We start from the raw sequence: 576,716 nt of genomic DNA, 5'->3' as shown, positions 1-576,716 counted from the left end.
GAACCCACAAAAAGAGAGGCTGAGATTATTTTCCAGCCAAAGACGGTTGGGCAGAAGGGGGCCGCTGTGTTGGGCTGGGAGTGGAATCCAACCCCATGATTGTGCCAACACACATCCACCTCTCAGGCAGGCTGTGCCAGAGAAACTTAACCCCAAGCATTCAAATCAATGTCTTCTGGAACTAAGCTTACAGTCAGATGAGAGGGCTGAACAGCTGGGTGAGGGGGAAATATACCAGCAGGTATAATAATAATCCCAGGTCAAGGAGAAAATATGGCAAGCAGCCAGAAAGAAACAATTCAACTATGGTTGAGCCATGGGGAAAGGATAGCACAGGATCTAGCACCTTCTACAATAAAGGATTAGAGGGCATAGAATATGATATTCTGAAGGGCAAAGGAACTGGGATTACAAACAAAAATAACCTACCCAGCAAAACTGATTATAATTTTTCAGGGGAAAAAATTCAACTTCAATGAGAGGATTTTCAGGGACTTGTTTTTGGTTTTTTTTGGTGAGGCACTTGGGGTTAAGTGACTTGCCCAGGGTCACACAGCTAGTAAGTGTCAAGTGTCCGAGGCCAGATTTGAACGATGATGAGGATTGATGGATGATAATTGATTAATGATTGATTGATTGATGATGATGGCAAACATGGTACTTACTTTGATGGGCTATTGTGAAGAAAATTCTTTTTCAAGTTTCAGGTACTATAAAAAAGTTATTTTTTACTGTTGTTTCAATAATCAACCTCATGTGTTCATTGTAAGGAAATCTCTCTTTAAAGTACTATATAAATGTAGTTTACTATTTTAAAAAAATAGATGACCAGAATTCTATCAAAAAATCCTGGAGGGACCTGCATGAGCTGATGCTAAGTGAAAAGTACTGTATACAAAAAAGTAATATTGTGAGATGATCTTCTGTGAATGATTCCATTATTTTCAGCGATGTAATGATCCAAGACAACTCTGAAGGACTTATGAAAAATGCAGTCCATCTCCAGAGAGAGAACTGATGGTATTTAAATACAGATTGAAACACAATTTCTTTGGTTACTTTATTGGAAACAGACAAACAAATGATGATCAGGATGCTATCAGAAAAACCTAGAAAGATCTACATGAACTGATGCAGAGTGAAATGTGCTGAAGACAACATAACAGCAATAGTGTAAGATGATCTGCTGTGAATGACTTGGTTATTTTAAGCTATGCAATGATCCAAGATAACTCTGAAGGAATTATAAAAATTGCAGTCCATCTATGAAGAAAGAACTGATGTTGTCTGAAAAAGATTGAAGCATAATTTTTTGATAGTTCCTTAAGATGAAGTTTTGTTGGGATTTTTTGTCTGTTTTCTTTTACAACCTGGCTAATGTGGAGATGTTTTGCATGATTATTCAGGCATAACTTATATTGAGTTGCTTGAGTTCTTGGGAGTGAGGTGGGGAGGAAGGGAGGAAGAGAAGTTGAGACAAAGTTTAAAAAATTGATGTCAAAATTTGTTTTTAAATGTAATTTGGAAAAATAAAATGCTAAGACAAAAACAGAAACAAAAAACACTCCATATGGTCTGACAGGGCCAGGGGTCAGTGAGACTAGCACTCCCTCATTCCTAGAAACTGTCTCCTTTAATGCAACATGAGATCTTGTATGCATTTTGGGTGGCTGCAGGCTCCTGCTGACTGCCCTAGAGTTTGCTTCTACTCAGACTCCACATATATCAATCAGAAAATAAACACTGACTGACTGTAAGAGCTATACAGACATTTAGGGTGCTATTAAGAAAGCCAGCATGTGGTGGTGGGGGGCACGGGGGACAGAGCTAAGATGGCAGAGGGAAGCCAGCAAGTTGCGTGAGCTTTCCTTTGGTTCCCTCAAAAAGGACATTAAATCAAGCCTCTAAATGGATTCTGAAACTACAGAATGTACAAAAGGACAGAGAGACACAATCTTCTAGGCCGAGATAATTTAGAAGACTTCAGGAAAGGTTAGTCTCACTCAGGCAAAAAGGGAGCTCAGCACACCTCAGCACAGCACAGAGTGGAGGGGATCTGGCCAAGTCAGCAGGCAGCAATAGGCCACAGCCAAGCAACTGAGGCCCCTTGATCCTAGCTCAGCAACCTGGTGGCACAGCAGGCCAGTGGTGAGATCCACCAGCACCGGTTGAGAGGGTAGGCTGCCAGCTAAAAGGCCAGCCAGAGGACAAGTTCAACCAGGCCTGGCCATCCCAGCAGGCTGGGAGCAAGAACAGGGAGCAAGCCCAGGGTGGTGAGAAATCCAAAAGCCATAGAGGCCTCAGAGTAGAAAGCCAGTGATACAGCCACTATCTCCCATCACAAGAAGCTTGAAACAGTGACCCTGGTGACCCAGAAGCAGACTTCAAATTAAAAAAAATAATAATAATAATAAGCTGCAATATGAGTAAGAAACAAAAGAGAGACGTAACCACTGAGAGCTTCTGTGTCCACAGGGAAGAGCTAAACACAAACACAGATGAGGACAATACTCTCAAATTGCCTACATGTGAAGCCTCAAGAGGGAAGATGAATTGGTCCCAAGACCAAAAAGCCTCCTTGGAAGAGCTCCGAAAGGATTTAAAAATCAATTGAGAGAGGTAGAAGAAAAATGGGGAGGGAAATGAAAGCAGCACAAGAAAAATATGAAAAAAGAATCAGCAGCTTGTAAAAATAAGCACAAGGACTGACTGAAGAAAACTTAAAAAAATTCATTTGGCCAAATGGAAAAGGAGGTGCATAATCTCACTGAAGAAAACAATGCCTTAAAAATTCTAATTGGACAGATGGAAGCTAATGACTCCATGAGACCAGGAATCAGTCAAATAGAATCAAAAGAATGAAAAAATAGAAGAAAATGTGAAATACCTCTTTAGAAAGAGAACTGACCTGGAAAATGGATTCAGGAGAGAAAATTTGAGAATTATTGGACTGCCTAAAAGCCATGATCAGAAAAAGAGTCTAGATGCCATATTCCAGGAAATTATCAAGGAGAACTGCCCTAATATTATAGAATCAGTGGATAAAATTGTCATTGAAAGAATCCACTGATCACCTCCTGGAAAGAATCCACTGATCACCTCCTGGAAAGAATCCACTGATCACCTCCTGAAAAGAACCCCAAAAGGACAACTCCATTTAATATTGTAGCCAAATTCCAGAATTACCAAGTAAAGGAGAAAATACTCCAAGCAGCCATAAAGAAGCAATTTAAGTGTCATGGAACCACAGTCAGGATTGCACAGGACCTGGCAGCTTCAACATTAAAAGATCAGAGGGTTTGGAATATGAAATTCCCAAAGGCAAATGAGCTTGGATTGTAGCCAAGAATCTATCATCCAGCAAAACTGATCGTTCTCTTTCAGGGGAAAAGATGGACATTCAATGAAATAGGGGAATTTCGAGGTTTCCTGATGAAAAGACCAGAACTGAATAGAAAATTTGATCTTAACAAGCAAGACTCAAGAGAAGTTTAAAAAGGTAAACGGGGGGAAAGTTATTCAGTAAGGTTAAGCTATTTACATCCCTACAAATTGTTATTCAATAAGGTTAAACTGTTTACATCTGACACAGGAAAATAATACTTATAACTCTTGAGAACTGTACTTCTATTTGGGCAGACAGGATTACACACAGAAGGTATAAATATAAATTGTCTTATGTGATAATATAAAGAAAATTTCTGTGTGAAGAAAGAACTTTATGGGGAGAAGAGGAAAGGGGAGGTCAAACAGGGTGAATTACATCATATGAAGATGTGCAAAACAACTCTTACAATAGAGGGAAAGAAGGGAGGGGTGAACATTGTTTCAACCTTACTCTCAATAGAGTTGATACAAAGGGGGAATAACATATACTTTCATTTGGATAATGAAACAGCTTATTCTTAGGAAAGAAAGGGGGTAAGGGGAAAAGGGGGGACTGATAGAAGGGAGGGTAGATTGGGGGAGGCAGAGGTAAGAAGTGAAATGCTGGTGAGGAGGAATAGGGTAAAAGAAGGGGGGATAAGAGTACAAAGGGGGTAAAGAGAATGGAGAGAAATAGACAGTAATAATAACTGTAAATGGGAATGGGTTTAACTCTGCTATAAAATTGAAGGATATAGGAGAGTGGATTAAAAACCAGAATCCTACAATATGCTATTTACAAGAGACACATCTGGAGCAGAGAGATACACACAGAGTAAAGGTAAAAGGTTGGAGCAGAATATATTATGCTTCAGCTGAAGTGGAAAGATCAGGGTTAGCAATCCTCATCTCAGATAAAGCAAAAGCAAAAATCTAATGAAAAGAGATAAGGAAGGAAACTACATCTCTCTAAAAGGTACTATAGATAATGAAGTCATATCAATACTAAACATGTATCCACCTAGTGCTATAGCATTCCAAATTCTTAGAGGAGAAGTTAAAAGAGTTGCAAGAGGAAATAGAGAGCAAAACTATACTAGTGGGGGATCTGAATATTCCTCTCTCAGAATTAGATAAATCTACCCACAAAATAAATAAGAAAGAAGATAAAGAGGTGAATAGAATTTTAGAAAATTTAGATAAGATAGATATCTGGAGAAAATTGAATGGGGATAAAAAGGAATATACCTTTTTCTCAGGAGTACATGGCACATATTGAAACATTGACCATGTATTAGTACAGGACCTGATATATAGGTGCTTAAAAATGTTTCTGACTGAAAGTTCATGAACATAACCAGCCTGAAGCCAGAGGAACAGGGAGACTTTAAGACTCAGTGACCACAGGCTGCAGAAGTGGAAAATTTCATCTGAAAAAATCCAAGGGTTTTAGAAACCTGTGGGTGGAGAGTTTGGAGTCCCTGGGAAAATACATATTATGATACTCTATTGGGAGTGTGCTGAGCAGCCTAGAGTTCCAAATGTTCAGATGTCCTGAGAACTCTGTACTGAGATATTCTAAAAGTTCCTTCATATAGTTTTCTAAAACTCAAATATCCAGGAAATCTTAGGGCTGTGTTCTTTTGAATAAATGGTTCAAATTATTTCCATTCACCAAATATGCAAACTTTTCTTTGATTCTTTTTTCTTTTATCTCTTTCCCAAGTCTAGATTTTGAAACACCACTTGGTTTCGTCATTCCTTAGAGTATGATGTTCTCATTGCCCTTTTTTTCTAACAACATAGTAAGGTAATGCTAGTCGGATTGGGTAATCTCAGAATTACAAAAAGTCATTTTCCTTGAGTGAAAATTTAATCATTTATATTGCAGTTCAGAAATTTTCTTACATGTCTCTTACTGTTTGAAGGCTGAGTTCCAGAAGCAGTTCTTGTTGCTGCTGCTGCTGCTGCTGCTAATTCAGAGGATAACAAGGCTTGTTGTTCCTGGATACAGGGATTGGGGCTGAGTCTGCACTGGCACAGCCTGAGCTGGACTGCCCATCATTCTTACCTTGGTACAACAGACCTTTCCTGCAGACCTAAGTTGTCTTTGGCTGGAAAATTATTTCACCTTGTCATTTTGTGTGTTCTGCTGTTCCAGAAATTGTCTTATGGCATTTTTGAAGGTATTTGGAGGGTGTTGGGGAGAGCTCAGGCAAGTCACTGCATTTCCTCTGTCATCTTGGCTCTGCCCTCATCAACTGGTTAATTTAAAGGAAAATTAGATTCAAAACACACATGATCAAAATCAAGATCAATATGATTTTGTTTTGTTTTGTTTTCTGGGACAATGAGGTTTGAGTGACTTGTCCAGAGTCACACAGCTAGTAAGTGTCTGAGGCAGGATTTGAACTCAAGTGCTCCTGAATCCAGGGCTGGTGCTTTATCCACTAAGCCACCTACCTGCCCTCAATCAATATGATTAATGCCAAATTATATCCTACAAGCCCAAAAGTTGTTTTAAAGAAAACAAAGCAAAACTGGTTTCAAGGTCCCCAGGTCCCCATAGACCCTTGCCAAGGAGGCTTGGACAGAATCTGTTCCTTATCATCTTGGCTACTAGAAAAGGCAGACTAGAATTGGAGAGAATGTCATGCCCCAAGAGACAAGCAGCCTGACCCTCCAAAGGGCTGGTGGACAGGAGACCTTCCAAATTTGACTTTAGACTCACAAGTCCTGGAGAAAATTAGACTAGCTTATAATAATAATAATAATAATAATAATAATAATAATAATAATAATAATAATAATAATGAAAACAAAGAAGAAGAGGAGGAGGAGGAAGAAGAAAGAGGAGGAGGTAATAGATGCCTTGAGTTTTGGTTGTATTTTTAACTTTATTTACCTTTAGACACTTTGAAAGCCCTCTAATGAAGAAAGAAAAAGGTCTGAGTAAAACTTTAGTACCAGTGAATATGAGCACAAGGGAGGGACAGAAGTAGTGAGCCTTGGGCAAGGGGAGGGGGCAGAACACAACTCAGAATTGTGAGTTATAGTATCCAGATGGGTCCAGATGAGCTTAGTCCAGAGCCCTTTCACTCATTTATTCATTCATTCCTGCAGAGAGGAGGAGCAAAAGCCTCTTCCCATCACTTCCCTTTATGGAGGGCTGACAATGCCAGTCATCTCTTCATTTGCCCCCAGCTACTTGGTTTTGACTCTGCCATCGTCATCATGCCCAGGGCCAGGTACCCTGTGGCTCCACTTCACCTGCTTTTAGTTTATTCATTTCTTCCTTCAACTGTAAGATCCTTAAAGGGCAGGATTATCTTTCCTTTTTTTATTTGCATCACTAGTGCTTAGCACATTGCCTGACACCTTCATCAATGTTTACCATATTATATTGTATCATTTATTGATTCATCCATTCAACAAATATTTATGTGTCTGCTATGTGCAAAGGACAATGTTAGAACTGTTGATTAAAAAGATAAAAGGGAAAGAAAAACATTGTCCCTGCCCACAGAGAAATTACATTCTATTGGGGAGAGAGGGGAAGTGATACAAAATGTACACAATGAGCAGATTTAAGTAAACCATTGTAATGCAGTCATTTCTAGAGAGTTAAGACCCCAAGAACTGGGGGGAGGGAGAGAAGTGCCTATTGGGGTCTGGGTAGAACTTGGTACCCAAGAAGCCCATGGAAGGAAGCTGGTGATGGCAGAAGACAAAAGGGAGCTGGGATGGTAGTCCAAGAAGGGGTCACTGTGTATGAAAATGCCCTGAGGTGGCATCATTTCCAGAGAACCTCAGATGCTATGTGCTCTATCCAGTGTGTGCTAGGAAGCAAACATGTGGTCCTCCCTCCTCCCTTCTCTGGCTTCTACATTCCTGGCCTGGCTGCTCAAGCTTTGGTTCTTTTTGGGTCCCTTTAGGGAGCTCAGCCCCAACTTCTTTTGTTAGTTAAAATACTGTGAGAAAAGCTGTTTCTGTCTAAATTACTGGGGAATTAGGCTGGGGTTTCTAAAATATTGCTACTTATAGATTAATGGCTATTGCAACCATTTTTGGCAATAAGCATTTATTAATATCACATATCAATAAAGTACTGAGCACGTAGCATTTACAAACGTTTTCACTAAGTCACAAGGTTACAGGCCAATTATATACCCAATACATTTTGGCCCAGAGGGAGAGGGGAGGGTGTGTGGTGAGTTCAAGAGGGTCCCAGGAAAAAGAGACTGGAGAGAAAGACAGATAGTTTCCTGTCCCCGAGGATTTTTATCCTCTTTTTGGTAGAGGCAGGTCACCACACATTTATCTAAGATAATTGGTTAGTATCATTCAAATCCATTGATTGACTTGACCTGGGGCGGGGGGGGGGGGGGTCCTAGAGATCCAATTCCAATCTTGTAGGTGTGTTTCTCCCCTAGACAATCAGAAGGATCACTCTGCATTCCCTTAGTTAAGCTGAAGGCTCATCCCAGGTTGGTTTCCTGGAAGGGGGAGAGAACAGATACAACTAACATGTCTGGGTTTTTCCTAAAAATTCATTTTTAATTTTTTTTTTGCAGGGCAATGAAGGTTGAGTGAATTGCCCAATGTTACACAGCTAGTAAGTATCAAGTGTGTGAGGCAGGATTTGAACTCAGGTCCTCCTGAATGCAGGGCTGGTGCTTTATCCAAAAATTCTTCATTACTAATTATTTTCTCACATCTTCCTCCTGTTGGTGTAGGCCTCAGCCAGCATGATCCCTGGGCTTAAAAGGACCAGGGTGGCCAGGGCAATTCCTATGGGATTTCCCACACTATAATTCTTTTGGATGGAGTCTGAGGAACAGAAGATCAGAGGCCTTCATTGACACAAGAATGTGACTTTTCTATTCAAAAGCCTTTGGAAATGCCCCATAGCCTTCCTCAGTTCATCTTCCCCACCTGCTAGCTGACAGTTCCAAACCACTCACCGGTCTTCAGCTGTGGACAGTTTGGCATCAGCAAACAAAAGAAGTGGAGACTGACTTTTCTGCCTCTACACCCCTCCCCCAAACATACACACACTCCCATGAGAATGGATCCATCAGCTCTTCCCCAGAGCAGAGATCATCTCTGAGACTGTGACAGAAGGGCATCTGACACCAGCAGGAGAGGTGGAGAGGCAGGTCCAGAAGACACCTGTTGATATGTCAAGTAGATTCTGACAGGTCAGTGCAGCTGGATTGTGGGCAGCCCTACAGCTGAACTGGAGAGTAAAAACATGCCTTAGAGTAAAGTTGTCTTAGAAGAAGTGGGCTGGGTAGCTTGTAGGACAAAGGACAAATGTCTGTGCAAGGCTGGTCAGGGAGGAAAGGGGACAGAGCAGTGACTTCTCAAACTTCTGTGAGATAGGGTCACAAGGATGTCTGTCCATGTTGGCATGGGACCTGGGGAGCCATGATAATTCCTGACTGAGAGCTGATTCTGACCCTCTGACACCTGTGAGTCCTGGAGAAGCTGTGGGCCCTGATTTGGCTCAGCCTTCCAGAGGTGAGCAGCACAGAGAGTCACTCTTGAAGATAAACATCCCAAGACTAGGAGGTGGGACAAACCTTAGCCTTTCTCTGTGCCCCACACGTGGTCCTGAGCCCTAAGGTGTCCCAGGGCATGGAGACATCTCTGGGTTCAGGGTATTGAAAGTTTTAGTTAATGTGACCAGATGAGGAGAGGGTTGTGTGAATGTCTGTCTAAGATGATAGAAACAGGCAGTAAAAAACAAAAACAAAAAACAGCCTAATGCACATAAGAACAGAAGGAGACTATTTCTCAGCAAAAGAGGGAAATTCTGATCACCTACTGATCAGGCTGACCCAGCCAAGGACAGTGTTTCCAGCGCCTGTCAGAGTCTTCAGCACCAGTAGCTTCTGAAGCTCCGATCACAGACTGGTGAGGGGGTTCTGCGGTAGGCCAGGATGAAGTGGAGGCAGTCTCTGCTGGAGTTGGGGCAATGCACCCTGGGTCTAAACCAGTGGGCTGAATTGAGTGGTGGTGGCTCAGTGGGGGAGGGGAACCAGCATGCCAACCTTCGGACCATAGAGAATCAGAGTTCAATCAGACTTCTGTTTCCCAGTCAAAGAGAAAGCAGCGGTGGTTACTCACAGGCCAGGATGGCTGAGAAGAACCCTAATCACCCCCTGGGCCATGCTGTAGCTTGAACAGTGTGTCCTGGAAGCAGCGCTACACTTTAAGAAGGAGTTAAAAGCCAAGAAATAGTAAGCCAGGATGAGTAGGCAGAGAAAGCCGAATACCACTGAAAATTTCTTTGGGGTAAAGGTAAACCACAATACCCCCTCAGAAGAAAATAATAACAGGGTCAAAGCTCCAACATCCAAAGCTTTCAATAAAAATATGAACTGGTCTCAGGCCATGGAAGCTCTAAAAAAGGGACTTTGAAGAGAAAGTAGGAGAGATGGAAGATGTGGGGAGGAGGAAAGAATGGAAAGAGAAATGAGAGTGATGCAGGAGAGTCATGAGAAAAAAGTCAACAGTTTAAAAAGCCAAATGGAAAAGGAGATTAAAAAACTAATGAAAACAATTGCCTAAGAATTAGGATTGAACAAATGGAAGCTAGTGACCTTATGAGAAACCAAGACACAGTAAAGCAAATCCAATTGAATGAAAACATAGAGGGCAATGTGAAATATCTCCTTGGAAAAACAGCTGACCTAGAAAATAAATCTAGGAGAGATCATTTGAACATCATTTAACTACCTGAAAATCATGACCAAAGCAAGAGCTTAGACACCATCCTCCAAGAAATTTTGAGGAAAAATTTCCCTGATATTCTAGAAGCAGAAGCTAAAATAGAAATTGAAAGAATTCACTGATTACCTCCTGAAAGAGATCCCAAAAGGAAAACCTCCAGGACTATTATAGCCAAGTTCCAGAACTCCCAGGTCAAGGAGAAAATATTGCAAGCAGCAAGAAAAAAGGAATTCAAATACTGTGGAGCTCCAATAAGGATAAAGCAAGATTTAGCAGCTTTTATATTAAAGAACCAGAGGGCATGGAATATGACATTCCAGAGGACAAAGGAACTGGGACTACAGCCAAAAAAATCACGTACCCAGCAAAACTCATTATAATCTTTCAGAGGAAAAAAATGGGATTTAAATGAAAAAGAGGAATTTCAGGTATTTGTGATGAAAAGACCTGAACTGAATAGAAAATTTGACTTTCAAATACAAGACCCTGGAGAAGCATAAAAAGGTAAATACGGAAAAGACTTCATGAGGGATGTTAAAACATCAAACTGTGTACATTCCTACATGGGAAGATAATACTTCGAACTCATAAGAACTATCTCAGTAAGGAATTCACTGAAGACATAGGTCTGAACTGAATATGAAGGGATGATATCTATAAAGCATTTATATTTTGTTCTTTGTGGGGTAGACAGGGTGGGGTGTCATGTCTGGGGCCAGATTTGGGCCTGGGGTCTCCTGGGTCCAGGGCTGGTGCTTTGCCCACTGTACCACCTAACTAACCCATGATGAAATTTTTAAAATAGGGTTGAGGTGTAGGAAGAATAGACTGGGGGAGGGAGAAGGGGAGAGATGGTCTGGGGAGAGGTAGTTCACATGAAGGAAACAAGAAAAAAGCTTATGATGGGGAGGGAAAGATGGGGAAGGAGTTGGGAAGTTAGTGAACCTTAATATCATCAGAATTGGCTCAAAGAAGGACTAACATACATACTCAAGTAGGTATAGTAATATATTTTTGCCCTGAGGGAGATGTAACGATTAGAATGATGCCACCTGCTGGAGACTTACTGTAGGAAAGCTCCAACATGAGGAGAGGGCCTCTGAGGGCAGCACCATGTGGTTTTTCTTGGGCATCAGGAAGTGACATTGGCTTGTGGGAGGAAGAAGGTTGGCGCCCTGGCTTGCTCTCTTTCCTGAGGACTCTGGTGGAGAAGGGAGCTACAAATGGATTCTCCCTTTAATAGATAGATGAATCTAGGCCTTCCTCTCTTTTCCAAATTCTTATTCTCCTTAATAAATGCTTAAAAGTCTAATGCTTGCTAAAGCTTATAATTTATTGGCGACCACTCACTAGATATTTTAGACAGTATAGCTAGAATTTTAGCCCTTACCTAGGGGAGGGAGATAAGCGGGGAGAGGGGAAGGAGGGAAGGGCAGATTGAAAGAGAGCAGTAAAAAGCAAAACACTTCTGAGGAAGGTGAAGATGTTCTGCATTACTGCACAAGTAGGACATACTGAATTACTTGATTTCATAGGGAGGGTGGAAGAAAAATTTAGAACACAGAATTAGCTCAGGGACCTTAATCTCATCAGAGTGGGCTCATAAAAGGAATAACATTCACACCCAATTGGGAGCAGTAATCTACTTAACCTTACAGGAAAGTAGGGGATGAAGAGGATAAGGAAGGAAGGGTGAAAAAAGGGAGTGCAGAGCGGGGGAGGGGACAGTCAGAAATAAAACACTTTTGAGGAGGAATAGGTTAAAAGAAGAGAAAATAGAGTAAAAATCATGAAAAAAAACATGACGGAAACACATTTAAAAAAATTTTTTTTCCTCTTTGACAATTACTTAATCTGGCAGCCTACCCTCTCAGCTGGTGCTGGTGGATCTCACCACTGGCCTGCTGTGCCACCAGGTTGCTGAGCTAGGATCAAGGGGCCTCAGTTGCTTGGCTGTGGCCTATTGCTGCCTGCTGACTTGGCCAGATCTCCTCCACTCTGTGCTGTGCTGAGGTGTGCTGAGCTCCCTTTTTGCCTGAATGAGACTAACCTTTCCTGAAGTCTTCTAAATTATCTCGGCCTAGAAGATTGTGTCTCTCTGTCCTTTTGTACATTCTGTAGTTTCAAAATCCATTTAGAGGCTTGATTTAATGTCCTTTTTGAGGGAACCAAAGGAGAGCTCACGCAACTTGCTGGCTTCCCTCTGCCATCTTAGCTCTGTCCCCCGTGCCCCCCACCACCACATGCTGGCTTTCTTAATAGCACCCTAATTGTCTGTATAGCTCTTACAGTCAGTCAGTGTTTATTTTCTGATTGATATATGTGGAGTCTGAGTAGAAGCAAACTCTAGGGTAGTCAGCAGGAGCCTGCAGCCGCCCAAAATGCATACAAGATCTCATGTTGCATTAAAGGAGACAGTTTCTAGGAATGAGGGAGTGCTAGTCTCACTGACCCCTGGCCCTGTCAGACCATATGGAGTGTTTTTTGTTTCTGTTTTTGTCTTAGCATTTTATTTTTCCAAATTACATTTAAAAACAAATTTTGACATCAATTTTTTAAACTTTTTCTTCCAACTTCTCTTCCTCCCTCCCTCCCCACCTCACTCCCAAGAACTCAAGCAACTCAATATAAGTTATGCCTGAATAATCATGCAAAACATCTCCACATTAGCCAGGTTGTAAAAGAAAACAGACAAAAAATCCCAACAAAACTTCATCTTAAGGAACTATCAAAAAATTATGCTTCAATCTTTTTCAGACAACATCAGTTCTTTCTTCATAGATGGACTGCAATTTTTATAATTCCTTCAGAGTTATCTTGGATCATTGCATAGCTTAAAATAACCAAGTCATTCACAGCAGATCATCTTACACTATTGCTGTTATGTTGTCTTCAGCACATTTCACTCTGCATCAGTTCATGTAGATCTTTCTAGGTTTTTCTGATAGCATCCTGATCATCATTTGTTTGTCTGTTTCCAATAAAGTAACCAAAGAAATTGTGTTTCAATCTGTATTTAAATACCATCAGTTCTCTCTCTGGAGATGGACTGCATTTTTCATAAGTCCTTCAGAGTTGTCTTGGATCATTACATTGCTGAAAATAATGGAATCATTCGCAGCAGATCATCTCACAATATTACTTTTTTGTATACAGTACTTTTCACTTAGCATCAGCTCATGCAGGTCCCTCCAGGATTTTTTGATAGAATTCTGATCATCTATTTTTTAAAATAGTAAACTACATTTATATAGTACTTTAAAGAGAGATTTCCTTACAATGAACACATGAGGTTGATTATTGAAACAACAGTAAAAAATAACTTTTTTTATAGTACCTGAAACTTGAAAAAGAATTTTCTTCACAATAGCCCATCAAAGTAAGTATCATGTTTTGCCATCATCATCAATCAATCAATCATTAATCAATTATCATCCATCAAGCCTTATCATTATCAATCAATCCTTCTCTTCTTCATTCAATCCTCCTCATCATCAATCCTCATCTATCATCATTTTACTTTACTCTTGCCTCTACTTCAAATTTTTTTGACATTTATTATTAACTGTTTCCCTCCATTCTACCCCCTTCCCATGATATTTACTCTTTTTCTATCTTCTTTCGCTCTACCCTTCCTCAAAGGTGTTTTGCTTGTCACTGCTCCCTCCCCTGCTCTGCTCTCACTTCTTTCACCCCTCCCCTCCTACTTTCCTGCAGGGTTAGAGGGATTACTCCACCCATTTAAGTGTGAATATTATTTACTCCTTGAGCCAACTCTGGTGAGATTAAGGTTTTTGAGCTAATTCTGATGAGTGTAAAATTAATTCACTTCCCCACTCCTCCCCCATCTTTCCCCCACTCCATAAGCCATTTCCTGATTCTTTCATGTGAGATTTCACCCCATTTTACCTCTCTCCTTTCCCCCTCCCCCTGTGCAATGCTCTCCCCCCTCACTTTTACGTTGAAGTCATCATGGGGTAGCTAGGTGACATAGTGGACAAAGCACCTGCCCTGGACCCAGGAGGACCCGAGCCCAAATCTGGCCTCAGACACAAGGCACACACCAACCCTAACTGCCCCCTCCTCCCAAAAAAAGATAAACAAAAAATAAATTCTTTACAGATATCATCCTTTCATACTTAATCCCAACCTATGCCCTCTGGATAAATTTATTCCTATCATCTGTCCTAATACCCAGAAAGCTCTTATGATTTAGACAAATCATCTTCCCATGTAGGAATGTAAACATTTTAACATCTCTCATGATTTCTTTTTTCCTGTTTACCTTTTTATGCTTCTCTAGGGTCTTGCATTTGAACATCAAATTTTCTATACAGTTCAGGTCTTTTCATCACAAATACCTTAAAGTCCTCTTTTTCATTGAAGTTGCATTTTTTCCCCTGAAAGATTATAATCAGTTTTGCTGGGTAGGTTATTTTTGGTTGTAATCCCAGTTCCTTTGCCTTTCAGAATATTATATTCCATGCCCTCTGATCCTTTATTGTAGAAGGTGCTAGATCCTGTGCTATCCTTTCCCCATGGCTCTACCATAGTTGAATTGTTTCTTTCTGGCTGCTTGCCATATTTTCTCCTTGACCTGGGATTTCTGGGATATTTCCCCCTCACCCAGCTGTTCAGCCCTCTCACCTGACTGTAAGCTTAGTTCCAGGAGACACTGATTTGGAAGCTTGGGGATAAGTTTCTCTAGCACAGCCTGCCTGAAAGGTGGATGTGTGTTGGCACAATCATGGGGTTGGATTCCACTACCAACTCAACAGAGCAGCCCTCTCCTGCCCAACTGTCTTTGACTGGAAAATAATCTCAGCCTGTCTTTTTGTGTGTTCTGCTGCTCCAGAAGTTGTCTTATCAATGTGTTTGGAGCTTTTTGGAATAATTGTGTCAGGAGCTCTGAGAACTTATTTCCTTTCCTCTGCCATCTTGTCTCTGTGCCCCCCCACCCCCGCCCACCTTTCTGTTTCTCAGCCAGTACCAGATTGTGTTGATAATTACCACTATACAATACAGTTTGAGATTTGGTTCTGCTAGATGACCTTCTTTCATATTTCTTTTATAGATTCCTGTGACATCTTTGAACTTTTGTTTTTCCAGGTGAATTTTGTTATTATTTTTTATCTATAAAATAGTTTTGATAGTTTGATTGATCTAGCACTAAATAAATAAATTAACTTATGTAGGACTGTCATTATTATTATATTTGCCTGGCCTATCCATGAGCAATTAATATTTTTCCCAATTGTTTTGATCTGACTTTATTTGTGTGAAAAGTGTTTCATAGTTTTGGTCATATAGTTCCTGAGTTTGTCTTGGCAGGTAGACTCCCAAGTATGTTATGTTGCCCACAGTTATTTTAAAATAGAATTTCTCTTTTTAACTGGTGTTACTGGATTTTGTTGGTAGTATACATAAACGCTTATGATTTGTGTGGATTTATTTTGTATTCTGCAACTTTGCTTCCTCATTGCCTATTCTAGATTTTCAAATAAAATATTCAAAACATCTGTAACCTCAAAACTCAGAATACTTTATCTTGTAAAGCTGTGTGTATTCCTATAAAGAAAAAAAGTACTTTAATGGAATAGATTTTAAAAATAAACCAAAATCCCCCAATAACAACAGGTGATTAGCAACTCAAGAGCAAAGAGAAACCTAGAAATTTGTATGAGTAAATTTCTCCCAAAAAAGAGAGGGGGGGCATTTAGATGGCACAGTGTTAGAGTCCAGGGTCAGGAGTGAGGAAGACCTGAGTTCAAATCTGGATTCAGACATTTACTAGCTGTGTTATTCTGGGGAAGTAACTTAATTTCTTTGCCTCTCTTTCCTCAACTGTAAAATGGAGACACATGGAAGAAGGAAATGGCAAACTACTCCAGTATCTCTGCCAAGAAAACCCCAAATGGCGTAACAGTCAGAAATGGCTAAAAAACAACTGACCACCACCACCACAATTCATCATTACAATTATATAGAATTTAAGGGAAAGGAAGGGAATTTATGATGATGGAATGTTAATATTCCATGTTTCCTATACTGGAAAAAAGTACAACTGCCATGATTTTTCATATTTTTTTCTTTTCAGACTTTGGTTTGACACATTTTCTTGGTCATTGTGGAAGAAGTTTGGGGAGAGCTAAGGCACAGTTGCTAGCTGTCACTCTGTCCTAGTGAATCTGCCCTCCCTAGCATTCAAATAGGGAGGAAAGAAAGAAGTGCCCATTCAGTATTTCAGTGTCTTCAGAGGATATTCAAAGTTAAATATGAAATAACAGGATTTGGATGCAGACTGTTTAAATGGTTTTAAGAGACAGAAGAGAAGAGAAGATAAACTGAACATATTAGTGTATACATGAGGGTGGAAGAGATATCTATTCTTCCTATTTGAGGTGCTTGAGAAAAATATACAAACATACAGGTAGCTGTAGGGGAGTAAGCATCCGATGAACCTCAGCTTTAATCAAAGTGTACAAACTGTAAGGGGCTAAAATTCTAGCTAGTCTGTCTAAAATATCTAATGAGTGGTTGCCAATAAATTATAAGTTTTAGCAATAGTTTACACTTTTTTAAAATTAATTAATTTATTTATTTATTATTTATTTTTTTAGTGAGGCAATTGGGGTTAAGTGACTTGCCTAGGGTCACACAGCTAGTAAGTGTTAAGTGTCTGAGGCCGAATTTGAACTCAGGTTCTCCTGAATCCAGGGTCGGTGCTCTATCCACTGCGCCACCTAGCTGCCCCAATAGTTTAGACTTTGAAGCATTTATTAAGAAGAATAAGAATTTGTTAAAGAGATAGAGAAAGGCCTAGATTCATCTATCTCTCCCAGGTAGCTACAGTTCTCCTGCTCTGCTCTCCATAAGAGTCCTGGCAAAAGAGCTTGAGAGAGCCAGCCTCTCCTCCTCTTCCTCCTACAAGCAAACGTCACTTCCTGACGCCAAAGAAAAGCCACATGGCCTTGCCTTCAGAGGCCTTCTCTTCATGGTGGAGCTTTCCTACAGTAAGTCTCCAGCAGGTGGTGTCACTCAAATCGTTACAAAACAAGGGTTAGATATACACACACATACGTGCACAATTTTGTGTAGAAACACCTCATACTCAATAGGAAAATAAGCAGTGATTGGAGTGAAATGGGTAAAGGAGAAGATAACAGAAAGTAGGGAATACATTTAATAGTAGCTTTATCTTCCTAATCCTAAAGAAGGACGAAAAGGGAGGAAATAAAATGACAAGAAGCAAAGGGGGTAACCTAGATTGTCCTTTAGACAACTGAGAAATGGCTGCACCCACTGTGGTAAATAACAACAAGGAATGACATTTTACAATATGAAGCTGCAAAAGTGATTATTTTAGAGAGAAACTTGGGGAATACAAACTTATGTCAAGGAAAGGGAACATAAGCAGAAGAATAATTGATGCAAATTAATCATTGTAAAGAGAAAATATTGCGAGATTTAAGAACTGCCCTCTTTTCCTTCTTTCTTTCTTTTTTTTAAATTTGGGGGTTCGTGCCTCAGCAGCCGCCCACTTTCTCAATCTTTTACCCTTCGTTTCCCTCTTCTCACTCTGTGATCTGACCACACTGTCTGAATTGGTTTTTTATCTTTGTACACAATAGTTTCCTTGCTCCAGGCCTTGGTAGTGACCCTCCCTATGACTGGACTGTTATCCTTCCTCAAATCTACCTCTTAATTTGCCCGATTTCCTTTAAAATGCAGCTCTAATTCCATCTATTGCAGAAGCCTTTCCCTGGTGCTTTTAACTTCATCTCTGAGATTACCCCTCCTGCACTGACTCTCTATGTATCTTGTATGTTTGTATATATGTGTGTGTGTATATATATATATATATATATATATACATATATACATATATACATACACACACACACACACACACATATATATATCAAAATGGATACCCTCAATAGGCATCATGGATCCTCAAAGATGAGAATCTTAGGAAGATGTACTGGTGGACAGATGGGATACAGGTGAAGAAGAGAGGAAGGGAGACAATTTCCTTTTGAAATGTCCCAAACTCTCAGTCTAAGGACACAATGGGATAATCTTTAGGCTCTGTCAATGTCCCTTGTGGTCTGTTTGCCTTTTATTCAAAGTTCTTATGTTCAGCTGAGCATAGGTCACTCCTTGAGGGTCTTTAGCCATAGGAACCTGAAGGAGAAATACAAGGGTGAGGGAACAATTAGGGACACTGGAAGAGGAGTCCTTAATCTTTTTGCATGTCACGAAAGCTTTGATAGCCTGTTTGATGAAGACTATGGAAGTCTTCTCAGTCTCATTCCTTTAATTACATGAAATGACCTCCATAGAATTATATATACATATAAAACCAATAATTTATTTTATTTTTCCCCTCCCTGCCCCTTCCCCAAGACAGCAAGTAATCTGATATAGGTTATATATGTACAATCACACCAAATATATCTCTGCATTAGTCATGCTGTGAAAGGAGAATCAGTGCAAAAGGAAAAAAAAAACCTTAAAAAAGGAAAACAAGAAAAAAAAATAAAAACAGCATGGTTCAATCTGCATCTAGATTACATAGTTTTTTTTTATTTGGAGGGCATTTTCCATCATGAGTCCTTTGTATTGCTGAGAAGACTCAAGTCTATCACAGTTGATCAACACACAACATTGCTGATACTGTATATAATGTTCTGCTAGTTCTGCTCATCTCATTCAGCATCAGTTCATGTGAGTCCTTTCAGATTTCTCTGAAATCCACTTGCTCATCATTTCTTCACATTGATTTTTAAAAAAAACTTTGTGTTCTAACTTTTCTTCCTCCCTCCCTCCCCCACTCACCCTATGGAATCAAGCAATTCAATATAAGTCACACATGTGCATTCATGCCAGGCATCTTCACATTAATCAAATTGTGAAAGAAAACAGACAGAACAACTCCAGAAAGAGAAACCAACAAACAAAACCACACTTCGATCTGTATTCAAACACCATCAGCTCTTCCTCTGTTGATGGTTTGCATTTTTCATAAGACCTTCTGATGGCATCCTGCTCATCATTTCTTTCACACTTACTATTGCTTCCTGTATTACCCTCCATCCCGTTCCCTCCCCTTGATATTTACTCCATTTTCTATCTTCTTTCAGCCTATCCCTCCTCAAAAGTGTTTTGCTTTTTACTGCCCCCTGCCCCAATCTGTCCTCTCTTCCTTCACCTCTACCCCTCCTTTTCCCCTCCCCCTCCCCCTTCCCCTCAGGGCAAAATATATTACTATACCCCCTTGAGTGTTTACGTTATTCCCTTTTTGAGCCAATTCTGATGAGAATAAGGCTCACACTCCCCTGCTCCTTCCCCATTTTCTCCTTCACTCTAAAAGCTTTTACTTATGGCTTTTATTTGAGTTACTTTACACCCTTCAACCTTCTTCTCCTTTCTTCCAGTACATTCCTTTTACCCCTTAACTTTATTTTGAAGATGTCATCATGGGTCAGCTAGGTGACACAGTGGACAAAGCACCAGGCCTGGACCCACGAGGCCCTGAGCCCAAATCTAGCCCCAGACATAAGCCACCCCACCCTGCCTGCCCTACAGAAAATAAGGGTAAATGCTTTTCAGATATCATCCCTTCCTATTCAATTCACACCTGTGCCCTCTGTCTAAATTTATTCCTTTCAGCTGCACTAATACTGAGAAAATTCTTATGAGTTGGAAGTATTATCTTCTCATGCTGACTGAGAGGATCAGAACCAGGAGATCATTGTATACAGTAATAGCAAGATTGTGTGATGAACAAATATGATAGACTTGGCTCTTTTTAGCAATGCAATGGTCCAAAACATTTTCAAAGAATTTCATAATAGAAAATGTTCATAACATTCAGAAAAAAGAACTGTGGTTTATGAATGCAGATTGAACCTTACTGTTTCTATTTTTGGTCTAGCTTTTTTTTCCTTCTTTTTTCCCTTGTGCTCTGACTCAGAATTTGACTAATGCAGAAATATGTTTAATGTGATTGCTGTAATGATTGGAATGATGTCACCTACTGGAGACTTGCTGTAGGAAAGCTCCGCCATGAGGAAAATGCCTCAGAGGGCAAGGCCACGTGGCTTTTCCTTGGCGTCAGGAAATGACGTTTGCTCATGGGTGCTGTCTATCAAGGCTACCAGCCAATCAACTTGAGGAGCCTCCTTTTTTCTGGGAGGAGACAGGAAGGAGGAAAGAGAGCCTGTGCAGAGAGCTCTCTTTTTTTTTTTTGGTTCCTGACTGGATGGTGGTGGTGGTGGCAGAGGACTTCACAGGAAATTTGAGGAAAGATAGGAATGCCAGGCTGTTGGAATTCTGTTCTCAATCTTTTTCTTTCTATTTTTCAATAAACCCTCAAAAACCTAAACTCGTTTTATCAGTGATTTTAGTCAGTTTCCCCCAAAACTGGGGGAACAGATTAGAATCCACATTTAGAATCTTAAATCACACATTGCATATATATATATATATATATATATATATATATATATATATATATATATAACCTATATTAGATTGCTTTCTGTCTTGGCGAGGAGGGAGGGAAGGGAGGGTGGGAGAAAAATTTGGAACTAAAAACCCTATGAAAACAAATGCTGAAAACTATCCTTATATGTAACTGGAAAATAATAAAATACTGAAAAATAATGTGCTCGCTTTGGCAGCACATATACTAAAATTGGAACGATACAGAGAAGAATAGCATGGCCCCTGTGCAAGGATGACACACACATTCATGAAGTGTTCCATAGGATTATAAGGAAAGGAATGATCTTGAAGTACAGTGATTGAAATATTTTTTGAAACACATTTTAATTTTTTTTTTTTTAGTGAGGCAATTGGGGTTAAGTGACTTGCCCAGGGTCACACAGCTAGTAAGTGTTAAGTGCCTGAGGCTGGATTGAAACTCAGGTACTCCTGACTCCAGGGCTGGGAATGAAATATTTTTTAAATAATCCCAAGAAGCTCAGGGATCCCCAGTCCACAATCTCTGCATTGGGGACAGAAACATCAATAGGTGAATGATTAAGTAGTGGTTCAACCCTGGGCCCAGAGCTTGTGGGGAAAAGTCCTCCAGGTGGAGGACAGAATGGGATTGACTCACTGGTGGTCTCCTTTGTCTCTCTATGGCCCCTTCTGTGGCTGAGGAGGAGGGAAGGTGCCATCATTCCCCCAACTCCCAAGACACCACCTCCTTTGTGCTCAGAAAGCTCAGGCAGAGATTCCTTTTCCTGGCCCTTCCCAATCACATAACTTACACAGCACCTCACCTCTGGGGCTCTCAAGGTGTCGGGGCAGGCAGACGCCCTGAGGAAGACAGGGGCAGCAGAAGAACCTGCAGGGAGAGGGGGAGGGGAAAGTCCAAGATGACATAGATCCCTCGGGGAGTTTCTTTGAGCATCTCCTCCCCTCCCCCTAGGCCCTCTGTCCAGAGCCAAGGGACCAAGGATGCACCAGAAGGAAGAATCAGGGGGTTATCACAGTAGTAGGTGAGTCTACTTACCTCCCAAGGCTGTCTCCACGCAAGGCCCCAGCTGAGAGGAACCTGGGGAAGGAAGAAATATTGGGGAAGTTCCTGAAGGAGGAAGGGGTTCCCAAGAGGTCACTCTCTCTCTCTTCCCCTACTCAGCCCTCAGGATGAATCTCTGGCAGGAGGAAGCAGACACAGCTGAGGGGGGTGATGAGGGTGTTGCTGGGCCCTGAAGCTGGGGGGGGGTGGAAAATCCTCATAAATCCCTGTCCTGAGGGGACTCTCACCTTTCCTATATCTTAGTCCCTGAATCTTCTCCTCCTCTCTCCCATCACCACCTGCACCCACAGCTTGGCACAAATCCTGCTCAGAGGAGGCTCATCCCTTAGAATTATGGTGAGAAACCCAGAAACCAGGTTGGAGGCATGTGGCTGACAGGGAAGTATGGGGAAACCTTATGTCCCCACATGCCCCCTTGGGCCCCGTGTGTCTGGAACTGGGGACAGGATCAAAGTTTCCCCTGTCTCTTATCCCAGAGCCAAGGCCTTGGTTTTACCTCCTTTTGGGGCTGAGGGAGGGAATATTGTGGGCTTCTTCCTCTCACCTCTCACCATAATCTCCAGGGGGCCACTGAGCTGTGTCCAAAGACTGCCATTGGTGCCAGTCTGGTGGCTGCAGGTGTAATTCCCCTTGTGCTCGGGGGTTACATGGGCAAAAAGAACTGGGGCTCTCCTTGAGTGGTGGCCATGATCCCTCCTTGTACAGAACAAACCTAGTACTCCATGAAGGCCCCTGGCACAGGAGGGTCAGGTTGGTGCCTGAGGGCACCTCTGGGCCAGGTCACACTGAGAGGAAAGGCTTGGGAAGTGCATCTGGAAATCCAAACAGAGGCCAGAGATCCTCACTGTTCCTTCCACAGTGGAGTGGGGGACGTGAGAAATAGGTGGACCCTGCAGAATCCCATGGCCCCAAGCTCTGAATTCCATCAGCTACTTTGTTCATTCCTTTCCCAAACTCTCCTCCCCTGGAGAGGGATGGATGCTCGACTTCAGATCCTCAATGGCACTACTAAGTAGGGAGGCGCTTCCTCCTTCAGTCTTTGCCAATTGAGCTTAGTGTAGTTCCTGAGCTGGTCCATTCTTCTATCTGTGCCCCCCACAAACATAGGGATGGACCCCACAATGTCTACCTCATGATGCTCAAAAGATCCCCAGATAACATACCCGTCCTAGGCTGTCTCTAAATACAGAATCTCAACCTTCTATGCCTTGGGGGCCTGGACACCCCCTCGCCTGTCACCCAGATCTCCAGGACCTCACTGGGATCAGACACCTGGGATGGAGCCATCCTGCTATAGTAGACAGCGGTGGTAACCAGCATCCTGGGCCCTTACAGAGAGGAGGGGAAAGTCAGCTGAGGAACCAGCTGGGCTCTGGCTCTCCAAGGGTTGAGAGGTTCCCTCTTTTTTTTTTTTTTTTTTTTTGCAGGGGCAAGGGGGGTTAAGTGACTTGCCCAGGGTCACACAGCTAGTAAGTGTCAAGTGTCTGAAGCCGGATTTGAACTCAGGTACTCCTGAATCCAGGGCCAGTGTTTTATCCACTGTGCCACCTAGCTGCCCCCAAGAGGTTCCCTCTTTCAGCAGAGTGAAGGTCACCCCCCAGAGGGGTGACTGAGGGGGCCGCCAGCACTGGAGAGTCACATGGGTTCCGGGCTCCAGCACAAGGCCTGGGAGGGCTGAGAAGGAAGGCTTGGGCAGAGATCCTGGCAGAGGAAGGACACAGGACTGGGAGTCAGGACAGTTGGGTCCCTGCTCTGTCCCTGAGACCTTGTGTGACACTGGCCAATTCAATAGCTCTGTCTGAACTTTAGTTATCTCCTCTGTAAGTAAAGGGTTGGAGTAGATCTCTCAGCCCTTTACTCTTCTAGTAACCAGGAATCTAAGGAGACTGACATTCAAGGACTTCATCCAACCTGTGGTCTCAGGCTTGTGATGACTTCCAAGAGGGAAGACTTTTCACCTGGGGTGTCACAGAGAGGCCCAGGGCTCAGCCTAAACCTGGCCTCAGATCATGGTCCAGGAATGAGAAGGCTCAGGCTCATTTTCAGGCCCCGTCACTTGTTGTGTGACCCTGGACAAGTCCCTCCCCCTCTCTGGGCCTCAGTTTGCTCTTTGGCCATGGGAGGGTTTGCTCTCAAGAACCTCTGAGGCCACTTTCCGCTCTGGGGCTCTGTGACTCTTGTCCCAGCCCCCAGCTCAGTCCCCACCGCCCCCCCCACCCCGTTCTTCCCAAGATTCTAGATCAGAATAGAAATGTTTCATGTCTTCCAAGCTGCCTGAGCCTTGTCAGGCCTAGGGCAGAGCTGGCTGGGTAGACACCATGTCGTTTTCTCTGAGGCCCCTGTCTGGGCAGAGAGAAGAGGGCTCATACTCAGAGTCATTATGGGGCCCACACACCTCCCTCACCTGGCACCCCCAGCTCCAGGGCCTCACTGGGCTCTGATCCTCTGGCAGGGACTCTCCCCTCCCTGTAAGCACAGCTGTAGCTCCCAGTGTCCTGAGGTCTCACAGAGGGAAGTGAGAAATCAGCCCGGGTCCCTGCAGGGCTCTGTAGCTGCAAAGGCTCCAGGCTCTTGGCCTCCAGGAGGGCCAGGCTGTGTTTCCAGGAGGGAGCCTGTCATGGTATGTGGCCCAACATGGTCACTGTTGTCCCTGGGGATGGTGTGTAATGATGTGAAGGTGTCATGTAGGGTTTGGGGAGGATTCCTGTGAAAAATGCAGGATGAATGTCAGGGACCTGCTCTATCCCTCATCCCCTCAATCCATTCCCTGAAATAGAACTAAGCAGGGGGGATGGGCTGAAGGCCCCAGGCTAGGCCCCTTTGTCCGGTCCTCTAGGCCTCTGCCCGGATTGGCGACTGAGCTCCCTGGGGCACCATTAGAATGAGGTTCTGGGCCCAGGGAGGCTCTGAGAGTACAGAGTGATGGGAGGAAAAGGGAGATAGGAGGGGGAGGTCACCCTCCCCCACCTGCCCCTCTTCTCACCTCCAAGGGGCCCAGCTCTGGCCCTACAGCCTGCACTGCTGGACCAGGGCAGGATCCTCATGTCATATCTCTGGTGAATTCGGGCCTTTCTCTGAAGCTCTGAAGTTTGCAAAGCTCTTTCCTCCCCATAATCCTATAGCTGTGGGCCAGGGGGGTGTGGGTTAGACAGAGACCCACATTCCCAATCCTGCCCCCAACCCACTTCCCCTCAGAGATATATGGTGCCAGGTCCCTGGTTCTGCCTCCCCCTGCCCATCCCTCAGTGAAGGCAGAGCAGAGCTGGCAGAGCTGGGTGTGCCCTGGGTGGGCAGGGGCTCCCTCTGATCATCTTTGTGAGGAATCAGGTTTTCTCTGGTTCTCCTGCTCTCATTCATTGCCCTTCTTTCAGTTCTGTAGTAGGGGAGCCCAAAGATTTACAGAAGACTCTACCCCTCCTGCTCTAGGGAGCTCACAGTCCTGTGAATCACAGGAGTTTGAGCTAGAATGACCCCATTAGCTAATCCATCCTATGAGCTTCATGGCATAGAAGAGGAAACAGAAGGTCAGGGACTTGCCTACAGTCACCCAGCTAGGCTCTAGTGGGCAGGTGTTTGAACCCCCTGCCCCAGGATCCTCTGCCTTCAGCAGGCTGCCTTCTATCAGAAGCTGATGGACAGTGGCCTAGGGTGCTGAGAAGGGCCCCAGTACTAGGACAGCACCACAAGGGAGGTGCAGGAGGCCCCTCAGAAGGCCAAGGGCCCAGACAGTGACACTCGATGTGATCAGGTAATTATCAATACTATCTATAAAAAGCTGTGCATGCCCTGTGACCTGACAGTTTTGATTGATTCATTGGTATGGCATTAAATAAAAAGATTAATTTAGTTAGGATTAACTAATCAGTGTTTTTTCATTTTTTATTTAATCATAAAACTAGTTTATTATTTTCCAGTTACCTGTAAAGATGGTTTTCAACATTTGCTTTTATATGATTTGGGGATACAAATGTTTCTCCCTCCCTCCCTTCCCTCCCCACTCCCCCAGACAGAAAGCAATCTTATATAGGATAAATATGTAAAATCCCATCAAACATATTTCTGCTTCCGTCAAGTTGTAAAGAATCAAAACAAAAGGGGAAAACTTCAAAACATGGTTTTTTTAAAAAGTAGAAACAGTATGGTTCAATCTGCGTTCAGATCCTACAATCCTTTTTTTCCCCAGATGTGGAGAGCATTTTCCATCATGAGTCCTTAGGAATTGTCTTGATGAGAAGAGCTAAGTCTATTACAGTTTTCATCACACAATGTTGCTATTACTGTGTACAATTTTCTCCTGGTTCTGCTCATTTCACTCAGCATCAGTCCACTTAAATCTTTCCAGGTTTTTCTGAAATGACTGCTTATCATTTTTTATAACCCAATAGTATTCTATATATTAATATACCACAACTTGTTCAGCCATTCCCCAATTGATGGGCATCCCCTCAATTTCCAATTCTTTGCCACCACAAAGAGAGCTGCTAGAAAAATTTTTGTACATGTGGGTCCTTTTCCATTTTTTAAATGATCTCTTTGAGATATAGACTTAATAGTGGTATTACTGGGTCAAAGGTTATGCACAGCCCCAAGGCCCTTTGGACATAGTTCCTAATTACTGTCCAGAATGGTTGGATCAAGATTAACTAATTCACTGTGGATGGAACTGTGAACTTATCCAACCATTTTGGAGAGCACTCTGGAATTATGCTGTGAGATTTAAAATTGGATATACGAGCATTAAACTCCCCCTTTAACTTTTCCCTTATATATCTCCCAGACCACTAAGAAAAAGAAGCCTCTGGGCTTTAATCAGTGAGGGATTAGTTTTTATTGTTTGGGGATTGATTAGATAACAAAAAGGTGATACCAATTAGGGAAATAGGAAAGTAGAAATACAAATGAATAATCTTAGATCTAAGCTTAGTCTATATTCTTTTATAAAACTCACCGAATCCCAAAACTGCCTGCCAGGCCAAGAACTAGAGCCGACCACCAAATGCATGTGCTGCCACCGTTAAGCTGAGAAGCCAGAGAGACGCCAACTTCTGTTCCACCCGCAGTTTTTAAACTGCCGTCCTGGAAGTTGGTGCCCTCAGACATGGTGTGCTTGGCCAGCTCTCCGGGCAGCAGCAGGCACACAGCTGTTCCTTGCGGTCTCCTCCCCAAAAGGGCGGTCCTTCAAAAGCCGCTTCAGTAGCGTGCGCTCAACTCTCAAATGATTCAGCTAAAACTTCCGTTTTTTTTACCACAATGCCCAAACAGTTATAAAACCATGTATACCCTTTGACCCAGCAATGCCACAACCTGATCTGTTTCTCAAGATGATTAGAGGAAAAGTATAAGAACCTACACATACTAAAATATGTATAGAAGCTCTCTTTGTGGTGGAAAAGTACTGGAAATGGCAGGTGATGCCCATAAATTAGGGAATGGCTGAATAAATTGTGGCATATGATTGTGATGGAATACTACTGTGCTGTAAGAAATTATGAGCTCAATGACTTTTAGAAAAACAAGGAAAGACTTGCAAGAAATAATAAAGAATGAAATGAGCAGAACCAAGCAAACTTTGTATATAGTAATGGCGACATTGCTTGTTTTTTGTTTTTTGTTGGTTTTTGGGTTTTTTTGGCGGGGCAATGGGGGTTAAGTGACTTGCCCAGGGTCACACAGCTAGTAAGTGTCAAGTGTCCGAGGCCAGATTTGAACTCAGGTACTCCTGAATCCAGGGCTGGTGCTTTATCCACTGTGCCACCTAGCCGCCCCCCACATTGCTTTTTTATATAGTATATTCCAGCAAATACATGTTGAAATGATTTTTTTTTAATTAGAGTTTTGAATTCCAAGTTATATCCCTCTCTCTTCTTTCTGCCTCTCATCTCCTTTCATGATATGTTAAGCAATCTGATATAGCTTAAAAGGAAGAAAGAAAATAAAAAGAAAAATAATAGCATGCTTCAATATGTATTTAGATAGAATCAGTGCTCCCCCACACACACACCCCACCAAGATGGATAGAATGCGTCATCATTAGTCCTTTGGGGCTATCTTGTATCACTCTAATGTAGAGAATAGCTAAGGAATTCACAATTCTTCATCATACTGTATTACTGTTTCTGTGCACCACATTATCTTGGTCCTGCTCACTTCCAGTTGCATCAGTTCATGGAAGTCTTCCTAGGGGTCTCAGGCCATAGAAGGGCTCAAAAAGGACTTTGAAAATAAAGTTAGAGAGATAGAGGGGAAAAATGGAGAAATAAGAGGGATGCAAGAAATTGTCTTGCTTGTCATTTTTTATAGTACAGTAATATTCCATCACAATCTTATAACACTGTTTAGCCATTCTCCAATTGATGGACATCCTTTTGATGTCCATTTCTTATTCATAAGGAAAAAAATTTGCAATAAATATTTTGGTACAAATAGGTCCTTTTCTATCTTTGTTGTTGTCTTTGGGATATAGACAAACTAGTGGCATTTTTAAATCAAATGGTATACAGTCTTATACTCCTTTTCTCCTAGTTCCAAATTGTTCTCAACATATATGAAAACAAATGTCTTTTCACAAAAATAATGTCAGATATATACAAGTGGAAAAATATTAATTGCCATGGATAAGCTGAGTCAGTAAAATAGAAAAGACAATTCTGCCAAAATTAATCTATTTATTCAATTCCATAATAAACTATCAAAAATATGATTTTATAGATCTAGATAAAATAATAACAAAATTCAGCTGGAAGAAGAAAAGGTAAAATTTATGAAGTTCATCAATGAAAACAAAATGTAAATGAAGTACTGGATAAGAAATAGAGGGGTAGATCAGTAGAATAGATTATGTCTACATTGCATTGGACTTATAAATGACCACAGTAGTGTAGCATATCATAACACAAAGATCCAAAATTTTTGAACAAAACACATTATTTAACCTAAAATTCTAGGAAAACTGGAAAACAGTAAACAGAATATAGGTATAGAGTAATATCTAATACTGCATCCCATGATAAAGTCAAAATGGGCACATGATTAATACAAAAAGGGTGATAACATAAGGATATTAGAACAGTATTGAATAATTTATTTGTCAGGTCTAGGGATAAAGAAAGAATTTGGGACCAAAGAAAATTTAGAAAACATTACAAATTGTAAAATAGACAACTGTGAATACATAAAAGAGAAAAGCTTCTGTACAAAGAAAAACAATGTAACCAAATTTAAAAGGAAAGCAGAAAACTGGTAAAAATTAATAAGTATGTCTTATAAAGACCTTATTTCTCAAAATATATAGGTAAAATGAGTCAATTATATACAACTCATTCCCCAATTAGTAAATGGTAATAGGATATGAACAGATATTTTTGGTGAAAAAGAATTATATCTTTCTATAAACATATGAAAAATGTTCTTAATCATTATTGAATGTAAATGAGAACAATATTGTTTTTCTCATTGATTTAGAATTTTTCTCAAATTATAGGCAAAAACAATTTCAACATCGATTTTTATAATTTTTTATTCCAAATTCTCTTCCTTAGGGGCAGCTAGGTGGTGCAGTGGATAAAGCACCAGTCCTGGATTCAGGAGGACCTGAGTTCAAATTCATCCTCAGAGCTTGACACTCATTAGCTATGTGACCCTGGAAAAGTCACTTAAACCTCTGTGATGTGTAAAATCTTAATGTGGGTCATAACCTGCCCCCCCCCCAGTTTTTTTGGGGAAACTGGCTAAGATTTACTGATAAATTCAGCAAGAGTTTAGGCTTTTAAGGCTTTATTAAAGTGTATCAGAAGTTAGTGAAGCAAGAGAACGGAAAACCCTAGTTTAGATCAATTCAGTATAGCCAGAGAGAAACCCTTGCTTTTCGTAGCAGTCCACGTGAAGTACCCCACCACGCCAAAGTCCTGGAAGAAAAGAGGGACCCTCGGATTCTCCATCTTCTGCCTCCAAGACAGTTCCAGGAGATAAAAGGAAGATGCAGCAAGCCAGCCTCACCTTCCTACTTCTTGTCTCCCTCCCTGAAAAGAGAGGTCCTTCAAGCTTATTGGTTGAGGGTCATCTCCTGCCAATGTCAGTAGTCCACAGCCTCTGAGAACAACACCCCACTTAGGGCCGGCCAGGTGTGGTCTTGATTTAATTATTTTTAAATAGATTCTTAGTAAGTTTCTCAGTGTCACCCAATTCAATCAATTCTAAATCAATCTTCAGGTGGGGCCCCTGGGTGTCTGCCAAATCCCATTATTTTATCACACCTCATTGCCCCACAAAACAAACAAACAAAAAACCCAAAACAAAACAAAAAACAAATTCTCTTCCTTCCTCCCTCCCCAACCTTTTTAAGAATGTAAGCAATTCAATATAAGTTATACATGTGTAGTGTTGCAAAACATTTCTACATTAGTCAGATAGTGAAAGACAACAGACAAAAAAAACCCTTAAGAAAAAGGAACTAAAAGAAATTTGCTTCGATCTACATTCAAACACCATCAGTTCTTTCTCTGGAGATGGCCTGCATTTTTCATAAGTCCTTCAGAGTTATCTTGGATCACTACATTGCTGAAAATAGCTAAGCCATTCATAGCTGATCATCACAAGTTTTCCTTAGTACACCTCAACACCTACCTCAAATATATTTAATATTTAGTCGCTGGGGGATAGGATGGGGTGGTTATCTCCTACCATTTAAATTATGATGTTTCTTTCATGTAATAAGTGCTTACTAAGTGTTTATTAATGAAAAAAGAAAGAAAATAAATACAAACATGTGCTTAGATAAAATTTACCATGAGAGGGAGGAGACTAACACCTGAGGATCAGGGAAGACTCTCTGTCCCAAGTAGCATGTGACCATGAGCCTGGGAGTCTGAAGTGAAGAGACAGTACATTACAGCTGTAGGGCATGGTCTGTGTGAAGGCATGGATAGATGGAGAGTGGTGTGAGGAAAGGGGTTTCTTTGGCAGAACTTAGAGGTGAAACACACAAGAGGAGAACAGAAGTCTATACAGAACATTTGTGGGTGGGAAGAGGGACTGAAGAAGGTGGAAATGTCAGTCAGCAAACATGTTTTTTTAAAGTTTCTACTATGTGTCATGTCCAGGGCTAGGCACCAGAGACATGACAATCAATGTTGTCTTCTCATCACCCTCCTCCAGAGAAATTCCCTTGAGCACATTAGTTAACTCTTTTCTTCACAATGACTCATCTGAGATAAAGTAAGATGTGATGTCTGCCTGAAAGCCTTCCCACACTGAGTCGAGATGGAGTTGCTCATAGAAATGACTTCTCAATATGGTAGAGGAAAGGCAGTGACTTGCCTGAGCTCTCCCCAATACCCTTCTAAATACCTTCAAATAACGCCATAAGACAATTCCTGGAGCAGCACAACCCACGACAAGACAGGGTGAAATGATTTTCCAGCCAAAGACAACTTAGAAGGTCACAAGGAAAGGTCTGTTGTGCCAGGGTGAGAGTGGAGCACACCCAGCACAGGCTGTGATAGTGAAGACCCAGCATCAGCAAAGCACAAGCTGGCCTCAGGAGCCTCCAAATCAGCAGCAGCAGCAGCAAATGCTTCTTGAACTCAGCCAACAGGCAGTAAGGGAGTTCAGTTGGTCAGAAGGAGGTTACAGGGATCTCTTTACTAGCATTGAAGCAGGACTCTGTGGTTTTGCCCATACGTCCCAGGTTGGGGAAGAGCACAAGCACACCAGAGCTTGCAGCCACAGTGGAAATGATCTCTGTTCATAGTTCAAGGGCAAAAAAGCTGGACTATGGTTGCCTGCAGACCAGAGCAAAGGCCAGGAGATTAGTAAACACACTTCTCCTTGAATCATAACACCTTGGAAGAACTAAACACTCACAAATCCCTAGAAGTATCTCTGAAACAGCTGCATAAATGCCCTGAAGCTTGGGAGAGTGCGCCCTCCATTCTGGAAGCAGGTTTCCACTTTAACAATTAGTTAAATGTCAAGACATTGGCTGGGAAAATGAGCAAACAGAAAAAAATGCTGACCCTAGAAAGTTTCTATGGTAACAAGAAAGATCAAAATACACAATCACAGAAAGATAGATGACAAAGCCAAAGCTCCTATGACCAAAGCTTCCAAGAAAAATATGAATTGGTCTCAGGCCATAGAGGGGCTCAAAAAAGATTTTGAAAATAAAGTTAGAGAAATAGAGGGGAAAAAATGGAGAAATAAGAGGGATGCAAGAATATCATGAAAAAACTGTGTTTAATAATTGAGACCCCCAAAATACTGAGGAAAATAGCACCTCAAAAACCGGACCAGGCCAAATAGTAAAAGAGGTAGAAAAGGAGGCAGCTAAGTGGTGCAGTGGATAAAACACCGGCTCTGGATTCAGGAGGACCTGAGTTCAAGTGTGGCCTCAGACACTTAACACTTACTAGCTGCGTGACCCTGGGCAAGTCACTTAATCCCCATTGCCTCTCAAAACAAAACAAAACAAACAAAAAAAGAGGTAGAAAAAGGCAGTGAGGGAGACAGCTAAGTGGTGCAGTGGATAGAGCACTGGCCCTGGATTCAGGAGGACCTGAGTTCAAATCCAGCCTCAGACACTTAACACTTACTAGCTGTGTGACCTTGGGCAAGTCACTTAACACCAGATGCCTCACCAAAAAAAAAAAAAAAGCCAGTGAAGAAAAGAATGCTTTGAAAAGCTGAATTGGCCAAATAGAAAAGGAGATATAAAAGCTCTCTGAAGAAAATAACTCCTCAAAAATTAGGATGGAGTGCATGGAAGCTAATGACTTTATGAAGAATCAAGAAACAATAAAGTAAAACCAAAAGAATGAAAAATATAGAATGCAATATGAAATATTTCACTGGAAAAACAACTGACTTGAAAAATAGATCCAGGACAGATAATTTGAAAATTATTAGACTACCTGAAATCTATGATAAAAAAATAGCCAAGACTTTATCTTCCAAGAAATTATGTCAGGGAAAATTGCCGTGATATTCTAGAACCAGAAGATAAAGTACTAATCAAAAGAATCCACTGATCACCTCCTGAATGAGATCCTAAAATGAAAACTCCCAGGGCAGCTAGGCGGTGCAGTGGATAGAGCACCAGCCCTGGATTCAGGAGGACCTGAGTTCAAATCCAGCCTCAGACACTTGACACTTACTAGCGGTGTGACCCTGGGCAAGTCACTTAACCCCCACTGCCCCACAAAAAGAAAAAAAAAAAGAAAGAAAACTCCCAGGAATATTGTAGCCAAATTCCAGATTTCCAAGATAAAGGAGAAAGTATTGCAAGCAGCCAGGAATAAACAATTCAAGTATTGTAGAGCCACAGTCAGGATAACACAAGATTTAGCAGCTTCTACACTAAAGGAGCAGAGGGTTTGGGATATGATATTCTGGAGGGCAAGGGAACTGGGATTATAACCAAGAGTCACCTACTCAGCAAAACTGAGTATATTCTTTCAGCAGAAAAATGGGAATTCAATGAAAGAGAGGACATTCAGGCATTCTTGATGAAAAGACATGGGTTGAATAGAAAAAGAAAATTTAACTTTCAAAAACAAGACTCTACAGAAGAATGAAAAAAGTAAACAGGAAAAAAATCATAAGGGATATACAAAAGTTAAACTGTTTACATTGCTACATGGAAAGATGAAATTTGTAACTCACCAGAACATTCTCATTATTATTAGGAAAGCTGGATAGGGTATATTTAGATGGAGGGCACAGGTGTGAATTGAATATGAATGGATCTTTTTAAAAAGGGGGTGAGAGAGGAATGCACTGGGAGAAAGGGGAAGGGAGAGGTGGAATGTGATAAAGTATCTCAAAAGAAGCAAGAAAAAATCTTATACAGTAGAGAGGAAGAAGGGGGAGGTGCTGGGAAGTGAGTCAACCTTACTTATCAGAATTGGCTTAAAGATGGAATAACATACACACTTAATTGTGTATAGTGATGTATTTCACCCTGTAGGAAAGGAGGGGAAGGGGGAGGAGGGTGGTGATAGAAGGGGCAGCAGCTTGTGGGAGGGGACTGTTAGAAGCAAAAGAGGATGGAAAGGGTGAAAGGAAATAAGAGAATAGAGAAAATGACATGGGGAGGGATTAGGATGGAGGGAAATTCAGTTAGCAATAGGAACTGAAATGATGAGCAGGATGCTCTTAGAAAAACATGGCAAGAATTATATGAGCTGATGCAAACTGAGATATACTGCATACAAAGTAACAACAATATTGTAAACTGTGAATGACTTGGCTATTCTCAGGAATTCAGTGATCCAAGTCAACTCTGAAGGATTTATCAAAAATGAGATCCATCTCCAGAGAAAGAACTGATGGTATCTGAAGCATAATTTTTAGTGTCTTATTCTGAAGGGTTTTTTTCTGCTCTTTTTGACAACCTAATAGGGAAATATTTTGCATAAATACACATGTGTAACTTATTTTGAATTACTTGAGTTCTTAAGGGGAGGTGGGGAGAGAAAGGGGAAGGAGGAAGAGCATTTGGAACACAGTTTGTTTTTTAATAATAAAAGTATTTTATTATTCTCCAGTTACATGTAAAGTTTTCAACATTTGTTTTAATAAGAATTTTAGTTCCAAATTTTTCTCCCACCCTCCCTTTCCTCCCCCCTCCCCAAGACAGAAAGCAATCTGATATAGTTTATATATGGACAATCTTTATATATATATGCATTAGTCATATTGTAAAAGAAGAATCAGAATACAAGGCAAAACCATCCAAAAAAAAAAAGTAAATAGAAAGACTATGGTTCAATCTGCATTCAGAATCTAGAGGGTTTTTGGTTTTTTGTTTTCTGTTCTGGATGTGGAGAACATTTCCTATCATGAGTTCTTTAAAATTGTCTTGGATCATTGCACTGCTGAGAAGAGCTAAGTCTATCACAGTTGATCATCACAGACTGTTGCTGTTACTATGTATAATATTCTCCCGGTTCTGCTCACTTCACTCAGCCTCAGTCCACTTAAGTCTTTCCAGGTTTTTCTGAAATCTGCCTGCTCATCATTTCTTAGAGCAAAATAGTATTCCATTCCATTCATATACCACTTGTTTAGCCATTCCCCAATGGATGGGTATTCCCTTGATTTCCAATTCTTTGCCACCACAAAGTGAGCTGCTATAAATATTTGTACATGTGGGCCCTTCTCCCTGAGAATATTATTACCAGGGGCCCCCTGCTCAGAGAGCATGGGTTGACCTTTCTAAGGTTCAGTGTCCAGAAGTTGCCTCACATCAACATGAGACCATTCTCAACCAATCAGCTTGAAGTAGTGTGGAAAGATGTTGGTTTTTCCAATTGGTGGTCAGAACCTTGTTGGGGGTTGGTTGAAGAACCAGGTAGGGGTGTGAACTCTGATTTCTCCTCTGGGGTACATAGGTTTTCCTATTTTTCCTATTCTATCAGACAGTTGTTCTCTCTTCACTAACTTCTAATATATGTTAATAAATGTTTAATATATAAACTGTTAAACTGTTGTCCTAGTTAACTTTTCCCCATATTGGGGACAGGTGAACATTCACATTTAGTTTTACCCATCACAGATTAGGTGAGCCAGCTAGGAGAGTTGAATCAATCAATCTTCTGATTTTTCCATTGGGTAATAATTTTTCTTCTATTTCCATATGCCTGTCCCTTTAAGTTTTCAAATGGGTTTCTTCAACCTCCTAAGTACTTTAGGCTGGGTAATCTAATTTTTTTTGGGGGGGGGGGCAATGAGAGTTAAGTGACTTGCCCAGGGTCACACAGCTAGTGAGTGTCAAGGGTCTAAGGCCAAATTTGAACTCAGGTCCTCCTGAATCCAGGGACGGTGCTTTATTCACTGTGCCACTTAGGTGCCCCCTAGTCTGGTTAACCTTACAAGCAGAGGTTAAGATCATATTTATGCTTGGTCCATTTGAATTTGAATATTATTTACTATTTTTATTGTTATTTTTACCTTTTTGTGTTTTGTGGTAAGGAAAGTTTTGAATACCAAAGAGCAGATTAGAAATAGCACACCCCCTGAAATTTCCCAGGACTCCCCATTACAAAAGCTACTCATGGACCGGGATGAGGAAAAACTGACAGTGAAATCCAACATGACCAAAGGAAATCTTATCAGACTGTGTTTTATATGGCATAGTGTATTAGAGAAAGAATGGCCTGAACATGGGTCATTTAATCCTCATACACTGAGGCATTTGCAAGGAATCCTATGCCACTGGCCACCTAAACCTTTACTTTAGTGGAAAGTCTAGAGTAAAGTGAGCAGAAAACTGACACAAGGAGATACAACACAAGGGAGATCCACACCCAAGTTTGAAACTGAGCCTGTTTCTCAGGCTAGAATGCCAAATAGCCCAACTTCTATTTCCTCTATAGAAAATTCACCTTTAGAGGAGACAGAAAAGCCCAAAATTCTTCCTTCCCCTTCAAGAGATCTTCACCCATGACTGAAAGGGTACTGTAGCTAAGTTCAGACAATACACACCTTTTGGACCCAAATATTTGAATTCATGGAAACAAGATATTCCTAAATTTGATGAGGATCCCACAACAGTTATCAACCAGTTTAGAGCAGTTTTCAGAGGATATCAGCCCACCTGGGGTGATGTTACTTATCTCATAGAAACGATATTATCCCCAGGGGAAAGAGTTGATATATTAGCCGCAGCAAACTGCTTAGAAACATCAGAAAATTTTCTATTCATTGGTCTTTAGAAGACCCTAACTGGGATCCCAATATCCCTGAGCTTTTTGATGAGTTGCACAAAGCAAGGGTAACATTGTTGAAGGCAATGGAATCCTGTTATAGCAAGACTGGTAAATGGCAAAAATTTGTAGATACAGTTCAGGAACCTAACGAAACACAGAATGGATTCTATGATAGATTGTGTAAGAGTGCCAAACATAATACTAGATTGGACCTATTAGATTCTAGAGATGCGCCCTTTATTTCTAACCATTTTGTGCAACAATCCTTGCCAGAAATACAGAAATATTTTGAAAGGCAGTGTCCAGGTTGGAATGTCCTGAGTACTGACAAAATTAAAGAAATAGCAACACATATCTATAAGGAAATGAGAGGGAAGAAAGGGACACAGCATTTTAGCTCCATTACAGGTAGGGAGGTCACGCAGTTGAGAATCACTATCAACCCCTGAATCACTATCAAACCCCTAGATTTTGCTATTACTGCAATAGATGGGGATACATAATGGGGTACTGTAGAATTAGGCAAAGGGAACTTAGACAGATGATGACTGGTGAATTTAGAACAGTTATAGACCCTCTCAGAGAGGTGCAGAGAGGCAGAATCAAAACAGTTATAGATTCTCTCAGAGAGGTACAGAGGGGCAGAACCAATACACTTATAGGTCCTTTCAGAGAGAAACAGAGAACTGATAGTGATGGGGAGGGGAAAGGATGGTAGAATCTGAGGACTTTACCTTTCCAGACCCTGAGATCATTAGCCCTTTTGTGCTAGTCCATTCACACTCCTGTGGGGGAGATAATTCTGCTGCTTCCTATGTATAAGAATTACAAGCCAGGCTACGTGAACTCCATGAGGCAGTGGCAGCGATACAGGCTGGTCCCTTGGACTTCTCCTTACATGATTTGAAACCAGGAGACAGTGTATATATCAAAAATTTTCAGTGGACTAGTAGGACTCAACCAGTTTGGGAAGGTCCTTTCCAGGTATGAGTAACAACTCCAACTGCCATCAAAATCAGAGAGAAGGACTCTTGGATGCGTTGCTTCCCAGGTAAAACCAGGACCAGCACATGTACATTATTGAATTTCATTTTTTGTTATTCTTCCATGTGTATTTTGTTCAATTCATTTATTTCTCTGTTTTTGAACCAATGCAATGTGATGTTTAAAATCTAATGTAGGTCCTAACCTGCCCCTGCCCCCCAGTGTTTTTTTTTGGGGGGGGGGGAGGGACTGGCTAAGATTTACTGATAAATTCAACAAGAGTTTAGGCTTTTAAGGATTTATTGAAGAGTAAAGAGAACTCATGAGGTCCCGTAACACCACAAAAGTCTATCTACTTGCTACCTACTTTCCTCTCTTTTTCTCTGTCTGCCTTTTCTCTCTCTTCCACCAAGCCAAAGTCCCAAACAAAAAGAGTGAACATTCTTTCCTAGCAGCCCCCCTGAAGTTCTGCCACCACGCCAAAATCCTTATGGAAAGAGACCAATTCTCAGCGGCTTCTCCTAGAAACTGTGAAACAGGAAGCAGGGCTGTCCACACACATACCTCCAAGATAATAGGCTGGTATCTTTGATTGACATGATTATAGGTGGTTCTATAGACATAACTTCTGGACACCAAGTCACATGTGGATGCCTTAGACATTGTGATATAATCAATTTGTGGATGCTCAAAAGGTGTATATGCTAAAGGAAGCCCTACATAAGCTTTAGCTCTGAAGGCATGTTGATTATAAGTTTGACAGACAGAACAAGAGGCACAAACCCTAGAGGCCACATTAGTAACTCCAGGGGCAATCCAAACCCTTTTTACTGAGTCCACAATTCATTGTGTGCCAAAATGGCCTTTTCTGTGAATAGAGAGGCATATCTGATGGTAGAAGCTCCAGGGGAGAAGTGGCTTCCCCTGCAAAGTAACCCAGACGCCACTCACTTCTTTATCTTTGAAGTTCTTTTTCCACTTCACTACTTCAGACTTATCATAAGTAAGAGAAATGGAAACATTATCAGAAGAAGAAAGATTAAAATACATGTTCAGGGGCTTCCAAAGCAGCAAGCTTAGCAGCAGCAGCCGCAGTCTATTCATTCCCTTTTGAAACAGGGTTGGTTTTTCCTGTGTGAGCAGGACAATGAATAATAACTAGAGCAGATCGGGGTTTTGAGGCAGATAGGAGATCTTTAATAAATTCTCCATTGGCAATAACTTTGACAGCAAAGGTTAAAAATCCTCTTTTTAGCCTTTCCACGCTGATTACTTTCATACGATTTCTCTCCAGTGTAGATTCACTGATGTGCAGCAAGATGGGATCTGCGTAAAAGCCTTTCCACATTGATGACATTCATAAGGTTTCTTGCCAGTGTGGATTCTCTGATGCTTAGCAAGACTGGAACTCTCTGTGAAAGTCTTTCCACAATGATAGCATTTATAAGGTTTTTCTCCAGTGTGGATTCTCTGATGTGCAGCAAGATGGGAGCTCACCTTGAAAGCCTTTCCACACTGATGACATTCATAAGGTTTCTCTCCAGTGTGGATTCTCTGATGTGCAGCAAGATGGGATCTGTGTGAAAGTCTTTCCACACTGATTACATTGATAAGGTTTCTCTCCAGTGTGGATTCTCTGATGTGCAGCAAGAGTAGACTTCACTTTGAAAGCCTTTCCACACTGATTACATTCATAAGGTTTCTCTCCAGTGTGGATTCTCTGATGCTGAGCAAGACTGGAGCTCACTTTGAAAGCTTTCCCACATATATTACATTCATAAGGTTTCTCTCCAGTGTGGATTCTCTGATGTGCAGCAAGACTGGAGCTCACTTTGAAAGCTTTTCCACATATATTACATTCATAAGGTTTCTCTCCAGTGTGGATTCTCTGATGCTTAGCAAGACTGGAACTCTCTGTGAAAGTCTTTCCACACTGATAACATTTATAAGGTTTCTCTCGAGTGTGGATTCTCTGATGCTTAGCAAGACTGGAACTCTCTGTGAAAGTCTTTCCACAATGATAACATTCATAAGGTTTTTCTCCAGTGTGGATTCTCTGATGTGCAGCAAGATGGGAGCTCACTGTGAAAGCCTTTCCACACTGATTACATTGATAAGGTTTCTCTCCAGTGTGGATTCTCTGATGTGCAGCAAGATTGGAGCTCACTTTGAAAGCCTTTCCACACTGATTACACTGATAAGGTTTCTCTCCAGTGTGGATTCTCTGATGCTTAGCAAGACTGGAACTCTCTGTGAAAGTCTTTCCACAATGATAACATTTATAAGGTTTCTCTCCAGTGTGGATTCTCTGATGCTTAGCAAGACTGGAACTCTCTGTGAAAGTCTTTCCACAATGATAACATTCATAAGGTTTCACTCCAGTGTGGATTCTCTGATGCTGAGCAAGACTGGAGCTCACTGTGAAAGCCTTTCCACACTGATTACATTCATAAGGTTTCTCTCCAGTGTGGATTCTCTGATGTGCAGCAAGATGGGAGCTCACTGTGAAAGTCTTTCCACAATGATAACATTCATAAGGTTTCTCTCCAGTGTGGATTCTCTGATGTGCAGCAAGATGGGAGCTCACTGTGAAGGCCTTTCCACACTGATTACATTCATAAGGTTTCTCTCCAGTATGGATTCTCTGGTGTGCAGCGAGATTGGAGCTCACTGTGAAAGCCTTTCCACACTGATTACATGCATAAGGTTTCTCTCTCGTGTGGATTCTCTCATGTTTAGCAAGACTCGAACTCTCTGTGAAACTCTTTCCACACTGATTACATTGATAAGGTTTCTCTCCAGTGTGGATTCTCTGATGTGCAACAAGACTGGAACTCACTTTGAAAGCCTTTCCACACTGATCACATTCATAAGGTTTCTCTCCAGTGTGGATTCTCTGATGGTAAGCAAGACTGGAACTCTCTGTGAAAGTCTTTCCACACTGATAACATTTATAAGGTTTCTCTCCAGTATGGATTCTCTGATGTACCACAAGAGGGGATTCCCCGGTGAAAGTCATTCCACACTGATTACATTTATAAAACTTTTTTCCATTGTGAATGTCCTGATAACTAATAAGATTGGAGTTCCAGCCAAAGGTCTTTGCACCATTGTTCTCAAATCTATGCTGGCCAAATTCTTCCACAGAAATGTTAACCTTTGTAGCCATCTTCTTCACAACCAACATGGTCTCTCCACCTGAAGAAAACCATTATGTATTAACAGAAAGATACATACACCTAAAAATATGTTCTTTTGTCATGTGGCATAATGTAAACTTATTCATATTCTTTTTCCCCAGTCAAAATGAAGAATTTTTCACTTAAAATAGGCAGAATGCATCTTTGGAAACACCTGCAAGATGGCATCTTTTAGTTTGGAAAAAGTAAGTTTTTTTGTTTTTTTCCAATTACGTTAAGGTAGCTTTCAATATTTATTTCCCATACAATTTTGAGTTTCAATTTTTTTCCCTCCCTCCTTTTCCTTCCCCCTTCCCAAAATGGTAAGCAATAAAATATAGCTTATACATGTGGAATGATGTGTGTGTGTGTGTGTGTGTGTGTGTGTGTATGTGTGTGTATATATATATATATATATATATATTTCCACATTGTTCATGTTGTGAAAGAAAAGACAGGTCAAAAGGGAAAACCACTGTAGTGAGAATTTCAAAGTTGCAGTGTTAGAAAAAGAAAGGGAAAAGAAAATAGTTTTACTTAGAAAGAGATACTTTTTTTTTTTTTAAGTGAGGCAATTGGGGTTAAGTGACTTGCCCAGGGTCACACAGCTAGTAAGTGTTAAGTGTCTGAGGCCGGATTTGAACTCAGGTACTCCTGACTCCAGGGCCGGTGCTCTAACCAGTGCCACCTAGCTCAGTTCTAGGACCCAAAGACCCCAAGCCTCAGAATTCAGGGATATTTAGACAACATGACTCCTCCCACTATTTCTCATAACCCAAGTGGTACAAATATAATAAGTATGGAATATGGAGAAAGAAACCATTAGGTACTAGCATAGTCGCTTACAATTCTATGTATTGTTTTAAAATAACACTGTTACTAAGTAACAGGCTCATAATATGAAACCAGATACTGGATTGCAATCTTTGCCATCTTGGATGTGTCCTCTCTGGCCTATATTTCTCTGACTTTTTTCTCAGCTATCAAGACATTTCACCATGTTGGTTCAGCTTGGCTTTCCAACTTCTCTCCAGCTCTCATTGTTTCCTTACACCTCAGAAGGTACTATTTTAATTATTTGATCTTTAAGCTGATTGGTGGCTATACCTCACCACAACTGGAAGTCAGGTAGTTATTTCATTACATTCCTATAGCACAACTTGTTCAGCCATTCCCCAAATGATGGGCATTGCCTCAATTTCCAATTATTTGGAACCATAAAAATATTATATATATATATATTTTTTTTTGACTACTCTTAATGGTAGTTTATTTTTTCCAGTTACATGTAAAAGACTTTTCAAATTTGTTTTTATAAGATTTTGAATTCCAAAGTTTTCTTCCTCCTTCTCTCCCCCCCTCCTTCCCCAATATAAAAAAAGCAATGTGATATGAGGGGAAAACCTCAAAACAGGAAAACAAAACAAAAAAAAAATTAGAAATAGTATGATTCAATCTACATCTAGATTCCGGAGTTCCTTTTTTTGTTTGTTTTGGAGAGCATTTTCCATCATGAGTCCTTTGGAACTATTCTGGACCATTGTATTGCTGAGAAGAGTCAAGTCTATCACCACTGATCAACACACAATGTTGCTGATACTGTGTACAATGTTCTCCTGGTTCTGCTCATCTCACTCAGCATCAGTTCATTTCAGTCCTTCCAGATTTCTCTGAAATCCACTTGCTCATTTCTTCACATTGATTTTTTTTTTTTTGGTGAGGCAATTGGGGTTAAGTGACTTGCCCAGGGTAGTGTTAAATGTCTCAGGCTGGATTTGAATTCGGGTCCTCCTGACTCCAGGGCCAGTGCTCTATCCACTGTGCCCTCCAGCTGCCTCGACATGGATTTTTTTTTTTTTTTTGGTGAGGCAATTGGGGTTAAGTGATTTGCCCAGGGTCACACAGCTAGTAAGTGTTAAGTGTCTGAGGCTGGATTTAAACTCAGGTACTTCTGACTCCAGGGCCAGTGCTCTATCCACTGCGCCACCTAGCTGCCCCCCACATTGATTTTTTAAAAACTTTGTGTTCTAACTTTTCCTCCCTCCCTCCCTCCCCACTCTCCCTATGGAATCAAGCCATTCAAATTAGTCACACATGTGCAGTCATGCCAGGCATCTTCACATTAGTCAAATTGTGAAACAGAACAACTCCAGAAAGAGAAACCAATAAACAAAACCACACTTCGATCTGTATTCAAACACCATCAGCTCTTCCTCTGTTGATGGTTTGCATTTTTCATATGACCTTCTGATGGCATCCTGCTCATCATTTCTTTCACACTTACTATTGCTTCCTGTATTCCCCTCCATCCTGTTCCCTCCCCTTGATATTTACTCCATTTTCTATCTTCTTTCACCCTAACCTTCCTCAAAAGTGTTTTGCTTTTTACTGCTCCCTGCCCCAATCTGCCCCTCCCTTCCTTCACCTCTCCTCCCCTTGTCCCCTTCTCCTCCCACTTCCCCTCAAGGTAAAATATATTACTAAACCCACTTGAGTGTTTATGTTATTCCCTGTTTGAGGTTTTCCCTTTTGCTCTGATTCTTCTTTCCCAGCATGGCTAATGCAGGGATGTTTAGTGTGACTGTACATATATAACAGATCAAATTACTTGCTGCCTCAGAGAGGGGTAAGGGAGAGGAGGAGAAAAATTTGAAACTAGAAATCTTATAAAAACAAATGTTGAAAACTATATTTACATGTAACTGGAAAATTACAAAATACTTTTAAGATTAACAAAAACAATGTGATATATGTTATATATCAAATTAAACATATTTCTACATTAGTCCCATGTAAAAAAAAGAATCACAACAAAAGGGAAGAAAAAGCAAAACAAACAAACCAACAAAAAAAAACCCTCAAAAAGTCAAAATAGGATGGTCCAATGTGCATTCAGAGGCCACAGTTCTTTTCCCTGGATGTGGAGAGTATTTACCATGATGACAACTTTGGAGTTGTCATGGAGCATAGTATTACTGAGAAGAGCTAAGTCTATCACAGTTGATCACCCAACAATGGTGCTGTTACTATGTACAACATTCTCAAGGTTCTGCTCTTTATTCAGCTTCAGTCCCCTAAGTCTTTGCTGGGTTTTCTGAAATCTGCTTGTTTATCATTTCTTTTAGCACAATAGTATGCCATTACATTCATATACCACATTGGTTTAGCCATTCCCCAATCCATGGCCACTCCTTCCCCTTTTTAATTATTTGGAACTGCAAGAAAGACAGCTATGAATCTTTTTTGTACATGTAGGTCTATTTTTTATGATCTTTGGGATAGAGACCTAGTAATGGTATTGCTAGATTAAAGACTATGCACAGATTTATTGCCCTTTGGGTATAGTTACAAATTGCTCTAGACAGTGTTTTGATCAGTTCACAACTCCAGCAACAATTCACTAGTGTCCCAAAATTCCCACATCTCCAACAGTTATTTTCCTTTTGTGTTATATCAACCAATCTGAGGTGTCACGTGGTTGTTTCAATTTTCATCTCTCTACTCAAAAGTGATTTAAAGCACTTCTCCACATGAGTAGCAGTAACTTTGATTCCTGACCTTGAAAACTGCCTGTTCATATTCGCTGGCCATTTATCCATAGGGGAATGGCTTGTGGGGTTTTTTGTTTGTTTGTTTTTGCTATGGGGTGTAACGATTGGAATAACGCCACCTGCTGGATACTTACTGTAGAAGAGTTCTGCCCATGAAGTGAAGGTCTTTGAGGGCAAGACCAGGAGTCAGGAAGTGACGCGGGCTAGTGGGAGGAGGAAGGAAGAGACTGGCGCTCAGTCTCGCTCTCTTTCCTTTGGACTCTGGTGGAGGGCGGAGCTAGAAATGTGCTCTCCCTTTAATAGATAGGAATCTAGGCCTTTCTCTCTCTTTACCAAATTCTTGTTTTCCTTAATAAATGCTTAAAAGCCTAACTCTTGCTAAAGCTTATAATTTATTGGCGACCACTCATTAGATATTTTAGACAGACTAGCTAGAATTTTAGCCCTTAACAGGGGCAATGGGGTTTAAGTGACTTGCCCAGGGTCACACAGCTAGTAAGTGTCAAGTGTCTGAGGCCAGATTTGAACTCAGGTCCTCCTGAATCCAGGGCTGGTGCTTTATCCACTGTGCCACCTAGCTGCCCCTGTGGCTTGTGTTCTTATAAATTTGGTTAAGTTCTCTCTATATTTATATAATTTATATATGAGATTGTGGGAATTTATTTTGATTGAGGACCCTGCCTTTCGGCTGAGATTAAAAAGCCTTAGGCCCTCAGGGGTTTCTTCTGTCTAAGAGGGGCTGGTGCCCCTCCCCCTCCGCTTCAGCTGAGCCAAAAAGCCCGGTGGGTTTTACAGGGTGGGTTTTACAGGGTGGGTTTTACAGGGTGGGTTTTACAGGACGTCAGGTCAGTTGGTTGGGGGAAAAGCCGCAGCACCCTCTGGCCTGAGGGGGGAACGCTAGAAGAACGTCTGTTGGTACTCAGGAGGAGGCTAAAAAGATTCCAGGCGTGGCAGGTGGAAAGAGATGCCCCAGACAGCAGTCAGGTTGTACCTGTTATTTCCCTGTATTTTTAAGTTTAAATTGTATCTCATAAATAAGCCTTCCACTGTTACAATGGAAGAGGCTTCTTAACCTTTTGCTTATCAATTTGGAAGGAGCAAGTGTGGTGGAACTTTATAAAGGGCCCATATTAAATTAATAGCAGTCAGAGAGCCAGCCAGGCAACAGCCCCCAAGATTAGTCATTCCCAAATTGGTCCCCACAAGTTAGTAAAAATAACATATTCTGAAGCTATAAAATCTGCAAAAAAAAAAAAAAAGGAGTGAAAATCTTTTGACTTAAGATATCCTGGCAGATCTTCAGGAAAGGTCTGTCTCACCAGGGTCAAAGGGGAGGACAAGTCAGCTCAGAGGGTGTCTGGGCCAGCCACCAAAGGGCTATTACCCTCAGCACAGATCAGCAGCTGAGGGCCCCCAGTCCAAGCTCAGCAAGGTAGTAGCACAACAGGCCAGTTGTGAGACCCCTGGCTTCAATGCAGAAGGTAATGTGCCAGCTGGGGTCTCTGTTACCCAACAGGAACAACGGGGCTGGGCTACTCCAGTGCAGTGAGGAGGCTGCAGGGAGCTGAGGCCTCAGAGCAAAAAGCTAATGACTGGGCCCCTGGCCCCCAGCAAAAGAAGCTTGGGACAGAGTATGCTGTACCCCAGGAGCAGAATTCAACCTTAAAAGGCAAAAAAGAGGATAAAATATGAATCTGAAATAGAAAAGAACCATCACCAGTGAAAATTACCATGGTGACAGGGAGGATTAAACCATAAACTCAGAAGCACAACAATGATAAAAAACCTACAGGGGATGTCTTAAAGGGTAAGAAGAATTGGTTTTGATACCAAAAAACCCTCTTGAAAGAGCTCAAAAAGGATTGTATAACTGTTATTGAACACAGACTAAATAAAGCATGATATTTTTCACTTTCATTTTTTCCTTTTGTGTTTTCTTATATAAAATAGCTAATACGGTAATGTTTTATATAATTGCCCATGTATAACATGTATCTGATAGCCTTCTGCTTCTGGGAAGGTGTAGGAAATGGAGATAGGGAGGGAAAGAATTTTAAACTCAAAACTTTAAAATAAAAATGTTTATTAAAAATATTTAATATTTTTATATATGTGGGTCCTTTTTTACTTTTTATGATCTCTTTGGGCAAAAGACCCAAAAGTAGTATTGCTTGGGTCAAAGGGTATACACAGCTTTAAACCTCTTTGGGCATAATTCCAAATTGCTCTCCAGAATGGTTGGATCAGTTCAAAGCTCCACCAACAATGCATTAGTGTTCCAATTTTCCCACAGCTTCTCCAGCATTTATTATTTTCCTTTTTTATCATTTTAGCCAATCTGATAGGTGTCAGGTGGTACCTCAGAGTTGTTTTAATTTGCATCTCTCTAATCATTAGAGATTTAGAGCATTTTTTCATATGGGAATAGATAGCTATGGTTTCTTCATTAGAAAACTGCCTGTTCATATCCTTTGACCATTTCTCAATTGGGGAATGACTTGGATTCTTATAAATTTGATTTAGTTCCCTATATATTTTAGAGATGAGGCCTTTATCAGAAGCACTGGCCTCAAAAATTGTTTCCCAGCTTTCTGCCTCTCTTCTAATTTTGGATGTATTGCTTCTGTTTGTACAAAACATTTTTAATTTAATGTAATCAAAATCATCCATTTTGCATTTCATAATATTCTCTATCTCTTGTTTGGTCATAAACTGTTCTCCTTTCCAAAGATCTGAAAGGTAGACTATTTCTTCCTCTCCTAATTTACCTCTGATGCATAAATCATGTACCCATTTTGACCTTATTTTAATACAAGGTGTAAGATGTTGGTCCACGCCTAATTTCTTCCAGTTTTCCCAGCAGTTTTTGTCAAATACTGAGTTCCTATCCCAGAAGCTGGAGTCTTTGGGTTTATCAAACAGTAGATTACTATAGTCATTTACTACTGTGTCTCCTGTGCCTAGCCTATTCCACTGATCCTCCACTCTATTTCTTAGCCAGTACCAAATAGTTTTGATGACAGGCTGAACAAGTTGTGGTATATGAATGTAATGGAACTGATTATGAGTGAGATGAGCAGAACCAGAAGAACATTGTACACAGTATCATTAACATTGTGTATTGATCAACTGTCATAGACTAGATTCTTCTCACCAATACAACGGTACAAGAAAGTTCCAAAGGACTCATGATGGAAAAGGCTCTCCAAATCCAGGAAAAAACCAAAAAAACAAAAACTGTGGAATATGGATGCTGATTGGACCATACTATTTCTTTTGTTTTGGGTGCTGTTGTTTTTCTATTATGAGGTTTTTCCTTATTGCTCTGATTCTTCTAACATGACTAATGCAGAAATATGTTTAATGTTATTTTATATATATTTGTAACCTATATTAGATTACCTGCTGCCGGGGGGGGGGGGGTGGAGAGGAGTGAGGGAGAAAAATTTTAAATTGGAAATCTTATATAAACAAATGTTGAAAACTATCTCTACATGTAACTGGAAATAATAAAATACTTTTATCAGGAAATAAAATTTAATGGCACCTTATACATTAAATAATTGCCAAGGTGTGCTTGTGCAATGATTCTCAACCATCATGATTAGGCATAAAATGATGTTATTTTTAAAAAAAGACTTCTGCTTGATTACACTGCTTCAAGTCTCTCACCAACCCACTTAATCCCCAACCTAGCTGCCAAATTCATTTACTACAGGACACTTCTGATCATGTCACTGCCACTCAATAAAACACTTCCTACTGCCTCCCCATTAACAGGATCTAATATGAAATACTCTGCTTGGCTATTAAAGGCCTTTATCATCAGCCCTTCTCCTAGTTTCCCAGGCTTTCTTCACCTTATTTTCCCTCTACATGTGTGAAAAGCAGGTTTCTTTGCTTCTTGACCAGCAACATCTCCTGATTCCGTGTTCTCTCTGGCTGTCCCTCAAGTGTCACCTAAAATTCTTCCATTTACAGTAAGTCTCCTCCTGTCTTCCTTACTCATAGGGCCTTCCCTGTCTTGATGAGGTCCACTTTATCCGGGATACATTGGGTTGGTAGATCCCTGTTTACATGTTGTGTTCCCCATTAGACTGAACTCCTTGAGAGCAAGGCTTATCTTTTGCCATTCTTTGTGTTCCTAGTGTGTAGCAGTCTCTGGGACATAGTAGGTGCTTAATAAATGTTTATTGAATCGAATAAAAACTAGGAAACAATTCAGAATGGATACCCTAAGCCCATTTGAGAGGCTTTCAGGAGAGTTCGATGCCCCAAAGTTCAAAATGATGACTTCTCATACCATCAAAATTTTTTAACTACAAGATGTGAAAAAATAATGGGGTTACAGGGGACCCAGAGAGCCCTGCCTGCCCTTTCTTAAGGCCAGCCCAGAGTCAGGAGAATTTCAGAGGAAATGTAATTGTACCTTGGGCTATGAATACAGACACCAGAAGTTAAATCCACACCTACCTGAAAAGCCTTGACCCCCCCCAGAGGGTCTGTCCTCTGGGCTCTGGCATCAGCACATACTGCTCCAGACCACCCTCTAGTCTGATGAACCAAGAGATTTGAATGATGCTGGCCAATTAGCTTGAAGCAGGGTGTAAGGGCCACCTCTCCTCCTGACCTCAAGGAGCTTACTCTCAGGGACTCTCTCTCTTGGTCTTAGGACTCTGAAGGAGCAGCAATGTGGCCCACTATCCCTCTCCCCTCTGAACTTCTGGGGCCATGGGCTCTATCTTCACTAATATTTAATATGCTTTAATAAATGTTTAATGCCCAAAACTGGTGCTATAGCCTCTAATTCCTAAGTACCAATATATCAGAAACCCCAGCTAAGTTTGCCTACAACTTGGGACAGAAATAGACCATTCCCATATAATTTTAAATGCCACAAAGAAAACTGAAAGGCCAAGGAGTTTGACTTGCTCCCCTGTATGAGGAAATTGGGGCTCTAAGCTTCAGTCCCTTGCACAGGATCCCAGAGCTGAAATGTGTCTAAAAATCAATCCCAAGTAAGCCCTTCCTGCCCACAAGTCCAGCACTCCCTGCACCACAACACTTAGGAGACCTCCTGTCATAAGAGCCCTCATACACCTGATTTATGTCACTCACCTTGCCAGGAGTTCCTTGGACCTTTGTGCTCTACCATCCCTGGTGATTCCCCTTCCTGGAAAGAATAACTGAAATCTTCTCTAGAAACTGGAAGTCCTAGGAATATAGAATAAAGGGATGAAAATAGAGAGAAATGTACAATTTAGTCTACTTTATGGAAAGAAGACGTGCAAGCAAAGAGGACAGAATGGTTCCCAGGATGTCTCAAGGACAGTTCCCAAGGTATTAATTGCTGGGATCTTTGCCGGCAGGCTGAGATCACACAGGCCATTTGGTACCAGAAAACTTCCCCTTTATTCACCTCTTTCCTGGAAGGATGGGAACACTGCCTAGCTTCAATTTTCTAGAAATTGGAGGCTGTGGTAGTGCAGTGGTAACAGCCCAGGGCCTAGAGTCACTAAGACCATTTCAAACCAGTGTCAGACACATGGTACCTGTGTCCCCCTGGACAAGTTGTGTAACCTGTTTGCCTGTTACCTCACCTATGAAATGGGGATGATAATACTACCAAACTCATGGGGATATTGTTAAGATCAAATGACAATAACTTTAATACACTTTGTCCAGTGCTAGATATAAAGCAGGTATGTATGAATGCTTATTCCATTCCCTTCCTTTCCCAACATCTGGACTGGAATTTGAGGGAACAAAGAAGGAAGAATCAGGATAAAGTTGCTAGGCCTGGCAGGATGAGGAGCAGGAAGCTGCCATGTCAGTAGCTCACAGTCACCAGGGGCAAAGGTCCTTACCCACAGAGAGCAGGTTCTGGACATTCTCCAGCATGACCTCCTTGTACAGCTCTCTCTGAGAATGGTCCAAGAGGTGCCACTCCTCCTGGGTGAAATCCACAGCCACATCCTTGTATGTCACCAACTCCTAAGCCATCAAAGGTCACATGATTTAGAGCTGAAAAAGACTTCAGAATTCACCTAATCCAACCCTCATCAACTTAAAGAAAGAAACTGAAGCACAGAAGGCATGTGCCCAGAACTCATATTTATGAGAGGCAGCAACAACACATATTCAATAAGAGCCCAATGGAATATGGAGAAAAGCATTTTATATTTGAAGTGAGAACCATTTTAGAATGATAAAACTTGAATAAAGGTCTTACAATGAAATGCTTCTCCCCATAGGCTCAGGGAGAAGTTAGGTTCTCTGTGAGTGAAGTATCAGAGACTATGGAGCAGAAAGCAAGGTAATATGAAATTCTCCCTCACCCAAAATGATATGTTACATGTCATAAGGGATATATTAAGGAAGTTTTATAAAGAATTTATGAGAAGTTGACAAATACTATATACTCTAGGGGAGGGGAGGGGAACATTACTAGTCATCACTGAGAAGAGAATAAAGGAAAAAACCTTAATTTCCTAAAAGGCTGAAATAAGGTCCTACTTAGACAAAAGCATGAGGAGCATTCTTAAGAAATATTGCTTACAGGGAGAGCTAGGTGTCTCAGTGGATAACGCAACGGCCTTGGATTCAGGATGTCCTGAGTTCAAAGCCAGCCTCAAACACCTGACACAGCTGTGTCACCCCGGTCAAGTCACTTAAACCTCATTGACCGTCAAAAAAAAAAAAAAAAAGAAAGAAAAAGAACAAAAGAAAAATTGCTTACAATCAGCCCTGAAGTTATGAGAATCTCTTCCTGGAAAAGTGAAGAAAAGTTATCTTTTGTAATATTGAGGGCTTGGGGCAACATCGGGTATGATGTGTCAGAGCCAACATAAATTTTATGTCTTTGCTTTATGATTGCTTTCACTATTTAAAGGAGCATATTCATTCATTTTAATATTTAGTTACATAAAAATAAGAGTAATTATAAAGGGGAAAGGAGAACTCATTCATTTATTTTTTTAATTACATTTTTCAAATTTTTTTATTGACTGTGGTTGGAGATGAGGCTAATTCATAAGACATTGACGGTTTATTTATGAAAAAGAAACGATCACAACTTACCCCTAAAACATTAGAACATTTAGCACCAAGAGTCAAGACAAAGAGTCATTTTGTATCAGAAAACTTGAATAAAAGAAAAATGAAAGAAAGTGAAAAACAGCCTCCTTCAGTCTGTGGTCAATCAACATGATTCAATCAGCTTCTTTGGCAGTAGATAGTAAGCTTTATCATTAGTCCCCTTGGGATTGTTGTGGATCATTGTAAGGAGCAATTCTTCTTCACAAAGATGAAAATATCTTCACTTTCTTGCCATTTTAATTTTTTCCTCAAACGATGTGATTTGTCAAATTTAAGCAAATTTGATTTTTATTTCCTGCAACTGCTTTAGCTGCAAAAGGAGGATACTAAGAGGTCCTTCCTGCCAGGGTTCTGCTGAGGATCCAATGAGATGTTCTTTGTAAAGAACTTCACACCATGCCTGGCACTTAGTCAATACTGATCCTCCTCCTTTTCCTCCCTCCCACAGCCTCCTAGGTGGTGGCCCTAGCTTTTGTCTCTCAGCACTCTGGGCCATCCTCTTCACTATTGCCTAACTTCTCTTCCTTAGCATGGAACCGACCACGTAACTGCTACTCAGATAATCCCAATGGCCTCTGGGATCATACAGCAACCACTCCCTTTAGCTTCCATGCCACATACAACCTGGTCCCAACCTCTCTTTCAGCCTAAGACACTCACTACTCACTCTCTTGCCTTTGCAACCCAGACACATTGGCCTTCTCTCTTTCTGGGCTCTGCTCTTCCTCCTTGCCTTGCTGCCTATTTTACTCCATGTTGCAGTCCCTCTGTCCCTTGAAAACACATTTTCTGCATAAAGCCTTCCCTGATATCTAAAAGCACTTGGAGCCTCTCCTTCAAATTACTTTCTATTGAGTCCCACTGTATTTATCTGAATTTATCCAATCCTATTGAAGCTGTACCTGTGTTTGTCAGTATTTCTTGTCTGTTCTATGAGGATTTAAGCTCACTGCAGTGCACTTCTTGGAGCCAAGCGAGACTTGGCTGGACCAGGTAGACACCAAAGAGGAAAGCAGCCCTGAAAAGCCCTTGGCAGCCCTCACGCCAGGGGCACTATTCTTCCCTGAACATGCCATGATTCCTGTTTCACTCAGCCCTCTACAGCCCAGCCAGAGCTATGCTCACTGAGAAGGACTCTCAAAAGGCCCAACCCTTGTCCCCCTTCTGCTCCTCTCTGGCCATCTTTATGCCACCCCCAACCAGTCTCTTTCCTCCTTTAACTCTGGGAAGCACAAGGACATCTTTTGCATTCTCATCCCCCAACTCTTTCCACTGAGGCTCTGATGTATCAAGTGACTCGTGGTCCTGACCCCCCCACCAGAAATGTTGAAAACTATCTCTACATGTCACTGGAAAATAACAAAGTACTTTTATGATAAAAAAAAAATGTACCTTTTCCTCTCTCTGTTCCCCAACCCAGTCTTATCTAAAACCTCCTTGTAAACCTGTCTATGGTAACAAGACCTAACCCATGCTACCCAAAGGTTAGGTCATATAACTCAGAAGGGGAGACTGTCTCTCCATCATCTGTGGAACTCTGAGACACACATGTCCATCACCCACTCAGGGAGGGCGTCACTCTCCAGAGAGAATAGACAAACCAGAGTTTACTGTCTGGCTGTAACTTGTGCTCCCTTATTCTGGCCGTCCCCAGGAAGGACCTTGACAAATGACAGGATCACGGGAGATCATGTTTATATGGCTCCCAGCACACAGCAGACACCAGATAACCCTGTCCAGTCTTCTTGCACCTCAGTCCTCTTCTCTCTGACCTGGGGACACCGGCCTCCTGGATGATCCTTGAACAAGACCCTCCATCACCTGATCGGTGCCTTTCCAATGAATGTCTCTCATGCTTGCACTGACCCCCTCCTCACCTGAGCCTCCTGCTGTTGTGGGAGGAGGGACCCCAAACCCCAAGGAATCATTAAAGTTTCCCAAGGGGAAAGCAGCTCCACCTCCCATCTCCAGAATATGGTGTGGCTGAGTAAAAAGACCCTGGTCTGCAAGGAACAAAGATGATACACTGATGAGGGTGGCTGCTATTCCTCCCCAGGCACTCCTTACCAGTTGTTTCCCTGCCAGTGGTCTTGCCCCTCCTAACTGCTTTGCACACAGCTTTTGTGTGTAAACATAGAAAGGACCAGCTCTTCTCTTACCCAGGGAGACAGGTTTTCAACAGTGATTCTGTCTCCTGGTCATATATTCCTCTCTCCTAATAAATCACTTTTCATTTTACAAGGTTTGTGATGAGCCTCCAATTCATGGGTGAGCTTGCCTGCTGATCCAGGTCACAAGTCTCCCAACATTATGGTGCTGAAACCCAGTAAAAGTCATTAGGCAGGTAAAAAGGTGGGCTGCTCATGTGGCAGGTGGGGTGTACACTCTGCTTTCTCCTGTCGGGATCCTCAGTCTCAGTGGGTGGCCCCACTGTCTGAGGTATGAATAGTCAGCCAGGCTACTTCTAGATTCTCTTTGATTTACAGTCACACGACATCCAGACTTGAGAAATGCTCAGGTTTTTGTCAGCACCCACTTGGAGGCAGGTGTAGGCATCTGTCCCTGAGGTCTAGCCCAGCACACCATGAAAAGGGACAAGGAGAAAGCATTCCTTGTGGCCCTCCCTGCTCAGGTGTATCCTTAAAAAATGGCAGGGGAAAATGGAACTTAGGTACAAAAAAGTGAATGATTTTCCATTTTAACACAAGATTTGTGACAAGCCTCCAATTCTTTGGCTGAGCTAGCCCCTAGAGCCAGGTCACAAGGCCCCCAACACTGGCTTCTTTCACATCTCAGAAAAATCCTCACCTTCTGAAAATGAGCTTTTCCTGGTCCCTGACACTGCTTGGGCCTTCCCTCTGAGGGGGCCTCCCATTCATACTGTAGAGACCTTGTGTGGACCCAGCTGCTGCCCTGTTATCTCCCAAGGAGACTGTGAGCCCCTTGAGGGCAGGGACTGTTATTGTTTAAACCTTCCTTTGCATCCCCTGTAGGTTGGCACAGTGCTTGGCACAGAGGAGTCACCGTCTCAATACTCACTGACTTCGCCTAAGAAATGACAAATGAGAGGGATTCAGAGAGAGCAGGGAAGACTGGGGTGGCCTGAGGCAGAAGGAAATGAGCAGAACCAGGAGGACAATGTCTGCTCTGCTGACAGCCCTGCAGAGGACAATGTACATGTAACAGGATAAAGCTTCCTGGGCTCTGCTGGATCCCACCTTTGCTGATGCTGGTCAGGTCTGGGGATGGGCTGCACTCACCTGGGATGAGGGTCTCTGGGTCCCTGGGGCCATTCTCTCTGGTTCCAGTTCTGGTTGTCTGCAAACTGGCCTGGGGAGGGAGAAGGGTCTCAGAGTGGGAGAGACATTGTCTTTGTGTTTTCCTCCTAGGGTGGACACTGGCCTACCTGGAATTATAGAGGTTGAAGTCTCAGAGCACCTGCAAATGTCCTGCACTCAGGGGAGAGACTGTAACAAGAATGGGAGGACAGCAGGGAGGGTCAGGCTTGGAAGTGATCTTGGCCTGAACAGGAAGAGGACTTGCCACCGTCTCTAATTCCTTGTCTTTGGTCCCCTGCCCCTCCCCATCTTCCTGCAGAGAGACCCAGGAGACAGAAGGGGCTGGGGACCCCAGAGGGCAGGAGACCAGGCAGAACATCAATGACCACAGACCCAGAGCCCTACCTCCATCTGTTACTACGCGTGAGATATGTAGATCAGGCAACTCTGACCTCATGGTAAAACTGGGCATGGCATCCTAGGACCTTTGGGATGGGACAGGCTTCCTTTATATTTAGCAAAAGATACCCCCAGAGCCAGGATTGGAGGGGGGCTTGCTCCTGGCCAGCCAAGAGGTCAGAATGAGAAAGATATGGGGATTGGTGGATAGAGCACTGACCCTCCTCACTTAAATCTAACTCATCGTAAGTCATGATGTGTGTCATGATCCTCTTTGAGAGGAAGGACAAACAGACAACAACAACAGAGTGGGAAGATGAGGCCCCATGGAAAGGACAACCATCAGAAGCAGGATGTGGAGAGGGGCCCTTGTTCTGACCTACCTGGCACCTGCTTGTGCAGAGCTGGCTCCCAGAAGACAGAGAGATCTCAGGTCCAGGGAAGGCAGAGAGATCTCACCTGTGAGGGAAAAAGAGACCTCAGCTTGAAATGAAGGACGAGAGAGCTCAGATCTAAGGGCTGCTCTGCGTAAGGCCTCCTATTCCCAAGGGTCAAGCCCCACCCAGCCTCCCTCTCCTGGAATGACCTCTCTCCTCCCCTTCCCACCTCCCAGGCTTCCAAACTTCACCCCAGGAAGAGAATCCCCCCAAGGTCACCCCCTACCTGGCTGCTCAGTTCTGAGACCTCTCCTCCCCCATTGCTCTACCACCTCTGCCCCCTCCCTTACCTGCTCTGGGACTCCAACCCCCCTCAGCAGAAACTCCTGCCCTGCCAGCTCTCCCCCCACCACCACCACACCCATCTTCTTCCTGGTTCTCCCAGCCATTCCCCTCCCCTGAAGCCCCCCTTGCTTCTCTGTAGTCTGGGCTCCACACTTGCCCCCCCCTTAACTCCCCTCCAAACTGAAAACATTCACCCCCTTGGCCCATCCCCACTCTTGACCTTCCATACCCCAGTCGTCACACTGAGGGAGCGTTTCCTTCTGTCTTGTTTTTCTTCCCTCAGAGATGTTCTCTCAGAGGAAGACAGCTGGATCCTAAGGGGGAGCTGAGGCCAGGACACCTGGGTCCCAGGGCATAGGTCACAGCACATGTGATAACCTTTCTCTATCTACTTACACACACCTTCACATCTCCCTCTAAGTCCAGGGGTGTGGCTGTTACCTGACTCAGCCACTGGAATCCCTCCCCTGGGAGGTCTCACTAGTTCCCTCTTCACCCCTCAAAACCCAGGTTCTAGGGGAAGTGGAGAGGGGCAGAAAGCAGGACAGGCTGGTCCTGGGGCACAAGAATGCCAGGAAACCAGGATGGAGGCCACACAGGGACAGAAAGTGGGATTCCTGGGCTGGGGAGCTCAAAACCCCAGCACAGAATCCTTAACGATCCTTCTGGCATTTTTTTTTTTTAAAGAAAAGTAAAGACTAATGCAGAAATATATTTAAAGTGATTGTACATACATAACCTATATCCATGACTTTCTGTCTTGGGTATGAAGAAGGGAGGGAGATAAATTTGGAACTAAAATCTTATGAAAATGACTGTTGAAAACTTTCTTTACATATAATAGGAAAACAATAAAAACAAATGAAAAAAACTAGGAAAAAAAGCCAAATGAAGGAGTGTGCACACATACACAGATCCACTTCTCTGTCTGCTTGGCTAGGTGGTAAAGCCTACTGCTCAGCTGAGAATTAAGAGCTTTCCCAGGGAACTCAGGGGCTTTAAGAGAGGAATGGCTTTCTGACAATGGGAACAGCAGCAGAAAGACAAAGCCTGGGGAAGGAGCAACACAAAGGAGGAGAAGCCAAAAGGCCAGTTGGGCTGCTCAGGCCTGGGTGAAGGGGACTGTGTGTAAGCACCTCGGATGGTAGCTGGGGCCAGGCTCTGAAGAGCTTTCAAATAGGAAGCAGAGGCATCTGGAATCACTCATCTATATTATGGGAGTCACTGGAATTTCCTGAGTGGATGTGATATGGGGAGGCCTGAACTTTCAGCCTGTAGGAGACCATCACCTTCACCTTAGATTTTCCCCCCCCAATAGAGTTAGATAAGTCAATCCAGTTAAGTTCTTGGATAGGGCCTATGTGCAGAAGTGGCTCATATGGGGAGGTTTGTTTACTTGGCCCCAGAAAAGAGAATTATTCCTGCAGCCTGTATCCAAGGTGGCTCAGGACAATAGTAGAGGGGAGGGCTACAGAGAGGACTTGAAAGAAAAATGAAAGGCAAAAAGTTAGTGAAACTGTAATACTTGGAGAAAACAAGAGGTGACTATCAGACAAAGCAAAAGGAAAAACAAGAAAGAGATTTAGCACCTAATTGGCCATAGGGAGATGGGGCCAAGACAGAGGGAAGAGTCAGGGATGGCGTCTAGGTTGCAAATGTGGAGGAAATGCAGTGAATTTGGGGGAAGCAGCTCCCCCCAAAATAATTTCCTTGGATGTCAAAGAAACTGAAGTGCCTTACAGGACTATGTAAACAGAGACAGACACGAGGGAATCCTCCAATAACTGGAGACTCACCAATAAGATATTCTAAAGGAATTAACTAGAGACCCACCTCCTCTGGCTCCACCAGATATTCTGGGCATGAGAAAACATCTCCATAGTGTGATAAAATAATGGGATCTGGCAGACACCCAGGGCCCCCACCTGAAGATGGGTTTGGAATTGATTGAATGGGGTGAGACTGAGAGACTGACTAAAAGCCTACTTAAAGGTGATTAAATCGAGACCACACCTGGCTGGCCCTGAGTGGGGTGTTGTTCTCAGAGGCTGTGAACAATATCAACAGGAGACCACCCTCAACCAATCAGCTTGAAGGACCTCCCCTTTCAGGGAGGGAGACAGGAAGTAGGAAGGTGAGGCTGGTTTGCAGGATGGGCCTCTTTTTCTCTGGGACTTTGGTGTGGTGGTGGACAGAGAAAAGGTGAGGTTTTCTCTCTGTCAATGCCACAGAGATCTAAGCTGGGGTTTTCCATTCTATATGAGATCTGTTCTCACCCTCTCTTCACTAACATCTAATACACTTTAATAAATACTTAAAAGCATAAACTCTTGCTGAATTTATCAGTAAATATTACCTAGTTTCTCCCCCACACTGGGGTCGGGTCAGGCGACCACACACTAGATTTTAGACATCACAGTTAGAATTTTAAACATCACAGTAGATATAATCCCAGATATTTTATATTCGGTCTACATTTTTTTAAATGATATGGAGAAATGCTTTTACTTCCTGCTACTTTGCTAAAATTGTTCTTTCTACTAACTTTCTAGCTAAATCCTTAAGATTTCCCAAGAACAGCATCAATATCACCTGCCAAAACAAACAGTTTTATTGCCTCATTGGCCATTCTGACCCTTTGGGTTTCTTTTTCTTCTCATGGCCGGTGCTGGCATTTCTTTTTTGTTTGTTGGTTGGTTTGTTTTTTGCAGGGCAATGGGGGTTAAGTGACTTGCCCAGGGTCACACAGCTATTAAGTGTCAAGTGTCTGAGGCCAGATTTGAACTCAGGAACTCCTGAATCCAGGGCCGGTGCTCTATCCACTGCGCCACCTAGCTGCCCATGCTGGCATTTCCAATAAAACGCTGGATGAGGTGGGTGGCAGTGGGCATCCTTGCTTCATTCCTGATCTTACTAGGAAGTTTTCCAGCTGGGCCTCATCACAAACAATGCCGGCTGAGGGTTTGAGGGGGAGGCTCTTTTTTTCCTTTTCTTTATCATTTTAAGGAAATGGCCATTCACACCTGAGCTTTGGGGGGGTTTCCACAGCAATGAGCCCTGTATTCTGCCGAAAGCCTTCTCTGCCTGTGGACACGTCATTAACACAACCATGAGGCTCCCGGGTTTCCACCCCTGGTACAGGACCCTCGGGGTCACCGCGTGGACTCTGGACACGCGAGGGGGAGGTGGCACATGGGAAAATCGACGGGGATTCCCCGTCTCAGGCTCCATTGGGGGAAGCCCCCCGGAAGGGGCTGGGGGGGGGGGGTCCGGCCTCCTCACCTGCGGGGCCCCGCCCTACACCTACATGCCACACACCTGCCCGGGGTCCCAGCTTCGGCCCCCACGCACGCCTCCCTGTGACGTCACCCCCAGCCTGAGCCGCCGCAGACCCCGCTGGGGCCGGGCCGGGGGCTCCCGGGCCTTGGGGGTCGTGCCCTCGGACCCTCCGGGAAATGGACAATTCCGGAAAGAGGAGGACCCCCCCCCCCCAGCCCGGTGTCTCTGCTGGAAACCCTCCCCGCGTCCCCTTCGGCTGGACAGTCGGACCCCTGAGGGCCCCGGGGGAAGGGGCGTTACTGACCATGAACGGGAGTCTCAGGGGAGCAGGAAGGAGAGGACGCAGCTCTGGGGGGCTGAGCACCAAGCTGGGGAAGAAGGAGGAATGGAGAACTAGGAGCCTTTCAACATCCCTGCCCCCATATCCTCCTGGGCATGCGCGGCACCGGGACTACATTTCCCAGAAGGCCTCACACCGCACTTCACTTCCTTTTCTCCCCCTTCCAACCCCAGGACCTCTTGACTACAGATCTTCCGTGATTCACCCATTTTGGAGAGCGATCTGGAATTATGCCCAAACATTTCTAAAACCGTGTATGCCCTTTGACCCAGCAATGCCACAACTTGATCTGTTTCTCAAGATGATTAGAGGGAAAGTATAAGAACCTACATGTACTAAAATATGTATAGCAGCTCCCTTTGTCGTGGCAAAAACTGAAAATGGCAGATGATGCCCATCAATTAGGGAATGGCTGAATAAATTGTGGTATATGATTGTGATGGAATACTACTGTGCTATATATGAAATTATGAGCTCAGTGACTTTTAGAAAAACAAGGAAAGACTTTCAAGAGATAATAAAGAATGAAATGAGCAAAACCAACCAAACTTTGTATACAGTAATGGCCACATTTATATTTATATAGTATATTCCAGCAAAAACATGTTGAAATGATTTTTTTTAATTACTTTTGAATTCCAAGTTCTATCTCTCTCTTCTTTCTGCCTCCCCTCCCCTTTCATGATATGTTAAGCAATCTGATACAGCTTAAAAGGAAGAAAGAAAATAAAAAGAAAAAAAACAGCATGCTTCAATCTGTATTTAGATAGAAACCCCCCCAACCAAGGTGGATAGAATGCTTCATCATTAGTCCTTTGGGGCTGTCTTATATCATTGTAATGTAGAGAACAGCTAAGAAATTCACAATTCTTCATCATACTGTATTGCTGTTTCTGTGCACAACATTCTCTTAGTCCTGCTAATTTCCAGTTGGATCAGTTCATGGAAGTCTTTCCAGGTTTTCTGAAATTGTCTTGCTTGTCATTTCTTATAGTACATCTTCCATCACAATCTTATAACTTCTATTATAACTTTAAAAGATTCAGAATTTCCTTAGACATATTTTTGAGAACACTCATTATTTGAATCTTAATATGTTTATTTTTCCAGTTACATGTAAAGACTTTTCAAATTTGTTTTTACAAAATTTTGAATTCCAAAGTTTTCTTCCTCCCTCTCTCCCTCCTCCCTCCCCAATATAACATGATATAAGGGGAAAACCTTAAAAGAGGAAAACAAAACAAAAAAAATAAATAAATAAATAAATAGTATGGTTCAGTCTACGTCTAGATTCCAGAGGTCTTTTTTATTTTTTTGGATTTGGAGAGCATTTTCCATCATGAGGGCTTTGTATTGCTGAGAAGAGTCAAGTCTATCACAGTTGATCAACACACAATGCTGTTGATACTGTGTAAAATGTTCTCCTGGTTCTGCTCATCTTACTAAGCATCAGTTCATTTGAGTCCTTCCAGATTTCTCTGAAATCCACTTGCTCATCATTTCTTCACATTGGTTTAAAAAAAAAAAAACTTGTGTTCTAACTTTTCTTCCTCCCTACAGAATCAAGCAATTCAATATGAATCATTCATGTGCAGTCATGCCAAGCATCTTCACATTATTCAAATTGTGAAACAGACAGAACAACTCCAGAAAGAGAAACCAATAAACAAAACCACACTTCGATCTGTATTCAAACACCATGAGCTCTTCCTCTGTTGATGGTTTGCATTTTTTATACGACCTTCTGATGGCATCCTGCTCATCATTTCTTTCACACTATTGCTTCCTGTATTACCCTCCATCCTATTCCCTCCCGTTGATATTTACTCCATTTTCTATCTTCTTTCACCCTAACCTTCCTCAAAAGTGTTTTGCTTTTTACTGTCCCCTGCCCTCCTGTCCTTCACCTCTCCTCCCCTTTTCCCCTTGCCCTCCCACTTTCCCTCAGGGCAAAATATATTACAATACCCACTTGAGTGTTTATGCTATTCCTTCTTTGAGGTTTTCCCTTTTGCTCCGATTCTTCTTTCCCAGCACGGCTAATGTGGGGATTACTTGCTGCCTTGGGGAAGGGGGGCTGAGAGGAGGCAGGGGAGGAGGGTCAAAGGCTATGCACAGTCTGATAGCCCTTTGGGCATAGAAAAGATAAAGTTTCTAAATGAATTTTAATATAGCTTTTACATTTAATTGGGGGGAAAATAAAATTCTAAATAAATGGCAAAAAAAGTAAAATGAATTCCCTAAATTTGAACACGCTCTGAATGACAACTGAATACATTTTCTAATTCATAACAGTGACAAGATTTCTATAGAATATCAATATTGTGCCTGAAGGTTTTACAATGTTCATTATATTTCTAAGATTTCTCCAGTATGGATACTCTCATGTACAACAAGATTGTAACTCACTGTGAAAGCCTTTGCACATTGATTACATTCATAAGGTTTCTCTCCGGGGGGATTTTCTGATGTGCAGCAAGATTGGAGCTCACTGTGAAAGCCTTTCCATACTGATTACATTCTTAAGGTTTCTCTCCAGTGTGGATTCTCTGATGCTGAGTAAGATGGGATCTCTGTGTGAAAGTCTTTCCACACTGATGACATTCATAAGGTTTCTCTCCAGTGTGGATTTTTTGATGCTTAGCAAGATTGGAGCTCCATGTGAAAGCCTTTCCACACTGATTACATTCATAAGGCTTCTCCCCAGTGTGGATTTTCTGATGTACAGCAAGATGGGATCTCTGGTTGAAAGCCTTTCCACACTGATGACATTCATAAGGTTTCTCTCCAGTGTGGATTTTCTGATGTGCAGCAAGAATGGAGATCCGTGTGAAAGCCTTTCCACACTGATTACATTCATAAGGTTTCTCTCCAGTGTGGATTCTCTGATGTGCAGCAAGACTGGAGCTCACTGTGAAAGCCTTTCCACACTGATTACATTCATAAGCTTTCTCTCCAGTGTGGATTCTCTGATGTGCAGCAAGATGGGATCTCCCTGTGAAAGCCTTTCCACATTGATTACATTCATAAGGTTTCTCTCCAGTGTGGATTCTCTCATGATTAGCAAGACTGGAGCTCTGTGTAAAAGCCTTTCCACACTGATGACATTCGTAAGGTTTCTCTCCAGTGTGGATTCTCTGATGTGAAGCAAGAATGGAGATCCGTGTGAAAGCCTTTCCACACTGATGACATTCATAAGGTTTCTCTCCAGTGTGGATTTTTTGATGATTAGCAAGATTAGAGCTCCACGTGAAAGCCTTTCCACACTGATGACATTCATAAGGTTTCTCTCCAGTGTGGATTTTCTGATGTGCAGCAAGAATGGAGATCCGTGTGAAAGCCTTTCCACATTGATTACATTCATAAGGCTTCTCTCCAGTATGGATTTTCTGATGTGCAGCAAGAATGGAGATGCGTGTGAAAGCCTTTCCACACTGAATACATTCATAAGGTTTCTCTCCAGTGTGGATTTTCTGATGTACAGCAAGAATGGAGATACGCGTGAAAGCCTTTCCACACTGATTACATTCATAAGGTTTCTCTCCAGTGTGGATTTTCTGATGTGCAGCAAGATTGTATCTCTGTGTGAAAGCCTTTCCACACTGATGACATTCATAAGGTTTTTCTCCAGTGTGGATTTTCTGATGCTTAGCAAGACTGGAGCTCTGTGTGAATGTCTTTCCACACTGATTACATTCATAAGGTTTCTCTCCAGTGTGGATTCTCTGATGTACCAGAAGAGGGGATTCTCCTATGAAAGTCGTTCCCCATGGATTACATTTATAAAACTTTTTTCCAATGTGAATGTTCTGATGCCTAACAAGATCTGAGTTCCAACCAAAAGCCTTTGTACCATCACTCTCAAATATATGCTGGCCATATTCTTCCACAGAAATGTTCACCTTTGTAGCCATCTTCTTCACAACCAACCTGGTCTCTCCACCTGAAGAAAATGATTATGTATTAACAGAAAGATACATACACCTAAAAACATGTTCTTTTGTCATGTGGCATAATGTAAACTTATGCATATTCTATTTCCCAAGCCAAAATAAAGAATTTTTATTTAAAATAGGTAGAATGAATCATTGGAAACACCTGCAAGATGGCTTCTTTTATTTTGGAAAAATTAAGTTTTTTTGTCTTTTTCCAATTCCATGTTAAAGGAGTTTTCAAAATTTATTTCCCATACAATTTGGAGTTTCAATTTTTTTCTCGCAATCCTTTTCCTTCCCCCTTCCCAAAATGTCAAGCAATCTAATATAGCTTATACATGTGGAATGATGTATATACATTTCCACATTGTTCGTGTTGAGAAAGAAAAAACAGATCAAAAGGGAAAAACCACTGTAGTGAAAATTTCAAAGTTGTAGTGTTAGACAAAGAAAAGGAAATGAAAATAAGTTTACTGAGAGAGGGATCCTTTCTTATAATAAAACTGGTCTCAGTTCTAGGACCCAAAGGACCCAGGCCTCAGGATTCAGAAATATTTAGACAACATGACTCCTCCCACTATTTCTCATAACCCAAGTGGTTCACATACAACAAGTACAGAATACGGAGAAAGAAACCATCAAGTAATAGCGTAGTCACTTGCAATTCTATATATTGTTTTAAATAACACTGTTACTAAGTAAAAAGCTCGGAACATGAAACCAGATCCTGGATTGCACCTTTGCCATCTTGGAGGTGTCCTCTCTGGCCTATATTTCTCTGACTTTTTTCCCAGCTATGAAGACATTCCACCATATTGGTTAAGTTTGGCTTTCCAACTTCTCTCCAGCTCTCATTGGTCCCTTACACCTCAGAAGGTACTAATTTATGTATTTGATCTTTAAGCTGATTGGTGGCTAGGCCCAAGCACAATTGGAAGTCAGGTAGTTATACCTTTGGTTAAGCTTGTCAAGTAGGCAAGTTAGCATTTCCCTTAGCTCCTTTCAATATCTATCTTAGTAACTTCATTATCATTTTCTTAAGCTACTAAAAATATCTAAATCTTTTACATCACAGTTTGTAGTCTATAAACTGATTACTACTACTGTTAAATCACTTATATTTAAGGGGTGGGGGAAATCTCACTCACATCATGAAAAACAAACAAACAAAAAAAAAAACAGGAAAAAAATGGGAAAATCGCATTCCTCAATGTTCTTTCAGACGCCATCATTTTTTCTCTGGATGTGGATAGCGTTTGACATCATGAGTTCTTTGGAATTGTCTTGGATCACTGTATTAGTGAGAAGAGCTGAGTCATTCATAGATGATCATTGCACAATGTTGCTGTTCAGGTGTACAGTGTTCTGGTTTTGCTCATTTCACTCAGTATCAGTATATAGAAGTCTTTTTGGGTTTTTCTGAAATCTGTCTGCTCATCATTTTATATAGCACACTATTTCATTAAATTCCTATACCACAAATTGTTCAGCCATGCATTGCCTCAGTTTCCAATTATTTGAAACCATTTTTTAAAACATATATATACATATAATTTTTGACTAATCTTAATAGTAGTTTACTTTTTTCCAGTTACATGTAAAGACTTTTCAAATTTGTTTTTATAAAATTTTGGATTCCAAAGTTTTCTTCCTCTTTTCCCTCCTCCCTCCCAAATATAAAAAGCAATATAAGGGAAAAACCTCAAAACAGGAAAACAAAACCAAAAAAATTTTAAAAAGGATAAATAGTATGGTACAATCTACATCTAGATTCCAGAGGTCTTTTGGAAAGCATTTTCCATCATGAGTCCTTTGTATTGCTGAGAAGAGTCAAGTCTATCACAGTTGATCAACACACAATGTTGTTGATACTGTGTACAATGTTCTCCTGGTTCTGCTCATCTCACTCAGTGTCAGTTCATATGAGTCCTTCCAGATTTCTCTGAAATCCACTTGCTCATCATTTCTTCACATTGGTTTTTTAAAAAACTTTGTGTTCTAACTTTTCTTCCTCCCTCTCTCCCCCACACTCCCTATGGAATCAAGACATTCAATATAAGTCACACATGTGCAGTCATGCCAAGCATCTTCACATTATTCAAATGGTGAAACAGAACAACTCCAGAAAGAGGAACCAATAAACAAAACCACACTTCAATCTGTATACAAACATCATCAGTTCTTCCTCTGTTGATGGTCTGCACCTTTCATACGACGTTCTGATGGCATCCTGCTCATCATTTCTTTCACACTTACTATTGCTTCCTGTATTACCCTCCATCCTATTCCCTCCCCTTCATATTTACTCCATTTTCCATCTTCTTTCATCCTAACCTTCCCCAAAATGTTTTGCTTTTTACTGCCCCATGCCCCAATCTGCCCTCCCTTCCTTCACCTCTCCTCCCCATTTCCCCTTCCCCTCCCACTTTCCCTCAGGGCAAAATATATTAGTATACCCCTTTGAGTGTTTATGTTATTCCCTGTTTGAGGTTTTCCTTTTGCTCTGATTCTTCTTTCCCAGCATGGCTAATGCAGGGATGTTTAGTGTGACTGTACATATATAACAGATCAAATTACTTGCTGCCTCGCGGAAGGGGGACTGAGGGGAGGCAGGGGAGGAGAAAAAATTTGAAACTACAAATCTTATAAAAACAAATGTTGAAAACTATCTCTACATGCTACTAGAAAATCATAAAACATTTTTATATATATAAAGAACTGCCTATTACATCGTGTAATGATCAACTGTGATAGACTTAGCTCTTCTCAGCAATATAATAATCCAAGATAGTTCCAAAGGACTGATGATGGAAAATACTCTCCACATCCAGAAAAAAGAACTGTAAAATTTGAATGCGAATTGAACTATATGGTTTCTACTTTTTTTTGAGGTTTTTCCCTTTTGTTCTGATTCTTCTTTCACAACATGACTAATGCACAAACATATTTAATGTGATTGTACATGTATAACCTATTTCTTTCTGTCTTGGGGAGGAGGGAGGGAAGAAAGGTAGGAAAAAATTTGGAACTCAAAATCTTATAGAAATAAATGTGGAAAATTATAAAATACTTTTAAGATTAAGAAAAAGAAAACAATGTGATATATGTTATATATCAAATTAAACATATTTCTACATTAGTCCCATGTGAAAAAAGAATCACAACAAAAGGGAGGAAAAAGCAAAACAAACCAACCAACAAAAAAACCCTCAAAAAGTCAAAATAGGATGGTCCAATGTGCATTCAGAGGTCACAGTTCTTTTCCCTGGATGTGGAGAGTATTTACCATGATGACAACTTTGGAGTTATCTTGGAGCATAGTATTACTGAGAAGAGCTAAGTCTAGCACAGTTGATCATCCCACAATGGTGCTGTTACTATGCACAACATTCTCCTGCTTCTGCTCACTTCACTCAGCTTCAGTCCCTTAAGTCTTTGCTGGGTTTTCTGAAATCTGCCTGTTTATCATTTCTTTTAGCACAATAGTATGCCATTACATTCATATACCACAACTGGTTCAGCTATTCCCCAATCTATGTCCATTCATTCCCTTTTTAATTATTTGGAACTGCAAGAAAGGCAGCTATGAATCTTTTTTGTACATATAGGTCTCTTTTTTATGATCTCTTCAGGTTAGAGACATAGTGATGGTATCGCTGCATCAAAGACTATGCACAGATTTATTGCCCTTTGGGTATAGTTACAAATTGTTCTGGACAGGGATTGGATCAGTTCACAACTCCAGCAACAATTCATTAGTGTTCCAATATTCCTACATCTCCAACATTTATCATTTTCCTTTTCTGTTGTATCAGCCAATCTGAGAGGTGTCAGGTGGCTGATTTAATTTTCATCTCTCTACTCAAAAGTGATTTAAAGCACTTCTTCATATGAGTAGCGGTAACTTTGATTCCTGACCTTGAAAACTGCCTGTTCATATTCATTGGCCATTTATCCATAGGGGAATGGCTTGTGTTCTTATAAATGTGGTTATATTCTCTTTATATTTGAGATATGAGGCTTTTTTGAGAAACACTTGCTATAAAACATTGTTCCCCATCTTTCTGCTTTCCTTCTATCTTGGTTACATTGATTTTCCTTCTGCAAGCATTTTTTCATTTAGTGTAAGCAAAATGATTCACTTTGCATTTCCTGATCTTCTCTATTTCTAGTTTGGGCCTAAAATCTTCCTCTGTCCACAAATCTGACAAAGTACCCTCTGCTTTCCTAATTTGCTGCTGGTAGCACCCTTTATATCTAAATCATGTACTCATTTTGACTGTATCTTGCCATAAGGTGTGAGATGTTTGTCTATATCTAGGCTCTGCAATACAATTTACCTGTTAGCCAGCAGTTTTTGTCAAATAGGGAGTTCTTATACTAGAAGCCATAATCTTTTGGTTTCTCAAACTGTATACTATAGTCCTTTACACCTGTTTGGTGTACATAACCTATTCCCCTGATCTTGGACTCCAGTTCTCAGCCATTACCAGAGAACGTTGAGGACTGCTGCACTATAATATACTTTTAGATTGGGCATGGCTAGGCCACCTTCCTGTGCATTTCTTTACTAGTTCCCCTCATATTCTTGTCCTTTTGTTCTTCCAGATAAAATTTGCATTTATTCTATCTCTACACAACAATTATTTTTGGTACTTTTTGTTCATCCTTCTTTCTTGAAGAGGACCAAGATATTGGGGAGGTGATGTCATGACTCACAATGAACTGGATTTGAGTGAGGAAAGACTGTGCCAAGGCACCAACCTCACTCTCTCCTCCAGACCAACCAGAGTTCAGTGGCTCGATGTTTATCAGGACCACTGGAGATGACCCCAAAGGCAGTGAGTGACCTTTGCCTTTTCAAGTAAGGTCTTTCTCAGGGCTCAGTTAGTCTGAGGCAATGCCCATTCAGAGATTAAGGGAAGGTCGTTCTTTGTCCTTCATTCATTCAGGGTGATCTCATGGGTCCAGTGGCAAGATATAGATCAGCAGCACTGGAGATGGCTCAGGATATTTAAGGCAATTGGAGTTGAGTGACTTGCCCCATGACATAACTTAATCAAAAAAATAGATAAAGAGCCAAGACTGGGGAATGAAACCAGAAAGCTGCCTGAGCTCCCCCAAATTTTCCTCAGAAACAACGTTTAAAATATTCCTCTCAACATATTCTGAAGCTGTGAAACCTGCAAAAAAATTGGAGTGAAACAATCTTTTGACTTAAGATATCCTGGCAGATCTTCAGTAAAGGTCTGGGTCACCAGGGTCAAAGGGGAGGACAAGTCAGCTCAGAGGGTGTCTGGGCCAGCCACCAAAGGGCTGTTACCCTCAGCACAGATCAGCAGCTGAGGGCCCCCAGTCCAAGCTCAGCATGGTAGTAGCACAACAGGCCAGTTGTGAGACCCCTGGCTTCAATGCAGAAGGTAATGTGCCAGCTGGGGTCTCTGTTACCCAACAGGACCACCGGGGCTGGGCTACTCCAGTGCAGTGAGGAAGCTGCGAGGAGCTGAGGCCTCAGAGCAAAAAGCTAATGACTGGGCCCCTGGCCCCCAGCAAAAGAAGCTTGGGACAGAGCATGCTGTACCCCAGGAGCAGTATTCAACCTTAAAAGGCAAAAAAGAGGATAAAATATGAATATGAAATAGAAAAGAACCATCACCATTGAAAATTACCATGGTGACAGGGAGGATTAAACCATAAACTCAGAAGCACAACAATGATAAAAAACCTACAGGGGATGTCTTAAAGGGTAAGAAGAATTGGTTTCAATACCAAAAAACCCTCTTGAAAGAAATGAGATTTATGAAAGAGAAAGTCAATAATGTCTCAATGAGACAAGAGGAAAAAGTAAAGCAACATGAATAGAATATAAAAGTAGAAGAAAACATAAAATATCTTTTCAGGAACAACAACAAACCTGAAAAAAATATCCAAGAGGAACAACTTAGGAATAATTAAAGGGCAGTTGGGTGTCACAGTGGATAGAGCACTAGCACTGGAATCAGGAGGACCTGAGTTCAAATCTGGCCGCAGACACTTAACACTTACTAGCTGTATGACCCTGGGCAAGTCAGTTTACTACAACTGCCTCACCAAAAACAAAGAATAATTAGACTACCTGAGGAACATGACCAAAAAAGAGCCTAGGCAGCATACTGACATTATTAAGGAGAACTGCCCCATTGTCTTAGAGCCAGAGGAAAGTTTAGTCATTGAAAGAATTAATTGATCACCTCCTGAAAGACATCCCAAAATGAAAATGCCAAGGAATATTGTAATCAAATTCCAGAATTAGCAAGTAAAGGAGAAAAGACTACAAGCAGTCAGAAAGAAACCATTTCAATATCAAGGATCAATCACAATTACACAGGATCTGGCAGCTTCTATATTAAATGATTAGAGGGCTTGGAATATGATATTCTGGAAGGCAATGGAAACTGGGATTACAACCAAGAATGTACTACCCAGAAAAATTCAACATAATCTTTCAGGGGAAAAGATGGACACTCAGTGAAAGAGGGGACTTCAAACCTTTTTGAAAGAGAAGCCCAGAACTGAACAGAAAATTCAATCTAAAAATGCAAGACTCAAGAGATACAGGAAAAGATAAAAAGGGAGTTATAAATATTACTCACTAAAGTTAAAATTTTTGCATCCTTACAAGGGAAGAAGATACTTGTAATTCTTGAGAACTGCATATTAAGACAGATAGGAGGAGTCTTGAGTTGATTCTGATGTAACGTTATTTAAAAAAAAAAAACAACAAACTTAAGGAATAACAAAAAGGATTATAAGGGGAGAAAAGGAAAGGGAAGGCAGAATGGGGTAAATCCCATCACATAAAGAAGCACAAAAGAACAATTTCTAATAGTGGGGAAAAAGGGGGGGGTAAGTATTGTTTTGACTTCACTCTCATCTGATTTGACTCAAAGAAGGAATAACATACACACTTAGTAGGTTCTAGAATTTTATCTTACCCTCTAGGGAAGTAAAAGGGGAATGGGGAAAAGAAAAGGGTGGGGAAATAAAAAGGGTGGGATGCTGATAGAAGGGAAGGTAAAACTAGGAGAGGAAAGGACAAAAGAGAGGTGGGGCTGATAGAGGGAGAGAAAACTGAGGTGGCAAGAAACAAAACACTAGTGAGAAGGGACAGGGGAAAAGGAAAGAGAAAAATACAAACAAGGGAAAAAATAGTTGATTCTTTAAGCATACTATCATATCATCTGAAAAGAGTGATACTTTCATTTCTTCATTACCTAATCTAATTCCTTCATTTTTCCCCCATTTATTGTTAAAGCTAACATTTTCTAAGGAGATATTGGAGAAGAGGGGTGATCATGGGCATACTTGTTTAACTTCTGATCTTACTGGCATCATGTCTAGCTGATCCCCTTTCTGCACAATGCATCTTTAAGGTTTTAGATACATTACTTACTTTGTGGCATATATTGATATAATCATATGCTTTTTCTTTTTCTTATATACCTGATCTATTACGCTAATCATTTTCCTAAAATTGAAAAAGCCATGCATTCCTGATATAAATCATAGCTTGTTATAGTGTGTGATCTTTGTGACATATTGCTGTTATCTCTTTGCTAATATTTTATTTTATAATTTTGCATTAATATTCATAAGTGAAATTGGTCTAAAATTTTCTTTCAGTTTTAGCTCTTCTTCATTTAGGAATCAGCACCATGTCTGTGTTATAAAGGGAATTTATGAGGACAACTTCACCTATTTTTCCCTTTGATTTTTTAATGTAAAAGCTCTTAAGTCCATGGTAATACTACTTGTAGCTACGTGGTATTTGAATTTTCATTCTGGCAGACTGCAGCATTTTCTACTTGACTTGATAGTTCTGGAACTGGACTAAAATATTCCTTGGAGTTTTCATTTTCAAATCTCTTTCAGGAAGTTATCAGGTGATTCTTTCAATGAAGATTTTGCCCTCTGATTCTAGGTTATCATGGCAGTTTTCCTTGATAATGTCTTAAAAAATGCTGTGCAGGCTCTTTTTCTGATCCTAGCTTTCATGTTATCCAAGAATTCTTAAATTATCTCTATATTATGTTTCAAATTATATCTTGAATACAACATCTTTCTATTAAGAATTTAACAGCAGGATTTTCTAATGGTCCTCTCTTACCACATCCCATTTAGTGGTTCAAGAACTCTTTGGAGGTTCATGATGATGAAATCCAAGGGATTTTTAGCTAAAAATTATTTAGTGCAAAAATTCTGGTACTGACAAAGAAATAGAGTAGTAGATCAGTGGAAAAGAATAGCTACATATTACAGTATAGTAATTGATTATACTACCCTTGTATATGACAAAGCCAAAGATCCAAGCTTTCCTAACAAATGCTCATTATCTGACAAAAACTGCTGGGAAAATGGAAAAAAGAATGGCAGAAACTAGGTACAGAACAACATCTCAAACTGTGTTTTATAATAAGGTCATAAAGGGTGATACCTTAAGCAAATTAAAAGAGCATAGAAGAGGGGAAGAATTTAGGACCAAAGAAGACATAGAAAGCTTTATAAAATGGAAAATGTTCTAAATCACTATGGATCAGGGAAATATAAAGTAAAACAACTCTGAGGTAGCACCTCACACTAATGGGAAACTAATAAACTCTTGGTGGAGTTGTGAATTGATCCAACCATTCTGGAGAATAATTTGGAACTAAGTCCAAAGGATTATGAAACTGTGCATACCCTTTGATCCAGCAGTACCACTGTTGGGTCATATCCCAAGACATGCCAAAAAAGGGAAAAGACCTACCTGTATAAAAATATTTATAACAGCTCTCTTTCTAGTGGCTAAGAAAATCAAAGGGATGCCCATCAATTGGAGAATGGCTAAACAACCTGTGGTAGATGATTGTAATGGAACATTATTGTGCTATAAGGAATCACAAGCAAGATGGATTTAGAAAGTCCTTATTATGAAAAGCAGAACCAGAAGAACACTATGCACAGTGACAATGAAGTTGTTTGATGAAGAAATGTGAATGAGTTAACTATTCTCAGCAATACAATGACCCAAGAAAATCCCAAAGTAGGGATGATGAAACAATCTCCACCCCCAAAGACTAAACTGATATTGAACACAGACTAAAGCATGATATTGTTCACTTTCATTTTTTCTTTTTTTTCTTATATAAAATAACTAATACAGTAATGTTTTCTATAATTGCCCATGTATAACATGTATGTGATAGCCTTCTGACTCTGGGAAAGTGTAGGAAATGGAGACGGGGGAGGGACAGAATTTTAACCTCAAAACTTTAAAATAAAAATGTTTATTAAAAAATATTCAATGACACCTTATGCAGTAAAGAATTGCCAAGGTTTGTTTGCTGTATATTTTTCTCCTGGAACAACAAGTAGATATATGTTTCAGGCATTAATATATTTCATTGTGCAGTGATTCTCAACCATCATGATTAGGCAAAAAATGATGTTATTTTTTAGAAAAAAAACCTTCTGGTTGCTTTCACTGCTTCAAGTCTCTCACCAATCCACTTAATCCCCCACCAAGCTGTCAAATTCATCTACTACAGGACACTTCTGATCATGTCACTGCCACTCAATAAAACACTTCCTATGGCCTCCCCATTAACAGGATCTAATATGAAATCCTCTGCTTGGCTGTTAAAGCCCTTTATCATTAGCCCCTCTCCTATTTTCCCAGGCTTCTTTCACCTTATTTTCCCTCCATATGTGTGAAAATCAGGTTTTTTGCTTCTTGACCAGCAACATCTCCTGACTCCATGTTCTCTCTGGCTGTCCCTCAAGTCCCACCTAAATTCTTACTTTTATAGTAAGTCTCCTCCTGTCTTCCTTACTCATAGGGCCTTCCCTGTTTTGATGAGGTCCACTTTATCTGGGATACATTGGGTTGCCAGATCCTTGTTTACATGTTGTGTTCCCCATTAGATTGAACTCCTTGAGAGCAAGGCTTATCTTTTGCCATTCTTTGTGTTCCTAGTGTATAGCAGTGTCTGGAACATAGTAGGTGCTTAATCAGTGTTTATTGACTGGAATAAAGACTAGGAAACAATTCAGAATGGATACCCTCAGGCCATGTGAGATGCATTCAGGAGAGCTCTATGCCCCAAAGTTCAAAATGATGATTTCTTATACCATCAAAATTTTGTAACTACAAGATGTGAGCAAATAATGGGGTTACAGGGGACCCAGAGAGCCTTGCCTGCCCTTTCTTAAGGCCAGCCCAGAGTCAGGAGAATTTCAGAGGAAATGTAATTGTACCTTGGGCTATGAATACAGACAACAGAAGTTAAATCCACACCTACCTGAAAAGCCTTGCCCCCCACAGAGGGTCTGTCCTCTGGGCTCTGACGTCAGCACATACTGCTCCAGACCACCCTCTAGTCTGATGAACCAAGAGATTTGAATGATGCTGGCCAATTAGCTTGAAGCAGGGTGTAAGGGCCACCTCTCCTCCTGACCTCAAGGAGCTTACTCTCAGGGACTCTCTCTCTTGGCCTTGGGACTCTGAAGGAGCAGCAATGTGGCCCACTATCCCTCTCCCCTCTGAACTTCTGGGGCCATGTGCTCTATCTTTACTAAGATTTAATATGCTTTAATAAATGCTTAATGCACAAAACTGGTGCTATAGCCTCTAATTTCTAAGTAGCAATATATGAGAAACCCCAGCTAAGTTCCCCTACAACATGGGATAGAAATAGGTCACTACCATATAATTGTTTTTCTTTTTTTTTTTTTTGTGGGGTAATTGAGGTTAAGTGACTTGCCCAGGGTCACACAGCTAGTAAGTGTTAAGTGTCTGAGGCCACATTTGAAATAAGGTCCTTCTGAAGCCAGGGCTGGGGCTCTATCCACTGCGCCCCCTAGCTGCCCCTTCCCATTTAATTTTAAATGCCACAAAGGAAACTGAAAGGCCAAGGAGTTTGACTTGTTCCCCTGTATGAGGTAATTGGGGCTCTAAGCTTCAGTCACTTGCACAGGATCCCACTGCTGAAATGGGTCTAAAAACCAATTCCAAGTAAGACCTTCCTGCCCACAAGTCCAGCACTCCCTGCACCACAACACTTAGGAGACCTCCTGTCATAAGAGCCCTCATACACCTGATTTATGTCACTCACCTGGACAGGAGTCCCTCAGACCTTTGTGTTCTACCATGCCTGGTGATTCCCCTTCCTGGAAAGGATAGCGCAAATCTTCTCTAGAAACTGGAAGTCCTAGGAATGTAGAATAAGGAAGGGATGAGAATAGAGAGAAATGTACAATTTAGTCTACTTTATGGAAAGAAGACGTGCAAGCAAAGAGGACAGGATGGTTCCCAGGATGTCTCAAGGACAGTTCCCAAGGTATTGATTGCTGGGATCTTTGCCGGCAGCCTGAGGTCACACAGGCCATTTGGTATCAGAAAACTTCCCCTTTATTCACCTCTTTCCTAGAAGGATGGGAACACTGCCTACCTACAATTATCTAGAAATTGGAGGCTGTGGTAGTGCAGTGGTAACAGCCCAGGGCCCAGAGTCGGTAAGACCATTTCAAACCAGTGTCAGACACATGGGAGCTGTGTCCCCCTGGACAAGTGGTGTAACCTGTTTGCCTGTTACCTCACCTACGAAATGGGGATGATAATACTACCAAACTCATAGGGATGTTGCGAAGATCAAATGACAATGAGGATAATACACTTTGCCCAGTGCTAGATATAAAGCAGGTATGTATGAATGCTTATTCCATTCCCTTCCTTTCCCAACATCTGGACTGGAATTTGAGGGAATAAAGAAGGAAGAATCAGGATAAAGTTGCTAGGCCTGGCAGGATGAGGAGGAGGGAGCTGCCATGTCAGTAGCTCACAGTCACCAGGGGCAAAGATCCTTACCCACAGAGAGCAGGGTCTGGACATTCTCCAGCATGACCTCCTTGTACAGCTCTCTCTGAGAATGGTCCAAGAGGTGCCACTCCTCCTGGGTGAAATCCACAGTCACATCCTTGAATGTCACCAACTCCTAAGCCATCAAAAGTCACATGATTTAGAGATGAAAAAGACTTCAGAATTCACTTAATCCAGCCCTCATCAACTTAGAGGAAATATCTGAAACACAGAAGGCATTTGCCCAAAACTCCTATGAGAGGAAGCAACACTTGAAACCACATCCAATAAGAGCCCAATGGAATATTGAGAGAAGCATTTTATATTGAAGTGAGAACCATGTTAGAATGATAAAAGCTGAATAAAGGTCTTACTATGAAATGCTTCTCCCCATAGGCTCAGGGAGGAGGTATGTGCTCTGTGAGTGAAGTATCAGAGACTATGGAAAAGAAAGCAAGGTAATATGAAATTCTTTCTCACCATAAAGGATAGGTTACATGTCATAAGGGATATGTTAAGGACATTTTATAAAGAATTTACGAGAAGTCGGCAAATACTGTATACTCAGGGGTGGGGGGGAGGGGAACATTACTAGTTATCACTGAGAAAAGAATAAAGAAAAAAACTTACTCAATTTCCTAAAAGGCTGGAATAAAGTCCTACTTAGATAAAAGTATGAAGATAATTCTTAGGAAATATTGCTTACAAGGAGAGCTAGGTATCTCAGTGGATAAAGCACAGACCCTGGATTAAGGAGGACCTGAGTTCAAATCCAGCCTCAGACACTTGACACTTACTAGCTGTGTCACCCTGGTCAAGTCACTTAACCCTCACTGCCCCTCAAAAAAAAGAAAGAAAAATAGAAAAATTGTTTACAATCTGCCGTGAAGTAAGAGTTATGAGAATCTCTTTCCAGAAAAGTGAAGAAAAGTTATCTATTGTAATATTGAGGGCTTGGGGTAATATCTGGTATGATGTGTCAGAACCAAAATAAATTTTATGTCTTTGCTCTATGATTGCTTTCACTAGTCAATGGAATATATTCATTTATTTTAATATTTAGTTACATAAAAATAAGAGTAATTATAAAGGAGAACTCATTTATTTTTTTTAAATTACATTTTTCAAATAATTTTTAAATAATTTTTATTGACTGTGGTTGGAGATCAAGCTAATTCATAAGATATTGACAGTTTATTTGTGAAAGAGAAATGATCACAACTTACCCATAAAACTTTAGAACATTTGGCACCGAGAATCAAGACAAACAGTCATTTTGTATCAGAAAACTTGAAGAAAAATGAAAGAAAGTGAAAAATATATTTCTGAGGTCTGTGTTCAATCAACATGATTCAATCAACGTCTTTGGCAGTTCTACAGGCAACCAGATTGGGACATGATTTTTCATAACTCCTCACAACTGGCAGTATCAAAGGCCTTAGTGATGAACATTGTGTACAGACCTCTGCTCTGCCCCTGGCATTTCTCCTGCCATTGTCAGCGAACAAACACCATACTGACCATTCCTCAGCTGTTTCTGCAGCCACACTGGCTCTCAGGTAGATGACCATCTTCCATGGGAAGGCTCAGCCAGTTTAGGACGACTGTGGAGAGAATCTTGCCAGCAGTGATGGAGAGAGAGTCTCCTCTGATAGTCACAGGACAATCCATTTCCTTTACCTTCATACACATGGACAATGGAGGCACCCCTGAGCTCCTGGGGGATAACTTCCTCTTTCCATGTACTCCAGAAAACGTTAGCCAAGGTTTGTAGGAGCAATGGACCCACACACTGTAAATCTCAGCTGGAATAAAATCAGCACCAGCTGCTTTGTCAGAGGGGAGGAGCTAATGGCATTCAAACTTCTGGTTAGAGAGGGATTGACTTCAACCTGAGGTAAATGGCCAGTGGCTTCATGATTGATTGATGACAGTCTGTTGAGATCATTATGGACGTGTTCAGCCCATGTCCTTATCATGTACCAGTGTGTCCCCTTCCTCACTGAGTAGTTGAGATGCACCATAGGTCTTTGGTCCAGAGCCTTGGCATTTTTCTACAAGGCAAGCACATTGTCACAGGCCTTTCATTTACTCCTCTTGGTAGGCATACAAGCTTGGTGACTAGATTAGTTTTGATTGCAAAACCTATGCCAGATTCCCTGGGCTCCCCTTCACTGTGACCAGTCCAGAAAAAAAAAAAGTGTCTCCAGCTCCAGCTTCAGGAAGCTGGCCTTCATTGGCCAGCCTTGTTTTACTTAGGGCTCTGTTGGGATATGATGTTGCCTGAGTTCTCTTTCATCTTTGTTCATCTTTCAGATCTACTTGATTGTCTGCTGTCCCTATGGGTGCACACATTTCATATACTGATGGGGAGTGGAATCACCTGTGCAGAAATTTTTTTCTCTTTTTGTTGTGACAGGAAGGTGGGATGCCTGCATGCTCTGGAGCCCAGCACACAGCAGACACCAGATAAGCCTGTCCAGTTTTCTTGCACCTCAGTCCTCTTTTCTCTGACCTGGGGACACTGGCCTCCTGGATGATCCTTGACTAAGACCCTCCATCGCCTGACTCTGTGCCTTTCCAATGAATGTCTTTCATGCTTGCACTGACCCCCTCCTCACCTGGGCCTCCTGCTGTTGTGGGAGGTGGGACCCCAAACCCCAAGGAATCATTAAACTTTCCCAAGGGAAAAGCAGCTCCACCTCCCATCTCCAGAATATGCTGTGGCTAAGTAAAAAGGCCCTGGTCTGCAAGGAACAAAGATGAGATACTGATGAGGGTGGGTGCTACTCCTCCCCAGGCACTCCTTACCAGTTGTTTCCCTGCCAGTGGTCTTGCCCCTCCTAACTGCTTTGCACACAGCTTTTGTGTGTAAACATAGAAAGGACCAGTTCTTCTCTTACCCAGGGAGACAGGTTTTCAGCAGTGATTCTGTCTCCTGGTCATATGTTCCTCTCTCCTAATAAATCACTTTTCATTTTACAAGATTTGTGATGAGCCTCCAATTCATGGGTGAGCTTGCCTGCTGATCCAGGTCACAAGTCTCCCAACATCATGGTGCTGAAACCCAGCAAAATTCGTTAGGCAGGTAAAAAGGTGGGCTGCTCATGTGGCTCTTAGATTGCCCAGGTGGGGTGTACACTCTGCTTTAGACCCACTGTCTGAGGTATGAATAGCCAGCCAGGCTACTTCTAGATTCTCTTTGATTTACAGTCACACGACATCCAGACAAGAAATGCTCAGGTTTTTGTCAGCTCCTACTTGGAGGCAGGTGTGGGCATCATTCATTTTTTGTGCCTAAGTCCCATTAGGGGGGAAAATGGGAAAAAAAGTGAATGACTTTCCATTTTAACACAAGATTTGTGACAAGCCTCCAATTCTTTGGCTGAGCTAGCCCCTAGAGCCCGGTCACAAGGCCCCCAACACTGGCTTCCTTCACATCTCAGAAAAATCCTCACCTTCTGAAAATGAGCTTTTCCTGGTCCCTGACACTGCTTGGGCCTTCCCTCTGAAGGGGCCTCCCATTCATACTGTAGAGACTTTGTGTAGACCCAGCTGCTGCCATGCTATCTCCCAAGGAGACTCTGAACCCCTTGATGGCAGGGCCTCTTGTTGTTTAAACCTTCCTTTGCATTCCCAGTAGGTTGGCACAGTGCTTGGCACAGAGGAGCCACTTTCTAAATACTCATTGATGTGACCTAAGAAATGACAAATGAGAGGGATTCAGAGAGACCAGGGAAGACTGGGGTGGCCTGAGGCAGAAGGAGATGAGCAGAACCAGGAGGACAATGTCTGCTCTGTTGACAGCCCTGCAAAGGACAATGTACATGTAACAGGATAAAGCTTCCTGGGCTCTGCTGGATCCCACCTTTGCTGATGCTGGTCAGGTCTGGGGATGGGCTGCACTCACCTGGGATGAGGGTCTCTGGGTCCCTGGGGCCATCCTCTCTGGATCCAGGGTCTCTCCCTGGAATAAGCTTTGGTTGTCTGCAAACTGGCCTGGGGAGGGAGAAGGGTCTCAGAGTGGGAAAGACATTGTCTTTGCGTTTTCCTCCTGGGGTGGACACTGTCCTACCTGAGCTTGAAGTCTCAGAGCACTTGCAAATGTCCTGCCCTCAGGGGAGAGACTCTAACCAGAACAGGAAGACAGCAGGTAGGGTCAGGCTTGGAAGTGAGCTTGGCCTGAACAGGAAGAGGACTTGCCACCCTCTCTAACTCCTTCCCTTTGGCCTCCTGCAGAGACCCAGGAGGCAGAAAGGGCTGGGGATCCCAGAGGGGAGGAAACCAGGCCGAGCCTCAATGACCACAGACACAGAGCCCTACCTCCATCTGTTACTACGCGTGAGATATGTAGGTCAGGCAACTCTGACCTCATGGTAAAACTGGGCATGGCATCCTAGGACCTTTGGGATGGGACAGGCTTCCTTTCTATTTAGCAAAAGATACCCCCAGAGCCAGGATTGGAGGGGGGCTTGCTCCTGGCCAGCCAAGAGGACACTGACCAAGAGGTTACAATGGGAGAGATAAGTGGCTTGGTGGATAGAACACTGACCCTCCTCACTAAAATCTAATTCACTGCAAGTCATGACATGTGTCATGATCCTCTTTGAGAGGAAGGACAAGCAGACAACAACACGGTGGGAAGATGAGGCCCCATGGAAAGGACAACCATCAGAAGCAGGATGTGGAGAGGGGCCCTTGTTCTGACCTACCTGGCACCTGCTTGTGCAGAGCTGGCTCCCAGAAGACAGAGAGATCTCAGGTCCAGGGAAGGCAGAGAGATCTCCCCTCTGAGGGAAGAAGAGCCCTCAGCTTGAAATGAAGGACGAGAGATCTCAGATCTAAGGGCTTCTGCCTCCAGCCATGCTGCTCTGGGTAAGGCCTCCTACTCCCAAGGGTCAAGCCCCACCCAGCCTCCCTCTCCTGGAATGACCTCTCTCCTCCCCTTCCCAAATCTCAAGGTTACAACCTATACCCCAGGAAGAGAATTCCCCCAAGGCCACCCCCTACCTGGCTGCTCAGTTCTGAGGCCTCTCCTCCCCTTGTGAGGCCCAAAATTTAATATACGGAGCATTAATTGGGTGACTCACTGAAGTATTGGGGTCCCAGAAAAATGAGGGACTCCTCCCCTCTCAACTGCCCTTTTAGATATTTTTCCCAGGCCAAGAAAGGAGCCTTACAGCTTCTTTTTCACAAAAGGATCAGGTTTTATTACTTGTGAATTAAATAAACAACAAAGGTGAAACTAATAAAAATCAAAGATAAGGAAATAGGGAAAAGAAATACAGATAAATTGTCTCAACTCTAAACTTAGCCTATGCAATCCCCAGATTGTTTCCAATTAAGCTAATTCAAAGGAATTTAGGGTTTTCTGTGTTCACTCACCAAAACCTGGAAAGTCTACAGTTGCTCATGCCCTGGAAGGGCAGAAGAGAGAGAGAGCTACCATTCAGAAACAGCGTCTGCCTCCCCTCAGGGAGTGTTCAATCTTCCTCCCCGGAAAGGGGAGATCCTTCAAAAACTGCCTATGGAGAGTTCTCCTTCTGAGCTCAGTAGCATACCTAACTTCAGGGTGGGTCAGGTGTGGCCCCACCCAAATGAGTCAGGTAAAACTCCAATAATTTTTTACCACACCCCATTGCTCTACCACCTCTGCCCCCTCCCTTACCTGCTCTGGGACTCCAACCCCCCTCAGCAGAAACTCCTGCCCTGCCAGCTCTCCCCCCACCACACCCATCTTCTTCCTGGTTTTCCCAGACATTCCCCTCCCCTGAAGCCCCCCTTGCTTCTCTGTAGTCTGGGCTCCAGACTTGCCCACCCCTCCTTAACTCCCCTCCAAACTGAAAACATTCACCCCCTCGGCCCATCCCCATTCCTGACCTTCCATACCCCAGTCGTCACACTGAGGGAGCGTTTCCTTCTGTCTTGTTTTTCTTCCCTCAGAGATGTTCTCTCAGAGGAAGACAGCTGGATCCTAAGGGGGAGCTGAGGCCAGGACACCTGGGTCCCAGGGCATAGGTCACAGCACATGTGATAACCTTTCTCTATCTACTTACACACACCTTCACATCTCCCTCTAAGTCCAGGGGTGTGGCTGTTACCTGACTCAGCCACTGGAATCCCTCCCCTGGGAGGTCTCACTAGTTCCCTCTTCACCCCTCAAAACCCAGGTTCTAGGGGAAGTGGAGAGGGGCAGAAAGCAGGACAGGCTGGTCCTGGGGCACAAGAATGCCAGGAAACCAGGATGGAGGCCACACAGGGACAGAAAGTGGGATTCCTGGGCTGGGGAGCTCAAGTCCCCAGCACAGAATCCTTAATGATCCTTCTGGCATTTTTTAAAAAGAAAAGTAAAGACTAATGCAGAAATAGATTTAATGTGAGTGTACAAACATAACCTATATCACATGGCTTTCTGTCTTGGGGAGCTGGGCAGGGAGGGAGAAAAATTTGGATCACAAAATCTTATGAAAATGACTGTTGAAAAACATCTTTACATATAACAGGAAAACAATAAAAACAAACGAAAAAAAACTAGGAAAAAAAAAGCCAAATGAAGGAGTGTGCACACATACACAGATCCACTTCTCTGTCTGCTTGGCTAGGTGGTAAAGCCTACTGCTCAGCTGAGAATTAAGAGCTTTCCCAGGGAACTCAGGGGCTTTAAGAGAGGAATGGCTTTCTAACAATGGGAACAGCAGCATAAAGCCAAAGCCTGGGGAAGGAGCAACACAAAGGAGGAGAAGCCAAAAGGCCAGTTGGGCTGCTCAGTCCTGGGTGAAGGGGACTGTGTGTAAGCACCTCGGATGGTAGCTGGGGCCAGGCTCTGAAGAGCTTTCAAATAGGAAGCAGAGGCATCTGGAATCACTCATCTATATTATGGGAGTCACTGGAATTTCCTGAGTGGACGTGATATGGGGAGGCCTGAACTTTCAGCCTGTAGAAGACCATCACCTTCACCTTAGATTTTTTCCCCCCCAATAGAGTTAGATAAGCCAATCCAGTTAAGTTCCTGGACAGGGCCTATGTGCAGAAGTGGCTCATATGGGGAGGTTTGTTTACTTGGCCCCAGAAAAGAGAATTATTCCTGCAGCCTGTATCCAAGGTGGCTCAGGACAACAGTAGAGGGGAGGGCTACAGAGAGGACTTGAAAGGCAAGAACAGATAGTGAAACTGTAATACTTGGAGAAAACAAGAGGTGACTATTAGACAGACAAATTAAAAGGAAAAACAAGAAAGAGATTTAGCACCTAATTGGCCATAGGGAGATGGGGCCAAGACAGAGGGAAGAGTCAGGGATGGTGTCTAGGTTGCTAATGTGGAGGAAACCTAGTGAATTTGGGGGAAGCAGCTCCCCCAAAAGAATTATCTTGGATGTCAAAGAAACTGAACTGTCTTATAGGACTATGTAAACAGAGACAGACCTCAGGGAAGCCTCCAATAACTGGGGAGTCACCAATAAGATATTCCAAAGGAATTAACCAGAGACCCACCTCCTCTGGCCCCACCAGATATTCTGGGCATGAGAAAACATCCCCATTGAAACAACCTTTGCAACTCCTAAGAGGAAGGTTAACATTCTCCCCAAAATCACCTGACATCCTGCCTCTATACCCAACCACCCCAATGAGCAAAGTGGCTGCCCAGCCTCCCCAGATGGACTGAGGCTGTGTAAAACCCTATTTATGCCTCTACTTCCCCTTGTTCCCTTGAGATGCTCCCCACAGGGCAGCTGCCAGGGAGCTGATGCTACTTTATCTTCAGGCAGGGATTCCAGCTAGATGGGCCTGGAGGCAGGAAGAACTGAGTTCAAATCTGACCTCAGACACTTTCTCTGTGTGACTCTGGACAAGTCACTTGACCTGCTTGTCTCACTTTCCTCAATTATGAAAGAAGGAGAATAATGGCATCTACCCCAAAGGCTGCTGTGAGGATTCCATTTCCCAAGTGCTCAGCAGTGCCTGGCACCTGGGTGCTAGAGAAAGGCTAGCTCTGATTGTTCTTACTGCTGTCCAGGAGGTTTTGGGGACCTCTGGGCTGAGGAATTCCCCAACACTGACCTAAACTTGCTGAAGGAACAACATTGATTGTCCTCTGCACCCCAGTGCAGTGTCTGGGACATACAGATGAGGAAACTGAGAGGGCAAGACATCAAGTCACTTAAGAGAGATGACAGCCATGTGAGAGAGGTTTGGACTCAGGTCTAGCTGACTGAGGTCCAGCACTACCCACTGTACCACCCAGCTAGTTCCCTTCAGAGAGATGACTGAAAGCTACTTCAGAAAAGCAGGCCCAGGACTGAGGGAGAGTTACCCCCATGGGGAGTGAGGTGGGCAGGGAGAAAAGGGAACCAAAACAGACCAGGGAGGAACTTGGTGCTCAGTCATTTTCAGTCAGACTCTTCCTGACCCCATTTGGGAGTTTCTTAGCAAAGGTGTTAGGCTGTTTTGCCATTTCCTTCTCCAGCTTGTTTTACAGTTGAGGAAACTGAGGCAGACAGGGTTAAGTGACTTGCTTAGGATCACACAGCTAGTAAGTGTCTGAGGCCACATTTGAACTCAGGAAGATGAGTCTCACATGCTGTAGGACTGGTCCTCCATCTACCTTGCCACCACCTAGCTGTCTCTCTGAAGGGAAGACCCAAGTTCAAATTCCACCAAGACTCTGTTATGTTCATGCCAGGCAAGTTACTTGGCAGTCACAATATGGCTTCTGTCCCAGAAACAAAGGCTTTGATAAACCCCATGTCCTGTATAAATGGGACATTATGTCATCCAATCCAAACCCCAATTCTACAAATTGGAAAACTAGGCCATAGGATTGAGCACAGCTTTGCTGCAGGCCTCTCTATTCTTCTCCTATTATTCCCCCTTCCAGGTATTGACAACAGTCAATACTGTCAATAGAGAGCCAGACTCAGGAAGTCAGGCTCCCAGCCCTGCCTCAGACTCAGGCTGTCAGGGCACCTTCCCCCAGTAAGAGCTTAAGGGCCTGGAACGTTGTCAAAACCCAGGCTAGCTCAGACTTTCAGGGAGCTGGCATCATCTCCCAGGAGTCAGGGCACTCAGGCACCCCACCCAGTGATCTCTCTAATATGCATAAATTATGAGGCAACCTGGTAATCCTCCCATTAGAGAGTGAACTCCCAGGACTAGGACTGCTTGAGTCTTAGAATCTCCTGCAATCGACAGTTTGGAACTTCTAAGAACTAGAGTTTCAGAAACAGACCAATGGGGCTAATAATGAGAAACAAAGTGAAAAACTCCCAAATGGGAGTGGAAGAGGGGGAGGGGGCTGGGGAGCTTCTGGGGAGAGTCATTAGCATTTCTAAAGGTTTTGAAAGTCAGACTCCCAGGAGAGCTTTTATCACTGTTGTCCCCCTCTGAGTTTACGTTTTGGGCCTCCCTCTGGCCATAGGATGTTCAATGCAGAGGGATCTTCTCTCTTTCCTGTTCACATTTTCGCCTCTTTGGTGCCTTTGAAAGTTGAGTTCTGCTCCTGGGGTACAGTGTACACTGTGCCAGGCCCTGGGCTAAGGCCAACGGGGCTTCTTGGAGCAATTTTAGAAAATGAGCCAGTACTGGGGCAAGGGGAAGAGGGGGGGGTTTCAGGTTTTTTCATTTAACTGTGGGGAGAAACAATGACTAGGAGGCCAGAGAAAGTCCCTGAGAGAAGGGCAGGGCACAGGGTGGAGAGCAAAGACACCAGAGGAATCTACTGAGCCTGGGAAAAGTAGAGCAAGGGAGAGAGTTGGTGGTTGGAATTGGGCTTCCTTCCGGGCCCCTAAATGTGTCTGAAGGATTCTCCCAGTTCAGGAGGGGCTGGTGGGGAGGGGCAGGGTGGCTGCCCAGTGGCAGACAGTAGCAGGGAAGCAGGGAACTGAGTAGGGCCAGAGATGGTGTCCAAGGCTGGAGGCCACAGTTCGAGTGCCCTGGGCTCCATGCCCCCCTGTTACCTGGGAGGAAACAAGGCTCAGAGCAGTCAATGACCTGCCCAGGGTCACAGGGGCATTAAGAACAGCCAGGATATTCCAGCTTGGGTCAGATTTACAGCCAGTCGGGAAAGCCAAGAACATAGACTGACTCCAACTCAGAACATGCAAGGGTTTATTTCTGAGCTGATTTCCAGATCACAGGAACACACATATATTTGAAACCTGACAGGGGCTTAGAGGTCACTCCATCCAGTCCTCTCATTTTACAGATGAGAAGACTGAGGTTCAGTGACTTAGCAGCTAAGGTTAAGTGGATAGAGCCCTGGGCCTGGAGTCAGGAGTACCTGAGCTCAAATCTGGCCTCAGACACTTAACACTTACTAGCCGTGTGACCCTGGGCAAGTCACTTAACCCCAATTGCCTCACTAAAAAAATAAAAAATAAAGATAAACTACAATATGAGCAAGAAACAAAAAAGATCCCTTACCATTGACAGCTTCTATGGTGAAACAGAAGACCAAAACTCAAACTCAGATGAGTTTGTCAAAATCCCTACAAGTGAAAACCCAAGTGGGAAGATGATCTTGTCTCAAGACCAAAAAACCTTCTTTGAAGAGCTCAAAAAGCCATTTAAAAATCAAATGAGAGAGGTAGAAGAAAAACTGGAAAAAGAAATGAGAGAAATGAGAGCTATTCTCTGCAAAAATAAAGGCAAAAATTGACTGAGGAAACAATTCCTTAAAAAAATGCAATTGGCTAAATGGAAGAAGAAAACGGCCAAATGGGGGGAAAAAAACTGGCCAAAATGAAAAAGAGGTACAAAATCTTACTGAGGAAAATAAGGCCTTAAAAATTAAAATTGGGCAAATGGAAGCTAATAACTCCATGAGACAGCAAAAATCTGTCAAGCAGAATCAAAAGCCTGTAAAAATAGAAGAAAATGTGAAATACCTCATTGGAAAAACAACTAACCTGGAAAATAGATCCAGGAGGGATAATCTGAGAATTACCTGAAAGCCATGATCAAGAAAAGAATGTAGACACCATATTCCAGGAAATTATCAAGGAGAACTACCCTGAAATTGCAGAATAAGAGGATAAAATCATCATTGAAAGAATCTACCGGGGCAGCTAGGTGGCGCAGTGGATAGAGCACTGGCCCTGGATTCAGGAGTTCCTGAGTTCAAATCCAGCCTCAGACACTTGACACTTACTAGCTGTGTGACCTTGGGCAAGTCACTTAAGCCCCATCGACCTGCCAAAAACAAAACAAAACAAAGAATCTACCCATCACTTCCTGAAAGAGACCCCAAAAGGAACACTTCAAGAATATTGTAGGCAAACTCCAGCATTATCAGGTGAAGGAGAAAATACATTAAGCAGCCAGAAAGAAACCACTTAAATATCATGGAGCCACATTCAGGTTTGCACAGGACCTGGCAGCTTCAACATTAAAGGATCCCAGGGCTTGGCATATAATATTCAGGAAGGTAAAGGAGCTGGGATTACAACCCACAATCAACTACCCAGCAAAAGTGATCATTCTCTTTCAGAGGAAAAGATGGATATTCAATGAAATGGGGACTTCTAAGGTGTTCTGAGAAAAAGACCAGAAGTGAACAGAAAATGTCATCTCCCAATACAAGACTCTAGAGAAATATAAAGAGGTAAACAAGGGGGAAAAAAGGTTATTCAATGATGTTCAATTGCTTGCATCCCTAGGAGGGAGGATAATACTTGCAGCTCTTGGGATCTGTATCTCTGTTAAGGTATTGTTATTAAATTGACTTTGATGTGCTGATATAAAGAAATTTAAGGGGCAAAATAAAAGAAGACAAGGGTGAGGTGGTATGGGGTTAATCATATCATATGAAGAGGCACAAAAAGGACACATTATAATAGAGGGAAAGAAGGGAGGGGTAAGCATTGTTGTAACCTTACTTTCATCAGATTTGGTTCAGAGAGAGAATAAAATACACTCCCATTTGTATAAAGGAACTTATCTTACTCTTTAAGGAAACAAAAGAGGAAGGAGAAAAGGGTGGTACAGCTGATAAAAGGGAGGGCAGATTGAGGGAGCTGGTGCTCAGAAGCAAAACACTGGTCCAGAGGAATAGGGTGAAAGAAGGGACAAAAAAAGAGTGCCAAGAAAGGGGAAAAGAGGATGAAGGGAAATAAACAGTTAATAATCTTAACTGTGAATGTGAATGGGATGAACACTCCCATAAAACAAATAGCATAGTGGGTTAAAAATCAGAATCCTACAATGAGTTGTTTACAAGAAACACATTTGAAGTAGAGAGATACACACGGAGTAAAGGTAAAAGGTTGGAGCAAAATATATTCTGTTTCTGCTGACATCAAAAAAGCAGGGGTAGCAATTCTTATCTCAGACAAAGGAAAAAGGAAAAATAGATCTAAATAAAAGAGATAAGGAAGGAAACTACATTTTGCTAAAAGGTATAATAATGAAGTAATATCAATACTAAACATATATGCACCAAGTAGTATAGCATCCAAATTCTTAGAGGAGAAGTGAAATGAGTTACAAGAGGAAATGGACAGCAAAACTATACTAGTTGGGGGATCTGAACCTTCCCCTCTCAGAATTAGGTAAATCTAACCAGAAAATAAATAAGAAAGACATTAAAGTGGTACATAGAATATTAGAAAACTTAGATATGATAGAAAAAAAATTCTCAATCATCCTGATTGATTCAAAAAACTAAAGGGTCTCAGCAAGTCTATATTCTCATGAACAGGGAAGATCTTACTGATTTCATAAGTAACCCTTCAGCATGAGATTAGGATGGGACACAATTATGCATTAAGAAATGAAGAGCAGGTAAGAAATGATGAGCAGGAGGAGTTCAGAGAAACCTGGAAGGACTTGCATGAACTGATGATGAGTGAGATGAGCAGAACCAGAAGAACATTATACACAGTATCAACAACATTATGTGTTGATCAACTGGGATAGACTTGAGTCTTCTACTAATCCAACAGTACAAGAAAGTTCCAAAGGACTCGTGATGGAAAAGGCTCTCCAAATCCAGGGGGGGAAAAAAAGAACCGTGGAATATAGATGCTGATTGGACCATACTATTTCTTTTGTTTTTGGTGCTGTTTTTCTTTTTTGAGGTTTTTCCTTTTTGCTCTGATTCTTCTCTTATAACATGACTAATGCAGAAATATGTGTAATGTTATTATATATACACACACACACATATAAAAGACCTATATCAGATTACCTGCTGTCTAGGGGAGGAGGAAGGGAGGGGAGGGAGGGAGAAAAATTTGAAATTGGAAATATCTAAACAAACCTTGAAAACTAGAAAATATATAATTGATTAATTAATTAATAAAAAAGAATAAATGATGAGAAGGATGCTATCAGGACTTATGAAAAATGCAATCCACCTACGGAGAAAGAAGTGATGGTATCTGAATACAGATTGACGTATAAATTTTTTTGTTAGTTCCTCTTTCTACAGTTTTTTGTCTGTTTTCTTTCACAACCAACATAAAGAAATAAATGAATAAATAAATAAAAGAAATTAAAGTACTTTAAAACATTAAAAAATAAAAAGTGGAAAAAAAAAGTTCAAAAACCTCTGTTGAAGTATATAACCCTTTGTGTTCATTAGTTACAGACGTTAGTTTGAGGTATCTATTGGTAAATCAATTAGATTCAGACTGATTAGCTTTCAATTTTCCTACAGGGTATTACCAGTTGTATTAGCATGATGCAAATCAGTTTGAGAGTTGTTAAAAGCAAACAATATGAAAGAAGTATATGATTCAAAAGGGTTTGTCTAGAATAAGAATATCCAGGATTTATAGGGAAATAGTATGGCTGCAGCAGATGAATGAAATCATTAGACAGCCATAAAATCTACCAATTATACCAGGGAAAGAAGTCAATACATAGGGGTTTATCTGCTACCCATAGACTCTGGGACATTTGGAGAGGTAAATGATATGTAACACCCCAAATTACTCTGGATGCAAAGGAGCTTGAATTGCAGCCAAGAATCTATTACCCAGCAAAATTGATCATTCTCTTTCAGGGGAAAAGATGAACATTGAATGAAATAGAGGACTTTCAAAGTCTCCCGATGAAAAGACAAGAACGGAATAGAAAATTCGATCTTAACATGCAAGACTCAAGGGAAGTTTAAAAAGGTAAATGGGGGAAAAATTATTCAATAAGGTTAAACTGTTTATATCCCTACCTGGGAAGATAATACTTATAGCTCTTGAGAACTGTCTATATATTTGGACAGAGAGGATTAAAGACAGAGGGTATAAGTATAAATTATCTTTGATGTGATGATTTTTTAAAAAGTAAGGGGTATATATACTGTATATTTACTATTGTGCTGATCCACGTTTCTGCTCTTAGCCAGTACCAGATAGTTTTGCTCATCACTGCCTTATAATACAGCTTAAGATCTGGTACTGCTAACCTTTCTTCCTCTACATTTTTTCATTAGTTCCTTTGATATTCTTGATCTTTTGTTCTTCCTAATGAATTTTTTTTCTAAATCCAATAAAATATATTTTGGCAATTGAATTGAGATGGTATTGGATAGATTAGGTAAAATTGTCTTTTTTATGATATTGAGTCTGACTATCCATAAACAATGGATAGTCCTGAATTGGACAGTGGATTTCCTGAATTATTGAAATCTGACTTTATTTTTATAAAAGAGTTTTATAACTATGTACATTTAGTCCCTCCTCACCTGCGGGGCCCCGCCCTACACCTACATGCCACACACCTGCCCGGGGTCCCAGCTTCGGCCCCCACGCACGCCTCCCTGTGACGTCACCCCCAGCCTGAGCCGCCGCAGACCCCGCTGGGGCCGGGCCGGGGGCTCCCGGGCCTTGGGGGTCGTGCCCTCGGACCCTCCGGGAAATGGACAATTCCGGAAAGAGGAGGACCCCCCCCCCCCCCAGCCCGGTGTCTCTGCTGGAAACCCTCCCCGCGTCCCCTTCGGCTGGACAGTCGGACCCCTGAGGGCCCCGGGGGAAGGGGCGTTACTGACCCTGAACGGGAGTCTCAGGGGAGCAGGAAGGAGAGGACGCAGCTCGGGGGGCTGAGCACCAAGCTGGGGAAGAAGACTGAGAGCCAGGAGCCTTTCAACAGCCCCGCCCCCATGGCCTCCTGGGCATGCGCGGTACCGGGACTACATTTCCCAGAAAGCCACGCACCACACTTCACTTCCTCCTCTCCCCCTGACAACCTCGGGACCTCGGGACCTCGTGACCTCTGATCTTCCAGGACTCTTGCTCACTCGCCTGTAGACTGGGGCCAGGTGGCTGAAGCAGGGCCAGGTTTGGTTCGCTGGGGATGCAGAGACACCCCTCCACCCCCCGAAAAAACAACCACAACCACAACCACAAACACGCACAATCCACAATGAAACACCCCAGTGGCAATCCTGAAACTCAGAGGAGGTGGAGAGTACAAAACAAAAATCATTGACGTCAGTCCCGCAGCTGTTCTTACGCCAAGACCACGGCCTGGATCCGCCCTGACGTCATCGGGCTCTTGTGAAATAGACAGAAAAGCAGATCTGCGGCGTCCACCATGCAGCGGCCACACTGACCCTGCAAACGTGCCTCTGTCCGGGCATCCCGGGCCCCCGCGTCCCAGTCCGGATGTAAGTCCGAGCTGGGACTGTGGGGCTCACGGGGGACGGCGGCAGAAGGGAAGGGGTCATTTCATAGCAGAGAAGGGGGGGGACTGGGATGGAAAAGTGACCGCTGTGGGGAGTGGGGCACGTGAGGCCCTAACGATGCCCAGTTCCTGACCTGCATTCTTCACTAAGCAGGGTTGTGTGAACATACCTAACCATGCACGGGAGAAACACCTGGGGCGCCTCATGGGGAACCCCCAGCTTAGCTCTGCTCCCACAAAGCCCAGGCCCCTTTCCAGGTCCTGCTCAGGCCTGAGGACCAGGAGCCTTACATGCCACGTGGCCCCCTGCTGGGAAGCTGGGCACTGAAGTGGGGGGGGGCGGGGCTTGAAAATAGACTCACTTTCTGTCCTTGGGGCTCTGAGAAGAGTCCAGACAGGGTCTTTCTCTCATTAGGGTCTCATGTACCCTACTCCCCACAGTGGTCACTTTTCAATCCCAGGCCTCCCCCTCTTTCTCTGCTGGGAAATGACCCCTTCCCTTCTCTGGCCAACCCCACTGTGAGCCCCACAGTCACAGCTGACACTTAAATCTGGACTGGGACACGGGCCGGGGATGCCTGGAGAGAGGGGCCGGTTTTCCCCTCCCCACAGTTGAGGCTGGGCAGCCCAGGACAGAGCTGAGGACACAGCATGGGCTCTCCATTGGTGAGACGCCAGGGTCAAGTCTGGGGAGGGAGGGACCTTGGGACAAGGTCCTTCCCGGGTGATGCTGAAGGACAAGGAGAAAACCTAAGGAGGAGAAAGAAAGGTGGGCAGAGGAGGACCCCCATGCCTGCTCCAAGGGCTCTTCCTTCATATTCTGACCAAAGCAGAATGAGAGGTTCAGGAGCTTTTGCCAGAGCTGGGACTGGGGTCAGCATGGGAGCCATGAATAACCTGAGCTTCTCTTCCAGGGTCCTGTCTGGGCTGGGTGATTTGGGCACAGATTTGTGAGTCCTGTCCCCAGAATCCCACAGATCTTTCTCTTCATTGTCCCACATCAATCCCATCACTGATTCCAAGCAAAAGTAGGGAGGGAAAAGAGACATTGTGATGAATGGATTGGGTAACTAAGGTGGGGGCTTCAGAATCTGGAGGTGAAGGAGGCATGGGGGGTTAGAGACATCCTGAGGAATCTGGACTCTGTTTCCTTCTCAGCCACCCTCTGCAGGCCCACCCTCTGGGTTGTCCCCAGTCCTGTGGTCCCCAAGGGAGCAGATGTGACCCTCAGGTGCCAGGGCCACTTGGGGAGTGACCGATTCCAGCTGTGGAAGGATGGAGAGCTCAGAGAAGAGAGAAATGCGTCCTGGGAGCTGGCAGAGTTTGTGCTCTGGAAGGTGGATGGTGTGAGAGATGCGAGAAGCTACAGCTGCCGCTCTGGGCAGGGGCCCTGGTGGGCAGAGCTCAGTGAAGCCCTGGTCATGGTGGTGACAGGTGAGGGGGTGCTGGTATACAACCCTCCCAGTTCTGAGAGACGAGCCCCAGATCCCTCTGCAGAGTCAGCTACAAATGGGGCAAACCCTCAGGCATTACTGCCTGCCTCCCCTCAGCACCCCCACCTCCCCAGGCTCTGGGAGCCCCTGCCTCCACAGTTTACATTTTGGGAACAATAAGGTTCTGAAATCTTTCTCCTCTGTGATCCTGTGAGATCATATGTGCCATAATTTACTTTTTCAAGATGGGGAAACTGAGGCCTGGAGAGGCGGTCAGGTGACTTGGGCAGGTCACCTGGATCTTTAAAGTCAGGGCCAGGATTTGGACCCGTGTCTCCCACCCTCAAACCCTGGCACCTTTTCCCGTCAGGTCAGTGTCCCCTGGTGACCCATCCATGAGAGCTGGATTCCCCCCCCCCCCCAGAGCATACCCAGCAGCCTTTGGGAGAAGGGGCACAGCCTTTTACTGAGAAAACCTTGTCTGGATAAGAAGTTTCCTGTCTTCTCTAAGGTCCAGACTGGCACCATCCTCCCTGTCCAGTTGTGTCTCCCATTGTTCCCTTCTGCCCACACTGCATCAGCCTGGACAGATGAGAACATCTCTTCCCCTCAGGTCCCACCGTTCTGCCTTTGCTCACACAGTGCCCCCTGCCTGGGATGCCCTTCACACCTTCATCCATCACTTTCCTACATGCCTTTAAAACCCAGGTCAGATCCTGGCTGCTCCTGATGGCATCAAGGGGCAGTGTCCTGGCCCTTGCTCCTCCCGGTGTGGTGCCTACACCTCTCTCATGTGTCCACTCTAACACAGGGGCCCTTCCACCATCACCAGGCCATTGTCTGCCTGGCCTGTGTTAGAAGGCAGCTGGCTGAAGGGGAAGGAGCCTGAGATGGGGAGCCTGGGGCAGGGGGTTCCAGCACCTTCCCCCTGAGCCCTAAGTGTGACTGTGGCCCAGTCAGCCACACTCTCTGGACCTCGGTTTCCTTTTCCTTGACATGAAGCCCATGGGCTCAATTATCTCATGAGTTATCCACACTTATACAGCCGATCCTAGGCCTGGCATACTAGAAAATTTCTGATTTGATGGACTGTGCTAAACACATCATGTCCAATATCAAAAGTCAGAATGAGACTGCTCAGGAACTGGTAGTTTGGCCAATTCAAAATTACGAACAGGTGCACCGCACACAGAACAGAGATTGGGACCAGGTCAGAGGGGTGGGTGACTCAGACATCAGTGGACACCCTGGTCTTCTCTACTCCCCATGAATGGATGAGAAACAAATCAAACCCAATGACTGTCACTGCTATAAACATCTTGGTCAGCCACAATTTAGGATCCAGTTAAACAACAAATAAAAATTTGAATTCTTTTCTTGGACAACACGAGGTCTGGAAACTCACTTCTCTTGCTTCTTTGATGTTAGTAGCCCACTCTTTCCCCACGAACCAGGACAGGCCTTTTGTGATTATGCCCCGGAATACAGGGACATTTATTTTCTGCTCTCCACTCAATGTTTCTGTGCTAGGACGTCCTCAATGTCTTTCTTTACGGACAATCCATTATTGCTATAGCTATTGTCCCTCTATTAATTCTCAATGCCTTTGCCTGTCTCTTGTGGGGATTTCCATCATGTCTTCCTTTTTTCATCCCTTGTTCACCCACTAATCACCTGGAGGGGAATATCATTTATACAACAAAATCAACTCTGGTCCAAATGTTTGGGATTTTTTAAAGTTCCATTTCCTACAAGCCTGAGCATTCTTTGTCTCTTTCAGCCCAGGCCTGAGTTTTCAGTACCAGAAAACTTCTTTCAGGTGCCTTTATGTATAAGGGCTTCCTGTGTATGTGGAAAGACTGCCATGGGAATGTAGAGTCTCTCTCCTTCTCTCAGCACCGAAAGCACGTGGAGGTCCTCTCTTCCTCTAGAGGCTCAACCTTGGTCCTGTGTCATTTAAAATTCTAAATGTAGGTTCTAATCTGTCCCCCCAGTTTTGGGGGGAAACTGGCTAAAATCACTGATAAATGAGCTTAGGCTTTTTAAGGGTCTATTAAAAGATATAAGATAATGAAGAGAAAGATTGAGAACAGGTTTCTTATAGCATGGAAATCCTGGCCTTCCTAAACCTTCCACTTGAAGTCCTGCCACCAAGCCGATGTCTCCCACCAAAAAAACCCAGACGTCCTCTGCCAGCGCCAACTTCCTCCTTCATGTTCTCCACCCAGAAATGGGAGGGTCTTCAAGCTGATTGGCTGGCATCGTTCAAATTCATTGGTTCACTGGACCCGAAGGTGGTCTCCATGTAAAATTCAGAGTTTTTAGCTTCTGAGAACACTACCCTCTTAAGGACCAGCCAGGTGTGCTTACAATCTAGTTAACCAGAAGTAGGCTAATCAGCAGCCAATCCCTCTCACTTAATTCAATCAGTTTAGATTAATCTCCAGGTGGGCCTTTGAGTATCTGCTAAATCCCCTTATCTGCCACATTCCACTATCTTGTCCAGTATGCAGATGATTTATTAGCATTACTTCTGGTCATTAGACCCTAAGCTCAAAAAGGGAAGAAAACTTTTAAGGTTAAATTTCAGTTTTACTTTGTCCAAGTGAGATATCAGGGAAGTGTAGTAGTTGTTGGTGTTTGACCTTCGTGCTTGGAGAAAAACAAAATGACATCCCGATGGCAGAGTTAATGGACACTGTGCCAGGCTCTGGTTGATCAGACAAGCTCAGAAGGCTCCACCACAGGTAGGGTACGAATAGTCTATATGACTATTTGGGAGGGAGATTTTTCTAAATTTCTGTAACTCGTGTTTCTTTTGAGCTGCGACAATTTTGCTTTGTTCGTAGAACACAGTGTCTTCTTCATACAGCCACATCCTACTGCATAATCCTGTGCTGGTGTTTCACAAGTCTCACTATCAAAACCAAAGTTGCTCAGTGATAGCTTGAGAGTGTCCTTGTATTTTTTTTTTCATAGCACAGAATATTTATTTGGTAGCAAAGAGCTAAAAGCAAAAGCGTTCACACTGATTGTTTAACAGCCAAATAAATTGTAAAAGGATAGAAGATTGCTGTCACAATAAATGAATATGAAGAATTCAGAGAAACATGAGATTTATATGAACTGAAGCAGAATAAAGTAAGTAGAACTAGTCAATAATGTATGCAATGAGTACAACAATGTAGATGGAAAGAAGACAAAAATCAACCTTGTGAAATTAAAATGAACAAATTTAGTTTTGACGAGGAATTGAAAAATCATACCTCCTTTCATTCATTGAAGAGGTGGGAAAGGGGTATATGGATGTAAGTTAATTCACATAGTGTCACATGGTCAATGTGTATGTTGATTTGTTTGTTTGTTTGTTTGTTTGTTTGTTTTTGCAGGGCAATGAGGGTTAAGTGACTTGCCCAGGGTCACACGGCTAGTAAGTGTCAAGTGTCTGAGGCTGGCTTTGAACTCAGATCCTCCTGAATCCAGGGCCAGTGCTTTATCCACTGCGCCACCTAGCTGCCCCTGAATATGTTGATTTTGATGAATTTTTTAAAATCTTTTTTAATTTAGAATTTTATTTTTCCCAAATTACATATAAATACAAATTTCGACAATTTTTAAAAGCTATGTGTTCCAAATTCTCTCTTCTACCCCAAGAACTCAAGCAATGCAATATAAACTCAACATGAGCAGTCATGCAAAACATTTCCACATTAGCCAGGTTGTGAAAGAAAACAGACAAAAAGAAAGATTTAGATAAAGGAATTAACAAAAAAAGTAAGCTTCAATCTGTATTCAGACACCATCAGTTATCTCTCTGTAAATGGACTGCATTTTTCATAAGACCTTCAGAGTTATCGTGGATCATTGCATTGTTGAAAATAAACAAGTCATTCATAGCAGATCATCTTGCAGTATTGCTGTTATTTCATATACAGTGCATTTCATGTTGTATCAGTTCATGTAGGTCTTTCCAGGTTTTACTGATGGCATCCTACTCATCATTTTGGCCAGGGATTTTACAGTAGACTACATTTATATATTTATAAAATCAGCCCTATTCTGTTGCAAAGAATTGAAAATTTATGAGATGCCCATCAATTGGGTAATGGCTGAATAAATTTAGTTTGAGATTAGGATGGAACACTATTGTGCTATAAGAAATGATATGCAGAATGCTCTCAGAAAAACCAGGAAAAAATTTACATGAGCTGTAACAGCAATAATGTAAGATGACTTAGCTATGTAAATGACTTAGCTATTCTCAGCAACATTGATTCAAGACAACTCTGAAGGAATTAGGAAAAATGTGATCCATCTCCAGAGAAAGAATTGATGATGTCTGCATAAAGACTGAACCATATTTAAATTTTTTTTCTTGTTTTTTTTTGGGATCTGTTTTCTTTCACAACCTGATTAATATAGAAATGTTTTGTATGAATACACATGGATAATTTATATTGAACTGCTTGAGTTCTTGGTGGGGAAGAGAGGACAATAATTTTGAACACAAAGTTTTAAAAATGAACATTAAAAATTGTGGGTTTTTATGTGTAATTGGGCAGGGGGAGAATAAGATTCTAAATAAAGAGAAAAAAAGAGACTTAAAAAAATAACTAACTGAGCCATGGATCTGAGGCTGATTGTTCTTGGCCCATAGCATTAGGCCTTTGTGCTCAATCATGGTCCTCTTAGGATGAGGTCTTTATTAGGGTTCTGGTCCTTACCAGACTACACTAAAGCATACAACACCCAGATCCCCTCAGAAGTAATCCTTGAACAACAATGGCCCCTCTTTCATCATTATAAGAGCGGAAATTGTGGGGCCGGCTTTTAGGGGGTGGAAGGCAACAGGGCTGGCTACCACATCCTGGGCCAGCCTCCAGTCCTGCTACCTTTTCTGCTCTGCACAGATGAGGCTGGGCAGCCCAGGACAGAGCTGAAGACCCACCATGGGCCCCACAGTCATTTTCCTGCTCTCCATTGGTGAGTCTCCAGGGTTAGGCCTGGGGAGGGAGGAATATTGTGACATGACTCTTATCTGGCTGATACTAAGGGATAGAGAGGAAACATAAGGAGGAGACAGAACTTTATTGGGCAGAGCAGGACCCCATCATCTGGTCAAAGGACTTTTTCTTGGTATTCTGATTAAGGTAGAATTAGAGGTTCAGGGTGTTTGACAAGACCTGGGGAAGGGCCCAGTATGTGCTGGAGAGGAGCCATCTATAACCCAAGCTTCTGTTCCAGGGCTCTGCCTGGACAGGAAGATTAGGGCACAGATAGATGGGTGAGTCCTGTCCCCAACCTCCCACTGCCTTCTTTTCCTTCCTTGTCCCAGATAAATTCTGATGTCCATTCCCGGGATAATTGGGGAGGGAAACAGGGAAGTTTGCAATGAATGCTAGGGGTGACTCAGGGAGGTGATTCAGAATCCAGAGGTTAAAGCAACACAGGGACCAGAGGAATCTCTGGACATCAAATGTGTTTCCTTCTCAGTCACCTTTCCCAGGCCCACCCTCCGGGCTGTCCCAAGTTCTTTGGTCCCCAAGGGAGCTTCTCTTCCAGGGCTGGTTGTCAAGTTGCCCAAGGCATCAAATCCAGGGTAGAGGCTCAAGCCTGAGGCAGCCTGGGAAATCTGGTGGAGGGGGGGGGGGACATATTCGAGAGATGTTGACAAACACGGGAGGGAATGGAGCTGGAAGGATGTTCTACTTCCATGCAGACAGTCCTGGAGAATGAGGAAGTTTACGATCTGGCTTCATTGGGGAGGGCTTCTGAAAGAAGACTGGACACCGGCTATACTGGGAGTAACTGTGTCCTAAACCAGGAAGCCCTGGGCACTCCCAATCAGTTGGTGTCATGAGCCAATCCACATAGCTTTGTCTTTCACCTCTATCCTTGACTGACGGCTGTTCCCACATTGGACAGATTTGCTACATATGATGTATGGATAGGATTCATTCTCAATGTGGACTTCCAATGACCCATTTGCCCTAACTCTAGGCTTCCCAGAAAATTTTTGACCTTATCCTCATTTCTTTTCTTTTCTTTTCTTTTTGTGTGTGAGGCAGTGGGGGTTAAGTGACTTGCCCAGGGTCACACAGCTAGTGTCAGGTGTCTGAGGCTGGATTTGAACTCAGGTCCTCCTGAATCTATGGCCGGTGCTCTATCCACTGCACCACCTAGCTGCCCGCTTACCCTCATTTCAATGGGAATGTTTCTGGTTGTATTCCAGGATGGTTTCTATCATCTTTTTCTGTACAATCTCTTGGAGGCTGGTGTGTAAACTCATTTTGGTCAAGGTTTTCAGGTAGTTCAATGATTTTCACATCTCTCCTAGATTTATTTTCCAGGTCAGCTGTTTTTCCAAGGAGATATTTCACATTACGATCTTTTTTTTTTTTTTTTTTTTTTTTTTTTTGGTGAGGCAATTGGGGTTAAGTGACGTGCCTAGAGTCACACAGCTAGTAATTGTTAAGTATCTGAGGCCAGATTTGAACTCAGGTCCTCCTGAATCCAGGACCAGTGCTCTATCCATTGCACCACCTAGCTGTACCCCTGTCTATTTTTTCATTCAATTGGATTTGCTTTACTGTGCCTTGGTTTCTCATAAGGTCACTAGTTTCCATTTGTTCAATCCTAATTCTTAGGCAATTATTTTCATTAGACAGTTTTTAAATCTCCTTTTCCATTTGGCTTTTCAAACTGTTGACTTTTTTCTCATGACTCTCCTGCATCACCCTCATTTCTTTTTCCATTCCTTCCTCTCTTTGTCTACATCTTTGTTCTATCTCTCCTACTTTCTCTTCAAAGTCCCTTTTGAGAGCTTCCATGGCCTGAGACCAGTTCATATTTTTCTTGGAAGCTTTGGATGTTGGAGCTTTGACCCTGTTATTATCTTCTTCTTCTGAGGATGTATTGTGGTCTACCTTTCCCCCAAAGAAGTTTTTGATGGTCTTCTGCTTTCTCTGTCTACTCATCCTGGATGACTATTTCTTGGCTTTTAACTCCTTCTTAAAGTATGGTGCTGCATCCATGACACACTGTTCAAGCAACAGCATAACCCAGGGGGTGACTGGGATTCTTCTCAGCCTGCTTTCTCTTTGACCCAGAAACAGAAGTCTGATTGAACTCTGATTCTCTATGGCCAGAAGCTTGGTGTGCCTGTGCCTCTCCAACACTGGGCCACCACCACTGGATTCAGCCCACTGGTGTAGACCCAAGGCTTATTGCCCCAACTCCAGCAGAGAATGCCTCCACTTCACCCTGGCCTACCACCAAACCCCCTCACCAGTCTGTGATTGGAGCCTCAGAAGCTGCTGGTGCTGAAAACTGACAGGTGCTGGAAACACTATCCCTGGCTGGGTCCCTGGCCGCACTCTGAGCTGTTCAGCCTTATCAGTAGGTGATCAAAATTGCCCTCCTTTGCTGAGAAATGGTCTCACTCTGTTCTTATGTGCATTAGGCTGCTGGATTTTGTTTTGTTTTGACCATCTGTTTCTATCATCTTAGACAGAAATTCACGCAACCCTCTCCTCATCTGGTCACATTAACTAAAACAGAGATATCTCCATGCCCTGTGACACCTTAGGGCTCAGGACCACGTGTGGGGCACAGAGAAAGGCTAAGGTTTGTCCCACCTCCCAGTCTTGGGATGTTTATCTTCAAGAGTGACTCTCTGTGCTGCTCACCTCTGGAAGGCTGAGCCAAATCAGGGCCCACTGCTTCTCCAGGACTCACAGATGTCAGAGGGTCAGAATCAGCTCTCCCAGTCAGGAATGATCATAGCTCCCCAGGTTCCCTTGTGACCCTATCTCACAGAAGTTTGAGAGGTCACTGCTCTGTCCCCTTTCCTCCCTGACCACCCTTGCACAGACGTTTGTCCTTTGTCCCAGAAGCTACCCAGCCCATGTCTTCTAAGACAACTTTACTCTAAGGCATGTTTTTACTCTCCAGTTCAGCTGTAGGGCTGCCCACAATCCATCTGCACTGACCTGTCAGAATCTACTTGACATATCAACAGGTGTCTTCTGGACCTGCCTCTCCACCTCTCCTGCTGGTGTCAGATGCCCTTCTGTCACAGTCTCAGAGATGATCTCTGCTCTGGGGAAGAGCTGATGGATCCATTCTCATGGGAGTGTGTGTATGTTTGGGGGAGGGGTGTAGAGGCAGAAAAGTCAGTCTCCACTTCTTTTGTTTGCTGATGCCAAACTGTCCAGAGCTGAAGACTGATGAGTGGTTTGGAACTCTCAGTGAGCAGGTGCGGAGGATGGACTGGGGAAGGCTATGGGGCATTTTAAAAGGCTTTTAAATAGAAAAGTCCCATTCTTATGTCAATGAAGGCCTCTGACCTTCTGTTCCTCAGACTCCATCCAAAATGATTATAGTGTGGGAAATCTCATAGGAATTGCCCTGGCCACCCTGGTCCTTTTAACCATAGGGATCATGCTGGCTGAGGCCTACACCAGCTGGAGGAAGTTGTGAGAAAATAATTATTAATAATGAATTTTTGGATAAAGTACCAGCCCTGGATTCAGGAGGACCTGAGTTCAAATTCTGTCTCAGACACTTGACACTTATTAGCTGTGTGATGTTGGGCAAGTTACTCAACCCTCATTGCCCTGCAAAACAAAAAATATTAAAAATGAATTTCTAGGAAAAACCCAGACATGTTAGCGTTAGCTGTTCTCTACCCCTTCCTGGAAACCAACTTGGGATGAGCCTTCAGCTTAACTAAAGGAATGCAGAGTGATCTTTCTGATTGTCTAGGGGAGAAACCCACCTACCAGATTGGAACTGGATCTCTAGGACCCTGCTACCCTGCCCCAGGTCAAGTCAATCAATGGATCTGAATGCTAACCAATTATCCTAGATAAATTTGTAGTGACCTGCCTCTACCAAAAAGAGGATAAAAATCCTTGGGGATAGGAAGCTGGCTGTCTTTTTCTCCAGTCTCTTTTTCCTGGGACCCTCTTGAACTCACCACACACCCTCTCCTGTCACTCTTGGCCAAAATGTACTGGGTATATAATTGTTTTAGGCCTGTAACCCTGTGACTTATAGAAAAGGTTTGGAAAATGCTACGTGCTCAATACTTTATTGATATGTGATATTAATTCATAAATGCTTATTGCCCAAAATGGATGCAATAGCCACTAATTTATAAGTAGGAATATTTTAGAAACCCCAGCCTAGTTCCCCAATAATTTAGACAGAAACAGCTTTTCTCACAGTATATATATGTATTTGGTGAGGCAATTGGGGTTAAGTGACTTGCCCAGGGTCACACAGCTAGTAAGTGTTAAGTGTCTGAGGCCATATTTGAACTCAGGCCCTCCTGCCTCCAGGGCTGGTACTGTATACACTGTGCCACCTAGCTGCCCCTTCTCACAGTATTTTACATAACAAAAAGAGTTGGGGCTGAGCTCCCTGAAGGGACCCCAAAAGGATCAAAGCTTGAGCAGCCAGGCCAGGAATGTAGAAGCCAGAGAGGGGAGGAGGGAGGACCACATGTTTGCTTCCTAGCACACACTGGATAGAGCACATAGCATCTGAGGTTCTCTGGAAATGATGCCACCTCAGGGCATTTTCATACACAGTGACCCCTTCTTGCACTACCATCCCAGCTCCCTTTTGCATTCTGCCATCGCCAGCTTCCTTCCATGGACTTCTTGGGTGCCAAGTCCTACCCAGACCACAATAGGCACTTCTCACCCTCCCCCCAGATCTTGGGGTTTTCACTCTCTTGAAATGACTGCATTACAATGGTTTATTTAAATCTGCTCATTGTGTACATTTTGTATCACTTCCCCCCTCTCTCTCCCCAGTAGACTGAAATTTCTTTGTGGGCAGAGACAATGTTTTTCTTTCCCTTTTATCTTTTTATCAACAGCTCTAACATTGTCCTGTGCACATAGCAGATACATAAATATTTGTTGAATGGATGAATCAAGAAATGATACAATATGATATGATAAACATTGATCAAGGGTATGCAAAGTGTCAATGTGCTAAGCACTAGTGATGCAAATTAAAAAAAAGGAAAGATAATTGTGCCCTTTAAGCAACTTACAGTTGAAGGAAGAAGATAATAAACTAAAGGCAGGTGAAGTGGAGCCAGAGGGTACCTGGCCCTGGGCATGATGATGATGGCAGAATCAAAACCAAGTAGAGCAGCTGGGGGCAAATGAAGAGATGACTGGCATTTTCAGCCCTCCATAAAGAGAAGTGATGGGAAGAGGCTTTTGCTCCTCCTCTCTGCAGGAATGAATGAATGAGTGAAAGGGCTCTAGACTAAGATCATCTGAACCCATCTGGATTCCATAACTCACAATTCTGAGTTGTGTTCTGCCCCCACCCCTTGCCCAAGGCTCATGTCTTCTGTCTCTCCCTTCTGGAACTCTCTGTGAAAGTCTTCCCACATTGATAACAATCATAATGTTTCTCTCCAGTGTGGATTCTCTGATGTGCAGTAAGATGGGAGCTCTCTTTGAAAGCCTTTCCACATTGATTACATTCATAAGCTTTCTCTGCAGTGTGGATTCTCTGATGCTGAGCAAGACTGGAACTCTCTGTGAAAGTCTTTCCACATTGATTACATTCATAAGGTTTCTCTCCAGAGTGGATTCTGTGATGTGCAGCAAGATGGGATATCTGTTTGAAAGCCTTTCCACACTGATGACATTCATAAGGTTTCTCTCTAGTGTGGATTCTCTGATGCTGAGCAAGACTGGAGCTCTGTATGAGTTCCTTTCTACACTGATTACATTCATAAGGCTTCTCTCCAGTGTGGATTTTCTGATGCTGAGCAAGACTGGAACCCTCTGTGAAAGATTTCCACATTGATAACATTCATAAGGTTTCACTCTAGTGTGGATTCTTTGATGCTTAGCAAGACTGGATCTCACTGTGAAAGCCTTTCCACACTTATTACACACATAAGATTTCTCTCTAGTGTGGATTCTCTGATGTGCACCAAGATCAGAGATCCATGTGAAAGCCTTTCCACACTGATGACATTCATAAGTTTTCTCTCCAGTGTGGATTCTCTGATGCTGAGCAAGACTGGACCTTTGTGTGAAAGTCTTTCCACACTGATAACATTCATAAGGTTTCTCTCCAGTGTGGATTCTCTGATATAGAGCAAGATTGGATCTCTCTGTGAAAGCCTTTCCACACTGATGACATTCATACGGTTTCTCTCCAATGTGGATTCTCTCATGCTTAGCAAGATTGGAGCTCACTTTAAAAGCCTTTCCAAAAAAAAAGCCTTTCCACACTGATTACATTCATAAGGTTTCTCTCCAGTGTGGATTCTCTGATGCTTAGCAAGATGGGATCTCTGGTTGAAGGCCTTTCCACACTGATGACATTCATAAGGTTTCTCTCCAGTGTGGATTTTCTGATGTGCAGCAAGAATGGAGCTCCGGGTGAAAGCCTTTGCACACTGACTACATTTATACGGTTTCTCTCCAGTGTGGATTCTCTGATGTGCAGCAAGATGGGATATCTGTGTGAAAGCCTTTCCACACTGATTCCATTCATAAAGTTGCTCTCCAGTGTTGGATTCTCTCATTCTTAGCAAGCCTGCAGCTCACTTTGAAATCCTTTCCACACTGATGACGTTCATAAGGTTTCTCTCCAGTGTGGATTCTCTGATGCTGAGCAAGACTGGAGCTCTGTATGAAATCCTTTCTACACTGATTACATTCATAAGGCTTCTCTCCAGTGTGGATTTTCTGATGCTGAGCAAGACTGGAACCCTCTGTGAAAGACTTTCCACATTGATAACATTCATAAGGTTTCTCTCCAGTGTGGATTTTCTGATGTGCAACAAGATGGGATGTCTCTGTGAAAGCATTTCCACACTGATTACATTCATAAGGTTTCACTCCAGTGTGGATTCTTTGATGCTTAGCAAGACTGGATCTCATTGTGAAAGCCTTTCCACACTTATTACATACATAAGATTTCTCTCTAGTGTGGATTCTCTGATGTGCACCAAGATCAGCGATCCGTGTGAAAGTCTTTCCACACTGATAACATTCATAAGGTTTCTCTCCAGTGTAGATTCTGATATAGAGCAAGATTGGATCTCTCTGTGAAAGCCTTTCCACACTGATGACATTCATACAGTTTCTCTCCAGTGTGGATTCTCTCATGCTTAGCAAGATTGGAGCTCACTTTAAAAGCCTTTCCAAAAAAAAAAAAAGTAAAAAAAAAAGCCTTTCCACACTGATTCCATTCATAAGGTTTCTCTCCAGTGTGGATTCTCCAATGCTGAGCAAGACTGGAGCTCTGTGTGAAAACCTATCCACACTGATTCCATTCATAAGGTTTCTCTCCAGTGTGGATTTTCTGATGTGCAGCAAGAATGGAGCTCCGGGTGAAAGCCTTTGCACACTGACTACATTTATACGGTTTCTCTCCAGTGTGGATTCTCTGATGTGCAGCAAGATGGGACATCTGTGTGAAAGCCCTTCCACACTGTTTACATTCATAAGGTTTCTCTCCAGTGTGGATTCTATGATGCTTAGCAAGACTGGATCTCATTGTGAAAGCCTTTCCACACTTATTACATACATAAGATTTCTCTCCAGTGTGGATTCTCTGATGTGCACCAAGATCAGAGATCCGTGTGAAAGCCTTTCCACACTGATTACATTCATAAGGTTTCTCACCAGTGTGGATTCTTTGATGCTGAGCAAGACTGGACCTCTGTGTGAAAGCCTTTCCACACTGATGACATTCATAAGGTTTCTCTCCAGTGTGGATTCTCTCATGCTTGGCAAGATTGGAGCTCACTTTGAAAGCCTTTCCACACTGATTACATTCATAAGGTTTCTCTCCAGTGTGGATTCTATGATGTGCAGCAAGATTAGAGATTCGTGTGAAAGCCTTTCCACATAGATTACATTCATAAGGTTTCTCTGCAGGGTGGATTCTCTGATGTGCAGCAAGATTGGATCTCTCCTTGAAAGCCTTTCCACACTGATGACATTCATAAAGTTTCTCTCCTGTGTGGATTTTCTGATGCTTAGCAAGATGGGATTTCTGTGTGAATGCCTTTCCACACTGATGACATTCATAAGGTTTCTCTCCAGTGTGGATTCTCTGATGTGCAACAAGAATGGAGCTCCATGTGAAAGATTTTCCACACTGATTACAATCATATGGTTTCTCTCCAGTGTGGACTTTCTGATGAGCAGCAAGATTGGAGCTCCCTGTGAAAGCCTTCCCACACTCATTACATTCATAAGGTTTCTCTCCAGTGTGGATTCTCTGATGCGCAGCAAGACTGGAGCTCTCTGGAAAAGCCTTTCCGCACTGATTACATTCATAAGGTTTCTCTCCAGTGTGGATTTTCTGATGTGCAGCAAGATGGGATCTCTGTGTGAAAGCCTTTCCACACTGATTACATTCATAAGGTTTCTCTCCAGTGTGGATTCTCTGATGCGCAGCAAGATTGGATCTCTGTGTAAAAGCCTTTCCGCACTGATTACATTCAAAAGGTTTCTCTCCAGTGTGGATTCTCTGATGTGTAGCAAGACTGGAACTCAGTGTGAAAGTCTTTCCACACTGATTACATACATAAGGTTTCTCTCCATTGTGGATTCTCTGATGTGCAGCAAGATTGGAGATCACTCTGAAAGCCTTTCCACACTGATCACATTCATAAGGTTTCTCTCCAGTGTGGATTCTCTGATGCTCAGCAAGCCTGGAACTCTCTATGTATGTCTTTCCACACTGATTACATTTATAAAACGTTTTTCCATTGTGAATTTTCTGATGCCTAATAAGATCTGAGTTCCAACCAAAGGCCTTTGCACCATCACTCTCAAATCTATGCTGGCCATATTCTTCCACAGAAATCTTCAACTTTGTAGCCATCTTCTTCACAACCAACCTGGTCTCTCCACCTGAAGAAAACAATCATGTATTAACAGAAAGATACATACACCTAAAAATATGTTCTTTTGTCATGTGGCATAATGTAAACTTATGCATATTCTATTTCCCAAGCCAAAATAAAGAATTTTTATTTAAAACAGGCAGAATGAATCATTGGAAACACCTGCAAGATGGCTTCTTTTATTTTGGAAAAAGTAAGTTTTTTCATTTTTTTCCAATTCCATGTTAAGGTAGCTTTCAAAATTTATTTCCCATACAATTTTGAGTTTCAATTTTTTTCTCTCCCTCCTTTTCCTTCCCCCTTCCCAAAATGTCAAGCAATCTAATATAGTTTATACATGTGGAAAAATGTATGTACATTTCCACGCCGTCCAAGTTGTTAAAGAAAAAACAGGTCAAAAGGGAAAAACCACTGTAGTTAAAATTTCAAAGCTGCAGTGTTACCCAAAGAAAGGGATAAGAAAATAGGTTTATTGAGAGAGGGATACTTTCTTACACTAAAACTGGTCTCAGTTCTAGGCCCCAAAGATCCCAAGCCTCAGGATTCAGGAATATTTAGACAACATGGCTCTGATGTGCAGCAAGACTGGAACTCAGTGTGAAAGTCTTTCCACACTGATTACATTCATAAGGTTTCTCTCCATTGTGGATTCTCTGATGGGCAGCAAGATTGGAGATGGCATCCTGTGCAAGTAACTGAACCTTACAGCCCCAATTTCCTCATACAGGAGAGCAAGTCAAACTCCTTGGCCTTTCAGTTTCCTTTGTGGCATTTAAAATTATAGGGGAGTGACCTATTTCTGTCCCAAGTTGTAGGGAAACTTAGCTGGGGTTTCTAATATATTGGTTTCAATACCAAAAAGCCCTCCTGGAAGAAATGAGTTATGAAAGACAAAGTCAATAATGTTGAAAAAGAAAATAATGTCTTAGGAAATACAACTGGACAAATGGAAAAGAAGAGGCAAAAGCTGACTGGGGAAAATAATTCCCTAAGAATCAGAATTAGACATAGGGAAGCTAATGACTCAGTGAGACAAGAGAAAGATGTAAAGCAAAATTAAAAGAATATAAAAGTAGAAGAGAACATAAAATACCTTTTCAGAAAAACAACAAACCTGAAAAATATATCCAGGAGGAACAACTTAAGAATAACTAGACTAAGGGGCAGCTAGGTGTCGAAGCAGATAGAGCACAGGCCCTGGAGTTAGGAGGACCTGAGTTCAAATTAAGCATCAGACACTTAACACTTATTAGCTGTGTGACCCTGGGCAAGTCAATTAACCACAACTGCCTCACAAAAAAAGAATAATTAGACTACCTGAGGAACATGACAAAAAAAAAGAGCCTAGGCAGCATATTTTGACATTATTAAGGAGAAAAGCATTGGGTTGGTAGATCCTTGTTTACATGTTGTATTCCCCATTAGACTGAACTCCTTGAGAGCAAGGCTTATCTTTTGCCATTCTTTGTGTTCCTAGTGTTTAGCAGTGTCTGGAACGTAGTAGGTACTTAATAAATGTTTATGACTCAAATAAAAACTAGGAAACAATTCAGAATGGACACCCTCAGCCCATTTGAGATGCTTTCAGGAGACATCAATGCTCTAAAGTTCAAAATTATGACTTCTCATACCATCAAAATTTTAAAACTATAAGATGTGAGAAAATAATGGGGTTACAGGGGACCCAGAGAGCCTTGCCTGCCCTTTCTTAAGGCCAGCCCAGAGTCAGGAGAATTTCAGAGAAAATGTAGTTGTACCTTGGACTGTGAATACAGACACCAGAAGTTAAATCCACACCTACCTGAAAAGCCTTGCCCCCCCAACCCCCCAGAGGGTCTGTCCTCTGGGCTCTGACATCAGCACATACTGCTCCAGACCACCCTCAAGTCCAATGAACCAAGAGATTTGAATGATGCTGGCCAATTAGCTTGAAGCAGGGTATAAGGGCTGCCTCTCCTCCTGATCTCAAAGAGCTTACTCCCATGGACTCTCTTTCTTGGCCTTGGGACTCTGAGCAAGAAGCCACATGGCTCACTATCAGTCTCCCCTCTGAACTTTTAGGGCCATATGCTCTATCTTTACTGATATTTAATATGCTTTAATAAATACTTAATGCCCAAAACCGGTGCTATAGGCTCTAATTTCTGAGTAGCAATATATTAGAAACTCCAGCTAAGTTTCCCTACAACTTGGGACAGAAATAGCTCACTCCCATTTAATTTTAAATGCCACAAAGGAAACTGAAAGGCCAAGGAGTTTGACTTGCTCCCCTGTATTAGGAAATTGGGGCTCTAAGCTTCAGTCACTTGCACAGGATCCCAATGCTGAAATGTGTCTCAAAGTCAATTCCAAGTAAGACATTCCTGCTCACAAGTCTAGCACTCCCTGCACCACAACACTTAGGAGACCTCTTATGATAACAGCCCTCATACATGATTTGTGTCACTCACCTTGCCAGGAGTTCCTCAGACCTTTGAGCTCTACCATCCCTGGTGATTCTCCTTCCTGGAAAGGAGAGCTCAAATCTTCTCTAGAAACTGGAAATCCTAGGAATGTAGAATAAGGAAGGGAAGAGAATAGAGAGAAATGTACAATTTAGTCCTCTTTAGGGAAAGAAGACGTGCAAGCAAATAGGACAGGATGGTTCCCAGGATGTCTCAAGGACAGTTCCCAAGGTATTGATTGCTGGGATCTTTGGAGGCAGCCTGAGATCACACAGGCCATTTGGTATCAGAAAACTTCCCCTTTATTCACCTCTTTCCTAGAAAGATGGGAACACTGTCTAGCTTCAATCATCTAGAAATTGGAGGCTGTGGTAGTGCAGTGGTAACAGCCCAGGGCCTAGAGTCACTAAGACCATTTCAAACCAGTGTCAGACACATGGTACCTGTGTCCCCCTGGACAAGTTGTGTAACCTGTTTGCCTGTTACCTCACCTATGAAATGGGGATGATAATACTACCCAACTCATAGGGATGTTGTGAAGATCAAACGACAATGAGGATAATACATTCTGCCCAGTGCTAGATATAAAGCAGGTATGTATGAATGCTTATTCCATTCCCTTCCTTTCCCAACATCTGGACTGGAATTTGAGGGAACAAACCAGGAAGCATCAGGATAGACTTGCTAGGCCTGGCAGGATGAGGAGCAGGGAGCTGCCATGTCAGCAGCTCAGAGTCACCAGAGGCAAAGGTCCTGTGGTGAGATTACTGAAATTTGGCTGACTCATTGGGAGGGGCCACACCTGGCCTGCCCTGAGTGCCCTGTGCTGCTGAGGTCAGCAGGAGAAACCACTCTCCAGAGGCAGTTTTGAAGGACCTCCCCTTCTGGGGGAGGAAGATGAAATGCTCCCTGAGGGGAGCTGGCTCTCTTCCAGAGTCACGTTGGTGTGAGCAGCAGCAGCAGACAAGTCCTTTGTGCCCTGGCTGTAAGCTGTTTGTACCACTGAAGCAATGAGCCCCAGGGGGTGAGTTAACATACGAACCCTGCTCTTTTGAATAAGATGAACTGGAAGAGAGTTTGGGGATTGTATAGACTTGGGTTAGAATTAGGAGGATTATCCATATTTCTCTTTCCCTATTCCCTTGTCTTTGATTCTATTAATTTTACCTTTGCTGTTTATTTTATTCCCTTTAATAAGACTTGGTTCACTTCTGGAAAAGAGGCTGTTAGGCTTCTTTCTTATTTGCCTGGGAGAAATATCTAAAAAGGCAGTTCGTAGGGGAGGGAGCTTTGAACCTAGAGGTCCCTCATTATTTCCAGGACCCCAATATTACAGTGAGCCATTCGATTAACTCTCCCTATATTAAATTTGGCCCCCACAGTTCTTACCCACAGAGAGCAGGTTCTGGACATTCTCCAGCATGACCTCCTTGTACAGCTCTCTCTGAGAATGATCCAAGAGGCGCCACTCCTCCTGGGTGAAATGGACAGCCACATCCTTAAAGGTCACCAACTCCTAAGCCATCAAAAATCACATGATTTAGAGCTGAAAAAGACTTCAGAATTCACTTAATCCAGCCCTCATCAACTTATAGGAAGTAACTGAAGCACAGAAGGCATTTGCCCAAAGCTCATATATTTATGAGAGCCAGCAATAACACTTGAAACCATATCCAATAAGAGCCCAATAGAATACTGAGAAAAATATTTTATATTTGGAGAATCATGTTAGACTGGTAAAACTTGAATAAAGGTCTTACTATGAAATGTTTCTCCCCATAGGAGCAGGGAGAAGTTAGGTGCTCTGTGAGTGAAGTATCAGAGACTATGGAGAAGAAAGCAAAGTAATATGAAATCCCTCCTCACCCAAAAGGATATGTTACATGTCATAAGGGATATGTTAAGGAAATTTTATAAAGAATTTATGAGAAGATGGCAAATACTGTATACTCTGAGGGGGTAAAAAAAAAAACACCAGTAATTACTGAGAAGAGAATAAAGAAAACAAATTTAGTTAATTTCCTAAAAGGCTGAAATAAATTCCTACTTAGATAAAAGCATGAAGAGCATTTTTAAGAAATACTGCTTACAGGGAGAGCTAGGTATTGCAGGGGATAAAACACCAGCCCAGGATTCAGGAAGGCATGAGTTAAAATCCAGCCTCAGACACTTGACACTTACTAGCTGTGTGACCCTGGGCAAGTCACTTAACTCTCATTGACTCCCCCCCTCCTCCACCCCCCAAAAAAGAAATATTCCTTAAAGGGAGAGCTAGGTGTCTCAGTGGATAAAGCACTGGCCCTGGATTCAGGAGAACTTGAGTTCAAATCCAGCCTCAGACACTTGACACTTACCAGCTGTGTCACCGTGGTCAAGTAACTTAACCCTTACTGCCCCTCAAAAAAAAAAAGAAAGAAAAATTGCTTACAATCTGCCCTGAAATAAAAGTTATGAGAATCTCTTTCTAGAAAAGTGAAGAAAAGTTATCTATGGTAATACTGAGGGCTTCAGATAACATCGGGTATGATGTGTCATTGCCAAAATAAATTTTATGTCTTTGCATTATGATTACTTTCATTAGTTAATGGAATATATTCATTCATTTTAATATTTAGTTACATAAAAACAAGAGTAATTAAAATGGGGAAAGGAGAACTCATTCATTTATTTTTAAAATATTACATTTTTAAATAATTTTTTATTGACTGTGGTTGGAGATCAAGCTAATCCATAAGACATTGACATTTATTTATTTATTTATTAATTATTAATTTTTAGGGGGTGAGGCAATTGGGGTTAAGTGACTTGCCCAGGATTACACAGCTAGTAAGTGTTAAGTGTCCGAGGCTGGCTGAGGCTGGATTTGAACTCAGGTTCTCCTTGACCTCAGGGACGGTGCTCTATCCACTACGCCACCTAGCTGCCCCAACAGTTTATTTAAGAAAAAGAAATTATCACAACTTACCCCTAAAACTTTAGAATATTTGGCACCAAGAGCCAGGATAAACAGTCATTTTGTATCAGAAAACTTGAAGAAAAGAAAAATGAAAGAAAGTGAAAAATTGCCTCCTTCAGTCTCTGTCCAATCAACATGATTCAATTAGCTTCTCTGGAGGCGGATAGTAAGCTTTATCATTAGTCCCTTTGGGATTGTTGTGGATCATTGTATGGAGCAATTCTTTTCAACAGAGATGAAAACATCTTCACTTTTTTGCCATTTTAATTTTTTCCTCAAAAGATGTGATTTGTCAAATCTTTGCAAATTTGATTTTTATTTCCTTCACCTTCTTTAGCTGCAAAAGGACGAGATCCTTCCTGCCAGGGTTCTGCTGAGGATCAAATGAGATGTTCTTTGTAAAGAACTTCACACCATGCCTGGCACATAGTAAACTCCATGATAATGTTGATCCTCCTCCATTTCCTTCCTCCCACAGCCTCTTTTTTTTTCTTTTGGGTGAGGCAATTGGGGTTAAGTGACTTGCACAGGGTCACACAGCTAGTATGTGTTAAGTGTCTGAGGCTAGATTTGAACTCAGGTCTTCCTGAATCCAGGGCTGGGGCTCTATCCACTGCGATACCTAGCTGCCCCTCCTCCCACAGCCTCTTAAGTGGTGGCCTTAACTTTTGTCTCTCAGCACTGTGGACAATACTCTTCACTATTGCCAAACTTCTTTTCCTTAGCATGGAGCTGACCATGTAACTGCTACTCAGATAATTTCAGTGGCTCTGGGATCATATTGCAACCCCTCCCTTTAGCTTCAATGCCACATACAACCTGGTCCCAACCTCTCTTTCAGCTTTATAACACACTCATTACTCACCCTTTTGCCTTTGCAACCCAGACACATTGGCCTTCTCTCTTTCTGGGCTCTGCTCTTTCTCCTTGCCTTTCTGCCTCTTTTACTCCATGTTGCAGTCACTCTGTCCCTTGAAAACACATTTTCTACATAAAGCCTTGCCTGACATCTCCAACCACTGGGAGCCTCTCCTTCAAATTACTTTCTATTGAGTACCATTGTATTTATCTGAATTTATCCAATCCTATTGATGCTGTACCTGTGTTTGTCAGTACTTCTTGTCTGTTCTATGAGAATTTAAGCTCACTGCAGTGGCCATTATTCTATTAATTGCAGCTATCTCTCTCACAAGTAGTATAGTCCCTGTTGTCCTTTGTTCTCAAAGAGGAAAAAACTGACATTACTATTACAATCATGCTAGAATGGCTGACTGGCTGATCAGACCAGTACACCCTCAGAATGCTCTACCACAGGTCCAGACCTTCAATTTGGTATTCAGTCTAATACTTCTTGTGCCCTACAATTTTCTTCAGAACTTTCGAAATACTGAGGTAGCTCTGGGAATGCATGAGTCAACCACATAATCAATGTGGACATCCCTGAAAAGTAGACAGCCAAGGGAAGTGAACATATCTACATTATTTAAATCTTCTCCACTTGCTGGAACTGATGGTTCCAGGTATGCATGGGTTGGTGCTGGCTGATGAAGCACCTGTGGTTTCTTAGCATTAATTTTTAGGCCAAAATAAGCAATAGAGAATTGACCGCTATTTTAAATGCATAGTCATCTGCAAACAAACTATTTTTATCATTATGGTTTTACGTAGCTAAAACCATCAGCAAGGATTCTATGTAATGGAGATAAATTAGAGGCCTTCCCAATAAGATTGGGGTGAGACAGGGATGTCCATAATCACCTCTATTATTTAATATTGTACTAGAAATGTTAGCTTTAGCAATCAGAGAAGAAAAAGGAATTAAAGGAATTAGAATAGGCAAGGAGGAAACAAAACTATCACTCTTTGCAGATGATATGATGGTATACTTAGAGAACCCTAGAGAATCAACTCAAAAATTACTTGAAACAATTAACAACTTCAGTAATGTAGCAGGATATAAAATAAATCCACATAAATCATCAGCATTTCTATACATGACCAACAAAGTCCACAAGGAAGAGATAAAAAGAGAAATTCCATTTAAAGTATTGGTAGACAATATAAAATACTTGGGAGTCTACTTGCCAACAGAAACCCAGGAACTCTATGAACACAATTACAAAACACTTTTCACTCAAAACAAATGTGATCTAAATAATTGGAAAAATTTCAATTGCTCACGGATAGGCCGAGCTAATATAATAAATATGACAATTCTATCTAAATTAATTTACTATTCAGTGCCATACCAATTAGACTACCTAAAAATTATTTTATAGAGCTAGAAAAAATAATAAAATTCATCTAGAAAAAGAAAAGGTCAAGAATATCAAGGGAACTAATTTAAAAAAAAATGCCCAGGAAGGTGGGCTAGCTGTACCAAATTTGAAGCTGTATTATAAAGCAGCAGTCATCAAAACTATTTGGTACTAGCTAAGAAAGAGGGTGGAGGATCAATGGAATAGGTTAGGCACAGGAGACACAGTAGTAAATGACTGTTTCAAAAACCCAAAGACCCCAGCTTCTGGGATAGGAACTCAGTACGTGAGAAAAACTGCTGGGAAAACTGGAAGAGAGTATGGCAGAAACTAGGCATAGACCAAAATTTTACATCTTAAAATAAGGTCAAAATGGGTACATGACTTAGACAGAAAAGGTGATACCATAGGTAAATTAGGAGAGGAAGGAATAGTTTACCTCTCAGATCTTTGGCAAGGAGAACAGTTTATGACCAAACAAGATAGATAATATTATGAAATGCAAAATGGATGATTTTGACTACATTAAATTAAAAAGGTTTTGCACAAACAGAAGCAATGCATCCAAAATTAGAAGGGAGGCAGAAAGCTGGGAAACAATTTTTATAGCCAGTACTTCTGATAAAGGCCTCATCTCTAAAATATATAGGGAACTAAATCAAATTTATAAGAATCCAAGTCATTCCTCAATTGAGAAATGGTCAAAGGATATGAACAGGCAGTTTTCTGATGAAGAAATCAAAGTTACATATTGCCATATTAAAAAATGCTCTAGGCAGAGCCAAGATGGCGGAGGAGAAGCTGTGACTCCCACAAGCTCCAGATAAACCCGTCCATTCACACCCAAATAATGCAGTAAAAAATCAAAACCCAGAGCAGCCTAATGCACATAAGAACAGAGTGAGACTGTTTCTCCGCAAAAGAGGGCAATTCTGATCACCTACTGATCAGGCTGAACAGCTCAGCACAGGGTCCGGACCCAGCCAGGGACATTGCTTCCAGCACATGTCAGAGTCTTCAGCACCAGCAGCTTCTGAGGCTCCGATCACGGACTGGTGAGGGGGTTCGGTGGTAGGCCAGGGTGAAGTGGAGGCATTCTCTGCTGGAGTTGGGGCAATAAGCCTTGGGTCTACACCAGTGGGCTGAATCCAGTGGTGGTGGCCCAGTGTTGGAGAGGCACAGGCACACCAAGCTTCTGGCCATAGAGAATCAGAGTTCAATCAGACTTCTGTTTCTGGGTCAAAGAGAAAGCGGCTGTGATTACTCACAAGCCAGGCAGGCTGAGAAGAAGCCCAGTCACCCCCTGGGCCACGCTGTAGCACGAACGGTGTGTCCGGGAAGCAGCGCTACACTTTAAGGAGTAAAAAAAGCCAAGAAACAGTAAGCCAGGATGAGTAGGCAGAGAAAGCAGAAGACCATCGAAAACTTCTTTGGGGGAAAGGTAGACCACAATACATCCTCAGAAGAAGAAGATAATAACAAGGTCAAAGCTCCAACATCCAAAGCTTCCAAGAAAATTATGAACTGGTCTCAGGCCATGGAAGCTCTCAAAAGGGACTTTGAAGAGAAAGTAGGAGAGATAGAAGGAAGATGTAGAGAGAGGGAGGAAAGAAAGGAAAGAGAAATGAGAGCAATGCAGGAGAGTCATGAGAAAAAACTCAACAGTTTGAAAAGCCAAATGGAAAAGGAGATTAAAAAACTGTCTGATGAAAATAATTGCCTAAGAATTAGGATTGAACAAGTGGAAGCTAGTGACCTTATGAGAAACCAAGACACAGTAAAGCAAATCCAATTGAATGAAAACATAGAGGGCAATGTGAAATATCTCCTTGGAAAAACAGCTGACCTGGAAAATAAATCTAGGAGAGATAATTTGAAAATCATTGGACTACCTGAAAACCATGACCAAAACAAGAGCTTAGACACCATCCTCCAAGAGATTGTGAGTAAAAATTGCCCTGATATTCTAACTAAAATAGAAATTAAAAGAATCCACAGATCACCTCCTGAAAGAGATCCCAAAAGGAAAACCTCCATGAATATTATAGCCAAATTCCAGAACTCCCAGGTCAAGGAGAAAATACTGCAAGCAGCTAGAAAAAAGGAATTCAAATACTGTGGAACTCCAATAAGGATAAAGCAAGATCTAGCAGCTTCTACATTAAAGGACCGGAGGGCATGGAATATAATATTCCAGAGGGCAAAGGAACTGAGACTACAGCCCAAAATCACGTACCCAGCAAAACTAAGCATCATTTTTCAGAGGCAAACATGGAACTTCAAGGAGAAAGAAGATTTTCAGGCATTTGTGATGAAAAGACCTGAACTGAATAGAAAATTTGACTTTCAAATACAAGACTCTGGAGAAGCATAAAAAGATAAACAGGAAAAAGACTTCATGAGGGATATTAAAAAATCAAACTGTTTATATTCATACATGGGAAGATAATACTTCAAACTCATAATAACTATCTCAGTAAGGAATTAACAGAGGACACAGGTCTGAACTGAATTTGAAGGGATGATATCTGTAAAGCATTTATGTTTTGTTCTTTGTGGGGTGTCTTATGTATGGGGCTGGATTTGGGCTTGGGGCCTCCTGGGTCCAGGGCTGGTTCATTGTCCACTGTGCCACCTAGCTAACCCATAATAACATCCTTAAAATAGGGTTGGAGTGTAGGAGAAATAGACTGGGGGAGGGGGAAGGGGAGAGATGGTCTGGGGAGAGGCTGTTCACATGAAGGAAACAAGAAAAAAGCTTATGGAGGGGAGGGGAAGAGGGGGAAGGAATTGGGGAGTGAGTGAACCTTAATATCATCAGAATTGACTCAAAGAAGGACTAACATACATACTCAAGTGGGTATAGTAATATATTTTTGCCCTGAGGGAGGGGAGGGAGATAAGGGGGTGGGGGCGAGGGGAAGGAGGGAAGGGCAGATTGGGGGATAGAGCAGTAAAAAGCAAAATACTTATGAAGAAGGTAAAGATGTTCTGCATAACTGCACAAGTATGACATATTGAATTGCTTGATTTTATAGGGAGGGTTGAGGAGAGAGGGAGGAAGAAAATTTGGAACACAGAATTAGCTGAAAGACCATAAACGCATCAGAGTTGGCTCATGGAGGGAATAACATTCACACCCAGTTGGGAGGAGTAATCTATTTAACCCTACAGGAAAGTATGAGGGGAAGAGGATAAGGAAGGAAGGGTGAAAACAAAGGGAGTGAAGAGTAGGGGAGGGGACAGTCAGAAGTAAAACACTTTTGAGGATGAATAGGTTAAAAGAAGATAGAAAATAGAGTAAATATCATGGGAAGGGAATAGGATGGAGGGAAATAGTTATGATGATCGAATATAATGGCAAAATGTATGGTACCTACTTTGCTGGGCTAATATGAAGAAAATTCTTTGTCAAGTTTAAGGTACTTTATTTAGGTTATGATGAACAGGATACTATCAGAAAAACCTGGAAAGACCTACATGAACTGAAGCAGAGTGAAATGTCCTGTATACAAAATAACAGCAATAGTGTAAGATGATCTGCTGGGAAGCATGTGGTTATTTTCAGCAAGGCAATGATCCAATATAACCCTGAAGGACTTATGAAAATGGCAACCCATCTGCAGGAAGTGATAGTATCTGAAAATAGACGGAAACACATTTTTTTCTTTCTTTTTTTTTTTTTTCAGTGAGGCAATTGGGGTTGAGTGACTTGCCCAGGGTCACACAACTGGTGGGTATTGAGTGTCTGAGGCCGGATTTGAGCACTCCTGATTCCAGGGCCGGTGCTCTGTCCACTCTACCACCTAGCTGGCCCTGGAAACACACTTAAAAATTTTTTTTTTTCCTCTTTGACAATTCCTCACTCTGAACTTTTGGGGGTTTTTTGACTGTTTTCTCTCACAACCTAGCTAATGTGGGAATGTTTTCCATGACCACTCATGTATAACTTATTTTGAAATGCTTGAGTTCTAGTGGGTGAGGGGTGGGAATGGAGGAGGAAGAGAAGTTAGAACACAAATTTTTTTTAATTGATGTTAAAATTTGTTTTTACATATATTTTGGAAAATAGAATTCTATTCAATAAAAAAATAGAAAAAGGAAAAAAAAAGCAAAAATAAGGAGAGACAAAGGAAGCTCAATATAGATGCCTCTGAGTCTTGGCTACACTGAAACACCTTTCTCTGGGAGAGTCACAACATGGAGGGAAGGCAGGACATATTTGGCTATCATTGATGTCAGAAGGTGGTTTGTAAAATGTTGGTTGACTTACAATAAAACTGTTGTCTTAGCATTTGTGGGAAAAAAAATGCTCTAAGTCACTATTGATTAGAGAAATGCAAATTACAACAACTCTGAGTTACCACTTGACACCTATCAGGTTGGCAAATATGGCAAATAAAGGGAAATAATAAATGTTGGAGAAGTTGTGGAAAAATTGGAAGGCTAACGTATTCTTGGTGGAGCTGTGAACTGATCCAACTATTCTGTAGAGAAGTTTGGAACTGTGAGGGACGAATTTTAATATATGGAGTGTTAATTGGGTGACTTACCAAACACTGGGGTCCCAGAAAGAATGAGGGATCCCTCCCCTCTGAATTTCCCTTTTAGATGTTTCTCCCAGGCCAATAAGAAAGGACCCTTTACAGCTTCTTTTCACAGAAGGATCAGATTTTATTACTGGGGAATTAATTAAACCACACAGGTGAAACTAATAAAAATCAAAGACAAGGAAATAGGAAAAAGAAATACAGATAAATTCTCTTAACTCTAAACTTACCCTATGCAATCCCCAGATCATTTCCAATTAAGCTAATTCAAAGGAATTTAGGGTTTTTTGTGTTCACTCACCAAAACCTGGAAAGTCTACAGTTGCTCTCACCACCAGAAAGGGCAGAGGACAGAGAGAGAGAAAGAGCGAGTGAGCGCTCGAGCAAGCTAGTGTTCAGGAAGAACCTCTGCCTCCCCTCAGGGAGCGTTCAATCTTCCTCCCCAAAAGGGAAGATCCTTCAAAAACTGCCTATGGAGAGTTCTCCTTCTGACCTCAGTAGCATATATAACTTTAGGGTGGGCCAGGTGAGGCCCCTCCCAAATGAGTCAGCTAAAACTCCAATAATTTTTTACTACAAATAATTTTTACCACAGAACTATGACCAAAGAGCTATAAAGCTGTGCATACCCTTGCATCCAGCAACACCACTATTGGGTCTTTTTCCCAGGGAGATCATGGAAAAGGGAAAAGGACGCACATGTACAAAAATATTTATAGCTGCTCTTTTTGTGGTGGCAAAAAACTGGAAATCAAGGGACTGCCCATCAATTGGGGAATGGCTGAACAAGTTGTGGTATATGAATGGAATGGAATACTATTCTGCTGCAAGAAACAATGAGCAGGTAGATCTCGGAGAAACCTGGAAGGACTTGCATGAACTGATGATGAATGAGATGAGCAGAACCAGGAAAACATTGTGCACAGCATCAACAACACAATGGTCCAAGATAGTTCCAAAGGACTCATGATGGAAAATGTTCTCCAAATCCAGAAAAAAAAAGAATTGTGGAATCCAGATGCAGATTGAACCAGACTATTTCTATTGCTTTTTGTTGTTGTTGTTTTACTTTTCTGAGGTTTTTCCTTTTTGCTCTGATTCTTCTCTCATAATATGACTAATGCAGACATATGTTTAATATCATTGTACATCCATAACCTATATTAGATTGCTTACTGTCTTGGGCAGGGGGGAGGAGGGAAGGGAGAAAAAATTGAAACTAGATATCTTATAAAAACATGCTGAAACTATCTCTAAGTATAGCTGGAAAATAATAAAATATTTATACAAAAAAAAAAAAGAAAAAGCACAGTACATACATGTCAATTTACCACTTCTTTCTCTGCAGGTGAATAGCATCTTTCTTCATAGGTCCTTTAAATTTGATTTGCATATTCAGGATATTCAGATGACTCAAAGTTGTTCCTAGAACAGTACTGCTGGTACTGAGTACAATGTTCTCTTGGTTTTACTCATTTGATTCAACCAGCTCATCATTTCTTACAGCATGGTAACATTCCTTCACAATCAGATGCCACAATTTATTTAGCCATTCTCCAATTGATGGGCAGACTCTCATCTTCCAGTTCTTTGCCACAACACAGAGACATGCTACAAATAGTTTAGAACATATAAGGGTTTGACTTTTTTTTTTTCCTTTTTCTCTAACGACCTTGAGAAACAGACCTAATAGTGGTGTTGATGGGTCAATGGGTATACTCCGTCTTTATAATTCTTTGAGCATAATTCCAGACTGTTCTGCAAATGGTTGGATCATTTCACAGCTCCACAACTGTGAACTGGTATCCTAATTTTTCCACATTCCCTCCAACATTGTCATTTTTCACTTCTATCATTTTAGTCAATCTCATAGATGTGTGATAATGTCAAAGTTGTTTTAATTTGTATCTCTCATCAATAATGATTTGGCACATATTTATATGACCATATATAGTTTCGATTTCCTCATTGAAAATCTGCCTGTACATATCCTTTGATCAATTGAACAATGAATCATATTCTTACAAATCTGGACAAGTTCTTGTGATGGGTGAGATATGAGACATTTATCTGATGAACGATGAAAAATTTTTTCCTAATTTACTTCTTTCTTCCCAATCTTGGGTACATTGGGTTTTTTGGTACAAAACCTTTTTAACTTAAAATAATCAAAATCATCCATGTTCCACTTCACAATGCTCTCTACCATTTCTTTATTAATAAAATCTTCTCCTGTCCACAAGTCTGACAGGTCATATGTTCCATGTTTTTGTAACTGTCTTGTAATATCTCTCTCTATATCGAGACATGTATCCATTTTGATCTTGGCTTGGTAAATGGTGTAAGACATGGGGCTATACCCAATTTCTGCCAGACTGCTCTCTACACATCGCAACAATGTTTACCAAAAATGAATTCTTACCCCAAAAGCTTATATCTTTACATTTGTCAAATGTAAGGTCACTATAATTATGTGCTCCTGTGTATTGTATATCTGCTGTTGTGTTTATCCACTTTTCTGTTTCTTAGCCAGTACCAGATAGTTTTGTTCATCACTGCCTTATAATATAGCTTAAGATCTGGTACTGCTAACCCTTCTTCCTTTACATTTTTCATTAGTTCCTTTGATATTCTCAATCTTTTGTTCTTCCTAATGAATTTTTTTTTCACAATTCAATATATTTTGGTAATTTAGTTGAGATGGTATTGGATAGATTAGGTAAAATTGTCTTTTTTATGATATTGAGTCTGACTATCCATAAACAATGGATAGTCCTGAATTGGACAGTGGATTTCCTGAATTACTGAAATCTGACTTTATTTTTATAAAACAGTTTTATAACTATGTACCTTTAGTTCCTGAGTTTATTTTTGGTAGTGTGATAAAATAATGGGATTTGGCAGACACCCAGGGGCCCCACCTGAAGATGGGTTTGGAATTGATTGGATTGGGTGAGACTGAGAGACTGACTAAAAGCCTACTTAAAGGTGATTAAATCAAGACCACACCTGGCTGGCCCTGAGTGGGGTGTTGTTCTCAGAAGCTGTGAACAACATCAACAGGAGACCACCCTCAACCAATCATCTTGAAGGACCTCCCCTTTCAGGGAGGGAGACAGGAAGTAGGAAGGTGAGGCTGGTTTGCAGGATGGGCCTCTTTTTCTCTGGGACTTTGGTGTGGTGGTGGACAGAGAAAAGGTGAGGTTTTCTCTCTGTCAATGCCACACAGATCTAAGCTGGGGTTTTCCATTCTATAAGAGATCTGTTCTCACCCTCTCTCTCTTCACTAACATCTAATATACTTTAATAAATACTTAAAAGCATAAACTCTTGCTGAATTTATCAGTAAATCTTAGCTAGTTTCTCCCCCACACTGGGGTCAGCTCGGGTGACCATACATTAGATTTGAGACATCACAGTTAGAATTTTAAACATCACAGTAGATATAATCCCAGATATTTTATATTTGGTCTACAGGTTTTTTTAAATGATATGGAGAAGTGCTTTTACTTCCTGCTACTTTGCTAAAATTGTTCTTTCTACTAACTTTTTAGCTAAATCCTTAAGATTTCCCAAGAACAGCATCAATATCACCTGCCAAAACAAACAGTTTTATTGCCTCATTGACCATTCTGATCCTTTGGGTTTCTTTTTCTTCTCATGGCCGGTGCTGGCATTTCTAATAAAACGCTGGATGAGGTGGGTGGCAGTGGGCATCCTTGCTTCATTCCTGATCTTACTAGGAAGTTTTCCAGCTGGGCCTCATCACAAACAATGCCGGCTGACGGTTTGAGGGGGAGGCTCTTTTTTTCCTTTTTTTTATCATTTTAAGGAAATGGCCATTCACACCAGAGCTTTGGGGGGGGTTTCCACAGCAATGAGCGCTGTATTCTGCCGAAAGCCTTCTCTGCCTGTGGACACGTCATTAACACAACCATGAGGCTCCCGGGTTTCCACCCCTGGTACAGGACCCTCAGGGTCACCGCGTGGACTCTGGACACGCGAGGGGGAGGTGGCACATGGGAAAATCGACGGGGATTCCCCGTCTCTGGCTCCATTCGGGGAAGCCTCCCGGGAGGGCTGGGGGGGGCGGGTCCGGCCTCCTCACCTGCGGGGCCCCGCCCTACACCTACATGCCACACACCTGCCCGGGGTCCCAGCTTCGGCCCCCACGCACGCCTCCCTGTGACGTCACCCCCAGCCTGAGCCGCCGCAGACCCCGCTGGGGCCGGGCCGGGGGCTCCCGGGCCTTGGGGGTCGTGCCCTCGGACCCTCCGGGAAATGGACAATTCCGGAAAGAGGAGGACCCCCCCCCCCAGCCCGGTGTCTCTGCTGGAAACCCTCCCCGCGTCCCCTTCGGCTGGACAATCTGAGGACCCCTGAGGACCCCGGGGGAAGGGGCGTTACTGACCATGAACGGGAGTCTCAGGGGAGCAGGAAGGAGAGGACGCAGCTCGGGGGGCTGAGCACCAAGCTGGGGAAGAAGACTGAGAGCCAGGAGCCTTTCAACAGCCCCGCCCCCATGGCCTCCTGGGCATGCGCAGCCCTAGGGACTACATGTCCCAGAAAGCCACGCACCACACTCCACTTATGCTTCTCCTCTGATCTTCCAGGGTTCTTGCTGACTCTAAAGTGGGACCAGGTGGCACAAGCGAGGCGACGTATGGTGCGCGGGGGACACGCGGGGGACACGCACACGCACACACAGTCTCTCTCGCACACGCACGCACTCACACGCGCACACACCCCACAATGAAACACCCCAGTGGCAATCCTGAAACTCAGAGGAGGTGGAAAGTACAAAACAAAAATCATTGACGTCAGTCCCGCAGCTGTTCTTACGCCAAGACCACGGCCTGGATCCGCCCTGACGTCATCGGGCTCTTGTGAAATAGACAGAAAAGCAGATCAGCGGCGTCCACGATGCCGCGGCCACACTGACCCTGCAAACGTGCCTCTGTCCGGGCATCCCGGGCCCCCGCGTCCCAGTCCGGATGTGAGTCCGCGCTGGGACTGTGGGGCTCACGGGGGACGGCCGCAGAAGGGAAGGGGTCATTTCATAGCAGAGAAGGGGGGGGACTGGGATGGAAAAGTGACCACTGTGGGGAGTGGGGCGCGTGAGGCCCTAACAATGCCCCGTTCCTGACCTGAGGTTATTATTCCTCCCTGGTCCCCCCCACCCCTGCTGTCGATATATGTCAAGGCGCCCGTGAGCCCCCTGCTGTGTGACCTGTCGGACCAACCACCATCTGGTTCATGAAGCCTTTGCTTTTCCAAGCAGAGAGCACCCTCTCACTGACCCCAGCAAGCTGGGACTCCTGGTCAGAGTGTGCTCACATCATGGGGCAGTGTCCTGGCCCTTGGCCCTCCCAGCATGGTACCTACACTTCTCTCATATGCTCACTGTAGCAGTGTGGTCCTTACCACCACCCCAGGCCACTGTCCTTCTGGTCTGTGTTGGAAGTCAGCCTGATGAAGGGGGAAAGAGTCTGAGATTGGGAGCCTGAGGCAGGGGTTCAAATATCCGCTCCCCCACCCCCCACATAGTTCATAGCTGTTTGGCTGTGGGCAAGTCAGCAACACTCTCTGGACCTCAGTTTCTTTTTCCTTGACATGAATCTCATGGACTGGATTATTAATGAGGTCATTCATGTGCAAACCCCTGTGATCCATGGGACTGCGAGCTCCCTGAAGGTAGCAGGGGTGAAGCTCCCCTATTGGCTGAGTGGGAGGCCCATAATGGGTGAGTTATCAGTGATGGCAGAACCAGAGAAGCTCTCATTCCTCCCAGAGGGAGCCCCCTCCTCCTCTCCAGCCCCTGCCCCCCCGGGGACACACCCAGCTCTGCCAGGGATGCTCTGGCTTCACTGAGGGGTGGCAGGGAATGGCAGCACAGGGCAGTGAGGGGAGGTTTGTGGGGCCCAGGACTGGGCATCTGGGGCTCTGTCTAAGCCCCAGTCATGGGGTTATGGGGAAGACAGAGCTCTGCAAACCTCAAGTCTTGAGAGAAAGGCCTGAATTCACCAGTGATGTTCCATTACATGCTCCCTTGGTGCAGCAGGCCCAGGCTTTAGTGAAACTCTTGGAAGATCAGACCTTGTTTTTCTTCCAATGCCACACTGCCTGGCCCCTATTCTGAGTACAGTAGGGCTCAGAGGTCTCTAGAAAGACAATCACCAGCTATTCCTGGTCAGGTGTTTTTTCCATGCCTGAAGAATAGAAGCTTCAGAAATACCAGAAACTGAACAAGATGGCAGCAGACACAGAGTCCTCCAGATTGTAGGCTCTGATGATGCAGAGACTTGGATAATGTCATTGGAAAATCACTTGCCAAGTATGTTGTAACACCACACATGAGAAGTGTGGAGCCCATCATAACAGATGTCCCTTACACTGTTCATATTCACATCCAATGAATGTTCACATTAAACAACTCCATGATCAGGGTTCAGTGGACATTTGGGAACTGGTTGAGGCAGAGAAGAGGGAAATGATACCTGAAGAGAGGCTGCAGCCATGGGTAGACCCACAGATGGACAAAGTTCTACCTGTTACATGAAAATATCATTCGTGACTGTATCTTGTCTTTATCTACCATTTTCCAAAGCTGTCTCAGTTGCTTGTAAATCAAATGATTTTGGACAAGTCACCAAATTATTCCCCCTTCCAGTGGTCATCCAAACAAAACTGCGGCTCTCCCTTTTACCTCAGTGTCTCCTTATCCCCTCTACCAACCCTCTCTCTGTCTCTCACCTAAATGTCTCTTGAGCCTTTCCACCAATAAGACACCAGGTGTCTCAATTCCTCCACCTTGTTTTTCCTCTTTTTCATCCATCCAAATGGTATATTAACTGTTTAGAAACCAAAGTGAAATATCCTTGGCACATGAATTCCTTGCACATAGTTTGTTTCTGCAACTACATGGATTTCTAAATGAATCATTCTCTGGATATAACTACTCATTTTCTTTATTCCTCTGTAACAACCCCTTCTTCTATGGGTGCCTGGAAGATTCTATTCCTACTCTATCCAAAAGAGAGAAAAAAATGGGTTCTGAATGTAGTACCCATGGATGGAGGAATCAAGACAAGATAGCTGTACCTGACAGCTCCAAGTTCCTGCCTGTAATCTGTGGATAGGGCCCTAACCCATGACCATGCTCCATGAGCAAATAGAGATGGAAGGAGGGTGGCACCTTAGCTGCTTAACCCTGTCCCACAGCCGAGCCCCAGGGACATGAATGGGAGAGAATATTTTGTATCTCTTCTCCCCAGATTTCTCAAAAAAAAATTCTCCCTTACTGCTTTATTCAGCCACAAGCTAGCTAAAAGAGAATTTTTTTTTCCATGTTTGAGTACCAATCAAGTTGTGACATCTACGTTGCTCAAGAGGAGCCTGTGTTCTGGCCTACCTAAATCTCCCCCACCTCTTCGCCTCCCCCTACTTAACCTTTGTTCCTTGAAATGGACTTTTTGTTTTTTGTTTTGTTTTGGAAAGGCATTGAAAAGGCCTGGAATTCACATCTTTAGGTTTCCTCATGAGCACAAAAGCAAATCTTTTGCTTTTTGTTTATGGTTCTGGTTTTGGTTTTACTTTGTTTTTGACTTTTATTTCTTTTGCTTTCTTTTTAACTCAATTTTGTAAACTAAGTGACTTTTCGAAGACATTTTAAGTATATGCTGTGGGGCCATTGGGTCTCAGAAGCTATCACAATTCTTTTTTTTTTTTTTAGAGAACCATGAGTTTTTAATGAGCTTGTTTATGGGATTACATTTTTTTTAAAAAGGGGGCTGTTGAAACCTATTGCTTGATTTATCAATGAAGATATTGAATATTGCTGATTGAAGTTTTATTTCTTTTTGATAAATTGATTATCATTTTAAGTATGTTACTGTCATACTAGATAGAGAATTCATGCATAAGATGATGTGTTTACTTGCTCAAAGAAGATTATGTAATACTGTCTAATATTATCAGCCATTTACAGTCATTTATCATTTGCATGTCATTATACTCTGAGTGTGGTTTGGAATTATTGCATATATTACAAGTATATCCTCAGTTATGCAGCGTAACATGCATTTTTACAATCATACTGTCTTTGGTGAAATTAATATGAGATTTATGAATTATGGAAACTTATCATTTCAGAGACTAACTGCTCTTAAAATGAGCTTGATGCAGGCCCTGGAGAGAATATATGTACAACAGGAGGAGAGACGGGTACATATAAGTCCATGGTTTGCTTATGATGGCAACTATGTAGACCCCAATTGCTGGACACAGTCCAGTTTCTTCCTCTCTCCCTCCTAAAATAACCTAGTTTAACTTAACTAGTTTTCTTTTTCTTTCACTCAGTCTGATGGCATGGTCGGAATCCATCCACCTGTGGCCTAGTACAATTACTGGATGTCTCGAAACCATGAGATGCAGTATGGTAACTTTCCATAACATTTTCAGGTGTCATGAACACATTGCTAAATTTGGCTTTGATCCAGACACATGGTAGTAAGAAGTTTTATAGATTATATAACTACCTGAACCCTGTATTATATAAAGGAAGGGAATGTAATGGAATGTATTAATTTGATCATTGACAATGCTATGCTAAGGATTAGTAAAAATCCAACAGTTCAACAGCTAAAGAAGTGAGTCCAGCTTTCCAGACCAGAGTCCAGTTTTCTCCTGGTGAAATCTTACCACTCCAAGAAGATGGAAATAGTAGTGGTATTACTGGGTCAAAGGGTATGCTCAGTCTGATAGCCCTTTGGGCATAGAAAACCATATATTCCTTTGAACTAACTTAATTGGAAATCAGTCTGGGGTTGCATAGGTTAAGTTTAGAGTTAATAATATTCATCTGTATTTCCATATCTTTCATTTTTTATTAGTTTCACCTTTGTTGTTTAATTAATTCCCAAGTAATAAAATCTGATCCTTTTGTAAACTAAAGCTTAGATGCTCCTTTCTTATTGGCCTGGGAGAAATATCTAAAAAGGGCTGTTCAGAGGAGAGGGTTAAATCTTAAAGGTCCCTCATATTTCCGGGAGCCCAATATTAAGGCGAGCCACCCAAACAATGCTCAGTATATCAAATTTTGGCCCTCACAACTCATTATTTGATTTGGTTATTGCCAAAGACATTTAAAGTTGTGTTAAGATCAATTTTGTAGAAATTTTCCAGCTGAGGAGACTTTCTGCTTGATTATCAGTATCTGAAACACCTGAGAGACTTTTTTTTACAACCACATCTGAGAGCATGCCCAGGATCCAGAGCCAGAATGGAGAGCTATACCCAGAGGACATCCCAAGAATCATCTAAGAAAAGAATTCCAAAAACTTAAATGGACATTTTCCAGTATTCCTGTTCCCACTGCATACACTATTTGTCATGTCCACCTACGAAAGGGGAGTGCGTCATTCAATTTCTTTTCTCTCTTTTCATTCCCTTTACATTGTTAATTATAAGTATCTGTAGAGCGATTGCTTCATTTAAGGAAACTATTGTTTCTTGATGAAGCACAGGGTGGGGTATGAGAATATTATTACCAGGGGCTCCCTGCTGAGAGAGCATGGGTTAACCTTTCTAAGATTCAGTGTCCAGAAGTTATCTCACATCAACGTGAGACCACTTTCAACCACTCAGCTTGAAGCAGTGTGGAAGGCAGTTGGTTTGGTCATTTGGTGGTTGGAACCTTGTGGGGGGGGGGGTTGGTAGAAGAAGCAGGTAAGGGTGTGAACTCTGATCTCTCCTCTAGCGCAGACAGGTTTTCCTATTTTTCCTATTATAGCAGAGAAACTTGTTTTCTCTTCACTAAACTCTAAAATATTTTAATAAATGTTAAATACCTACACTGTTAAATTGTTGTCATAGTTAGCTTTCCCCAAACTGGGGACAGATGACCACACATATATAGTTTTACCCATCACATCCCTTTTGGATGATCTCTTTGGGATACGGAACTAGTAGTGGTATTACTGGGTCAAAGGGTATGCCCAGTCTGATAGCCCTTTGGGCATAGAAAAGCTAAAGTTTTTAAATGAACTTTAAAATAGTTTTTACATGTAATTGGGGGGAAAATAAAATTCTAAATAAATGGCAAAAAAGTAAAATGAATTCCCTAAATTTGAACAAGCTCGGAAGGACAACTGAATGCATTTTCTAATTCATAACAGTGACAAGATTTCTATAGAATATGAATATTGCACCTGAAGGTTTTATACATTTATTATATTTCTAAGATTTCTCCAGTATGGATACTCTGATGTGCAGCAAGATTGGAGCTCACTGAAAAAGCCTTTCCACACTGATGACATTGATAAGGTTTCTCTCCAGTGTGGATCCTCTGATGCTTAGCAAGATGGGATCTCTGTGTGAAAGCCTTTCCACACTGATGACATTTATAAGGTTTCTCTCCAGTGTGGATTCTCTGATGTTCAGTAAGAATGGAGATCCGTGTGAAAGCCTTTCCACACTGATGACATTCATAACATTTATCTCCACTGTGGATTTTTTGATGCTTAGCAAGACTGGAGCTCTCTGTGAAAGCCTTTCCACACTGATGACATTCATAAGGTTTCTCTCCAGTGTGGATTTTCTGATGTGAAACAAGATGGGATCTCTGGTTGAAACCCTTTCCACACTGATGACATTCATAAGGTTTCTCTCCCATGTGGATTCTCTGATGTGCAGCAAGATTGGAGTTCATTGTGAAAGCCTTTCCACACTGATTACATTCATAAGGTTTCTCTACAGTGTGGATTTTCTGATGTGCAGCAAGAATGGAAATCCGTGTGAAAGCCTTACCGCACTGATTACATCCATAAGGTTTCTCTCCAGTGTGGATTCTCTGATGTGCAACAAGAATGGAGCTCTCTGTGAAAGCCTTTCCACACTGATTACATTCATAAGGTTTCTCTCCAGTGTGGATTCTCTGATGCTTAGCAAGACTGGAGCTCACTGTGAAAGCCTTTCCACACTGATTACATTCATAAGGTTTCTCTCCAGTGTGGATTCTCTGATGCTTAGCAAGACTGGATCTCTCTCTGAAAGCCTTTCCACACTGATTACATTCATAAGGTTTCTCTCCAGTGTGGATTTTCTGATGTGCAGCAAGATGGGATCTCTGTGTGAAAGCCTTTCCACACTGATGACATTCATAAGGTTTCTCTCCAGTGTGGATTCTCTGATGTGCAGCAAGAATGGAGATCCGTGTGAAAGACTTTCCACACTGATTACATTCATAAGCTTTCTCTCCAGTGTGGATTCTCTGATGCTTAGCAAGACTGGAGCTCTCTGTGAAAGTCTTTCCACACTGATTACATTCATAAGGTTTCTCTCCAGTGTGGATTCTCTGATGCTTAGCAAGACTGGATCTCTCTGTGAAAGCCTTTCCACACTGATGACATTCATAAGGTTTCTCTCCAGTGTGGATTCTCTGATGCTTAGCAAGATGGGATCTCTGGTTGAAGGCCTTTCCACACTGATCACATTCATAAGGTTTCTCTCCAGTGTGGATTCTCTGATGTGCAGCAAGACTGGAGCTCACTGTGAAAGCCTTTCCACACTGATTACATTCATGAGGTTTCTCTCCAGTGTGGATTTTCTGATGCTTAGCAAGACTGGAGTTCTGTGTGAAAGTCTTTCCACACTGATAACATTCATAAGGTTTCTCTCCAGTATGGATTCTCTGATGTACCACAAGAAGAGATTCCCCTGTGAAAGTCATTCCACACTGATTACATTTATAAAGCATTTTTCCATTGTGAATGTTCTGATGGCTAATAAAACCTGAGTTCCAACCAAAGGCCTTTGCACCATCACTCTCAAATCTATGCTGGTCATATTCTTCCACAGAAATGTTTACCTTTGTAGCCATCTTCTTCACAACCAACCTGGTCTCTCCACCTGAAGAAAACCATTATGTATTAACAGAAAGATACATATACCTAAAAATATGTTCTTTTGTCCTGTGGCATAATGTAAACATATGCATATTCTATTTCTCCAGCCAACATCAGGAATTTTTCATTTAAAATAGGCAAAATTAATCTTTCGAAATACCTGTAAGATGGCTTCTTTTATTTTGGAAAAAGTCAGTTTTTTTGTTTGTTTTTTTTCCAATTACATGTTAAGGTAGCTTTCAAAATTTATTTCTCATACAATTTGAGTTCCAATTTTTTTCTCTCCCTCCTTTTCCTTCCCCCTTCGCAAAATGGCAAGCAAACTAATATAGCTTATACATGTGGAATGATGTATATACATTTCCACATTGTTCATGTTGAGAAAGAAAAAACAGGTCAAAAGGGAAAAACCACTGTAGTGGAAATTTCAAAGTTGTAGTGTTAGACAAAGAAAAGGAAATGAAAATAAGTTTACTGAGAGAGGGATCCTTTCTTACAATAAAACTGGTCTCAGTTCTAGGACCCAAAGACCCCAAGCCTCAGGATTCAGAAATATTTATACACAATGACTCCTCCCACTATTTATCATAACCCAACAGGTACAAATATAATAAGTATAGAATACAGAGAAAGAAACCATCAGATGCCAGCATAGTCACTTGCAATTCTATATATTTTAACACTGTTACTAAGTAAAAAGCTCTAACATATGAAACCACATCCTGGATTGAATCTTTGCCATCTTGGATGTGTCTGGCCTATATTTCTCTTTTTTCTCAACTATCAAGACATTCCACCATATTGGTTAAGCTTGGCATTCCAACTTCTCTCCAGCTCTCATTGGTCCCTTACACCTCAGAAGGTACTAATTTATGTATTTGATCTTCAAGCTGATTGGTGGCGAGACCTAAGCACAATTGGTTAAGCTTGTCCAGTAGGAAAGTTAGCATTTCCCTGAGCTCTTTCCAATATCTAGCTTAGTTACTTCATTATCATTTTCTTAAGCTACTAAAGGATATCTAAATCATTTAAATCACATTTTGTAGTCTATAAACTGATTACTACTACCGTTAAATCACATATTTAAGGGGTGGGGAAAATCTCACACCATGAGAAACAAAAAAAACAAAAAAAAATGGGAAAATCGCACGCCTCGATGTTCTTTCAGACGCCATCATTTTTTCTCTGGATGTGGATAGCGTTTGACATCATGAGTTCTTTGGAATTGTCTTGGATCACTGTATTAGTGAGAAGAGCTGAGTCTTTCCTAGATGATCATTGCACGTTGCTGGTAAGGTGAACAAGGTTCTGGTTTTGCTCATTTCACTCAGCATTTCATAGAAGTCCTTCTGGGTTTTTCTAAAATCTGTCTGTTGATCATTTCATATAGCACACTATTATTTCATTAAATTCCTATACTACAACTTGTTCAGCCATGTATTGCCTCAGTTTCCACTTATTTGGAACCATTAAAAAAGCCATAAATATATATAATTTATATATACAAATTTTATATACATAAATTTTGACCAATCTTAATAGCAGTTTATTTTTTCAAGTTACATGTAAAGACTATTAAAATTTGTTTTTATATAATTTTGAATTCAAAAGTTTTCTTCTTCCCTCTCTCCCCTCCTCCCTCCCAATATAAAAAGCAATATGATATAAGGGAAAAACCTCAAAACAGGAAAACAAAACCAAAAACCAAAAAAAAGTAGAAATAGTATGGTTCAATCTACATCTAGATTCTAGAGGTCTTTTTTATTTTCAGTTTTTGGATTTGGAGAGCATTTTCCATCATGAGGCCTTTGTATTGCTGAGAAGACTCAAGTCTATCACAGTTGATCAACACACAATGTTGTTCATACTGTGTACAATGTTCTCCTGGTTCTGTTCATCTCACTCAGTGTCAGTTCATGTGAGTCCTTCCAGATTTCTTTTGCCACCTTCCTGTGCATTTCTTTATTAGTTCCCTTCATATTCTTGTCCTTTTGTTCTTCCAGATAAAATTTGTATTTTTTCTATCTACACAACAATTATTTTTGGTAGTTTTTGTACATCCTTCATTCTTGAAGAGGACCAAGATATTGGGGAGGTGATGTCATGACTCACAATGAACTGGATTTGAGTGAGGAAAGACTGTGCCAAGGCACCAACTTCACTCTCTCCCTCCAGACCAAGCAGGGTTCAGTGGCTCGATGTTTATCGGGACCACTGGAGATGACCCCAAAGGCAGTGAGTGACCTTTGCCTTTTCAAGTAAGGTCTTTTTCAGGGCTCAGTTCATCTGAGGCGATGCCCATTCAGAGATTAAGGGAAGGTCGTTCTTTGTCCTTCATTCATTCAGGGTGATCTCATGGGTCCAGTGGCAAGATATAGATCAGCAGCACTGGAGATGGCTCAGGATATTTAAGGGAATTGGAGTTGAGTGACTTGCCCCATGACATAGCTTAATCAAAAAAATAGATAAAGAGCCAAGACTGGGGAATGAAACCAGCAAGCTGCCTGAGCTCCCCCAAATATTCCTCAGAAACAACGTTTAAAATATTCCTCTCAACATATTCTGAAGCTGTGAAACCTGCAAAAAAATTGGAGTGAAACAATCTTTTGACTTAAGATATCCTGGCAGATCTTCAGGAAAGCTCTGGGTCACCAGGGTCAAAGGGGAGGACAAGTCAGCTCAGAGGGTGTCTGGGCCAGCCACCAAAGGGCTATTACCCTCAGCACAGATCAACAGCTGAGGGCCCCCAGTCCAAGCTCAGCAAGGTAGTAGCACAACAGGCCAGTTGTGAGACCCCTGGCTTCAATGCAGAAGGTAATGTACCAGCTGGGGTCTCTGTTACCCAACAGGAACAACTATGCTGGGCTACTCCAGTGCAGTGAGCAAGCTGCAGGGAGCTGAGGCCTCAGAGCAAAAAGCTAATGACTGGGCCCCTGGCCCCCAGCAAAAGAAGCTTGGGACAGAGCATGCTGTACCCCAGGAGCAGAATTCAACCTTAAAAGGCAAAAAAGAGACCATTTCAATATCAAGGATCAATCACAATTACACAGCATCTGGCATGTTCTTTATTAAATTAGAGGGCTTAGAATATGATATTCTGGAAGGCAATGGAACTGGGATTACAACCAAGAATGTACTACCCAGAAAAATTAAACATAATCTTTCAGGGGAAAAGATGGACACTCAGTGAAAGAGTGGACTTCAAAACTTTTTGAAAGATAAGCCCACAACTGAACAGAAAATTCAATCTAAAAATACAAGACTCAAGAGATACATGAAAAGATAAAAAGGGAATTATAAATATTACTCACTAAAGTTAAAATTTTTGCATCCTTACAAGGGAAGAAGATACTTGTAAAATTCTTGAGAACTGCATATTAAGGCAGATAGGAGGAGTCTTGAGTTGATTCTGATGTAATGTTATTTAAAAAAAAAAAACTTAAGGAACAGCAAAAAGGTTTATAAGGGGAGAAAAGAAAAGGGAAGACAGAATGGGATAAATCCCATCATATAAAGAAGCACAAAAGACCTATTTCTAATAGTGGGGAAAAGGGGGGGGTAAGTATTGTTTTGACCTTACTCTCATCTGATTTGGCTCAAAGAGGGAATAACATACACACTCAGTAGGTTCTAGAATTTTATCTTACCCTCTAGGGAAGTAAAAGGGGAACGGGGAAAAGAAAAGGGTGGGGAAACAAAAAGAAGGGTGGGATGCTGATAGAAGGGAAGGTAAAGCTCGGAGGGGAATGGACAAAAGGGAGGTGGGGCTGATAGAAAGGAGAGTAGACTTAGGTGGCCAGAAACAAAACACTAGTGAGAAGGGACAGGGGAAAAGGAAAGAGAAAAATACAAACAAGGGAAAAAATAGGGCACAGGAAAATATACACTTAGTATTCATAACTGTGTATGTCAAAGGGATATGGTTGATTCTCTAAGTATACTATCAAATCATCTGAAAAGAGTTATACTTTCATTTCTTCAATACCTAATCTAATTCCTTCACTTTTTTCCCTTTTATTGTTAAAGCTAACATTTCTAAGGTGATATTGGATAAGCGGGGTGATCGTGGGCATACTTGTTTCACTCCTAATTTTACTGGCATCGTGTCTAGCTGATCCCCTTTCCACATAATTCTTCTTTAAGGTTTTAGATAAGTTACTTATTTTGTGGCATATATTGATATAATCATATGCTTCTTTTTCCCTTATATGCATGGTCAATTATGCTAATCATTCTCCTAAAATTGAAACAGCCATGCATTCCTGATATAAATCATAGCTGGTTATAGCGTGTGATCCTTGTGACATATTGCTGTGATCTCTTTGCTAATATTTTATTTTACAATTTTGCATTAATATTCATTACAAGTTTCTTTCGGTTTTAGCTCTTCTTCATTCAGGAATCAGCACCGTGTTTGTATTATAAAAGGAATTTATGAGGACAACTTCACCTATTTTTCCCTTTGATGTTTTAATGTAAAAGCTCTTAAGCCCAGGGCAATTCTGATTGTGGTATTTGAAAATGATTGTTCTGGAATTTGACTAAAATATTCCTTGGAGTTTTCATTTTTAAATCTCTTTCAGAGGTGATCAGGTGATTCTTTCAATGAAGATTTTACCCTCTAGTTCTAGGTTATCATGGTAGTTTTCCTTCATAATGTCTTAAAAAATGCTGTGCAGGCTCTTTTTCTGATCCTGGCTTTCAGGTTATCCAAGAATTCTTAAATTATCTCTATATTATGTTTCAAATTATATCCTGAATCCAACATCTTTCTATTAGGAAGTTAACAGCAGGATTTTCTAATGGTCCTCTCTTACCGCATCCCATTTAGTGGTTCAAGAACTCTTTGGAGATTCATGATGATGAAGTCCAAGGGATTTTAGCTAAAAATTACTTTGTGCAAAACAATCTGGTACTGGCAAAGAAATAGAGCAGTAGATCAGTGGAAAAGAATATTACAGGATAGTAATTGATTATACTAACCCAATATATGACAAAGCCAAAGATCCAAGCTTTTGTAAAAAATACTCATTCTCTGACAAAAAGTGTTGCGAAAATGGGAAAAGAGAATGGCAGAAACTAGGTACAGAACAACATCTCACACTGTGTTTTATAATAAGGTCATAAAGGGTGATACCTTTTTTTAAAACAATTATTTATTTATTTTTTATTTTTTAGTGAGGCAATTGGGGTTAAGTGACTTGCCCAGAGTCACACAGCTAGCAAGTGTTAAGTGTCTGAGGCCGGATTTGAACTCAGGTACTCCTGACTCCAGGGCCAGTGCTCTAACCACTGTGCCATCTAGCTGCCCCAAGGGTGATACCTTAAGCAAATTAAAAGAGCATAGAACGGGGGCAGCTAGGTGGCACAGTGGTTAGAGCACTGGCCCTGGAGTCAGAAGTACCTGAGTTCAAATCCGGCCTCAGACACATAACACTTACTAGCTGTGTGACCCTGGGCAAGTCACTTAACCCCCATTGCCCTGCAAAAAAAAAAAAAAGAGCATAGAACAGGGGAAGAATTTACGACCAAAGAAGACATAGAAAGTTTTACAAAATGTAAAATAGGTACTTTTTATTATATAAAATTAAAAAGCTTTTGCACAAACAAAACCAACTGAACCAAAATTATAAGGAAAGCAGAAAACTGGGAAAGAATTTTTGAAACATGTATCTCTGACAAATGCCATATTTCTCCAATATATAGAGAAGGGAATGAAATGAATAAAAGTAAAAGTCCTTCCCCAATAGATAAATAGTCAATGAATATGAACAGATGGTTTCAGACAAAGAAATTAAAGCTATCCGTAGTCAAATGAAAAAAAAGTTCTAAATTACTATGGATCAGGGAAATATAAATTAAAACAACTCTGAGGTAGCACCTCACACTAGTGGTAAACTAATAAACTCTTGGTGGAGTTGTGAATTGATCCAACCATTCCGGAGAATAATTTGGAACTAAGTCCAAAGGATTATGAAACTGTGCATACCCTTTGATCCAGCAGTACCACTGCTAGGGTTATATCCCAGGAAATGGCAAAAAAGGGAAAAAGAATTGTACAAAAATATTTATAACAGCTCTCTTTCTAGTGGCTAGGAAAATCAAAGGGATGCCCATCAAATGGGGAATGGCTAAACAACCTGTGGCAGATGATTATAATGGAACATTATTGTGCTATAAGGAATCACAAGCAAGGTGGATTTAGAAAGTCCTTATTATGAACTGATGAGCAGAACCAGAAGAGCATTGTGCACAGTGATAATGATGTTGTTTGATGAGGAAATGTGAATGAGTTAACTATTCTCAGTAATACAATGACCCAAGGCAATCCCAAAGGACTGATGATGAAACATAATCTCCACCCACAAAGACAAAACTGATATTGAAAACAGACTAAAGCATGATATTTTTCACTTTCCTTCATTTTTTTTCTTATATAAAATAACTAATACAGTAATGTTTTCTATAATTGCCCATGTATAACATGTATCTGATAGCCTTCTGCCTCTGGGAAGGTGTAGGAAAGGGAGACAGGGAGGGAGGGACAGAATAGTAAACTCAAAACTTTAAAATAAAAATGTTTATTAAAAAATATTAAATGGCACCTTATGCAGTAAAGAATTGCCAAGGTTTGTTTGCTGTATATTTTTCTCCCGGAACAACAAGTAGATATATGTTTCAGGCATTAAAATATTTCATTGTGCAGTGATTCCCAACCATCATGATTAGGCATAAAATGATGTTTTTGTTTTTTTAAAAAAAGACTGCTGGTTGCTTTCACTGCTTCAAGTCTCTCACCAATCCACTTAATCCCCCACCCATCTGTCAAATTCGTCTACTATAGGACACTTCTGATCATGTCACTGCCACTCACTAAAACACTTCCCCATTAACAGGATCTAATAGAAAATCTCTGCTTGGCTCTTAAAGCCCTTTATCATTAGCCCTTCTCCTATTTTCCCAGGCTTTTTTCACCTTATTTTCCCTCCATATGTGTGAAAATCAGGTTTTTTTGTTTCTTGACCAGGAACATCTCCTGACTCCATGTTCTCTCTGGCTGTCCCTCAAGTCCCACCTAAATTCTTCCTTTAACAGTAAGTCTCCTCCTGTCTTCCTTACCCATAGGGTCTTCCCTGTCTTGATGAGGTCCACTTTATCCGGGATACACTGGGTTGCCAGATCCTTGTTTACATGCTGTGTTCCCCATTAGACTGAACTCCTTGAGAGCAAGGCTTATCTTTTGCCATTCTTTGTGTTCCTAGTGTTTAGCAGTGTCTGGAACATAGTAGGTGCTAAATCAATGTTTATTGACTGGAATAAAGACTAGGAAACAATTCAGAATGGATACCCTCAGGCCATGTGAGATGCATTCAGGAGAGTTCAATGCCCCACAGTTCAAAAGGATGACTTCTTAAACCATCAAAATTTTGTAACTACAAGATGTGAGCAAATAATGGGGTTACAGGGGACCCAGAGAGCCTTGCCTGCCCTTTCTTAAGGCCAGCCCAGAGTCAGGAGAATTTCAGAGGAAATGTAATTGTACCTTGGGCTATGAATACAGACAACAGAAGTTAAATCCACACCTACCTGAAAAGCCTTGACCCCAACAGAGAGTCTGTCCTCTGGGCTCTGATGTCCGCACATACTGCTCCAGACCACCCTCAAGTCCAGTGAACCAAGAGATTTGAATGATGCTGGCCAATTAGCTTGAAGCAGGGTGTAAGGGCCACCTCTCCTCCTGACCTCAAGGAGCTTACTCTCAGGGACTCTCTCTCTTGGCCTTGGGACTCTGAAGGAGCAGCAATGTGGCCCACTATCCCTCTCCCCTCTGAACTTCTGGGGCCATGTGCTCTATCTTCACTGATATTTTAATATGCTTTAATAAATGTTTAATGCACAAAACTGGTTCTATAGCCTCTAATTTCTAAGTAGCAATATATGAGAAACCCCAGCTAAGTTCCCCTACAACCTGGGACAGAAATAGGTCACTGCCATATAATTTTTTCTTTCTTTCTCTTTTTTTTTTGGTGGGGCAATTGAGGTTAAGTGACTTGCCCAGGGTCACACAGCTAGTAAGTGTCAAGTGTCTGAGGCCAGATTTGAACTCAGGCCCTCTTGACTCCAGGGCCAGTGCTCTATCCACTGTGCCACATAGCTGCCCCTCCCATATAATTTTAAATGCCACAAAGGAAACTGAAGGGCCAAGGAGTTTGACTTGCTCCCCTGTATGAGGAAATTGGGGCTGTAAGCTTCAGTCACTTGCACAGGATCCCAATGCTGAAATGGGTCTAAAAATCAATTCCAAGTAAGACCTTCCTGCCCACAAGTCTAGCACTCCCTGCACCATGTAATGATTGGAATGACACCACCTGCTGGAGACTTACTGTAGAAAAGCTCCACCAGGAAGGAAGGTCTTTTGAGGGCAGGACCATGCGTCTTTTCTTTGGTGTCAGGAAGTGACGTTTGCTGGTGGGAGGAGGAAGGGGGAGCCGGGTTCTCTGCCTCTCTTTTCTTGGGGACGCTGGTGGAGAAGGGAGCTAGAAATGCGCTCTCCCTTTAATAGATAGGAATCTAGGCCTTTTCTTCTCTTTTTACCAAAGTCTTATTCTCCTTAATAAATGCTTAAAAGTCTAACTCTTGCTAAAGCTTATAATTTATTGGCAACCACTCATTAGATATTTTAGACAGTTTAGCTAGAATTTTAGCCCTTAACAAACACAACACTTAGGAGACCTCCTGTCATAAGAGCCCTCATATACCTGATTTATGTCACTCACCTAGACAGGAGTTCCTTGGACCTTTGTGCTCGACCATCCCTGGTGATTCCCCTTCCTGGAAACAATAGCGCAAATCTTCTCTAGAAACTGGAAGTCCTAGAAATATAGAATAAGGAAGGGAGGAGAATAGAGAAATGTACACTTTAGTCCTCTTTAGGGAAAGAAGACTTGCAAGCAAAGATGACAGGATGTTTCCCAAGATGTCTCAAGGACAGTTCCCAAGGTATTAATTGCTGGGATCTTTGGAGGCAGCCTGAGATCACACAAGCCATTTGGTATCAGAAAACTTACCCTTTATTCACCTCTTTCCTAGAAGGATGGGAACACTGCCTACCTACAATTATCTAGAAATTGGAGGCTGTGGTAGTGCAGTGGTAACAGCCCAGGGTCTAGAGTCACTAAGACCATTTCAAACCAGTGTCAGACACATGGGAGCTGTGTCCCCCTGGACAAGTTGTGTAACCTGTTTGCCTGTTACCTCACCTATGAATGGGGATGATAATACTACCAAACTCATAGGGATGTTGCGAAGATCAAATGACAATGAGGATAATATACTTGCAGGTATGTATGAGTGCTTATTCCATTCCCTTCCTTTCCCAACATCAGGACAAACTTGCTAGGCCTGGCAGGATAAGGAGCAACAAGCTACCATGTTAGTAGCTCAGAGTCACCAGGGGCAAAGATCCTTACCCACAGAGAGCAGGTTCTGGACATTCTCCAGCATGACCTCCTTGTACAGCTCTCTCTGAGAATGGTCCAAGAGGTGCCACTCCTTCTGGGTGAAATCCACAGTCACATCCTTGAATGTCACCAACTCCTAAGTCATCAAAAGTCACATGATTTAGAGATGAAAAAGACGTCAGAATTTACCTAATCCAACCCTCATCAACTTAGAGGAAGAAACTGAAGCACAGAAGGCATTTGCCCAAAGCTCATATATTTATGAGAGGCAGCAACAACACTTGAACCCACATCCACTAAGAGCCCAATGGAATATTGAGAGAAGCATTTTATATTTGAAGTGAGAACCATGTTAGAATGATAAAACTTGAATAAAGGTCTTACTATGTAATGCTTCTCCCCATAGGCTCAGGGAGAAGGTATGTTCTCTGTGAGTGAAGTATCAGAGACTATGGAAAAGAAAGCAGTATGAAATTCTTCCTCACCCTAAAGGATAGGTTACATGTCATAAGGGATATGGTAAGGAAATTTTATAAAGAATTTATCAAAGTTGGCAAATACTGTATACTTGGGGGGAGGGGTACATTACTGGTCAACACTGAGAAAAGAATAAAGAAAACAAACTTACTCAATTTCCTAAAAGGCTGAAATAAAGTCCTACTTAGAGGAAAGCATGAAGAACATTCTTAAGAAATATCACTTACAGGGAGAGCTAGGTGTCTCAGTGGATGACGCACAGACCCTGGATTAAGGAGGACCTGAGTTCAAATACAGCCTCAGACTCTTGACACTTACCAACTGTGTCACCCTGGTCAAGTCACTTAACCCTCAATGCCCCTCAAAAAAAAGAAAGAAAAAAAAATTGCTTACAATCTGCCCTGAAGTAAAAGTTATGAGAATCTCTTTCCAGAAAAGTGAAGAAAAATTATCTATTGTAATATTGAGGGCTTGGGGTAACATCGGGTATGATGTGTCAGAGCCAAAATAAATTTTCTGTCTTTGCTTTATGATTGTTTTCACTAGTCAATGGAATATATTCATTTATTTTAATATTTAGTTACATAAAAATAAGATAATTATAATGGGGAAAGGAGAACTCATTCATTTATTTTTTTAAAACTACATTTTTCAAATAATTATTTATTGACTATGTTTGGAGATCAAGCTAATTCATAAGATATTGACAGTTTATTTATGAAAAAGAAATGATCACAACTTACCCCTAAAACTTTAGAATATTTGGCACCAAGAGTCAAGACAAACAGTCATTTTGTATCAAAAAACTTGAAGAAAAATGAAAGAAAGTAAAAAATAGCTTTCTGAAGTCTGTGTTCAGTCAACATGATTCAGTCAGCTTCTTTGGCAGTAGACAGTAAGCTTTATTATTAGTCCCTTTGGGATTGTTGTGGATCATTGTAAGGAGCAATTCTTTTTCACATAGATGAAAATATCTTCATTTTTTGCCATTTTAATTATTTCCTCAAAAGATGCAATTTGTCAAATGTATGCAAATGTGATTTTTATTTCCTTCAACTGCTTTAGCTGCAAAAGGAGGATACTAAGAGGTCCTTCCTGCCAGGGTTGTTCTGAGGATCAAATGAGACGTTCTTTGTAAAGAACTTCACACCATGCCTGGCACTTAGTCCGTGCTGATCCTCCTCCTTTTCCTCCCTCCCACAGCCTCCTAGGTGGTGGCCCTAGCTTTTGTCTCTCAGCACTCTGGGCCATCCTCTTCACTATTGCCTAACTTCTCTTCCTTAGCATGGAACCGACCACGTAACTGCTACTCAGATAATCCCAATGGCCTCTGGGATCATACAGCAACCCCTCTCTTTAGCTTCCATGCCACATACAACCTGGTCCCAACCTCTCTTTCAGCCTCATAAGACACTCACGACTCACCCTCTTGCCTCTGCAACCCAGACACATTGGCCTTCTCTCTTTCTGGGCTCTGCTCTTCCTCCTTGCCTTTCTGCCTCTTTTACTCCATGTTACAGTCCCTCTGTCCCCTGAAAACATATTTTCTGCATAAAGCCTTCCCTGATATCTAAAAGCACTTGGAGCCTCTCCTTCAAATTACTTTCTATTGAGTCCCATTGTATTTATCTGAATTTATCCAATCCTATTGATGCTGTACTGTGTTTGTCAGTACTTCTTGTCTGTTCTATGAGAATTTAAGCTTACTGCAGTGGCCATTATTCTATTAATTGCAGCTATCTCTCTCACAAGTAGTATAGTCCCTGTTGTCCTTTGTTCTAAAATAGGACCAAATGGACATCACTATTACAATCATGCTTCAGTGTCAGACCAGCTGATCAGACCAGTACACCCTCAGAATGCTCTAGGTCCAGACCTTTAATTTGGTATTCAGTCTAATACTTCTTGTCCCCCACAATTTTCTTCAGAGCTTTCAAAATACTGAGGTAGCTCTGGGAATGCATGAGTCAACCACATAATCAATGTGGACATCCCTGAAAAGTAGACTGCCAAGGGAAGTAAACATATCTACAGGATTTAAATCTTCTTTACTTGCTGGAACTGATGGTTCCAGGTTTGCATGGGGTCGTGCTGGCTGATGAAGCACCTGTGTTTTCTTAGTGTTAACTGTGAGGCCAAAATAAGCAACAGAGAATTGACCCCTATTTTGTGACATATCAACTTCAATTTCAGAGAGTACACTAAATGCATCGTCATCTGCAAATAAGCAAACAATAAAATTATGCCCTAAAGCCTCCCTCTACTGTTCTCTTGTCTTGTAGTCTTTTCAAGTTGAATAATTTACCCATTTCAATAGGTGACATTGATGCTGTGTTTCACATCATTGAAGGCATCTGACTGGGAAAGGGCAGGAGTCCATGATCCAGAACCCAGGCAAGCATGACATCAAGGAATAGATGTTCAATGATGATAAAGTTCTACAGGCAACCAGATTTGGACATAATTTTCCATAACTCCTCACAACTGACAGTATCAAAGGCCTTAGTGATGAACATTGTGTACAGACCTCTGCTCTGCCCCTGGCATTTCTCCTGCCATTGTCAGTGAGCAAACACCACACTGACCATTCCTCAGCCATTTCTGCAGCCACACTGGCTCTCAGGTAGATGACCATCTTCCATGGGAAGGCTCAGCTGGTTTAGGAGGACTGTGGAGAGAATCTTGCCAGCAATGATGGAGAGAGTCTCCTCTGATAGTCACAGGACAATCCATTTCCTTTACCTTCATACACATGGACAATGGAGGTATCCTTGAGCTCCTGGGGGATAACCTACTCTTTCCATATACTCCAGAAAACGTTAGCCAAGGTTTGTAGGAGCAATGGACCCACACACTGTAAATCTCAGCTGGAATAAAATCAGCACCAGCTGCTTTGTCAGAGGAGAGGAGCTAATGGCATTCAAACTTCTTCAGTTGGAAATTTGGTTAGAGAGGGATTGACTTCAACCTGAGGTAAATGGCCAGTGGCTTCATGATTGATTGATGACAGTCTGTTGAGATCATTATGGACGTGTTCAGCCCATCTCTGCAGGATCATGTCCTTATCATTTACCAGTGTGTCCCCTTCCTCACTGAGTGGTTGAGCTGCACCATAGGTCTTTGGTCCATAGCCTTGGCATTTTTTTACAAGGCAAGCACATGGTGACATGCCTTTCATTTACTCCTCTTGGTAGGCATACAAGCTTGGTGACTAGATTAGTTTTGTTTGCAAAACCTATGCCAGATTCCCTGGGCTCCCTTTCACTGTAGCTATTCCAGAAAAAAAAAAAAGTCACCTGCTCCAACTTCAGGAAGCTGGTCTTCATTGGCCAGCCTTGTTTTACTTAGGGCTGCTGTTGGGATGTGATACTGCCTGAGTTCTCTTTCATTTCTGTTCACCTTTCAGGCCTACTTGATTGTCTGCTGTCCCTAAGGGTGCCCACATTTCATATACTGATGGGAAGTGGAATCACCCGTGCAGAAATTTTTTTGTTTTTGTTTTTACAGGAAGGTGGGATCCCCGCATGCTGTGCTAATCAGGCCAAGAATGAGTACACAGATGATTTTTAGGGCATCTTTTCTATCCCATTCCTCATTCCAAGAGGGGACCAGTGCATAAGAATCTGGCCAGCAATGCTAAGATATCCAGGGGGCTGCCATGTACCACTGCTACTTTTAGGGAGAAGAGGGCTGGGGCCTAGGCCACCTGTGTGCAGGGTAGTAGCTATACCTCCCAGTGAATCTGCTACTACATCATGCGCCTGTCATCACAGGACATTGAGAGAGGTAAAAATAGTAAAGTGCTACGGGTGATGTCTTTTAATTCATTCAGAAATTGCATTTGAGTCAGAGCTGCACCGAGTCATCAGCCTCACTCCTGCTTCCAGAGCTGTCACAGTCCGGGGCACAACAGTCAAGGTACCTGGTGATGGCTTGAGCTGCAGGGCATGGCCTGGGCTTGTCAGGGGAATACCTTGGTCTTCAATGTCTAAGCAAGTTCTCAGTGCTCCAAAGTGCCCGCTTCAGCTGCCTTCATGGCCATTGGGATAAAATGTTCTTATCCACCCATTCCACAGGGGGACGTCTTCACAGGCTTGGGGTAGACACCGGCCCCCCCCCACCCCACCTCAGTTAACCCCAACCTGGTTAGTCCTTGTGCTGAAATACTTGACTGGGCTGTGGCTGCTGTGCATGATGCAGCTTCTTGGAGCCAGGGGAGGCCTGCTGGACCAGGGAGGCACCAAAGGGGAAGCAGCCCTGAAAAGGCCTTGGCAGCCCTCACCCCAGGGGCACTATTCTTCCCTGAACATGCCATGATTCCTGCTTCACTCAGCCCTCTAGAGCCCCCCCCAGAGCCCTGGCCATGCTCACTGGGAAGAACCCTCCACAGGCCCAACCCTTGTCCCCCTCCTGCTGCTCTCTGGCCATCTTTATGCCACCCCCAACCAGTCTCTTTCCTCCTTTAACTCTGGGAAGCCCAAGGACATCTTTTGCGTTCTTATCCCCCAACTCTTTCCACTGAGGCTCTGATGTACCAAGTGGCTCATGGTCTTTAAAATGAACTTTTGGGAAAACATCATTAACTCCATTTGATGCTAGACTGCTTGTTCTTAAATCAAGGTATTGAATGAATGTCCCCTTCAGGACCTCTCTTCCCCAGTCACTTTAGGAGAACACACAGGACTCACTTCCTGTCCTGTTATTCTGTCCAAGGAAGTACAAAGGGCTTAGCAAATGGGGATTAACTCCCTGACTAATCAAACAGCTCCTATCTTCTTTAGACTGGTTTTCAGTACCAATGCTAAACATCTTTGTATCTGAACTTTCAAGTCTAAGTCTCAATTCACAGTTTTTACTTTTGCTCAAAATGTACCTTTTCTCCACTATTAGGTCTTTATCCCAAAGAGATCATAAAAAAGGGAAAAGGACCCACATGTGCAAAAATATTTATAGCTGGGACAGCTAGGTGGTGCAGTGGATAAAGCACCAGACCTGAGTCCTGGAGGACCTGAGTTCAAATCCAGCCTCAGACACTTGACAAGTACTAGCTGTATGACCCTGGGCAAGTCACTTAAATCTCATTGCTCTGATACACACACACACACATGCTCTTTTTGTGGTTGGAAAGAACTGGAAATTGAAGGGATTCCCATCTATTGGGGAATGGTTAAACAAGTTGTGATATATGAATGTAATGGAAGTTTATTGTGCAGTAAGAAATGATGAGCAGATAGATTTCAGAAAAACCTAGAAAGGCTTACATGAATTGACACTGAGTGAGATGGGCAGAACCAGGAGAACATTGTATACACAGGATCAACAACACTGTGTGATGATCATTTGTGATAGATTTAACTTTTCTCAGCAACACAATGGTCCAAGATAATTGCAAAGGACTCATGATGGAAAATGCTCTCCACATCCAGAATAAAGGACTGTGCAATCTAGATGCAGATGGAACCATACTGTTTCTACTCTTTTTGTCTTTCTTTTTTCCTTTTTGAGGTTCTTCCCTTTTGTTCTGATTCTTCTTTCATTACATATGCAGATATATTTTAACGTGATAGCACGTATATAACCTATATCAGATTGCTTGCTGTGTTGGGGCAGGGTGGGCAGCAAGGGAGAAAAATTACAAATTTTATAAACACAAATGTTGAGTGGCAGCTAATTGGCTCAGTGGATTAAGCATTGCCCCTGGATTCAGGAGGACCTGAGTTTGATTCTAGCATCAGACATTTGGCACTGACTATCTGTGTGACCCTGGGCAAGTCACTTAGCCCTCATTGCCCTGCCCTGCCCTGCCCTGGAATGTTGAAAACTCTCTCTACATGTAACTGGAAAATAATAAATACTTTTATGATTAAAAAATACCTTTCCCTATCTCTGTACCCCAACCCAAACTTATCTAAAACCTCTTTGTAAGCCTGTCTACGATAACAAGACCTAACCCATCCTACCCAAAGGTTAGGTCATATAACTCAGGAGAGGAGACTGTCTCTCCATCATCTGTGGAACTCTGAGACACACATGTCCATCACCCACTCAGGGAGGGCGTCACTCTCTAGAGAGAATAGATAAACCAGAGTTTACTGTCTGGATGTAACTTGTGCTCCCTTATTCTGGCCGTCCCCAGAAAGGACCCTGACAAATGTCCCAACAGGATCATGGGAGATCATGTTTATATGGCTCCCAGCACACAGCAGACACCAGATAACCCTGTCCAGTTTTCTTGCACCTCAGTCCTCTTCTCTCTGACCTGGGGACACGGGCCTCCTGGATGATCATTGACCAAGACCCTCCATTGCCTGACTCTGTGCCTTTCCAATGACTGTCTCTCATGCTTGCGCTGACCCCCTCCTCACCTGGGCCTCCTGCTGTTGTGGGAGGAGGGACCCCAAACCCCAAGGAATCATTAAAGTTTCCCAAGGGGAAAGCAGCTCCACCTCCCATCTCCAGAATATGGTGTGGCTGAGTAAAAAGACCCTGGTCTGCAAGGAACAAAGATGATACACTGATGAGGGTGGCTGCTATTCCTCCCCAGGCACTCCTTACCAGTTGTTTCCCTGCCAGTGGTCTTGCCCCTCCTAACTGCTTTGCACACAGCTTTTGTGTGTAAACATAGAAAGGACCAGCTCTTTTCTTACCAGGGGAGACATGTTTTCAGCAGTGATTCTGTCTCCTGGTCATATGTTCCTCTCTCCTAATAAATCACTTTTCATATGACAAGGTTTCTGATGAGCCTCCAATTCATGGGTGAGCTTGCCTGCTGATCCAGGTCACAAGTGTCGCAACATTATGGTGCTGAAACCCAGTAAAAGTCATTGGGCAGGTAAAAAGGTGGGCTGCTCATGTGGCTCTTGGATTTCCCAGGTGGGGTGTACACTCTGCTTTCTCCTGTAGGGATCCTCAGTCTCAGTGGGTGGCCCCACTGTCTAAGGTATGAATAGCCAGCCAGGCTACTTCTAGATTCTCTTTGATTTACAGTCACACGACATCCAGACTTAAGAATTGCTCAGGTTTTTCTCAGCACCCACTTGGAGGCAGGTGTGGGCATCTGTCCCTGAGGTCCAGCCCTGCCCACCATGAAAAGGGACAAGGAGAAAGCATTCCTTGTGGCCTTCCCTGCTCAGGTGTATCCTTAAAAAATAGGGGTAAAATGGGACTTAGGTACAAAGAAGTGAATGATTTTCCATTGTAACACATGGTTTATGATGAGCCTACAATTCTTCAGGTGAGCTAGCCCCTAGAAACAGGTCACAAGGTCCCCAGCACTGGCTTCCTTCACATCTCAGCAAAATCCTCACCTGAAAATGAGCTTTTCCTGGTTCCTGACACTGCTTGGGCCTTCCCTCTGAGGGGGCCTCCCATTCATACTGTAGAGACCTTGTGTGGACCCAGCTGCTGCCATGTTATCTCCCAAGGAGACTGTGAGCCCCTTGAGGGCAGGGACTGTTATGGTTTGAACCTTCCTTTGCATCCCCTGTAGGTTGGCACAGTGTTTGGCAGAGGAGCCACTTTCTAAATACTCATTGACGTGACCTAAGAAATGACACATGAGAGGGATTCAGAGAGACCAGGGAAGACTGGGGTGGCCTGAGGCAGAAGGAAATGAGCAGAACCAGGAGGACAATGTCTGCTCTGCTGACAGCCCTGCAGAGTACAATGTACATGTAACAGGATAAAGCTTCCTTGGCTCTGCTGGATCCCACCTTAGCTGATGCTGGTCAGGTCTGTGGATGGGCTGCACTCACCCGGGATGAGGGTCTCTGGGTCCCTGGAGCCATCCTCTCTGGTTCCAGGCTCTCTCCTTGAAAGGGGCTTCGGTGGTCAGCAAACTGGCCTGGGGAGGGAGAAGGGTCTCAGAGTGGGAGAGACATTGTCTTTGCGTTTTCCTCCTAGGGTGGACACTGGCCTACCTGGAATTATAGAGGTTGAAGTCTCAGAGCACTTGAAAATGTCCTACACTCAGGGGAGAGACTCTAACCAGAACAGGAAGACAGCAGGGAGGGTCAGGCTTAGAAGTGATCTTGGCCAGAACAGGAAGAGGACTTGCCACCCTCTCTAGTTCCTTGTCTTTGGCCTCCTGCCCCCCCCCCCATCTTCCTGCAGAGACCCAGGAGGAAGAAGGGGCTGGGGATCCCAGAGGGGAGGAGACCAGGCAGAGCATCAATGACCCGAGACCCAGAGCCCTACCTCCATCTGATATTATGGGTGAGATATGCAGGTCAGGCAAATCTGACCTCATGGTAAAACTGGGCATGGCATCCTAGGTCTTTTGGGATGGGACAGGCTCCCTTTATAAGTAGCAAGAGACACCCCCAGAGCCAGGATTGGAGGGGGGCTTGCTCCTGGCCAGCCAAGAGGACACTGACCAAGAGGTCACAATGGGAGAGATAGGGGGCTTGGTGGATAGAGCCCTGACCCTCCTCACTTAAATCTAATTCATCGCAAGTCATGACATGTGTCATGATCCTCTTTGAGAGGAAGGACAAACAGACAACAACAACAGAGCGGGAAGATGAGGCCCCATGGAAAGGACAACCATCAGAAGCAGGATGTGGAGAGGGGCCCTTGTTCTGACCTACCTGGCACCTGCTTGTGCAGAGCTGGCTCTCAGAAGACAGAGAGATCTCAGGTCCAGGGAAGGCAGAGAGATCTCACCTGTGAGGGAAGAAGAGACCTCAGCTTGAAATGAAGGACGAGAGATCTCAGATCTAAGGGCTTCTGCCTCCAGCCATGCTGCTCTGCGTAAGGCCTCCTATTCCCAAGGGTCAAGCCCCACCCAGCCTCCCTCTCCTGGAATGACCTCTCTCCTCCCCTTCCCACCTCCCAGGCTTCCAAACTTCACCCCAGGAAGAGAATTCCCCCAAGGCCACCCCCTACCTGGCTGCTCAGTTCTGAGGCCTCTCCTCCCCCATTGCTCTACCACCTCTGCCCCCTCCCTTACCTGCTCTGGGACTCCAACCCCCCTCAGCAGAAACTCCTGCCCTGCCAGCTCTCCCCCCACCACACCCATCTTCTTCCTGGTTCTCCCAGACATTCCCCTCCCCTGAAGCCCCACTTTCTTCTCTGAAGTCTGGGCTCCAGACTTGCCCCCCCCTTAACTCCCCTCCAAACTGAAAACATTCACCCCCTCGGCCCATCCGCACTCTTGACCTTCCATACCCCAGTCCTCACACTGAGGGAGCGTTTCCTTCTGTCTTGTTTTTCTTCCCTCAGAGATGTTCTCTCAGAGGAAGACAGCTGGATCCTAAGGGGGAGCTGAGGCCAGGACACCTGGGTCCCAGGGCATAGGTCACAGCACATGTGATAACCTTTCTCTATCTACTTACACACACCTTCACATCTCCCTCTAAGTCCAGGGGTGTGGCTGTTACCTGACTCAGCCACTGGAATCCCTCCCCTGGGAGGTCTCACTAGTTCCCTCTTCACCCCTCAAAACCCAGGTTCTAGGGGAAGTGGAGAGGGGCAGAAAGCAGGACAGGCTGGTCCTGGGGCACAAGAATGCCAGGAAACCAGGATGGAGGCCACAGAGGGACAGAAAGTGGGATTCCTGGGCTGGGGAGCTCAAATCCCCAGCACAGAATCCTTAACGATCCTTCTGGCATTTTTTAAAAAGAAAAGTAAAGACTAATGCAGAAATAGATTTCATGTGATTGTACATACATAACCTATATCATATGGCTTTCTGTCTTGGGGAGGTGGGCAGGGAGGGAGAAAAATTTGAAACTAAAAATCTTATGAAAATGACTGTTGAAAACTTTCTTTACATATAATAGGAAAACAATAAAAACAAATGAAAAAACTAGGAAAAAAAGCCAAATGAAGGAGTATGCACACATACACAGATCCACTTCTCTGTCTGCTTGGCTAGGTGGTAAAGCCTACTGCTCAGTAGAGAATTAAGAGCTTTCCCAGGGAACTCAGGGGCTTTAAGAGAGGAATGGCTTTCTGACAATGGGAACAGCAGCAGAAAGACAAAGCCTGGGGAAGGAGCAACACAAAGGAGGAGAAGCCAAAAGGCCAGTTGGGCTGCTCAGTCCTGGGTGAAGGGGACTGTGTGTAAGCACCTCGGATGGTAGCTGGGGCCAGGCTCTGAAGAGCTTTCAAATAGGAAGCAGAGGCATCTGGAATCACTCATCTATATTATGGGAGTCACTGGAATTTCCTGAGTGGATGTGATATGGGGAGGCCTGAACTTTCAGCCTGTAGGAGACCATCACCTTCACCTTAGATTTTTCCCCCCCCAATAGAGTTAGATAAGTCAATCCAGTTAAGTTCCTGGACAGGGCCTATGTGCAGAAGTGGCTCATATGGGGAGGTTTGTTTACTTGGCCCCAGAAAAGAGAATTTTTCCTGCAGCCTGTATCCAAGGTGGCTCAGGACAACAGTAGAGGGGAGGGCTACAGAGAGGACTTGAAAGAAAAATGAAAGGCAAAAAGTTAGTGAAACTGTAATACTTGGAGAAAACAAGAGGTGACTATTAGACAAAGTAAAAGGACAAATAAGAAAGAAGATTTAGCACCTAACTGGTTTGAGAGAGATGGGGCCAAGACAGAGGGAAGAGTCAGGGATGGCGTCTAGGTTGCAAATGTGGAGGAAATGCAGTGAATTTGGGGGAAGCAGCTCCCCCCAAAATAATTTCCTTGGATGTCAAAGAAACTGAAGTGCCTTACAGGACTATGTAAACAGAGACAGACATGAGGGAATCCTCCAATAACTGGAGACTCACCAATAAGATATTCTAAAGGAATTAACTAGAGACCCACCTCCTCTGGCCCCACCAGATATTCTGGGCATGAGAAAATATCCCCATAGTGTGACAAAATAATGGGATCTGGTAGACACCCAGGGCCCCCACCTGAAGATGGGTTTGGAATTGATTGAATGGGGTGAGACTGAGAGACTGACTAAAAGCCTACTTAAAGGTGATTAAATCGAGACCACACCTGGCTGGCCCTGAGTGGGGTGTTGTTCTCAGAAGCTGTGAACAATATCAACAGGAGACCACCCTCAACCAATCATCTTGAAGGACCTCCCCTTTCAGGGAGGGAGACAGGAAGTAGGAAGGTGAGGCTGGTTTGCAGGATGGGCCTCTTTTTCTCTGGGACTTTGGTGTGGTGGTGGACAGAGAAAAGGTGAGGTTTTCTCTCTGTCAATGCCACACAGATCTAAGCTGGGGTTTTCCATTCTATAAGAGATCTGTTCTCACCCTCTCTCTCTTCACTAACATCTAATACACTTTAATAAATACTTAAAAGCATAAACTCTTGCTGAATTTATCAGTAAATCTTAGCTAGTTTCTCCCCCACACTGGGGTCAGGTCAGGCGACCACACACTAGATTTGAGACATCACAGTTAGAATTTTAAACATCACAGTAGATATAATCCCAGATATTTTATATTCAGTCTACATTTTTTTAAATGATATGGAGAAGTGCTTTTACTTCCTGCTACTTTGCTAAAATTGTTCTTTCTACTAACTTTTTAGCTAAATCCTTAAGATTTCCCAAGAACAGCATCAATATCACCTGCCAAAACAAACAGTTTTATTGCCTCATTGACCATTCTGATTCTTGCCAGCTCTTTTTCTTCTCATGGCCGGTGTTGGCATTTCTAATAAAAATGCTGGATGAGGTGGGTGGCAGTGGGCATCCTTGCTTCATTCCTGATCTTACTAGGAAGTTTTCCAGCTGGGCCTCATCACAAACAATGCCGGCTGAGGGTTTGAGGGGGAGGCTCTTTTTTTCCTTTTCTTTATCATTTTAAGGAAATGGCCATTCACACCTGAGCTTTGGGGGGGTTTCCACAGCAATGAGCGCTGTATTCTGCCGAAAGCCTTCTCTGCCTGTGGACACGTCATTAACACAACCATGAGGCTCCCAGGTTTCCACCCCTGGTACAGGACCCTCGGGGTCACCACGTGGACTCTGGACACGCGAGGGGGGGAGGTGGCACATGGGAAAATCGACTGGGATTCCCCGTCTCAGGCTCCATACGGGCAGCATCCCAGAGGCGGGAGGGGGGTGGGGAGGTCCGGCCTCCTCACCTGCGGGGCCCCGCCCTACACCTACATGCCACACACCTGCCCGGGGTCCCAGCTTCGGCCCCCACGCACGCCTCCCTGTGACGTCACCCCCAGCCTGAGCCGCCGCAGACCCCGCTGGGGCCGGGCCGGGGGCTCCCGGGCCTTGGGGGTCGTGCCCTCGGACCCTCCGGGAAATGGACAATTCTGGAAAGAGGAGGAACCCCCCCCCCCCAGCCCGGTGTCTCTGCTGGAAACCCTCCCCGCGTCCCCTTCGGCTGGACAGTCGGACCCCTGAGGTCCCCCTGGGGTAGGGGTATTACTGACCCTGAACTGGAGTCTCTGGGGAGCAAGAAGGAGAGCAAGCAGCTTTGGGGGCTCAGCACAAAGCAGGAGAAGAAGGAATAGAGAGCCAGGAGCCTTTCAACAGCCCCGCCCACCCATGTCATCCTGGGCATGCGCAGCCTTGGGGACTACGTGTCCCAGAAGGCCCCGCACCGCACTTCACTTCCGCTTCTCACCCTTCCAACCTCGAGACCTCGTGACTTCTTTTCTTTTAGGGTTCTTACTGACTGGCCTCTAGAGTGGGATCAGGTGGAGCTAGCAGGGCGATGTCTGGTGCGCGGGGGATCCAGACAGACAGACAGACAGACACACACACACACACACACACACACACACACACACACACACACACACACACACACACACACACACACACACCCCACAATGAAACACCCCAGTGGCAATCCTGAAACTCAGAGGAGGTGGAAAGTACAAAACAAAAATCATTGACGTCAGTCCCGCAGCTGTTCTTACGCCAAGACCACGGCCTGGATCCGCCCTGACGTCATCGGGCTCTTGTGAAATAGACAGAAAAGCAGATCAGCGGCGTCCATGATGCCGCGGCCACACTGACCCTGAAAACGTGCCTCTGTCCGGGCATCCCGGCCCCCTGCGTCCCAGTCCGGATGTGAGTCCGCGCTGGGACTGTGGGGCTCACGGGGGACGGCCGCAGAAGGGAAGGGGTCATTTCATGGCAGACAAGAGGGGGTGTGGGGGCTGGGACGGAAAAGTGACCGCTGTGGGGAGTGGGGAGCATGAGGCCCTAACGATGCCCGTTCCTGACTTGAGGTTATTGTCCCTCCCTGGTCCCCTCCTGCTGTCAATCAATGTCAAGGAGCCCGTGAGCTCCCTGCTGCGTGACCTGTCGGACCAACCACCATCTGGTTCATGAAGCCTTTGCTTTTCCAAACAGAAAGCACCCTCTTACTGACCCCAGCAAGCTGGGACTCCTGGTCAGAGTGTGCTCCCTAGAGTCCCAGTATCTCAAAGTGGACTCAGGCCTCCCAGGCTAGCCCTGCATTTGCCCACCTTTTGTTTTATACAGAGATCATGGGGGGAGTCTCTGTGACCATCCTCTCCTCACCAGAGACTCTTCAGTGTAGAGTTCCCAGGGTTCAACGGAATGGAAGAAACAGGGAACATGGGAAGAGGAGCTGAAGCTTCTTACCTCCTAGGTCTCTCTCTCCTTGTAAAGACCCTGGTGAGAAACACATGGGAAGGGAAAAAGCAAGGTCAGGGAAGATCACAAAGGAGGACATGGAGGTGCCAGTCCTGACCCATCTCTTCATTCCTTCAGACACTAAGGACTTTCTCTCTGTCTTTGCCACACTCACCCACAGGCCTGGATCCATGACACAGGAATTCCAGCAAGAGAAGGCAGAGGAGGAGGAAGGAACCATAGCTGAGGGTGACAATGAGGGTGTTTCTAGTCTCTGAAGCTGGGATGGTGGAGAGAGAGGAATCTTCACAAATCACTGAAGGGACCCTCCCCTTGCCCTGAAAGGGTCCCTGCTTTTCCTCTTCTGATGCCCCCACATCAAACCCTGCTCAGAAAGGGCTTAGCCCTTGGGATTGGGGTGAGAAACCCAGAAACCAGGATAGAGATGTGTGGGTCACCCAGAAGAATGGGGGAAGCCTCATGACCCAGCTCAGCCCTTTGGTCTCTACTGGCCTGGACATGAGGACAGTGTCAAAGTCCGGACTGGGACGCGGGGGCCCGGGCTGCCTGGACAGAGGCACGTTTGCAGGGTCAGTGTGGCCGCTGCATGGTGGACCCCGCTCCCCACAGCGGTCACTTTTCCGTCCCAGCCCCCACACCCTCTCTTGTCTGCCATGAAATGACCCCTTCCCTTCTGCCGCTGTCCCCCGTGAGCCCCACAGTCCCAGCGCGGACTCACATCCGGACTGGGACGCGGGGGCCCGGGATGCCCGGACAGAGGCACGTTTGCAGGGTCAGTGTGGCCGCTGCATGGTGGACGCCGCAGATCTGCTTTTCTGTCTATTTCACAAGAGCCCGATGACGTCAGGGCGGATCCAGGCTGTGGTCTTAGCGTAAGAACAGCTGCGGGACTGACGTCAATGATTTTTGTTTTGTACTTTCCACCTCCTCTGTGGGCTTCTTCGGCTCATCTCTGACTGTAAGCTGCAGGGGAAGGACAATTTGCTCCTATTAACCCAGGGTTTCATAAAAAATACTTTTGGATAATAAGGCACCTCCATCAAATCCAGGTGGTCCATTTATTTATTTAACATCGCTTACTTTTCTTTTTTTCTTTTTTTTGGTGAGGCAATGGGGGTTAAGTGACTTGCCCAGGGTCACACAGCTAGTTAGTGTCAAGTGTCTGAGGCTGGATTTGAACTCAGGTCCTCCTGAATCCAGGGCCGGTGCTCTACCCACTGCGCCACCTAGCTGCCCCAACATTGCTTACTTTTCATCTGGGGTATAACAGACAGGCCCAGGGCTCACCCTAAACCTAGTCTCAGATCATGGGCCAGGAGTTAGAAGGCCCATTGACTGGCCCCATCTGAGCCTCAGTTTTCTCTTCTGGTTGTATGACCTTGGACAAGTCCTTCCCCCTCTCTGGGGGAAGGGAGATGGGGGAATGGGCAGAGGCAACTGTAGATTAGGTAAAGCAGATGGGAGAGGCTGATGAATGGAAAAAACAGGAGAATAGAGAACGTATTGGAGCTCCCCCAGATTGTGACAGGGGTACGGCTGTGAGGGGTACAGCTGGATCGATTGTGGAGACCGCTCTTGGGTGGGGCAAATAGAGGAATACTGAAGTCCACTCCCAGTGTGGCCAGAGCTTGGCTGTGGAGGGCACAGGGGATTGGTTCCGAGATCAGCCGGTGGGCAGAGGAGTCTCAGTCATGGAGTGGTATGACAGTGGTCGACCCATAGGGACAGAAGCAGGCAGGGAAGGAGTGAATCGAGAACCAGGGAGGGAATGAGGCTGAGGAGCAGGAGGGGATGGGGTCCCAGAGGAGGTGCCCGAAGGGTTAGCTCATTGCTTGGACTTTCGGTGATTTTCTACCGGCAAGAGGACCTCATCCTTTCCTATTGACTTCTGTCTTAAAGCCATAAAGGCCAAAATGTATGGGATTTCTGTCCATTTCCCTTCACACCTGCAAAACTTGTCCAATTGCAATGGTGTTATAGTTAAAAGTTCCATGTATGGGCCAGTTTCCTTGATATCCTAGGGGATACTGCGGCCAGACAGTGTTACAATAATAGATCATGCATCTCTTTTTCAAATTTGTAAGTTCTAATTTATCCAATCTCTTAGGATGCACCCCAGCGGTGAGCCTTTCGGGCCACGCCCTTTCTGTCCCAGATATTGTCCTGCCTGAGGAGAATGGTCTGAACGAGGTTCAGATGTAAGGTTTAGCTTTCTCAAAGGAGAGAGGTGCCAGCTGCCTGTCTCATGGAAGAGCAGAGCACTGGCAAGGGGTAGACACACAAGCACAAAAGTTCTTACCCAGAAATGTGGAGTCCGAGGGTCTGAGTGTGGTTTGGACGTCTGACTGAGCTTTTGGCGAGGGAGGGTGACCCAGGCTGCCCATCCGCTGTCGTGTGCAAAAGCTGACCATCTCTCCCTTTCTGTGACTCAAACAGGAGGTTGAGTCAGCTGGGAGAGGGAGAAAAGAAACCCATAAGGGAGGTTCCTACCTTTAGGTTTTGTGTGCCAAGAGGAAAAGGGAAATTTCCCGTACCCTTCAACGTTTGGTGCCAAAAATGTCATGGTGAAAATGGGGTAGGGGGATTGAGGTCCTTAGGAATTCCTCTTTAAAGAATTACACCCTCTTGCACACAAAAGCAATTAGAATAAGAGAGTAGTTTATTTTGGGGCTGAGGAAGGGAAGGGAAGGGAAACCATGAAAGAAATCCTTGGACTTTTCCTGGGGAGAAGGCATGGCACAGGGTGTGGCTCTGAGATACCAATCTCCTGGAGCAGGAGACCGTCAAGTACTTTTATAGAGGACTGATGGGGGTGACCATCTGACTGTGGAAAGTTCCCTTAATGAGGGAGGACCATGCCACACTGGTGGTGGCTGGAGGAGGTGGGTGAGGGGTGGCTGCGGATCTCTCAAGCCATCTCCTCTGGACACAAAGGAAGCAGCCACACCTAATCTTATCTCCCCAGGGTTGAGAGACTAGAATAAAGGGTGGGGGTCCTGGAGCTAGCTCAGTCAGATCTGGTTCCATTTATCTCTCTAGGCCTGTCTGTCCTGGGGTTTAGATTCTCAAGGAGAAGGTTCTTTGATGGGCCCATAACACTTCCCTACTGTCCTAGGGGAGCTCACATCATGGGGCAGTGTCCTGGCCCTTGGCCCTCCTAGTGTGGTACCTACACTTCTCTCATATGCCCACTGTAGCAGTGGGGCCCTTACCACCACCCCAGGCCATTGTCCTTCTGGTCTGTGTTGGAAGTCAGCCTGATGAAGGGGAAAGAGTCTGAGATTGGGAGCCTGAGGCAGGGGTTCAAACATCTGCCCCCCCCCCAAGCCTTCCCCCCCCCCCCGCCCCCGCCGCGTAGTTCATAGTTGTTTGACTATGGGCAAGTCACCAACACTCTCTGGACCTCAGTTTCTTTTTCCTTGACATGAATCTCATGGACTGGATTATTAATGAGGTCATTCATGTGCAAACCCCTGTGATCCATGGGACTGCGAGCTCCCTGAAGCCAGCAGGGGTGAAGCTCCCCTATTGGCTGAGTGGGAGGCCCATAATGGGTGAGTGATCAGTGATGGCAGAACCAGAGAAGCTCTCATTCCTCCCAGAGCAGCCCAGAGGGAGCCCCCTCCTCCTCTCCAGCCCCTGCCCACCCGGGGACACACCCAGCTCTGCCAGGGATGCTCTGGCTTCACTGAGGGGTGGCAGGGAATGGCAGCACAGGGCAGTGAGGGGAGGTTTGTGGGGCCCAGGACTGGGCATCTGGGGCTCTTTCTAACCCCCAGTCATGGGGTTATGGGGAGGACAGAGCTCTACAAACCTCAAGGCTTGAGAGAAAGGCCTGAATTCACCAGTGATGTTCCCTTACGTGCTCCCTTGGTGCAGCAGACCCAGGCTTTAGAGCCAGAGCTGGGCCCCTTGGAGGTGAGAAGAGGGGCAGGTAGGCAGGAGAGCTTCCTCTTCCCATCCCTTCTCCTCCCATCATGATGTGCTCTTAGAGCCTTCCTGGGCCCAAAACATCATTCTTTTTATTATGTTTTTTTGCAGGGCAATGAGGGTCAAGTGACTTCCCCAGGGTCACACAGCTAGTAAGTGTCAAGTGTCTGAGACCAGATTTGAACTCTGGTCCTCCTGAATCCATGACTGGTGCTTTATCCACTGAGCCACCTAGCCGCCCCCCCCCAAAAAAAAACCAACCCACATCAGTCTAAAGTTGTCCCAGGGAGCCCAATTACCCAGCCATGAACAGTCCTTAAGGGACCATGCAAAGGGGCCTGACCTGGGACCCTCAGCCCCCCCTTCTCAGCTCTGTTTCAGGGCATGAGTTGGGGAGACTGGGGATAGAGGCCTTGTCCCTAGCTTTTGTCCTTCCTCCTTTCACAAGGGCCCTCCCCAAACACATCACTGACGCTCTACCTGGCGCCACGACATCCCCAGGGGCAGCAGTTTTCATGTGGTGCCACATGTTACTATAGGCCCCTCTTGGGACTTCACTTTTGTCCTGTTGGAGGCCAAGAGCCCGGAGCCCTTGCAGAGACGGAGCCCTGCAGGGACCTGGCTCTGTTCTCACTTCCATCTGTGAGGGCTGAGGACTCTGGGAGCTACAGCTGTATTTATTACAAGGAGACGGCCCCCCACAGGGGCTCACATCCCAGCCAGGCCCTGGAGCTGACTGTGTTTGGTGACTGCAGATAGAACCCCACCCCAAGCCCCAGTCCCATTCCCCACAGAGAGGATCAAAGACATAGGGGACAACACAAAATCCAGGGAATCCTGAAGGGAAGGTTTGGGGGGAGAGCCTGGGACCTTCTCTTGTTCTACATGGACTCAGGTTGGAGCCCCAGGATAGTGGGGGTGCATCCAGGAAGGCTCCAGATAAGAAAGTGAGAACAGAGGCAAGATTGCAATTTCCCCTTACTAAGAGGTTAGGGGAGGGGGGCTCAAAATGACATCTGCCCTTGACCTCTGGTCCTTGACCTCTAGCATCCCTTTCTCCTCAGACCTACTGTCCAAGCCCACCCTGTGTGTCCATCCTGGCCTGGTGATGGCCCCGGGGCCAACCTCACTCTCTGGTGCTTAAGGCCCAAGCTGTCCTCCCTGGAAGAGGTGACTTTCACTCTGCAGAAGGCTGGGACCCAGGAGCCATTACAGCACAAGAGATCAGAAGACACCCAGACTAACTTCCTCCTCCCTTCTGTGAGAGCCCAGGACAGTGGGAGCTACAGCTGTACTTACAGGGAGGGGAGAGCCTCTGCAGAGGATCAGAGCCCAGTGAGGCCCTGGAGCTGGGGGTGCCAGGTGAGGGGGGTGTGTGAGCCCCTCAATGACTCTGAGTATGAGCCCTCTGCTCTCTGCCCAGACAGGGGCCTGGTGTCTCCACAGCCAGCTGTTCCCTGGGGCCTGTGAGGACTCTGGGGTCTTGAAGACAAGAGGTATTTCTATTCTGATCTGGAATCTTGGGAAGAAAGGTGGTGGTGGGGACTGAGCTGGGACTGGGAGGAGAGTCACAGAACCCCAGAGCTGAAAGCAGCCTTGGAAGTTCTTGAGGACAAACCCTCCCATGACCAATGAGCAAATTGAGGTCCAGAGAGAGGGAAGGACTTGTCCAGGGTCACACAACCAGTGAGTGACAGAGCCTAGAAAGGGGCCTGAGCCTTCTCTTCTGGACCATGATCTGAACCCAGGTTTAGTCTGAGTCCTGGGTCTGTCTGTGATACCCAAGAGGAAATGTGAGGGGTCATGAGCTTCCAAACCTGGTCTCATCAAAGGCTTGAGGGCATAGGCTGGATGAGCTCCCTGTAATGGGAAAGTCTCCTCAGATTCATAGCTAAATAGAGCTAGAAAGGGCTGACAGGCAGCTCAGGGATTCAGTGGAAATGTCTCTTCCTGAGTTCAAATCTGGCCTTAGACAACAGACAGCTATGTCATCCTGAACAAGTCACTTTCCCTCTTGGCTTCAGTTTTGTAACCTATAAAATGAGCTGGAGGATGAAACAGGAAAAAAACACAACATTGCAGTATCTTTGCTAAGAAAATGGCAAATCGAGTTATGAAATGTTGAATGTGGCCGGAAAATAACTGAACAACTAAACCGAGGCTCAGATGGGGCCAGTCAATGGGCCAAGGTCACACAGGGACTCGGGCAGAGCAGGGCCTTGAACCACGTGTCCTGACTCCCAGCTCCCTGTTCTTCCTCTCCCAGGATCTCTTCCCAAGCCTTCCCTCTCAGCCCTCCCAGGCCTTGTGGTGGAGCCTGGGACTCACATGACTCTCCAGTGCCTGCAGCCCCTCAGTCGTCCCTCTGGGCAGTGACCTTCACTCTGATGAAAGAGGGGATCCTCCAGCCCTGGCAGAGCCAGAGCCCAACTGGGACGTCAGCTGACTTTGACCTCCTGTCTGTGAGGGCCCAGGATGCTGGAAACTACAGCTGTATCTACTCTAGGAGGATGGCTCCATCCCAGGTGTCTGAGCCCAGTGAGGTCCTGGAGATCTGGGTGACAGGTGAGGGGGTGTCAATTCCCCAAGGCATCAAATCCAGGGTAGAGGCTCAAGCCTGAGGCAGCCTGGGAAATCTGGTGGAGGGGGGGGGCATATTCGAGAGATGTTGACAAACACTGGAGGGAATGGAGCTGGAAGGATGTTCTACTTCTATCCAGACAGTCCTGGAGAATGAGGAATTTTACGATCTGGCTTCCTTGGGGAGGGCTTCTGAAAGAAGACTGGACGCTGGCTATACTGGGAGTAACTGTTTCCTAAACCAGGAAGCCCTGGGCACTCCCAGTCAGTTGGTGTCATGAGCCAATCCACATAGGTTTGTCTTTCACCTCTATCCTTGACTGACAGCTGTTCCCACATTGGGCAGATTTGCTACATATGATGTATGGATGGGATTCATTCTCAGTATGGACTTCCAATGACCCATTCACCCTAACTCTAGGCCTCCCAGAAAATTTTTGACCTTATCCTCGTTTCAATGGGAATGTTTCTGGTTGTATTCCAGGATTGTTTCTATCATCCTTTTTTTAATTCAATTTTTTTAGAATTTTGTTTTCCAAAATATATGTAAAACCAAATTTTGACATCAATTTTTTTAAAACTTTGTGTTCCAACTTCTCTTCCTCCCTCCATTCCCACCCCCCTCCCACAAGAACTCAAGCAATCCAAAATAAGTTATACATGAGTAGTCATGGAAAACATTCCGACATTAGCTAGGTTGTGAGAGAAAACAGTAAAAAAAAAAAAACCCAAAAACTTCAGATTAAGGAATTGTCAAAGAAGAAAATATTTTCTTTTAAAAAATGTGTTTCCATCTGTTTTCAGATACTATCACTTCTTTCTCTGTAGAAGGGTTGCAATTATCATAAGTCCTTCAGGGTTATATTGGATCATTGCCTTGCTGAAAATAACCACATGCTTCCCAGGAGATCATCTTACACTATTGCTGTGATTTTGTATACAGTACATTTCACTCTGTTTCAGTTCATGTAGGTCTTTCCAGGTTTTTCTGATAGTATCCTGTTCATTATAACCTGTATATAGTACCTGAAACTTGACAGACAATTTTCTTCATAATAGCCCAGCAGAGTAGGTACCATATGTTTTGCCATTATAATCAATAATCATAACTATTTCCCTCCATCCTATTCCCTTCCCATGTTTTTTACTCTATTTTCCATCTTCTTTTAACCTATTCATCCTCAAAAGTGTTTTACTTCTGTCTATCCCCTCCCCTGGTCTGCACTCCCTTTTTTCACCCTTCCTTCCTTATCCTCTTCCCCCCCTACCTTCCTGTAGGGTTAAATAGATTACTCCTCCCAATTGTGTGTGAATGTTATTCCCTCCATGAGCCCACTCTGATGAGATTAAGGTCTTTGAGCTAATTCTGTGTTCTAAATTTTTCTTCCTTCCTCCCTCCTCAACCCTCTCTATGAAATCAAGCAATTCCATATGTCATACTTGTGCAGTAATGCAGAACATCTTCACCTTCCTTGAAAGTGTTTTTCTTTTTATTGCTCTCTCTTTCAATCTGCCCTTCCCTCCTTCCCCTCTTCCCCCCACCCCGTATCTCCCTCCCCTCCCTCAGGGAAAAAATATATTACTCTACCTACTTGAGTATGTATGTTAATCTGCCTTTGAGCCAATTCTGATGATATTAAGGTTCACTCACTCCCCAACTCCTTCCCCTCTTCCCCTCCCCTCTATAAGCTTTTTTCTTGTTTCCTTCATGTGGACTACCTCTCCCCAGACCATCTCTCCCCTTCTCCCTCCCCCAGTCTATTACTCCTACACCTCAAGCCTATTTTAAAGATGTCATCATGGGTTAGTTAGGTGGCACAATGGACAAAGCACCAGCCCTGGACCCAGGAGGCCACAGGCTCAAATCCGGCCCCAGACATAAGACACCCCACATTGTCTGCCCCACAAAGAACAAAACATAAATGCTTTACAAATATCATCCCTTCATATTCAGTTCAGACCTGTATCTTCTGTGAATTCCTTACTGAGATTATTCTTATGAGTTCGAAGTAATATCTTCCCATGTAGGAATGTAAACAGTTTTTGATCTTTTAATATCCCGCATTAAGTCTTTTTCCTGTTTACCTTTTTATGCTTCTCTAGGGTTTTGTATTTCAAAGTCAAATTTTCTATTCAGTTCAGGTCTTTTCATCACAAATGCCTGAAAGTTCTGTTTTTCATTTAAATCCCATTTTTTCCTCTGAAAGTTTATGATGAGTTTTTCTGGGTATGTGATTTTTGGCTGTAGTCCCAGTTCCTTTGCCCTCTGGAATATCATATTCCATGCCCTCCAGTTCTTTAATGTAGAAGCTGCTAAATCTTGCTTTATCTGTTTGGAGCTCCACAGTATTTGAATTCCTTTTTTCTAGCTGCTTGCAATATTTTCTCCTTGACCTGGGAGTTCTGGAATTTGGCTCTAATAGTCCTGGAGGTTTTCCTTTTGGGATCTCTTTCAGGAGGTGATTGGTGGATTCTTTCAATTTCTATTTTAGCTCCTGCTTCTAGAATATCAGGGCAATTTTTACTCACAATGTCTTGGAGGATGGTGTCTAAGCTCTTGTTTTGGTCTTGGTTTTTAGGTAGTCCATTGATTTTCAAATTATCTCTCCTAGATTTATTTTCCAGGTCAGCTGTTTTTCCAAGGATATATTTCACATTGCCCTCTATGTTTTCATTCAACTGGATTTGCTTTACTGTGTCTTGGTTTCTCATAAGGTCACTAGCTTCCATTTGTTCAATCCTAATTCTTAGGCAATTGTTTTCATCAGACTGTTTTTTAATCTCCTTTTCCATTTGGCTTTTCAAATTGTTGGTTTTTTTCTCATGACTCTCCTGCATCATTCTCATTTCTTCTTCCATTCTTTCCTCTCTCTCTCTACATCTTTCTTCTATCTCTCCTACTTTCTCTTCAAAGGCCCTTTTGAGAGCTTCCATGGCCTGAGACCAGTTCACATTTTTATTGGAAGCTTTGGGTGTTGGAGCTTTGACCCTGTTGTTATCTTCTTCTTCTAAGGGGGTATTGTGGTATACCTTTCCCCCAAAGAAATTTTCAATGGTCTCCTGCTTTCTCTGCCTACTCATCCTGGCTTACTATTTCTTGGCTTTTAACTCCTTCTTAAAGTGTAGCGCTGCTTCTAAAACACACTGTTCAAGATACAGCATGGCCCAGGGGGTGATTGGGGTTCTTCTCAGCCTTCCTGGCCTGTGAGTAACCACGGCTGTTTTCTCTTTGAACCTGGAAACAGAAACCTCATTGAATTCTGATTCTCTATGGTCAGAAGATTGGCATGCCTGTGCCCCTTCCCCACTGGACCACCCCCACTTGATTCAACCCACTGGTTTAGACCCAGGGTGCATTGCCCCAACTTCAGCAGAAACTGCCTCCACTTCACCCCAGTGTACCACCGAACCCCCTCACCAGTCTGTGATCAGAGCCTCAGAAGCTGCGCATGCTGAAGACTCTGACAGGCACTAGAAGCACTGTCCCTGGCTGGGTCAGCCTGATCAGTAGGTGATCAGAATTTCCCTCTTTTGCTGAGAAATAGTCTCACTCTGTTCTTATGTGCATTAGGTTGCTGGATTTTGTTTTGTTTTGTTTTAACCACCTGTTTCTATCATCTTAGACAGAAATTCACGCAACCCTCTCCTCATCTGGTCACATTAACTAAAACTTTCAATACCCTGAACACAGAGATGTCTCCCTGTGACACCTTAGGGCTCAGGACCACGTGTGGGGCACAGAGAAAGGCTAAGGTTTGTCCCACCTCCTAGTCTTGGGATGTTTATCTTCAAAAGTGACTCTCTGTGCTGCTCACCTCTGGGAAGGCTGAGCCAAATCAGGGCCCACGGCTTCTCCAGGACTCACAGATGTCAGAGGATCAGAATCAGCTCTCCCAGTCATGAATGATCATGCATTCCCAGGTCCCTTGCCAACAAGGACAGACACCCTTGTGACCCTATCTCACAGAAGTTTGAGAAGTCACTGCTCTGTCCCCTTTTCCTCCCTGACCAGCCTTGCACAGACGTTTGTCCTTTGTCCCACAAGCTACCCAACCTATGTCTTCTAAGACAACTTTACTCTAAGGTATGATTTTACTCTCCTGTTGGCTTCTTTCCAGCTGTAGGGCTGCCCACAATCCAGCTGCACTGACCTGTCAGAATCTACTTGACATATCAACAGGTGTCTTCTGGACCTGCCTCTCCACCTCTCCTGCTGGTGTCAGATGCCCTTCTGTCACAGTCTCAGAGATGATCTCTGCTCTGGGGAAGAGCTGATGGATCCATTCCCATGGGAGTGTGTGTATGTTTGGGGGAGGGGTGTAGAGGCAGAAAAGTCAGTCTCCACTTCTTTTGTTTGCTGATGCCAAACTGTCCAGAGCTGAAGAACGGTGAGTGGTTTGGAACTGTCAGCGAGCAGGTGGATAGGATGGACTGGGGAAGGCTATGGGGCATTTCCAAAGGCTTTTAAATAGAAAAGTCCCATTCTTGTGTCAATGAAGGCCTCTGATCTTCTGTTCCTCAGACTCCATCCAAAAGGATTGTAATGTGGGAAATCTCATAGGAATTGCCCTGGCCACCCTGGTCCTTTTAACCATAGCAATCATCCTGGCTGAGGCCTACACCAATAGGAGGAAGATGTGAGAAAATAATTAGTAATGTTGAATTTTTGGATAAAGCACCAGCCCTGGATTCAGGAGGACCTGAGTTCAAATCCTGATTCAGACACTTGATACTTACTAGCTGTGTGACATTGGGCAAGTCACTCAACCTTCATTGCCCTGTAAAAAAAATTAAAAATGAATTTCTAGGAAAAACCCAGACATGTTAGTGTTAGCTGTTCTCTTCCCCTTTCAGGAAACCAACCTGGGATGAGCCTTCAGCTTAACTAAGGGAATGCAGAGTGATCCTTCTGATTGTCTAGGGGAGAAACACACCTACAAGATTGGAATTGGATCTCTAGGACCCCCCCCCCCCGCCCCAGGGTCACGTCAATCAATGGATCTGAATGATGCTAACTAGTTATCTTAGATAAATGTGTGTTGACCTGCCTCTACCAAAAAGAGGATAAAAATCCTTGGGGACAGGAGGCTGGCCATCTTTCTCTCCAGTCTCTTTTTCCTGGGACCCTCTTGAACTCACCACACACCCTCTCCTCTCCCTCTTGGCTAAAATGTACTGGGTATATAATTGTTTTAGGCCTGTAACCCTGTGACTTATAGAAAAGGTTTGGAAAATGCTACGTGCTCAATACTTTATTGATATGTGATATTAATTCATAAATGCTTATTGCCAAAAATGGATGCAATAGCCATTAATTTATAAATAGCAATATTTTAGAAACCCCAGCTTAGTTCCCCCCAAAACCAGCTTTTCTCACAGTATTTTAACTAACAGAAGGAGTTGAAGCTCAGCTCCCTAAAGGGACCCAAAAAGAACCAAAGCTTGAGCACCCAGGCCAGGAATGTAGAAGCCAGAGAAGGGAGTAGGGAGGGCCACATGTTTGCTTCCTAGCACACACTGGATAGAGCACATAGCATTTGAAGTTCTCTGGAAATGATGCCACCTCAGGGCATTTTCATACACAGTGACCCCTTCTTGGACTACCATCCCAGCTCCCTTTTGCCTTCTGCCATCGCCAGCTTCCTTCCATGGGCTTCTTGGGTACCAAGTTCTACCCAGACCCCAATGGGCACTTCTCTCCCTCCCCCCAGTTCTTGGGGTCTTCACTCTCTAGAAATGACTGCATTACAATGGTTTACTTAAATCTGCTCATTGTGTACATTTTGTATCACTTCCCCTCTCTCCCCAATAGAATGTAATTTCTCTGTGGGCAGGGACAATGTTTTTCTTTCCCTTTTATCTTTTTAATCAACAGCTCTAACATTGTCCTTTGCACATAGCAGACACATAAATATTTGTTGAATGGATGAATCAATAAATGATACAACATAATATGGTAAACATTGATGAAGGTGTCAGGCAATGTGCTAAGCACTAGTGATGCAAATAATAAAAAAAAGATAATCCTGCCCTTTAAGGAACTTTCATTTGAAGGAAGAAGATAATAAGCAAAAGGAAGGTGAAGTGGAGCCACAGGGTACCTGGCCCTGGGCATGATGATGATGGCAGGGTCAAAACCAAGTAGAGCGGCTGGGGGCAAATGAAGAGATGACTGGCGTTGTCAGCCCTCCACAAAGGGAAGTGATGGGAAGAGGATTTCGCTCCTGCTCTCTGAAGGAATGAATGAATAAATGAGTGAAAGGGCTCTGGACTAAGCTCATCTGGACCCATCTGGATGCTATAACTCATGATTCTGAGTTGTGTTTAGCCCCCTCCCCTTGCCCAAGGCTCACTACTCCTGTCCCTCCCTTGTGCTCATATTCACTGGTACTAAAGTTTTACTCAGCCCTTCTTCTTTCTTCAAAAGGGGACTTTCAAAGATAAAGATAAAATAAAAAATGCAACCAAAACTCAAGGCATCTGTTAGCTTCTTTTCCTTCTCCTCCTTTTCTTTCTCCTCCTCCTCCTCGTTCTTCTTCTCCTTCTCCTCCTTCTCTTTTTTCTCCTCCTCCTCCTCCTTCATTATTAATTATTATTATTCTTAGCTAGTCTTGTTTCCTCCAGATCTTGGGACCCTGAAGGTTGATCAGGAAGGTTGCCTTTCCACCAGCCCTTCAGAGGGCCAGGCTATTTGTCTCTTGAGGAATGACATTCTCTCCAATTCCCCTCCTGAATCTTCTCCAGGAAGTGGTTTCCTTTTAAACTAGGCTGAAAGAAATAGCAGATGACTCCACCCAGAGAATGCCTTGAGGTTGACTGAAGAAAATCAATCATACCCTATGGAGCTTGGGTAAAAATAGAAGTGAGTCAAGCAGCTCAGCATGGGACTGAGGGCTTCCCATGCCCTTCCCTTCACATGCACCTCCCTGCCTATTTTACTTTGGAGAATTGTGGGGCTGAGTTAAACTATAGAGGAAGATTCAGAGATTGCATTTCACCAGAAAGTGTGTGTGTGTGTGTGTGTGTGTGTGTGTGTGTGTGTGTGTGTAGGGGGGGTGGTTAAAGTGACATGGCGGGGGAGACAGGAGATGGGGGTCTGTACGGCAGAAGTGATCACTCAGTTCAGAGAGAGAGTGCCCTGTTGCTAGGATGTCCCTTTGCTTCTCTCCCATAACTGGACACAGGGATGCTGATAAGGGAGCTACTACTATCCAGCACTGGGGGCGGGAGGGGAGTGCTGATACAGGAGCTATCCAGGACAGGGTGCTGATGAAGGAGCTATCCAGTGCTGGGCCCTCATGAACAGGTCTGAGTGTGGACCAGAGGATCAGTGCCAAAGATGTTTAGTCCTTTTTCCCTGGACACCCCAGACCCTCAGGTCAGCACAGTGAGCTCCTCACCAGCATGTCAGATTCTTATTGTATTCCCCTATCAACTAACTCCTTATTGAGGGAACTCAGGAGAGAACAGACTGGGGTGACTCTAGGAATATCAACTGTGCACCACTGACACCAGGAGAGAAAGTCACAGGGATGACAAGAAACACCCCTCAAATCACAAGTTTCTGATGTGAAATTTTGGGCTTAGGTTTGAAGGTAGTGAGGGGGAGTGTGCAGAAAACAACAGTTCTAGAAAGCATGCTGGGGTTCAATCCTGCTCTTCCATTCAGCCACCAAAGGCTGGTCAGTTAAGGACAAGGGTGTCCTCTACAGTCACCTGGAGAGTCATGGGTATGGAATGGAGGGAGAAAAGGGAGCCTCCAGATCCTCAGAACAGGGACCAGTGGTGCAGAAAATAACTCATCCTTTGCCCTAACCTTCTCCCATTCCCCTGGGCCTAGGACACAACCTTTGTTTGATAAAGGGAATGCTGGGTGGGGGTGGGAGAGCCCTCTCTAAGGGAATATGAAGATAAATCACCCCCTCCAAACATTCTCACTCAGCACAGAGAGCAGCCACTAATGCCCCAGAGAGGGAGAAGGGGGCAGCAGACATTTAAGGCCTAGGCTGAGGGAGGTGATTCCAAGGCTCCCAGGCGGCTCTGAGATAAGAGAGATGGAGGATGGGGGAAGAAGAAGGGCATTTAACTACTATAGAAGGTGGATGCACAATTTGTGTTGAAGAGGTCCCACTTTGTAGCCCGCAGCAGAGAGAGGCAGGGCTGAGGTGTATTTGTGTGTACAAGTATGTGAATAAATACATGTGTGTGTTTGTGTGTGTACTATCAGTGTTGTATATGCAGAGATGGGTGATGTCCATGTCACATAATTGTGCTAGGATTTCAGAGTCATCCCCTCTTACCTCTTCAGGCTTCCTTCTTCTTTACAATGTGCCTAAAAGCTGCCCTGGTCAAGCATTCCCTTGCATATGCACAGAAGTATTTTTCTACCTCTCCCCATGTTCTTTCTCCCTCAGGTTATGTCTCTACCATTCTCAATGGCTTCTTCTTCTTTTTTTTTTTTTTGGTGAGGCAATTGGGGTTAAGTGACTTGCCCAAGGTCACACAGCTAGTAAGTGTTAAGTGTCTGAGGCTGGATTTGAACTCAGGTCCTCCTGAATCCAAGGCCGGTGCTCTATCAACTGCACCACCTAGCTGCCCCCTCAATGGCTTCTTATCCCTCCTGGGTTAACATCTTTCCCCATAAATGTTTAGTCCATGGGATCTTAGCAATCTTTTATCTAAAGCATTTGGTTAAAATCGTTGATTGAGTCTAATGTTCATGGTCTGGGCCAAACAGACAATGGCTGCCCTCTACTGTATTTGGAAAGGTGAAGGTGCTTTCAAAGCTATCTTCCTTTCTTTCTGTATAACAAATGCTAAAATGAAAAACCCACTACCCACCCCAAGTCCCATTCAATAACCAGTTCTTCCCCACTGGTCCAAGTTTGATTTAGAGTAGCTCTTGCCACGAACCTCATTGATTCCCTTAGTATCACCTTTTGATATAAGACTTCCCTTTATCTTCTCAATGACTCATGACACCATTACCCACACCAGGTTGTCCAGCATTTTGTAATTCATTTTGTTTACAATTTCTACTAAAGACATTGGTGCATAGTGGACAGCAGCTGAACCTCCAACAGAAAGGTGTTCAACCCTCACCTCTGTGAGATATAATTTGTATTTACTGGTTTCTTCAGGAGATTTAGTGCTCTTCCCTGCTTTCAAGGTCATTTCCCCAGGTCTACTTCTCCTTGAAAATAAGATTATATTGGCTCCAGTGGCCATCCAGTTAAAGCCGTCAGGTATATTTATCCATCTTTCTATGAACAAAATTAAAATGGCTTCTAGAGGAAAGACAAAGACAAGTACATTAAAACAAAACTTAGGAGAACAATTGAACAGACTAATGCAACAGTTACAAAACATGGAAGAGTGTGGAGAACTTGTAGCAGATGAATATGAAGAAACCAGAAAAGAAACTTTAGAACAGTTGAGTAGATTCAGTGACTTGCTGAAGAAAAGTGTGTCTGGAAACAACTTTGGTCAAAGAACTTAGTGGGATACAACTGTCCATTTAAGAAGCCATCAGCCAGGCCTTTAAAACACCAGAGGTTATCAGAGTGTTTGTAAAGAAACAGCTAGGGCAGCTGTGGACAAGATTAGTATAGATAGAGACTTGATGGTTGGAAAATTGCAAAGATATATATATATATATATATATATATATATATATATACATACATACACATATATATATACATACATATATATATATATATATATATATATATATATATATATATATATATATATATATATATATATATATATATACCCAATAGAAGATGGAAATATTGACTGCCCTACGGAAAGTTGGAGAAAAGATGATGGCTGATGATGACACCCTCCTGTCCACAAAAGGAGTTGCCATCCTCAGCCAATTTGAGAAAGTCTCTGCTGACATTGGCTCTGGGGACAAAGTCCTCACTTTGGCATGTTTTGAAGTAGAAAAATACAAAAAATGATGAGGAGTTATGCGGGATCCCTGGGCTTTGGTTATAGTACAAATCATGTTTCCTTTTCTGCTGTGGATCTAAACTTATCTCTGAGAACTCCAGAGAATCTAGAACCATGGTGACAGCATGAGAAAAGCATAATGGAGGCACATTCTGGCCTAGTGCTTCCCTAGCATGTGGGCAGTGGGGGAGAGATGTGCTGCATGGATGGATGGATAGATGGATGGTCTCATTAAAACACTCAAATACACACACACACACACACACACACACACACACACACACACACACACACACACACACACACCATCCCTTAGAAGGGTCTTTCTATGGAAGGGAGCAGAGACAAGCGAGGAGGGCATATCTTCACTGGTAGGCTGATTTATTTCTTTGTCCATCTCTGCTCAAGTTCCTTGTTTGCTTATGCTGATGGTGAATGGAGACTAGCAGGAATAACAGCTTGTTTCTCTCTTCCAACTCCCCCTGCCTGGCTCTGCTGTATTGGCTTACTGCTCTTTCCATAGCCTTAGGGCTTCCCAATTCAAGGGACCTCTGTGATCTTGCCAATCTTTCTTATTCCAGAGGAAGAAAATGGAGGTCCAAAGGGGTATAATGATTTGTTCAAAGTTAGTGGCAGTCAGGATTAGAACCCAGGTAATCAGACTCCCAGTTTATCTCTTTCTACTACACTAAGTTGCCTTCAGTGTCCCATAAAAGTCTTTTGGGGGCAGCTAAGTGGTACAATGTATAAAGCACTGGCCCTGGATTAAGGAGGACCTGAGTTCAGATTCGGCCTTAGACACTAGACACTTACTAGCTGTATGATCCTGGGCAAGTCACTTGACCCTTATTGCCCCCCACCAAAGTGGTGTCATTAGAGAGTCTTACTCTATACAATTTAAGAACAGTATTTGTGGAAGCCAGGATTTTTTGAAAACTCTGTATCCCAGCAAAAATGGAGCATCCCAGAAACCTGTCTGGTCTCCATCTAAATGGAAGCCATTGGAGTTCTGAATTTTGAGCAGGGAAAAATGGGGGCCCTGTTGGTAGGATTCTTCTGGAATCCTCAAAACTCCTGCATTGTCTCGGCAGGGAATCCATATGAAATGACATCACAAGGCCTGCCTTCTGTGACCTGTGGCTGTGACCCTGGACCAGTCACCTGGGAGCTGCTCTTACTTCCCTGGTTTTCTAAGACTGTGACATGAGCTGTTAGGAGCCTGTCCTGCCCTATTTGCTTACATGTGTATGCTCAGCTTTCTCATTTCCTGGTCTGCTGCCGTTCTTGATGTTCTCTTTGTTTCCCTACTTAGTTTTCTTTGCACATCACATAAAATATTGGATATCTGTGCAGCTTTCCGTGTGCTATAAACTGCTCTTTTGTTTGTGCATAGAAATCCTGCCTCCTTCAGAACCAGTAATAGGAATCATTGTTTGCTGGGCTTACTGATTTGTGGCTTTCGGACCCATTTACCTCCTGTCTTTTCTCATAGACACCTCACTGTCCAAACCCCATGAGGCTGTGACTGACTTGGCAAAAGTACCTGCTGATCAGCACCTCATGCTTCCATCCTCTTTCTTCTGGGGCCAGTACTCAGCAGTCTCCCTTTTATAGTAGCCAAGAAGATAAGGAGTAGATTCTGTCCAAGCAACCTTGGGAAGGATCCATGGGGACCTGGGGACCTTGAATCCAGTTTTGCTTTGTTTTCTTTAAACCAAGTGATGACCTTGTAGGACGTAATTTGCCTTTAATCATCTTGATCTTGATTTTGATGATGTGTGTTTTGAAACTAATTTTCCTTTAAATTAACCAGTTGAGGAGAGCAGAACCAAGATAACAGAGGAAAGGCAGTGACTTGCCTAAGCTCTCCTGAACACCCTTCCAAATACCTTCAAATAATGCCATGAGACAATTTCTGGAGCAGCAGAACTCACAAAAAGGCAGTGTGAAATCATCTTCCAGCCAAAGACAACTTAGAAGTTCAGCAGGAAAGGTCTGTTGCACCAATAGGGCAGTCCAGCTCAGGCTGTGCCAGTGCAGGCTCAGACCCAATCCCAACAAGCTGGGAGCAAGCCTTGGAAGCCTCTGGATCAGCAGCAGCAACAAGAACTGCTTCTGGAGCTCAGCCTATAAATAGTAAGGGGGTCAAATAATTGGCAAGAAGGAGATTACAGGAATCCCTTTGCTAGCACTAAAGCAGTATTCTGTTGTTTTGCCCATAATCCCATGGAGGTGTCATTCTAAGGTGGTGGTCTCAGCCAGGGAAGAGCACAAACAAACTGGAGCTTGTGAAAACAAGAGAGTTGTACTCTGTTCATAGTTACAGGGGCAAAAAGCAGGCCTGTGGCTGCTTGAAGAGAAGAGCACAGGCCAAGAGAGTAGTAAACATACTTCTTCTTAAATCATAGCACCTTGGAAAAACTAAACACTTACAAATTCCTAGAAGAATGTGCTGAAATCATCTTCTAAACAAGAATGGCTTGGAAGGTCAGAAGGAGGGAGCTGCTATGCTGATACAGGAGTCGAACCCAACCCCACAGTCATCCTGACACAGATCCAGTCCCAGGAAGTCCTCACCAGAGAAGGAGACCCCCAGAGCCTCTGAATCAGCTGAAGTACCAGTGTCATCTGGAACTAAGCTCACAATCTGGTGAGTGAGCTGAGCCCTGGGCAGGGGGGAGACTACAGGGGTCTATGCTGGTGCTAAGACAGAACTTGGATTTTACACCCCTGCTGAGAACCAGGAGGTAGGCTCGAGTAGCAGTGGCCCAGGTGGGGGAGGGGCACAGGCTCGTCGGAGCTAACAACCACAACACACAAAGCTGGTTGATTAGCAAGTTGGTCTGGGGTCATCTAAGGACCAGGGAACAGGCCAGGTGAGTGAAGAACCTGATTCTCCTTAAATCATACCACCTGGACTTCTTTTTTTTTTTTTTTTTTGGTGAGGCAATTGGGGTTAAGTGACTTGCCCAGGGTCACACAGCTAGTAAGTGTCAAGTGTCTGAGGTCGGATTTGAACTCAGGTCCTCCTGAATCCAGGGCCGGTGCTCTATCCACTGCGCCACCTAGCTGCCCCGACCTGGGACTTCTTAAGCTTGGGATACTGCACCCTGGAAACAGTGCCCCACTTTAAGGAGCTAAAAGTCAGGTAAAAGAAAGGCAAGATGAGCCAACAGAGAAAGGTGAGGACCATAGAAAGTTTCTTCAGTAACAAGGAAGACCAAGGGACACCCTCAGAGGAAGATGTCAACATCAGGGCCCCTGTATCTAAAGCTTCCAAGAAAAATATGAATTGGTCTCAGGCCATAGAGGTGCTCAAAAAGGACTTTGAAGATAAAGTTAGAGAGGTAGAGGAAAAATGGAAAGAGAAATGAGGGTGATGCAGGAAAGACATGAGAAAAAAGTCAACAGCTTGAAAAGTCAAATTGGCCAAATGGAAAAGGAGGTACAAAAGCTCTCTGATGAAAATAATTGCCTAAGAATGAGGATTGAACAAATGGAAGCCAGTGACTTTATGAGAAATCAAGACACAATAAAGCAAATCCAAATGAATAAAAAAATAGAGGGCAATGTGAAATATCTTCTGGGAAAAACTTCCGACCTGGAAAATAGGTCCAGGACAGATCATTTGAAAATTATTGGTCTACCTGAAAACCATGATCAAGGAAAGAGCTTAGACACCATCTTCCAAGATATTCTCAGGGAAAATTGCCCTGAAATTCTAGAAGAAGAAGCTAAAATAGAAATTGAAAGAATTTAGGCCTTTATCAGAAATACTGGCTATCAAAATTGTTTCCCAGCTTTCTGCCTCCCTTCTACTTTTGGCTGCATTGCTTCTGTTTGTACAAACCCTTTTTAATTTAATGTAATCCAAATCATCCATTTTGCATTTCATAATATTCTCTATCTCTTGTTTGGTCATAAACTGTTCTCTTTTCCAAACTATTCCTTCTTCTCCTAATTTACCTATTGTGCTAAAATAATGGAATTTGGTCAGGGGTCCGACTTGATTGATTTAGTAGTGTTTGAATTGGGTGTGAATGAGAAACTACTAAGTACCCACTTAAGATGATTAGATTGTTAGCCACGCAGTTTAAACTTAGCCAACCCTGAGAAGGAGTGTCCTCAGAGGAAACCAGTCTCAGCCACACTACTTGAAGGACCTCCCCTTTGGGGGAGGGAGAAAAAGGTAGAAAAGGGGACCCCAATAGGAAGTAAGATACTTTCTCTCCCTCTGGCCTTGGAGCAGACTAGAGACTGGCTGCTGACTCCCAAAGAAATTATGGACCCCTGGTGGTGAATTAATCCAGTCCTTTCAATGAGCTGAGCTGGAAGCGAGATTGGGGATTGTGTATCCTTTTGTTAGAGTTAGGGAGATTATCCATTTTCCTCTTTCCCTATTCCCTTGTCCTTGACTTTATTAATTTAACCTTTGCTGTGTATTTTATTCCCATTAATAAAACCTGATTCATTTGTGGAAAAGAGGTTGTTAAGCTCCTTTCTTATTGGCTGGGGAGAAATAACTAAAAGGCAGTTCAGAGGGGAGGAAGTTATGGACCTAGAGGTCCCTCATTATTTTCTGAACTCCAGTATTATGGCAAGCCACCCAATTAACTCTCCACATATTAAATTTGGTCCCTACACTATGGTCTAAATCATGTACCCATTTTGACCTTATTTTAGTATAAGGTACAAGATGTTGGTCTATGCCTAGTTTCTGCCATACTCTCTTCCAGTTTTCCCAGCAGTTTTTGTCAAATACTGAGTTCTTATCCCAGAAGCTGGAGTCTCTGGGTTTATCAAACAGTACATTACTAAAGTCATTTACTACTGTGTCTCCTGTGCCTAACCTATTCCATTGATCCTCCACTCTATTTCTTAGCCAGTACCAAATAATTTTAATGACTGCCACTTTATAGTAAAACTTCAGATTTGGTACAGCCACCCCACCTTCCTGGGCATTTTTTTCATTACTTCCCTTGATATTCTTGACCTTTTGTTTTTCCAGATAAATTTTGTTATTATTTTTTCTAGCTATATAAAATAATTTTTAGGTAGTCTGATTGGTATGGCACTGCATAAGTAAATTACTTTAGGTAGAATTGTCATTTCCATTATATTAGCTAGGCCTATTCATGAGCAATTGATATTTTTTCAATTATTTAGATCTGATTTGATTTGTGTGAAAAGTGTTTTGTAATTGTATTCATAGAGTTTCTGGGTTTGTCTTGGCAAGTAGACTCCCAATTATTTTATATTGTCTGCCATTACTTAAATGGAATTTCTCTTTCTATCTGCTGGACTTTGTTGGTCATGTATAGAAATGCTGATGATTTATGTGGATTTATTTTATATCCTGCAACTTTGCTAAAGTTGTTAATTGTTTGAAGTAATTTTTAGTTGATTCTCTAGGGTTCTCTAAGTATACCATCATATCATCTGCAAAGAGTGATAGATATGTTATTCCCTCTTTGAACCAAATCTGATGAGAGTAAGGTTAAAGCAATGCTTACCCTTTCCTTCTTTCCCTCTATTGTAATAGGGTTTTTGCACCTCTTCATATGATGTAATTTAACCCCATTCCACTTTCCCTTTCCTCTCCTCCCCATAAACTCCTTTTTTTTACCCCTTAATTTTCTTTATATCATCACATCAAAGACAATTTATATTTATACCCTCTGTATTTTCCTTCTGTCTGCCTAAATAGATACACGGTGTTCAAGAGTTATAAGTATTATCTTCCCATGCAGGGATGTAAACAGTTTGACCTTATTGAATAACTTTTTCCCCCTGTTTACCTTTTTAAACTTCTCTTGAGTATTGTATGTTAAGACAAGGGAGGTGCAGAGAGTGAGTGAACCTTACTCTCATCACAATTCACTCGAAGAGGGAATAACATACACACTTAATAGGGTAGAGTAATATATCTTACCCTGCAGGAAAGTAGGAGGGGAAGGGAATAAAGGGCGGTGGTACTCAAAGGAAGGGCATATTGGGGGAGGGGGCAGTCAGAAGCAAAACACTTTTGAGGAGGGACAGGGTGAAAGGAGATAGAAAATAGAGTAAATGTAATGGGGATGGAATAGGATGGATGGAAATACAGTTAGCAATAGTAATGGTGAAAAAAAAAACTTTGAAGCAAGTTTGTCTGACAAAGACCTCATTACTCAAACACATAGAGAACTGAGATAACTGAGTCAAATTTATTAAAATAAGAGCCTTTCCCCAATTGATAAATGATCAATCAAAGCGATCTTTTGCCATATGAAAAAAATCTAACTCACTATTGTTTAGAAGGATGAAAGTCAAAAGAATTCTGGGGTACTCTGTCCTGCCTATTGTATTGGATAATAGGAAAGCAGAGGAAAATGATGGATATTGTAGGGGATATGGGGAAAATGAGACTTTAATGCACTGTTGGTGGAGTTGTAAACTAACTCAAACATTCTTTAGAACAACTTGGAACTATGGCCAAAGTTGAGATTATATAGCACTTTTGTGCTATAAGAAATTAATGTGCAGGATGTTCTCAGAAAAACCTGGAAAGACTTACATGAGCTGATGCAAAGTGAAATATACTGTATACAAAGTAACAGCAATAATGTAAGATGATCAGCTGTAAATGACTTAGCTATTCTTACCAACACAATGATCCAAGACAACTCTGAAGGACTTATGAAAAATGTGATCCATCACCAAAGAAAGAACTGATGGTGTCTGAATGCAGACTGAAGCATAATTTTTTTTAGTTTCTTGGGGTTTTTTAGGTCTGTTTTTTTCACAACATGATTAATATGGAAATGTTTTGAATTAATACACATGTATAACTTATATTAAATTGCTTGAGTCCTTGGGCGGGAGGAAGAGTATTTTCAACACAAAGTCTTAAGTTGGACATTAAAAATTGTTTTTACATGTAATTGCAGGGAAAATAAGATTCTAAATAAATGGGGAAAAATTAAATTAAAAAAATAACTAACTGAGCCAAGGGTCTAAGGCTGATTGTTCTTGGCCTATAGCATTAGGCCTTTGTGCTCAATCATGGTCCTCTTAGGATGAGGTCTTTATTAGGGTTCTGGTCCTTACCAGACTACACTAAAGCATACAACACCCAGATCCCCTCAGAAGTAATCCTTGAACAACAATGGCCACTCTTTCATCATTATAAGAGCGGAAATTGTGGGGCCGGCTTTTAGGGGGTGGAAGGCAACAGGGCTGGCTACCACATCCTGGGCCAGCCTCTAGTCCTGCTACTTTTTTCTGCTCTGCACAGATGAGGCTGGGCAGCCAAGGACAGAGCTGAAGACCCACCATGGGCCCCACAGTCATTTTCCTGTTCTCCATTGGTGAGTCTCCAGGGTTAGGCCCGGGGAGGGAGGAATATTGTGACATGACCCTTAGCTGGCTGATGCTAAGGGATAGAGAGGAAACATAGGGAGGAGACAGAACTTTATTGGGCAGAGCAGGACCCCATCATCTGGTCAAAGGACTTTTTCTTGGTATTCTGATTAAGGTAGAATTAGAGGTTCAGGGTGTTTGACAAGACCTGAGGAAGGGCCCAGTATGTGCTGCAGGGGAGGCATCTATAACCTGAATTTCTCTTCCAGGGTTCTGCCTGGACAGGGAGATTAGGGCACAGATGGGTGAGTCCTGTCCCCAACCTCCCACTGCCTTCTTTTCCTTCCTTGTCCCAGATAAATTCTGATGTCCATTCCCGGGATAATTGGGGAGGGAAACAGGGAAATTTGCAATGAATGCTAGGGGTGACTCAGGGAGGTGATTCAGAATCCAGAGGTTAAAACAACACAGGGATCAGAGGAATCTCTGGACATCAAATGTGTTTCCTTCTCAGTCACCTTTCGCAGGCCCACCCTCCGGGCTGTCCCAAGTTCTTTGGTCCCCAAGGGAGCAGATGTGACCCTCAGGTGCCAGGGTCGAATGAAGAAAGAAAGTTTCCAGTTATGGAAGGAAGGAAAGCTCAGAGAAGAGAGACATGCATCCTGGCAGCTGGCAGAGTTTGTGCTCAGGAGTGTGGATGTTGTGAGAGATGCGAGAAGCTACAGCTGCTGCTTTGGTCAGAGGCCCTGGTGGTCAGAGCTCAGTGAGCCCCTGAACCTGGTGGTCACAGGTGAGGGAGTGTTGGTATAAACCATCCCTGGTGAGAAGGAGGCCATTCCTGAGAAAAGAGCCCCACATCCCTCTCTGGAGATATGGCTACAAGAGGTGTAAACCCTCAGTCTTTACTACCTGTCTCCCTTAGCATCCTTACCTCCCCAAGGTCTGGGAACCACTGTCTCCCCAGCTTACATTTTGGGAGCAATAATACGGTTCCAAAATATTTCTCCTCAGTAAACCTGTGAGGAGGAGAGCACATGTACCATGATTCCCTTTTAGAGATGGGGAAACTGAGCCCTGGAGAGGAGGTACTTGAGTGGGTCTCTAGCGTCTTGCAAGGACTTCAACCCATGCATCCCACCTGCAAACCCAGGGACCTTTTCCCATCTCCTCAGTTTCCCCTGGTTACCCAGCCAGGAAAACTGGGCTGCTCCTCCCTCAGAGGATACACAGCAGCCTCTGGAAGAAGGGGAACACAGCCTTTCACTGAGAAAACCCGTCTTCTCTAAGGCACAAACTGGGAACATCCACCCTGCCCAGTTGCCTCTCCCTTTATTCCCTTCTTCCCACACTGCATTAGCCTGGAGAGGTGACTCCATCACCTCTCATCATGTCCCACCATTCTGCCTTTGCCCACACAATTCCCCCTGCCTGTGATGCCCTTCCCACCTTTATCTATCTATCTGTCTATCTGTCTATCTGTCTATCTATCTATATCTATCTATCTATATCTATCTATCTATCTATCTATCTACCTATTTATTTTGTGGGGCGATTGGGGTTAAGTGACTTGCCCAGGGTCACACAGCTAGTAAGTGTCAAGTGTCTGAGGCCGGATTTGAACTCAGGTACTCTTGAATTCAGGGCTGGTGCATTATCCATTGCGCCACCTGGCTGCCCCCTTTATTTTATCTATCTGTCTATCTATGTATCTATCTACCTATCTGTCTATGTATCTATGTATGTATCTATCTATCTATCTATTTATTTATTCATTTTTGCCATCCCACCTTTGTCCATCACTTTCATACACATGCTTAAAGGCAGGCTCAAATCCCAGTTTCTCTACCACGTTGTGCCTGATTGCATTCTTGTGGCAATGTCCTTGCCCTTGGCCCGACCAGCATAGTACCTATGCCCATCTTGTGTGGCCACTGTAGCATTTGGGTCCTTCCTCCCACCCCAGGCCACTGTCCTATAAGTCAGTCTGATGAAGGGGGAAGAGCCTGAGGTTGGGAACCAGGGGCAGGAGGTTCAAAGGTCTGCCCCCGCCCCCCAGGTCCTAGGTGGATGACTGTGGGCAAGTCAGCAACACTCTCTGGACCTCAGTTTCCTCTTCAGTGACATGAAGCCCATGGGCTGAATTATCTGAAGTCATTTGAGCTCAAACCCTTGTAATCCATGGGACTGTGAGCTCCCCAAGGGCAGCATGGATGGAGTCTTCCCTTAATCTTTAGACCTCCCATATCACTGAGCAGGAGACATCTGAGAGGTGGGCATTCAGTAAGGCAGGAAAACCAGATTAAACTTAATTCCACATAGAACTGCCAAGAGGAAGCCGCCTGTTTGTCTCCCAGCCCCTGCCCATCCAGGGACACACAGCTCTGCCAGTTTTGCTCTGGCTTCACTGAGGGGTTGCAGAGCAGGGACACAGAAACACAGCAAAGTGAGGAAGCAGGTGGGGATCAGGACTTGGAATCTGGGACTCTGTCTAACCTCCCCCCGCCCCCATCACGTTATTGAGAGGAAAGAGCCTTGCAAACCCCAAGGCTTAAGTGAAAGGACTTAATTGGCCAGGGATGTTCCTTTAGGATCCTGCCTTGGTCCAGCAGGCCCAGGCTTTAGAGCTGACCTTGGCTCCTTGGAGGAGGGGAGAATGGCAGGTGGGCTCAGAACATTTATGAGGGTGTCCCAGGCAGCCCAGGAATCAATCCATGAACAGGCCTAGAAGACGGGGCAAAGGGGCCAGAGATGCTCAGCCCACACTGAACCTGCTCAGCTTTGTTTCAGGGGATGATTAGAAATGTGCAAACCTCAGAGTTTAAGAGAAAGGCCCGAATTTATGAGTGATGTCATATTAATTAGATCCTGTCTCTGTCCAGGAGGCCTAGGCTGTAGGCCCAGAACTGGGTCCCCTGGAGGAGATGAGAAGGGGGCAGGTGGGGCTGGGACCCAGGAGCCATTACAGCACAAGAGATCAGAAGACACCCAGATTAGCTTCCTCCTCACTTCCGTGAGACCTGAGGACACTGGGAAGTACAGCTGTACTTACAGGTGGGGGAGAGCCTCTGCCAGAGGATCAGAGCCCAGTGATACCCTGGAGCTGGGGGTGCCAGGTGAGGGGGGTTTATGGGCCCCACAATGACTCTGAGTATGAGCCCTCTGCTCTCTGCCCAGATAGGGGCCTCACAGAGACAAGGGCATGGTGTCTCCACAGCCAGCTCTGCCCTGGGGCTTGTGAGGACTATGGGGTCTTGGAAGACAGGAGGTATTTCTATTCTGATCTAGAATCTTGGGAAGAAAGGTGGTGGTGGGGACTAAGCTGGGACTGAGAGGAGAGTCACAGAGCCCCAGAACTGAAAGCAGCCTTGGAAGTTTTTGAGGACACACCCTCTCATGACCAATGAGCAAATTGAGGTCCAGAGAGAGGGAAGGACTTGTCCAGGGTCACACAACCAGTGACAGAGCCTGGAAAGGGGCCTGAGCCTTCTCTTTCTTGGACCATGATCTGAACCCAGGTTTAGTCTGAGTCCTGGGTCTGTCTGTGATACCCAAGGGGAAATGTGAGGGGTCATGAGCTTCCAAACCTGGTCTCATCAAAGGCTTGAGGGCATAGGCTGGATGAGCTCCCTGTAATGGGAAAGTCTCCTCAGATTCATAGCTAAATAGAGCTAGAAAGGGCTGACAGGCAGCTCAGGGACTCAGTGGAAACATCTCTTCCTGAGTTCAAATCTGGCCTTAGACAAAAGACAGCTGTGTCATCCTGAACAAGTCACTTTCCCTCTTGGCTTCAGTTTTGTAACCTATAAAATGAGCTGGAGGATGAAATGGAAAAAACATTGAAGTATCTTTACCAAGAAAACACCAAATGGTATTGTGAAGTGTTGATGGCTGGAAAATAACTGAACAACTAAACTGAGACTCACACAGGGCCAGTCAATGGGCCAAGGTCACACAGGGACTCAGGGTCAGAGCAGGGCCTTAACCCAGGTGTCCTGACTCCCAGCCCCCATGTTCTTCCTCTCCCAGGCTCTCTGCCCAAGCCTTCCCTCTCAGCCCTCCCAGGCCTTGTGGTGGAGCCTGGGACACATGTGACTCTCCAGTGCCGGCAGCCCCCTCAGTCATCCCTCTGGGGGGTGACATTCACTCTGCTGAAGGTGGGGACCCCTCAGCCCTTGCAGAGCCAGAGCCCAGCTGGAGCCTCAGCTGATTTTAACCTCCTGTCTGTGAGGGCCCAGGATGCTGGTAACTACAGCTGTGTCTACCAGAAAAGGATGGATCCAAACCTGGTGTCTGAGCCCAGTGAGGTCCTGGAGATCTGGGTGACAGGTGAGGGGGTGTCAAGTTCCCCAAGGCATAAAATCCAGGATAGAGGCTCAAGCCTGAGAGGCAGCCTGGGAAATCTGGGAGGGCATCTTGTTCTGGGATCTTTGACCATCAGGAGGTGGAGGCTGGGACAAGGGTTGAGGGTCCTTACAGAAGGCAAGAAGAAAGATGGAAGGATTGACCACCTCAGGTACTGCTCCAGGCCCAAGGGACAAGAAGAGAAGGAAGAAACCTCTCCCTGTTTCTAGATGGGCCCAGAGAACATCTGAGGTTTAGCATCCTTGTCTTCCTAGGGGATGAGACTTTGGACAAGCTGCTGCTCAGGGAGTTTCTCAGGGACCTCTCAGGCCTTGATCTCCTCTCAAACCCATCCCAACTGTGGAGGGGGCCTTGAGGATCTCTTGTCTCTATTTGGGTTTCTAGATGCACTTCCCAAGCCTTCTCTCTCAGCTTGGCCTGGCCCACAGGTGTCCTCAGGGGCTGACGTGACTCTGCTGTGCTGGGGACGCTCATGGGGTTCTAGGTTTTTTCTGTCCAAAGATGGAGATGAGAAAATCCTGATGAGCATGGATACCACTCAAGATGGTGCCCAATTCTCCTTTTCTCATGTGACCCCTGAGCATTCTGGCATTCTGTCCTAAATTCCAGGCCCATAGGGACCCAGGGTGTGAAGACCCTATACTCTCTGGTGACCCACACATCTCTACCTTGGTTTATGAGTTACTCACCTTAATTCCAAAGGATAAGCCCCCCCCCATCTACCCTGGAGTAGCATTTGTGCCAAACTGTTGAATGCTGGTGGTGATGCGTGGCTGTGGATGGAGATAAGAGGAGAACACACAGGGGCAATTTTAAGGGCAAGGTGAGGGTCCCCTGAAGATAAGGATTTAGAAGATTCTTCTCTCTCTACCCCCCCTCCCCAGGTACAGTTCCCAGTAACACCCTCATCATCACCCTCAGCTGTGTTTCCTTCTTCCTCCTTCTCTGCATCCTCCTGCTGGTTTTGCTCCGCCATGGATCCATCCCCATGGGTGAGACAGATTGAAACCACTTAAGGCTTTAGGGAATAGAGATGGGTAAGGACTGGGACCTTTATTTCATTCTTTGTAATCTTCCCTGACATTGATTCTTTCCTTCCTTTGTTTCTGTCACCAGGATCTTTGCAAGGAGAAAGCCCTAGGAGGTAAGGAGACTCAGCTCCTCTTCCCATAGTCCCCTGTTCATTCTTTCCCATGCAAGCCTGGGCCATCCACACTGGACAGGGTATTTAATGATGAGATGACTTTCCTCAAGCCTCCCAGATTGAACTTTACCTGACTATTTCCCATCTTTCTGCCTACTACAGGAAACTCTGTTGCCTTTGTCTTCCTTGGAGCACCTGCTTGCCCCATAAGTCTCAGACTCCCAGAGAGGAAGCCCTGTGTAAGTTGTCTAGGCAGGGAGTGGGTATGATGATGGCTTCAGGGAGGGGATGGTGGAGGAGAGTACTGTTTGTAGGAGCTGTGGGAATGATGCAATCTTCTCTCCACCTCAGATACAGAAGTGGCCAAGGAGAGATCAAGAAAACCATTGGTGAGTTACCAGATGCTGTTTCCACATGGTGGAACCTGTTACTTCCTTGACCCAAACCTTTCCCAAAGGGCTCTAGACTCAGAGTTGGACAAATTCTTAATTGCTTAGCATTTTTTTTCTTCTAGTCATGCAATGTTGGGCCTCAGAACTTGTAATCCTTTAACTTATTGGGGGTAATTTGTTAAATATTTCAATAACTGTACTTAAGTATCTTTCATTTCCTTTATAATTGCTTGGAATTCTTTTCATGTATTTAAAGAAATGAGAGTGAGAAGGCATCCATATCGCTCACTAGTCAGGTTGCCAAAGCTTTCATGACACACAAATAGATTAAGAACTCCTGCTCCAATGTCACTCACTGTTCCCTCGGCCTGGTATTTCTCCTTCAGATTCTCACAGATGAAGATCCCCAGGTATTAGTGACCTATGCTCAGCTCAACATACATACCTTGGATGAAAAGAAAATTGATTCCACAAAGACACCTATAGAGCCCACCCTTTATGACATGGTGTGCAAGGACTAAGCATTTGGACATCTTTTACAGAACACATTATTTCCCATCCTTTCTTCTCCCATTCTTCCTTCTTGCATCTATTCTCCTTTCCTTCACCCCTATTTCATGTGTTTTCTAATTCATCTTCCTCAGAGTTCCACAGTTGACAAGCCGTGATGCCTATTGGGGTTATACATGTCCAGATTTGTGCAAAAAAGTACATCTATCTATAATGATGGGAAACATATAAGATACATGCAGAGGGGAAAGGGTATAATCATTTCAAAGGGGAAGCCACTGGTAGATGCATTGAAGCTGAGCTCTAAATGAATCCAAGCAAAGTGAAATGCAAATATGATGAAAGATGTCATTCCATACATGGGGGACATCCACTACAGAGACACGAAGGTGTAAGACTATTGTGTACAAGGACAAAAAACATTGACTCTTGTAGCTGTTTCATAGAGTAAGTGAAGAGAAGTATAAGAAGATTGGAAAAGGAAGAATCCCCTGAGGTTTGTCACCTCTCCGCCATCCTCCACTCATCTCTCAAAATCATCCCATGAATCCAGTCTGGTGTCAAACCTGTTTTTCACTTTCATATTTCTTTTATATGTTCCCTTCTCTTCAATCATACAGCTACTACACTGGGGCTCCCCTCACACCAGGACTATTGCAATCTCCTGTTGGTGGGTCTGCCTGTCACCAGCCTCTCCCAGTCCACTCAATCATTCCATCAGCCATCAGGTAGATATCTCTAAAATGCAGCTCTGACTACACTATAGTTGGGCCCTTAATCAATAAAATCTATTTGTTTCCAATTATTTGTAAGAGTAAATTTGAATTTCTCTGTCATTCAAAGTCTTTTGTGACCTCCCCATGACCTTTCAATTCCTCTTACACCTTCTGTCCTCTTACACACTTTAGGTGCAGGTGCCCTTTGTATCCTTTGCTGATATTTGTGTGGTCCAGTACCATTTGGAAACCAACCATTAGTACAGACATTAGTACTTGAAAGTATAATTAATATCACTTTTCTCTACTTACACTGGTGAAAATTTCCACGAGGACACCCAAACCAATCTCTATCAACTTTGTTTATTCCCCACTTCCCTTTGTTTTTCCCTAGAGAATTTTCAAGAATAGGAGCAGGGACTGTTTTGTTTTTGTATCTTTGTATCTCAGGGATCAGTCTGTTAACTGGTAAGGACTAGGCATTTAATAAATATTTGACTGATATTTGGTGTGATTGGTTATTTTGGGTTAGATGGGACCATGTGTTATTTAGGTTGAGATGTCCAAGATGCTCAATACTCACTGACTACCTAGAAAAGGGAGGCATCTGCAGAGAGATAAGGACTCAGCACATGAGATCTGATGAGATCACCAATAGGGGGGATGTCAAATGATGAGAGAAGAGGATCTAGGTTCATTCATCGCTCAAATAAAAGTAGGAGTCTTTTGGAATACAGGCTAGATTGAGAATCCAGGGATGGGCCAGGGAATGATGGGACACAGATAAGGAAAAGAGCCCTCAAGTCTACCCCTGGTCTTGTGAAAATTATTTCCTAATGGTCTTTGTGTAGTTTATATTGTGCAAATTGCTTTTGTTTTACACTAGGGGGTAAAGGAAATATTTTTAATATTTTAAAATTTATTTAGAATATTATTTTCCCCAAATTATATATAAAAACAATTTTAATGTCCATTTTAGAACTTTGTCTTCCAAACTCTCTTCCGCCCTCCCTCTCTACCCACCCTTAAGATGGCAAGTAATTCAATATAAATTATACATGCATAGTCACGCAAAACATTTCCACATTAGTTAGGATGGGCTGTACTCCACTCTCACCTCAGTACAACGGACCTTTCCTACCAACCTTCTAAGCTGTCTTTGGGTGGAAAATGATTTCACCCTGTCCTTTTGTGGATTCTGCTCCTTGTTAAGGGCTAAGATTCTAGCTAAACTGTCTAAAATATCTAATGAGTGGTCGCCAATAAATTATAAGCTTTAGCAAGAGTTAGACTTTTAAGCATTTATTAAGGAGAATAAGAATTTGGTAAAGAGAGAGAGAAAGGCCTAGATTCCTATCTATTAAAGGGAGAGCACATTTCTAGCTCTGCTCTCCACCAGAGTCCAAAGGAAAGAGCACGAGACTGAGCGCCAGTCTCTTCCTTCCTCCTCCCACTCGCCCGCGTCACTTCCTTTTCCCAAAGAAAAGACTCCTGGTCTTGCCCTCAAAGACCTTCACTTCATGGGTGGAACTCTTCTACAGTAAGTCTCCAGCAGGTGGCGTCATTCCAATCGTTACATCCTCCAGGAATTGTCTTATGGCATTACTTGAAGGCATTTGGAGGCATCTTGGGGAGTCACTGCCTTTTTTCCACCATCTTGGCTCCTCCCCAAGGAAAGATTCTTTATATTTTTTTTCTAATTATTTTGAATTTAGAGATACAACCACACATCAAAAATCAGAGAACTTCCATATGCCCCAAAAAAGCACAAAAAGAAGCTTGTGTATGAGTCTGTGAATGAATATTTATTGACTTTGACTTTTAAATATATGTATATGTGTATATGTGTATATGTGTACATGTATTGTAACGATTAGAATGACACCACCTGCTGGAGAATTACTGTAGAAAAGCTCTGCCATGAAAGGAAGGTCTTTGAGGGAAAGACCATGCATCTTTTCTTTGGCGTCAGGAAGTGACGTTTGCTGGTAGGAGGAGGAAGGGGGAGCTGGGCGCTCTGCCTCTCTCTCTCTTTCAGAGGACGCTGGTGGAGAAGGGAGCTAGAAATGCACTCTCCAATATATTCGGTGGCATGGACATATATTCCATCCACCTATTTTAAGCCTGGCATACTGCATGGACAGTACATATTGCTCAAGTGTGGGAATGCTCATATCCCATCATTTCTCTGTTCTTTTATGGTAACCCCCATGATTATCTCAGGTGTCATGATAAATACAGTGTTGAATTTGGCCTTGACATCTGTGACCAATTATATTAGATTTTTAAATTTCTCATAATGGCATGAGGATAATTAGGCACATGATGCAAAAAATGATGAAACAAAGATAAAAATTATTTTAAAAAATTAACATCACAGCAATTGTCTTCTCAATGACCCTCTATAAGGGGGGACTATAGTAATATTAGTTTTAAAGAATATTTCAATTTCTGTTTTATTATATGTTTCATGTGTAACAACTAAGATTCTGAATTCCCTTAGACATGTTTTTGAGAACTTTCATTGTTTGATTTGATTATTGACAAAGCTATTTTAAAGTTGTGTTAAGCTCAATTTTGTAGGAAATTTTCCTGGCTGATTACCAGCATCCACACATCAACCCCTGAAAAGATTTCCATTCCACAACTACACCTAGAGGACATCTGAGAAAAGACTTTCAGAGACTTTAAATTAACAATTTTGTTTTGTTGTTGGTTTTTTTTTTCTTTTTCTCTTTCTGTTATAATATACACCATCTGTTACATGTACTCTCTGCAGAGGCCCTCCCTTTGCAAGACCAATGTCAAAGCGCCGGTTCATGAGGACAAAAAAAATCACCCCTTTGGACAAAACTTTCCTCTCTCCTGTACAAAAAATAATTATTCATAACTATAACTAACCTGGAAAATTATATATAATTGGATTTATTAAAAATTATGATTACATGAAAAATGATAAATTTAGAAAAATTATAATTGGGGCCATAAGTCCTGCCGCGGTCGCCATTCAAATGTTAGAATATTTTTGAATTGACTAGCCTAATTTGGGGGGCTAAAGCTGACTGGAGGACTAATCTGGGACTTGTGACTATTTGGCTATCTGACTGCGTTTAATTTAATGTGGGCCGTTGATAAAGTTCCACCACACTGCTCCCAAACGGATAAACTAAAGATTAAGAAGGCTCTTAACTAAATAATCAAAGCAGACTCTATTCAAGAGATACTATTTCAATTTAGGAATACAGGGAAATAAAGTACAACCTGACTGTTTTCCTGCGGTCTCTTTCCACTGCGTCTCTTTCGCACCTGCTGCGCTTGGAACTTCTTGAATACAATAAGGGCCTTAGCCGCCTCTGGCCTCAGGGCATGTTACACTTTCCCTAGTTTGTATTAAGGCCTGTAACCTTCTGTCTGTCTACTCTGTCAGTTTGCCTTTCGGCCTCTCTTTTGCCTGCTCCTTGTCCTTCTCACCTTCTCTTGCGTCCTTGTAGCCCTGTCTCTAGTCTCCAATCTTTACCGTCTCCTCAGCCGTCTCTTGACCTCTTCTTGTCTGTCCGAACCCCTGAGTCTTGTCTATTTAGTCCGTCCTCAGCCTGTCCTCTAGTCTGTCCTTCTTTATCTAGTCCGTCTCCTTCCTCATCTCCTTCCTTTTTCTATCTAACTCCTAGGTCTATATATACCTTTTTTTCTCTCCACTCAAATCTAGGGGTTTCCTTCGCCCCCACAGACCAAGCTAATCCGCCAGCCAGAGTTACAGCTGGTGGGGGAGGGGGGGTGCTCTCGAGCCTTATGACTCAGCACAGGCCATCCAGGATCCTTCAGATAGCTCCACTCAGGTTGGAGGGAGCTGGGGGCTTTTTTTTTCCCCCAGCTGTCTGACCTGGCGTCTTGTATAGTCCACAGGGCTTTTTTGCTCAGCTGAAGCTGAGGAGGAGGGGGAGAAACCCTGAGGGCCTAAGGCTTTCTAATCTCAGCCTAAAGGTAGGGTCCCCAAATCAAAATAAATTTCCACACTCCCTTTTCTATATTGTTATTAACATATTGTTAGTTAGCATAGGCTATTATATTCTGTTATTTTTGACTGTTTCATCAAGGAAATGCCCCATTTCTTGAAGAAACAAAGCAGGGACTGTAACAATTGGAATGATGCCACCTGCTGGAGACTTACTGTAGAAAAGCTCTGCTATGAAAGGAAGGTCTTTGAGGGCAAGACCAGGAGTCTTTTCTTTGGTGTCAGGAAGTGACGTTTGCTGGTGGGAGGAGGAAGGGGGAGCTGGGCGCTCTGCCTCTCTCTCTTTCTTTCAGAGGACACTGGTGGAGAAGGGAGCTAGAAATGTGCTCTCCCTTTAATAGATAGGAATCTAGGCCTTTCTCTCTCTCTTTACCAAATTCTTATTCTCCTTAATAAATGCTTAAAAGTCTAACTCTTGCTAAAGCTTATAATTTATTGGCTACCACTCATTAGATCTTTTAGACAGACTAGCTAGAATTTTAGCCTTAACAGAATATACACATGCACACATAAATGTATACATACACATAGGCATGTGCATGTGCATGCACACATGCATATATACATAATACAAATATATACATATATGCACATATATACATATGCACATACACAAACATATCTCTATCTCTACCTCAATCTATCTCTCTATTTTGTACTTTGGGTCTATTACTTCTTAGTCTAGATTTGGATTCCATGTCTCATCAGAGGTCCTCTGAAGGCAGACTTAGTACATTCTTTAGAATTCTTCAGATTTTCAAAGTTGTTTGTGTTTATGATACTGTTGTCCTCTCAGATGTTATTTTCTTGATTCTGCTTCCTTGACTCTGAATCAGTTTATATTACCCAGGATTCTCTGAGAATTTTCATCTGCAGTGTCATATGATGCAATGTCATTCCATTATTTTTATTTACCATAATAAGCACAGCCAGGCACTAATTGTCTAAAGGAAAATCTAGGATACCTCCTTAGATTTTTGTTCTTTTCTTTTCTTTTTTTCCTTTTTAATCCCTTCTTCAGGATTTGAAAGTTGACTTTACTATTCAATAATTCCCCCTTGTTCTGATCCTCCCTCTTAACCATCTCCACCCCAATCCTTGCTAATTTCCAAATTAAATTATCTTCATGGAAAGAAAAATTGACTCCAGTGGAATTGATGTGGACCCAGAGAAGGAAGGAACATAGAAGAGAAAAAGAACAAGGCCAAGGTCAGATCATGGGGGAGGTGGGCAGAGGGGTGAAAGCATCATCTGGTACAATGGACCACCTAGGTGGGGAGATAGCCCTGGATTTCAGCTGAGTTAGACATTGGAGGCAGTAAGTAAACAACTGAGTAGTATCTTACCAAGCAGGTCTTGTAAGTCTATGTGTGATAAACTATGAGACCATGGGGAACAGGCCTTTCCAGCAGATGCAGTGAGATCACTGGTAAGAAAACATGATTAGAAGATCAGCTTAAAACAGTACAGGAACACACTCCTGCTCATGCTCTTGGGGATTCAGCCATGCTGGCCATCTCCACCCTCACAGACATATTTCAGTTCCCATGGCAGTGCAAGGATATGTCACTCATACTTTGGGCTTCTTCTCCAGAGGGAAGCTACTACTTCTGGTGACAGGCATAGTTCATGGGTCTGTCCTCCCTTCTACCATAGCTCATGAGCCCTTGTTTGTGTTCTTTCCCTTCTAACAATTAATTAATAGAAAAAGAAAGTTAAAGAAAATTATTTCTTCTCAGATGACATGCCAGGAACAATAATTGTCGATCATGCCCCTCATATCCCTAAGGAACACTTTCCCAGAAACACTAGCCCAATCCATGGGAAGGGGGCATAGGATTAGAGCTGGATGGTAGAGAAGCACCTATGTGGATGTGTATATGAGTGAGTATAAATTATTATATACATACTTCTGCTTATCAATTCTTTAGACAATTTTGGTTTTCAAGGAGCTGTTTTCTTCCTTAATTTTTTATGTCTCCCATAGGCAAATTAGAAAAGGACAGAATACTTTTTATGTCATAGTAAACTATATTTATATAATATTTTAAAGGGAGATTTCCTTGCAAAACACCCACAAGGTTGATTATTGCAACAAGAATAATAGCTAATATCTATGTAGTACCTTATACCTGACAAAGAATTTTCTTCACAATAGCCCAGCAAAGTTAAGTACCACCACCACCACCATCCGCATCATCCATCCTCATCTTACTTTGCTCTTGCCTCTGATTTAGTTTTGTTCCCCAATTATTATTGCTGTTTCCCTCCATCATATTTGCTCCCCATGATATTTACTCTATTTTCTATCTTATTATTATTTCCCTCCTCAAAAGTGTTTTGCTTCTGACTTCCCTACCTCAATCTTCCCTCCCTTCCTTCACCCTTTCCCCCTTATACCCTTCCCCTCCCACTTTCCTGTAGGCCAAGATATATTACTATACCCACTTGAGTGTTTATGTTATTCCCTCTTTGAGCCAATTCTGAGCCATTCACTCTCTCTTTCCCCCCCATCTTCCCCTCTTCTCCATTAGATTTTTCTTGCTTCTTTTATGTGAGATATTTTACTCCATTCCACAGCTCCCTTTCCCTGTCTCCCAGTTCAATTCTCTCACCCCTTAATTTTATTTATTTCTTTTTTAAAAAACAAAGTGACTTTTTTTATTCCATAAATTATTTATTGGTGGACTATGGGCTACAGATATTTGATGGAGAGAAGATTTTATTGGTCTTTCAATTCCTTCAGTCTTCTGATGGCGGATTTGACTGTAACTGCAGAGGTGGTATTATAGGTCCATACACAACCAGCTACTGTTTTCATACAGGATCCACAATGCCAGATACCCACAGCCCATCTCTTCATTTTGGTCTTGCCACAGAAGGAGCAGGTATACTTGGCCTGCTGGCTAATTTCAATTTTCTTCACCATTTTTCTGAGGGATGCACCATAACGTGTTCCATATTTACCAACAATTCTGACCTTCTTGGTGCATTTAGCCATGTTGCCAATCATGGGCCCAGAACTTGAAGAGGCCCCTTAATTTTATTTTAAAGATGTCATCATGGGGCAGCTAGGTTACACAGTTGACAAAGTACCAGCCCTGGACCCAGGAGGCCCTAAGCCCAAATCTGGCCTCAGACACAAGCCACTCATTAGCTGCTCAACCCTAGGCAATGCATTCCACCCTGACTGCCCTCATCACCTACCCCACTACCATTAACAAATGGTAACTTGTTTCCCTGATTTTAGAGTTTTACTTATCACTTGCCTTTTCATCCTTGCTGTCATCTAATTATTTAATTTTTCCCCTCTCTTTACACCTCAGCTAAATAATTCAGGTTTATCCCATTCCTCTGCTGACTTTCAAATTCTTTTTTTCTATTACTTAAAATTTTTATTTATGTACATCTAAAATATGATAAATTTCCCCCATTCTCTTCATCATTTAAGAATAGAAATTAATTGATGGCACAGTAATGTTTTGTGCCAAATGTTTTTAGTCTTTCACTGAATAAATACACATTTTCAGAAAGCTAATACCTTTATCTATTTGCTATCAACTGATAATATGGGGACAGACTGATGGGGACTCATGAAATAGTAGAAATAGGAGAAATCTCTTCCCCCAAAACCATACCTCTATACTGCTTATGTTCCCCAAATTCTCTGGTAGCATTTAGGGACTTGAAATATTCTTTACTCCCTTTCACTTCCAGATTCTTCTAACATTATTCAGTAATTCTTCTCCTCTGAGATTCACAATATCCAAATCATTTTCTCAACTCAACTCTGATTGCCCTTCTTTATTAATTAACAAAATATTCACCTTCTTCAATGTATTTAGTCCTCTCAGTCTTCTTCTTGTTCCCACTTTCTCTAGTCTAAAAAAATAAGGTAAGAAAGTGAGAAGACATCCCTATCACACTGTTCTGCAAAGGGGAACTCTATGAGTTTGGTACATTGCACATATTTTCAGACTTCTATAATGCATGAACTAGGTTTGCTACTTTACTTCATCTTTTTTTCCCTTTTTCCCCTAAAAAATATCATTACTTTTATGGGAAGATGTTCTATGAATGTGAAGTAGAGAAGGCATACTGGAAGAAATTCTGAGGACATAAAAACTCAAAAATACAAATAAAATATAATTTAAAAGAGTGATGTCCCTCACTCTTTAATTAACCATGCTTAATTTACCTCAGTTATTTTAACCTATTCATATATGGAATAATCTTCCATTTTCTGACTTTAAGCACGTCACTATAATTTCCTGGGCTCCAGTTTCCTCATCTATAAAATGAAGAGATTGGAAGAGATCACCACTAAGCTCCCTTCTATCAGTAGATCCATGATCTGTGATCATTTAGATCATCTCAAATGGGATTTTCTTTAATTTATCCACATTCTTCCTATAGGATCACACTCACCACTGAATATACTCTGGATGTGGTCTGACATAGGTGACATAGGCAAGGTACAGTAACACTATAACAGCCTGTGTTCCAAAACCACTTCTTGAAATATAAATGACGATCTCAGCAGTGTTTGGGGTTATTGTCTCACCACATTGTTTACATCTCAAGTTTCCACTCATTAAAACCACCAGATCATTAGATTAAAAATTGACAGTGATGTCAGTAATCTGATAAATGTGTGTGTGTGTGTGTGTGTGTAATTATGCACGTATATCTGTATTCATATAGGGATATATTTTTTGTTCAGACCATCTGTTATGTCTGTAATGCACTACCTCTTGATCTTTGCCTCACAGTGTTCCTCCATTTATTCAAGGCCCTACTCACTCACATTCTTTGAGTCTTTCCTGATTCCCCAGCCCCTAATGCCTTCCCTCTCACATAAGCATGTATCTACTCACATGTATATGTTTATTTTACATTAAGCCTATGTCTATTTACTCTACATAATCATAGCCCTATGTAGATGTTGTCTCACCTGAAAGAAGAGAAGATCTATGGTAACCTTTCTGTCTTTGAATCCCCAGGAGTTAACTTACAATCTGGTCAATATCTCATGCTTAATCAATGTTTGTGATTGCTATGGACAAGATAGGACTGATGACCATTAAATAGCAGGAGTTCGGGGCAACAAAACCCTACAAGAGTTGGTGCTAAACCAATGATGTAACTCATTAGAAGTCAGGAAAACTAGATTTCAAAACCTGCCATAGACATTTATTAGCTGTGTGAACCTGAGCAAGTAACAAGCTCCCTTTACTTCCCTTTTATCATCTTTAAGATGGGAATTATATAGAAAGTACCTCCCATGTTGTCAGGAGGATCAAATAAGAAAATAATAGTAAAATCCTTTGCAAAGCTGAAGATGATATAGAAATGATAGCCACTGTTGTGGTTTTTGTTGTTATTGTGGTTGTTGTTACCATTTTTATTTACCCCAAGAGAGCAGAAAATGAGACATGTCAAAGTCATACCACATATGAAACATGTGCTAAACAACCAGGTGACCAATGGGTGTGAGGTTGAATCCTATTGGGCCATGGTATAAGGCCTTTGGCCCATTCTTGGTCTTTCCAGGGTAAATTTTTTTGTTTTTGTTTTTGTTTTTATGGGGGACCCAGTCATTTCCAGGAAAGTCCTGGTATTTTTGTCCTTGATTCCCTTCAGGGGCCTTCAGAACTACATATTCATAACACAAGAACACCCTGATCCCCTCAGTGCTAAGCCTTGAAGGACTATGGTCCTTCTTTGAGGAGTATAAGGGGAAAAAATTGTGCTGCCTGGGTTTGGGGATGTGAGGCAGTGGGGCTGGCATCCTGGGTCAGCCAATAGTCCTCCTACCTTTTTTCCTCTGTCCAAGTGAGGATGGGAAGCCCAAGACAGAGCTGGAGACCCACTATGGGCACCACAGTCAGTTTCGTGCTCTTCATGTGGGATAAAAACTGGAAGCCCAAAATATAAATAAAAATGTTTATTGTTAAAAAATAATAGTCAAAATTACTTATTTGTCCAGTCATAATTAAAACAATGTCACTGTTATTGTATACAATGTTCTCTTGTTTTTGCTCATTTCACTATATTATTTTGTGTAAGTCCATGTTTTTTCTAAAATCATTGAGCTCATCATTTCTTATACCACAGTTGTATTCCATCACAATCATATACCACAAGTTCTTCCCAAATGATGGGCATTCCTTCAATTTTGAGTTATTTTCCACCATGAAGAGAGTTTCCATAAATATTTTAGAATGTATTTTTGTTTTTCTTTTTTCTATAATCCACTTTGGAAATAGACAAAGTAGTGGAATTTCTGGGTCAAGGCATATAGGTAGTTTGATAATGGGGGGGGGGGACAGGAGGCAGCTAGGTGGCGCAGTGGATGAAGCACTGGCCCTGGATTCAGGAGTACTTGAGTTCAAATCCGGCCTCAGACACTTAACACTTACTAGCTGTGTGACCCTGGGCAAGTCACTTAACCCCCTTTGCCCTGAAAAAAAAAATAATGGGGGGAGACATAATTCTGAATTGTTCTCCAAAACTGTTGAACCAGCTCACAATTCCACCAACAATGAATTAGTGTCCCAGATTTTCAACATCCCTTATAACAGTTTTCTATTTCTCCTTCGATCACTGTAGCCAATCTGGTATATGGAAAATAATATCTTGAGGTTGTTTTAATTTGCATTTTTCTCATCATTAATGATTTAGAGTACTTTATATGAGCATAAATTGTATCAATTTCTTCATTTGCAAACTCCTTGTTCATATCTTTTGACCATTTATCAGTTGGGGAATGATTCATATTCTTACAGATTTGAAAATTTTCAGTATATATTTGAGATATGAGTTCTTTTTCTGAGAAGTTATCTATAACTTCTCCCTAATATTCTGCTTTTCTTCTGTTCTTGCCACATTTGTTTTATTTGTAGAAAAACTTTTAATTTTAATGTAATCAAAATTATCTATCTTACACCTTACTTAATTCTTTATCTCTATCCATTTATTCATAAATGGTTTACTGTTCTACAAGCTTGATACTAACTAAATATGTTCCACTTTCTTTTTAAATTTCATTTGTGATATATAATTAAATATTATACATATATCAAACTTAGATATAATATACTCATACACATATATATGACATATAATGTATATTTTCTATGTTATTCATTTAGATATATCTAGATATATTCTAATACATATAACTTAGTATTTTAAATCCTTCCTCTTTTTTATAAACAGGAAGCTTTCTTTTAGTATATGGTGTGAGATGTTGGTCTATACCTACTTTCTGCCATACTGTTTTCCAGTTTTCCCAGCAGTTTTTGTTAAATCTTTGTTAAATAATGAGTTTTTGTTCCAGAATCTTGGATCTTTAGTTTTATCATTGTGAGAATTAGAGTGCCACCAACCTGCTGAGAAAGACATTGCAGGGAAGTTTTGCCCTGAGGAGAAAGCATGAGGTGACCTTTCTGGGGTTTTGAAGGTCGGATTGGCATCCCAAAGTTCCCTGGTATCCAGAAGTTACATCTATAGAACTGCCTGCAGTCATGTCAATCAAAGTTATCAGCCAATTAGCTTGGAGCTGTGTGTGTGTGTGGACAGCCCTGCTTCCTGTTTCACAGAAGGCTTCTGGGAGAAGTGGCAGAGGAGCATGGTCGTTTCATGCAGGAACCATCTGTTGGCAGCAGGAGAGATTCACACTCTTAGATAGCTAAATGAAGGCTGCTTTACCCCTCTCTATATACTTTAATAAATGCTTAATGCTCAAAGACTGGTGCTATAGCTTCTAATTTAAGGCAACCATTCATTAGATATATATTTTTTTTTTGGTGAGGCAATTGGGGTTAAGTGATTTGCTCAGCTAGTAAGTGTTAAGTGTCTGAGTCCGGATTTGAACTCAGGTCCTCCTGAATACAGAGTCGATGCTCTATCCACTGTACCACCTAGCTGCCCCCATTCATTAGATTTTAAAGATCACAGCTAGAATTTTAGGCCTCATAGTTTTGGCAAGCCAGCCAGGAGAATGCTGAACCCTTTGATCTTCTGATCTTCCAGTTTGGTAAGAAATTTTCCCCATTTTCACATGTGCCTGCCCCTTTAAATTCTCAATTGTGTTTCTCTTACCTGCTAAGTACCTAAGTACCTCTTAAGTACCCTTTTTCTAATTTTAGCCTCCTATTTCCACTTGTCTCTCCTTTTTATGATTTCTAATGGATCAAAAAAGCCTCCTGAGTTTTAGCGTCTTAAGCTTCTTTTCCTGGTTGTTCACCCAGGTCAGGATTGACATGTGTTTATACTTGTTCCTTATGAATTTGAATGTTTTATTCCTATTTTAATTTTTATTCTTACTTTTCTTTGTGTTATAGTGGGAAATTTTTGAATTACAAAAAGGGGACTGATAATGCATACCACATAGTTCTGGGGCCCCCCCTTGAGAAAATAATCACAGCATGGGACTTATATAAGCTCATATAACCAAACAAATGGTTAGAGAATGGATCTTTTGACCACTTAACACTGAAAACTCTACAAATGATCCTGCACTTTGAGTCCTCCAAAGATTTAACTTATTGGAACCTCTGGAATGTAGCAAGTAAGGAATTGACCAAAAAGAGGGAAAAAGAGGGGGAATCCAAGCCTGAACTTGAATGCAAGTCTGTCTCTCAGGCTGAAACATCAACCAAGGAAATAAAAAAGGAAAAAAGAGAAAATTCATGTGTAGAGGAGACAGGGAGGATAAAAATCCTTCCCTTTAAGAGATCCCCACCCAATATAAAAGGGGTATTGTAGTGAAGCTCAGGCAATATATACCTTTTGGCCCCAAAGATTTAACTTTATGGAAATGAGAAATTCCTAAATTTGATGAGGATCCCACAGCAGTTATCATCCAGTTTAGGGCAATTTTCAGAGGATATCAGCCCACTTGGAATGATGTTAATGATCTCATGGAAACAATATTATCCCCAGGGGAAAGAGCTGATTTAATAGCTGCAGCAAATTCCTTGGAAGCAATGGGTAAAGTTGACATTGGATGGCCTGTAGAAGGCCCTGACTGGGATCCCAATATCCCTATGCATTTTGATATGTTGAAAGATGCAAGGGAAACATTGTTGAAGGCAATGGAATCCTGTGCTAGGAAGACTGATAACTGGCAAAAATTTATAGATAAAGTTCAGGGACCTGATGAAAGACCTAACAGATTCTATGACCGGTTGTGTAAGCATGCCAGGCAATATGCTAGACTAGACCTATTAGACGCTAGAGATGCCCATATTATCTGTTCTCATTCTATACACCAGTCTTTACCAGAAATATGGAAATATTTTGAAAGGCAGTGTCCAGGCTGGAGTAGTTTGAGTCCTGACAGACTTAAAGAAATAGCAACATATATTTATGAAGGAAATGAGAGGGAAGAAAGGAACAGACAAGGCACTTTAGCTCCACTACAGGAAACAATGAGGCAGCGAGGCTGCGCAGTTGAGAATCACTATCAACCCCAGTATCTCTATCAACCCCCTAAATTTTGCTATTACTGCAATAAACAAGGACACTTTATGTGGTTTCATAGGACTATGATACGAGAACAGAACCAAAACAGATATAGTTTCTTTCAGAGGAATACAGAGAGGCAGAACCAAAATAGATATAATTTCTCTCAGAAGAGTACAGAGAGACAGAACCAAAATAGACATAGATCTTTTCAGGGGGCTACAGACAGATGGACACAAAACAGACCCTTTCAGAGAGATGTAGGTGAGCAGAATGAAAACAGTTACAGGCTCTCTCAAAGGGGTACAGATCAGAGAGATATAGAGGATTGATGGTATATGGGGGGAGGGGGTGAGAGGAAAGATTTTACCTTTCCAGACCCTGGAATTTTTAGCCCTCTTGTGCCAGTACATTCCCCTCTCCAAAGTAAGGAATTCCATGTAACCCTTAGGGTTGGAGATACTTATTATGATAGTTTATTAAATACAGAAGCCTCAAGATCAGTCCTAGTGAGCAAACCTGACCCTGAATGTACACCTATTGGATCTCTAAATGTAGTTGGTATTTCAGGAAAAGCCCAATCAGTTGCAAAATTAACCCCTTGCATAGTGAATCTGGGCCCATTAACATTAGAACATTCATTCCTACTTATGCCTGACTATTGCTAATGGAGAATTTATTAAAGATCTCCTATCTGCCTTAAAACTCCCATCTGCCTTAGCTATTGTTCATTGTCCTTCTCGTACTGGAAAAAGCGATCCTGTTTCAAAAGGGAATGAACAAGCTGCTGCTGCTGCTAAGCTTGCTGCTTTGGAAGCCCCAGAACATGTATTTAATCTTTCTTCTGATGATGATATTTCCATTTCTCTTATGATATGTCTGAAGTAGAGAAGTGGAAAAAGAAATTCAAGGCTAAAGAAGTCAGTGGGGTCTGGGTGACTCCAGAAGGGAAGCCACTTCTCCCTTGGAGCTTCTCTCATCAGGTATGCCTCTCTATTCACAGAAAATGCCATTTTGGCACACAAGGAATTGTGGACTCAGTAAAAAGGGTTTGGATTGCCCCTGGAGTCACTAATGTGGCCTCCAGGGTTTATGCCTCTTGTTCAGTCTGTCAGACTTATAATCAACATGCTCTCTGGGCTAAAGTTTATGGAGGGCATCCTTTAGCATATACACCTTTTGAGCATCTACAAATTGATTATATCACAATGCCTAAGGCAGGAAATTATAAGTTTTGTCTTGTTATAGTTGATCAACTCACTCAGTGGGTAGAAGCTTTTCCATGTTCCCAAGCCATAGCTGCCTTTGTTGCCAAAACCCTTCTTAAAGAGATTGTTCCTTGCTTTGGCCCACCAGCCCACATTGATTCTGACAGAGGCACACATTTTACTGATTCTGTTCTATCACAAATTTACTCTTTCTTGGGATTTACTCCAAAAATTACATACACATTACCACCAACAAAGCTCAAGCCAGGTAGAATGTATGAATAAAGAGCTTAAGAGCATGATTGGCAAATTGTGCACTGAAACTCATTTGATGTGGACCAATATTCTCCCCTTGGCACTGTTCTATTTGTGCAGCAGGCCAAGAGAATTACATATATCACTTTATGAGATGCGTTTTGGCCATCCTCCTATCCAAGCAAAACCTTTTCCCCCAGTATATCATTGGTGGGGGGAGATACCTCTGTGGCTTCCTATATACAGGAATTACAAACCTGGCTACGTGAACTCCATGAGGCAGGGACAACAGGACAGGCTGGCCCCTTGGACTTCTCCTTACATGATTTGAAACCAGGAGACAGTGTATATATCAAAAATTTTCAGAGGACTAGTGGGACCCAGCCAGCTTGGGAAGGTCCTTTCCAGGTATTGCTAACAACTCCCACTGCCATCAAAATCAGAGAGAAGGACTCTTGGATCCATTGCTCCCACATAAAACTAGTACCAGCACATGTAGACCATTGAATTTCATGGTCTCTTATTCTTCCATGTGTATTTTATTCTATTCATCTATCTCTCCAATGTTGAACCAATGCAAGATGGTTGTGATTCTCTGGGTGTATCATGCTCCCATATTCTAAATGGTTTGTTTTTTTTCCAACTGGTTATTTGATCAAATTCTAGAAAGTATTTCCCTGGCAAATTGGTTGCCATGGTAAGTATAAATTAATTATAGAAGTATTATTTTTGATAAGCATATTTTTAAAAAGAGGGGAACATTTGCAAAAGTTTTTTCATATTCCTGTAATCAAATTTATTATTGCCATAAATAGGGACATACTTTGCAAAATAATAATATGTGATTTGGAGATTTTACATATTGAAATTTAAAAAATGTTCTAGACTTAAAAAATTAATTTTTAAAAAGTCAGTTCAAATGTTACATAGGGATTTCTTTTTTATGTTATTACGACTACATTTTGAACTCAATAGTATGGGCTTATTTTTGTAGAGATTCTTATTCTTTTAAGATTGTGTTTTAACTTGTATTAAAATATGTTCTGATTTTTTACAAAAGTAATTGTATACTTAGTAAAAAAAGTCATTTGGAATTATTGCATAATTGTATATTATATTCTGTGTCAAGGCACATTCACATTTTTCGCAATCATTATTATCCTCAACTTTAAAATCCATATGAGACTTTCATTATGGGAATTTATCATTTAAGACATTAATTGCCTTCATTCTGAGTTACCAGATGCCAGTTAGCCAAGATGCCAGCCAATCACAAGAGGAATACATACAAGAGCAGACATTGAACTGTCACATGAAGGGAGACATGCATGAATCCAGGCACTGCATTGCCTTGGTAAAGGCTGAGAAAACAGCTATTGGCAAGCGTCGAGGTTGGATTTTCTTGGTTTAATTTTCCCCCACATGGCACCAGGTGTCCAGGCTTTGCCATCTCATTTGACACCTGACTTCACTTCTCTCTCCTATATGCCTGATGTCATGGACATCTCAATCCTATGCATCTGATTAAGCCTGACTCAGTTATTTCTCTGTTCTTTTATGGTAACCCCCATAATTATTTCAGGTGTCATGATTAATACAATATTGGATTTGGCCTTGACATCTGCTACCAATTATATTAGATTATTTAATTTCTCATAATGGCATGAGGACAATTAGGCAGATGATGCAAAAAGTGATGAAACAAAGATAAAAATATTTTCTAAATTAATGTCACAATTGTCTTCTCAATTTATCTTCTACAGGGGGGGAGTGTAGTAATATTAAGTTTTAGAGAAAGTGTAGAAATATTAAGCTTTAGAGAATGTTTCAATTTTGCATGAATCACAATGGGGAGTGTGAGAATTGGAGCACCACTAACCTGCTGAGAAAGACATTGCAGGGAAGTTTTGCCCTGAGGAGAAAGCATGAGGTGACCTTTCTGGGGTTTTGAAGGTCAGATTGGCATCCCAAAGTTACCTTGTGTCTGGAAGTTTCCCGGTGACATCTATAGAACCACCAGTAGTCATGTCAATCAAAGTTACCAGCCAATTAACTTAGAGCTGAGTGTGTGGATGGCCCTGCTTCCTGGTTCACAGGGGGCTTCTGGGAGAAGCATCAGAGAAGCACAGTCCTTTTGTGCAGGAACCATCTGTTGGCAGCAGGAGAAATGTGTGCTCTTAGATAGCTAGATAAAGGCTGCTTTCCCTCTCTATATATACTTTAATAAATTCTTTTTTTTTTTGAGGCAATTGGGGTTAAGTGACTTGCCCAAGGTCACACAGCTAGTAAGTGTTAAGTGTCTGAGGCCGGATTTGAACCCAGGTACTCCTGAATCCAGGGCCGGTGCTCTATCCACTGCGCCATCTAGCTGCCCCTTAATAAATTCTTAATGCCCAAAGACTGGTGCTAAAATTTCTAATTTAAGGTGACCAACTCATTAGATTTGAAACATCACAGCTAGAATTTTAGACCTTACATCATATACTAGATTTTATATCTCCTTTTATATGTAGGCCATATATCCATTTTTACTTTATTTGGGGAAATGGTGTAAGATATTGATCAATGTCCAGTTTCTTCCATACTGCTTTCTAGTTTTCCCACCAATTGTTACCAAATAATGAATTTTTATCTCAAAATTTTGAGTCTTTATGCTGCATTCTTATGTATTATATAACCATCTACTATGTTATTTTAATGATGTGATGAAAGACTTCTCTTTAAAACCTTACTTTTTTCACACATACTCTCCTGATTTTTTCAAAACACCTTTTATTCCTTATATTTTTAGACCACTGATGCTCTTTTATTTTTTTCACTGTCACTCAGTGTGTGTGTGTGTGTATACATACATATATATACACATATGCATATGTACTTATGTGTATATGTGTACATATACACATACATGTCTGTATGTATGCACATGTAAAATGTGATATGATATATAAACCATACTATATCATATAATATATAATATTATGTATATAATATGTAATCAAAAGAAAAACAGAGACTCCATATGCATATGTTTATCTAGCCCTAGTCATATTTAAGAAAAAAACTTTTTTTTTCAATTTTTACTCTTTGATTAACATTTAGATATATTTAAATTTTGTTGCCTAATCAGTTTGTATTTTGAATACCCTGCTCACTTCTGTGTTCTTTTGAAGGCATGATTCAAATTATTTCCTTTCACCAAACATACAAAATTTTCTTTGAATGTTTTTCTTTTATCTCTCCCCCACCCTGTTTGGAACACCAGTTGGTTTTCATTATTTTTTGGAATATTACATTATAATTTCCTTTTGACTTTTTTGTAACCACAGAGGAAGTTTATGCTAGTCTGACTAGATTATTTTGGATTTAAAATGTGATTGTCCTTGCTGAAAATTTATCCATTGATATTGTAGTTTTGAAATTTCACTTCTGTGTTTCCTACTGCGTCAATTTGGTGTTTCTTCTTCTTCTTTTTTTTTTTTTGTCTTATAAAAGGAGCAATTTGCAACACAATTTTATTGAAAATACTTGAGTACAATATTAGAGGAAATAACAGGAAATTCATTTTGTAACAGTGACCTGATCAACATAAGCACCACAAATGATACAATTCTTGGACAGTAACAATAGCTAATAAAGGAATGATATGGTATAAATACTTAAGTGATTGATATGACAAAGTTTTGGGGTGAGCAACTTTGGTATGATCATGGTTCTCTAGTCATATTATTTGGAAAGTGACATAAGCTGGTTCTCCATGCATGCAGCAATATTGGATATCAATGAAAGAAAGCTAATTTCATTTCCTGTGGGCCAATCTAAAGAGACCCAAAGGAAACAGAAAACCTAAAAATACCAGTGTCTTCTCTTGAGGCAACCTTTACAGACTATTTGATCTTACACATATATCTGATTCTACTTGTACATATGTAAACACAGCCATATTTAACATCATAAATTTATTTTTTAAATAGGCAAAAACAAAAATAATGTTCAATAAAGAATAAAACAATGCTTTCTCATCAGAGCAGGCTGGCTATGTAGATTTCATCCTGTTTTGTGCTAGAGGATAAAATCAATTCTGGACATTTTCATTTCAATGGGTTTCAAGTATTCTGAATTGGCAGCTATACTATTCTCACTGCACTCCAACAACACAAACATAAATAACTGCACTAACTCTTTTGGGATAATTTGGTGTTTCTTCTAATTCACTAGTGTTCTGTGGAGTCTCTTAGTCTATGTTTTGTCATATCCTTCTACTTATTTCTTCAAATTATATGTAAGATTACTTGGAATATGTCATCAAATGTTCTTTTTCATGATGTTTTTAAGAAGATATATAATCTGTAGATTATTAATGGGAATCCTATCTTTCAGCTCAGTTTTTTTTTTATTGTCCCTTCTCTGGCCCAGTGACTCCATTGATTTGCTGGAGAGCTGGGGATAGATGTGAAGAGATCTTTGAATTGGGGGCCATGGAGGGCAGGATAGGAAAGCAGAGCACAAGGAGAGGGCTCCCAGATAGATCAAAACCAAAGCAACTGTGCTGTCCCTTCCTCTCTGTCTTTGGCCATGACTTGTGTTGGTGGGTGTGAGTGGAGGACCATGTCCATTGTGCCATATCAGATTTGTCTGACCAAAAAAGGCAGAGTAAAAGGAAAAAGGGGGCTCCATCTTTCACCTTCAAATTTCCGTAATACCTGATCCACACAGATGCCATCCAAGTGCAACTCTGGAGGAGCAAGAAGAGTTTAGAAGGCTGAAGCTGGAGAAATGATGGGTATGAGGAAAAGAAGGATGGTGAGGGATGGGGGCTTTCTCGAAATCCCAGGGATTAGTTCCATTTTTTTAGTAATAATTTATTGTTTCCCCAATTATATGTTAAAATGTGATTTTATTTTTAAATATGCCTTTTAATGTTTTTTGTTCTATAACTCATCAGTTATCACTACCAACTTTCCCTCAACATAACAAATACTATTTTTAAAATGTAAAAAACAAAACAAAATAAGTTTAGGATAATTGACCAATTGTGAGAAAATAATAGGATTTGGCAGATACCCAAAGGCCCCACTTGAGATTAATTTAGAACTGATTGAATTAAGTGAGATTGATTGAGAGTGATTGACTTTGCTGATTAACCTACTTAAAGTTAATTCAATTAAAGCCACACCTAGCTGATTCCCAAGAGACAGTGTTCTCAGAGGCTGTGGACTATGCCATCAACACAGTACCACCCTCAAGTCCAGTGAACCAATGGATTTGGGTGACACTAATCAATCAGCTTGAAGCAGTGTATAAGGACCACCTCTCCTCCAGACCTATAAAAAGCTTCCATACTCAGTTTGTTCCAGCAGTTCATGATTGAAGCAGGCTAGTGGTGGAGGACTTGAGGAAGAACCAGACCAGGCTGGAACTCTAGGCTAGATAGGCCTTTTCTTAACTTTCTGATCTCCATGGGTTCTCTTTTTACTAATACCTAGTATGCTTTAATAGATGCTTAATGCCCAAAGACTGGTGCTAAAGCTTCTAATTTAAGGTTACCACACATTTAGATTTTAAACATCACACAATACATGGAAAAGAACTTAAAACATGTTCAATGTGTAACACCTGTAGACTATGGACACCTGACCTCCACAAAGGGGTGTTTGGGGCGGGGGGGGGGGGGGAGGGCATCTACTAATAGAATAAAAAATAATGACACATTAGCTAATAAAAGCTAACCCTCACACAGCTATTGCTATATGATATACGCTATACCTAATGCTTTATAATCATTATTTCATTTTGTTCTCATAACCCTGAAAGGTGGGTATTATTATCAGCCCTATTTTAATGATAAGGAAAGCAAGGCAAACAGAGGTGAAGTAACTTGCCCAAGGTTACCTAGCTAGTAAGTGTCTGAGTCTGATTTGAACTGCAATCTTTCTGATGCCAGGTCCAGTTCTCTATATACTGGGGGCATTGAGCTCCCCAATATCTTTCTTTTCTTTTTTTCTTTTTTGTTTTTTATTTGTTTGTTTGTTTGTTTCAGTTGGGCAATGAGGGTTAAGTGACTTGCCCAAGGTCACACAGCTAGTAAGTGTTAAGTGTCTGAGGCCAGATTTGAACTCAGGTCCTCCTGACTCCAGGGCCTGTGCTCTATCCACTGTGCCACCTAGATGCCCCTGATAATTTTTTTTTTTGCAGGGCAATAGGGGTTAAGTGACTTGCCCAGGGTCACACAGCTAGTAAGTGTCAAGTGTCTGAGGCCGGATTTGAACTCAGGTACTCCTGAATCCAGGGCCGGTGCCTTATCCACTGTGCTATCTAGCTGCCCCCCCCCCCCGATAATTTTTAAAGTAACTCTTTTTTTGTTTTTGATTTGTTTTTCGGGGCAATGAGGGTTAAGTGACTCACCCAGGATCACACAGCTAGTAAGTGTTAAGTGTCTGAGACCGGATTTGAACTCAGGTCCTCCTGAATCCAGGACCAGTGCTTTATCCACTGTGCCACCTAGCTGCCCCCTCAATCTCTTTATTTTTAAAAGTATTGATTTTATTTTTAATTTATGGAGAAAAACAAGCAATTCCATAGTATAGCCTAATAAAAAATAGATTATTGCACATGAACCTACAAATCTCTTATATACAACTTACTATTCCTTTTAAATATATAATAGTTCTCATGTATTTTTTCCATTTTTCTTCCCTTCCTTGTTGTACAGATGGCTACCATTATGCACAAATGTGTGTATATGTATATGTGTGTATACATACATACATACATACACACATACTTCTTTTTATCATTCTCTGGATGTAGGTAGCATCTTAATTCATAAGTCCTTTGTAGTTAATTTGTGTACTTATGACTAAAAATGACTAATTTTCTCAAAGTTGTTTATAAAAACTTTCATTTGCATTTCTGTAATCAATAGTTATTATGAACATTTTCATAGGTTTATAGAAAGCTTTGATTCCTTCTTCCCAAAAATGTCTGCTCATATCCTTTGATCATTTATCAATTGAGGAATGATTCATATTTTTATAAAATTGAATCAGTTATCTCTATATATTTGAGAAATAAGGCCTTTATCAGAGATGCTTTTGTAATTTTTCACAGTTTTCTGCTTTCCTTTAAATTTTTATTGCATTGGTTTTCTTTGGTCAAAAACTTTTTAGTGTTATATAATAACAGTTTTCTATTTTACATTTTGTAATGCTCTCGATATCTTCTTTGGTCCTAAATTATTTCCTTATCCACAGATTTGACAAGTACATGATTAAATACTGTCCTAATTTGCATATAGCATCACCCTTTTTGTGTTAATCATTTACCCATTTTGAACTTATCTTGGTACCTAGGGTGAGATATTGCTCTATACCTAGTTTCTGCTATACTGTTTTCTGATTTTCCCAAGCGTTTTTGTCAAACAATGAGTTTTTGTTCCAAACTCTTAGAGCTTTGGGTTTTTCATATACTACATTACTATGATCATTTACTTATAATGTAATGTGGACCTAATCTATTCCACTCATCTGCCACTCTATGTCTTATCCAGTACCAGACTGTTTTGAAAATTACCATTTAATAATATAGTTTGAGATCTGTTATGGTTAGAACACTTTCCTTCACATTTTTTTCATTCATTCCCTTGATATCCTTGACCTTTTATTCTTCTAGATGTTTTGCTATTATTTTCTAGATCTATAAAATAAAATTTTTATAGTTTGGTAGGGAACTGAATAAAGAGATTAATGTTGGTACAACTGTGATTTTATTTTACTGCCTCAGCCTTCCCATAAAAAATTAACATTTTTCTAGTTGTATATATCTGACTTCATTTTTGTGAAAAGAGCTTTGTAATTGTGTTCATATAATTTGAGAGCAAGTTGGAACTATAAACAAACCTTTGAATCAGAAATGCCACTACTATGTCTACATCCCAAAGACAATAACAAAAAATAGAAAACTATTTGTACAAAAATATTTATAGCATCTTTTTTTTTTCTGTTGGCTAAGAATTGGACATCAAAAGGATGCCCACCAATTGGGGAATGGCTAAATAAACTGTGTTAAAAGATTGGGATGGGATATTATTGTGCTATAAGACATGGCAAACAGAATGCTTTCAGAAAACCTTGAAAAACTTACACAATCCGATGCAAATTGAAGTTAGCAGTACCAGGAGAAAGTTGTATACATTGACAGCAATATGGTATGATGAATTGTGAGTTTCTTAGCTATTCTATTCAATACAGTGATCCAAGACAATCCCAAAGGACCAATCAGGAAGCATATTATTCACCTTCAGAGGGGGAAAAACTGATTCTGAATACAAACAAGCATGCTATTTTTATGTCTTTTTAATCATAAAAGTATTTTATTATTTTCCAGTTGCATGTAAAGATAATTTTCAACATTTGTTTTCATAAGATTTTTAGTTACAGATTTTTCTCCCTCCCTCCTTTCTCTCCCCCCTCCCCAAGAGGATATAGGTTATATATGTACAATCACAATAAACATATTTTGGCATTAGTCATGTTGTGAAAGAAGAATCAGAACACAGGGGAAAATTCTCAAAAAAGTAAAAACAAAAACAAAAGTAGAAACAGTATGGTTCAATCTGATTGAAGAATCCACAGTGTTTCTTTCTGGACGTGGAGAACACTTTCCATCATCAGTTCTTTGGAATTGTCTTGGATCATTGCACTTGAAGCAAGCTATTTTCTTTGTTTCTCTCTTTTTCATTCTTTCTTTTAAGCTATATCATATTGCTTAATGTATCATGAAATGGGAGTGGAGCAAGGAAGGAGAGAAAGAGGGATATAATTTGTACTCAAAACTCTTAAAAGTATTTTTTTAATTAACATGTAATTGGTGGAAAATACTATATAAAAAGCAATTTTGCCATTACCGAATACAAAGTTCTCTTGGTTCTGCTCATTTCACTCTTCATTGTTTTTTGCAAGTCTTTCAATGTATTTCTTTTCTAAAAAATCAATGAGTTCATCATTTCTTATAGCACAGTAGTATTCCGTCACAATCATTTACCATGATTTGTTCAGCCACTCCCTAATTGATGGGCATCCCCCACCATTCCCAGTTCTTTGCCACCAGAAAGGGAGCTGCTGTACATATTTTTGAACATGTAGGTTCTTTTACTTTTTCTCTAATCATCTTGGGAAACAGACAAAGTACTTGTATTGCTAGGTCAAAGGGTATAACAGTTTTATAACTGTTTGAGCATAATTTCAGATGATTCTCCAAGATGGTTGGATCAGTTCACAGCTTTATCAACAGTAAACTAGGTAATCCTACCTAAATTAACCTATTTATTTAGTGTCATACCAATCAAATTATCAAAACTGTAGAACAATGGGCATGCACAGTTTTATAAATAGTTTTGATAATTACTACCTTATAATATAATTTATGATTTGGTCCTGCCAAACCTCCTTCCTTTACTTTTTAAAAAATTTCTTTTGATATTCTTGACTTTTTCCAAGTGAGTTTCCTCATTATTTTTCTAATTCATAAAAAAAAATGGTAAATCAATTGGGATGGCTTTGAATATATAAATTAGTTTAGGTAATATTGTAATTTTTTTTTACATTGGCACCTGTGGTTTGGCATTTCCTTGCCCAGCTCATTTTATAGATGAGGAAACTAAAGCAAATGGGATTAAGTGACTCGCCCAAACTCACATGACTAATAAGTGTCTGAGGCCAGATTTGAACTGAGGAAGATTAGTTGTCCTGACTTCAGGTCAAGCACTCTATCTACTGTGCCACCTAGTTGGCATCATGAGGAACCAGTTATAATTTACTATTTTTTTACTAATCTTAGGTGTTAATTCACTTCGTACTTTGGTTCTGAGGTGAAAAGAGAAGGGTAGATGAGACAATCAAGGAAGCTGGTCACCATAACACCTTCTATAGGATTCAGTGAGAGAGAGGAAGGGCAACTTCAAGCATGTTCCAATGGATGATCTCCCTTCAATTCCATAAGCACTGCTTCTACCTCCACCCTCCCCACCCCAGTCAAAATATAAGTTCCTTGAGAGTAAGGATGGCTTGGGGTTTGTCTTCTGATGATGTTTCCATTTCTCTTATGATAAGTCTGAAGTAGAGAAGTGGAAAAAGAAATTCAAGGCTAAAGAAGTCATCAAAAAAGGAAATTATATTGGATGCTCCTCTGAACTGTATCTGGAGTTGAGTCTCTACCAACTCTCTGAGAGGTGTAAAAGTCTTAAGCATTAAGTTAAGTAGAAACGAGAGGTGGAAGGTTGCAGCTCACATCTCCAAATGACTAGTGGGAGTTGCAAGGGTTTCAGAAGGTTTGCAGTGACAGAAATGGCTTTCCACCAGCTATGGGCAATATAGAAACCTGTGGTCAGTGTGTGGGAGGGGTAAGGGAAGTGCTACCACCCAAGTTAGCTCCAGGTGCTAGAACCAAAGATGGTTCACAATGTCCAGAGTGGTGTTTGACCCTGGGTTTACCTGATTCCAACTCTCATCTTCTATATAATCTGCCATATCACCTCCAACTGTTTGTTAAATTAGGAATAATAAAACTTTTACAGAGTTGGGAGGATGGTGTGAGTAAATAAGGAGGTTCTGGGGGACCCAGAGGCCCCCCCACTCGAAGGAGCCTTGCCTGACCTCTTTTAAGGCCAGCCCAGAGTCAGTAGAATTGCAAAAGAATTGTAGATTGACCTTCCTGACTACCAAAAGGAAGTTAACTCACCTAGGTGACCCCTCACCCCCACCCCCAAGTCATGTCAATCAATGGACTGGCTAATTAGCTTGGATCAGTGTGAAGTTACCCACCTCTACCTGAGAGAGGATAAAAACCCTTGGGGCAAGGGGGTGGCTCTCTTCTCTCCCCTGTTCTTCCGGCTGAGCCTCTCACCATCCTGGGATTTTATGTTGGGACTGGGAAACTGGAGGAGGCAGCCACATGGTCCCCACTCTCTCTTTTTTTCTATCTAGGTATGCAGGGCTTCTGAACTCTCATTCTGAGGTATATACTCTCTGTATTACATTTGTTAATATGAACATATGGATCACCTGGATTTGATGGAGGTACCTTATTATCCAAGGGGAGTTTTATGAAACCCTAGATTAATAGGATTAATAGGAGCAAAATGTCCTTCAACTGAACTCCAGGCTGAGCACAGATAGCTAGCAGATAAAAGACCCTACCTAGTGACTTCTTTTCCCTCAGGATAGTAAATCCCTATCTTATGGTGACATCTGGGCATCCTCATCCTTGTCAAACCCTTTTTTGGAATCCTGTAGTCTTATCATGATGCTTCTGTATTTCCTCCATACTTGTTATAACTGAAATTGTTAAATTAGTTCTTGATCCTGCGTTGATTTCTGTATCATACTATTGAAACTGACAATGCCCTGTCATCAGTGCACTAAAGCCATATATACCCTCAGAAATGGGTAGTCCTTTGAGCCTCTCTTAGGAGGGGAGTCTCCACATGATCATGTTTTATTAACTTTCTTCTTGGGACAACAAAATATTAAATTGATTTTATGTTTTTTCCATCTGTCTCTGATCTGTTTTCGTAGGAGGACAGGTATGGATATCATGTTCTCTGATTGGGTTCCTTGTAGGAGATATAAAATCTGTTTATCGATTTGTAGGAGAGATTAAACATTATTTCTCTGATCTGTTTATAGGAGACAGGCAGATACAAAAGCTATATTTTAATATTTGACACATTTAATATGCTTTAATAAATGCTTAATGCCAAAGACTTGTGTTATAGCCCCTAATTTATAAGTAGCAATATATTAGAAACCCCAGCTAAGTTCCCTAAAACCTAGAACAGAGACAGGCACCCCCGTGTTTATTTGAATGACACAGTGGTGAGAGTACTTCACAAATGTTAAAACCTTCCTTGAATGTAATCATTTTTGTCATTGTTTTCTACAAACATATTTTTTCCATCTTCTTTCCCCACTGAGTGACTCATTATAGATCAGTGGTGCCCCATGAATCTCATCCAAAGTCCTGAGGTCAGTGTACCCGACATCACACATTCCCTGTTGACTCCTCAGTGTATCTGTGTGTATTGGGGGAGCAGCCAATTTTGGCTACAGAATGCTGAAAGTGACAGACATTTGGCCAGGGCCTTAATATTTCAATTTAGTTTTATTTTCTCCCTTTTTTCTGGGACTTAGAGAACCACCAGGCCAGCCTGAGGATCTAAGCTAGTGAGGAATGGTGCAAAGATAGAGAAAAGGATGGACAGATAGGAACAGAAAAAAATATTGCCGTGACCAACTGGGACTCAGACATGATACCCTCTTCTCAGAAATGGGCTTGAATGGGAAAGTATTGATATGTACCAATGGTGAAAGGTAATACCCACTTCTTAAAGGAAAAGGGGGGACTCAAAATGCAGAATTAAACATATATTTAGGGCATCACCAAAGTATGAATTGGTTTTGTTTCATTATATATTTATTGTAAGGTTTTTCTTTTTCTTTCCTTTTTTTTTTTTTACTTGTGGAGAGAGTGGGCAAGAGTGAAAAATGTCAGTTAAAAAAATACATTAAAACAGAGAAGGGGAAATGATGATGAACTCTGACTTTTATAGCTTCTGGGCAGCCAACTCCTTCACAGTCTTTTTGAAAACAAGCTCACCACAAACACCCCAGACCATGTCCTGGAGGAACTTCTGCCTTGAGGCCCCACTTTGATATTTGATGACTACCTTTCCCAGAACACTATTTCAGGAAAACTCCAGCTGTGATTCACTCCTTTCTCTCCGGCTTCCTCAGTAACTGCCCGACCCTGCCATTGCCCCTCCTCCATTTCTAGAGGCATGAAATTTAAATTAACTTTCAGTTAGTTCCATTGTTCCTGAATAGGGTGTTCCAATCTACTACTTAAAGGCCTGCCCTCCTGTCATTTCAATAAAGTGCTCCTCCCCTTAACAGAAATGGGGGTGCATTATTCCTTCTAATAGCACATAAGCTCCTTGTGAGCAAGATCTAATTTGCTTTATTATTTGTACCCCGATCCCTCAACACAGTATTGGGCACCAAGAGGTACCTAAAAATGCTTTGTTTTTCATTAATTCATGCTTGTGTCTGATGGACTTTTAAAATGTCTGTTTCCTAATTGAAGAAAAAAACAATTTTTTTCACAACAACACGAGGTGGCTCTGACCTTTTTTTTGGCGGGGGGGGGGGGGGGGGTGTTGGCAGGGCAATGAGGGTTAAGTGACTTGCCCAGAGCCACACAGCTAGTAAGTATCAAGTGTCTGAGGCCGGGTTTGAACTCAGGTCCTCCTGAATCCAGGGCCAGTGCTTTATCTACTGCGCCACCTAGCTGCCCTTGATCTGATTGTTTTCTTTTCTTTTTTTGGTGAGGCAATTGGGGTTAAGTGACTTGCCCAGGGTCACACAGCTAGTAAGTGTTAAGTGTCTGAGGCCGGATTTGAACTCAGGTCCTCCTGACTCCAGGGCCTGTGCTCTATCCACTGCTCCACCTAGCTGCCCCTGATTGTTTTCTAACTGGATCTAAGGAGTTCCCAGTGAGGAGGCACTAGGTCAAAGTAGATGATGTTGAATATTCCCAAGTAGACTCTTGGGAGAAAACAATCAAGGAGTCCTGGGGGGACTGCACAAGTCCTCTACTCCCAAGATCTTAATCAAGAAGAAACTCAGCATATAAGTTAAGCAACTAAAGAGTAGTCATATGATTTTTTACAGTCTTTTGGATACATAGAATCACAGAATTTTTCAGTGACAATGAATGTCAAAGAATATTGACTCTACCTCTGGCCTACATAGCAAAAGTTGCTGTGGTACACAGCACATATATGAAATCAATTTAAGTGTTACATATGTTTAAATTAGAACCAACAAAACACTCAGAAGAATTACAGTCACCAGTACACAAATCAATAATACAAACATGAATGTCTTTCAGCCCCAAATATCAGTCTGATTCCTAAAGGCCCCAGTAAGCAAGTCTTACACCAGTGCCCATGACAAACTTCCCTCTCTGCCCAGATGAAGCCATGAGTTTAGCCACCTACCACCCCCACCCCACCCCTGATAGAATTCTAAGAAGTCTATATCAATCAGTTCTACTTTAAAGCAAACGTGTCATCCTTATATTTCCAAGTGTGGGGTAAACAGGAACCTGTCCTTATGATTGCCCCTGAAGAAGGTATATGTCTGAGCCTCTGGTGGGATTTTATGTTTCTGGCCAAGAGTGTTTAAAAATTACATTGCAGTTCTCTAAAGGAAACTCTCAATTAAAGTTAACATTATTAGGTAGTACTTGTCAATGGTTTACCGAGTTTGGGGGATACACAGCACTAATGGTTTGCCAACTTTGGGCAAGATGGGTCATTAGTAAATTGTTTTAGCCAAATTTGAGGAGTAAATCTCATTGCCAAGCTATACCACTCAAGTGTGTGCCTTCTTAGAGGGAAAAAAAGAAAACAAGCTACATGAGAATTTCTTAGTCACAAAATTGAGTCTTTGAGAACGATGGAGTTGCTTAAGATATGTTAACATATTGATTCCCACTACACCACTGTATGTATTTGACAAGTTTTTAGTCTTGGCTAGAAGACTTTTATTAAGAAAAGACTCACTATTTCCTAAGGCAGAACATTTCACTTATACTTTAAAGATAGATAAATAGATAGATAGATAGATGTGTGTATATGTCTATACACACATATACATATACATACATACACATATACATATATACACAAACCTATTTTTGAGGAAATTTTTATATATGTATGTATATGTGGTGTATGTGTATATGTATATACATACATACACACACTCACATATATATGTGTGTGTCCAGTATACCCAGTTATTCCACTCTATCCTTATGATGTGGTCCTCCATTCTGTTACCTCTGTGTAAGTCAATGGACCACAGTTTCCTAATCTATAAATGAAAGGGTTTGAAAAGACTGACTCTGAGATCTCTCCCAACCCTGTATCTATGATCTATGGTGCTAAAAAGATCCATTCTGATCCCAGTGCACTAGAGTTTCTTCAGGTTTTCCGTGTGCTTCCTCTAGTATCCCACTCACCTCCTATCACAGAACTCTGGGTATGGTCTGACCAGGGCATGGTACAATAAGACCATCAGCAGCTGCATTCTCAACACTGTATGTCTTTTAGTGCAGGCGAAGACCCCAGCTGTGTTTGGGGCCACCATCTCACCACATTGCTGACTTCTCAAGCTTTCCATCCACTAAAACCACCAGATCTTTAAATGAGTAAAATAAAGGGTGATATTTCCCCTGTCCTCTTTCTTTAGTAACATAGATGTCACACCCAGATTGGTCCCCACATGTGAAAAAAAAAATTCTCCTTTGGTCAGCTTCTGACTGAGTAAAGCTGAGAGGGAGAGTTTTGGGGGAAATCAGGGTAGAGAATATACAGTATATGAAAGCTTACTCCCTTCATCTCAATTGGACTCAGCTGTGAGACAGAGATGAGCAGATAAGCCATTCTCCCTCCCCCCATTGGTTCATGGAGCATGACTGTGGGTTAGGGTCCTATCCACAGAGTGCAGACAAGGACAGCTCCAACCATCCTGTCTTGATTTTGCCATCTACGTATGCTAGATCCAGGGTTCATTTGCTCCTTATCTTCTAGATATGGTACCAATAGAATTGTTTGGTCATCCATAGAAGAAAGGGTTGTTACAGTGGAATAAAGGAACTGAGTTGTTGCTTCTGAGCAATAATTATTTTAACAATGTATGTCGGGGCAGCTAAGTAGCACAGTGGATAGAGCACCAGCCCTGGAGTCAGGAGGGACCTGAGTTCAAATCTGACCTCAGACACTTAACACTTACTAGCTGTGTGACCCTGGGCAAGTCACTTAACCCCAATTACATTGCAAAAAACCCCCCAAAAAACAAAAACCAAACAACAACAACAACAACAAAAAAACAATGCATGTCATTGAAGAAACAAACCAGGTCCAAGACTCTCAGTAGCCAAGAATATCGAGCATTTCTAAACAGTTAATATACAATTTGGATTGATAATTAATGGGAAAAACAGGATATAGAGATTGAATTATCTGGCTTCTTAAGGGTAGGGAGGATCTGGAAACATTGAGGAGAGGGTTGATAGAAGGAATCAGGAGATAGTGAGGTAAGAGGGAATGGAGTGATTTTGTGACATTCCTTCCTTACATTGTGTAACCATTGGAAGGGAGAGTAATCATGTGACTTTTCCAAAATCAGGTGATTTAAAAGTAACTGAGACTTAGCTTCCCCAAATGGTGGATAAAGGCAAAGTGGAGTCACTAATGCTATTTTCATGTAATGGATAGAACTGTGTCCATCTGTGGGTCTATCCTTGGCTGCAGCCCCTCTTCAGGTATTATTTCTCCCTTCTCCACCTCAACCATCTCCCAAATGACCACCAAACTCTGATCACAAAATTGTTGAATGTGAACATTGGAAAGGACCTCAGCCATGGCATACTCCAACCCATTCTGGTAAGAAGTGTGATACAGCATACAGGACAGGTGATCATTCTTCAGTGACATCAGTCAAGTCTCTGCATCATCAGATCCCACATTCTGGAAGGAGAAGTAGTTTCCCATATCGGTCACTTTATCAGATTTCTGAAGTTTCTATTTTTCAACCATTGAAAACTCAGGTGGATCAAGGATACCTGATGAGGAAGGCTTATATCTGACTTTCTAGGGACCCCTGAGTCTTACTGGGTCTAGAATAGAGGCCTGTCATTGTGTCCTTGGAAGAAAATCAAAATCTTATCTTCCAATAAAGTTGCCATCTTTTACTCAATTTCTCCAACCTCAGCTTCCAGAGCTCCATTGAGGGAATATCTGTGCTGAGCAGAGACAAATGGAACATGGAGAAGGATGGATCCTTCTCCTTTTGATTCTTCTGGACTGTGGACCATCCACATACAGATAATCCCCCTAAAATATAACTCCACTTCCTCCATATACCCAGACCCTGTCCTGTGCTCAAGGCTACCTGAAGGCTAGAGAGACAGAGAGAGAGACAGAAAGACAGACAGAGAGAGACAGACAGAGACAGAGACACAGAGAGGCAGTGAGAGAGAGACAGAGACAGAGAGACAGAGAGAGAGACAGAAAGACAGACAGAGAGAGACAGAGAGAGACAGAGAGAGACAGAGAGAGACAGAGACAGGCAGAGACAGAGAGAAACAGAGACAGAGACACAGAGAGGCAGTGAGAGAAAGAGAGACAGAGACAAAGAGACAGAGAAACACAGAGAAAGAGAGACAGACAGAGATGGAGACAGACAGAGACACACAGACCGACAGACAGACATAGAGACAGACAGAGAGCAGGTGCATGGGTTCTGTTCTGGACTCTCTTTAGTTCCCAGGTACTTATTCTGTCCTCTAAAATCTCCTATCCAAAGGCCTCTTCAGACCCTCCTCCTGGTCTCTGGTTCAGCGCTTGAAGCCCCTTAGCCAGAACAGGGAGGTGAGTGCTCGGTACCTACTTCTGCTGGACAGACTGAAGGAAATAACAGGGCTAGAGGTGGGGCACAGGATGTGGTGGAAGGAACAGTTGTCCCATAGACACATATGTGAGTTGGTCAAACCCCAAGCCACAATCAGTCCTCCAAGAGCTGAGAAATCGGGGGCAGCCAGGTCGTGCAGTGGTCCTGGATTCAGGAGGACCTGTGCTGCCTCAAACACTTGACCCTTACTAGCTGTGTGACCTTGGGCAAGTCACTTAACCCTTATTGCCCCCCCAAAACAAAAGAGCTGAGAAATCGGGGGCAGCCAGGTGGTGCAGTGGTCCTGGATTCAGGAGGACCTGTGCTGCCTCAGACACTTGACACTTACTAGCTGTGTGACCTTGGGCAAGTCACTTAACCCTTATTGCCCCCCCAAAACAAAAGAGCTGAGAAATCGGGGGCAGCCAGGTGGTGCAGTGGTCCTGGATTCAGGAGGACCTGTGCTGCCTCAGACACTTGACACTTACTAGCTGTGTGACCTTGGGCAAGTCACTTAACCCTTATTGCCCCCCAAAAACAAAAGAGTTGAGAAATCAGGGCCACATTTTCATTTTCTTCTGTCCTGCAACTTCTCTAAGTCCCAGAGGGCCATGCCCCTACCTCCCTTCCCCCCAAACCCCAACTTCCTCTAGTCCTGTTCCACCTGGACATTCTTTGTATACAAATCTCCTTCTAGACAAAACATTCAAGGAGGTGCATTTCCTGGATAAGGTCCCAGTGAGAGTCATGGGCTTGGCATAAGTAGGCCCAGGGAGCAGGATGTGGGAGTAAAGGATTGGTCCTAATCCTCATTGTAGACAGACTGTGGAAGGAGCTGGGGATGTTTGACTAGACCAAGGTCACTGGGGATGAGTGTGATGTGAGGACTGCCTTCAGGAGTGATAAGGGGTATGGTGGGAAGCCCTAAGGCTCACATGTGTTCTGGGAGGCCCCAGGTGAGAGAACTAGGACCAAGGTGGTGGAAGTTTGAGAGCAACAGAATCATCAGGAGGTGAGGAAAAATCTCCTGCAGTCAGAGTTGTGCAACCATGGACCAGGCTGCTTCGTGTGGTAGTGAGCTCCCTGTCCCTGGAGGTCTTCAGGGGATGGTGGAAAACCACTCTACATTCTGACCATCAGGAGGGACCAGAGCTCTGCCTCCTCTCTCACTGCACACTGGCTTCTGGTTCAGGAACAATGACCTTTCTATGACTTCCACCTGGGAGGACATAATTAACTCACCAGCAGTTAGTGCATGGACAGAGCTGAGCTGAGTTGACTGGGGTGAGTGTCTAAAACATGCTTCACCCCTCTAAACTATGCTGGCCCCAGGATTCCACTGACCTCTGCCTTTCCCCACCCCCAGTCCATCCTCCACACAGCTGGCAAAGTGAACTTCCAAAAGAACAGGCCTGATCATGTCACCTCCTTACTCCATAAACACCAATGCCTCCCTATTACCTCTAGAATGGAATACAGACCTCTGGGTGTGGCCTTTAGCATGCTTCACAGCCTGGTCCCAAAATATCTTTCTTACCTTGTGATGCAGAAATCCCTGTCTTGTGCTCTAAGGTCCAGCCAAAGAAGCCATTTCCTCACCCCGATCTCCCTCTGTGGTGTCTGTGCCTTCACACAGACCATCTCCCACAGCTGTGGGACTCACAGACTCACAGGCCCTGCTCACAGGCCACTTGAGACAGAAAGTCTTCCCTGATCCTCCCAGCTGCTAGTGCCTCTCCCAAGCTACCTTGTATCTAAGCCCCTGTGTGCATTTATTTTGTATTGATTAATTTGATGTTTATTCAGCATAAACATACAGCAGTGCAACACTGTCTCACCTGAGAGAATGGAGGGACCTTGAGCCTCTGCCTCAGTAAGTGATTCAGAAACGTTTGATGATGGGCATCAGACAGATCCAGTCCCCATCTGACCTGCCACCATGCATGTGCGCTCATGCCCTTTTGCCACCTCTCTCATGGGGACTCATGAACACAATGGCCTTGCTCTTTGTCTCATTGAAGGGCTGGTGATCTGTCTGGTGCCTCCACTCAGAAATGGGAGCTCTGAGCTGCCCAGGCCACAGCTGTCTCCCTGGTCACCAGATTCTCTCCTCTCATCCCCATCCATTTCCCCCTCACTCTCTGCAGTGCCCCCTCCCGCTGTCCCCTGTTCTTGCTTTGTGCCCTCTGCAAGTCCCATTCTATTGTTAACAAATTGTCCTTCCCATTAGAACCGTGACATATGCCCTGAAAATCTTTGCCTGCATATTTTGTGTTGACATATCCTAACCTATATTCCCCCAGGCCTGGAGTGTGAGCTCTGAGGGGCCTGAGAGGTTTCTCTTTTGTCTTTGTGCTCCAGCCACACGAAAAGGCAGGTCACACAGTAGGGGCTTGCATTTGGGCTGGGACTTGTCTCAGCTGGAGGCTGTAAGGGCCAAATTTAGTATGGGAAGAGTTAAGTGGGCAACTCACCCTAGTATTGGGGTAAGAAAGGAAACAGCCTCTTTCAAAAAACAAAGCAGGTTTATTAATGGGAACAAGTTCAAAACACAAGTGAGGTTAATAGAGCTAGGGAATCTAAATCTCTGGGGTAAAAAGGCCACAGGCACCCCAAACCTGCTTCCAGCCCAGCCAGCTCCAAAGAGCTAGCTTTGCCTCAAAGAACACAAACTCACCACCACCTGAAATCTGTAGCTCTAAGGAGAATTAGCTTGTAGTCTCTTCTGTTTTGGTCTGAAGGTCAAAACACCAGCAGCTCCTCTAACTGTCCCTACCTTCCTTCCCCATTTCTCTCAGAAAAACTCTCCCTAACTGCCTTTCCCCAAAACTGCCTCTAACTGTCTCCCCCATTGGAAAGGAAGGGGCAGTTCTTAGCCATTCTGAGTCTCCAATTGGCTCAGCACACCCACATGGGATGTCCCCATTATAATCTGGCCAGACCCATGTGGGCGTGGGGGAGCTATCAGGGGAGGCCTAGTAACTTAGTTTCAATAAATGTTCCCTGTGGTCAGAGTTCCTCTTGTTTGTTCAATTATCTCCCAAAGTACACACCCACCTTCTCTTAGGCTTTTCAAGCTTACATTTTTTTCAGTCTGACCATAATGAAGCAAAGATATGAAAACCCCAAATCACAATTAATTCCTTACAAGTCCTATGGACCCTTCTTGCCTCTTGGGGCTCTTTATCAGGAAAGCACCGAGTGCTGATATACAAGGAATCACAGGTGCTCACCTGGGCTCACACAGGCCCCCTGAGAACCCCTAGGTCAAGGGTCAGCACCCTGAGTAGGTACAATCCTTGAGGAAACTATAAACAGAGCAGCAAACACTCTGGTTGGCCCTTCCTGGGCTGAACAGTGCTACTGTTGGGGTGGCCTAAAGGAGGGGCAAGAATTGGGATATTCAATAACTTGGAGGTTTGGTGCCTCTTGTCTATATTGAACTCCTGCAATACATGGTACCAGCTTCATGCCTTCACCTAAATTGTAGTCAGGAAGACCTAAATTCAAATCCTGCCTCGTAAACATACTACCTATGTGAACCCGCGCAAGTCATTTAACCTCCATCTGACTCAGTTTCCCCATCTCTAAAGTGGGGTTAATATTAGTAGCCGCATCTCAAGGTTCTTGTGTGGATGAAATTAGATAATATGTGTAAGGTGCCTGGCAAACAGGAAACCACTAAACAATGCTAGTTAAAATGACATTGTTTGGGGCAGCTAGGTGGCGCAATGGATAGAGCACCGGCCCTGGAGTCAGGAGGACCTGAGTTCGGATCCCGCCTCAGACACTTAACACACACTTGCTAGCTGTGTGACCCTGGGCAAGTCACTTGACCCCAATTGCCCCACATAAATAAAAAAACAAATAAATAAACAAACAAACAAACAAACAAACAAATAAATGAATGAATGAATGAATAAATAAATGAGTGAATGAATGAATAAATGAATGAATGAATAGATAAATAAATAGATAGATAAATAAATAAATGATGTTGTTTGTTTATTAATGGCAGTCCCAAAAGGGGAAAGGCAGCAGGCCTGGCCGCCACCTCCTGGGCCAGCCTCTAATCCTCCCCACACTTGAGGCTCGGCGGCCCAGGACAGAGCTGAAGCCCCACCATGGGCCCCACGGCCACTTTCCTGCTTCTCATGGGTGAGTCTCCAGGGTCAGAGTTAGGGAGGGATGTGGAGACAAGGCCCTTGGCTTGTTGACTGAAGAAGAGGGAGGAAGCCTAAGGAGGAGCCAAAGCCTCTGGGGGCAGAGCGGGAGTCCAGTGTCTGCTCCCAGGTTCTTCCTTCATATTCTGATGAAAGCCGAATGAGAGGTTCTGGGGCTTTGGTGAGAGCTAGGGTTGGGGTCAGTGTGGGCTGCAGGGCAGCCATCTCTAACCTGAGCTTCTCTTCCAGGGCTGTGTCTGCACTGGGCATTAGGGCACAGATGGGTGTCTGGTCCCCAGCATCCCACTGCCCTCTTTCCCTTTCTTGTCCCAAATCAACCTCAAGTCCTTTCCCAAGGAAAAGTAGGGAGAGAAACCAGAGACATTGTGATGAATGGATGGGGGTGACTCGGGGAGGGGCTTCAGAATCTGGAGGCAAAGGAAACACCAGAGTTAGAGAACTCCTGAGGAATCTGGACTCTGTTTCCTTCTCAGCCACCCTCCCCAGGCCCACCCTCTGGGCTGTCCCCGGTCCTGTGGTCCCCCAGGGAGCAGATGTGACCCCTAGGTGCCAGGGCCACCTGGGGAGTGACAGGTTCCAGTTATGGAAGGATGGAGAGCTCAGAGAAGAGAGAAATGCATCCTGGGAGCTGGCAGAGTTTGTGCTCAGGCAGGTGGATGATGTGACAGATGCAAGAAGCTACAGCTCCCACTCTGGGCAGGGGCCCTGGTGGGCAGAGCTCAGTGAACCCCTGGCCCTGGTGGTGACAGGTGAGGGGATGCTGGTATACAATCATCCCTAGTGGGCAGGAGGCCAGTCCTGAGATATGAATTCCAGATCCCCGTCTCGAGAGTCGACTAAATGCAGAGCAAACCCTCATGCTTTACTACTTGCCTCCTTTAGCACCCCCACCTCCCTAGGCTCTGGGATCCCCCGGGTCCCCAGCTCACACTTTGGGGGCTTAAATAAGATTCTGAAATCTTTCTTCTCAATTTCCCTTTGAGAAGTAGAGCACACGTACCATGATTTCTCTTTTCAAGATGCAGAATCTGAGGCCTCAAGGGAGGTAGGGTGACTTGATCAGGACAAATGAAACTTAAGTGTCAGGAACAAGATTTGAACTCATGTCTCCCACCGCCAAACCCAGGGATCTTTCCCCATATGTTCAGTGTCCCTGGTGGCCCAGCCAGGAGAGCTAGGCTGCTCTTCCCCCTGAGGACACACAGCAGCATTTGGGAAAAGGGACACACCCTTCTGAAGCTCCAAGATATGTCACAGAGAAAAAGGTGGGGGTCCTTGGGTATTCCTCAGTCAAAAAATACACCCTCACGCACAGTCCAATTAGAATTAATGTGGTCTTTTCTTTGGTGTTAGAGAATGTGACTGAGGGGTAAGTAGAAGACTTCACCCCCAGGGAAGAGGGCTCAGAAATGAACTTTACCCAGATTCCTTTACTGCCTTTCAGGAATGAAACAGGAACCAGCATGTCCGGTTATCTCTGCCATTGTTCTCTTCTGCCCATGCTACACTTCCATCAGCACGGGCAGGTGACTCCATCACCTTCCATCATGTCCTGCCACTCTCCCTTTGCTCACACAGTTCCCCTGCCTGTCATGCCCTTCTTACCTACAACCCTAACTTAAGTACATATGCTTAAAGCCCTGCCCAGATCCTGGCTGCTCCAGGACTGGATCAAGGGGCAGTGTCCAGGCCCTTGGCCCTCCCAGCATGATGTCTACACCTCTCATGTGCGCAGTACCTTTGGTGCCTTTCCTGCCACCCCAGGTATCTATCCTTCTGGCTTGTCTAAGAAGGCAGCCTGCGGAAGGAGGAAGGAGCCAGAGATTGGGAACCTGTGGCAGGGGGTTCAAGCAGGTGCCCCCATCATTCCTAGCTGTGTGACTGTGCAAGTCAGTAATACTCTCTGTGCCTCAGTTTCTTCTTCCATGACATGAAGCCAAAGGACTGGATTATTCAGTGAGGTCACTGGCGCTCAAGCACCTGTTATCCACAGGACTGTGAGCTCCCTGCGGGCAGCAGGAGTGGAGTCTTCCCTAAATTGTTGAGGTTCCCTTATTGCAGAGAAGGAGGCAACCTGGTAGGTCAATAAGGTCAGAAAAAAAACAGAGAGAACCCAATTCCTCACAAAGCTGCCCAGAGGGAGCCCCCTCCTCCACACTCCAGCCCCTGCCCAGCCAGGCACACCCCCAGCTCTGCCAGCTCTGTTTTGGCATCACTGAGGGGTATGAATGGGTAGCAGGACGGTGACCTGGTAGCATGAGGCCGTGTGGGGTCGTGGTTAGGGCCCAGAACTGGGAATCTGGATTTCTGCCTAACTGTCTCCCATGGAGTAAGTGGGAGAAAAGAAATGTGCAAACCTCAGAGTTTAAGAGAAAGGCCCGAATTTATGAGTGATGTCATATTAATTAGATCCTGTCTCTGTCCAGGAGGCCTAGCCTGTAGGCCCAGAACTGGGCCCCCTGGAGGAGATGAGAAGGGGGCAGGTGGGGCAGGGTGATCTCCTCTGCCCTTGTCCTCCTCTTATCACTTTGTGCTCTTGGAACCTTTTTGTACACCTTTTTGGTGCCCCAGGGAGCCCAGTTCCCCAGCCACAAAGAAGCCTAGAGGACTGGGCAAAGGGGCCTGGCCTGGGACCTTCTTCCCACCCTCCCCCTTCTCTGTTCTGTTTCAGGGACTGAGTTGAGGGGATTTGGGTGAGAGATCAGGCCCCTAACTTTCATCCAATATATGTTCATGGGAGCTTTCTCCTAACTCTACATTGTAGCTTCACATCAATATCCCCGGGGACAACAGTGACCATCTGGTGCCACACGTCACCAAAAGCTCACTCTCAGAACTACGGTTTGGCCTTCCTGGAGGCAAAGAGCCTGGAGCCTTTGCAGCCACAGAGCCCCAGAGGGAGCCAGGCTCTTTTCTCACTTCCATCTCTGAGGGCCGAGGACTCTGGGAGCTACAGGTGTATTTACTACAGGAAGACAGCCCCCCACTGGGGTCACATCCCAGCCAGGCCCTGGAGCTGACTGGGCATGGTGACTGAAGATGGAAACCCTGCTAAATACTCAATTCTATCCCCCACAGAGCAATGGGGAAAACATGAAATCCTGGGAATTCTAAAGGGATCATTTAAGGGGGAGGATGCAGGAGACCCTGGGAAGCCCTTCTGTTCTACATGGACACAGCTTTGAGTCCCAGGCTAGTGGGGGTGTCCCCAGCCCAAGGCAGACCCCAGACAAGGAATGCTACCGGCCTCCTCATTAAGAGATTGGGAGAGGGGCAGCCAGGTGGCGCAGTAGATAGAGCACCGGCCTTGGAGTCAGGAGTACCTGAGTTCAAATCTGGCCTCAGACACTTAAAACTTACTAGCTGTGTGACCTTGGGCAAGTCGCTTAACCCCAATTGCCTCACCCCCAAAAAAAATTTTAAAAAAAGAGATTGGGGGAGTCTTAGAAATGACATCTGTCCTTAACCACTGGTTCCCCTTTTCCCCTAGGGTGACTCCCCAGGCCCACTCTGTGGACCCAGCCTGGACTTGTGGTGGCTCTAGGGGCCAACCTCACTCTCTGGTGCTCAAGGCCCAAGCTGTCTTCCCTTGAAGAGGTGACTTTCGCTCTGTCCAAGGCTGGAACCCAGGAGCCCTTACAGCACCAGAACTCATCAGAGCCCTGGACTAGCTTCCTCCTCCCTTCTGTGAGACAGGGAAAAGAGAGCCCCTGCCAGAGGATCAGAGCCCAGTGAGGCCCTGGAGCTGGGGGGTGCCAGGTGAGGGGGGGTGCACCCTAGAGTAACTCTGAGTATGAGCCCTCTGCTGTCTGCCCAGACAGGGGCCTCACAAGGGCTTGGTGTCTACACAACCAGCTCTGTCCCAGAGCCTGTAAGGACTCTGGGGTCTTCATTTCTGTTCTGATCTAGAATCTTGGGAAGAAAGGTGGTGGTGGGGACTGAGCTGGGGGCTGGGAAGAGAGGCTCAGAGCCCCAGAAATGAAAGGAGGTACTTGAGGATACACCCTCTTATTGTCGTTGTTGTTCAGTTTCCAACTCTTTGTGACCCCATTTGGGGTTTTCTTGGCAAAGATACTGCAGGAGTTATTTGTCATTTCTTTTTATAGCTCATTTTACAAATAAGGAAACAGATGCAAACCCTCCCATTAGCAATGAACAAAGTGAGGCCAGAGAGAGGAGGGGACTTGTCCGAGGTCACACAATAAGTGAATAACAGAGTCTGGAAATGAGCCTGTGCCTTCTCACTCCCGGATCTGAGCCCAGGTTTAGGCTAAGCCCTGGTCCTGTCTGTGACACTCCAGATGAAAAGTGAGGGACCATGATCTTCCCTCCCATGAGTCATCCAAGGTGTGATACCATCAGTTGTATGAGTTACCTCTAATGTGAAAGTCTCTGCAGATTCCTGGGTTACTAGAGCAGGAAAGGACTGAGATATTTTATTCCAACACCATCATTTACAGAGGAGATAACTGAGACACACAGGGCCAGTGAATTGGCACACAGGGACTCAGGGCAGAGCAGGGCCTTGACCCAGGTGTCCTGACTCCCAGCCCCATGTTCTTCCCCTCCCAGGATCTCTGCCCAAGCCTTTCCTCTCAGCCTTCCCAGGCTTTGTGGTGAAGCCCCAGATGCATGTGACTCTCCAGTGCCGGTAGCCCCCTTAGACATACCTCTTAGGGGTGACATTCACTCTGTTTAAGTTAAAAAAAACAGCCCTTGCAGAGCCAGAGCCCATCTGAGACCTCAGCTGACTTTCCCTTCCCCTCTGTGAGGGCCCAGGATGCTGGTAACCACAGCTGTATCTACTATAGAAGATGATTCCCTCCCAGGTGTCTGAGCCCAGTGAGGTCCTGGAGATCTGGGTGACAGGTGTGGGGGTTCAAGTCCCCAAAGCATAAAGTAGAGCACTGGGAGTCAGTATTGAGAGACAGCCTGGGCATGTTATCTGGGGATCTTTTGAGCATCATGAGGTAGACATTGTGGGGTCCATCCCTATGTATGTGGGGGGCAAAGGTAGAAGAACGACCAGCTCAGGAACTACCCCAAGCTCAATTGATAAGGACTAAAGGTGTAACCACTTTCCTGCTTCTTAGTAATACATTGAGTATCTCCCTCTCCAGGGAAGGAGAGTTTGGGAAAAGAATGAACCAAGAGCCAATGAAAGTCAGAGCTTGGGGCCATGGGATTCTGCAGGGTCCATCTATCTCTTACCTCCCCCACTCCACTGTGGAAGGGACAGTGAGGATCTCTGGCCTCTGTTTGGATTTCCAGATGCACTTCCCAAGCCTTCCCTCTCAGTGTGGCCTGGCCCAGAGGTGGCCTCAGGCACCAACCTGACCCTCCTGTGCTAGGGGCCTTCATGGAGTACTAGGTTTGTTCTGTACAAGGAGGGATCATGGCCACCACTCAAGGAGAGGCCCGGTTCTTTTTGCCCATGTAACCCCCGAGAACTAGGGGAATTACACCTGCAGCCACCAGACTGGCACCAATGGCAGTCTTTGGACACAGCTCAGTGGCCCCCTGGAGATTATGGTGAGAGGTGAGAGGAAGAAGCCCACAATATTCCCTCCCTCAGCCCCAAAAGGAGATAAAACCAAGGCCTTGGCTCTGGGATAAGAGACAGTGGAAACTTTGATCCTGTCTCCAGTTCCAGACACATGGGGCCCAAGGGGGCATGTGGGGACATAAGGTTTCCCCATACTTCCCTGTCAGCCACATGCCTCCAACCTGGTTTCTGGGTTTCTCACCATAATTCTAAGGGATGAGCCTCCTCTGAGCAGGATTTGTGCCAAGCTGTGGGTGCTGGTGGTGATGGGAAAGAGGAGGAGGAGAAGATTCAGGGACTAAGATATAGGAAAGGTGAGAGTCCCCTCAGGACAGTGATTTATGAGGATTTTCCACCCCCCCCCAGCTTCAGGGCCCAGCAACACCCTCATCACCCCCCTCAGCTGTGTGTCCTTCTTCCTCTTCTGCCTCCTCCTGTAACTATTCTTGTGCCAGCGATCCATCCTGAGGGCCCAGTATGGGGAAGAGAGAGTGAGTGACCTCTTGGGCACCACTGCCTCCTTGAGGAACTTCCCCGATATTCCTTCCTTCCCCATGTGGCCCCAAACGAACTTTTATAAAAGTTACCAAGTTAACTTCAATTGTAGTAAAGGACTTAGGAAGACACTTAAATGATTAGTTTCACTAACTCTTTGTCACTCAACTAGTCTGCGAATTAAGTAGCAATCAGAGGTAAACTCATATTTCCCATTAAGGTGATATAAGAGAGTTCTTAAGTTACTATTGTCCACTAACATATCTTATACATATGACAAGTTTGGGCACTTATTTAACTATTGCTTAATACCAATAAATTCAGATCAAAACAGCAAGATCTTTCTCACAGCTTAGTACGGTAATTTATTTGCTTTGGTATTAATTTAACAACCAATTAATTCAATATTGGAATAACAACCTTCCACTTTGTCTACCCTGATAACAGAAATATACACACCAAACCTAAGAATGAAACAGAGAATATTCAGTTTCCCAGAAAAAGCTTGACCCTCCATTAATGAAGCCTCACAAATCACAGTAGATTTTGACATGACTGTCATCAATATCAAATTGTCAGCAGATCTTCAAACATCACACAAATGTTAATTGAACATGTACACAATTTATCCTGAAAATACCTTTCTTTTGAGAAACAGATTAAAATTTATCCTTAAAATAAAAAGGAATATTCAACAAATTTTCATGAGATTACTTTAAAAATAAATATATATATAACAAATATCTCTCTCTCTTATTCAGTCCTTAAAGCCCCTCCAAAAAGTCTTAAAATTGGAATTAGTCAAGATTAAGTTGGTGGAAAGTTAATTTTATCCCCCTCTCATTCAAATGCCTTTGCAGTGGGGATTAATTTCAGTTTCTTCTAAACCAAAAAAAAAAATATGCCAAATTAATTTCGCCATATTAGAATAATGGATTTTATCAGGCCTTTTAAAATTCTCTCATCATCTTTTTTACGCTTCAAATGACAGTACTCTAAAATATTATAACACAAAGTCAGTGAAGCTGATAAAATAACCTAACAATTTTAAGTCAGATCAGGCCTTTATCCCTAGTTTTATTTGTCTGTCTTTCAAGATTATGAGCAAGTTTCCAAGTTCCAACCCCCTTGGAATACCAAGTTGCATCTCATAAAAAAAAAATCACATAATATCACATATCTTTATCTCTCTTCTTGAATTTTTTTAATCATTGCACTGTGCTCATATTTTATACTAATTACTTGCTCTGATTATAGAAATCTGCTTAGGTGAGACCAAGATCGTCCTATTGTCCTTTCCACACTTAACTCCATCTACAACAGCACATTCCCTTCAAGTCACTTGTGGCATTCTCTGGAGGGGTAGGTTATTGACTTAATGACCCACCAGACAACAATCCCTGAATTCAAAACTCAAAACAGTATAAATTACAGTCTCAAAATATTTTATCATATTTAAACTTATCCTGGTGTAAAGATCAATCATTTAACGTTCCTTCTGTATCAAAAGCAAAGAGAAATTCTCATAAGACCATCCCTTGTTTAGGAATTTTATAATCCATAGCAAGCTCTTTTCTGGCAAGTTTACACATTAAGAGTCTTTTTCTGTATCTTTTCCCATACAATAATTTATCAGCTTTCCCATTTATATCCAAAATTCTTCCAGTACTTTCCTCTTTGTCTTCAAGAGGAAACAAAACAATTAAAATAGTCTATAACAAAAATGGGTAGGAGTTTCATATAATTTATGATTATTTTCAATTTCTCACACACACACACACACACACACACACACACCAATTTAAAAGTTACTTTGCAAGATCCCATAAATATCCAATTAGATCAAGTCAAACTCATTGCTTTTTTTTTTTCTTTTGGACTCACAAAGACCTGTTCTCAGTTTGTGAGCCAAGAAATGGTTAAGTAGTCCTTGCTCAAAAATGGAAACTTTTTCCCTTCACCTTGAGATTTTGAACTGGCATGGTTCCCAAACCTTCAAACCACTTTTTTTGTCATAAAAATATTTTATTATTTTCTAGTTACTTGTAGATATAGTTTCCAACATTTGTTTTTATAAGACTTCTAGTTCTCCCTTCCTCCCCCAATTCCCACCTCCCCCCTTCCCAAGACAGCAAGCAACCTAATATATGTTATATATGTACAATCATATTAAACATGTTTCTGCATTAGTCATGCTGTGCTAGAAGAATCAGAGCAAAAGGGAAAAACCTCAAAAAAGAAAAACAAAAAAACCCAATACAAATAGTATGGTTCAATCTGCACCTAGATTCCACAGTTCTTTTTTTTTTTTCTTGATTAGTAGAGCTTTTTCCATCATGAGTCCTTTGGAAGTATCTTGGAACATTATATTGCTGAGAAGAATCAAGTCTATCACAGCTGATCAACACAATGTTGTTGATACTGTGTATGATTGTCTCCTGGTTCTGCTCATCTCACCCAGCATCAGTTCATGAAAGTCCTTCCAGGTTTCTCTGAAATCTGCTTGCTCATTGTTTCTTACAGCACAACAGTATTTTCTTACATTCATATACTACAACTTGTTCAGCCATTCCCCAATTGATGGGCAACCCCTCAATTTCCAATTCCTTGTCACCACAAAAAGAGCAGCTATAAATATTTTTGTAGATGTGGGTCCTTTCCCCTTTTTTATTATTTCTTTGGGGAAAAGACATAATAGTGGTATTGCTGGATCAAAGGGTATGCACAGCTCTATAGCCCTTTGGGCATAGTTCCAAATTGATCTCCAGAATGATTGGATGAGTTCACAGCTCCACCAACAATGCATTAGTGTTCCAATTTTTCCACAACTTCTCCAATATTTATTAGTTTCTTTTTTTGTCATATATGCCAATCAGATAGATGTCAGGTGGTACCTCAGAGTTGTTTTAATTTGCATTTCTCTGATCAATAGTGATTTAGAGCATTTTTTCATATGGCAAAAGATAGCTTTGATTTCTTCATCAGAAAACTGCCTGTTCATGTCCTTTGACCATTTCTCAATTGGGGAATGACTTGGATTCTTATAAATTTGATTTAGTTTCCAATATATTTTTTAAATGAAGCCTTTATCAGAAGTATTGGCTATAAAAAATTTTTCCAGCTTTCTATCTCCCTTCTAATTTTGGATGCACTGCTTCTGTTTGTACAAAACCTTTTAAATTTAATGTAATCAAAATCATTCCATTTTGCATTTCATAATATTCTCTATCACTTGTTTGGTAATAATTTGTTCTCCTTTCCATAAATCTGAGAGGTAAGCTATTTCCTCCTCTCCTAATTTATCTATGGTATCACCTTTTATGTCTAAATCATGTACCCATTTTGACCTTATTTTAGTATAAGGTGTAAGATGTTGGTCTATGCCTAGTTTCTACCATACTATCTTCCAGTTTTCCCAGCAGTTTTTATCAAATACTGAGTTCCTACACCAGAAGCTGGAGTCTTTGGGTTTATCGAACTGTACATTACTAAAATTATTTACTACTGTGTCTCCTGTGCCTAAAGTATTGCATTGATCCACCACTCTATTTCTTAGCCAGTACCAAATAGTTTCGATGACTGCCACTTTATTGTAAAGCTTCAGATTTGGTACAGATAGCCCACCTTCCTGGGCATTTTTTTTCATTAGTTCCCTTGATATTCTTGACCTTTTTTTCTTCCAGATGAATTTTGTTATTATTTTTCTATCTCTATAAAATTATTTTTAGGTAGTGTGATTGGTATGGCACTGAATAAGTAAATTAATTTAGGTAAAATTGTCATTTTTATTATATTAGCTTGGCCTATCCATGAGCAATTGATATTTTTCCAATTATTTAGATCTTATTTTATTTGTATGAAAAATGGTTTGTAATTGTGTTCCTAGAGTTCCTAGGTTTATCTTGGCAAGTAGACTCCCAAGGATTTTATATTGTATACCATTACTTTAAATGAAATTTCTCTTTCTATCTCTTGCTACTGGACTTTGTTGGTCATGTACATAAATACTGATGATTTATGTGGATTTATTTTATATCCTACAACTTTGCTAAAGTTCTTAATTGTTTCATGTAGCTTTTTAGTTGATTCTCTAAGTATACCATCATATCATTTGCAAAAAGTGATAGCTTTGTTTCCTCCTTGCCTATTCTGTTTCCTTTAATTCCTTTCAAACTTCTTTTTAAAGTGGCAGTAAGCTTATCATTTTTTAAATCTCCAAAATGTTTACTTTTAAATCTTCTGTTCACACTGTCAGTGCAAATAGATTACAACTTTTTCTGCCCTCACTCTTATTCCTACATAAACTTTTTCTTTCAATATAAATCTCTTTTTAAAAAGCATAATCTTGTTTCTTTCTTATTCTGTTCTGATACTTTTCTCACCTCTATTTACTTAAATTATCTGAAACTAGCAAAATGGCAGTTAAACCAATATGTATTACTAATAGCTTATTTTCCAAAGTTAGACCCAAGGGATTCCCTTAATTAATCTGCCTATTACAAAATTCAGGTGTTCCCTAGGAACTCCTTGATTACTTTCTGTACAATTTTGGAAATTAAAGAATCATACTCACCCTTCCTATTGTCTTGGCGCTCAACCTTGTTGGATTGGAAGAGTTAATTTCACAGATTAAGGGAGTCTTCACCAACATTAATCATTTAAAAACAACCCAACTTTTACAATGTTCATCCAAGGCTATGAATACATAGTGGAGAAGTTACATCCCAGTAATCAATTCACACTTTGAGTAATTTACAATTCAGACAGCTTCAGTCACATTCCCACCTCCCTCACCTTTCTGAGGTTTAGAATCAGCTTCATGAGCTACAACCCAAAACTTATTTTTCACATAAGTACAATACTTTGGCAAACACATAACTGACACACATAAAATATGCAAACCCAGCAGCTTTGGGATCTTCTCATTTTTTTCCCAGTGTAGCTGCTGCCAACACAATTCCCCAGCTTCCTTCTCAGGGGCTTGTGAGGAAATAATGGGCTTTGCCAATGCCCAAAGGTCCCAGCTTGATTGAATTGATGGGATTGAGTGAGACTGGCTGGCTCTGCTGATTAACTCACTTAAAGTTAATTCAATTGAAGCCACACCTCCCTGGCCCTCAAGAGAGTATTGTTGGCAGAAGCTGTGGACTCTGACCTTAACATGGGACCACTCTCAAGTCCAGTGAACCAATGGATTTGGGTGACACTACCCGATTAGCTTGAAGCACTGTGCATGGACCGCCTCTCTTTGGGATTCAGAGGGAGCTGAGACTGGCAGTTCGGTGCTTGAACAGGCTGGTGGTGAAGGAATTGAGAACTCTAGGTTAAATAGGTCTTTTCTTGACTTTCTGACCCAGCTGTTATCTTTTTACTAATAAATGCTTAATGCCCAAAACTGGTGCTAAAGCTTCTAATTTGTAAGTAAACCCTAGCTAGTTTTCCCTACACTTGGGACAGGAATAAGGCAACTGCACATTAGATTTTTTTTACAGGCAAGGATCATTTTAATCCTACATTTTCCTGCAGTGACATCCATTGCTGGCCAAATATGAACTGAAAATGCATTTGCCCATGAACCCTGAACACTGAGTATCTTGACACAAAGTTCACAAGTTGATGCAGCCATACACAGAGCCATCTTTCAGCACCAAGAGAATACATATACCACATAAGCTGAATGGGTCTCTTGAATGTTTGCTTCTTAAGACAGCTGTTCATGGGAGATTTGTTTAGTAAAATGCATACTTACTTTCTTAATTTACATCCTTACTATATATTACTTTCAAAATCTTAATTATAAAAAGGCCAGTATATTCAGGATTTCAATTTGCAAGGGGAAAAAAATACAATCAGCAATTTTTCATGGGTGCTAAATTTTATAAGAGCAAACTAAAAGATAATATTTTTCCAGTTTGCAATGCCTGGCTTAGGACCTTTATAAAAACAGTACAAATCTGAATTTACCACTAATAGATTCCTATGGGGGGGAACCCTACAAAGTTGCTTATGCTCTTTCCCAGAGTGATATTTTTGATTTAAGTATAAACAGTTATTTGAGTTTTGTGACAATCTCATTCTTCGTTTATTTGTAGACATTGAGAAGAATTTTCAACCTCTCTTCAGTGGCCCTATTTTCAAAAAGAGCATTTTAATGAATGTATGAAATGGATATCTGTTGTTAATCAAACAGTAAAGTCCACAACAAATCTACAAGCTGCCTTCTACCCAACTGAAGGCTAACACACTGGAGACTTAAGGGAGGAGCAAAGAGCCTGGCTTTGGTAAAATCCAAATTCTTTTTAAAAATTGTATAGTGGGGGCAGCTAGGTGGCACAGTGGATAGAGCACCGGCCCTGGAGTCAGGAGTACCTGAGTTCAAATCCGGCCTCAGACACTTAACACTTACTAGCTGTGTGACCCTGGGCAAGTCACTTAACCCCAATTGCCTCACTAAAAAAAAAAAAAAAAAAAGCATTAGTGTTCCAATTTTTCTCATCTTCTTCAACATTTATTATTTTCTTTTTTTTCCATATTAGGCAATTTGAGGTGGTACTTTAGAGTTGTTTTAATTTGCATTTCTCTAATCAATCACGGTTTAGAGCATTTTTTCATATGGCAATAGATAGCTTTGATTTTTTCATCTGAAAATTGTCTGTTCATATCCTTTGGGTATTTCACAATTTGGGAAATGACTTTAATTCTTATAAATTTGATTTAGCTCCCCATATATTTTACAATGAGTCCTTTATCAGAAACACTAGCTGTAAAAATTGTTGCCCAGCTTTCTGCTTCCCTTCTAATTTTGGCTGCATTGCTTCTCTTTGTACAAAACCTTTTTAATTTAATGTAATAAAAATCATCCATTTTTCATTTCATAACATTCCTTATCTCTTTTTTGGTCATAAATTAGGAGAGGTAAACTATTCCTTCCTCTCCTAATTTACCTATGATATCACCTTTTATGTCTAAATCATGTACCCACTGTGACCTTATTTTGGTATAGGGTGTAAACTATTGGTCTATACCTAGTTTTTGCTATACTAGCTTCTGGTTTTCACAGCAGTTTTGGCAAACAGTGAGTTCTTATCCAAGAAACTGGAGTCTTTGTGTTTATCAAACAGTACATTACTAATTTACTACAGTGTCTCCTTTGCCTAACCTATTCCATTCATCCACCACTCTACTTCTTAGTGTGTTGTTTAAAATCTAAATTGTGGGTCCTAATCTGCCCCACCCCAGTCTTGGGGGGGGGGAAGCTGGCTAAAATCACCGATAAATTCAGCAAGAGTTTAGACTTTTAAAGATTTATCAAAATATATATTATGAGTTAGTGAAGACAGAAAGAGATTGAGAACAGATTCCTTATAGCATGGAAATCCTAGCTTAGATATGATTCAGTATAGCCAGAGAGAAAGAAATCAATTTACTTTCCTATAAAGCCACTTAAAATCTCTCACCACCAAGTCAGTGTCCAAACAACTAAAAGGGGTCCTCCTGTTCTATTGTCATGCACCTGTTTCTCACCAAAAAGAGGCTCAGGTAGCCTGATAAACTCTGCTTCCTAGTTCCTCTCTCCCTCCCAGAAAGGTGAGGTCCTTCAAGTGGGTTGGTTGAGAGTGGTCTTTTGCTGATGTCAGTAGTACTCTGCCTCTGAGAACAACATCATTCAGGGCTGTCCAGGTGTGGTCCACCTCTAATCATCCTTAAGTAGGTACTTAGTTTCTCATTCTCACCCAATTCAATCAATACTAAATCAATCAGGTGGGACCCCTGGGTGTCTGCCAAATTCCATTATTTTATCACATTAGCCAATAGCAAATGGTTTTGATGAATGGTGCTTTAGGGTATATTTTCAGATCTGGTACAGCTAGCCCACCTTCCTTTGCATTTTTTTATGAGTCCCCTTGATATTCTTGATCATTTTTTTCTTCCAGATGAATTTTGTTACTATTTTTCTAGCTCTATAAAATATTTTCAGGTAGTCTGATTGGTATGGCACTGAATAATTAATTTAGGTAGAATTGTCATTTTTATTATATTATCTTGGCCTATCCATAAGCAATGGATATTTTCCCAATTATTTAGATCTGATTTTATTTGTGTGAAAAGTGTTTTGTCATTGTGTTCATAAAGTTCCTGGATTTGTCTTGGCAGGTATACTCCCCAAAATTTTATATTGTCTACAGTTACTGTGTGTGTGTGTGTGTGTGTGTGTGAGGGGCAATTGGGATTAAGTGACTTGCCCAGGGTCACACAGCTCGTAAGTGTTAAGTGTCTGAGGCTGGATTTGAATTCAGGTCCTCCTGAATCCAGGGCCAGTGCTTTATCCACTGTGCCACCTAGCTTTCCCTACAGTTACTTTAAATGTAATTTTTCTTTCTACCTCTTGCTCCTGAGCTTTTTTGATTATGTATAGAAATGCTGATGATTTGTGTTGATTTAATTTTTTTTTTGCTAAAGTTGTTAATTGTTTTAAGTAATTTAAAAAAAAATTTATTCTCTAGGATTCTCTAAGTATACCATCATATCATCTGCAAAGAGTGACAGTTTTGTTTTCTCCTTGCCTATTCTAATTCCTTTAATTCCTTTTTCTTCTCTTATTGCTAAAGCTAACATTTCTAGTACAATATTGAATAATAGCAGTGATAATGGGCATCCTTGTTTCACCTCTAATCTTGTTGGGAATGCCTCTTGCCTATCCACATTCCATAAAATGTTTGCCAATGTTTTTAGGTAGATACTGTTTATCATTTTAAGGAAAGCTCCATTTATTCCTATGCTCTCGAGTGGTTTTAATGGGTAGGAATGAGTGCTGTATTTTATCAAAAGAATTTTCTGTATCTATTGAGATAATTATATGATTTTGGTTAGTTTTGTTATTAATGTGATGGATTATTTTAATAGATTTCCTAATGTTGAACCAGCCCTGCATTCCTGGTATAAATCCCACTTGGCCATAGTGTATTATCCTGGAGAGGGCAGTTAGGTGACGCAGTGGATAAAGCACAGGCCCTGGATGCAGGAGTAATTGAGTTCAAATACAACCTCAGACACTTGACACTTACTAGCTGTATGACCCTGGGCAAGTCACTTAACTCTCAATGCCCTGCAAAAAACCAAAAAGGGATGGCTTATTCAATTTATTTTTCTAAAATTGGGCTATTCAAGTCTTTCCTTTCCTCTTCTGTTAATCTGGGTAATTTATGATTTTTGTAAATATTTATCCATTTCCTTTAGATTTTCAAATTTATTGGCATACAGTTGGGCAAAATAGCTCCTAATTATCCACTTCTTGGTGGTAAATTCAGCCCTTTCATTTTTTATACTGGTAATTTGGTGTTCTTCTTCTTTTTTTTTTTAGATCAAATTGACCTGGGGGCAGCTGGATGGCACAGTGGATAAAGCCCCGGCCCTGGATGCAGGAGGACCTGAGTTCAAATCCGGCCTCAGACCCTTGACACTTTCTAGCTGTGTGACCCTGGGCAAGTCACTTAACCCTCGTTGCCCCACCAAAAAATAATAAATAAATAAATAAATTGACCAAAGGTTTATCTATTTTAATGATCTTTTTCATTAAAAAAATCTCTAAGTTTTATTTATTTATTAATTTTATAGTTTTCTTACTTTCAATTCCATTAATTCTCTCCTTTGATTTTCAGAAGTTCTAATTTAGTATTTAATTGGGGATTTTTTTTTTTTTTTGGCGAGGCATTTGGGGTTAAGTGACTTACCCAGGGTCACACACCTAGTAAGCGTTAAGTGTCTGAGGCCGGATTTGAACTCAGGTCCTCCTGAATCCAGGGCCAGTGCTCTATCCACTGTGCCACCTAGCTGCCCCTTAATTGGGAATTTTTAATTGGTTCTTGGGTGAAGGAGGGATAAAATTTGGTACTCAAAACTATAAACAAAAATGTTTATTATTTTATAAAAAGATGCACCTTCACCTCTTCCTCCCCAGAAAAAAAAGAGAGAGAAGAGAATGTAGTGGGACCCCAAGAAACTCAAAGACCCCAACCCCCAAGGAATCTTTAAACTTTCCCAAAGGAAAAAGAGTTCTGCCTCCCCCCCCCTCCCCACCATGAATGCAGTGTGGCCCAGCACCACCCTGGTACAGAGATTAGTAGTAACAAGGTCAGCAAGGTGATGTGCAAGATATGAATGGGTGCTGATGCCCCATTATTCAGAAATCCCCTCCCAGTTGTTTTGCTTTTCCTTCCCAGTTGCTTTGTTTTTGTTTTTTTGGTTTTTTGCAGGGCAATGAGGGTCAAGTGACTTGCCCAGGGTCACACAGCTATCGTGTCAAGTATTTGAGGCTGGATTTGAACTCAGGACCTCCTGAATCCAGGACTGGTGCTTTATCCACTGCACCACCTAGCTGCCCCCTCCCAGTTGCTTTCTAATTCTCTCCCCAGTTGTTTTGCTTTCTTTGTTTTTTAAACATATAAAAAGAGCAGTTTTTCACTTACTCAGCAAGATAGTCCCCATAGTGGTTCTGTCTCCTGGCCATATATTCCTATCTCCTAATACATCTTTTTTTTTAATTTTACCAAATTTGAAAAGAAGAAACATATGATGGAAAATGCTTTCCACATCCAGAAAAAGAAATTTGGAGTCTGAATGCAAATAAAAGTATATTATTTTCATGATATTTGTTTTTATTATTTTTTCTTTCTTGCAATTTTTCCTTTTGTTCTCATTCTCCTATTACAACATGACTAGTTTATAAATATATAACAATATAACATGATTTTATATATACACACATACATGTATACACATACGCACATACCTACATGTATACACGAACATATACTTATATGTGTATACATGTATGTATATGCACAATTAACATATGCATGCACATCCACATATACATATACATCATCTTATGTATGCATACACATTGCCACATTTATACATACATGTGTGAATTTCTGTATGTACAACACATATCTAATTGCTTTGTGGCTAGGAGAAGGTGGAGGGAAGGGAGGAAAAGAAAATTTTGGAGCTCAAAATCTTACAGAAATGAATGTTGAAAACAATCTGTTTTTTTTTTTCAGGGCAATGGGGGTTAAGTGACTTGCCCAGGGTCACACAGCTAGTAAGTGTCAAGTGCCTGAGGCCGGATTTGAACTCAGGTCCTCCTGAATCCAGGGCTGGTGCTTTATCCACTGCACCACCTAGCTGCCCCCTCCCAGTTGCTTTCTAATTCTCTCCCCAGTTGTTTTGCTTTCTTTGTTTTTTAAACATATAAAAAGAGCAGTTTTTCACTTACTCAGCAAGATAGTCCGCATAGTGGTTCTGTCTCCTGGCCATATATTCCTATCTCCTAATACATCTTTTTTTTTTAATTTTACCAAATTTGAAAAGAAGAAACATATGATGGAAAATGCTTTCCACATCCAGAAAAAGAAATTTGGAGTCTGAATGCAAATAAAAGTATATTATTTTCATGATATTTGTTTTTATTATTTTTTTCTTTCTTGCAATTTTTCCTTTTGTTTTCATTCTCCTATTACAACATGACTAGTTTATAAATATATAACAATATAACATGATTTTATATATACACACATACATGTATACACATACGCACATACCTACATGTATACACGAACATATACTTATATGTGTATACATGTATGTATATGCACAATTAACATATGTATGCATATCCACATATACATATACATCATCTTATGTATGCATACACATTGCCACATTTATACATACATGTGTGAATTTCTGTATGTACAACACATATCTAATTGCTTTGTGGCTAGGAGAAGGTGGAGGGAAGGGAGGAAAAGAAAATTTTGGAGCTCAAAATCTTACAGAAATGAATGTTGAAAACAATCTGTTTTTTTTTTCAGGGCAATGGGGGTTAAGTGACTTGCCCAGGGTCACATAGCTAGTAAGTGTCAAGTGCCTGAGGCCGGATTTGAACTCAGGTCCTCCTGAATCCAGGGCTGGTGCTTTATCCACTGCGCCACCTAGCCGCCCCTGAAAACAATCTTTACATGCAATTGGAAAATAAAATACTACCAAGGGGAAAAAAACAACAATGATGCTTATACCCAAACAAGGAAGAATCTAAAACAGAGAAATAATATTATAGATATATTTCCCTAATAAATATTGATGAAAAATTTTAAATAAAATATAAGCAAAGAGATTATAACAATATATCACAAGGATCATAAACTATGAGCAGATGGGTTTGTCCCAGGCAAGATCCTTAAGAACTTGCCTGGACTTTCTGGAGTGTGAGGGGAGGGGAGAGAAAGAAGCAAAACTGATCTCTGGGTCCCCCCCCAAGAAATTCATTATAAATAATTGTTTTCTCATGTTTGTGTGTACACACACATGTCTGATTGCCAACTTGGGGAGGGGGAAGGGAAGGGAGGAAGAGAAAATAATTTGGAACTCAAAATTTACAAAAATAAAGGTTGAAAACAACCTTTACATTTAATTGGAAAATGAACTATTACCCCCCAAAAAGGATATGTGCAATCAATATATATGTATATATATATATATGTGTGTGTATATATATATATGTGTATGTGTGTGTGTGTATATATATATATATATATATATATATATATATATATATATATATATATATATATATATATATATATTGGAGGGCACAGGGAAATGAGGGTTAAGTGACTTGCCCAGTGTCACACAGCTAGTGCGTGTCAAGTGTCTGCAGCCAGATGAACTCAGGTCTTCCTGAATCCAGGGCCGGTGCTTTATCCACTGCACCATCTACCTGCCCCTATAATCAATATTGAAAGAGATGCCAAACAATTATCACCAATTTGCCTGTTTCTTTAGAAGAGCAGTAGAATTGAGGGATCTTTTCCTTATCTCTGCCCCTTTGTTCCTTTGCCCCTTCCTGACTTTTCCATGTAACCTACATTTGAAGAGAAACCAACTATTTTTTTTATAAATCTCTAATCTTTCTCTTCAATTAAACTCAATTCCTAAAAGCACTCCCTAGCCACCTAATATGTGCTGACCTCCATGATCAATCAAGAAACTATATACAAGTTCTTTCAGATCTCAAACCTGTATTCAAGGACTATCTGAACTTGCCCTTACAGAACTTATTGCCAAAACAAAATCTACAAAGATATTAAGGACTTACTCTGTATGAACGTCTGTGGTAGATACTGACAATATGAATGTGAGTTGAATAGAAGAGGGGAGATCATGTGAATTCCTTTCTGAATTTGATGACTTTTGTTTGGAACTTTGTGCCACCAAGAATGTGTGAGAGGATATAAAGTGTATGAAGACTTGAACGGTCACAGGAGAGGTCACATAAGGCTTTGAATGACAGATAATTTTATTTGTAATACTAGAATTGTTAGGAAGAAAGCAGAGTTTATTTACTAGGCAGCTGATCTAATCAGACCAACACTTTAGAAACATTGATTTGGCGACTGAATGAATAATGCACTGGAGTGAGAAAGACTGTTTGCAGGTAGACCCACCAGCAGTGATTGTAATAATCCAGGTGGGAGGTGAGCCTCAGTGTAATACCCTGAGGCTAGTAGCTATGTGATTGGACAGAAGGGGACATATATAAGAGATGTTATGAAAATGGAAAAGAAGAGGAATTGGCACCAGATTGAATACATGAGGTGAGTCTGAGTGATGGATGGAAAGAGACAGTGAGGTGATGAGTCTTAGTGGCTTCCTCCTTTTCCAGTCTTCTTATACTTCATTCCCCTCCAATCACTCTATAAGCCAGCTACACTGGCTAATTTTTTGGTCCTTACACGCAATTGTCTCCTAATTCCACATTTCTGTGGCAGCTGCCCACCCTACCCCACCCCCATGCCTGGAATGCTATCCTTTATCCAATCTGCCTCTAACTTTGCCTGGATTCCTTTAAAACTTAATTCTAGGGGCAGCTAGGTGGCACAGTGGATAGAGCACTGGCCCTGGAGTCAGGAGTACCTGAGTTCAAATCCGGCCTCAGACACTTAACACTTACTAGCTATGTGACCCTGGGCAAGTCACTTAACCCCAATTGCCTCACTAAAAAAAAATTAAAAATAAAACTTAATTCTAATCCCATCTAGTGTAGAAGTGCCTCCCTGATGACCACAACTACTAGTGACTTCCCCACTGATATCATTACCTCCATTTCTACTCTGTAAGTATCATCTATGTATCTCATCATCATACACTTGATTTGCACAACTCAAGACTCCAGTGTACAATCTGAATAGCCTTCATGGCTCCACGGTGATGGGAGCCTGGGGAAAATGTACTAGAGAACAGATGAATGATGTTGGGGGAGAGGAAGAGAGATGACATGGGAGAAGGGAGAATATTCCTTTGGTAAAGACGCCCAAACCATTAGTTCAAGACACAGTGGCATAGAGGGTGGGCCCTGTGTATGTCTCCTTTGGGGGAGTTTTCCTCTTATTTAAGGTTCTTATGTTCAGCTGAGCATAGGTCACTCCCTGGGAGGCCTCTTCAGGCTTGGAGACCTGAAGGAGGAATACAATGGTGAGGGAACAGTGAGTGACACTGGAGCAAGAGTCCTCAATCTAGCTTGTGTTATGAGAGCTTTGACAGACTGTCCAGTGAAAGCTACAGATGCCTTCTCAGTCACTTTCCTTTAATTACATGATGTAAACCCCATAGGATTCTAAGGGAAATGAATGACGTTGAAGCATAGTCATTGAAATCATTTTTCCAAATAACCTAAATAGTATCAAGAATTCCAAGGTCAGATGTGCTCTAATGGGGAGTAGGAGGAACATTAGGTAAATAAGCAGGAATTAGTCCCACCATGGGTGTAGAGCCTATTGGGAAAAATTAAAGTCAAAGATGAAACAGGCTCCTCCAGGTAGAGCACGTGATGGGGCTAACTCACCAATGGTTGTCTTGGTCTCTCCGGCACTTCTATATCTGAAGTGAAGGGAAGTTTACATCATTCTCCCAATTCCCAGGACCAGAAAGTCCCTTCATTCTCCCTTCTCCCTGCCCCAGTATCATTCCTTCATCCTGCCAAGATAACTTACAAAGGGCTTCTTCTGCAGGGGCCTCAGGGTGATGGGTCAGGCAGGTACTCCAAGCAAGACAAGGGCAATAGAGGCTCCTATTAGTAGAGAGAGGGGTAAGAAATAGGTCATGGGTATAGAGTTCATGCTTGGAGTCTCTGTAACCATTCCCTTCTTTTTTTTTCTTTAGTGAGGCAATTGGGGTTAAGTGACTTGCCCAGGGTCACACAGCTAGTAAGTTTTAAGTGTCTGAGGCTGGATTTGAACTCAGGTACTCCTAAATCCAGGGCCAGCGCTTTACCACTGCGTCACCTAGCTGCCCCAACCATTCCCTTCTCACCAGAGACTGTTCAGTGTCTAAATTCCAGTGTTATATCAATGGAAGGAACAGGGGACTATGGGAAGGGTAGCTGAATCTCCTTACCTCCTAAGGCTGCCACCTTGTAAAGACCCTGGTGAGAGAGACATGGGATGGGAAGAAGCAAGGTCAGATGACAGAGGAGGAAATGGAGGTCTCAGCCCTAACCCATCCCTTTATTCCTTCAGTCACTAAGGGGTTTTACTCTGTCTTTGCCACACTCACCCATAGGGCTGGATCCACGATGCAGGAATACCCACAAGAGAAGGCAGAGGAGTAGGAGGAGGAAGGAAACACAGCTGAGGGTGATGATGAGGGCGTTACTATGCTCCGAACCTGGGATGGGGGAGAGAGAAGCATCTTCATAAATGACTGTCCTGAGGGGACCCTTCCCTTGACCTACAATTGCCCCTGCATTTCCTCTGATTATTCCCCCTCCCCAGCACCCCAGCACTATGAGAACACAAGAGTTTGATACAAATCATGCTCAGAGAGGCCTTATTCCTTGAGATAAGGGGGAGAAACCCAGAATCCAGGATAGAGATGTGTGGGTCACCAGGAAGTTTGAAGGGAAGCCTCGTGACCCAGCTCCCATTTTTCATTTCCTTGTAGGGGTTGAGGGAGGGAGGGATGGTTGGCACTCTACAGTGGATCCCATGGGCTTCTTCCTCTCACCTCTCACTATAAGCTCCAGGGGGTCACTGCTTTGTGTCCAGAGTCTTCCATTAGTGCTGAATTGGTAGCTGCAGCTGTAATTGCCAGAGTGATCTGGGGTCACATGACTGGAAAAAACCAGGACCCCATCTTTATTGGCATCCATGCTCAGGAGGGTTTTCTCATTTCCTTCTTTGTACAGAGCAAACCTAGTCCATCTTGAGGGCCCCCAACACAGGAGGGTCACGTTGGCTCCTGAGGCCACCTGTCGGCTAGGCAAGGCTGAGAGGGAAGGCTTGGGAAGTGCATCTGGAAACCCAAATGGAGACCAGAGAACGATAAGGTCCTATCCACAGTTGGGGTGGGGCGGGGGTGGGGGAATGGAATCAACAGCTTGGAATACCCTGAACAGCTCCCTGACCACTGACTCCTGCTTCCATTGTATCTTTGGTCATTCGTTGCCCCAAATCTCTTTCCTTGAAGAGCAGTGAATGCTAAACCTTAGATGTTATCTGTGGCTGCCTAGGAACAGGGTAATTGTTCCTCATCCCATCCTTGTCTCTAGAGGTGGGTAGTACCTAAGCTGGCCTATTCCACTTTTTCTTTCCCCTTCCATAGGGATGTCTAACCCTTCTCCCAACCTCTGCCTCATGATGCTTAAAAGAGCCCCCCATGATATGCATTTTTTTGGGTTTTTTTTTAGTGAGGCATGGGGTTAAGTGACTTGCCCAGGGTCACACAGCTAGTAAGTGTTAAGTGTCTGAGGCCAGATTTGAACTCAGGTACTCCTGACTCCAGGGCCGGTGCTCTACCCACTGTGCCACCTAGCTGCCCCCCATGATATGCATTTTCAGACTTCCAGGCTGCCTCTAAATCTGGTCCTCCAATCTTCTGCTTTATTCCATGGGAACCTGAATACATTCTTACCTGTCACCCAGATCTCTAAGACTTCACTGGGCTCAGACACCAGGTTTGGATCCATCCTTTTCTGGTAGACACAGCTGTAGTTACCAGCATCCTGGGCCCTCACAGACAGGAGGTTAAAATCAGCTGAGGCTCCAGCTGAGCTCTGGCTCTGCAAGACCTGAGGGGTCCCCACTTTATGCAGAGTGAATGTCACCCCCCAGAGGGATGACAGAGAAGGCTGCCGGCACTGGAGAGTCACATGCATCCCAGGCTCCACCACAAGTCCTGGGAGGGCTGAGAGGAAAGGCTTGGGCAGAGAGCCTGGAAGAGGAAGAACAAGAGAATGGAAGTCAGGACACTTTGGTCAAGGCCCTGCTCTGTCCCTGAGTCCCTGTGTGACCTGGGTCCATTCATTGGCCCTATCTGAACCACAGTTAGCTCTGCTGTTAAGTGAGGGGGTTGGAGTAGATCTCTCAACCCTTTCCTGCTCTAACAACCCAGGAATCAAAGAAAACTTTCATATTTGGGGGAGCTCATTCAAACTATGGTCTCTTGAATCTGACGACTCCCAGGAGGGAAGACCATGACCCCTCACTTTTCATCTGGGGTGTCTGACAGGCCCTGGGCTCAGCCTGATCCTGAGCTCAGAACCTGGGTCAGGAGTGAGAAGGCTCAGGCTCATTTCCAGGCTCTCTCACTCACTTGTTGTGTGACCTTGGGCAAGTCCTTCCCTTTCTCTGGGCCTCATTTTGCTCATTGGTAATGGGAGGATTTGACCTCAAGAACCTGAAAGCCCCTTTCAGTTCTGAGGCTCTGAGACTCTTCTCCTAACCCCCAGCTCAGTCACCAGCACCACCACCTTTCTTCCCAAGATTCCAGATCATAATAGAAATATCTCATATCTTCCAAGACCCCAGACCCCTCACAGGTGTCAGGGCAGAGCTGGCTATGAAGAGACCAAGTCCTTCTCTCTGTGAGGCCCATGTCTGGTTAGAGTTCAGAGGGGTCATACTCAGTCATTTGGGGCCCACACACACCCCTCACCTGGCACCACCAGCTCCAGGGTATCACTGTTCTTTGATGCTATACCAGGGGCTCTCCCTTCCTTGTAAGTACAGCTGTAGCTCCCAGTGTCCTTGGGTCTCAGAGATGAAAGGAGGAAGCTAGTCCAGGGCTCTGCTGAGCTCTGGTACTGCAAGGGTTCCTGGGTCCCAGCCTTCCAAAGAGTGAAGATTACCTCTTCAAGGGAAGTCATCTTGGGCCTTGAGCACCAAAGAGTGATGTTTTTCCCTGGGGTCACCACAAGGCCAGGTTAGGCCCACAGAGTGGGTTTGGGGAGTGGTCCTGAGGAAAAGGGGTGTCAGAAGTCAAGAGCAGCTGTCATTTCTAGAAGCCATCCCCCAACCCGTCAGAGAGAGGGGCAACATAAATCTTGCCTCTGTTCTCACTTTCTTATCTGGGGCATGCTTTTTGCTGGGAACACCCCCACCTCCCTGCAGCCCTTGGGTGAGTGTATGTAAAACAGGAGAGGGTCCCTGGATCTCCTGCAGCCTCCCATCCCCAAACCATCCCTTCAGATTTCCCTGGATCTTATACTGTCCCCATTGCTCTGTTGGCCCCTATGTGGAGGACGGAATCAGTGATGGGGGGTGGGATTCCATCATTAGTCACCAAGCACAGTCAGCTCCAGGGTCTGGCTGGGATGTGACCCACTGTGGGGGGCCATCTTCCTGTAGTAAATGCAGCTGTAGCTCCCAGTGTCCTCGACCCTCACAGATGGTAGTAAGAAATCAGCCCTGGTCCCTGCAGGGCTCTGTATTTGCAAAGGCTCCAGGCTCTTGGCCTCCAACAGAGCAAAAATGTAGTCCTGAGAGGGAGCCTGTTGTGACATGTGGCACTTGATGGTCACTGTTGTCTCAGGGACTATTTTAGAGCCAGATAAGAATGAAATGGAGGGTTCAGAAAGGGCTCCTGCAAAAAGATGAGGGAAATTAGGTCCCTGATCTCTCTCCCCAGTCCACTAAAATCATTCCTGAAACAGAGCTGAGAAGAGGGAGGATGGGCTGAGGGTCCCAGGCCAGGCCCCTTTGCCCAATGCTCCATGACTGTTCATGGCTGGGTAACTGGGTTCCCTGGAGCACCTTTAAAATGATGTGCTCAGCCCAGGGAGACTTTGAGAGCACAGAAAGATAGGAGAATAAGGGAGACAGGAAAAGGACGTCACTCTCCCCACCTGCCCCCTTCTCACCTCCTCCAAGAGTCTCAGCTTTGGCCCTATATCCCGGACACAATCAGCATCCTAAGGTAACATCAGTGGCAAATGCAGACATTTTTCTCAAGCTCTGAAGTTCATAAAGTTCTTTCATGCCACTGACCCCATGCCTGGGTGGTTAAATAGAAATCTACATTCATGGTTCTTGACCCTACCCACTTACCCACACTGCCACATGGTGCCAAGTCCCTGTTCTGCCACCCCTGAACCACTCCTCCATGAAGACCAGAGCAGAGCAGGCAAGAGATCTGTGTTTCCCTGGGACTGAGAGAGGAGGTGGGGCTTCCTCTGTGCATCTTGGTGAGGAATTAGGTTTTCTCTGGTTTTCCTGCCCTCATTAGTCACCTATAAGGTGCTTCCTGCTCAGAAATGAGGGAACCCCATAGATTTAGGGAAGACTCCACCCCTATTGCCATCAGGGAGTTCATAATCCCATGGATCACAAGGTTTTGAGCTAAAATGGCCTCATTAGGGAATGGATACCCATGAATTAGGGAATGGCTGAACAAGCTGTGTTATATCCAAAGTGAAATGTACTGTGTCCAAAGGAACAGTCATATTGTCAGATGATCAGCTGTGAATGACTTAGCTTCTGTCAGCAGTACAATGATCCAAGACAACTCTAAAGAATTATGATGAGGGCAGCTAAGTAGCACAGTGGTTAGAACACTGGCCCTGGAGTCAGGAGTACCTGAATTCAAATCTGGCCTCAGACACTTAACACTTACTAGCTGTGTGACCCTGGGCAAGTCACTTAACCCCAATTGCCTCACTAAAAAACCAAAAAAACAAACAAACAAACAAACAAAAGAATTATGATGAAAAATGCTATCAATGCCCAGAGAAAAAAACTTATGGTGTCTCAATACAGATTGAAGCGTAATTCTTTTTACTTTCTTTATCTTTTTTTATCTTGTTTTCTTTCACAACCTGACTAATGTGGAAATGTTTTGCATATGTATAGCATATTGAATTGCTTACCTTTTTAAAGGGGGAATGACAAGGGAGGAAGAAAAGAAGAGAATTTGGAACACAGAGTTTTAAAATGGATGTTAAAGTTATTTTACATGTAATTGGGGAAAATAAATTATAAATTATAAAAATAAAATAAAATGTCCTCATTAAATAATCCAGTTTATGAGTTTCTCATCAAGGAAGAAGAAAATTAGGTCCACAGAAGGTCGTGGACTTGCCTACAGTAATGCAGCTAAGAGCTAGGATGGAAGGCCCCCTCTCTCAGACTCCTTCACCCCTCAGCAGGCTTTCTTCTAACACAGGCCAGATGGACAGTACCCTGGGGTGGTGGGAAGGTGCCCAGTGTTAGCATGTGTGCACTAGAGAGGTGCAGGCATCACACCGGGGGTGAAAAGCACCAGGATAGTGCCACTTGATGCAATCAGTGACAGAATCTTGCAACAGCCAGGATTGGAGCTGGACTTGAAGTAAGAACGTGAAGGATGAAGGTGAGAAGGGCATCCCAGGCAGGGGGAACTGTGTGAGCAAAGGCAGAATGGTGGGACATGATGAGAATTCATAGAGTCATCTGCCCAGGCTAATGGAAATGTAGTGTGGGCAGAAGGGAACAAAGGGAGAGAGCTGGACAGGTTGGATGTTGCCAGTTCATCTTAGAGGAGACAGGAAACATTTATCCAGATAAAGTGTTCTCAGTGAAAGGCTTTGTTCCCCTTCTCTCAAAGGCTGCTGTGTATCCTCTGAGGGAGGAGCAGCCCGGGGAACACTGAGCAGATGGGAAAGATCCTTGAATTTTAGGGTGGGATACCTGGATTGAAATCCTGGCCCTATCATTAAAGAACCAGGTCACCTACTCAGGCCATCTTACCTCCTCTCCTGGTCTCAGTTTCCCCATATGTAAAAGGGAAATCATGGTACTTGGGCTCTCCTCTTTACAGGGTTATGGAAGAGGATGATTTCAGAACCTTATCTGTGTCCTCACAATGTGATCTGGAGAGCCAGGGGCTCCCAGAGGGTGAGGAGGTGAGGATGCTAGGGGAGGCAGGTAGTAAAGCCTGAGGGTTTGCCCCTCTTCCAACAGACTCTCCAGAGGGATCTGGGGCTCATCTCTCAGGACTGGGAGGGTTGTATACCAGCAGCCCCTCACCTGTCACCACCAGGGCCAGGGGTTCACTGAGTTCTGACCACCAGGGCCCCTGCCCAGAGCGGCAGCTGTAGTTTCTCGCATCTCTCACATCATCCACCTGCCTGAGCACAAACTCTGCCAGCTGCCAGGATGCATTTCTCTCATCTCTGGACTCTCCATCCTTCCAAAGTTGGAACCTGTCACTCCCCAGGTGGCCCTGGCACCTGAGGGTCACATCTGCTCCCTTGGGGACCACAGGACTCGGGACAGCCCAGAGGGTGGGCCTGGGGAGGGTGGCTAAAAAGGAAACAATTTTGATTTCCAGAGATTCCTCTGCCCCCGTGTTTGTTTCACCTCTGGTTTCTGAATCCCCTCCCTGAGTTATCCCACCCATTCATCACAGTGGTCCCATTTCCTTTCCTTCTAATCACGGGAGTGCATATCTGGCTTTTGGGGGGACAATGAGTCAAAAGAGAACAGTGGGATGTTGGGGGCAGGACTCACCCATCTGTGCCCTGAACGCCCAGTCCAGACAGAGCCCTGAAAGGAAGCTCAGATTACCAAGAACTCCCCTCCAAGCCATGCTTATCCCACCTCCAGCTGCTGCCAAAGACCAGAACCTCAAATCCTGCTTGAGTCCTAATGTCCCACTTTCCTTACTAATGACCCTGGAGACTCACCAGTAGAGAGCAGGAATGTGACTGTGGGGCCCATGGTGGGTCTTCAGCTCTGTCCTGGGCTGCCCAGCCTCAACTGTACAGAGGGGGAAAGGTAGCAGGACTGGAGGCTGGCCCAGGATGTGGTAGCCACCCCTACTGTCTTCCACCCCCTAAACCCTGGCCCCACAATTTCCACTTTTATAATGAACACAGCATCATGGTCCTTCAAGGCTTACTTCTGGGGAGATTAGGGTGTCTTAAGGATTAGTGTAGTCTGTCAAGGACTAGTACCCCCCCCCCCATGAAAGCCTCAGCCTGAAAGCACCAAGATTGAGCACAAAGGCCTAATGCTATGGGCCCGGAAGCCTTGCCTCAGACCCCTGACTCAATTGGGTTTTGAGCAGATGTTCCACGTGTGACGCTCTTTCTGTCTCAGTCTCATCTGCTCTCTGGGGTTGAACAACATGAATAACCACATGAATAGCAACAGAAATAACAGCAACAATGGCTGTCATTTATCTAGCGCTTTGAGGATTACAAAGTATTTTATGAAGATTTTCTCACATAGTCCTCACAACAACATGGGAGGTGGATTCTATCTCATGTTTTACAGATTAGAAAACTGAGGTAGACAGAGGTCAAGTTACCTTTCCAGGTTCACACAGCTTATAAATTTCTAAGGCAGGATTTGAACTCAGGTCTTTTTAACTCCCAATCAGTTGACTTCAATAATCTGGAGCACCAGCTACTGCAGGAATTTCACCTGACCCATGGGTATTTAAATGTCTTAGTTACAGCATCTTCCATAGCCCCAGGAATAGGCAGCCCCTTTGACCCCAGGAATGGGCAGCCCTGCTGCTGACTGCTCCTATCGCACTTTGGTCAGGCATTGTTCCTGCTTACAAATTATCCCAGGATACCTCAGTAGCCTGTCAGGACAATGGCTGCCAGTCCTGGGCTGCCCTGCACACCATCACTCATCATCCCTAGCCCAGAACCGCATGAGGCAGGCAGCCTCCTGGGAAAAAACATCTCAAAATCAGCAACCACTTGTGCTTCTACTTTAGCACCTGCCTTGTGTTTGGGATTGGGAAGGTAAAGAGAGGAAAAATGGGACTGCCCATGTGGGACTCACAATCTGTTGTTGAGAACAAACCTATTTTGAAGTCTACATGTCAGCACAAAATATTTATGCAAAATGCTTTTGGGTCAGAACTCAGAATTCTGTCTTTGATGGAACATTGTTAGTGACAGAAGAAGGCTTCCAGACAGCATAAAGGAAGAGCAGGGGAGAAAGAGCTGAGACACAGGAGGGGATCAAGTTGAAATAGATGAGCCTGAGAGAAGAGAGACTGGGGATCAGAAAGACAGCTTTCATATGGGCAGCCCATGGGCTCAGAAGCCTGAGAGGAGGCTTGGGGTAGCAGACATTCAACCCTTCACTTCAGTAAAAGGTAAAATTTACTCCATTTTTATTTCCTGTGGATAGAAAAGGGGAATGAGTACACTAGCCTTGTCTGGGGAACAATCAATCAAAAACAATGATTAAGTAAGCAACATTGGCCAGACTCTAAGTCAAGGGTTGGGGATTCAAATACACAAAAATTCTCAGGGAGTTTCATTCTTAGGTGAAAGAAAATGGGCACAAGTGTATGTTCATGCAGAATAAATCTATACAGGGTCAATACAAGATAAAAACATTCATGTGAGTATATAAAAGTTAGTGTGAGAAGGGTGGTATGTGAGTAGTGTCTTAAATGAATGGAGGGATAACGTAAGGCAAAAAGGTCAGGGGGAATTGAATTATAGATATGACAGATGATCCTAAAATATATACATACATATTTCTATATATGCACACACATATACATATGTAATATATATGTATACGTATACTTGCATGCATATATGTACACATATATTTGTATAGAAATTTATATATATTATATTTATATATTTATACAGGCGAGTCACTGGTGCCTTAAAACCAGTCACTTTGGGCAGATGGGGCTCATTTGCTTTGGCAGGCAACCTGACTAGGAAAGGAATCTCTGGTTTGAAACCTCCACTGCCTTGCAGCTATACCCATGTATGGGAAAGGCTTCGGGAGGAAAAATCAGGAGTCAGAGTCCCTTAGGCAGTTGGATGTTGGACATCACATCCCTCAGGCAACTACCACGGTGGCATTAGTGCCAAACTGTATTGTCTCTGCCTCTCCTTTGGATCCACCAGTGTCGCAGAGAGGGAAAACCTACTGCATGGGCAACAGCTTGTTTTCCATATTGATCCACCCAGGCCAGCGCCCTGGAGAGGCCACTCCAGCTACTCCTCATGGGGTAGATACAACACGGGATGTGGCAGTTACCAGTTTTAAGTCACTCAGGAGCTGTGGCTCCCCTATCGGACTGCACAGCCACACTGTGGCCTGTGGCTCTTCAAGGTGCTGATCCATGGTCGTCCGCGACTGGTGGAGGCCTACTACTACTACTATTGCTACATATACTTGCATGCATATATGTATACATATACATACATGCATGAGATATATGTATATATGCATATGTATAAATAGATATCCTTTGTATATATTTTATATATTTGTGTTTATATAAATATGTATATGTCTCTATGCCTACATATATTTTTCTACATATATATTTATATATAATAGTCGATTTTTCATTTAACAATCTGGTTGTTTTAGTGAATGGAAAGTTTGAGATGTAAACAATGTTGTGAGACAGCTACACCAAACAACGGTGAGATCATCACCTGCAGTTAGAGAAGTGGCACTGAAAACACATACTGTGTCATGCACAGGTTAGACCACATGCAGAGCATTGTGTTAAATGGTGAGTGTGATCCTGTAGGAAGAATGTGGATAAACTAGAGAACATTCCCTGTAGGGTGATCTGAATAAGTCACAGCATCATAAATCATGGAGGTACTGATTTATCAGAAATTCTTACAAAATACCTGTGGCATTTTTGCCCTCACAGAACTTCTCCCCCTAAAACTAGTAATGTTGTCAGAGGGGGAAAAAAGAAAAAGAGGACAAGAAGTAGCAAATGCAGTCAATACATCAAAAAGTCTGAAAATATATTAAATGGACCACACTCGTGGACTTTTCTGCAGAGTTCTGGGTTAGTGGTGTCTTCTCATATTTATCAAGGACTATGTTCTTTCCTTCTGGTATTTTCACATTTAGTTTTTGTTATTTTGTGTGTGTGGTTTTTTTCTGTTTACTTTTCTGAAATTTGTGTGTGTGTGTGTGTGTGTGTGTGTTCTGCTTACTTTACTCTGCATTCAATTAAGTAAATATTTACAAGCTTCTCTGAATTCATCATATGCATTGTTATATCACAGTGATATACTGTAACATTTTTGTACAAAAAATTTTGGTCTATTTTCTGATAGTCATCTACTTAGTTTCAAATGTTTTTCTATAACAAAATAGGTTGCTATAGGTGATCTGCAATTTTGGTGGTCTTTTAAAAATGTTATTTAGCATTTTATTTTCCCCAATTACATATAAAAGCAAATTTTAACATCCATTTTTAAAACTTTGTGTTTCAAATTCTCTCTTCCCCTTCCCCACTTTCTGCTGAGAAGGCAAGTAATTCAATATGTTATACCTGTGTAGTCATGCAAAACATTTTCATATTAGCCATACGAAAGAAAAAAAGACCAAAGAAAATCAAGAAAAAGAAAGCAAAAAAGAATTATGCTTCAATATCTATTTAGATACCAACTGTTCTTTCTCTGGGGATGGATAGCATTTTTCATCCTAAGTCCTTCAGAGTTGTCTTTGATCTTTGTATTGCTGAGAATGCCTAAGTCATTTACAGCAGATCATCTTATAATATTGCTGCTACTTTGTACACAGTACATTTCACTTTACAACAGTTCATGTAAGTCCAGCTTTTTCTGAGAATATCATGCTCATCATTTTTAAAGCACAATAACATTTTATCATAATCACATATCATAATTTGTTCAGGCATTCCCCAATTGATTGGCATCCCCTCAATTCCCAATTCTTTGCCACCAAAAAAGAGCTGCTGTAAATATTTTTGTACATTTTAGGTCCTTTTCCTTTTTGTATTTTATCTCTTTGTGGATACAGACTTGATAGTGGTATTGATAGGTTAAAGGGTATACACGGTTTTATAGCCCATTGGATACACTTCCAAATTGCTCTACAGAATGGTTTATAACTCCACCAACAGTACATTAATGTCTCATTTTTTCCATATCCCCTATAATATTTACATTTTCCTCTGCAGTCCTATTATCCAGTCCATAAACAGTGCTATAATGTCTAATTTTTCCCATATCCCTATTATATTTACATTTTCTTCTGCTATCCTATTATGCATTCCAATAAGTTTCAGAGAGTAACTCAGAATTGTTTTGATTTGCAACTTTCAAATCAATAGTGTTAGAGCATTTTTTTCATATAGCTATAGAAAGTTTAATTTCATCTGAAAACTGTTCATATCTTTTGATCATTTATCAATTGTGGAATGGTTTTTATTTTAAGGAATTTGACTCTGTTTTCTATGTTTGAGAAATGAGGCCTTTATCAGAGAAACTTGCTTCAGAGATTTATTTTCACATTTAGTATTTCTAATTGTATTTCCCTCCATCTTATTCCCTCCCCAAGCCATTTATTCTAGTCTCTATCTCCTTTCACCCCGACCCTCCTCAGTGTTTTCCTTCTGATGTCCCTCTTCCTCAAACTTTCCTTCCTTCTATCACCACTCCTTATCCCCTTCCCCTCCTACTTTCCTGAAGGATGAGATAGATTTCTATGCACACTTGAGTTTGTATGTTATTCCTTCTTTGAGCCAATTCTGATGAGTGTGAGGTTCATTTATTCTCCCTCACCTCCCCTATCTTCCCCTCCATGTTATAAGTTTTTCTTGATTCTTTTATATGACTTTACCGTATTCCACCTCTTCCTTTCCCTTCCTCCCAGTGTATTCTTTTATTACTCCTTAATTTAATTTTTAGATACCATCCCTTCATATTCAACTCACACCTCTTCCCTCTATATACTCTAACCAACTGCCCTAATAATGAGAAAGTTCTCATGAGTTACAAGTATTGTCTTCCCATATAGGAATGTAAACAGTTTAAACTTTTTAAGTCCCTTATTATTTCCTTTTCCTGTTTGCCTTTTAATGCTTCTTTTGAGTCTTGTATTTTAAAGTCAAATTTTCTATTTAGCTCAGGTCTTTTCATCAAGAATACAATGAAGTCCTCTATTTAATCAAATGCCCATTTTCCCCCCTGAAAGATTATACTCAGTTTTGTTGAATATGTGATTCTTGGATGTTGTCTCAGTTTCTTTGTTGTCCTGAATATCATATTTGAAGTCCTCCAATCCTTTACTATAAAAGCTGCTAAATATTGTGTGATCCTGACTGTAGCTCCACAGTGATTGAATTGTGTCTTCTTGGTTACTTGTAGTATTTTCTCCTTGACTTGGGAGCTCTAGAATTTGGCTATAATGTTCCTGGGGGTTTTACTTTGGGGATCACTTTCTGGAGGTGATCAGCAGATTTTTTTTCATTTTCTATTCTACAGGGCAGTTTTTCTCAATGATTTGTTCAAAGATAATGTCTAAGCTCTTTTTTGGATCATGGTTTTCAGGTAGTCCAATAATTTTCAAATTATCTGTCCTGAATCTATTTTCCAGGGCAGTTGTTTTTAATAAGGTATTTCACATTGCTTTCACTTTTTTCATTCTTTGATTTCATTTTATTGTATTTTAAAATTTCTCATAAATTCATTAGCTTCCCTTTGCTCAATTCTAATTTTTAAGGAGTTATTTTTTTAATGTGAGCTTTTATGCCACCTTTTTCATTTGGCCAATTTGACTTTTCAAGGTAAACTTTTTCTCATTGGCTTTTCATACCTCTTTTACCATTTGGCCTAGTCTGTATTTTAACTTGTTGGTTTCTTCAGCATTTTTTCTCCTTTACCAAGCTGTTGATTTTTTTATGATTTTCTTGTCTGATTCTCATTCCTCATGTCATTTTCCTCTACCTCTCTTACTTTATTTTATTTTTTAAATCATAAAAGTATTTTATTATTTTCCAGTTACATTGTAAAGAAAGTTTTCAACATTTTCTTTAATAAGACTTCAACTTCCAAATTTTTTAGCCCTCCTTCCCTTCCCTCCTCCATCCCCAAGACAGAAAGCAATCTTAATATGTGTGTGAGATATATATATATATGCATATGTATATGTATACAATCACATTAAACATATTTCTGCATTTGTCATGTAGTGAAAGAAGAATCAGAACAAAAAGGAAAAACCTCAAAAAAACAAATTAACAACAAAAAAGGTAGAAACCGTATGGTTCAATCTGCATCCATATTACACAGTTCTTTTTTCTAGATGTGGAGAGCATTTTCTATTATGAGTCCTTTGGAACTATCTTTGATCATTGTATTACTGAGAAGAGTTTTCTATCACAGTTGATCATTACACAATGTTGCTGTTACTATGTACAATGTTCTCCTGTTTCTGCTCACTTTATTCAGCATCAGTCCACTTAAGTCTTTCTATGCATTTCTGAAATCTGCCTGCTCATCATTTCTTATAGCACAATAGTATTCCATTACATTCATATACAACTTGTTCATGCATTCCCCAATTGATGGGCATCTTGTTTATTTTTAATTCTTTGCCACCACAAAGAAATCAGCTACCAATATTTTTTACATATGGGTCCTTTTCCCTTTTTTATGATCTCTTTGGGATGCAGACCTAGTAGTGGTATTACTGGGTCAAAGGGTATGCACAGCACTGTAACCCTTTGAGCATAGTTGCAAATTGCTCTCCAGAATGGTTGGATCAGCACACAACTTCTCCCACAATGCATTAGTGTTCCAATTTTTCCATAACTTCTCCTACAATTATTATTTTCCTTTTTTATCATGTTAGCAAATCTGATAGGTGTGAAGTGCTACCTCAGAGCTTTTTAAATTTGAATTTCTCTAATCAACAGTGATTTGGAATATATTTTCATATGATAATAGATAGCCTTGATTTCATCATCTGAAAACTCCCTGTTCATATCCTTTGACCTTATCTCATTTTTTTTATTTTTTAAGATAATTTTCCTCCCATTAAGTTTTATTTTCCATAATTACATGTAAATACAAATTTTGGCATCAATTAAAAAAAAAGTTGTATTACAAATTCTCTTCCTCCCTGACCTCCCCCCCACCACCAAGAACTCAAGCAAATCAATATAAGCTTTACATGAGCAGTCATGCAAAACATTTTCACATTAGCCAGGTTGTGAAAGAAAACAGACAAAAACAAAAATCCAGATAAAAGAAATAACAAACAAATAAATAAAATTATACTTCAATCTGTACTTAGACACCATCAAGTTCTCTCTCTCTGTAGATGGACTTCATTTTTCATGGGACCTTCAGAGTTCTCTTGGATCATTGCATTGCTGAAAATAAGCAAGTCATTCATAGCAGATCATCTTACAGTATTGCTGTTATTTTGAATATAGTACATTTCACGTTGCATCAGCTCATGTAGACCTTTGACCATATCTCAATTGGGGAATTACTTGCATTCTTATACATTGGATTTAGTTCCCTATTTATTTTAGAAATGAGGCCTCTATCAGAAACACTGGCTGTAAATATTTTTCTCAGATTTCAGCTACATTTATAATTTTGGCTGTATTGCTTCTCTTTGTACATAATCTTTTTAATTTAAAGTAATCAAAATCTTCCATTTTGCATTTCATAATATTCTTTATCTCTTGTTTGATCATAAATTCTTCTCCTCTCCATACATCTGACAGGTAAAATATTTCTTCCTCTCCTAATTTACCTATACTATCACATTTATGTCTAAATCATGTACCCATTTTAACCTTATTTTGGTATATGGTATAAGATGTTGGTTTGTGCCTAGTTTCTGCCATATACTGTCTTCCAATTTTCTCAGCAGTTTTTGTCAAATACTGAATTCCTATCCCAGAAACTGGAGTCTTTGGGTTTATCAAACAGTAGATTACTATAGTCATTTACTACTGTCTCCTGTGTGTAACCTATTCCACTGATCCATCACTCTATTTCTTAGCCAGTACCAAATAGCTTTGATGACTCCTGCTTTATAGTATAGCTTCAGATTTAGTATGCCTAGCCCACCTTCCCGTGCATTTTAAAAATTAGTTCCCTTGATATTCTTGACCTTTTGTTCTTCCAGATGAATTTAGTTATTATTTTTTCTAACTCTTTAAAATAGTTTTAGGTAGTCTGATTGGTATGGCACTGAATAAGTAAATTGATTTAGGCAGAATTGTCATTTTTATTATATTAGCTCAGTCTATCCATGAGCAATTGATATTTTTCCAATTATTTAGATCTGATTTTATTTGTGTGAAAAGTGTTTTGTAATTGTGTTCATAAAGATCCTTTATTTGTCTTGGTAGGCATCTTACTTTATTTTCATAGTCCTTTTTGAGTCCATCAATGGTTTGATACCAATTCATATTTTTCTGGGAGGCTTTGGATGTAGAAGCTTTGACTTTGTTATCTTTTTCTGAGTGTGTATTTCTATCTTCCTTGTCACCATGGTAGTTTAGTATGATCAGAATTTCTCTGTTGTTTGCTCCTTTTCCTAATCTATTTTCTGACTTTTAATTTCTTTGTTAAAATGGGGCTCTGCTTCCAGGGTGGAGGGCACAGTGTCTCAAGATTCAGGAGCTTTGTGCCACTATTGTCAGAGATAATTCTAGGGACCTGTAAGTTTTCAGTTCTTCCAAGGTGGTATAATCTAAAGAGATGTGTGTTTACTAGTGTCCTGGTCTGTGAGTGACCACAAGCCCATTTTTCTGTCCTAGAAGATGAGACTTCCTGCTCTACTGTGCTCTCAAGCAGTGCTGTTGCTCCTCCCCATGCTGGGAATGCCTCCCAGGCCTGTCACATAGAGCTGAGTATGGGCAAAGCAATAGAATCCTGCCTCAGTTCCAGCAAAGAGACCCCTATAATCTCCTTCTTAACAGCTTTTTGACCCCCTTACCATCTATTATCTGAGAGTTCCAGAAGCAGCTATTGCTGATTCAGTGGTTCCCAAGGTTTGCTCCTGGTTTGCTCCTGGTTTGCTCCTGGTTTGCTCCTGGTTTGCTGATTCCCACTCTGTGTTGGTGTTCTCTGTGATGGACTATGCTCTTCTTGCTTTTTCTTTTCTTTTGATTAAATCAACCAATATTTCATCTATTTTGTTGTGTGTTTTTTCATTAAAACAAGATTCTAGTTTTATTTATTAGTTCAATGTTTCTCTTTCAGTTTTAATAATCTCTTCTTTTATTATCTGGATATTCAATGTGGGCATTTAAAATTTGTTCTTTTTTCTAGTTTTTTTTAGGTGTATGCCAAAATCATTGATGTGCTTTATCTCAATTTTATGAATGTAAGCCATTAGAGAAATATTTTTCCCCAAAGTCCTTCTTTGGCTGCATCCCATACATTTAGGTATGTTGTCATTCTCTTTAATGAAATCATTGATTGTTTCTATGTTGTTTGACCAACTCAATCTTTAAAATTAGATTATTCAGTTTAGTTGTTTTGTCTAAGATCATGATTGCTACCTCAGACTTTCATAATGTAATATGAAACATAATAGATTCTGCTCTAGACCTTTACCTTTACTTTGACTGTTTTCTGCTTCAAGTATGTTTCTTATAAACATCATATTCCTGAATGCTCATTTTTAATCCATTCTGCTATCCACTTCCATTTTATGAGTGAGTTCATACCTTTTCTAATTCACAGTAATGATTACTGTGTATTTCATTTCATCCTATTTTCCTCCTTGCTGATCCTTCTCTCTTTTTCTCCTTTTACCTTTTTGTCCTTAAGACTGTTTTGCTTCTGACTACTGTCTCTCCTAATCTGGCCTTCCTTTTATTAGTCCTCTCTTATCCGTCTCCCCTACTACTCTGTAAGGGGCAAGAGAGATTTCTACACCCTATTGAGTATGTATAATATTCCTATTTTGAGTCAGGATGCATTTCTGAAAAAACTAAAGGTCAAAAATATCAAGAAAAGTAACGGAAAAAAAAGTTAAGGAAGGTTGTATAGCCAAAAGAGATTACTAATCATCAAACAAAAAAATCTTTTCTTGGCTAGGAAATAGTGTGGTGTATTAGTAGAAAAGGTTAAGTACACAATGCATGGCACTAAACGAACATAGTAATCTAATGCTTGAAAAACACAAAGATCTAAGCTATTGGGAGAGGAACTCACTATTTGAAAAAAAAAACAATTTAAAAAATTGGAAAAGTAATTTAGCAGAATCTAGATATAGACCATCATCTCACACAGTATACCAGTATAAGGCTGAAATGGGTAAATGATTTAGACATAAAGGGTGTTACCATAAAAAATATTAGGGGAGCATGGAATAGTTTACCTGTCAGATCTATGAACAATGGAAAAATTTATGAACAAACAAGAGATAGAGGTGATAGATTTCTATCAGTTGATAGAGCAGTTGAGCTGGAGTCAGGATGACCTGAGTACAAATTTGGGCTCAGACAGTTACTAGCTTTTTAAACCTGGGGAAATCACTTAACCCTGTTTACCTCAGTACCTCATCTGTAAAACCATCTGGAGAAGGAAATGGCAAATCATTCCAATATCTTTTCCAGTAAAACCCCAAAATGGGTCACAGAGAATCAAACACACCTGAATCAAGTGAACAATAACATATAACAGTTTACAGATTGTTTGCATAAACAAAATCAACACAGTCAATATTAGAAAGAAAGCAGAAATCTGGAAAAAATTTACAATTGTCTCTGATAAAAGCCTCTTTTTTCAAATATATAGAGAACTGCATTAAATTTATCAGAATGTAAGTTTTCCCTTAAATGATAAATGGCCAAAGGGCATGAACAGGCAGTTTTCAGATAAAGCTATCTATATAAAAAGTGTTTTAAATCACTATTGATTAGAGGAATTCAAGTCAAAATAATTCTGAGTTACCACCTCACACATATCAGAATGGCTTATATAACAGAAAAGGAAAATTATAAATATTGGAGAGCATGTAAGAAAAGTGAGATACTAATGCACTATTGGTGGATTTGTGAACTTATTCAGCCATTCTGGAGAACAATTTGGATCTATACACAAAGTGCTATAAATCTATTCATACATAGTGTGTGTGTGTGGGGGGGGGGGAGGACAGCTAGGTGGTGCAATGGATAAAGCACTAGCCCTGTATTCAGGAGGACCTGAGTTCGAATCCAACCAGAGACACTTGGCACTTACTAGCTGTGTGACCCTGGGCGAGTCATTTAACCCTCATTGCTGCAAACAAAATAAACAAAAGCATACATATTGGGGAAAGTGTTACTACAAGGTCTGTATAGCAAAGAGATCAAAATAAAAGGAAACATATAGGGAGCAGCTAGGTGGTGCGGTGGATAAAGCACCAGCCCAGGAGTCAGGAGGACCTGAGTTCAAATCCAGCCTCAGACACTTCACACTTAGTAGCTATGTGACCTTGGGCAAGTTACTTAACTCTCATTGACCTGAAAAAAAAGGAAATGTATCTTCAGAAAAACTGGGAATGCCCCAAATGCTAGAGAGTGCACAAGAGAGGTGTTGGCAGTGCCCTAGGAGGGTCAAGGGCCAGGATATTGCCAGTTTATGCAATCAGGGATGCATTGTGGAGCAGCCAAGCAAGCTAGGCAGGGCATTACAAGCAGGAGGCACTGTGGGAAGAAAGGCAGAATGGTGGAATCTGATAGGAAGTGATGTTCTCATCTATCTCATGTATCGTGGTGTGGTCAGAAGGGAACAATGGGAGAGATAACTGGAGATGTTGGATGTTCCCAGTTTGGACCTTAAAAAAAGCAGGAAAAGTTTATCTAGATAAAGTTTTCTCAGTGAAAGGCTGTGTGCCCCTTCTCCCAGAGGCTGCTGTGTGTCCTCTGAGGGAGAAGAAGCCCAGCTTTCCTGGCTGAGTCGCCAGGGGGCACTGACCAGATGGGGAAGAATGCCTGGGTTTGGGGGTGGGAGAAATAGATTCAAATCCTGGCCCTGACATTAAAGATCAAGGTGACCTACTCAAGTCACCTTACCTTGTCTCCAAGGCTCAGTTTCTCCATCTTGAAAAAGGGAATCATGTTACATGTGCTCTCCTTGCAGGGTTATTGAGGAGAAAGATTTTAGAACCTTATGGTTCCAAAAGTGTAAGCTGTGGAGACGGGGGCTCCCAGAGACTGGTGATGTTGGGGAGGTGCTGATAAGGGAAGGCAGGTAGTAAAGCCTGAGGGTTTGCCCCAATTGTACCCACCTCTCCAGAGGTAATTTGGGGCACATCTCTCAGGACTTGCCTCCTTCCCACCAAGGATGTCTGCATACCAGGAACTCCTAACCTGTCATTACTACAAGGGCCAGGGGTTCACTATGTTCTGACTACCAAGGCCCCTGCCCAGAGCAGCAGCTGTAGATTCTCATATCTGTACTACTATCTACACTCCTGAGCACAAACTCTGCCAGCTCCCAGGATGCAGTTCTCTCTTCTCTGAGCTCTCTATCCTTCCATATCTGGAATCTGTCACTCCCCACATGGCCCTGGCACCTGAGGGTCACATCTGCTCCCTTGGTGACCACAGGACTCAGGACAGCACAGAGGGTGGGCCTGGGGAGAGTGACTGAGAAGGAAACAGAGTCCATATTTCTCAGAATTTCTCTAACCCCAGTGTCTCCTTCACCTCCAGATTCTGAAGCCCCATCTCTGATTAATCATTCATCAAAATGTCTCTGGTTTCCCACTCTACATTTCCTTGGAATGGGTGTTGGGACATCTGACCTTGGAGATTTTTTCTTAGGCAGTTCATTGATGGCTTGTTCATCCCCCCCCCCCCTAAAATGGGCTTATTTACAGATTTTATTTCCTCTTCTGTTCATCTGGGCAGTCTATATTTTTGCCAATATCCATCCATTTCATTTATATTTTCTAATTTATTTGCATATAGTTGGACAAAATAGCTCCTAACTATTGCTTTAATTTTCTCTTCATGGGTGGTGAAGTCACCCTTTTTATTTTTGATGCTGGTCATTTGGTTTTCTAATTTTTGTAATCAAATTAACCAATGGTTTATTTATTTTATTGTTTTTCATAGAACAGCTCTTTGTTTCATTTACTATTTCTATAGTTTTTATACTTTCAATTTTATTAATCTCTCCTTTAGTTTTCAGAAATTCTAATTTGTTATTTATTTGTGGATTTTTAATATGTGTTCTTTCTAGTTTTTTAGTTGCATGCCAAATTCATTGATTTCCTCTTTTTCTATTTTATTCATGTATGCATTTAGAGAGACAAAATTTCCATTTGGAAATGTTTTAGCTGCATCCATAACTTTGGGTGTGTTGTCTCATTATTGTCACTTTCTTGGATGAAATTATTGATTGTTTCTATGATTTGTTGTTTGGCCCACTCATTCTTTAGGATGAGATTATCTTTCCATGGCTCTTTATTACAAATAGTTTTTATTGCATCATGATCTGAAAAGAATGCATTAACAATTTCTGCCTTTCTCTATTTGACTGTGAGGTTTTATGCCCTAATACAAGGTCAATTTTGTGTACATGCTATGTACCACTGGGAAAAGGGTATATTCCTTTCTATTCCCAGTCATTTTTCTCCAGAAGTCTATCATATTTAATTTTTTAAAATTCTATTTACCGTCTTAACTTCCTTCTTATTTGTTTTGTGGTTAGATTTATCTGAGGGGGTGATTGAGATGCCTTACTAATATGATCTTGCTATTTCTTCCTGTAACTCACTTGACTTCTTCTATAAGAATTTGGATGCTGTACCACTCGGTTTGTATAAGTTTATTTTTTATATTACTTAATTGGTTATAGTACCTTTTATCAAGATATAGTTTCCTTCCTTATTTCTTTTAATTAGATCTATTTTTGCTTTTGCTTTGTCTGAGATAAAAATTGCTACCTCCTTTTTTTTTATACTTCAACTGAAGCATAATATACTTTGTTCAAGTCTTTTCCCTTTACTCTGTGTGTATATCTCTACTTCTAATGTGTTTCTTGTAAATAACATATTATAGTATTCTGGTTTTTAATCCACTCTGCTATCTGCTTCTGCTTTATGGAAGTGTTCATCCCATTCAAATTCACAGTTATGATTACTAACTGTATTTTCCTGAACCCTATTTTCCCCTTATTTATACTTTTTCCTTTTCCCTGGTCCATTCTCATGAGTTTTTGCTTCTGACCACCACCTTCCTCAGTCTATTCTCCCTTCTCTCAGTCCCACCCCGCTTTTGCCTTTGCCCATTTCACCTCCTAATTTTACCCTCCCTTCTATCAGCACCCCACCCTTTTCTTTCCCCTCTTCCCTTATTTTTCCCTATAGCGTAAGATAAAATTTCTATACTCAACTGTGTATACAACTGTTTATGAGAGTAAAATTGAAAGTACAAACTGCCCCCCTTCTTTCCCCCAAGTGTAATAGATCTTTTGTGCCTCTTCATATGATGGGATTTACCTCATTCTTCTTTCCTTTTCCTATTCCTCCAGTATAATCCTTTTTGCAACCCCTTAAGTTTTTTTTAATATCACATCAGAACCAACTTATACCCACACCTTCTGTCTGTGTATATTCCTCCTATCTGCCTCAGTAAAGATAATTCTCAAGAGTTATAAGCATCTTCTTCCTGTGTAGTGATGTAAACATTTAAACCTTATTGAATAACATGTTTTGTTTTGTTTTTGCCCATCTTACCTTTTCATGCTTCTCTTGAGTCTTGCATTTGTAAGTTGAATTTTCTGTTCAGTTCTGGTATTTTCATTAGGAAAGTTTTAAAGTCTCCTATTTCACTGAATGCCTGCCTTTTCTCCTGAAAGCTCATGATTAATTTTGCTGCATAGAACATTCTTGGTTTTAATCCCAGTTCCTTTGCCCTCCAAAACATCATATTCCAAGCCTTCTGTTCCTTTAATGTTGAACCTGCCAGGTCCTATATAATTCTGATTTTTGTTCCTTGATATTTAAATTGTTTCTTTCTGACTGTTTGAAGTGTTTTCTCCTTTATTTGATAATTATGGAATTTCATTGGGATGTTCCTTGGGATTTTCCTTTTGGGGTCTCTTGCTGGAGGTGATTGGTGGATTCTTTCAATGACTACTTTTTTTCCTTTTGCTATAAGACATTGGGGCAGATCTCCTTGACAATGTCATGAAACATGCTGTCCAGCCTCTTTTTTTATTGTGGTCCTCAGGTAGTCCAATTATTATTAAATTGTCCCTCCTGTCTATTTTCCAGGTCTGTCATTTGTTGATTAACTATGACCCTCATTTTTGAAGGACCAGGATTTTTAGATCAATGACAAGAATTGGGCCCATTTTGTTATGGTTCTATTTATGGGTAGTAGCCAGAGACATGAAACAAGGAAAGCCATTTGATCTGGTCCCTATCTACCTTGTGATAAAATAATGGAATTTGGCAGACACCCAGGGGCCCCACCTGAAGATTGATTTGGAATTGATTGAATTGGGTGAGACTGAGAAACTGACTGAGAACCTACTTAAGAATGATTAAATGAAGACCACACCTGGCTGGCCCTGACTGCAGTGTTGTTCTAAGAAGTTGAACCTACTTAAGGTTGATTAAATTGAGACAAGCCTGGCTGACCCTGAATAGGGTGTTGTTCTCAGAGGCTGTGGACTATGACATCAACAAGAGACCACCCTAAACCAATCAGCTTGAAGGACCACCCCTTTTGGAGAGGGAGACAGGAAGTAGGAAGCTGAGGCTCACTCGCTGGGTTTCTCTCTTTTTTGTTCGGACTTTGACTTGGCAGCAGAGAGAGAAAAGGAGAATCAGCCTCTTTTCATCTGGGACATCAACTTGGCAGCAGAACTGGATGTGGGCTGCTAGGAAAAGGAAGAGTTTCTCTCTGACTATACCGAATAGATCTAAGCTAGGGTTTTCCATGCTATAAGGGATCTGTTCTCAACCTCTCTCTCTTCACTAACTTCTAATACACTTTAATAAATACTTAAAAGCCTAAACTCTTGCTCAATTTATCAGTAAATCTTAGCTAGTTTCCCCCCAAAACTGGGAGGGGACAGGTTAGGACCCACATTAAACATCACACCCTTCTGTGTACAATCCACCTATTAGTGCCTTTTAATGGGCTAAACCACCTATTCATCTTCAGAAGTCTCGTCCTGACTTTCTAGATTGGACATGATATCATTAGCACAGTCTATCAAATTAGAAAGATTCATTTTTCTATCATGCTAGGCCTGGGATGTGCACTATAACTGTGGAGAACAGTCCTTTAGTCAGTCAGTCAACACACATTTATTAGGCATATACTAGGCACAGTGCCAGGCATCCTGCATGGGCAAATGTTGCAACCAGAGCATTATAGGTCAGCTCTAAGAAGATATTTGTAAGGATGGGGCTCTTTTAGCTGACCAGCACCAAGATTAAAGTTGCTGGACAGAAATAGGTTCAAGCCCATGAGGTCAATATCCATTACTGACCAAGAAAGACATGTGCATTCAGTTGCCTTTTTTTTTTTTTTGGTAGAAATCCATGTAGCACTGAACCTGGATAATACTTGGAGAAATGAAAGGTCTATTTAGAATCCAAGGTGCTAGAGTACAAACATATGGAAGTGAACATGGAAGTTTAGGACATGTTCCAGATAGCATGCTAACAGCACATTGAGCCAACCTAATTTTACTCAGGGGTCTGTAGATGGCTAGTAAAGAGAGCAAATGCCTGAAGAAGAACTTTGTGAAGTAATAAAAGATGGTTATATCAATGGGCACAAGCACAGATCCCTTATAGACACCTCATGTTTGAGTTAATGGCAGAAGTTGGTGCTGTACCAACCAAATTGTCACTGATCCTCTGCAGCTTGTACTGGCTCAAGCTGATGACTCTGTAGTCACAGAAGCCTTATGTAATGACTTTGGACATATGACTCAAGAAAAAACCCCATGATGAGTAAGAAACAGTTTTTATTGATGGCCAATGATAGCCACAGGTGTCATCAAGAAGCGTGATATGTATGTGGTGTGTGCAGATGAAAGTATTACCAACTGGTGCTACATATTTAAAGAACATTAGCACCAGCAAATGTTTAAGACTTGTCTGACTTTATATTTTTCCCTCTTGAAGAAGAGAGTAAGTACATGAATCACAAATTGTTAGTAACTGACCACTTCCTTGACAATATACAGTGTTGCAGGGTTGGAGGGAAGGAGAGAGGCAGAGTCAGAGGCAAGTAGAAAGAAAAGAAGAAAAAGAGAGGAAAGCAGAGGAGAGGAGAAGAGAGGAGAGGAGAGGAGAAGAGACAGAAACAGAGAGAGACACACATACAAAGGGGGGGCACTTTCCCTGCACCCAACAAATCTGGGGTTTGGTCTATTATATACTTAGGAAAATCTCATTTCCTTTTGGGATTTGGGGGAGCTATTTGTGTGCTTTTGGAGATGTGGTGGGAGGAAAAAAGTCTGCTATCACCACGAAGTCTTTACAGTGACCCTGGTATGACAACAGCTACAAGGGGGAGGCAAATGAAGGAAGGCAACACAGACAGGGGTGATAGTGAGAGTGTAGCTGGATCTGAAGTTGGGTGGAAGAGAGAGAATTTTCATAAATTACTGCCCAAAGGGGATCCTCATCTTACCCCTATAACAGTCCCTAAACTTTCTCCTCCCATTGTCCCCCACAGCCTCCCATCACCATCAGCGTCCAATAATTTGGCACAAATCCTGCTTAGATGATGTTTATCCCTCTGAATTAGGGTTAGGAAAATGAGAAACCAAGATGGGGAAGTGTGAATCATAAAGAAGTATGGAGGGAAGCCTCATATCTCAGATCACATCCTGGGTCCGCATAGGCCTGAAATTGAGGACTGTTTCAATGTCTCTTGTCTCTTACACTGTGTCTCTAGACCAGAGTGAAGACCTTGGTTTCATTTCCTTGAAGGGGCTGAGGGAGTAGTTGTTGGAACCCTCAAGTGAGTCTCATGGACTTTTTCCTCTCACCTCTCACCTCTTACTATAGGGTTGAAGAGGTCACTGCCTTGTGCCCAAAGACTTCCATTGGTACCAAGCTGGTAGCAGCAGCTATAGTTGTCATAGTGTTTGGGGGTCCAGTGAGTCAAGAAAGACCGGGCCCTATCTTGAGTGGTATCCATGCTCAGCAGGGTTTTCTTATCTCCTTCCTGCCAGAACAAAGCTACTACTCTATGAGGGTCCCTAGCACAGGAAGGTCACATTGGACCATGAGATCCCCTCTAGCCCAGACCAGGTTGAGAGGGAAGACTTGGGGAGTGCATCTGGAAACCCAGACAGAGACCAGAGATCTTCAAGGTCTCAGACACGGTTGGGATGGGAGGAGGCAAGAGCAGTGTTCCAGAAAATCTTCCTGGCCATCAGCTCTCACTTCCTTTGGCTCTTTGTTCATTCCTTGCCCAAAGACTCCATCCTGGGAGAACCATGGATGCTAAACCTCAGATGTTCTCTGGGCCCAGCTCAAAAGAAGAGAGTGTTTTGTTTTGTTTTGTTTTGTTTTGTTACTTCTGTCTTTGTCCCTTGGTTTTGGAGCAGGGAATATTTCAAGTCTCTAAATGTTACCAGATAATTTGGGGGGCATAAACAGTGCAGAGGTATGGTTTAGAGGTAGAGAGTTTTATTGTTATTGCTCATGAGTCTCTATCAGTGTGTCTCCATATTCAGCTGATATCAAGTACAGGAAGATAATTAGCTTTCTGAAAAGTACATTTATTTAAATGAAAGAACAAGAATTTTTGGCACAAAGCATCACTATATCCTCAAATTCTCTCATCAGTATACCAAGAATCCAGCAGAAAGTGGGCTCAAGGTTAGAGAGCCCTATATGCCAAAAGCACAGATTTATAGCCCCTTGGGCATAATTCCAAATTGCTCTCCAGAATGATTGGATCAGTTCACAGTTCCACCAACAATGCATTAATGTTCCAATTTTTCCACAGCTTCTCCAACATTGATTATTTTCCTTTTTTGTCATATTAGCCAATCTGATAGGTGTCAGGCTCCTCACAGGATTATCGAGGAGAAATATTTCAGAACATTATTTATTCCCTCAAAATGTGATCAGAGAAGCCAGGAATTCCCAGAGTCTGGGGAGATGGGGCTGCTAAGGGGAGGCAGGGAGTAAAGCCTGAGGGTTTGCCCTAATTGTACCTACCTCTCCAGAGGGGATCTGGGGATCATCTCTCGGGACTGGCCTCCTTCACACCAGGGATGGTTGTATACCAGCACCCCTTCACCTGTCACCACCAGAGTCAAGGTTTCACTGAACTCTGACCACAAGGACCCCTACCCAGAGCGGCACCTGTAGCTTCTCGCTCGCATCTCTCACATCATCCACCTTCCTGAGCACAAACTCTGCCAGCTGCCAGGATGCATTTCTCTCTTCTCTGAGCTCTCCATCCTTCCACAGCTGGAACTTGTCACTCCTCAGGTGGCTCTGGCACCTGAGGGTCACATCTGCTCCCTGGGGGACCACAGGACTGGGGGCAGCCCAGAGGGTGGGCCTGGGGAGGGTGGCTGAGAAGGAAACAGAGTCCAAATTCCTGGAGATTCCTCTCATCTCCATTTCTCCTTCACCTCCATATTCAGCAGCCCCTTGCTGACTCACATCATCCATTCATCACAGTGTCCCTGGTTTCTGTACCTAATTATCCCTAAGAATTGATCTGGGACAAGGAAGGGAAAGAAGACACTGGACTGTTGGGGGTAGGACTCACCCATCTGTGCCTTAATCTCCCAGTGCAGACACAGCCCTGTAGAAGAAGCTCAGGTCAGAGCTGGCTCCCCTGCAGCTCACCCTGATCTCACCCACAGCTCTTGACAAAGTCCCTGAACCTCTAAATCTTCTTTGGTCCGAATATGAAGAAGAGCACTTTGAGAAGACACTGGGATTCTGCTCTGCCCAAGAAGATTCTCATTCCCCAGGCCTCCTCCCTGGCCTTCAGTCATCCACTGAGGGACCTAGCCACAATGTCCCTCCCTCCCCAGGCTTAAACATGAAGATTCACCAATGGAGAAGAGAAAAATGACTTTGGAGTCCATGGTGGGTCTTCAGCTCTGTCCTGGGCTGCCCAGCCTCAACCGTACAGAAGGGAAAATGTAGCAGGACTGGAGGCTGGCCCAGGGTGTGGTGGCCGGTCCTGCTGCCTTACACAGCCAAATTCAGGCCCCCAAATTTCCACTCTTATACTGATGAAAGAGGGACCGTGGTTCTCCAAGGCTTAGCTCTGAAGGAATCAGGACTCCTTGAAGTTAGTATAGCCTGGCAGGGAGCAGGGGCTGTGATGGGTATCTGGTATTGAAGACCACTGAATTGGACCAGTGCAAAAAATACCAAGAGTCGCCTAACAATGAGCAGGGGCCTCCAAGAAAACCTCGCCCATAAAGGAACAAGATTAAGCCCAAAGGTCGAAGGCCATTTCTCATTTGATCTTCCCAATAACATGGGAAGTAGGTTCTAGATTATGCCTATTTCACAGATGAAAAAACTGAGGCTGTTAGAAGTTAGGTTACCTGCTCAGGCTCACACACCTAATGAGTTTCTAAAATTGGATTCGAACTCAGGTATTCCTGATGCCAAATCAGTTTAAATTATGACTCTCACACCAGGTGCTATAGAAATTTGGAGCAGTCAGGGGGCACCCAAACCCCAGGTAATTAAATGTCTTAATTCCTATGTCTCCTGCAGGACATCACTATTACTTGGATGACAGAGTTCTTTCTTCAATAGAAGTTTGTTAGTGACTGAAAAGGGCTTCCCTAATGCACAAAGAAAGAGTAAGAGAGAAATGGTTGGGACACAGGAGGGAATTAAGTTGAAATAGATGAGCCTGAGAGAAGAGAGTCTGGAGATCAGAAAGACAGCTCTGGCCTGGGCAGCCCATGGCTCAGAATCCTGAGAGGAGGCTTTGGGTAGTAGGTAGTAGTAAAGGTAGTAGCCTTTCCCTTCAGCACAGAGTAAGATTGGCTTAATGCTTATTCCCTGTGGATGGAGAAGGAGGATGAGAACACGCTTGGGATGGCAGGTCAGAGGGTCCCTGGTCCTGTCTATGGCACCGGTAATCATACACAATTATAAAGCAACCAGCTTTGGCCAGGCTCTTAGCAAACTGCTAGGGATTCAGAGATAAGAAGATTCTCAAGCACTTTCCATTCTCAGGTGAGACAACATCTGCACAGGTGTATGTTTATGCTGAATACATATATAAGGGACCAATATAAATAAAAACATGCATGTGTGTATGTAAAACTTCATGTAAGAGGAACAGTGTGTGGCCAGTGTCTAAAATGAATGGAGGTACAATGGGAGAAAAAGGTAAGGGGGGAATGCAATATTGATATGACAGATGATCCAACCAAATAAATATATTTCTATATACATATAGATTTGTGTGTATATCTTCATATACATACACATATACATACCAATATATGTGTATGTATCTACATTTATATATGTAGTCAAACATGTATACATGTATGTATGTGTGTGGATACATATATACATATGTGTGTATCAAAGTCAATTTTTCATTTAATGACTTTTTTTGTTTTAGTGAATGGAAAATTTTAGTATAAACAACGTGCCGAGACAGCAACCACAAACATTACTTAGATACTCACCTTCATATAGACAAATAGTGTTGAAAGCACATTTACTGTGTTTTCACAAGATTTTGGAGAGAAGACAGGAAATTGCCTGAGCTCTCCCCAGTTTCCCTCAGAAATAATGCTCAGTGAAGTCTCTAAACAGATTCTAGAGCTCTAGAAGTTACAAAAAGACGGTGTGAAACAATCTTCCAGCTTAAGGTAACTTGGAAGGGCTTCTAGAAAGGTCAGTCTCACTTGGGTAAAAGGAGAGTGAAGTGTAGTTGCAGAGGGTGTCTGGGCAAGCCAGCTGGAGGCTCTTCGCCACTACACAGATCAACAGTGAAGACCTCGCAGTCCTGACTCATCGGGCTAGTCACACAGTCTGCCAGTTATGAGGTCTAACATAGGAGACAAACTTCCAGATGGGGCATTCACTACACAACAGGTGCAACTAAGCCAGGCCACCCCAGCACAGTGAGCAAGCCATGAGCCCCTGAGGCCTCAGAGCAGTGAGAAATTCACCACAAGCTGCTGAGGCCTCAGAGCAGAAAGCCAGTGATCAGGTCCCTTACCCCCAGGGCCCCAGGAGCCGAGCTCAACTTTAAAGGTCATGAAATATGCTAAGATGTGAGAAAAAACAACATAAAATAACACTCACCACTGAAAGCTGCTATAGTAATAAGGAAGATCAAAACACAAACTAAGAAGACAACAACCCTTTCAAAATGCCAACATGTGAAGTCTTAAAGGGGAAGATAAATTGGTCTAAAGACCAAAAAGTCTTCTTGGAAGAGCTCAAAAAGAATTTTTAAAATCAAATAAGAGATGTAGAAGAAAAAATGGGAAAAGAAATGAGAGTTATGCAAGGGAATTTTGAAAAAAAAAAGAGTCAACAGCTTGGAAAAGGAAGCAGAAAGGAGACTTAAGAAAATTCCTTAAAAATACAATGAGCACATGGATAGGCCGAGCTAATATAATAAAAATGACAATTCTACCTAAATTAATTTACTTATTTAGTGCCATACCAATCAGACTGCCTAAAAATAATTTTATAGAGCTAGAAAAAGTAATAACAGAATTCATCTGGAAAAACAAAAGGTCAAGAATATCAAGGGAAATAATGGGGAAAATGCACAGGAAGGTGGGCTTGCTATACCAAATTTGAAGTTTAAACTATCTGGTACTGGCTAAAAAATAGAGTGGAGGATCAGTGGAATAGGTTAGGCACAGGAGACACAGTAGTAAATGACTTTAATAATGTACTGTTTGATAAACCCAAGGACTCCAGCTTCTGGCATAGGAATTCAGTATTTGACAAAAACTTCTGGGAAAACTGGAAGATAGTATGGTAGAAACTAGGCATAGACCAACATCTTATACCTTATACTAAAATAAGGTCAAAATGGATACATGATTTAGACATAAAAGGTGATACCATAGGTAAATTAGGAGAGGAAGGAATAGTTTACTTGTTGGATCTTTCGAAAGGAGAACAGTTTATGAACAAAAAAGAGATAGAGAATATTATTAAATGCAAAATGGATGGTTTTGATTACACTAACTTAAAAATTTTTTTGTACAAACAGAAGCAATACATCCAAAATTGGGAGACAGAAAACTGGGGAACAATTTTTATAGCCAGTACTTCTGATAAAATCCTCATTTCTTTTTTTTTTTAATGAGGCAATTGGGGTTAAGTGACTTGCCCAAGGTCACTCAGCTAGTAAGTGTTAAGTGTCTGAGGCCGGATTTGAACTCAGGTACTCCTGACTCCAGGGCTGGTGCTCTATCCACTGCGCCACCTAGCTGCCCCTAAAATCCTCATTTCTAAAATATATCAAGAACTAAATCAAATTTATAAGAATCCAAGTCATTCCCCAATTGAGAAATGGTCAAAAGATATGAACAGGCAGTTTTTTTTTTTTACAGGCAGTTTTCTGATGAAGAAATCAAAGCTATCTATTGCCATATGAAAAGATGCTCTAAATCACTATTGATTAGAGAGATGCAAATTAAAACAATAAAGGTACCACCTCATACCTGTCAGATTGTCTAATATGACAAAAAAAGGAAAATAATAAATGTTGGAGAAGCTGTGGAAAAATTAGAACACTAATGCATTGTTGGCGGAGCTGTGAACTGATCCAACCATTCTGGAGAACAATTTGGAATTATGCCCAAAGGGCTATAAAGTTTTGTATACCCTTTTACCCAGCAATACCACTATTAGGACTTTTTCCCAAAGAGATCATAAAAAAGGGAAAAGGACCCACATATACAAAAAATATTTATAGCTGCTCTTTTTGTGGTGGCAAGGAATTGGAAGTTGAGGGGATGCCCACCAATTGGGGAATGGCTGAACAAGTTGTGGTATATGAATGTAATGGAGGACCTGAGTTCAAATCTGGCCTCAGACATTTGACAATTACTAGCCATGTGGCCCTAGGCAAGTCACTTAACCCTCATCTCCCTGCAAAAAACAAAACAGAACAAAACAAACAAGCAAAAAAACAGATGTTAAAAATCATCTCTAAATGTAACTGGAAAATAATAAAATATTTATGTGGAAAAAAGAAATCAGCCAATGTAAAATTATCTGGCCAAAAATAAACATTATTCTCCTTTTAAAAAAAATACAATGGGCAAAATGGAAAAGGATGTACAAAACATGACTGAAGGAAATAATTCTTTAAAAGTTATAATTGAGCAGATGTAAGCTAATGACTCTATGAGACATCAGGAATCAGTAAAACAAAATCAAAAGAATGAAAAATAAAAGAAAATGTAAACTATGTCATCAGAAAAACAACTGATCTGGAAAATAGACCCAGGAGAAATAATTTGAGAATTATTTGACTACCTAAAATCCATAATCAAGAAAAGAGCCTGAACAGCATATTTCAGGAAATTATCAAGGAGAACTGCCCTGATATATTTTTCCTTCTTTTTTTCTTTTCAGGGCAATGAGGGTTAAGTGACTTGCCCAGGGTCACACAGCTAGTTAAGTGTCAAGTGTCTGGGGTCAGATTTGAACTCAGGTCCTCCTGACTCCAGAGTTGGTGCTTTATCCACTGTGCCACCTAGCTGCCCCTTGCCCTGATATTCTTGAACCAGAGAGTAAAACAGTCATTGAAATATGCCATTGATCACCTCCTGAAAGATATCTCAAAATCAAAACCCCAAGGAATATTGTGGTCAAATTCCAGAATTAACAAGTGAACTAAAAAATACTGCAAGCAGCCAGAAAGAAACAATTTAAATATCAAGGAACCACAATCAGGATTAAACAGGACTTAGCATCTTCAACAGTGAAGTAGTGGAGAGCTTGGAATATGATACTCCAGAATGTAAAAGAACTTGGAATGCAACCAGGAACCAGCTACTCAGAAAATTGAGCATAATATTTGGGGGGAAAAGATTTAATGAAATAGGGGACTTTGAAGCTTTCCTCATAAAAAGACCAGAGCTAAAAATAAAATTCAGTCTTCAAGAGAAGCATAAAAAAGGCAAACAGAAAATCAAAATAAATAAACAAGCTGTTTAGTGAGGGTAATCTGTTTACATCCCTACAAAGTAAGATGATATTTTTAACTCTTGAGAACCATATCTCTTTTAGGGTCTATAGAAGGAATATACAAAGAGAGATTGGGTATAAGTTGATTTGATAACATAATATAAAAATAAAATTAAGGGGCAAAAAAGGATTGTACTGGGAGAATTAAAAAAGGAAGACAGAACAGGGTAAATTGCATCATTTCAAAAGTTGTAAAAGACCTATTACAATAGAGGGGGAAAAGGGAGGGGGTGAGTATTGTTTGAACTTTACTTTCTTAGGATTTGGCTCAAAGAGTTAATACCATATACATACAGTTGGATATAGAAATTTATCTTACTCTATAAGCAAGTAGGAGTGAAAAGGGGAAAAATAGAGAAGGGGCACTGATAGAAGGAAGGGGATAAATAGGAAGGGAAAGGGGAAAGTAAAAGAAAGGTGCTGATAGATGAGAGGACAGATTGAGGGACAAAATGGTCAGAATCAAAACATTGGTGAGGAGGGCCAAGGTGAAAGGCAAGAAAACAAGTATAAGCAAAGGGTGAAATGGGATGGAAGGAAATACACATTAGTAACTATAGCTGTGAAAGTGAATTTGGTGGGGCAGCTAGGTGGCACAGTGAATAAAGTACCAGCCCTGGATTCAAGAGGACCAGATTTTAAATCTGTACCATCAGACACTTGACAATTACTAGCTGTCTGACCCTGGGTAAGTCACTTAATCCCCATTGACCTGCAAAAAAGAATTAAAATAAAAGTGAATGTGGTGAACTCTCCCATAAAACGGATGTACATACCAGAGTAGATTAAAAACAAGAATCCTACAATGTTATTTACAGGAAACACATTTGAAGCAGAGAGAAACATACTGTAAAGGTAAAAGGCTAGAGCACAACATATGCTTCAGCTGAAGCAGAAAAAAAGAACAAATTTTAAATTCCCAATTAAATAACAAATTAGAAATTCTGAAATGAGATATTTTTGTTGTTGTTGTTGTTTTGGGTTTTTTTGCAGGGTATTGAGGGTTAAGAGACTTGCCCAAGGTCACACAGCTAATAAGTGTCAAGTGTCTGAGGTCAGATTTGAACTTAAGTCCTCCTGAATCTAGGGCTGGTGCTTTATCCACTGCACCACCTAGCTGCCCCATGAAAGGAGATTTTAATAAAATTAAATGTAAGAAAACTATTGAATTAATAAATAAAGTTAAAAATTGGTTTTATAAAAATAACAGATAAAACTTTGGTTGATTTAATTTTCAAAAGAAAGAAGAAATCTGAATTCCCATTATCAAAAATGAAATGGATGAATTCACCACCAATTAAGAAGAAATTAAAGTGATAATTAGGAGCTATTTTTCACAACTGTATGACAATAAATCTGACAATCTAAATGAAAGGGATGAACATATACAAAAATACAAATTGACTAGATTAACAGACGATAAAATAAAATACTTGAATAGCCCCATTTTAGAAAAAGAAATTAAACAAGCCATCAATGAACTGCCTAAGAAAAATTCTCCAAAGCCAGAGGAGTTTACGAGTGAATTCTACCAAACATTTTAAAAATTTAATTATAATAATATGTAAACTATTTGGAAAAATAGGTGGAGTTCTAGCAAATTACTTTTATGACACAAGTATGGTACTGATACCTAAATCAGGAAGAGCCAAAATAAAGAAAGAAAATGATAGACCAATTTACCTGATGAATATTGCTGCAAAGGGTCTAAATAAAATTTAAACAAGGAGATCAATTTATCAATTATGACTGGATGTGATTTATACCAGGAATTAGAGCTGGTTCAACAGTAGGAAAACTATCAACATAATTGACCACATTAATAATAAAACTAACTGAAATCTTATGATGATCTCAATAGATGCAGAGAGGGCTTTGGACAAAAAACAGCACCCATTCCTATTAAAAACATTAGAGAGCATAGCAATAAATGGAGCTTTCCTTAAAATGGAGAAGACAATTACAAAACACTTTTCACAGAAATAAAGTCAAATCTAAACACTTTCAAAACAATTCATTGACCATGGTTAGGCTGAGTCAACATAATAAGAATGACAATTCTCCCTATTTTAATTTACTTATTTAGTGCCATACCAATCAAAGTACCTAAGTATTATTTTGTATAACTAGAAAAATAATAATAAAAGTCTTCTGGAAGAACAAAAGTTCAAGAATATCACGAGAATGAAGGAAAAAATGTAAAGGAAGTTGGTCTAACTATAACAGATTAGTGGTCCTAAAAAACAAATTTTGTCCTTCTAAGAAATAGAGTGGTGATCAGTGGGACATATTAAGATCAAAATACACAGAAGAAGCAAATGACCAAAGTAATATAATGCTTTAAAAACCCAAGATCTAAGCTTTGGGGAGAAAAACTCACTATTTGACAAAAGCTGCTAGGGAAACTGGAAAAGTTTGGCAGAAAATAAATATAGATCAGTATCTCACACCTTCTGTACTAATATAAAGTCAAAATGGGTACATGATTTAGATATAAAGGGTTATACCATTAGTACATTACGGGAGCATGAAATAGTTTACTTGTCACATCTATGGATAAGGGAATAATTTATGACCAAGCAAGAGATAGAGAACATCATGAGATGCTAAGTGGCTTAGTGAATAGAGTTGAATCTGTGGATCCAGAAGGACCTGAGGAAAATCTATCTTCAAACAACAAATGTTTAAGCCTGGGGAAGTCACTTAGCTTTGTTAGATTCAGTACCTCATCTGTAAAATGAACTGGAGAAGGAAATGTCAAACCACTCCAATGTATTTGTTAAGAAAACTCAAAATGAGGTCACAGAGAATTAGATATGATTGAATTAACTCAACAACAACATTGAGATAGAAAATGAATAATTGTTTATATTAAATTACTTTTTTGTAAACAAAAATCAATGTATCCAAGATTAGAAAGAAAGCAGAAATCTGGGGCAGAGGGAATTGTTTACAGCAAATATCCCTGAAAAGTCCTCATTTCTCAAATATATAGAGAACTGGGCCAAATTTATTAGAATGCAAGTTGTTCCTCAAATAATAAATGGTCAAAAGAGTACTAGCTAACATTTTAGACAAAGTTATCAAAGATATCTAGAGTCATATTTTTAAAAAGTGCTCATAATCACTATAAATTCAATAAAGTCAAATTTAAACAACTCTGGGATACCACCTCACACTGATTACTCTGGCTAATATTATAGAAAAGGAAAATGATAAATGTTGAAGAGAATTTGAGAAAAGTGGACACTAAGGCAATATAGGTGAAGTTATGAACTGAGCTAATAATTTTGGAGAGCAAGTTTGAACTACATGCCAAGGGGTACAAATCTATACATACCCTTTGATGCAAAAATGTTACTGCAAAGTCTGTATCTGAAAAGAGATTAAAATAAAAGGAAATATATATGTGTTTTGGGGGACTGGGAAATGGGGGTTAAGTGACTTGCCAAAGGTCACACAGCCAGTAAGTGTCAAGTGTCTGTGACCAGATTTGAACTCAGATGCTCCTGAATCCAAGGCTGGTGCTTTATCCACTGTGCCAACTAGCTGCCCTTGAAACATATATATATATATATATATATATATATATATATATATGTTAAAAATATATTTATAGCTACTTTTTTTGTGTTGCAAAGAATTAGAAACTGAAGGGATGTCCATGAATTGGAGAATGGCTGAAGAAGTTATGGTATATGATTATAATAGAATACTATTTTGCTATAATAATATATGAATAATGAATAGTGGGATGCTTTCATAAAACCTGGATATGCTTACTTGAAATAAAGTGAAGTTACTAGAACTAGGAGAACATCATATACAGTAACAGCAATAGTGTATGAGGATTCACTGTGAATGACTTAACTATTCTAAGCAATACAATGATCCAAGACAATTCCAAAAACTCATGATGAAAATACTATCCACCTCCAGAAAAAGAACTGATGATGTCTGAATGCAGATTGAAGCACACTATTTGTCATGTTATTTTTTTTCATGGATTTTGGTCTCTGTTTTCTTACAACATGACTAATATGTATATAAGTTTTGAATGACTGAACATGTATAACCTATATCAAATTGCTTCCTGTGTCAAGGAAGGGGGAAGGGAGGGAGTTAGGGAAAGAATTTGGAACTGTAAGGGCTAAAATTCTAGCTTGTCTGTCTAAAATATCTAATGAGTGGTCACCAATAAATTATAAGCTTTAGCAAGAGTTTAGACTTTTAAGCATTTTAAGAATTTGGTGAAAAGAAAGAGAAAGGCCTAGATTCATCTTTCTATCTCAGGGAGCTATAGTTCTCCTGCTCCACTCTCCATGAGAGTCCTGGTGAAAGAGAGCGAGAGAGACAGCCTCACCCCCTCTTCCTCCCACAAGCAAACATCACTTCCTGATGCCAAAGAAAAGCCACATGGCTTGCCCTCAGACACCTTCTCCTCATGGTGGAGCTTTCCTACAGTAAGTCTCCAGCAGGTGGTATCATTCCAATCGTTACAGAACTCAATGTTTTAAAAAATCAATGTTAAATTTTTTTACAAGTAATTGAACAAATAAAATATTTTAATAGTTCTGTTTTCTTAGGTGAACCATGAAGAGTTAAAAAAAATCAACAAATAATAACTTTGGTAAAATTTCAGAATACAAAATGAACCAAAGGAACTCTGAAGGTTTTTTTCTTGTTTTTTTTTTTTTTTAGTGAGGCAATTGGGGTTAAGTGACTTGCCCAGGGTCACACAGCTAGTAAGTGTTAAGTGTCTGAGGCTGGATTTGAACTCAGGTACTCCTGACTCCAGGGCTGGTGCTTTATCCACTGCGCCATCTAGCTGCCCCAATTCTGAAGTTTTTATCTGTATATTACAAAAAATACTCATCAAAAATAGATAAAACAATTGGTTCCAGTATCAAGGCACAAACAGAAAATACATTAATTCAATTCTGAACTTGCACTAGTTTAATCAGCAAGAGCCTGACAAAGCATCCATTGGTCCTGACATTGTGATGTCATTTTGTTGTTTTTTGAGAATGAAAGACAAACATCAGCAAGAATTATTATACATCCCCGATATCTCATTTGGGGAAGGTAAAATAGCAATTGAAACTTACAGGTTTTACTGCCTTTTGAGCTTGGGGTGTAATGTCCACAACTAAAAGGCTGGTAAAAGGTCAACTGTAGACTGGACCAAGGTTGAGAATGCAGAGGAAGAGAGGACCTCCAAGTCCTTTAGGAGCTGAGAGAAGAAAGAGAGAGACTATATTCCTGTGGCAGCCTTTTTCATGTGTCCAGGAAGCCCTTTAACATGAAGGCACCCAGAAATTTTCAGGTAGTGAAAGCTTAGGGATGGTCTGAAGGAGACAAAGAACACTAGGGATTGTGAGGTATGGTCCTTAAAACGCCATTTGGACAGAAGTTGATTTTGCTTTTTAAATTATATTCCCCTCCAGGTGCTTAATGGGTGAATAAGGAATGAAAAAGGGAGACGTGATAGTCAGCAAGGTCCAGCAGAAATAGGCAAGGGAAGAGTAATAGCTTTCAGAATTCCCAGATGGATAATACCTACAACAGTAATGGATTGTCCACAAAGAAGGACATAGAGGGCATCCTAGCCCTGGAGCATTGAATGTAGAACAGAAAATCAATGTCCCTGTAATCTACGGTATGAGAACAAAAAGTGTGGTCTAGTGAATGAGGAGGGAGTGGGCTATTAAAATCGGAGAAACAAAAGAAGTGAATTTTTTATGTCTTGGGTTACCCAAGCAAGAATTCACATTTTTATTTGTTAATTATACAGGAACCGATTTTTGCAATGACCAGGATGTTTGCAGCACTGACAGGAATTGGGCTGTTTGGTTCTGATCCATTCATGGTAGTAGAGAGAACCAAATTGTCCAGAGATATTTGTGTTATCAAAGGACCCAGAGCCTGGAAGTGAAGAAAAACTTTCTTTACTCACCCCTTTAACCTGATGCCAACCTCCCTTCTGTGTAAAATGTACCTGTTAGTGGTTTTAGTTTGCTAAACCACCAATTTCTCTTCAGAGATCTCATTCTGACTTTTGAGATTGGACATGATGTGAACAGCACAGTCCATCAAATCAGAAAGATCCATTTTTCCAGTATGCAAGACTTTGTCTATGGTTTCTTTCTGTGGATAATCGTCTTGGAGTCAAACAATTCATATTTATTAGGCATATAAAGGCACAGTACCAGGCATCCTGTTTGGGGAAAGGCTGCATCCAGAGCCTATGGTCTGCTTTAAGAGTGCATTTGCAAAGATCTAGCCCTATTAGCTGAGCAGAACCAAATTGGAAGTTCCTAGCCAGGAAGGGATTCAAATCGTCAAGGTCATTACCCATCACTGCCCATGAAAGACATGTGCATTGAGATGCCTTTTTTTCTGAGAAGTCTGTGTATGACTGAACCTAGATGATACTTGGAGAACTGAAAGGTCTATCTAGAATCCAAGAAGCTAGATTACAAACATGTGCAAGTGCAGATAGAAATTTAGAGCAGCCACCAGATAGCATGTTATCAGCATATTAAGCTAACCCCATGTAACTCAGATGTATATGGCTGACTGGCAAAGAGAGCAAAGCCTGATGAAATACTCTGTAGTGATAAAAGGTGATCATGTCAAAGGGCACAAGCACAAATCCCTTGTAGGCACCTTATGGTTGAGCCAATGGCAGAAGTTGGAACCATACCAAGTGGATTGCTACTGATCCTCAGCATGAAAATAGATAGCAGCTGGTACTGCCTGGAGCTGGTCATTCTATAGTGACAAATGCCTCACATGCTGACTTTGGACATATGACTCAAGGAAAATACTATGATGAGTAGGAAACATTTTTTTCTTTACCAAGGACAGCCAGAGATGATGCTAAGAAGCATGAAGTGTGCATGGCATGTGCAGAGGAAAGTATGGCCAACTAGTGCTGCATATTTGAAGAAGATTAGCACCAGCAAATATTTAAGACTTGTCTGACTTTTTTCCATCTTGAAGGAGAGAGCAAGAACATGCATCACAAATTGGTGGTAACTGACCACTTCCTTGACAATGTGTGCACAGGCTTATCTAATTAAAAAGCAGACAGTTTCCACGGTTGCTAAGGTAACTCTCAATATATTATTTTCTGCCTGTGTCCATTTGTGCCAATGCAGAGACTTTGAATTATTATATAGGAGGAGATGTTAGCCTTGGTTGGCATTAAGTAGTGTACAACAACACCATACTCCAGGGACCTACAACCTTAATATTTAACCCACATCCTGGTGAATATATTACAAGCAGGTTGTGACATGTAACAGTCTTCAGGTACACTGAGAAGGGAACAACAATATCAGAGGAGCAAACATAGCTTTCCTGGCACATGCATACAACTTCACTCAGAATCACACCACTGGCTTTATACCCAACTTCCTCATGTTTGGACAGCATTCACACATACTTCACAATGTCTTAGACTGTTAAGAGATAAATGTTGCAGAATCCCACCATCGGTACATCCCTTTGCTGAGAACTAAAGAATACTTAACACCTATCCCAGCTGTAGCCCATAAAACCCTGAAAGAAGCAATGCTAGGATGCCCAAATCTGCTGTCATGTCCTTCAACGAGGTAGGTCATGGATTCTGCTGGACAACGTTGGTGTTCATGGGCACCACAAGGGAGCAGATGGAGGGCCCACTCTACTTAGTAATGGATAAATTGGGCAATTTGATCTTTGGCAAAATAATCTGAAAGACTGCTGGGGACCCTCCAAAGATGATTCACTTATTGCAATCACTGACTGCCAATAGACGAGACTGCCTGCTGAACAAGCTGAGACTGGTGGACATTCATCTCAGTAGATTATGTCCCATAGAGAGAAAAATTTTAATTAAGTGCCAACTGTATGCCAGGTACTATTCCAAGTGCTTTACAAAGATGATCAATTTAATATTGTATCATAGAGACCCCCTGCCAATCATACAAAGTCTGCCTGAGTAGATGGTGGCTCAGAAATAGACATTTCAAATGAACACTGCTTGATACCCTCTACCCAAGAACTAACAACACCATGAAGTGGCCTGGGCCCTCTCCAATTTCTGGTTCAGGAAGGCAGTACTTTAGTTCTGATGAGTCTCATAATCAGCCAATTCCATGAATTAGTTTTGATGTAGGGCAGATGGGTCATCAAGTCACAGGAGAGCAAGGCTTCCTTACCAGTCACCAAATCACTTTCCATGTCCCAGATAAAACTGGGGAATCAGTTATCAATGTGTTCATAAAGTGAAGTCAGTGCTCACTAATGCATTGGATGCCTCTATGAAATTATACTTTTTCATTGATATACATGATATTCCATGCTTTTTAAAAAATGTGTTCTCTCTTGAATATTTTGTCTCATGCATGTATTGTATAGTTTGGTAACTATGATGAAGTTTTAGTTCACAAATTAAGCTGCCTATTTTGTATAGCTGCTTGAGGCTATTATTGAACAACCCAGGCTGGTCACCACAAGAGGCAGGAGGAAAGAGTTGCCCCTAACAGGAAGATTTGGGATAAAGATCAGGCCCTTGAAAATGGGTAATATTTTATTAATATGGTAATAGTTTTCATAATTGAACATGTATAAACCATATCTAATTGCTTACCACCTCAGGGAGGAGGGAAGAGAGGAAGGGAAGGAGGGACAACAATTGGAACTCAAAACTATGAATAAAATATTTATTATTTTTAAATTTGGAGCAGGACATTAGGACAAGGCATTTTTCACATTCAGTGCGTGGACAGAACAGCTGAAATCTCCCCAACCTCATCCTACAAGGAAGCTCAGCTGCCAACGTCCTTCACATTCCTCACCTGACCTGATTCTCAAAGCTTTCCTCAGCCCCATTTTTCACTGGCCTGTTCTTTATCCCAAAACTCCCCCTTAAGGGTACCTCTCTCCTCTTGCCCCTTCTGCTTCCCAGCCTAGGCGTTTCAATGATAACATCAGTGGACTATGTAAAACAGGAAGATGAATTTATGAACTAAAATTTAAGCATAGTTACCAAACTATAGAATTCATGCATGATTTGAACTAATAAAAATGTCCAAGAGAGAACACATTTCAAAAGGAGCATTGGAGTAACTAACATATGTCAATGAAAAAAATATAAGTTCAGAAAAGGCACCCAATGCATAAGTGAGCATTGACATCACTGTCTAGCCACACCCATTACTGATTCCCCAGTTTTATAAGAGACATTCAAGGCAATTGGGTCACTGGTCAGACAAGCTTTGCTCTTCTGTCACCTGCTGACCCATCTGCCCTATACCAATTCTAGTCCATTGGATTGGCTGATTATGAGCCTCATCAGAACTAACGTCCTATCTTCCTGTTACTGAACTTGTTGTCTACCTCATAGTGTTATTATGTCTTTGTTAGAATATGTCCAGTGTTGTTCATTTGAAATTTCTGTTTCTCAGTCACTGTCTGGCTCAGGCAGACTAGCAGAGGATCTCTATGATACAATATAAATGTGAACATTTTTGTAAATCACTTGGCACAATACTTGGCATACATTAGATGCTTCATTAATATTTATTTTCTCTATAGGACAGATTCCACTGAGATGAACGTCCATCACTCTCAACTTGCTCAGCAGAGAATCTCACCCATTGGTAATCACTGACTGCAATAAGTGAATCATCTTTGAAGGGTCCCCAGCAGTCTCTCAGACTATTTTATGAATGACCAAATTTCCCAATATCTCCAATTCTAAATAGAGAGAAGGCCCTCCATCTGATCCCCTGACCCCTGCCCCCCGCCCATGAACACCAACATTGCCCAGCAGAATTTGTGACTTTGTCAAAGGTCGTGACAGCAGATTTGGGCATCTTAGCATTGTTTCTTTCAGGGTTTTATGGGCAGCAACTCGGATATGTGGTAAACATCCTTCAGCTTCTCTGTCAGCAGAGAAATGACTGATGGTGGGATTCTGCATCTCTGCCTCTTCAGAGACTCAGATATAACCAAGTATGCATGGCTGCTGTCCAAACACCAGGAAGTTGGGTATAAAACAAGTGGTGTGATTCTGGGTGAAGTTGTATGCACGTGCCAGGAAAGCTTTATTTGTTCCACTGACATTGTTGTCCTCTTCTCAGTGTACCTAATTGTTACATGTCACAATCTGCTTGCAACATGTTCACCAGGTTGTGGTTGAAATGTAGAGGTTGTGTGTCTCAGGAGTAAGGTGTTGTTGTAGACTTCTTAATGCCGACCAAGGCTAACATTTTTTCCTACATCATAATTTCAAAATCTCTGCATTGGTCTAAATGGATCCAGTAGAAGATACACATTTTAAAAATATTTTTCCCAAGAAATTTAACAACCATGGAAGCTACCTGCTTGCTAATTAGATATGCCTGTGCATACATTGTCAAGGAAGTGGTCAGTTACCACCATGTTGTGACTCATGTCACTCTCTCCTTCAAACAGGAAACAAAACCAAGTGAGATAAGTCTTAAAGGTTAGCTGTTGCTAATATTCTCCAAATATGCAACACTTATTGGTAATACTTTCTACTGCACACACTTTGTACATCTCACCTTTCTTAATGACAGCTGTGGTTATCTTTGGTCAACAAAAACTCCATACTCATCCTAGGGTACTTTTTTGAATCCTATGTCTAAAGTCATCACTTAAGTCTTTTGTGACTGTACAGTGATAAGCCCCATGCAGTATCCATTGGTATCTAGTGTGCAGAGGATCAGGGACAATCTGGTAGGTACAGCTCCAACTTCTGCCATTTCTCAACCATAAGGTGCCTCCAAGGGATTTGTGCTTGTGCCCTTTGATGTGACCACCTTTCATTACTTCACAGAATCCTTATCAGGCTCTGCTCTCTTTGCCGGTCATCCGCATACATCTGAACCAAATGGGGTTGGCTCAATATGCTGTTAGCATGCTATCTGGTGAATGTCCTAAACTTTGATCTATACTGTCTCTTGTTTGTACTCTAGCTCCTTGGATTTTACATAGTCTTTTCACTTCTCCAAGTACCATCCAGATTCAGTGCTAAATAGACTTCTTAGGGGGGAAAAAAGCATCTGAACACACATGTCTTTCCTGGTCAGTAATTAATAATGACCTTGTGGATTTGAACCAATCTCTGGCCAGCAACTTCCAACTTGGTGTTGGTCAGCTAAAAGATCTCCACCCTTATAAATTCACTCTTTGTTTTTTTACTCTAGCACTGCTCATTTTTATTATATACTAAATTTAAAGAGACAAATATCAGTACAAAAATATTCATCAAACAATTGTGTACACAAGTATTTAAAGACTGGCCATTGGTTTATAACATTATGTGCATTCAACTAACATTTATGAGAAACAATGGAGTGACAATTTGTTAATAATGAACTTCAAATAATTTAAATTTGGGCAACTGTCAAGAAGTAATCTGAACAGAAAGACATTCTGAGAAGTAAAGAATGCAATAAATTGAATTATGTGATTCTATTCTTTGTTTTGTTTTGTTTTTGTGGAGCAATGTGGGTTAAGTGACTTGCCAAGGTTCACACAGTTAGTGTCAAGTGTCTGAGGCCGGATTTGAACCCAGGTCCTCCTAAATCCAGGGCCGGTACTTTATCTACTGTATCACCTAGCTGCCCCTATGTGATTCTATTCTTTCCATAAATTTCAATAACTATATTTTCCCCCATCCCCTCAAGTCTTGTTATAATAAAAAGTAAAGTGCACAGAAAAAGGAAGAACACAAATTTTGGCCACATCATACGTATTACATCCATAAAATTTGTGTTGTCTTATTTATGGTTTTGACTCTGTTCATTGTTCCTGGGGCTTTGAAAGTTAAATCGGAATATGACTGGAGGGAAGGAAACCAGCACTTTCTAAACTCCATAAAATGGACTTAAAGGATATAAGTGCTAAAGGAAAAAACATTCTCTTGAGAACATGAAGTTAAACAAATTTCACTGTCTTTGTTTTGTACTAAACATAGAATTAGCATAAAGGCATATTTTTAACTCTGGAAAAAGTTTACTGAGAATGTCTTTCAAAAAAGGCAATAGAGCAGACAAGTTCTGCATATGCCACAATACTCTCAATTGATTATTACTTACACACTGAGGCATAAATACCAGGAACTCATGACCTCCACAGGATAAATAGTACAGGTAGAAGCAATGTCTTTATTCCTTGACACTAATTTTTCTAATTATTATCAAGTACAATCTGGAGAGAAATGTGACTGCTACACTATTAAGTGGGAGGAATGCTCATGCTTTAGGCAAGTGTTCCTTTTAAGAGTTTTAACCCAATGGCTTAATTTAAGGAAAATAAATACTAAAGTAAGGCCATTGATGCAAGATTAGCTATTAGGGCTTCCCTCACCCCCAACAACTGTGAATACACACTTATGTGTTTATAGTTTAAATTTTGATTTAAATATATATAAATATATATTAAATATATAATACAGTATTCTTTTGCTTTTTGTTTTTGATTTTGGTTTTGCTTTCTTTTTAACTCAATTTTGTAAACTGAAGTTATGCAGCATAGCATGCATTTTTACCATCATACTGTATTTGGTGAAATTAATATGAAATTTATGAATTATGGAAACTTATCATTTCAGAGATTAACTTCCTGTGAAGTTTAATGCAGGCCCTGGAAAGAATATATGTGCAACAAGAGGAGAGACAGGTATATGTAAATCCATGGTTTGCTTATGATGGCAACTATGTAGAACACAATTGCTAGACACAGTCCAGTTCCTTCCTCTCTCCCTCCTAAAATAACCTAATTTAACTGAACTTGTTTCCTTTTTGTCTCACTCAGTCTAATCACCTGTGGCCTAGCACAATCTCTGGCTGTCTTGAAAACCATGAGATGTGGTATGATAACCTTTCCATAACATTTTTCAGGTGTCATGAACACATACTAAATTTGGCTTTGATCCAGACATTTGGTGGTAAGAAGTGTTATAGACTGCATAACTACCTCAATACTCTATTATATAAAGGAAGGAATGGAATGGAATGTATTAAATTTGATCATTGACAATGCTATGCTAAAGTTTAGTAAAAAATCCAGCAATTGAAACCATTAAAGAAGAGAATCCAGCTTCCTCCTGATGACATCTTATCACTACAAGAACACACGAGAACTGAGAAAAGACTTCCAAAGACTTAGTTATTTTTTTACTGTTTCATCAAGGAACACCTGTTCCTAGAAGAAACAAAGAGGGGAATGTGATGAAATGATGGGATTTAGCAGATATTCAAAGACCCACCTGGAGATTAATCTAGACTGATTGAATCAAGTGAGAGTGATTGACTGCTGATTAAGCCTACTTCAAGTTAACTGGATTGTAATCACACCTGGTTAACCCTTAAGAAGGTATTGTTCTCAGAAGCTAGACTGTAAACTCAACTAGAGAACACCTTCAAAACCAATGGATTTGGATGACACCAAGCAATCAGCTTGAAGCAGTGTGTAAGGACTGCCTCTGTTCCAGACCTATAAAAAGCTTCCACAATCAGCTTGCTGGGGAGTTCCTGATTAAAGCAGGCTGATGGAGAAGGACGTGAGGAAGAACCCAACCAGGCTGGAACTCTAGGCTAGATAGATCTTTTCTTAACTTTCTGAACTCCATGTTAATACCTGTATGCTTTAATAAATGTTTAATGCCCAAAGACTGGTGTTGAGGCTTCTAATTTAAGGCAATCACACAATATAGATTTGAAACATCACAGTATATATGTATAAATATACTAAATATGTATCCATACTTTGATTTAAATATATGCAAATATAGTGTTAGATTTTTACACATAAATATAACACTATATCTATATATGTGTGTATGTATGTACATAGACACACACACACACACATCTATGCCTTCATTTACAGGACATACAGTACAGTTGGGCAAGGCTAACACAGGAATAAAGAGTCTCTCCTTTTTCTCTCAGCTCCTGAAGTACTTAGAGGTCTTCTCTTCTTCTGGAGCTAAAATATTGGTCCATGACATAGATGAACTTTTACCAGATTCTTAGTTCTGGTCATAAGACCCCAGGTTCAACAAGGAAATAAAATCTCTAAGGCTAAATTGCAATTTTACCTTCCCCAAGTGAGATATTTGGGCTATGAAACATAAACAGAGCAATAGCATCATGCTTTCTCTTGGGTGGAGACCCACAACCCATCAGCAAAGTCAAACTCAGTACCTATTTAGGAATGGTTGGGCATCGATTCCTCTGGGTCTCAAGGAATGATTTTCCTTTCTTTTTTGTCTTTGGCATGGGATAAGCCATATAGGCCAACCAGATCATTCAAGAGGCAGAAATGACCTCCACCTCTGTGAAATGGACACTGCATCTAGCTCTCTCTAAATATATAGAAAAGGGGATAGGATGAGCTTTTATTAAAGACCGACTATGTTCTTGGCCTTTGGTTTATTGTCAGGGAAGGGTGGTCCCCCAAGATGGTTATGTTTTGTCTCCCAAGCTCCCAAGATTGTGCATTGCCTATTCAGCGACCACCATGGGTAGACCCCAGCAGAAATTATGAGTCCTTCCCACAATGGCCTTTCCCTCAAACTTGCCCCTCCAGATTTCACCATGAGTCACCCATTATTGTGGTGCTGTACTCCAAGGATTTCCAGACTTTTGAGCTTCATTACAACTAAGTTTTCTTCTGCATGTTGTCTCCCCAAAATAGAACAAGATACAGACAGTCCTGTTTGTCTATTTGTATCCCCAGGGTTTAGCACAATGTCTGACACATGGTAAGTACTTAGTAAATGCTTGCTATTTGTTATCAGCAGCTCTGCTTGGTTTCAACTATGCAGAATATTGGGCCTCCACATTAGAGGCCCTTTGTTGATGCTCTTTTACTCTTTTTCAACTTCCTTTTTTGGATTGTCTCCTCTTATTGGATTGTAAGCTCTTTGAGGGCAAGGACAATATTTCTTCTTATTATTTGTATCTCCAGTGCCTGGCACGTAGTAGGCACTTGATAAATATTTATTAAATTAGTATTAATTTTTATTAAATTTCTTATATAAATATTTGTTAAATTTTACTAATTCACTTTTCTATTTGCATTTCCAAGATGGACAGACTGAATTATAATATTTATTAAAAATTTACCATATTCTAGGTGCCAGTCACTGTGGATAATTTTTTAAAGGTAATTTTTGAAAACTTATAAGAAAGAGCTGAGGCACTGTACATGTTATATAACAATAGAGTCTCTGAAAAAAAAATGACAGAATTAGAATACAAAAATCAGCATCAGAAAGAAAATAATGAAATATTTTTGAGTTAAAATTTGAAATAAAAACCCACAACAACAATAAGAAAACTGAGCTGAGGGGCGGAGCCAAGATGGAGGAGAGGAAGCAGCAAGCTGCCTGAGCTCTCCTTCTGTTCACTCAAAACGAACATTAAATCAAGCCTCTGGATGGATTCTGAAACTACAGAACCTGCAAAGAGACAGAGAGACACAGTCCTCCAACCAGAGATAATTTAGAAGACTTCAGGAAAAGGTCGGCCTGACTCAGGCAAAAGGGAGGCCCAGCGCAGGGCAGCAACCCAGCGCCGAGGGGGTCGGGGCAAGTCAGCAGGAGCTGCGGGCCACAGCCGAACAACTGAGGCTCCCGGAACCTGGTTCAAAAATCTGGTGGCCAAGAAGGACAGTGGAAAAACTTACCTGCACCGGCCGAGAGGGCCACGAACGGCGGGATCAGACGCTGGGGTCTGGCGCCTGGCTGGCCGAGCACAATCAGACAGGAAGTGCAGGACAGGGGATCTCCACACACCATAAAGGCCTCAGAGTAAAAGCCCGGTCACACAGCACCTATACACCTGCACAAGAAGCCCAAAACAGGGACCCTGGTGCCCCCAGAGCAGACCTCAACTTAAAGAATAAATAAATAAGCTGCAATAATGAGTAAGAAGCAAAAAAGAGCCCTCTCCATTGAGAGCTTCTGTATCAATAGGGAAGAAGCCAACACAAACTCAGATGAGGACAATAGCCTCAAATTGGCTACATCTGAAGCCTCACAAGGGAAGGTGAATTGGTCGCAAGAACAAAAAGCCTTCCTGGAAGAGCTCAAAAAGGATTTTAAAAATCAATTGCGAGAGGTAGAAGAAAAAATGGGGAGAGAAATGAAAGCAAAACAAAAAAACTATGAAAAAAGAATCAGCAGCTTGGAAAAGGAAGCTGAAGAAAACAAAGCCTTAAAAAATTCATTTGGCCAAATGGAAAAAAAGCTGCATAATCTCACTGAAGAAAACAATACCTTAAAAAATTCACTTAGCCAAATGGAAAAAAAGGTGCATAATCTCACTGAAGAAAACAGTACCTTAAAAAATTCACTTAGCCAAATGGAAAAAAAGGTGCATAATCTCACTGAAGAAAACAATGCCTTAAAAATTAAAGTGGGACAGTTGGAAGATAAGGAATCCACGAGACACCAAGAATCAGTCAAGCAGAATAAAAAAAATGAAAAAATAGAAGAAAATGTGAAATACCTCATTGGAAAGACAACTGATCTGGAAAACAGATCGAGGAGAGACAATTTGAGAATCATTGGACTGCCTGAAAGCCATGACCAGAAAAAGAATCTAGATACCATATTCCAGGAAATTATTAAGGAGAACTGCCCTGATATCATAGAATCAGAGGATAAAATCATCATTGAAAGAATCCACCGATCACCTCCTGAAAGAGACCCCAAAAGGAAAACTCCAAGGAATATTGTAGCCAAATTCCAGAATTATCAGGTGAAGGAGAAAATACTCCAAGCAGCCAGAAAGAAGCAATTTAAATATCATGGAGCCACAGTCAGGATTGCTCAGGACCTGGCAGCTTCAACATTAAAGGACCGCAAGGCTTGGAATATGATATTCCGGAAGGCAAAGGAGATTGGATTGCAGCCGAGAATCTATTACCCAGCAAAAATGTGCATTTTCTTTCAGGGGAAAAGATGGACATTTAATGACATTGGGGACTTTCAATCTTTCCTGGTGAAAAGACCAGAACTGAATAGAAAATTTGATCTCAACATACAAGACTCAAGAGAAGTTTAAAAAGGTAAACAGAGGTGAAAAAAAAAAAGTTACCCTATTAGGTTAAACTGTTTATATCCCTACACAGGAAGATAATACTCATAACTCTTAAGAACTGTAAATGTATTTGGGCAGAGAGAAGGACTTTATATAGAGGGTATAAATATAAATTGTCTTTGATGTGATGATACAAAAGAATTAAGGGGATAAAAAGGGAGTCTATGGGGAGGAGAGGAAAGGGGAGGTGGAATGGGATGAATTATATCATATGAAGAGGTGGAAAAAAACCTATTATAATAGAGGGAAAGAAAGGAGGGGGGAACATGGTTTCAACCCTATTCTCATTAGATTTGACTCAAAGAGGGAATAACATATACGTTCATTGGGATAAAGAAACTTAACTCATTCTTTAGGGAAACAAAAGGGGAAGGGAAAGGGGGGGACTGATAGAAGGGAGGACAAAAGCAAGGGAGAAAAGGGTAAAGAAAAGAGAGGGGGGTGATAAAAAGGGAGGGCAGATTGGGGGAGGCAGGGGTAAGAAGGAAAACGTTGGTGAGGAGGAATAGGGTGAAAGAAGGGGGGAAAAGTACAAAGGGGGTAAATAGAATGGAGGGGAATAGACAGTCAGTAATAATAACTGTGAATGTGAATGGGATGAACTCTGCTATAAAACGGAAGCGAATTGCAGAGTGGATTAAAAACCAGAACCCTACAATATGCTGTTTACAAGAAACACATTTGAAGCAGAGAGATACACACAGAGTAAAGGTAAAAGGCTGGAGCAGAATATATTATGCCTCAGCTAAAGTAAAAAAGGCAGGGGTAGCAATCCTTATCTCAGACAAAGTGCAGGCAAAAATAGATCTCATTAAAAGAGATAAGGAAGGAAATAACATCTTACTTAAAGGTACTATAGATAATGAAGTAATATCAATATTGAATATGTATGCGCCAAGTGGTATAGCATCCAAGTTCTTAGAGGAGAAGTTAAATGAGTTACAAGAGGAATTAGATAATAATACTATACTAGTGGGGGATCTGAATCTCCCCCCTCAGAATTAGATAAATCTAGCCAAAAAATAAATAAGAAAGAAGTGAAAGAGGTGAATAGATTACTAGAAAAGTTACACATGATAGATGTCTGGAGAAAATTGAATGGGGATAGAAAGGAATATACCTTTTTCTCAGCAGTACATGGCACATTTTCAAAAATTGACCATGTATTAGGGCACAAAAACATCACAATCAAATGTAGAAAGGCAGAAATAGTAAATGCATCCTTCTCAGATCATGATGCAATAAAAATTACATGTAAGAAAGACCCAGGGAAAAGTAGAATGAAAATCAATTGGAAACTAAATAATTTCATTCTAAAGAATGAATGGGCCAAACAAGAAATCATAGAAACAATCAATAACTTTATCCAAGAGAATGACAATAATGAGACAACATACCAAAATCTATGGGATGCAGCCAAAGCAGTGCTTAGGGGATAATTTATAGCTCTAAATGCTTACATGAATAAGAAAGAGAAAGAGGAGATTAATGAATTGGGCATGCAACTTAAAAAGCTAGAAAAAGAACAAATTAGAAATCCCCAATTAGACACTAAATTAGAGGTCCTGAAAATTAAAGGAGAAATCAATAAGATTGAAAGCAAAAAAAACTATAGAATTAATCAATAAAACTAAGAGCTGGTTTTATGAAAAAAACAATAAAATAGATAAAATACTGGTTAATTTGATTAAAAAAAAGAAAGAAGAAAACCAAATTACCAGTATCAAAAATGAAAAGGGTGATGTTACCACCAATGAAGTGGAAATTAAAGCAATAATTAGGAAATATTTTGCCCAACTATATGCCAATAAATTTGACAATCTAAATGAAATGGATGAATATTTACAAAAATACAAACTGCCCAGGTTAACTGAAGAGGAAATAAAATCCTTAAATAAACCCATATTAGAAAAAGAAATTGAACAAGCTATTAATGAACTCCCTAAGAAAAAATCCCCAGGGCCAGATGGGTTTACGGGTGAATTTTACCAAACATTTAAAGAACAATTAATTCCAATATTATACAAATTATTTGGAAAAATAGGTGAAGAAGGAGTTCTACCAAATTCGTTTTATGACACAAATATGGTGGTGATACCAAAACCAGGCAAAGCAAAAACAGAGAAAGAAAATTATAGACCAATTTCCCTAATGAATATTGATGCTAAAATCTTAAATAAGATATTAGCAAGGAGATTACAGCAAGTGATCACCAGGATAATACACTATGACCAGGTGGGATTTATACCAGGAATGCAGGGCTGGTTCAACATTAGGAAAACTATTAACATAATCAACCACATCAATAAGAAAACCAACCAAAATCATATGATTATCTCAATAGATGCAGAGAAAGCTTTTGACAAAGTACAGCATCCATTCCTAATAAAAACACTAGAGAGTTTAGGAATAGGGGGAGCTTTCCTTAGAATAATAAACAGTATCTACCTAAAGCCATCAGCAAGTATTATATGCAATGGAGATAAATTAGAGGCCTTCCCAATAAGATCAGGGGTGAAACAGGGATGTCCATTATCACCCCTATTATTTAATATTGTCCTAGAAATGTTAGCTTTAGCAATCAGAGAAGAGAAAGGAATTAAAGGAATTAGAATAGGCAAGGAGGAAACAAAACTATCACTCTTTGCAGATGATATGATGGTATACTTAAGGAATCCTCGAGAATCAAGTCAAAAATTACTTGAAACAATTAACAACTTTAGCAAAGTAGCAGGATATAAAATAAATCCACATAAATCATCAGCATTTCTATACATGACCAACAAAGTCCAGCAGCAAGAGATAGAAAGAGAAATTCCATTTAAAGTAACGGTAGGTAATATAAAATACTTGGGAGTCTACTTGCCAAGACAAACCCAGGAACTCTATGAACACAACTACCAAACACTCTTCACACAAATCAAATCAGATCTAAATAATTGGAAAGATATCAATTGCTTATGGATAGGCAGAGCTAATATAGTAAAAATGACAATACTGCCTAAATTAATTTACTTATTCAGTGCCATACCAATCAGGCTACCTAAAAATTATTTTATACAGCTAGAAAAAATAATAACAAAATTCATCTGGAAAAACAAAAAATCAAGAATATCCAGGGAAATAATGAAAAAAAATTCACAGGAAGGTGGGTTAGCGGTACCAAACCTGGAGCTTTACTATAAAGCGGCAGTCATCAAAACTATCTGGTACTGGCTAAAAAATAGAGTGGTAGATCAATGGAATAGGCTAGGCTCAGGAAATGCAGTAGTAAATGACACTAGTAATGTAGTGTTTGATAAACCCAAAGACTCCAGCTTCAGGGATAGGAACTCAGTATTTGACAAAAACTGCTGGGAAAACTGGAAGATAGTATGGCAGAAATTAGGCTTAGACCAACATCTTACACCTTATACTAAAATAAGGTCAAAATGGATACATGATTTAGACATAAGAGGTGATACCATAGGTAAATTAGGAGAGAAAGGAATAGTGTACCTATCAGATCTTTGGAAAGGAGAATAGTTTTTGACCAAACATGAGATAGAGTATATTATAAAATGCAAAGTGGATGATTTTGATTATATTAAATTAAAAAATTTTTGTACAAACAGAAGCAATGCATCCAAAATTAGAAGGGAGGCAGAAAGCTGGGAAACAATTTTTGAGGCCAGTGCTTCTGATAAAGGCCTCATCTCTAAAATATATAGGGAATTAAATCAAATTTATAAGAATCCAAGTCATTCCCCAATTGAGAAATGGTCAAAGGATATGAACAGGCAGTTTTCTGATGAAGAAACCAAAGCTATCTATTCCCATATGAAAAAAATGCTCTAAATTTCTAATGATTAGAGAGATGCAAATTAAAACAACTCTGAGGTACCACCTGACACCTATCAGATTGGCTAAAATGACAAAAAAGGAAGATAATAAATGTTGGAGAGGCTGTGGGAAAATTGGAACACTAATGCATTGTTGGTGGAGCTGTGAGCTGATCCAACCATTCTGGAGAGCAATTTGGAATTATGCCCAAAGGGCGATAAAGCTGTGCATACCTTTTGACCCAGCAATCCCACTTTTAGGTCTTTTGCCCAAAGAAATCATGGAAGGGGGAAAGGGACCCACATGTACAAAAATATTTATAGCTGCTCTTTACGTGGTAGCAAGGAATTGGAAGTTGAGGGGGTGCCCATCAATTGGGGAATGGCTGGACAAGTTGTGGTATATGAATACAATGGAATACTATTGTGCTGTAAGAAATGATGAGCAGGAAGAGTTCAGAGAAACCTGGAGGGTCTTACGTGAGCTGATGATGAGTGAGATGAGCAGAACCAGAAGAACATTGTACACAGTATCATCAACATTGAGTGTTGACCTACTGTGATGGACTATATTCTTCTCACCAATGCAATGGTACAGAAGAGTTCCAGGGAACTCATGATAGAAGAGGATCTCCAAATCCAAGAAAAAAAAAGAAAGAAAGAACTGTGGAGTATAGATGCTGATTGAACCATATTATTTCTTTTGTTTTGGGTGCTGTTGTTTTTTTTTTTCTATTTTGAGGTTTTGCATCACTGCTCTGATTCTTTCTCTTGTAACAGGATTAATGCAGAAATAGGATTAATGTTATTATGTGTATATATATGTGTGTATATATATATATCTATATGTATATGTATAGAGATATATAGATATAACCTATATCAGATTACCTGCTGTCTAGGGGAGGGGGGGAGGGAGGGGAGGGAGGGAGAAAAATCTGAAATTGTAAAGCATGTATAAACAAAAGTTGAGAACTATCTTTACATGTAACGGAAAAAATAAAATATCTCATAAAAAAAAAAAAAGAAAACTGAGCTGAGAAATGAGATGACCAAACTCAATCTAGAGAATATAGGTCTTTTGGAAAGCATCACAGAAAAGAATACTCAATGTCATACTCCAAGAAATCTTATAATTTTACCAGAAATATTAGAAACATATTATAAAATATAGACCAAAAAACTCCACAGAACATCAATGAATGAGAAGAAACCCCAAATTAACTCAATAGGAAATACAGAAGCCACATTTCAAAACTACAATATCAAAGAATAATTTTCAAACAAGGAAAATTATTTTTTTCATTGCAAGGTTATCTAGATCAGCATAACCTTAATCCATGGTTACAAAAAATCAAAGGGAAATTATAACATGGTATTCCAAGGAATAATGAATACTAATCAATGCTCCAAAATTCAGGTTGGGAGAGAGATAAAAGAAAAATAATGAAAGAAAATATTGCATATTTGGTAAAAGGGAATAATTTTAATAATTCCTTCAAAAGAACACAGAAGTGAACAGGGTATTCCATATATGAACTGACTAAAGAACAAAAAGTTAAATATACCCAAATACTAATCATAGAGTAACAATTGAAAAGTTTGTTTTAATTTTGGCTAGTGAGGGACAAGCACATGAAATGGAGTCTCTGTGTTTGTTCTTTGATTTAAAAAAACATACATTATCTGAGCGACAATGAGAAAATTAAAAGAGCATGAGTGGTTTAAAAAATACAAGGAATAAAAACTGTATTGGAAAAAATCAGGAGGAGGGTATTTGTGAAAAAGATAATGTTTTATGGAGAGATCTTATCTTCTTATCAGTAAAGTAATATTGCAGATGGTCATATAATACACAAAAATGTAGTATAAAGACTCAAGATTTGGGGATAAGAATTCATTATTTGGGAAAAATGTTGAGAAAACAATTTATTAATAAATAAGAGAGTAAAGTTAGGTATAAAATGTATAATTTTGATCACATTAAATTAAAAGAATTTCTACAAATAAAACAAATTCAGCCTAGATTAGAATCAAAACAGAAAGTTAGGGGAAGATTATAGATAGTTTCTCAGAAAAAGGTCTCATATCTCAAATATGCAAGGAACATTTTCAAATCTATAAGAATATTAGTAATTTCCCACTTGAAAAATGATCAAAGGATATGAAGAGGAAGTTGTCCAGTGAAGAAATTAAAGCAATTTACAGTCATTTTAAAATGTTTAATGTTTTATACCAATCATATTGGCTAAAGTGATTGAAGGGAAAAGCAAAAAGATGTTGGAAGGTATGTAGAAAAATTAAGACACATTAATTGTTGGTGGAATTGTAAACTTATACAAGCATTTTGGAGAACTATTCAGAATTATTCCCAAAGAATTATTAAACTACCTTTATGCTTTGAACTAGCTATATCACTAGTTGATCTATATCCAATGATGATTATGGAAAAAGGAAAAAAAAAAACCTTATATGGTCTAAAATGTTTATAGCAGTTCTATGGTGATGAGGGAAGCTCATCAATTAGAAATGTCTAAAGACATTTTGGCTTATGACTGTGATAGAATACAACTGTGCTATAAGAAATGATTTTAGAAAAACCTGGAAAGACTTCCACAAAATAATGAAGAGTGAAATGAGCAGAAGAAAGAGAACATTGTATATAATAACAGCAATGTTTTGTTATAAAGGACTGAGCAAATAAGTTATTTTTATTGTTATTAATAGACAAATTAAATATAAAGGACATATGAAGAAAGATACTCTCTGCATCCAGAGAAAGAACTGATAAATAAATGCATGGATAATTGTGTGTGTTTGTGTATAGATATAGATGATAGAGAGATGCAACACATATACATACATGTATACCCATGTGCATGTACATATATGTATATACATGTGTATATATACATGCATACATATGTGTGTACACACATCTATTTGTGTCTAATTGTAGCCACCTCTAGGGCTGGGGGGGTGGGCAGGGAGGAAAAAGGGGGGAAAAGAAATTTACCTGATAACTTTATTGTATATTTAAAGGAATAGTTGTAGAGAGTTGATTTGCAATTATCTTTTTAAAAAATTATACTGTTATGGCAACACTTGTTTTATTCAGTAAATTTTAAAATATATAAGAATCATTTTTGGTGGAAGAAAAAGAGGGATCAATCAATAAATCAATCAAGACACATTTATTCAATGAAGTAATTTCAATACAAAACATATATGCATGAAATGGCTTAGCATCCAAATTCTTAGGGGGGGGAGTGGAGCAATGAGGGTTAAGTGACTTGCCCAAGGTCACACAACTAGGAAGTGGCAAGTGTCTGAGGCTGGATTTGAACTCAGGTCTTCCTGAATCCAAGGCTAGTGCTTTATCCACTGTGCCACCTAGCTGCCCCAGTTTCCAAATTCTTAAAGGAAAAGCTAAGTGAGTTAGAGGAGGAAATACACAATAAAACTATACTGGTTGGGGACTTCAATTTTTGCCTCTCAAAACTAGGTAAATCTATCTAAAAATAAATAAGAAAGAAGGTAAAAAGATAGAATTTTAGAAAAGTTAAAAATGATAGACCTCTGGATAAAATTGGATGGGAATACAAAAGAGTTCTTTTACTCAGGTATATATGGCACCTTCACAAAACTGACCATATATCCAGCATAGAAAATACACAACCAAATAGAGAAAAGTAGAATTATTAAATGTATCATTTCCAGGTCTTAATACAATAAAATTTACATTCAAAAAAGGGCTGTGAAAACACAGATTAAAATGAAATGTAAATTATTAATCTAATCCTAAAGGAATGAGTCAAAGAACAAATCAAAGAAACAATAATTTCATTAAAGTGAATGACAACAATTAGACAACATACCAAATTTTTTGAGATGCAACCAAAGCAGCATTTAGGGGGAATTGTATATCTCTGAATGATTACCTCAATACATTAGAGAAAGAGCAGATAAATGATTTGAGCATTCAAGAAGACACACACACACACACACACACACACACACACACACACACACAAAATAAATCAACAAATTAAAAAGCCCCAATTAAAAACCAAATTATAAATCCTGAAAATCAAAAGTGAGAATAATAAAATTAAAAGTTAAAAAATCATTGAAATATTAAATAAATGTAAGGGGTCAGTGCTATGGAAAAAATGATAGATAAATCATTGGTTATTTTAATTTGAAAAAAGAATGATGGGAAAACCAAATTATCACTACAAAAAAATGAAAAAGTGAATTAATTGCCAATAGAGAGGAAATTAAAGTAATTATTAGGAGATGTTTTGCCCAATTATATGCCAATAAATATAAAAGTCTAAGTGAAATGGATGAATATTTGCAAAAACAAATTTCCCAGATTCACATAAGAGAAAATAGAATAATTTTTTAAAAGCCCATCTTAGGGGATGCTAGGTGGTACAGTGGATAAAGCACCGGCCCTGGATTCAGGAGGACCTGAATTCAAATCCTACCTCAGACACTTGACACTTACTAGCTGTGTGACCCTGGGCAAGTCACTTAACCCTCATTGCCCTGGAAAAAAAAGCCCATCTTAGAAAAAGAAATTGAACAAGTTATTAAGAAGCTCCCTAAGAAAAAGTCTTCAGGACCAGATGGATTTACAAGTGAATTCATCCAAAAATTTAATTCCAATATTGTATCAACTATTTGGAAAAATAGACAAAAAATAACTCCTATTAAATTCCTGTTGCAATATAAATGTGCTGTTAATACCTAAACCAGAAAGATCAAAAATAAAGAAATTTACAGGCCAATTCCTCTAATGGATATTGGTGTTATTTTTTAAACTAAAATACTAGACAAAAGAATACAGCAATATATTAAAAAGATCATATACTACGACCAGGTGGGATTTATACTAGGAATGCAGGACTGGTTTTAAACTAGTAAAAGTATCTCTATAATTAACCTTATCAATAATGAAACCAGCAAAAATTATAACATTATTCCACTAGATGCAGACAAAGCTTTTCTTTCTTTCTTTCTTTGGTGAGGTAATTGGGGTTAAGTGACTTGCCTGGGGTCACTCACCTAGTAGAAAAGGAATCATTATTTTAGGGAGAATCCAGATAAGGCCCCTAATGTTGCCTGTTGGTAACAATTACATGGTCTTTCAATGTATGCAGATTTCCACATAAAGCAAATGTAACTAAAAATCCTGTTGTTTTAGAGCTGAGACGATGTTCATAAGGCAAACTTGTATTAACATCTAACATTCATATTCCCATTAGTTTTCCATACTGAGCCTTGTTAAATAGAGCAAAAGCTTCAGGTTCCAAACATCCTTTTAGCTAAGAATTTCTCCCCTTCTCCATCCCCAGTGAAATTATTATGGTTTCTGTATTTGAGCTTTTTGGTATTTTGAAATGCAATTGTAATGTGCCTATAATTTCTGTTCATTCTGGGACTGAATGTTTGCAGGCCACTTATTTATTTAATTTATGGTTAAAGTTCTGTGATTGCCCATTTTTGTATTTAAAAGTTGATGTGCTATGTGAATCCATTTATTCAGTGTTTGACATGTTATTGCATAATTACATTAAAGTTATCAACCTGAATTAAAAAAAAACTAATATGAGTCTAGAGGAGCCTAAAAAGGTAATCACGAAAAAGAAAGCGTACGAGATATTAAAAGGTTAAACTGTTTACATTACTACCTGGGAAAATGATACTTGTAACTCAGAAGAAGATTCTGATTATTAGGGAATGTGAATGAAGTATATTTAGACAGAGGGAACAGGTTTAAGTTGAATATGAAGGGATGATATGTTGTTAAAAAAAATAAAATTATGGGGTGAAAGGGGAATGCACTGGGAGAAAAGGAAAGGGTGAGGTGGAATGGTATAAAGTATCTCACATAAAAGAAACAAGAAAAATTGTCTCAAAGAGTGAATGACATACACACTCAATTTGGTATAGTAATAGATCTTACCCTGCAGGAAAATAGGAGGGGAAGGAGATAATGGAGGGGATAAAGCATGTGGATGATAGAAGGGAGGACAGATTGGAGGAGGAGGCAGACGGAAGCAAAACCCTTTTGAGGAGGAACATAGTGAAAGGAGATAGAGAATAGAATAAATGTTATGGGGAAGGAATAGGATGGAGGGAAGTACAGTTAGCAATAGTAACTGTGAAAAAATGTTGAAGAAAGTTTGTCTAACAGGCCTCATTTCTCAAACACATAGAAAACTGAGTCAAAGTTATTAAAACAGGAACCATTACCCAATTGATAGATGATCAAAAGATATGAAGAGTTTTCAGATGAAATAACCAAAGCTATCTGTAGCCATATGAAAAAATGCTCTAACTATTGATTAGAAAGATGCAAGTCAAAGCAATTCTTTGGGGGAATTCCTTATATATATATTGGATTGGATAATATGAGAGTAGAGGAAAATGATGAATGTTGTAGGGGGTATGGGGAAAATGAGACATTAATGCACTCTTCATAAAGTTGTAAACTGATTCAATCATTCTGTAGAGCAATTTGAAACTATGGTCAAAGGGCTATAAAACCATGCATACTCTTTGACCTAGTATTGCTACTACTTGGTCAGTATCCAAAAAGAAATAAAAAACAATTCGAAATTGAGGAAATGTGCAGTATTTGGGGAATGGCTAAACAAATTGCAGGATGAGATTATGATGGAACATTATTGGGCTATAAGAAATGATGAGCAGAATGCTCTCAAAAAAACCTGGAAAAACTTACATGAGCTGATGCAAAGTAAAATGTATACAAAGTAACAGCAATACTGTAAGATGATCAGCTATGAATGACTTAGCTATTTTCAGCAATACAATGATCCAAGATAACTCTGAAGGACTTATAAAAAATGCACTCCAACTCCTGAGAAAGAATTGATGGTGTTTCAATACATATTGAAGCATATTTTTTTAGTTCCTTTTTCTTAAGTATTTTTTTGTCTGTTTTCTTTCACAACCTAATAAGGAAATGTTTTGTATGACTACACATGTACAACTTACATTGAATTGCTTGTGTTCTTAAGAGGGATTAGGGAGGGAGGAAGGAAGAGAATTTGGAGCACAGTTTTAAAAATGTACATTAAAATGGTTTTTACATGTAATTGGGGAAAAACTCTAAAAAAAGACTTACAAATATTACATCATCATATAGAAATGAAAACAATTTAACCTTATTGAATGTCTTAAAGTTTGTGTTTCTTCTTTCTTCTTTACCTTTTTATGTTTCTGTTTAGTCTTGTATTTGAAGGTCAAATTTTTTTTATTCAACTCTAGTCTTTTAATTGAAAATGTTCAAAAATCTTCTATTTCATTAAATATCCATTTTTCCCTGAAAGAGTATATTCAATTTTCCTGGATATTTGATACTTGAGTGTAAACCTAACTCTTTTGCCTTCCTGTATATTATATTTCAAGCCATGTGATTCTTTAATGTGGAAGCTGCCAAATCCTGTGTAATTCTGACTGTGGCTCAACCATTTTTAAATTGTTGTGTTTTTTGGTTTTGTTTTGTTTTGTTTTGTTTGGGCTGCTGGCAATACTTTGAAATTTGGCTATGATTTCCTGGGAAGTTTTCATTTGGGGACCTCTTTCAGGCAGTGATCAGTGGATTCTTTCAATTTCTATTTTTCCCTCTGGTTCTAATATTTCAGGGCATGTTTTTTTTTTGGGGGGGGTGGATAATTTCTTGAAAGATATTGTCCAGGTTTGTTTGGTGTTTTTGTTTCTTTGTTTTTTTTTGGGGGGGGGGGTTCTGTTTTGTTTTGGTCATGTCTTTCAGGCAGTACAATGATTTTTATATTATCTCTCCTGGATCTATTTTCAAGGTCAATTGCATTTCCAATGAGAAATTTCACTTTTTCTTCTTTTTTAAAAAATTCTTTTATTTTGTTTTATTGTATAATAGTGTCTCATAGAGTCATTCATTTCCATTTCTTCAATTCTAATTTTTAAAGAACTATTTTCTTCAGTGACCTTTTGTACTTCCTTTTCCATTCAGCTTAAACTGTTTTTATTGGAAGTTATTTTCCTCAATAAATTTTTGTATTTCTTTTTCATGTTTCTCTTGCATTACCTTTATTTCTTTCCCAATTTTTTTACAGCTCTCTAATTTGCTTTTTAAAGTCCTTTTTAAGCTCTTCCAGGAATTCTTTTGGGTCCTGAGGCCAATTTACATTTTTCTTTGAAGCTTCACCTATAACCATTTTGTTACTATTGTCCTCTTCTATATTTCTCCTTTGATTTTTCCTATCACCATACTTTCAATGGTCAAGCTTTTGGGGGGTATTTTTGTGCATTTCTGTGCCTTGATTTTTTTAAAGAAAGTTGGGGGGTAGCTAGATGGTGCAGTGGATAGAGTACCGGGGGAAGGGCAGTGAGCTCCCAAACTCATGACACAATCGCTCCAAAAAACATCCAAATAAGGTTATAGGAAAATGCCTGGAGCAGCAAAACTCACAGAAGAATGTGCTGAAATCATCTTCTAACCAAGAATGGCTTGGAAGGTTAGAAGGAGGGAGCTGCTGTGCTGATACAGGAGTCGGGCCCAATCCCACAGTCACCCTGACACAGATACAGTCTCAGGAAGTCCTCACCAGAGAAGGAGACCCCCAGAGCCTCTGAATCAGCTGAAGCACCAGTGTAGTCTGGAACTAAGCTCACAGTCTGGTGAGTGGACTAAGCCCTGGGCAGGGGAGAGACTACAGGGGTCTATGCTGTTGCTAAGACAGAACTTGGATTTTACACACCTACTGAGAACCAGGTGGTAGTCTCGAGTAGAAGTGGCCCAGGTGGGGGAGAGGCACAGGCTCGTCGGAGCTAACAACCACAACACACAAAGCTGGTTGATTAGCAAGTTGGTCTGGGGTCATCTAGGACCAGGAAAAAGGCCAGGCGAGTGAAGAACTTGATTCTCCTTAAGTCATCCCACCTGGGACTTCTTAAGCTTGGGATACTACAGCCTGAAAACAGTGCCCCACTTTAAGGAGCTAAAAGTCTAGTAAAAGAAAGGCAAGATGAGCCAACAGAGAAAGGTGAGGACCATAGAAAGTTTCTTCAGTAACAAGGAAGACCAAGGGGCACCCTCAGAGGAAAATGTCAACATCAGGGCCCCAATATCTAAAACTTCCAAGAAAAATACGAATTGGTCTCAGGCCATAGAGGTGCTCAAAAAGGACTTTGAAGATAAAATTAGAGAGGTAGAGGAAAAAATGGAAAGAGAAATGAGGGTGATACAGGAAAGACATGAGAAAAAAGTCAACAGCTTGAAAAGTCAAGTGGAAAAGGAGGTACAAAAACTCTCTGATGAAAATAATTGCCTAAGAATTAGGATTGAACAAATGGAAGCCAGTGACTTTATGAGAAACCAAGACACAATAAAGTAAATCCAAATGAATAAAAAAATAGAGGGCAATGTGAAATATCTTCTGGGAAAAATTGATGACCTGGAAAATAGGTCCTGGAGAGATAATTTGAAAATTATTGGTCTACCTGAAAACCATGATCAAGGAAAGAGCTTAGACACCATCTTCCAAGATATTCTCAGAGAAAATTGCCCTGAAATTCTAGAAGAAGAAGCTAAGATAGAAATTGAAAGAATCCAGTGATCACCTCCAGAAAGAGATCCCAAAATGAAAACTCCTAGGAATATTATAGCCAAATTCCAGAGCTCTCAGGTCAAGGAGAAAATATTGCAAGCTGCCAAAAAGAAAGACTTCAAGTACTGTGGAGCCCCAGTCAGGATAGCACAAGATCTAGCAGCTTCTACATTAAAGGACTGGAGGGCGTGGAATATGATATTCCAAAGGGCAAAGGAAATGGGATTACAACCAAGAATCACCTACCCAGCAAAACTCAGCATTATCTTTCAGCGGGGAAAAATGGGACTTTAATGAAAAAGAAGACTTTCAGATATTTGTGATGAAAAGACCTGAACTGAATGACAAATTTGACTTTCAAATACAAGACCCTAGAGAACCATAAAAAAAAAATTGGAGCTGGGGGACATACCTGGGGTCATACAGTGGGCAACTGTCTTGTGTCTGAGGCCAGGTTTTGGCCGGGATCCCCCTGGGTCCAGGGGTGATGCTTTGTCCCCTGTGTCACTTAGCTAGATGATAACATCTTTAGGGTTAAATTGAGGGGTGAAGAGAATTCATTGGAGGAGGGAGAAGGGCAGAAGCGAAATCCTACATGAAAGTAACAGGAAATGGCTTATGGAGTGGGGCAAGAGATGGGAGAGGAGCAGGGCAGTAAATTCATTTTAAACTCATCAGAAAAGGCTCAAAGATCTTAAACTCATCAGAGCTGCCTCAAGGAGGGACTAACAGACACACCCAACTGGGTGGAGTAATCTATTTAATCTGGGCAGTAAATGAGCCTAACACTCATCAAAATTGGCTCAAAGACCTCAATCTCATTAGAATTGGCTCAAGGAGGGAATAATGTACACACTCAATTGGGTGGAGTAATCTCTATAACTCTGCAGGAAAATCAGAGGGGAAAGGGATAAAGAGAGAGGGGCAAAAGAAGGAAGGGCAGAGTGGGGGAAGGGACAGACAGAAGCAAATCCCTTTTGAAGAGTGATAGGATGAAAGAAGATGGATAATAGAATAAATATCATGGGGAACGGAATAAGATGGAAGGGAAACAGTTAACAATAGTAATCATGAAAAAGAGAAAAGGGGGGAAAATTGTACAAAAAATGTTTATAGCAACTCTTGGTGGAGGCTAAGAATTGAGAATCAAGGGAATGGCCATCAATTGAGGAATAATGGAAAAAGCTGTGCTATATAATTGTAGTGGAATGGTCTTGTGCTACAGGAAATGACAAACAGGATGATTCCCGAAAAACCTGGAAAGACTAATGAACATCAATGTATGATGAAGTGAGCAGAACTGAGAGGACATTGTGCATAGTGACAGCAGTATTGTTCAATGAGCAATTGTGAATGACTTAGCTACTCTCAGCAGTGCAATGATCCAAGACAATCCCAAGGAACTAATGAGGAAGCTTACTATGCACCCCTATAGAAAGAACTGATAAAAAAGAACACTTGTGGATTGTACATATATAACCTGACTGTGATCTTGTGGAGGGGGGAGGAAAGGGAGAGAGGGAGGGAGGGAGAAAAATTTGGAACTCTAAATCTTATGAAAATGAATGTTGAAAACTACCCTTACATGTAAATGAAAAATAAAATAAATGTTTGTTGAAAAAAAAAAAAAAGATAGAATACCGGCCCTGGAGTCAGGAGTACCTGAGTTCAAATCCGGCCTCAGACACTTAGCACTTACTAGCTGTGTGACCCTGGGCAAGTCACTTAACCCCAATTGCCTCACTAAAAAAAAATTTAAAAATAAATTACTAAATAAATAAAGAGAGTTGGGCTCTATTCCTACATGTTTTGTGCTTATGCTCTGGGTCTTCCTGGTGGCCTTCACTGGGTTTTAGGTCTTAGCTGTTTGCTTTCTCTGTAGAGTAAGCTTCCCTTCTGACTGGTATTGGGAAGTCCATCCTCCCTTGACTTCCCCTGGGTGTGGGCAGCCCTTCTCCAGAGGTTTTGTTCTGGTGCTGGATTGCAAAAGTTAACCAAGTCTTTCTGGTGCCTGGCCCTGGAGCAGTGATCTTGTTGTCTGCCCCAGGGGTGGTTTCCTGCTGTTAGATTTCTCTGTTAGCAGGCCCTGGAGGAGTGATTTTGTTTCTAATCTGCCCAAGTGTGTGGATCCTATTGCTGGTTTGCTATGGTAACTGAGTCCCTCAGGTAGCAGGCCCTGAAAGGGTAATTTTGTTGCAGATCTGTCTGAATGTTGAAGCCTCCTACTGCTGGGTTGCTCTAGAAACAGTCTCTCCGTTGGGAGGTTGCAGAGCCAGGGATTTGCTGTTGACCAGTCTTGGATGGGGCTTCACTGCTGGACAGCAGTGGGGTCAAAATCTCTGTGGTGGTCTAAACTGGCTGGGGAGTGGCTGGTGAGGGTCCCTGCTACACTGCCCAGACTGTTCACCTGCCCAGGGGGCTGCTGGTTTGCAGGATGGCAGAGTCTCATTAGTAGATTGCCCAAAGCTCAGAGGCCTGATTCAGACTCCATGCTATGAGCCTAGAAGCTGTTGCTTCTGGTCTTGGACCTCATTTCCCTCCCACCCAGGTAAGACAGACTTTTTCTGCCAGGCTGGTAGGGTGTTTCACTGCTCCTGAAGCAATTCAGAGGCAGTTTTCTCTTGTTTTTGAGGGGAAATTTGGGAGAGCTCCAGAGGGTTCCTTCCTCACTCTGCCTTCTTAACACTGGAAGTCCTTATTTGTTTTTTATTATCCAATTCTTGTGATGAAATGTAAGTCAAGCCTTATGATTCTAATTTTATATATGTGTGTGTGTGTGTATGTGTGTGTATATATATGCATGTGTGTATATATATATATATGTGTGTGTATACACACACACATATATACATATATATATGTATACACATGAATATATACCACAGATTAGCAAAGTCAGGAAAGCTTTGCAAACTACTTGTTTTCCCACTAAAAGTAAGTGGTTCATATAAGAGCAACCACTATATAGCCACAACAAAATGAATGGGAAATAATTTAAGAACAAACCTAGAATATTGGATAAGATAGGTATAATAGTTCCCTGCTAATTATGAATAGAAAGATTATATACGTGTGTGTGTTTGTATGTATACATAAATATACACACATCTAAAGTATTTACATGTTTATATTGATATGTGTATTGACATATTTATACTGATATTTATGTTTATATTTATAATTGTATATATTATATATTTATAATTATATATATAATTTTATATTATATTTATTTATTTATCAGTTATATATAGCACCTTTAAAAGACTTTGCATGTATGAGGACCTAAAATTCTTATACATATGCAGAGAAACAAAAATAATAAAAGAAAGCCTTACTGAACACAACACAAAAACAAGTATAGTCAAGAAATGACTTTTTTTAAATGGGTCAATGAGGGCTAAGTGAGTTGCTCAGGGTCACACAGCTAGTAAGTGTCAAGTGTCTAAGGCCAGATTTGAACTCAGCTCCTCCTGAATCCAGGCCTGGTGCTTTATCCACTGTACCACCTAGCTGCTCCAAGAAATAATATTTAAGGAAAGTATTCAAACATGAATAGAAAATAAATAATTTTATCTTAAAGAATTGATGTCAAAAGATATATCAAATAAATAATAGATTAAAAGGATAGGTAAAGATAATAGATAAAGGAAAGGTTTATTGTACCAGGGAGTGAATGGAGCAGTCACTGCAGGCCATGCTAGAGAAGACTGGGTACTAGCAAAACAGCAGCAGGTCTTAAGGGCAATTGAATCAGCAGTAGCAGCTGCTTCTTTGGGAACTCTCAGGCCACATATGGCAAAAGGGTCACACAATGGGAAGAAGGACATTATGGGGGTTCACTTGCTGGCACCAAGAATTAAATTCTGTCTCCTTGCCCATACTTGAATCTGAGTCAAAGACCAGGGTCTGAGTCTCAGGACAAGGAGGAGCCATAGCACAGGGGAGTTTGTGGCTACAAGGGAACAGGGATTTTGCTTATGTTTCTAGGGTGGAAAAGAGTGCTTGTGGTCACCCACAGAGTAGAGCATAGACAAGGAGAATAGTAAGCTCAACTCTCCTTAGATCATACCACCTGGGAAGAACTGAAAACTTACATGTCCCCAAAATTATCTCTGAAAATAGGTGAACAAAAATCCTGAAGCTTGGGACAGGGCACATTCCACTCCAGAAGCAGAGCTTTGCTTTAAAATAGAGTTAAAAGTTAAGAAATAGGCTGGGAAAATGAACAAAAAGCAGAAAAAGATCCTGGGCATGGAAAGTTAATTTTATAAGAGGGAAGATCAAAACACAAATTCAGAAGACCTCAAGACAGTCAAAATTGCTACCTGCAAAGCCTCAACAAAAAACATGAATTGGTCTCAGCCCATGGAAGAATGTAGAAAAGATTTTAAAATTCAATTAAAATAGGTAAATAAAAATTGGGAAGAAGAATGACAATGATGCAAGAAAATCTGAAAAAAGGGTCAAAAGTTTAGAAAAGAACACACAAAAATATTGAAGTAAATAATACATTGAAAACAGAATAGGCCAAAGTGAAATGAAAGACACATAAAAATCCAATGAAAAGAACATCTTAAAAAGCAGAATCAGCCAAATGAAGAAAGAGCTACAAAAATTCACCGAGGAAAAGAACTCCTTAAAAAGTAGAATTTCCCAAATGGAAAAGGAAATACAAAAGTTCATTGAAGACAATAATTTCTGCAAAATTAGAATTAGGCAAGTTAATGACTTTGTGAGACAACAAGAAACCATAAAATCAAAGTAAAAGGATTAAAAAGAAGAAAATATGATTTCTTTCATTGGAAAAAAATCTAGAAAATAGAGGACATAGGGACCTAAAAATAAACCAAGAATATATAATTTAAGAATTACTGGCCTACCTGAAAGCCATGATTAAAAAAAAAAAAGAGTTGAACCGTTGTCTTTCAAGAAATTGTCAAGGGCTATAATGGGCAGAAGGCAGAGTAAATCAGTAATCTCTGAACAATGTAATGACTAAACTGCCTTCAGAGAAGCTCTGATGAAGCATGGCACCCAATTTTTGATTGAGAAATAATAGACAAAAAGTATATTCATGTATGTGTGTATTACCTACAAATACACACATATACATGCATACCCATATACATATATACATATCTGTATCAACATATATGTATATATGTACATATATATTTGAACATTATATTACCATTTGGATTTATTTTATTTGACTTTATTTATTTGGTATAAATGTTTGTTTTTTTAATTTGTGGGGTGGCTGGTATATAGAGAAATGTAACAATAATAGTAATGGGTTTTATTTTTTAAAGTGGGGAATTCATACCTTTTTTATAAATGCAAAGAACAGAAGAATGTTCAGAAGAAAGAATGTGCAATAGGGCATTTTTTAAAGTAAGACATGGGTGTATGTGTGCATGTATACATGTATGTATATGTGTATATGCACAAACACATACTTAAGCGTGCTTGTGTGTGTATTGCAAGGACATGTATAGTATATATACATATACATGTATATATGCATATACATTTCTGTACACATATGTGTGTGTGAATACACACAAATATTTAAAGGAATGAAAGACAAGTAATGGAAATTTATAGACACAAAAGTTTCTTTTTGTGCTCTTTTGGCTGTATGGAAATGCTCTAATTTTTAATGTGTGGTTGTCTGTCTAAGTTCAAAATAATTAGAAAAACAAAAAGGACCTTTTTCTTGAAACATATAATAAAACAAAAATTGAAACGTTCCCTAAAATTTAATATTACTACAGTCCCCCCCTTGTGGAGGGTTAATTGAGAAGACAATTGCTACGATATTAATTTTAAAAAATAATTTTTATCTTTGTTTCATCACTTTTTGCATCATCTGCTTAATTATCCTCATGCCATTATGAGAAATTTAAAAATTCTAATATAACTGGTCACAGATGTCAAGGCAAAATTCAACACTGTATTTATCATGACACCTGAGATAATTATGGGGGTTACCATAAAAGAACAGAGAAATGATGGGATATGAGCATTCCTACACTTGAGCTCATGCAGTATCCTAGGCTTAAAATAGGTGGATGGAATATACATCTATGCCACTGAACATATTGGAGGAAACTGAGTCAGACTCAATCAGATGCATGGGATTGAGACGTCCATGGCATCAAGCATATAGGAGAGGGCATAGAAGCCAGGTGTAGAATGAGATAGGTGGGATGAAAACTTCCAGCCATCTGTACAATATTGTGGGAAAAAAATTAAACCAAGAGAAACCAACCTTAACATTTGTCAAAAGCCGTTCCCTGATGAGTGAGATGAGCAGAACCAGAAGAACATTGTACACAGTATCATCAACATTGAGTGTTGACCTACTGTGATGGACTATATTCTTCTCACCAATGCAATGGTACAGAAGAGTTCCAGGGAACTCATGATAGAAGAGGATCTCCAAATCCAAGGATCTCAATCCAAGAAAAAAAAAAAAGAAAGAAAGAACTGTGGAGTATAGATGCTGATTGAACCATATTATTTCTTTTGTTTTGGGTGCTGTTGTGTTTTTTTTTTCTATTTTGAGGTTTTGCATCACTGCTCTGATTCTTTCTCTTGTAACAGGATTAATGCAGAAATAGGATTAATGTTATTATGTGTATATATATGTGTGTGTGTATATATATATCTATATGTATATGTATAGAGATATATAGATATAACCTATATCAGATTACCTGCTGTCTAGGGGAGGGGGGAGGGAGGGGAGGGAGGGAGAAAAATCTGAAATTGTAAAGCATGTATAAACAAAAGTTGAGAACTATCTTTACATGTAACGGAAAAAATAAAATATCTCATAAGAAAAAAAAAAAAAAAGCCGTTCCCTCAGCCATACCTTGATTTCATGCACATCTCCCCTCATGTGACAGTTCAATGTCTGCTCTTGCATGCATTCCTCTTGTGATCAGATGGCATCTTGGCCAACTAGCATCCGATAACTCAGAATGAAGGCAAATAATGTCTTAAATAAGTTCCCATGATCCAAGTCTCATATGGATTTTAAAATTGAGGATAATAAATGATCACAAAAAAATGTGAATGTACCTTGACTCAGAATATAATATACAATTATGCAATAATTTCAAATAATACCTTTTTTTTTACTAAGTATACTTTTGTGACAAATCAGAACATATTTAAATACAAGTTAATGCACGACACAATCTTAAAAAAAACTTTTTTTGAAAAAACAAAATTTTTACAAATGTTCCCCTCTTTTTTTTAATATGCTTATCAAGGGGGGTGGCTAGGTGGTGCAGTGGATAAAGCACCAGCCCTGGATTCAGGAGTTCCTGAGTTCAAATCCAGCCTCAGACACTTGACACTAACTGGCTGTGTGACCCTGGGTAAGTCACTTAACCCCCATTGCCCCGCAAAAAAATATAGAGATAGATAGATAGATAGATAGATAGATAGATAGATAGATAGATAGATAGATAGATAGATAGATGATAGATAGATAGATAGATAGATAGATAGATAGATAGATAGATAGATAGATAGATAGATAGATAGATAGATAGATGCTTTAATAAATGTTTAATGCCCAAAGAAAAAAAATATGCTTATCAAAAATAATACTTCTAGAATCAATTCACACTTGCCATGGCAACCAATTTGCCAGGGAAATGCTTTATAGAGTTTGATCAAATAATCAGTTGAGAAAAATAACAAAAACTAACAACTCAGAATATGAGAGCACAATACTCCCAGAATTAACATTGCATTATGAAATCAACACCATCTTGGATTGTTTCAAAATTAGATAGATGAATGAATAGAAGAAAATACACATGGAGGAATAAAAGACAATGACATTCAAACTAGGGAAATCTAAATGAATATGAACTTAATATTAATAAGAGTATTACAAAATATAAACTTGATCACATGATTATAAAAAGCTTTTACAAATAGTCTCCCTCATTTTTTAAGCTAAGTATAAAACACAATCTTAAAAGCGTGAAAATCTCTATGAAAATAAACCCATACCATTAATTTCAAAATGTAGATATAATAGCATAGAAATCCTATGTAACCTCTGAACTGACATTATTCCTCTGAGTGAATTTAGAACACTTTTGATTCTGATATCTAAAATCCCCAATACTCATATTAATACCTTGCTGTTTACTTTTACATTTCTATAAAATATGTACCCTTCCATGGCAAAAGAAGTGGAGTCTTGAACTATGATAATGAGGCTTGTCTTGTACATCTGTATTCAGCTTTAGTGTCTCTTGTTTTTTTACCCCTTTATATTGTCTGTCAGTCCTTTCATAATACAAATGCTTTATAAGGTTACTAATTAAAGACAAAAGCAGGTTAACAAAATTATGAACAAAATGAGCATATCTGGAATTTAAAAGGTTTTATAAGGTTGGTTTGGGAGAACCACAGCAGGTCAAGTCAGAATCACAGCCAGGCTGGGGAAGGGCTGAGGCTGGATTTGAACTCAGGTCCTCCTGAATCCAAGGCTGGTGCTTTATTCACTGCACCACCTAGCTGCCCCTATTCCTCCCACAAGCAAATGTCACTTCCTGAAGCCAAAGAGCCATACGTCTTGCCCTCAGAAGCCTTCTCCTCATGGCGGAGTGTCCTGCAGTAAGTCTCCAGCAGGCAGCATCACTCCAATCGTTACAGGCCCCCACCTGAAGATTGATTTGGAATTGGTTGAATTGGGTGATACTGAGAGACTGAGAACCTACTTAAGAATGATTAAATTGAGACCAAACCTGGCTGGCCCTGAGGGGGGTGTTGTTCTCAGAGACTGTGGACTACAACATCAACAGGAGACCACCCTCAATCAATCAGCTTGAAGGACCTCCCCTTTTGGGGAGGGAGAGAGGAAGTAGGAAGGTGAGACTGGCTCCCTGGATCGCTCCTTTTCATCTGGGACTTTGGTTTGGTGGTAGATAGATAAAAAGAGAGGAAAGTAGAAAGACTTTTCTGGTGTTACAGGACATGTGTTGTCTTTCCTCTTTAATAAATACTTAAGGAGCAGCTAGGTGGTGCAGTGGATAAAGCACCAACCCTGGATTCAGGAGGACCTGAGTTCAAATCCTGCCTCAGACACTTAACTCTTACTAGCTAGCTGTGTGACCCTGGGCAAGTCACTTAACCCCAATTGCCTCACCAAAAAAAAAATTAATAAATAGATAGATAGATAAATGGATGAATGAATAAGAAGATAGATAGATGGATGAATAAATGAATGAACGAATAAATAAATAAATATATAAAAGCCTAAACACTTGCTGAATTTATCAGTAAATCTTAGCTAGTTTCCCCCCAAAACTGGGGCGGGGAGGGCAGGTAAGGACACACATTAAATTTTAAACATCACACTGCCTAGTCCTTAACAGTTACCAGACAAGTCCCTGACATACAAACATACAACACACAACAGTTCTTGCTTTTATTCTTGAAAATTCTCTAGGGAAAAATAGCATGAATGTATAATGGGTGAATAAACAAATCTGATATGGATTTGTTTGGGAAGATCTCATGTAAATTCTTACCAGATATAAGTAGATAGAGGTGGTATTAAATGTCCTTTCAAGTGCTAATGTCTATAACAATAGTAGATTGGGAGGGTGGTACTGAATCACATGACCATCAGTAAAGGATCCAAAGAGCACCTGCAGTGCATGTGTGAGAGGACAGAAAGGGCAAGAAGACTTCAAAGGTCATGGGGAAAATTATGAAGGGCTTTGAATGAAATAAATCCTGGAGGTGATTAGAACCAAATGGAGTTTATTGACTAGGGACCTGACTCGAGTGCAGTCATACTTGCTTTTTAGAATCATCAACCTCATGGCTGAGTAGATGATGTACAGGAGTGGAAAAGGCTGGTGGCAGGCAGACCCACCAGCAGCTGCTTGCAATAATAGTCCAGGTGTGAGGAGAGCCCCAGGGTAGGAGCTGTGTGACTGGAGAGAAGGGGACATATACAAGAGACGTTGTGAAGGTGGAAAACACAAGATTTGGCACCAGACTGGATATATACAGTGAGTTTGAGAGATGAGAGGAGGACAGCAGAGAGGTGAAGAGCCTCAGTGGCTTCCATCTTTTCCATTATTCTTAACTTTTCTCCACCCACTCTATGAACCAGCTACAAGGGCCAATTGTTTTGTCCTTGTACATGATGAGTCTCCTGCCTCAATGTCTCTGTGGTGGCTGCCCCCATGGGTGGAGTGCTATCGTTCCTCCTAACTGCCCTTTACTTTGCCTGGTTTCCTTTAGAGATCAGCTCCAATCCAGTCGACTTCAGAAGGCCTTTCCTGGTCCTCATAACTACTTGTGACTCCCCCTTTGAGATGAATATCCCCCTTTCCCTCTGTATGTATCTTATATGTTTCTTATCATTGCAGATAGATGCATTGCCTTGCACAAATCTGGACATGGATAACCCCCAGTAGGCACCACGGCTCCTAAAAAATGGAAACTTGGGGAAGATGAGCTAGAGAAAAGATGAGGGAAAGGAGAGGAGATGGGTGTCAATAGAGTTGAACCAGCCTCTAGTCTGTGAAAGACCAGAGCCAAACAGCAGGGTAGAGACAGGAGAGTCAGGAATCAAGAGAAGTTTTATTTTCAGGGTGATGAAAATGGCTTGCAAGAAAGGACACATGGGCCAGGGGCTCACCCCCAGTGGGGAGGCCAAATACACTGTAGGGAGATATCAATAATGGCTTCCCAGTGGGCCGTAGCCCTAACAATGAGAAACAAGAAAGTGACGAGTTTCATTCATTGTTGAACTTTCCAAGTTTGTCCAATCCTTGTCCATCTCAGAGAAGACCTGATGAATTATGTGACTAGCCAAGAAGCTGAGATAATCCAAAGGGTGATCGTTGTCTTTCCAAGATCAGGGCACACCCTGCTTGCTGGGTCTTAGCTCTGGAACATGGGTTGTGTCCTAATATTTATCATGGGAGAAGGGAGAATGGGAGAGGAGAGAAAGGGAGAGAATTTCTTCTGTGAAAGGTGGCCAACCTCTCAGTTCCTAGACACAGTGGCATAGAGAATGGGATCTATGGATGTCTTTGTGGGAACCGTTTTACTCTCATCCAAGGAATTTATGTTCAGCTGAGCATAGGTCACTCCCTTGGGGACTTCAGTCGTGGTAACCTGAAGAAGAAATACAAGGGTGAGGGTAGAGTGAGTGATATTGGAGCAGGAGTCCTTAATCTATTTGCATGTCATGAAAGCTCTGCCAGCCTGTCTGGTGAAAGCTATGGATGCCTTCTCAGTCTCATTCCTTTAATTACATGAAATGAACTGCAAAAAAAATTATAAAGGAAATGAAAGATCTTAAAATACAGTGACTGAAATATTTAATAAATTACCCCCAATAAGTTAATGGATCTCCAGTTCTGAGGCTCCATATTGGGTGATTACAAGGAAAAATCGGTAAGTGAATTGATCCAACTCTGGACCGAGAGCCCCTTGGGAAAGGACAGGGTTAAGGATGTGTGGGCTCCTTCAGGTGGAGGACAGGATGGAGTTCACTCACCAATGGTTCCCTTGATCTCTCCTTGGCCACTTCTGTATCTGAGGGAGAGGGAAGGTTCCATCATTCCCACAGCTCCCAGGACCAGCATTCTCCTGTACTATCCCTTCCCTGGACCCATCATCATACCCCCTCACTGCCCAGAAAACTTACACAGGGCTTCCTCTCTGGGGGCCTCAGGCTGATGGGGCAGGCCATTACACCAAGGAAGACAAGAGCAACAGAGGCACCTGAAGAATGGAAAAAGGGAGGGAAATTGGATGGAGGAGATGATTCAATCTGGAAAGATTTAGGAAAAAAAATATCTTATTGCCACATACTCTGTCCAGGTGGGAGGCTCCAGGGTTACATGGAAAAGAAGGAAGATGGGACTATAAGAAAAAAAGCTGAAACTCCTTACCTTCTAGGGCTATCTCCTTGTAAAGGCCCTAGTGAGAAAGACATGAGAAGGGAAAAAACAATGTCAGGGAAGATCTCAAATTAGGAAATGAAAGTTCTAGTCCTTACCAACCTCTTTCCTTAAGACATGAAGGGGTTTCAGTCTGACTCACCCACAGGGATAGATCCACGGCAAAGCAATGCCAGCAAGAGGAGGCAGAGAAGGAGGAGGAGGAAGGAAACACAACCAAGGGTGGTGATGAGGGTGTTACTGGGCACGGTGCCTAAGGGCATGGAGAGAGAAGAATCTTCTAAATCCTTATCGCTGGCCCTTGAAATTACCACTGGCTTTTCTCCTCTTATCTCCCTCCACAGCCAGCCATCACCACCAACATACAACAGTGTGGCACAAACGCTGCACAGAAAGGGTTTATTCCTTGGGATTAAGGTGAGTAACTCAGAAACCAAGATAGAGAGATATTTCGATCACAGGGAAGTATGGGGGAAGCCCCATGTTGCATCTCACACCATTTGTCTCTATGAGCCTGGTACTGAGGACAGGGTTAAATTCTGTGTTGTCTCTTCTCCTGTGCTTTTGGGCCAGAGCCAAGGCCTTCCTTCATATATGTAGGGGAGGCAGCAGGGAGTGGTTGGTGAAACCCTCCCATGGATCCCATGGGCTTCTTCTCACCTCTCACTATAAGCTGGAGGGGCTCACTATGCTGTGTCCAGAGATTTCCATTGGTGACCAGCTGGTAGCTGCACTTGTAAGTGCCAGAGTCCTTTGGGGTCATGTGAGACAGGAAGACCTGGGTTCCATCTTGAGTGGTGTCCACGCTCAGCAGGATTTTCTCATCTCCCTCTTTGTACAGAACAATCCCAGTAGCCCATGAGGGCCCCCAGCACAGGAGAGTCACGCTGGACCCTGAGGTCACCTCTGAGCCAGGCCAGGCTGAGAGGGAAGGCTTGGGGAGGGCATCTAGAAAACAAACAGAAGCCAAAGCTCTCAAGGCCCCCTCCACAATTGGGATGGGGGAAGAGCAAGGGCACAGAGCCCCTGAAATAATCCCTGACCATCAGCTCTCACTTCATTTGGCTTTTTGGTCATTTCTTGACTAAAGCATCCATCACTGGAGAGACAAGGATGCTAAACCTCAGGGGTTCTCTGGGACCATCTAGAACCAGGGAGGGGTTTCTTCCTTCTGTCTTTGTCCCTTGATTCCGGAGCCCTACCTGAGGTGGTCCATCCTGCCTCTGCTCTCCTCTTCCTCAAGGACCCTTGGCCATTGTCCCAAACTGTACCTCAATTTTGTCAAAGATGCCAGAACAAGATGCCCTCCCTGGTTTCCCAGGTGGCCCCTCAGGCTTGAGCCTCTGTCCTGGACTTTAAGCTTTGAGGACCTTGACACACACTCACCAGTGACCAAGATCTCCAGGACCTCACTGGGCTCAGACACCTGGGATAGAGCCATGCTCCTGTAGTAGACACAGCTGTAGTTACCAGCATCCTGGACCCTCACAGAGAGGAGGGGAAAGTCAGCTGAGGTCCCAGCTGGGCTCTGGCTCTGCAAGGTTTGAGGGGTCCCCACCTTCAGCAGAGTGAAGGTCACTCCCCAGAGGGATGACTGAGGGGGCTGCCGGCACTGGAGAGTCACATGTGTCCCAGGCTCCACCACAAGGCCTGGGAGGGCTGAGAGGGAAGGCTTGGGCAGAGATCCTGGCAGAGGAAGAACATGGGGCTGGGAGTCTGGACACCTGGGTCAAGGCCCTGCTCTGCCCCTGAGTCCCTGAGTGACCTTGGCCCATTCACTGGATCTGTCTGACCCTCAGTTGTCTCTTCTGAAACAAGGGGGTTGGACTACAAGATCTCTCTCAGCCCCTTCCTCCTCTAAGCAGGAATCTAAGCAGACTTTCACATTCAAGAGAGCTCACCAACCTATGGTCTCAGGCCTTTGAGGCCTCCTGTGAGGGAAGTTCAGGACCCCTCACTTTTCATCTGGGGTGTCAGAGACAGGTCCAAGAATGACCCTAAACCGAGGCTCAGATCAGGGTCCAGAAGGGAGAAGGCTCAGGCTCATGTCTAGGCTCTGTTTCTCACTTGTTATGTGACCTTGGACAAGTCCCTCCCTCTCTCTGGGCCTCACTTTGATCATTGGCAATGGGAAGGTTTGCTCTCAAGATCATCCAAGGCCCCTCTCAGCTCTGAGGCTCTGAGACTGTCATCCTAACCCCAGCTCTGTCCCCACCATCACCTTTCTTCCCAAGATTCTAGATCAGCATAGAAATGCCTCCTGTCTTCCAAGACCCCAAAGTCCTGACAGTCCCTGGGATAGATCTGACTGTGTAGGCACCAAGCCCTTGTCTCTGTGAGGCTCCGATCTGGACAGAGAGCACAGGGGTCATACTCAGACTCACTCTGTGGCCCACACACACCCCTCACCTGGCACCACCACCTCCAGGGCATCACTGTTCTTTGATGATCTGGCAGAGACTCTCACTCCCTTGTAACTACAGCTGTAGCTCCCAGTGTCCTCAGGTCTCACAGAGGAGAGAAGGAAGCCAGTCCATGACTCTGCTGAGCTCAGATGATGTAAGGGCTCCCGGGTCCCGGCCTTCCACAGGGTGAAAGTCACCTCTTCAGGGGAAGACAACTTGGGCCGTGAGCACCAGAGGGTGAGGTTGGTCCCCGGGACCACCACAGGGCCAGGTTGGGCCCACAGAGTGGGCTTGGGCCATAGGTCTGAGGAGAAAGGGGTGAACAGGCAGATGATCAGGGACCGCAGTTCAAGGGCAGATGACATTTCTAGGCCCCCTCCCCTAAACTATTAGTGAGAGTGCAAATTGCCATCTGTGTTCTCACTTTCTTTTCTGAGGTCTATCTTGAGCTGAGAACACTCCCACTATCTGGGGCACAAAGCTGACTCCATGTAGAACAGGCAAAGGTCCCAAGGTCTCCTCCAGACTCCCCCAAACCTTCCCCTCAGAATTCCCAGGAACTTATCCTGTCCCCATTGCTCTGTGGGTGCCTATGTGGGGGATGGGGTTGGGGATTTGGGGGTTCCCATCTTCAGTCACCCAGCACAGTCAGCTCCAAGCTCTTGCTGGGATGGGACCCCGTGTGGGGGGCCATCTTCCTGTAGTAAATACAGCTGTAGCTGCCAGTGTCCTCGGCCCTCACAGATGTAAGTGAGAAATCAGCCCGGGTCCCGGCAGGGCTGTGTAGCTGCAAAGGCTCCAGGCTCTTGGCCTCCAGCAGGGCAAAGCTGTAGTCCTGAGAGGGGGCCTGTGATGGCATGTTGCATGTGATGGTCACTGTTGTCCCTGAGATTATTGTCCGGTCAGATGAGGCTGAAATGGAGGGTTCATCAAGGGCCCCTGGGAAAGGATGAAGGAAGTCAGGGACCCGATCCCTCCCCCCTCCAATCATCTCCAGAAACAGAGTTGAAAAGGGGGAGGGTGGGCTGAGGGTCTACCCTGGCTGGGTATCTGGGCCCCTGGGGCTCCCTCAGAAATGTTGAGGGACCAGGGAGGCTCTGAGAGCACAGAGGCATGGGAGGAGAAGGTCACCCTCCCCCACCTGCCCCTCTTCTCACCTCTTCCAAGGGGCCCAGCTCTGACCCTATAGCCTGGGGCTGCTGTATTCAAACCTTTCTCTTGAACTCTGACATTTGTAAAACTCTTTCTTCCCCATAACCCCAAGTCTAAGGGCCAGGAGTTGGGGGGGGAGATGTAATACAGAAACCCATATTCCCAGTCCTGGGCCCTAACCATTTCCCCACACTGCCAGGTGCTGCCAGGCCACTGTGAGGCCAGAGCAGAGCTGGGTGTGTATGCCTGGGGGGTGCAGGGGCTGGGAAAGGAAGAGGGGGCTCCCTCCAGGCACTTCTATGAGGAATTAGATCTTCTCTGGTTCCTCTGCTGTTAGTGATCACTCACCTATCAGGAGCCTCCTGCTCAGTGATGGGGGAGGCCCAGAGGTTTGGGGAAGACACCATCCCTGCTGCCCTTGGAGAGCTCAGAGTCCCGGGGACCACAGGGGTTTGAGCTCAAATGGCTTGTGAGCTTCATGTCATGGAAGAGGGAACTCAGGTTCCCAGGAGGGAGGGGACTTCCCCCAGTCATGCAGCCAGGAAAGAGGGGGCAGGGGGATGGACCCCCCCTGCCCAAGCCCCCAATCTCAGGCTCCTTCCCCCTTTCAGCAGGCTGACTTCTCATACAGGACAGATGGACCTTGGCCTGAAGAGGTGGGAAGGGCTCCAGCACTAGAGGGGGTGCACAAGGGAGGTGCAGGCACCATGCTGGGAGGGCCAACAGCCAGGAAGCTGATACTTGATGGAATCAGGGTCAGCCTCCTGGGGCAGCCAGGATCTGAACTGGGCGTGAAGCCTGTGTAGGGCTGGGAGGGGTGAAGGTGGGGAGGGCATCACAGGCAGGGGGCACGCTGTGAGCAAAGGCAGAACGGTGGCACCTGAGGGGAAGAGATGTTCTCATCTGTCCAGCCTACTGTAGTGTGGGCAGAAGGGAATAAGGGGAGACAACGGGACAGGTTGGATTTTTGCCAGTTTGGGTCTGAGAGGAAACAGGGAATGTTTACTTAGATGAAGTTATCTCTGTGAAAGGCCCTTTTCCCAAAGACTGCTGCGTGTCCTCTGAGGAAGCCCAGAATTCCTGGCTGCATCACCAGGGACACTGAGCAGATGAGGAAATATCCCTGAGTCTGAAAGATGCTAAAGACCCAGTTCATTTACTCAAGTCACATTCCAGGCCTCAGTTTCCTCATGTGTAAAAGGAAATTATGGTACATGTGCTTTCCTCCTCACAGGGCTCTTAAGGAGAAAGATTTCAGAACCTTATCTTCATCCCCAAAACGTGAGCAAGGGCTCCAGGGGTTCCCAGAGTCTGGGAAGGTAGGGTTGCTAAGGGGAGGCAGGCAGTAAAGCCTGAGGGTTTGCCCCACTTGTCATTGGCTTTGTAAAGAGGGATCTAGGGGCTCATCTCTCAAGACTGGCCTCCTTCCCACCAGTGATAGATGTATACCAGCACCCCTCACCTGTCACCACCAGGGCCAGGGGTTCACTGAGCTCTGACCACCAGGCCTTGTGTCCAGAGCGGCAGCTGTAGCTTCTCGCATCTCTCACATCATCCACCTGCCTGAGCACAAACTCTGCCAGCTCCCAGGATGCATTTCTCTCTTCTCTGAGCTCTCCATCCTTCCACAGCTGGAACCTGTCACTCCCCAGGGGGCCCTGGCACCTGAGGGTCACATCGGCTCCCTGGGGGACCACAGGACTGGGGACAGCCCAAAGGGTGGGCCTGGGGAGGGTGGCTGAGAAGGAAATAAGTTTGATTTCCAAAGATTCCTCTGCCCCAGTGTTTGCTTCACCTGTGGGTTCTGAAGCCCCACCCTGAGTCTCCCCATCAATTCATTGCAATGTCCCCTATTTCCCTCCCTAGTTATCCTGGGAGTGGATATCCAGGTTGATTTGGGGAAAGGAAGGGGAAAGAGGAGTGGAATGTTGGGGGCAGGACTCACCCATCTGTGCCCCCATCGCCCAGTGCAGACACAGCCCTATAAGAGAAACTCAGGGTATAGAAGGCTCCCCTCCAGCCCAGTCTTCCCCAACCCCCTGAACTTCTCATCCTGCTTTGGTCAGAAAATGAAGGAAGAGCCTTTGAGCAGACATCAGGGCCCTGCTCTGCCTAAGAAGGTTCTGGCTTCTCCTTAGCCTTACTCCTTGTGCTTCAGCTTTAGCCGGCCAGAGACATTGTCTCCCTCCCTCCCCAGGCCAGACCCTGGAGACTCACCAATGGAGAATAGGAAAGTGACTGTGTAGCCCATGGTTCGTTGTCAGCTCTGTCCTGGGCTGCCCAGCCTCAAGTGAGCAGAGGGGTAAAAGCTAAGATTACTGGAGGCTGGCCCAGGATGTGGTGGCCAGCCCTGCTGCCTTACACCCCCTAAACCCAGGCCCCACAATTTCCGTCCTTCTAATGACAAAGGAGGGACCGCGGTCCTTCAAGCCTTAGATCTGAGGGGATCAGGATGTCTTATAGTGAGTGTACCCTGGCAAGGACCAGGGCCCCCATGAAGCCTCACCCTGAAAGGACAAAGACTGGGCACCAAGGCCCAACGCTACGGGCCCAGGAGAATCAGCCTCAGGCCCTTGACTCAGTTGTTGTTTGACTAGATGCCCCATATGTGAGATTCCTTCAGGGTCAGTCTCATCTTCTGCTCTCTGGGATTGTATGAATAACAACATGAACAGGAGCAACAATGGCTGTCCTTTATCTAGCACTTTCAGGCTTGCAACGTATTTTACCAAGATTTTCTCGATTGACCCTCACAACAACATGGGAGGTAGATTCTCTATTATCCCAATTTTACAGAGCAGAAAACTGAGGTAGAGAGAGGATAAGTTGCATGCTCACACAGCTAATAAGTTTCTAAGGCAGGATTTGAACTCAGGTCTTCTTGACTCCAAATCAGTGTAAATCATGATTGTCTCCAGGTACTGTAGGAACTTAGGAACTTGATGCAGGCTGGGGCACCAGAATCCCTGGTATTTCAGCGTCTCAGCATCGTCTTTAGGTCATGCAAAGGTAGCTCCTCTCAGGCCAGGAATGGGCAGCCCTGGTGCTGGCTGTGGCTGCTCTGGGTGCAGCTTGGTCAGACATTGTACTGACTTAGAGAGTTATCTCTTGACCAGGACATCTCAGGACCCCTTCAGGAGAACAGCTGCCAATCCTAGGCTTCTCTACCCATCATCTCTCTGTACTTCCTGGCCCTCAGCCCTCTGAGACAGGCAGTCTCCTGCCTAGACATGACCCAGCTCAAAATCAACAACCATTCATTGTGCTTCTAGTTGGTGATCTGCCCTGTGTTAGGTGCTGGGAGTGCCAAGAGAAAAAAGACATGGACCTGCCCTCATGGAACTTACCGTCTAATGGTGAGGGGAAAACTATGCTGAGGTCTACATGTCAGCAAACAATATTTAGGCAAAGGATTTTGGGTTGGAAAGCAGAGTTCTTTCTTCAATGGATGTTTGTTACTTAGAGAACAGGACTTGCAGGGGATGAGGAGGGGAGAAAGGGCTGAGACACAGATGGGAAATAAGATGAAATAGATGAGCCTGAGGAAGAGAGTCTGGGGACCAGAAAGACAGCTTTGGCCTGGGCAGCCCATGGCTCAGAATCCTGAGTGGAGGCATTGGGTGGCAGGTAGTCAGCCCTTCCCTTTACTACAAAGTAAAAGTGACATAATTTTAATCCCTGTGGATGGAGAAGAGGCATGATCTACCTGTGCTATGGAAGCTCAGATGGCCCCTGGTCCTGTTGGACACAGAATCTGTTATAGACATTTTTTAAGCAACCAGCATTGGCCAGGCTCTAAGGCAAGTGTGGGGGATTCCAAGGCAGAAATATTCTCAAGAAGCTGCTCTGCTTAGGTGGGACAACATGTGCACAGGTATATGTTTAATGTAGAATATATATATATATATATATATATATATGGTCAATATAAACTTAAAACATGCATTGTGCATACAATAGTTCATGTGAGAGGTGTGGTCTATGGGCAGGGTCTTAAATGATTGCAGGGACAATGTGAGCAAAGGTGAGGGGGGAGTGAGTTGTACATATTACAGATGATCCTAACAAATATATATCTCTACCTACATAAAGATTTGTATATAGACTTATATGCACGTACATAGCTGTCCCTTTCAGCAGGAAGGGAGGAAAAAGAACGGTTTCATCCCACAAAAAGTCTTTTTTCCACAGAACCATCACTACTAGCCAGCTGAACCATTAGGCTTAAATTATTGACTCACTAAGATTTGCCATATTTCTAATATATGTGCATATGTACTTGATAGATAGATATACATATGTATATGAGTCTGTCAATGTGTGTGTACATACACACACATATATATATTACAACTATATATATGTACACACACACAAATATATATATATATATATATATTGCAATCAGTTTTTCAACTAATGATCTGGGTGTTCTGGTGAATGGAAATTTTGTGATTTAAACAACATGGTGAGACAGCCTCCCCAAACACTTCTGAGTTTGTTACCTGCAGATAGAGAAGTACTTTTGAAAACACACATGCTGTACCATGCCCAAGTCAGATGATACACAGAGAGAGGACTGTGTTCAGTGGTGAGTGTGATATCGCAGTAAGAATATGGATAAATTAAAGAACGTTCCAAGTGGCAGCTAGGTGGCTCAGTGGATAAAGTACTGACCCTGGATTCAGCAAGACCTGAGTTCAAATCCAGCCTCCAACACTTGACACTTACTAGCTGTGTGACCATGGGCAAGTCCCTTAACCCTGACTGCCCTGCAAAAGAACAAAAAAGGAAGAATGTTCCACTCAGGGTCAGCTGAATAAGTCATGTCATCATAGACCGTAGATGTACTGAGAGAAAGAAGCTCAGTGGTGACCTGTTCCCATCTCCCCATTTTGCACGTGAGGAGACCATTGCGCAGGGAATCCAACAGACATGCTCAGGGTTAGACAATGCAAAGCCATTCCATATGAGCATAGTTTAAAGAACAGGGTATATTAAGCCTGAATGATAAAAGACGGAGACATCACTGGTATTTTTATTTTTGATAGAGATTTTCATTAATATTTCTTTTAGTTTTTCTATCATCAGTATTTCTTCCAGTACCCTGGAGCATTTCCCCATCAGAGAGCATCTTACCATAAAACTAATAATCCTGAAAGGAAAAATACAAAAAGATGAGAAAAAGTAGCAAATTCATTAAAGAAGTCAGAAAATATGGTCAATGGACAACATGCATGGAATGCCTTTCTTTGAGCACTGGGTTACTGGTATCCTCTCATATCTGTTGAGAGCTATGTTTGCTCCTTGACATTTTGTCACTTTTAGTGCTTTACACTAGTGCTTCCTTCTACTTATATTACTACAATTTGTCTGTGTGTGTTGCTTCTGCTTACTTTACTCTGCATTTGAGTACATACTTACATGTTTCTCTGAATTCCACGTATGCAACATTTGTTATATCACAATACTATACTGTAACATTCATGTACTAAAATTACTTTAATCAATTTCTAATCAGATGTCATCTACTTTGTTTCAAAATTTTCTTATAACAAAACATGTTACTATAAATGATCTGGTATATTTGGCATCCTCTTTTTTATCAATGCCCTCCTTGATGAATAAACCTAATTTCTATGTTTTCTGGTATGCATTCTTCCAAATTATATTTCAAAATTTTTCCACTAATTTACAGTTCCATGGAAAATATAACAGCATGCCTATATTTCTACAATCCCTCTAATAATCAGTATTCACATTTGAGTTCTTTTGTTTTGGGGAAAAAAGTTAATTTTTTTCTAGAAAAATAAATAAGAGATTTTTAAATGGAGGGCAGTTAGAAGGAGTACACATAAATAGAGGGAATAAGTGTGAGTTGACTATGATGGGATGATATTCAAAAATTAAATTAAGGGTTGAAAAAGAGGTTTTCACTAAGAGAAGGGGAAAGGGAAAGGTAGAATGGGGTAAATTATCTCACAACAATGAAGTGGGAAAGGAAAATGTTTTACAGGAAAGTTGGGGGCATTACAAACAATGTTTGAATTTTACTCTCAGTAGAATTGTCACAAAATAGAAATATCATACACACTCAGCTGGTTATAGAATTCTATCTTTCCCCTTACAGCAGAGTGGTAGGGAGGGGAAATATGAGAAGAGAGGGAAGGGGGAAGCTAGGTGGTGCAGTGGATAGAGCACTGGCCCTGCATTCAGGAGGACCTGAGTTCAAATTCAGTCTCAGACACTTAACACTTACTAGCTGTGTGACCCTGAGCAAGTCACTTAACCCCATTGCCTCACAAAAAAAAGAGAAGAGAGGGACAAGAAAAGGCAGGGAAGAGGGTGGGGATACAGGATGTTGGAGAAAAGGCAGTTACTTGCTTGAGCTCTCCCCAAGACCCTTCCAAATATCTTCAAATAATGCCATAAGGCAATTCCTGGAGCAGCAGAACCCACAAAAAGACAGGGCGAAATAACGTTCCGGCCAAAGACAACTTATAAGGTTGGCAGGAAAGTCACAGCCCAGATCAGGCTGAGCCAGCACAGACCAAACCACAGTCACAACTTACCAGGAGTAGGCCTTGGGAGCCTCTGAATCATCAGTGGCAGCAACTACTTCTGGAACTCAGCCTACAGACAAAAAGGGGGTTGAAAACATGGCTAGAAGATTGCAGGCATCTCTTCACTAGCACTGAGGCAGGACTCTCTTGCCTGCCCATACCCGGATCCAGATAACAGTCTTTGGTGGTGGTGCCAGGGTGGGTAGGAGCACAAGAACACCAGAGCTTGCAGCCACATTGGAGCCGCACTCTCTTCATAGTTCCAAGGCAGAAAAACTGGCCGGTGGTTGCTTGCAGACCAGAGCACAGGCCAGGAGAGTGAGAAACACACCTCTCCTTAAATCATACCACCTTGGAAGAACCAAATACTTACAAATACCTAGAAGTATCACTGAAAAGAGTTGCACAAACCCCCCAAAGCTTGGGACGGTGCACCCTCCACCCTGGAAGCAATGCCCCAATTTAAAAATAATTAAAAGTCAAGAAATAGGCTGGGACAATGAGAAAACAGGAAATAATGCTGACCCAAGAAAGTTTCTATGGTGACAAGGAAGATCAAAATATGCCCTCAGAAGAATATAAAGTCAAAGCTCCTACATCCTAAGCTTCCAAGAAATCTATGAATTGTTCTCAGGCCATATAAGGGTTCAAAAAAGACTTTGAAAATAAAATAAGATAGGTAAGGGAAAAATGGAAAGAGAAATGAGAGTGGTGCAAGAAAATCATGGAAAAAAGTCAAAGGTTTTGTCAAGGAGATTCAAAAAATACTGAAGAACATATCACCTTATAAAACAGACTATGCCTAATGGAAAAGAAGTACAGAAAGTCAAAGAGAAAAAGAATGCCTTGAAATGCTGAATTGGTCAAATGGAAAAGGGGTAACAAAAGCTCTTTGAAGAAAATAACACCTTAAAAATTAGGATTGAGCAAATGAAAGCTAATGACTTTATGAGAAATCAAGAAACAATAAAGCCAAACCAAAAGAATGAAAAAATGGAAGGCAACATGAAATATTTCATTGGAAAAACAACTACCTTGAAAAATAGATCCAGGAGAGAATTTTTAAATTATTGGATAATTTTCAGTCAATATGCAGAATATTATCATAATTAAATCACTCTTAACTATATTAAATCTCTTATAACTAAGGGGTGGGGAAAATCTCATGCACACAAGCATCCAGAAAGAAACAATCCAATTACTGTGGAGCCACAGTCAGGATAACACAAGATCTAGCAGCTTCTACATGAAATAATCAGAGGGCTTGGAATATGATACTCTGGAGGGCAAAGGAATTGGGGTTACAACCAAGAATCACCTACCCAGCAAAACTGAGTATAATCCCTCAGGAGGGAAATGGGAATTCAAGGAAAAAGAGCGCTTTCAGGCATTCTTGATGAAAAGACTGAATAGAAACTTTTGCTTTCAAATATAAGACTCTAGAGGAACCTAAAAAGGTAGACAGAAAAAAGAAAACATAAGGGATATTAAAAGCTTTAACTGTTTACATTCCTATATGAGAAGATATTTGTCAGTCATAAGAACTTTCTCATTATTAGGGCAACTGGATGGAGTATATTTAGACAGAGGGCAAGGTGCAAGTTGAATATAAAGGAATGATATCTTTCAAAAATAAATTTAAGGGGTGAGAAGAATGCACTAGGATAAAGGGAAAGGGATAGGTGGAATGGGGTAAAGAATCTCATATAAAAGAAGCAAGAAAGAGCTTATACAGTGGAAGGGAAGATGGGGAAGGTGCTAGGGAATGAGTGAACATTACTTTCATCAGAATTGGCTCAAACTGGTAATAGCATACACACCCATTTGGGTATAGTAATCTATTGTACCCTGTAGGATAGTAGGAAGGGAAAAGGATGCAGGCATGGGGTGGGGGATGATAGAAGGGAGGGCAGATTGTGGGAGAGGGAAGTCAGAAACAAGACACCTTTGAAGAGGGAAAGGGTGAAAGGAGATAGAGAATTGAGTAAATGACATGGGGAGGGACTAAGATGGAGGGAAATTCAGTTAGCAATAGTAACTGTGAAATGATGAGTGAGATGCTCTTAGAAAAACCTAGAAAGACTTCCATGAGGTGATACAACATGTGATGTATGGTATATAAAATAACAGTAATATTGTAAGATGATCAGCTGGGAATGACTTGGCTATTATCAGCAATTCAATGATCCAAGACAACTCTGAAGTACTTATAAAAAATGCCATCCATCTCCAGAGAAAGAACGGATGGTGTCTGAATCCAGATTGAAACATTTTTTTAGTCTCTTTTTCTTTTGTCTGTTTTCTTTTACAACCTGACTAATGTGGAAATGTTTCACATGACTACACATGTATAACTTGTATTGAATTGCTTGTGTTCTTAAGGGGGGTGGAGAGGGAGGAAGAGAATTTGGAACACAAAGTTTTAAAATTGACATTAAAATTCTTTTAACATGTAATTGGAAAAAATAAAATTCTAAATAAATGGAAAAACATTCTAAAGCACAGAAAAAATGAAAAGGAAGAGATGATTAAGGGGTGAGTGGAAGGGAAGATGGGGAAGGTGCTAGCAAGAAGAAAAACAAGTCTTGAGGATGACAAAGTGAAAGGAGAGAAAGAGAGTAGGATGAACAAGGAAAGGAATAGGATTTAAGGAAATAGAGAGTAATTGTAATTATAAATTAAGAAAGGGATAAACCAGTAGTGGATAAAGCACCGGCACTGGATTCAGGAGTACCTGAGTTCAAATCCGGCCTCAGACACTTGACACTTGCCAGCTGTGTGATTCTGGGCAAGTCACTTAACCCCCATTGCCCCACAAAAAAAAGGGGGGGAATAAACTCAATCATAAAATGGAAGTTGATAAAAGTGGAAGAGCCTAAATATTAGAATTCAACAATATGTTGTTTACAAAAAACACACTTGAAGGAGACAAAGTAAAGGGAATTATCTGAAACAGAATCTTATATGCTTCATCTTAAGTTAAAAAAAAAGGTAGAGACAGCAATTGTGATCTTAGACAAAGCAACTAAACTGAATAATCTAATTCTAAAGAATGAGTGGGTCAAACAACAAGTCATAGAAACAATCAATAATGTCATCAAGGAGAATGGCGATAATGAGACAACATACCAAAGTTTTTGGAATTCACCCAGAGAAGTACTTTGGGGAAAAGGTATTTCTCTAATGGCTTACGTTTAAAAAAAAGAGATAAAGCACATTAATGATGTGGACAGGCAACTAGAAAACATAAATTAAATGTGACCATAATGGACATCATGATAATGAAAGGAGAGCTAATTAAAACTGGAAATAAGGAAATAATGAACTAATAAATAAAACTCCAGGCTGCTTTTAATGAAAAATAAACAACCTAGCAACAAAATAGGTAAAGCTAATTGCCAATATCAAAAAGGAAAAGGGTGAAATCACTACTAATAAATATATAATTAAAGCAATTATTAGGTACAATTTTGTCCAATTATACGTTAATAACCCACCAATCTTTAAAATGGATGAACATTTGCACAAATATAAATTGCCTAGAATAAGGGAAGAAATGGAATACTGAGACCCCAGATTAGAAAAACAAATTAAAAATACATGAGTACCTATGAAAGTCTCCAGAAATAGCAAGATTCACAAGTGATTTCTACCAAACAGTTAAAGAATAATTAATTCCAACAAAATATCAGTCATTTAGGGGGAAAACAGGCAGGGAAAGAATCATTCCAAATTCATTTAAGGACTCCAATATGGTGCTGCTATCTAAAAAAGGAAGAGTAAAAAACCAGAAATAATATTATGTACTAATTTGACCAGTGGATATCTATGCAAAAATGTAAAGACGATACCAGCAAGGAGACACCGATACACTACACAAATCATACATGATGACCAACTGAAATATGTACCAGGAATGCAGAGTTGGATCTGTCAAAAATTAAATATAGTTTTGATACCCATGCTCCTACAAAATAAGCAAACCAGAAACTCACATAGACAGATCAGAGAAGGCCATCCCTGCCTCTCCTACAAGAAGTAAGCACCTCACAGAAAACCAGATGAGAGAATTGGTAGGAAAACTAAGCACAGATTTATTTTATCTCAATAACAAGCAAGCATGATGTGGAGAATCTTTCAAATGAAAAATTCTCAAAGGTTTCTTCTTTGTGACAATATTTAAACCTTTTTTTCTTCTTTCACTGGTTACAGGGTAACATTCATTATACTACAAATCAACCCAAAGCAAACAGTATAAGTGTAAATCAGTTAAAGAATTCACACCAGTTTAATAGCTCAACTTAAAGCAAATGCTATGATTAGATTATGTGGAACAGGAGGAGTTTATCAAAGATAAGGATGCCTAGATAGTTGATAGGGAGAACAATAAGATCTATTTACTCTCTTATTGAGAGAAGTTAAGAATGGAGAATTATCATTTGAAAATGGATATTTTGATTTGTTTACTCTTTTGGGGAAAGAAATTAGTAATAGGCATTTATCCATAGAAATTTAGTTTAAAGAGCATTTTGTCCCTATTAATCCAGGGTCTCATAAAAACCATTTGGATAATATGGCAGCTCCATCAAATCCAGGTGATTTAAATACTCATTAACCATCTCACTTGTATCTAGATTATTAAAGTTGGTATAATAGTTCAATATTAGGAAAACTATCAGTATAATTGCACATGTTGTTAACAAAACCAAGAGAAATCATGTCTTAATAAATGCAGAAAAAATCTTTGATAAAATACAATACCCATTTATATTTTTAAGAAACACCAGAAAACACAGGAATAATTAGAGTTTTCATTAAAATGATAAATAGTGTCTAAGTAAAACCATCCAAAATTTATCTCTAATGGTGATGATCTAGAAGCCTTCTCAATAATTCAAGAGTGCAGCAATGATGCCCATTATCACTAGGACTATTCAATATTGTACTAGTGTGGTAAAATTATTAGAATTTGGCTGACTCATTTGGGAGGGGCCACACCTGGACCGTGCTGAAGTTACATATGCTACTGAGGTCAGAAGGAGAAACCTCTCTCCATAGGCAGTTTTTGAAGGACCTCCCCTTCGGGGGGAGGAAGATTAGACATTTGCTGAGGGGAGTTCCGTGTTCTTCTGGAGCTCTCTCTCTTTTGCCCCCTTGGTGGCAGGAGCAGGAGCAGCAGCAGCCAAGTCATTCAAACCTGCTTGTAAGCTGTGCTTTCCATTGAAGCTACAAGCTCCAGGTGGGAAGTTACTCTGCTCTTTTGAATAGACTTAGGTTAGAGCTAGGAGGATTAGCCATATTTCTTCTCCTTTATTTCCTTGTCTTTGATTTTATTAATTTCACCTTTGCTGTTTACTTTATTCTCCCTAATGAAACCTGATTCATCTGTGGAACAGAGGCTCCTTTCCTATTGGCCTGGGAGAAATATCTAAAACAGCAGTTTCAGAGAGGGGAGAGCTTTAAACCTAGAGGTCCCTCATTATCTCTGGGACCCCAATATTTAGGTGAGCTACCCAATTAACTCTTCCTGTATTAAATTTGGCTCCCACACTAGAAAAGCTAACTATAACCATAAAAGAAGAAGAAGAACTTGAAGGACTTAGAATCAGCAATGAAAAAAGAAAACTATCATTGTTTGCATGTTTGAAATATCCAGACTTAGAGAATCATAGAGAACCAACTAAAAAAAATTCAAATGATTAACAACTATAGCAAACTTGAAGGACATAAAATCATCAGCATTTTATATATTATCAAGAAAGAAGTTCTGTATTACTGAACACATATTACCTATATCATATTGCTTGCCATGTCAAGGAACAGGGTGTGGATGGAGTAAGGGACAGAACCTGAAAGTCATTTTTTTTAGAAATGTGAGAAAATAATTATTAATAATGGATTTTGTGGGGCGAACCAGTCACCCTACATCCACTCAGAAATTCTGGCTGGTGTCCCAGAACCAGCTCCAAAGATGCATTAAAGATCTGATTAACTCAGTAGACAATACAAACCATGCCTACCTGAAAGCCTTTGCCCTCAGACCAAAGCTCTGACCTTGACCTCAGCAGGAACAGCTCATTTTAATATGAACCACCCTCAGGTCCCATCAACTAATAGAATTGAATGATGCTGACCAAGGAGCTTTGAGCAGTTTGTAAGAGCCACCTCTATAGGAGGAGAAAAAGAGACAGAGGTCACAAGCTGAATGCCATTCTGGGGTGGACTGGACTTCAGGAGGCTGACACTCTCTCTCATGGCTTCATGGCCTGGGATGCTGAAGGAGGCAGCCATGCATCCCCTCTTCTCTCTCTAGTTCTATGTATTGTAGGACCCATGAGCTCCAGAGCCATGTGCTCTCTCTCTCTCTCTCTCTCTCTCTCTCTCTCTCTCTCTCTCTCTCTCTCTCTCTCTCTCTCTCTCTCTCTCTCTGGTACTGAAGGTTTTCCACTTGTGTTAAATGTTGTCAATTCTTTACTAACATTTAATATGATTGAATAATAAATGCTTGCTGCCAAAACTGGTGCATTAGCCTCTAACTGATAAGTAGCAATATATTAGAAACCCCACCTAAGTTCTCCAATAGCACAGAACAGAGACAGGCTTCCCCCCAATATTTCAACTAACGCAGAAATACATGTTAAAAATAACTTTTACATGTAAATGAAAAATAAAATATAATTTTTAAAGTTCTTTCTTGGAGATATGACAAATTAGTTGGTGAAATACAGCGACTTGTTTCTTTAATCAATAGAAACAGTAAATTAGTAAATTTTCAGGTTAAAAAATCAGCCAAAGGAATGAACAAACTCTTCTCCCGTTGGTCTTTGGTAATTTCATGTTCTTTTTTTCCTCCTTATCTTATCCCAAATGATCTAAATGTTCATGGTCTGACCCTCATTGTGTGGCTGGGTTTCATTGTGAGCCCCTTGGGTCAGATCCTTGGGTTGGCTAAATGTAGCTTCACCAGCTGTGCCATGGGAAATGGGGGAGGGATGCTGAGTGAGCTCAGGGTCAGAGTCAGTTGATTTGTTTCTTTTTTTCAGACCTTTATGATTCCAGGCATCCTGAGTCCTAGAGACAGCTGAGGCTGCTTTATCCTTGCCTCATAATTTCTGCTTTGGAGAGTTTGGGGAGAGAGTAGCAGGGATGTGCAGTCCTCCATTTTGTTGATCATATGATCCATATGATCACATGTTGATTATTCTTGCTTTTTTTTTTATCTAGGTGTTATGGTTATGGTTATCCCTGCTTTTCTTTAGGTCACTTGGGAAATGTTTCATGTTAAAGAACCATGGTAAAAAAAAAAAAAAAAGAGTCCATGGTGTCAGCAGCACTTTTAGTGGGAGCAAAGAATTGAAACCAAGTAAGTGCCTCTCACTGAGGAAATGGCCAACCCAGTCATTGTCCATGAAAGGAATGGAATTTTACTCTGCTGTAATTTTAAAAAATAATACAATGAATACAGAGAAGCATGGCAAGATTTACACTGTCTAATACAGAGTGAAGTCACCCGAGCCAATAGAATAATATATAAACTGAAGAAAACAACACCCACAAAACTCTCAATAGTGAATGATGAAAAATGGCAATGACAAAAGCATGGTACCGAAGAAGAGAGATGATGATTGACACCTATGCCAGGGAATTTATGGTTATTTTTCAGAGGGATCCTTGAATGTGATACATTACTCATATTTTCAAATATTTTAATGTGCTTATTACTTTTTTCTGTTTTTACATAAATTTTATTGCAATGTATGGCTCTCTGTGGATGGGTCAGCTTTAGGAATAATGGATGGAACTTTGATGATATTTAAAAAGCAAAGTATTTCAGTACAATTTATATTTGTAAAATTTTTATATTTATTTTTTTCAATTACATGTAAAATATTTTTAAAAGAATTTTGTAATTTTCCCCTAAATTATCTCTTTTCCCCCTACCTCAATATTGAGAAAAAAGCAATTTGATATGTTCTTCTACTGAATTCATTGAAAAATATATTTCTATATGTCATGTTGTAAAAGAAAAAGCTGACCAAAAAAGAAAACAAAAAATATAGTAAAAAATAGTGTGGTTTGATTTTCATTCATATTTCATCAGGTTTTTTTTAGAATTTTTTAGATCTTTGAATTGCTGAGAATACCTGTCATTCACAGTTAATCATTGTATAATATTATTGTTATTGTGTACAATTTTCTCCTCCTCGTACTCACTTCACTTTGCATGAGTTCATGAAAGTCTAAGTTATTTTTTTCTGGAATCATCCTGCTCATCATTTCCTCTAATGTAATAGTATTCTGTCCTAATCTTACCACAAGTTATTCAGCCAGGGGGCTGCTAGGTGGTACAGTGGATAAAGCACCGGCTCTGGATTCAGGACCTGAGATCAAATCCAACCTCAGACACTTTACATGTACTGGCTATGTGACCCTGGGTGAGTCACCCAACTCTCATTATTGCCCCCCCACAAAAAAAAAACCCAAACAAACAAACAAAAAAAGTTATTCAGCCATTCCCCAGTTGTTGTATATCTCCTTCCATCTCTAATTCTTTGCCACCACAAAAAGAGATGCTATAAATATTTTATACATATAAGCCCTTTTACTTTTTTTAATCTCTTTGGTATATGGAACTAGCAGTGATGTTTCTTGGTCAAAGGGTGTGGATATTTTTAGACTTCTTTGGGCATAGTTCTAAAGTGCTCTTCAGAGTGGCTGAATCAGTTCACAACTCCATCAATAGTATCCAACATTTGTGTCCCAATTTTCCCACATCCCCTCCAAAAGACATGTACAGAGATTCCATAGTCATATAGTTGTCTATGACTAGTTACATCTAAAACACATTTGACTATTTTAGTCTTTTATTATCATTCATATATGTTAAACTTTCTGTTGTTTAGTCAGTTTACATATTGAATGCCCTGATCACCTGTATTCTTTTTAAGAAATGAATCCAATTGTTCCCTTCCAACAATTAAACACACTATTTTCTGTTTCTTTTTTCTTTCTCTCAATCCTAGATTTTGGAACGCCAGTTGGCATTAATTATTCCTTAGAATGTCATGTTCTCATTACCCTCTGATATTTTTTTTGTAAGCACAGTGTAAGGCTATGCTAGTATGACTGGGTAATCTTAGAATTACAAAAGTCATTTTCCTTGCATGACAAATTAATCATTGAATTTACATTTCTGAAATTTGGCTTCCATGTTTCTTTATGAGTTCATTTGGGATTTCCTTTTATTTGTTTGTGTCCTATGGAATCTTTTGTACTGCATTTTGTCATCTGCTTCAAACATTTCTGAAAGAATTTTCTAGAAAGTTTCCTGGCATATGTCACTGAGTTTTCTTGTACATGACATTTTCCAGAAGAACTATAATCTCCAGATTGTTTCAGGGCATCCTAAGTTTTCTTATTTTGCAAATTATTATGTTTTGTATTTTTAATTAAAAGATGAGTTTTATTATTGTCCTTTCTGACTCTAATTTCTAGAATTGGCCTCTAAATTTAGAAAGGCAAGAGAAGAGAATTTTCTAGGCCTTGGGTTGTCCAAGGAAGAACTCAACTTTTTTTTTTCATTGTACAAGAAACCTAATTTTGGAAATGAATAGGATGTTTATAGCAGCAACAAAAATTAGACTCAGATTCTTTCTGAACTCTTCATGGGTAGTAGAGAGGAGCAGAGTATGCAGAGATGTTTGGGTTACTGGAGAAGACAGATCCTGAAACTGGAAAATACCCTTTATACACACCCCTTTGAACTGGTCCCAACCTCCTATCTGTATGCCATGTGCGTGTTAGTGGCTTTTAATTGGCAAAACCACCAGTTTCTCTTTGGAAGTCTCATTCAAGCTTTTGAGATTGGTCATCATGCATTTAGCACAGTCCATCAGATCAGAAAGAGATTTATTTCTGCAGCATGTCAAGCCTTGCATGTGCTTTCTAATTGTGGAGAACAATCCTGCAGTCAATCAACCCACCTTTATTAGGCATGTGCCAGCCATCGTGCTTGGGGAAAGGCTGCATGCAGAGCTGAAGAGGTGTGGTCTAAGAGTGTATTTCTAAGGATGGAGCCCTTTTAGCTGACCAGCACCAAGGTGGACATTGCCGGCCAGAAATGGGTTCAAGTCCAAAATATCCATAACTGACCAGGAAAGGTGTGTGCATTCAGATAACTTTTTCTGAGAAGTCCGTCTACCACTGAACCTGGCTGATACTTGGAGAAGTGAAAGGTCCATGGAAAATCCAAGGAACTAGATTACAAACGGTTGACTGTGCTGAACAAAGTTTGGAATGACCACCAGATAGCATGCTGACAGCACACTGAGCCAAGCCCATTTAGCTCAGATATATATGGATGACTGGCAAAGACTGCAGAGCCTGACGGACTCTGAATGAAAGAAAGATGGTCATGTCAAGGAGCACAAGCACAAATACCTTGGAGTCACTTTATGCTTAAGACGATGGCAGACATGGGAACTGTACCAAACAGATTGTCACTGATGCTCTGCAAGATACCAGATAGCAGCTGGCACTGCCCAGGGATGATCACTATGTAGTAACAAAACTTTTACATGATGACTTTGGACATATGACTCAATTAAGGAAAGTGGAATGAGTAACAAACGGCATTTTATTGACCACATATAGTTACAGATATCACCAAGAAGAATGAATACATGGTATGTGCGCTGGAAAGTATTACTAACTGGTGCCAGATATTTGGAGATTAACACCAGCAAATGTTTACGACTAGTATGACTTGGAATAAGCACCGGCCCTGGATTCAGGAGGACCTGAGTTCAAATCCAGACTCAGACACTTAATACTTACTAACTGTGTAACCCTGGTCAAGTCGCTTAACCCTCATTGCCCTACAAAAAAAAATTTGATTGGACTGACTTTGCTGATTGACTCATTTGGAGTTAACTTGATTTTAACCACACCTACCTGGAGGCCTAGCCCTCAGGGGGTGTATTCTCTGAACTCTGACCTCACCACATTCTGCTCATGGACCACCCTCAAGTCCAGTAAACCAATAGACTTGAATGATGCTAGCCAATGAGCTTTGAGCAGTATGGAAGGGCTGCCTCTCCTCCTGACCCAGAGGAAGCTTCCACTCTCAGTTAGGCTCTCAGACACGCTCCTGCAGCAGCACTTGGCGGAAGAAGCAGGCCAGGCTGAGCTCTAGGCTAGCTTGGCTTTCCTAACTTTCTGAGCCATGTGCTCTTTCTCTTTTTACTACTGTCTAACACACTTTAATAAATGCTTAATGCCCCCAAACTGGTGCTGAAACTTCTAATTTATAAGTAGCAATAGATTAAAAACCCCAGCTAATGTTCCCCAAACTTGGGACAGAAGTAAGGTGACCACATTTAATTTCACACGCCACAGTAACTATGTTAAGATATTAGTTCACTAATTCACCTGCCTATTTTGCAGACACCATTAATATTATTATTGAATGATCAAGGCTGGGAGACAAAGGAGACAAGAGAAGAGACTTGATGCCAACAGGAGGGTTTAGGATTATACATCAGGCCCAAGGAGAATGGGGCTGAGGAATGTTTTGAGAATCAGGTCAGGTGAGGAATGATGAAGGACCCTGGAGGTTGGGCCTCCTTTTAGGATGAGCTTGGGGAATCTTCAGCTGTGCTGTCCACACACTAAATATGCAAAATGTCTTCCTCTGATGTCTTGATAATTTTTTTTTTCTGGTGGGGCAATGAAGGTTAAGTGATTTGCCCAAGGTCACATAGCTAGTAGGTGTCGAGTGTCTGAGGTTGGATTTGAACTCAGCTCCTCCTGAATCCAGGGCCAGTACTTCCTAGCTGCCCCTCTTGATCCAATTTTTAAACCATAATTCCCTTTATTTCAAATAGGTTCTTTAGGAGACCTTCCATGTGTATAAGCCTGGAAAGCAGAAGCATGTGGATAAGTGGGTGGCAACAACAGCAAGAAGAGTGAGGATCATACAGGGAGGGAGACAGACAAAGATGGAGAGAGGGACAGAGAGACAGGCAGGCAGACAGAGACAGACAGAAAGAAAGACCAACAAAGACAGAGACAGACAGATAGACAGACAGAGAGATAGAGAGACAGACAGGTAGGCAGACAGGGAAGTCACCTTTCCTTCACACAAAAGTTTGGGGTTTGATCAATGAGAGGCTGAGGAAAACTTCCTTCCTTCTGGGATTTTGGGGGCCATCTGAGGGCTTGGGCAGAGGTGATGAGAAAGAGTAGCAGCAACAAGAAGCCTGTCCAGTGACCCTGGTCTGATGGGGGCTGCGAGGGGGACCTACTCAGGTTCACTAAAGTTGTTCTAGACCAAGGTCCTCAGAGGAGACTTATACTTAGCTGGTCAATGTGAGATCAAAAGGAGGGGACAGAGCCTAGAGAAATACAATAAAAAGGCCCTCAGAGTCCAGTCTACCATTAGTTTCCATTAGTTGAACATTTATTAAGAAGCTGCAGCAAAATCAAAGGAATGTCCATCAATAGGGGAATGACTGAAGAAGCTGTGGTATATGATTATAATGGAATATTATTGTAGTATAAGGCTTGACAAGTAGGATGATTTCAGAAAAACCTGGAAAGACACATAGGAACTGATGTCTAGTGAAGTGAGCAGAACCAGGAGAACATTGTGCACAGTGACAGCAGTATTGTTCTATGAGCAATTGAGAGTGACTTCACGACCCTCAGCAATGCAATGATCCAAGACAATCCCAGAGGGCTCATGATGAGGCATACTCTTCACTTCCAAAGAAAGAACTGATATTGATTGAACATAAACAAATCAAAACATCCATTTTCAAATGGTGTCAGCAGCACTTTTAGTGGGAGCAAAGAATTAAAACCAAGTAAGTGCCTCTCATTGAGGAAATGGCCAACCCATTCATGTCCATGAAAGGAATGGAATTTTACTGTGCTCTAATTTTAAAAATTGATTGAACACAGACTAAAACAAAGAGCACTTGTGGATTGTACATCTATAACCTATATCAGACTGGTTGCTGTCTTGTGGAGGGGGGAAGGAAAGGGAGGGAGGGAGAAAAATTTGGAACTCTAAATCTTATTGAAGTGAATGTTGAAAATTGCCTTTACATGTAACTGGAAAAAATAAAATAAATATTTGTTACATTAAAAACAGAAGAAGAGGGGCAGCTAGGTGGCTCAGTGGATAGAATATTGGCTCTGGAATCAGGAGTACCTGAGTTCAAATCCGGCCTCAGACACTTAACACTTACTAGCTGTGTGACCCTGGGCACATCATATAACCCCAATTGCCTCACTTTAAAAAAAAATTAAAAAAAAAAAAACATAAGAAGAAGCTGCAGCAAGTGTAGTGGACAAGACAGAAACTCAGGACACACAAAGTGATGCCTGAGTCCTGGTCTTCAAAGAACCAAGTGTCCCCTGGGGAGACCAGCTGTCACCTCAGGAAACTACAATCTTAGGAATTGGGGTGGGGGGACTGACACAGGATCCTCTGGGATGATTAGAGTGAGATGAACACTTGACTATCCAGGTTTGTTGTCCCAATCCTCTAAGTCTGAAAAGTGAGTCCAACTGCATTGGGGACAATCTTCCATGGGGTGGTACCATGTGGGAAAAGTGAGGTTGGTCCTTGCCCAGAAATCAGTGCTGCAGGGGATTTGTAGGTCAAGGTCAGAGAGGATCAATGTGGTTTGTAGAACTCAAGACCCAAGTGGACATCATCAATAGGCATCATGGCTCCTCAGTAATGGGGACCTGAGGAGGATGTAGGAGAGGTCAGGTGAAATGGGAGGAAGGGAGATGAGAACTGAGGAAGAGGAGAGAGGAAGAGAGGAGAGAGAGAGTAAAGGAAAAGGAAGGGTGACAAGTCCTTTCCCAAAGGTCCCCAATTCCTCTGTGCATTTTCCTCAGGCCAAAGACAAAGGAGCCTAGAGTGTGGGCTCTGTGGACATGTCCACACTGTCTGCTTCGAACTCAAGGTCCTTAAAGTCAGCTGGAAATTGATCATTACCAGAGGGGTCCCCTTCCCTACCTCCCAGGACCAGGACTGCCATCCACCATTTGAAACACCTAACCCTGCATCATACCCATTTCCTAGATAACTTGCACGAGCCCTTCTGTTGGGGGCCTCAGGTATTGGGGGAGGCAGATACCCCAAGAAAGACAAGAGCAGCAGAGGCACAAGTAGGGAAAGTAGGACATAGAACATGGGGGACAGAGGTCACTCTGGGGGCTCTGTGAGGATCCTCCCCCCACCAGGGACTCTGTCCAGTACAGAGGGTCCAGGGTCACATGGGAAGGATGGAACAGGGGACCATTGGAAGACAAGCTAAGGTTCCTTACCTCCTGCAGCTGTCTCCCTACAAGGTCCCTGGGAGAGAGAGATGGGAAGGGAAGCAAAATGGGAGAGAATCCCACAGGAGGAAATGAAGGTCCAGTCCTCTCGCACCTCCTTGTGCCTCCAGACCCCAAGGGGGTCACTCTCTCCTCCCACACTCACCCATAGGGATGGATCCATGGCAGAATTCCAGCAGGAGGAGGCAGAGGAGGAGGAAGAGGAAGGCAACACAGCTGAGGGTGACGATGAGGGTGTAACTGGGATCTGGAGCTGGGGGCCGGGGAGAGAGGAGAATTCTCATGAATAACTGCCCAGAGGGGACCCTCATCCTGCCTCTGCAGCTGTCCCGGAACTGTGTGCTCCCATCCTCCTCCACAGCCTCCCATCACCACCAGCGTACAACAGTTTGGCACAAATCCTGCTGAGAGAGGGGTCGTCCCTTCAAATGAGTGATAGAAAATGGGAGACCAAGATGGGGAAGAGTGACTCATAGTGAAGTATGAGGGGAAGCCTCATGTCCCAGCTCACACCCTGGGTCTCCAAGGGCCTAGAATTGAGGACAGTGTCAACGTCTCTATTGTCTCTTCTCCTGTGTCTCTCGTCCAGAACCAAGACTTTAGGTTCATTTCCTTGTAGGGGAGGCAGACGAGAGTGATTGGTGACTCCTTCCCATGGATCCCAAGGGCTTCTTCTCACCTCTCACTATAAGCTGGAGGGGCTCACTGTGCTGTGTCCAGAGATTTCCATTGGTGACCAGCTGGTAGCTGCACTTGTAAGTGCCAGAGTCCTTTGGGGTCATGTGAGACAGGAAGACCTGGGTTCCATCTTGAGTGGTGTCCATGCTCAGCAGGATTTTCTCATCTCCCTCTTTGTACAGAACAATCCCAGTAGCCCATGAGGGCCCCCAGCACAGGAGAGTCACGCTGGACCCTGAGGTCACCTCTGGGCCAGGCCAGGCTGAGAGGGAAGGCTTGGGGAGGGCATCTAGAAAACAAACAGAAGCCAAAGCTCTCAAAGCCACAATTGGGATGGGGGAAGAGCAGGGGCACAGAGCCCCTGAAATAATCCCTGACCATCAGCTCTCACTTCATTTGGCTTTTTGGTCATTTCTTGACTAAAGCATCCATCACTGGAGAGGCAAGGATGCTAAACCTCAGGGGTTCTCTGGAACCATCTAGAACCAGGGAGGGGTTTCTTCCTTCTGTCTTTGTCCCTTGAGTCTGGAGCCCTACCTGAGGTGGTCCATCCTGCCTCTGCTCTCCTCTTCCTCAAGGACCCTTGGCCATTGTCCCAAACTGTACCTCAATTTTGTCAAAGATGCCAGAACAAGATGCCCTCCCTGGTTTCCCAGGTGGCCCCTCAGGCTTGAGCCTCTGTCCTGGACTTTAAGCTTTGGGGACCTTGACACACACTCACCAGTGACCAAGATCTCCAGGACCTCACTGGGCTCAGACACCTGGGATAGAGCCATGCTCCTGTAGTAGACACAGCTGTAGTTACCAGCATCCTGGACCCTCACAGAGAGGAGGGGAAAGTCAGCTGAGGTCCCAGCTGGGCTCTGGCTCTGCAAGGTTTGAGGGGTCCCCACCTTCAGCAGAGTGAAGGTCACTCCCCAGAGGGATGACTGAGGGGGCTGCCGGCACTGGAGAGTCACATGTGTCCCAGGCTCCACCACAAGGCCTGGGAGGGCTGAGAGGGAAGGCTTGGGCAGAGATCCTGGCAGAGGAAGAACATGGGGCTGGGAGTCTGGACACCTGGGTCAAGGCCCTGCTCTGCCCCTGAGTCCCTGAGTGACCTTGGCCCATTCACTGGATCTGTCTGACCCTCAGTTGTCTCTTCTGAAACAAGGGGGTTGGACTACAAGATCTCTCTCAGCCCCTTCCTCCTCTAAGCAGGAATCTAAGCAGACTTTCACATTCAAGAGAGCTCACCAACCTATGGTCTCAGGCCTTTGAGGCCTCCTGTGAGGGAAGTTCAGGACCCCTCACTTTTCATCTGGGGTGTCAGAGACAGGTCCAAGAACGACCCTAAACCGAGGCTCAGATCAGGGTCCAGAAGGGAGAAGGCTCAGGCTCATGTCTAGGCTCTGTTTCTCACTTGTTATGTGACCTTGGACAAGTCCCTCCCTCTCTCTGGGCCTCACTTTGATCATTGGCAATGGGAAGGTTTGCTCTCAAGATCATCCAAGGCCCCTCTCAGCTCTGAGGCTCTGAGACTGTCATCCTAACCCCAGCTCTGTCCCCACCATCACCTTTCTTCCCAAGATTCTAGATCAGCATAGAAATGCCTCCTGTCTTCCAAGACCCCAAAGTCCTGACAGTCCCTGGGATAGATCTGACTGTGTAGCCACCAAGCCCTTGTCTCTGTGAGGCTCCGATCTGGACAGAGAGCACAGGGGTCATACTCAGACTCACTCTGTGGCCCACACACACCCCTCACCTGGCACCACCACCTCCAGGGCATCACTGTTCTTTGATGATCTGGCAGAGACTCTCACTCCCTTGTAACTACAGCTGTAGCTCCCAGTGTCCTCAGGTCTCACAGAGGAGAGAAGGAAGCCAGTCCATGACTCTGCTGAGCTCAGATGATGTAAGGGCTCCCGGGTCCCGGCCTTCCACAGGGTGAAAGTCACCTCTTCAGGGGAAGACAACTTGGGCCGTGAGCACCAGAGGGTGAGGTTGGTCCCCGGGACCACCACAGGGCCAGGTTGGGCCCACAGAGTGGGCTTGGGCCATAGGTCTGAGGAGAAAGGGGTGAACAGGCAGATGATCAGGGACCGCAGTTCAAGGGCAGATGACATTTCTAGGCCCCCTCCCCTAAACTATTAGTGAGAGTGCAAATTGCCATCTGTGTTCTCACTTTCTTTTCTGAGGTCTATCTTGAGCTGAGAACACTCCCACTATCTGGGGCACAAAGCTGACTCCATGTAGAACAGGCAAAGGTCCCAAGGTCTCCTCCAGACTCCCCCAAACCTTCCCCTCAGAATTCCCAGGAACTTATCCTGTCCCCATTGCTCTGTGGGTGCCTATGTGGGGGATGGGGTTGGGGATTTGGGGGTTCCCATCTTCAGTCACCCAGCACAGTCAGCTCCAAGCTCTTGCTGGGATGGGACCCCGTGTGGGGGGCCATCTTCCTGTAGTAAATACAGCTGTAGCTGCCAGTGTCCTCGGCCCTCACAGATGTAAGTGAGAAATCAGCCCGGGTCCCGGCAGGGCTGTGTAGCTGCAAAGGCTCCAGGCTCTTGGCCTCCAGCAGGGCAAAGCTGTAGTCCTGAGAGGGGGCCTGTGGTGACATGTTGCATGTGATGGTCACTGTTGTCCCTGAGATTATTGTCCGGTCAGATGAGGCTGAAATGGAGGGTTCATCAAGGGCCCCTGGGAAAGGATGAAGGAAGTCAGGGACCCGATCCCTCCCCCCTCCAATCATCTCCAGAAACAGAGTTGAGAAGGGGGAGGGTGGGCTGAGGGTCTACCCTGGCTGGGTATCTGGGCCCCTGGGGCTCCCTCAGAAATGTTGAGGGCCCAGGGAGGCTCTGAGAGCACAGAGGCATGGGAGGAGAAGGTCACCCTCCCCCACCTGCCCCTCTTCTCACCTCTTCCAAGGGGCCCAGCTCTGACCCTATAGCCTGGGGCTGCTGTATTCAAGCCTTTCTCTTGAACTCTGACATTTGTAAAACTCTTTCTTCCCTATAACCCCAAGTCTAAGGGCCAGGAGTTGGGGGGGGGATGTAATACAGAAACCCATATTCCCAGTCCTGGGCCCTAACCATTTCCCCACACTGCCAGGTGCTGCCAGGCCACTGTGAGGCCACCCCTGCCCTCCCCTCAGTGAGGCCAGAGCAGAGCTGGGTGTGTATGCCTGGGGGGCGCAGGGGCTGGGAAAGGAAGAGGGGGCTCCCTCCAGGCACTTCTATGAGGAATTAGATCTTCTCTGGTTCCTCTGCTGTTAGTGATCACTCACCTATCAGGAGCCTCCTGCTCAGTGATGGGGGAGGCCCAGAGGTTTGGGGAAGACACCACCCCTGCTGCCCTTGGAGAGCTCAGAGTCCCGGGGACCACAGGGGTTTGAGCTCAAATGGCCTGTGAGCTTCATGTCATGGAAGAGGGAACTCAGGTTCCCAGGAGGGAGGGGACTTCCCCCAGTCATGCAGCCAGGAAAGAGGGGGCAGGGGGATGGACCCCCCCTGCCCAAGCCCCCAATCTCAGGCTCCTTCCCCCTTTCAGCAGGCTGACTTCTCATACAGGACAGATGGACCTTGGCCTGAAGAGGTGGGAAGGGCTCCAGCACTAGAGGGGGTGCACAAGGGAGGTGCAGGCACCATGCTGGGAGGGCCAACAGCCAGGAAGCTGATACTTGATGGAATCAGGGTCAGCCTCCTGGGGCAGCCAGGATCTGAACTGGGCGTGAAGCCTGTGTAGGGCTGGGAGGGGTGAAGGTGGGGAGGGCATCACAGGCAGGGGGCACGCTGTGAGCAAAGGCAGAATGGTGGCACCTGAGGGGAAGAGATGTTCTCATCTGTCCAGCCTACTGTAGCGTGGGCAGAAGGGAATAAGGGGAGACAACGGGACAGGTTGGATTTTTGCCAGTTTGGGTCTGAGAGGAAACAGGGAATGTTTACTTAGATGAAGTTATCTCTGTGAAAGGCCCTTTTCCCAAAGACTGCTGCGTGTCCTCTGAGGAAGCCCAGAATTCCTGGCTGCATCACCGGGGACACTGAGCAGATGAGGAAATATCCCTGAGTCTGAAAGATGCTAAAGACCCAGTTCATTTACTCAAGTCACATTCCAGGCCTCAGTTTCCTCATGTGTAAAAGGAAATCATGGTACATGTGCTTTCCTCCTCACAGGGCTCTTAAGGAGAAAGATTTCAGAACCTTATCTTCATCCCCATAACGTGACCAAGGGCTCCAGGGGTTCCCAGAGTCTGGGAAGGTAGGGTTGCTAAGGGGAGGCAGGCAGTAAAGCCTGAGGGTTTGCCCCACTTGTCATTGGCTTTGTAAAGAGGGATCTAGGGGCTCATCTCTCAAGACTGGCCTCCCTCCCACCAGTGATAGATGTATACCAGCACCCCTCACCTGTCACCACCAGGGCCAGGGGTTCACTGAGCTCTGACCACCAGGCCTTGTGTCCAGAGCGGCAGCTGTAGCTTCTCGCATCTCTCACATCATCCACCTGCCTGAGCACAAACTCTGCCAGCTCCCAGGATGCATTTCTCTCAGCTCTGAGCTCTCCATCCTTCCACAGCTGGAACCGGTCACTCCCCAGGGGGCCCTGGCACCTGAGGGTCACATCGGCTCCCTGGGGGACCACAGGACCAGGGACAGCCCAGAGGGTGGGCCTGGGGAGGGTGGCTGAGAAGGAAATAATTTTGATTTCCAAAGATTCCTCTGCCCCAGTGTTTGCTTCACCTGTGGGTTCTGAAGCCCCGCCCTGAGTCTCCCCATTAATTCATTGCAATGTCCCCTATTTCCCTCCCTAGTTATCCTGGGAGTGGATATCCAGGTTGATTTGGGGAAAGGAAGGGGAAAAGAGGAGTGGAATGTTGGGGGCAGGACTCACCCATCTGTGCCCCCATTGCCCAGTGCAGACACAGCCCTATAAGAGAAACTCAGGGTATAGAAGGCTCCCCTCCAGCCCAGTCTTCCCCAACCCCCTGAACTTCTCATCCTGCTTTGGTCAGAAAATGAAGGAAGAGCCTTTGAGCAGACATCGGGGCCCTGCTCTGCCTAAGAAGGTTCTGGCTTCTCCTTAGCCTTACTCCTTGTGCTTCAGCTTTAGCCGGCCAGAGACATTGTCTCCCTCCCTCCCCAGGCCAGACCCTGGAGACTCACCAATGGAGAATAGGAAAGTGACTGTGTAGCCCATGGTTCGTTGTCAGCTCTGTCCTGGGCTGCCCAGCCTCAAGTGAGCAGAGGGGTAAAAGCTAAGATTACTGGAGGCTGGCCCAGGATGTGGTGGCCAGCCCTGCTGCCTTACACCCCCTAAACCCAGGCCCCACAATTTCCGTCCTTCTAATGACAAAGGAGCGACCGCGGTCCTTCAAGCCTTAGATCTGAGGGGATCAGGATGTCCTATAGTGAGTGTATCCTGGCAAGGACCAGGGCCCCCATGAAGCCTCACCCTGAAAGGTCAATGACTGGGCACCAAGGCCCAACGCTACGGGCCTAGGAGAATCAGCCTCAGGCCCTTGGCTCAGTTGCTGTTTGACCAGATGCCCCATGTGTGAGATTCCTTTTGGGTCAGTCTCATCTACTGCTCTCTGGGATTGTATGAATAACAACATGAATAGGAGCAACAACGGCTGTCCTTTATCTAGCACTTTCAGGCTTGCAACGTATTTTACCAAGATTTTCTTGATTGACCCTCACAACAACATGGGAGGTAGATTCTCTATTATCCCGATTTTACAGAGCAGAAAACTGAGGTAGAGAGAGGATAAGTTGCATGCTCACACGGCTAATGAGTTTCTAATGCAGAATTTGAACTCAGGTTTTCCTTACTCCAAAATAGTTGGAATCATGAATCTGTCTCCAGGTATTGTAGGAATTTGGTGCAGTCTGGGGGCATCTGAATCCCTGGTATTTAAATGTCTCAGCATCTTCTTTAGGTCATGCAAAGGCAGCACCTCTCAGGCCAGGAATGGGCAGCCCTGGTGCTGTCTGCTCCGGGTGCAGTTTGGTCAGACATTGTACTGACCTACAAAGTTATCTCCTGACCAGGACATCTCAAGAGCTGTTCAAGAGAACAGCTGCCACTCCTAGGCTTCCCTACATCACTCTGTACTTCCTGGCCCTCAGCCCTCTGAGACAGGCAGTCTCCTGCCTAGACATGACCCAGCTCAAAATCAACAACCATTCATTGTGCTTCTAGTTGGTGATCTGCCCTGTGTTAGGTGCTGGGAGTGACAAGAGAAAAAAGACATGGGCCTGCCCTCATGGAACTTACCGTCTAATGGTGAGGGGGAAACTATGTTGAGGTCTACATGTCAGCAAACAATATTTAGGCAAAGGATTTTGGGTTGGAAGGCAGAGTTCTTTCTTCAATGGATGTTTCTTACTTACAGAACAGGACTTGCAGGGGATGAGGAGGGAAGAAAAGACTGAAACACAAAACGGAAATAAAACGAAAAAAGGTGAGCCTGAGAGAAGAGTCTGGGCATCAGAAAGGCAGCTTTGGCCTGGGCAGCTCATGGCTCAGAATCCTGAGTGGAGGCATGGGGCAGTCGGTAATCAGCCCTTCCCTTCGGTACACAGTAAAATTGACTTAATATTTATTTTCTTTGGAGGGAGAAGAGGGCTGAGTACACCTGTGTGATGGCAGCTTAGATGGTCACTCATCCTGTCAATCACGCAGCCTATTATAAACAATTTTTAAGCAACCAGAGTTGGCCAGGCTCTAAGACAAGTGCAGGAGATTCCAAGGCAGAAATATTCCCAAGAAGCTGCTATGCTTAGGCGAGACAACATGTGCACAGGTACATATGTAGATTTATGTAGAATATATATATATATATATATATATATATATATATATATGGTCAATATAAAATTAAAACATGTATGTGAGTATATCAATGTTAATGTTATGGGTGTGGTCAATGAGCGGAGTCTTAAATGAATGGAGGGACAATGTGAGCAAAGATTAAGGGGGAGTGAATTTTACATATGTCAGTGTTTCAACTGATGATCTGGGTGTTTCAGTGAATGGAAATTTTGAGATGTAAATAGTATGGTGAGACAGCCTCCCCAAACACTGCTGAGATAGTCACCTGCATTTAGAGAAGTGGTGCTGAAAACACATGTACTGTACCATGCCCAAGTCAGACCACACCCAGAGGACTGTGTTCAGTTGTGAGTGTGATCCTGTAGGAAGAATGTGGATAAACTGAAGAAGATCCCACGCAGGGTCAACTGAAGAAGTCATAGCATCATAGACCATAGAGATACTGAAGGAAGACGGCTCCGTGGTGATCTCTTCCCATCCCCTCATTTTACATACAAGTAGACTGTTGCCCAGGGAATCTAAGGGACATGCTCAGGGTTAGACAAAGCAAAGCCATTCCATATGAGCATGGTTTAAAGAACTGGGCATGTTAATCTTAGATAGCAAAAGACTGAGACATCATTGCTATCTTTATTTTTGATAGAGATTTCTACTAATATTTCTTTCAATTTTCTATCATCAGAATTTCTTCCAGTATATCTAGAGCAGCCTCCCATAAAACTAATAACATCATGAAAGGAAAAAAAATGAAAAGAGGAGAAAAAGTAGCAAATCCATTAAAGAAGTCAGAAAATATGGTCAATGGACCACATGCGTGGAGCACCTTTCTTCAGAGCACTGGGTTAGTGGTGTCCTCTCGTATCTTTTGAGAACTGTGCATGCTCCTTGTCATTTTGTCAGTCACTTTTAGTGCTTTACACTGCTTCTTTCTATTTATATTACTACAAGTAGTATGTGTTGTTTCTTCTTACTTTATTCTGCATTCAATTGAGTAAAATTTTACATTTTTCTCTGAATTCAACATAAGCATCATTTGTTATATCGCAATAATATACTGTAACATTCATGTACCAAAATGTCTTTAGTTAGCTTTTAATCAATGGTCACGTACTTTGTTTCAAATTCTTCATTAGAACAAAACATGTTCCTATATGTTTTACATAATCATACATGTATAACCCATATCTGATTATTTGCTGCCTCAGGGAGGATGGCGGGGAAGCACAGAAAGAGGAATAAAAATTGGAACACAAAACTACAAATAAAAATGCCTGTTATATAAAAAAAACATGTTACTATAAATGACCTAGTATATTTGGTGTCTTCTTTTTTTATCAATGCCCACCTTGATGAAAAAAACCTAAGCTATATCCTCTGGTATGACTGAGTCAAAGAAAATTGACATTTGGTCACATCATTTGCATGATTCCAAATTACATTTCAAAGTTGTTGCACTGATTCACAGCTCCATGAAGAATGTAACAGCCTGCCTATATTTCTACAATCCCTCTTATATTCAGTATTCATATCTGTAGTCCTTTCATTTTTGGAGAAAGTTATTCTTTCTAGAAAATAACCAAAAGAAGAGATTTTAAAATTTAGGTCAGTTAGAAGGAGTACACATATATGAATTGAATATGATGAGATGATTTCAAATAATTAAATTAAGGGATGAAAAAGAGGTTTTCACTAGGTGAAGGGGAAAGGGAAAAGGTAGAATGAGGTAAATTATCTAACAACAATGAAGTGGGAAAGGAAGAGTTTTTACAGGAAAGTTGGGGGCACTGCAAAGGATGTTTGAATTTTATTCTAAGTGGGATTATCAAAAGTAGAAATATCATACACACTCACTTGGGTATAGAATTCTATTTTGCCCCTTACAGTAAAGTGGTAGGGAAGGGGATATGAGAAGAGAGGGGAAAGAAAAGGAAAGGAAGATTAAGAGGGGTAGTAGTGAGAAATGAAACCATCAAGGACAACAAGGTGAAAGGAGAAAAAGAGAGAAGGATGAATAAGGGGAGAAATATGATTAAAGGAAATACAGAGTAATTATAATTACTAATTAAGAAAGGGATGCATTCAACCATAAAATGGAAATGAATAGAAACAGAACAGACTAAAGTTAGACTTCAACAATATGTTGTTTACAAGAAACACACTCAAAGAAGAGAGACAGAGTAAAGATAAATATCTGGAAAAGAATCTTAGAGGCTTCACCTTAAATTTAAAAAAAAATAGGTTGAGGGAGAAATCATGATCTTACACACACACAAAAATAAACAAATAAAAACTAAACTGAATAATCTCATCCTAAAACATGAGTGGATCAAACAACAAATCATAGAAACAATCAATGACATCATCAAGGAGAATGACAATAATGAGACAACATACTAAATATGCTAGAGTCCATGGTGTCAAGCAGCATTTTGAGTGGTAGCAAAGAATTGAAAACAAAGTGTGTGCCTCTCCTTGAGAGAATGGCTGACCCAAGCATGGTCCATGAAGGGAATGGAATTTTACTGTGCTGTAATTTTTTCTAAAATAATACAATGAATACAGAGAAACATGGCAAGATTTGCACTGTCTAATACAGAGTGAAGTCACCCAAGCCAATAGAATAATATATAAACTGAATAAAATAACTCACGTGGAAAGAACACCCACAAAACTCTCAATAGTGAATGATGGAAAATCACAATGACAAAGTATAGTACCAAAGAAGAGAGATGAGAATAGATTCCAGTGCCAGTGACTTTATCATTATTTTGCAGGGGGATCCTTGAGTGTGGCACATTACACATATTTTCAGATATTTTAATGAACTGATTTCTTTTTTCTGTTTTTAAATATATTTTTATTACATTATATGGCTCACTCTGGATGGGTCAACTTCAGGAATACTGAATGGAATTGTGGTGATGTTGTGTCATTTGAAATATTGGGGAGAGGGGCAGCTCAGTGGCACAATGGATAGAGCACTGGCCCTGGAGTCAGGAGGACCTGAGTTCAAATCCGACATCAGACACTTAACACTTACCAGCCGTGTGACCCTGGGCAAGTCACTTAACCCCAATTGCCTCACTAAAAACAAAAACAAAAAAAAGAAAAAAAAAGAAATATTGGGGAGAAAGCTCATCTCTGTTCTAAATTATTGGGGAACTTGGCTAGGGTTTCTAAGATATTGCTACTTATAAATTGGAGGCTATTGTGCCAATTTGGGCAGCAAGCATTTATTATTAATTTAACCGCATGTCTGAAAAACTTCGCCACTAGTAATATACCCACCAGCGAGTCACAGGAAGGGGGGCTGGAGAGAGCCAGTCCCAGGTAAGAGAAGTGTGTAAGAGCCAAAATGGCATTCACCCCGTGACCTCAGTCTCTTTTCCCCTTCTGATAGAGGTGGCTCTTATACACTGCTCAACGCTAATTAGCTAGGATCATCCAGTTCTACTGCTTGACGTGACCTGAGGGTGGTCCATATTAAGATGAGCTGTACCACGCTGAGCTCAGGGTCTAGTGCAAAGACAAACCCTCTGAGGGCAAAGGCTTTCAGATAGGTGTGGTTTTAATATCTACTGAGTTAGTCTGATTTCTAATGTACCTTTGGGCTGGCTTTGAAAGAGATCAGGTAAGGCTCCTGAGCTAAGCCCTTGAGTAGGGGCATCATTAATAATTATTTCCTCACAATATTTCAAAAGGATTTCAATAAATTTATATATATTTTATATGTATAAAATTTTTATATTTAGTTTTTCAATTTCATGTAAAATAATTTTTAAAAATCATTTTTTGTGTGGGGCAATGAGGGTTAAGTGACTTGCCCAAGGTCACACAGCTAGTAAGTGTCTACTAGTGTCTGAGACTGCATTTGAACTCAGGTCCTCCTGAATTCAGGGCCAGTGCCTTATCCACTGTGCCACCTAGCTGCCCCTTATTATTTCCCTCCTCCAATATTGAATTTATGATATATATATATATATGTATATATAGTGTGTCATAATGTAAAAGAAAAACAGAATGAAAAAGAAAACATAAACAATAAAGTAAAAATTAGTTTTCTTTAGTCTTCATATTTCATCAGGTTTTTTTTGCTCTGAAGGTGAATAGCATTCTTTATCATAAATCCTTCAGAATTTTTTGGATCTTTGAATTGATGAGAATACCTGTCATTCACTATTTGTTTTGTTGTTGTTCTTGTTTGTTTTTGTTGCAGGGAAGTTCAAGTTCTGTTCTCACTTTCTTGTCTGGGGCCTGCCTTGAGCTGAAAATACCCCCACTCCCCTGGGCCCAGACCTGAGTGCATGTGGAACAGAAGGGGGTCCCAGGGGCTCTTCCATCTACCCCCCAAACTAACCAGATAGAATTCCCAGGATTCTATGCTTTCCCCATAGCTCTGTGGGTGCCTATTTGGGGGATGGAATTGAGGATTTGGGGGGTTTCCATGTCCAGTCACCAGACACTGTCAGCTCCACAGTGACCCACTGTGGGGGGCCATCTTCCTGTAGTAAATACAGCTGTAGCTCCCAGAGTCCTTGGCCCTCACAGATGGAAGTGAGAAAACAGCCCGGGTCCCTGCAGGGCTCTGTAGCTGCAAAGACTCCAGGCTCTTAGCCTCCAGGAGGGCAAAGGTATAGACTTGAGAGTGTGGCTGTTGTGACATGTGGCACGTGATGGTCACTCTTGTCCCCATGGATGCTGGGGAACCATATGAGGCTGAAATGGAGGGTTTGGAGAAGGCTCCTGTGAGAGAAGGAAGAAGAAAGTTAGGGGCCTGATCCCTCTCCCCAATCCCCTCAAATCATGCCCCAAAACAGCTGAGAAGGGGGAGGGTCCCTGTGCAGACCCCATTGTCCTCTATTATAGGCCTGGTCCTGTCTGGGTAACTGGGCTCCTAGGCCCCAGTTGTTCTAGGCCCAGCAAGATTCTGAGAGCACAGAGTGATGGGAGGAGAAGGGACAAGGGCAGAGGAAGGTGCCCTCCCCACCTGCCCCTCTTCTCACCTCCTCCAAGGGGCCCAGCTCTGGTCCTACAGCCTGGGCTGCTGGGCCAACAGGATCTAACATAACATCTCTGGTGAATTCAGGCCTATTCTCTTACGCTTTGAGGTTCCAAAGCTCTTTCCTCCCCATAGCCGCATGACTGGGGGTTAGGCCTAAATCCAGATGTCCAGCTCTGGGCCCTACCCACCTGCCCACACTGTCATGTGCTGCCAGGCCCCTGTCCTGCCCCTCCAGCCCCCACTCAGTGACGCCAGAGCAGAGCTGGCAGAGCTGGGCGTGTCCTGGGTGGGCAGAGGCTAGAGAGGAGGAGGGGGCTCCCTCTGGGCGGCTCTGGGAGGAATTTGTTTTTTTCTCGGCTTCTCCTTCCTTCATCCTTCACTCACCTATACAGGTGCCCCTGCTCCACAAAGGGGGAGCCTCAAAGATTTAGGGGACACACCACCCCTGCTGCCCTCAGGGAGCTCACAGTTCCAGGGACCACAGGGCTTGGAGCTCCAATGGCCTCATTAAATAATGTCATGGAAGAGGAACCCAAAGTCCACAGAAGGTCAGGACTTGGCCTCAGGAAGGCAGCTAAAAATGGGGGGAGGGGAGGCATTTGAAGCCCATGCCCCTGGCCCCCAATCTCAGGCGGCTCCTTCCCCCGTGAGCAGACTGCCTCCTAACACAGGCCAGATGGACAATGGCCTGGGGATGGACGGAAGGGCTCCAGTGCTAGAGTGTGCCCTGGATGGAGGTGCAGGAACCATGGGAGACACAACTGGACAGGGTGGATGTTCCCAGTTTGGCCCTTAGAGGAGACAGGAAACATTTATCCAGATAAAGTTTTCTCAGTAAGAGGCTGTGCCCCTTCTCCCAAAGGTTGCTGGGTATTCTCTGAGGGAGAGGAGCCCAGCTGTCATGGATGTCTCATGAGGGGACACTGACCTGATGGGAAAAGGTCATTGGTTTGGGCATAGGAGACACGGATTCAAATCCTTGCCCTGACATTAAAATCCAGGTGACCATGGGGACAGCTAGGTGGCACAGTGGATAAAGCACCGGCCCTGGATTCGGGAGTACCTGAGTTCAAATACATTTACTAGCTGTGTGACCCTGGGCAAGTCACTTAACCCCAATTGCCTCACCAAAAAAAAAATCCAGGTGACCCGCTCCTGTCACTTTACCTCCTCTCCAGTCCTCAGTTTCCCCATCTCTAAAAGGGAAACCATAGTACACGTGCTCTTCTCCTTGCAGGATTATTGAGGAGAAAGATTTTAGAACCTTCTTTATGCCCCTAAAATGTGAGGCAGGGAGCTGGAAGTTCCCAGACCCAGGGAGGTGGGGGGTGCTAAGGGGAGGCAGGCAGTAAAGTCTGAGGGTTTGCCCTGCTTGTATTTGGGGTTATTTTTAGAATAACAAAAAAATCTCTTACTAAAACGTAAGATTTCCAGAAGTGTCCAGACAAGTCATCCAAAATGGTCACAAGCTTTTCTTAAGGAGGGGTTTCTACACTTGGCAGCAGAATCGTGATATTAGTGAGTATTCCGATGTTTAATGTTCCCATTTTTCTTCAGACTCCCAAGCTTGTCCATCTACTGCAGCAAAGGAGCTAGATTAAGTACAACTGGTTAGCTGCTTTAACCAGTGCAATCCGTATCACCAGAAAAAGGGAAAAAGGAGCCCCCAAAACCTGAAGAAGAAGAAAAAGACACAGCCCTGCAGCTAACCCACAACTACTTTCATTCACAGTGCTGAAACTTAAACCATGATGGGAGAAATGAATAAAAGCAGAGCTGGGGCGCTGCTTGTAAACAATTTCACTACACTCCTCTGCTCATGCCTTACAACACAGAGATTTGCTAATGGCCCTTTAACCGCCAAAGGACTGAAGAAGGCCTGGGTTTTCATTCGGTCATATTTCTAAGACTGTGTCCATGAAATGCAAACAAAAAAGGAAGAGGTCTTGGCAGAACAGGAGAAGTGATGCGCACTTGATGTTGAGATTGAATTTAATTATTCGTGGCATATAGCCCAGTCCATGCTCTGGCTGCTTCTATGGCTTGGGCTTCGTCGGTCATCCAGTGCTCAGCTACAGCATTTGCTAAAGGATTGTCTGGAATGGGAACACTTAACAAAGCTTGGTTTGAGAGCAGCACTGTCCGGATCTGCAAGGCGGGGACCATTTACCTTTCCAAATACCTGAACATATTCTTCCTGACTTGACTACTCTACGCTGATAGATTTTGATCATGAAATGTACTTTAGGAGATGCCATTGGGTGTTCTTTTGGAAGAAATAGCTCAAGTTTAAAAGTCCCTCCCTCCAAAGGGGAATCCTGTGGTCCTGCAATGGCCACATAAAAATAACGTGCATTGTTTTCATCTGGCTCTGTTTGCCCCATTTATAGCTGACTCTGCAGAGAGGGATCTGGGGCTCGTCTCTCAGGACTGGGATGGTTGTATTCCAGCATCCCCTCACCTGTCACCACCAGGGCCAGGGGTTCACTGACCTCTGACCACCAGGGCCCCTGCCCAGAGCGGCAGCTGTAGCTTCTCGCATCTCTCACATCATCCACCTGCCTGAGCACAAACTCTGCCAGCTCCCAGGATGCATTTCTCTCTTCTCTGAGCTCTCCATCCTTCCACAGCTGGAACCTGTCACTCCCCAGGTGGCCCTGGCACCTGAGATTCACATCTGCTCCCTGGGGGACCACAGGACCGGGGACAGCCCAGAGGGTGGGCCTGGGGAGGGTGGCTGAGAAGGAAACAGAATCCACATTCTTAGAGATTTCACTAACCCTCCTGTGTCTCCTTCACTTCCATATTCTGAAGCCATTCCCTGAGTCACCCCATCCATTCATCATAATATCCCTGGTTTACCGCCCTGCTTATCTTCAGAATAGTTGTCCGGATTGATGTGGTAGAAGGAAAGGAAAGAGAACAGTGGGATGTTGGGGGCAGGACTCACCATGTGTGCCCTAATTTCCCAGTGCAGACACAGCCCTGGAAGAGAAGCTAAGGTTAAAGATGGCTCCCGTCCAACCTATTCTGACCCCACCCCCAGCTCTCACCAAATCCCCGAACCTCTCATTCTGCTTTGATCAGAATACAAAGGTAAGGCCCTTTGAGCAGACACTGGGCTCTTGCTTTTCCCAAGAAGATTCTCTCCACTCCTTAGGCTTCCTCCCTGTCCTGCACGGTCAGACAGCCAAGGACTTTGTCACCATGCTCCCCCCGCCACACACACACACACACACACACACACACACACACACACACACACACACACACACCCAGGCCCGGCCCTGGAGACTCACCAATGGGGAGCAGGAAAGTAACTGTGGAGCCCATGGTGAGTTTTCAGCTCTGTCCTGGGCTTCCCAACCTCAGCTGTGTGGAAGGGAAAAGGTAGCAGGACTGGAGGCTGACCTAGGGTGTGGTGGCCAGGCCTGCTCCTTACACCCCCTAAAGCACAGCCCCACAATTTCCACTCTGATACTGATGAATTAGAGATTGTGGCCTTTCAAGGCTTAGTTCTGGGGGGATCAGGGTGTCCTATGGTGAGTGTATCCTAGCAAGGACCACAGGCTTATAGAGATATTTAACACAGAGGGTCACTGGATGGATCTAGGGTCAAAAATACTAAGACTTGCTTGGCAGTGCCCAGGACAACCCAAAGAAGCATTCCTGAAAAGGTCAAGATTAGACACAATGGCCTCATGCCATGGCCACAGACACCTGCAAGAGACCCTAATGTCAGCTGGTTGTTGAGCACATGTTCCACGATTGATATCACTTCTGGGTCTTGGGGTGAACACCATGATCACCACCAGCAACGACAACAGTAACAATGGCTACCATTTACATAGCACTTTCAAATTTGCAAAGTATTTTACAAGTTTTTTGCCCTTTGATCCTCACAACAACATGGGATTAGGTTCTCTGTTATCCCCATTTTAAAGATGAAAAAACAGAGGTAGACGCAGGTTAAGTAACTTGCCTACATTCTCATGACTAATAAGAATCCAAGGCAGGATTTGAACTCAGGTCTTTCTGACTCCAAATCAGTGATGAATCTGGCACCAGGTACTGGAGGAATTGGGTGCCTCCCAAGGTCACCTGACCCCCAGGTATTTCAGGGCCTCAGCTGGTGCCTCTCCTGGAGGACAGCACAATGGCAGCCCCTCTCAGCCCAGGGATGGCCAGCCCTGCTGCTGCCTGCTCTGTTTCAGTTTGGTCAGACATTAGTCAGACACCCTGACCAGGATGGCTCAGGAGCCCTTCAGGACAACAGCTGCCAGTTCTGGGCTGCCTGCACCTCATCCCTCGGGACTGCCCTGGCACAGAGCCCTGCGGGCCAGGCAGCCTCCTGCCCAGACAAGACCCGGCTCAAACACAGCGACCATGGATTAAGCTCCTACTATGTGACCTGCCCTGGGCTGGGAATGAGGAACGCAAAGACAAGAAAAAACAGAAATAAGACTTCACATCACTGGGTTAGTGATGGCAAATGTGTTCTTAAGTACTCATGTCAATACAGACTTTGGATACAGAATGATTTTGTGGTGGAAGGCAGAGACCTATCTGGAATGGAAATGTGTTGACAACAGAAAGGGCTTTTGGAGGGTGCAAAGGAAGAGTAGGGGAGAGGGGGCAGGGACACAGGAGGGGATTAAGTTGAAATAGATGAGCCTGAGAGAAGAGAGTCTGGGGATCAGAAAGAGCTTTGGCCTGGGCAGCCCATGGCTCAGAATCCTGAGTGGAGGCTTGGAGAGTAGGTAATCAGCCCTTCCATTTAGGAAAAAGTGAGATGGACTTCATTGTCATTCCCTGGGGATGGAAAAGGGAGTTGAGTGCACATGTGTGAGGCCAGGTCAGGTGGTCATGGGTCCTTTGTGGTGCACAATGAATTCTCAAAGATTTATGAAGCATCTAGTGTTGTCAGACCCTGAGGTTACTGCTGGGGGCTCAGTGACAAAAGGTTCTCAGGAGACAGCACGTGCCCAGGAAGATGTCTGTGCAGAATCAATAAATACGGGATCAATACAAAATAAACATACGCATGTGGGCAGAGACACAGCCATGTGAGAGGGAAGGCCCAAGCACTTGGGGGATCAGTGAAGACATTACAGTGAATATAGTGTAAAAGCATTGTCTTAAAGGATTAATAGTAAGAACCTGTGAAGCAAAGGTCAGGGGTGGGGAGGGCGTGTACTATAGACATCATAACTGATGGGCCAAACGTTTATTTATCTTTGTATTGATATAGATGAATGCCATTTATATGTTCACACACATATACATATACATATACATATACATATACATACACATACACATACACATACACATATACATATACATATACATATACATATACATATACATATACATATACTTATACATATACATGTACATGTACATGTACATTGGGAAAATTGGAATACCACCCCTGCTGGAGAGATACTTTGGGGAAGCCCTGCCATGACAAGAAGCCTAGTAAGGACAAGCCAGGTGGTATTTGGCATCCGGAACTAGTCTCTGTGGAGCCGCCTATTAGTTCTGTCAATCAGGGCTGCCAGCCAATTAGCTTGGGGCTGTGTGTGTGGACAGCCCTGTTTCCTGTGGGATTTTGGGAGAAAGCCAGGGAGGAGAGGTCTCACTTTAGTGTCCAAGAGAGAGGGAGCAAGAGGCTGGTGTAATGGACCTTTGGTCCAGACCGGGAAATGCTGCACAGATGGTTCTCTTTGGAACGGCTGATTCTGGATGGTGGTGAGTGTGTGGGTTGTATTTTTTTTCCTTCCCCTATTCCCTTTTTCATTGTCCCTATTGTATTTAATAGGAATGGGGTTGTCAGAAGCTTTCTTTGCATTTATTAAGATAATTACATGGTTTCAGTTAGTTCTGTTATTGATGAGTTCAATTATTCTGATAGATTTCCTAATATTGAACCATTCCTGCATTCCTGGTATAAATTCTACCTGTTCATAATGTTTGACTTTTGTGACATTGAGTTTATCTCCTGGATGATATTTTATTTACATTTTTCCATCAACATTCATTAGGAAATTTGGCACATAGTGTTCTTTCTCTGTTTTTGTTCTTTCTGTTTTACATAGCAGCAGCATATTCATGTAATAAAACAAATTTGGGAGGACTCCTTCTTTGTTGTTTTTTCTCCCCCCAAAAATAGTTGATATTGTATTGAAATAATTTATTTAAATGTTTGGCAGCATTCACTTGTGAATCCATCTGGTCCTGATATTGTGTTTTTTTTTCCTTTGGGAGCTCATTTATGGCTTTTAAATTTATTTTTTATATGATGGGATTATTTAAGCATTCCATTTCTTCTTCTGTTGTTCTGGGCAATTTATGTTTGTGCAAATGTTCATTCATTTTCCTTAGATTGTTACTTTTATTGACATATAATTGTGCAAAATAGTTCCTAATAGTTGCCTTAACATTATCTTTATAGGTAGTGGATTTGCCTTTTTCATTTTTGATACGAATAATTGGCTTTTGTTCTATTTTTCTTTTTTTTTTATAAAAACAACCAATGTATTATCTATTGTTTGTTTTTTTCATTTAAATCAGCTTATAGGGGGCAGCTAGGTGGCGTAGTGGATAAAGCACTGGCCCTGGATTCAGGAGGACCTGAGTTCAAATCCGGTCCCAGACATTTGACATTTAACTAGCTGTGTGACCCTGGGCAAGTCACTTAACCCTCATTGCCCTGCAAAAATCCCCCCAAAAAAAACAAAAAAATAAAATCAGCTTGTAGCTTTATTTATTAGTTCAATTTTTTACTTTCAATTTTAATAATCTTCCCTTCAGTTTTCAGAAAGTCCAACTTATTATTTAACTGGACATCTTTTTCTAGGTTTTTAGTTTCATGTCCAAATCATTGATCTGCTTTGTCTCTACTTTATGAATATAAGAGATCAGAGATATAAATTTTCTCCAAAGTACATCTTTGGGTGCATCTCCTAAATTTTGGTATACTGCCTCATTGTTGTGTTTCTCTTTAATGAAATCACTGATGGTTTCTATTTGTTCTCTAACCCATTCAGTATTTAAGATTAGGTTATTGACTTTAGTTGCTTTGTCTAAAATCATGATTTCTCCCCTAACTTTTTATATTATTTTATTTTTTTAATTAAGGTGAAGCATAATAGATTCTATTCCAGTTACTTTCATTTCTCTGTCTCTCTGCTTCAGGTGTGTTTCTTGTTAATAACATGTCATTGAATTCTAGTTTTAAGTCATATTTTTAATCTACTTCCATTTTATGGTTGAATTCATCTCTTTCTTAATCCAAAACTATGATTACTGTATATTTCCTTCCATCCTCTTTTCTCCTTTGTTTATCCTTCTCTCTCTGTCTTTTCACTCTGTCATCATTAAAAGTCTGTTTTGCTTCTGATTACAGTGTCCACAAATTCAATCTCTCTTTTATTAGTCCTTCCTCCTTTTATCCCCCTCCACTAACACTTCCCTGTAAGAGGCAAGATGAATTTCTATACCCATATAAGTGTGCATGTTATTCCTCCTGTGAGCCATATCCAAAGAGAGTAAGGTTTAAGCATTGCCTCCATGATGCACCCAACATTTCCTTCCCAATAAAAGGTATTCCTTTCTTACCTCTTTTGGGTGAGATAATTTATTCACTTAGACCTATCCCTTCCCACTTCTGGCGCAAACCTCTTTCTTACCCCTACTTTTAAAAAAATCATCCCACATAGTCAGCTCACACTTGGGCCCTCTGTCTTTTAGGAAGTTCATTGTTGGCTTTTTCAATTTCTTTTTCTAAAGTTGGGTAATTTCCATTTCCTTTATATTGTCAAATTAATTGGCATATATTTGGAGGAAATAGTTCCTAATAATTGTCCTAATTCACTCTTCATTGGTGGTGAGTTCACCCCTTTCATTTTTGATACTAGCAATTTGGGTTTTTTCTTCCCTTTTTTGATCAAATTAACCAATAGTTTATCTATTCTATTGTGTTTTTTTTCATAAAATCAGATTCTAGTTTTATTTATTAATTCAATAGTTTTCTTACATTCAATTTTATTCATTTCTCCTTTGATTTTCAGGATTTCTAACTTGGTGTTCAGTTGGGGATTTTTAATTTGTTCATTTTCTAGCTTTTTTAGTTGCATGCCTAATCCAATTATCTGCTTTTTCTCTATTTTATTGATGTAAGAAGTTAAGGATATAAATATTCCCTTAAATCCTGCTTTGGCTGCATCCCATACATTTTCATATGTTGTCTCATCATTGTCATTTTCTTTAATGAAATTACCCATTGTTTCTATAATTTGTTCTTTGACTCACTTGTTTTGCTTAGGGTCAGATTATTTTCCAATTCATTTTTAATCTCTCAATTATCCATTATTGAATGCAATTTTATTACATTATGATCTAAAAAGGATGTGTGTACTATTTTTGCTTTTTTGCATATGGTTTTAAGGTTTTGATGTCCTAATACATGGCCAATTTTTGTGTAGGACCCATGTAATGCTGAGAAGAAGGTATATTCCTTCCTATCCCCATTCAATTTTCTCCAGAGATCTGTCATATCTAACTTTTCAAGAATTTTATTCATTTTCTTAACTTCATTCAACTTCTTCAAAAGTTTAGATGCCAGGGGCAGCTAGGTGGCACAGTGGATAGAGCACTAGCCCTGGAGACAGGAGGACCTGAGTTTATATCCAGACTCAGACACTTGACACTTACTTACTAGCTGTGTGAGCTCAGGCAAGTCACTTAACCCTCATTGCCCAAGCAAAAAAAAAATTATATGCCATATCATTTGGTGCATAGGTTAAGTATTGATATGAATTCATTTTCTATGTTATCTTTCAGCAAGATATAGTTTCCTTCTTTATATCTTTTAACTAGATCTGTTGTTGCTTTTGCTTTGTCTAAAATTATGATAGCTACACCTGCTTTCTTTGCTTCAGCTGAAGCATAATAGATTCTGTTCCAGCCCCTTACCTTAAGCCTGTGTGTTATCTCTCTGCTTCAAATATATTTCTTGTAAACAATATATTATAGGATTTTGGTTTTTAATTCATTCTGCTTTCAGCTTCCATTTAATGGGTAAGTTTATCCCATTTACATTTATAGTTATGATGACTGTTTATTGCTCTCCATGCTATTTTCACCTTTCCCCCCTCACAAGTGTTTTACTTCTGATAACCACCTTCCCCAATATCCCCTCCCTTGCATCAGTTGCCCTCCCCTTCTATTATCCCTGTCCCTTTTTAACTTCCATATAGAATAAGATAGATTTCTATATCTAAAGGAGTGTGTATGTTATTCCCTCTTTGAGCCAACTTTGATGCAAGTAAGGTTTAATCTTTGCCTGTGACCCCACTGTCTTCCCCTCTATTATAATAGTTATCCATGCCTATTTTTGTGGGATAATTTACCCCCATTCAATTTTCCCCCTTCTTCCATGCAATTTATTTCTTACCCCTCTTTTTTGGAGGGCAGGGAGGTGTCATTCCATCAATGTCACCTTATAACCATATCCCCTGTCTTTGTATACTCCTAAGTACTCTTATAATAAGTTGTTAAGACTTACAAATATTATTATATCATCAATGCGACCTTATAACCAAATCCTCTCTCTACATATACTCCTTCTAATTGCTTTTATAATAAAGTTAAGACTTACAATTAACTTGTCATATCAAAATATAAATAGCTTAACCTTATTGAATGTCTTACTTTTTTCATTCTTGTTTCTTTTTTACCTTTTTATGCTTCCCATGAGTCTTATATCTGGAAGCCAATTTTTATTCAACTCTGGCCTTTTAATCAAAAATACTTGAAAATCTTCTATTTCATTAAATGTCCATTTCCCCCCCTGAAAAGTTATATTTAATTTTGCTGAGTAGGTGATTCTTGATTGTAAACCTTGCTCTTCCAGTTTATCATATTCCAAGCCCTGTGATTTTTTAATGTGGAAGCTGCCAGGTCCTGTGTAATTCTGACTGTAGCCCCATGATATTTGAATTGTTTCTTTTTGGCTTCTTATGATACTTTCTCCTTCATCTGTGAGCTTTTAAATTAGGTTATGATATTCCTGGGAGTTTACCTTTAGGGGTAATTTTCAGGTAGTGATCAGTGGATTCTTTTAATTTCTATTTTGCCCTCTGGTTCTAATATATCAGGGCAGTTTTCTTTGATAATTTCTTGAAAGATATTGTCCAGACCTTTTTTTTTTATCATGTCTTTCAGGTAGTTTGATAATCCTTATATTATCTTTCCTGGATCTATTTTCTAGGTCAGTTATTTTCCCAATGAGAAATTTCACATTTTCTTCTATTTTTTTACTTCTTTGATTTTGTTTCATTATATCTTGATGTCTCATAAAGTCATTAATTTATATTTGTTCATTTCTAATTTTTAAAGATTTATTTTCACCAGTGACCTTTTGTATTTACTTTTCCATTTGGCTAATTCTGGTTTTTAGGAAGTTTTTTTTCCTCAGTACATTTTTGTATATATTTTCCCATCTTATTGACTTTTTTCATGATTCTCTTGCCTTATTTTCATTTCTATTCCAATTTTTTCTTCTACTTTTCTACTTTTCTTTTTAAAGTCCTTTTAAAGCTCTTCCAAGAATTCATTTTGGGCCTCAGACCAATTTACATTTTTCTTTGAAACTTTACCTATAGACATTTTGTTACTATTGTCCTTTAAGTTTCTGCCTTGATCTTCCCCATCACTGTAGTAACTTTCAATAATCAAGCTTTTTTTTGCCTTTTTTATAACTTGGTGTTTTTATGAGAGAGTTGGGCTATATTTCTGCACTGTCCCATTTTTTGTTCTGAGGAGCTGGGTCTTACTGGTGGCTTTCCCTGGGCTTCAGGACTTAGACACTTGCTTTCTATGTAGAGTAAGCTTTACTTCTGGCTTGTATTGGGCAGTTAGTCCTCCCTTTTGGACTCCTGTGGGTGAAGGCTGGCCTTCCCAAGGGGTGGTGTCCTGGTGCTGCATTGCAAAAGAACAAAGTCTTTCTGCTGGCTGGCCCTGGAGCAGTGATCTTGTTGGTCGGCCCCAGGGCTGGTGCCCTGCTGCTGGGTTGCTGTGCTAGCAGGGCCTCTCTGTTAACAGGCCCTGGAGGAGTAACTTTGTTGCAGATCTAGTTGGAGCCCCTTGCTGTTGCTTTACTATAGAAAAAAGAGTTTCTTTGCTGGTAGGCCCCAGGGGCAGGAACTTGCTGTTGACCAGCCTTGGGTGGGGCTTCACTACTGGTCAGCAGTGAGCTCAAAACCTCCCTTGGGGTCTGTGTTAGGGGTGGGGTGCCTGGTGAAGGTCCCAGCTAAGCTGCCCAGACTGTTCGCTTGCCTAGGGCTCTGCTGTTTTGCATGAGGGCAGGACCTCACTGGTAGGTTGCCCCAGGCTTAGAGCCCTGCTTCAGGCTCCCTATCGGAAGCCTAGCTGATGCTGCTGAAGCTGTTCTTGGACCTCACTTCCCTCCCACCCAGATAAGAAAGACCTTTCCTGCCAGGCTGGTAGGCTGCCTCACTGCCCCTGGAGCTATTCAGAAGCAGTTTTCCCTTGGTTGGAAGGAGAAATTTGAGAGAGCTCCAGAGGGTTCATTCCTTACTCCACCATCTTGCCACCAGAAGCTCCTCTCTATCTCTGTATATTCCTTCTAACTGCTATAAATTTTTTCAAATCTCATTTTTGATACACTTTTTTCTAATAAATAATTTAAAAATAATAATAATAAATAATTTTAATAATAAAAAAAATTTCTCCCCCAAATGAAAGTATGCAAAGATGGCTTAGTGTGGGTTTATGCTTCCACTTTATGGCCTGCCCAGGGGTAGGTGCTGGGAATACAAAGAGAATCACAGAAATGGGCCTGGCTTCATGGGGCTTACGCTCCCTTGATGAGGATACAACTATTTTGAAGTATACATATCAGTACAAAATATTGATGCAAAGTGACTTTGGGTTGGAAGAGTCCTTTAATCAATGGAAGTTTGTTAGTGACAGAACAGGGCTTCCAGAGGACACAAGGGAATAGGACAGGAGAAAGAACTGAGACACAGAAGGGAATTAAGTTGAAGTAGGTAAATTCGGTGAGAGTGTGGTGATCTGGGGTCCCCCCAGACTGTACCAGATTCATGATTTGAAATGGTTTAGAGTCCAGAAAACCTGAGTTCAAATCCCGCCTCAGAAACTTATTAGCTGTGTGAGCATGGCCGTGAAACTTATCCTCTCTCTACCTCAGTTTTCTCATCTGTAAACAGGGATAATATAGACTCCACCTCCCATGCTGTGGTGAGGATCAAATGGGAAAATCTCGGTAAAATACTTTGCAAACCTGAACACACTAGGTAAATGACAGCCCTTGTTCTTGTTGCTGTTGTTTGTGTTGTTATTTCTCATTCACCCCAAGCCGGTAGAAGATGTGACTGACCCAGAAGGAATATCACATGTGGAACTCCTGGTCAAAAACCAACTGAGGCAAGGGTCTGAGACTAATTCTTCTGGGCCCGTAGCATTAGGCCTTTGTGCCTAATGTTGGTCTTTCAGGATGAGGTCTTCAGTGGGGGCCTGGTTCTTGCCTGAAGACACCCTGATCTCCTCAGGGCTGAGCCTTGAAGGACAATGGTCCTTCTTTCATCATTATAACAGCAGAAATTGTAGGGCAGGGTTTAGAGGGTGTAAAGCAGCAGGGGTGGCCACCACATCCTGGGCCAGCCTCCAGGCCTGCTACTTTTTCCCCTCTGCACAGATGAGGCTGGGCAGCCCAGGACAGAGCGGAAGACCCAGCATGGGCCCCAAAGTCACTTTTTATCTCTCCATTGGTGAGTCTCCAGGGTCAGACCCAGGGAGGGACATTGTGACAAGGCCTTTGGCTCGATGACTCTGAGGGACAAGGAAGAAACTTAAGGAGAAAGAACCTTCTTGGGCTGAGCAGAATCCCAGTGTCTTCTCAAAGGGTTTTTCCTTAATACTATGATTACAGTTTAATTAGATGTTCAAAGGTTAGGAGACATCTGAGGATGGGCTCGGTGTGAGCTGGAGGGGAGCCATCTATAACCTAAGCTTCCCTTACAGGGCTCTGTCTGGAGTGGGTGACTGGGACACAGATGGGTGAGTTGTCCTTTTCCCCTTCCTTATCACAGATCAGCCTAGATGTGCACTCCCAGGATAAGTAGGGAAACAAAGAGGGAACATTGTGATGATGGATGGGGTGACTCAGGGAGGAGATTCGGAATCTGGAGGCGAAGGAGGCATGGGGGATTAGAGATATCCCTGGGAATCTGGACTCTGTTTTCTTCTCAGCCACCCTCCCCAAGCCCACCCTCTGGGCTGTCCCGAGTCCTGTGGTCCCCCAGGGAGCAGATGTGAATCTCAGGTGCCAGGGCCACCTGGGGAGTGACAGGTTCCAGCTGTGGAAGGATGGAGAGCTCAGAGAAGAGAGAAATGCATCCTGGGAGCTGGCAGAGTTTGTGCTCAGGAAGGTGGATGGTGTGAGAGATGCGAGAAGCTACAGCTGCCGCTCTGGGCAGGGGCCCTGGTGGTCAGAGCTCAGTGAATCCCTGGCCCTAGTGGTGACAGGTGAGTGGGTTCTGGAATACAACCCTCCCAGTCCTGAGAGAGGAGCCCCAGATCTCTGGCTAGTCAGCTAGAAGTGGGCAAACCCTTAGGCTTTAAAACCTGCCTCGCCTTAGTACCCCCAATTCCCTAGGCTATGGGAACTCCTGGCCCTAACTGAGGCCCTTAGAGGAACTGAGAAGAGGGGATGGTGGGAAGGGCTACCTCCTTTTCCTATCTCCCTCTCCTCCCATCACTATTTTCTCTTAGATCCTCCCTGGGCCCAGAACATCACTCTAAGGGTACCCCAGGGAGTGCAGTTACCCAGCCATCAAGAGGCCTCCAGGCCTGGGCAAACGGTCCTAGCCAGTGACCCTCAGTCCACCCTCCCCTACTAAACTCTGTTTTAGGGGATGATTGGAGGGGATTAGGAAGAGAAATTATGTCCTGAACTTTCTTCCTTTCTTCTCACAGGAACCCTTTCTGAACCCAACATTTTGGCCTCATCTGACGCCTTAATATCTCCAGGGAAACCAGTGACCATCAGGTGCCAACTGTCACCACGGGCCCCCTCTCAGGACTACAGCTTTGCTCTGCTGGAGGCAGAGAGCCTGGAGCCTTTGCAGCTGCAGAGCCCTGCAGGGACCCGGGCTGATTTCTCACTTCCCTCTGTGAGGGCCGAGCACGCTGGCAGCTACAGCTGTATTTACTACAGGAAGACGGCCCCCCACATGGGGTCCCATCCCAGCCGGGCCCTGGAGCTGACTGTGCTGGGTGACTAAAGATGAAAGCCCCTTAAAGCCCCAAGCCCATCCCCCACACAGGGCCCCAGAGCTATGGGGATAGTATAACCTATGGAATTCTGAAGGGATGGGGGGGGGGGGAGATGGAGGAGACCCTGGAACCTTCTCCTGTCGTACACGCACTCCCATCTGGGTTGCAGGCAAATGGGGCTTTTCCCAGCATAAATTGGGCCCCAAACAAGACAGGGAAAACAGAGAAAAGATTGTCATTTCCCCTCTCCCTAAAGGGTTAGGGAAAGAGTCCTAGAAATGACATCTGTCCTTGGCCTCTGGCACCCCTTTCTCCTCAGACCTACCACCCAAGCCCACCTTGTCAGCCCAGCCCAGCCTCGTGATGTCCCCCGGGGCCAACGTCACCCTCTGGTGCTCACGGCCCAAGCTGCTTTCCCTTGAAAAGGTGACCTTCACTCTGTGGAAGGCTGGGACCCAGGAGCCCTTACAGCAGCAGAGCTCAGCAGAGCCCTGGACTAGCTTCCTCCTCCCTTCTGTGAGACCCCAGGACACCGGGAGCTACAGCTGTACTTACAAGGAGGGGAGAACCTCTACTAGAGGATCAGAAACTAGCGATGCCCTGGAGCTGGTGGTGCCAGGTGAGGGGTTTGTGGGAGGTCCTGAATGATTCTGAGTATGACCCCTCTGCTCTCTGCCCAGACAGGGACCTCACAGAGACAAGGGCATGTGTCTACACAGTCAGCTCTGCCCTGGGATGTGTGAGGACTCTGGGGTCTTAGAAAACATGAGGCATCTGTGTTCTTATCTGGAATCTTGGGAAGAAAGGTGGTGGGGGGGGACTGAGCTGGGGCTTAGGAGATGAATCTCAGAGCCCCAGAGATGGAAGGGGCCTTGGAGGTCCCAGAGGCCAAACCCTCCCATGACCAATGAGAAAAGTGAGGCCCAGAGAGAGGTGAGGGCTTGTCCAGGGTCACACAACCAGTGAGTGAGAGCGCCTGGAAAGGAGCCTGAGCCTTCTCACTTGTGGATCGTGATCTGAGCCCTCATTTATCCTGAGCCCCAGGCCTCTCTGTTACACCACCCAGAAAAAATGAGGGGTCATTACCTCCCTTCCCAGCAGTCATTAGATGCATCAGACCCTAAGGTGGGAGAGCTTCCTTGAGTATGAAAGTCTCCTCAGACTCCTAGATAAATACAGTTAGAAATGCAAGAGTGATCTAGTCAACCCCCTTGTTTACAGAAGAGGTAACTGAGGCTCAGGGGCAGCTAGGGAGCTCAGTGGGGACTCCTCTTTCTGAACTGAAAGCTGACATCAGACATTTTCCACCTGGGTGACCCTGGGCAAATCATTTCATCCTCTTTGCCTCCGTTTCCTCATCTATAAAATGAGCTGGAGAAGGAAATGGCAAACCACTCCAGTATCTTTGTCAAGAAAACTGCAAATGAGCTCATGAGTTGTACATGAGTGAAAAACAACTAAACTGAGACTTACACAGATCCAGGGAATGGGCCAAGGTCAATGAGGGACTCGGGGGCAGAGCAGGGCCTTGACCCACGTGTCCTGACTCCCAGGTCCATGTTCTCCCTCTGCCAGGATCTCTGCCCAAGCCTTCCCTCTCAGCCCTGCCAGGCCTTGTGGTGGAGCCTGGGACACATGTGACTCTCCAGTGCCGGCAGCCCCCTCAGTCATCCCTCTGGGGGGTGACCTTCACTCTGCTGAAGGTGGGGACCCCTCAGCCCTTGCAGAGCCAGAGCCCAGCTGGGACCTCAGCTGACTTTCCCCTCCTCTCTGTGAGGGCCCAGGATGCTGGTAACTACAGCTGTGTCTACCAAGAGAGTATGGCTCCATCCCAGGTGTCTGAGCCCAGTGAGGTCCTAGAGATCTGGGTGACAGGTGAGGGGGTGTCGGGGTCTCCAAGGCATAAAATCTAGGATAGAAGTTGAAGCCCAAGGGGCAGCCTGGGACATCTGGGAGGGCATCTTTTCTGGGATCTTTGACCATCATGAGGTAGAGGCTGGGACAAGGGCTTAGAGTCCTTAAAGAAGGGGGGGGGAAATGATGGAAGAACGGATCACCTCACATACTGCTCCAGACTCAAGGGACCAAGGCAGGAGGAAGAACCCCGTCCCCCTGGTTCTAGGCGGCCCCAGAGAACACTGGCCTTTTAGCATCCTCGCCTTCCCAGGGAAGGAGACTTTGGTCATTGAATGACCAAAGAGCCAAAGGAAGTGAGAACTGATGGTCAGGGGGTTTTTCAGGGACCTCCTAGGTCTTTCTCTTCCCCCACCCTTACCTCCCATCACTATTATGTATGTTCCCTTGAGCATCTCTGGTCTCTTCTTGGGTTTCTAGATGCCCTCCCCAAGCCTTCCCTCTCAGCCTGGCCTGGCCCAGAGGTAGCCTCAGGATGCAACATAACCCTCCTGTGCTGGGGGCCCTCCTGGGCTACTAGGATTGTTCTGTACAAAGAGGGAGATGAGAAAATCCTGCCGAGTGTGGATGCTACTCGTGATGGGGCCCATTTCTTCTTGTCTCATGTGACCCCCAAAGACTCTGGCATTTACAAGTGCAGCTACCAGCTGGGCACCAGTGGAAGTTTCTGGATACAACACAGTGACCCCCTGCAGTTTATAGTGAGAGGTGAGAGGAAGAAGCCCATGTGACCCATTGGAGGTGCCAACAACCATTTCCTCCCTTATCCCCTACAAGGAAATAAAGCCATGTCCTTGGATCTAGCCAAGATACATGGGGAAAGAGACAACAGAGATGTTGACACTGTCCTCAATTGCAGGCCCATGAAGACCAAAGGTATGAGCTGGGACATGAGGCTTCCCCCCATACTTCCCTGTGACCCACATATTTCTCTACAGAACATCATTTGTGCTGATGGCGATGGATGTCTGCTGAGGGAGATGAGAGGAGAAAATGCAGGGGCAATTGCAGGAAGAAGGGGAGTTTCCTCAGAACAGTGATTTATGAAGATCTTTCTCTCTCCACCCCCCTAGATTCAGAGCCCAGTAACACCATCATTATCGCCCTTATCTGTGTTTCCTTCCTCCTCCTCCTCCTCTGCCTCCTCCTGCTGACTTTACTGTGCCTTGGATCCATCCCTATGGGTGAGTCAGAATGAAACCCCTTAATGTCTTAAGGAATAGAGATGGGTAAGGACCGGATCTCCATCTCATCCTTTGAGATCATCCCAGAATTTGCTTCTTCCCTTCTCATTTCTCTCTCACCAGGCTCTTTGCAAGGAGAAAGCCCTAGGAGGTAAGGAGACGCACCTCCTTTTCCCATAGTCCCCTGTTCTTTCTTTCCCGTGTAACCCTGGAGTCCCTGAACTGGACAGAACCTGTGATAAGATGTTTTTGTTTTATTTTCCTAAGGGCTCCCAGGTTGAACTCTCTCACATCCCATTTCCTCTCTTTCCCCTTACTACAGATTGCTCTGTTGCCCTTGTCTTCCTTGGAGTAACTGCCTTTCCCATCAGCCTGAGGCTCACAGAGAGGAAGCCCAATGTAAGTTATCTGGGCAGGGGGGGAGTATGATGATGGGAAGGGGACTGGGAGAATGATGGAAGACTGGGAGACTGGGAGAATGATGGAAGCTTCTTTCCACCTCAGATGCAGAAGTGGCCAAGGAGACATCAAGGGAGCCATTGGTGAGTTAGCACCATCCCGTCCTCCACCCGAAGAAGCCTATTACAACCTTGCCCCTAACCTTTCCCAAGAGGTTCCAGGTCCATGGTTGGACAACTTAATTGCTTATCATTTTTTCCTTCCAGTCACGTGGGGCATCAGAACTGGGCATCCCTTAACTAATTGGGATAATTTGTTAAATATTTCAGTCATTGTACTTCAATAGCCTTCATTTCCTTTATCATTGTATAGAATTCACTTCACATAATTAAAGGAATTAGACTGAGAAGGCATCCATAGCTTTCACCAGACAGGCTGTCAAAGTTTTGATGACCCCCAAATAGATTAAGAACTCCTGCTCCAATGCCATTCACTGTTCCATCAGCCTTGTATTTCTCCTTCAGGCCTCCATGGCTGAAGACCCCCAGGGAGTGACCTATGCTCAGCTGAATATAAATACCTTGAATGAGAAGAAAACTGAGCCCCTCAGAGACAGCCACTGAGCCCAGGGACCAAGGATTTGAGCACCTTTCATGGAAGAAATTCTCTCCCATGCTCTCCACTCCCATCCCCCCTTGTCACATCTCCTCTCCTTTCCCTCACCTTGATTTCATCTGTTCTCTAGTTCATCTTCCCCAGGTTTCCATTATTAAGGATCCATGATGCATGTATGGATGTATGGACGTGTGTATGGATGGATGGATGAATGGATGGATGAATATGGATAAGGATATATCACACTTGCCTGTGTTACTTTAAAAATGCCCTGTTCTTTCTTGTGAATATTCTTCTATTCCCTTCTTTGTATTTTAAAAAAAGGTAAGAATGGATCCTCTTTTTTAACATGACTATTATTGTTACTCCTGCCTATATCCCAGACACCACCAAATTAAAAAAGAAACTTGTACCAAATAAACAGATTTATGTAGAATATATTCAGATGGTCTTCATGTTCAAAAATACTTATAAATCTGCACTTGGTGTCCATTACTTCTCAGTCAAAAGTTGGATTCCATGCTTCATCAGGGGGTCTCGAGGCATGCTTAGTCATGACATTGTTCAGGGCTCTTCAGATTTTCAAAGTTGTTTTTCTTTTCATTACTGTTTCCCTTGTATAAGTTATTCTCCTGCTTCTGCTTCCTTCCCACTTCATCAGTTCATATTACCCAGCATCCTCTGCAATAATTTCATTTGCATTTTCATATAGTGCAACATCATTCCATCATGTTAATTGACCACAATTGGCACAGTCATTCTCCAAATATTCTCTAACAGATGATCTAGGACACTTCCTTATATTTGTTTTATTTTTTAATTCCTTTTTATTCCCACGTCAGGATAGCTTTGCTATCCCATATTTCTCCCTTGCTCTGATCCTTCTCCTAAACCAACTCTACCCTCATCCTTGTTTGTTTTTCAATTAAGTTACCTGTATAGAAATGATAATTTAACTCATTGGGGCTGATATGGACCCTGAGAAACAGGTGGCATAGAAGGGTAAAAGAAAAGGGCCATGGTTACAGCACTGGTGAGATGCAAGAATGTTCAGGCAAAGGAGTCTATTTAAATGGAGAGATAGGCATGAATTTTAGCTGAGCCAGACTGGAGGCAACAAAGTGGACAATTGAAAAGCATATTACCAAGCAATTTTGGAAGTCTATGTGTGCAGCAGAGGAGTTTGTCATAGTCTATGAGACCATGGGGAACACTTCTACCCAGCAGATGTTGTGAGATCACTGGCCCAAGTGGGAGCAACAAGAAAACATGATTAGAAGATAAGCTTCAAAACTACAGGAACACTCTCCTGCTCCTTCTCTTGGGGATTCAGCCATGTTGGCCACCCCACCCACACAGACATATTTCAGTTCCCAACACAGTGCAAGAGAATGGGTGAATGTAAACCACACTTTAGGCTACTTCCCCATAGGGAGGCTACTACTTCTAAGTAACAGGCATAGTTCATGGGTCTGTACTCCCTACTCTGACAGCTCATGAGCCCCTATAGGTATCATTTCTCTCTAACAATTGACTACTAGAAAAAATAAGCTAAAAGAAAAGGGGTTTTCTCAGATGACCTACCAGGAACAATAATTGTAGACAATTTTCCTCTTATCCCTAAGGAACACTTTCCAACAAACACATGCCAGACCAATGGGAATAAGGGGCACAGAATTCGAGTTGAATGGAAGAGATCACCCATGTAGAGAGCACCCATGTAGAATAGCCAAGGCTATTCACTCCTCTGATAGAGGCTGGCCACCAAGGTTTGATCAGCCATTCTAAGAGTACATTGATTAGGTTCTCCTACCTCTCACGGAAGCAATAACAGATCATTTTTGCAGACTCCATGTATTCTCAGAGTACAGGTTCTTCTGGATAGAAAAGTCAGAGAGCACAGAACATCATTAGCTTCAATAACATTATATAGCATATGAAAACATAAGCAACAAAGAAATAAAATTGCACTGAAATCAAGAGAGGAAAATAAGTGTATATTCATGAGAAAGGAGAAGTCCAGGCCCCTGCCTGTGGGAGCTATAGTTTGGTTCTCAGCCTTGATTACACAGATGGTAAGATGGATGTGGCATCCTCTTCTGGTCATGATGATGGCCAAATCTCTTGGACAGAGTTTCCTTCTCATCAGGATCCTGCTCATGTCAAAGTGCCTAAGTTTAGTCTAGATTATTATAAACCTGTGGTGAACCTTGGACTGTAGTCTTACACATTCCATCAATTGCTTCTCAGGACAACCTCCCATATGGCTGTAGGTAGAACCATAGTAGGAACTCAATAAGTGTTTATTGACTAGTTAGCAACCTTTAATGACAGCTGGCTTCTAGTGAAGTAAAATAATTAAGCAAAACTAACAATACGGTTACCTAATCTAAAAATAAATGACATCCCACAATCTACCATTCTCTTCTGTACTGAAAACAATAAAACTATTCTATTTTATGCACTATTTTTATCATAAAAGTAATTTCTTATTTTCCAGTTACATATAAAGATAGGTTGCAACATTGTTCCCCTAGAACAGCCTGTTTAATTGATTTTTTCCAGTTACATGTAAAGGCAGTTTTCAACATTCATTTTTATAAGATTTAGAGTTCCAAAATTTTCTCCCTCCTTCCCTTTCCTCCCCCTTCCATAAGACAGCAACCAAGCTAATATAGGTTATATATGTACAATCCCCAAGTGCTCTTTTTTTTAAGTCTGTGTTCAATCAATATCACTTCTTTCTCTGGAGGTGGAGAGCATGCTTCATCATTAGCCCAGATTGTCTTGGATCATTGTATTGCTGAGAGTAGTTAAATCATTAACAATTGCTCATAGAACAATACTGCTGTCACTGTGCACAACGTCCTCCCGGCTCTGCTCACTTCACTATACATCAGTTTATATGAGTCTTTCCAGAGCAACATTTGATTTTTTTATAAGATTTCTAGTACCAAATATTTCTCCTACCCTCCCATCTTTCCTCCCTCTCCAAGACAGTAAGAAATTTGATGTAGCTTAAACATACACAATCACATTAAACATATTTCTTCATTAATCATATTGTTAAAAAGAAATCAGGGGCAGCTAGGTGGCGCAGTGGATAGAGCACCGGCCCTGGAGTCAGGAGTACCTGAGTTCAAATCCGGCCTCAGACACTTAACACTTACTAGCTGTGTGACCCTGGGCAAGTCACTTAACCCCAATTGCCTCACTTAAAAAAAAAAAAAAGAAATCAGAACAAAAGGGGGAAACCTCAAATAATAATAATAAAGAAAAGTAGAAGCAGTGTGGTTTGATTTGAATTCAGATTCCACAGTTCTTTTTTCTGGATGTGGAGGACATAGTCCATCATAAGACCTTTGGAATTTTCTTAGATCATTGTATTGCTGGGAAGAACTAAGTCAATCACAGTTGATCATCACACAATGTTGCTGTTACCGTGTACAATGTTCTCCTGGTTCTGCTCACTTCACTCAGCATCAATCAACTTAAGTCTCTCCAGGTTTTTCTGAAATTTGCCTGCTCATCATTTCTTACAGCACAATAGTATTCTATTACATTCATATACCACTTGTTCAGCCATTCCCCAGTTGATGAACATTCCTTTGATTTCAAATTTTTGTCACCATAAAGAGAGCTGCTGTAAATATTTTTGTACATGTGGATCCTTTTCCCTTTTTCGTGATCTCTTTGAGATACAGACCTTGTAGAGGTATTACTGGGTCAAAGGGTATGCACAGCACTGTAGCCCTTTGAGCCTAGTTGCAAATTGCTCTCCAAAATGGTTGGAACAGTTCACAACTACACCAACAACGCATTAGTGTTCCAATTTTTCCACAGCTTCTCCAACATTTATTATGTTCCTTTTTTTTGTCATATTATTCAATCTGATAGGTGTGAGCTGGTACCTCAGAGTTGTTTTAACTTGCATTTCTCTAATCAATACTGATTTAGAGCTTTTTTTATATATGACAAAGATAGTTTTTATTTCTTCATCTGAAAACTTCATATCTTTTGACGATTTCTCAATTGGGGAATGATTTGCATTTTATAAATTTGATTTTGTTCCTTATATATTTTAGAAATGAGACCTTTATCAGAAACACTGGTGGTGAACATCATTTCCCAGCTTTCTGCTTCCCTTCTAATTTTGGCTACATTGCTTCTGTTTATACAAAAGCTTTTTAATTTAATGTAATCAAAATGATTCATTTTTCATTTCATAATATTCTCTATCACTTGTTTGGTCATAAATTCTTCTCCTCTCCACAGATCTGAGAGGTAAACTATTCCTTCCTCACCTAATTTATCTACAGTATCACCATTTATGTATAAATCATGTACCCATTTTGGTGTACAGTGGGTAGCTTGTATAGAAGAACTTTGGAGTTACCACCAGAAAATAGCAAATTTGTGATAGAACAGAATCAGTAAAATGTGTGCCTTTGTCAGAATCAATGCAGGCTGGTGGGGCCAAAGAGAGGGACTATTTCTTTGGGAATTTTGGCAACAAATGTAGATGTGGCTCAGAGACACAGGGTCTAGAAAGGTAAAGTCTTCAGATTCCAGCGTCCTTTCCCCTCCCCTACACCATCAGTCCTCTATATCTCTCTGATCTGTACCCCTTTGAGAGGGCCTGTAACTATTCTCATTTTGCCCCTCTATATCTCTCTGAAAAGGCCTATAACTATTTTGACTCTGCCTCTCTGTATTCCCCTGAAAAGATCTATATCTATTTTGATTCTGCCTCTCTGTACTTCTCTGAGAGAAACTATATCTGTTTAGATTCAGTTCCCTTTGCATAGTCCTACAGTAGTACTGCATTATGTGCCCCTGTCTATTGCAGTAAGAACAAAATCTAGGGGGTTGATAGTGATTCTCAACTGCCTGGCCTCGCTGCCTCATGGTTTCCTGTACTGGAGCTAAAAATCCCTTCTCTGTTCCTTTCTTCCCTCTCATTTCCTTCATACATACATACACACACACACACACACACACACACACACATTTCTTTAATTCTGTCAGTACTCAGGGCATTCCAACCTGGGCACTGCCTTTCAAAATATTTCCTTATTTCTGGCTAGGACTGGGGCACAAAATGGAAACAGATAAAATGGGCATCTCTAGCATCTAATGGATCTAGTCTAGCATATGGTCTGGCACTCTTACACAGTCTGTCATAGAATCTATTCGGTCTTTCATTAGGTTCTTGAACTGTATCTATAAATGTTTGCCAGATATCAGTCTTACAAGCACAGGATTCCATTGCCTTCAACAAAGTTTCCCTTGTTTCCTGCAACTTAACAAAATGCTCAGGGATATTGGGGTCCCAGTTAGGTTATTCTAAAGGCCAACAAATAGCAACTTTTCCTGATGTTTCTATGGCTATTATATCAACTCTTTTTCCTGGTGATAATATTGTTTCCATGAGATCAGTAACATCATTCCAAGTGGTCTGATATCCTCTGAAAATTACTGTAAACTGGTGGATAACAGCCGTGGGATCCTCATCAAATTTAGGAATATGTTGTTTCCATGAACTCAAATCTTTGGGCCAAAATGGTGTATATTGTCTGAGCTTTACTGCATTACCCTTTCAATCAAGGGTGAGGATCTCTTGAAGGGGAAGAATTTTGATCTTCTCTGTCTCCTCTATAGGTGAATCTTCTCTTTTTTTTTTTTCTTTTCTTGGTTGGCATGGAGGAAACAGAGGGAGAGGGAATAGGAGTTGGGTCCTGTAACAGTTAATTTTCTTTTTAAATTTTTTTTTGGTTGGTTCATTTGGCATTTCAGTCTGAGAGACAGGTTTGCATTCAAGCTCAGGCTTGGATTCCCTCTCTTTCAATTCCTTGCTCGCCATATTCCAGAGATCCCAATAAGTTAAATATTTGGGGGAATTAAAGAGCAGGATCAATTGCAGATTTTTCAATGTTAAGGGATTAAAAGATCCATTTTCTAACCATTGGTTCTCTAGTGATCTAAAATATTTTTTATGCCACATAAAACACAGTTTGATGAAGCTTACTTTTTTCATGCCTGCCTGAATCAGTATCTAATAAGAATCCCATGCTGTGATTATTCTTTCTAGGAGAGATCCCTGTATTATATGGTAGGTTTTGGTATTTTTAGTCTCCCTGCTATTTTCAGTCTCTCTGGTATTATTGGTCACCTTTTTGTAATTCAAAAATTTCCTTACCATAACACAAAGAAAAGTAAAAATAAAAATAGGAATAGAATATACAAATTCAAATGCACCAAGGGTAAGCAAGATCTCAATTTTTGCTTGTGTGAAAAGCCAGACTAAAGTATTTAAGAGATCCATTCAAAAGTTTAAAGGGACAGACATGGAAATAGGGGAAAATTTCTTACCCAACTGGAATATCAGATCAATGAGTTCAGCATTCCACTTCGTGACTCGCCAAAACTGTGATGAATAAAACCTAATGTGCGCCTTACCTGCCCCCTCCCCAGTGTGTGTGTTGGGGGGGGGGACTAGCTAAGATTTACTGATAAATTCAGCAACAGTTTAGGCTTTTAAGTATTTATTAAAGTATATTAGAAGTTAGTAAAAAAAGAAAAAGAAGTTAGTAAAGAGAGTGAGCACAGGTCTCTGAAAGAATGGAAAAACCTAGCTCAGATCTATGCGGGATAGATAGAGAGAAAAACCAGCCTTCACCTAGCAGCTCACACTTCCAAAAAGACAGAGTCCCAGCTGGTTCTCCCAGAAGCCCCTTGTGGAACCAGAAACCAGGCAGTCACCACACACAGCTCTAAGCTAATTGGCTGGTCCATTGATTGACATGACTTACAGGCAGTTCTATGAATAGAGGCAACTTCCAGAATGCCAGTCTGACCTTAGAAAAAGGTCATCTCACGATGTCTTTCTTGGCATGGAGTGGCACCCTGGTTCTCACAAAGGGAAAGAATTTAAAGCTATATCTAGAATATTGGATAATATAAATATTATAGATCCCGGCTGATTATTCCTATAAAAAGAAACAGAATACATATTTCTCAGTTACATATAGCATTTTTAAAAGACTTGTATAATGTGAGAGCCAAAATTTCTCATAAATATGCCATGAAACAAAAATAACAAGTGCAGTCCAATACTGAACACAACACAATAAAATTATTCTCAAGAAATTATATTTAAGGAAGGTATTCAAACATGAGGAGAACCAAAATTTTAACCTTAAAAATTGGTGTTTCAAAAGAGAAACCAAAGAAATTAATAAAATAAATAAGCAAATAGTTGATCAATTACTAAAAGGAAATGATAATAATGTGACAAAAATTCTAAACTTTTTAGACAAACCCAAGGAAGTCCTTACAAGCAAATATGGATATGTAAACACCTCCATCAGTGAAACAGTGAATGAAAATATTAACCAATTGGTCATCTAACAAAACCTAGAAAATTACAAAGTTTAAAAAGCCTATTCACACAAAATAGAAATTCTGAAAATCTTAAAATAAAACAAACAATTAAAAAATGAACTTTTAAAAACTAAGAACCTTTGACAATTATTAAAGTAAGTTAACTTTTAGCTGCCCTGATTGGAAAAGTCATAAATATCAGATTATAAATATTATAAGGAAAAGAAGGGTAACAACAAAAATGAAAAGAGACAATGGAAATTATTGGAAAGAATTTTAGCTATATGCTAGCAAAAGTATAGGAAATAATATTGATGAATAGCTTCAAAAATGTTAAATATCCAGATTATCAGAAAAAGAAATAAATGAGACTAATGACTAAAAATGAGGAAATGCAAGGTCTAAGTAAAGTCATGGAATGATTGTATAAACAGATGCAGAGGGAAGAAGGCAGAATTAGCAGAACAGTACAGTTTTTGAAAACTGAACAATTTTGAGGACATTTATAAACCAGTGATTAATGATATATACAAAATCAGGGGAAAATTTTGTACAAAGACAACCTCACTGTAAAACAAACAAATTATGTAACTATAAGAACTCTGATGAACACAGTGACCATCCACAATTCCTGACGATGGATTGATGATGAAACTTACTACGTATGCCCTGATAAAGAAGAATTGGATATTGGGCTTAAGCATATCTATATATCTAAATCTATACCTATATCTTTAGCTACATATAGATTGATCTATATACAGCCAGTTAGGGATTTGTTTTTCATAACTACTCATGTATTCATGTTTCTTATAGGGAATTTGCTTTTATTTTCCTTTTTTCTCTTCAAAATAGTGTGGATGCTAGGTTTATATCCAAAGACATCCCAAAAAGAGAAAAAGATCTATTGGTAGAAAAATATTTATAGCTGCTCTTTTTGTGGTGGCTAAGAATTGTTAATCAAAGGATTGCACATCAATTGGGGAATGGCTAAATAAGCTGTGGTATGTGATTATGATGGAATACTACTGTGCTATAAGAAACAGCAAACAGAACAATTTCAGAGAGGCCTGAAAAGACTTAAATGAACTGATGTGTACTGAAGTGAGCTGAACCAGAAGAACATTATGCACAATGACAACAATATTGTTTGATGAAGATCTGTGAATGACCTAACTATTCTCAGAAATACAATAATCCAAGACAGTGCCAAAGGACTAATAACAAAGCTTACTGTCCACCTCCAAAGAAAGAGCTGATATTGATGGAACACAGACTGAATTATACTATTTATTACTTTCCCTCATTTTTTTCTTTTTTCAAGTTTTCTTGTACAAAATGACTAATATGGTCATGTGTTACATAATTGTACACGTATAACCTTATCTGATTGCTTACTGCCTCAGGGAGGGAAGAAGCAATAAGATTTGGAACTCAAAACTTTAAGTAGAAATGTTTATTATTTATTTTACATAGTGTAGAAATGAGAATAGATTTAATTTGTTAATACAGAAGAGGACCCTATAGGTTGTGGGATGTCATTTGTACTTTCATATGAGATCAATGTAATGTTAGTTTTGCTTAATTACTTTACTTCAGTACAAGGGAACTGTCACTGAAGGATGGTAACCAATCAACCAATCAACATTTATTAAGTTCTTATTATGGTACTTAGTAAGCTACATGATGTATCCTTGGAATTTCCTACCTAAAGATATATGGGAAGTTGGGGCGGCTAGGTGGTGCAGTGGATAAAGCACCGGCCCTGGATTCAGGAGTTCCTGAGTTCAAATCCGGTCTCAGACACTTGACACTTACTAGCTGTGTGACCCTGGGCAAGTCACTTAACCCCATTGCCCCGTTTAAAAACAAAAAACAAAACAAACAAAAAGATATATGGGAAGTTGTCCTGAGAAGCAATTGATAAAATGCATAAGATTATGGTCCAAGATTCACCACGGGTTTACAATAATCTAAGTCTAAACATAGGGACTATGACATGAGAAAGAGCATGGTGAGAAGGAAGCTCTGTTTTAGAGATTTTGCCATAATAATGACAAGAAGAGGATGCTACATCCACGCTATAACCTGTGTAATCAAGGCTGAGAACCAAACCACAGCTCCTACAGGCAGAGGCCTGGGCTTCCCCTTTCTGATGGGTCTACACTAATCTTCCTCTCCTGATTTCAGAAAAAAAAAGTTTCTTATGTTGCTTATGTTTTCATGTGCTATATGTAAGGTTCTAAAATTCTAGCTATACTGTCTAAAATAACTAATGAGTGGTCACCAATAAATTAGAAGCTTTAGCAAGAGTTAGACTTTGAAGCATTCATTAAGGAGAATAAAATTTTGGTGAAAAGAGAGAGAAATAGGCCTAGATGCAGGAAGCCCGCATTTCTGCTCCACTCTCCACAAGAGTCCTGACAAAAAAGAGAGACTGAGGGAGCCAGCCTCACCCCTTCTTCCTACCACAAGCCTCCTGTGCAACTGGGAATATCCCATCCACACGCACACACACAGCTCCAAGCTAATTGGCTGGTAGCTTTGATAGACAGTACCCATGAGCAAACATCACTTCCTGACACCTAGGAAAGCCACATGGCTTACCCTCAGACGTTATTGAAGCTGATGATGCTCTGAACTCCCTGGACCCTGAACCCTGAAAATATGGGCATTCTGGAGAAAATCATCTTGGTGTCCTTGATTCAGCAAGTGGTATAAGTACCTAATCAGTGGACTTTTGGATAAACTGATCAAACCTTGGAGGCCAGCCAGGATCAAAAGAGAGTGAATAGCCTTGACCACAAATGCTCTCTACATGGGTGCCTCTCTACCATTCAACTAATTCTGTGCCCATTCTTCCCACTAATCTGCTATGTGTTTGTTGGAAAGTGTTCCTTAGGGATAAGAGGGAAATTGTCTACACTTCCTGTGCCTGATAAGTCATCTGAGAAAATCCTTTCTTTTAGCTTATTTTTTCTACTAGTCAACTGTTTGAGGGGAAGGAAACCCATAGGGGCTCGTGGAGCTGTCATAGCAGGAAGTATAGACCCATGAACCATGCCTGTCACTTAGAAGTAGTAGCCTCCCTCTGGGGAAGTAGCCCAAAGTGTGAGTCCCATTCACACATACTCCTGCACTGTGATGGGAACTGAAATATGTCTCTGAGGGTGGGGTGGTCAGCATGACTGAATCCCTAAGAGCAGGAGCAGGAGAGTGTTCCTGTAGTTTTTGAAGCTGATAGTCTAATCATGTTTTCTTGTTGCTCCCACTGGGGACAGTGATCTCACAGCATCTGCTGGATGGATGTGTTCCCCATAGTCTCATAGTCTGTGACAAACTCCTCTGCTGCACACATAGACTTCCAAAACTGCTTGGTAAGATGCTACTCAACTTTAGACTTTGCTGCCTCTAATGGCTGGCTCAGCTGAAATTCAAGCTTATCTCTGTCTAAATCTCTCCATCCAAGCATCCTTCCATCTCCCCAGCCCTGTCACTATGGCCCTCTTCTCTTACTCCTCTATGCTGCCTCCTTCTCAGGGTCCACATCAGCCCCCCTGAGTTCAATTATCATTTCTATATAAGTAACTTAATTGGAAAATAATCAAGAATGAGGGTGGAGTTAGTTAAGGGTGAGGATTGGAGCAAGGGGAAGATACTGAAAAGCAAACCTAACTTCAAAATCCTGTAGAGGGAATGAAAATGGAAGGGGGGAAGAATAAAAATCTAAGAAAGTGTCCTAGATTATCCTTTAGACAATTGTGGAATGGCTGCACCAATTGTGGTCAATTAATATGATGGAATGATATTGCACTATATGAAAATGCAAATGAAATTATTGCAGAGGATGCTGGGTAATATGAACTGATGAAGTGGGAAGGAAGCAGAAGCAGGAGAATAACTTATGCAAGGGAAACAGTAATGAAAAGAAAAACAACTTTGAAAATCTGAAGAGCCCTGAACAATGTCATGACTAAGCATGCCTTTCGAGAATCCCTGATGAAGCATGGAATCCAACTTTTGACTGAGAAGTAATGAACACCAAGTGCAGATTTATAAAGTTTTTGAACATGAAGACCATCTAGGTTTATTCTACTTTAATTTGTTTATTTGGTACAAGTTTCTTTTTTTCAATTTTGTGGTGGCTGTGATATAGGCAGAGGGTAATGGTAATAGTTATGTTAAAAAGGGGGCATTTATACATATTTTTAAACAATACACAGAAGGTAATAGAAAAGAAGAACATATAACAGGTCATTAAAAAAACCCACAGAGAATTTACATATATATATATATATATATATGTGTGTGTGTGTGTGTGTGTGTATGTATATATGCATGCATACACACATACATATGTTTGTATATACATATATTACTATAAGGTATTTATACACACACACATATTGTGAAACTTTCTAAGTCGCAGGTTCAGGCAAAAAAAAAAAAAAAACCAAAGTCTCCAAGCCCCAGAAAATAGGTTTATTGAGAAAGGGTACCTGTCTCTCAGGTCTAGTACTCAAAGACCCCAACCCACAGGTCCCAAGGGCTTTTATACACAATCAAGGCTTAAGAGTATTTATACATTGCTATTTTTAGACAAGCTCCTTCCATTGCATCCACAAAACGCAATGATGTGAACAGTGGAGTCTACCATCTTCAAGTAAGTGACTTTTCCTCAAGCCCTGATTGGACAGTTCTGGCTCTGCAGTTACTTTCTTGGTTCCTGACCTTTAAGCTCATTGGTAGATATCTAACCACACAATAGGAATTCAAATGGAAGTTAATGGTTATTGGAAGATTTACTAGCTTCTTAGCTATACAGAAAAACAGGAATAAGCTTCAAGCACTTTACTTACTCTCATCTGGCTATCTTAATACTTACTTAACTCTAATTCAGTTAGTTTAATCTATGAAAGACTACCTTAATATGTCAAATTACAATCCTTTGTCTATATACTGATTATTATTATAGTTGATTCATTAATATCTATGGGGTAGAGAAAATCTCACTCACAAAATGTACATATTTTATAGAGAGAGACACAAATATATATGCATATGTAGGTATACATACACACATTTATATATGCATATATATTACTGTGGGTTGTGTGTGTGTGAATAGATATTTAAAGGAGTGAAAGATAAGAAAAGGGGTCATTTAGGTGGCACAGTGGATAAAGCACTGGCCCTGGATTCAGGAGGACCTGAGTTCAAATGCGTCCTCAGATACTTAACACTTAGTAGCAGTGTGACCTTGGGCAAGTCATTTAACCCTCATTGCCAAGAAAGAAAGAAAGAGAGGGAGGGAGGAAGGAAGGAAGGAAGGAAGGAAGGAAGGAAGGAAGGAAGGAAGGAAGGAAGGAAGGAAGGAAGGAAGGAAGGAAGGAAGGAAGGAAGGCAAGAAATGGAAATTTGCAGACTCATACACAACCTTCTTGTGCTTTTTGTGGAGCATAAGGAAATTCTCTGATTTTTGATATGTGGTTGTATGTAGAAGTTCAAAATAATTAGAAAAATATAAAGACTCTTTCCTTTACCTCCTAGTGCAAAACAAATAAAGGCAACTGTGTGTAATATCAAATACCTTCCTGTACACAATAGTCTCCTGCCTCCATGTCTCTGTAGTGTGTGTCCCCCATGTGTGGAATCTTTCTTCCAATCTGTATCTTACTTTGCCTGGAATCCTTAAGAGCTCAGCTCCAATACACTCTAGTTCAGAAGGCATTTCCCTGGTCCCCACATCTGCCAGTGACTTCCCCATGGAGATGATTCTCCCCCTTCCTCTCTGTATGTATCTTATATGTTTCTCATCCTTGTACATGTACACACTTGTTTTGCACAAATCTAGAAATGAATAGCCCCAATAGGCATCATGGCTCATCAATAATGGAAGCCTGGGGAAGATGAACTAGAAAGCACATGAAATCAGGGTGAGGAAAAGGAGAGTAGATGGGAGAAGGGCAGATGGGATGGGAGAGGACAAGGGAGAATTTCTCCTGTGAAAGGTGCCCAAGCCCTCAGTCCCTGGACACAGTTGCATAGAGGGCGGACTCTGTGGCTGTCTGTGTGGGGTCAGTTTTCCTCTCATTCGAGGTATTTATGTTCAGCTGAGCATAGGTCACTCCCTGAGGGTCTTCAGCCATGGGGACCTGAAGGAGAAATACAAGGCTGATGGAACAGTGAATGACATTGGAGCAGGAGTCCTTAATCTATTTGGGGGTCGTGAAGGCTCTGACGGCCTGTCTGGTGAGAGCTCTGGATGCCTTCTCAGACTCATTCAATTACATGAAATAAACTACAAAAAATTATAAAGAAAACAATGGCTATTAAAGCACCGTGAATGAAATATTTAACAAGTTACCCCAATGAGTTAAGGGGCTCCCAGTTCAGAGGCCCTGCACTGGATAACCAGAAGGAAAAATTGGTAAGTGAAGTGATCCAACTCTGGGCCTAAAGCCTCTTGGAAAGGTTTGGGGCAAGGGTGTAACAGGCTCTTCCCAGTGCAGGACAGGATGGGGCTAACTCACCATCAGCTCCCTTGATCTCTCCTTGGCCACTTCTGCATCTGAGGCGGAAGGAAGCTTCCATCATTCCCACAGCTCCCAGGACCAGGGCTCCCCTCCACTATCATCTCTCTCTGACCCATTATCATAGCCCCTTGTTCCCCAGAAAACTTACACAGGGTTTCCTTTCTGCAGGCCTCAGGCTGAGGGGGAAGGGAGGTACTGCTAGGAAGACAAGAGCAACAGAGGCACCTGTAGTAGGGAGAAAGAGGAAATAGGTTAGAGGAGAGAGCTCAGCCCAGGAGGCTCTATGGACAACATCTCATCACCACAGTATAGATGGTCCAGGGTTCCATGGGAGAGAAGGAACAGGGGACTATGGGAAGAGGAGCCGAGTCTCCTTACCTGCTAGGGCTGTCTCCTTGTAAAGACCCTGGTGAGAGAGACATGGGAAGGGAAGAAGCAAGGTCAGGGAAGACCACAGAGGAGGACATGGAGGTGCCAGTCCTGACCCATCACTATTCCTTAAGACATGAAGGGGTTTCCCTCCGTCTCACCCATAGGAATGGATCCACGGCACAGCAAAGCCAGCAGGAGGAGGCAGAGGAGGAGGAGGAGGAAGGAAACACAGCTGAAGGTGATGAGGAGGGTGTTACTGGGCACTGTACCTGGGGGGGTGGAGAGAGAAGGATTTCTAAATCCTTATCCTTGGGGGACCCTGATCTTGTCCCTGAAATTGTCCCTGTATTTTCTCCTCTTATCTCCCTCCACAGCCACCTATCACCACCAAAAACTGACCATTTGGCACAAATATTGCTGAGGGAGGGCTTATCCCTGGGAATTAGGATGAGAAACTCAGAAACAAGATAGAGATATTCGGGTCACAGGGAAGTGTGGGGGGAAGCCTCATGGCCCAGTTCACACCATTGGTCTCCATGGGCCTGGTACTGAAGACAGTGACAAAGTCTCTGTTGTCTCTTCTCCTGTGTCTCCTGTCCACAGCCAAAGCCTTGCTGTCATTTCCTTATAGGGGAGACAAGAGGGAATGGTCATTGGCACCCTCCAGTGGGTGCCATGAGCTTCTTCCCCTCACCTATCACTATAAGCTCCAGGGGTCACTGTGCTGTGTCCAGAGACTTCCACTGGGGCCAAGCTGGTAGTGGCAGCTGTCAGTGCCAGAGTGCTTGGCTTTCCATTGAGACAAGGAGAACTGGGCTCCACCTTGAGCAGCATCCATGCTTGGTAGGATTTGTTCATCTCCCTCCTTGTACAGAACAAACCTAGTAGCCCATGAGGGCTCTCAGCACAGCAAGGTCATGTTGGCCCCCGAGGCCACCTCTGGACCAGGCCAGGCTGAGAGGAAAGGCTTGGGGAGTGCATCTAGAAACCCAAAAAGAGGCAAGAGATGCTCAAGACCCCCTTCCAGATCTGGGATGAGGGTGGGGAGAGCAAGAGCTCAGAGGACCCTGAGAAACTCCCTGAACAACAATTCTCTTCCTTTGGCTCTTTGGTCATTCCTTGCCCAAAGTCTCCTTCCCTGGGGAGGCGTGGATGCTAAACCTCAGATGTTCTCTTGGTCCATCTAGAAACAAGGAGGGGTCTCTCTCTTTGTCCCTTGAGCTTGGAGCAGAACCTGAGCTGGCCCATCCTTCCACCTTTGCTCTCTCCATCATTAGGGACCTTCAGCCCTTGTCACAACTTCTACCTGATGATGGTTAAAAGGACCTGGAAAAAGATATCTTCCCAGACTTTCTGGCCTGGCTCTAAGGCTTGAGTCTCAAAACTGGAATCTCTGCCTTGTGAACCTGGGCACACTCTCACCTGTCACCCAGATCTCCAGGACCTCACTGGGCTCAGACACCTGGGATGGAGCCATCCTCTTGTAGTAGACACAGCTGTAGTTTCCAGAATCCTGGGCCCTCACAGAGAGGAGGGGAAAGTCAGCTGACATCCCAGCTGGGCTCTGGCTCTGCAAGGTTTGAGGGGTCCCCTCTTTCATCAGAGTGAAGGTCACCCCCCAGAGGGATGACTGAGGGGGCTGCCGGCACTGGAGAATCACATGGGTCCCGGGATCCACCACAAGGCCCGGGAGGGCTGAGAGGGAAGGCTTGGGCAGAGATCCTGGGAGAGGAAGGAAATACCTCTGGGAGTCAGGATACCTGGGTCAAGGCCCTGTTCTGCCCCTGAGTCCCTGTATGACCTTGTTCCATTCACTGGCCTGACTGAACATCAGTTGTCTCCACTGTATGAGAGGGGTTGGACTGGAAGATCTCTCAGCCCTTTTGAGATGTACTTGGCTAGAAATCAGAAGACTTTCCCATTTGAGGGAGCTCACGCTGCCTCTGGCCTCAGGCCTTTGATGACTTTCAGAAGGGAAGACCATGCCTCTTCACTTTTCATTTTGGGTGGCACAGAGAGGCCCCAGGGCACAGCCTATAATGTGGGCTCAGATCATAGCCCAGGAGCGAGAAGGCTCAGGCTCATTTCCAGCTTTGTCACCCCGTTGTTTGTGACCTTGGACAAGTCCAGCCCTCTCCCTGGGCCTCACTTTGCTCATTGGTCATAGGAGAGTGTGTCCTTAAGCACCTCCAAGACCCCTTTCAGCTCTAGGGCTCTGGTACTCTTCTCCTAACCCTGGCCCAGTCCCCACCATCACTTTTCTTCCCAAGATTCTAGATCCGAGCAGAAATGCCTCAGGTCTTCCAAAACCACTGAGTCCTGCCAGGCCCTGGGGCAGAGCAGACTGTGCAGACACGTGCCCTTGTCTCTCTGAGGCCTGTGTGTCTGGGTAGAGAGCAGAGGGGTCACCCTCAGAGGCATTGTGGGGCCCACACACCCCCTCACCTGTCACCACCAGCTTCAGGGCCTCACTGGTCTTTGATCTTCTAGCAGAGGATCTCCTGTCCTTGTAAGTGCAGCTGTAGCTCCCAGCGTCCCGGGGTCTCAGAGAAGGGAGGGGGAAGCTAGTCCAGGGCTCTGCTGAGCTCTGGCGCTGTAGGGGCTCCTGGGTCCTGGTCTCCCACAGAGTGAAGGTCACCTCTTCAAGGGAAGGCAGCTTGGGCCGTGAGCACCAGAGAGTGATGTTGGACCCTGGGACCATCACAAGGCCAGGTTGGGCCCACAGTGTTGGCTTGGGGAGTAGTCCTGAGGAGAAAGGTTGTCAGAGCTCAAGGTCAGATGTCATTTCTAGGCCCCCTCCCCCAACCCCTCAGTAAGATGGGAAATCACAATCTTGCCTCTGTCTCTGTCTTGCCTGGGCCCACCTTGACCTGAGAGCACCCCCACTATCTTGGGGCTCAGACCTAAGTGCATGTGGAACAGGAGAAGGTCCCAGGGTCTCCTCCAGCCTCCCTGCAAACCCTCCCTTCAGAATTCCCAGGATTTTGTGCTGTCCCTGTAGCTAGGCAGGAGGGGGAGGGGCAATGAGGGGGAAGGAATTGGGGACTTTGGGGTTTTCCATCGGTAGTCACCAGGCACACTCAGCTCCAGGGCCTGGCTGGGGTGTGATGCTCTGTGGGGGGCCGTCTTCCTGTAGTAAATACAGCTGTAGCTGCCAGAGTCCTCGGCCCTCACAGAGGGAAGAGAGAAATCAGCCCGGGTCCCTGCAGGGCTCTGCAGCTGCAAAGGCTCCAGGCTCTTGGCCTCCAGGAGGGCAAAGGTGTAGTCCTGAGAGGGGGCCTGTGGTGACATGTGGCACGCGATGGTCACTGTTTTCCCCAGGGATACTATGGAGCCAGATGAGGCTGAAATGGAGGGTTTGGGGAAGGCTCCTGGGAAAAGGCAAAAGAAGGAAGTTGGGGGCCTGAGCTCTCACTCTCACTCTCACCCCGTAACACAGCCTAGCAGGGGGAGAGTGGGCAGGGGGTCCAAGGCCAGGCCCCTTAGCCCAGTCTTCTAGGTCTGTTCATGGCTGGAGCTCCTTCAGAAAGATGTTCGGGGCCCCGGGGAGGCTCTGAGGGCACAGACATATGGGAGGAGAAGGGAGATAGGAGGAGGGGGTCACCACCCCCACCTGCCCCTCTTCTTACCTCCAAGGGGCCCAGCTCTGCCCCCACAGCCTGGGCCTTCTGGACCAAGGCAGGATCCTAATGCGACATCTCTGGTGAATTCAGGCCTTTCTCTTAAACCGAGGTTTGCAAAGCTCTTTCCTCCCAATAACTCAAGGACTGGGGATTAGACAGAGACCCAGATTCCCAGTTCTGGACCCTACCCATTTCCCCCATTGCCATTGCTGCCAGACCCCTGTCCTGACCCCCCCATTCATCCCCCCAGTGAATCCAGAGCAGAGCAGGCAGAGCTGGGCATGTCCTGTGTGGGCAGGGGCTGGAGAGCAGGCAGGGGCCCCCTCTGGGCACCTCTGTGAGGAATGAGCTCTTTTCTGGTTCTCCTAACCTCACGAATCACCCCCCCATCAGATGCTTCCCGCTCAGTGATGGGAGAGCCCCAAAGGTTTGGGGAAGACTCCTTCCCTGCTGTCCTGGGGGGCTCACAGTCCCAGGGATCCCAGGGGTTTGAGCTCAAATGGCCTCATTAGATAATCCAGCCCCTGAGCTTCATGTCATGGAAGAGGGAACTCAGGTTCCCAGAAGGTCAGAGACTTTCCGATAGGAATGCAGCCAGGAGCGAGGGGGCAGGGGTTGGAACTTCCCACCCCAGGCTCCCACTCTCAAGCTACCTCCCCTTCCGCACTCTGCTTTCTAAGACAGGACAGATGCATAGGATCCTGGGCTGGTGGGAGGGGGCCCAATGTTAGCGTGGGTGCACTAGAGAGGTGTAGGCACCACGCTGGGAAGGCCAAAGACCAGGACATTGGCACTTGATACCATCAGGGCCAACATCCCGGAGCAGCCAGAATTGGGGCAGTTCTTGAAGTAAGAAAGTAAAGGATGAAGGTGGGAAAGGCATCCCAGACAAGGGGACCTGGGTGAGCAAAGGCAGAATGGTGGGACCTGATGGGTGGGGCTGTGGTTGTCTCTCTAGGCTAATGCAGTGTGGGCAGAAGGGAACAAGGGGCGACATAACTGGACAGGTCTGGTGTCGCCAGTTTGGGCCTGAGGGAAGACAGGAAATGTTTATCTGGGAAAAGTTTTCTCAGTAAGTGGCTGTGAGCCCCCTCTCCCAAAGGCTGCTGTGTATCCTCAGAGGGAGGAGCAGCCCAGATCTCCTGGCTGGGTCACCAGGGGCACTGGCCAGGAGGGGAAATATCCCTGGGTTTTGGAGTGAGAGACACGGGTTCAAATCCAGTCCCTGATGCTAAAGAGCTAGGTGACCTGCTCAAGTCTCCTTACTTGTCTCCAGGCCTCAATTTCCCCATCTCTAAAAGGAAACCTTGGTACATGTGCTCTCCTCCTCACAGGGTTATTGAGGAGAAAGATTTCAGAAACATATCTATGTGAGCTAAAGAGCTGTGAGCTCCCAGAGTCTGGGGAGGTGGGGGTATTAAGGGCGGGGGGACAGGTAGCAAAGCCTGAGGGATTTCGCTACTTGTAACTGGCTCTCCAGAGAGGATCTGGGGTTCATCTCTCAGGACTGGGAGGGTTCTATACCAGCACCTCCTCACCTGTCACCACCAGGGTCAGGGGTTCACTGAGCTCCGACCACCAGGGCCCCTGCCCAGAGCGGCAGCTGTAGCTTCTCGCATCTCTCACACCATCCACGTTCCTGAGCACAAACTCTGCCAGCTGCCAGGATGCATGTCTCTCTTCTCTGAGCTCTCCATCCTTCCACAGCTGGAACCGGTCACTCTCTAGTCGGCCCTGGCACCTGAGGGTCACATCTGCTCCACTGGGGACCACAGGACTCGGGACAGCCCAGAGGGTGGGCCTGGGGAGGGTGGCTGAGAAGGAAACAGAGTCCAGATTCCTAGGGATATCTCTAATCCCTATGTCTCTTTCACCTCCATATTCTGAATCTCCTCCCTGAGTCACCCCATTTATCATCACAATGTCCCCTGTTTCCTTCCCTCCCCATCCTGGGAGTAGCTATCAGGAAATATCTCGGACAAGGTAGGCAAAGAGGACAGTGGGATATTGGGGGCAGGACTCACCTGTCTGTGCCCCCATCACCCAGTGCAGACACAGTCCTGTAAGAGAGGCTCAGGTCATAGATGGCTCCCCTGCAGCCCACACTGACCCCATCCACAGCTCTCACCAAAGCCCCTGAACCTCTCATTCTACTTTGGCCAGAATATGAAGGAAGAGCCCTTTGAGCAAACACTAGGGTCTTCCTCCACCCAAGAAGTCTCATCTTTAGGGTTCCTCATTGTCCTTCAGAATCATCCAGCCAAGGGCCTTGTCTCATCCCTCCCTCCCCAGGCCTGACCCTGGAGACTCACCAATGGAGAGCAGGAATGTGACTGTGGTGCCCATGCTGGGTCTTCAGTTCTGTCCTGGGATGCCCAGCCTCAACTGTGCAGAGGGGAAAAGGTAGGAGGACTGAAGTGTGGCCCAGGATGTGGTAGCCACCCCTGCTGCCTTACACCCCGAAAGCCTGGCCTCACCATTTCCGCTCCTATACTAATGAACAACAGACGATGGCCCTTCAGGGCTTAGCTCTGAGGGGATCAGGGTGTCTTAAGATTTAGGGTTGCCTGACAAGGACCAGGGTCCCCCATGAAAGCTTCACCCTACAAGACAAATATTGGGCACAGGAGCCTAAGGCTCTGGGTCCAGAAGAATCAGCCTCAGACCCTGGGCTCAGTTGGGTTTTGAGATGTTCCATGTGTGCTCTTACTCCTGGTTCAGTCTCATCTCCTCCCTTGGGATGAATGACATGAACAACATCAAGAACAACAATACCATTGGCTAAAAAATAAAAAATTTAAAAAATACAAAAATTTAAAAAAAGGTTTTTTAAATAAAAAAAAAACCCAATACCATTGGCTATCATTTATCTGGTGCTTTCAGGCTGGTAAAGTATGTTACCAATATTATCTCATTTAATCCTCACAACAACACACACAGACAACAATGGATTCTACATTATACCTGTTTTACAGATGAGAAAACTGAGGCAGACAGAGATTAAGTGACCTACCCGTCTCACACAGCTAAGAAGTTTCTAAGGTAAGATTTGAACTCAGGTCTTCCTGACTTCAAATCAGTTGAAATCATGAACCTTGCTCCAGGTACCGTAGGAATTTGGTGCAGTGTGGGGGCACCCGACCCTCAGGTATTAGGCCTCGTTTACACCACAATGGCAGCTCCTTTCACCCCAGGAATGGCCATCCTTGGTGCTGGCTTCTCTAATTGCAGGTTAGTCAGGCATTGAACCTGCTTACAAAGTTATCCCTTCACAAGGAAGTCTCAGGAGCCCTTCAGGAGAACAGCTGCCAGTCCTGGGCTGCCCTGCACCTCATTACTCAGAGCTTCCCTGGCACAGAACCCCATGAATCAGGCAGCCTCCTGCCTAGACAAGACCCAGCTCCAACTCAGTTGCCATTGATTGTGCTTCTACTTTGTGACCTGCTCTATGTAGAGTGCTAGGAGTACAAAGAGGAAAAAAAACAATGTGACTGCCCTTGTGCAACTGACACTGCATTGGTGAGAACAAAACTACTTTGAAGTATACGTGTCAGTGTAAAATGTTTAGGCAAAGTGATTTGGGGTTGGAAGGCAGAGTTTTCTTCAATGGAAAATTGGTAGTGACAGAAGAGGGCTTCCCAAAGGCACAAAGGAAGAGGAGGGGAGAAAGGGCTGAGACATAGGAGGGGATTAAGTTGAAATAGATGAGCCTGAGAAAAGAGTCTGGTGATCAGAAAGAGACCTTTGACCTGGGCAGCCCATGGCTCAGAATCCTGAGTGGAGGCTTTAGATAGTAGATAGTCAGCCCTTCCCCTCAGCACAGAGTAACATTGACTTAATGTTTATTCCCTGTGGGTGGAGAAGGGGGATGAGAACACAAGTGTGATGGCAGGTCAGAGAGTCCCTGGTCTTGTCTGGGGCACAATTGATCATACACAATTATAATAATTATAATAATATATAATAATTATAATATGGCCAGGCTCTGAGCAAAATGCCGTGGATTCAGAGACAGGAAGTTTCCCAAGGAGTTTCCACTCTTTAGTGAGACAATATGTGCATAGGTTTCTGTTTCCATAAAATAAATACATACATAGTCAATATAGAATAAAAAGATGTGTGTGTATGTAAAACTTCACATGAGAGCTGTGGTGTGTAAGCAGGGTCTTAAATGAACGGAGGCTCCATGTGAGCAAAGGTTGGGGGAGTGAATTATAGACAAGACAAATGGTCCTAATAAGTATATGTCTCTATATACATGTAGATTTAAGTGGATACTTATATACACATACATGTACCTGCAGTACATGTGTATATGTAAATATATATAAGTAGATACACATTCCTATAGATATGTGTATCTACATACATATATGTGTATATCTACATATATTTTGCATATGTGTGTATTTATATATACATTTATATATCTATAGGTCACAGTCAATTTTCCCTCTAATGATCTGGTCATTTTAGTGAATGGAAGACTTGAGATATAAACAATGTGTTGAGACAGCCACCACAAACACCTCTGAGATCATAACCTGCATTGGAGAAGTAGTGTTGAAAACACACATACTGTGCCATGCTGCAGTCAGACCACACCCAGAGTACTGTGATCACTGGTGAGGATGATCCTGTAGGAGCAATGTGGATAAACTGGACAAGATCCCCTGTAGGCTGAGCTGAAGAAGTCATAACATCCTAGACCATAGATCTACTGATGGAAGGGAGCTTAGTGGTGATCTGTTCCAGTTCCCCATATCTTACAGTTAAAGAGGCTGTGAACCAGGGAATGTAAGTGACATGCTCAGTATTAGAAAATGGAAAACAATTTTATATGAGCATAGGTTAAAGAAAGAGCTACATTAAGCCTGGATAGTAAAAGACTGAGCCCTCCTTGGTATTTTTATTTTTGATATTTTCAGTAATAATTTTTAGATTTTTCTATCACCAGAATTTCTTCCAGCATATCTGAGGCATTTCCCCCTGTCAGAACATCTTCCCATAAAACTAATAATATTGTGAAAGGAGAAAAGGAGAAAACATAGTAAACCCAGTTAATACATTAAAGAAGTCTTAAAACATATTCAGTGTACTACACCCATGGAGTTTCTTTGTGCAGAGCAGTGGGTTACTGGTGTCTTCTCATCTTCTGTCAAGGACTATGCTTTCTCCTCAATTTGTCACCTTCAACAGGCAGTTTTCTGATGAAGAAATCAAAGCTATCTATTGCCATATGAAAAAAAATGCTCTAAATCACTACTGATCAGAGAAATGCAAATTAAAACAACTTTGAGGTCCCACATCACACCTATTCAATTGACTAATAAGACAAAAAAGGAAAATAATAAATGTTGGAGAAGCTGTGGAAAAATTGGAACACTAATGCATAGTTGGTGGATCTGTGAACTGATTCAACCATTCTGGGGAGCAATTAGGAAATATGCCCAAAAAGCTATGGGACTATTCATACCTTTTGACCCAGTGTTATCGCTGCTAGGTCTGTATCCCAAAGAGATAATAGAAGAGGGAAAAGGACCCATGTGTACAAAAATATTTATAGCTGCTCTTTTTGTGGTGGCAAAGAATTGGAAATTGAGCAGATGCCCATCAACTGGGAAATGACTAAACAAGTTGTGGTATATGAATGTAATGGAAAACTATTATGCTGTAAGAAATGATAAGCAGGTGGATTTCAAAAAAACCCTGGAAAGACATAAGAATTGATGCTGAGTGAAATGAGCAGAACCAAGAGAACATTGTACACAGTAACAATAGCATTGTGTGATGATCAGTAGTGATAGACTTAACTCTTCTTAGCAATACAATAATCCAAGAAAATTCCAAAGGACTCATGATGGAAAATGCTCTCCAGATCCAGAAAAACAAACTGTAGAATCTCTATGCAGATTGAACTATACAGTTTTGTTTGTTTGTTTTCTTTTCTGAGGTTTTCCCTTTTGTTTTGATTCTTCTTTCATAATATGACTAATGTATAACCCATATCTGATTGCTTGCAGTCTCAGGGAGGGGGGATTGGAGGGAGGCAAGAAGGGATTAAAAATTGGAATCCAAACTATAGGAAAATGGCTCATATATACAAAATTACTTATAGCAGCCCTTTTTGTAGTAGCAATGAATTGGAAGCTAAGACAGAACCTATCAATTAAGGAATGGCTAAACAAGTTATACGATGTGACTATACTGGAATGTGCTATAAAAATGGTGAAGGGGATAGATACAGAGAAAACTGGAAAGATTTGTATGATATAGACTGAAGTGAGCAGAAGCAGAAGAACAATTTGTACAATAACAGCATCATAAAGACAAACAACTTTGAAAGACTTTAGAACCTGGATCAATGTAATTGCCAGCCATGATTCCCGAGGACCAATGATGAAGCAAGTTATCTACTTTGACTTTTTTTTGCAGGGCAATGAGGGTTAAGTGACTTGCTCAAGGTCACACAGCTAGTAAGTGTCAAGTATATGAGGCTAGATTTGAACTCAGGTCCTCCTGAACCCAGGGCCAGTACTTTATCCACTGTGCTACCTAGCTGCCCCGAACTACTTTCAATACAGAGGGGATGATAAACTCAAGATGAAGAACCAGACATACATTTTTAGACATGGTCAAAGAGGGAATTTGTCTTGTTTGATATTGGTAAAAAGGTTTGGGTTCCTCCCCACAAACACACCTAATTGTGAGAGTCAAAATTGGATATATGGAGCATTAATCTTCCCCTTTTATACTTTCCCATATATACACCTCCCAGGCCAATAAGAAAAGGAGCCTCTGAGCTTTAGTTCATGAAGGATCAGGTTTTATTGCTTGGGAATTAATTCGACCACAAAGGTGAAACCAAATAAGGAAATAAGGAAGTAGAAATGCAGATAGTCTTAACACTAAACTTAGGATTTTCCATCATTAACTCACCAACCCAGTCAGTCTGTGGTAACTCAATAGTAGCCCATAACAGAGTACAAAACACATGCTCTGTCAGGTCCCCAGACACCACCAGCACACCGCCACCATGACTAAGTCAACTGCCAGAAAGCCCGAATTTCCATTCCTGCCATCACTTTAGAGTTGGCATTCCAGAAGTTCCTCGCATTTTCCTCCCCGAAAGGGGAGGTCCTTCAAAAGCTGCTCAGTTGCATGTGCAATCTCAGGGTGGGCCAGATGTAGCCCCTCTCAAATGATTCAGCTAAAACTTTCAATATTAATCTTTACCACAAATAATTTTTACCACATAATGAAGAGAAAGGTAGAAGCAAGGGAAAAAATGCTTATTCAGTGAAAAAAATGAAATGTTTTAAATTTTTAAAAAGTTTTCAAAAAGTTTGTCTGGGCCTCTGAGCAGCCCACTGGTTAGACTAACTTAGTCTAGGGCACCTTATCAAAAGTGAAATAAGGTTGACTTTAAGCCAACTAAAATAAATATGTAAAACAAATAAATAGATTGGGAAAAGTCCCGTCATCCTTGGGCTAATCTGGTAAAAGAGCCAGGGTTCTTCATAGAGTGAGCAGTAAAATCAAACTATATGAACTTTATTTTTAGTAAAACATATTCAGACAACCACTCCGGAGACATAAATACCCAAGTAAGAAAAATGAAAGGTTTGGAGGTAGGGACAGGAAATAGAACTTGGAATAAGTGGCTTTTTTCTCTCTTGGAAATGAAGTAGGTATCAATGATAGAGGGGCTTGGTTGGCAGAGGGAATCTGAACCTAGAGAAGCACCTTAGGAAGATAAGAATGTAGAAGACACAAATCCCACCAGCTGCCTTTCTCAGTTCAGAGAAGGAACAAAGAGAAAGCACAAGCCACCAGCTAGAGTGTCCTAGGCACTATGTGATCCTGAGCTCCTTTCCTACTGAAATTGGTTAGAATGTACACCCCTGAAAAATTTTTTAGTCCCTGCAAACTCCTATTCCTATTTCACTTCTGACACATATTCTGTCTTCTTACTGAAATTTGTAAACCTCCTGAGGGCAAGGTTGTGTCTCACTAATCTTTGTATCTCTCCCAATGCCTAACCCACAAACAGGAGCTCTCAAAAATGTTTGTTGTTGAGGGTAGAAATGAAAAATACATCTCATGTGATATCCGGAATACCTCAATCAATAAATTCATCAACAAGCAAAAAAAAGAAACATCCCATGTACCTATGATGGAAAGCGGGGGGGGGGGGGTTGTGAGGAAAGCTGGAGCATGTGCATAGGTGGGTAGCAGCATCAGCAGGATGAGAGAGATAGAGACAGAGATAAAGAGACAGTGGGAGAAATAGAAAGAGAAAGGGAGGAGAGACAGACAGACAGAAAAAGAGAGACACAATCTTCCCTGTACCAAACAAATCTGGGGTTTGATCTATGAGCGACTAAGGAAAACCCCATTTACTTTTAGGATTTGGGGTGTCTGAAGCTTATGCAGATGTGGTGGGAAAAGAAAAGGGTGGGAAAAGAAAAGACCAGCATCAAGAAGAAGCCTGTCCAGTGACCCTGGTGTGATGGGGACTGAAGGGGGGGCTACTCAGGTATCCTAAGGGTGGTTCAGCCCAAAGTCCAGGCCATCGTGAAGCTCCTACAGGCCTCAGGGGAGATTTATACTTAGTTGGTCCAAGTGAAATAGAAAGAAGGGGCCAACCCTACAGAAATACTGAACAAAGCTCCTCAGAGTGCAGTCTACCAATAACTTCCTAAAGATGAGAATTTATTAAGAACCTCTATCACTTTGGGCAGGACAAGACAGATACTTGGGACCCACAAACTGAAGCCTAAGAGTCTTGGTCCCTAAAGAATGAAAGGTCTCCTGGAGAGACCAGCTGTGACCTTGGGAAAGCACAATTCTAGGCACTGGGGTCAGGAGGGTTGATACAGGGTCCTTTGGGAAGATTGGAGCGACATGAACACGAGGCCATCCAGGCTTGTTGTTCCAGGGTTCAAAGCCTGGAAAGTGAGTCCAACTGCACTGGGGTCAATCTTCCATGGGGTGATGCTGTGTGGCCAAAGCCAGGTTTTTTATTGGCCATAAATCAATGCGGTAGGGGATTTGTAGGTCAAGGTCAGAGAGAATGCACTTGGTTTGCAGAACTCCACACGCAAGTGGACATCCCCAACAGGCACCATGGTTCCTCAATGATGGGGACCTGAGGAAGACAGAGGAGAGGTAAGACAAAGGAGAGCAATGGAAAGGAGAACTGAGGGAGAGGAGAGAGGAAGAGAGAAAAGAGGAGAAGGTGAAGATGCCTTTTCCAAAGGTTCCCAATGCCTCAGGGCATGTCCCTCATGCCAAGGACCCAGGGGTCTGGAATGTGGACTCTGTGGAGGTCTCCACACTGTTGCTTCCTATTCAAGGTCCTTATGTTCAGCTGATTACAGGTCACTCCCTGAGGGATCCACCACCCCCTAGCTACCAGGACCTAGACTGCCCATCACCATCCCCTCTGACTGCTCCAGAATCATGTCCCTTTCACTCCCAGGTAACTTACAAAGACTCTTTTCTTGATAGTCTCGGGGTATTGGAGAAGGCAGATACCCCAAGAAACCAAGGGCAGAAGAGGCACTTTTATGGAAAAAAGGATGACATAGGACAGGGGGAGAAAGCTCACTCTGGGAGGTTCTTGGATTATCTTCACCTCACCAGGGACTCTATCCAGGAAGGAAGGAATGGAGGGGACTATGAGAAGAGGAGCTGAGTCTCTCCCTTCTAGAGCTTTCTACCTGCAAGGTCCCTGGGAAAGAGAGATGGGAAGGGAAGCAAGAGGAGAGAGGATCCCCAGGAAGACATGAAGGTCCAGTCCTCTCCTACCTCCTTGTGCCTTCAGACCCCAAGGGGGTCACTCTCTGCTCCCACACTCACCCACAGGGATGGATCCATGGCAGAATTCCAGCAGGAGGAGGCAGAGGAGCAGGAAGAGGAAGGCGACACAGGTTAGGGTGACGATGAGGGTGTAACTGGGATCTGGGGCTGGGGGCGGGGGAGAGAGAGTTCTCATGAATGACTGCCCAGAGGGGACCCTCATCCTGCCTTTGCAGCTGACCCTTAACTTTGACCTCCCATCCTCCTCCACAGCCTCTCATCACCAGCAGCGTCCAACAGTTTGGCACAAATCCTATTCAGATGGGGGTCATCCCTTCAAATGAGGGGCAGAAAGCCAGGGACCAAGATAGGGAAGTGTGAGTCACAGGGAAATATGGGGGGGAAGCTTCACGTCCCAGCACATACCCTAGGTTCCTGTGGGCCTAGAATTGAGGACAATGTGAAAGTCTCTGTTATCTCTTATCCTGAGCCTCCTGGCCAGAGCCTAGGCCTTGGTTTCATTTCCTTGTAGGGGCTGATGGAGGGAGGGGTTGTTGGCACCCTACAGTGGGTCCCACGGGCTTCTTCTTCTCACCTCTCACTATTAGCTGCAGGGGGTCACTGTGCTGTGTCCGGAGACTTCCAATGGTGTCATACTGGTAGCAACAGCTGTAGTTGCCAGAGTGTTTGGGGGTCACTTGACTCAAGAAGAACAGGGCTCCATGTCTAGTGGTATCCGTGCTTGGCAGGATGTTCTCATCTCCTTCCTTGTACAGAACAAACCTGGTGTGTTGTGAGGGCCCCCAGCACAGGAGGGTCACATCCGACCCTGAGGCCACCTCTCGACCAGGCCAGGCTGAGAGGGAAGGCTTGGGAAGCTGATCTGGAAACCCAAATAGAGACCAGAGAATGTGAAGGCCTTTCACAGTTGGGATGGGGGGAGTGGGGAAGCAAGAGCTTGGAGGTCCCTGGAAAAGTCCCTGACCATTGGCTCCTCCTTCCTTTGGCTCTTTGGTCATTCCTTGGCCAAAATCTCCCTCCTTGGAGATGGGTAGAAGCTAAGCCTCAAATGTCCCCTGGATTGCTTAAGAACAGGGACGTTGTTCCTCTTCCATCCTTGTCTCGAGAGCTTGGAGTAGGACCTGAGCTGGCCTAGCCTTCCACTTTGTCTTTCCCCTTCCATAGGGGCCCCCAGCCCTTATGCCAACCTCTACCTCATGATGCTCAAAAGATCCCTCCGCAATTTTCCTCTTCAGGCTTCCTGGGCTGCCTCTCAGCCCTCACTCCCAACAAGGTACTTCATGCCTTGGGGCCTGGACACCCCCTCACCTGCCACCCAGATCTCCAGGACCTCACTGGGCTCAGACACCAGGGATGGAGCCATCCTCCCATAGTAGACACAGCTGTAGTTTCCAGCATCCTGGGCCCTCACAGACAGGAGGGGAAAGTCAGCTGAGGCCCCAGCTGGGCTCTGGCTCTGCAAGGGCTGGGGGGTCCCCACTTTCATCAGAGTGAAGGTCACCCCCCAGAGGGATGACGGAGGGGGCTGCCGGCACTGGAGAGTCACATGGGTCCCGGGCTCCACCACAAGGCCCGGGAGGGCTGAGAGGGAAGGCTTGGGCAGAGAGCCTGGGAGAGGAAGGACACGGGGCTGGGAGTCAGGACACCTGGGCCACGTCCCTTATCTGACCCTGAGCAGGGGCATCGGCTCATTCACTGGCCCTGTCTGAGCCTCAGTTGTCTCCTCTGTAAACAAAGGGGGTTGGACTAGAAGACCTTAGGCCTTTCCTGCTCCAGCAAACCAGGAATCTGCAGACACTTTCCCATTGGAGAGAGCTCATCCAACCTGTGGCCGCAGGCCTTGGATGACTCCTGGGAAAGACCATGAGCCCTCGCTTTGCATCTGGGGGGTCACACACAGGTCCAGGGCTCACCCTGAACCTTGGTTCAGATCACGGGCCAGAAGGCTCAGGCTTATTTAGAGACTCTGTCACTCACTTGTTGTGTGACCTTGGACAAGTCCCTCCCTCTCTCTGGGCCTCACTTTGCTCATTGGTCATGGGAGGGTGTGTCCTCCCAGGCCCCTTCCTCTCTGGGGCTCTAGGGCTCTTCTCCTAACCCCCAGCTCAGTCCCCACCACCACCTTTCTTCCCAAGATTCTAGATCACAATAGAAATGGATCCTCTCTTCCAAGACCCCAGAGTCCTGCCCAGGCCTGGGGCAGAGCTGGCTTTGTAGACATATGCCCTTGTCTCTGTGAGGCCTGTGTCTGGGTAGAGAGCAGAGGGGTCACACTCAGAGTCATTGTGGGGCCCAACCCCCCCTCACCTGACACGACCAGCTCCAGGGCGTCACTGGGCTCTGATCCTCTGGCAGAGGTTCTCCTGTCTCTATAAGCACAGCTGTAGCTCCCACGGTCCTCAGGTCTCACAGAAGAGAGGAGGAAGCTAGCCCAGGGCTCTGCTGAGCTCTGCTGCTGCAAGGCCTCCCGGGTCCCAGCCTTGCACAGAGTGAAAGTCACCTCTTCAAGGAAAGACAGCTTGGGCCGTGAGCACCAGAGGGTGAGGTTGGCCCCGGGGGCCACCATGGGGCCAGGCTGGGCCCATATTATGGGCTTGGGGAGTTTCCCTGAGGTAACAGAGAGACACCAAATGTCCAGGTCAGATGAGACATCAAGGCTTCCTGCCATACCTTCTTCCTAAGAAGGGCAACAGCAGTTCTGTTCTTGCTTTCCTGTCTGGGGCCTGCCTTGAGCTGGAAACACCCCCACTCCCCTGGGCCCAGACCCGAGTGCATGTGCAGCAGAAGGGGGTCCCTGGGGCTCCTCCATCTTCCCCACCAAACTATCCCTACAGAATTCCCAGGATTCTGTGCTATCCCCATAGCTCTGTGGGTGCCTATGTGGGGGATGGAATTGGGGATTTTGGGGGGGTTCCATGTCCAGTCACCAGACACTGTCAGCTCCAGGGTCTGGCTGGGATGTGACCCACTGTGGGGGACCATCTTCCTGTAGTAAATACAGCTGTAGCTCCCAGAGTCCTCGGCCCTCACAGATGGAAGCAAGAAAACAGCCCGGGTCCCTGCAGGGCTCTGCAGCTGCAAAGGCTCCAGGCTCTTGGCCTCCAGGAGGGCAAAGGTGTAGACTTGAGAGTGTGGCTGTTGTGACATGTGGCACGTGATGGTCACTGTTGTCCCCGGGGATGCTGGGGAACCGTGTGAGACTGAAATGGAGGGTTTGGGGAAGGCTCCTGAGAGAGAAGGAAGAAGAAAGTTAGGGGCCTGATCCCTCTCTCCAATCCCCCCCAAATCATGCCCCAAAACAGCTGAGAAGGGGGAGGGTCCCTGTGCAGACCCCATTGTCCTCTATTCTAGGCCTGGTCCTGTCTGGGTAACTGGGCTCCCAGGCCCCAGATGTTCTGGGCCCAGCAAGATTCTGAGAGCACAGAGTGATGGGAGGAGAAGGGACAAGGGCAGAGGAAGGTGCCTTCCCCACCTGCCCCTCTTCTCACCTCCTCCAAGGGGCCCAGCTCTGGTCCTTCAGCCTGGGATGCTGGGCCAAGGCAGGATCTAATGTAACATCTCTGGTGAATTCAGGCCTATTCTCTTACGCTTTGAGGTTCCAAAGCTCTTTCCTCCCCATAGCCGCATGACTGGGGGTTAGACCTAAATCCAGATGTCCAGCTCTGGGCCCTACCCACCTGCCCACACTGCCGTGTGCTGCCAGGCCCCTGTCCTGCCCCCCAGCCCCCCCTCAGTGACGCCAGAGCAGAGCTGGCAGAGCTGGGCGTGTCCTGGGTGGGCAGAGGCTAGAGAGGAGGAGGGGGCTCCCTCTGGGCGGCTCTGGGAGGAAATTGGTTTTTCTCGGCTTCTCCTTCCCTCATCCTTCACTCACCTATACAGGTGCCCCTGCTCCACAAAGGGGGAGCCTCAAAGACTTAGGGGAGACACCCCTGCTGCCCTCAGGGAGCTCACAGTCCCAGGGACCACAGGGCTTGAAGCTCCAATGGCCTCGTTAAATAATGTCATGGAAGAGGAACCCAAAGTCCACAGAAGGTCAGGACTTGGCCTCAGGCAGGCAGCTAGAAATGGGGGGAGGGGAGGCATTTGAAGCCCCTGCCCCCAGGCCACCAATCTCAGGGTCCCTCCCCCCGAGCAGGCTGCCTCCTAACACGGGCCAGATGGACAATGGCCTGGGGATGGTGGGAAGGGCCCCAGTGCTAGAATGTGCCAAGAAGAGAGGAACCATGGGAGACACAAGTGGACAGGGTGGATGTTCCCAGTTTGGCCCTTAGAGGAGACAGGAAACATTTATCCAGATAAAGTTTTCTCAGTAAGAGCCTGTGCCCCTTCCCCCAAACACTGCCGTGTGTCCTCTGAGGGAGGGGGAGCCCAGCTCTCCTGGGTGAGTCACCAGGGGACACTGACCTGATGGGAAAAGGGCCCTGGGTTTGGGGGTGGGAGACATGAGTTCACATCCAGGCCTTGACACTAAAGAACCTGTTGAACTGTTCATGTCACTTTACCTCCTCTCCAAGCCTCAGTTTACCCATCTTGAAAAGGAAAATCAGTGGACGTGTGCTGTCCTCCTTTCAGGATTATTGAGGAGAAAGATTTTTAGAACCTTATTTGCACCCCCAAAATGTGAGGTGGGGAATCAGGGTTTCCCAGGCCTAGGGAGGTGGGGGTGCTAAGGGGAGGCAGTCAGTAAAGCCTGAGGGTTTGCCCCACTTCTAGCTGACTCTGCAGAGGGATCTGGGGCTCATCTCTCAGCAGTGGCCTCCCTCCTACCAGGGATGGTTGTATACCAGCACCCCCTCACCTGTCAGCACAAGGACTAGGGGTTCACTGAGCTCTGACCACCAGGGCCCCTGCCCAGAGCGGCAGCTGTAGCTTCTCGCATCTCTCACACCATCCACGTTCCTGAGCACAAACTCTGCCAGCTGCCAGGACGCATTTCTCTCTTCTCTGAGCTCTCCATCCTTCCACAGCTGGAACCATTCACTCCCCAGGTGGCCCTGGCACCTGAGGGTCACATCGGCTCCCTGGGGGACCACAGGACTCGGGACAGCCCAGAGGGTGGGCCTGGGGAGGGTGGCTGAGAAGGAAACAGAGTCCAGGTTCCTCAGGATTTTTCTATCCCCCATGTCTCCATCTCCAGATTCCGAAGCCCCTCCCGGAGTCTCCCCATCCATTCATCACAATATCCCTGGTTTCCCTCCCTGCTTGTCCTCAGAACGATTGTCTGGATTGATGTGGTACAAGGAAGGGGAAGAGGGCAGTGGGATGTTGGGGGCAGGACTCACCCGTCTGAGCCCTAATCCCCCAGTGTAGACACAGCCCTGGAAGAGAAGCTCAAGTTATAGAGGGCTCCCCTCCAGCCCACACTGACCCCAACCCCAGCTCTCACCAAAGCCCCAGAACCTCTCATTCGGCTTTCATCAGAATATGAAGGAAGAGCCCTTTGAGCAGACCCTGGGCTCCTGCTCTGCCCTCAGTGTCGGGCAGCCAAGGACCTTGTCCCAGTGTCACCCTTCCCCTTCCCCTTCCCCCCCAGTCCTGACCCTGGAGACTCACCGATGGAGAGCAGGTAAGTGACTGTGGAGCCCATGGTGGGTCGTCAGCTCTGTCCTGGGCTGCCCAGCTTTAAGCGAGCAGAGGGGTAAAAGTTAGAGTACTGGAGGCTGGCCCAGGATGTGGTGGCCAGCCCTGCTGCCTTACACCCCTAAACCCAGGCCCCACAATTTCCGCTCTTATTATGAGGAAAGAGGGACCGTGGTCCTCCGAGACTTTGTTCTGAGGGGATCAGGGTGTCTTATGGTGCGTGTAGGCTGGCAAGGACCGAGGGCTCAGAGGAGTATTTCATACTGAAGGCCACAGAGTGGGACCAGGGCCAACAATACCGAGACTTGCCTGACAGTGCTCAGGATGGCCCAGAACAGCATTATCCTCAAGGTCAATTGTAGGTATAAAGGCCTCCTGGGATGGCTACAGGAACCTGGAATACAGACCTTAGTGTCAGCCAGTTGTTGAGCATGCCTAGGTTCACATGGTTAATAAGAACCCCAAGGCAGGATTGGAACTCAGGTCTTGTTGACTCCAGATCAGCTGAAGTGATGAATCTGGCACCAGGTGCTGGAGGAATTGGGTGCCTCCCAAGGTCACCTGACCCCCAGGTATTTCAGGGCCTCAGCTGGTGCCTCTCCTGGAGGACAGCACAATGGCAGCCCCTCTCAGCCCAGGGATGGCCAGCTCTGATGCTGCCTGCTCTGTCTCAGTTTGGTCAGACATTGGTGAGACACCCTGACCAGGATGGCTCAGGAGCCCTTCAGGACAACAGCTGCCAGTTCTGGGCTGCCTGCACCTCATCCCTCGGGACTGCCCTGGCACAGAGCCCTGTGGGCCAGGCAGCCTCCTGCCCAGACAAGACTCGGCTCAAACACAGAGACCATGGATTAAGCTCCTACTATGTGACCTGCCCTGGGCTGGGAATGAGGAACGCAAAGACAAGAAAAAACAGAAATAAGACTTCACGTCACTGGGTTAGTGATGGCAAATGTGTTCTTAAGTACTCATGTCAATACAGACTTTGGAGGCAGAATGATTTTGTGGTGGAAGGCAGAGACCTATCTGGAATGGAAATGTGTTAACAACAGAAAGGGCTTTTGGAGGGTGCAAAGGAAGAGTAGGGGAGAGGGGACAGGGACACAGGAGGGAATTAAGTTGAAATAGATGAGCCTGAGAGAAGAGAGTCTGGGAATCAGAAAGAGCTTTGGCCTGGGCAGCCCATGGCTCAGAATCCTGAGTGGAGGCTTGGAGAGTAGGTAGTCAGCCCTTCCATTTAGGAAAAAGTAAGACTGAGTCAATTGTCATTCCCTGTGGATGGAAAAGGGAGTTGAGTGCACATGTGTGAGGCCAGGTCAGGTGGTCACGGGTCCTTTGTGGTGCACAATCAATTGTCAACCATTTATGACGCATCTAGTGTTGTCAGACCCTGAGGTTACTTCTGGGGGCTCAGTGACAAAAGGTTCTCAGGAAGCCTCCATTCCTTCAGGTGAGACAGCATGTGCCCAGGAAGATGTCTGTGCAGAATCAATATACATGGGGGGCAGCTAGGTGGTGCAGTGGCTAAAGCGCTGGCCCTGGATTCAGGAAGACCTGAGTTCAAATCCGGTCTCAGATACTTGACACTTGCTAGCTATGTGACCCTGGGCAAGTCACTTAACCCCCATTGCCCTGCCAAAAAAAAAATTAATTAAAAAATTAAATATATATATATATATATATATATACACACAGAGAAGATTAATATAAAATAAATATATGTATGTGGGTAGAGAATACCTTAGCCATGTGCCAGAGAATGCCCAAACAGATGGGAAATCAGTAAATACATTATGGTGAATAGAGCATATGAGCAGTGACTTAAGGGAATAGCAAGAACCTGTGAGGCAAAGCTCTATGGGGAGTGTGCTATAGATGTAAGACAATCCAAACATGTATTTAATTCTATATTGATATAGTTGAAAACCGTTTTTATATTTACACACATATGCATATATGTACATATACATATATATCAAAGTATAGTTTAGTGGTATACATACATCTATATATATATAGAAGGAATATATACATATATATACATATATATCCTCTATACATGCATGCATACATGCACACATAGAATTTATTGGAAATATCACCTTTTCATCTAATGATCTGGAGGTTGTCATGAATGGAAAACTTGAGATGTACACAATGTGGTGAGACAGCCACCCCAAACGCTTCTCAGATCATCGCCTGCATTTTGAGAAGTTGTGTTGAGATCGTAGGCTGTGATGGTGCTATTATACCGTGTAGGTCAAACCAGAATATTGTGTCTAATGGGAAGTGTGATCCTATAGAGAGAACATGGATAAACTGGAGAAATATCAGTGCAGGGTGATTTGACTAGATCCTAGCACCGTACATTATAGATCTACTGATAGAAGGGAGCTCAGTAGTGACCTAACACATTCCCTCATTTTACAGTAGAGGAAAATGGTGGCCCCGTGAATTTAACTGACAAGCTCAATGTTAGAAAATGCAGGACTATTCAATATGATGATAGGTTGTACTAATTGCTTATATATAGACTGGATAATAAAGGATTGGGTGTATCATTGGTATCTATTTTAAATTATTTTTATTAATATTTTACAATTTTTAATTCCTTAGAATTTCTTCCCCTGTACTTGTGGTACTTCTTCTTTCCAGAGAATCTTCCCAAAAAACTAATGATTTTTTTTTTTAGTGAGGCAATTGGGGTTAAGTGACTTGCCCAGGGTCACACAGCTAGTAAGTGTTAAGCGTCTGAGGCCGGATTTGAACTCAGGTCCTCCTGACTCCAGGGCCAGTGCTCTATCCACTGCGCCACCTAGCTGCCCCCAAAATTAATGATATTTTTAAAAGAAAAAAAAAAGAAAAAGAAAAAAGTAGGACACCTAATTGTGCCCTAAAGAAGTATGAAAATAGGTGCAATTTACCAAACTCATGGAGCTACCTTCTGTAGATCCATGAGGTAGAGGTGTCTTCTCACCTTCTTACCATAAATGCTTTTTGACTTCTGTAAAGTATTCCTTTGTTAGTCTGATCTGAGAGTATTAAAACATAAAGTAAATTTCATAGTGTTATTATTTTATTATATTGACATGTCTCTGACATGAGCACACAATCTTTTTTACCTATTTAAATATATCCTCATTTCTTTAAAGAACCCTTTGTGTAAAGGACTCCTACTGTGACTCTATGTTCTCTTGGGAATACACAGTGCCCTCTGACTCAGAGTGTGAATTTAATTGCTTTTATCTTGAAATGTATAATAAAATATTTAGATTCAGTTCAATGACCAGGAAAAGCATCTTTCTTTCTTTTACTAATGCTTTTCTATAGATTTCCATGTTTATTATCAAGGCTTATGACCTGGTTTTCTTCCTCCTGAGAGCTCTGGTAGTTTAGACTTTTCCATATATTCCTATATTGGTCTCTTTCTAAGTCCTTCCCCTTCAATGGCGTATCCTCTGAGGGCTGGACCTCCAAACTGTTTTTGCCTCCTCCCATGTGAGAGTATTCATTTTTCACTGGCATTGATCAAACCCATCTTCATAGTTTCATAATTTCCTCTGTCTCAGTTTAGCTGCACATCAGTGTAAGTAAAGTTAGGTGGCATGAGTAGTATTTCATGCCTGGGTTTGGCCAAGTGAGATAGGTGATTGGACAAGAAGGTAAGGGCTTCAAAATAGAGGATAGTCAAAGGTGAAGTGGTTGCCCAATTATTGAAGGAAGATGGTATGACCCATAGAGGGCTGAGGGTGGCCTGAAAAACAACTAAAGAGTGGATGGAAGAGGGGCAGCTAGATGGCACAGTGGATAGAGCACTGGCCCTGGAGTCAGGAGTACCTGAGTTCAAATCCGGCCTCAGACACTTAACACTTACTAGCTGTGTGACCCTAGGCAAGTCACTTAACCCCAATTGCCTCACTAAAAAAAAAAAAAAAAAAAAAAAAAGAGTGGATGGAAGAGAGGTCATGAACAGGGTAAGGATAAATAAGGTAGAGGGAAAGAAGAAATGATAAAAGGTGATAATCAGATCAAGAACATTGCAAATTCATCAACTTGGAAATGGAAACCTTGAGGGTTATAGATAGATTAAAGGTATGACCATCTCAATGTGTCTCTGGGGGTAGAGTGGTGGAATAAGTTATGCAAATTGAGTGGATTAAGATACTAGGAAATGAGTGTTTAAAAGAATATTAAAATAAATGGTAAATTTTCACATTATCAGGGGAAACACTGGGAAGGGATGGTACCGGTCAGGAATAAACTCCTTGAGGAAGGTTAGTTTGGGTAATTAGTAGATACATGCAACCACAGTTGGAATAGGTGAAAGATATGGATATTTGGAACCTCAGAGGATGGGAAATCCTGAAGGATCACATAGAAGGATCACATAGAAGAAGTCTGGAAGTAACAAAAGGGAGAAAGGAATATTCCAACTCACTAAACAATACAAGAAAGTTTGGGGGACACGAAAAAATGTAGCAAATGCAGAGACTGGGATTGAGGGGAAAAGATACTATGGCTACCATTTATGAGCCCACATTAGTGTGTCTTCATACTCTCATCTGATATAAATTAATCAGGCAGAGTTATTTGGCTTTCAGAAAATGGTATTTATTTAGGTGGAAGAATAAGAACTGGCACTAAATATCTATCCCCCAAATGACTTTGACAAACCTTCTTGCGAATACATACAGAGTCCAGTGGAAAGTAGGGCCAAGATTAGAGAGTCCATATATCACAAAGAGCCACACAATTCCTGGTTGCAGACCATCTTTTTTTTCCCTTTTGAAGATTACTCATGAAGGTCCCCTTAGGTGAGGGTACATCTTTTCTGCTGGTATCCTTGAAGACTCTTGATGTGTGTCTCCTTAGGGAATCCTTGGCTCCTAATGATTATTGACAACATTTACTGATATTCCAGGGAAATGACTAAATGAAAAAAATTTGAAATTGTGGTATTATTTGGTTATATGAACAAGACAAAGTGAGAGAAAAGATTATTGAATCATGAAGATGTGAGAAAGTTATCCTTTTTTTAGAAAAATTAGCAGAAAATGAGGTTTTAAAAATTGGAAAAAGAAATTAAAGGGAAGGAAAGATAGGAGTTACATCTTAATTCCTTAGCTGGGGGTGGGGAGAGATGGGAAGAATTTAATAACTAGATAAGAGCAAAAAATAAAAAGGAAGTGAAGGAAAATTCTAAAACCAGGGAAAGGAGTAACCAATACCAGGTAGTAAATGTTGGGGGTGAGAGGATAGAAGCAGTAAAAATAAAGACTTCAGTCAAATAGATTAAGCAGAATTAACAGCAGAGAAGTAGTTTTTTGTTTATAGTGGAAAGGAAAAAATTCATTTCGGGTAAAAAATGTTAGAGATGAAGTAAAAAATAAAAGTAGATGTCATAATTTTAACAGAAGTGTACTTACCAGTCCAATAAAATGAGAGGAAAAGTTATAGACAGAATAAAATAATACTCCCCAATCTGTTGATTACATGAATCACATATGACATACACACACAGAGAAAAAAATGAGGGAATGAAAAAATTACTATGCTTTAAATAAACTCAAAAATGAAAGGGTTTCAGTTTTGCTATCTGATAAAGCAAGAACATAAAAAAGAATAAACAAGGAAAGCAATTATGCTTAAACAATCTTAGACAACAAATCCATACAGATATCAAAATTATTTTGTCCAAATGCCTCACCATCTAAATTCATAAAGGAAGTACTAACTGAGCTATAGGAATATATAGGAACACAATAATAATAGGGGATTTGATTGTCCCTCTCTCAGACATTGGTAAGTCACAAAAAGAATCAAAACAAGAAGAAATATAGAAACAAAAAATTTTCTGAAGGAACTAAAGATAAAATACTTATTATATCTTCTAAATTCTTTTACTAATCAATATGCATATCATGAAACTTCTGCTAAAAAAAGACTACTATTTCCTGGGGATATTAAAATCAATTGAAAAAATACAAAAGTAGCAAATGCATCCTTTACAATCCACAACAATCAAAAACAGTAATTGGTTCAGAATGGCAGCTGGGTGGCACAGTGGATAAAGTGCTTACAGTCAGGAAGACTCATCTATCTTCCTGAGTTCAAACATGACCTCATATACTTACTACCTGTGTGAGAAGTCACTTTACCCCATTTGCCTCAGTTTCTTCATCTATAAAATGGGCAGGTGAAGGAAATGGCAAACCACTTCAGTATCTTTGCCAAGAAAATCCCAAATGGGGTCAAAAAGAGTCAGACACACCTGGAAAAAGGCTCAGCAAGAATTGGTTCAGAAAATACAAAAAAAGACACAGACCCAAGAAGCAATGCCATGATGCCAAGATCTGCTGTCATGACCTTCAATAAGGTCATGAGCTCTGCTGGGCAATGCTGATGTTCATGGGGGGCTGAAGGGCCACACTATACTTAGTAGTGGAGAGACTGGGCAATTTAATCATTTACAAAACAGCCTGAGAGACTGGTTGAGATGCGGTAAAGATGATTCACTGATTGCCAAGAGGAGAGACTCCCTGCTGAGCAAGCAGAGAGTGGTGGACATTCATCTCAATGCAGTCTATACTGTAGAGAGGATAAGCATTCATTAAATGTCTAATTCATGCCAGGTACTATGCCGAGTGCTTTCCAAAGATGTTCACACTTCTATCCTATCATAGAAAGTCTACCTGACCCAGACAGTGACTGAGAAACAGACATTTCAAATAAACAACCCTGGGCATTCTCTCACCAAGACTTAGTAACACTGTGACATGCCCTAGGCCCTTCTACAGTACAGGAGGGCAGGACTATAGTTCTGATGAGGCCCATAGTCAGCCACTTCCATCAGCCAGCATTGGTACAGGGCAGATGGGTCAGCAGGTCACAGGAGAGCAAGGCTATTTGACCAGTGACTCAATTTCCTTACGATGTGCCAGGTAATGGCAGGAAGTCAATGATCTGTGTGGCCAGACAGTGATATCAATGCTCATTAATGTATTGGGCACCTTCTATGAAATCATGCTTTCCCATTGATAACAGGTTAGCTACTGCATGAATCCTTTGGCAATGTGTTCTCTCTCAAACACCTTTTGTATTAACTACATGCATGGTACAGCTGGGTAACAATATTAAAATACGAGGTCACAGATTCATCTGCCTATTTTGCAAAGCCAACTGATATTATTGTTGAAGAACCGAAGCTGGTAAGCACAAGATGCAGGACAGAGTTACCCCTAAGAGGAAAGGCTGGGATAGAGAGCAGGCCCATGGGATGTGGCCAAGGAAAGCTTTGAGAATCAGTCAGGGGGCAGCTAGGTGGCACAGTGGATAGAGCACCGGCCCTGGAGTCAGGAGTACCTGAGTTCAAATCCGGCCTCAGACACTTAACACTTACTAGCTGTGTGACCCTGGGCAAGTCACTTAACTCCAATTGCCTCACAAAAAAAATAATAATAATCAGTCAGGTGAGGAGTGAGGAAGGGCCCTGGGCCTCCCTCTAGGATGAGGTTGGGGGAGTCTTCAGCTGGGCTGTCCACATGCTGACCATGCAAGATGTCTTCTCCTGATGTCATGATCCATTTTTTTTTATGAGATATTTTATTTTTTCCGTTACATGTAAAGATAGTTCTCAACTTTTGTTTATACAAGCTTTACAATTTCAGATTTTTCTCCCTCCCTCCCCTCCCTCCCCCCCTCCCCTAGACAGCAGGTAATCTGATATAGGTTATATCTATATATCTCTATACATATACATATACATATAGATATATATATACACACACATATATATACACATAATAACATTAATCCTATTTCTGCATTAATCCTGTTACAAGAGAAAGAATCAGAGCAGTGATGCAAAACCTCAAAATAGAAAAAAAAAACAACAGCACCCAAAACAAAAGAAATAATATGGTTCAATCAGCATCTATACTCCACAGTTCTTTCTTTCTTTTTTTTTCTTGGATTTGGAGATCCTCTTCTATCATGAGTTCCCTGGAACTCTTCTGTACCATTGCATTGGTGAGAAGAATATAGTCCATCACAGTAGGTCAACACTCAATGTTGATGATACTGTGTACAATGTTCTCCTGGTTCTGCTCATCTCACTCATCATCAGCTCACGTAAGACCCTCCAGGTTTCTCTGAACTCTTCCTGCTCATCATTTCTTACAGCACAATAGTATTCCATTGTATTCATATACCACAACTTGTCCAGCCATTCCCCAATTGATGGGCACCCCCTCAACTTCCAATTCCTTGCTACCATGTAAAGAGCAGCTATAAATATTTTTGTACATGTGGGTCCCTTTCCCCCTTCCATGATTTCTTTGGGCAAAAGACCTAAAAGTGGGATTGCTGGGTCAAAGGGTATGCACAGCTTTATCGCCTTTTGGGCATAATTCCAAATTGCTCTCCAGAATGGTTGGATCAGCTCACAGCTCCACCAACAATGCATTAGTGTTCCAATTTTCCCACAGCCTCTCCAACATTTATTATGTCATGATCCATTTTAAGGTATAATTCCCTTTTTTTCTAATAAAGTCTGTTCAGGAGACTTCCCATGTGCCTGAGGCAGAGGAGCTGGAGCATGTGTATAAGTAGAGAGCAGCAGCAGAAGAGATAGACAGACAGACAGACAGACAGACAGACAGAGAGGTGACTTTCCCTGCAACCAAAACATCTGGGGTTTGTTCTATGAGAGGCTTGGGAGGCCCTCTGAGGGCTTGTGCAGATGTGGTGGGAAAATACCAGGAGCAGCAAGAAACCTGTCCAGTGACCCTGGTGTAATGGGGGCTGCAGGAGGTACCTAGTCAAGTACCCTAAGGGTGGGCCAGACCAAGGGCTATACTAATATGAAGCTTCTACAGTCCTCAGGGGAGACTTGTCCTCAGCTGGTCAATGTGAGATCAAAAGGAGGGGCTCAAACCTAGAAAAATACCATAAGAAGGTGCTCAGAGTTCAGTCTACCATTAAATTCCATTAGATGAACATTTAATAACATGCAGCACTTTGGGCAAGACAAGATAGATACTGGGGACACTCAAACTGAAGTCTAAGAGTTGGGGTCTTTAAATAGCCAAATGTCTCCTAACAAGACCAACTGTGACCTCAGGAAAGCACAATCCTAGGCACTGGGAGCAGGGGGACTGACACAGGATCCTCCGAGATGACTGGAGTGAGAGGAACCCTTGACTATTCAGGCTGGTTGCCCCAGTCCTCAAAGCCTGGAAAGTGAGTCCAACAACTTTGGGGACAATCTTCCATGGGGTGACATCCTGTGGGCCAAGCCAGGTTTATTGTTCACCTTAAATCAGTGCCTCGGGGGATTTGGAGGTCAAGGTCAGATCAGATGCACTTGGTTTGTAGAACTCCTGACCCAAGTGGACAGCCCTAGCAGGTATCATGGCTCCTCAGTGATGGGGATCTGAGGCAGATGTAGGAGAGATCACATGCAAAGGGGGTGATGGAGAGGAGAGAGAAGAGGAAAGGAAAAGAGAGGGTAAGGATTCCTTTTACAAAGGCCCCCCCAATGCCTCTGTGCTTGTCTCTCAGGTAAAGGACAAAGGAGCCTAGAGTGGACGTCTCCACACTTTTCAATGTTCTTATGTTCAGCTGAATATGAGTCACTCTTAACATCTGCCTAGCTCCTAGGACCAGGACTGCCCTCCATCAATCACTCTGCCTGCCCCAGGATCATGCCCCTTTCTTCCCCAGATAACTTACATAGGTCTCCTCTTAGGACTCAGGGTTTTGGGGGAGGCAGATACCCCATGATAGACAAGGGCAGCAGAGGCACCTGTAGGGAGAGGGGATTCACCTGGTACAGGGGGATCAGAGGTCATTCTGAGAAGCTCTGTGAGCATACTTACCTCCCCAGGGACTCTGTCCAGTGCAGAGGGTCCGGGGCACATGAGAAGGAAGGAACAGGGAACTATGGGAAGAGGAGCTATATCTCCTTACCTCCTGGATCTGTCTCCCTGCAGGGTCCCAGGGGGATATGGGAAAGGAAGCAAAATGAGAGAGGAACCCCCAGGAGGAAATGAAGGTCCAGTCCTCTACCACCTCCTTGTGCCTTCAATCCTCAAGGGGGTCACTCTCTTACCCACAGCGGTGGGTCTATGGCAGAGGAATTCCAGCAGGAGGCAGCACAGGAGGAGGAAGAGGAAGGCAACACAGCTGAGAGTAATGATTAGGGCGTAACTGTGTTCTGAAGCTGGGGTGGGGGAGAGAGAAGAACCTTCATAAAGCACTGTCCTGAGGGGACCCTCCCCTTGCCCTGAAATTGTCTCTGCATTTTCTCTGATTATTCCCCACCCCCACAGCACCACCAACATCCGCCACTTTTATACAAACCCTGCTCAGAGAGGACTTGATCCTTGGCATCAGGGTAACCCAGAAAACCGGGATAGAGATTATGGGTCACAGGGAATTATGGGGAAAACCTCATGGCCCAGATCACAACTTTGGTCTCTACTGGCTTGGACTTAAGGACAGTGTCAAAGTCTCCTTAATCTCATATCCTGTGTCTCTTGGCCAAGGCCTTGGTTTTATCTCCTTCTAGGGGCTGATGGAGGGAGGGGTCGTTGGCACTCTACAGGGGGTCCCATGGGCTTCTTGCTCTCAACTCTCACTATAAGCTTCAGGGGGTCACTGCATGGTGTCCAGTGACTTCCATCGGTGTCAAGCTGGTAACTGCAGCTGTAATTGCCAGAGTGTTTGGGGGTCACGTGACTCAAGAAGAGCAGGGCCCCATCTCTAGTGGTATCCGTGCTTGGCAGGATTTTCTCATCTCCTTCTTTGTACACAATAAACCTGGTGCGTCTTAAGGGCCCCTGGTGCAGGAGGGTCACATCAGACCCTGGGGTCACCTCTCAACCAGGCCAGGCTGAGAGGGAAGGCTTGGGAAGTGCATCTGGAACCCAAATAGAGACCAGAGAATGTAAAGTCCTATCCACAGTTGGGATGGCTGAGGATGAAGAGATTGGAGATCCCTGAAGAACTCCCTGACCCCTGGTTCCTGCTTCCATTGGCTCTTTGGGCATTCCTTGCCCCAAATCTCCTACCTTGGAGAGGGCTGGAAGCTAAGCCTCAGATATGCTTTCAGGACTGTCTAGGAACAGGGAGGTTGTTCCTCCTTCCATCCTTGTCTCAAGAGCTTGGAGTAGGCCCTAAACTGGCCTATTCTTCCACTTTGTCTTTCCCCTTCGATAGGGACCCCCAGCCCTTGTCCCAACCTCTACCTCATGATGCTCAAAAGATCCCTCCACAATCTGCCTTTTCTGATTTCCTGGGCTGCCTGTCAACCCTAACTCCCAACCCTATAATTTATGCCATGGGGGCTTGGACACAAACTCACCAATCACCCAGATCTCCAGGACCTCACTGGGCTCAGACACCTGGGAAGCAGCCATTCTCCCATAGTAGACACAGCTGTAGTTTTCAGCATCCTGGGCCCTCACAGAGAGGAGGGAAAAGTCAGCTGAGGCCCCAGCTGGGCTCTGGCTCTGCAAGGGTTGAGGGGTCCCCACCTTCAGCAGAGTGAATGTCACCCCCAGAGGGATGACTGAGGGGGCTGCCGGCACTGGAGAGTCACATGTGTCCCGGGCTCCACCCCAAGGTCTTGGAGGGCTTAGAGGGAAGGCTTGGGCAGAGATCCTGGGAGAGGAAGAACATGGGGCTGGAAGTCAGGACACCTGGGTCAAGGCCCTGCTCTGCCCCTGAATCCCTGTGTGACCTTGTTCCATTCACTGGCCCCATCTGAGACTCAGTTATCTCAACCAAGTTATGTCAACAATTATCCAACAAAACTGGGCTGGACTAGAAGATCTCTCAGCCCTTTCCTGCTCTAGCAACACAGGCATCTAAGGAGACCTTCACATTCAAGAGAGCTCATCCAACCTGTGGTCTCAGGTCTTGGATGACTTACAGGAAAGGAAGCTCATGACCCCCCATTTTTCATCTGGGGATGTCACAGATAAGCCCAGGGCTCAGCCTAAACCTGGGTTCAGATAGATCATGGGCCAGGAGGGAGAAGGTTCAGGCTCATTTCTAGTCTCAGTCACTGACTTGTTGTGTGACCTTGGACAAGTGCTTCCCTCTCCCTGTCTCACTTTGCTCATTGGTGATGGAAGCATTTGGCCTCAAGACAAGGCCTTTTTCAGTTCTGGGGCTCTGGGACTCTTCTCCTAACCCCCAGCTCAGTCCCCATCATCACTTTTCTTCCCAAGATTTTAGATCAGAATAAAAATGCTTTATGTCTTCCAATACCCCAGAGTCCTAAAATGCCCCAGGACAGAGCTGGCTGTGGAGACACCCTTGTCTCTCTGAAGCCCCTGTCTGGGCAGAAAGCAGAGGGCTCATACTCAGAGGCATTGTGAGGCCCACATACCCCCCTCACCTAGCACCAACAGCTCCAGGGCCTCACTGGGCTCTGATCCTCTGGCAGAGGCTCTCCCCTCCCTGTAAGCACAGCTGTAGCTCCCACTGTCCTGGGCTCTCACAGAAGGGAGGAGGAACCTAGTCCAGGGCTCTGCTGAGCTCTGCTGCCTTAAGGGCTCCCGGGTCCCAGCCTTCCACAGTCAAGGTCACCTCTTCAAGGAAAGACAGCTTGGGCCATGAGCACCACAGGGTGACATTGGCCCCTGGGGCCATCATAGGGCCAGGCTGGGCCCACAGAGTTGGCTTGGGGAGTGGTCCTGAGGTAACAGAGAGACACCAAATGTCCAGGTCAGATGAGACATCAAGGCTTCCTCCCATACCTTCTTCCTAAGAAAGGCAACAGCAATTTCAGTTGTGTTCTAACTTTCCCGTCTGGGGCCTGCCTTGAGCTGGAAGCACCCCCAGTCCCATAGGGCCAACCCTGAATGCATGTGGAATAGAAGGGGGTCCCAGGGTCTCCTCCATCTGGCCACAAATTATCCAAACAGAATTCCCAGGATTCTATGCTGTCCCCATAGCTCTGTGGGCTTCTATGTGGGGGATAGAATTAGGGTCTTTGGAGGTTTCCATCTCCAGTCACCAGACACTGTCAGCTCCAGGGCCCAGCTGTGATGTGACCCACTGTCGGGGGCTGTCTTCCTGTAGTAAATACAGCTGTAGCTCCCAGAGTCCTCGGCCCTCACAGAGAAAAGTAAAACAAAAAAACAGCTGCAAAGGCTTCAGGCTCTTTGCCTCCAGGAGAGCAAAGGTGTAGACATGGCTGTTGTGACATGTGGCATGTGATGGTCATTTATTTAGGTGGCAGAGTAAGAACAACAGGCACTAAACATCTATCCCCCAAATGACTTTGACAAACCTTCTTGTGAGTTCATCCAGAGTCCAGTGGAAAGTAGGGCCAAGATTAGAGTCCATATACCACAAAGAGCCACACAGTTCCTGGTTGCAGACCATCTTTTTATTTTCCCTTTTGAAGATTACTCATGAAGGTCCCCTTAGGTATGGTACATCTTTTCTCCTGGTATCCTTGAAGACTCTGGATGCTATCTTTCTTGAGTGTGTCTCCTTAGGGAATCCTTGGCTACTAATGATTATTGACAACATTAACTGATATTCCAGGTGTGATAGAATAATGAAATTTGGCAGCCACCCAGGGGCCCTACCTGATTAAGTATTGTTTGAATTGGGTGAGAATGAGAAACTAAGTACCTACTTAAGGATGATTGGATGGAGGCCACACCTGACAGGCCCTGAGTGATGTGTTGGTGTACTACTGACATCAGCAAGAGACCACTCTTAACCAACCAGCTTGAAGGACCTCCCCTTTGGGGGAGGAAGAGAGGAACTAGGAAGGGGATGCTCACTCATAGAAGAACTCTCTTTTTGGTGAGGAGGAACCAGAGTGGTGGCAGATGGAGGGGGTGGGGAGCCTCTTAGTCATTCAAACACCAGCTTAGTGGTGAGAGATTTCACATGGGCTGCTAGGAAAGGAAATTACTTTCTTTCTCTCTGGCTATACCGAACTGAATCTGAGCTAGAATTTCCATGCTCCAAGGAATCTATTCTCAATCTCTCTCTTCACTAACTTATAATACATCTTTTAATAAAATTTTAAAAGCCTAAACTCTTGCTGAATTTTTCAGTAATTTTAGCCAGCTTCCCCCGAACAGTGGGGGGGGGGCAGATTAGAACCCACAATTTAGATTTTAAACAACATATAGGGAAATGACTAAATGAAAAAAAATTGAAATTGTGGTATTATGTGGTTATATGAATAAGACAAAGTGAGAGAAAAGATAATTAAATCATGAAGATGTGAGAAAGTAATCATTTCTAAAAAAAATAGCAGAAAATAAGTTTTTAAAAATTGGAAAAAGAAGTTGAAGGGGAGGAAAGGTATGGGTACATCTTAATTCCTTAGCTGGGGGTGGGAGGAGATGGGAAGAATTTAATAACTAGATAGGAGCAAAAACAGAAAAAGGAAGTGATAAGGAAAACTCCAAAACCAGGGAAAGGAGTAACCAATGGCAGTGGGGTGGATGTTGGAGGTGAGAGGATAGAGGCAGTGAAAATAAGGATTTCATTCAAATAGATCAAGCAGAATTAACAGCAGAGACCTAGTTTTGTGTTTATAGTAGAAAAGGGAAAATTTTGTTTTGGGGAAAAAAATAAATGACAACATTCAGAGGCAGCTAGGTGGCGCAGTGGGTAGAGCACTGGCCCTGGATTCAGGAGGACCTGAGTTCAAATGTGGCCTCAGACACTTAACACTTACTAGCTGTGTGACCCTGGGCAAGTCACTTAACCCCAATTGCCTCACAAAAATAAATAAATAAATAAATAAATAAATAAATAAATAAATAAATAAACAAACAAACAAACAAACAAACTGTGAAATGGAGATTCTTTAAAAAAAAAAAAAAGACAACATTCCCCAATCTGTTGTTTACATGAATCATATGAAATACACACAGAGAAAATAAAAATGAGGGGATGAACAAATTTCTATGCATTAAATAAATTCAAACATGAAAGGACTTCAGTTTTACTATCTGATAAAGCAAGAACATCAAAAAGAATAAACAAGTAATGTAGATGATGATTTTTTTAAAAAAATCTCAGACACAAAGACATCCCCCAAAAGAGAAAAAGACCTATTTGTACAAAAATATTTGTAGCAGATTTTTTTGTAGTAGCTAGTAATTGGAAATCAAATGAATGTCCATCAATTAGGAAATGGCTAAACAAGCTGTCATACATGGTGGTGATAGAACATTATTGTGCTATAAGAAATGGATTTCAGGAAGGCCTGGAAAGACTTTTGTGAACTGATGTATAATGAAGTGAGCAGAACCACAAGAACATGGTGCAAAGTGACAGCAATATTGTTTGATGAAGAACTGTGAATGACTTGACTATTCTCAACAATACAATGATCCAAGACAATCCCAAAGGACAATTGATGAAACATACTATCCACCTCCAAAGAAAGGACTGATATTGATGGAACACAGACTGAAGCAGGCTATTTTTTACTTTCTTTCATTTTTTTTTCTTTTATACAAGCTTTATACAAGTTTTCTTATACAAAATTACTAATATGGTAATGTTTTACATAACCATACATGTATAACCTATCGTCTGATTGCTTACTACCTCCTTGTTAGCCAAATTGGTTAAATAGAAGACAGAAAATTGAATCAATAGAATAGTGAATGAAATAGCAAGACAAAACCACAGGGGCAGGTAGGTGATGGAGTGGATAAAGCACCGGCCTCTGAATGGTTGACTGACTCAGTGGAAGTGTTCCTATCTTACAAAGGCAGGGGTTTTTTTTTGTTGTTGTTTTGTTTTGTTTTGCGGGGCAATGGGGGTTAAGTGACTTGCCCAGGGTCACACAGCTAGTAAGTGTCAAGCGTCTGAGGCCGGATTTGAACTCAGGTAACTCCTGAATCCAGGGCCAGTGCTTTATCCACTGTGCCACCTAGCCACCCCCATAAGGCAGGTATTTTTAAGAAAGGCAAAGAGAGGGGGCAGCTGGATGCTACAGTGGATAGAGCAACGGCCCTGGAGTCAGGAGGACCTGAGTTCAAATCTGGCCTCAGACACTTAACACTTACTAGCTGTGTGACCCTAGGCAAGTCACTTAACCCCAACTGCCTCACCAAAAAAAAATAATAAAATAAAAAAAAAAAAACAAAGAGATTGATGGATACAAAGGAACTCCACCATTACAATTGTCTAGAAGAAACCCACCTGAAATATCAAAGATACATAAAAATTTTAAATGATCAGCTGGAACAGAATTTATTGTGTCAAGTGAATTAAAGAAGAGAAGAAGTAGTAATGATAAGGTCATAGGAGGCAATGATCAAAGTATATATAGTTCTAAGAGAAGCAGGAAACCACGTTAAAATTAAAGGCACAATAAATAATTAATAATTTTTTCTGGGGTACAACAAATAGCAATCTAAGTAATAAAGAAAAAGTTTAATGTATAGTAAGAAGAATTATAAAGAAAAATTGTATAATTGGGGAATTTAATTCTGTCCTTTTAAGAACTATATGGGGGCAGCTAGGTGGTGCAGTGGATAGAACACTGGCCCTGGAGTCAGGGGTACATGAGTTCAAATCCAGTCTCAGACACTTGACACTTACAAGCTGTGTGATCCTGGGCAAGTCACTTAACCCCAACTGCTTCACCAAAAAAAAAAAAAAAAGAAAAAGAACTAGATAAATTTAGTAATAGGAACAAAAAGAATAGGAAAAAGTTAAGAGCATACATGGAATTTTGGATAAGATGTATATAAACTATCTCCTGATTATTAATATGAATGTTGTTGTTCAGTCATTTCAGGTGTGTCCATTTCTTCATGACCCCGTTTGGGGGTCATGATACTGGAGTGATTTGCCATTTCCTTCTCCAGCTAATTTTATAGATGAGGAAACTGAGGTAAACAGTGTTAAATGACTTGTCCAGGATCACACAGCAAGTGTCTGAGGTTATATTTGAACTCCGGGAGACTAGTCTTCTTGACTTCAGGTATTACACTCTATCCAAGGTGCCACCTAGTTGACTTTTGAATGTGAATAGAAAGGAATAACATATTTGCAAGTTATTCATGGACTAAAAATTCCATACACAAATGAAAAACAAAGCAACAAATATCCTCTACTGAGCACAACATAATACATTGTAATTAATAAAGAGAATGTAAAGATAGTATTCAAACATATATAAAAGTAATTTAATCTTTAAAAAGTGGTGGCTTAAAAACAAATCAAACAATAACAGATAGTGTTATCAAGGAAAATGATAATGATGTGATAAAAATTCGAAAACTTTTCAGATGTGATCACATCAACCTTTAAGTGGAAAGTATGTATATCTAAGCCTATTCATATGAAAACTAGGAAGGACAAATTAAAGAATTAGTAATGCAGATAAAAAATGAAACTATAAAATCAATGATTTTTTTAAAAGTTCAATGAAAACCAATATAGAAATTCCGAAAATCATAGAAAAGAGAAATAAAATCAGAAAAATGATCACACTAGAAACCACAAAATAAAATTATTAAAATATAAAACTTTTAATTAATCTGATAAAGTCATCAAAAACAAATGAATAATATTAAAAATTAAGAAAGGGCAACATAAAAATTAAAGGAATAAATGAAAATATTAGAAAAAATTCTAGTTATATGCCAGCAAAATGATAATAAATACAATGGGTGAGTCTTTCCAAATATATTAAATAACCAGATTATCAGAAAAAGAAATAAAGAATTTGCATAAGTAAAAACAGTGGATAAATCCAAAAAGGAAATCCAAAATTAAAATGCCTCAGATTCAAAAGGATTTAATTGGGAATTCTATCAAACATTCAAAAAAAAAAGTCCTACTTGGCATAAATCATTTGCAAAAACAGAGAAGTATGGTGTTATAGAACTACTGAAAGATAAATTGTCATTTCAATCTTGAAACTTGGGAGAGCTAAGTGTGAGAAAGAAAACTGTTAGATCAATGATATTAATGAATATCAATAAATAATGCTAAATATAATATCAGCAAAGAGTCTTGAGCAGAATACTTAAAAGGTTATATATGTGACCAGGTTTAATTCTATCCCTAGAATTCAATTTTCTTTAGAATTACAAGAGAATAACAATACAACTGCTTAATTATAAAACAGAGAAAAACAGTTTTGAAAAAAAATATATATTTCTATGTTTTAAAAACATTAGAAAACACAGGAATAAATGAACCTTTGTATAATAGGGTTAATAATTTCTTTTTTATCATAAAAGTCTTTTATATTTTCCAGTTAAATGTAAAGATAGTATTGAACATTTATTTTTTATAACATTTTAAGAGTTCCAAATTTTTCTCCCTCCTTCCCTTCCCTCCCCCTTCTCCAAGACAGAAAGCAATCTGGTATAGGTTATGCATGTATAATCATATGAAACATTTCTGCATTAGTCATATTGTGAAAGAAGCATCAGAACAAAGAGGAAAAACCTTAAAAAAGAAAAAAGCAACAAAAGTAGTGTAACGATTGGAATGATGCCACCTGCTAGGGAGTTACTGTAGGAAAGCTCCACCATGAGGAGAAGGCGTCTCAGGGCAAGCCACGCGGTTAGGTCCTTGGCATCAGGAAGTGATGTTTGCTCATAGGTACTGTCTATCAAAGCTACCACCCAATCAACTTGAGGAGCCTCCCATTTCTGGGAGGAGGACACGAAATAGGAAGCAGATGGTGGTGGAGGGGTTCTGGCTCTTTTGCTTCCTGACCTCGCCATGATGGGTCGGATGATGGGGTCTCTTAGCATCAATCCAATCATTACACTTCTAAATGAGACTTGCTCAATATACACATTTCCCAACACCACACAGAACTTCTACAAATATATATTTTGGGACAAAACATTGAATGATTATTTCCCTTGATTATACATAATTATAATGGGGGTTTTGTTTTTTCCTTTCACAATCTGAGGTAGGTGGGAGAGGTATATCAAATTTTTCCTGACTTCACAACTTTTGTTAGGAGAAATTCTTGATCTAACACATAGGTTTAAAAAAAAAAGGTAATTCTAACTACATAAATCTTAAATGTGTTAATAAAATAAGATGAAAACCAAATTAGAAACTATAACATCCTGAATACATCAAGTATTACATGAAAAATGACTCCCAAGTGATTTATATCCATGACAGGGAGAGAACTGACATCCAGGTGTACCAAGGAACCAATGCCAATAGATGAAGTCTTGAAAGGACAGGAAATTTTCCAAAGTCCTGAAAATCCTAAATGACATATGAACACATACTCCAAAGCACTGATGATAGGAAAACGTCATATGAAAATAATTTTACCATTTCTTATGATGTTTTTAAAAAGTTTAAAACAAAAAGGAAACCATCAATATTGATTTTAAGTTTGAAATTCACAAAATGGAAATAAAGTGAACATTTCAGAAAAAGGATTGTACTTTAAAAATGTGAATAGATTGACTTTTTTCTTTTTTAGTAATAATGAGTTCAAAATAACACTTTCAGAGCTGTTCTCCTTCCTTCTGTTCTATTGCTTCTATTATTGGATCACTGTTCTTCCTTATTGCTTTGGGGGGTGAGGGGATGTGGGAGATCAGAGGCAGGACAATCCTATTGTTAGCAGCCCTCCTATTGCTATCTAATTCTACCCAAAACTGAAAAGAAATCAACCAAAAGATATGAAAACACAGAGTCAAGGAACAAAATGACCATAGTGTCCATTCCTCAAAAAGTACTTTGTATTCTATAACTTGTGTGCATCATCTCTTGGTAAAGAGGCAGGTTGAAGAGATCTTGCTAAGTCCCTGATTATATCATTATAGAGATTTATCATTAGAATAAGGAGTGGAATATTTTGTCAAGTTGTTGACCTTCACAATGTTGTTACAATTAACAATGACTCTCTCTAGTCTGAATTAGTCCATACAACTACCTTAGGTTTCCCTGAAATTGCCCAGCTTTATTGCAGAGTATTGTTCCATAGTGTTCACATTTCAAAATGTATTCAGTTGTTGCTGTGTTTATTGTAGGACACCATATCCTACTTTCTGGTTCTTTGATATAACAATGAGCTCCTTTTTTTGATACACTTGGGCTTACTTCATTTCTTGAAAGGCATATGCCCTCTAGTGGTATCACTGAGTCAAAGATTTTGTAATTTGGAGGGAATTTCTTAACTTCAGCAACAGTAAATTGATGTGTCTGCTTTCCAGAACTCTTTGAACAGTTCTATTGTTTTTTCATCTTTGTCACTTGCATGGGGGTGAGATGGAGCCTGAGAAGTAATTTAATTTTTATTTAACTAATTATTGATTTGGACCATTTTTGCTTAAGCTTTTTAAAAAAAAATTTTTTAATTATGTTTATTTTCTCATTTTGATCTATCTCCCCTCTGTGACATGAAAAAGCAAAAACCAAACCAAAAAAATAAAAAAAAAACACCTCCTGTAAAAAGTCCACAATTAAGGAAATGATTCCCCACAATATTGGTGATGCTCATTTTCTTACCACCTTTAACAATCTGAAAATCTTTCTAGTTATTGATTCAGATTACTGACTGTAGATGGAGAGTATTTCTCTCATAATCATTGATAAGTGGCATTTCCTCCTTTCAAAAATGACTCTCTATAGCTTTGGACCATGTGGATTGGAGCCATTCTTAATACACTTGTACAGGACCTAGATTTGTTCTTCAAATAATGTGAGGCCTTCATGAGAGAAATTTGCTGCAAATGTGTTCCCCACTTAATTATTTCCCTTTAAATATAAGATACATTGTGGGATTTTTACATATTAAAAATCACCCATTCAACTGTTTGTGATCCTTTCTATCCCTTATCTGGAGATGAGTTCTTCCAGTATCCATAAATGTGTTTTCCTCATGTTTCCTCTAATATTTTTGAGAAAAACAAGAGAAACTTTATTATCATCATATTTCAAGAATCTGCTTCTACTGCTATAGAAGGGGACATATTTTGCAGAAATGCAGAAGTAGACAGCAAGATGTTAATATGAGATTTGGAGATTTTAGATATCAAAATCAAAAATCTTATAAATTCACTCAGAGAAATAATGTCAGTTCAAATGTTACATAAGGGTTTCTTTTTATGCCATTATATCTACACCTGAAAATATTAGTATGAGTTTAATTTCATAGAGATTTTCATTCTTTTAAGATTGTGTTTTGTTTTTCCAATTGATTATTGGATTAAATTCTATAAAGTATTTCCTTGGTAAATTGGTTACCATGACAAGTGTAAATTAATTCTAGAAATACTATTTTTTTTACCCCCCAAAATATTATTTGGAATTATTGCATGTTGTAACATATTTATAAAGAATTAATTGTAATTTGAGGTTTTTATGACCCCATCTTTTGACTAGAATTAAAAAAAACCCTGGCAAACGCACTGGCCAGGGCTCAGGTGCTGCACCTCCAAACCGCATGGTGCTCCACCCAATGGCTGTAGCCGTCACCATGGCACTGGAAGTTCACATCATCACCACTCATCAACACCTACATGGGCCTGGCAAAATTATAATGAGTGGAAGCCCAGTGAGGGCAGTCAAGTGACTGTCAGTCAGGGCTGCCAGCCAATTAGCTTGGGGCTGTGTGTGGACAGCCCAGGGTTTGCTGGGAAGAAGGGAAGATATTTGCCAATCTGGCATTTGAGCTGGAAAGAGACGGGACACAGCCATGTGTTCTGCTGAGCCCTGGGTGGTGTAATAGCAGGTCCTGTGGTTTTCCTTTCCCCATTTCCTTTTTCCCTTTTCCTTAATTCTACTAATTTTACTTGTGTTCATTCTTGTTAAGAAACCCTGTTCTGTTTTTGAAAGAGGCTGTTAGTCTCCTTCCTTGCTGCAATATTGCGGTGAGCCGCCTAACTAACGCTCCCCAATTAAAATTTGGCCCCTACGTATTCTGAGTCAAAGCAAATTCACATTTTTTGCAGTCATTATTACCCTCAATGTTTAAATCCATATGAGACTTGCATTAGGGGAACTTACCATTTAAGACATTAATTGCCTTTACTCATGAGAGGAATACATACATTGGATAGTCACAGAAGGGGACACACCCATGAGGTAGTGCATTGCCTTGAGAAAGGCCGAGAGAATAGCTACTGACAAGAGCTGAGGTTGGATTCTTTTGGTTTAATTTTCACCCATATGGCACTGGAAGGCAGGACTATGCCATCTGATTTGACACCTGACTTCAATTCCCCCTCCTATATGCCTGATGCCATGGACATCTCAATCCTATGCATCTGATTAAGCCTGACTCAGTTTCCTCCTGTGATAAAACAATGGGGTTTGGCAGATATTCAAAGACTCGCCTGGAGATTAATCTAAACTGATTGAATTAAGTGAAAGTGATTGACTGCTGACTGGCCTACTTCAAGTTAATTGGACTGTAAGCACACCTGGCTGGCCCTTAGAAAGGTATTGTTCTCAGAAGCTGGCACTTTGAACTTAACTCAAGACCACCTTCAGGTCCAGTGAACCAATGGATTTGGATGACACTAACCAATTAGCTTGAAGCAGTGTATAGGGACCGCCTCTCTCCAGACCTATAGAAAGCTTCCACACTCACTTTGAGAAGAGTTCGTGACTGAAGTAGGCTCATAGTGAAGGACTTGAGGAAGAACCAGACCAGGCTGGAACTCTAACTCCACGTGAATAGCTGTATGCTTTAATAAATGCTTAATGCTCAAAGACTGGTGCAAAAGCTTCTAATTTAAGGTGACCACACAATTTAGATTTTAAACATCACACTCCAATATGTTTAGTGACATGGACATATACCCCATAGACTTTTGATTTTAAGCCTGGCATACTGCATGGGCTATATATATTGCTCAAGTGTGGGAATGCTCATCTCCCATCATTTCTCTGTTCTTTTATGTTAACCCCCATAATTATCTCAGGTGTCATAATTACAATGTTGGATTTGGCCTTGACATCTGCTACCAATTATATTAGATTCTTTACTCTCTCATAAAGGCATGAGGATAATTAGGCAGATGATGCAAAAATTGATTAAACAAAGATAAAAATGATTTTTTAAATTAATGTCACAATTGTCTTCTCAATTTACCCTCCACAGGGGAAACTATAGTAATATTAAGTGTTAGAGGATGTTTTAATTTTTGTTTTTATTATATTTCATGTGTAACAAATAAGATTCTGAGTTCCCTTAGACATGGTTTGAGAACTCTCATTGTTTGATTTGATTATTGACAAAGCTATTTAAAGTTGTGTTAAGCTCAATTTTGTAGGAAATTTTCCTGGCTGATTACAAGTATCCACACATCAACACCTGAAAAGATTTCCATTCCACAACTACACCCACAGGACATCCCAAGAAGCATCTGAAAAAAAGACGTCCAAAGACTTAAAAGGCCATTTCCCTACTTTCCTTTTCCACGTTGTATACACTGTTTATAATGTACACTTAACTAAAGGGGAGTGCCTCCTTTAGATTTTTCTGTTTGTGATGTCCACCTGCTAATAGGGGAGTTCCCCCCTTAGCCTTTGTGAACATGTTGCTCAATATCTTTTTCTCTCTTTTCATTCCCTTTACTTTGTTACTCATAAGTATCTTTAACAATATTGCTTCATGTGAGGAAACCATGTTTCTTCACCCGAAGCACAGGGGGGAATGTGATAAAATAATAGAATTTGGCAGATGCCCAGGAGCCCCACCTGATTTCATATTGTTTGAATTGGGTGAGCATGAGAAACTGACTAAGTACCTACTTAAGGATGATTGGATGGAGGCCACAACCTGGCGGGCCCTGAGTGACCTGTTGTTGTACTACTGATATCAGCAAGAGACCACTCTCAACCAACCAGTTTGAAGGACCTCCCCTTTGGGGGAGAGAGAGAGGAACTAGGAAGAGGATGCTCACTGATAGAATTCTCTTTTTTAGTTAGGAGGAACCAGCATGGCAGCAGATGGAGAATGGGGGGCAGGGGAGGGGGGGCCTTAGTCATTCAGACACTGGCTTGGTGGTAAGAGATTTCATATAGGTGGCTAGGAAAGGAAATTGCTTTCTTTCTCTCTGGCTATACCAATTTAGATCAGAGCTAAGATTTCCATGCTATAAGGAATCTGTTCTCAATCTCTCTCTTCACTAACTTATAATATATATTTTAATAAATCTTTATAAGCCTAAACTCTTGCTGAATTTATTAGTGATTTTAGCCAGCTACCACCCAAGACTGGGTGGGGAAGGGGGGAGGATTAGGACCCACAACTTAGATTTTAAACAACACAGTGGATTCTCTGAAGTGCAGCAAGAAGGGAGCTCACTTTGAAAGCCTTTCCACAAGACATTCATAGGGTTTCTCTCCAGTGTGGATTCTCTGATGTGCAGCAAGATGGGAGCTCTGTGTGAAAGCCTTTCCACACTTATTACATTTATAAGCTTTCTCTCCAGTGTGGATTCTCTGATGTGCAAGATGGAAGCTCACTTTGAAAGCCTTTCCACACTGATGACATTCATAGGTTTCTCTCCAGTGTGGATTCTCTGATGTTTAGCAAGACTTGAATTTGCTGTGAAAGTTTTTCCACACTGATCATATTCATAAGGTTTCTCTCCAGTGTGGATTCTCTGATGTGTAGCAAGACTGGAGCTCTGTGTGAAAGCCTTTCCACACTTATTACATTTATAAGGTTTCTCTCCAGTGTGGATTCTCTGATTCTGAGAAAGACTGGAACTCTCTGTGAAAGCCTTTCCAAAATGATTATATTCATAAGGTTTCTCTCCAGTGTGGATTCTCTAATGAGCAGCAAGATGGAAGTTCACTTTGAACGGCTTTCCACACTGATTACATTCATAAAGTTTCTTTCCAGTGTGTATTCTCTGATGTTGAGCAACATTGGAGCTCTGTGTGAAAGCCTTGCCACACTTATTACATTTATAAGGTTTCTCTCCAGTGTGGATTCTCTGATGCTTAGCAAGACTGGAATTTGCTGTGAAAGTTTTTCCACACTGATCACATTCATAAGGTTTCTCTCCAGTGTGGATTCTCTGATTCTGAGAAAGACTGGAACTCTCTGTGAAAGGCTTTACACAATGATTACATTTATGAGGTTTCTCTCCAGTGTGGATTCTCTGATGCTTGGCAAGGTTGGAACTCTGTGTGAAATCCTTTCCACACTGATTACATTCATAAGGTTTCTCTCCAGTGTGGATTCTCTGATGTTTAGCAAGATTGCAACTCTGTGTGAAATCCTTTCCACACTGATTGCATTCATAAGGTTTCTCTCCAGTGTGGATTCTCTGATGTGCAGCAAGATGGGAGCTCACTTTGAAAGCCTTTCCACACTGCTCACATTCATAAGGTTTCTCTCCAGTGTGGATTCTCTGATGCTTGGCAAGAGTGGAGCTCTCTGTGAAAGCCTTTCCACACTGATTACATTCATAAGGTTTCTCTCCAGTGTGGATTCTCTGATGTGCAGCAAGATTGGAGCTCACTGTGAAAGCCTTTCCACACTGATCACATTCATAAGGTTTTTCTCCAGTGTGGATTCTCTGATGCTTGGCAAGACTGGAACACTCTGTGAAAGCCTTCCCACACTGATTACATTTATAAGGTTTCTCTCCGGTGTGGATTCTCTGATGCTTAGCAAGAATAGATCTCTCTGTGAAAGCCTTCCCACACTGATTACAATTATAAGGTTTCTCTCCAGTGTGGATTCTCTGATGTGCAGCAAGATAGGAGCTCAGTTTGAAAACCTTTCCACATTGATTACATTCATAAGGTTTCTCCACTTTATGGATTCTCTGATGTGCAGCAAGATGGGATTCCCCTGGGAAAGTCTTTCCACACTGATTACATTTATAAAACTTTTTTCCATTGTGAATGTTCTGTTGCCTAATAAAATCTGAGTTCCAACCAAAGGCCTTTCCACTACAATGAACTGCATACGTTCTCATTCCATGGTAAGATCTAGCATGGCAAGGAAAATATGATTGATGGGATGAGGTTGCTTTACATTCACTGTATTCAACAGGCTCCTTTCTAATGTGAATTTTCTGAAGAGCAATGAACTTAGAGTTCAGACTGAAGGCCTTCCCACTTTTGTCACTTTTCTGATGTCTAATGAGATCAGAATTCAAATTCAAGGCCATTTCCAGATGATTACCTTTGTACATTTGCATTTGAAGAGACTTCTCCTGGGCCTTAAAGGGCTCTAGTTGTTGAGGAAACCATTTATTATCTTCACTGTCCTGAACATATTCATTCCATGAAGTCCTTCTCTTACTGTTATTTAAGACTGAAGACAGTATGAAGGCCTTTTCAATTTCACCAAACTCAAAGATACTCTTACCCACCTTGCTTTCAGAGTCACAGATTTCTTTCAGATTCAAGTTACAGGCACCATCACTCTCAACTCTATGCTGGCCAAATTCTTCCACAGAAATGTTCACCTTTGTACCCATCTTCTTCACAACCAACCTAGTGTCTCCACCTGAGGAAAACAATTATGTATTAAGAGAAAGATACAGGGGGCAGCTAGATGGCACAGTGGTTAAAGCACCGGCCCTGAATTCAGGAGTACCTGAGTTCAAATCCAGCCTCAGACACTTGACACTTACTAGCTGTGTGACCCTGGGCAAGTCACTTAACCCCCATTGCCTGAAAAAAAAAAAAAAGAGAAAGATACATACATGTAAAAATATGTTCTTTTGTCATGTGACATAATGTCAACTTATTCATATTTAATCTCCCAAGTGAAAATGAAGAATTTTTAGTTGAAAATAGGCAGAATGAATCTTTGAAAACCCCTGCAAGATGACTCATTTTATTTTGGAAATAGTGAGGGTTTTTTTCCCCTACAATTACATGTAAAGGTAGCTTTCAAAATTTATTTCCCATACAATTTTGAGTTTCAATTTTTTTCCCTCCTTCCTTTTCCTTCCCCCTTCCCAAAATAGCAAGCAATCTAATGTAGTTTATACATGTGGAATGATGTGTATACATTTCCACATTGTACATGTCGTGAAAGAAAAAACAGGCCAAAAGGGCAAAACCACTGTAGTGAAAATTTCAAAGTTGTAGTGTTAGACAAAGAAAGGGAAAAGAAAATAGGTTTATTGAGAGAGGGATCCTTTGTTTGTTTGGGTTTTTTTTTTTTAGTGAGGCAATTGGGGTTAAGTGACTTGCCCAGGGTCACACAGCTAGTATGTGTCACCTAGCTGCCCCAGGGATCCTTTCTTACAACAGAGCTGGTCTCAGTTCTAGGATCCAAAGACCCCAAGCCTCAAAATTCAGGGATATTTAGACACAATGACTCCTCCCAATATTTATCATAACCCAAGTGATACAAATACAATAAACATGGAAAAGGGAGAAAGAAACCATCAGATACCAGCATAGTCACTTGCAATTCTATATATTGTTTTAAAATAACACTGTTACTAAGTAACAGGCTCGTAACATATGAAACCAGATACTGGATTGCACCTTTGCCATCTTGGATGTGTCCTCTCTGACCTATATTTTTCTTTTTTCTCAGTTATCAAGACTTTCCACCATATTGAGTAAGCTTGGCTTTCTAACTTCTCTCCAGCTCTCATTGGTCCCTTACACCTCAGATGGAACTATTTTATGTATTTGATCTTTAAGCTGATCAGTGGCTAGACTAACCACAATTGGAAGTCAGGTAGTTAAACCTTTGGTTAAGCTTGTCGAGTAGGCAAGTTAGCATTTCCCTTAGCTCCTTTCAATATATATCTTAGTTACTTCATTATCATTTTCTTAAGCTACTAAAGAATATCTAAATCATCTAAATGATAGTTTGTAGTCTAAACTGATTACTAATACTGTTAAGTCACTTATATTTAAGGGGTGGGGAAAATCCCACTCACACCATGAGAAACAAAAAAAAACAGAAAAAATGTGAAAATACCATGCCTCAATGTTCTTTCAGACTCCATCATTTTTTCTCTGGATATGAATCATGTTTTCCATCATGGGCCCTTAGGAATTGTCTTGGATCATTGTATTAGTGAGAAGAGCTAAGTCTTTCATAGATGATCATTGCATGATGTTGCTGTTAATGGTGTACAAGGTTCTGGTTTTGGTCATTTCACTCAGCAACAGTTCATATAGGTCTTTCTGGGTTTTTCTGAAATCTGTCTGCTCGTCATTTCACATAGCACATTATTACATTATATTTCTATACCACAACTTGTTCAGCCATTACCCAAAAGACAGACATTGCCTCAGTTTCAAATTATTTGGAACCATAAAAAATCCAGCTATATATATATATAAAATTTTGACCAATATTTATTTTATTCCAGTTTATTTTATTCCAGTTACATGTAAAGACTTTTCAAATTTGTTTTTATAAGATTTTGAATTTTCTTCCTCCCTCTCTCCCCTCCTGCCTCCCCAATATAGAAAGCAATGTGATATAAGGGAAAAATCTCAAAAAAGGGGAAAAAAAAGTAGAAACATTATAGTGCAATTTGTATTCAAATTCTACAGTTCTTTTTTTCTGGAGGTAGAGAGCATTTATCATCATGAGTCCTTTGGAACTATCCTGAACCACTGTATTGCTGAGAAGAGTAAAGTCTATCACAGTTGATCAACACACAATGTTGCTGATACTGTGTACAATGTTCTCCTGGTTCTGCTCATCTCACTCAGCATCAGTTCATGTGAGTCCTTCCAGATTTCTCTGAAATCTGCTTCCTCATCATTTCTTCACATTGATTTTTTTTTTTAACTTTATGTTCTTACTTTTCTGTCTCCCTCCCTCCCCCACCCTCCCTATGGAATCAAGCAAGTCAATATAAGTCATCCATGTGCAGTCATGCCAAGCATCTTCACATTGAAGACAGACAGACAGAAAAGAAGACAGACAGGAACCACACTTTGATCTCTATTCAAACACCAGCAGCTCTTCCTCCTTTGATGGTTTGCACCTTTCATACGACCTTCTGATGACGTCCTGCTCATCATTTCTATCACACTTACTGTTGCTTCCTGTATTACCCTCTATCTTATTCCCTCCCCTTGATATTTACTCCACATTTTCTCTCTTCTTTCACCCTAACCTTCCTCAAAAGTGTTTTGCTTTTTACTGCCCCCTGCCCCAATCTGCCCTCCCTTCCTTCATGCAAAACAATCTGGTACTGGCAAAGAAATAGAGTATTAGATAAGTGGAAGAGAATAGCTACATATTACAGTATCGTAATTGATTAAAGTATATAAGTATATGACAAAGCCAAATATCTAAGCTTTCATAACAAATACTCATTATCTGACAAAAAAAGGATGGGAAAATTAGAAAAGAGAATGACAGAAAGTACATGAAAAAAACAACATCTCACACTGTGCTTTAAAATAAAGTGATAAAGCGTGATACCTTAAGCAAATTAAAAGAGCATGGAACAGGGCAAGAATTTAGGAACAAAGAAGACATAGAAAGCTTTACAAAATGTAAAATAGATACTTTTTATTATATAAAATTAAAAAGCTGTTGCACTAACAAAACCATTTGAACCTAAATTATAAGGAAAGCAGAAAACTGGGAAAGAATTTTTGAAACATGTATCTCTGACAAATGCCACATTTCTCCAATATATAGAGAAAGGAATGAAATTAAGAAAAATAGAAGTCATTCCCCAAGAAATAAATAGACAATGAATATGAACAGACAGTTTTCAGACAAAGAAATTAAAGCTCTCCATAGTCATGTGAAAAAAATGTTCTAAATCACTATGGATCAGGGAAATATAAGTTAAAACAACTCTGAGGTAGCACCTCACACTAATGGTGGAGTGTACAAACTCTTGGTGGAGTTATGAATTGATCGAACTAAGTCCAAAGGATTATGAAACTGTGCATAACCTCTGATCCAGTAGAACCACTGCTAGGGTTATATCCCAAGAAATCACAAAAAAGGGAAAAAGACCTATTTATACAAAAATGTTTATAACAGCCCTCTTTGTAGTGGCAAAGAAAATACAAGGGATACCCATCAATTGGGGAATGGCTAAACAACCAGTGGTAGATGACTGTAAAGGAACATTATTGTGCTATAAGGAATCACGAGCAAGATGGATTCAGAAAGTCCTTATCATCAACTGATGAGCAGAATCAGAAGAACATTGTGCACAGTGACAATGATGTTGTTTGAAGAAGAAATGTGAATGAGTTAACTATTCTCAACAATAAAATGACCCAAGATAATCCAAAAGGACTGACGATGAAACATAATCTCCACTCACAAAGACAGAACTAATATTGAGCACAGACTAAAGCATGACATTTTTCACTTTCTTTCATTTATTTCTTTGGTGTTTTCTTATATAAAATGACTAATACGGTAATGTTTTCTATAATTGCCCAAGTATAACATGTATCTGCCTTCTGCCTCAGGGAAGGTGTAGGAAAGGGAGACAGGGAGGGAGGGACAGAATAGTAAACTCAAAACTTTAAAATAAAAATGTTTATTAAAAAATATTCGGGGCGGCTAGGTGGCGCAGTAGATAAAGCACCAGCCCTGGAGTCAGTAGTACCTGAGTTCAAATCTGATCTCAGACACTTAACACTTACTAGCTGTGTGACCCTGGGCAAGTCACTTAACCCCAATTGCCTCACTAAAAAAAAAAAATTATTCAATGGCACCTTATGCAGTAAAGAATTGCCAAGGTTTGTTTGCTGTATATTTTTCTCCTGGAACAACAAGGAGATATATGTTTCAGGAATTAATATATCTCATTGTGCAGTGATTCCCAACCATCACGATTAGGCATAAAATGATGTTATTTAAAAAAAAAAAGACTTCTGTTTGCTTTCACTGCTTCAAGTTGCTGACCAATTCACTTAATCCCCCACCTAGCTGTCAAATGCGTTTACTACAGGACACTTTTGATCATGTCACTGCCCACTCAATAAAACACTTCCTATGGCCTCCCAATTAACTGGATCTAATATGAAATCCTCTGCTTGGCTGTTAAAGCCCTTTATCATCAGCCCCTCTCCTATTTTCCCAGGCTTCTTTCACCTCATTTTCCCTTCACATGTATGAAAATCAGGTTTTTTTTGTTTCTTGACCAGCAACATCTCCTGACTTCATGTTCTCTCTGGCTGTCCCTCATGTTTGCTCTGGCTTCCCTGAAGTACCACCTAAAATTCTTCCTTTTAAATTACTTCTCCTCCTGTCTTCCTTACCCATCGGGCCTTCTCTATCTTAATTACCCCCAATTTATCCTGAATACATTGGGTTGCCAGATCCTTGTTTACATGTTGTGTTCCCCTTTAGACTGAACTCCTTAAGAGCAAGGCTTATCTTTTGCCATTCTTTGTGTTCCTGGTGTTTAGCAGTGTCTGGAACATAGTAGGTGTTTAGTCAATGTTTTTTGACTGGAATAAAGACTAGGAAACAATTCAGAATGGAGACCCTCAGACCCTTTGAGATACTTTCAGGAGAGTTCTATGCCCCAAAGTTCAAAATGATGATTTCTTATACCATCAAAATTTTAGAACTACAAGATGTGAGAAAATAATGGGGTTAAAGGGGACCCAGAGAGCCCTGCCTGACCTTTCTTAAGGCCAGCCCAGAGTCAGGAGAATTTCAGAGGAAATGTAATTGTACCTTGGGCTATGAATACAGACACCAGAAGTTAAATCCACACCTACCTGAAAAGCCTTGCCCCCCACAGAGAGTCTGTCCTCTGGGCTCTGGCATCAGCACATACTGCTCCAGACCACCCTCAAGTCCAATGAACCAATAGATTTGAATGATGCTGGCCAATTAGCTAGAAGCAGGGTGTAAGGGCTGCCTCTCCACCTGACCTTAAGGAGTGTACACTCTTGGACTCTCTCTCTTGGCCTTGGGACTCTGAAGGAGCAGCCACGTGGCTCACTATCAGTCTCCCCTCTGAACTTTTGGGGGCATGTGCTCTATCTTTACTAATATTTAATATGATTTAATAAATGCTTAATGCCCCAAACTGGTGCTATAGCCTCTAATTTCTAAGTAGCTATGTATTAGAAACCCCAGCTAAGTTTTCCTACAACTTAGGATAGAAATAGGTCCCTCCCATTTAATTTTGTTTTGTTTTTTTGTTTTTTTTTAGTGAGGCAATTGGGGTTAAGTGACTTGCCCAGGGTCACACAGCTAGTAAGTGTTAAGTGTCTGAGGCCAGATTTGAACCCAGGTATTCCTGACTCCAAGGCCAGTGCTCTATCCACTGCGCCACCTAGCTGCCCCCCATTTAATTTTAAATGCCATAAGGAAACTGAAAGGCCAAGGAGTCTGACTTGCTCCCCTGTATGAGGAAATTGGGGCTCTAAGCTTCAGGCACTTGCACAGGATCCCACTGCTGAAATGTGTCTAAAAATCAATCCCAAGTAAGCCCTTCCTGCCCACAAGTCCAGCACTCCCTGCACCACAACACTTAGGAGACCTCTTGTCATAAGAGCCCTCATACACCTGATTTATGTCACTCACCTTGCCAGGAGTTCCTTGGACCTTTGTGCTCTACCATCCCTGGTGATTCCCCTTCCTGGAAAGGATAGATCAAATCTTCTCTAGAAACTGGAAGTCCTAGGAATATAGGAAAAGGAAGGGAGGAGAATAGAGAGAAATGTACAATTTAGTTCTCTTTAGGGAATGAAGACATGCAAGGAAAGAGGACAGGATGGTTCCCAGGATGTCTCAAGGACAGTTCCCAAGGTATTGATTGCTGGGATCTTTAGAGGCAGCCTGAGATCACACAAGCCATTTCATATCAGAAAACTTCGCCTTTATTCACCTCTTTCCTAGAAGGATGGGAACACTGCCTAACTTCAATTATCTAGAAATTGGAGGCACTGGTAGTGCAGTGGTAACAGCCCAGGGCCTAGAGTCACTAAGACCATTTCAAACCAGTGTCAGGCACATGGGAGCTGTATCCCCCTGGACAAGTTGTGTAACCTGTTTGCCTGTTACCTCAACTATGAAATGGGGATGACAATACTACCAAACTAATAGGGATGTTGCTAAGATCAAATGACAGTAAGTTTAATACACTTTGTCCAGTGCTAGATATAAAGCAGGTATGTATGAATGCTTATTCCATTCCCTTCCTTTCCCAACATCTGGACTGGAATTTGAGGGAACAAAGAAGGAAGCATCAGGACAAACTTGCTAGGCCTGGCAGGATGGGGAGCAGGGAGCTACCATGTTAGTAGCTCAGTCACCAGAGGCAAAGGTCCTTACCCACAGAGAGCAGGTTCTGGACATTCTCCAGCATGACCTCCTTGTACAGCTCTCTCTGAGAATGGTCCAAGAGGTGCCACTCCTCCTGGGTGAAATCCACAGCCACATCCTTGAAGGTCACCAACTCCTAAGTCATCAAATGTCACATGATTTAGAGATGAAAAAGACTTCAGAATTCACCTAATCCAGCCCTCATCAACTTAGAGTAAGAAACTGAAGCACAGAAGGCATTTGCCCAAAACTCCTATGAGAGGAAGCAACACTTGAAACCACATCCAATAAGAGCCCAATGGAATATTGAGAGAAGCATTTTATATTGAAGTGAGAACCATGTTAGAATGATAAAAGTTGAATAAAGGTCTTACTATGAAATGTTTCTCCCCATAGGCTCAGGGAGGAGGTATGTGCTCTGTGAGTGAAGTATCAGAGACAAAGGAGAAGAAAGCAAAGTAATATGAAATTCTTCCTCACCCGAAGGGATATGTTACATTTCTTTTTATTTTTTTCCCGTTACATGTAAAGATAGTTCTCAACTTTTGTTTATACAGGCTTTCCAATTTCAGATTTTTCTCCCTCCCTCCCCTCTCCCTTAGAAAGCAGGTAATCTGATAAAGGTTTTATATATATATATATAAATATATATACACATACACATAATAACATTAATCCTATTTCTGCATTAGTCATGTTATAAGAGAAAAATCAGAGCAATGATGAAAAACCTCAAAATAGAAAAAAAACAACAGCACCCAAAACAAAAGAAATAATATGGTTCAATCAGCATCTATACTCCACAGTTCTTTTTTTTTTTTTCTTGGATTTGGAGATCCTCTTCTATCATGATTTCGCTGGAACTCGTCTGCACCATTGCATTGGTGAGAAGAATCTAGTCCATCACAGTAGATCATATGTTACATTTCTTAAGGGATATGTTAATGAAATTTTATAAAGAATTTATGAGAAATTGGCAAATACTTTATAATGTGGGGGGGGGGTAAAAACCTTACAAAGAAAAAAAAACTTAGTTAATTCCTGAAAAGGCTGAAATAAAGTCCTATTTAGATAAAAGTATGAAGAGCATTCTTAAGAAATATTGCTTACGGGGAGACCTAAGTGTCGCACTGGATAAAGCACGGGCCCTAAATTCAGGAGGACCTGAGTGATTTGTCAAATTTATGAAAATTTGACTTTTATTTCCTTCAACTGCTTTAGCAGCAAAAGGAAGATACAAAGAGGTCCTTCCTGCCAAGGTTCTTCTGAGGATCCAATGAGATGTTCTTTGTAAAGAACTTCACACCAAGCCTGGCACTTAGTCCATGCTGATCCTCCTCCTTTTCCTCCCTCCCACAGCCTCCTAAGTGGAGGCCCTACCTTTTGTCTCTCAGCACTCTGGGTCATCCTCTTCACTATTGCCAAACTTTTCTTCCTTAGCATGGATCTGACCATGTAACTGCTACTCAGATAACTCCAATGGCCTCTGGGATCATACAGCAACCCCTCCCTTTAGCTTCAATGCCACATACAACCTGGTCCCAACCTCTCTTTCAGCCTCACAAGACACTCACTACTCACCCTCTTGCCTTTGCAACCCAGACACATTAGTCTTCTCTCTTTCTGGGCTCTGCTCTTCCTCCTTGCCTTTCTGCCTCTTTTACTCCATGTGGCTGTCCCTCTGTCCCTTGAAAACACATTTTCTGCACAAAGCCTTGCCTGATATCTTAAACCACTGGGAGCCTCTCCTCCAAATTAATTTCTATTGAGTACCATTGTATTTATCTGAATTTATCCAATCCTATTGATGCTGTACCTGTCTTTGTCAGTACTTCTTGTCTGTTCTATGAGGATTTAAGCTCACTGCAGTGGCCATTATTCCATTAATTGCAGCTATCTCTCTCACAAGTAGTACAGTGCCTGTTGTCCTTTGTTCTCAAAGAGGAACAAACTGACATCACTATTACAATCATGCTACAATGTCTGACTGGCTGATCAGACCAGTACACCCTCGGAATACTCTACCACAGGTCCAGACCTTCAATTTGCTATTCAGTATAATAGTTCTTGTGCCCTACAATTTTCTTCAGAGCTTTCAAAATACTGAGGTAGCTCTGGGAATGCATGAGTCAACCACATAATCAATGTGGACATCCCTGAAAAGTAGACTGCCAAGGGAAGTGAGCATATCTACAGGATTTAAATCTTCTCCACTTGCTGGAACTGATGGTTACAGATATGCAAGGGGGTGGTCCTGGATGACAAAGCACCAGTGTTTTCTTAGTGCTAATTATGAGGCCAAAATAAACAACAGAGAATTGACCCCTATTTTGTTCCATATCAATCAGAGGGTGCACTAAATGCATAATAATCTGCAAACAAACAATAAAAATATGCCCTAAACACTCCCTCTACTTTTCTCTTGTCTTTTCAAGTTGAATAATTTACCCATTTCAATAGGTGACATTGATGCTGTGTTTCACCTCATTGAAGGCATCTGACTGGGAAAGGGCAGGAGTCCATGATCCAGAACCCAGGCAAGCATGACATCATGGAATAGATGTTCAATGATGATAAAGTTCTACAGGCAACCAGATTTGGACATAATTTTCCATAACTCCTCACAACTGACAGTATCAAAAGCCTTAGTGATGAACATTGTGTACAGACCTCTGCTCTGCCCCTGGCATTTCTCCTGGCATTGTCAATGAGCAAACACCCTATTGACTATTCCGCAGCCATTTCTGCAGCCACACTGGCTCTCAGGTAGATGGCTATCTTCCAGGTGAAGGCTCAGCCTATTAAGGAGGATTGTGTAAAGAATCTTGCCAGCTCCTGATTGTCACAGGACAATCCATTTCCTTTACCTTCATACACATGGACAATGGAGGTATCCATGAGCTCCTGGGGGATAACTTCCTCTTTCCATGTACTCCAGAAAACGTTAGCCAAGGTTTGTAGGAGCAATGGACCCCCCCACACTGCAAATCTCAGCTGGAATAAAATCAGCACCAGATGCTTTGTCAGAGGAGAGGAGCTAATGGCACTCAAACTTCCTCAGTTGGAAATCTGGTTAGAGAGGGATTGACTTCAACCTGAGGTAAATGGCCAGTGGCTTCATGATTGATTGATGACAGTCTGTTGAGATCATTATGGATGTATTCAGCCCATCTCTGCAGGATCATGTCCTTATCATTTACCAGTGTGTCCCCTTCCTCACTGAGTAGTTGAGATGCACCATAGGTCTTTGGTCCATAGCCTTGGCATTTTTCTGCAAGGCAAGCACATTGTCACAGGCCTTTCATTCAGTCCTTTTGGTAGGCATACAAGCTTGGTGACTAGATTAGTTTTGATTGCAAAACCTATGCCAGATTCCCTGGGCTCCCCTTCACTGTGGCCACTTCAAATAAAAAAAAATGTGTCTCCAGCCCCAACTTGAGGAAGCTGGTCTTCATTGACCAGCCTTGTTTTACTTAGGGCTGCTGTTGGGATGTGATACTGCCTGAGTTCTCTTTCATCTCTGTTCATCTTTCAGATCGACTTGATTGTCTGCTGTCCCTAAGGGTGCCCACATTTCATATACTGATGGGGAGTGGAATCACCTGTGCAGAAATTTTTTTCTGTTTTTCTTTTGACAGGAAGGTGGGATCCCTGCATGTTGTTGTTATCAGGCCATGGTTGAGTAAGCATATTATTTTTAGGGCATATTTTCTATCCCATTCCTCATCCCAGGAGGAGAACAATGCATACGAATCTGGCCAGCAATGCTAAGATAGCCAGGGGGCTGCCATGTGCCCCTGCTGCTTTCAGGGAGAAGAGGGCTGGGGCCTAGGCCACCTGTGTGCAGGGTAGTAGCTATACCTCCCAGTGAATCTCCATCTGCTGCTACATCACTTGCCTGTCACCACAGGACATTGAGGGAGATAAAAACAATAAAGTGCTATGGGTGATGTCTTTTAATTCATTCATAAATTGCATTTGAGTCAGAGCTGTACCAAGTCATCAGCCTCACTCCTCCTTCCAGAGTTGTCACAGTCCGGGGCAGAACAGAATCAAGGTACCTGGTGATGGCTTGAGCTGCAGGGCATGGCCTGGGCTTGTCAGGGGAATACCTTGGTCTTCAATGTCTAAGCAAGCTCTCAGTGCTCCAAAGTACCTGCTTCAGCTGCCTTCATGGCCATTGGGATAAATCGTTCTTATCCACCCAATCCACGGGGGGACGTCTTCACAGGCTTGGGGTAGACACCTGCCCCACCCCCACCTCAGTTAACTCCAACCTGGTTAGTCCTTCTGCTGAAATAGGTTACTGGGCTGTGGCTGCTGTGCATGATACAGCTTCTTGGAGCCAGGGGAGGCCTGGCTGTACCAGGGAGACACCAAAGGGGAAAGCAGCCCTGAAAAGGCCTTGGCAGCCCTCACCCCAGGGGCACTATTCTTCCCTGAACATGCCATGATTCCTGCTTCACTCAGCCCTCTAGAGCCCCCCCAGAGCCCTGGCCATGCTCACTGGGAAGGACTGTCAACAGGCCCAACTCTTGTCCCCCTCCTGCTGCTCTCTGGACATCTTCATGGCACCCCCAACCAGTCTCTTTCCTCCTTTAACTCTGGGAAGCACAAGGACATCTTTTGTACTCTCATCCCCCAACTCTTATCACTGAGGCTCTGATGTACCAAGTGGCTCATGGTGCTTAAAGTGAACTTTTGAGAAAACATCATTAACTCCATTTGATGCTAGACTGGCTGTTCTTAAATCAAGGTACTGAATGAATATCCCCTTCAGGACCTCTCTTCCCCAGTCACTTTAAGAAAACACTCAGGACTCACTTCCTGTCTTGTTATTCTGTCTAAGGTGGTACAAAGGGCTTAGCAAATGGTAATTAACTCCCTGACTAATCAAGCTGCTCCTGTCTTCTTTAGACTGGTTTTGAGTACCAATGCTAAACATCTTTGTATCTAAACTTTCAAATCTAAGTCTCAATTCAGTTTTTACTTTTGCTCAAAATGCACCTTTTCTCCACTATTAGGTCTTTATACCAAAGAGACCATAAAAAAGGGCAAAGGACCCACATGTACAAAAATATTTATAGCAGGGACAGCTAGGTGGTGCATAAAGCACCAGCCCTGAATTCAGGAGGACTTGAGTTCAAATCCCACCTCAGACACTTGACACTTACTAGCTGTGTGATTCTGGGCAAGTCACTTAACCCTCACTGCCCTGCTATATATATGGGGGTTAAGTATATATGTGCTCTTTTTGTGGTTGGAAAGAATTGTTTTGATTCTTCTTTCACTACATAAGCAGATATATTTTAATGTGATAGTACATATATAACCTATATCAGACTGCTTGCTGTCTTGGAGCGGGGGAGAGAGAGAGGAAAATTATAAATCTTATAAACACAAATGTTGAGCGGCAGGTAGGTGGCACAGTAGATAAAGCACTGCCCCTGGATTTAGGAGGACCTGAGTTTCAATCTAGCATCAGACACTTGGCACTTACTACCTGTGTGACCCTGGGCAAGTCACTTTTTTTTTCTTTTTTTTGGATAGGCAATTGGGGTTAAATGACTTGCCCAGGGTCACACAGCTGGTAAATGTCAAGCCTCTGAGGTCACATTTGAACTCAGGTCATCCTGAATCCAGGGGCAGTGAGTGCCACCTGGGCTGGTACTCTATCCACTGCGCCACCTAGCTGCCCCAATGGTCAAGTCATTTAACCCTCATTGACCTGCCCCCCCCCCGCAATGTTGAAAACTATCTCTACATGTAATTAGAAAATAATAAAATACTTTTATGATTAAAAAGTACCTTTCCCTATCTCTGTGCCCCAACCCAGTCTTATCTAAGACCTCCTTGTAAGCCTGTCTACGGTAACAAGACCTAACCCATGCTACCCAAAGGTTAGGTCACATAACTCAGGAGGGGAGACTGTCTCTCCATCATCTGTGGAACTCTGAGACACACGTGTCCATCACCCACTCAGGGAGGGCGACACTCTCCAGAGAGAATAGACAAACCAGAGTTTACTGTCTGGCTGAAACTTGTGCTCCCTTATTCTGGCCGTCCCCAGGAAGGACCCTGACAAATGTCCCAACAGGATCATGGGAGATAATGTTTATATGGCTCCCATAACACAGCAGACACCAGATAACCCTGTCTAGTCTTCTTGCACCTCAGTCCTCTTCTCTCTGACCTGGGGAAACGGGCCTCCTGGATGATCCTTGACCAAGACCCTCCATCGCTTGACTCTGTGCCTTTCCAATGACTGTCTCTCATGCTTGCACTGATCCCCTCCTCACCTGGGCCTCCTGCTGTTGTGGGAAGAGGGACCCCAAACCCCAAGGAATCATTAAACTTTCCCAAGGGGAAAGCAGCTCCCCCTCCCATCTCCAGAAAATGGTGTGGCTGAGTAAAGAGACCCTGGTCTGCAAGGAACAAAGATGACATACTGATGAGGGTGGGTGCTATTCCTCCCCAGGCACTCCTTACCAGTTGTTTCCCTGCCAGTGGTCTTGCCCCTCCTAACTGCTTTGCACACAGCTTTTGTGTGTAAACATAGAAAGGACCAGCTCTTCTCTTACCCAGGGAGACAGGCTTTCAGCAGTGATTCTGTCTCCTGGTCATATGTTCCTCTCTCCTAATAAATCTCTTTTCATTTTGCAAGATTTGTGATGAGCCTCCAATTCATGGGTGAGCTTGCCTCCTGATCCAGGTCACAAGTCTCCCAACATTATGGTGCTGAAACCCAGTAAAAGTCATTAGGCAGGTAAAAAGGTGGGCTGCTCATGTGGCTCTTGGATTCCCCAGGTGGGGTGTACACTCTGCTTTCTCCTGTAAGGATCCAAAGTCTCAGTGAGTGGCCCCACTGTCTGAGGTATGAATAGCCAACCAGGCTACTTCTAGATTCTCTTTGATTTACAGTCACACGACATCCAGACTTAAGCAATGCTCAGGGTTTTGTCAGCACCCACTTGGGGGCAGGTGTGGGCATCTGTCCCTGAGGTCTAGCCCAGCCAACCATGATAGGGGACAAGGATACAGCATTCCCTGTGGTCTTCCCTGCTCAGGTGTATCCTTAAAAAATTGGGGGGAAAAAATGGGACTTAGGTACAAAGAAGTGAATGATTTTCCATTGTAACACATGGTTTATGATGAGCCTGAAATTCTTTGGCTGAGGTAGCCCCTAGATCCAGGTTACAAGGCCCCCAACACTGGCTTCCTTCACATCTCAGCAAAATCTTCACTTTCTGAAAATGAGCTTTTCCTGGTCCCTGACACTGCTTGGGCCTTCCCTCTGAGGGGGCCTCCCATTCATACTGTAGAGACCTTGTGTGGACCCAGCTGCTGCCATGTTATCTCCCAAGGAGACTGTGAGCCATTTGAGGGCAGGGATAGTTATTGTTTAAATCTTCCTTTGCATCCCCAGTACGTTGGCACAGTGCTTGGCACAGAGGAGTCACTGTCTAAATACTCATTGATGCGACCTAAGAAATGACAAATGAGAGGGATTCAGACAGACCAGGGAAGACTGGGGTGGCCTGAGGCAGAAGGAAATGAGCAGAACCAGCACCATGTCTGCTCTGCTGACAGCCCTGCAGAGGACAATGTACACGTTACAGGTAAAGGCTTCCTGGGCTCTGCTGGATTCCACCTTTGCTGATGCTGGTCAGGTCTGTGGATGGGCCGCACTCACCCGGGATGAGGGTCTCTGGGTCCCTGGGGCCATCCTCTCTGGTTCCAGGCTCTCTCCTTGGAATACACTTTGGTTGTCTGCAAACTGGCCTGGGGAGGGAGAAGGGTCTCAGAGTGGGAGAGACATTGGCTTTGCGTTTTCCTCCTGGGGTGGACACTGGCCTACCTGGAATTACAGAGCTTGAAGTCTCAGAGCACTTGCAAATGACCTGCCCTCAGGGGAGAGACTCTAACCAGAACAGAAGGACAGCAGGGAGGGTCAGGCTTGGAAGTGACCTTGGCCTGAACAGGAAAGAACTTGCCACTTTCTCTAATTCCTTTGGCCTCCTGCCCCTCCCCCATCTTCCAGCAGAGGCCCAGGAGGAAGAAGGGACTGGGGATCCCAGAGGGGAGGGGACCAGGCAGACTCCAGTCCCAGAGCCCTACCTCCATCTGATACTATGGGTGAGATATGTAGGTCAGGCAACTCTGAACTCATGGTGAAACTGGGCATGGCATCCTAGGACCTTTGGGATGGGACAGGTTTTCTTCATAAGTAGGAAGAGACACCCCCAGAGCCAGGATTGGAGGGGGGCTTGCTCCTGGCCAGCCAAGAGGAAATTGACCAAGAGGTCACAATGGGAGAGATAGGGGGCTTGGTGGGTGGAACACTGACCCTCCTCACTTAAATCTAATTCATGCTAGTCATAACATGTGAATACATAACATGAAATCTTTACATATAACAGGAAAACAAACTAGGAAAAAAAAAGAAAAAGAAAAAGAAAGCCAAATGAAGGAGAATGCACACATACACAGACCCACTTCTCTGTCTGCTTGGCTTGGGGGTGAGGCCTACTACTGCTCAGCTGAGAATTAAGAGCTTTCCCAGGGACCTCAGGGTTCTAAGAGAGGGATGGCTTTCTGACAATGGGAACAGCAGCAGAAAGACAAAGCCTGGGGAAGGAGCAACACAAAGGAGGAGAAGCCAAAAGGCCAGTTGGGCTGCTCAGGCCTGGGTGAAGGGGACTGTGTGTAAGCACCTCGGATGGTAGCTGGGGCCAGGCTCTGAAGAGCTTTCAAATAGCATCCAGAGGGGCAGCTAGGTGGCGCAGTGGATAGAGCACCGGCCCTAGAGTCAGGAGTACCTGAGTTCAAATCTGGCCTCAGACACTTAATACTTATTATCTGTGTGACCCTGAGCCAGTCACTTAACCCCAATTGCCTCACTAAAAAAAAAAACAAACAAAAAAAAAACAAATAGCATCCAGAGGCATCTAGACCTGCTCCTCAATATTATAGGAGTCACTGGAATGTCCTGAGTGGATGTGATATGGGGAGGCCTGAACTTTCAGCCTGTAGGAGTCCATCACCTTCACCTTAGATTTTTTTCCTCCCAAAGCCAATAGAGTTAGATAAATCAATCCAATTAAGTTCCTTGATAGGGCCTATGTGCAGAAGTGGCTCATATGGGGAGATTTGTTTACTTGGCCCCAGAAAAGAGAATCCTTCCTAAAGCCTGTATCCAAGGTGGTTCAGGAAAATAGTAGAGGGAAGGGGTACAGAGAGGACTTGAAAGAAAAATGAAAAGCAAAAATAAATAGTGAAACTGTAATACTTGGAGAAAACAAGAGGTAACTATCAGACAAAGTAAAAGGATAAAGAAGAAAGAGATTTAGCACCAAATTGGCTATAGGGAGATGGGGCCAAGACAGCAATAACTGGGGAGTCACCAATAAGATATTCCAAAGGAATTAACTAGAGACCCACCTCCTCTGGCCCCACCAGATATTCTGGGCATGAGAAAACATCCCCATTGAAACAACCTTTGCAACTCCTAAGAGGAAGGTTAACATTCTCCCCAAATCACCTGACATCCTATCTCTATACCCAACCACCCCAATGAGCAAAGTGGCTGCCCAGCCTTGGATGGACTGAGGCTGTGTAAAACCCTATTTATGCCTCTACTTCCCCTTGTTCCCTTGAGATGCTCCCCACAGGGCAGCTGCCAGGGAGCTGATGCTACTTTATCTTCAGGCAGGGATTCCAGCTAGATGGGCCTGGAGGCAGGAAAAACTTGAGTTCAAATCTGACCTCAGACACTTTCTCTGTGTGACTCTGGGCAATTCACTTGACCTGCTTGTCTCACTTTCCTCAATTATGAAAGAAGGAGAATAATGGCATCTACCCCAAAGGCTGCTGTGAGGATTCCATTTCCCAAGTGCTCAGCAGTGCCTGGCACCTGGGTGCTAGAGAAAGGCTAGCTCTGATTATTCTTATTACTGTCCAGGAGGTTTTGGGGACCTCTGGGCTGAGGAATTCCCCAACACTGACCTAAACTTGCTGAAGGAACAACACTGATTGTCCTCTGCACCCCAGTGCAGTGTCTGGAACATACAGATGAGGAAACTGAGAGGGCAAGACATCAAGTCACTTAAGAGAGGTGACAGCCATGTGAGAGAGGTTTGGACACAGGTCTAGCTGACTGAGGTCCAGCAGTACCCACTGTACCACCCAGCTAGTTCCCTTCAGAGAGATGCCTGAGAGCTACTTCAGAAAAGCAGGCCCAGGACTGAGGGAGAGTTACCCCCATGGGGAGTGAGGTGGGCAGGGAGAAAATGGAACCAAATCAGACCAGAGGAAGGAGTTATTGATTCCTTGGTTATCAGTCCAACAGGCAGGAGAAGAACCAGGACAGGTGACAATCTCCATGGACAAGTGTTTATCCAATGCGGGGGAAGGTTGGCAACAACCACAGCTATAGAGAAGTCAGGGAAAAGCCAATGAAAGGGGATGAGTCTTTAGCAATGAGGTCACTGCTTTTAGCTGACTCAAGGAGATCTGATTTCCAAGAGGTGGAGAAGGGAGCAGGGGGTGGAAAAGGAGGGACAATCCCATACAGGGAGTCTCTTCTAGGAAATCCCTGTGTAAAGGAGGAAAGGGAATAGTTTAAGGATGATGGGGTGAAGAGAAGGTTTTTGTTTTTAAGATGGGGAAGTTCTGGGCATTTTATGTTTTTTGTTAGTTGAGTAGATTGAGTGCCGAGAGGAACTTGGTGCTCAGTCATTATCAGTCAGACTCTTCCTGACCCCATTTGGGAGTTTCTTAGCAAAGGTACTAGGCTGGTCTGCCATTTCCTTCTCCAGTTTGTTTTACAGGTGAGGAAACTGAGGCAGACAGGGTTAAGTGACTTGCTTAGGATCACACAGTCAGTAAGTGTCTGAGGCCACATTTGAAGTCAGGAAGATGAGTCTCACATGCTACAGCATGTGACTGGTCCTCCATCTACCTTGCCACCACCTAGCTGCCTCTCTGAAGGGAAGACCCGAGTTCAAATTCCACCAAGACCTTGTTATATTCATGCTGGGGAGGTTACTTGGCAGTCCCCTGTAACAATATGGTTTCTGTCATAGAAACAAAGGCTTTGATAAACCCCATGTCCTGTACAAATGGGGCATTATGTCATTCAGTCCAAACACCAATTCTACACATTAGAAAACTAGACCATAGGATTAAACACAGGTTTGCTGCAGGCCTCTCCATCCTTCTCCTACTCGTCCCCCTTCCAGGCATGTACTACACTCACCAGCCCTTCCCTTCCTTTCCCTCCCTCCCCGAAACAGAAAACCCCCAAGCTCTGCTCCCTCCTGCTTGGGGGCTCTCCCCTCCCCCTCTGCCTTAGCTTCCTTCAGGATGGCTCTCAGATCCCCCCTTCTGCAGGCCTGCCCTGGTTTTCTTCCTCCCTCCCCAGCTGCTGGTGCTTCCTCCTCTCAGACTACCTTCTACCTGTGTCCTCTCTACAGGCTTGATCTGAAGAATTGTGTACCTGTTGTCAACAGAGAGCCAGACTCAGGAAGTCAGGCTCCCAGCCTTGCCTCAGACCCAGGCTGTCAGGGACACCTTCCCCTGGTAAGAGATTAAGGGTCTGGAATGTTGTCAAAACCCAGGCTAGCTCAGACATTCAGGGAGCTGGCATCATCTCCCAGGAGTCAGGGCACTCCACCCTCCCCCTCCAGTGATCTCCCGAATATCCATCAATTATGTGGCAACTCCCTTATCATCCCACTAGAGTATAAACTCTCCAGGATAGGACTGTTTCAGTCTTAGAATCTCCTGCAATTAATAGTGGGGTTCCCAGAGGGAGCTCAGTCTCATCAAGTTCCACTTATCTCTTTTGGTGTGTCTGTCCTTTGGCTTAGCTTCTCAAGGAGATTTCTTGATTTACCTCAGAGAACTTCTGGAGTGCTCTAGGCCCATAACAGGGTTAATAGAGAAACTGTTTGTGTTCTTACAGTAACCAAGAGGGTTTGTCCCTATTAACCCTCACCATCAACAGAGATAGCTCACAGAGACCCAAATCAACAATTGAAAAGTTTAAATTAGATGACAGGACACCTAGAAACCAGGCCTAAGTAAAGAAAGATCAAAAACACAGAGACACTCTGACCTTGGCAAGTTGAACATGCCCAGAAAAGGCTAAATGTGTCCTCAGGTTCACCTTATGACATGTAAACCCCAAGAACACACACACCCCTAAGGAAAAAGGTATCTGCCTTGGGGGTTGTCTTAGGACCCCAGGAAGTCCAAATTAGGACATGACCTTCCCTATACCTCCCTAAGGTGATTATTCTAATGATACTGATAATCAATTTATCCACACTGTAAATATAACCATTTGCATCCCCCTTATTCGAGATATCTCCATGGTTCACTCCCTGTGGTCACTCTGTGAATATTGCAATAAAACTTGGAAAACTGAGTCACTGAGTCTTGTGATTCTTTTGGACGCCTCACAATCAATATGATTCATTAAACCCACCCTCCACATCAACAAGACCCTCCATCTCTCAGTTCCAAGCATATTCTCTGGCTGTCTCCCATGCCTGGAATATTCCTCATTCTCTGCTCCAACCACTGACCTTCCTGGCTTCCTTTAAATCCTAACTAGAATTCCACCTTCTGCAGGAAGCCTTCTCCAACCCCTCTTCATTCCGGTGGTAGCTATTTCCCATCTTCCTGTAAGAAGCTTGCTTTGTTTTTATTTGTATGTTGTCTCCCCCATTGGACTATTGGCTCCTTGAGGGCAGGGACCATCTAGTGCACAACTGCTCTGTGGACCTGGAATCCTTAGCACTTTTTGCACATCTTGAAATCGAATCATCGAGAGCTGAGTAAGGGACTTTTCTTTCATTCATCCATAAGTTGAAAGAGGTAAGAGGAACTGAGAACCAAGTCCCAGTTCCCCACTCATTGAAGAGGGAGCCACAAGTTCCCTGGCTCCTAGGACCCAAGTCCCTGCCCACAGGGCCCTTAGAAGGAAAGCTGAGCAGCAGAAGAAAGGAGTCACACACAAACCCAGATCAAAGAACTACTAGAGAAAATATAGCACCAGTTTATTTGTCCCAAGAACAAGCAGGCAGTAGCAGGAAATCAAGTGGAGACCCCTTCCCAAGACACAATTGGAAAACTCCTTTCTGAAGCTATTCTATAGACTTCTAGGTGTTTGCTCACTGGTTACAGAATTTGTTAGTACAGGGGGTGATCAGTTTCATTAGCATGATACAAATCAACTTAAAAGCAGACACTAAGATAAGATTATGTAGTTCAAAAAGGGTATTTTCCAAGACAAGGATGCTCAGTTGTTTTCACAAGGATGATTCCAACAGAGGAAGGTGTTCCTCAGTATGCCATAAAGTTTACTTATTATTTTAGGGAAGGAGATTATTAGATAGGGCCTTATTTGCTTTCCCAGACATTCAGAAAGACAAATGATCCATAGCACTGTGGCAAAAATTATTGGTGTGTTATTTCTTTTTGATAAATTGATTATCACTTTAAGTATCTGTTATTGTCATACTAGATAGAGAATTCATGTACAAGATGACATATTTACTTGCTCAAAGAAGATTATGTAATAATATCTAATATTATCAGCTATTTACATTCATTTGTCATTTATATGTCATTATACTCTGGGTATGGTTTGGAATTATTGTAGATATTACAAATATATCCTCAGTTATGCAGCATAACATGCTTTTTACCATCATACTGTCTTTGGTGAAAGTAATATGAGATTTATGAATTATGGAAATTTATCATTTCAGAGACCAACTGCTCTTACAGTGAGCTTGATGCAGGCCCTGGAGAGAATATATGTTCAACAGGAGGAGAGACGGGAACATTAAGTCCATGGTTTGCTTATGATGGTGACTATGTAGACCACAACTGCTGGACATACTCCAGTTTCTTCCTCTCTCCCTCCTAAAATAGCCGGTGTCATGGAAGCTCCAACACATGCACCTAGTTTAACTTAACTTGTTTTCTTTTTCTTTCACTCAGTCTGATGGCCTGGTCAGAATCCATCCACCTGTGGCCTAGCACAAATGCCAGATGTCTCAGAACCATCAGATATGGTAACCTTTCCATAACATTTTCAGGTGTCATAGACACATTACTAAACTTGGCTTTGATCCAGACACATGGTGGTAAGAAGTGTTATAGATTGCATAACTATCTCAACCCTGTATTATATAAAGGAGGGGAATGTAATATTAGAGAGAGAGTGAGTCTGAGTATGACTTATATTTTGAAGAACTCTCACTGTTTAATTTGATCATTGATAACGCTATGCTAAGGATTAGTAAAAATCCAGCAGTTCAACAACTAAAGAAGTGAATCCAGACACAACCAGAGTCCAGACCAGAGACTAGTTTTTTTTCCTGAGTCCAGACCAGAGACTAGTTTTTTTTCCTGAGTCCAGACCAGAGACTAGTTTTTTTTCCTGATGAGTCCAGACCAGAGACTAGTTTTTTTCCTGATGAGTCCAGACCAGAGACTAGTTTTTTTTCCTGATGAGTCCAGACCAGAGACTAGTTTTTTTTCCTGATGAGTCCAGACCAGAGACTAGTTTTTTTTCCTGATGAGTCCAGACCAGAGACTAGTTTTTTTCCTGATGAGTCCAGACCAGAGACTAGTTTTTTTCCTGATGAGTCCAGACCAGAGACTAGTTTTTTTCCTGATGAGTCCAGACCAGAGACTAGTTTTTTTTCCTGATGACCACTCCAAGAAGCAAGATCTCAGAAACTTTAAATGAACAGTTTTGTTTTGTTGTTGTTGTTTCCTTCTGTTATTATATGCACCATTTGTAACATATATTCTCTGCAGAGGCCCTTCCTCTGCAGGCCAGCTTCAAAGTGCCAGTTCATAAGGGACTGCCCGTCTGGACAAAATTTTCCTCTGTCCCTTTTCTATATGGTTATTAACATACTGTTTGCTAGCATAGGGTATTATATTGTTATTTTGAGCTGTTTCATCAAGCAAACGTGTTTTCCGAAGAAACGAAGGTGGGGAACGTGGTAATAATTTGGGGTAAAAATTATTGGAGTTTCACCTGACTCATTTGGGAGGGGCCACACCTGGCCCACCCTGAAGTTACATATGCTACTGAGGTCAGAAGGAGAACTCTCCATAGGCAATTTTTGAAGGACCACCCCTTTTTTTTTGGGGGGGGGGAGATTGAACACTGCCTGAGGAGAGGCTGAGGCACTTCCAGAACACTAGCTCTCTCTCTCTCTCAGGCTTCTTATGAAAATCACTGTTGAAAAATATCTTTAGGGGCAGCTAGGTGGCACAGTGGATAGAGCAGTAGCCCTGGAGCCAGGAGTACCTGAGTTCAAATCCAGCCTCAGACATTTGACACTTACTAGCTGTGTGACCCTTGGCAAGTCACTCAAACCCAATTGCCTCATCAGAAACAAAAAAGAAGAAGAAAAATATCTTTAGATGTAACTGGAAAACAATAAAATACTTTCATGGAAAAAAAAAACTAGGAAAAAAAAGAAAAAGAAAAAGAAAGCCAAATGAAGGAGTAAGCACAGATACACAGATCCACTTCTATATCTCCTTGGCTAGGTGGTGAACCCCACTGCTCAGCTGAGAATTAAGAGCTTTCCCAGGGACCTCAGGGGCTCTAAGAGAGGGATGGCTTTCTGACAATGGGAACAGCCGAAAAAAGACAAAGCCTGGGCTAGGACCATCACAAAGGAGGAGGAGTCAAAAGGCCAGTTTGGCTGCTCAGGGCTGGGTGAAGGGTACTGTGTGTAAGCACCTCGGATGGTAGCTGGGGCCAGGTTCTGAAGAGCTTTCAAATAGCATCCAGAGGCATCTAGAATTTCTCCATGATATTACAGGAGTCACTGGAATTCCCTGAGTGGAAGTGATATGGGGAAGACTGAACTTTCAGCCTGTAGGAATCTATCACATTCACCTAAGTTTTTTTTTTTTTTTTCCTCCCAAAGCCTATAGAGTTAGATAAGTCAATCCAATTAAATTCCTCGATAGGGCCTATGTGCAGAAGTGGCTCATATGGGGAGGTTTGTTTGCTTGGCCCCAGAAAAGAGAATTCTTCCTTCAGCCTGTATCCAAGGTGGTTCAGGAAAATAGTAGAGGGGAGGGCTACAGAGAGGACTTGAAAGAAAAATGAAAAGCAAAAATTGATAGTGAAACTGTAATACTTGGAGAAAACAAGAGGTGACTATCAGACAAAGTAAAAGGACAAACAAGAAAGAAGATTTAGCACCTAATTGTCTATAGGGAGATGGGGCCAAGACAGAGGGAAGAGTCAGGGATGGCGTCTAGGTTGCAAATGTGGAGGAAATCCAGTGAATTTGGGGGAAGGAGTTATCAATCCAGCAGGCAGGACAAGTGTTTATCCAATGGGTGGAAATGGTGGGCAAGAACCATTGCTATAGAGAAGTCAGGGAAAAGCCAGTGGGGGTTGGTCCTCCCTTAATAAGGGAACTTTTCAGAGCAGCTAGGTGGCACAATGGATAAAGCACTGACCCTAGATTCAGGAGGACCTGAGTTCAAATTTGGCCTCAGGCACTTGACACTTACTAGCTGTGTGATCTTGGGGAAGTCACTTAACCCCAATTGCCTTACCAAAAAAAAAAAAAGGAAACTTTTGAACCCCATCAGGCTTCTATAAAAGTACCTTCCAGTCTCCTGCTCAAGGACATAGGTAGCTCAGAGCCAAGCCTCTGTGCTATGCCTTCTCCCCATGAGAAGAAGAAGCTCAAGGATTTCTCTCTTGGTTTCCTTTCCCCAGCCCCTAAATAAACTATTATCTCATTCTACTGGATTTGTGTACAAGAGAGTGAAATTCTTTAAAGAGGAATTCCTAAGGACCCCAAACCCCTACCCCTATCCCTAACCCCCCACCACTGTCCCCCATAACAGTGTACAAGGCTGGAGGCCACTTTTCAAGTGCCCAGCTGTCAGAGGTCCCTGGGCTCCATGTCCTCCTGTTACCTTGAAGGAAACAAGACTCAGAGCAGTCAATAACTTGCCCAGGGTCACAAGGTCATTAAGAACAGCCAGAGGAAAAAAAAAAAAAGAACAGCCAGGATTTGAGCTTGGGTCACAGATTTACAGCTAGTCGGGAATGCCAAGAACATTGAGTGACTCCAACTCAGAACATACATGAGTTTATTGCTGAGCTGATTTCCAGATCACAGGAATACACATATATTTGAAACCTGACAGGGGCTTAGAGGTCACTCAGTCCAGCCCTCTCATTGTACAGATGAGAAGTGACTTAGCAGCTGAGGCTAAGTAGATAGAGCCCTGAACCTGGAGTCAGTCAGACCCAGTTAAGAATTCTCCCTCAGCGGGGTGGCTAGGTGGCGCAGTGGATAAAGCACCGGCCCTGGATTCAGGAGTACCTGAGTTCAAATCCGACCTCAGATACTTGACTTACTAGCTGTGTGACCCTGGGCAAGTCACTTAACCCCCATTGCCCAGCCAAAAAAGAAAAAAAAAAGGAAGAAGAATTCTCCCTCAGACATGTCCTAACTAAGGCCCTGGGAAAGTCACTGCACCACTCAGCCTCAGTTTCCTGATCTGTCAAATGGCGGTAATAGTCCCTAACTGGCAAGGTTGCTGTGAGGATCAAAGGAGATCACTAGTGGAAAGAACTGTATGACTACTAGAGTCCAAAAGTGGGACCCAGGGGGAGGTGGATTTGAATCCAGGGCCCAATTCCAAATGTAGCACTCTTCCCCTCTCTCTACCAGGCAGCCTACTATCATGGGTAGAAGGGGCAGGCCTCTGAAGAGTTCTGTCCTGGGAGGAAGGGAGAACTTCTTGGGGAGGGGAGACAGAGACTAAAAAGATTCTGAAAAAATGCTTCATTCCCAGATCCCGAGGTGGTTTTTCTACCAAAGGAGGCCTGGAAGAGGGACTGTGGAAACCTGGGAGGAGAGCACCTGAGATCCAGACTTACATTTTCTGGCCAAAGACTCTGGGTCTTTGATGTCTTCTGGTCTGGCTAGAGTTGGAAGAAGGTAGATAATGGCTGCTCCAAAAATCTGGCCCCCAACCATCCCATTATTTATGTCTCTTCTGCCCCACCCCCTCCCCCTTCCTGGCCATTCAAGGTCGAACTTGGCTCCTCCCTGCTCAGCCTCCTCCTAGCCCAGGTGGGTGGGAGGGAGGTGGGGGGAGGGCTGAATGTCCAAAGCTCCCTTTACCCTGACTGGGTTAGTCTGGTATACTAGGTTCACTGCTGCCACCCCTGCCCCAATGATGCAGACATGTCTCCAAGCAGACCCCTCCTTCCTTTGAGTTTGGGTATCTGATCTCATACCACCCCCCTCCCAAACTGAAACAGATTTAGGACTCCACAGAGACATCTCAGCTATTCTAAGTCTGGGAGGAGGGGACAAAAACCTATAGCCTTTCCCCCCTTCCGCTTACCCAGGCCCCCTTCATCCCCACAAAATAATCATGAATTCTAATCACTCACATTTATACTGCACATTAATGTCTGTCAATCAGCTTTCAACATAACAACAAAATACCATCACCTCACACCTGAAGTAGGTCAGTAGTTACTAGGGGAAGGAATCTGGCTGCCTCAAGTCTCTCCCCATTCCAGTCCATCAGTCCCCACACTAATTTTCCTTAAGTGCAGGTTTGACAATCCTCCCCCACTCAATGAACTGCGTGGCTCCCTATTGCTTCCAGGAAGAAATACAAAATGCTTTGTTTGGCATTCAAAGCCCTGCATAACTTAACACTCCTACCTTGACAGTCTTATTCCACCTTTATCTCCCCACCTGTACTGGGCTTCTGGATGCTTCACTAACAATGATCGAGTAGTCAAAAAGGGGCTAACAGATGAATTGAGGCTTGAGTCCTTATTGATAGTACCTAAAAGGGAACAAAGAGACTTGGTCATGTCTTAAAAGTATTTCTTTAGGGACCAAGATGGCAGAGAGAAGACAGGATGTTGCCGGAGTTCTCCCTTGTTTCCCTCAAAAACAGTTCTAGAAGTAGCCTGCCTCCCTTCCAGTAGCATTCAATCTCCCCTCCCACAAAAGGGGAGGTCTTTCAAAAGCTGCTCATGGAGAGTTCTCCTTCTGACCTTAGTAGAATGCGCAACCTCTAGGTGGGCCATGTGTGGCCCCTCCCAAATGATTCAGCTAGAACTTGTGATATTAATCTTTACCACAAATAATTTTTACCACATAACTTTAAAAATAGAATACAACATGAGCAAGAAACAAAAAAGGACCCTTACCATTGGCAGTTTCTATGGTGAAACAGAAAACTGAAACTCAAACTCATCTGAGTTTGTCAAAATGCTTACAAGTGAAAACCCAAGTGGGAAGATGATCTTGTCTCAAGACCAAAAAAACTTTCTTTGAAGAGCTCAAAAAGCCTTTTAAAAACCAAATGAGAGAAGCAGAAGAAAAAATGGAAAAAAGAAATGCAAGAAATGAGTTACACTGCAAAAAGAAAGACAAAAATTGACCGAGGAAAACAATTCCTTAAAAAATGCAATTGGCCATGTGAGAGGAAAAAATGGCCAAAAGGCACACTTCAAGGAATATTATAGCCAAACTCCAGAATTATCAGGTGGAGGAGAAAATACTCTCTCTAAGCAGCCAGAAAGAAACCATTTAAATATCCTGGAGCCACATTCAGGTTTGCACAGGACCTGGCAGCTTCAACATTAAAGGATCCCAGGGCTTGGCATATAATATTCAGGAAGGTAAAGGAGCTGGGATTACAACCCACGATCAACTACCCAGCAAAAGTGATCATTCTCTTTCAGAGAAAAGATGGCCATTCAATGAAATAGGGGACTTCCAAGACTTCCTGAGAAAAAGACCAGAACCGAACAGAAAATTTGATCTCCCAATACAAGACTCTAGAGAAAGATAAAGAGGTAAACAAGGGGGAAAAAAGGTTGTTCAATGATGTTAAACTGCTTGCATCCCTATGAGGGAGGATAATGCTTTCAGCTCTGGGGATCTGTATCTCTCTTAAGGTATCGTTATTAAATTGACTTTGATGTGATGATATAAAGAAACTTAAGGGGCAGAATAAAAGACAAGGGGGAGGTGGTATGGGGTTAATTACATCATATGAAGAGGAACAAAAAGGACCCAATATAATAGAGGGAAAGAAGGGAGGGGTGAGCATTGTTGCAACCTTACTCTCATCAGATTTCATTCAGGGAAGGAATAAAATACACTCCCATTTGTATAAAGGAACTTATCTTACTCTTTAAGGCAACAAAGGAGGAAGGGGAAAAGGGTGGTACAGCTGATAAAAGGGAGGGCAGATTGAGGGAGCCAGTGCTCAGAAGCAAAACACAGGTCCAAAGGAATAGGGTGAAAGAAGGGGGAAAAAGAGTGCCAACAAAGGGGGAAAGAGAATGAAGGGAAATAAACAGTTAATAATCTTAACTGTGAATGTGAATGGGATGAACACTCCAATAAAATGAATAGCAGAGGGGATTAAAAATCAGAATCCCACAATATGTTGTTTACAAGAAACACATTAGAAGCAGAGAGATACACAAAGAGTTAAGGTAAAAGGTTGGAGCAGAATATATTATGCTTCAGGTGAAGTCAAAAAAGCAGGATATGACAGATAATGAAATAATATCAATACTAAATATGTATGCACCAAGTGGTATAGCATCCAAATTCTTAGGGGAAAAGTTAAGAGTTACAAGAGGAAACAGAGAGCAAAACTATACTAGTGGGGGATCTCAATCTTCCCCTCTCAGAATTAGATAAATCTAGCCACAAAATAAATAAGAAAGAAGTTAAAGAGGTGAATAGAATATTAGAAAAGTTAGACATGATAGATGTCTGGAGAGAACTGAATAGGGATAGAAAGGAATATACCTTTTTCTCAGCAGTACATGGCACATATTCAAAAATTGACCATGTGTTAGGGCACAAAAACCTCATAGTCAAACATAGAAAGGCAGAAATAGGAAATGCATCCTTGTCAGATCAAGATGCGATAAAAATTACATATAATAAAGAGTCATGGAAAAGTAGACTGAAAAATCAATTGGAAACTAAATAATTTCATTCTAAAGAATGAGTGGATCAAACAACAAATCATAGAAACAAACCCAGGAACTCTATGAATACAATTACAAAACACTTCTCACACAAATCAAATCAGTTCTAAAAATTAGGAAAAATATCAATTGCTCATGGATAGGCCGAGCTAATATAATAAAAATGACAATTCTACCTAAATTAATTTACCTATTCAGTGGCACATGGGAAAATCGACTGGGATTCCACCTCTCAGGTTCCATTCGGGCAGCCTCCTGGAGGCGGTGGGGGCGGGGCCCCACCCTACCCCTACATGCCACAGACCGGCCCTGGGTCCCAGCTTCGGCCTCCAAGCACAACTCCCATAGGCTGAGCCTTCGCCTCCCCGTGACCCCCCCATGACGTCAGCCCCCACCCTAAGCCGCTGCACAGCCCGCTGGGGCCGGGCCGGGAGCTCCCCGGCCTTGGTCCCCGAGGTCGTGCCCTTGGACCTTTGGACCCTCCGGGAAATGGACAACTCCGGAAAAAGGAGGGCCCGCCCCCCCAGCCCGGGGTTTCTGCTGGAAACCCTGCCCGTGTTCCCTTCGGCTGGACAATCGGACCCCTGAGGACCCCGGGGGAGGGGCGTTACTGACCAGAAACCGGAGTCTCTGGGGAGCAAGAAGAAAAGGAAGCAGCTCTGGGGGCTAGGGGCCAAGCTGGAGAAGAAGACTGAGAGCCAGGAGCCTTTCAACAATCCCGCCCCCATGTCCTCCTGGGCATGTGCGGCACCGAGGACTACATTTCCCAGAAGGCCACGCCACACACTCCACTTCCGCTTCTCCCCCTTTCAACCTCGGGACCTCGTGACCTCTGATCTTCCAGGACTCTAGCTGACTCGCCCGTAGACTGGGGCCAGGTGGAGGAATCAGGGCCAGGTTTGGTTCGCTGGGGATGCAGAGACACCCCTCCACCCCCCGAAAAAACAACAACAACAACAACAACCACAAACACGCACAATCCACAATGAAACACCCCAGTGGCAATCCTGAAACTCAGAGGAGGTGGAAAGTACAAAACAAAAATCATTGACGTCGGGGGCAGCTAGGTGGCGCAGTGGATAAAGCACTGGCCTTGGATTCAGGAGGACCTGAGTTCAAATCCAGCCTCAGACACTTGACACTTAACTAGCTGTGTGACCCTGGGCAAGTCACTTAACCCTCATTGCCCTTCAAAAAAAAAAATCATTGACGTCAGTCCCGCAGTTGTTCTTACGCCAAGACCACGGCCTGGATCCGCCCTGACGTCATCGGGCTCTTGCGAAATAGACAGAAAAGCAGATCAGCGGCGTCCACGATGCCGCGGCCACACTGACCCTGAAAACGTGCCTCTGTCCGGGCATCCCGGCCCCCTGCGTCCCAGTCCGGATGTAAGTCCGCGCTGGGACTGTGGGGCTCACGGGGGACGGCGGCAGAAGGAAAGGGGTCATTTCATAGCAGAGAAGGGGGGTGGGTTGTCCTATTTTTTACATCTCTACTTACAGATGCCTCTTTTGCCTTTGTCTTCCTTGGAGTACCTGCCTGCTCCATCAGCCCGAGGCCCCCATTGGGGGCCTGTGTAAGTTTTGTGAGCAAGTAAGGGGTGTGATCCTTGGGTAGGGAGAGGGCATGATAAAGGGTGTTCCTGGTCCTGGGGCTGGGAGCATGGTGGAAGCTTTCCTTCCTTTCACATACAGAAGTGGCCACAGAGAGACCAAGACAACCATTGGTGAGCTAGCACATCCTGTTCTCCAGGAGGAACCTGTTTCATCCTTAAGCTTAAGTGTTCCCAACAGGTTCCAGGATCAGTGTTGGACCACTTCTTAATTACTTGCTTATCATTTCTTCTCCCCAGTAGAGCTCAGCTGACCTGGCCTTCTTTTTTAGAAATTTTTCCTTATTTAGTATTTTATTTTCCCTAATTATATATTAAAATAATTTTAACATCCATTTAAAAAATGCTCTCTCTTCTTCCCCCACACCCTGCTTTGAAAAGGCAAGCCATAGGTTATATAGGTTATATTTGTGTAGTCATGCTAAACATTTCCTTATTAGTTAGGTTGTGAAATAAAAGAGACCAAAAAAATCTCAGAAAAAATAAAGTTAAAAAAATGTGCTTTGCTCTGTATTCAGACACCATCAGTTTCTTCTCTGGGGACAGATAGCATTTTTCATCATAAGTCCTTTAGAGTTGTCTTGGATCGTTGTATTGCTGAGAATGGCTAAGTCATTCACAGCTGAACATCTTACAATATTGCTGTTACTTTGTACATATTTCACTTTGTATCTGTTCATGTTAGTCTTTTCAGGTTTTTTTGAGAGCATCCTGCTCACCATTTCTGTTAGCACAATAATATTCCATCATAATCACATGCCACAATTTTTTCAGCCCTTCCTCATTTGATGGGCATCTCCTCAATTCCCAATTGTTTAGTTACCAGAAAAAAACTGCTGCAAATATTTTTGAACTTAGACATCCCTTTCCTTTTTTTTTTTTTTAAATCTCTTTTTGGATACAGGCCTAGTAGTGGTATTGCTAGGTCAAAGAGTATGCATGGTTTTATAGCCCTTTGGGCATAGCTCTAAATTGCTCTACAGAATGGTTGAATCAGTTTATAACTCCACCAACAGTCCATTAAATGTCTCATTTTCCCCACATCCCCTACAATATTGGTCATCTGCCTCTTCTGACCTATTAGCCAATCTAATAGGTATGAGGCAGTACCCCAGAATTGTTTTGCTTTGCATCTCCCCAATCAATAGTGAATTAGAGCTTTTTATCATCATATGGCTATAGATTGTTTTGATTACTTCATCTGAACACTGTCCATATCTTTTGATCACTTATCAGTTGGGTGATGGATCTTATTTTTATAAATTTGACTCAGTTTTCTGTAAGTATGAGGAATGAGGCCTTAATCAGAAAATTTACAAGAATTTTTTCCCCCATAATAACTATTACTAACTGTATCTCCCTTCATCCTATTCCTCCCCACCCCCATTCATTCTATTCTCTCTCTCACCTTGTCCTTCCTCAAAAGGGTTTTGCTTCTCAATATCCCTCCCCCAACCTGCCCTCTCTTCTATCACCCACTTCATTTTTTCTTATCCCCTTTCCCTATTACTTTCCTGCAGGGTAAGATAGATTTCTATACCCGGTTGAATGTGAATTTTATTTCATCCCTGAGCCAATTCTGATGAGAGTAAAGCTCACTCACTCTGCCTCACCATACCCATCTTCCCTTCCAAAACTTTATCTTGCTTCTTTTATGTGAAATACTTTACCCCATTCCACCTCTTCTTTTCTCTTTCTCCCATTGCATTCCTTTCTCACACCTTCATTTTATTTTTTACATATCATCCCTTCATATTCAACTCATATTTGTGCTGTCTGTCTATATGTACTCATTCCAACTGCCCTAAGAATGAGGGTTTGGGCACTTTTCCCAAAGGAATTGTCTCCCTTCTCCTCTCCCAGCTCCTCTCCTCTCTCCCAACCTCATTTCATCTCTTCTCTAGTACATCTTTTGCAGGTTCCCATCACTGAGAAGCCATAATGCCTATTCAGGTTTTCCACCGGTGCCTAGAGTTGTGTAAGCCCAGTGCATCAGTCTACCATGATGAGATGCATCCAAGATACATAGAGCAGAATCACTAGCTGTTGTGGTCACCAGGAAGGGTCTTCTGCACTATGTGGGACTGGAACTAAGTTTTCAAGGAAACCAGGCAAAGCAAAATGCAGACTGGAGGAAAGATAACATTGTAGGGATGGGGGATGGCTCCCACAGAGAGGTGGAGTTAGGAGACAATTGTGTGCAAAGATAAAAACAATCGACCATTTTAGCTGGTTTATAGAGAGTGGACAGAAATGAAGTATAAGAAGACCGGAAAGGGAGGAAGCCACTGAAGCTCATCACTTCACTACCATCCTCCACTCATCCCTCAAACTCACCCCATGTGTCCAGTCTGGCTCTGAATTCCGTGTTTTCCACCTTCATTACATCATTTGTATATGTCCCCTTCTCTCCAATCACACAGCTCCTGCCCTGAGGCTCTCCTCACACCTGGACAACTGCAGTCCCCTGCTGGTGGGTCTGCCTGCCACCAGTCTCTCCCACCCCAGCCTATTGTCCACCAGTCACCCAACTGATGTTTCTAAAGTTCAGTCCCCTGGTCAATAAATTCCATTTGTTCCCTATAAGCTCTAGGATTAAAAATAAAATCCTCTGTCATTCAATGCCCTTTGTAACCTCCCTCATGACCTTTCAAGTCTCCTTAGATGTTATATGCTCTCAAAAACTCTTGTTGGCACAGGCAAAGACCATCAAATTCATCAAGGAATTTCCATGATCACCCCTTTTCTATCCTACTTTGTATATTTTTGGAGGGAGGGGCAATAAGGGTTAAGTGACTTGCCCAGGGTCAGAGAGCTAGTAAGTGTCAAGTGCCTAAGTCTGGATTTGAACTCAGGTCCTCCTGAATCCAGGACCAGTGCTTTATCCACTGTGCTACCTAGCTGTCCCCTTCTTTGTACATTTTCTATGAAGGTGAGGTTCCTAGGATTCCCACCCCGCACTTATTACTACTCTTTTCTATGCTCTTTTCTCACGCCCCCCAAATATGAGGAATTGGTACTCCCGATCCTCACATCTATACGAATATTTTCCTTCTACCCTCCCTTGTCTTCTAATGCTTGAAACCTTTAAAGCAATCTACATCCAAATCCTGTGACTTCTTGTTTAACTATATGTGTATCTCATGAAGACATTAAGCTTCTGAAGGGGCACTTCCTTCTTTCCTCTCTATTTGAATGTCAGTGAGGACAAACTAAATATGGCAGAATGAGAGCTAGCAACTTTGCCTCAGCTCCCCCAAACCCTCTTCCACAATGAACCAGGCGAATGTGTTTAAACCAAATTCTGAGAAGCAAAGCCAGGAATAAGTCATGGTGAGTCTTTTTTGTACAGTGTAGGAAGCATAGAATTTTAGCCCTCCACCATCATGTAGTCCCTTCTGATTACTCAAATCTGTTTCCCTGTGGTAAAAATTACTGGAATTTAGTTGACTCATTTGGGAGGGGCCACACCTGGCCCACCCTGAAGTTACGTATGCTACTGAGGTCAGAAGGAGAAACCTCTCCATAAGCAGTTTTTTGAAGGACCTCCCCTTTTGGGAGAGGAAGATTGAACTCTCCCTGAGGGGAGGCTGAGCTGCTCACGGAATGCTCTCACTCTGGTTCTCTCTCCTCAGTTTTCCCAGTGGCCTGAGAAACTAGCAGATGTCCCAGGTGTGGTGAGTGAACACAAAAACCCTGCATTCCTTTGAATTAGCTTAATTAGAAACGATCTGGGGATTGTATAGACTTAGGTTAGAGTTAGGAGAGTTTATCTGTATTTCTTTTTCCCTATTTCCTTATCTTTGATTTTAATTAATTTCACCTTTGTTGTTTAATTAATTCCCAAGTAATAAAATCTGATCCTTTTATGGAAAAGAAGCTATAAGGCTCCTTTCTTATTGGCCTGGGAGAAATATCTAAAAGGAAAGTTCAGAGGGGAGGGAGCTTTGAACCTAGAGGTCCCTCATTATTTCTGGGACCCCAATATTTTGGCAAGTCACCCAATTAATGCTCTCTCCACTTCATTAAAGTTCTCCATTATTTTTCACTTATAGGCATTCATTCAGCTTTATAATACAAGTTATTCTGAATTTTGAGTTAAACATTTTTGAATATATTATTCAAAAAGTCTACACTCATTTAGTGTAGAAGTTCCTGGGTCTTTGGCGATCTTGACAGTGATTCCTTGTATTTGAAGATCCTCTATCAAATGTTTGTGGCATTGCTTTCCTTTAATGTGAGAGATTTGCCATTTGGGGTATGGATGCTAGAAGAAGGTCAGTTGGTACAGAGACCCAGGAGGATGCTAAGAAAGTTCCAGGCATGGTGAACAGGAAGCACAAGTGGCAGCGGCAGGAGAGACAGTTAAAAGATAAAGTAGAGACGTCGTTGGCAGAAAAGCTGACAGGTCGTATTTTGCTTTTGTTATCCTTGTTTCAACATTTAACTCTAAGTTTATTCACCTAAATAAACCCCATATTTGCTTTCATTAAAAGAGGCATTTTAATCCCTTTTTTCTTATCAGTCTGAGAGGCAGTGGGGGAAGGAACAGGCCCTTACAGACTGGCTTAGGAATAGCAAGCCAGTCAAAAGTCCACAGATTAGGCCCAGTTAGTATAAAATATTTTCACAATATACATATACACATCCACACACATACATACACATATACATAAACACACACACACACACACACACACACACACATACACATATATACACACATATAATTCCATATTGCTCAGTGTCTTTTTTGGTTTGGTCATCTCCCATGTGAGCTCCTGAGCTAAGGCTGAGGATGTACAACATGTTGTTGTACGCCAGAGAATCCACACTGGAGAGAAACCTTATGAATGTTATTAGTGTGGAAAGGCTTTCACACAGAGCTCCAGTCTTGTTGAACATCAAAGAATCCACACTGGAGAAAAACTTTATGAATGTGTCAGTGTGGAAAGGCTTTCACAGAGAGCTCCAGTCTTGCTGTTCATCAGAGAATCCACACTGGAGAGAAACCTTATGAATGTAATGAGTGTGGGAAGGCTTTCACAGTGAGATCCAGTCTTGTTGGACATCAAAGAATCCACACCAGAGAGAAACCTTATGAATGTTATCAGTATGGAAAGGCTTTCATAGCTCCAGTCTTGCGGTACATCAGAGAATCCACACTGGGGAGAAACCTTATGAATGTAATCAGTGTGGAAAGGCTTTCAAAGTAAACTCCCATCTTGCTGCACATCAGAGAATCCACCCTGGAGAGAAACCTTATGAATTTTATCAGCGTGGAAAGACTTTCAGGGAGAGTTCCAGTCTTGCTTAGCATAAGATAATCCACACTGGAGAGAAACCTTATTAATGTTATCATTGTGGAAAGACTTTCACAGTGTAGAGATCAATTTTTAATTGGGGAGTGTTAGGTAGGCGGCTCGTCACAATATTGGGGCAAGGAAAGAGACTGACAGCCTCCCTCAAAACAGAGCAGGATTTATTTAACAAGAACTAACTTAAAAAAAAAATACAAACAGGATTAGTAATATTGAGGGAAAGGAAATAAAATGGGGAAAGGAAATAAAATGGGAAAAGGGAGAAAGGAATAGAACCTGAACAACACCATTGCCCAGGAATCAGCTGAGGAACACACAGCAGCATCCTGTCACCTTCCAGCTTCAGTTAGAATGGCGAAAAACCTCCCTTCTTTCCAGCAGTCCCCAGGCTGACCACACACAGCTCCCAGCCAATTGGCTGGCCGCTCTGACAGTCACATGACTGCCCTCACTGGGCTTCCAATCATTATAATTTTTTTTTTTTTTTTGCGGGGCAATGGGGGTTAAGTGACTTGCCCAGGGTTACACAGCTAGTAAGTGTCAAGTGTCTGAGGCTGGATTTGAACTCAGTTACTCCTGAATCCAGGACTGGTGCTCTATCTACTGTGCCACCTACCTGCCCCCCAATCATTATAATTTTGCCAGGCCCATGTAGGCATTGGCAAGTGGTGATGGCGTGAGGTGCCAGCACCATGGCTATGGCTACAACCAGTGGGTGGAGCATGATGCCATCCGCAGAAGCCCCAGGCCAGTGCGCACGCCAAGGTCCCTTCTAAATTCCAACCAAAGATGGGTCACAAAAACCTCAAATAACAAGCAATTTTTTACAACAGAAAGTTCCAGTGTTACTAAACATGTGAGAATCCACACTAGAGAGAAACCTTAGAAATATTATCAGTGAGGAAAGGCTTTCAAAGTGAGCTCCAATCTTGTTGCACATCAGAGAATTCACACTGGAGAAATCTTAGGAATCTAATAAATGTAGTAAAATCAAGCAATATTTATATTCTGTAGAAATCTTATCACTGTTATGAATTAGAAAATGCATTCAGTTGTCATTCAGAACTTGTTCCAAATAAGGGAATTCTTTTTTTTTTTTTTGCCATTTATTTAGAATTTTATTTCCCCCCAATGACATGGAAAAGCTATTTTTAAGTCCATTTTAAAACTTTGTGTTTTATATACCCAAAGGGCTATGAGACTGCTCATACCATTTGAACCCAGTATTACCACTACTAGGTCTGTATCCCAAAGAAATCATAGAAGAGGGATGTGACAAGTAAAACTACATGTGTGTGGCCACCTGTCTCCAGTTTGGGGAAAGCTAACTAGGACAACAGTTTAACAGTTTAGGTATAGTCAGGCATAGAATAAGATGGCACAGCCTGGCCATCCGGTGCTTTCTGGGGGGAAAATTAAACCAAGAGACTCCTGCTAGGCCTTTCCCAAGGCAGTGTAGTACCTGGCCTTCATATGTGTCTTCCCTTCTGTGATAGTTCAGTGCCTGCTCTTGTATGTATTCCTCTCATGAATGGCTGCTCTGATCTGATAACTCATAATAAAGGCAATCAATGTCTCAAATGGTAAATTCCCTTAATCCAAGACTCATATGGATTTAACAACTGAGGATAATGATGACAGCAAAAAAAAATGTGAATTTGATTTGACTCAGAATATAATATACAATATGCAATAATTTCAAATAATAAGCATATTGTTTGGCACTCTTACACGATCTATCATAGAATCTATTAGGACTTTTATTAGGATCCTGAACTGTATCTATAAATTTTTGCCATTATCAGTCTTACGAGCACAGGATTCCATTGCTTCAGGCTACTCCAGACATAAACATACACTGTGGATGAGAGTCGAGTCACACTAAAGATAATTTGGAGGTCATGAAATTCCAGTCACATAAGGGTGAACTGGAGGTCATTTCAACTAGGCCTATGCCTGGATAATCTTATACTAATTCATATATGAATCTTTCAAATGGGTAAAGAGAAAAAGAAAAGGATCGAAAATGGGAGAAAGAAAGGGGGGAAATCGTGTTTCAGTGCTTAAAAGAAGTATCACTGATTAATGCACCTCTGGAATAAGATATATTTTGATTTTTTCCTTTAAATGTAAAGACAATTTTTTAACATTCACTTTTACAAGATTTTGAGTTCTAAATTTTCTCCCTCCTTTCTCTTCCATCCCATTCCCTGAGACAGTAAGAAATTTCATATAGGTTATATGTGTGCAATCAAGTAAAACTTATTTCCATTTTAGTCATGTTGCTGGGGGGAAAACAGATGAAAACAAACAAAAAATAAAGTGAAAACACTATGCTTTAATCTACATTCAGACTCCATCCATTCTTTTCCTGGATGTGGAGGGCATTTTTCCATCATGAGTCTTTTGAACTTGCCTTGGACCATTGTATTTATTGCTGAGAAGACTTACGGCAACCAGAAGTTGATCATCACACAATATTGTTGTTATTGTGTACATTGTTCTTTTGGTTCAGTGCACTTCACACTGCACCAGTTCATGTAAATCTTACTAGGTGTTTCTGAAATTCCCATACTCACTATTTCTTAGAGCACAGTATTATTCCCTTACATTGATATACCACAACTTGCTTAACCATTGCCCAGCTGATGAACATCTCCTCAATTTCCAATTCTTTGTCACAACAAAAAGAGCTACTAAAAAACTTTTGTATATGCATATTCTTTCCCTTATTTTATGACCTTTTTAGGATAGAGACATAGCATTGTTTTTCCTGGATCAAAAAGTATACAATTTGATATCTGATAAGGGATCTCATGTGTTAAGGCTAGAATTCTAGCTAGTCTGTCTAAAATACCTAATGAGTGGTCACCAATAAATTATAAGCTTTAGCAAGTGTTAGGCTTTAAGCATTTATTAAGGAGAATAAGAATTTGGTAAAGAGAGAGAGAAAGGCCTACATTCATCTATCTATTAAAGAGAGAGCGCACTTCTAGCTCTGCTCTCCACCAGAGTCCCCAGGAAAGAGAGACAGTCAGAGCGCCATGCTCCCCCTTCTTCCCCCCACAAGCAAACGTCACTTCCTGACACCAAAGAAGAGACGCATGGTCTTGCCCTCAAAGACTTTCACCTCATGGCAGAGCTTTTCTACAGTAAGTCTCCAGCAGGTGGCATCATTCCAATCGTTATACATGTAAAGAAAGATTATGGGGCAGCTAGGTAGTGCAGTGGGTAAAACACTGGCCCTGGATTCAGGAGGACCTGAGTTCAAATCCAGCCTCAGGCACTTGACACTTACTAGCTGTGTGACTCTGGGCAAGTCACTTAACCCTCATTGCCCCACCCAAAAAAAAAAAGAAAGAAAGACTGAGAAGTTATACTGGGATTTGCTGCTTAGACACATCGCTCATTCCAGCTAAGGAAAAGGCAAATCAGAGCTGGGAGCAATTGAGACTCAGAAGAGTTGAAAAGTATGGAAGAGGAAAAATATAAATGGGAAAGATGATCATGAGGAAGGAAATAGTCAGTAAGGAATTAAATAATTAGAGCATAGGAGGATCCCTACAATGGGAAAGTATCTCTATATCACCTACAAGAATTCCCATCTCAGAGTGAGGCACAACAGAAAATTGGGGGCCAAGGAAAATGATCTCTAAGGCAGTAGCAGAGTCTCTTTAGAAGAGGGAAGCCAAAGTATTTACCTCAAAACTATTAATTCCATAAGAAATACAGAGACTACCAAAGGACTAACTCAGTGTGTCATGAATCCAAAAGAAAAGGGTTGAATAGTCAGAAAGAAAAGATCAACAAAATCTTTTCAAGAAAAAATCACATAAAAGCAAATTTTTTAAAACCCACAACATAATTAGAAGGGGAAAACAAGGAAGGAGATCTAATTGACAATTGAATGAAGAGTAGAAAAGGAGGAAGAATTAAATACTTAGAGAAGAATAAACAATAACAAGGGATGAATAAGCAAAAATATGAATGTAGTAGGGAAAAGCTTAGCATGTGGGGATGGGAGGAAGACAGAAAAACAACATAACTTTAAGTTAAAGAAAAAGGGGGGAAAAAACCCAACAACAAAGTATGACAAGAAACCAATCCAGGGCCAGTGCTTTATTCACGGTGCTGCCCAGCTGCCCTGAGTTCTCTATTTTCTCCCGCCCTCTCTTCAATCCAATCTCCCTGAGACAGTAAGCAATTTGATTTAGGTTATATGTATGCAATCAAGTAAAACTTATTTTCATATTAGTCATGTTTTGAAAGAAAAAGAATTAGACCAAAAGAAAACAAACAAAAAATAAAGAAAGTGAAAACACTATGCTTTAATCTGCTTTCAGGCTCCATCCATTCTTTTTCTGGATGTGGGGGGCATTTTCCATCATGAGTCTTTTGAACTTATCTTAGACCATTGTATTTATTGCTGAGAAGAGTTACAGCAACCAGAGGTTGATCATCACACAATGTTGCAGTTACTGTGTACCATGTTCTCCTGGTTCAGCTCATTTCACTTCACATGTATATTCTGCATCAGTTTGATGTAGGAGGTGAAAAAAGGGTTAAGAGAAAAACCTAAGACCCAAGCTCTAATTCAGATATTAGCTCCAAAAGGGATTCAGACCCCAGTTAATGGATAACTTACAGGTCAGGGTGCTAGGTTCTCTTACCCACGGAAATCAGTACCCATCATGGGACCATAAACTGTCAGGTCAAATAACAAACAATAAGACATAGGCGAGGGCTATAGAAATTCTCATGAAAATGGAGATATTTTGAAACTAGCCATGGGAATCAGAAAGAGACATGTGCAGAAAAGGCCAGATTTGTCCCCAGATTCACCCTATGACATGTAGACCCCAAAAACACACCTCCACTGAGAAGGGTGCCTGCCTCGAGGGTTGGCTTAAGACCCCAGGAACTCCAAATTAGGATAGGCCCTCCCTTGTACCTCCCCAAGGTGGAGATTATTATAATGAGACTCATAATCAATTTATCTATACTATAAATATAACTGTCTTTCCTTTCCTTATTCGAGAGATACCTTTCTACTCTTCTGGTTCTCTCCCTGTGGTCACCCACAGTATTGCAATAAAACTTGGGAAACGGAATCACTGAGTCTTCTAATTCTTTTGGGACAATCAATTTGAACCCAAATTTCAGCCCACATCAAGTTCATGGAAATCTTTCCAGGTCTTCCTGAAATCCCCATACTCACTATTTCTCAGAGCACAGCAGTATTCCTTTACATTCATATACCACAACTTGCATAGCCATTCCCCAGCTGATAAACATCTCCTCAATTTCCAATTCTTTGCCACCAAAAAAAAGCTACTAAAAAACTTTTGTACATGTATATTCTTTCCCTTATTTTATGGCCTTTTAATGATAGAAACATAGCCAGTGTTATTACTGGATCAAAAAGTATACAATTTGATATCTGATAAGGGATCTCATGTAAAGAAATATTGAGAACTTATACTGAGATTTGCTGCTTAGAGAGATCACTCTTCCTAGTTAAGGAAAAGGGAAATCAGAGCTGAGAGCAATTGAAACTCAGAAGAATTGAAGAGTATGTACTATGGGAAAAGGGACAATACAAATGGGAAAGATGATCAGGAGGAAGGAAATAGTCAATAAGGAATTTAGTAATTAGGGGATAGGAGGGTCTCTACAATGGGAAAGTATCCTCTATATCACCTACAAGAATTCTCATCTCAGAGTGAGAAACAACATAAAACTGGAAGCCACACTTAAAAAACAAAGACACACATAATAAAAATGTTGGTCAGATAATAATGTACTGTTCAAAAGAGCAGTACATACAATCATGCTTTCACACAAGCCATTAATGGCTTATTCAGTTTCTTTTTCTAATATGGGCTTATTTAAGGATTTTATTTCCTCTTCAGTTAACCTGAGAAGTTGTATTTTTGTAAATATTTATTCATTTCTTTTAGATTGTTAAATTTATTGGCATACAGTTGGGCTAAATAGTTCCTAATTATTGCTTTAACTTCCACTTCATTGGTGGTAGAATCACCCCTTTCATTTTTGATACTGGTAATTTGGTTTTCTATTTTCTTTTTTTTAAATCAAATTAACCAGTGGTTTACCTATTTTATTGGTTTTTTCATAAAACCAGCTTCATTTTATTGATTAATTCGATAGTTTTCTTGATTTAAATTTTATTAATTTCTCCTTTAATTTTCAGGATTTCTAATTTAGTATTTAATTGGGGATTTCTAATTTGTTCTTTTTCTAGCTTTTTAAGTTGCATACCCAATTCACTTATATCCTCTTTCTCTTTTTTATACATGTAAGCACTAAGCACTGCTTTGGCTGCATCCAATAGATTTTAGTATGTTGTCTAATTATTGTCATTCTCTTGGATAAAGTTATTGATTGTTTCTATGATTTGTTGTTTGATCCACTCATTCTTTAGAATGAAATTATTTCATTTCCAATTGATTTTCAGTCTACCTTGGCTCTTTATTACATGTAATTTTTGTTGCATCATGATCTGACAAGGATGCATTTACTATTTCTGCCTTTCAACATTTGACTATGATGGTTTTGTGCCCTAACACATGCTCAATTTTTGAAATCGTACCATGTACTCTTTTTTTATTTTTTAGTGAGGCAATTGGGGTTAAGTGACTTGCCCAGGGTCACACAGCTAGTAAGTGTTAAGTAGCTGAGGCCGGATTTGAACTCAGGTACTCCTGACTCCAGGGCTAGTGCTCTATCCACTGTGCCTCCTAGCTGCCCCTGTACCCATGTGCTCTTAAGAAAAAGGTATATTCCTTTCTATCCCCATTCAATTTTCTCCAGACATCTATCATGTCTAACTTTTCTAACATTCTATTCAACTCTTTAACTTCTTTCTTATTTATTTTGTGGCTAGATTTATCTAATTCTGAGAGGGGAAGATTCCGATCCCCCACTAGTGTAGTATTACTGTCTATTTCCTATTGTAACTTATTTAACTTCTCCTCCAAGAATTTGGATGCTATACCACTTGGTGCATACATGTTTAATATTGATATTACTTCACTATCTACAGTACCTTTTAGCAAGATGTAGTTTCCTTCCTTATCTCTTTTAATCAGATTGATTTTTGCCTTTGCTTTGTCTGAGATAAGGATTGCTACCCCTGCTTTTTTTACTTTAGCTGAAGCATAATATATTCTTTTCCAGCCTTTTACCTTTACTCTGTGAGTATCTCTCTGCTTCAAATGTGTTTCTTGTAAACAGCATATTGTAGGATTCTTGGGTTTTTGGGGTTTTGTTGTTTTTTTTTGGGGGGGGGGTTGGATTTTTTGGCAGGGCAATGGGGGTTAAGTGACTTGCTCAGGGTCACACAGCTAGTAAGTGTCAAGTGTCTGAGGCCAGATTTGAACTCAGATCCTCCTGAATCCAGGGCCGGTGCTCTATCCACTGCGCCACCTAGCCAACCCTGGATTCTGGTTTTTAATCCACTCTGCAATTCGCTTCTGTTTTATGGCAGAGTTCATCCAATTCACATTCACAGTTATAATTACTAGCTGTCTATTCCCCTCCATTCTATTTACCCCCTTTGTACTTCCCCCCCCCTTCTTTCACCATATTCCTCCTCACCAAATTCTTGCTTCTTACACCTACCTCCCCCAATGTGCCCTCCCTTTTATCACTGCACTCCCTTTTCTTTACCCTTTTCTCCTTGCTTTTGCCCTCCCTTCTATCAGTTCCCCCTTTCCCCTTACCCTTTTACTTCCCTAAAGAATAAGCTAAGTTTCTTTATCCAAATGAATGTATGTTATTCCCTCTTTGAATCAAATCTAGTGAGAGTAGCATTGAAACAATGTTCACCTCTCCCTTCTTCCCCTATATTGTAATAGGTTATTTTCACCTCTTCATATGATATAATTCACCCCATTCCACCTCCCCTTTCCTCCTCTCCCCATAAACTTCCTTTTTAAACCCTTAATTTTCTTGATATCATCACATCAAAGACAGTTTATATTTATACCCTCTGTGTATAATCCTTCTGTCTGCCCAAATACATATACAGTTCTCAAGAATTATAAGTATTATCTTCCCATGTAGGGATGAAACAGTTTAACCTTATTGAGTAAAATTTTCCTCCTGTTTACCTTTATAAACTTCTCTTGAGTCTTGTATGTTAGATCGAATTTTCTATTCAGATCTGGTCTTTTCATCAGGAAACCTTGAAAGTCCCCAATTTCATTGAATGTCCATCTTTTCCCCTGAAAGAGAATGATCTGTTTTGCTGGGTAATAGATTCTTGGCTGCAATCCAAGCTCCATTTACCTTCCAGAATATCATATTCCATGCCTTGTGATCCTTTAATGATGAAGCTAACCTGGTCCTGAGCAATCCTGACTGTGGCTCCATGATATTTAAATTGCTTCTTTCTGGCTGCTTGGGAGTATTTTCTCCTTCACCTGATAATTCTGGAATTTGGCTACAATATCCTTGGAGTTTTCCTTTTGGGGTCTATTTCAGGAGGTGATCAGTAGATTCTTTCAATGACAATTTTATCCTCTGATTCTATAATATCAGGTGTGAGATTCAAAATTGGATATACATTAAACTCCCCTTTTAACTTTTCCCTTTTATATATATATATATATATCCCAGACCACTAAAAAAAAGAAGCCTCTGAGCTTTAATCTGTGAGGGATTAGTTTTATTGCTTGGGAATTAATTAGACAACAAAAGGTGATACCAATTAGGGAAATAGGGAAGTAGAAATACAGATGAATGACCTTAGATCTAAACTTAGTCTATTTTCCTTTATAAAACTCACTGAATCCCAAACTGCCCACCAGGCCGAGAACCAGCACACCCAAAGCTGAACACCAACCACGTGTTTCTGAAATCCTTTCACCACGGCTAAGTTTAACAGCCAGAGAACCCGAATTTCCATTCCTGCCCTCACTTTTAAGTCAGCGTACCAGAAGTTCCTAGCATTCTCCTCCCCAAAAAAGGAGGTCCTTCAAAATCCACTTCAGTAGCATGCACAATCACTCAAATGACTCAGCTAAACTTCCAATATATCTTTTACTCACAAATAATTTTTACCACAGGGCAATTCTCCTTAATAATTTCCTGGAATATGGTGTCTAGACTCTTTTTCTGATCATGGCTTTCAGGCAGTCCAATGATTCTCAAATTGTCTCTCCTGGATCTGTTTCCAAGTCAGTTGTCTTTCCAATGAGGGTATTTCACATTTTCTTCTATTTTTTTCAGTTCTTTTGATTCTGCTTGACTGATTCCTGGTGTCTCATGGATTCATTATCTTCCAACTGTCCAATTTAATTTTTATGGCATTGTTTTCCATTTGGCCAAATGAATTTTTAAAGGCATTGTTTTCTTCAGGTGAGATCATGCACCTTTTTTTTCCATTTGGCCAGAATTAATTTTTAAGGAATTGTTTTCTTCAATCGATCTTTGTGCTTCCTTGTCAAGCTCACCGATTCTTTTTTCATAATTTTCTTGTGTTGGTTTCATTTCTCTCCCCATTTCTCTCAATTTATTTTTTTCTGAGAAAGTATTTTATTTTTTCCAGTTACACGAAAAGGTTGTTCTCAGCATTTGTTTATACAAGCTTTACAATTTCAGATTTTTCTCCCTCCGTCCCCTCCCTCCCCCCTACCCTAGACAGCAGGTAATCTGATATAGGTATATATATATCAATAACATTAAACATTTCTGCATTAGTCATGTTATAAGAGAAAGAATCAGAGCAATGAGGAAAAACTCAAAATAGAAAAAACAACAGCACCAAAAACAAAAGAAATGGTATGGTTCAATCAGCATCTATACTCCACAGTTATTTTGTTTTTGTTATTTTTCCCCTGGATTTGGAGATCCCATTCCACCATGAGTCCCCTGGAACTCTCCTGTACCATTGCATTGGTGAGAAGAATCTAGTCAATCACAGTTGATCAACACATAATGTTGATCATACTGTGTGTAATGTTTTTTCTGGTTCTGCTCATCTCACTCATCATCAGTTCATGCAAGTCCTTCCAGGTTTCTCTGAACTCTTGCTCATCATTTTTTACAGCACAATATAATTCCATTACATTAATATACCACAACTTGTTCAGCCATTCCCCAACTGATGGGCAACCCCTCAATTTCCAATTCCTTGCCACCACAAAAAGAGCAACTATAATATTTTTGTACATATGGGTCCTTTTCCCTTTTTCATGATCTCTTTCCTAGTGAATATTGATGCTAAAATCTTAAATAAGATATTAAAAAAGGAGATTACAGCAAGTGATCACCAGGATAATACACTATGACCAGGTAGGATTTATACCAGGAATGCAGGGCTGGTTCAACATGAGGAAAATTATCAACATAATCAGCCACATCAATAAGAAAACTAACCAAAGGCATATGATTATCTCAATAGATGTAGAGAAAATGTTTGACAAAAGACAGCACCCCATTCCTTAAAAACACTAGAGAGCTTAGGAATAGGTGAAGCTTTCCTTAAAATAGTAACGCAGTATCTACCTAAAACCCATCTGCAAGGATTATATGTAATGGAGATAAGTTAAAGGACTTCCCAAAAAGATCAGGGTTGAAACAGGGGATGTCCATTATGACCTCTATTATTCAATATTGTACTAGAAATGTTAGTGTTAGCAATCAGAGAAGAAAAAGGAATTAAAGGAATTAGAATAGGCAAGGAGGAAACAAAACTATCACTCTTTGCAGATGATATGATGGTATACTTAGAGATCCTAGAGAATCAACTCAAAAATTACTTGAAAACAATTAACAACTTCAGAAAAGTAGCAAGATATAAAATAAATCCATATAAATCATCAGCATTCTATACATGACCAACAAAGTCCAGCAGCAAGAGATAGAAAGAGAAATTCCATTTAAAGTAATGGTAGATAATATAAAATACTTGGGAGTCTACTTGCTAAGACAAACCCAAGAACTATATGAACATAATTACCAACATTATTTCACACAAATCAAATCATATCTAAATAATTGGAAAGATATCAATTGCTCATGGAATAGGCAGAGCTAATATAGTAAAATGACAATTTTACCTAAATTAATGTACTTATTCAGTGCCATACCAATCAGACTACCTAAAAATTATTTTATAGAGCTTGAAAAAATAATAACAAAAAAAATAATAATAACAAAATTCATCTGGAAAAACAAAAAGTCAAGAATATCAAGGAAAATAATGAAAAAAAATTGCACAGGAAGGTGGGTTAGCTGTACCAAACCTGGAGCTTTACTATAAAGCGGAAGTCATCAAAACTATCTGGTGCTGGCTAAGAAATAGAGTGAAGGATCAATGGAATAGGCTAGGCACAGAAGACACAGTAGTAAATGACATTAGTAACTGTAGTGTTTGATAAACACAAAGACTCCAGGTTCTGGGATAGGAATTCAGTATTTGACAAAAACTGGTAGGGGCAGCTAGGTGGTGCAGTAGATAGAGCACTGGCCTGGAGTCAGGAGGACCTGAGTTCAATATGTCCTCAGACACTTAACACTTACTAGCTGTGTGACCCCAGGCAAGACAACTTAACTCCAAATGTCTAGCCAAAAAAAAAAAAAAACTGCTGGCAAAACTGGAAGATAGTATGGCAGAAATTAAGCATAGACCAACATCTTACACCTTATTACTTGAAATAAGGTCAAAATGGGTACGTGATTTAGACATAAAGAGGTGATACCATAGGTAATTTAGGAAGGAAGGAAAAGTCTACCTTCAGATCTTTGGAAAGGAGAACAGTTTATGACCAAAAAAGAGATAGGGAATATTATGAAATGCAAAATGGATGATTTGATTACATTAAATTAAAAGTTTTTGTACAAACAGAAGAAATGCATCCAAAATTAGAAGGGATGCAGAAAGCTGGGAAACAATTTTTATGGCCAGTTGCTTCTGATAAAAGGCCTCATTTCTCAAAATATATAGGGAACTAAATCAAATTGTTAAGAATCCAAGTCATTGCCCAATTGAGAAATGGTCAAAGGATATGAACAGGCAGGTTTTCTGATGAAGAAATCAAAGCCATCTGTTCCCATATGAAAAAATGCTCTAAATCACTATTGATTAGAGAGATGCAACTAAAACAACTCTGAGGTAACCACCTGACACCTATCAGATTGGCTAATATGACAAAAAAGGAAAAGAATAAATGTTGGAGAAGCCCTTGGAAAATCAATTTATTTTTTTACATCCTTTTTGATCTCTTCCAAGAAGGCTTTTTGTTCTTGAGACTAATTCATCTTCCCTCTTGAGGCCTTCATATGTAGGCAATTTGGGAGTGTTGTACTCATCTAAGTTTGTGTTTGCCTCTTCCCTGGAGAGCTCTTTTTTGTTTCTTACTCATATTCCAGCTTAATTTTTTTTTTTAAGTTTGAGGGTGCTCTGGGGGCACCAGGGTCCCTGTTTCAAGCTTTTTGTTCTGGGGTATAGGGAACTGTGTCACTGCTTTCTACACTGAGACCTCTATAACTTGTGGATTTCTTACCACCCCAGGCTTGCTGGCTGCACCCTAGGATAGGTAGGCCTGGTCACACCTGTCCTATGGGTGGCCGTCCGGCTGGCAACCTGCCCACTTGGATGGTGCAAGTGGGTTTTGCCACTGTCCTGCTGCGCCACCAGCTTGTTGAGCCAGGATACAGGGGCCTCAGCTGCTTGTCTGTGGCCCACAGCTTCCTGCTGACTTACCCCGACCCCCTCCGAGTTGCGCAGCGGCAGTTTGCTGCACCTCCCTTTTGCCCCAGTGAGACCAAACTTTCCTGAAGTCTTCTAAATTATCTCTCGTTGGAAGACTGTGTCTCTCTGTCTCTTTACAGATTCTGTAGTTTCAGAATTCATCTGGAGGCTTGATTTAATATTCTTTTTTGAGGGAACAGAAGGAGAGCTCAAAGCAATTTGCTGGCTACTCTCCGACATCTGGCTATGCCCGGTATCTTTATTTTTGTTTGTTTGTTTTGTTTTTGTTTTTGTTTTTGCAGGGCAATAGGGGGTTAAGTGACTTGCCCAGGGTCACACAGCTAGATAAGTGTTAAGTGTCTGAGGCCAGATTGAACTCAGGTCCTCCTGATCCAGGGCTGGTGCTCTATCCACTGCGCCACCTAGCTGCCCCTATTTCTAAGGAGTCAGGGACAAGTATAGATTACTCCTTCCTGGAATATAGGAAGAGGCTGTGGGAAAGGACACATGAATGACCTTTGACGAGGACACAATTTTGGAGCTAGAAGGGACCACTGAACCACTGAGTTCCAACTCCTCATTTCAGCGAGGAGTAAAGTGAGGCCTGGAGAGGTTGTTCCTGGCCTAGCCTTAGAGAGCCAGGACGCATCGGAGTCAGTTCTGAACTCAAGTCTTCTCTGATTCTAAAGTAATGTCTTCTGTATTCTGAATATCAAAATGATGAAAAGATATGTGGCCAAACTGTACTGTGTTAGCAACTGAATTACTGAGAGAGTAATGACTCAAGGAATGATTAAAATAAAAATATTGAGTATTTTCATAACGATTCCAATAATAGAGAAGGGAATTAATGGATTCTAGTATCAGGGCCACCAGGTGCCAGTGTTTAGCATGCCAAGCCTGAATTCAGGAAGACTCATTTTCATGAGCTCAAATCCAGCCTTAGACACTTAGTAGCTGTGTGACCCTGGGCAAGTCACTTGATAGTGTTTTTTTAGTTCCTCATCTGTAAAGTGAGCTGTAGAAGGAAGTGCAAAAACACTCCATAAAACCCCAATGTCACAAAGAGGCACACACACAAGTGAATAACAACCACAATACACCCAAGACATCCAAAGAGAATGAGAACAGCTTTGCAAGTGCCATGTTGAATGTTTTATTACTTAAAAAATTAAAGCTATGGCATATTAGAACTCATTTCATGTATACATTATCTTTTTTTTCTATTTCATGGTATATATAAATAGTACACCTTTATCTCACATTCGTGAATTTCAATTAAAAAAAGCAGATGTTGATGGCTTCTTGTATGTCATTTCTGATGAGGTTTTTTGTGTGTGTGTGTGTGAGGCAATGGGGGTTAAGTGACTTGCCTAGGGTCACCAGCTAGTAAGTGTAAAAGTGTTTGAGGACAAGATTTGAACTCAGGTCCTCTTGAATCCAAGGCCAGTACTCTATCCACTGTACCACCTAGCTGCCCCTTTGTATGTAATTTTCACCAAATTTGGAGGCAAGAAATGGTGGTTATTTTCTTTTTCTTTTCTTTTTTTTTTTTTGCATGGCAATGAGGGTTAAGTGACTTGTCCAGGGACACACAGTAGTGACTAGTGTCTAAGGCCAGATTTGAACTAGGTCCTCCTGAATCCAGGGATGATGCTTTATCCACTGCACTACCTAGCTGCCTTCTGTAAAAAATTTTTTCGTTTGACTTTCTTATTATCAGTGGTTTGGAGCATGTTTTCCATGTTTCATTTGTAGGTATCAGGACCTAGAAAACTTTCCTGTGATGAAATAAATGGGATTTTGCAGATACTCAAAGACCACCTGGAGATTAATCTAGACTGATTGAATCAGTGAGAGTGATTGACTGCTGATTAGCCTACTTCAAGTTAACTGGATTGTAATCACACCTGGCTAGCTCTTAAGAAGGTATTGTTCTCAGAGCTAGACTGCGAACTCACCTTGAGAACACCTTCAAAACCAATGGATTTGGATGATGCCAACCAATCAGCTTGAAGCAGTGTGTAAGGACTGCCTCTGTTCCAGACCTATAAAAAGCTTCCACAATCAGCTTGTTGGGGAGTTCCTAATTAAAACAGACTCCTGGAGGAGGACTTGAGGAAGAACCCAATCAGGCTGAAACTCTAGGCTAGATAGACCTTTTCTTAACTTTCTGAACTCCATGTTAATACCTGTATGCTTTAATAAATGTTTAACGCCCAAAGACTGGTGCTGAAGCTTCTAATTTAAGGCGATCACACAATATAGATTTTAAACATCACAGTTTGGCAACCACAAAGGGATTTCTGAACCCCTCAACCTTCTGATCTTCACCATTGGGTAAGAAATTTTATGTCTGTAAGTATGTTAATGCTTCATTTTTGTGGATTTTCTATTTTGGTTTTTCTTTACCTGCTTTTGCCTTTAACTAATAATTTTATAAAGCATTGGTATTATGAAAAGAGAAAATAAACTGGTTGAAGAAAAACAAGAGAACTTTATCATCATCATATTTCAAGAATCTGCTTCTATTGCCATAAACTGGCACATGTTTTGGTCACAAATTGATAACCATGGTTATGGAAACTGCTAAGCATTCTAGCACAAATAGGTATATAGGGCAATATTTTACAATGTATACTAAGACAGACTCCAAGTAGGTATAGGATTTAGACATAACAAATAACATCATAAACAAGTTAAGGAGCATGGAAGAAATTGCCTGTCAGGTCTGTTGATAGTTGAAGGTATAGATAAGCTCACAGGAAGTGAAATGGACAATTTTGCTTACATTAATGTACTGTTGTTGAAGCTGTGAAATGGTTCAGTTTGAATCTGAAAGCAGTTTGAATCTATACCTTCAAATTTATTAAACTACATATTCTTTGGTCTACAGGGTGGGCCAAAGTCATGAAGGGATTTCAATATTTAATAATTCTGGTGGTTTTTTTGTTTTTATTTGTAATACCATAGCTTCATATACAGTATATTAACATATACATATATATATATATATATATATATAATATACACACACACACATATAGTTTTTTCATTACCTTGATATTCTTGACCTTTATAAAAAGTGAATTAAAAAAATAGTTTTATAAAATATTTTTGGCAGGTTGATCAGTATGATATTGAACAACTAAACAACATTATAGAGAATGGACATTTTTATTATAGTGCATTGGGCTGCACAGAGGAATTCTTTTTCTTATTTTTTTTTGCATTTAAAAAAAATTATTTAAGTTTTTCAACCTTTGTTTAGATAAGATTTCCAATTTCAATTATTTTTCCCCCCTCCCCTACCTCTTCCCTCCCCTGGACAGCAGGTAATCTGATATAGGTTTTATATACACATATGTATATATATAATAACATTAAACATATTTCTGCATTAGTCATGTTATACAAGAAGAATCAGAGCAAGAAGGAAAAACCTCAAAAAAGAAAACAACAGCACCAAAACAAAAGAAATTGTATGGTCAATCAACGTCCATATTCCACAGTTCTTTTTTTTATCCTGGATTTGGAGAGCTTTTTCCATCATGAGTCCTTTGGAACTTTCTTGTACTGTTGGATTGGTGAGAAGAATCTAGTCTATCACAGTTGATCAACTGTGCACAATGTTCTCCTGGTTCTGTTCATCTCACTCATCATCAGCCCATGCAAGACCCTCCAGGTTTCTCTGAACTCCTCCTGCTCATCGTTTCTTACAACACAAAAGTAGAGGAATTATTTTTCCACCTATTTAAATCTGACTTATCTATATGAAAAATGTTTTGTAAATTTGTTCATATAGTTTCAGGGTTTGTCTTGGCAGTCAGACTCCCAAATATTATTTACATTTATTTTAAATCAACTTTTTCTATTTTTCCTGAGGGACTTTGCTACTAATATATAGAAATGCTGAGAATATTTGTGGGCTTATTTTATATCTTGGAAATTTGCTAATGTTATTCCTTTTTTGTGTTTTTTATTTATTTTTCTCTTTCTTTTTTCTTTCTTTCTTTCCTTCTTTTTGTGGGGAAATATGGGTAAAGTGACTTTCCCAGGGTCACACAGCTAATGTCAAGTGTCTGAGACTAGGTTTGAACTCAGGTTCTCCTGAAACCAGGGCTGGTGCTTTATCCACTGCACCATCTAGCTGCATGTTGCTAATGTTATTCAATGAGTTTTTTTAGTAGATTCTCCAGGATACTCACTAAGATTATCATCATATATCTGTAAAGAGTGATAGTTTTGTTTCCCTCATTTCCTATCCTAATTCTGATTTCTTTTATTGCTATAGCTAGCATTATTAGCACAATCTTGAATAACGGGGGTGATAATGGACATCCTGTACACAGTCAGCCCAGGCCATAGGGTCTTCTTCACACTGGAAGTAGAAGTAGGATTCAGCAGCACCCTGGGTATGAGTGCAAACTTTAAGGATGGTACCACTCATCTGCTGTGTGAGGAAGAAACTAGAAAAGATGCCCTAATAATTGACTGCTTAACTGACCCTGGCAGGATTAACACAGTAGGCAGGGATGCCACCATGTGGTCAACACCCAAAAAATGCACCCAAGGGGCAGCTAGGTGGCACAGTGGATAGAGCACCGGTCCTGGAGTCAGGAGACCTGAGTTCAAATCTGACCTCAGACACTTGACAATTAATAGCTCTGTGACCCTGGGCAAGTCACTTAACCCCAACTGCCTCCAAAAAAATAAAAGATTTTTTTAAAATGCACCAAATTACTTCAAAGCTGATTCCTTCGCCATCAGTATGTAGAATGTGCACACATTTACAGACAACACAAAATCCAGTGGACCTGAAAGACACACTTCATGTTGCAAGAGAACTCAGGAAGTATCACATCCAAATAGCAGCCCTGGGTGAAACAAAGCTGGCCAATGAAGGCAGGCTCACTGAAGTTGGAGCTGGATACTCATTTTTTTCTGGAGTAGCCTCAGTAAAGGGGAGCAGAGTGAATCTGGCATATGTTTTGCAAATCAAAACATATCCAGTCCAGCAAGGCTGTATGCCTATCTAAAGAGTGAATGACAGCCTCATGACAATGGGATTGACTCTTGCAGGAAAATGCCATACAACATCATCAGTGCCTATGCTCCCACCATGACAAACAACTATGAAGACCTGGGAATCCTTCTCATCATGTGCCACAAGATGACAAGCTTTTAATTCTGGGAAAATGTTAGAGAGGCTAAGGCTACCAGACATAGCAGGGAGTCTTTGGGAGGAATGGAAACAGCAACAGCAATGGCCACTTGACTAGTGAAGACTTGTGCATCTCATGACCTTCTCATCAGCAACATTGCCCTTCTCTTTAACCGTAAATGCAATAAAATGTTGTGGATGCACCCTCAAAGCAAACATTGCATTTATGAGATGGTGTGATTGTAAAGAGAAGAGAATATGACATGAGAGTAATGAAGGCAATGTGTGGCCAGACTGCTTGATAGATCACAGACTTATCCTCCCCAAGGTAAATATTGCATTGAATAGAAGTGGCAGCCCCAAGGAAAGATGATTACCAGAAGGTAATCTCTGAGTGGGAAGAGATTGTTGCTAACTTAGAGAGAAAGTTGAAGGCCAACACACTTGGCAACAGTGGAGCAGAAAAGAGTGGTAGCTATCAGAGTATTGCTATACAGCACTGCATTTGCTCATTTGGTCAAAACACTCACAAATTTCAAGACTGCTTTGATGAAAATGATGAGGAAATTCAGAAGCTGCTAAAAAAAAATGGCAACTCCTGAAGTTTTAAGAACAGGATAGTTTGTCCATCCATAAGAAGGCCCATTTAGCTCAATCGAAAGTGAAGTACAAGTGAAGTTTTAGAGAGATGCAGGATTCTTGGCTCAGTAAGAAGGCAGATGATAGTTTATGCTCATAGGAAAAACCCAAAGTACTTTTATGATACCCTGAAAGCTATTTATGGGCTAAGACTTATGGTACAACTCCCTGCCTCCTCCCTTCCCCACACCAGACACGGACGTCTGCGCAGGCAAATGTGTGTCTCCTCCCAAGACTTGGAGTAGCTGCACTTGGACAGGACAAGGGGTGATCATGGCATCTGTGCTGAGGTCAAGAAATACTGGTACATGCCAATGGCACTGAATACCACTCCAAGACTTATGCCGCTGTTGGCTTGGTAGCATCTGCCTACTAACTTGTGTTTTTTCCCAACTAAATTGGTTGCTGAGGGAATGTTAAGGCTGGGAAATTTACATTCTCCATGGCTACAGTAGGTACCATTATTTGGGATAACTTCCTGTGTCAGTGCTCAACTTAGAGAAAAACCAGATTACCCCTTTGAACTTTGGTGGCTATGCTGCTGACATGACCCTGGGATCCAAATGCACAACATACCACCAGGCAGCAGCATGTGTTGGATATGGGCACCACCACTGCCCTTATGAAGATAGGCAAAATGGAGATTGGAAGCTGGGCAGCAGGCCCTGAGTCTGAGCCAGGTAATGTGTGTCAGTGTTTTTGGAAAAAAAAAAAAAAGATTGATATATAATAACCTACTTCCTGTTTCCCCAGAGAGTTTCTTCATTCTACCCTCATGTTAAATAAAACTTGAGACAACTTGAAAAAAAAATAAAGACCTATGGGGCATTTCAACTACTCAGGAGTGATGGAGCCACATTGATTAGTGATAAGGACATGGTCCTGGAGAGATGGGCTGAACACTTTCATAGAGTTCTCAAGAGACCACCATCAATCAATGCTGAAACTACTATTTACCTCAGGTTTAAGTCCACTCCCCTCTAGACAAATTTCCAACTAAAGAAGAAATTGTGAATGCCATTAGGCCACTCTCCTATGGCAAAGTACATGATGCTGATTCTATTCCAGATGAGATTTACAAGGTGGGGGAGGGAGTCCATTATTCATACAAAAGCCAACTAAAGTTTTTTGGGTTATGACAATATGTGGCAAGGTTATCCCCCAGGAGTTCAAAGAAACATCCAATGTCCATCTCTATAAATGTAAAAGAAATAGATTGTCCTGTGACAATCACAGGGTATCTCTGACTTAGTCAATGTTGGCAAGATTTTTGCCAGAGATCTCCTTAATAGGCTCATCCTTCACCTAGGAGATGGTCATCTACCTGGAGCCAGAGTGGCTTCAGAAAGGGCCAAGGAATGATCAATATGGTGTCCTCTGCCCAAGCTCTACAGGTGAAACTCACAGGAGGAGAACAGAGTTCTGTAGAGAACATTTGTACACTTGAACAAGGCCTTTGATACTTACTGAATGTCATGACTACTTATGGTCAAAATGTGGTTACCTGGAGAAGTTCATCAGTATAGCACATCAATTTCATGGCCCCATTCTACCCTGTCTTCTCCAACAGACTGACCCCTCTATCACCCCACTCTCTTACCAGGAATTTTTGTAGCAGCAAAAAGCAGGAAACAAAGTGATTACCAATTAATTGGGGAATGGCTAAAGATATGACAAGTAAATGAATGCCATAAAATACTGAGGAGAAATGACCAACAGTCGGATTTGAGAAAATTCATTGCATTTCTAGGGTCTTATAAATAGGATGAAATTTGGGATATTTAATGAGGTCTGTTGTTGGGAGGTCTAATGACATCTGTGCTACAACAGGAGGGATTACCTTGTTAATCAGATCCCTATTTTAGCTCCAGCATGATTACTTCAAAGAACAGTTAAGTATGAGCTCTAGGTGAAGCCCTTCCCACAACTACTGCTTCTATATACTTTCATTCCACTATCAATATTGATGAGAACATCACCCTGCTCCAGACAAATTCCCTTAAGCACATTAGTTAAGTCTTTTCTCCACAATGACTAATCTGAGATAAAGTAAGATGTGATGTCTGCCTGAAAGCCTTCCCACACTAAGTCGAGAAGGAGTTGCTCAGGGGCAGCTAGGTGGCACAGTGGATAGAGCACTGGCCCTGTAATCAGGAGTAGCTGAGTTCAAATCCGGCCTCAGACACTTAACACTTACTGTCTGTGTGACCCTGGGCAAATCACTTAACTCCAATTGCCCCACAAAAAAAAAAAAAGAGAGAGAGATGGAGTTGCTCATAGAAATGACTTCTCAAGATGGTAGAGGAAAGGCAGTGACTTGCCTGAGTTCTCCCCAAGACCCTTCCAAATACCTTCAAATAATGCCATAAGACAATTCCTGGAGCAGCACAACCCACAACAAGACAGGGTGAAATGATTTTCCAGCCAAAAACAACTTCAAAGGTCACCAGGAAAGGTCTGTTGTGCCAGGGTGAAAGTGGAGCACACCCAGCACAGGCTGTGCTAGTGAAGACCCAGCATCAGCAAAGCACAAGCTGGCCTCAGGAGCCTCTGAATCAGCAGCAGCAGCAGCAGCAGCAGCAGCAGCAGCAAATACTTCTTGAACTCAGCCAACAGACAGTAAAGGGGTCCAATTGGTCAGAAGGAGATTACAGGGATCTCTTTTCTAGCATTGAAGCAGGACTGTGGTTTTGCCCATACTCAGACCAAGGTCACAGTTTTGGGTGGTGGTCCCAGGTTGGGGAAGAGCACAAGCACACCGGAGCTTGCAACCACAGTGGAAATGGTCTCTGTTCATAGTTCAAGGGCAAAAAAGCTGGACTATGGTTGCTTGCAGATCAGAGCACAGGCTAGGAGATTAGTAAACATACCTCTCCTTGAATCATAACACCTTGGAAGAACTAAACACTTACAAATCCCTAGAAGTATCTCTGAAAACTGCTGCATAAACCCCCTGAAGCTTGGGACAGTGCACCCTCCATCCTGGAAGCAGTTCCCCACTTTAACAATTAATTAAAAGTCAAAACATAGGGGCAGCTAGGTGGCACAGTGGATAGAGCACCGGCCCTGGAGTCAGGAGTACCTGAGTTCAAATCCGGCCTCAGACACTTAACACTTACTAGCTGTGTGACCCTGGGCAAGTCACTTAACCCCAATTGCCACACTAAAAAAAAAAAAAAAAAAAAAGTCAAAACATAGGCTGGGAAAATGAGCAAACAGAAAAAAAATGCTGACCCTAGAAAGTTTCTACGGTGACAAGGAAGATCAAAATACACCCTCCCAAGAAGATAGATAACAAAGCCAAAGCTCCTATAACCAAAGCTTCCAAGAAAAATATTAATTGGTCTCAGGCCATAGAAGGGCTCAAAAAAAAACCCCTTGAAAATAAAAAGAGAGAGAGAGAAAAAAAGGAAAGAGAAATAAGAGTGATTCAAGAAAATCATCAAAAAAAGTTATGTGCTTAATAAAGGAGACCCAAAAAATACTGAGGAAAATACAAAACACCAGTGAGGAAAAGAATGCCTTGAAAAGCTGAATTGGCCAAATGGAAAAGGAGATATAAAAGCTCTCTGAAGAAAATAACTCCTTAAAAATTAGGATGGAGCACATGGAAGCTAATAACTTTATAAGGAATCAAGAAACAATAAAGCAAAACCAAAAAAAGAATGGAAAAAAATAGAAGGCAATATGAAATATCTCATTGGAAAAACAACTAACTTGAAAAATAGATCCAGGACAGATAATTTGAAAATTATTGGACTACCTGAAATCCATGATCAAAAAAGAGCCAAGACATCATATTCCAAGTAATTGTGTCAGGAAAAATTGCCCTGATATTCTAAAACCAGAAGTTAAACTAGTAATCAAAAGAATCCATTGATTACCTCCTGAAAGAGATCCTAAAATGAAAACTCCCAGGAACATTGTAGCAAATTAAAGAATTCCAAGATCAAGGAGACAGTATTGCAAGCAGCCAAGAAGAAACAATTCAAGTATTGTAGAGCCACAGTCAGGATAACACAAATTTCAGCAGCTTGTACATGAAAGGAGCAGAGGGCTTGGGATATGATATTCTAGAGGGCAAAGGAACTGGGATTAAAACCAAGAGTCACCTATTCAGCAAAACTTTGTATATTCTTTCAGGGAAAAATAGGAATTCAATGAAAGAGAGGACTTTCAGGCATTCTTGATGAAAAGACCTGAGTTGAATATAAAATTTTACTTTCAAAAACAAGACTCTAAAGAAAGATAAAAAAGTAAACAGGAAAAAAATCATAAGGGATATTAAAAAGTTAAACTGTTTACATTCCTACATGGGAAGATGATATTTGTAATTCACAAGAACTTTCACATTATTAGGGCAACTGGATGGAGTATATTTAGACAGAGGGCACAGGTGTGAGTTGAATATAAATGGATGATATCTTTAAAAAAATAAAGGGGTGAGAGAGGAATGCACTTGGAGAAAGGGAAAGGGAGAGGTAGAATGCAATAAAATTTTTCAAATAAAAGAAGCAAGAAAAAAGCTTATACAATAGAGAGGAAGACGGGGGAGGTGCTAGGGAGTCAATCTTACTCATCAGAATTGGCTTAAAAATGGAATAACATACGCACTTAATTGTGTATAGTAATGTATCATACCCTGCAGGAAAACAGTAGGGGAAAGGGGAGGTGGGTGGTAATAGAAGGGACAGCAGCTTATGGGAGGGGACAGTCAGAAGCAAAACACCTTTGAGGATGGAAAGGGTGAAAGGAGATAAAAGAATAGAGTAAATGACAAGGGGAGGGATTAGGATGGAGGGAAATTCAAGTAGCAATAGTAACTGAAATGATGAGCAGGATGCTCTCAGAAAAACCTGGAAAGAATTATATGAGCTGATGCAAAGTGAGGTGTACTGTATACAAAGTAACAATATTTTAAGCAGTGAATGACTTGGCTATTCTCAGCAATCCAGTGATCGAAGTGAACTCTGAAGGTTTTATGAAAAATGAGATACATCTCCAGAGAAAGAGCTGATGGTATCTGAAGCATATTTTTATTGTCTTTTTCTGAAGTTTTTTTTTTTGTCTGCTCTTTTGGACAGCCTGACAATGTGGAAATATTTTTCATAAATACACATGGGTAACATTTTGAATTACATGAGTTCTTAAGGGGAGGTGGAAATGGAAGGAGGGAAAGAGGAAGAGCATTTGGAACAGTTTGTTTTTTTAATAAAAAAGTATTTTATTATTCTTTAGTTACATGTAAAGTTTTCAACATAAGTTTTCGTAAGATTGTTAGTTCCAAATTTTTCACCCCTCCCTCCCTTCTGTTCCCCCTCCACAAGACAGAAAGTAATCTGATATAGGTTATATTTGTACAAATATATTAAACATTTCTGCATTAGTCATATTGTAAAAGAAGAATCAGAACAAAAGGTAAAAACCTCAAAAAAATTAAGTAGGAAGAGTATGATTCAATCTGCATTCAGAATCTACAGGTTTTGTGTGTTTGTGTGTGTGTTTTGTTCTGGATGTGGGGAACTTTTCCTATCATGAGTTCTTTAAAATGGTCTTGGATCATTGCACTGCTAAGAAGAGCTAAGTCTATTACAGTTGATCATCACACACTTTTGATGTTACTGTGAACAATGTTCTCCTGGTTCTGCTCACTTCACTCAGCCTCAGTCCACTTAAGTCTTTCCAGGTTTTTCTGAAATCTTCCTGCTCATCATTTCTTAGAGCAAAATAGTATTCTATTCCATTCATATATCACAACTTGTCCAGCCATTCTACAATTGATGGGCCATTCCCATGATTTCCAATTCTTTGCCACCACAAAGAGAACTGCTATAAATATTTTTGTACATGTGGGTCCTTTTCCCTGAGAATATTATTACCACAGGGCCCCTGCTGAGAGAACATGGGTTAAACTTTCTAAGGTTCAGGAACCAGAAGTAACCTCACATCAACATGAGACCACTCTCAACCAATCAGCTTGAAGCAGTGTAGAAGGCAGTTGGTTTTGTTAGTTGGTGGTTGGAACTTTGTGCGGGGTTGGTGGAAGAACCAGGTAGGGGTGGGAACTCTGATCTCTCCTCTAGGGCAGATAGGTTTTCCTATTTTTCCTATTCTATTAGAGACACTTGTTCTCTCTTTGCTAAACTCTAATGTATTTTAATAAATGTTTAATACCTAAACTGGTAAAATGATGTCCTAGTTAGCTTTCCCCACACTGGGGACAGGTAACCACAAACATTTAGTTTTACACGTCACATCCCTTTTCTATGATCACTTTGGGATACAGACATATTAATGGTATTACTGGGTCAAAGGGCAAATGCAGTCCCTTAGCCCTTTGGGCATATGAAACACAAAGTTTTAAAATGGACTTTAAAATAGTTTTTACATGTAATTGGGGGGAAAATAAAATTCTAAATAAATGGCAAAAAAAATGAATTTCCTAATTTTGAAGAAGCTCGGAATGACAACTGAATGCATTTTCTAATTCATAACAGTGATAAGATTTCTATAGAATATGGATATTGCCTGAAGATTTAACTACATTTATTATATTCCTAAGATTTCTCCAGTGTGGATTCTCTGATGTGCAACATGATTAGAACTCATTGTGAAAGTCTTTCCAAACTGATAACATTTATTTCTCTCCAGCGTGGATTCTCTCATGCTTAGCAAGATTGGAGCTCTGTGTAAAAGTCTTTCCACACTGATTACATTCATAAGGTTTCTCTCCAGTGTGGATTTTCTGATGTCCAGCAAGACTGGATCTCTCTGTGAAAGCTTTTCCACATTGATTACATTCATAAAGTTTCTCTCCAGCATGGATTCTCTCATGCTTAGCAAGATGGGAGCTGTGTGTGAAAGCCTTTCCACACTGATCACATTCATAAGGTTTCTCTCCAGTGTGGATTCTCTCATGCTTAGCAAGATGGGACCTCCGTGTGAAAGCCTTTCCACACTGATTGCATTCATAAGGTTTCTCTCCAGTGTGGATTCTCTGATGTGCAGCAAGACTGGATCTCGCTGTGAATGCCTTTCCACACTGATCACATTCACAAGGTTTCTCTCCAGTGTGGATTCTCTGATGTGCAGCAAGACTGGATCTCTTTGTGAAAGCCTTTCCACACTGATCACATTCATAAGGTTTCTCTCCAGTGTGGATTCTCTGATGTGCAGCAAGACTGGATCTCTCTGTGAAAGCTTTTCCACACTGATTACATTCATAAGGTTTCTCTCCAGTGTGGATTCTCTGATGCTTGGCAAGACTGGAACTCTCTGTGAAAGCCTTTCCACACTGATTACATTCATAAGGTTTCTCTCCAGTGTGGATTCTCTGATGTGCAGCAAGATGGGAGCTCTCTTTGAAAGCCTTTCCACATTGATTACATTCATAAGGTTTCTCTCCAGTGTGGATTCTCTGATGTGCAGCAAGACTGGACCTCTGTGTGAAAGCCTTTCCACACTGATAACATTCATAAGGTTTCTCTCCAGTGTGGATTCTCTGATGTGCAGCAAGACTGGAGCTCACTGTGAAAGCCTTTCCACACTGATTACATTCATAAGGTTTCTCTCCAGTGTGGATTCTCTCATGCTTTTGAAGACTGGAGCTGACTGTGAAAGCCTTTCCACAATGATTACATTCATAAGGTTTCTCTCCAGTGTGGATTCTCTCATGCTTAGCAAGATTGGAGCTGTGTGTGAAAGCCTTTCCACACTGATTACATTTATAAAACTTTTTTCCAATGTGAATGTTCTGATGCTTAATAAGATCTGAGTTCCAACCAAAGGCCTTTCCACAACAAGGAACTGTATATCTTCTCATTCCATGGTAAAATCTACCATGGCAAGGAAGATATGATTGATGGGATGTGGTTGCTTTACATTCATTGTATATACCAGGCTCCTTACTAATGTGAATTTTCTGAAGAGGAATGAACTTAGAGTTCAGACTGAAGGCCTTCCCACTTTTGTTACTTTTCTGATGTCTAATTAGATCAGAATTCAAATTCAAGGCCATTTCCAGATGATTACCTTTGTACATTTGCATTTGAAGAGACTTCTCCTGGGCCTTAAAGGGCTCTAGTTGTTGAGGAAACCATTTATTATCTTCACTGTCTTGAATATATTCATTCCATGAAGTCCTTCTCTTACTGTTATTTAAGACTGAAGACTGTATGAGTACCTTTTCAATTTCAACAAACTCGAAGATACTCTTACCCACTTTGCTTTCAGAGTCACAGATTTCTTTCAGTTTCAAGTTATAGGCACCATTGGTCTCAAATCTATGCTGGCCAAATTCTTCCACAGAAATGTTCACCTTTGTAGCCATCTTCTTCACAATCAACCTAGTGTCTCCAACTGAGGAATACAATTATGTATTATCAGAAAGATACATACATATAAAAATATGTTATTTTGCCATGTGGCATAATGTAACCTTATTCATATTCTAATTCCCCAGTCAAAATGAAGAATTTTTAATTGAAAATAAGCAGAATGAATCTTTGGAAATATCTGCAAATGGCTTATTTTATCTTGGAAATAGTAAGTTTATTTTTATGTGATACCTTAAGTAAATTAAAAGAGCATTGAATAGGGGAAGAATTTAGGACCAAAGAAGACATAGAAAACATTGCAAAATGTAAAATAGATACTTTATATTATATAAAATTAAAAAGGTTTTGCACAAAAACCAACTGAACCTAAATTATAAGGAAAGCAGAAAACTGGGAAAGAATTTTTGAAACATGTATCTCTGACAAAGGCCACCTTTCTCCAATATATAGAGAAGTGAATGAAATTAGTAAAAATAGAAGTCATTCCCCAATAGATAAATAGTCAATGAATATGAACAGACAGTTTTCAGACAAAGAAATTAAAGCCATCCATAGTCATATGAAAAAAATGTTGTAAATCACTATGGATCAGGGAAATATAAATTAAAACAACTCTGAGGTAGCACCTCACACAAATGGGAAACTAATAAACTCTTGGTGGAGTTATGAATCGATCCAACCATTCTGGAGAATACTTTGGAACTAAGTCCAAAGGATGATGAAACTGTGCATACCCTTTGATCCAGCAGTACCACTTACAGGGTTATATCCAAAGACATCCCAAAAAAGGTGTGGTAAAATAATGGAATTTGGCAGACACCCAGGGGTCTGACTTGATCTTGATTGACTTAGTACTGTTTGAATTTGGTGTGAAGGAGAATCTACTCTGTACCCACTTAAAGTTGATTAGATTTTAGCCACACTTGGCCTGCCTGTTAGCTACCTCATTTAATCTTGGCCAACCCTGAGAAGGCATGTCCTCAGAGGCTGTGGACTACCTCATCAACAGGGAACCAATCTCAGTCACACTACTTGAAGGACCTCCCCTTTGGGGGAAGGAGAAAAAGGTAAAAAAGGGGACCCCAACAGGAAGGAGCAGACATACACACTTACTCTCTCTCTCTGGCCTTGAAGCAGACTAGAGACTGGCTGGTGACTCCCATAGAAATTATGGACCCCTGGTGGTGAATTAAATCCAGCCCTTTGAATTAATTGAGCTGGAAGTGAGTTTGGGGATTGTATAGGCTTTTTTGTGTGTGTGTGAGGCAATCAGGGTTAAGTGACTTGCCCAGGGTCACACAGCTAGTAATTGTTAAGTGTCTGAGGTTGGATCTGAACTCAGGTCCTCCCGAATCCAGGGCCAGTGCTTGTATAGGTTTTTGTAAGAATTTGGGAGTTTATCCATTTTCCTCTTTCCCTATTCCCTTATCTTTGACATTATTATTTTCACCTTTGCAGTGTATTTTATTCCCATTAATAAAACCTGATTCATTGGTGGAAAAGAGGCTGTTAAGCTCTTTTCTTATCGGCCTGGGAGAAATAACTAAAAAGGTAGTTCAGAAGGGAGGAAGTTTTGAACCTAGAGGTCCCTCATTATTTTCTGGACCCCAATATTACAGCAAGCTACCCAATTAACTCTCCACATATTAAATTTGGCCCCTACAAAGGGAAAAAGAACTACTTGTACAAAAATATTTATAACAGTTCTTTTTGTAGTGGCTAAGAAAATCAAAGGGGTGCCCATCAACTGGGGAATGGCTAAACAACCTGTGGTAGATGATTGTAATAAGACATTACTGTGCTGGGGGCAACTAGGTGGTGCAGAGGATAGAGCACTGGCCCTGGAGTCAGGAGGACCTAAGTTCAAATCCGACCTCAGACACTTAACACTTACTAGCTGTGTGACCCTGGGCAAGTCACTTAACCCCAATTGCCTCACTAAAAAAAAAAAAAAAAGATATTGCTTTGCTATAAGGAATCACAATCAAGATGGATTCAGGAAGTCCTTATTATGAACTGATGAGCAGAAGCAGAAGAACATTATGCACAGTGACAATGATGTTGTTTGATGAAGAGCTGTGAATGAGTTAACTATTCTCAGCAATACAATGATCCAAGACAATCCCAAAGGACTAATGATGAAGCATACTCTCGAACCCCAAAGACAGAACTGATATTCAGCACAGACTAAAGCTTGGAATTTTTCATTTTCTTTCATTTTTTTCTTTTGTGTTTTCTTATAAAAAATGACTAATACAGTAATATTTTCTATAATTCCCCATGTACAACATGTATCTGGTAGCCTTCTGCCTCTGGGAAGGTGCAGGAAATGGAGTCAAGGAGGGAGGGACAGAATTTGAAACTCAAAACTTTAAAATAAAAATGTTTCTTAAAAAATATTTAATGGTACCTTATACAGTAAAGAATTGCCAAGGTTTGTTTGCCATATATTTTTCTCCTGGAACAACAAGTAGATACATGTTTGAGGCATTAATATATTTCATTGTGCAGTGATTCCCAACCATCATTATTAGGCATAAAATGATGTTATTTAAAAAAAAAAAAAAAGACTTCTGGTTGCTTTCACTGCTTCAAGTCTCTCACCAATCCACTTAATCCCCCACCTAGCTGTCAAATTCATTTACTACAGGCCATTTCTGATCATGTCACTGCCCACTCAATAAAACACTTCCTATTGCCTCCAAATTAACAGGATCTAATATAAAATCCTCCGCTTGGCTGTTAAAGCCCTTTATCATCAGCACCTCTCCTATTTTCCCAGGCTTCTTTCACCTTATTTTCTCTCCACATTTGTGAAAATCAGGTTTTTTGTTTCTTGACCACCAACATCTCCTGTTTCCTCTGGCTGTCCCTCATGCTTGCTCTGGTTTCCCTGAAATAGCACCTAAAATTCTTCCTTTTACAATAAGTCTCCTCCTGTCTTCCTTACCCATCGGGCCTTCCCTGTCTTGATTAGCTCCAATTTATCCTGGATACATTGGGTTGCTAGATCCTTGTTTACATGTTGTGTTCCCCTTTAGACTGAACTCCTTGAGAGCAAGGCTTATCTTTTGCCATTCCTTGTGCCCCTAGTGTTCAGCAGTGTCTAGAACATAGTAGGTGCTTAATAAATGTTTATTGAATGGAATAAGGACTAGGAAAGAATTCAGAATGGATACTCTCAGCCCATTTGAAATGCTTTCAGGAGAGTTAGATGCCCCAAAGTTCAAAATGATGACTTCTTATACCCTCAACATTTTATAACTACAAGATGTGAGAAAATATTGGGGTTATAGGGAACCCAGAGAGCCTTGCTTGACCTTTCTTACAGCCAGCCCAAAGTCAGGAGAATTTCAAATGAAATATAGTTGGACTTTGGACTGTGAATACAGACAATAGAAGTTAAATCCACACCTACCTGAAAAGCCTTGCCCCTCAGAAGGTCTGTCCTCTGGGCTCTGATGTCAGCACATACTGCTCCAGACCACCCTCAAGTCCAATGAACCAATAGATTTGAATGATGCTAGCCAATTAGCTTGAAGCAGGGTGTAAGGGCTGCCTCTCCACCTGACCTTAAGGAGTGTACACTCCTGAACTCTCTCTCTTGGCCTTGGGACTCTGAAGGAGCAGCCACGTGGCCCACTATCCCACTCTCCCCTCTGAACTTTTGGGGGCATGTGCTCCATCTTTACTAATATTTAATATGCTTTAATAAATTCTTAATGCTCCAAACTGGTGCTATAGCCTCTGATTTCTAAGTAGTGATATATTCGAAAGCCCAGCTAAGTTTCCCTACAACTTAGGATAGAAATAGGTCCCTCCCATTTAATTTTAAATGCCATAAGGAAACTGAAAGGCCAAGGAGTCTGACTTGCTCCCCTGTATGAGGAAATTGGGGATATAAGGTTCAGTCACTTGCACAGGATCCCAATGCTGAAAACCAATTCCAAGTAAGCCCTTCCTGCCCACAAGTCCAGCACTCCCTGCACCACAACACTTAGGAGACCTCCTGTCATAAGAGCCCTCATACACCTGATTTATGTCACTCACCTTCCCAGGAGTCCCTCAGACCTTTGTGCTCTACCATGGCTGGTGATTCCCCTTCCTGGAAAGGATAGCTCAAATCTTCTCTAGAAACTGGAAGTCCTAGGAATATAGGAAAAGGAAGGGAGGAGAATGGAGAGAAATGTACACTTTAGTCCTCTTTAGGGAAAGAAGACATGCAAGCAAAGAGGACAGGATGGTTCCCAGGAGGTCTCAAGGACAGTTCCCAAGGTATTGATTGCTGGGATCTTTGGAGGCAGCCTGAGATCACACAGGCCATTTTGTATCAGAAAACTTCCCCTTAATTCACCTCTTTCCTGGAAGGGTGGGAACACTGCCTACCTACAATTATCTAGAAATTGGAGGCTGTGGTAGTGCAGTGGTAACAGCCCAGGGCCTAGAGTCACTAAGACCATTTCAAACCAGTGTCAGACACATGGGAGCTGTGTCCCCCTGGACAAGTTGTGTAACCTGTTTGCCTGTTACCTCACCTATGAAATGGGGATGATAATACTACCAAACTCATAGGGATGTTGTTGCAAAGGTCAAATGACAATAAGGATAATGCATTTTGCCCAGTGCTAGATATAAAGCAGGTATGTATGAGTGATTATTCCATTCCCTTCCTTTCCCAACATCTGGACTGGAATTTGAGAGAACAAAGAGGGAAGCATCAGGACAAACTTGCTAGGTCTGGCAGGATGAGGAGCAGGGAGCTACCATGTCAGTAGCTCAGAGTCACCAGAGGCAAAGGTCCTTACCCACAGAGAGCAGGGTCTGGACATTCTCCAGCATGACCTCCTTGTACAGCTCTCTCTGAGAATGATCCAAGAGGCGCCACTCCTCCTGGGTGAAATCCACAGTCACATCCTTGAATGTCATCAATTCCTAAGCCATCAAAAGTCACATGATTTAGAGATGAAAAAGACTTCAGAATTCACCTAATCCAACCCTCATCAACTTAGAGGAAATATCTGAAGCACAGAAGGCATTTGCCCAAAACTCCTATGAGAGGAAGCAACACTTGAAACCACATCCAATAAGAGCCCAATGGAATATTGAGAGAAGCATTTTATATTGAAGTGAGAACCATGTTAGAATGATAAAAGCTGAATAAAGGTCTTACTATGAAATGTTTCTCCCCATAGGCTCAGGGAGGAGGTATGTGCTCTGTGAGTGAAGTATCAGAGACTATGGAAAAGAAAGCAAAGTAATGAAATTCCTCCTTATACCCGAGGGGATATGTTACATGTCATAAGGGATATGTTAAGGAAATTTTATGAAGAATTTATGAGAAGTTGGCAAATACTGGATACTCTGTTGGAAAAAATATTACAAAGAAAAAAAAAACTTAGTTAATTTCCTAAAAGGATGAAATAAAGATAAAAGCATGAAGAGCATTCTTAAGAAATATTGCTTACAGGGAGAGCTGGGTGTTGGAGCAGATAAAGCACCAGCCCTGAATTCTGGAGGACCCAAGTCCAAATCCAGCCTCAGACATTTGACACTTACTAGCTGTGTGACCCTAGTCAAGTCACTTAACCTCCATTGCCCCACAAAAAAAAAAAAGAAAAGAAAAAATAAAAGAATTTTAAAAAAAGAAATATTGCTTACAGGGAGAGCTGGGTGTTGGAGCAGATAAAGCACCAGCCCTGAATTCTGGAGGACCCAAGTCCAAATCCAGCCTCAGACATTTGACACTTACTAGCTGTGTGACCCTAGTCAAGTCACTTAACCTCCATTGCCCCACAAAAAAAAAATAAAAGAAAAAATAAAAGAATTAAAAAAAAAGAAATATTGCTTACAGGGAGAGCTGGGTGTTGGAGCAGATAAAGCACCAGCCCTGAATTCTGGAGGACCCAAGTCCAAATCCGGCCTCAGACACTTGACACTTACTAGCTTTGTCACCCTAGTCAAGTCACTTAACCCTCATTGTCCCTCAAAAAAAGAGAGAAATTGCTTACAATCTGCCCTGAAGTAAGAGTTATGAGGATCTCTTTCTGTAAAAGTGAAGAAAAGTTATCTGTGGTAATACTGAGGACTTGGGGTAACATCGGGTATGATGTGTCAGAGCCAAAATAAATTTTATGTCTTTGTTTTATGATTGCTTTCCCTACTTAATGGAATACATTCATTCATTTTAATATTTCGTTACATAAAAAATAAGAGTAACTATGATTGGGAAAGGAAAACTCATTCATTTATTTTTTTAAAAATTACATTTGTCATAATTTTTTATTGACTATGGTTGGAGATCAAGTTTATTCATAAGATACAGACAGTTTATTTATGAAAAAGAAATGATCAGGGGCTACTAGATGGATCAGTGAATAAAGCACTGGCACTGGATTCAGGAGGATCTGAGTTCAAACCCATCCTCAGACACTTGATAGTTACTTAGCTGTGTGACCCTGGGCAAATAAAAAAAAGAAAGAAAGAAAAAGAAAAAGAAATGATCACAACTTACCCCCAAAACTTTGGAATACATGGCACCAAGATTCAAGACAAATAGTCATTTTGTATCAGAAAACTTGAATAAAAGAAAAATGAAAGAAAGTGAAAATAGCTTCCTTCAGTCTGTGTTCAATCAACATGATTCAATCAGCTTCTTTGGCAGTAGACAGTAAGCTTTTTCATTAGTCCCCTTGGGATTGTTGTGGATCATTGTAAGGAGCAATTCTTTTTCACATAGATGAAAATATCTTCACTTTTTTTGCCATTTTAATTTTTTCCTCAAAATATGTGATTTGTCAAATGTATGCAAATTTGATTTTTATTTCCTTCAACTGCTTTAGCTGCAAAAGGAGGATACTAAGAGGTCCTTCCTGCCAGGGTTGTTCTGAGGATCAAATGAGATGTTCTTTGTAAAGAACTTCACACCATGCCTGGCACATAGTAAACTCTATGGCAATGTTGATCCTCCTCCTTTTCTTTCCTCCCACAGCCTCCTAATTGGTTGCTCTGCCTATTATCTCTCAGCACTCTGGGCCATCCTCTTCACTATTGCCAAACTTCTCTTCCTTAGCATGGATCTGACCATGTAAGTCTGCTACTCAGATAACTCCAGTGCCCTCTGGGATCTTATAGCAACCCCTCCCTTTAGCTTCAATGCCACATACAACCTGGTCCCAACCTCTCTTTCAGCCTCATAAGACACTCACCACTCACCCTCTTGACTTTGCAAACCAGACACATTGACCTTCTCTCTTTCTGGGCTCTGCTCTTCCTACTTGCCTTTCTGCCTCTTTTACTCCATGTGGCAGTCCCTCTGTCCCTTGAAAACACATTTTCTGCATAAAGCCTTCCCTGATATCTCCAACCACTGGGAGCCTCTTCTTCAAATTACTTTCTATTGAATACCATTGTATTTATCTGAATTTATCCAATCCTATTGATGCTGTACCTGTCTTTGTCAGTACTTGTCCATTCTATGAGAATGTAAGCTCACTGCAGTGGCCATTATTCCATTAATTGCAGCTATCTCTTCCATAAATCTCTCTCCCAATACTGCCTGTTGTCCTTTGTTCTCAAAGAGGACCAAACTGACATCACTATTACAATCATGCTAGAATGGCTGACGGGCTGATCAGACCAGTGCACCCTCAGAATGCTCTATCACAGGTGCAGACCTTCAATTTGCTATTCAGTCTAATACTTCTTGTTCCTTACAATTTTCTTCAGAGCTTTCAAAATACTGAGGTAGCTCTGGGAATGCATGAGTCAGCCACATAATCAATGTGGACATCCCTGCAAAGTAGACGGCCAAGGGAAGTGAACATATCTACAGGATGTAAATCTTCTCCACTTGCTGGAACTGATGGTTCCAGGTATGCATGGGGTGGAGCTGGCTGATGAAGCACCTGGGTTTTCTTAGTGTTAATTGTGAGGCCAAAACAAGCAACAGAGAATTGACCCCCATTTTGTGACATATCAACATCAGAGGGTGCACTGAATGCATAGTCATCTGCAAACCAAAAAAAAAATTATGCCCTAAAGACTCCGTCTACTTTTCTCTTGTCTTGTAGTCTTTTCAAGTTGAATAATTTACCCATTTCTATAGGTGACATTGATGCTGTGTTTCACCTCATTGAAGGCATCTGACTGGGAAAGGGCAGGAGTCCATGATCCAGAACCCAGGAAAGCATGACATCATGGAATAGATGTTCAATGCTGATGAAGTAATACAGGCAACCAGATTTTGACATAATTTTCCATAACTCCTCACAACTGACAGTATCAAAGGCCTTAGTGATGAACATTGTATACAGACCTCTGTTCTGCCCCTGGCATTTCTCCTGGCATTGTTAGTGAGCAATGCTCAAAATGAAACTTTTCTCCACTATTAGGTCTTTATCCCAAAGAGATCATAAAAAAGGGAAAAGGCCCGACATGTACAAAAAGATTTATAGTTGGGGCAGCCAGGTGGCGCAGTGGATAAAGCACTGGCCCTGGATGCAGGAGGACCTGAGTTCAAATCTGGCCTCAGACACTTGACACTTACTAGCTGTGTCACCTTGGAAAAGTCACTCAACTCTCATTGCCGTGCAAAAAGCAAAACAAAACAAACAAAAATAATAAAGCCAGTCTCAGGTGTACACCCAAAGACCCCAAACCTCAGGATCCAGCATTATTTAGACACAATAACTCCTCCCACTATTTAACATAATCCAAGCAGTTCAAATACACTAAGTATGGAATAGAGAGAAAGAAACCATTAGTAAGACACTAGCAAAGTCACTTGCCATTCTATATATGCCACTCAAAATAACCCTCTTACTAAGTAACAGGCTCATAACATATGAAAACAGATACTGGATTGCATCTTTGCCATCTTGGATGCTGCCTCTCTGACCTATATTTCTCTAACTTGTTTCTCAGCTATCAAGACTTTCCACCATATTGGTTAAGCTTGGCTTTCCAACTTCTCTCTAACTCTGATTTATAGCTCAGAAGTTACTCTTTTAGATATCGGAACTTTATGTTGATTGGTGGTTACACCTAACCACAACTGGAAGTCAGGTAGTTGAATCTTTGGTTAAGCTTGTAGAGTAGGCAAGTTATCATTTGCCTTAGCTGCTTTCAATATCTATCTTACTTCATTATGATTTTCTTAAGCTACTAAAGAATATCTAAACATTTTAAAATGCAGTTCGTAGTCTATAAACTGATTTGTATTATTATTAAATCACTTATATTTAAGGGGTGGGGAAAATCTCACTTAAACCATGAGAAAGAAAAAACAGGAAAAAGAGTGAAATAGTATGCCACAATCTTCTTTCAGACTCCATAGTTTTTTCTCTGGATGTGGAAAGCATTTTCCATCATGAGTCCTTTGGCATTATTTTAGATCATTGTATTGGTGAGAAGATTATCATTGCTCAATATGGCTGTTAAGGTGTACAAGGTTCTCCTGGTTTTGCTCATTTCACTTAGCCTCAGTTCATGTAAGTCTTTCTAGATTTTTCTGAAATCTGCCAGCTCGTCATTTCATAAAGTACAATATTATTTCATTACATGCTTATAGCATAACTTCTGAAACTGTTCCCCAATTACCTCAGTTTCCAATTTTCCATCACAAATAAGCAGCTATAAATATTTTTTAATGGAGGCCTCCTTTTTTCCCCAATATTAACAGTATTTAATTTTTTTCCAGTTACATGCAAAGATAGTTTCCAAATTTGTCTTTATAAGATTTTGAATTCCAAAGTTTTCTCCGTCCCTCTGTTCCTTCCTCCCTTCCCAATACGGAAAGCAATCTGATATAGGTTATATATGTATAATGACATTAAACATATTTCCACATTAGTCCTGTTCTAAAAGAATCACAACAAAAGGGGGAAAAAACCTTAAAAAACAAACCCAAGACGAGAAATAGTATAGTTTTTTGTTGTTGTTTGTTTGGTTTTTTGTTTTTTTGGTGAGGCAATTGGGGTTAAGGGACTTGCCCAGGGTCACACAGCTAGTAAGTGTCAAGTGTCTGAGGCCAGATTTGAACTCAGGTCCTCCTGAATCCAGGGCAGGTGCTTTAACCACTGAGACATCTAGCTGCCCCTTAGAAATAGAATAGTTTAATCTGCATTCAGCTTCCACATTTCTTTTTTCTGGATTTGGAGAGCATTTTTCATGATGAGTCCTTTGGAGGCCGCTTGGAGCACTCTATTGCTGAGAAAAGCTGAGTCTATCACAGTTGATCATAGCACAATGTTGCTATTACTGTTTCTGATGTTCTCCTGGTTCTGCACACTTCACTCATCTTCAGTCCACTTAAGTCTTTCCAGATTTTTCTGAAATCTGTTTGTTCATCATTTCTTATAGCACAATAGTATTCCATTACATTCATATACCACAACTTGTTTAGCGATTCCGCAATCGATGGGCATTACTTCCATTTCCAATTATTTGCCACCACCAAAAAAAAAAAAAAAGCAGTTACAAATATTTTTGCATATGTAGGTCTCTTTTTTATGACCTCTTTGGGATTAAGACTTAGTGATGGTATGGCTGGGTTAAATATTGTGCAGGTTTACTGCCCTTTGGGCCTAGTTACAAATTGCTCTGCACAAGGGTTGGATCAGTTCACAACTCCACCAACAATGCATTAGTGTTCCAATTTTCCCATATCTCCAATAGGTATCATCTTCCTCTTGTGTCATGTTAGCCAATCTGATAGGTGTCAGGTGGTGCTTGAAAGTTGTTTTAATTTTCATCTCTCTTCTCAAAAGTGATTTAGAGAACTTCTTCATAGGAGTAGAGGTAACTTTGATTTCTGAATCTGAAAACTGCCTGTTTATATTCTTTGGCCATTTATCAACTGGGGAATGGCTTGTATTCTTATACATTTGACTCAATTCTCTCTATACATGAGAAATAAGGCCTTTATCAGAAACACTTGCTACAAAAAATGTTTCCCAACTTTCTGCTTTCCTTCAAATCTTGGTTGCATTGATTTTGTTTCTGCAAGCATTTTTTCATTTCATGTAAGCAAAATGGTTCATTCTGCATTTCATGATGTTCTCTATTTCCTGTTTGGTCCTGAATTCTTCCTCTGTCCACAAATCTGACAAATAAATTACTCTTTGCTCTCCTAATCTGCTTGTGGCACCACTCTTTATATCTAGATCATGTACCCATTTTGACTGTATCTTGGTATGAGGTGTGAGATGTTCGTCTATGTCTAGTTTCTGCCATACAATTTTCCATGTTAACCAGCAGTTTTTGTCAAATAGGGAGTTCTTATCCTAGAAGCTGGAATCTTTTGGTTTCTCAAACTATATACTATAGTCATTTACTCCTCTGTCTGGTGTACTGAACCCCTTCCACTGATCCTGCACTCTAGTTCTTAGCCATTACCAAATAGTTAGGAAGACTGCGGCTTTATAATATAGCTTTAGATATGGTATGGCAAGGCCACCTTCCTTTACATTTTTTTATTAGTTAAATTGATATGCTCAACCTTTTGTTCTTCCAGATAAATTTTATATTTTTTTCTATCTCTATGAAACAATTATTTGTTGTTAGTTTGTTGTTCTTTGTCCTTCATTCCTGAAGAAGACCAAGATATTGGGGAGGTCATGTCATGACTTGCAATGAATTGGATTTAAGTGAGGAATACTGTGCAAAGTCACCAACCTCACTCTCTCCTCCAGAACCATATTGGTCCAGTGCCTAGATATTTATCAGGACAACTGGAGATGGTCCCACATGAAGTGAGAGGCTTTGAGGCCTTTTCAATCAAGATCCTTCTCAGTTCTCAGTCTGTCTGAGGCTATGCCATTCAGTGAGTAAGGGTGGGTCCTTCTTTGTCCTTCATTCTAAAGGAGGACCATGACATCAAGGTCCAGCAGCAAGACATACAACAGCCCCACTGGAGATGGCCCAGGATATTGAAGGCTTTGGGGTTTAGTGGCTTGCCCCAGGACACACACTTAATCAAAAAATGGATAAGGAGCCCAGATTGGTGAGTGAAACCAGCAAGCTGCCCGAGCTCTCCCAAATTTCCCTCAACATATTCTGGAATTGCAAAACCTGCAAAAAAGAATGGATTGAAATGATCTTTTGACTTAAGATAACCTAGAAGATCCTCAAGAAAGGTCCCTCTCACCAGGGTCAAAGGGGAGCACAGCCCAGTGCAGAGGGTGTCTGAGCAAGCCCACAAAAGGCTCTGAGCCTCAGCACAGATGAGGAGCTGAGGACCCCCAGTCCAAGCTCAGCATGGCAGTGGCACAACAGGACAGGGGTGAGGCCCCCAGCTTCAATGCAGAAGGCAGACTGCCAGCTGGGGTATCTGCCAACCAACAGGCCCAACTAGGCTGGGCCACTCCCGTGCAGTGAGCAAGCTGAAGAGCTGAGGGCTCAGAGCAAAAAGCCAGTGACTCGGCCCCTGGCCCCCAGAAAAAGAAGCTTGTGACAGTGCATGCTGTACCCCAGGAGCAGAACTCTACCTTCAAAGGCACAAAAGAGGCTAAAATATGAACAAGAAACAGAAAAGAATCCTCACCATCGAAAATTACAGCAACAGGAAGGATCAAAACATAAACTCAGAGGACAAGAATGATAAAATGTCTACATGTGAAGCCTTAATGGGGAAGAATTAGTCAAAGACCAAAAAGCTCTCTTAAAAGAGCTCAAAAAGAATTTTTTAAACCAAATGAGAGAGATAGAAGAAAAATTGGGAAAAGAAATGAGAGTTATGCAAGAGAAAGTCAATAGCTTGGGGAAAAAATAATGCCTGAGAAAATACAATTGGACAAGTGAAAAAAGAGGTACAAAAGCTGACTGGGAAAAGTAATTCCCTAAGAACCAGAATTGGGGATATGGAAACAAATATTGAGAACTATCTTTACATGTAACTGGAAAATAATAAGATAATTGTATGATTTTAAAAAACCATTTAAATTAAAAATAAAGTTACCCGGAACCTATGTCTTTAGAATTTTTTAATTGTCACAATTTACAGGATGAAACTAAAGCAGAGAAAAGGGATTTGTTCAAAGGTCAATGACTCTCAGAGCCAACACTTAAACTATAGTCTTCAAAAGCACACCAGAATATACCGAGAACAGCTTTTTATATATGCTGTTGGAATACAATTTTTAAAAAAGAGTTACTGTGAATGGCTTCTCCTGTGGAATGAGAGAAGTCATGTATGAGAAAAAGAGACATGGCGATGTGAAATGTATTTATTGTGATGTAATGAAAATTCCAGGGAGAGGTGGTGAGATGTTTGCAGGTACTGTGTATTCTGAGGGGGAAAGTTTCAGGTGATAATCTCCATGTTGTGGACAAAGTAATTTCCCTAAATCAAAGGTCTGATCAGGTCACTCAATTCTTCAATTCGCTCCAATGGATCCCGACCACCTCCAGATCAAACACAAATTCTCTTGCATTCAACACCCATCGTGGCCCAGACATCCCCTGGTATTCCAGTCTTCTCCACCTTCTTTCAGGCACCTATTCAATGATCCAATGACACTGGCCTCCTTGCTGCTCCAGAAAGAAGACACTTCACCTTTCTAGTCAGGGCACTTGCTCTGACAATCCTCCATCATGAGGATCCTCTCTCATCTCTGACTACTGGCTTCCAGCAAGTCCCAACTAAAATCTGACCTTCAACAGGAAGCCTTCTGCAACTCCTCTAAATTCTAATACTTTCTCTCTTTCCCTGCCCACAGCGTGGTGAGGACACTGACAATTGGTGCAGACCACATCAGCCAAGCCTCTGGGCACATGCAGAGCTCTTTGGGGCTATCAGTCCTGCCAAGATCAGGGGGCAAAATCAGCAGCCTGAGGCTTTAGTCCCCTGAGCCCACCCAGACTAGAAGATGGGCTCAATAGTTGTTAGGGAAAAGCTATCCCCCTTCCAGAGTGAGATGCTGAGACAGAGGTATCTCCATAGTCAGGTGGACAGAGCCAGGCTGGGCCTGGAGTCAGGAAGATCTGGATTCAAATCAAGCCTCAGAAAATGACTAGCCACATGCCCCTCCCATAACCTGTCTTAGCCTCAGTCTCATCCCTGCTCAGTGGGGATGATGACAGCACCCGGGCCCCAGGGTTGTTGGGAGGGTCTGAGCTCCTATTTGTAAAGCACTTAGCACAGGCCCAGCACACAGTAGGCACTCTATAAATGCCTGTTCCCTTCTCTTCCCTTCCTTCTGCACCCTCCCATTTGTCACCCTGCTTCCTGTCTCTCACCAATCCTGCCCAAGTCACTTTCCTTAAGCTCAGCTGTGACCATGTGGCTCCTCTGCTCACCCAACCCTAGGGGATCCCTCTTGCCTCCGGGGTCAAATGTCATCCCCCTCCTAGGGCTGGAAAGCCCTGCCTGAGATGGCCCTCATGGCTCCTTCCAGCCTCATTAGACACTCCTCACCCTCCTGTCCCCAGAGATCCAGCCCCAGGGGCCTTCTCTTGGGTTCTCAAATACAGCACTCCACCTCCCTCATCTTGCTCAGTGTACTGTCTGTACCCCCTTACCTAGAACCTCTCTTTCCTTCCCTCCACCTGGGTATATCACTTGTAATGAGGGAGGAACTCACACACACACACACACACACACACCCACACACACACACACACACACACACACACACAGGGCAGCAACTGGGGGAGTTAGTGCTCCAGAGGCCCACATGCCATGAATCAGTCCAAAAGGCCGCAGAACGGAGCAGGGCAGTGTGGTCACTGCTGCATTCAATTTCATGCCTATTTTTGTCAAACAATCCACAGGGAAGAAAGACCGCCGGCTTCCTGGACAATCCTCTGTGTCTATGGAAACGGCCTCATGGGCTGATGCTGGTTAAGTCTGTGGACAACAGACTGCACTCACCTGGGGTGGGGGTCTGTGGCTCCCAGGGGCCATTTCCCTCTGGCTCCGGGCTCTCTCCTTAGACCAGGCCTAGGTCTTCTGCAGGCTCAGCTGAGGAAGAATCCCAGAGGGGGGGGGCACCTTTCCTCTCTCTTCCTGGGCAGGAGGCTGGGTCTGCAGGGATTTCTACAGGGAGAAGGAGACCAGTCAGGGCTTCAAGGAAGCCTGGGTCAGAGATCTCCCTCCAGTTGGCACTCTGCCCTCCCTGCACCCCCTCTAACCCAACCCTCAAACAGGAGGCCTAGTTAAGGAAGGGTCTGGGAGGCAGGACGCTAACAATGCGGGGGAGGAAGGAGGAGAGCATCTGAGTGACAGAAGGCCTCCAGGAGGGCAGCTGAGCCTGGGAAAGTGGGAGGTCTGCGGTCCTGGAGTCTAACTAGGAGCTGGGGAGGGCTCCTGGCACCCTCCTTGGGAGCTTAGGCTTGGAGGCCGGTCATCTCAGTCCCGGAGGAAAACTGCAGAGGAAGCCAAATGCCTGGGATCTGACAGGAAGCCAGCATGAGAGCCACAGTCCACTTAAGGAAGGCCAGACCGGAACTCTGGGGCCCAGGTGCTAGGTACGTCATGGAAGCAAGGTGGCAGGACTTCTGGGTCCTTCAAAAGAACTAGGGCTGTCTGCAGGACAACCAATTCTCTGAACGGGAGCTGAGGGCAGGGAGATGGGACACGTGGATCCTGATGGGAGGCTGAAGCCAGAAAACCTGAGTCCCGATGGGGGAGGCCTTAAGGTCAGGCAAGTGTGACCCAGTGGCAAAGCTGGGTATGGTACCCTAGGATGTCTGGGACGGATGGGGAGCGTTAGCACGAGGCAGGGTCAAGAAGCCAGCTTTGGGGGGTAAGGGGTCCTGAGGGTGGCTGTGGAAAACATTCAGCATGAGGTCAAGACAGGGGAGGAAGAGATCCAAAGGAAAAGCTGGCCAGCAGAAGATGAAGGTCACATGGCTTCCTGGCTCAGACCTACCTAGGAACTGCATGCACAGAGATGGCTTCCAGAGGGCAGAGGATCTCAGCTGTAAGGAAGGGCAGAGTGATTTCAGCTCCAAGCGAGGGCAAAATAATCACAGATCCAGGGTCCTTGCCTCTAGTCAGACCACCCTGGGGAAGTCCTTCCAGTCTGAAAAGTCGTGCCCTTCCCATCCAACTGCGAAGGCAGAAAATGTTCCCTTTACTCAGACCCTGCCTACCTCTCCTCCCTGAGCTTTGCCCTCCATCATATGGAAGGCCTTGGCCCCTGGAATGAGTCTGTCACACTCTACAGTCCTCCAGGCCTCCAAACTCCCCCCCAGGGCTCAAATTCCACAAGGTTCCACCACCCACCCACCAGGCTGCTCATCTGAGAGTCCCCCCACAGCCTCCACACCAAATCCCTCCCTCCTTATCCCTGCTCTGCAACTCAGACCTTTCTCTTTCAAGACCAGGACTCTCCTGGACTTCTTCCAATTCTGCCCCTTGCTATCCTCTTTGTCCAAACTAGGACAACCCAGGCCATACGTGTCTTGCTCCCTTTTCTTTGATCTCTTTGGAATACAGACCTAATTGTGCCATTTTCTGGGTCAAAGAGTATGCACAGTTTAACAGCCCCTTTAGCCTAGCCTTTGTTTTCCAGAATGGTTGAACCAGTTCACAATTCCACTAACAATGCCATTAGTATCTTTATTTTTCCACATCCCCTCCAGTATTGTCCTTTTCCTTTTCTGTCACGTTAGCTAATATCATGGGTGTGAAGTGGTACCTCAGAGTTAGTTTCATTTGCATTTCGCTATTTTTCAGAGAGCTTGGATTTTTGTCTTTGAAAACAAGAAATCCACATGAAAGACCATATTTTTTTAAATGTTCTACATCTATAATCACTTATCCAAGTCTAGTATATAGATTCTCAGATTGGCAAAGGTGACCAGAAAATGAAAATGACAAACGCTGGCAGGCCTGAGGAGTGTTAGATACACTGACACCATTTGTGGAGCAGTGAACTGGCCCCCTCATTCGTGTAAAACATTTGGAGCTGGGCACAAAAAGTTCCTAAACCGTTCATACTCGCCCTATGCACCAGCAAGATCAAAGAAACAGGAAAAGAACACAAGTGTTCAAATGTCTGTTATAGCAAAGAATTGGTGGGGAGGGAGACGGGAAGGAGGAAACCATCAATGGTCCTAATGTCTGAGACAATTAGGAAATTAATGTAATGGAAGATAACAGAAAATCCATCAAGGGGACAAGCCCAAGATGGACTCAATGTGGGAAGACCTTCAGCCAGAGGTCACTTACACCAGAGGATTCACATTCATGAACGGACCTCATTGAGAAATGCCTCTCTCTGGCAAAAAGAGGCCATTGGACATTAGAATATTCATTAAAAGAAGTCTTTAAAAAGCAATGATAATGGAAAGGCCTTCTTCTGGAGCTCATACTTGACCACTGGAGAAATTGTGCTGGAAATTACACATAGGGAGCTCTTTAATGAGGGTAGGCCTCTTGCTGCAGCAAAGACTAGATTAGACATGGAGAATTTCATACTGGGCACAAATATGATAAAATTTTTCTCTAAAAGACTAATGTTTACAGGGGCAGCTAGGTGGTACAGTGGATAAAGGACCAGCCCTGGATTCAGGAGGACATGAGTTTCAAATCCGGCCTCAGACGCTTGGACACTTACTAGCTGTGTGACCATGGGCAAGTCACTTAACCCTTATTGCCCCACCCCCCCCAAAAAGACTGTCATTACTCTTCCATAATATTCAATGCCATTCCTATACCAACACTTCTTTAGCCATAATAATTGGTACTCACTTTGTTTCCAGTTCTTTGCTGGAACAAAAAGCCCTAATATTTATATTTTGGAATCTGTTGGACATTATTTCAGGAATGATTTTCTTCGGTTACATAGGTAGCTCAGAGGATAAAGTTGTGAGTCTGGAGCCAGAAGACCTTATAAAGTCTGACCTGACTAGCTGCGTGACCCTTGGCAAGTCAGTACTGTATTCCTGCCTGAACCTCTATTATCTGTTTGTTGGGTGTTGGTGGTTCAGTTGTTCAATCATGTCTAACTCTTCATGACTCTATGCAACATCCCAGGCCCTTCAATCCCTCCTCTATGTCTCTCAAAGTCTGTCCAGATCATGTTGTTTCCATGTGACTATCTATCCATTTCATTCTCTGCCAACCTCTTTTCCTTTTGCCTTCAATCTTTCCCAACTTAAGGGTTGTTGGGTGTTGTTTTTCCAGTGAGTCCCATCTCCTATGTGACTCAAGTATTTACACTTCAGCTTCAGTATATGACCTTCCAGTGAAGAGCCTAGATAAATTTATTTATGGAATAAATTGATCTCCTATGTGACCAAGGGACTCTCAAAAGTCTTCTCTAGCACACAATTCAAAAATGTCAATTCTGCAGTGCTCAGCTTTCTTTATAATCCAACTCTCAAAACCAGATGGAAAACCAAACCTTTGGCCATACAGAACTTTATCAGCAAGATGATATCTTGGCTTTTTAGTATGCAGTGCAGATTTAGCATAGCTGTTTTTTCAAGGAGCAAGCATCATGTAATTCCATGATTGCAGTCATTTTCTGCAGAGATCTCTGACTCCAAGAACATACACTCTGACACTGCCTTCCATTGCTTCTCCCTCCATTTGCCAGGAAGTAATGGGACCAATTCCAAGACCTTTGTTTGGTTTTGTTTTCCTTTTAAGTTAAGCTTCAAACCAGCTTTGACATTCTCCTCCTTTACTCTCATCAAAAGGTTCTTAATTCTTCTTCACTCTCTGCCAGAAGACCAGTGCCACTGGCATATCTAAGATTATTGATATTTCTCCCAGCAACCTTAATTCTGGCTTTTGATTCATCCATCCTGGCATTTCACACAATGCACCCTGCATATAAGCAAAGTAAATAGCATGACCATACACAGCCTTGGCAGACCCTTTTGCCAATCTTAAACTAATTAGTTGTTCGATCTGTGTAATTTAAATTTCTAAATGTAGGTTCTAATCTGTCCCCCCAGTTTTGGGGGGAAAACTGACTAAAATCACTGATAAATGAGTTTAGGTTTTTAAGGGTTTATTGAAAAATAGTAAAAGAAAGAGAAAGATTGAGAACAGAATTCCTATACCTGACAATCCTAGCTTTCCTAATCTCCTCCTTCTGAAGTCTTGTCTCCACCACAGCGATGTCTCAAAGCCAAAAAGACCGAGCTCCCTGAGCAGCCTCGATTCCTCCTTCCTGTTCTACTCCCAGAAATGGGAGGTTCTTCAAGCCGATTGGTTGACTGGGCCTGAAGGTGGTCGCAGCTCAAAGTTGTTAGCTTCTGAGAACCATATTTCTTAAGTACCTTTAAGTACCAGCCAGAAGTGCTTAGAATCTAGTTAACTAGAAGTCAGCCAGTAATCCAGTCAGCAGTCAAGTCCAATTCAATCAGTTAAATCAATCTCCAGGTGGGCCCCTGAGTATCTGCTAAATCTCATCTGTCACATTCCATTATCTTTTTTTTTGGTTGTTGTTGTTGTTTTGTTTTGTTTTGTTTTTTGCTTTTGTTTTTCTTGCAGGGCAATGGGGGTTAAGTGACTTGCCCAGGGTCACACAGCTAGTAAGTGTTAAGTGTCTGAGGCCGGATTTGAACTCAGGGTCCTCCTAGAACCTGGGCCAGGGCTTTATCTATTGTGCCACCTAGCTGCCCCCCTAACTTGCATCTTGGCCCACATTCAGGGTCCTCAAGAGACCAGTAACAAGGTACTCCCATCACTTTGAGGATTTGCCACATCTTGTGATCCATACAAAGGCTTCAGTTGAGTTAATCAAGCAGAAGTAAATGTTTTTCTGGAACTCTCTTGCTTTCCCCATAATCCTGCAAACTGTTGGCAATTTGGTCCCGAATTCCTCTGCCTCTTCAAAACCACCCTGCTCTTCTAGCTGTTCTCAGTCTTCATATTGCTGAAGCCATATGTTGCAGAATTTTAAGCATAGCTTGTTCATTCATGAAATGAGCATAACTATTTGATCACTTAAACATTCGCTGGTATGCCCTTCTTTAGGACTGGGATGTAAACTGATCTTTTCCAATTCCTTGGCCACTCTTGAGTCTTCCAAATTTGCTGGCACATTGAGAGCACTTTAACAGCATCATCTTTTAGGGTTTTAAATACCCCAACTGGAATTCCACTAGCCTCCACTAGCCTTATTGCTAGCAGTGCTTCCTAAAGCCCTCTTGACTCCATTCTGGTTCTACACCAGTAACCACATCATTGTGGTTCTTGATGAGGTAGGACATAGTTAGTACAGTCCTTTTGTGTATTCTCACCACCTCTTCTTAATATCTTCTGCTTCTTTAAATTCCTACCATTTGTTTTTATCATGCCCATTTGTGCATAAAACTTTCCCTTGATATCTAATTTTCTTGAAGAGATCTCATCTTTTCCATTCTCTTGGTTTCATTTATATATTTGCATTGCTCATTTAAAAAAAAAACTTTTGAACTCTCCTTGCTATGCTCTGGAATTCTGCATTAAATAAATTTAAGAAGTCAGGTCCATAATATATAAAAGCATAATAACACTGTTTCAACAAATCCAAAGACCTGAAATGTAGGGATCAGGACTTAGTAATCACTACAAAAGACTGGGAAATCTGGAAAGAAATCTGGCAGAAAGTACACATAGACCAGCATCTCACACTGAAACCCAAGATCAGCTCTAAGTGAATACAACACTTAGAAAAGCTCACTCAAACAATTTTAAAAGACATGAAGAAATGGTTTATTTTGAGATTTGCATTAAGACAAAGTGTTTCAAAATTTGGAAATTTGTTAATTGCATGAACTTAAAGCAAGTTATTTAGTTTATCGATCTGTAAGGTGGATATTTGATAATTATAGAGTATTCTTTTGGGCTATAAATTGTTATAGATGCAACTGTGAAAAGAATGTCAACTGGGGGCAGCTAGGTGGTGCAGTGGATAGAGCACCGGCCCTGGAGTCAGGAGTACCTGAGTTCAAATCCGGCCTTAGACACTTAACGCGTACTAGCTGTGTGACCCTGGGCAAGTCACTCAACCCCAATTGCCTCACTAAAAATTAAAAAAAAAAGAATGTCAACCACTTGAAACTGTTTAGAAATGCAGTATCACTGTGTATTCACAAAGAAGTGATCTCAAAAGTCAGGCACACCTGGGTTGAAGTTTTCCCTCTGGGATACTCCCTATCTAGGTATAATGAATGTTTGACTCTGGGAAAAATTCACTTGGCTTCTAAATGTTAGTAGGAAGAACAAATTTTAAAATTCTGAAAACTGGAGGTTTCCCTAATTATACCAGAAAAACTTGTTCCATTTAGCAGTGGTGCTGTTTCATAGTTTTTTCTATTACTATTGTTAATATGAATATATGGATCACCTAGATTTGTTGGAAGTACCTTATTATCCTAGGGAAGATTTATGAAACCCTAGGATTAATAGGAGCAAAATATGCTTCAACTGAACTCCAAACCTGAACCCAGATAGCTAGCAGATAAAAGACCCTACCTAGTGACATCTTTCCCCTCAGGATAGTAAGTCCCTATCTTATGGTAACATCTGGGTGTCCTCATCCTTGCCAAACCCTTTTTTAGAATCCTGTAGTCTTATCATGATGCTTCTGTATTCCCTCCATCCTTGTTATAAGTGAAATGGTTAAACTGCTTTTTGCTTCTGGGTTGATTTCTGTATCATAGTATTGAAACTGAGGATTCCCTGTCATCAGTGGACTAAGACCATATACCCTCAGAAAGGGGGAGTCCCCTGAGCTTCTCTCTTAGGAGGGGAGTCTCCACATGACCATGCTGTTATCTTTCTTCTTGGGACAATAAAATATTAAATTGATATTATGTTTTTTTCTGTCTGTCTCTGATCTGTTTTTTACGAGGGCAGCTGTGGATATCATGTTCTCTTTCTAGTTAGCAGGAGATATTATAATTTCTGATCTGTTTATTAATTTGTAGGAGAAATTAAGCATTATTTCACTGATCTGTTTGTAGGAGACAGGCAGATACAAAAGCTATATTTTAATATTCAACACTATTGAAATAATTACACACATTAATATTGGTGTAGTAGTTAAAAATAACTTTGTTTTAACTTTGTTAAACTTTTACTGTTTTCTTTCTCCAAGCTTCACAGGTATTTCAAGTTTTCATACACCTAGCAATTCAAATATTATGATGGCTTTGTATGTTTAATAACTTTTAATTGATAGATGCTTAAGCTTTATTTCAAAATAGGATATTCAACTGGAATTTGTTTTACTATCTGGTTTTTGTTAAAACATTTATGCTGTTTTAACCTTTTTCTTTCCTTTAATATTCTATTTCCTTAACAGGATTACAAACTTCCATAGCAATCATCTACTTTTAAACATTGTCCTAACTATTTTGTTTTTTTCAGTGAGGCAATTGGGATTAAGTGACTTGCCCAGGGTCACACAGCTAGTACGTGTTAAGTGTCTAAGGCCGGATTTGAACTCAGGTACTCCTGACTCCAGGGCTGGTGCTCTATCCACTGGGCCACCTAACTATTAATAGTATTTTTAGGCAAAAAGTGTGAATGATCAGAGCTGACCTTAATGAGGTATCATCTATCTTTTTGCTGAAAGATAGGATTACTGTTACAATTTCTAATGAAAATGTAAAAAGATATGCCTCCCCATCTTCTAGACTGTGACTTTCACTGGATATATAGAACTTTAGTTCTCTCCCCAAAATGACATACAGCTCTCTCTCTCTTTCTGGAATGCTCTCTACTTTCCCCCATACCCTGAAAGCTCCTATCTTAATCTGCTCTTCCTCACCCCTGGAAGAAGTCCCATCCTCCCATCCTCCCCCTGGGCATTTAACTCTTCTGACATTGGAAAGGTTCTTAGTGCCTCTCCAATCCAGATTCCCTTGGACCCTCTGAACCTCTTCCTTGAGTCTCACAGTATTTCCTTTCCAGATGCCATTTGAGGGCATTAGGCTTCTTACTAAGGACTACCTATCCCTGCACTAGGTTTCTGATTCTTCCTGTTTGTGAGCTCATGTGACTGCTTGTCCAAGACCTGACCAGTGAATGCTTGTGTGATTCCTAGAGCACCTGTGGTCCCTGATCCCTATACTCTCCTGAATTCCATGATTCCACTCTTTTCACCTTTGATTTCTCTGGTGCCTTTTTCAGTGGGTCCTTTGGTGTGAATTGCCAGTTTTTACTTTTTACTTTACCTTTACCTGGGAGGGCCTGCAGTACACTTGGACTCTTCTGCTTCTGAGAAACCCTCCTACTTTCCCTAAATTTTAAAAGCAGACCTTGCTGACCTTAAGTTTCCTATAGGCTCCACCCTCTCCAATATGTGGATGAGTTACTCCCTTGCTCCCTGGATCTCCAATTTCCAAAAGCTAATTCCATTTTTCTCATCTCAAGCAATAAAGTATCTTGTTCTCAGGTTTTAAGATTTTAGGACATCTGGTATTAGCCAATAGTCTCTGTCTTGGAGGATTGGAGATCTCTACTATCCAAAACTGAGATAGAAAACCCAGAATATTCTGGTACATTGATGGTTCCTGTCGCACATGATGCTGGGTATGCTATCACCACCACAGAAGAGGTCATTGGCCCCTTCCTTTGGTTTCCTTGGCATGAAAAGGCTGAATTTGAGGCTCTGACTTTAGCTTGTGAATTAGCAAAAGGAAAACTACTGAACATGTTCACAGATAACAGGGATGTGTTTGGGGTGACACATGACTTCAGCATATTATGGAAATATAAAGGGTTCCTGATGTCCTCTAGCAGTCCCACATATCTAGAGACTGGTTGACTCCCTTTTGTTGCTAGCAGCACTGATTGTTAAAATGTCAAGACACTCCCATTAAGATTCTCTCCATGCCTGGGGTAATGCCCTTGCTGACCTGCATGCCAAGCAAACTGCTCAGAAAACCCCAAATGCCAATCCCCATTAGTCTGTCTGCTTTTAACATTTGCTGGGCCTGGTCCCAAATTAACATTGACCCCAGCAGCGCTTGCAGAAGCTCAAGAGACCATCCAAGACTAAGACTGGAAGAGTGCAAAAAAAGGATAGACTCTGGCCTCTGGTATGGGCCAAATGGATGCCCAATCCCCCCTGACTCTTTCCATTGACCTATGGTGGAATACCTCCACCCTTTAAGTTACTGCAGTCCTGACAAACTGCCTAGTCTGGGCTGCAAATATTGGTAGGAAAAACTGAGATGAGCTGCACAAGACATTTATCTACAATGTGAGATCTGTCCTAAATATAATGTAAGCAAGCCCCTAAAACCTCCCCCTAGGGCATTTGCTCCACCCCTTTTAAAGGCTGGCAGGTTGATAAGTTTGTATTAGTTATGGTTTGCATGTTCTCCCATTTTGTAGAAGCTTTTCCTTGCAGTAAAAAGCTCTACAGCAACAGCTGTAGCCAAGTGCTTATCAGAAAAGATTTTTTCCACCTAGGGAATTCTGATGAAGTTCACACTGTTATGGGAATATTAGGGCCCCGGTTACCCAAGAAGTTGTCTGGGGAGGTCAAGGAACCTTCTCCTTGAAACCCCAGGAGCTGTCCCTGAAGATCAAGGAACCTTCTCCTTGAAACTAAACCAAAGGACAGACACACCTAGAGAGATAAGCAGCAGTGAATCTGGACTGAGATAACTTCAGGACCACCACACTTCATTCCAGTCTCCCTCACCCCCTAGATGAGGTAATCCTGTGAGGTGTGGCTGCATCAGGAGGGGACAAAAAACCTCCCACCACCAGAGTGCTTCCAACCAATCACCAATAAGGGACGTTTCACCCCCACTTGGGTGATCTCGCCATCTTAGCCCTATAAGAGGACGCTCCCCAGTCTAGTGGGGAGAAAAGGGTTTTAAACTTTCCTCCAGGCCAGTTTGTCTTGTATCAAATAAAACTGTGTGTGAGTGTAATTCTTCACAGGGGAGTCGAAACGACCCGAGTGCTTTCCCCGAAACAACACTGATAGAGGTATTTCTTTTACTGGTTCAATTGTCTCCCAGTTGTTAGCTTCTTGGCCAGTACTTCAACATTTACACCATGCTTACCACCCTCAATCCTCAGGTTTGACAGAATGTATAAAGGTGCAGCCTGGCAAGTCTATGGATGGTCTGCCATGGCCAAAAGCCCTTCTCCTAGTTCTTCTGAACCTTAGGGCAACCCCTTTTGCTAAATATTCTCTTTCACCTCCTATGCCTCTCTTTTTACCCTCAAATGACAGATAACATCAGTGTAGAGCACTGTCCCAAAAAGCCTGAGAACCCTGTTTCATGCCCCAATATTGTTTTTGGTCATCAATGAATTCCAGAATTCGTCATGACACAGAGGAGGGAAAGATAACTACAAAATTGACTGAGAACTGATGATCCTCACTCAGTAACCATTCCCAGGCCAAAGAATTGCCTGGGGCTAACAGATCTTTGCCAATTCCAGACTCTGGATTGCTTATGGATCTCCCCCAAACTTTCCCCTCCCAAAGATTCCCAAGCTTACTTCCTGGACTTTAGGTTATTATGCAAAAAGGCTCATTTACATTAAATAGTTTCTGTCAAGAGCTGTTTCATAGCTCCCTCTGTTCTGTTACCCCCCATAAACCTTGTCCTCAGTCCCCATCTTTGAGTATTCCTAGCTTCTGGCTTTGCCACACACAATAAAATCCTCTGCCTGGATTAAAGACCTTATTTGTCCAATATTGATTGTTTCCTTAATTTCCAGATTAACGCCTTCTTTTTTTACATTTTTTTATTACTTCCTTTGATATCCTTGATCTTTTGTTCCTCCTAATGTATTGGTTTTTTCTAAACCCAGTAAAACATTTTTAAAAAATTTAATTGAGATGGCTTTGGATGGATAAGGTAAAATTGTCGTTTTTATTATATTGAGTCTGACTATCCATGAACAATGTTTCTTAAATTATTGAAATCTCACTTTATTTTCATAAAAATGTTTTATAACTATAGAGAACTGCAAAATTGACTGAGAACTGATTCCCCACCCAGTCCCCTCTTTCCCAGGCAGGTGAATTGCCTGGGGCTGACTGTCTTTGTCATTCCCAGACTCTTGATGGACTTATGGACCTTCCCCCAAGCAACTTATCCCTTCCCAATGTGCCCCACCTTACTCCCTGGACTTTATGTTATTATGTAAAAAGGGTCCACCTACATTAAGTAATTTCTATTCAGAGTCAGTAATGCCTATACTTAACTTAGGAGCAGTTCTATTATTTTTGTCCAAGGTTCATTTACATTAATTAGCTATGTGTCACACTGGAGCTATCTTTTGCTTCCCTCTTTGTTCTGTTACCCCATTAAAAACCCCATCCTGTTCCCATCTTTGGGTATTCCTAGCTTCTGAGCTTTGAGATACCATTAGCTATAGTTCCTCTGCCTCGATTAAATACCTTATTTTCTCCTATATTGATTGTTTCCTTAATTTCCAGTTTAACACTATGTGCATGTAGTTCCTGAGTTTATTTTTGATAGATATGATCCCAGATATTTTATATGCTGTCTACAGGTTTTTTTTCTGGGAGGCAATTGGGGTTAAGTGACTTGCCCAGGGTCACACAGCTAGTAAGTGTTAACTCAAAGTGTTAAGTGTCTGAGGACGGATTTGAACTCAGGTCCTCCTGAATCCAGGGCCGGTGCTCTATCCACTGCGCCACCTAGCTGCCCCTGTCTACAGGTTTTTTAATGATATATAGAAAAGCTAGTGCTTTATGCACGTTTATTTTACATCCTGCTACTTTCCTAAAATTGACGTTTCCACTAGCTTTTTAGTTAAATCCTTAAGATTTTCCAATAACAGCATCACTATCATCTGTCAAAAGAAAGTTTTATTGCCTCGTTGGCCATTCTGATCCTTTGGGTTTCTTTTTCTTCTCACGGCCGGTGCTGGCATTTCCAATAAAACGCTGGATGAGGTGGGTGGCAGTGGGCATCCTTGCTTTATTCCTGATCTTACTAGGAAGTTTTCCAGCTGGGCCTCATCACAAACAATGCCGGCTGATGGTTTGAGGGGGAGGCTCTTTATTTTTTTTAGTAATTTTAAGGAAATGGCCATTCACACCAGAGCTTTGGGGGGGGTTTCCACAGCAATGAGCGCTGTATTCTGCCGAAAGCCTTCTCTGCCTGTGGACACGTCATTAACACAACCATGAGGCTCCCGGGTTTCCACCCCTGGTACAGGACCCTCGGGGTCACCGCGTGGATTCTGGACACCCCGGGGGTCCCCACGACAGATCGGGATGCCAAGTCTCAGGGTCCGGCCTCCTAACCTACGGGGTCGCCCCACACCCACAGTCACAGACCTGCCCGGGGCCAGCTTCGGCCTCAGTTCTCCCGTGGGCTGACCCTGCGCCTCGTGTCCGCCCTGTGACCTCACCCCCCACCCCGAGGCCGGCCGGGGACTCCCTGGTCGTGCCCCCGGCCCCTCGATCATTCGGGAAATGGACAGTTCCGAAAAGAGGAGGATCCCCCACCCCACCCCACCCCACCCCCGGCCTGGTCTCTCTGTTGGAGACCCTCCCCCACCCCCGCCCCCGCCCCCGCCCCCTTCGGCTGGACAATCGGACCCGGGGGAAGGGGTATTACTCGCCAAGAACTGGAGTCTCGGGGGCGGGAGGGGGCGAAGGAGAGGACGCAGGTCTGGGGGCTGAGAACAAGCTGGAGAAGACAAAACTGAGAGCCAGGAGGAGCCTTTCAACAGCCCCGCCCCCCATGTCCTGCCGGCATGCGTGGCCGGGAACTACATTTCCCAGAATGCCGCGCACCGCGCTCCACTTAACCCCAACCCTTCTGACTTCCAGGCCTCGTGACCTTTGCTCTTCCGGGGCTACTGCTGACTCACCTGTAGATTGGGACCAGGTGGGGCCAAGTTTGGTGCTCCAGGGATCCTGAGACACCCCTCCCCGCCTCCAAAACAACAACCACCACAATTCACAATGAAACACCACAGTGGAAATCCTGAAACTCAAAGTGATGTAGGAGGCAAAAGGGGTTAATAGAAAAACCTAAGAGCCAAGCTCTAATTCAGATATTAGCTCTAAAAGGGATTCGGGTCCCAGGTAATGGATAACTTACAAGTCAAAATGCTAGGTTCTCTTACTCACAGAAATCAGTACCCATAATGGGACCATAAAGGGTCAGGTCAAATAACAATACAGGAAATGACAGCCTATCGAAATTTAGACCAGAAATAAAAGAAAAATGATTATGTTTTGAAGCTATCCATGGGAATCAGAAAGAGACATGTGCAGAAAAGGCCAAATTTTCCCCAGATTCACCTAAAGACAGGTAAACCCCCAAAACACACCTCCACAGGAAAAGGCACCCTCCTCAGGGGATTGGCTTAGGACCCCAGGAACTCCAAGTTAGGATAAGCCCTCCCTTGTACCTCCCCAAGGTGGAGATTATTATTGTTTGGTTTTTTTGGTCAGGGCAATGGGGGTTAAGTGACTTGCCCAGGGTCACACAGCTAGTAAGTGTCAAGTGTCTGAGGCCAGATTTGAACTCAGGTACTCCTGAATCCAGGGCCTGTGCTCTATCCACTTCACCACCTAGCCGACCGCCAAGGTGGAGATTATTATAATGAGACTGATAAATCAATTTATCTATACTATAAATATAACTTTCACTCTTTCCTTTCACTATTCAAGGTAGCTACCTTTCCACCATTCTAGTTCTCTCCCTGTGGTCACTCACAGTATTGCAATAAAATTGGGAAACTGAGTCACTGAGTCTTATAATTCTTTTGGGATGACCCACAATCAATTTGACCCAAATTCCATCCAACATCAAAAGGAGGTGGAAAGTAAAAAAGAAAAAAAAAACACTGAACTAATGTGTCAATCCCAGAGCTGTTCTTCTGGCAAAGACCACAGAATGGATCCACCCTGAGTTCATCAGATTTTTGTAAAAAAGACAGAGAAGCTGATCAGCAGCGTCCAAACTGACCCTGAAAACGTGCCTCTCTCTAGGCATCCCTGGGCCCTGGGTCACAGTTGTTAAGGGTTAAAATTCTAGCTAGTCTGTCTAAAATATCTAATGAGTGGTCGCCAATAAATTATAAGCTTTAGCAAGAGTTAGGCTTTTAAGCATTTATTAAGGAAAACAAGAATTTGGTAAAGAGAGAGAGAGAAAGGCCTAGATTCCTATCTATAAAAGGGAGAGCACATTTCTAGCTCCGCTCTCCACCAGAGTCCAAAGGAAAGAGAGCGAGACTGAGCGCCAGTCTCTTCCTTCCTCCTCCCACCAGCCCGCGTCACTTCCTGACTCCTGGTCTTGCCCTCAAAGACCTTCCCTTCATGGGCAGAACTCTTCTACAGTAAGTATCCAGCAGGTGGCTTCATTCCAATCGTTACAGTCCCCTCTGTTGTTCCTCAAGAAACAAAATGTTTCCTTGACGGAACAGTAAAAACAATATAATAACTATTGCTAACTAATAATATGTGAACAACAATATAGAAAAGGAAGAGAGGAAAGTTTTGTCCAGAGGGGCGATTTTTTTTTTTGTCCTCATGAACCGACGCTTTGACATTAGTCTTGCAAAGGGAGGGCCTCTGCAGAGAATACATGTTACAGATGGTGTATATTATAACAGAAAGAGAAAAAAAACCAACAAAAACAAATCAAAACTGTTCATTTAAAGTCTCTGAAAGTCTTTTCTCAGATGTCCTCTAGGTGTAGTCGTGGAATGGAAGTCTTTTCAGGGGTTGATATGTGGATACTGGTAATCAGCCAGGAAATTTCCTACAAAATTGAGCTTAACACAACTTTAAAATAGCTTTGTCAATAATCAAATCAAACAATGAAAGTTCTCAAAAACATGTCTAAGGGAATACAGAATCTTAGTTGTTAACACGTGAAACATACAATAAAACAAAAATTGAACCATTCTTTAAAATTACATTATTATTATAGTCCCCCCTTATGGAGAGTAATTGAGAAGACAATTGCTGCGATATTAATTTTTTAAAATAATTTTTATCTTTGTTTCATCACTTTTTGCATCATCTGCCTAATTATCCTCATGCCATTATGAGAAATTAGAAAATCTAATATAATTGGTAACAGGTGTCAAAGGCCAAATTCAACACTGTTATTTATCATGACACCTGAGATAATTATGGGGGTTACCATAAAAGAACAGAGAAATGATGGGATATGAGCATTCCCACACTTGAGCAATATGTACTGTCCATGCAGTATGCCAGGCTTAAAATAGGTGGATGGAATATATGTCCATGCCACCGAACATATTGGAGGAAACTGAGTCAGACTTAATCAGATGCATGGGATTGAGATGTCCATGGCATCAGGCATATAGGAGGGAGCATAGAAGCCAGGTGTAGAAGTGAGATGGGTGGGATGAATACTTCCAGCCATCTGTACAATATTGTGGGGAAAAATAAAATAAAATATTAAACCAAGAGAATCCAACCTCAACATTTGTCAAAAGCCATTCCCTCGGCCATACCTTGACTTCATGCATGTCTCCCCTCATGTGACAGTTCAGTGTCTGCTCTTGCATGTATTCCTCTTGTGATTGGATGGCATCTTGGCCAACTGGCATCTGATAACTCAGAATAAAGGCAATTAATGTCTTAAATGATAAGTTCCCATAATCCAAGTCTCATATGGATTTAAAAATTGAGGATAATAAATGATTGTAAAAAATGTGAATACATCTTGACTCAGAACACAATATATAATTATGCAACAATTTCAAATAATACCCCTTTTTTGTACTTAGTATACAATTACTTTTGTGAAAAATCAGAACATATTTAAATACAAGTTAAAGCACAACAGAACCTCAAAGAAAACTTTTTTTTAAAAAAGAAAACTTTTACAAATGTTCCCCTCTTTTTTTTTTTTGGAATATGCTTATCAAAAATAATACTTCTAGAATCAATTTACACTTGCCATGGCAACCAATTTGCCAGGGAAATGCTTTGAAGAGTTTGATCAAATAATCAGTTGAGAAAAAATAACAAAAACAAACAACTCAGAACATGGGAGCACAATACTCCTAGAATTAACATTGTATTATGAAATCAAAACCATCTTGCAATTTTTTAAAATTAGATAAATGTATAGAAGAAAATACACATGGAACAATAAAAGACAGTGAAATTCAAACTAAGGAAATCTAAATGAGCATGAACTTAATATCAATAAGAGTATTATGAAATATAAACTTGATCACATGACTATAAAAAACTTTTACAAATATTCTCCTTGTTTTAGAAACTAAGTATAAGACACAATCTCAAAAGCATGAAAATCTCTATGAAAATAAACCCATACCATTCATTTCAAAATGTATATATAATAGCATAGAAATCCTATGTAACCTCTGAACTGACACTATCACTCTGAGTGAATTCAGAACACTTCCCCCTCTTTTTTTTTTTTTTTTAGGCTTTCTGCAGAGGGAGTAGTTTCTGCTGATCTGATTCTAAACTTGGATCATCTCTAGTAGAAACAGCCATTTTGAGGTCTCTCTCCATATGTGAGAGTTTCCCCCATATCATAACAATGATAATAACAAAAACAAAAAAAACAAAAAAAATAAAATCCTTAGTCGTATGAACTATGGATGTGGTATTAAAAGGTATTTCAATTGCAGGCATAAAATTTCTACTTATATTAAACGTATTTTCCCAAAGATTCTCACTTATACTATTATACAAAAAACTTTTTGCTGCCTGAATGAGGAAAAAACCAATAATGTTATGAAGGACCATTGAGTAAACTATTCCTCTAAGTCGGGATGTTATGCTGTCCCAATACATTCCGATGAGAAAAATCAAAGGGATAGTAGAATATTCGAGCATCTTGCCCTTTAAACTGGGCTGGCTTTTCTGTTTAAAGCAAGACTTTTAGAGGCTTAAAGTCTTTAAGGGAGATTAGACAAAGGGAAAGTCCATGGGGGGGGGGTATTTGGAAAATCCACCGAATTAGCCGGCTTATGGCCAAACTAGGGAGGGTGGGAGGGTCCTTAAGGTCCCTTCGGGGTCGCCAAAGGAAGCAAAGGGGGGAAATGTGGTAAAATATGAAAGTTTTTAACAGTTAGGATAACTGAAAGACGCCAGTTTTTCAAGGACCACCCTTTTGGGGAGGAGACGGGTACAGTCCGCCTGCTGCGCATGTCAGACTGCCTGCCGGGTTTTTTTTGACTTCCGGGGTGGAGGGAAGGAGAGTAGGCCTTTTTGCCTGCTTGGCGGGACTCCTGGCGGCGCGGGACAGACGGTCTCCCTAACTCCAAAGGTGGCCTTTTCGGTTTGGTGAGTTTTTATAAGGAATATAGACTAAGCCTAGATTTAAGACGATTTGTACTGTATTTCTATTTTCCTATCCTTCTAATCAACAACACCTTATATACAATAAAGGCTCTATCTAGAAAACCAGAAGCTTCTTCCATTTACTAGTCTGGGAGATAAATTAAGGGAAAAGTTAAGTAGGGGAGATTTATGATCTAATATCCAATTTTAAATCTCACACAGTCCAGATGTAAGTCTAAGCTTTGACTGTGGGGCTCACAGGGGGATGGCTGCAGAAGGGAAGGGGTCATTTCATAGCAAAGAAAGTGGGGGAGGGGAGGCCTGGGATGGAAAAGTGACTACTGTGAAGAGTGGGGTGCGTGAGGCCCTAATGATTCCCCGTTCCTGACTTTCGGTTATTGTCCCTCCCTGGTCCCCTCCTGCTGTCAATATATGTCAAGGTGCCCGTGAGCCCTCTGCTCCGTGACCTGTTTGTCGGACCAACCACCATCTGGTTCATGGAGCCTTTGCTTTTCCAAGCAGAGAGCACCCTCTCACTGACCCCAGCAAGCTGGGACTCCTGGTCAGAGTGTGCTCCCTAGAGTCCCAGTATCCCTAAGTGGACTCAGGCCTCCCAGGCTAGGCCTGCACCTTTTGTTTTAATACAGAGTTCATGGGGGGAGTCTCTGTGACCATCCTGTGAGAAAATGGGTAGTTGTCTCCTCTCAATGTGGATAGAACAGTCAATCATACTTCTCCTGACCTGTTTGTAGGACAAAGGTCTCAGATCCCCTCCTCCCCCTCAGGTTAACACTATCACATGGTTCAAGGAGCCCTGGTCTCACTAAGGTCTGCTCCAGAGCTGTGTCCATATAAGGAAGTATAAGGTCCACTCCTGAGTTATGCCCATATAAGGAAGAACTGATCAGGGATGGGAATACTACTCCAATTAGCTAGTTTTTGCCCTAGATTGTAACCCTTGAGTAATTGGACCAGTGATGAAAAAGTGGAGGGTCCATCCGTGTTAGGGACTAGGGTATAAAGCAGGGCCTGCAAGCCCCCTTTCGGGGCACCCACTAGCTGCACACTAGGGTGTCTCCTTCTAAAGAGAAGGAAATAAAAGAGCCTTTGACACATCCCTGCTGAGTTCCTGAGAATTATTGAGAAGAGGATGTTTTTTTCCCTCACAATCCTCTCCTCACCAGAGACTCTTCAGTGTAGAGTTCCCAGGGTTCCATGGAATGGAAGAAACAGGGGACATGGTTCTGTAGGAGGTAAAAAGGGGGTTCATAGAAAAACCTAAGACCCAAGCCCTAATTCAGCTATGAGTCCTAAAATGGATCCAGACCCCAGTTAATGGATAACTTACAAGTCAGGATGCTACATTCTCTTGCCCAGAGAAATCAGTACCCAGAATGGGAACAGAGGGAGCTAGGCCATGAAGACCTTCAAGAAAATGACAGGCTATAGAAACTTAGACTAGAAATCAATGAAAAATGAACATGTTTTGAGACTATCCGTGGGAACCAGAAAGAGACATGCGCGGAAAAGGGCCAATCTGTCCCAAGGTCAAGTTATGAAGGGGTAAACACCAACAACACACCTCGGCTGACAAAAGTACCCGCCTCGGGTGTTGGCTCACAGGGGGTCTGCGGCCAGAGAAGGGAAGGGGTCATTGCCCAGGACGGAAAAGCGAACGCCGCGGGGAGTGGGGTGCGCGAGACCCGAATGAGAGAAAGACCCCGTCTGGACTCTTCTCAGAGCCGCCCCAAGGGCAGAGAGTGACTCTCCTCTCAAAGCTCAGGGCGGATCCAGCCCGTGGTCTTTGCCCTAAGAACAGCTGCGGGACGCGCTGGTTCCACGTTGGTTTTGTTTTTTTCTTTCCACCTCCTGTGAGTTTCAGCATTTCCACCCCGTGGTGCTTAATTCTGAAACGTGTGTGTGTTGTGGTTGTTGTTGTTGTTGCTTTGGGCTGTAGAGGGGTGTCTCTGCAGCCCCAGGGCACGCGCCACCTGGCCCCAGTCTACAGGCGAGTCAGCAAGAGCCCTGGAAGATCAGAGGTCACGAGGTCCCGAGGTTGTCAGGGGGAGAGGAGGAAGTGAAGTGTGGTGCGTGGCTTTCTGGGAAATGGAGTCCCCGGTGCCGCGCATGCCCAGGAGGCCATGGGGGCGGGGCTGTTGAAAGGCTCCTGGCTCTCAGTCTTCTTCCCCAGCTTGGTGCTCAGCCCCCCGAGCTGCGTCCTCTCCTTCCTGCTCCCCTGAGACTCCGGTTCAGGGTCAGTAACGCCCCTTACCCCGGGGTCCTCAGGGGTCCGACTGTCCAACCGAAGGGGTTTCCAGCAGAGACACCGGGCTGGGGGGGGGGGTCCTCCTCTTTCCGGAATTGTCCATTTCCCGGAGGGTCCGAGGGCACGACCCCCAAGGCCCGGGAGCCCCCGGCCCGGCCCCAGCGGGGTCTGCGGCGGCTCAGGCTGGGGGTGACGTCACAGGGAGGCGTGCGTGGGGGCCGAAGCTGGGACCCCGGGCAGGTGTGTGGCATGTAGGTGTAGGGCGGGGCCCCGCAGGTGAGGAGGCCGGACCCCCCCCCCCCAGCCCCCTCCGGGGGGCTTCCCCCAATGGAGCCTGAGACGGGGAATCCCCGTCGATTTTCCGATGTGCCACTGAATGGGGAAATTAATTTAGGAAAAATTGTCACTTTATGATATTAGCTCTGCCTACCCATGAGCAATGGCTATTTTAACAGTTTTTAGATCTGATTTGATTTGTGTGAAAATGTTTTGTAATTGCGTTCATAGAGTTCCTGGCTTTGTCTTGGCAGGTAGACTCCCCAGTCTTTTCTGTCGTCTACCGTTACTTTAAAGGGAATTTCTCTTTCCATCTCTTGCTGCTGGACTTTGTTGGTCATGTATAGAAATGCTGATGATTTATGTGGATTTATTTTCTATCCTGCTACTTTGCTAAAGTTGTTAATCGTTTCAAGTAATTTTTGACTCGATTCTCTAGGATTCTCTAGGATTCTCTAAGTATACCATCGTATCATCTGCAAGGAGTGATCCTTTTGTTTCCTCTGTTGCCTCTTCTAGTTCCTTTAATTCCTTTTTCCTCTCTGATTGCTAAAGCTAACATTCCTAGCACAATATTAAATAATAGAGGTGATAATGGACATCCCTCTTTCACCCCTGATCTTACTGGGAAGGCCTCTGACTGATCTCCATTACATATAATGCTTAATGATGGTTTGAGGTAGATACTGCTTATTATTTTAGGGAAACCTCCACCTATTCCTAAATTCTCTAGTGGTTTTTTGTTTGTTTGTTTGTTTGTTTTTGACGGGGTGATGGGGGTTAAGTGACTTGCCCAGGGTCACACAGCTAGTGTCAAGTGTCTGAGGTTAGATTTGAACTCAGGTCCTCCTGAATCTAGGGCCCATGCTTTATCCACTGCGCCACCTAGCTGCCCCTAAAAATGTTTTTCAACAGAGATTTTCATAAGATTTTGAGATCCAAATTTTTCTCCCTCCCTGCCCACTTCCTCAAGACAGAAAGCCATGTGATATAGGTTATGTATGTACAATCATATTAAATCTATTTCTGCATTACTCTTTACTTTTGCTTTAAAAAAATGCCAGAAGGATCATTAAGGATTCTGTGCTGGGGTTTTGAGCTCCCCAGCCCAGGAATCCCACTTTCTGTCCCTCTGTGGCCTCCATCCTGGTTTCCTGGCATTCTTGTGCCCCAGGACCAACCTGTCCTGCTTTCTGCCCCTCTCCACTTCCCCTAGAACCTGGGTTTTGAGGGGTGAAGAGGGAACTAGTGAGACCTCCCAGGGGAGGGATTCCAGTGGCTGAGTCAGGTAACAGCCACACCCCTAGACTTAGAGGGAGATGTGAAGGTGTGTGTAAGTAGATAGAGAAAGGTTATCACATGTGCTGTGACCTATGCCCAGGGACCTGTGGTAAAAAAATATGAAAGGTTTTTAACAGTCAGTTAGGATAACTGAAAGATGCCAGTTTTTGAAGGACCACCCTTTTGGGGAGGAGATGAACAGTCCCCCTGCTGTGCACGTCAGACTGCCTGCGGTGCACTCGACTTCCGGGGTGGAGAGAATGGAAGGGGAGCTTTTGCCTGCTCGGTGGGTCTCCTTATGGCGGGGCTCAGACGGTCTCTCTCCAAAGGTGGCTTTTTCGGTTTGGTGAGTTTTATAAGGAATATACACTAAGCCTAGACTTAAGATGATTTGTATTGTGTTTCTACTTTCCTATCCTTCTAATCAACATCACTTTGTGACTACCATACAATAAAAGGTTTATCTAGAAAACCAGAAGCTTCTTCCATTTACTAGTCTGGGAGATAAATTAAGGGAAAGGTTAAGTAGGGGAGATTTATGATCTAATATCCAATTTTAAATCTCATAGATCCAGGTGTCCTGGCCTCAGCTCCCCCTTAGGATCCAGCTTTCTCTGGCAGAACATCTCTTAGGGAAGAAAAACAAGACAGAAGGAAACGCTCCCTCAGTGTGAGGACTGGGGTATAGAAGCTCAAGAGTGGGGATGGGCCAAGGGGGTGAATGTTTTCAGTTTGGAGGGGAGTTAAGGAGGGGGGGGGGCAAGTCTGGAGCCCAGACTGCAGAGAAGCAAGGGGGGCTTCAGGGGAGGGAAATGGCTGGGAGAACCAGGAAGAAGATGGGTGTGGTGGGGGGAGAGCTGGCAGGGCAGGAGTTTCTGCTGAGGAGGGTTGGAGTCCCAGAGTAGGTAAGGGAGGGGGCAGAGGTGGTAGAGCAATGGGGGAGGAGAGGCCTCAGAACTGAGCAGCCAGGCAGGGGGTGACCTTGGGGGAATTCTCTTCCTGGGGTGAAGTTTGGAAGCCTGGGAGGTGGGAAGGGGAGGAGAGAGGTCATTCCAGGAGAGGGAGGCTGGGCAGGGCTTGACCCTTGGGAATAGGAGGCCTTACCCAGAGCAGCATGGCTGGAGGCAGAAGCCCTTAGATCTGAGCTCTCTCTTCCCTCATTTCAAGCTGAGGTCTCTTCTTCCCTCACAGGTGAGATCTCTGTGCCTTCCCTGGACCTGAGATCTCTCTGTCTTCTGAGAGCCAGCTCTGCACAAGCAGGTGCCAGGTAGGTCAGAACAAGGGCCCCTCTCCACATCCTACTTCTGATGGTTGTCCTTTCCATTGGGCCTCATCTTCCCACTCTGTTGTTGTTGTCTGTTTGTCCTTCTGCTCAAAGAGGATCATGACACACATCATGACTTGCAATGAATTAGATTTAAGTGAGGAGGGTCAGGGCTCTAGCCACCAAGCCCCCTATCTCTCCCATTCTGACCTCTTGGTCAGTGTCTTCTTGGGTGGCCAGGAACAAGCCCCCTTCCAATCCTGGCTCTGGGGGTGTCTCTTGTTACTTATAAAGGGAGCCTGTCCCATCCCCAAAGTCCTAGGATGCCATGCCCAGTTTTACCATGAGGCCACATTTGCCTGACCTGCATATCTCACCCATAGTATCAGATGGAGGTAGGGCTCTGGGTCTCGGGTCATTGATGCTCTGCCTGGTCTCCTCCCCTCTGGGATTGCCAGCCTCTTCCTCCTCCTGGGTCTCTCTGCAGGAAGATGGGGGAGGGGCAGGGGGCATTAGAGAAGGTGGCAAGTCCTCTTCCTGTTCAGGCCAAGGTCCCTTACCCTCTCTGCTCTCCTCCTGATCTGCTTAGAGTCTCTCCCGCGAAGGCAGAACGTTTGCAGGCCCTCTGAGACTTCAAGCTCCGCAATTCCAGGTAGGTGTCCACCCTAGGAGGAAAACTCAAAAGACGTTGTCTCTCACACTCAGACACCCTTCTCCCTCCCCAGGCCAGTTTACTGACCACCAAAGTCTATTTATTCCAAGGAGAGAGCCTGGAACCAGAGAGGATGGCCCCAGGGACCCAGACACCCTCATCCCAGGTGAGTGCAGCCCATCCCCAGACCTGACCAGCATCAGCAAAGGTGGGATCCAGCAGAGCCCAGGAAGCTTTATCCTGTTACATGTACATTGTCCTCTGCAGGGCTGTCAGCAGAGCAGACATTGTCCTCCTGGTTCTGCTCATTTCCTTCTGCCTCAGGCCACCCCAGTCTTCCCTGGTCTCTCTGAATCTCTCTCATTTGTCATTCTTAGGTCAAGTCAATGAGTATTTAGACAGTGGCTCCTCTGTGCCAAGCACTGTGCCAACCTACAGGGGATGTAAAGGAAGATTTAAATAATAACTATCCCTGCCCTCAAGGGTCTCGCAGTCTCCATGGGAGATAACATGGCAGCAGCTGGGTCCACACAAGGTCTCTACAGTATGAATGGGAGGCCCCTCAGAGGGAAGGCCCAAGCAGTGTCAGGGACCAGGAAAAGCTCATTTTCAGAAGGTGAGGATTTTGCTGAATTGGAGGCTTGTCACAAATCTTGTGTTACAATGGAAAATCATTCACTTTTTTAACCCATTTCCCACCCCCACCCCCATTTTTTAAGGATACACCTGAGCAGGGAGGGCCACAGGGAATGCTTTCTCCTTGTCCCTTTTCATGGTGGGCTGGGCTGGACCTCAGGGACAGATGCCCACTCCTGCCCCCATGTGGGTGCTGAGAAAAACCTGAGCAATTCTTAAGTCTGGATGTCGTGTGACTGTAAATCAAAGAGAATCTAGAAGTAGCCTGGCTGGCTATTTATACCTCAGACACAGTGGGGCCACCCACTGAGACTTTGTATCCTTACAGGAGAAAGCAGAGTGTACACCCCACCTGGGGAATCCAGGAGCCACATGAGCAGCCCACCTTTTTACCTGCGCAATGACTTTTACTGGGTTTCAGCACCATAATGTTGGGAGACTTGTGACCTGGATCAGGAGGCAAGCTCACCCATGAATTGGAGGCTCAGCACAAATCTTGTCAAATGAAAAGTGATTTATTAGGAGAGAGGAACATATGACCAGGAGACAGAATCACTGCTGAAAACCTGTCTCCCCGGGTAAGAGAAGAGCTGGTCCTTTCTATGTTTACACACAAAAGCTGTGTGCAAAGCAGTTAGAAGGGGCAAGACCACTGGCAGGGAAACAACTGGTAAGGAGTGCCTGGGTAGGAATAGCAGCCACCCTCATCAGTGTATCATCTTTGATCCTTGCAGACCAGGGTCTTTTTACTCACCCACACCATATTCTGGAGATGGGAGGTGGAGCTGCTTTTCCCTTGGAAAACTTTAATGATTCCTTGGGGTTTGGGGTCCCTCTTCCCACAACAGCAGGAGGCCCAGGTGAGGAGGGGGTCAGTGCAAACATGAGACACAGTCATTGGAAAGGCACAGATCAGGTGATGGAGGGTCTTGGTCAAGGATCATCCAGGAGGCCAGTGTCCCCAGGTCAGAGAGAAGAGGACTGAGGTGCAAGAAGATAGGACAGGTTTATCTGGTGTCTGCTGTATGCTGGGAGCCATATAAACATTATCTCCCATGATCCTGTTGGGACATTTGTCAGGGTCCTTCCTGGGGACGGCCAGAATAAGGGAGCACAAGTTTCAGCCAGACAGTAAACTCTGGTTTGTCTATTCTCTCTGGAGAGTGACATCCTCCCTGAGTGGGTGATGGACATGTGTGTCTCAGAGTTCCACAGATGATGGAGAGACAGTCTCCTCTCCTGAGTTATATGACCTAACCTTTGGGTAGGATGGGTTAGGTCTTGTTACCACAGACAGGCTTACAAAGAAGTTTTACATAAGATTGGGTTGTGGAACAGAGAGAGGGAAAGGTAATTTTTTTTTTTAACGTAAAAGTATTTCATTGTTTTCTAGTTACATGTGGATAGTTTCCTACATTTGGTGGGGGGGGGGGCCTGGAGAAGCAGGACAATGAGGGTTAAGTGAAATGCCCAGGGTCACACAAGGTAGTATGTGCCAAGTGTCTGATGCTAGATTTGAAGTCAGGTCCCCCTGAATCCAGGGGCAGTGCCACCTAGCTGCCGCTCAACATTTTGTTTTTATAAGATTTCTAATTTTTTTCCCTTGCACCCTCCTCCCCCAATGCAAGACAGCAAGCAGTCTCATATAGGTTATATATGCACTATCTCATTAAAATATATCTACATGTGTAGTGAAAGAGGAATCAGAACAAAAGGGAAAAACCTCAAAAAAAGAAAAAAGACAAAAACCAATAGAAACAGTATGGTTCCATCTGCATCTAGATTCCACAGTTCTTTATTCTGGATGTGGAGAGCATTTTCCATCATGAGTCCTCTACAATTATCTTGGACCACTGTGTTGCTGAGAAAACATGAATCTATCACAGGTAGTCATCACACAATGTTGTTGATACTATGTATACAATGTTCTCCTGGTTCTGCTCATCTCACTCAGAGTCAGTTCATGTAAGCCTTTCTGGGTTTTTCTGAAATCCATCTGTTCACCATTTCTTACAGCACAATAACATTCCATTACATTCATATATCACAACTTGTTTAAGCATTCTCCAGTTGATGGGCACCCCTTCAATTTTCAATTCTTTCTAACCACAAAAAGAGCATGTGTGTATACACATATACTATATATGTATGTGTGTATATATGTGTGTGTGTGTGTGTATATATATATATATATATATATATATATATATATATAAATAAAAGCAGGGCAATGAGAGTTAAGGGACTTGTCTAGAATCACACAGCTAGTAAGTGTCAAGTGTCTGATGTCTGATTTGAACTCAGGTCCTCCTGAATTCAGGTCTGGTGCTTTATCCACTGTACCACCAGCTGCCCCAGCTATAAATATAAAATGTCCTTTTACCTTTTCCCGATCTCTTTGGGATGAAGACCTAATAGTGGAGAAAAGTTACATTTTGAGTAAAAGTAAAAACTGTGAATTTGTGATATACACTTGAAAGTTTAGATAGATATGTTTAGCATTGGTACTCAAAACCAGTCTAAAGAAGATAGGAGCTGCTTGATTAGTTAGGGATTTAATCACTATTGGCAAACCTTGGAGGGAGTAACAGGACAGGAAGTGAGCACTCTGTGTTCTCCTAAAGTTATTGTGGAAGAGAGGTCCTGAAGGGGACATTCATTCAGTTCCTAATTTAAGAACAACCAGTCTAGCATCAAATGGAGTTAATGATGTTTTCTCAAAAGTTCACTTTAAGCACCATGAGCCACTTGATACATCAAAGCCTCAGTGTTACAAGTTGGGGGATGAGAGTACAAAAGATATCCTTGGACTTCCCAGAGTTAAAGGAAGAAAGAGACCAGCTGTGGGTGGTATAAAGATGGCCAGAGAGCAGCAGGAGGGGGACAAGGGTTGGGCCTGTTGAAAGTCCTTCCCAGTGAGCATGGCCAGGGCTCTGGGGGAGCTCTAGAGGGCTGAGTGAAGCAGGAATCATGGCATGTTCAGGGAAGAATAGTGCCCCTGGGGTGAGGGCTGCCAAGGCCTTTTCAGGGCTGCTTTCCCCTTTGGTGTCTCCCTGGTCCAGCCAGGCCTCACCTGGCTCCAAGAAGCTGTATCATGCACAGCAGCCACAGCCCAGTAACCTATTTCAGCAGAAGGACTAACCAGGTTGGGGTTAACTGAGGTGTCTCTAACCCTTTGGTGAGTTGGTTTGGGGGGGGGGGGCGGTGTCTACCCCAAGCCTGTGAAGACGTCCCCCTGTGGAGTGGGTGGATAAGAACACTTTATCCCAATGGCCATGAAGGCAGCTGAAGCGGGCACTTTGGAGCACTGAGAGCTTGCTTGGACATTGAAGACCAAGGTATTCCCCTGACAAGCCCAGGCCATGCCCTGCAGCTCAAGCCATCACCAGGTACCTTGACTGTTCTGCCCCGGACTGTGACAACTCTGGAAGGAGGAGTGAGGCTGGTGACTTGTTGCAGCTCTGACTCAAATGCACGTTCTGAATGAATTAGGAGACATCACCCATAGCACGTTCTGTTTAGGGCATTTTTGTTTGTTTGCAGATGACGATGCATTCAGTGCACCCTCTGAAGTTGATATGGAACAAAATGGGGGTCAATTCTCTGTTGCTTGTTTTGGCCTCACAATTAACACTAAGAAAACCCAGGTGCTTCATCAGCCAGCACCACCCCATGCATACCTGGAACCATCAGTTCCAGCAGGTGGAGAAGATTTACATCCTGTAGATATGTTCACTTCCCTTGGCTGTCTACTTTGCAGGGATGTCCACATTGATTATGTGGCTGACTCATGCATTCCCAGAACTACCTCAGTATTTTGAAAGCTCTGAAGAAAATTGTGGGGACAAGAAGTATTAGACCAAATAGCAAATTGAAGGTCTGCACCTGTGGTAGAGCATTCTGAGGGTGCACTGGTCTGATCAGCCCGTCAGCCATTGTAGCATGATTGTAATAGTGATGTCCCTTTGGTCCTCTTTGAAAGCAAAGGACAACAGGCACTATTGGGAGAGAGATTTCTGGAAGAGATAGCTGCAATTAATGGAATAATGGCCACTGCAGTGAGCTTAAATCCTCATAGAATGGACAAGTACTGACAAAGACAGGTACAGCATCAATAGGATTGGATAAATTCAGATAAATACAATAGTACTCCAGGTAGCTAGGTGGCGCAGTGCATAGAGCACCGGCCCTGGAGTCAAGAGTACCTGAGTTCAAATCTGGCCTCAGACACTTAACATTTACTAGCTGTGTAACCCTGGGCAAGGCACTTAACCCCAATTGCCTCACAAAAAAAAATACAATAGTACTCAATAGAAAGTAATTTGATGGAGAGGCTCCCAGTTGAAGATATCAGGCAAGGCTTTATGCAGAAAATGTGTTTTCAAGGGACAGAGGGACTGCCACATGGAGTAAAAGAGGCAGAAAGGTAAGGAGGAAGAGCAGAGCCCAGAAAGAGAGAAGACTAATGTGTCTGGGTTGCAAAGGCAAGAGGGTGAGTAGTGAGTGTCTTGTGAGGCTGAAAGAGAGGTTGGGACCAGGTTGTATGTGGCATTGAAGCTAAAGGGAGGGGTTGCTGTATGATCCCAGAGGCCATTGGAGTTATCTGAGTAGCAGTTACATGGTCAGATCCATGCTAAGGAAGAAAAGTTTGGCAATAGTGAAGAGGATGGCCCAGAGTGCTGAGAGACAAAAGGTAGGGCCTCCACTTAGGAGGCTGTGGGAGGGAGGAAAAGGAGGAGGATCAGCATGGACTAAGTGCCAGGCTTGGTGTGAAGTTCTTTACAAAGAACGTCTCATTGGATCCTCAGAAGAACCCTGGCAGAAAGGACCTCTTTGTATCTTCCTTTTGCTGCTAAAGCAGTTGAAGGAAATAAAATTCAAATTTGCATAAATTTGACAAATCACTCAAGTCCTCCTGAATTCAGGGCCTGTGCTTTATCCAGTGCGACACTTAGGTCTCCCCGTAAGCAATATTTCTTAAGAATGCTCTTCATGCTTTTATCCAAATAGGACTTTATTTCAGCCTTTTTGGGAATTAACTAAGTTTTATTTTCTTTGTAAGGTTTTTACCCCCCACAGATTATAAAGTATTTGCCAACTTCTCATAAATTCTTTATAAAATTTCCTTAACATATCCCTTAGGACATGTAACATATCCCTTCAGGTGAGGATGAGGAGGAGCCTGTGGGGAGAAACATTTCATAGTAAGACCTTTATTCAGCTTTTATCATTCTAACATGGTTCTCACTTCAATATAAAATGCTTCTCTCAGTATTCCCCTGGACGCTTGTTGGATACGGGTTCAAGTGTTGCTGACTCTCATAAATATATGCATATTGGACAAATGCCTTCTGTGCTTCAGTTTCCTCCTCTAAGTTGATGAGGGTCAGATTAGGTGAATTCTGAAGTCTTTTTCATCCCTAAATCATGTGACTTTTGATGACTTAGGAGTTGGTGACATTCAAGGATGTGGCTGTGGATTTCACCCAGGAGGAGTGGCGCCTCTTGGACCATTCTCAGAGAGAGCTGTACAAGGAGGTCATGCTGGAGAATGTCCAGAACCTGCTCTCTGTGGGTAAGGACCTTTGCCTCTGGTGACTCTGAGCTACTAACATGGTAGCTTGTTGCTCCTTCTCCTGCCAGGCCTAGCAAGTTTGTCCTGATTCTTCCTGCTTTGTTCCCTCAAATTTCAGTCCAGATGTTGGGAAAGGAAGGGAATGGAATAAGCACTCATACATACCTGCTTTATATGTAGCACTGGGCAAAGTGTATTATCCTTATTGTCGTTTGATCTTCACAACATCCCTATGAGTTGGGTAGTATTATCATCCCCATTCATAGGTGAGGTAACAGGCAAACAGGTTACACACCTTGTTCAGGGGGACACAACTATCATGTGTCTGACACTGGTTTGAAATGGTCTTAGTGACTGTAGGCCCTGGGCTGTTACCACTGCACTACCACAGCCTCCAATTTCTAGATAATTGAAGCTAGGCAGTGTTCCCATCCTTCTAGGAAAGAGGTGAATAAAGGGGAAGTTTTCTGATACCAAATGCCTTTGTGATCTCAGGCTGCCCCCAAAGATCCCAGCAATCAATACCTTGGGAACTATCCTTGAGACATCCTGGGAACCATCCTGTCCTCTTTGCTTGCATGTCTTCTTTCCCTAAAGAGGACTAAATTGTACATTTCTCTCCATTCTCCTCCCTTCCTTTTCCTATATTCCTAGGACTTCCAGTTTCTAGAGAAGATTTGAGTTATCCTTTCCAGGAAGGGCAATCACCAGGCATGGTAGAGCTCAAAGGTCCAAGGAACTCCTGTCTAGGTGAGTGACACAAATCAGGTAAGAGGGCTCTTTATTATAAGAGGTCTCCTAAATGTTGTGGTGAAGGGAGTGCTAGACTTGTGGGCAGGAAAGTCTTACTTGGAATTTACTTTGAGACACATTTCAGCATTGGGATCCTGTGCAAGTAACTGAATCTTTTTTTTTTTTAGTGAGGCAATTGGGGTTAAGTTACTTGCCCAGGGTCACACAGCTATTAAGTGAAGCCAGATTTAAACTCAGGTCCTCCTGAATCCAGGGCCAGTGCTCTATCTACTGCACTTTTTTTATATTTGTAAATATAGAACACATGGCCCCAAAAGTTCAGAGGGGAGAGAGGGATAGTGGGCCACGTTGCTGCTCCTTCAGATTCCCAAGGCCAAGAGAGAGAGTCCAGGAGTGTAAACTCCTTGAGGTCAGGGGGAGAGGTGGCCCTTACACAGTGCCTCAAGCTAAAATCTTTTGTTTCATTGGACTTGGGTGGTCTGCAACAGTATGTGATGATTGCAGAGCCCAGAGGACAGACCCTCTGGGGGGCAAGGCTTTTCAGGTAGGTGTGGATTTATCTTCTGGTGTCTGTATTCACAGTCCAGGGTGCAACTACATTACCTTTGAGATTCTCCTGACTCTGGGATTAAGAAAGGGCAGGCAGGGCTCTCTGGGTCCCCTGTGACCTCATTATTTTCTCACATCTTGTAGTTATAAAATTTTGATGGTATAAGAAGTCATCATTTTTAACTTTGAGCATCAAACTCTCCTGAAAGTATCTCAAAGGGTCTGAGGGTCTCCATTCTGAATTCTTTCCTGGTCTTTATTCCAGTCAATAAACATTTATTAAGCACCTACTATGTTCCAGACACTGCTAAACACCAGGAACACTAAGAATGGCAAAAGATAAGCCTTGTCTCAAGGAGTTCAATCTAATGGGGAACACAGCATGTAAACAAGGATCTAGCAACCCAGTGTATTCAGGATAAATTGGAGGTAATCAAGAGAGGGAAGGCCCTATGGGTAAGGAAGACAGGAGGAGACTTACCTTAAAAGGAGGAATTTTAGGTGGTACTTTAGGGAAGCTGGAGCAAGCATGAGGGACAGCCAGAGAGAACATGGAGTCAGGAGATGTTGCTGGTCAAGAAACAAAAAACCTTATTATCACACATGTGGAGGGGAAAATAAGGTGAAAAAAGCCTGAGAATATAGGAGAGGGGCTGATGATAAAGGACTTTAACAGCCAAGCAGAGGATTTTATATTAGATCCTGTCAAGTGGGAGGCAATAGGAAGTGTTTTATTGAGTGGGCAGTGACATGATCAGAAGTGTCCTATAGTAGATGAATTTGACAGCTAGGTGGTGGGGATTAAATGGATTGGTCAGCGACTTGAAGTAGTGAAACCAACCAGAAGGTTTTTTTGTGTTTTTTTTTAGAGAGGCAGTTGGGGTTAAGTGACTTGCCCAGGGTCACACAGCTAGTTAAGTGTTAAGTGTCTGAGGCTGGATTTGAACTCAGGTACTCCTGACTCCAGGGCTGGTGCTCTATCCACTGAGCCACCTAGCTGCCCCAGTATTTTTGCCTAATCATGTTGGTTGGGAATCACTGCACAATGAAATATATTAATGCCTCAAACATGTATGTACTTGTTCCAGGAGAAAAATATATGGCAAACAATCCTTGGCAATTCTTTCCTGCGTAAGGTGCCATTAAATGTTTTTAATAAACATTTTTATTTTAAAGTTTTGAGTTTCACATTCTGTCCCTCCCTCCCTGTCTCCCTTTCAAAACTACACCTTCCCAGAGGCAGAAGGCTATCAGATACATGTTATACATGGGCAATTATAGAAAACATTACCGTATTAGTCATTTTATATAAGAAAACATAAAAGAAAAACATTAAAGAAAGTGAAAAATATGCTTTAGTCTGTGTTCAATATCAGTTCTGTCTTTGCAGGTGGAGAGTATGTTTCATCATTAGTCCTTTGGGATTGTCTTGGGTCTTTGCATTGCTAAGAATAGTTAACTCATTCACAGTTCTTCATCAAACAACATCATTGTCACTGTGAACAATGTTCTTCTGTTCATCGGTTCATAAGAAGGACTTTCTGAATCCATCTTGCTTATGCTTCCTTATAGCACAATAATGTTCCATTACAATCATCTACCACAGGTTGTTTAGCCATTTCCAAATTGATGAGCATCCCTTTGATTTTCTTAGCTTTATCCACTGCATCATCCAGCTGCCCCCTAATTATTCTTAAGTTGTCCCTCCTGGATATCTTTTTCAGATTTGTTCTGAAAAGATATTTTATATTCTTTTCATTTTGCTTTACTGCTTCCTCTTGTCTCATTGAGTCATTAGCTTCCCTATGCCTAATTCTTATTCTTAGGGAATTATTTTCCCCAGTCAGCTTTTGCCTCTTTTTTCCCATTTGTCCAGTTGTATTTTCTAAGGCATTATTTTCTTTTTCCATGTTATTGATTTTCTCTTGCATAACTCTCATTTCTTTTCCCAATTTTTCTTCTATCTCTGTTACTTGGTTTATAAAATCCTTTCTGAGCTCTTCCAAAAGGGTTTGTTGGTATCTTTCACTAGCTAAAAGAAGATTGAGGCATACTATATTCACATTTTTTCTGTTTTTTGTTTCTCATGGTGTGAGTGAGATTTTCCCCACCCCTTAAATATAAGTGACCTAACAGTAGTAGTAATCAGTTTATAGACTACAAACTGTGATTTAAATGATTTAGATATTCTTTAGTAGCTTAAGAAAATGATAATAATGTAACTAAGGTAGATATTGAAAGGAGCTTAGGCAAATGCTCCACAAGTTTAGCCAAAGGTTTAACTACCTGACTTCCAATTGTGGTTAGTCTAGCCCCCAATCAGCTTAAAGATCAAATACTTAAAATCGTACTTCCTGAGGTATAAGGGAACAATGAGAGCTGGAGAGAAGTTGGAAAGCCAAGCTTAACCAATATGGTGGAAAGTCTGGATAGCTGAGAAAAAAGTCAGAGAAATATAGGCCAGGGAGGACACATCCAAGATGGCAAAGATGTAATCCAGTATCTGGTTTCATGTGTTATGAGCCTGTTACTCAGTAATAGTGTTATTTTAAAACAATATATAGAATTGCAAGTGACTGTGCTAGTATTTCATGGTTTCTTTCTCCCTTTTCCATATTTGTTGTATTTGTACCACCTGGATTATGATAAATATTGGGAGGAGTCATGTTGTCTAAATACCCCTGAATCCTGAGGCTTGGGGTCTTTGGGTCCTAGAACTGAGACCAGCTCTATTGTAAGAAAGTAACCCTCTCTCAATAAACCTATTTTCTTTTCTCTTTCTTTATCTAACACGGCAACTTTGACATTTTCACTGCAGTGGTTTGGCCCTTTCAGCATGTTTTTTTCTTTCACAACATGAACAATGTGGAAATGTTATACATCATTCCACATGTATAAGCTATATTAGATTGCTTGCCATTTTGAGAAGGGGGAAGGAAAAGGAGGGATGGAAAGAAATTGAAACTCAATTGTAGGGGAAATAAATTTTAAAAGCTACCTTTACATGTAATTGGGGGAAAAAAAACTTATTCTTTCCAAAATAAAATGAACCATCTTGCAGGTGTTTCCAAAGATTCATTCTGCCAATTTTAAATTTTAAATTCTTCATTTTCACTGGGGAAGTAGAATGTGAATAAGGTTACATTATGCCACATGACAAAAGAACATATTTTAAGTGTATGTATCTTTCTGTTAATACATAATTGTATTCCTCAGGTGGAGACACTAGGTTGATTGTGAAGAAGATGGCTACTAATGTGAACATTTCTGGGAAAGAATTTGAGCAGCATAGATCTGAGAGTGATGGTGCAAAGGCCTTTGGTCGGAACTCAGATGTCATTAGGCATCAGAATATTCAAAATGAAAAAAAGTTTTATAAATGTAATCAGTGTGGAAACACATTCACAGAGAGTTCGAATCTTGCTAAGCATCAGAGAATCCACACTGGAGAGAAACCTTATGAATGTGATCAGTGTGGAAAGGCTTTCAAAAGGAAATCCCATCTTGTTGTACATCAGAGAATCCACAGTGAAGAGAAACGTTATGAATGTCATCAGTGTGGAAAGACTTTCAGAGAGAATTTCAGTCTTGCTGTACATCAGAGAATCCACACTGGAGGGAAACCTTATAAATGTAATCAGTGTGGAAAGGCTTTCAAAGTGAGCTCTAGTCTTGTTGTACATCAGAGAATCCACACTGGAGAGAAACCTTATGAATGTCATCAGTGTGGAAAGACTTTCAGAGAGAATTCCAGCCTTGCTAAGCATCAGAGAATCCACACTGGAGAGAAACCTTATAAATGTAATCAGTGTGGAAAGGCTTTCACACAGAGCTGCAGTCTTGCTGTACATCAGAGAATCCACACTGGAGAGAAACCTTATGAATGTGATCATTGTGGAAAGGCTTTCACAGTGAGCTCTACTCTTGCTGCACATCAGAGAATGCACACTGGAGAGAAATGTTATGCATGTAATCAGTGTGGAAAGACTTTCACAGGGGAATCCCATCTTGTTGTACATCAGAGAATCCACACTGGAGAGAAACCTTATGAATGTAGTAAGTGTGGAAAAGCTTTCAAAGCGAACTCCCATCTTGTTGCACATCAGAGAATCCACACTGGAGAGAAACCTTATGAGTGTCATCACTGTGGAAAAGCTTTCAAAGTGAGCTCCCATCTTATTGTTCATCAGAGGATGCACACTGGAGAGAAACCTTATGAATGTCTTCAGTGTGGAAAGGCTTTCAGAGAGAGGTCCAACCTTGCTGCACATCAGAGAATCCACACTGGAGAGAAACCTTATCAATGCAATCAGTGTGGAAAGACTTTCAGAGAGCGTTCCAGTCTTACTGTGCATCAGAGAATCCACACTGGAGAGAAACCTTGTAAATGTAATCAGTGTGGAAAGGCTTTCACAGAGAGTTCCAGTCTTGCTCAGCATCAGAAAACCCACACTGGAGAGAAACCTTATAAATGCAATCAGTGTGGAAAAGCTTTCAAAATGAACTCCAATCTTGCTGTACATCAGAGAATCCACACTGGAGAGAAACCTTATAAATGTCATCAGTGTGGAAAGACTTTCAGAGAGAATTCCAGCCTTGCTAAGCATCAGAGAACCCATACTGGAGAGAAACCTTATAAATGTTATCAGTGTGAGAAGGCTTTCAGAATGAGCTCCCATCTTGTTGCACATCAGAGAATCCACACTGGAGAGAAACCTTATGAATGCAATCAGTGTGGAAAGGCTTTCAAAATAAACTCCAATCTTGCTACCCATCAGAGAATCCACACTGGAGAGAAACCTTATGAATGCAATCAATGTGGAAAGGCTTTCACAAACAGTTCCAGTCTTGCTGCACATCGGAGAGTCCACACTGGAGAGAAACCTTACAAATGTAATCAGTGTGGCAAGGCTTTCACACAGAGCTCCAGTCGTGCTAAACATCAGAGAATCCACACTGGAGAGAGAAACCTTATGGATGTAATAAGCGTGGAAAGACTTTCATAGGGGAATCCCATCTTGTTGTACATCAGAGAATCCATACTGGAGAATAACCTTATGAATAATAAGTGTGGAAAGGCTTTCACACAGAGCTCTCTTTATCAAATTCTTATTCTCCTTAATAAATGCTTAAAAGTGTAACTCTTGCTAAAGCTTATAATTTATTGGTGACCACTCATTAGATATTTTAGACAGTTTAGCTAGAATTTTAGCCCTTAACACTTCTAAATGTAATCAGTGTGGCAAGACTTTCACCCAGAGCTCCAAACTTGCTGCACATCAGAGAATCCACACTGGAGAGAAACCTTATGAATGCAATCAATGTGGAAAGGCTTTCACAAACAGTTCCAGTCTTGCTGCACATCGGAGAGTCCACACTGGAGAGAAACCTTACAAATGTAATCAGTGTGGCAAGGCTTTCACACAGAGCTCCAGTCGTGCTAAACATCAGAGAATCCACACTGGAGAGAGAAACCTTATGGATGTAATAAGCGTGGAAAGACTTTCATAGGGGAATCCCATCTTGTTGTACATCAGAGAATCCATACTGGAGAATAACCTTATGAATAATAAGTGTGGAAAGGCTTTCACACAGAGCTCTCTTTATCAAATTCTTATTCTCCTTAATAAATGCTTAAAAGTGTAACTCTTGCTAAAGCTTATAATTTATTGGTGACCACTCATTAGATATTTTAGACAGTTTAGCTAGAATTTTAGCCCTTAACACTTCTAAATGTAATCAGTGTGGCAAGACTTTCACCCAGAGCTCCAAACTTGCTGCACATCAGAGAATCCACACTGGAGAGAAACCTTATGAATGCAATCAATGTGGAAAGGCTTTCACAAACAGTTCCAGTCTTGCTGTACATCAAGGAATCCACACTGGAGAAACACCAGCCTGATGACATTCATAAGGTTTAACGATTGGCATGATGCCACCTGCTGGAGACTTACTGTAGGAAAGCTCCACCATGAGGAGAAGGCCTCTAAGGGCAAGGCCATTTGGATTTTCTTTGGTATCAGGAAGTGACGTTTGCTTGTGGGAGGAAGAGGGGGCGAGGCTGGGTCTCACTCTCTTTCCTCAGGGCTCTAGTGGAGAGGGGAGCGAGAAATGTGCTCTCCCTTTAATAGATAGATGAATCTAGGCCTTTCCCTCTTTTTACCAAATTCTTATTCTCCTTTATAAATGCTTAATAGGCTAAGCTCTTGATAAAGCTTATAATTTATTGGCATCCCCTCATTAGATATTTTAGACATTAGGAAGCCTCTCACTTAAATAATCAAAGCAGAATTTATAAAAATAAATGTAAGAGATAAGGGTTGGGGGGCAGCTAGGTGGTGCAGTGGATAGAGCACTGGAGTCAGGAGGACCTGAGTTCAAATCCAGCCTCAGACACTTGACAGGCAAGTCACTTAACCCTCATTGCCCAGCAAAAAAGAGATAAGGGTTAAGAAATGCAAATTATACAACCTGTGTGCCTTTAATATAATACTGGCTGTTGCCACCTGTTGCCACCTCTTGCCTTAGGGTATGGTCCAGCTTTCTCCAACTTTCACTCTTTTTTCTGTCCTTCTTCTCTCTACCTTCTAACTGGAAAGCCCTTTCTCCAACTCCTCTGTGCTGACTGCCCCACTGAATAGCCCCCTGCTTCACTCTTTAACTTCTCTCTCACTACCTTAGCGATGAACCCCTGAAAAGCCCCTTACTCCGTACCGCTCCTTCCTCTGTCTGTCTCCTCTCTTACTGTCTGGCCTCCTTTCACTGTCTTCTCCCCTGTATATATGTTCCTTCTCCCCCTCAAACCTCGGGCCCCCTGTGCCCCATACCCCCACACCAAACTAATCCGTTGGCCACACTGGTGCTGCTGCCAGGGGGAGGGAATGTTCAAGTGTCTCCTGCGTGCCACACCCGGGGCTCCAGGGGCCTGCGCCCCATGCTGTGCATCTGGGACCTCGGCACGGGCTACCCCAGAGCCTGGCCTGGACAAGCCCAGGATCTCTGGGATAGATCCTCTCCAGGGGGAGGGAGCTGGGGCTTTTTCCCCCAGCCCTCTGACCTGGTGTCTTATAAAGCCCACAGGGCTTTTTGGCTTAGCTGAAGCAGACAGGGAGGGGCACCAGGCCTTCTTACACAGAAAAAACTGAGGGCCTAAGGCTTTTTATTTTTTTTGTTTGTTTTTTTGGTGGGGCATTGAGGTTTAAGTGACTTGCCCAGGATCACACAGCTAGTAAGTGTCAAGTGTGTGGTAAAAAGTTTTAACAGTCAGTTAGATAATGGAGAGATGCCAGGTTTTTATAGGACCACCCTTTTGGGGAGGAGACCAACAGCATGAGCTAAGCACACCAGTCTGCCTGTGATGTATGCCAGATTGACTGCTGAGCACTCGACTTCCGGGGTGTGAGCTTAAAAGGCAAGGAGAAAACGGAAGTGGGGCCTTTTTTCCTGCTCCGCTGGTCTCCTGGCTGCGCTGCACAGACAGACGCTGACTGAAGTTCGAAACGGCCCAGCTCGCGGTTAGCAGCAGCACATGCTTGACACGGTCTCTCTCTCTCCCCAAAGGCTTTTGGTGAGTTTTATATGGAATATAGACTAAACTTAGACTTAAGATGATTTGTATTGTATTTCTACTTTCCTATCCTTCTAATCAACATCACTTTGTGACTACCATACAATAAAAGCTCTAACTAGAAAACCAGAAGCTTCTTCCATTTACTAGTCTGGGAGATGAATTAAGGGAAAGGTTAAGTAGGGGAGATTTATGATCTAATATCCAATTTTAAATCTCACAAGTGTCTGAGGCTGGATTTGAACTCAGGTCCTCCTGAATCCAGGGCTGGTGCTTTATCCACTGCACCATCTAGCTGCCCCTTGCCTAAGGCTTTTTAATCTCTGCCCAAAGGCAGGGTCCCCAAATCAAAATAAATTTCCACATTTCATAGAGATTTTCATTCTTTTTAGATTGTGTTTCAAGTCAATTTGAATTTCATTGTTTTTTATTCTGCCATGTGTATTTCGTTGTTCTAAACTGTTTGTTTTTCCAACTGATTATTTGAACAAATTATATAAAGTATTTCCTTGGTAAATTGATTACCATGACAAGTGTAAATTAATTCTAGAAATACTATTTTTACTAAAATAAAAAGGTATTATTTGGAATTATTGCATATTGTATATTATATTCTGAGTCAAAGCAAATTCACATTTTTTTGCCATCATTTTTTTTCTCAATTTTTTTTTTAATTTTGTGGGGCAATGGGGGTTAAGTGACTTGCCCAAGGTCACACAGCTAGTAAGTGTCAAGTGTCTGAGGCTGGATTTGAACTCAGGTACTCCTGAATCCAGGGCCGGTGCTTTATCCACTGCGCCATCTAGCTGCCCCTTTTTTCTCAATTTTTAAATCCATATGAGACTTGGATTATGGGAACTTACCATTTAAGACATCACTTGCCTTCACCCATGAGAGGAATACATCCAAGAGCAGGCATTGGACTGTCACAGAAGGGGAGACACACATGAAGTTCAGGTAGTGCACTGCCTTGGGAAAGGCTGAGAGAACAGCTATTGGCAAAGAGTCAAGTTTGGATTCTTTTGGTTTAACTTTCCCCTACATGGCACCAGATGGCCAGGCTATGCCATCTCATTGGACACCTGACTTCCATTCCCCCTTCTATATGCCTGATGTCATGGACATCTCAATCCTGTGCATCTGATTAAGCCTGACTCAGTTATTTCTCTGTTCTTTTATAGTAACCCCCATAATTATCTCAGGTGTCATAAATACAATGTTGGATTTGGCCTTAACATCTGCTACCGATTATATTAGATGCTTTAATTTCTCACAATGGCATGAGGATAATTAGGCAGATGATGCAAAAAGTGATGAAATGAAGATTTTAAAAAATATATTCTTAATATCACAATTGTCTTCTCAATTTATTCCCCACAGGGGCAAATGTAGTTATATTAAGTTTTAGAAAATGTTTCAATTTTTGTTTTTATATGTTTCATGCATAACAACTGGACAATAATTGTAAAATCTCTAAAAGATTCTGAATTTCCTTAGTCATGTTTTGAGAACTCTCTTTGATCTGATTATTAGCAAAGCTATTTAAATTTGTGTTAAGCTCAATTTTGTAGGAAATTTTCCTGGCCAATTACCAGTATCTGAAACACCTGAGGGACTTTACCCCCCCCCCCCAGCAGATCATCCCCCACTATTGCTGTTATTTTGTATACAGTACATTTCACTCTGCTTCACTTTATGTAGGTCTTTCCAGGTTTTTCTGATAGTATCCTGTTCCTCATAACCTGTATATAGTACCTTAAGCTTGACACAGAATTTTCTTCATAAAAGCCCAGCAAAGTAGGTACCGTACGTTTTTACCATTATGATCAATCATCATAACTATTTCCCTCCATCCCACTCCCTTCCCATGACATTTACTCTATCTTCTTTTTACCTATTCCTCCTCAGAGGTGTTTTACTTCTGACTATCCTTGCTCTGCACTCCATTTTTTCACCCTTCCTTCCTTATCCTCTTCCCCTTCTACTTTCCTGCAGGGTTAAATAGATTACTCTTCCCAATTGGGTATGAAAGCTATTCCCTCCATGAGCCCACTCTGATGAGATCAGGGTCCCTGAGCTAATTCCGTGTTCTAAATTTTTCTTCCTCCCTCCCTCCTCAACCCTCCCTATGAGATCAAGCAATTCAATATGTCATACTTGTGCAGTAATGCAGAACATCTTCACCTTCCTTGAAAGCATTTTGCTTTTTATTGTTCTCTCCTCCAATCTGCCCTTTCTTCCTTCCCTTCTTCCCCCCTGCCCTTTTCTCCCTCCCCTCCCTCAGGGCAAATACATATTACTATACCTACTTGAGTATGTATGTTAGTCCTTCTTTGAGCCAATTCTGATGATATTAAGGTTCACTCCCTCCCCAACTCCTTCCCCCTCTTCTACTCCCCTCCATAAGCTTTTTTCTTGTTTCCTTCATGTGAACTACCTCTCCCCAGACCCTCTCTCCCCTTCTCCCTCCCCCAGTTTATTCCTCCTACACCTCAACCTTATTTTAATGATGTCATCATGGATTAGTTAGGTGGCACAGTGGACAAAGCACCAGCCCTGGACCCAGGAGGCCCCAAGCCCAAATCCAGCCCCAGACATAAGACACCCCATCCTGTCTGCCTCACAAAGAACAAAACATAAATGCTTTACAGATATCACCCCTTCATATTCAGTTCAGCCCTGTCTTCTGTGAATTTCTTACTGAGATAGTTCTTATGAGTTCAAAGTACTATCTTCCCATGTAGGAATGTAACCAGTTTGATCTTTTAATATCCCTCATGAAGTCTTTTTTTCTGTTTACCTTTTTATGCTTCTCCAGGGTCTTGTATTTGAAAGTCAAATTTTCTATTCAGTTCAGGTCTTTTCATCACAAATGCTTGAAAGATGTCTTTCTCATTGAAATCCCATTTTTGCCTCTGAAAGATTATACTCAGTTTTGCTGGGTATGTGATTTTTGGCTGTAGTACCAGTTCCTTTGCCTTCTGGAATATCATATTCCATGCCCTTCGGTCCCTTAGTGTAGAAGCTGCTAGATCTTGCTTTATCCTTATTGGAGCTCCACAGTATTTGAATTCCTTTTTTCTAGCTGCTTGCAATATTTTCTCCTTGACCTGGGAGTTCTGGAATTTGGCTATAATATTCCTGGAGGTTTTCCTTTTGGGATCTCTTTCAGGAGGTGATCAGTGGATTCTTTCAATTTCTATTTTAGCTTCTGCTTCTAGAATATCAGGGCAATTTTCCCTCACAATCTCTTGGAGGATGCTGTCTAAGCTTTTGTTTTGGTCATTGTTTTCAGGTAGTCCAGTGATTTTCAAATTATCTCTCCTAGATTTATTTTCCAGGTCAGCTGTTTTTCCAAGGAGATATTTCACACTGCCCTCTATTTTTTCATTCAATTGGATTTGCTTTACTGTGTCTTGGTTTCTCATAAGGTCACTAGCTTCCATTTGTTCAAAACTAATTCTTAGGCAGTTATTTTCATCAGACAGTTTTTTAATCTCCTTTTCCATTTGGCTTTTCAAACTGTTGACTTTTTTCTCATGACTCTCCTGCATTGCTCTCATTTCCTTTCCATCCTTTCTTCCCTTTCTCTACATCTTTCTATTTCTCCTACTTTCTCTTCAAAGTCCCTTTTGAGAGCTTCCATGGCCTGAGACCAGTTCATATTTTTCTTGGAAGCTTTGGATGTTGGAGCTTTGACCCTGTTATTATCTTCTTCTTCTGAGGTTGTATTGTGGTCTACCTTACCCCCAAAGAAGTTTTCAATGGTCTCCTGCTTTCTCTGCCTACTCATCCTGGCTTACTATTTCTTGGCTTTTAACTCCTTCTTAAAGTGTGGCGCTGCTTTCAGGACACACTGTTCAAGCTACAGCATGGCCCAGGGGATGGTTGGGCTTCTTCTCAGCCTGCCTGTCCTCGCTTTCATTTGATTTTAAACTCTCCACTGGGGGGTGGGGGGGAGGGCTGCTTCTTGACTCTGCTCCTGTTCTCAGCTTCAGAGGGTCCCAGGTGTTTTGGTTTGAGAGGGGGCAGGTTTTACTCTCACCTGCCCTGTTCTCAGGTCTGGAGATAACCTCAAGCCTACTTTACTAAGCAACCAACCAGCAAAGCTTTCTGTGGTGTGGTTCTCAGCTTCCAGAGAGCCTGCCTGCTCCCCTCCCCTACCTGTGCCTCCCAATGCTCAGGATTTCTTCCTGTTTGCCCACTGGGGTGGGACAGTTGAATCCTTCCCCCCTTCCACTGGTACCCCTGCACTTACCCCCCTGGGCCAGCCATTCAACCTGACCATGCAGGCTCGGTTCCAGAAGACACTGGTGCTGCAGCCAATTCAGAGGCACTGGGGCAAATTCCTCTGGCAGGTGTATGGTATGTTGGCCCAATTGTGGGGTTAGGCTTTGTTTATGGCCCAGCATGGCCCCTTGAAATCTATCTATAGGTGGAGAAACTCTCAGCCCGTATTTTTGTGTGTTTTTCTGCCCCAAAGGTTCTTTTATTGCTATTTTGGGGGTGACTGTATCAGGAGCCCTGTGCGTTTAATGTCTTTCCTCTGCCATCTTGGCTCCGCACACTGTGGGTTTTTTAAAATTTCCTATTATGTGCTTTTTCCTTTAAAAGATTTTGTTGAAAAAAAATAATAAACAAAGAGATTTTGTTGATCTTTTCTTTATGACTATTCAACCCTTTTATTTTGGATTCATGACACACTGAGTGAGTCCTTCTGCAGTCTCTATTTCTTATGGGATTAATACTTTTGAGGTATCTATTTTGGCTTCCCTCTTCTAAAGAGATTCTGCTATTGCCTTAGAGATCATTTTCCTTGGCCCCCATTTTTCTGTTGTGCCTCACTTTGAGATGGGAATTCTTGTAGGTGATATAGAAGATACTTTCCCATTGTAGGGATCCTCCTATGCTCTAATTATTTAATTCCTTGTTGACTATTTCCTTCCTCATGATCATCTTTCCCATTTGTATTTTTCTCTTCCCTAGGTCCATGCTTTGCAACTCTTCTGAGTTTCAATTGCTCCCGGCTCTGATTTCCCTTTTCCTTAACTAGGAAGAGTGATCTCTCTAAGCAGCAAATCTCAGTATAAGTTCTTGGTCTTTCTTTACATGAGATCCCTTATCAGATACCAAACTGTATACTTTTGGATCCTGCAATAACAGTGCTATGTCTCTATCCTAAAAAAGGCCATAAAATAAGGGAAAGAATATACATGTACAAAAGGTTTTCAGTAGCTCTTTTTGTGGTGGCAAAGAATTGGAAATTGAGGAGATATTCATCAACTGGCGAATGGCTAAGCAAGTTGTGGTATATGAATTTAAAGGAATACTACTGTACTCTGAGAAATAGTGAATATGGGGATTTCAGAAAGACCTGGAAAGATTTCCATGAACTGGTTCAGAGTGAAGTGAGCTGAACCAAGAGAACATTGTACACAATAACAGCAACATTGTGTGACTATCAACTTCTGGTTGCTCTAACTCTTCTCAGCAATAAATACAATGTTCCAAGAGAAGTTCAAAAGATTCATGATGGAAAAAGCCCTACACATCCAGAATAAGAATGGATGGAGTCTGAATGCAAATTAAAGCATAGTGTTTTCACTTTCTTTATTTTTTCTTTGTTTTCTTTTCATCTGTTTTTCCCCCCACAACATGACTAATATGGAAATAAGTTTTACTTGATTGCACACATATAATCTTTATGAAATTGCTTACTGTCTCAAGGAAATGGGATAGAAGAGGAGAGAGAAAATTTAGAACTCAAAATCTTGTAAAATTGAATGTTAAAAAATTGTCTTTACACTTAAAGGAAAAAATCAAAATATATCTTATTCCAGAGGTGCATTAATCAGCGATACTTCTTTAAGCACTGAAACAAGGTCCCCCCCTTTCCTTCTCCCATTTTCTATCCTTTTCTTTTTCTCTTTACCCATTTGAAAGATTCATATGAATTAGTGTAAGATTATCCCGGCATAGGCCTAGTTGAAATGACCTCCAGTTCACCCTTATGTGACTGGAATTTCATGACCTCCAAATTATCTTTAGTATGACTCGACTCTTATCCACAGTGTATGTTTATGTCTGGAGTAGCCTGAGAAGGGGAAGGATAACAACTTTGATGGATTGGGGCCAGGTCCTTAAGGTTTCACTTAGTTAAACTGCCCTTGAATTCCCAGAACTAGCCATTCCTGGGAATCAACATCAATTTTTCTGGGGTCCTTGCAGGGTTGGCCCCCTCCTGGGACTTTATGTATGGATTGACATTATTCCAATATTCTTGGCAGTAAGCCTTCTTTGTTCTCAGACTTTTTAAGCTTGGCCCTTCCCCACTGTAGTTGAGTGTCACCCATGGGGTGGACACATGCCCTGAGACCTTCCTAGTTAGGACTGTGGAAGCTGTGAACCGGGACTCCCCAGGCAGAAAAAATCTAGATGTTGGTGCTCTCCTGGCTTGGTGATGTTTTTATTTTGTTTCTTTTGGGAACCTCACCCATGGGACAGACAGCATTGCCCAGGACCCTCCCAATCAGGGTTCAAAGGCTGTGAATAAGGGGTTCTCCAGCCACTAAATTGAGAGTTGTTTCTTCCCTGATTCAGTTATGTTTTCTTTGCTTTATATATATATATATATATATATGTGTGTGTGTGTGTGTGTGTGTGTGTGCGTGTGTGTGTGTGCGTGTATATATATATATGTGTGTGTGTGTGTGTGTATGTATATATATATATATTTGCAGGATTTGCTTTATGTGTGATCATACTAAGCTGTATTGTATATTTTCTTTATTAAACTGGTTTGCTTTTACCTTTCCTTTAATTATTATTTGCTTTTACCTGTCCTTTAATTATTATGTTCTATTAAAAATAATTTTAATCTCTATTTGTGAGTATATCATTTTGTAGGATTGAATGGAAACCAAACTTCCTTAACAAAACACCATTCTCCTGTAGGTTCTCTTATTCCTAGGTTAAAGGATTGGATTTTCTTTCCTTGTTAACCTTTCCCTTCATTAGGACCTATCATGTATCCTTTGTATTGAGTTTCTTTCCCCCTTTTTAAAAGACTCCTCATGTTCTATAATTTAGTTCCACAAACATCCATCAATTCCCGGTGCCACAGCACAGCATCTGAAGTGTGCTATGAGTAGTTCATGAACTTTCAATCCTATTTCTCCCAGTATCACTTCTTTCTTTATTTTTTCTTTCAGCGTTGTATACACATGTCCATTAAGAAACAATTAATCAGGGCAGCTAGGTGGTGCAGGGGATAGAGCACCAGCCCTGGAGTCAGGAGTACCTGAATTCAAATCTAGCCTCAGACACTTAACACTTACTAGTTGCATGACCCTGGGCAAGTCACTTAACCCCAATTGCCTCACCAAAACAAACAAACAAAAAAACAAACAAAAAGAAACAATTAATCATTACTTAGTTATTTTGGTAATTTAATTATACTTGATTGCTCTCTCTCAGTGCTATCCATCAGTTGCTTCAGGGGTTTGAGATAAAAATAAATTTTGCCAGTCTGGTTTTCTTCCTAGGAATGTGTTGAACACTCTTTTCTTATTGAGTGTCCATCTTTTTTCATCTATCCTTGGGCTCATGTTTGTGGGGTAGGCCATCTTGGGATCCTTTTTTCTTTAGAACTCATATAGCATTCCCTCTTGTGAATTCTAATACTTGAAGAATAGGCTTCTGTTATTTGAGTTTCCTTTCCTTTGCATTTGGTGATATTTGTGCTGGACTCTTGCAGAATTTGTTTCTTTTTTTCCCCAATGAAATTATTCCATTAAACTAATATTTATTCTGATGTTTACAGTCAATGGTTTCTTTTCTTTTCTTTTTTTAAACTTATATTATTCTTTTTTTTTTTTTTTTTGGTGGGACAATGAGGGTTAAGTGACTTGCCCAGGGTCACACAGCTGGTAAGTGTCAAATGTCTGAGGCTGGATTTGAACTCAGGTCCTCCTGAATCCAGGGCCAGTGCTTTATCCACTGTGCCACCTAGCTGCCCTCTCTTTTTTTCATTAGAGGAAATACGTTTATTCAGAAATGCACCATGTCTTCTCCGTTCAAAATTTCTGGGCAGGGTGTTTTTTCCTAAACCAAAAAGGAAGCTACTCAGTTAAGTCATCCTTCCCATGACCCCGGGTCAGCACTGGCAGGCAGATAGCAAACCTGAGTCAGAATGTACCTAGTTGTTTGGCATATCAACGGATCACACATTTAGACTGAAAACACTAAGATCTTACATACCTGAATTGTGCTCATTTCTTCTACCGACTACTTGCTCTGATCATAGAAATCTAGTATAAAAGAAAAATCAGGGACATGATTATAACAGAGCCAGGATAAAATGTCCTTAGTTCTGTTTGATTTCAGGTAAGTCACAAGTGACAACCAGTGCAGTAATTGCTAAATAAATTCGGGAATAACCAGGTGGTTAACATTTCCTGTTCAGCAGGAACACAATAGGGAAGCTGAGTCAGGATCCTACCTTAGATGAGATCCAGATTGTCCTCTTGGCTTTTCCCCAGATACCTCTATCTGTAAGCAGCACCTTCCCTCTTGTGGCATTGATTTATGGCATGCTCTTGAGTGGTGGACTAATGACTTAAAACGATCCAGACAACTATCCCTGAATTCAAAACTCAAAACAATTTATCAACTTACAGTCCCAAAATATTTTCTTAAATAGCAAATCTCTGCTCTCAAGGAGTTGCAATGAGTGAAAAAGTTTACCAGAAGACACACATGGAAGAGGTTTCACCTAACATATTTTGCTTGGTTTTTCTTTTCCTTCTTTTGGAGTTTAAACTTATCCTGGGGTAAAGATCAGTCGTTAGAAATTACTTCTGTAAAATAAGCAGCCTTATAAATTCTCAGTAAGACCATCCCTTGTCTGTGAATATCCCAACCCATAACAAGCTCTTTTCTGGTAAGTTTACAAATTAAGAGGAGCCTAGGTCTTTTTCTATGTCTTTTCCCATAAAATAATTTACCAAATAATTTACCCTTAGTTCCAAAATTCTTTACAGCAGCCTGTGGACTAAGATGGGAGGACAGAGAAGCTGCCCAGACAGTATTAAAATCAGAAACTACAGTTGCACCTGCATAGCAGATTCCCTCATGTACAAAAGAGGACCCCTCAGTATAGAAAATAAAACTGGGGTACTCTAAACTTGTTTCAAACCGATCATCACAAAGTTTCTCTGCTATGTCACCTAGGGAGGTACAGTCATGCAAAGGTTCTCCTGAGTCAAGGAAGGAAGCAGTGTTGCTGGGTGAAGGATTGTACTATGCTTTAAAGTGATTCTCTCATTTCCTAACAGGGTTAATTCATACCTAGTGACCTTTGACCTGAAAAAGCCTGTGTCCTATGACACAGAGAGCCTCGACTTCATGAGGGCACTGTACTATTAGAGGGTTACCTAACACCAAATCAGAGGCTTTTCCTACCGAAAGTGCAGTAGCAGCCGCCGCCTGAGGGCAAGGTGGAGCTCCAGCAGCTACAGAGTCAAGTTGTGCAGACTAATAGGCTTCTGGGCACTGGGCAGGTCCTAATTTTTGAGTCAGGACCCGAAGCCACTCCTCTTTGTTCATGTACAAAAAGAATAAAAGACTTCCTGTAGTCTCAGAGTCCTAGTGCAGGTGCTGACAACATAGCTGAAAGATGCTGGGGATCCAGCTTTAAACGTTCTGGGACAGAATTTTTGGTTAGAGATGTGAGAGGTTTAGTCATTTCACCAAAAGAGGGTCTCCATTGTCTGCAATGCCCAGCTGCTCCCTGAATAGCCTGTAGCTGCTTCTTAGTAGAGGGAGCAGAAAGCTGTTGAATAGTCTGGACACGCTTAGGGAAGATGGAGCCAGTGCCAGTGGTGAAAACAAAACAAAATATTCCACCTGAGGTAGGCACCATTGTACCTTTGACTTAGAGACCTTGTGACCTCTCTGGTGCAACTCTAGCAATAAATGGCAGCAGTCTTCCTGGCAAATATCAGCATTGGGTGCAGGCAGGAGTAAGTCATGTACATATTGAATTAAGGTGGAACCTTCAAAAGTGATGGAGGCTAAATCCTGTTGCAAAATTTGAGAGAATAGTGTGGGACTGTCAACAAATCCCTGTGGGAGTCTGGTCCAAGTCCACTGTGTATTTTTCCAGGTGAAGGCAAACAAGTATTGTTTGTCTTGGTGTACTGGTATTGAAAAGAAAGTAAAACAGAGATCTACCTCTGTGAAGCATGTTGCCTCACATGGGATTGAGGAAATAATAATATCTGGGTTGGGCACCATCTGGATGTCAAGGTATAACATAAGAATTAATTGCTCACAGATCAAAAGAATCCAAATTTGACTCTGCCAATAGCTGTTCTCTCGGCCTTTCCCAAGGCAGTGCACTACCTGAACTTCATGTGTGTCTCCCCTTCTGTGACAGTCCAATGCCTGCTCTTGTATGTATTCCTCTCATGGGTGAAGGCAAGTGATGTCTTAAATGGTAAATTCCCATAATCCAAGTCTCATATGGATTTAAAAATTGAGAAAAAAAATGATGGCAAAAAAATGTGAATTTGCTTTGACTCAGAATATAATATACAATATGCAATAATTCCAAATAATAACTTTTTATTTTAGTAAAAATAGTATTTCTAGAATTAATTTACACTTGTCATGGTAATCAATTTACCAAGGAAATACTTTATATAATTTGTTCAATAATCAGTTGGAAAAACAAACGGTTTAGAACAAAATACACATGGCAGAATAAAAAACAATGAAATTCAAATTGACTTGAAACACAATCTAAAAAGAATGAAAATCTCTATGCCTCCACCCAAAGAGTGAGTTGATCAACTATAACAAGACAAAACTTATAACGTCCTGCCTTAGGCATTGTGATGTAATCAATTTGTAGATGCTCAAAATGTGTATATGCTAAAGGACACCCTCCATAAGCTTTAGTCCTGAAAGCATGTTCATTACAAGTCTGACAGACAGAACAAGAGGCACAAACCCTAGAGGCCACATTAGTAACTCCAGGGGCAATCCAAACCCTTTTTAATGGGTCCACAATTTCTTGTGTGCCAAAATGGCCTTTTCTGTGAATAGAGAGGCATATCTGATGGTAGATGCTCTGGGGGAGAAGCGGCTTCCCCTGCAAAATCACCCAGACCCCACTGATTTCTTTAGCCTTGAATTTCTTTTACCACTTTGCTACTTCAGATTTATCATATGTAAGAGAAATGGACACATTATCAGAAGAAGAAAAGTTAAATACATGTTCAGGGGCTTCCAAAACAACAAGCTTAGCAGCAGCTGCAACTTCTTCATTCCCTTTTGAAACAGGGTGACTTTTTCCTGTATGAGCAGGACAATGAACAACAGCTGGAGCAGATGGGAGTTTTAAGGCAGATAAGAGATCTTAAATAAATTCTCCATTAGCAATAACTTTGCCAGCAGCGGTTCTGATGTGCAGCAAGACGGGAGCTCACTTTGAAAGCCTTTCCAGACTGATTCCATTCATGAGGTTTCTCTCAAGTGTGGATTCTCTGATGTGCAGCAAGACTGGAGCTATCTGTGAAAGCCTTTCCACTGTAAGGGGCTAAAATTCTAGCTAGTCTGTCTAAAATATCTAATGAGGGGATGCCAATAAATTATAAGCTTTATCAAGAGTTTAGCCTATTAAGCATTTATTAAGGAGAATAAGAATTTGGTAAAGAGAGGGAAAGGCCTAGATTCATCTATCTACTAAAGGGAGAGCACATTTCTCGCTCCCCTCTCCACTAGAGCCCTGAGGAAAGAGAGTGAGACCCAGCCTCACCTCTTCTTCCTCTCACACACAAATGTCACTTCCTGATGCCAAAGAAAAGCTGAATGGCCTTGCTCTCAGAGGCCTTCTCCTCATGGTGGAGCTTTCCTACAGTAAGTCTCCAGCAGGTGGCATCATGCCAATCGTTAAACCTTATGAATGTCATCAGGGTGGTGTTTCTCCAGTGTGGATTCCTTGATGTACAGCAAGACTGGAACTGCTTGTGAAAGCCTTTCCACATTGATTGCATTCATAAGGTTTCTCTCCAGTGTGGATTCTCTGATGCTGAGCAAGACTGGAACTCTCTGTGAAAGCCTTTCCACACTGATTACATTTACAAGGTTTCTCTCCAGTGTGGATTCTCTGATGCACAGTAAGACTGGAACGCTCTCTGAAAGTCTTTCCACACTGATCACATTCATAAGGTTTCTCTCCAGTGTGGATTCTCTGATGTGCAGCAAGTTTGGAGCTCTGGGTGAAAGTCTTGCCACACTGATTACATTTAGAAGTGTTAAGGGCTAAAATTCTAGCTAAACTGTCTAAAATATCTAATGAGTGGTCGCCAATAAATTATAAGCTTTAGTAAGAGTTACACTTTTAAGCATTTATTAAGGAGAATAAGAATTTGGTAAAGAGAGCTCTGTGTGAAAGCCTTTCCACACTGATTACATTCATAAAGTTATTCTCCAGTATGAGTTCTCTGATGTACAACAAGATGGGATTCCCCTATGAAAGTCTTTCCACGCTTATTACATCCATAAGGTTTCTCTCTCCAGTGTGGATTCTCTGATGTTTAGCACGACTGGAGCTCTGTGTGAAAGCCTTGCCACACTGATTACATTTGTAAGGTTTCTCTCCAGTGTGGACTCTCCGATGTGCAGCAAGACTGGAACTGTTTGTGAAAGCCTTTCCACATTGATTGCATTCATAAGGTTTCTCTCCAGTGTGGATTCTCTGATGGGTAGCAAGATTGGAGTTCATTTTGAAAGTCTTTCCACACTGATTGCATTCATAAGGTTTCTCTCCAGTGTGGATTCTCTGATGTGCAACAAGATGGGAGCTCATTCTGAAAGCCTTCTCACACTGATAACATTTATAAGGTTTCTCTCCAGTGTGGATTCTCTGATGTGCAACAAGATGGGAGCTCATTCTGAAAGCCTTCTCACACTGATAACATTTATAAGGTTTCTCTCCAGTGTGGACTCTCCGATGTGCAGCAAGACTGGAACTGCTTGTGAAAGCCTTTCCACAGTGACTGCATTCATAAGGTTTCTCTCCAGTGTGGATTCTCTGATGCTGAGCAAGACTGGAACTCTCTGTGAAAGCCTTTCCACACTGATTACATTTACAAGGTTTCTCTCCAGTGTGGATTCTCTGATGCACAGTAAGACTGGAACGCTCTCTGAAAGTCTTTCCACACTGATTGCATTGATAAGGTTTCTCCCCAGTGTGGATTCTCTGATGTGCAGCAAGGTTGGACCTCTCTCTGAAAGCCTTTCCACACTGAAGACATTCATAAGGTTTCTCTCCAGTGTGCATCCTCTGATGAACAACAAGATGGGAGCTCACTTTGAAAGCTTTTCCACAGTGATGACATTCATAAGGTTTCTCTCCAGTGTGGATTCTCTGATGTGCAACAAGATGGGAGTTCGCTTTGAAAGCTTTTCCACACTTACTACATTCATAAGGTTTCTCTCCAGTGTGGATTCTCTGATGTACAACAAGATGGGATTCCCCTGTGAAAGTCTTTCCACACTGATTACATGCATAACATTTCTCTCCAGTGTGCATTCTCTGATGTGCAGCAAGAGTAGAGCTCACTGTGAAAGCCTTTCCACAATGATCACATTCATAAGGTTTCTCTCCAGTGTGGATTCTCTGATGTACAGCAAGACTGCAGCTCTGTGTGAAAGCCTTTCCACACTGATTACATTTATAAGGTTTCTCTCCAGTGTGGATTCTCTGATGCTTAGCAAGGCTGGAATTCTCTCTGAAAGTCTTTCCACACTGATGACATTCATAAGGTTTCTCTCCAGTGTGGATTCTCTGATGTACAACAAGACTAGAGCTCACTTTGAAAGCCTTTCCACACTGATTACATTTATAAGGTTTCCCTCCAGTGTGGATTCTCTGATGTACAGCAAGACTGAAATTCTCTCTGAAAGTCTTTCCACACTGATGACATTCATAACGTTTCTCTCCACTGTGGATTCTCTGATGTACAACAAGATGGGATTTCCTTTTGAAAGCCTTTCCACACTGATCACATTCATAAGGTTTCTCTCCAGTGTGGATTCTCTGATGCTTAGCAAGATTCGAACTCTCTGTGAATGTGTTTCCACACTGATTACATTTATAAAACTTTTTTTCATTTTGAATATTCTGATGCCTAATGACATCTGAGTTCCGACCAAAGGCCTTTGCACCATCACTCTCAGATCTATGCTGCTCAAATTCTTTCCCAGAAATGTTCACATTAGTAGCCATCTTCTTCACAATCAACCTAGTGTCTCCACCTGAGGAATACAATTATGTATTAACAGAAAGATACATACACTTAAAATATGTTCTTTTGTCATGTGGCATAATGTAACCTTATTCACATTCTACTTCCCCAGTGAAAATGAAGAATTTAAAATTTAAAATTGGCAGAATGAATCTTTGGAAACACCTGCAAGATGGTTCATTTTATTTTGGAAAGAATAAGTTTTTTTTCCCCCAATTACATGTAAAGGTAGCTTTTAAAATTTATTTCCCCTACAATTGAGTTTCAATTTTTCTTTCCATCCCTCCTTTTCCTTCCCCCTTCTCAAAATGGCAAGCAATCTAATATAGCTTATACATGTGGAATGATGTATAACATTTCCACATTGTTCATGTTGTGAAAGAAAAAAACATGCTGAAAGGGCCAAACCACTGTAGTGAAAATGTCAAAGTTGCCATGTTAGACAAAGAAAGAGAAAAGAAAATAGGTTTATTGAGAGAGGGATACTTTCTTATAATAGAGCTGGTCTCAGTTCTAGGACCCAAAGACCCCAAGCCTCAGGATTCAGGGGTATTTAGACGACATGACTCCTCCCAATATTTATCATAATCCAGGTGGTACAAATACAACAAATATGGAAAAGGGAGAAAGAAACCATGAAATACTAGCACAGTCACTTGCAATTCTATATATTGTTTTAAAATAACACTATTACTGAGTAACAGGCTCATAACACATGAAACCAGATACTGGATTACATCTTTGCCATCTTGGATGTGTCCTCCCTGGCCTATATTTCTCTGACTTTTTTCTCAGCTATCCAGACTTTCCACCATATTGGTTAAGCTTGGCTTTCCAACTTCTCTCCAGCTCTCATTGTTCCCTTATACCTCAGGAAGTACGATTTTAAGTATTTGATCTTTAAGCTGATTGGGGGCTAGACTAACCACAATTGGAAGTCAGGTAGTTAAACCTTTGGCTAAACTTGTGGAGCATTTGCCTAAGCTCCTTTCAATATCTACCTTAGTTACATTATTATCATTTTCTTAAGCTACTAAAGAATATCTAAATCATTTAAATCACAGTTTGTAGTCTATAAACTGATTACTACTACTGTTAGGTCACTTATATTTAAGGGGTGGGGAAAATCTCACTCACACCATGAGAAACAAAAAACAGAAAAAATGTGAATATAGTATGCCTCAATCTTCTTTTAGCTAGTGAAAGATACCAACAAACCCTTTTGGAAGAGCTCAGAAAGGATTTTATAAACCAAGTAACAGAGATAGAAGAAAAATTGGGAAAAGAAATGAGAGTTATGCAAGAGAAAGTCAATAACATGGAAAAAGAAAATAATGCCTTAGAAAATACAACTGGACAAATGGGAAAAAAGAGGCAAAAGCTGACTGGGGAAAATAATTCCCTAAGAATAAGAATTAGGCATAGGGAAGCTAATGACTCAATGAGACAAGAGGAAGCAGTAAAGCAAAATGAAAAGAATATAAAATATCTTTTCAGAACAAATCTGAAAAAGATATCCAGGAGGGACAACTTAAGAATAATTAGGGGGCAGCTGGATGATGCAGTGGATAAAGCTAAGAAAATCAAAGGGATGCTCATCAATTTGGAAATGGCTAAACAACCTGTGGTAGATGATTGTAATGGAACATTATTGTGCTATAAGGAAGCATAAGCAAGATGGATTCAGAAAGTCCTTCTTATGAACCGATGAACAGAAGAACATTGTTCACAGTGACAATGATGTTGTTTGATGAAGAACTGTGAATGAGTTAACTATTCTTAGCAATGCAAAGACCCAAGACAATCCCAAAGGACTAATGATGAAACATACTCTCCACCTGCAAAGACAGAACTGATATTGAACACAGACTAAAGCATATTTTTCACTTTCTTTAATGTTTTTCTTTTATGTTTTCTTATATAAAATGACTAATACGGTAATGTTTTCTATAATTGCCCATGTATAACATGTATCTGATAGCCTTCTGCCTCTGGGAAGGTGTAGTTTTGAAAGGGAGACAGGGAGGGAGGGACAGAATGTGAAACTCAAAACTTTAAAATAAAAATGTTTATTAAAAACATTTAATGGCACCTTACGCAGGAAAGAATTGCCAAGGATTGTTTGCCATATATTTTTCTCCTGGAACAAGTACATACATGTTTGAGGCATTAATATATTTCATTGTGCAGTGATTCCCAACCATCATGATTAGGCAAAAATACTGGGGCAGCTAGGTGGCTCAGTGGATAGAGCACCAGCCCTGGAGTCAGGAGTACCTGAGTTCAAATCCAGCCTCAGACACTTAACACTTAACTAGCTGTGTGACCCTGGGCAAGTCACTTAACCCCAATTGCCTCTCTAAAAAAACACACAAAAGAACCTTCTGGTTGGTTTCACTACTTCAAGTCGCTGACCAATCCATTTAATCCCCACCACCTAGCTGTCAAATTCATCTACTATAGGACACTTCTGATCATGTCACTGCCCACTCAATAAAACACTTCCTATTGCCTCCCACTTGACAGGATCTAATATAAAATCCTCTGCTTGGCTGTTAAAGTCCTTTATCATCAGCCCCTCTCCTATATTCTCAGGCTTTTTTCACCTTATTTTCCCCTCCACATGTGTGATAATAAGGTTTTTTGTTTCTTGACCAGCAACATCTCCTGACTCCATGTTCTCTCTGGCTGTCCCTCATGCTTGCTCCAGCTTCCCTAAAGTACCACCTAAAATTCCTCCTTTTAAGGTAAGTCTCCTCCTGTCTTCCTTACCCATAGGGCCTTCCCTCTCTTGATTACCTCCAATTTATCCTGAATACACTGGGTTGCTAGATCCTTGTTTACATGCTGTGTTCCCCATTAGATTGAACTCCTTGAGACAAGGCTTATCTTTTGCCATTCTTAGTGTTCCTGGTGTTTAGCAGTGTCTGGAACATAGTAGGTGCTTAATAAATGTTTATTGACTGGAATAAAGACCAGGAAAGAATTCAGAATGGAGACCCTCAGACCCTTTGAGATACTTTCAGGAGAGTTTGATGCTCAAAGTTAAAAATGATGACTTCTTATACCATCAAAATTTTATAACTACAAGATGTGAGAAAATAATGAGGTCACAGGGGACCCAGAGAGCCCTGCCTGCCCTTTCTTAATCCCAGAGTCAGGAGAATCTCAAAGGTAATGTAGTTGCACCCTGGACTGTGAATACAGACACCAGAAGATAAATCCACACCTACCTGAAAAGCCTTCCCCCCCCAACCCCCAGAGGGTCTGTCCTCTGGGCTCTGCAGTCATCACATACAGTTCCAGACCATCCTCAAGTCCAATGAACCAAAAGATTTTAGCTTGAAGCACTGTGTAAGAGCCACCTCTCCTCCTGACCTCAAGGAGTTTACACTCCTGGACTCTCTCTCTTGGCCTTGGGAATCTGAAGGAGCAGCAACGTGGCCCACTATCCCTCTCTCACCTCTGAACTTTTGGGGCCATGTGTTCTATCCTTACTAATATAAAAAAAGTACAGTACATAGAGCACTGGCCCTGGATTCAGGAGGACCTGAGTTTAAATCTGGCTTCACTTAATAGCTGTGTGACCCTGGGCAAGTCACTTAACCCCAATTGCCTCATTAAAAAAAAAAAAAAAGATTCAGTTACTTGCACAGGATCCCAATGCTGAAATGTGTCTCAAAGTCATTTCCAAGTAAGACTTTCCTGCCCACAAGTCTAGCACTCCCTTCACCACAACATTTAGGAGACCTCTTATAATAAAGAGCCCTCTTACCTGATTTGTGTCACTCACCTAGACAGGAGTTCCTTGGACCTTTGTGCTCTACCATCCCTGGTGATTGCCCTTCCTGGAAAGGATAACTCAAATCTTCTCTAGAAACTGGAAGTCCTAGGAATATAGAAAAAGGAAGGGAGGAGAATGGAGAGAAATGTACAATTTAGTCCTCTTTAGGGAAAGAAGACATGCAAGCAAAGAGGACAGGATGGTTCCCAGGATGTCTCAAGGATAGTTCCCAAGGTATTAATTGCTGGGATCTTTGGAGGCAGCCTGAGATCACAAAGGCATTTGGTATCAGAAAACTTCCCCTTTATTCACCTCTTTCCTAGAAGGATGGGAACACTGCCTAGCTTCAATTATCTAGAAATTGGAAGCTGTGGTAGTGCAGTGGTAACAGCCCAGGGCCTAGAGTCACTAAGACCATTTCAAACCAGTGTCAGACACATGATAGTTGTGTCCCCCTGAACAAGGTGTGTAACCTGTTTGCCTGTTACCTCACCTATGAATGGGGATGATAATACTACCCAACTCATAGGGATGTTGTGAAGATCAAACGACAATGAGGATAATACATTCTGCCCAGTGCTAAATATAAATCAGGCATGTATGAATGCTTATTCCATTCCCTTCCTTTCCCAACATCTGGACTGAAATTTGAGGGAACAAAGAGGGAAGAATCAGGATAAACTTGCTAGGCCTGGCAGGATGAGGAGCAACAAGCTACCATGTTAGTAGCTCAGAGTCACCAGAGGCAAAGGTCCTTACCCACAGAGAGCAGGTTCTGGACATTCTCCAGCATGACCTCCTTGTACAGCTCTCTCTGAGAATGGTCCAAGAGGCGCCACTCCTCCTGGGTGAAATCCACAGCCACATCCTTGAATGTCACCAACTCCTAAACCATCAAAAGTCACATGATTTAGGGATGAAAAAGACTTCAGAATTCACCTAATCTGACTCTCATCAACTTAGAGGAGGAAACTGAAGCACAGAAGGCATTTGTCCAATATGCATATATTTATGAGAGTCAGCAACACTTGAACCCGTATCCAACAAGCTTCCAGGGGAATACTGAGAAAAGCATTTTATATTGAAGTGAGAACCATGTTAGAATGATAAAAGCTGAATAAAGGTCTTACTATGAAATGTTTCTCCCCACAGGCTCCTCCTCATCCTTACCTGAAGGGATATGTTACATGTCCTAAGGGATATGTTAAGGAAATTTTATAAAGAATTTATGAGAAGTTGGCAAATACTCTATATTCTGGGGGGAAAAACATTAGTAGTCATTACTGTGAAGAGAATAAAGGGAAAAAAACTTAGTTAATTTCCTAAAAGGCTAAAATAAAGTCCTACTTAAGTAAAAGCATGAAGAGTATTCTTTTTTTTTGTGGGGCAATTGGGGTTAAGTGACTTGCCCAAGGTCACACAGCTAGTAAGTGTCAAGTGTCTGAGGCCGGATTTGAACTCAGGTCCTCCTGAATCCAAGGCCGGTGCTCTATCCACTGCACCACCTAGCTGCCCCCGAAGAGTATTCTTAAGAAATATTGTTTATGGGGAGAGCTAGGTTTCCCAGTGGATGAAGCACCAGCCCTGGATTCAGGAGGACCTGAATTCAAATCCAGCCTCAGACACTTGATACTTACCAGCTGTGTCACCCTGGTCAAGTCACTTAACACTTATTGCCCCTCAAAAAAAAAGAAAGAAAGAAAAAAGGAAAAAAAATTGCTTACAATCTGCCCTGAAGTAAGAATTATGAGAATCTCCTTCAGAAAAAGTGAATAAAAGTTATCTATTGTAATACTGAGGGCTTGGGGTAACAATCGGTATGATGTGTCATAGCCAAAATGAATTTTATATCTCTGCTTTATGATTGCTTTCACTAATGGAATATATTCATTCATTTTAATATTTAGTTACATAAAAATAAGAGTAACTATGATTAGGAAAGGAGAACACGGGCAGCTAGGTGGCGCAGTGGATAGAGCACCGGCCCTGGAGTCAGGAGTACCTGAGTTCAAATCCGGCCTCAGACACTTAACACTTAACTAGCTGCGTGACCCTGGGCAAGTCACTTAACCCCAATTGCCTCACTAAAAAAAAAAAAAAGGAAAGGAGAACAGTCATTTTTTAAAAAAACTTACATTTGTCATATAAATTTTTTTATTAATTGTGATTGGAGATCAAGCTTATTCATAAGATAAGAAACTGAAGCACAGAAGGCATTTGCCCAAAACTCATGAGAGGAAGCAACACTTGAAACCATATCCAATAAGCCCAATGGAATACTGAGAGAAGCATTTTACATTTAAAGTGAGAACCACGTGAGAATGATAAAAGCTGAATAAAGGCCTTACTATGAAATGTTTCTCCCCATAGGCTAAAGGAGCAGGTATGTGCTCTGTGAGTGAAGTATCAGAGACAATGGGGAAGAAAGGAAGGTAATATGAAATTCTTCCTCACCCTAAGGGATATGTTACATTTCTTAAGGGATATGTTAAGGAAATTTTATAAAGAATTTATGAGAAGTTGGCAAATACTTTATAATCTGTGGGGGGTAAAAACCTTACAAAGAAAATAAAACTTAGTTAATTCCCAAAAAGGTTGAAATAAAGTCCTATTTGGATAAAAGTATGAAGAGCTTACAGGGAGACCTAAGTGTTACAGTGGATAAAGCACAGGCCCTGAATTCAGGAGGACTTGAGTGATTTGTCAAATTTAAGCAAATTTGACTTTTATTTCCTTCAACTGCTTTAGCAGCAAAAGGAAGATACAAAGAGGTCCTTTCTGCCAGGGTTCTTTGTAAAGAACTTCACACCAAGCCTGGCACTTAGTCCGTGCTGATCCTCCTCCTTTTCCTCCCTCCCACAGCCTCCTAAGTGGTGGCCCTAGCTTTTGTCTCTCAGCACTCTGGGCCATCCTCTTCACTATTGCCTAACTTCTCTTCCTTAGCATGGATCTGACCATGTAAGTGCTACTCAGATAACTCCAATGACCTCTGGGATCATACAGCAACCCCTCCCTTTAGCTTCAACGCCACATACAACCTGGTCCCAACTTCTCTTTCAGCCTCATAAGACACTCACGACTCAGTGATGGGATAAAAAATGGGTTAAAAAAGTGAATGATTTTCCATTGTAACACAAGATTTGTGACAAGCCTCCAATTCAGCAAAATCCTCACCTTCTGAAAATGAGCTTTTCCTGGTCCCTGACACTGCTTGGGCCTTCCCTCTGAGGGGCCTCCCATTCATACTATAGAGAACTTGTGTGGACCCAGCTGCTGCCATGTTATCTCCCATGGAGACTGCGAGACCCTTGAGGGCAGGGATAGTTATTATTTAAATCTTCCTTTACATCCCCTGTAGGTTGGCACAGTGCTTGGCACAGAGGAGCCATTGTCTAAATGCTCATTGACTTGACCTAAGAATGACAAATGAGAGGGATTCAGAAAGACCAGGGAAGACTGGGGTGGCCTGAGGCAGAAGGAAATGAGCAGAACCAGGAGGACAATGTCTGCTCTGCTGACAGCCCTGCAGAGGACAATGTACATGTAACAGGATAAAGCTTCCTGGGCTCTGCTGGATCCCACCTTTGCTGATGCTGGTCAGGTCTGTGGATGGGCTGCACTCACCTGGGATGAGGGTGTCTGGGTCCCTGGGGCCATCCTCTCTGGTTCCAGGCTCTCTCCTTGGAATAAATAGACTTTGGTGGTCAGTAAACTGGCCTGGGGAGGGAGAAGGGTGTCTGAGTGTGAGAGACAACGTCTTTTGAGTTTTCCTCCTAGGGTGGACACCTACCTGGAATTGCGGAGCTTGAAGTCTCAGAGGGCCTGCAAACGTTCTGCCTTCGCGGGAGAGACTCTAAGCAGATCAGGAGGAGAGCAGAGAGGGTAAGGGACCTTGGCCTGAACAGGAAGAGGACTTGCCACCTTCTCTAATGCCCCCTGCCCCTCCCCCATCTTCCTGCAGAGAGACCCAGGAGGAGGAAGAGGCTGGCAATCCCAGAGGGGAGGAGACCAGGCAGAGCATCAATGACCCGAGACCCAGAGCCCTACCTCCATCTGATACTATGGGTGAGATATGCAGGTCAGGCAAATGTGGCCTCATGGTAAAACTGGGCATGGCATCCTAGGACTTTGGGGATGGGACAGGCTCCCTTTATAAGTAGCAAGGGATACCCCCAAAGCCAGGATTGAAGGGAGGCTTGCTCCTGGCCAGCCAAGAAGACACTGACCAAGAGGTCAGAATGGGAGAGATAGGGGGCTTGGTGGCTAGAGCCCTGACCCTCCTCACTTAAATCTAATTCATTGCAAGTCATGATGTGTGTCATGATCCTCTTTGAGCAGAAGGACAAACAGACAACAACAACAGAGTGGGAAGATGAGGCCCCATGGAAAGGACAACCATCAGAAGTAGGATGTGGAGAGGGGCCCTTGTTCTGACCTACCTGGCACCTGCTTGTGCAGAGCTGGCTCCCAGAAGACAGAGAGATCTCAGGTCCAGGGAAGGCACAGAGATCTCACCTGTGAGGGAAGAAGAGACCTCAGCTTGAAATGAAGGAAGAGAGAGCTCAGATCTAAGGGCTTCTGCCTCCAGCCATGCTGCTCTGGGTAAGGCCTCCTATTCCCAAGGGTCAAGCCCTGCCCAGCCTCCCTCTCCTGGAATGACCTCTCTCCTCCCCTTCCCACCTCCCAGGCTTCCAAACTTCACCCCAGGAAGAGAATTCCCCCAAGGTCACCCCCTGCCTGGCTGCTCAGTTCTGAGGCCTCTCCTCCCCCATTGCTCTACCACCTCTGCCCCCTCCCTTACCTGCTCTGGGACTCCAACCCTCCTCAGCAGAAACTCCTGCCCTGCCAGCTCTCCCCCCACCACACCCATCTTCTTCCTGGTTCTCCCAGCCATTTCCCTCCCCTGAAGCCCCCCTTGCTTCTCTGCAGTCTGGGCTCCAGACTTGCCCCCCCCTCCTTAACTCCCCTCCAAACTGAAAACATTCACCCCCTTGGCCCATCCCCACTCTTGAGCTTCTATACCCCAGTCCTCACACTGAGGGAGCGTTTCCTTCTGTCTTGTTTTTCTTCCCTAAGAGATGTTCTGCCAGAGAAAGCTGGATCCTAAGGGGGAGCTGAGGCCAGGACACCTGGGTCTATGAGATTTAAAATTGGATATTAGATCATAAATCTCCCCTACTTAACCTTTCCCTTAATTTATCTCCCAGACTAGTAAATGGAAGAAGCTTCTGGTTTTCTAGATAAACCTTTTATTGTATGGTAGTCACAAAGTGATGTTGATTAGAAGGATAGGAAAGTAGAAACACAATACAAATCATCTTAAGTCTAGGCTTAGTGTATATTCCTTATAAAAACTCACCAAACCGAAAAAGCCACCTTTGGAGAGAGACCGTCTGCGCGCCATAAGGAGACCCACCGAGCAGGCAAAAGCTCCCCTTCCGTTCTCTCCACCCCGGAAGTCGAGTGCACCGCAGGCAGTCTGACGTGCACAGCAGGGGGACTGTTCGTCTGCTCCCCAAAAGGGTGGTCCTTCAAAAACTGGCATCTTTCAGTTATCCTAACTGACTGTTAAAAACCTTTCATATTTTTTTACCACAGGTCCCTGGGCATAGGTCACAGCACATGTGATAACCTTTCTCTATCTACTTACACACACCTTCACATCTCCCTCTAAGTCTAGGGGTGTGGCTGTTACCTGACTCAGCCACTGGAATCCCTCCCCTGGGAGGTCTCACTAGTTCCCTCTTCACCCCTCAAAACCCAGGTTCTAGGGGAAGTGGAGAGGGGCAGAAAGCAGGACAGGTTGGTCCTGGGGCACAAGAATGCCAGGAAACCAGGATGGAGGCCACAGAGGGACAGAAAGTGGGATTCCTGGGCTGGGGAGCTCAAAACCCCAGCACAGAATCCTTAATGATCCTTCTGGCATTTTTTTAAAGCAAAAGTAAAGAGTAATGCAGAAATAGATTTAATATGATTGTACATACATAACCTATATCACATGGCTTTCTGTCTTGAGGAAGTGGGCAGGGAGGGAGAAAAATTTGGATCTCAAAATCTTATGAAAATCTCTGTTGAAAAACATTTTTAGGGGCAGCTAGGTGGCGCAGTGGATAAAGCACGGGCCCTAGATTCAGGAGGACCTGAGTTCAAATCTAACCTCAGACACTTGACACTACCTGTGTGACCCTGGGCAAGTCAGTTAATCCCCATCACCCCGTCAAAAACAAACAAACAAACAAACAAAAAACCACTAGAGAATTTAGGAATAGGTGGAGGTTTCCCTAAAATAATAAGCAGTATCTACCTCAAACCATCATTAAGCATTATATATATGTAATGGAGATAAGTCAGAGGCCTTCCCAGTAAGATCAGGGGTGAAAGAGGGATGTCCATTATCACCTTTATTATTTAATATTGTACTAGGAATGTTAGCTTTAGCAATCAGAGAGGAAAAAGGAATTAAAGGAACTAGAAGAGGCAACAGAGGAAACAAAAGGATCACTCCTTGCAGATGATACGATGGTATACTTAGAGAATCCTAGAGAATCGAGTCAAAAATTACTTGAAACGATTAACAACTTTAGCAAAGTAGCAGGATAGAAAATAAATCCACATAAATCATCAGCATTTCTATACATGACCAACAAAGTCCAGCAGCAAGAGATGGAAAGAGAAATTCCCTTTAAAGTAACGGTAGACGACAGAAAAGACTGGGGAGTCTACCTGCCAAGACAAAGCCAGGAACTCTATGAACGCAATTACAAAACATTTTCACACAAATCAAATCAGATCTAAAAACTGTTAAAATAGCCATTGCTCATGGGTAGGCAGAGCTAATATCATAAAGTGACAATTTTTCCTAAATTAATTTCCCCATTCAGTGGCACATCGGAAAATCGACGGGGATTCCCCGTCTCAGGCTCCATTGGGGGAAGCCCCCCGGAGGGGGCTGGGGGGGGGGGTCCGGCCTCCTCACCTGCGGGGCCCCGCCCTACACCTACATGCCACACACCTGCCCGGGGTCCCAGCTTCGGCCCCCACGCACGCCTCCCTGTGACGTCACCCCCAGCCTGAGCCGCCGCAGACCCCGCTGGGGCCGGGCCGGGGGCTCCCGGGCCTTGGGGGTCGTGCCCTCGGACCCTCCGGGAAATGGACAATTCCGGAAAGAGGAGGACCCCCCCCCCCCAGCCCGGTGTCTCTGCTGGAAACCCCTTCGGTTGGACAGTCGGACCCCTGAGGACCCCGGGGGAAGGGGCGTTACTGACCCTGAACCGGAGTCTCAGGGGAGCAGGAAGGAGAGGACGCAGCTCGGGGGGCTGAGCACCAAGCTGGGGAAGAAGACTGAGAGCCAGGAGCCTTTCAACAGCCCCGCCCCCATGGCCTCCTGGGCATGCGCGGCACCGGGGACTCCATTTCCCAGAAAGCCACGCACCACACTTCACTTCCTCCTCTCCCCCTGACAACCTCGGAACCTCGTGACCTCTGATCTTCCAGGGCTCTTGCTGACTCGCCTGTAGACTGGGGCCAGGTGGCGCGTGCCCTGGGGCTGCAGAGACACCCCTCTACAGCCCAAAGCAACAACAACAACAACAACAACAACCACAACACACACACGTTTCAGAATTAAGCACCACGGGGTGGAAATGCTGAAACTCACAGGAGGTGGAAAGAAAAAAACAAAACCAACGTGGAACCAGCGCGTCCCGCAGCTGTTCTTAGGGCAAAGACCACGGGCTGGATCCGCCCTGAGCTTTGAGAGGAGAGTCACTCTCTGCCCTTGGGGCGGCTCTGAGAAGAGTCCAGACGGGGTCTTTCTCTCATTCGGGTCTCGCGCACCCCACTCCCCGCGGCGTTCGCTTTTCCGTCCTGGGCAATGACCCCTTCCCTTCTCTGGCCGCAGACCCCCTGTGAGCCAACACCCGAGGCGGGTACTTTTGTCAGCCGAGGTGTGTTGTTGGTGTTTACCCTTCATAACTTGACCTTGGGACAGATTGGCCCTTTTCCGCGCATGTCTCTTTCTGGTTCCCACGGATAGTCTCAAAACATGTTCATTTTTCATTGATTTCTAGTCTAAGTTTCTATAGCCTGTCATTTTCTTGAAGGTCTTCATGGCCTAGCTCCCTCTGTTCCCATTCTGGGTACTGATTTCTCTGGGCAAGAGAATGTAGCATCCTGACTTGTAAGTTATCCATTAACTGGGGTCTGGATCCATTTTAGGACTCATAGCTGAATTAGGGCTTGGGTCTTAGGTTTTTCTATGAACCCCCTTTTTACCTCCTACAGAACCATGTCCCCTGTTTCTTCCATTCCATGGAACCCTGGGAACTCTACACTGAAGAGTCTCTGGTGAGGAGAGGATTGTGAGGGAAAAAAACATCCTCTTCTCAATAATTCTCAGGAACTCAGCAGGGATGTGTCAAAGGCTCTTTTATTTCCTTCTCTTTAGAAGGAGACACCCTAGTGTGCAGCTAGTGGGTGCCCCGAAAGGGGGCTTGCAGGCCCTGCTTTATACCCTAGTCCCTAACACGAATGGACCCTCCACTTTTTCATCACTGGTCCAATTACTCAAGGGTTACAATCTAGGGCAAAAACTAGCTAATTGGAGTAGTATTCCCATCCCTGATCAGTTCTTCCTTATATGGGCATAACTCAGGAGTGGACCTTATACTTCCTTATATGGACACAGCTCTGGAGCAGACCTTAGTGAGACCAGGGCTCCTTGAACCATGTGATAGTGTTAACCTGAGGGGGAGGAGGGGATCTGAGACCTTTGTCCTACAAACAGGTCAGGAGAAGTATGATTGACTGTTCTATCCACATTGAGAGGAGACAACTACCCATTTTCTCACAGGATGGTCACAGAGACTCCCCCCATGAACTCTGTATTAAAACAAAAGGTGCAGGCCTAGCCTGGGAGGCCTGAGTCCACTTAGGGATACTGGGACTCTAGGGAGCACACTCTGACCAGGAGTCCCAGCTTGCTGGGGTCAGTGAGAGGGTGCTCTCTGCTTGGAAAAGCAAAGGCTCCATGAACCAGATGGTGGTTGGTCCGACAAACAGGTCACGGAGCAGAGGGCTCACGGGCACCTTGACATATATTGACAGCAGGAGGGGACCAGGGAGGGACAATAACCGAAGGTCAGGAAAGGGGAATCATTAGGGCCTCACGCACCCCACTCTTCACAGTGGTCACTTTTCCATCCCAGGCCTCCCCTCCCCCACTTTCTTTGCTATGAAATGACCCCTTCCCTTCTGCAGCCATCCCCCTGTGAGCCCCACAGTCAAAGCTTAGACTTACATCTGGACTGTGACCCAGGGCCCAGGGATGCCTAGAGAGAGGCACGTTTTCAGGGTCAGTTTGGACGCTGCTGATCAGCTTCTCTGTCTTTTTTACAAAAATCTGATGAACTCAGGGTGGATCCATTCTATGGTCTTTGCCAGAAGAACAGCTCTGGGATTGACACATTAGTTCAGTGTTTTTTTTTTCTTTTTTACTTTCCACCTCCTTTTGATGTTGGATGGAATTTGGGTCAAATTGATTGTGGGTCATCCCAAAAGAATTATAAGACTCAGTGACTCAGTTTCCCAATTTTATTGCAATACTGTGAGTGACCACAGGGAGAGAACTAGAATGGTGGAAAGGTAGCTACCTTGAATAGTGAAAGGAAAGAGTGAAAGTTATATTTATAGTATAGATAAATTGATTTATCAGTCTCATTATAATAATCTCCACCTTGGGGGCACAGGCCCTGGTTTAGGAGTACCTGATTTCAAATCTGGCCTCAGACACTTGACACTTACTAGCTGTGTGACCCTGGGCAAGTCACTTAACCCCCATTGCCCTGACCAAAAAAACCAAACAATAATAATCTCCACCTTGGGGAGGTACAAGGGAGGGCTTATCCTAACTTGGAGTTCCTGGGGTCCTAAGCCAATCCCCTGAGGAGGGTGCCTTTTCCTGTGGAGGTGTGTTTTGGGGGTTTACCTGTCTTTAGGTGAATCTGGGGAAAATTTGGCCTTTTCTGCACATGTCTCTTTCTGATTCCCATGGATAGCTTCAAAACATAATCATTTTTCTTTTATTTCTGGTCTAAATTTCGATAGGCTGTCATTTCCTGTATTGTTATTTGACCTGACCCTTTATGGTCCCATTATGGGTACTGATTTCTGTGAGTAAGAGAACCTAGCATTTTGACTTGTAAGTTATCCATTACCTGGGACCCGAATCCCTTTTAGAGCTAATATCTGAATTAGAGCTTGGCTCTTAGGTTTTTCTATTAACCCCTTTTGCCTCCTACATCACTTTGAGTTTCAGGATTTCCACTGTGGTGTTTCATTGTGAATTGTGGTGGTTGTTGTTTTGGAGGCGGGGAGGGGTGTCTCAGGATCCCTGGAGCACCAAACTTGGCCCCACCTGGTCCCAATCTACAGGTGAGTCAGCAGTAGCCCCGGAAGAGCAAAGGTCACGAGGCCTGGAAGTCAGAAGGGTTGGGGTTAAGTGGAGCGCGGTGCGCGGCATTCTGGGAAATGTAGTTCCCGGCCACGCATGCCGGCAGGACATGGGGGGCGGGGCTGTTGAAAGGCTCCTCCTGGCTCTCAGTTTTGTCTTCTCCAGCTTGTTCTCAGCCCCCAGACCTGCGTCCTCTCCTTCGCCCCCTCCCGCCCCCGAGACTCCAGTTCTTGGCGAGTAATACCCCTTCCCCCGGGTCCGATTGTCCAGCCGAAGGGGGCGGGGGCGGGGGTGGGGGAGGGTCTCCAACAGAGAGACCAGGCCGGGGGTGGGGTGGGGTGGGGTGGGGGATCCTCCTCTTTTCGGAACTGTCCATTTCCCGAATGATCGAGGGGCCGGGGGCACGACCAGGGAGTCCCCGGCCGGCCTCGGGGTGGGGGGTGAGGTCACAGGGCGGACACGAGGCGCAGGGTCAGCCCACGGGAGAACTGAGGCCGAAGCTGGCCCCGGGCAGGTCTGTGACTGTGGGTGTGGGGCGACCCCGTAGGTTAGGAGGCCGGACCCTGAGACTTGGCATCCCGATCTGTCGTGGGGACCCCCGGGGTGTCCAGAATCCACGCGGTGACCCCGAGGGTCCTGTACCAGGGGTGGAAACCCGGGAGCCTCATGGTTGTGTTAATGACGTGTCCACAGGCAGAGAAGGCTTTCGGCAGAATACAGCGCTCATTGCTGTGGAAACCCCCCCAAAGCTCAGGTGTGAATGGCCATTTCCTTAAAATTACTAAAAAAAATAAAGAGCCTCCCCCTCAAACCATCAGCCGGCATTGTTTGTGATGAGGCCCAGCTGGAAAACTTCCTAGTAAGATCAGGAATAAAGCAAGGATGCCCACTGCCACCCACCTCATCCAGCGTTTTATTGGAAATGCCAGCACCAGCCGTGAGAAGAAAAAGAAACCCAAAGGATCAGAATGGCCAACGAGGCAATAAAACTTTCTTTTGACAGATGATAGTGATGCTGTTATTGGAAAATCTTAAGGATTTAACTAAAAAGCTAGTGGAAACGTCAATTTTAGGAAAGTAGCAGGATGTAAAATAAACGTGCATAAAGCACTAGCTTTTCTATATATCATTAAAAAACCTGTAGACAGGGGCAGCTAGGTGGTGCAGTGGATAGAGCACCGGCCCTGGATTCAGGAGGACCTGAGTTCAAATCCGGCCTCAGACACTTAACACTTACTAGCTGTGTGACCCTGGGCAAGTCACTTAACCCCTATTGCCCTGCAAGAAAAACAAAACAAAACAAAACAACAACAACCAAAAAAAAAAGATAATGGAATGTGATAGATGA

General features: G+C 42.3%; 9 protein-coding genes, 1 long non-coding RNA gene, 1 other non-coding gene and 5 pseudogenes across 11 annotated transcripts; 7 read left to right on the top strand and 9 right to left on the bottom strand.

The window, feature by feature from the left end:
• The first annotated feature begins 5,339 nt into the window (after positions 1 to 5,339).
• LOC122746614 lies at positions 5,340 to 9,337 on the top strand. Its single transcript, XR_006355558.1, has 3 exons — positions 5,340 to 5,441; positions 7,941 to 7,981; positions 8,103 to 9,337. It is a non-coding gene; the product is annotated as an uncharacterized LOC122746614 (long non-coding RNA).
• An 11,439-nt stretch (positions 9,338 to 20,776) lies between these two features.
• LOC122752135 lies at positions 20,777 to 20,883 on the top strand. The gene has a single exon (XR_006355932.1). It is a non-coding gene; the product is annotated as a U6 spliceosomal RNA (small nuclear RNA).
• Positions 20,884 to 37,550: 16,667 nt separating this feature from the next.
• Positions 37,551 to 56,149, bottom strand: LOC122746596 (zinc finger protein 420-like). The gene is given in 7 exon segments (XM_043992344.1): positions 37,551 to 38,926; positions 38,928 to 40,545; positions 49,196 to 49,291; positions 49,945 to 50,071; positions 54,436 to 54,505; positions 55,236 to 55,311; positions 55,795 to 56,149. Coding segments are annotated over 7 exon segments (2,298 nt in total). The 5' UTR covers positions 55,802 to 56,149; the 3' UTR covers positions 37,551 to 38,622.
• Positions 56,150 to 61,121: 4,972 nt separating this feature from the next.
• LOC122746606 (zinc finger protein 260-like) lies at positions 61,122 to 90,078 on the bottom strand. The gene is made up of 7 exons (XM_043992350.1): positions 89,986 to 90,078; positions 79,716 to 79,815; positions 78,914 to 79,002; positions 76,230 to 77,057; positions 75,013 to 75,139; positions 74,261 to 74,356; positions 61,122 to 63,136 (listed from the first exon to the last, which is right to left on the bottom strand). Exons 5-7 carry the CDS (start codon positions 75,044 to 75,046, stop codon positions 61,716 to 61,718), a joined length of 1,551 nt encoding a protein of 516 aa, XP_043848285.1. The 5' UTR covers positions 75,047 to 75,139; positions 76,230 to 77,057; positions 78,914 to 79,002; positions 79,716 to 79,815; positions 89,986 to 90,078; the 3' UTR covers positions 61,122 to 61,715.
• Positions 90,079 to 103,439: 13,361 nt separating this feature from the next.
• LOC122746607 (zinc finger protein 3-like) lies at positions 103,440 to 104,354 on the bottom strand. The gene has a single exon (XM_043992351.1). The coding sequence runs from the start codon at positions 104,209 to 104,211 to the stop codon at positions 103,591 to 103,593; it is 621 nt and encodes a 206-aa protein (XP_043848286.1). The 5' UTR covers positions 104,212 to 104,354; the 3' UTR covers positions 103,440 to 103,590.
• On the bottom strand, positions 104,297 to 570,052 carry LOC122748371 (zinc finger protein 850-like; the record flags this gene model as incomplete). The annotated part of the gene is given in 12 exon segments (XM_043994017.1): positions 104,297 to 105,969; positions 108,413 to 108,508; positions 109,796 to 109,922; positions 122,582 to 122,700; positions 122,754 to 122,944; positions 123,013 to 123,183; positions 128,412 to 130,077; positions 138,851 to 138,946; positions 139,544 to 139,670; positions 147,766 to 147,854; positions 148,600 to 148,675; positions 569,953 to 570,052. Coding segments are annotated over 10 exon segments (4,299 nt in total), but the record flags the coding sequence as incomplete, so codon positions are not given.
• On the top strand, positions 169,353 to 170,043 carry LOC122746611 (annotated as a pseudogene).
• On the top strand, positions 177,348 to 183,792 carry LOC122748370 (T-cell-interacting, activating receptor on myeloid cells protein 1-like). The gene is made up of 7 exons (XM_043994016.1): positions 177,348 to 177,381; positions 177,888 to 178,163; positions 180,253 to 180,486; positions 181,400 to 181,699; positions 182,620 to 182,727; positions 183,231 to 183,268; positions 183,658 to 183,792. The coding sequence occupies exons 1-7, from the start codon at positions 177,348 to 177,350 to the stop codon at positions 183,790 to 183,792; spliced, it is 1,125 nt and encodes a 374-aa protein (XP_043849951.1).
• LOC122746610 (60S ribosomal protein L37a-like) lies at positions 191,232 to 191,510 on the bottom strand. The gene has a single exon (XM_043992356.1). It carries the CDS (start codon positions 191,508 to 191,510, stop codon positions 191,232 to 191,234), a length of 279 nt encoding a protein of 92 aa, XP_043848291.1.
• Positions 221,084 to 225,798, top strand: LOC122748369 (annotated as a pseudogene).
• Positions 387,386 to 392,654, bottom strand: LOC122748368 (annotated as a pseudogene).
• On the bottom strand, positions 429,908 to 461,039 carry LOC122746598 (annotated as a pseudogene).
• LOC122746601 (zinc finger protein 2 homolog) lies at positions 491,126 to 508,791 on the bottom strand. Its single transcript, XM_043992347.1, has 4 exons — positions 508,660 to 508,791; positions 498,596 to 498,722; positions 497,841 to 497,936; positions 491,126 to 493,812 (listed from the first exon to the last, which is right to left on the bottom strand). Exons 1-4 carry the CDS (start codon positions 508,690 to 508,692, stop codon positions 492,092 to 492,094), a joined length of 1,977 nt encoding a protein of 658 aa, XP_043848282.1. The 5' UTR covers positions 508,693 to 508,791; the 3' UTR covers positions 491,126 to 492,091.
• On the top strand, positions 538,681 to 544,340 carry LOC122746605 (zinc finger protein 160-like). The gene is made up of 2 exons (XM_043992349.1): positions 538,681 to 538,700; positions 542,469 to 544,340. The coding sequence occupies exon 2, from the start codon at positions 542,498 to 542,500 to the stop codon at positions 544,256 to 544,258; it is 1,761 nt and encodes a 586-aa protein (XP_043848284.1). The 5' UTR covers positions 538,681 to 538,700; positions 542,469 to 542,497; the 3' UTR covers positions 544,259 to 544,340.
• Positions 544,428 to 544,810, top strand: LOC122748366 (annotated as a pseudogene).
• Positions 558,734 to 570,308, bottom strand: LOC122746595 (zinc finger protein 420-like). The gene is made up of 9 exons (XM_043992343.1): positions 570,278 to 570,308; positions 569,953 to 570,053; positions 569,358 to 569,433; positions 568,709 to 568,771; positions 568,543 to 568,635; positions 565,678 to 565,804; positions 564,928 to 565,023; positions 559,394 to 561,144; positions 558,734 to 559,138 (listed from the first exon to the last, which is right to left on the bottom strand). Exons 5-9 carry the CDS (start codon positions 568,573 to 568,575, stop codon positions 558,794 to 558,796), a joined length of 2,352 nt encoding a protein of 783 aa, XP_043848278.1. The 5' UTR covers positions 568,576 to 568,635; positions 568,709 to 568,771; positions 569,358 to 569,433; positions 569,953 to 570,053; positions 570,278 to 570,308; the 3' UTR covers positions 558,734 to 558,793.
• Positions 570,309 to 576,716: the final 6,408 nt, after the last annotated feature.

This window comes from Dromiciops gliroides, chromosome 3 (genome assembly GCF_019393635.1).
Source record: "Dromiciops gliroides isolate mDroGli1 chromosome 3, mDroGli1.pri, whole genome shotgun sequence".
NCBI classification, from domain to species: Eukaryota; Metazoa; Chordata; class Mammalia; order Microbiotheria; family Microbiotheriidae; genus Dromiciops; species Dromiciops gliroides.
The sequence above is the reverse complement of the archived record's forward strand: the minus strand, read 5'-3'. Positions and strand labels throughout refer to the sequence as shown.

Bases quoted from the DNA above. Each gene is read 5' to 3' on its own strand.
- LOC122746606 (XM_043992350.1), bottom strand. From the start codon at position 75,046: ATGCTGGAGAATGTCCAGACCCTGCTCTCTGTGG. The intron at 74,357-75,012 runs GTAAGGATCTTT...CTACATTCCTAG, and splicing joins CCAGACCCTGCTCTCTGTGG to GACTTCCAGTTTCTAGAGAA. The intron at 63,137-74,260 runs GTGAGTGACATA...CATTTTCTTCAG, and splicing joins TCTGAGGGACTCCTGTCCAG to GTGGAGAGACCAGGTTGGTT.
- LOC122746607 (XM_043992351.1), bottom strand. From the start codon at position 104,211: ATGAGAGAATCCACACTGGAGAGAAACTGTATGAATGTCATCAGTGTG.
- LOC122748370 (XM_043994016.1), top strand. From the start codon at position 177,348: ATGGGCCCCACAGTCATTTTCCTGTTCTCCATTG. The intron at 177,382-177,887 runs GTGAGTCTCCAG...TTTCCTTCTCAG, and splicing joins CATTTTCCTGTTCTCCATTG to TCACCTTTCGCAGGCCCACC. The intron at 180,487-181,399 runs GTGAGGGGGGTT...TTCCTCTCCCAG, and splicing joins CCTGGAGCTGGGGGTGCCAG to GCTCTCTGCCCAAGCCTTCC.
- LOC122746610 (XM_043992356.1), bottom strand. From the start codon at position 191,510: ATGGCTAAATGCACCAAGAAGGTCAGAATTGTTGGTAAATATGGAACA.
- LOC122746601 (XM_043992347.1), bottom strand. From the start codon at position 508,692: ATGGCCCCTGGGAGCCACAGACCCCCACCCCAG. The intron at 497,937-498,595 runs GTAAGGACCTTT...CTATATTCCTAG, and splicing joins CCAGACCCTGCTCTCTGTGG to GACTTCCAGTTTCTAGAGAA. The intron at 493,813-497,840 runs GTGAGTGACATA...TGTATTCCTCAG, and splicing joins TCTGAGGGACTCCTGGGAAG to TTGGAGACACTAGGTTGATT.
- LOC122746605 (XM_043992349.1), top strand. From the start codon at position 542,498: ATGGCTACTAATGTGAACATTTCTGGGAAAGAATTTGAGCAGCATAGA.
- LOC122746595 (XM_043992343.1), bottom strand. From the start codon at position 568,575: ATGGCCCCAGGGACCCAGACACCCTCATCCCAG. The intron at 565,024-565,677 runs GTAAGGACCTTT...CTATATTCCTAG, and splicing joins CCAGAACCTGCTCTCTGTGG to GACTTCCAGTTTCTAGAGAA. The intron at 561,145-564,927 runs GTGAGTGACACA...TGTATTCCTCAG, and splicing joins TCCAAGGAACTCCTGTCTAG to GTGGAGACACTAGGTTGATT.